General features: G+C 43.3%; 30 protein-coding genes and 1 long non-coding RNA gene across 69 annotated transcripts; 16 read left to right on the forward strand and 15 right to left on the reverse strand.

The window, feature by feature from the left end:
- Positions 1–1177: 1177 nt before the first annotated feature.
- LOC124184769 lies at positions 1178–7228 on the reverse strand. 3 transcript variants are annotated; one of them, XR_006871257.1, is made up of 8 exons: positions 6060–7228; positions 5694–5823; positions 4650–4844; positions 4202–4436; positions 3513–4105; positions 3231–3407; positions 1905–3113; positions 1178–1235 (listed from the first exon to the last, which is right to left on the reverse strand). XR_006871257.1 is itself a non-coding variant. In XM_046574845.1 (7 exons), the coding sequence occupies exons 1-7, from the start codon at positions 6105–6107 to the stop codon at positions 3007–3009; spliced, it is 1485 nt and encodes a 494-aa protein (XP_046430801.1). In that variant the 5' UTR covers positions 6108–7228; the 3' UTR covers positions 1839–3006. The 3 variants fall into 3 exon arrangements, 1 of the variants encoding a protein (XP_046430801.1); XR_006871258.1 differs by lacking the exon at positions 1178–1235 and adding an exon at positions 1691–1706; XM_046574845.1 differs by lacking the exon at positions 1178–1235 and having other exon boundaries at positions 1839–3113.
- A 4140-nt stretch (positions 7229–11368) lies between these two features.
- Positions 11369–14861, forward strand: LOC124184813 (platelet binding protein GspB-like). The gene is made up of 3 exons (XM_046574917.1): positions 11369–11380; positions 12470–14721; positions 14837–14861. The coding sequence occupies exons 1-3, from the start codon at positions 11369–11371 to the stop codon at positions 14859–14861; spliced, it is 2289 nt and encodes a 762-aa protein (XP_046430873.1).
- Positions 14862–14863: 2 nt separating this feature from the next.
- LOC124185764 (platelet binding protein GspB-like) lies at positions 14864–17872 on the forward strand. Its single transcript, XM_046576853.1, has 2 exons — positions 14864–17639; positions 17707–17872. Exons 1-2 carry the CDS (start codon positions 14924–14926, stop codon positions 17736–17738), a joined length of 2748 nt encoding a protein of 915 aa, XP_046432809.1. The 5' UTR covers positions 14864–14923; the 3' UTR covers positions 17739–17872.
- A 367-nt stretch (positions 17873–18239) lies between these two features.
- On the reverse strand, positions 18240–19795 carry LOC124185765 (uncharacterized protein PB18E9.04c-like). Its single transcript, XM_046576855.1, has 2 exons — positions 19355–19795; positions 18240–19267 (listed from the first exon to the last, which is right to left on the reverse strand). The coding sequence occupies exons 1-2, from the start codon at positions 19379–19381 to the stop codon at positions 18455–18457; spliced, it is 840 nt and encodes a 279-aa protein (XP_046432811.1). The 5' UTR covers positions 19382–19795; the 3' UTR covers positions 18240–18454.
- An 874-nt stretch (positions 19796–20669) lies between these two features.
- On the forward strand, positions 20670–28985 carry LOC124185766. 3 transcript variants are annotated; one of them, XM_046576858.1, is made up of 7 exons: positions 20670–21760; positions 25209–26894; positions 27003–27221; positions 27334–27633; positions 27711–27932; positions 28193–28615; positions 28722–28985. In XM_046576858.1, the coding sequence occupies exons 1-7, from the start codon at positions 21746–21748 to the stop codon at positions 28740–28742; spliced, it is 2886 nt and encodes a 961-aa protein (XP_046432814.1). In that variant the 5' UTR covers positions 20670–21745; the 3' UTR covers positions 28743–28985. The 3 variants fall into 3 exon arrangements, with proteins under 3 accessions (XP_046432814.1, XP_046432813.1, XP_046432812.1); XM_046576857.1 differs by having other exon boundaries at positions 20670–21499; positions 21711–21760; positions 25209–27221; XM_046576856.1 differs by having other exon boundaries at positions 20671–21760; positions 25209–27221.
- Positions 27864–33642, reverse strand: LOC124185767. Of its 5 annotated transcripts, none has more exons than XR_006871467.1 (12): positions 32858–33642; positions 32513–32783; positions 32270–32433; positions 31985–32129; positions 31468–31641; positions 31284–31385; positions 31031–31196; positions 30624–30970; positions 30337–30528; positions 29956–30191; positions 29423–29844; positions 27864–27984 (listed from the first exon to the last, which is right to left on the reverse strand). XR_006871467.1 is itself a non-coding variant. In XM_046576859.1 (10 exons), the coding sequence occupies exons 1-10, from the start codon at positions 32966–32968 to the stop codon at positions 30028–30030; spliced, it is 1839 nt and encodes a 612-aa protein (XP_046432815.1). In that variant the 5' UTR covers positions 32969–33642; the 3' UTR covers positions 29852–30027. The 5 variants fall into 5 exon arrangements, 1 of the variants encoding a protein (XP_046432815.1); XR_006871466.1 differs by having other exon boundaries at positions 31284–31388; XR_006871468.1 differs by having other exon boundaries at positions 31284–31388; positions 32513–32739; positions 32858–32988.
- Positions 33643–33785: 143 nt separating this feature from the next.
- Positions 33786–47839, reverse strand: LOC124184814. The gene is made up of 20 exons (XM_046574918.1): positions 47697–47839; positions 47443–47534; positions 47032–47302; positions 46062–46309; positions 45667–45994; positions 45349–45576; positions 44938–45132; positions 44125–44287; positions 43740–43743; positions 43523–43528; positions 39626–39748; positions 39425–39551; positions 37509–37652; positions 37223–37350; positions 35959–36102; positions 35667–35878; positions 35421–35561; positions 35078–35348; positions 34666–34993; positions 33786–34584 (listed from the first exon to the last, which is right to left on the reverse strand). The coding sequence occupies exons 1-20, from the start codon at positions 47755–47757 to the stop codon at positions 34226–34228; spliced, it is 3573 nt and encodes a 1190-aa protein (XP_046430874.1). The 5' UTR covers positions 47758–47839; the 3' UTR covers positions 33786–34225.
- A 1262-nt stretch (positions 47840–49101) lies between these two features.
- On the reverse strand, positions 49102–55534 carry LOC124185770 (monocarboxylate transporter 1-like). 4 transcript variants are annotated; one of them, XM_046576864.1, is made up of 11 exons: positions 55464–55534; positions 53202–53373; positions 51912–52038; positions 51689–51832; positions 51464–51591; positions 51074–51211; positions 50762–50924; positions 50482–50697; positions 50239–50394; positions 49975–50166; positions 49106–49887 (listed from the first exon to the last, which is right to left on the reverse strand). In XM_046576864.1, the coding sequence occupies exons 3-11, from the start codon at positions 51988–51990 to the stop codon at positions 49718–49720; spliced, it is 1386 nt and encodes a 461-aa protein (XP_046432820.1). In that variant the 5' UTR covers positions 51991–52038; positions 53202–53373; positions 55464–55534; the 3' UTR covers positions 49106–49717. The 4 variants fall into 4 exon arrangements, with proteins under 4 accessions (XP_046432821.1, XP_046432822.1, XP_046432819.1 ...); XM_046576865.1 differs by lacking the exon at positions 55464–55534 and having other exon boundaries at positions 49102–49887; positions 53202–53326; XM_046576866.1 differs by lacking the exons at positions 53202–53373; positions 55464–55534 and adding an exon at positions 52112–52195 and having other exon boundaries at positions 49103–49887.
- On the forward strand, positions 55128–58826 carry LOC124185768 (monocarboxylate transporter 9). Its single transcript, XM_046576860.1, has 9 exons — positions 55128–55642; positions 55940–56066; positions 56750–56964; positions 57051–57141; positions 57236–57537; positions 57631–57857; positions 57927–58219; positions 58282–58473; positions 58556–58826. The coding sequence occupies exons 1-9, from the start codon at positions 55484–55486 to the stop codon at positions 58705–58707; spliced, it is 1758 nt and encodes a 585-aa protein (XP_046432816.1). The 5' UTR covers positions 55128–55483; the 3' UTR covers positions 58708–58826.
- A 146-nt stretch (positions 58827–58972) lies between these two features.
- On the forward strand, positions 58973–59666 carry LOC124185771 (cytochrome c-1-like). The gene is made up of 2 exons (XM_046576867.1): positions 58973–59262; positions 59456–59666. Exons 1-2 carry the CDS (start codon positions 59136–59138, stop codon positions 59638–59640), a joined length of 312 nt encoding a protein of 103 aa, XP_046432823.1. The 5' UTR covers positions 58973–59135; the 3' UTR covers positions 59641–59666.
- Positions 59667–60378: 712 nt separating this feature from the next.
- Positions 60379–63107, reverse strand: LOC124185769 (cytochrome P450 4g15-like). The gene is made up of 9 exons (XM_046576862.1): positions 62833–63107; positions 62503–62713; positions 62134–62430; positions 61739–62046; positions 61540–61649; positions 61403–61471; positions 61101–61269; positions 60843–61017; positions 60379–60770 (listed from the first exon to the last, which is right to left on the reverse strand). Exons 1-9 carry the CDS (start codon positions 62933–62935, stop codon positions 60566–60568), a joined length of 1647 nt encoding a protein of 548 aa, XP_046432818.1. The 5' UTR covers positions 62936–63107; the 3' UTR covers positions 60379–60565.
- Positions 63108–64635: 1528 nt separating this feature from the next.
- Positions 64636–195429, reverse strand: LOC124185893 (achaete-scute complex protein T8-like). Of its 3 annotated transcripts, XM_046577140.1 has the most exons (6): positions 195363–195429; positions 195161–195268; positions 187042–187187; positions 72194–72732; positions 71434–71860; positions 64636–65768 (listed from the first exon to the last, which is right to left on the reverse strand). In XM_046577140.1, the coding sequence occupies exons 4-5, from the start codon at positions 72703–72705 to the stop codon at positions 71470–71472; spliced, it is 903 nt and encodes a 300-aa protein (XP_046433096.1). In that variant the 5' UTR covers positions 72706–72732; positions 187042–187187; positions 195161–195268; positions 195363–195429; the 3' UTR covers positions 64636–65768; positions 71434–71469. The 3 variants fall into 3 exon arrangements, 2 of the variants coding, with proteins under 2 accessions (XP_046433096.1, XP_046433095.1); XR_006871495.1 differs by lacking the exons at positions 187042–187187; positions 195161–195268; positions 195363–195429 and adding an exon at positions 66074–66226 and having other exon boundaries at positions 72194–73630; XM_046577139.1 differs by lacking the exons at positions 187042–187187; positions 195161–195268; positions 195363–195429 and having other exon boundaries at positions 72194–73630.
- Positions 102662–106825, reverse strand: LOC124185894 (achaete-scute complex protein T3-like). Its single transcript, XM_046577141.1, has 4 exons — positions 106768–106825; positions 104710–105269; positions 104312–104610; positions 102662–102782 (listed from the first exon to the last, which is right to left on the reverse strand). The coding sequence occupies exons 2-3, from the start codon at positions 105198–105200 to the stop codon at positions 104358–104360; spliced, it is 744 nt and encodes a 247-aa protein (XP_046433097.1). The 5' UTR covers positions 105201–105269; positions 106768–106825; the 3' UTR covers positions 102662–102782; positions 104312–104357.
- Positions 172606–181312, forward strand: LOC124185891 (protein yellow-like). Its single transcript, XM_046577134.1, has 6 exons — positions 172606–172764; positions 174648–174915; positions 178653–178782; positions 178912–179074; positions 179464–180012; positions 180085–181312. Exons 2-6 carry the CDS (start codon positions 174648–174650, stop codon positions 180265–180267), a joined length of 1293 nt encoding a protein of 430 aa, XP_046433090.1. The 5' UTR covers positions 172606–172764; the 3' UTR covers positions 180268–181312.
- Positions 195430–195735: 306 nt separating the features above from the next.
- Positions 195736–219035, forward strand: LOC124185892 (cholecystokinin receptor-like). 4 transcript variants are annotated; one of them, XM_046577136.1, is made up of 5 exons: positions 195736–195784; positions 197842–198539; positions 212883–213080; positions 216497–216670; positions 217931–219035. In XM_046577136.1, exons 2-5 carry the CDS (start codon positions 198239–198241, stop codon positions 218449–218451), a joined length of 1194 nt encoding a protein of 397 aa, XP_046433092.1. In that variant the 5' UTR covers positions 195736–195784; positions 197842–198238; the 3' UTR covers positions 218452–219035. The 4 variants fall into 4 exon arrangements, with proteins under 4 accessions (XP_046433092.1, XP_046433094.1, XP_046433091.1 ...); XM_046577138.1 differs by having other exon boundaries at positions 195739–195784; positions 198022–198539; XM_046577135.1 differs by having other exon boundaries at positions 195745–195795.
- Positions 219036–219161: 126 nt separating this feature from the next.
- LOC124185890 (cholecystokinin receptor type A-like) lies at positions 219162–261276 on the reverse strand. 2 transcript variants are annotated; one of them, XM_046577132.1, is made up of 11 exons: positions 260916–261276; positions 249935–250598; positions 231611–231725; positions 226028–226225; positions 224983–225159; positions 223749–224002; positions 223228–223458; positions 222870–223108; positions 222432–222574; positions 220296–220835; positions 219162–219607 (listed from the first exon to the last, which is right to left on the reverse strand). In XM_046577132.1, exons 2-10 carry the CDS (start codon positions 250256–250258, stop codon positions 220804–220806), a joined length of 1713 nt encoding a protein of 570 aa, XP_046433088.1. In that variant the 5' UTR covers positions 250259–250598; positions 260916–261276; the 3' UTR covers positions 219162–219607; positions 220296–220803. The 2 variants fall into 2 exon arrangements, with proteins under 2 accessions (XP_046433088.1, XP_046433087.1); XM_046577131.1 differs by having other exon boundaries at positions 220296–220838.
- Positions 261277–271169: 9893 nt separating this feature from the next.
- Positions 271170–294534, reverse strand: LOC124185888 (tyrosine-protein phosphatase 10D). 6 transcript variants are annotated; one of them, XM_046577126.1, is made up of 20 exons: positions 293904–294534; positions 283529–283775; positions 283056–283331; positions 282501–282707; positions 282068–282418; positions 281826–281995; positions 281339–281702; positions 280976–281245; positions 280570–280884; positions 279857–280135; positions 279158–279579; positions 278618–278995; positions 277779–277971; positions 277677–277691; positions 277409–277577; positions 277088–277340; positions 276749–277006; positions 276290–276674; positions 275743–275835; positions 271170–275402 (listed from the first exon to the last, which is right to left on the reverse strand). In XM_046577126.1, the coding sequence occupies exons 1-19, from the start codon at positions 293961–293963 to the stop codon at positions 275774–275776; spliced, it is 4674 nt and encodes a 1557-aa protein (XP_046433082.1). In that variant the 5' UTR covers positions 293964–294534; the 3' UTR covers positions 271170–275402; positions 275743–275773. The 6 variants fall into 6 exon arrangements, with proteins under 6 accessions (XP_046433082.1, XP_046433081.1, XP_046433084.1 ...); XM_046577125.1 differs by having other exon boundaries at positions 281820–281995; XM_046577128.1 differs by lacking the exon at positions 277677–277691.
- Positions 294535–300039: 5505 nt separating this feature from the next.
- Positions 300040–301795, reverse strand: LOC124185163. Of its 2 annotated transcripts, none has more exons than XM_046575631.1 (3): positions 301665–301795; positions 301013–301163; positions 300040–300914 (listed from the first exon to the last, which is right to left on the reverse strand). In XM_046575631.1, the coding sequence occupies exons 1-3, from the start codon at positions 301680–301682 to the stop codon at positions 300283–300285; spliced, it is 801 nt and encodes a 266-aa protein (XP_046431587.1). In that variant the 5' UTR covers positions 301683–301795; the 3' UTR covers positions 300040–300282. The 2 variants fall into 2 exon arrangements, with proteins under 2 accessions (XP_046431587.1, XP_046431586.1); XM_046575630.1 differs by having other exon boundaries at positions 300040–300891; positions 301665–301789.
- A 122-nt stretch (positions 301796–301917) lies between these two features.
- Positions 301918–365578, forward strand: LOC124185154 (transcriptional regulator ovo-like). Of its 5 annotated transcripts, none has more exons than XM_046575611.1 (9): positions 301918–302040; positions 302689–302823; positions 360910–361845; positions 361964–362510; positions 362589–362872; positions 362966–363213; positions 363934–364071; positions 364162–364461; positions 364661–365578. In XM_046575611.1, exons 1-9 carry the CDS (start codon positions 301983–301985, stop codon positions 364829–364831), a joined length of 2817 nt encoding a protein of 938 aa, XP_046431567.1. In that variant the 5' UTR covers positions 301918–301982; the 3' UTR covers positions 364832–365578. The 5 variants fall into 5 exon arrangements, with proteins under 5 accessions (XP_046431567.1, XP_046431571.1, XP_046431568.1 ...); XM_046575615.1 differs by having other exon boundaries at positions 362966–363120; XM_046575612.1 differs by having other exon boundaries at positions 362610–362872.
- Positions 365579–365859: 281 nt separating this feature from the next.
- On the reverse strand, positions 365860–381093 carry LOC124185156 (glutamine-dependent NAD(+) synthetase). Of its 5 annotated transcripts, none has more exons than XM_046575616.1 (14): positions 380876–381087; positions 380622–380701; positions 372520–372708; positions 372190–372445; positions 371912–372104; positions 371609–371849; positions 371275–371511; positions 371089–371204; positions 370688–370992; positions 370371–370579; positions 370036–370261; positions 369771–369947; positions 367520–367622; positions 365860–367323 (listed from the first exon to the last, which is right to left on the reverse strand). In XM_046575616.1, the coding sequence occupies exons 2-14, from the start codon at positions 380699–380701 to the stop codon at positions 367295–367297; spliced, it is 2361 nt and encodes a 786-aa protein (XP_046431572.1). In that variant the 5' UTR covers positions 380876–381087; the 3' UTR covers positions 365860–367294. The 5 variants fall into 5 exon arrangements, with proteins under 5 accessions (XP_046431572.1, XP_046431573.1, XP_046431576.1 ...); XM_046575619.1 differs by lacking the exon at positions 365860–367323 and adding an exon at positions 369348–369386 and having other exon boundaries at positions 380876–381093; XM_046575617.1 differs by lacking the exon at positions 380876–381087 and having other exon boundaries at positions 380622–380842.
- On the forward strand, positions 374365–380283 carry LOC124185152 (cytosolic carboxypeptidase 2). Its single transcript, XM_046575605.1, has 16 exons — positions 374365–374593; positions 375628–375818; positions 375883–376035; positions 376135–376418; positions 376514–376660; positions 376724–376832; positions 376982–377227; positions 377308–377477; positions 377595–377757; positions 377836–378063; positions 378308–378399; positions 378490–378703; positions 378784–378904; positions 378969–379161; positions 379252–379458; positions 379531–380283. Exons 1-16 carry the CDS (start codon positions 374524–374526, stop codon positions 380063–380065), a joined length of 3123 nt encoding a protein of 1040 aa, XP_046431561.1. The 5' UTR covers positions 374365–374523; the 3' UTR covers positions 380066–380283.
- A 3597-nt stretch (positions 381094–384690) lies between the features above and the next one.
- On the forward strand, positions 384691–387441 carry LOC124185159 (cytochrome P450 4g15). The gene is made up of 8 exons (XM_046575623.1): positions 384691–384831; positions 384912–385159; positions 385263–385460; positions 385678–385930; positions 386011–386224; positions 386289–386480; positions 386555–386792; positions 386886–387441. The coding sequence occupies exons 2-8, from the start codon at positions 384931–384933 to the stop codon at positions 387245–387247; spliced, it is 1686 nt and encodes a 561-aa protein (XP_046431579.1). The 5' UTR covers positions 384691–384831; positions 384912–384930; the 3' UTR covers positions 387248–387441.
- A 98-nt stretch (positions 387442–387539) lies between these two features.
- LOC124185161 lies at positions 387540–402680 on the forward strand. Of its 4 annotated transcripts, none has more exons than XM_046575625.1 (10): positions 387540–387792; positions 388102–388325; positions 388419–388610; positions 388707–388937; positions 388996–389171; positions 389250–389375; positions 389442–389553; positions 389675–389830; positions 389938–390153; positions 402662–402680. In XM_046575625.1, the coding sequence occupies exons 1-9, from the start codon at positions 387545–387547 to the stop codon at positions 390114–390116; spliced, it is 1644 nt and encodes a 547-aa protein (XP_046431581.1). In that variant the 5' UTR covers positions 387540–387544; the 3' UTR covers positions 390117–390153; positions 402662–402680. The 4 variants fall into 4 exon arrangements, with proteins under 4 accessions (XP_046431581.1, XP_046431580.1, XP_046431582.1 ...); XM_046575624.1 differs by lacking the exon at positions 402662–402680 and adding an exon at positions 397387–397464; XM_046575626.1 differs by lacking the exon at positions 402662–402680 and adding an exon at positions 397047–397184.
- Positions 390497–396276, reverse strand: LOC124185153. 4 transcript variants are annotated; one of them, XM_046575609.1, is made up of 6 exons: positions 395582–396275; positions 394728–394976; positions 394397–394549; positions 393195–394319; positions 391837–393041; positions 390497–391197 (listed from the first exon to the last, which is right to left on the reverse strand). In XM_046575609.1, exons 1-6 carry the CDS (start codon positions 395711–395713, stop codon positions 391176–391178), a joined length of 2886 nt encoding a protein of 961 aa, XP_046431565.1. In that variant the 5' UTR covers positions 395714–396275; the 3' UTR covers positions 390497–391175. The 4 variants fall into 4 exon arrangements, with proteins under 4 accessions (XP_046431565.1, XP_046431566.1, XP_046431563.1 ...); XM_046575610.1 differs by having other exon boundaries at positions 393414–394319; positions 395582–396274; XM_046575607.1 differs by having other exon boundaries at positions 391837–394319; positions 395582–396276.
- Positions 399482–406359, reverse strand: LOC124184815 (TWiK family of potassium channels protein 7). Its single transcript, XM_046574919.1, has 8 exons — positions 406320–406359; positions 405794–405831; positions 404677–404925; positions 401872–402003; positions 401565–401769; positions 400884–401096; positions 400662–400811; positions 399482–400013 (listed from the first exon to the last, which is right to left on the reverse strand). The coding sequence occupies exons 1-8, from the start codon at positions 406357–406359 to the stop codon at positions 399598–399600; spliced, it is 1443 nt and encodes a 480-aa protein (XP_046430875.1). The 3' UTR covers positions 399482–399597.
- On the forward strand, positions 405998–407862 carry LOC124185162 (TIP41-like protein). The gene is made up of 6 exons (XM_046575629.1): positions 405998–406147; positions 406411–406591; positions 406769–406948; positions 407026–407248; positions 407329–407487; positions 407576–407862. Exons 2-6 carry the CDS (start codon positions 406413–406415, stop codon positions 407774–407776), a joined length of 942 nt encoding a protein of 313 aa, XP_046431585.1. The 5' UTR covers positions 405998–406147; positions 406411–406412; the 3' UTR covers positions 407777–407862.
- A 124-nt stretch (positions 407863–407986) lies between these two features.
- LOC124185157 lies at positions 407987–413055 on the forward strand. Its single transcript, XM_046575621.1, has 12 exons — positions 407987–408944; positions 409172–409477; positions 409678–409866; positions 409960–410070; positions 410170–410282; positions 410446–410590; positions 410682–410773; positions 410865–411099; positions 411339–411665; positions 411814–411973; positions 412318–412457; positions 412555–413055. Exons 1-12 carry the CDS (start codon positions 408902–408904, stop codon positions 412617–412619), a joined length of 1926 nt encoding a protein of 641 aa, XP_046431577.1. The 5' UTR covers positions 407987–408901; the 3' UTR covers positions 412620–413055.
- LOC124185158 lies at positions 412844–416325 on the forward strand. The gene is made up of 12 exons (XM_046575622.1): positions 412844–412952; positions 413151–413453; positions 413569–413657; positions 413747–413906; positions 413986–414110; positions 414267–414477; positions 414550–414709; positions 414768–414913; positions 414996–415158; positions 415244–415455; positions 415612–415727; positions 415865–416325. Exons 1-12 carry the CDS (start codon positions 412844–412846, stop codon positions 415982–415984), a joined length of 1914 nt encoding a protein of 637 aa, XP_046431578.1. The 3' UTR covers positions 415985–416325.
- Positions 416326–416480: 155 nt separating this feature from the next.
- Positions 416481–471140, forward strand: LOC124185151 (eukaryotic translation initiation factor 5B). Its single transcript, XM_046575604.1, has 18 exons — positions 416481–416697; positions 417125–417387; positions 417468–417650; positions 417742–418025; positions 418103–418301; positions 418426–418764; positions 418846–419052; positions 419148–419584; positions 419696–419913; positions 420044–420246; positions 420379–420644; positions 420734–420815; positions 420904–421085; positions 440482–440558; positions 440685–440892; positions 441025–441120; positions 458263–458424; positions 467229–471140. The coding sequence occupies exons 1-18, from the start codon at positions 416651–416653 to the stop codon at positions 467334–467336; spliced, it is 3561 nt and encodes a 1186-aa protein (XP_046431560.1). The 5' UTR covers positions 416481–416650; the 3' UTR covers positions 467337–471140.
- LOC124185164 lies at positions 420333–424650 on the reverse strand. The gene is made up of 2 exons (XR_006871346.1): positions 423773–424650; positions 420333–420623 (listed from the first exon to the last, which is right to left on the reverse strand). It is a non-coding gene; the product is annotated as an uncharacterized LOC124185164 (long non-coding RNA).
- An 8063-nt stretch (positions 471141–479203) lies between the features above and the next one.
- Positions 479204–499962, forward strand: LOC124184481 (protein sprouty homolog 2). Of its 2 annotated transcripts, none has more exons than XM_046574212.1 (2): positions 479204–482660; positions 497315–499962. In XM_046574212.1, exon 2 carries the CDS (start codon positions 497737–497739, stop codon positions 499159–499161), a length of 1425 nt encoding a protein of 474 aa, XP_046430168.1. In that variant the 5' UTR covers positions 479204–482660; positions 497315–497736; the 3' UTR covers positions 499162–499962. The 2 variants fall into 2 exon arrangements, with proteins under 2 accessions (XP_046430168.1, XP_046430169.1); XM_046574213.1 differs by lacking the exon at positions 479204–482660 and adding an exon at positions 495237–495452.
- Positions 499963–508725: the final 8763 nt, after the last annotated feature.

Consider the following 508725-nt stretch of genomic DNA (forward strand, 5'->3'; position numbering starts at 1 on the left):
ATCGAGCGCGCATCGAATAGAATCCCATTTCGAAATGAATAATTCTTCTCTTTTCATATCATAGCTAATCTAGTAATATAGGTAAATAGGATGGTTGGAGGTGTTCGGAAATGGTAGGAGGTGGTCGGCGCTGGCAGAAGGTGATAGGGGGTGATCGATAGTGGCCATTGATGGTCGGAGGTGGCAGGGGGAGGTAGGAGGTGTTCGAAAATGGTAGGACATTTCAAAAGTTAAAGTCGACGATGATCCGGTGCATCAATTTTATCGTTACAGATTTTCTTTTCCCACGAGGCATAGAGTATTCGACAACGATAATGCAGCCCTTAAAATTCGTCATTCATCTCTGTCTGGAAAGCTAATTCGCAAGGCGTGGTATTCTAGATATGTCAAAACTAAGCTAGCGGCACGTGTTTGCATTGTTAGAAAAATACCCTTACTCTACATACACTGTTTCTAATCTTTTGCTACATTTGGTTTAATCCCCATGCTTCCACAGCACGAATAGTCGGAAATGTTTTTGATTATCCATAATAAAATAAAAGAAGTAACAAAGATTAATTTTATTGTTAAAGCTCTAATGAATACATCAAACTGCGGTCGAATCAATTCATTTATTATTTGCACATGACCTCTGTATATTTGATAAATTATTCCTAAATACATTGAAACATATGTATTTATAATGAAATATCATGCAATGGGCTGTGTAAACTATAAACTATAATTTCTATCGAATAGCTGCTTTTATGTCAACAGGGCTTTGAGACTCAGTTCAGTTCGTCCTCCTCCTCGTCCACCTCCGACCATCTCCAACAATCGCCAACCACCTCGAACAACCACCGATAACCACCCCGGGTAGTACCTGGAATAGCAATAAATATTTTCAGTATAAGAACACATCAAAAATATTGTTCAAGGATTAATATAATTAATGAATCAATTAATAATATAATCAAATTATTAGCGCATTTGAAGCTACTGAACATGTGCTTGCGCGAAAAATGAATGGAAATAATTTATTGTAAACGTGACAAGTTTGTAATATTTCCGATGAAATATAATTATAATTGCCAGCAAATATTATAAAAATGTTATACTCACCGAGCACAAATCCTCGTCCTCCTCGTCCACCGTGTTCTCCTCGTCTTCCTCGTCCTCCTCCTCGTGCACCTCCGTCCACTTCCAACCACCGCCAACTACCTCCAACAACTACCGCTAACCACCTCGGATTATACCTGGAATAGTAATAAATATTTTAAGTATCAGAACACATCAAAAATATTATGTGAGGATTAATATAATTGATTAATTAATTAATTGATGATATACTAAATTTCATTAGCGCATTTATAGTTACTGAATTCGTGCTTTCGCGAAAAATGAATTGAAATAATTAACTGTAAACATGAAACAGGAACCACGGAGCGCTTGTCCTGGAAGTCAAGCTTCACCAGGTAGTGAATCTAGAGAGCAGATACTGTGAAGAGCTTGTCCGTAAAGTCGAGTTCCCGCTGGTAGTGGACCTGGAGTGCAGAAACTACGGAGCGCTTGTCCCTGAAATCGAGTTGCACCAAGAAGCAGACCCGGAGCGCAGGCTCCAAGAGGTTGAGAACCCGGTATTCGAAATTAGCGGAGCGCGATTCTCATCCGTCCGCTCTACTGCGCGGTTGTTTCCAGACTGAGGAATTCGGCTAGCTGATTTTCGTCTATATAGATTGATGACGTCAAGAGAAAAAAATTTTTGAGTGACGTCACTTTCTGAACATCCGAACATCCAAACTTTGGTTTCGAACTTTAATACTATGTATGATGATGTATGATGTGATGTATGATGTATGATGTCTGATGACATGATATGATGTGTAATGATTTTACTTTTCACATTTCGTACAAGATATACGCACTTTATCCTTCCTGCCGATTCCAGACTCAAGCGGCTAGCCCCTTCGATAGTCAGCCGTTGAATAAAGATATATTCTTCAGTTAAAGGGTCAAGTAATAACGCTGCCGTTCTGCGACAGTTGGATTATCAAAAATTTAGCTCGTACCTTTCAAATGTGTGTTAATATACACTTAAAGTTTCAAGAAGCTCCGTTCTTTCTCTCCCTATCACCTTATTAGGTCTTTAAATCACTACACTTCGTTAAATACTCTCTCATATACGGAGCATCCATTTCATCTCGATCAAAATTAGCGCATCCGTGATGTATTACAGTTACTCTGAATTTCTTTCCATCCGAACAATTTTCGCAAATCAGTTCATCGTCTCTACCCAATGTAGATACTTCGCGACTAGCTAAAACAGCGTTTCGATTCTATGCCAACGAAAATTCAAGATCGAGAGAGCAAATGAAAAGTTGTTGGAATAATTATGAACAGTATGTAATGTAAATACATGGCGGAGCAGTGGGACGAAGAGGACGAAGGTGGTCGGAGATGGTTGGAGGTGTTCGGAACTGGTAGGCGGCGGTTCAAATTGCTTCAAAAAATCCCATGACGCAGTATTCAGGACTTTGTGGAGGAGGCTGGGTAGAAATAATGTAACCTAAACTTTTCATAGTCACTTTTGATCGTAGAATCAAAGTTATATCATTCTTATCCTTATTTTTTAACTTATTCGGACGTCTAGAACTAACTGAGGCTGAACCAATTTAAACTGTATTTGATTTAAATTTTCCCAGTGTTTGTCATTCAATCACATTATGCATCGTATATTAGTTTTTTTATTTCTGACAATCCTTCACTTTAAGTAGGAAAGCAGCTCTTTCTACGAATGCTATACCATGGAGCCTTTCTTCATGTCATCCTTAACGAAGAAGTTTCAAATCATTGACATTCGATGACGATCGACGTAATGCTGGATTATACTCAGAATGGTGGAATTCATCGTTCCTTTGTATTCGTCGCTCCTCTTTTATCCGTTTCACGTTCACTCGCGACTCGATACCGACAAAGAGGCGTTGAAAACTGGATTCCACAAGTTCCCAGGATGAATTGATTTATTCTTCAAGTTCTCCTTCGAAAATTGAACCCTGAGGTAATGGCTGCAGCGGCGTATATCCACGCGGCCATTAAGAAGCAGGCTTGAATAGCGTTTCCAAGGATAAAAATGCCTTGACAGAAGAGAATATTTGTGAATCATACTGGATTATAAAAATTAAGCGTTACTAATCATCGGGACTTCTCAATGACACTTATAATCGTCGACATTACATCTGGCATTCACTTACGTGTCAAGGGTATTGTGGCTAGGAGAGCGACACCGACAACGATATCAGCAGCATCAGATATTCTTGGACATTCTCTTGGCGTCAGGACCTGAAGAGCTGCAGAGGCTGCTCCGCTTCCAATACCAAGGCCAAAACTTGCCAGTGTCATGGCATCCAAAGTCCTCGAAACCCATGTTACTGAAACATAAAAAATTCAAATTCCCAAGAGACAGTCAGAGGCTGAAGGTAAGCGAACCACAATATCCGAAAAGTATAATTGTAGTAACTTATATATTAACCCACAATAAAGACCAACGGAGGCAAAGAAGGGCCCACCAAGAAAGACGAATTGCGATTTTCCGGACTTCTGGTACAGAGCCACGAGCGGTAGCTCAGTTAAAGTCCTGGAGAAGCCACAGAGGCTCACGAGAAAGGCTGTCTCTTCGACCCTGAGGCCGGGCAGAAGCTGGCTCGCGAAGACTGGCAGTATGGAAACGACAACCGCAACGCCGAACTGGTCTCCCAGTCGGAGTAGAACGTTGGCGACAAAAAGCGAGTATGTAAAAGGTGTCAACTCGACGCCTTTCGGCAGGACGTCGATTCCCTTCAAGTTAATATCTCGCGTTTTCTCTTGGAGGTGCGATTCCCGTCCGTGTCTTTCCTCCTGACGGACGCCCCCGTTCACCCGGACGCCCGATTCTTCAGCATTCAGAACCACCGCTGTCTGGTTCTCTTCATCCTGGTCATGATCACTCTCGTATTCCGATTCCTCGGGAATACCCGGAAGCACCTCAACGTAATAGGGAGGCCGGACTACGTACGAATCGTACTCGATTAGCTGATAAGCCATCCTGTACTGCTCCAGACTTGGAAGCGTTTCGGGAACCGCGGGTGTGCTGCAGGATAAGGAAAGTGTGAAAATACTTCAACCCCAGCAAGGCAGGCCACCGCCACTCATCAAGGTCGAGTAAAGACGTAATTATGTCTCGTACATGGACACTGTCGCGATACCCTCGTCTGGATTCTGCGGTTCGTCCTCCTCGCAAGCAATTATTGCCTTTGGTTTTACCAGCAGAGCCAGTGGCACCGCATGCAGGGTTATTCCGCTCAGAACCAATAGCGCGTACTTGGGTCCAAGCTTGCGGATGAAGAGGCACGCTATTAGCGGCCACAGCGAAAGACCGATTCCCGAAACACCGGTGCCCATAAGCTTCCATTCTGCTGTACCTTGTGAACGAACGAAACCGTATCAGAGAATGAAATGATCAGAGTGACATTAGTGCTTGTGGTCACTTTACTTGCAATCTGTATACCTACAGTATACATGAATATATGTATATTGTATGTGTATTAATTGGAAGAAATGAAGGTTTTGCTAAAGTCAAACCAGCAGAATTTTGCCACTCTGATAAAACTTGCTTACTGTAATTCACTAGTTACCCGAATGCAACTTCATTAGCTTGATCTGGAGACGAACGAGGCCCATGCCTATTCCCCCCAGAACAACATAGGCCACGTTTCCGGCGAGGATCTCCTGGCACGATGCAGCGATGACGGAAACGGCAACCGTTGTGATTCCAAGGATCGTCGTTACCCGACCCCCGTAACCCCCGATGATCCATCTCCAGCATGCCTCTGATCGTCAATGAAATTTACAGTGAATTTGGACTGTTACTGTTTCGCAAAAAATTAATTACCGAGTCACACGAACACACTTGATACTAACAATTAATCAAACGTGAGCGCATATCGAGGTGCAATCTGCCAATCGTTAATCCCGGATTCTTCGATCGAACGTAACTGCAACTGCAACAATCTACGGGGTGTTCGAAGAATAAATATTCGAGAAAATAACAACGCTGATTATTCACCGCTTTACCGATGTTTCAAGAATTTATTTACGGCACCAATTTAGTCATGTAGTGTTTGCGACTAGATTGCTCTGATAAAAATCTTGGAATATATGAGTAGAAAAAAACGAACTGAAATAGGTAATCCGATAAAACATGACTCATATACATTCAGCTCTCGCATGTCTGACAATGCGAAAAACACACACGTATCGTGTAAAGTATCGTGCATTGTACGCGCGTGAAAATACATGCGTCACAGTTTCTATTCCGTAGAGAATCACTGAATAACATTCTCAATCCAATAAACTGTTACATCGTCAAATGCTCAATCCATGTGATCCACTATAATCCAATTTTATTGCTACAAAAACACGTACTTCTATCGACCGTAGCGGCAGAGGCTTATAATGTGAGTTATACGGCAGTCTATTTGCGCTACACCGTCAACCCGATCATGGATTAATGTCTGGAAGGGCTGCATGTCACCGATAACATCGATAGTCGGTTGTGCATTGGAATAGGGTTTAGCATCGCTTAAGATCGGAAAATATCTAGTAAAAGTAAGAGGTGAGAATGATGGAACACAAGAAAAAAAAACATAAAAAAATTAAAGAATAACATACAAAATTACCAGATATGTGACGTGTGACGGCGTAGAAGAGGGGCACGCATATTCGAATCCAGTCCAGTTCCGTTTCCTCGTGACTTTTTTCTTCGCTGGCAAAGATTCCTTGGGCGAAGAACACGCACTCACTCAGCACCTGTTCACGCGTTCGTTATATACGCGAATTTTAATACTTGCGGCACATTCCCTGTTTTCTGTATGAGTGCGTAATTTACATGCATATACTGTGTGCACTCAATCGTGACCATTGCTTATTGCCAGCTATATCAACACTCGACATCGACACTTATTAGATGCTTGAAAAGATAGAAAGAGAGACAGAGAAACACAGGACCCAGAATTTCATATTATGTACTCGTTCATGTCTTATACCTGGACCGCCGACACCGATGTAACGATCTTCCAAGTCTCGAACGACATCTCACGTGCTTTTCCGGCAATAAGCTTTGCTATCCGATTTTTCTAATTTCTTCTGCACTCCCCTTCTCTATTTTCCTCACTCTATTGCCATCCCTTCAGTTCTTCGATCCTTCTTCGGTGATGAGTTCGACACTACGACTTGCGCCAGACCGCGGAGATTTCAGCGAAAGATTATCTTCCGATTTTCAGGATATAGGAAGGGGGTGGCGAGAGGGGGGAGAAAAATTCTGGGAAAATGAACAAATATAAATACAGGAAATACGATGTAATATTGGAGATTATTTACGGTGGCTGTACACGCGATGGACAGTGGTCAAGTATTGAATGCAGGTCTGTAGAAGCGGCAGAAAAAATCTTCGGGAACGAACTGTATACATGTGGGTAATACTTCCGTATATTGCTGATCTTATCGATATCCAGCTACAAGCATTATCTTATCGCGAACTACGGTCCGCCGTATGTACAACGTGCAACCAACATGGGTGACGATGAACGATGGATGCGGAGGTCCGTCACCTCGATCGTGTCATTGCTCACGAATATGATTAACACGTACATATTATGCACTCTGGGTGTATATAAGAGTACATTTAATACAATATTAGGTCTATGTATACTTGCGCACGGACTCGAGTCTTATCCGCGACTGTTGCCATCGACAGCTGCCACTGCGGCGGCTTAAGGACAATTTTTTTCTTACTCATCTATACGTACATACAACACGCTTATGTACTTGCTCAACAGACTTTATTTATTGAGAATAATAAGAACGTGCCAAGTTAGCGTTGTTTGATCGGAATGTGTTGTAATATGGCCGCAGGATTAATATCGATCTCTACATGTTACCACTCCTCGAGTCGATTCCTTCGCATCGCTGGATCATCTCGAAAGTCCTTCGAATCAGTGATAAGCTTCACTGGATTTGGTTAATCGAATGGATCATTAACGGGTGATGAAGTATTATCTATTATTGTGTGATCCATGTCTTCACTCCAGGATAATCACGTCTCATTTTCGGTAGGAGTGGATAGTCGCTGACGATGATTTTATGTCGAGTTCCAGGATAGGTACATACGTCATAATTGATGTACTGGAACCACTTGGCCATGATGAACATAGTTTCGTAACATAGTTTCGTTAAATTAACGAGCCGTGAGATCAAGCGGAGTCTGTACGTTTGGACAAGGGTTATTGCCTGAAATAATAAAAAGCATCGAGGCATAAAAATTGTTTTATTGATATACGAACGGAGACAGTATAAACGTACGAACAGCCTGGATTACAATTAAGATAGCAATTTAATGACGTTTGCAGATATTTGCGCAGTTGTTTCGCGCGTTGGCATTTTGAAAAAACGCAAACTCACTTATACCCTCCCCACTTTTCTGGCTCCACGTGCCTTGCTGATCGTTACACGTATCACACGCCAAGAAAAAAAATATAATGCTGCGTTGGCGATTTGTTAAGTTTCATAGTCGTCGATCGATGTATTAATGATTAACTAAGCGCCAGAGACACTGTTATTAAATTTAGAAAATAGTCAAAACTTTTAATAGCGTCGCATAACATTGTGAAATCTCTAAATCAAGCGCACACTGAATGTGTCAGATTTTGCGATGGTTAGGATAAGAGTGTGGCGTGATTAAGGTGAAAATTGTTAATCAACAATAAACTAAATACAGGCGTTTAATCCGGCGAACGGTGCGGATTCATATAATAATGAAACGTAATCGGTCTTTACGGTACAACGGTGACCAATCGAATAATATTGCGACTAATATCGATTAATATCGAGGCTATCGTGATGTAGTTATTCGCACATTCGTTCTCGTCCACGTCCCCGCGTGTATACCGAATTTAAAAGATATAAGGCTGTTCCCGTGACAAACGCGCTGCTGGGATTTCGTAACGACAAAGTCAATTGCTCTGATTAGATTAGAATTTTAGAGGCGGCTCGGTACGCAATTCCGTATCATTAATATTGGTATCACTATTGTTGTTATCGACATTATTATTTGGATTATTTTTATGATCGTTGTTATACTTTAGCTACGTATAGTTACTCCTTTATCGAATCATCGAGCAGTGACATGCCCCGTATGCTCTGACACTGTTTATATATACGGAAATTTTACCTACAAAAATCATGTACCATAATTATTTCACATTATAAATACACACAATAAACTTACAACACGGATTACAGCTGGTATGCTTAATTTCCTATCTGTAATAGATAAGCGATCGATCATTGATTCAATCAATCACTCGATTCCAGTCGATCGAAAAATCTCTATCAACCTGTGACGTGAGAAACATCGAGATTGATTCTACCATGTCAATCAATAGCCCAGTTCAACTGAAAATCTCTTCGAGAACTAGTTCTTCGCCATTTTATATCAAAGGTTTTTTTTCTCTCTAGAATTAGTTGTTCATAACGTAGACATTGTACCATGACTTGTCAAGAGTTGATTCTTATAAAAATTTATGATAATATCTGCCTTGATCGGACTCCAGCTATGACGGAAAAACGTTAGAATTTTGCATTGAATAACCCGTTTCTCGATTCCTGAATCCTTCCTTTCCCTGATCCGGAGTAGTCTCTACTGTACTGCAGAGCACAGTCCGGAGTCGTGTTTACGCTCTGTAATAGCTAGGTATGCTTCTAATTAGATCACTTTCTTATCACTTGCTGACTTGTTCTGAGAGAAATCGAGTGAAACTGATGCATAGATCGTCGATATGCAGATTGAAAGTAAAACTACTGCAGTAAAATTGGACAGAAAAGATGGCCAGTGAATTCTGTAAAAACACATAATGTAAGTTTAAACTTCGTCAGTTAAACTGATCCAAAGAATTGTAAATGATCGCAAAACTCTTGAGCTGATATGTTTTTTTTTCTAGTAAATTTCACAATGCGATATAGTACTTTAAAAAAAGAAATTTAACTTTGATCTTTTAGAACAAGATTTCTATTTGCAACACTATTAGTAAGATATTACGGCATTCATTTAGCAGCAACAAATCCTTGATTCCATCTTGCTCTGGCTTTATCTGCGATAACTGTGCGACTCATTCTGTTTCATTCTGAAATGTAGGAAGATGAAATTTCGCCTGGAGCTGTAGGTATCGCGCCATAGCGTCTTTCTTATCAAAATCAAAACTAATTAAAGAGTAACTATTTGTACGCAGTATCGATACAATTAAGAATTGCCGAAGCTCTAGATTCGCGACGAACGACTGGCAATAGTTCTCCTGTGCATATTGCATCGAATGGAAATAATTTGTACCAACTAGCGTACGGTAAAAATGAAATCATTGGGTTTTCAAAGGAAGATTATTCGAACTGGAGTTTTCACCCCTACGCGCAATCCAGATTTAATAACTTAACAAAGTTGAACCAAATAGTAGCAGGTGGACAATTGTGTGTATAACGGAGGTGAGAGTTATTCTCTCTGGTTCGTACAGCCGGAAGTATTCGATCCATGGTTATTATGAATAGAAATTGTGAATTATGAATAGAATTTTACGTAAGCAGTTTCGTCTTATTGACTCTGAGGTTGGCAACTATCAAGCTCTTTGTGGTCCCACAGACGTCATCGCAAAAACAAAGATGTGATTACACGATCTTAATAGCATCAGTACAGTGGTAGGAACCATTTCTGTTCACGGATGCAGAGTAATGAAGAACGAATTATTATGACCGTGTTAAGACGTCGTTGCTACACCCACACAATGCTCCTGTTCTACCGATCAACAAACACCTACGCGTCGATAAATGAACAGCGAAAGAGAGAAAGAGTGAAGGCGCGAGAAGTTTGAGAAAGAAAGAAAAAAAGAGGAGGAATAAAGGGGGGAAAAGCCAAGACCCGTACTCATCAGTACATGGGTATGTTTGGACCCTGTAGTGATAGGGCACAGCGGTAACACTCGTTGGAAATTGTGGTGCCTGTTCGCCATCTTCGAACCCATAGAGTCGCGGCTTTGATCTACCGTAAAAACGGTTTTCCTCCTTTTTTGATCTTCTCACCTCTCGTATTTTCGGTTCAGAGAGCTCAGTTGGCGGTAAGAAACCTCCAATCTACCTGAAATCGGTCTGCGGTGAATTAGTCACAAGGCCATTGTCATATTCATAGTGGAAAGCTGAGATACGCGATTTACGCATAAGGTGCCAGAAGGAATATCGAGCTGAAGGCATGCAGGGACGAATCACCCGTGGATATTTTTTAGTAGTAGCACTGTTTCTGGTAAGCCTGCTTCTTGGCACTTCGCCATTATCTTTCTTTTCGTTATCTTTGCTCGATTTTTTCTTCGACCATTCGATAAACAGCTCTTTGAACCGTTATAGAAATCCTTCGTTAACACTCGCAGCAAATTTAGTGATGGAAAATAAAACAACAAGGCTTCAAACTGATTCGGAAAGTTTCTCTGTGTCGACTTATGAAATGGTTTACATCTTTTTTGTTCTTTTCAAAATTTGATCAAGTTGAGAATTTCTGTCGACTTTTTTACTCCAAGTTGCAATCCATTATAAGTTTATCGAGATTTTTATTATACGCTGAAGCGAACTTTCTGATCAATTTGAAATCTTGGTTTTATGTTTCAAATCTCCAGTTTTGTCATCAGCTTTGGTATCGCAGTGTAGAGCGAAATTGCAAGCCCATTTTGAGCCTGCAACAAAGTTGCAGTTGCAGTATATTCTTGTTGCGAACTACGCCACAAGTAATACGTGAATAGATAGCGATGAAAAATTAAATCATATCAAACAAGAAATGCGTATCGTCAGTTCTTCCGGAATGTTTCATTTATAGGGTTTCACCATCGACGATTGAATTTCGTGATAATAGCGACAGCGTCAGTTCCGTATTTCATTATTAGCCTATTGTTCAAAGGAATTTCACGTTAAAAAATAGAAAGCAAGTTGCAAAGGGTACGCCAAAATATATTACAATTGTAAATATATAACTAGTTTTTCTCTATTTAGATTTGAATCGAAATGTGCCTTATTAACTGTTACGTATGTATTAATAATAATAACTGCGTCGGACAATTTGCAGTTTGGCCCGAAATCACGCAAACAATTATTTTCTACTTATCATGTACTTGACGAAAAAATAATAAAATACCAGATTAAACCATGTCTTCTTTTTAACAACCCAATCCCGGAGAATCAACTTGAGCTTTCACATGAATGGGGATAGGAACGAAGTATAGGTCAGCTTGGTTTGATTAATTTGTAAAATTTCTAATTAATTTTCGGGATGTTGGTTGCGGTACGCTTATACGCAAACGCTCGCTAAATCACTTTTCAATCTCGACCATATGCGAAAGCACTGGTTTGGCGATAAATCATTGCCTTGCAATTATATTCCTAGTGTACCAATAAGTGAGTATGCGGAATATCCATTATTAGAAATTGATTTCATGTTTGTGCCTTAGTTCACACTCTTTCAATAGCAATCGCTAGAAAAATATCTCACAATTACCCTAATTTGCTAAAACTATCACATTTATGAGTGTAACGATTTTCCAGTTTTTACACATCCATTGATAACGATTTAATTTTCATACGGTCTTATTCGGTATAATTTACTCACATTATGAGTATAGATTTCAGTAAAATCCTAAACTGAGAACTGTGAAATAAATGAAAAATTATTATCGTATAAAACCAATTATATATATCTTTGAACAGGCTTGCTGCTGGATGAATCCGAATGACGCGATCCCGCACCAAATACGTTCACGTACAAAAAAGCAGGTATATTTTCGAGTGGTACCGAATTATTATCGGTATATTACATCTCATTTCACGAGAAATTTTTGATCCTTCATTTCTAATCAAGTTTTTCCATTTTTATAGCTCACACTTACCTTCCTGTTCAGAAGTGGCATATAACACATATGCATATAAAACACACGATTGGGCAGCGGGTATCAGCTTGAAATTGGATTTCAAAACACATTTCGTCTTATTTTATAGTTCATTTTTGCATTTATGATCAGAACAAACGGGTGGGGTACAAAAATACAAAAGATTAAAACGTTGATGGCACAAAATCCTGAAAGTCAAACTACCGCCAGTTGAAAACGTAGGAAGACCATAAATACGAAAGAGATAACTTGTAGAAAAATATAAATTGATAACGCAAAAATGTATAAATAAATTTATACCGAATTTTTTTTTTTTTGACTGGCCAAGATTTTGCCGGGCAATATGATTCCGTGTGGTTAGCTAGTAATAACAGTACAGTATTTTTTTTAATTTCCCGCGACTCTCTTTCAACCTTTGTTTTAAATTTTATCCGTAACATGTCAGACCTCGAATAATCGTGATTTGATTTTTATTTAACGTTGAACAGGTAAGTCATCAGGTCAACCACAGGTCAGCTGCAAATACAGCGAGCCTGTCTTACGATGCACTTGGACATTTGGACCTAAGACGAGACCGGAAGTCGGTACTACCAGGTAGCCGCGAGAAATGGAGGTCATTGAAACGAACGCTGAGTTCAGGAGGTAAAATGAGAAACATTAACGTGAACGGAAAAAAAAATATTGCACCCTACTTGCTCAAGAATGTTGAACTCAATCGAAAGATCGAGTTTCTGGAACATTTGACTCAATCGGAGGATCGAGTTCCAGAGTTTCCGTGGACGGTGATGGAACCGTTGAAAGTACAAGCGAAAAACTGCACCGAACCCCATAACTCGGATGACAGATATTCAAGCAGCTTCAACGTGAATTCGACAGTTAAATCTATCTACGCTGGTAACGATTTCGAAGTAGCAGGTGAAGCCGAGACGAAAAGAACCAGCAGCGTACACGTTGGCGAGGATATCACGCTGTGTTGGATAGAGACTACGACCATCAAGGAGGACCACCACATGCATCCAGTGCAGAGACAAGTGCTCAGAGAGTACACTATATCCTTCGAGAATGCTGCAACCATACCAGAACGGTATCTTGAATGTATTCAGCTGGAGGGCGAGGTCGATTCAACGGACAGCAGCTTTCCAAAATCGACCTTGTTCGAAGTGGTGGATGAAAACACTCGGCATAGCCGTGTAGTCAACTTTACTACGGTGAGTCACACCGACGACTTAACCGTATGGCAGCACAAGCGAGTCCAGTGCGGAGTAGGCCCAGTTGTCACCAAAAACATCATTGAGTGGGCCGCGGAACGAGCGGAACATCCGAAGAGGAGAATCGAGATCAAGGTCAGTCCCAAGATTCACCGACTCACCGCTGTTCCCACCGAGACCGAACCCTGCACAACGGACCTCATAGACTGGCAAGTCACGTCAACCACCACTTCTTCCTTCATCGTGGACTGTGGCCCAGGATCAACCTGCGAGAGCTACAGCGACTGCGCCGAAGAAAACTGTGGCTATTCTTCGACTTCTGAGGTAGACGTGTCTAACGATCTTTGGCAGGAACAAGCTACCACAGCATCCACAACACTGTCGAATAGTTCGGAATCGGAAACTTCAGTGACTACGACCACCGAAGTCTCAATTGCAATGTCGTCAATCTCGTATAACCAAGACTGTGGCCCAGGATCGACCTGCGAGAGCTACAGCGACTGCGCCGACGAAAACTGTGGCTATTCTTCGATTTTTGAGACAGACGTGACTGATGATCTTCGGCAGGAACAAGCTACCACGGCTTCCATAACACTCTCGGATAGTTCGGAATCGGAAACGTCAGTGACTACGACCACCGAAGTCTCAACTGCGATGTCGTCAATCTCGTATAACCAAGACTGTGGCCCAGGATCGACCTGCGAGAGCTACAGCGACTGCGCCGACGAAAACTGTGGCTATTCTTCGATTTTTGAGACAGACGTGACTGATGATCTTCGGCAGGAACAAGCTACCACGGCTTCCATAACACTCTCGGATAGTTCGGAATCGGAAACTTTAGTGACTACGACCACCGAAGTCTCAACTGCGATGTCGTCAATCTCGTATAACCAAGACTGCGGCCCAGGATCGACCTGCGAGAGCTACAACGACTGCGCCGACGAAAACTGTGGCTATTCTTCGATTTTTGAGACAGACGTGACTGATGATCTTCGGCAGGAACAAGCTACCACGGCTTCCATAACACTCTCACATAATTCGGAATCGGAAACGTCAGTGACTACGACCACCGAAGTCTCAACTGCGATGTCGTCAATCTCGTATAACCAAGACTGTGGCCCAGGATCGACCTGCGAGAGCTACAGCGACTGCGCCGACGAAAACTGTGGCTATTCTTCGATTTTTGAGACAGACGTGACTGATGATCTTCGGCAGGAACAAGCTACCACGGCTTCCATAACACTCTCGGATAGTTCGGAATCGGAAACTTTAGTGACTACGACCACCGAAGTCTCAACTGCGATGTCGTCAATCTCGTATAACCAAGACTGTGGCCCAGGATCGACCTGCGAGAGCTACAACGACTGCGCCGACGAAAACTGTGGCTATTCTTCGATTTTTGAGACAGACGTGACTGATGATCTTCGGCAGGAACAAGCTACCACGGCTTCCATAACACTCTCACATAATTCGGAATCGGAAACGTCAGTGACTACGACCACCGAAGTCTCAACTGCAATGTCGTCAATCTCGTATAACCAAGACTGTGGCCCAGGATCGACCTGCGAGAGCTACAGCGACTGCGCCGACGGAAACTGTGGCTATTCTTTGATTTTTGAGACAGACGTGACTGATGATCTTTGGCAGGAACAAGCTACCACGGCTTCCATAACACTCTCACATAGTTCGGAATCGGAAACGTCAGTGACTACGACCACCGAAGTCTCAACTACAATGTCGTCAATCTCGTATAACCAAGACTGTGGCCCAGGATCGACCTGCGAGAGCTACAGCGACTGCGCCGACGAAAACTGTGGCTATTCTTCGATTTTTGAGACAGACGTGACTGATGATCTTTGGCAGGAACAAGCTACCACGGCTTCCATAACACTCTCGGATAGTTCGGAATCGGAAACGTCAGTGACTACGACCACCGAAGTCTCAACTGCGATGTTGTCAATCTCGTATAACCAAGACTGTGGCCCAGGATCGACCTGCGAGAGCTACAGCGACTGCGCCGACGAAAACTGTGGCTATTCTTCGATTTTTGAGACAGACGTGACTGATGACCTTCGGCAGGAACAAGCTACCACGGCTTCCATAACACTCTCACATAGTTCGGAATCGGAAACGTCAGTGACTACGACCACCGAAGTCTCAACTGCGATGTTGTCAATCTCGTATAACCAAGACTGTGGCCCAGGATCGACCTGCGAGAGCTACAGCGACTGCGCCGACGAAAACTGTGGCTATTCTTCGATTTTTGAGACAGACGTGACTGATGACCTTCGGCAGGAACAAGCTACCACGGCTTCCATAACACTCTCACATAGTTCGGAATCGGAAACGTCAGTGACTACGACCACCGAAGTCTCAACTGCAATGTCGTCAATCTCGTATAACCAATACTGTGGCCCAGGATCGACCTGCGAGAGCTACAGCGACTGCGCCGACGAAAACTGTGGCTATTCTTCGATTTTTGAGACAGACGTGACTGATGATCTTCGGCAGGAACAAGCTACCACGGCATCCATAACACTCTTGGATAGTTCGGAATCGGAAATTTTAGTGACTACGACCACCGAAGTCTCAACTGCAATGTCTTCAAACTCGTATAACGAAGGCTGCGGCCCAGGATCGACCTGCGAGAGCTACAGCGACTGCGCCGACGAAAACTGTGGCTATTCTTCGATTTTTGAGACAGACGTGACTGATGATCTTCGGCAGGAACAAGCTACCACGGCTTCCATAACACTCTCACATAATTCGGAATCGGAAACGTCAGTGACTACGACCACCGAAGTCTCAACTGCAATGTCTTCAAACTCGTATAACGAAGACTGCGGCCCAGGATCGACCTGCGAGAGCTACAGCGACTGCGCCGACGAAAACTGTGGCTATTCTTCGATTTTTGAGACAGACGTGACTGATGATCTTTGGCAGGAACAAGCTACCACGGCTTCCATAACACTCTCGGATAGTTCGGAATCGGAAACGTCAGTGACTACGACCACCGAAGTCTCAACTGCGATGTCGTCAATCTCGTATAACCAAGACTGTGGCCCAGGATCGACCTGCGAGAGCTACAGCGACTGCGCCGACGAAAACTGTGGCTATCCTTCCATTTCTGAGATAGACGTGACTGATGATCTTCGGCAGGAACCAACTACCGCGGCTTATATAACATCTTCGAATAGTTTGGAATCGGAAACTTCAGTTACTGCCTTCACCGAAGCCTCAACGGCGATGTCCTCAATTGCGAATAACGAACACAAAATCGTTAACTATCTTCCACCTCCTGTCTTCGAAAGACCCACACCAATGACTGATCAGCCTATCGATCCTTTTGAAGCGAGCACCACGTCACTTGCATCATTGTATGACATTCCGAACGCCGGCTTTGACAAACTCACCACAACGTCCTTTCACGAAATCACGACCTCAGCGCTATCAGACGTCAAGTCACCTGAATTCACAGAAGACATCTCGATCTTGAGCGTGACGATGAATCACGATATAGTACACGATGTAGAGACCGGTGATCAGACGGTGGATTTCTCGCCAGCTAATGATGATTCGTATTTCAGCCCTAGCGATTCAGATGAAACAAGCAAATCGAACGCTTCCGACGAAACATCAGTGTCCTGTGAAAGTGGGGGGTCCTGCGTTTATTCGATACTCTTTGAGCGAACAACAAACTCTTGGGAAGACGAAACCAGCATTGAGACCGAAACCCGTAGAGACGGCAAAAAGACTAATATTGAACAACTTCCCGTGACTTTGACGACCGACACCGGTTACATTCAGATTACGAAATTCGGCAGTTATGATAGTGTGGAATACCTTGCTGACAAAAATGTGGCGTCCACCACTAAGACCGGCGAAACTCATAACGGAGACGAGTTTTCGCCACGCGTGACGATTGTTGGTTTGCTAGATTTCGAAAGTAATCGAGCGACTCAGTTACCTTCTTGCGATTCTAACTCAGAAAATTGCAGTTATACTAGGGAAAGCACCAACTCATCTTGCGACAAAGAGTCTGGTGGCTGCTCTCCAGACAACTTAAAAATCTGTGACAGTGATTCAACTGGCAGTTGTGCTTCACCACAGCACGCTCGAGATTTCCCTGAATTACCATCAATGACAAGCTCAACCCCCATTGAAGTCAGTAACACTTCAACGACCATGAATGATGTACCAACAATTCTTTTAAAGCAGAGACACAAGTTGGGACTGAGGATCAAGATACTGCTTGAGCATGTAGATGACAATAAAGAGAAGCAGAAGCTAGTTGAGGTCAATAAGCATTTACTGTTTCGTGAGCAGGCGGATGAACAAACGGACCAGACACTGATTAATCAAATCGGGGCGTTGAACAACAATATTGACATTCAGACCGTCCAAGCATTATTCAATTGTTCGACTGTAGAAAAGCTCGCTGGAGATCTGGGTAATATTTCAGCTGAATATCTCGCGTTGCACGGTGGAGCCAAAAGTATAGGCGTTAACAATTCCAGGAACTCACACTGGCGCAAGAAAAGGGACGTGAGTTCACTGTCCAAACGAGACGTGGATTCAAATTTGAAAATGAGTCTGCCAGAAATAGTCGCTGATATTCATGCCGGATTGGATCACGTTATGAGTCAAATACCGTCAGAACACGCAGTGGTTAAACGGAGCGGAAGAATGATAGAAAACGAGATCCCACAATCTCACATACTGGAACTCATATCGAATCCGCAGGATAATCGCATCCACGCTAGAATTAAAAGAAACATAGGTATCCATGATGTAGCAATTAATGAAAAAGATATGCCGAAAGACCTTCAGGAAGTTGGTCACTGGTCCAACGAGGGAGTAAGAAGGGGATTGAACAGCGGTTACGTTCGGACTCTCACTGAGTTTACTATTTACAGGGGTCCATAAGCACAGTGCTAAATATAGGATAGACCAACGATAATTGTATTCTAAACGATCGTGCAAATAAAGAGTTATGTAGTTACACACGAGTCTTGTACCACGTGGTAAAAATGATGTATTTAGGTTGATCCACATTTGAAACGATACTTTATTTGTTCAATTATTTTACTCAACAAAAATCTGACTAATTTGATTAATCACGAAGCTATGTGTGAAATACAAACTTGGAATTAGACCGGATAAATGTGCGATTTCGCGTAACTATAGCTGCCAACACGTCATAGCAATAAGTCAATTTTATTCACAATAAAATATTTTTAAGTGATTCCCATGCATGTTCTCAGTCTAATTTGTACAGGTATACGCAGACGGTGCGACGCACTTTGACTTTGTCGGATTAAAGATCGTTGTTGTTGGACAAGTGAATTCTTCCATGGTAAAACTTCCGTCACTGTTCAGGGTGCAGAAATAATACGTTTTACACGTTGTGTCCGTAGTTATCGCATATCTACCATATGCAGTGCAGGCAAATATTGTAGTAGTTGCAGCTTCGGTAGTGGTTGCAGCTTCGGTAGTGGTTGCAGCTTCGGTAGTGGTTGCAGCTACGGTAGTGGTTGTAGCATCGGTGGTAGTCGTAGAATCTGTGGTAGTTGCAGAATCTGTGGTAGTTGCAGCATCAGTGGTAGTTGCATCGTTGGTGCAGGTATAGGCACTTGAGTTAACGCACTTCGCAACTGTTGGGTCAAACACCGTCGTCGTTGGGCAAGTTTCATTGTACCGGGTGTAGGTCCCGTCATCTTCAGGAAAGCACAAGTAATAGGACTGACAAGTTGTGTCCGTAGTTATAGCATATCTGCCATACGTAGTGCAGTCATATGCTGCTGTTGTGGTGGTTTCTGTTGCCTCAGTGGTCGTTGAATCTTCTCCATTTGTACAAGTATAGGAACTCGAGTTAACGCAATTCGCTGTCGTTGGATCGAAAAGCGTCGTCGTTGGGCAAGTTTCATTGTAAACGGTGTATGTCCCGTCGTCTTCAGGAAAGCACAAGTAATAGGACTGACAAGTTGTGTCCGTAGTTATAGCATATCTGCCGTACGTCGTACAGTTATATGCTGCGGCCTCGGAGGTTGGAATCAATGCTGCGATGCTCGCAGCGATCTGTTAGAAATGAAATTCGACTTTACGGAAATTCAAGATTTTTTAGCATTCAAAAACGAGTTCGATTATTAGATATGAGATACGTACAATTACAGCAAAGACCTGCTTCTCCATGATCACTTCAAGCGACGTTGATATACTCCTGAAGAATGATCGAACGATCGGGCGAATAGTCTGCTTTATATCGGTTAATAAGCTGAGTAATTCATAGATTGTATGTTTATTGAACCAGTAAGTAAGTCACGTGTGTCATTTAATTATTACATCCAGAATTGTCAGGGTCGTATTTGCCAATAATTAAATTGATAACGTTATGTTATCTCTCTTTCAGAGTTTTTGAAATTTTATAATTAGATACACATCACGTCTTGCAGCTCGAATGTATTCAAGAGAGTCCTGCCACAAAGGTTGCCGGATATCAATACTGTCGCGAAATTCTTCCAATTCCATATTCACGAGGGCAGCCATCTCATTGAATTTCGGTTTCCATTTTGCGAGCGATAATTTTATTCGTATAGATTGCGAATAGGTGAAAGCAGGAGATTCGTTATGAATTCGTTAGTCGTCTTAAGACCTAATTCAGATTCCGTCGAGCAGATGTTCGCCGACTTGGTTCGTTGGTCGGCTTAACTCGCAACTTGCGCTATCGTCTTTGCGTACACGCGAAAGTAAAAGTCACCTCGTGAGTTGACCCAGGCTTTTCTCGAGGCTTGACACTCGTTGCTATTTCAATCACGTTGAACCGGTCCGTCTTCCAATTGCACTCGCATTAATTTACTCAGCTGCGACATGCCTATACCGCCTACACAAACTAAGGAAAAAAGTCAGTGCATTGACAATAAAATATTTATCAAGCATACATACGCTCGATTTATGGAGTACTGAAAATAACGCGCCCTGCTAACGCAGCGGTGGATTTCGCAGATAAGATATCTTGGCAGTCGTAATAATAAAAAAATTTATTTACTCTCGATTCGACCAAGGATTTTTCGTCACCGTATTTCCGTCTTATTCTTTGTAAACCCAGGTCTGAAAACCTAAAAAGTTACAAAACCTTCATAAATCGCAGGAAAGTATATTTGTCAGTAAATGGCTTGCTCGCGATGCTCCGGTTGTCAACGACTTTCGTTTCGTTTACCTTTCGTTTGAATTTTCAACACGTTTGCTTCAACGCGGCGTCACGTTTGCAGTTAGTTACTGTTTCTTTCATTTTATACCTGTCTTGATACAATCTTTTGGCTTCTCCGTTAGCTACCGACACATATCATCAATCATTTTGCCATCCCAAACGGTTTTTAGCTACATTAACGTCTCATCTGACACTCACGGTGACAACGATAACGAACACGACTGACAAAAAGGTACATAATACCAGAGGAGGCCATCAAACTCATGACTACTTTCACGTCACTTTCTGGCGATTTTGTATTCCGCAGGAGCGAGTGCTATCCGAAGATTTCCTCATTCTACTACGCGATCCGATCGTTTGCTCGCAGTCTGTCAACGCCAGTGTTAGGTGCGGCTTTTTCGAGGATCAGTACGTCCCTGAAATATTTATTACACATTATTATATTACGAATTCTAACCTGCTGCGCAATGGTTAGGTATCGTTGCCTATGGTATGAACGCTGTGACGATGCTATTGGACGACTACGAGATAAGCATAGAGTATTTTTCGTTCCTCGACACTGCACTATTGAGGATCGGAATTTGAGATAAGATCATTTCGGTGAATCATACTTTCTTCTTCGTCTTAATGGTTCGGTCAGATTCCTGCGAAAAGAAATAATCACCTGTCTGGAATTCGTTTGTCGAATGCCGCGCAGCCCCTTTTTCGGAGGGATAAGTCAGGGTAAAAAATGATGGCGTCGATCGTTGCTGGCCATTCCCTGAGACCCGAGCAGCTAGCAGGTAAAATATCACCTGTTTAAAGTGTTCACGGTGGGCAGGTATGCGGGTGGGTGTTTGTTCAGGTATCCTTAGACCTGGGACCGGCGGCAGCCCCCCTCCGAAAGAAATGGAGCCGAGGACCACTAGAAGTAGCCTTCGCATGCCTCGTCGAAGGAGAGAATCATGCGTACCAGGGTTTTCGTCGTGGATATAAGCAACCCGGGGTACGGGGACGACCGACTCTCTCTTTGACCCTCACCAAGAGCTCGTCTACCTAGTGCTTACACATAATTTCATTCTTCGACATCCTTTCGTTTTGGAACAACGCGCGCTGCACCATCGGTATCTATCGAAGCGTTGTGTTACGTTGATTACCAAAATTTTAGAATCATCTTATTCTCAGTTTGTACATGTTTAAACTCATTTTGCATTTAGCTAAGACGTGGAAAAATATTTCATATCTATGATCCTCATCTCGGATGATTTGATTTATGCATTTTACCTGTTTCCAATTGTGTGTTCAACGTTTGTGATTAAATTCGGTGTTTCGCAGTTAATGTGTGATGCTACAACATAAGGAGAGTTAAAATGGATATCAAGCTTGTGAGTAATTATACAAATTCTGATCACAGACGTTCCTCAGTCTTGTTCTCTGCATGTTAATAAACCTGATCATTATTAAAGACGGTGCCTGTGGCATGATTTTCTATGCAATGTTGTCCCCGTCAGGTGATATCCTTAAAAATGATTCTATATAAGACATTTTGACTGTAACACCGAGTCAAAGGAGGAAATAAATCTCATTTTGTCACGTTTATTATAGAATTTTCATAATCGCGTTTCAGCTGATCAATCGATGGCATACGTATATGGGGCAGAAGAAAGTGTCTCAATATCTGTTTGTCTGTTTGTTATTCTCTGGGCAAGGACTCTCAGCGAATCAGCAATCGTTGAATCCGTCAACCGATATACGTGCGATTGAATGAAGTTCGACGTTTCGCACTGCAGCCGCGTTTCTGCAGACGTATGTATCTGGGTTTGGTTTGAGTCCAAAAGGAAACTGCGCGATACGTGACCTTAATAGTAAATGCAACATAGTCGTTCACACTTTTCTCTCCTCAATTCTCGAGTTGCATCGGTGATGAGAATTTCGAATGGTCGTGGTCTTCGAATTCGACACAGTTTTCGTTTTTCAATGAACACAATATGTCGCCCGTACAGTCGAAAGCCGACATTGACGAAATTCGACATGGTTCTAACAATTATCGGGAGTACTCTAACTCGGGGTCCTCACGTGCTGCTGATGCGTGCCCGCAGTGTCTCTTCCTCTTCTACAGCTTCTGAGCTTCCGTACAGCTCTCGCATGAACCGCCAACCCACTTACCTACATTACACAGCGTCATCCCGTGCTGTACTTACGGATATATTATACACACACTTCACGTGTCCGTATAGTCACTCACGCTACAGCCAGTGGTACTTACGGATTGTCGTTACCTGCATTGCGGCTCGTTATCGTTCGCGTGTTGACTGTTGTCGATCTTATGTCACGCGCTTTGAAACTTTCATCTCTATATATCTCTTCTTCGACCATGACCCGATCTCATTCGAGTTTTCCATACAAGGATCATTCGGATGCAGGTCCAATTCAGGTCTGAGATCCAGTTCTCAGGGCCATGGCGAATCAGAGAGTTCATGATATTTATAACATCTTATGCAATTTATTCTTGATTATTATACTATGCACAAAAACTTAAAGTATGCGATTTTTTTTTTTTACTATCGAGTTGAATAAGGTGATGATTCATTATCGACCAGAAACTTTTAATTGGTCTCCATAAGCCTGTAAAATAATAAACCAAACCCCAGTTATAGCAAGACACATGTATAAGTCTGGCTCTGACATTGACTCTGACACTGGTTCTGAACATACATTTGAAATCTATTGGTGAGAAAAAAAAAATGGCACAGATGAGATAGAAGAATGTGTATTACGAGGGCAAAGAGAATAGAAAAATAGAGAGATAAGATTACCTGGTGCTTGAGCAGCGTGCGAAACTCTCACGCACCAGCTCTCCCTCTTTTCTTCTCTCTCTTGTTATCTCAGTATTTTCTCCGCTTCCGCGTGCTTCAGGGCCTTCTTGAATGAAACTATATCTACAGAGGCAGATAAGTGCATAAGGAGAGCAAGAGGCCGTATCATTCGACGATAAACCGGAAACAGTCGTAGGAAAGTGAACTTCGTGCTATTGACGTGAATATTAATTATAAAGCTATCCGAATATTCGAATATATGTTATGACTATGATAGTTTAGCAAGTCCTAGGCTTTGCATACTACGGAATAATTCGACACTCTGTATAACCGTATAATAGAGACATATCAATAATGATCACAAAAGTCAACTACTACCATTGTAATCTCGAAGAACGAGACTCGAAACATAATTCACGTTGGCATCTAACAGCAAAGTTTTTTCATAGTGCCATTCACCTATGCCGATAAATTGCGACTTGCAAAATTATACGAAGTTTCTTGTTATGAGTTTAGAAACTGCACGTTACTATATAGCTCCAATCAGACTAGTCGTATTGCAGATGTGACATTAGTTTTCACGCAAGTAAATTACCATGATTAAATATAACGTGGAACAAGGAAAATAAACATGAAGAAACCAACCGTTTCCCCGAGATACGACTGGAAAGACGCAGTAATTTCTTTGTCACCATTAGTAGTACTTATCGGTAGTAGGACTGAAGGGGAAACTGGTACACGGTCGTGTTAGTATAGAAATCGATCTCCAGCTGCAATCTCGATGTGTACGAGTCTACTTACTCTCTATGAGACCGTGCGTGAATTTCTAATTAAACAGTAAATACAGAATGAACATGTCAGTGTGCAGGTAACAGCCTGGTACGATGGCTGGGAACACACTGCGAACGATGCTCCGATTTTCATGTTACTACTCAATAGCCGAAATTCCGTAACAATTCAATTACTTTGTTTGAAGGAAGTTTTAACTTGCCGTGACATTTTATCATGAGATATTAATTGTTGTAATATCGAGAGTACCCGCGTTTGTATTTTCTTACGGTAGCCGCACTCCGACGCGTTGAAACGAAAGTAATGCCGATGCGAGTTGTAGCGCTAATTTACCAGCAACTCTTGCATTGGCTACTTGGGGCGTTGGAGATAACTGCAGAGATAACGAAGCTAAGGTACAGAGCCACAGGGCCTGAGAACTCTTCCACTTTCATTGACCCCAGACTTCTAATCTCTGGGAACCGCGGCTGTGGCCACGATGGATTAGACGTACTTACCACGAATTTTCCTCCATCTACCAAAAATTACCCGTCAACTCAGAGTTTCTACTAATTAAATGTCAGTCTGTGGTTTAACACCTCGGCGTTAGTCGACTTAAAAGGGTTTGAGGCGAAAGCGAATGATTTCGACTTGCCTAATTAGCTTGATTTCACGCCTTAACCACCACTCGAAGGTTGGTCTGGACCATCCTGCAGCTGCATAAACAATTCCACGTGAAAACATTATTCTAGTAAAGCCCACGAGACGTGCAGTACTTAGCAGAGCACGGCCATGCAGGCAGGTTCTCACGGCGTGGCCCACTTAAACGTGGTTTCCTTGTTCTACACTCGACGCATCCGCACGTTATATGATCGCTTCACTAGCTTTAACACCGTCTTCTATCATCCAGACGCGGATCAAGCACCAGAATCATCTTTCACAATCAGCAGCTACACTGCTTTTCTCGCAGTTACCTGTAGTTGCATCGAGTCCAATTTTACCGCCAATAATGCATCTGACCGTGTTCATAAGTACGCCTACTTTACGAGCAACCGATACCCGGGTAATAACCAGGGGCATCGATAGCACGTACAGTGTTGGCGCAATGTAATCGTCTATGCAGCCAGCACACTTTAGCGAATCGATTCCGTTCACCGGTGGTTGGCTAAGCCTCGACTGCGTGACCAATAATAGAAACAGGGATGAAAATTTTTCTGGAAGTAAGAATTTGTAATTGATTTCGTTTCAGAATTCCACCTGGGTGGCTCTGGTACTTGCCGTTCTCGTTCTTGTCATCGCGACGAGTTCCGCTGGCCACAGGAGTCGCGGATCGGGCAGAATCGCTTACAGAGGTCACAATCGACGGGAAGTTCGCGACTACCTCGCCCCGCCGTCACAAAACGCTTTCGACACGAGCTACGGAATTCCGTCGCGCCGGCCGTCTCCGCTGATACCCTATCGACCTGGCAGATACTTGGACCCTCCTCCAACTCCGTCGACCGAAGCACCGGGCTACTTTTCCAGGTTCATGAGCTGGATTAATCCATGGGGAGGAACTACAACAGTCGCGCCATCCGGCTACCTACCTCCAGAGGTCAAGGCGAAAGAAAACAAATGCAGTCCGTGCAACAAGATACCCTGGAACCCGATGGCAAATAACGGTCAGCACGATGCATACGGGTCAGGCACGACGAACGTAGAGATCCAACCTAGCGATGGTCAGGAGGGGAAGAACAACGGTGGTTCATTCACATTGAGCTACTCGGAAGGCATCCGTATCCCTGACTTCAGCTATGGACGTCCCACCAGCCCGCAAACCGAAGGTTTGCAACCGCCACCGGCGGACTTGAGCACATCACCACCGATTCCGTTTCCTTATTTATATCCAGGCCCAATGCCGCCCCTCTTCAAGGCCAAGCCGTTCCACTCTTCGTCGGATTTCTTCAAGCCTACGCCTTCCATCCAACTGACATCAGGTCTGCCAGAATTTACTCCCGAGTCAATACCGAACTTTTCCGGCCCCGAGCAACAGCATCTTGACGATGGACACGTGGACGTTCTGCCCCCAGGCGCAGAGGTCGATATTTCAGGTCATGGTACCGAAATTCGTGACACGCCACCCCCTGGATACGGGGGATCGTCTTTCGAAAGTGAAGGGTATCACGAAATCGGGTACGGAAGCACCACACTGAACGTTGACCAGTCAAAGACAGTTACGGCCGGCTACAATGTTCAGCCCCCAGTGACCGTTGAGGTAATTCATAGCGTTCCTGCAGCTGAATTTTCGGCGCCAGTAGATCACCCTGTACACTATGAGGAGTCACCGATTATTGATCTGAGCAAAGATGATCAGAGGGAACCCCAGGGTGCGGTGCAGCAAAATGGCGACAGTGATTATACGCCCGGATTAAATCCACCGCCGAATGAAGCCGTCTATTCCTACAATAGCAATAGCGGAGATTCACTCACAACGGTCGCAGCGAAGGATGAAAGTCGTAAAAACTCCTACGGTATTCCCGTGAACAATAATCTACTCGCGGACTCACTGGCTGCTTCATCTTCTACAAACGGAACCAGTTTTTCACCCACGCCGTCTTACAACATTCTAGGTGTCGACGAACTCCCCGTCAGTCATGAAACCGCCAAATCAAACGCTTACGAGAGCTTTCCACCCTCGACGGAGAAACTTTTAATATCTGTCCAAAATTCAGAGCAGAATTTTCAAGAACCGAGCAAACAGCCACTGAATGGCTCTACTCTACAACAGCAGACTCCGCAGAATCATGGGAAGATCGTCGACAGTTATCAACAGAACATAAAACAACCGTCCAGCGGTCAGTCAGCCGTCATCCAAAATCCAGAACCTCTTGTCTCGTATCGCCCCGATTCGCTCTACGTACCTTATCCCCCGTATTCTGGAACTAACACCCAACAGGTAGGCGTCAAATCCACTGGAAACTCCCAGCCGCCCGTAGCCATAGGTCCAACCACCGAGGAGCCGTTCTTAGATGCTCTGCTCAAATCGTACGACAATTTCAAACAGGAGATGGCTGTGAAGGACTATCAGGAAAGATTGAGGACAGAGAGCCAGCAGAATCAGGGATCATGGAATTCGCCTTCACTCAGAGGCACGACTTGGGTCTCGCAACCGCAGCCGAGTTTCGCAGTGCCGGGGAGCATAAATCCCAGCGTTTTCCCCGGTGGGAATACGATCAACTCCCAGAACCAGCGGCAACAGTCGGGAGTCAAAAAAAACAAGCAGGTGATTGAGAAGTGTTGTTGTGTATTTTATCATTATCATAAGTATCGATAACCGTATGGGATCGGAGATGTCATACCTCATGTCATATGCTTTACACCATTTTTTCTTCCAGGTACAGATCATAATTCCTTACACCTCACAGTACACGCCGAGTCCATTTCAGCCTGTCCCGGATGATTGGAGTGGCCGCGGTTCCCTTGAACAAACTCAAGGAAGGAAAGTTCCTGTAATTGATGAAGCAGATCACAACTATGTTGGACAAGAGTCTCAGAATGTTGAGATTAAGAGGCCATTGAAGCCCTTGGAAAACCTGTTATCTAAAGAAATTTCCAAGAAACCATTTGTCAAGCAGGAAAACAATTCCATCGACGTCACGAGGCTTCAGAAGAACATCGACAATTGGACTATTCAGGTGAGCGAAGGTTTCGAATGTTGTTCCTTACGGCTTTTGCATTTCCCACATTCTTAATTGTGATTCATTTACTTTAGGAATACTCGCGTGGAATGACTTCGAGCACCGCTCTACCTAGTTCTTCGCATCCTTACCTTCTGCCGTCTAAAAAAATACCACATGAATACTTGACCAGCACTCAGTCCTCGGCTCCCCAGGAAAGGATTGACACGAATCAGTCCGACTTAGCCGGCCTTAACTACAATGATCTCGAACACGAAGGTGCTGCAAGTGGCCGTGTCGATGTTCCTCATATTCAGGTTACTCTTCTGAGCATTTAATCCACCACAATTACCATCCGTATATTGATTCCTATAAGTTGAAATTCGTGACTCGAGATTTATTTAGCAGATGGAATCAGTCGGTGAAGGTCAGAGGAAGAAGGACTAATGATGTGCAAAAACATCACACACAACGTAAATGCAAAACAAGGCAGTTTTTTTCTCCTTCTGACCTTCACCGACTAATTTAATCTTCTTAATATACTGACTCCAAAACTCAACACTTGTTTTTTGACTAGGTATTTCGCGTCGAGAGCGTGTCTAAGTCAACTGAGACCGATAAAAGCCCGATAACCGCGTCCACAACAACAGAGAGTACGACCTCCGCATCTTCACCTTCATCTTTCACATCGACGTCACCAACGACGACGACGACTCAACAGTCATGGGCTGAGCTTCCGGTGTCTATTTCACCGCACAACAACGAACGAGTTTACGTTGTCACGCCACAGCCGGTGAGAACGTCCAAATCAGAAAAATATGAGGCAATCGAGAGAGCCTACCAGGTGCTACCCCAGGCGGTTAATAATCTGGCATCCGCGTCTGTGAGCGCTCCCGAAGATTCCCCCCTTTGGGGAATTATGGAACACGAAAAATACGCGAGAAACGACGAAAGAAACCCGAACGCTACCGTTCCGATTCTCTATTCCGGACATTCTAAGGCAAGCATTGATTATCCGACCCAGAACCAAGTTTCGCGATTTTAACACGAAAACGCGAAAAACTAGAATACCTCTTACTTGGATAACTCATATCTCATTTTTTCAGGTTTCCAACGCAAAACATTGACCGTCTTAAAAGATGATCCACGACTGCTCAAACTGTCGAAGTAATTTACGATTGAAACAATTTTCGAGTGAACGTGAAGCTTATATAGTATTTATACGTAGATAAAATATCATATTGTGATTTCTGTGCGAATGATTTGTGCATGGTGTAGATGGACAACTTGGGTTGCCTACAATAAGACTGTGTTTTGACATTAATGTAATTGATAACGTAGTTTTTAGTTAGATTATATTAATCCTATGCTTAAAATGTAAATGCGCAATAGTCATGTCCTGTGTATATTCCTTGTGCAGCAAGTTTTCCTTTTTCTTGCTGAAAAGGACCTAATTGCCAGTTATATAATGTATTGTACACGTGTGCATTCTGCACACGTACACTGTAAAGTCGAGATAAGTAAACGGCGAATTTTCAAGCTTCAAAATAACACGTGCCTTTCAAACGTAGACAGTCGTAATCCTCTTCTATCGTTGCTTCTATTAGTCATCAACTTGATCATTTGACAACTCGACGACGTAAAGATTTACAGCACTAACGTAACTGCTAGTCGCTATCTGCGGAGCGCTTTCTCTGTTCGCCATAAAATCGGTTCACAGTTTAATTTTCATTCCTTGCAGTTCGTCTTTTATTCATCTAGTTAAGAAAAATCTCTTATACTGCTTTAACGTGACAAGATTTCTTACCCAAATGGACAAGGAAGCTGAGATGGCTTTTGAGTTTTTTGTTTCATCCTGAGCCGCGTTAGTGACGAGAGGAAGTGAGATCGAGGAATGTTATTCAGACGTGTTGAGCACTTAATATCATGGGAACTCCAAGCCGGAAGTCGATGAGAAAAACTGACATTGTCTTTCCTGCCTCTCGACCACCATTGAGATTCTCTGCGTGTAATTCGACGGCCTACGAAACGTGAGATAAAAACCACAGGGAAACGTAGAAATCCGAAAAAAGTGGTTAAAAAATGTCTGGAGCACCAGTAAAACCTAAGATTAAGTTTTGCTGCGTCTTTTTTTTTTATTTTTCTGTCGCTTATGAGGTTAAGGTGAGTAAATGAGAGAGTCCGTGGGTACCTTAGAGAAGATTTTATTCGCTACGCTGATGATTACCGCTGAAACAACCAAAATAATTAAATTTTTCTTTTCACTGATGTTCTGTATCTATGCGGTTATGCAAACAAAATAGTAAATATGTATCTGAATGTATATATAATGTGTATTACATGCAGGTATGGCGAACCGTGGCCCAGTTAAATAGTGAAAAGAGCCTGAGTTGATAATTCTGCTTCCGTCTTCTACGATGTGATGGCTTCATCATTATTTTCAGCATTCTTTGACCGTCTACTCATTATCTTACGTACGATTATTTCCAACGTCCACATCATCACGGTGATACTGGTTATCCCGTTTATGAACAGTAAGCACAAGTCGTAGTTTCCCGTCTTGTCCCTCAGAAGACCTACGATGAAACACAAAAATCACATTTTCTCCCATAGCGGATTTCCAGTATTCTATTAACAGCTATAATAGCACTCCAATGAAATCTTGTCTATAAGTTCTGTTGATAATCAGTGAAGTCCCAAGGGTATATTTTGAAAACTTACCGAGCAAAGGACCAAGGATTAAAAGTATGATTCCGTTGGTCACCATTTGGATCCCAGTAGCTGACGCGAGTTTTTCTATTGGTATATAACTGGCGAGTGTCAATGACATGTAAACGGATCGAACCCCCTTCGCAACGCCAAGACCAAATCCAATGATCACAACACTTCGGAAATTTCCAGCTAAGAAAAGACCTACAGAGAAAAAACGATACCTCATCTGTAAAGACGCTGGGTCACATGTGGTCCTTGGATCTATAAAACTTTGCTCTTTTTAGACCATTACTTACTCAGTCTCGTGGCAATCAGCATGATTAGACTGAGAAGGTACATGACCCTAGGCGGTTGTTTGAGAAACTCCCCAATGAATGGGGCGAGCGCTCTGAAGATCAGATCTGTAATTGCCACACAGCTCATCACCGTAGCAATCTGCTCCGTGTTCAAGCTCATGTCGCTTAGGATGAAAGGTGTCAGAATTGAAAAGTTCAACTCGGCAAATACCGCTATCGACATGCCGAGCATTATGCTTACGTAGACAGGATCACGAAGTAGATCTAAATCGAAGAAGACGACCACCGAATGCAGCATGCGACTTATTCTCGACTTCTTGTTTTTGATCTCCTTCTGTTCGCGGTTTCTGAAAATGCGTAGCTACGTACTATCGATAACTAGTTAAGAATGGCGGGTTGGGACTTACGTCTGCTTATCATCATCATTCTCAAAATCATCCTCCTCCTCGTGAACAGTTTCCACCTTCTTCTTTTGCATTAGGACTTGGGACTCACTAGCCCTTCGCTCATCGTCTTTTCCACCTTCGAATATCTTTATGCTGCTACCCAGATTGATTGTGTCCAAGCTTTTCCCTGCAATAATTGAAAATTTGCGTAAGATCTTGCTGGTGTGGGTGCCACAAAATATTCAAACTCATCTGCAGCTTATCGAAAACTCACCAGAGCTCCACCATTTGTATGTAGGATCGGAACGTTCCACAGGCGTAGTGGTTGTTGACGAACCGTCTACCTGGCTGACACTCCTTCTATATGGTTTTTTGGCTGCTTAAAACCGTGGTTATCATATCATTGTCGGCTCTTGTAAGAGACATTAGGCAGTTTATTGCATTTCATGGCGCATTACCTGTATTCACCGTGTAAGTTATTGACTGCTTTCTTGGCACGAGGGTTTCAAAGCCGTAGAGGCTACCGGAATCAACTTCGTGATCAACGCTAGACATGGTAAGTATGCGTTTTCGTTCAGTTGCTACTATGTCCTCGTTAGATCTGCTGATGCTGTGCCGGCTGTTCTTTCTACCTTCAAAAATTAATTTCATTCCTAGGCGTTAGTTAATTTATATTCAAGAAAATTTTCATTTCATCATTTTATCTTTAACTATTATTCATCATGAGGATGAAAAAAATTTAATGGATTTGAACGTAGAAACAAATATAATACTTCAGGAACACGTCATGCTTAAGACGTCATATCAGGTACTTCGCTGATAATGAACCGTAAAAAATGTAATGAAATGACTATCAGAAACACGGTTCTGAGATTACATCTAACACACGCTTGAATTGTGTTCAATATGACGGATCTTGTAATTGCAAGAAAGCTGATTTGCTCAAAATAGTTCGTCAGACATCTGCGTACCAACCTTTCTCCTCAGTTTCGACGAGCTTTGGCATAGCTTCCGGGTCTGATTCCTGAGTGTCCTCTATCAGATGCCATTCTATTGGCTGCAAAAGAAGAGCTGCTACCAGCAAGTGAAGACACAAGCCGCCCAAGATAAAAGTTGTTCCCTGTCCTCCATAAGAAAAGGAAATGACACAGAGAAAAAATGTTAATTGTTTCCTCGCCTTTGTATCAACAAACTGATACACAATGAAAGAATTCTTTATGCAAATCAGTTCTTCGTTGTTAAAGATACTGCGATACGTACCGTAACATCGTATTTCAACAGCAGAATCGATATTAACTGGGGTACAACAATTGGGCCTAGTCCATTTAGAGTCATCGCCAAGCCCACAGCTCGACCTCTTTTTTTCATGAAGTAGGAGTTCAGAGATAGAGAAAATGCCGAATTCATTACGGAGGTGCTGATAGCTGGAATGTTGATTGAGAGTGAGTTAATTTTTTCACTTTCCATACACGTCACAGCAATTATGCTCTACTTTGAACTCACAGCATATAACGCCGTAGGTGATGATGAAGTAAATAAACGAGTTTGCCCAGGCACATAGCGTTAGTCCTAATGCGTAGAATATGGCTGCACATACCGCGACTTTTCTGCATCCAAAGTAGCGAAGAAGTGGACCATTAGCGAGGCCCAAGGCCATCCCACAAGCGGAGTTAACATTTAAAATAATAGAAATGTCCGTTCCAGACATGCCAAGGTCCGCGCAGGTGCCTCTGAAAAGCAGCCCGAATCCTTGCATTACAGGAATTGTACACATCTGAAGGAACAAGAATTTGGCTAAAACTATTTCTGACTGAAAACCACGTATAATTTCAATGAAATAAAACTTACCCCGTTTATAGCATAAGCTACAACGATCAGCCATCCCCAACCTCCATCCGGTGGAACAAGCCTTTTCGACATGATGACTTCACTTTGATTTTTGCACTCACGTTTCTTCATTTCCTCTATTTATTTTTAAATTACAATTCTGACCATTTAGTTTGCCAGTACAGATCATTCGGATATCACGGTTAATAAAATAGCTGTCAAAATGATCTTGTCAATTTTGCAATGATAACATTTCAAGAATCCGACCATGAATAACTATACTCCTTTTTATGGTAAATGTTTTATTGTTATGTTATAAGATACCGGGTCTATCTATTGCAAGACCAGGGCGTGTTAACGAATCTCGAAGGTACGTATGCTTCGTCACGACTCGTAGACCGTTTGAATTAAAGTATTTTCGCATTTACACCTGTTACTGGCGATAAATGATACAATGACTGGTATTATTCACTCTTCGACCGATATCTGAATAAATTTACCGTGTCCACGTACTGGGCCGATACAAGAGATAAGCTTTCGTCTAATCTAATCGGCTCGCTTATTCTGACCTTCACAGTCGCGTCATAATCTGTAACTACTTTGAAGATAAAAATCTTTGGCATTATTCGACACCAAAACTTGGCGTAACAATTCATAATTCGCTGATCTTATCTGGCTATGAAAAAAAAAAATGTCAGATTTTTGATTAATTTTAATCTCTTTTTTCCGCCGTCCCGCATAAAATTGAGCATTTTATTCCTAATAGTAACTACTAGCTCAACAAAAGATTCTACTTTGCATAGTAGAAAATAAGTAGGTATTACGCTCTAATGATATACGAAGCGATAAGACGAAGATCAAACACGCCCAGAGCAAACTCTTGGTGAAGATTTGGTTTATCTCCAACTGACCTACCGGTGGCGGCGTTAATTATTGATTTGTTACCAAGTACAAAAAATAAAATTTATTGTACTCAGCAATTGATTATTTTTTGTACATATCTCTGTCTGGTATTATAAATTAATTCTAGTAAGATATTATTAGTTACTTGAGGCACGTCATTGGTGTTCAGTTTTATCTTCCGGTTACTCGACTATTTTTTGTTCTCATGATCCCAAAGAGCAAGAGTCCAGTATTCAAGTTCGTACGTGTTGGTGACCCATGGTCGTTTCAAATACACGTATATATAATATGCTACCTACGATACAACTGTTAATATTTATAGGTGAAGAGGAACAGCGTTCCTTCTTCGTATGCCAACCGATTAATACTGCTATAGATTTCTTCCGAGATCCGTTTTGGTTAATGTACTCATATTCATATTATATACATCAGGTTCCGAATTCACGATCTATTTCACCGCCGCATCAGACGACTGTTAAAATATCATCAAGACTTCTCAACGTCTCCGGTGCACTCTTCTTCAGCGATCCTCTTCCTCTGCCGCCATTTGGTTATCCATTTTTCGGTAATCCAAGATATGGACGTCATGAACGTGAAGACGTTTAGAAAATGGAGCATCAGGGTATAATCACCGGTCGTATCACGAACCCAGCCAACAACTGGACCCAGGACGAGGAACATGATGCCACTGAAGATGAGTTGCAGGCCAGTAGCTCCTGGCAGCCGATCTAGGGTCACATGCGTCGGAATAACCAGAGCCATGAATATGGTCTTGAATCCTTTTCCTACCCCGATCCATACAGACAGGAACATCATCATCCAGTAGCTGTGCATGTGGGCGAGAACTGAAATAAAGAGGAAAGGATGGAGGCTCGCGTCAGCTTGCAAAGATTACTATTTGCGGAATCTTGGGTCCAGGGCATTACCGGCACGACCAACTGCCATTAGGCAAACACCGAAGACGAAGAAGAACTTGTTTTGCCATCCGATGTACCCGGCCACGAACGGTATCAACAGCCTGGTCGCAACGTCGACGCCAGCCAGAATTGACATGGCCATTGCCCTTTCCGTGGGGTCAAGACCGTACTCAGCCAGGATGAAAGGTGTTAACAGGGAGAAATTGATCTCTGCAAAGTTCGCAAACGTCACGCCCATCATCAAGTTCACGTAACTCAGGTCCTTCAGTAGGTCAAGATCGAAGAAGATAACTACCATTTTGAAGAACCGCTTGTACCACGGTGCCCCGAGATCGTACTGAAAGGTGATTTTATCATGCGCCAATAGATACATCGACTCGAATCGTTGCTTAACGCTATTCATTGGTAATCAAGGCATTACTTGAACCGGTTTGTATTCGTTCTCGGTTTCAGCGACTTGATTGTCCGGCGTAGTTTCCGGGGTGTTCATCCTAGTTTCGAAGATTTGAGCCAACCTCCTCTTAACGCACTCCTCGTTGTTGCATTTTTCCTTGTTACAACCTTCGTCCAGGTGTTCACAGGACTCGCTCACCATAACCAACGGGGAATTGATCGCCGATGGTAGATTCGAGAGTTTTCGTTTCGGGAGCTTTTCAGAAGGGTTGCTTCGCGATTCGCTCTCGCTGTTTTGCCTGTCGAAAAGAAATTTTATAGTTCAATCATTTATTCAAGACGAGCAATTTTCACCGCGTGCATGTTATTACCTGCTCAGAGCTTTGCAGCTTGAATGTCTGCTTAAACTCACTGACGGGTACCTGCTCAAATTTTTTTGAGAATTCTCCCTATTTGATATTTTATTCGAAGCCAGGGAGTTGTTCGAAGCCGCGATTGACTGTCGGGAATACCTGAAAAAAAGGGATATTTTTGACAAGAGGTTTCGTCATTCTTTGGCGTTATTAATTCTAGCGCAGAATTATACTGAAGACAGTCTTTGACTGTTGTTAACAGACCATCCATCGTTCGCTTTTGACATCATCGGTGTTCCGGGGTTGAAGACGTCGATTCCAGAAGCGCCGTGCTCCTCATCATCGTAGTAAAGATACTGACTGCTGAACCTTTCGCTGAACCGATTCTCCCTGGCCAATTTCGTATTTTCATTAACATTCTCCAAAGATTTACTCTGCGATTCGTTCAAAAGACTTTTCCCGCTTTCGTCAATTTCCTGTTAAAGCAAAGTGCGGTCATGTCTTGTGATTCGTCCAAGCTTCGTTGACCAACGGGAGTAAATCTACAGGATCTTACCGCTCGATCGATGGCTTTCTTTTTCTTTATGTGCCACGAAACTGGCTGCAGTAGAAGGGCGCAGGGAACAGCGTTGAACGCAAATCCGCCGAAAATTAGCACAGTTCCTGCGACTCCAAAAATCGGCAACAGCGGAGTGATGATCTGTGGAAAAAACCAATGCAGGTTGATCAGCTATCGGCATCACTCGACCTTCTTTTATGGAAGTGTGCAAGGACAGGCTGATAAGTGCGTAATGATTACGGCAATTCAAAATCGCTACAGTGTGTATTCGGCACTCAGACCGCAAAATAACACACAGGTGATAATTATCAATACAACTCTGCAAGTAATTAATTAACAGTGATAAGTTACGAGCCACACGAAATCCCATTGAACAGCGGCATAAAAAAAAAAAAAAAAAAAAAACGAAAAGAAAGGAATAAAAACGATTCATCTCTCCAATTGAATACTTTCCTTTGAACAGGTTTGCACTTCTATTATAACCGGTTTATCGAGCCGGAAATTACTTTCCCTGAATTCTATTCACGTTCTCGATGTCTGCAGTTGTCCGGCGCTGCATGTCAATGACCGAACACAGCTCAACACAGAACGGGTATAATTAATGCCAATAATAAAAATTTACGATCTTTATTTAGGGGTCAACCAGTTTTGCGAAATCAATGTACTTCGAACCTTGTTTTTGTTCGAATCGTGACTTGAACGGGCTTTATTACACTCCAAGATAAAACCGTGTAGATATTTGCCTCATTATTATTTCCATGTAATGTCTACAACGTTTTATTACGCTTAATGAATAATAACGTTTGTCATGCAATTCATTTTTGTTTGTTTCTTCGTTGCGACAGTGATGTGCAGAATTATCTGAACGTAAATCAAATTCGAATACATGATTTTTTTCCTTCGTACCGGAGATTATTTTTTTGCTTTCAGCTCACGCAGGCGCGTCAGCTGTAGACATGTGGCGGCTTATTGATTCCAGTGAAACGATTCCGAGCAGTAGAAGTCATATCTATTATTGGGACGATGCGGTGTACGCAATTCTGATCTGATAATTACTTGATTTAATCAATGTACAATGATTTGATGGTGATCGAATATATATGGAAAAAATTGATCACAATTAAGACAATGATTAAGAACCTTGCAAGCATAAAGCGGCAAGCATTGAGTAAATATATTGCGATTATCGATATTCGAGGTTTTGAAAGATTCCAAACATCTGGCGATAAGTTGAGTATTTTTTCTACCAATCCCGGATTACCTGAGGCATGATAATTGGCCCTAGACCAGTACACGTCCAGCTCAAACCCGTTGCAATTCTTCTTTTTTTCTTGAAGTAGGTATTCAAAGCCAACGAGTTTGCTGATGACGAAATTCCGGTACCCGCGCCTAGATGCAAAAGTCGTTAGTTAAAAATTCTAGTCAATGTAAACTGCTCGGAGAGTTGTATCCATGCTGAACATCTGAATATGTCCTTCTATTTCATTCGGGTAAACTCAACTGGGAATTAATTAATTCTAATTAAAAATGTGGTTCGTATACCGCACCGAAAAGAATGGAGAAAAATATTAAAATCCCGGTGAAGGTCTTCATGGTGGACAAAGTAGTCACGCATATTGCACAGATCAGAGCTCCGGAGAGTGATACTTGTCTGTATGTGAATCTTCTGAAGAGGGGTCCATTGGCCAAACCTGTGGGATAAAATGTGCAGATCAGAAAAAAAATCGATCAATATCAACGGCAGATAAAGAAGTAGCAGCAATATTTGTGTCTTGCCGATTATCAATCGGATCAAGACTTGTTTTCAAGTGAGACACCCGCTTCGGTCGTAGTAATTACACTTGACGATCAGTATGAATTTGTTTGTTTCCAGGCTAATAAAACTTTGATTGCCCAATCGTCTTATCAGAACTGGCATTATTTCAAGGTTTTAATCTAGTACGTATACAATATTTGCCGAGATATTTGCGGCTTGTAGACTTACAAATGAAGAAAAAAAAAAAGACTAGTGAGATCATCCAGATTATTCTGCAGGATCTTCTTGCTGCGCCTTACTCTGATAGCACTTAACAATTGTGATAATTATGTATTTGAGATATATTATAACAGCACGAAATTTGGCACGTTTAAATTTTAGGATCTCAGTTAAAAGTAACCTTTTTTAATGGGTGTCACAAGATTTTACTGAATTTAACTTTTTCATGCTTGAGGATAATTGTAAGCAAGTGCTTGCGGTGTTAATTATGCAAGTCTCACAGATACTTTCACTTGTGAAATTGTTCGACTTTCACGATATTCGTCGAACTTGATTTCATTTATGGGCTATCAGTGAAATTGTGGACAGCAATTTAAACTATCATTTCTTCACATGTCCCAGCCATGCAAATTATGTAGTAAACGTAAAGCATGCTGTTTCCTTGTGTACATAGAGTAAGTAAGTACAGGTGTCTTCCACACAGGAACACTTCGGGGCTTTTTGCTGGCTTGTTCGTGTTTTTGTGTTCGTCTTTCTTGTTGTTGTCTTTCTTTCGTGTGATGCCACGTGATCGCACTTGTAGTGTGTGATACAGCGGATGACCCTACTGACTTTTTCAGATTGTTTGAAGTTCTTCGTGTTTTCAGATCCGCTGCTTGCTTATCTGCCATTTAGACCATTTTGCTGAATCCACGAAATCGCCCAGGGGTTTATTGGATGCGTTCAATAATTCGTAGCGCATCAGCTGATGATTAACTCCAGAAATTAATTGGTCTATGATGTGGTTCTTTATCTCAGCTGCTGGGAATTTACATTTTTCTGCGAGGCTTCTGAGTATCTGGACGTATTCTTGGCTCGATTCGTTCGATTTCTGCTTACTAGTCTTCGATCCCATCTTCGTCGTTATGACTATGAGGGAAGACGGTTAGAAGTTGGTGGTATTAAACCGGACAGTCGATTGGAGCAAGGCTCGTTTATTCACGATGAGTTGACCCACGGGCAGTCTACAGTACACTGCTCTCTTACGTTCTAGGTGGGTGGTTTCCTGGTGGGGGAAAACACCTATTTTTATTTACTCTATGTGTATGAGGATACAGCAAAGCGTTTCAGATGTCAGCAAAGCAGTAAATTTTGCCAAGGTTTCAAACGTTCCACGTACACTAAAGTGAATAAATTTTCCATTCATTTTGTGCGTTCTCTCCAGCAACGGAAGACGGCTGTAGAGCGTCAGTAATCGATACTCTGTGACGCCGACGTAGACGCAATTCCTCGATCCTCTATAATTATCGTCGTCAGGTTTATTTCAGGCATCGTTTTTCGAACGTGCAGCGTTGGTTTAAGCACGGACATGTGAATGTGTCTCATTGACGTACTTACTCCAGAGGATTTTAGCGACATGCACGGTACAAAATTATACAACACGTTTTGAAAATAGTCAAACACAGATTTGGTCGTGTAGAAATTTTCGATTGGAATCCGGACACTCACCTATGCACGCGGTCACCGCACTGTTCGTATTGATAATGGTGGTCGTCTGCGCGGAGGTGATTCCCAGATCTTCAAACTTATCTCGGAATATGATACCGAAAGACTGGAGGACCGGGAATATGCAGAACTGTAATGGGAATAGGGTCATGACTTACTTTTCAGAAGACGTAATTGACTATCGAAGGAAGAATGTCAACTCACATTGGCGAAGCCTGCTCCAAGGACCACAATCCAACCCCAACCTCCATCCGGAGCGATAAACGGCTCTTGCTGCTTCTTATCATCGTCATCGTGCTTCTCTTGTTGTTTCATTTCTTCCTTATTCTAGCCAATCACTTCACCGTAACTTTATTTGCTAATTTCAACAGTCAGACAACGTCACTTGAGACATTGACCACATCGGAACAGTATTTCAAGTTCAACGACTACTACAGTGAATTTATTGTAACCGCAACTGGCACATTTTTCCCACACTTAGCGAGGTATTTGATTCTTGACTTGTTTTCACCTCTCACATTGATTGAATTCTGGGATTATTCGATCTACGATAGAAAATAAAAGATCAGAGATATTTAAATGAAGAGAATCGAAATCGTTTACAACCTGATCTGCACCCACACTCACTGATCAGGCCTATTCACGCCCCTCAATATTCAAGTAACTATATTCTGTGTAAGAAAGAAAAAAAACAATTCTACGCAAATACTATAATATAACAGTAAACCGCTATTCGGCTGATCAGGTGACCGATTAGTTTGGGTTAAACTGGTTCGTTTTTCGACTGCACGAGATTTCGTCGAATCTGCAGATTGTCGTAGATGGTACGATCTTGTTTCCGTAGTTGGTGAACCTTACTCTACCACGACAAGAAAGAAATGAGATCGTCGTATCGGTGCCAACGTTTCATTACTATACGCAGGGCACAGGCCTTGAGTAGTGTTCATGCAATCACTGTAGTCGATCTTTCTCAGTTTCCAGCTGACTTGTATTATTGTTACTGTTTGAATCACGCACGCATGGCTGCGCGCACCATCCTCTCTCTTACAACAGCTTGTACGCAACCGCGTGCTCTTGCCTTAAACCTTCTAACCGCAATCCCATTCATTTCAAAACTGTCACTTTGGACCCACGATATGAGAACGCACATAAGATCAAATCACGATTACTTTATTGGCTGTATTTATTTTGTACTTCTCGTGGTCTCTTCATATCTACACACTACATCGCGGATATTTGTGAAATCCTTTTAACAAGCAAAATACTCGGTACATATCTTATCTGTAACTTTACCGTCTGCATCGGAGTAATACAAATTGATTTAAACTATACACCTGTATCGGGTGAGCATCTGAGAAAATCAGCTGTAAATGCATAACATTACGTTTTACACGTATCGTACGTTTTAAATTCGATGTAATTCGAGTGACGACGTCAGTCGTTCAGCGCCAAGTGCCCAAGTGCATACCACACGCGTTTGAACTTGAGGGTCATCAGAGAACGAGACGAGCTTTGATAAATGTCGGGAACCTCGGCCGTTCAAACGAAACACATTCGCATCTCCGAGTGTGGAGAAAACCAAACAACTTGTAATTAACGGAATGCCTTGAGAGCTTGTTCACTCACGATTCGCACGACTTTCTTCAAGTATCGGTTCCTACATGGGAACGAAAGAATTTCTCGGATATTTTCCTGCACAACTTGACGACTCAATATCTACCACGAAACCGACGGATAAATATCCGCCCCTAGGTTAAAGTCGCTCATCACGATTCATTAATTCCAGAATCAGCTATTCTGGTTTAGCTATCGCATGTTTGTGGCGATACGCGGTAATGTCGTAATTTCTTATATTTTCCCTCTTCTCGTGCGATCTTTACCTCCAGTAGTTCGTGAGCCTACAGCATTTCATCGATGATAGCGTGCAAAAAGGCCGCGGTGATTATCGTACAGATATGGATAGTCAATCATCTCACAGGCCCTAAAAACATTCAATAGATGTCTAATTTATTGCTTCTAGCTTGGTCTTATCAACTTTGGACGTAAAATTAACGACTACCCGATTCAATGGTACATTATACAACGAGTGCGGAAATCACCTGTTTCGCGCACGAGTTCCATATACTATTTTTCCTAACAAGTGTGTGAAATTCCAGACAATGACGAATAACGACAACAACGGTGACAACAACAATAACAGAAAAATTTAATAAACCATGTAACGCTATAAACCGGCAGAAAGCTGTAAAGAAAACATACAGGAGTAGACACAGATGACCCATCCGATAATCCTATATCTCTGTATTTCGTACAAATGAATGTAAATAAAAAATCGTTTTTCCCGTCTTTTCATTTATACAATTAATCAAATACGGGTATTCCGGCAAGATCCGTTCTAAAGATTCATCTTTATCGCTTGCACGGAGTGAATAGCTCGCTTATAGGTATAATAAAACTCATGTACCCGATTATAGGTATGCTTATTTACACGGTCTGGGAACAGTTGTTTATCCTTATCTCGCAAACAAGAAGAGTAAAAAATCAACTGCAAGCTAATTTTTATTCTACTTATCAGTCGCTAGTTATATATTTAGTTTCGAATTTCATAGTGTTACGGAATTCGCAGTCATTATTATGTAATGTTTAGGTGATTTCGATCCCAATATAATATACACGAACATAATTCGTAGCTTAAATTTTAACCGAACCGTACCCTGAACTGATTTTATTTCAACAAATTAAACTACTTAATTTCAAATACGGTTCTCCTATTCCTTAAGATCATTGGACAGTCTCAAGGACGTATGGAACTTCGCGTCATTGTGATTATGGCCTTGGTTGTACAACGTACCACGTGAAAATGATATAATTGAAAAACGTATTCAATCGTCATAATTATCAACACAGTACTTCTATATGGACAGCAGAATATCTTAATTATAGTTTCACCTAACCGGGTAGATGGAACGGTTCTAGAATTCTCTAAACTGTGTCAGGGAAAATTTGAATGTATTTCAATAGAAGAATTTGAAATACGCATGCACGGTCACGAGGGCGCGAATGGAGCACAACAGCTGATTGAACCCTAATTCAATGGATGACATAATTAGAATCTGCTAAAAACTCGTAGTACAACAAATTTCACCTTACTTATAAACTACACACACTTCAGTAACCACACAAACAGGCAACACCGATCACGTGCGTCACGGAGCTTCCGATAATAACGTCCGAGCAATAGGTTACAAGGGAGGGAGGGTAAGAAATATTTGTTAAAAAAATACAGCAACCGTCGATGATTTTTTTATAAAATATAAAGGCTAGCTAAAGGAGAGGGAAATTTGTTTTGAAAAATAAGTTTTCGTCAAGCATCGTAACGGGAATAACGGGAATAACGGGAAGCCATGAACACGCGGTGGCGGATAACCGAGAACTGGTCACGCGGCGGAGAAACGACTCCATGAAACGCGAGGTGGATACGAGATTCTCGAAGCATACACCAGAAGCGCTGCACGTGCGCAGAGGCTGCGTAGGCATCAGACTTGCGTAAACGACGATGAATAAAGTCGACAAATTTTCCTAAGGTCGAAACTACGAGAAGTTCGGACGATCACGACCGTCAAACGGAAAGGGAATCACCTTCGGCCAAATTCCGGGATACGTGCCAATTCTTCTTTCCGACCTTGCCTTTTATACTTCGTCGTATTTCTTATCCGCTGTTTTCCTCAGCCTCGTGGCAGGCGAATGATATTCATTTCGTTTCGCCGCGAGAGGATTGCAGATGACGATGTTAATTCAATGACCCGAACCTAATGTAATAATAAATCTGTGATGATATTTAAATCGTATTCGTAGTACGCATGACCACGTGCAAAGTATATCAAATTAAACGAGGACGTACTCGGACTGTTACGGATCATTAAGTATTGCCACATGTAAAAACGACTAGTTAATTTATTGAACGAAAGTGCGCGGATCACGCGCTTCGGGTTTACAAATTAAACGTTATGGTCCAATATTACTTTGAACTCGACATGGATATTGGAACGTGGTTATGTACAATACATACATGCGTATGTGCATGTTACAGATTAAACTTACCCAGATCTGTAGAGGCATGGATTATTTGTTAATTGCTTTGATTTCAATAATTGATATAAAGCTTCCGAATTTTCATAATAAATTCTCCATCATTTTTGCTCGACGTTCCGAACAGCTGATGAATTTTAGCCACTCGACTTGCTACTTACGATTAGAGTCAAGTTTGCTTGGCCCCGGTTTGTTCTGCATTCGATTTTGAAGACGTACAGGTCAAAACCGTGCTAGATTAATGAAGATTATACAAATTGTTCTCACTTTCGTTTCAAACACCTGTGTAAAATTTGAAAATCAACTGTCTGAACCATATCGGATTTATATTATTTTTAATTTTTCGTGATTCAATATAGAGCCTGACAGTTTTCCATGAGAATTAATGTAAAATCACAAAAATGAAAGTGAGAACAATTTGCATAATTTTCATTGACCTGTCACGACTTCGACCTACACTCCTGTACATCCTTCAGTCGTTACGCGCAAGTGACCGTACGCTGATTGAGAAATGCTTTTGTCGTTGCAACTCATTATTTCCAATTCAATTGTACAATTCTATAAGAGTCCTTGTGCATGCATGCAAAACAGCTGTACGCTACGAGCAAGATGACTAATTTTCTTCACAGTTTTTCCCATCTTGACTCGGTTCTTTTGAAGTTTTCCTGCTCGAATTGTATACGCGTTCGCCGATCCATAGAAGGATGCAGGAGAGGCTCAGGGCTGATGTGAAATGAAGAGACGTCACATAGCTGTGGGTCTTGTCATGAACCAAGCCTACGAAATTCACGATTATCCAATCATTTTTGCCCATCGTTAAAATTTATTTTAGGCATATTTCTAGCATTAAGATAGCCGGAGCTTGAGAGTAGAATGGCGAGGCGATACAGGAGTCACAATACCAAATTTTCGCAGAGCTATAAATGGATTCATAGAATTAATACACATAGGTAAAGGGTGGTGGTCAAAATCCCGAAAGACCAAAAAGGCGCGAATCTGACATTTGAAAAGGCAACTATCTGACTTTTCGGTACTTTCACGATTCAATATTTTATCCTTCGATTCCTGGCCATTCTTCAAAAAAAAAATGACGACATAAATTCATGTATACGTCTTGTCGTATTGACGGTCTTTCTACGTTATTAATTGTCGGTAGTTTGACTTTCGGTATTTCGTCTCGTCGAATTTTTTATCTTTCGCATTTTTGTACCCCGCCCATCTTATTTGTTCCAAAGATTCTATATTTTGGATTTCATATTTTACCTTCCAACGTTTTAAATTTTTCATACCACAACTTCCCAAGTTTCAAAACTCCACGAAACAGGTTTTCGCATCTTCGAAAATTCGGTATTCTGAGACTTTTACTTGTAGCCACTTTACTTTTTGACCCTCATCCGGATATTATCGACCATGTATAACAATCTCACCTATCAATGGACCCAAGGTTATCGAGAGGACACCATTGCAAATCATCAGGAGACCGGAAGCGGCTGGTAACTTTGCCAGGGGAACATTGTCTGGAACAACCAGGGCTTGGAATACGGCTTTGGTACCTTTGGCGATGCCAATGAGCAGAGAGGCCGCAATTATTACCATGTACGAGCTGCTCCACGATGCGAGAACTGGGGGATATTTTTTTAACTGGTTTAGAGCGTGTTCAATCACGTTCCAATACAAGTATTCCTTTTCTGACGTTATCATTTCTAATCATCCTTATCGTTTGCTCAAATGAAAACATCATTCCTATTCCAAGAAGGAACAGAACACAAGTTGCTAATCATTGAAAAGAGGCATAACATGGACCTCGAAATAACGACGTGCATTGTTTCAACTCTCACCCGATCGTCCTAGGATGGAGCCCAAGAGGGAAACGGCGTAGAGGTTCATAGAAGACCAGCCGAACTTCTGCGTGATCAGGGGAACGCAGAGCCTTCCGCTTATATCCGCCGAGGCCTGGACAGACATTACCGTCGCGACTTCGGAGGGTGTGAGGTTCGCCAGTTCTGAGAGTATCAAGGGTATCATCGAGTTGAAATTGTACTCGGATACGAGTGTTATCCCCATTCCTGAAACAAGTGGAAACAGACAGATGAAGAGGATTGACGATCGGTAAGCTAGATGGAAGATCAATGCGTCAATAAAGAGTAATTAATCACCCAGGACGATGACCACGAAGTGGTTGTTACGGAGAAGATCGAGGTCGAGGCTGGCTGAAATTTTCGACAGTATGCTCTCGCTTTTCGTTTTCGATTCTTCCAGCGCGGAAAAGGGCAGTAAGTTATCCTCGACTACGATGGTATCGCATTTTTTATCCTTGCTTTCATCCCCGCGAATGTTGACGATTAGCTTGACTTCCTCCAGAGCAGCGGGGGCGGAACTTTTGCTGGAATCATCGGCCGTCTCGATTTTGTTTTTGGTTTCAATGTCGCGACTCCGGGCTTCCGGGTCTCCAGAAGCCACTGGGACTTGTTCCACGTCCGAAATCTCTGGGAATTGAAAAATGACACATTCTGTACTCCTAGTATTTCACAGCTCCCTAGCGCAGTGTTACCTTGCCGTTTGTATCCAGAGGACGCAGTAAACTCGCCCCGATAAAAGAGTGCAGCGCAATTGCCGCCAGAATCAGTATCGTTCCCGTCGTTCCGTAGTTATTCAGAAGCCTGACTATCAGCTGGGGCATCACTATTGGACCCAAGCCAGAGAGTGTAATCGTCAGGCCCATTGCGACGCTCCGTTTCTTACAGAAGTATGTGTTCAGAGCCAAGCTGATTGCGGAGTACATCATGCTTTGTCCGATGGCTGCAGGAAAAGCAAAGTGTGTGATTAATACAACTCAGTGGTCGAAGCGATAATACGAATACTTTACTATCGCCCCTTCGTATCAGAGGCTGACGAGAAATTCTCTTCGGGACGTTATTATGTCATTGAAACATTAAGGTATGAAACGCCGGATGTCGTATGGAAAAAGGAACAACTTCCCCTGCTCTCTTGTTTTCACGACCCGGTAGTAATTAATACATATTGCTTGACTTGAAGATTGTCCTAAAACACTCGGGCGAAGTAGGCGCAAAGTCATGAAAACCGTGTTCGACACTTAATTATGTCTTTTTTTATCCATCTCCACAATAATAACAAGAATAGGAGACAGTTTGACATGAACATTCGGCAAGAACATTGAATCGTTTTGCTTCAATTTCGATAGCACGATTCAATTACGAAGTGACTTTTAGTGAGGAGATTAGATAAGCAGTCGTCTACAGATTTACTTCTTATCAATTACGGCAGCGCGCAACAAAAGTTTGTAGTTACTTTGTTAAATACAAGACTTTTTTCTTAATAGTCAACGATTTCCGAATCTTGTATACCTTTTGAATGCTGTTTTCGTACTTTGAATTTTATGGTGTTTAAACGACATGTCGAAAGCAAACGTTGAAGAAACTCAGCGACGTTATCACGAGACAACCGTTCGACTCGACTTCACGAAAATCCAAGGTGTGGCTATCGCATCGTTAATATCATACCTATGAAAATACAGTAGGCGGCGACTATGGTCCCCAAAGAATCGGCAAAGGCGGTAAGACAGATTCCGAAGAAGATGACAGTTGTTCCCAAGTGGGCGACGGTTCGGAACGAGAATTTCTTCATTAGAGGTCCGTTTATCAGACCAAGACTGCCCATAATCGCCGCGGTGAGAGAGAAAATGAATGACATCTCCGTTGCCGTCATTCCTAGCTCTGTAAACCGGCTCTTGAACACGAGACCGAAGCTTTGCTGAAGCGGTAAGAGCGCCAGCTGGAACATGTTACAAATTGTTACGAAGACAAAGAATAAGAAATTATCAATCTTTTATCTCTAAACTGTAGAGTTTACGATTATTACTACAGTTCTTCTAGTTTATTGGTCAGAAAAGAACGAATTTCACGTCATCTTACGTTACTGATGGTGACGGCGGCCACGATGACCCATCCCCAGCCTCCGTCAGGGGCACTGGACATCTTCGGGATCAAAATTTGTTTACGGATTTCTGAAAGAAGAAAAACAATGATAGTAGTGAATTGTCGGAACCCGATATATCGGTACGAGTGTTCGATTTGGCCAGATTACGTTAAGTCGTGTCACCGGTTACAGCTAGACGTAACTCGTGATTTACCACCAGCTTTGATAAAGTAAGCCGTGAAAATGTCACCTCTCAAAATCCTGCACTTTATGACGCTTGAGATAATAGGAGAGGATTTCGTAAAGATCATCAGCGTCCCCCGTGACTGAGTCTCGCTTCTCAAGCAGTCGTAAGGGCCTGACCTCTTGGAGTGAAAACTCACAATTGCAATTTAGTCATGTTATCTCGTGATGTGCCGACACGAAATGTCGCCTCTTTGCGCATCACTTATAGCGCAGATATAACAGTAGATATAGATAATAGCTGTTAGACCCAGTTGATAAGATAATTGAAAAAGTAGGATAGATACACACGAAGACCGACTTCGTTAGACGGAGAGAAAGAGGCAATTATCAGCCGCTGTAATTGCCTCCGATTTTCTTCGTTTAATCTCACGGTGCGGATGCGATGATTTAAACATTGGATTCTACTATCTACTCTGAAAATTACAAACTCATTCTGCATTGTGGTTCATGTGTTCAAAGAGCAGAACAGTGTCGTTTTGGGTCTGAACGTACGCACACACGATTATTGGCTTTTCAATTTAACTGTTGACAAAGAAAGAAAACGAGGAGCATACGGACCTTGTTCCAACGATGATCCATCGGTAACTTTCTTTATCGGTTCTTATCTTTCTCGCACAGACAACTCATTGAATTTCTTTGGATATAAAATTCCGGGTATATCTCGAGGATGATTTGCCGTATAGGTTCAAATCGTTTGATAATCCACAATTTTCACGATTTCAAATAGCTTAAAAGTCGACTCGTCAATTAAAATTTGGAGCCAAGTCTCACCTTTTTCGTAAAATCCCCCCCCATTTTTCCAAGTCAATGTTGCACAAGAATTACTCTACAGACTTATGTAGATGCGGGAAATCGGTGTGTTTGGTTTAATGTCTGCTCGATATTTACGTCTTTTCTCAAAAGACCCTCGTTCACGACTTCAATAATCAGCATTCTGATGAAGCGTTCGTCACACATCAAACACCGAGAGCGGAAAAACACTATTCACACTTACATCCGTCGATTACAAACAATACGAACGTAATGTCGCAGCGTCACAACGGTTCGAAGTCGTATGCAGGGCGACAGGGCCGACTACGAATCAAGTCCGTCGCAGCAGAACACAATGCGGGGCGAATGGCCAGCTTCACTCTTGCCCCGCGTGCTAACGGTAAGAGAGAAATAGAGAGGCAAGAAGAGAGCACGCTTGAACGACGGAGAAAGATAACCGGTCATTCCCGCATGCTACAAACTGGATCCGTAAGAGTTGGAGTTGAAAACCGACTACAGATCGCACCACGTGTTGTAAAACTTTTTGCAGGTCGGCAAGCAAGTTGGTTTCGAATTTTGGTTCAAATTACCCGTCAAAACCTGAATAACAATTTGATTCATGGCGAAATTTGATAGAGCGATAGACTCTGTTATCTTGATAATTTCACCTCGGGCGAAGCAGCGAACGAGACCCAATGGACCGACATGAAGTATAGAATGAATAGAATAAATAACGTATTTATTTTACAGCTTGAATATCTAAAGTTCCATCGCTAAGCATTTTATATCGCGGTGTTTTGTACATGAATATCTACCAACTTATTTTGTACTCTCGCTTACATATTGCGGATTTAGACGGATATAGCGGTCAATGAATAAATTATTTAAGAACCAGCGAAGTTGATCCCAGTGGATAAAGATAACTGAAACGCCATTAATCGCTTCAAATGCTTATCCACGCAAATGTTTCACAGTTGATATGCGCTTTTATCACAGACACGAGCTACGCATGTATCTAGACAACGCTGCTCATGCATTGAAATAATTATCGATCACTCTCTTAATCTTGCCTCCGTATAAATTAAACCTGACGAACGAATTGTTCGACAGTTTTGGCAAAAAATAAAAAAGGAAAAGAAAATGAGAACAGCATTACTGTCCTCTTTTTCTTCAATCTTATTTTCACTTGCGATCATCGATCAATGAGGTCTACGGATCGGCAGTGCAGACAGTAATTCATTACGGTGATGATCATTGCGCCAATTCCCTGGTAGTTTAAACCATTTTACTCCTGACACCAACCTCGCGTTGGGAACTGCTATCCATTCGCTTGCGAATTTCTTTCACTGCAAATTCTATCCCCCATGATGTTGTACACAGCATAATCGATGCCGTCATCGAGTGTATGCATATTTGATAGCTTCCAGTCAAGTCCCTGATGTGCCCTGAAAATTACAGGCGGTGAATCAGCTTAAATTTGAATGACACATTTTCTTAGCTCCAAAAGATCGTTGAGAATATGTTCAACGTACCTAATACAGGCCCTAAGCCAGCAACGAACAGACCCTTGAAAACCATCAACATTCCCAGGGCCGAGGGGACTTTGGAGGGTGGGCAACTTTCGGTAACGCTAAGATTGAGATTCGTCAACGTAATGCCGCGTAAGAATCCATTGAAAATCAGATTGGCCATCAGAATTTTCCCCGCCACTTGTTGCGCCATCGCTGAAAACCAATTTCCACACGTAACCTCGCTGTTTATTCGGTGTCATGAAACTACGAGCACCTAACACTTACTCGAACGGCTGATGCCAACCAGAAATGAACTGACCCAAAAGACCTTCCTGTTCGCGAGTTTCAACTTTCCGAATATCATTGGCATCGTTAGTCTGGTCACGACATCCGCAAAGGCGGTGAGAGAAAGGCAAAAGGCTATCTCACCTGGCACCATCCCTGAAAATACGTTTCATATCACTTTTACTGTTGCGAAAACCCCGTTCAATCAAGAATGGAGACTAGAAGCGTTTGTTTTGAGCTCACCGATGCTTGCTAAGAAAAACGGTGTTATCATTTTGAAGTTCGATTCCGCCAACGAGAACAAGCCAACGCCGATAACGGTGTTAAGGTACGTGATATTTGTGAGTAAATCCAAGTCGAAAAAGGCGATAATTTTTGCCTTAGCCGACTGCCATGCCGTTTGCTCGTCACTCGGTTCATTTTTCTCAGAGTCTTCCTCGTGATCTTGTAATTTTTTATCTAAAAACCGTTCGACTCAATCATCTTTGCACCTCGTGGTTCACCACGTTACACCGCAACTCACTATTGTTCCCGGTCGATACGCTATTCGTCGATAGATCCACGCTAGACATGTCAGAGGAAGTGCTTTTTCGCCGATATCCATTCGACGTCCCGTTGTCATCTTTCTTCAATAGCTTCTCTCCTTCCGACACCCTCCCGTTTGACTTTAAAGTTTCCGACTTCAGCTAGAACATTTTTCATGACTTAACACCATTTCTCTTCTTTTGGTCTACAAATATCTCCTCACCAAATTAAAGAATTTAAAGTATCAGTGTGATCAGACTGGACAGTTTTGCGCGCTTTAATTCTCGTACGGTTTTAGACATTGTCCTACCTTGTCGTCGGGATCTGGTACCAAGTGCCAGGATACAGGTTGAAGGAGGCAAGAACCAAGGACTGAATGCAAAGCCAAGCCACCGATGATGAGAACGGCACCGCGAAAATTGTAGTGAATCAGAAGTAAGTGCACGATCTACAAAACCAGCGTATTCACCATTTCATCCACCATTCATCGTCGTGTGCATCATTTGGCAAAGAGGAACATGGCGGTGGATGGCAAATAATAAATCAGCTCCGAGATAAAACCCACGTATTATAGATCAAGTCTATGCGACCGTCTATAATATGTATATTATCCAAAATTAATGCATTTTACGGATATTATACGCATTTTAGACGGTCATTTAGACTTTACCTACACGTGTGTTCTATCTGGGAGCCCTACCTGCGGCATGCACATCATTCCCAGAGTAGTACCGGCCATTGAAAGTCCAACAGCTTGGGTTCGTTTCTGAATAAAGTAGCTATGCAGTGAAACGAAACCTGCTGACATTGCAAATCCTATCCCAATTCCTGGGGGAAATCATCAATAACCATACAGTACTGTACGTAATAGTTACAGACTCACTTTCTCGTGAATTATTTTTGTTTCATCAATTATCATACTAACCACCGAGGACGCTGTAGGTACAGATTATGTAAGCTACGCTGTTTGCCTGCGACGTTAGGATTAAACCTGTGCAGCTTAAGCAGGCGCCGATTATTCCTATTTTACGACAGCCGAATTTCTTTATCGCCGGACCCACGAACATACCTACGTCAACAGGTCTGATTACTTTTCATTTTTACAAACTTTTCGGATACAATGGAAGATAAGATGAAGATATATTTACCTGAGAAATTCACCACTGATTCGAGGATCCCTATTATCAAGGTGCCTCCAACCGTTGTTACGTTCAGTTCCTTCAGCATATCTCCAAAAAGTAGGCCAAATGATGGGTCCAAAGAACGAAGCGAGATCTGAAAAATATTTGCACGTAATTACTCACCCTACAATATAAGTTTATTGCTGTTATTTCATCTTTTCCATTACTTTGTGCAAGAGAAATAGTGTTGAGACATCTTTATGATTCTTGAAATTGACGTCAACGAACGTGCTTGGATAAGAAACGTGGCAAATAAAATTTCAGAACTGGTGGGTATTGCGTAGATTTAAACATCACGCCGAGAAAACCGTTTTATCTCGGCATTGGAAGACTGTTCACAAGTAATGTTATAATGTTCGGAAATTTTTTTTCTGATTACGTTTATCAGACTGTTTCCCAGACAAGCCATCCATCCCCACCCACCATCCGGTGGCACGAGCTTCTTGGTCTGTCCCTTCATGATGAGATCCTCTTAAACTTTTCCGGTCTCACCAGGACGAGCTTCCCGTTTCTGACGATGCGAAATACAACGTTCCGTCAGGTGAACCGAGACTCAAAGAATTCGTCAGGCGAATTCCACGGGCGATATCGGCATTAGGCAATATCAATTGACAATGAGACCATTTTATCACTACTTCGATCGATGGATTGTCAGTTCGAAACGAGATGGTGCGATTGCGTATCATCTATATCAACGTAAACGGTAATCGGATTACGCACAACTGCGTGCCAGTTTGGCGATATGTCCAATCCACCTTCATGTGATCATGCGTGTCATTTACAATTAAGCGAACTTTGACATGTCTCATTGTTGGTAGATTTTACAGAACAGCCGTACCACCACCTATGTTTCATCCTCTGAATGCTCAGTTCCATAAGCACAGAAAACTGTACCGTTTATCCATCTATTCTCAAACAGTATAAAGTTGAAAATCTTCAACGCAACCAACCGAAAGGACATGAATACTTGTTTCCGTCAATGTAACGGTGTATAACTGAAGCTACTTTTGTGAAACAAATTACGTTTCAGTGTAAAAGTTGCGATTCCGAAATGAAAAAAAAAAATGTTACACTTCTATATCTATTCGTTCGAAACAGTAATTAACGTCGTTGATTTTCGCTAAAGTATAGGAGAAGTAATCGAACGCCACGATAATTTCTACTTCTTTATAGTAAGTTCAACATTATCTCTGAACTGTGAACCCTCCACGCATAATTTGAATCTGTATCTATAATGATTACAAATATGTGACTCACGTTTTCCCACCATGTGATCACGGTCAACAGTCGGGACGAAAGCTTCAGACTCCTTGTTTTTGAATCAATCGGTCCAGCTGGGCGACATTCTTGCACCCTTGGAGTTTCACCATTTTGGTCAAGTGATTAGATACGCGTTCCCGGTTCATTACTGTAGATCCAAATAGGTATTCTGCGAAAAGAAAAGAAAAATATTATGCATCGATAAATTATTAAAGATAGTATTCCGCGAAGCGCTGCGATGATAAACGAGTGGCCTTGCTTCAGGTGTGAAGCGTAGCTTCCAAGAATGTCATCCGTATTCGATGTAACGGCTGAAATCAGAGAGCTTGCCTGTGACCCCTGGATGATCTTAAATATTTTAAACCAAAATCAGCCTGACCAAAACGTCATATTACGAGACAGCAAATACGGTTCTTTCCGTATTCAAATTGTCTTAAGAGAATGCAGCATCGTTTCTTCGTTCTTCAGTAAATTATACGTCACAACAAATGGGCAACTTGTCTGTAGTTAAAATATCAGATTATAAGATTGTACGGGTGGCGTTATCGTTTATCGGCGTATTGCTGCAAAATGACCAGAATTTTCAAAGATATACGCAAAAGTAGAGCATCCAAACACAAAACCTGTACAAGCATGCAGGTTTAGATATTTTGGTTTACTTAAACTATCGACAAGAAATTATTATTCTGATACTCGTCTATTCGTCGAAGTGAAGAATCGTTAGGGACGAATTTAGTTTGGTTGCAGATGAAGTTATCGATATGGAGCGCATAATCTTGCAGTGCAAACACGACGCACATTTTAATTCATAATCGATTCTGTTACATAGATTTTCTGGTTCAAGGATGTCGCGCAATAGAAAAAAAAATGGACACCGAGATTAAAAAGAGGGAAAATAAGGTTCGTGTTATGTTGGTGAACATGGATACACGATTTTTTTCTAGAAGCTGAGACCTCATGACTATTGAGGAGATAACGCTGTGAGAACTTGTGTACACAATCGTTGTTATTTGCCGCGTGACTACGCAAGTATTTACAAATTTATTTTATCCGGAATACGGGCGAGACTAGGTAAAACTCGCAAGTCACAGTGATTTACCACGTGAGGTTTATTACACGATTTAGATGCAATCGAACCGCTCGGCTGATCTCTGTGGAAAACGCTGGATTCGATGCAAACATGCACTCCACTTTGAGTGGGAGATTTTCCACTAATTGCACAAGGTCATCTGCACAAACATTGAGAATGAATCAGACTAGGGACATTCGTGTTGCCTATTTTAAAAATTACTAACACTACTTGAATCTGAAAAACGGAACGTTATGATACAATATGCATGTGTCTTTCGAACAAATTATCCCTGCTGATTTTTATTTTGGTCAAACGGGTAGATATCGCCTGTAATTGAAAATAATCTGGTCTGAAAATTGTCACCGACGTTTTACTCCAAATGGTGATTGAGAGTCTCGAGAAATTGCAACGATTTTATTTTTCACTCGCCCTGCGATTACTACTGAAAATAAGGTGATTATGACACGACCAAGGCTGAAAAAGAACAAGATTTCATGCAGTAGAGGGTTCAATGAACAGGTTTATCAGAATTGCGAAGAACGTGAGTTGCGCTTTTAATTGTTTGATTAATATCCAGTATTTGTTGTAGGAAAAGAGTACTAATCACAAGCCCACGTTTCGTCACGTTGAATATAAAATAACGTATTCAACTAAATCTTTGTCGTTATGAACGAAAATTTCAACAAGATGAGGTAAATGGGTCGGTGGAGCAAGGATGACTGTTGAATTTTTCTCATTCCAATAGAACGATATCTCAATGCAACTAACCCCCGACGTTCGTACGTGTGGCGGATAAGAGCGGTGATGAACTCATGAGACACCCATATGTACAGTTAGTCTGACTACAGATAAAGTCTTTTCCATAAACAAGCCGGGTAAGAGTGGTAGACGTTCGGCTCCTTTTATTGGACTCTAGTCCGTTCTCTGTGCGGTTGAAATTGGACGGCGTTCTCCGACAAAAGTTTAATTCTCACTTTTCCAATAGACGTCGTAGGAGACACGTTAAACTTTGACTTAAAAATTTTACCTGCTGTTAATTGAACTGGATTATTATGCTGGTGTCACGAGGGTTGCCATAATAAGAGAAAAGAAGACTGTTTCACAAAAGCAATGCGTGTAAAAAAATAAATAAAACGGACGTTGTACGTAAATAAATATTGAAACGAAATAACAAGGTGCTTATTTACCAAAATTGGTGAGTTTCACGATGACGATGACACAAAACGTTGACGGACATCGTCAGGATGAATCGAAAAAGGAAATCGCTTCGCCTCTTCCACAGCGCGTCTTGCAACCGACTGCGGAAGAATTGGCACCCGATGGGGGCTGGGGATGGATGGTTGCCGCAGGGACTGCCATATCATACGTAGGCACTCAATATGTGTCTATATATTTTTTTTTTGCATCTTATTGATTGCACCGTTAAATTCCGAAATCTAGTCTATAAAACGTTCCTCTTCAAACCCGCAACGTTTTTTTTTTCTTCTACTAGTAATAACCTCTTTTTCTGAGGATAACGGGCAGTAATCAGGATTGTAACATTTTTAATTGAACGCGATGTATTGACCTTTAATTTTTTATGCCGCAATGAAAATAATTTTCTTTGAGATTTAGGCTTTCGTATTTTACGGAGGCTCATGTACGTGTGTAACCGTTTCCTCAGATAGTTTGTCTCTGCCCGACATCATCGCTTGGATTAGTATACGGCGACTTTTTAGAAACGACCGGGAGTGATGGATCAGCCCTAACTTTGATGAACGCCATGTTCATGCTCAGTTTTTCATTTGCCGGTAAGTTATTCAAATCGTCGATCAATGATTAATACGGACATTTCTTGTTTTCTCGAATAATAATAAAAAGGTGAAGTAGAAAGAAAAAGCAAAACGATTAGCGATCTAACCGCTACATTGTTGCAATCGCAAAAGATACGTGTAAATAAAATAGACTCATTTCAGACATGGATCACGTCTTCGATTCAATTAGTAGTGTTTCTTTTTATCTCGCACAAGGTTAATTAAACGTGACGCGCATCATTTAAGCTCAAGTCAAACACGTCAGTTGCGAAAGAAAGAATGATAACTACGTAAATTGGGTAATTTTGAGAACGTAAGAAAAATTCTCGTTACACGGGACATTATTTATGAGCGTAGCCCAGAAAACTACGTTGCTAAGATTCACTGTCAGCTTTGTATAATGTTAAAAAATTTTCAAATCACTTCATCCTCTTCAGACTGCTTCATCAACAGAGGCTAACATGCGGAGCGGATATTTTCATAGTAGGATTGAAAGTTGACGCGACCAATTCCGTTCATATCTTGCGTGTTCTCAGGACAGTGACGTAGTTGGAAAAAATAATACTCGTAAATAAATACGCATGTATTTTATACAAACGGTCAGAGTCTGAGAGAAAGAAATGCACCCGATAAAATTCGTACCTTGATCCATGTGCAAATCAATGTCGTTTACTTCCAAGGTCTTTTCTGCAACGGGCTTCTCAAGAGGCACAACATTAGGCATGTGGCTGTGTGCGGAGCCATGATTTTTTCAATTGCAAATTTTGCCACGATTTTTATCCCGAACGTACCCTACCTGGCGGCCTGCTTTTTTATCCAAGGGATGGGAGTCGGCATGGTTCTCAGCATCATCAACACCAGTATGAACGCATACTTTGTCAAGCGCAGGGCATTGGTAACCAATAATAATCAACCTCTCTTGTCGATCGAGATTTTTTAAAATAAACCTCCTCTTTCACTGACAATAAACTTGGATTCCAGGTGATGACTGCGCAACAAGTGGTTGTTGGTTTTGGCGCAATATTCTATCCGTCCCTAATCGAGTATTTCCTAAGAACTTATGGGTTTCGGGGTGAGAAACTACTCTTAAACTTGCACCAAATAGTTTTTTCCTCATTTTCGGCACGCCATCAGGCCATCCTTCATAATATTTTTTCCGGCCTCAGGCTGTTTGACTTTGCTTGCTGGGCTGAGCTTCCACGCAATCCTTGGAATGTTCACGATAAGTCCAGTGGAGAACCACTTCAAAAAACCAAAAATAATTAGGCATAAACCCGGCGGAAATGTTGGACATGTAACGAACTTTAAATCCAGTGGTAATAATGACATTTTAATCGAGGGGAAAAAAATTATTCCAATCGAAAGAAAATATTTGGACGATGAACAAGGCTGGGAGAAAAATAAAAGCGTTCCGAGCCTCAGAGTCGAATTGGAGAACGAAAAGCCGCTATTGATCGATCGCTTGAAGGTGCACTTGAAAGTTTTATACTCTAATTTCAGTCAGCATAGCTTTTTTTGTAACGAGCTTATCCTGCCATGCACAACTCGTTTATTTTTTCAGGCACCTCATCGGTCTGAGGATCACGTCGATTCCGATTATGATATTGAGAATGGATGTCATTTTAGGAAAAGCAAGGGGTCAACTCTGGACATGCTGTCGAATCAAATTCCCATGATAACGGCTACAAGTGTGTCCAGCATGCCGGGTATCGGGGCGTTTGGTGATGTGGGTCATTCGATCGCCGATGTGACAAAGAAGAACGAATCTACGGAGAAAAAGACGATACTGTAAGATATTTGGTAATTCTTCAGCTAAAATCGGAACGATTCGTAAATTGTCAACCTTTCATTATTCAGGTCAATCTTGGGAAACTTCTTCGAAGTGTCGCTGCTGCACGACCATTCCTTTGTTAATATATGTATGGGAATGAGCTTCATTTTTGTGAGTGACCTGACGTTCGGTTCATTTGTTCCAATAATAATGGCCAACGGTGGATACAACAAGCAGGAGACTGCTCTGGCCCTTACTGCAGCCGCCATTGCTGAGTTGGTATCCAGAGTTGCTCTCGTCGTCTTCGCCATGTTCTTCAAGGTGAAAGCCAGGAATTTAGTCCTTGGGGCGACCTATGCTCTGCTTTGTGGTCGATTAGGTGAGCTTTCAATTACCATTTACATTTTCGGCTCACCCTTCACATCGGTCCACCGTTCACAGCGTTTTTATACTGCACTTCTCTGATTGGCATCATCGTCGTGATGTCATTCTCTGGACTAGCACGTTCCTGGTTTCTAGTACCTCAGCCACTGGTTCTCGCCGAACATTTCTGCATCGAGAAATTCTCCGCAGCCTACGGGCTCTTCTCAGTCATCAATGGATGTCTTACGATTTTTATTTCCCCAGCGACAGGTGAGTGTCACGCATCCGAAGCGTCATCGAATGGCACATGTCGAGCTACGTAACACAATGTGTCGAACTTTTTTGTACACAGGACTCGTGAAGGATTGGACCGGCAGCTATGTTATTGCACAGTACATGCTTATAGGGGTAATGTTACTCTGCATCATACCTTGGACTATCGAACTTTTGGCTCACAAATATGTTCTCAAACAACAAAAAGCTGGAATAGCGACCGGGAATTGACCCTTGTTACTTTTAGCTCAACTACCATGTCCATGCGAACTTGGCGCAAATACTGTTTTACTTATGCTAAGTTATTTTTATGTATTTATGAGTAATAATTAGTATTATTTCTTGTTTGAGGTGCGGTTGTAATTTCTCTCTCAATGCCCATTTCCGGTTTTCGCAAAAATTACCCATAAAGATCTCGCTACCGAAAGCTAATTCTTGATCGACTTCGCCAATCTTGACGTCTTGACTCCTTCGTTTTTTTCGCGTGAATGTCACTTCAGGATGGTGAATTTTCAAAATGTGACAGACCGGAGGTGACTTACATTCTTGTAAACTGGTGGATCTTGGACTTTGACTATAGTCTTGGGAGAAACTTGGAACGGAGCTTTGGCTCAATTTATAAGGGTCGCGGAACGGGGCACTCTACACCCAAGCAATTCATGGGGGACGCAGCCAACGGAAAGAAATTATTCACGAAACTCTGCGCCACTTGTCACACGATGGATAAAGGTGGAAAGCACAAGATTGGACCTAACCTTAACGGCATCTTAGGCCGGTCAAGTGGCAGTGAGTCTTACCAGGCGAGGTCATTTCGCTTCCTTATATTCAACGTGATTTAAAAGTTCCGGTAATATGCGGTCAGCGTGATTTAGGTTTTGATTGATGTAGGGGAGAATATTAAAGTCGGTAGAACCGGCTGTGACCGTTATGCCCGATTAGTGCCTGCTTTAGCCGTTTTTTAACGAGTGCCAATACATAGGTGCAGTTGGCTTCGCGTACAGCGAAGCGATGAAGTCGAAAAGGGTTACTTGGAACGACAATAATATGGACGAGTATCTAAAAGCGCCAAAGAAATTCGTACCTGGTACCAAAATGGTATTTCCCGGAATTAAAAAGGCCGAGGATCGACGAGACGTTATCGCCTTTCTGAACAGTCAGAAGTAATCAGGACGCTGATACAGCATCTTCGTTAAATTGTAAATTTGGAACTACGTTTTGTCAAACTGATAATCGTACGTGATTTCTGGCAAAGATTTGATTTTGTTCATAATCATAAACTCAAGACCCCGGATTCGTTTCAAACAAACACAAATTGTTCTCGGTGATCTTAGTCCGAAATCTGTGTGATGTAGCAAAATGAGTCTTGGCTAATTAACAATGTTATTCTCTGTTGATGTAAATTGAGCCTCTTCTTTCCCGCGATTTATTTACCTACGCACAGTCAACCTAAAGTCAAAACTCCGTGATCTCGTCGATGTTACGTATGTACTACACGCCTGTTTTCAAACTTCTTCATTCGTTCAGGTCCGATATTGAATGCGGCTTTTGCTCATGGTTAGAAAAATAAACGCATCACGTTACAGGCATTTCTACAGTTCTTTAACTTGTTACGTTCACCAAAAATACTCAACCATGCATACACTTAGTATACATCGTATATCTTGACCTGCTAGTGGTTGCCGCTTCCGTTTAACCTTTTAATTACGTATTCAAATCGAACTTTGCTACTTATACTTTCTAAGCCTATTAGAAATGTATACGAACAGTTTTGATCAATCAAGTGATCTGCTGATGCATTCAAGTAATCGTGATGGTAAATTAATACACGGGTGAAAAAAAAAGTTGCAAATCATGCACAGGACTATTTTATCATTCGATGACCGAGTTTTACCGACGCTGTTGTTATGAGAAATAGAACATTTATTCATGGTGTGAAAAGAAATTCACAACGGGAGATACATCGTTTCCTTATACCTACTACAGAATATGGGACACAAAATAAAGCTGCAGGTTAGCCGAGAATAACAGTGACCGGAATGAAAACTGACAACCATGTTTCCCACCTCACTTGCCAAAAAACGTTATCAATTTAATGGGCAGAATGCGATTCAGACCTCACACGAGCATTACGCGGTTCGATCCTAATCCGAAATCCATCCGCTCGCTTCAGTATGATATCAGGCACAAGGTGGAACTCCTTTACCGGTACGTCTGACAGGATTTTATAGTGCCGGAGGACAGTTGACAGCAGAACCTTGAGCTTCAACATCGCGTATTTCCTCCCGACGCAGGATCTGATTCCAAAATATTTATTTCCGTGGTGAATCCCGAGATTTTCGTAATCACGGAAGGAAACTTAAGCTCACCTAGGTCCGGCACTGAAAGGTATAAAGCCGTAATAGTGTCTCTGCTGCATATTCTCGGGTAAAAAATTGTCCGGATTGAACTGTTCCGGATTCGGATAAATCTCTTCTTGCCGGTGAACCTGATACGGCGGTATCAAAACGGTGGCTCCTTCGGGTATAACGTAGCCTCCGGTTACTGAAATGATTGACAGTTAATGTTTCTTTCCGGTAGCTTTCTTTTACGAAAGATCAAATCGTTCGACATAATCCATTGAATACCGAGCTTGACGTCTTCATTGAGCTTTCGCGCGATCAATGGAACTGGAGGAAACAGCCTGAGCGTTTCCAAAATCACTCTCTCGAGGTACTTCATTTCCAAAGTGTCGTTGAACGTCGTCTCCCTGTCCGAACCTTCAAAAATTTCGTCCAATTCTTGACAGACTTTTTCCTGAAGAAAAAAAAAAAGTTAAAGAAAACGATCAGATCCATCTACGACTTTAATCCGTGTTTCACCTATTATCTTCTCACGTCGCACGTTCAACACAATTTTTTCAAACACATGACCAATTACTAGCACCAACCTGAATGTCCTGGTAATATCCAAGCAAGGACAGAACAAAACTCGATCCAGCAGCCGTTGTGTCGTGTCCCTGAAATTACATCAGACTTCATAAACAACCGGAATTAATGATGTCGGTATATCCTTCATCAAACTCACTTCAAACATAATCGTATCGACTTCTTCCTTTATTTCTACGTCGGTTAAATTTGCCCCATTCCGGGCGAGTTCCATCATCAAGTCCAAAAATGCCAACCGTTTCTTTTGCCCTGGGTTATAAGAATTTTCAGACTTTATCGCCGTAAATTTAAAACCATCATTACTGGGCGTAGAACAGAGAAATGTGTTACGAACTCACCGACATCATTCTCATCAATATCGTCCAGGTCGTCTCTAACATAATCATACCCCACTTTCTCCTCGGTTGAATTTTTTTCGAAAACTTCGGGTTCAATATTCTTACAACTGTCGACTGATTTGATTCGTATTTTATCTTGTGTCGCCATCGCGTCGTATTTACTCCTCTTTTCTTTTATCACATTGTTAGTCAAGCCGTGAATAGTACCTAATAATTTTTCTTGCGTTTTGGCAGACTTGGTTAAATTAAAAAAGAAGTCAAAACGTGTCCACAACTTGTATGACCGCCGATGAACTATATCGCACATTCTGTTGAACAAAGATATAACTTTTTTACGAATCGCTGATATCACAATATTACGAAATGCATCTCAAACCCTTGAGAAGAAGACTCACTTCATAACTGCCATCGCGTATTCGAAGCCTGCTCCGTCCATCTTAGTGTCTTTGACGCCCATGGCTGTTTCCAACAAAATGTCGACGGTAGTAGCAGACAGGTAATCATGACAATCAAACTCCTTGCCTACTACCTCCCGCATCTTCGATACTAAGACTTTACTGTTCTCGTAGAATAACGGCACGAATGTTCTGAGGATACTCAAATGAAAGGTTGGTGCGATGATTTTCCGATGCGACCTCCACTTTTCACCGGTGCTGATGAGCAAGCCTTCGCCGAGCCAGGGTTTGAAAAACCTACGGCAGACAACCAAGAATTATGCTTCATCTTACGGGGACTGGCTAAGTTTTGGGTAGTCTGAAAAGTACCGGTATTCAAAGGACTTGTCGATGTGCACGTGACTGCTTAAAATGATCTCGATATCCTTCGGGTCTATGATGAAGACGTACAATAATGGACCCATGAATGCTCTGATCACTTTACCGTACGAAGTAAATTTCGACAGCGTGTCGATTATTTGTGTGGGTTCCACGTTCAACACTGTAAGTGCATTACCTAGGAACGGTACAGTCGGTGGTCCTGAAAGCACATCAACCTTATGAACCAAATTTGAAAAATATTCATTGCCTGGTCGCAAATCCACTTCGTGAGTGACTATAATACCTCTGGGAATGTCAAAGTTTATTTCCGATGCATACCTGGTATCAGGTGACCCATTTTAACGATTCTCGAATTTTCCAAGTAATAGTAAATTGCTCCGAAAATTGCACTCAGGATCAAAAGGAGATAAAATACAGCCATGGCTAGATTATGTGACTAAAGGACAGAGATCAAGCACTGAACTGGTGTAAAATGTAGCGCTTAATGTGATTGTCTGCGTTGGTAATTACGCGTCGAGTAAATTGAATAATGCTGCAATGGCAGCGGAAAGTTGCGACCAAACCGTTACGGTGAAAGGCAGAAGCGCGATTGAAGTGCGAGTCCCGAATGTCGGAATCTTATATAAAGCTTGCCCGAAAATGCGTCAAGTATATTTCCACTCGGTAATGCCATAAACCACAGCAGCAGAATGACTTAACCCCGACACGAACGAAATAAGGTTCGTTTCATTGCTTTAAGAATGCCAATACTAAGTGACGTGTTTAATTTCCCCAATCGAAATACCGTAATCGAAATGCAAACAGATAAATAACTTTTCACGCCCAATTAATTGAATTTCAAAACAAGGCCGCAATTCATTTTTATAATCGCATTGCGGGTTACTACGTTGCGGATATATTCTTCATTGACCCATCTAACCAGATAGGCTTTGCACTCAAAGTTGCTTAACTCCACCGCCTTACCTTAGGCAACCCAACGTACACATGACTTATTTTTACACAGTCTAACTTGAGCTTGAATTCCCAGAAAACTGGACAGTATTCGAGCTTTTCGAATTCGGATGAAGATTATATTACAAAAAACAAGCATAAAATTTTCAAATTTCATTACAAGTTTTGAGCTTTTCGTTGCGAGTTGCATTATTTCTTTGGTCCAGGTTGTGGTGCCATCGGTGAGGAAATTTGGAAATAAAGGGCACTCTCTTAATAGGGCCGTGATAGTACAAAAAGGGATACGATTTTTTCAGGAATCGGATGCCCCCCACCAGTTAACTTCGCACGAGGGTCGCTACCCAAAAAAGTCGCAAGCTCTCTCATTAGGGTCAGCCTCTCACGCAGGTGCAGACACATTGGTTACGGTCCCATTTCATTTTACTTTAGCTTGAAAAAATACTTGTTTGTCAATAGTTTAAATGGGAATAAGTTTTTGTTTATGCGGTAATAGAAATAACAGCACCATTGCATTTTCTGCGCGGCGCTATTGAGAGAGTGCGCCGTATATTGATGGAAAAGGATTCCCGTGTACACCCGCCGCACGGCTTATTGTTAGCGTGATATTTGTAATACGGAAAAATCCTTTACTAAGACTTGTGAACCTGAATCCAACGAATATTTGTGATAATCACAAGAGTGGGATTGCGAAAGAAAAAACATCCCTTATCGAGAACCGATGAAGAAAAACCCGTAAATCCACGATTAAAAGCGAGCCGGCGTTCCGCGGTTATAGTTGCGTAATTTGATAATTTGGTAATTTTGTTGAATTGGTTTCGCCCGAGTGCTCGGGGTTTTTTTTTTTTTTCTTTTTAATTCAGTTTTGTTGTGTTTTTTCCTATCCGTCTCGAGGGTCGGCTTCCGGGCACGTTCTACGCAGGGGTTACCCACGTCATTTCCGGCCCGCGCTTATTTCCGGCTCCCCTGTCGCCAGCGAAAAAGAACAACTCATTACCTGTCGGCAAGGCCTGTTCAATGCCGTGAGTCATTTTTAACGTGCATAAAAATGAGCTATACGCAACAAACAATTTCATTACGGATCAACAGCGCGAGGCATGGCGGATTAAAACGATCGTGTGCGTGTAACTTAATCACAAATTGTAATTTGAATGATTATTTTCACCCCTGAATAAATATTAGGATGTATTTTAAATATTCGATAATGTAAAAAAATATCAAGTACAAAATAGTCTTGTAAAATGTATAAACTTAGCTTAGGTATAATCGTTTTAATTAAGGCACTTGTATTTACACCCTTTTGATTAAATTAATTTCACCGTATTTCAAAATACCCAATTCTGAATGATATGATGCGGTCTTGGATTTATCGTATTTCGCCGGAAGTGATCGTTGCGTTGATTATCCGATTAAAAAAATATCATTGGCGTAACATTTGCGGTTCCATTCGTGACCGGAAAGTATTTCCGAGAGTAAAAGCACGGGAACAAAAATATTTAACACCTCTGTCATCCTTTGGAATGCAAAGCGAATTACTTATACCGATATATTGTGTAGACGTACGTTGCATATTGTCAAAGAATAATCGTTCTTCCGTAGAATCTACTAGTACTCGTCGTGCCTACAATGGCCTGCTATGTTACATACATGCGTGTATAACTTACATAATTATAACTTAATTTTAATATCATTTTGCAATTTCACTGACATCTTATAAGACTAGTAAACTATAGGCACTTGGGAGTTTATAAGAATATTTACAAATCAACTGGAACATGTGTTATAACTACGATAAACGTTAGTAAAATATGGGGCTCAACGCGTGTATAAGTATAAAAATATTTGCAGTTGACGAACTTTTTTTTCTCTTCAACGAATCAGACGAGTCTACACTTTTCAGTTAGTTATATTCGTTTGGGGTGGTTATTATGGACGATGCTAAGTAACGGATAAGTACTAGCTCCAAGTATCACGGAATATTTACGTCTATTGTTGCCTTTGGATATAATACTGAACTTATATGAAAATAAAATATATAAATGATAGATAAAAGGATTTTTTTTGTCTGCTTCGTTTCACTTTATAACCATCTGCGCGTGTTTTGAGATGGTGATTACATGCCGTAATTCTCTCAACACCCTTTTGTGTCATGTGTGTGGTTAGAAAATACGTCCTATGGTTTCAAAGAAAATTAGAATTATAACTTTAGAGCTTTTTGTTGAAAAAAAGTTTTTTGAGATCGTGGATTCTCTCCGGCACCTTCTCGCATTTCGATCATGAAAAAATGTCCGACCCCAGATGTTGAACTGTAATCAGAAAACAGGAGGCGTTATTAGTCGAAAAAATATTCAGGTAAATGTATGAATCAATTCTCTTAACGCACTAAGCCTGTTTGTTGGATCCATTAATTTATAGACTCTGTCAATTTAACTAGCGAATTTTTTTCGTTCATATCTTTTTCTTCTATCATCCATCAAATTTATTTATTAGTTTTGAAGCTGAAGCAAATTTTGTTTATCGTTCTCCTTTTGTTGGGAAAGTGAACCGTAAAGTGTAATGCATGCATAAAAAGTAAAGAAAATGGATCTGGGTTGTCGGAAGGACCCTGTACTTAAGGAGTGACGCGACGTAAGGAGAATAAACAGCCTCAAGATCCGCTATCTAGCTTCTGTCGCTCTTGGCAAGGGCTGCGCGGGGAGGACGGCACCAGATGACGCAACTGTCTTCTGCACGGTGCCCTGCAGGGTCCCAACTGGCTGCCAGGCTTGAGAAACGGAGAAAGAGAGAAACGGATGAAAAGAAGAGGGAAGATTAATTACGTCTGTCGTAGTTTTTCAGCAGGTGGAGTTCCGGAGAATCGATCGAACGGAAAAGAAAATAAAAAGAAATGTCGTAAATTTCGAGAAACAAGGAAAACAGGAAACTAAGTAACGAAGAGGAAACGAGGGAATAGAAATAGTACTAGAGTTTTGCTTTTCTCCACACTTAGAAAAATGTTTAATTGTCACTGGCAAAAGTGTGCTATTGTATATAAATTACAGGATCACTGCACAATCCAAATCACGTTTTTTCAATGAAACCAAAAAAATTAATTCTATTATTCTATCCCGTCGAAACAAAACTATTTTAGTCCTTTCGGAGAAAACGTTTGTTAAAAAAATTTGAGAGGATCAGTTGAAAATGCGAAATCGCAAATCCACACAGTAGAATCATTTTGTAATGTTTGCAAACTCATTTTTCTATTATTACGTGACTGTTCCGAAATATTGGTTGAAAAACGATGTTATATTTTCGTATTTTTTCCAGCGATTAACGCTGCAATTTTTTGATCGTATTTCTGGGTCACCGACTACTCGACACAGACGGTAACAAATTGATTTTTTTTTGATAACTGAAAAAGTTTTCCCCGAGTGATCCCGAAGAAAAATCTACTTCCGAAATTTCGATTCTAAGGAATTTCCATAACAATGCGTGGATACAGAGAACGAGATCCATCCGAGAATATTCTCTCTCTCCTTCTCTCTTTTCCCTAAATCTCACTCGCGCAACTACAAGCTACTTCATCTCCCAACCGTTCGCCGTTTCCTCGAGCCATTGTGCAGCCCGATATACGCTGCATTCTGTCCCGCGGAAGACACAATGTGAGCAAAAGTATTTCATTGTCATGCGAGACGGGGACGGTGTCGTTCGTGTCAGATCGAGGATACACGTGGGGAAATTGAAATTTTACCTGAAACGGTAGGAAAAGAAGGGAGAAGGGAGAAGAGAGAGAGAGAGAGAGAGAGAGAGAGAGAGAGAGAGAGAGAGAGAGAGAGAGAGAGAGAGAGAGAGAGAGAGAGAGAAAATTAATCCGCCAGAACGAGAGACCGTGGTCGAATTTACAAAATTTTTATTGAAATACGCATCGACACCCAAGTTCTTCCTTTACGGCCCTTGAGGTCGTGGGAAAGATAAATTCTATTTGGTGACACAAATGCACACAAACGCGCAGCATCTTCTTTGACGCTAGGAAAACTGGGTGGGGAAAGAGAGAATCGAGAGAGAGAGAGAGAGAGAGAGTGGCGAGGAGAGCATAGCCACGTGAGCCTTCAGTTTCGACGTAAGAACAGTCGGCCTGAATTTTTTTTCCTTTTTCTTTATTTTTATTCCACCCTGTATAATACACGGACAGGTACACTCTTCCCTCGGGATCTTGATAAGGGATCTGAAACAGGCTCGGATCACGGGTGACGAGGCTTCGGGCACTGTTCACGCTCCTCGAAATTCTGGAGAAGACGGCGTCGTACAATCTTCGGAGAGTCGGGGAGCAAGATCAGAAGATCCGACGAGCCGGGCACGCGTCATCGAGCAAAAGGACCGCGAAGAGTTCATCGCCGGAGTTCGGATCGAGAATCCAAGTGATTCTCATGCGGGGCTGCAACATGTGGCACTGAGTGGAAGAGAAGAGAGAAGAAACCCCCCCACCCCATTCCACGTGCTGTTCCAAGCCCAGGGGAACGACGATTTTCCGGTAGAAACGGAAATGCCGGGGATGCGACACTCCGGGTTTTTGAAATATTAGTGTTTTGACGCGACACTCCTAATGGATCTACTGAAATAGTTAAATATCGAGTTTCCTTCTAGCGATGTTTCACGGAAAAACTCATCTTTGATGAAATTTTATACATAATTACCATACCAACAATAATGTTTGTCTCCGAAGTAGTCGATTTATTACATTATTTCAAATTGCTACACCTTATAAAAAAATTCGAAATTCAAATATATTATATCCCATAAAATTTCAATTCAACGAAAAGAAATAAAATCGTATGAAAAAATCGTCAAGTGTATATTGTAAATACTTACTGTAACGAATAGACACAACCGTCTGCGGTGGAAATGAAAATTGAGAAAAGAATTTGATAAATTAATTTGCCGCGGCAAGACGGTGCTCGTAAACGGCGAGATGACCTCACTTTATAATTGTACAAATTAACGAATGCCCCCAAGAGGTCGGGGTGATCACGACGCGTTTGTGCATAGGGCCGAGTGCTGGAGTATCCGTGTAAGAATGTCGCTCGAGTAGAGATAGAATCGTGGGTAAGCAGCGATGTGTGACGTGTCTAAGGCGGTCGAAATCTCCAAAGACTGAACGGGGAAGCTTCTGCTGAATTTTGCCGCCGCCTTTGAACTGAAAAGAAAAATTTTACCGGCCCAGGACAGAAGCTGTGTGTGAACCGGATAAACCAGAGCGGATCAGAAGAGCTTGAAGCGCTATCTAAAGTGGGACCAACGCGAATGGCCCGACTGCTGGAGTCTGTTCACGGGTTGACGCTACCCAAGTACCCCATCGTCCGATAAATGAGTCGAGAACTTGGACTGCTGAGGGATCGACGTCGAAGGAACCGCATGGAATAACCAAACGAATGACGATTCAAGGTGAAGCGTCTTCCGATGAAAAGCGTCGAAAGTGATTTCGAAGCAGCTTCCCACAATCTTTAAAAATTTTATTCCCGAAATCGCGTGATTCTTAGACTCGAGCAACTCACGCAAGTACGATGAGCTCGCGAAATTCGGAGTTGAAAATTTTTCACCGTCACGTCATTGGAGTTCAAGGATAATTGTGAGTGCCGGTTTGTCCTCGAACGTTGAGCCTTCGGACCAGCAGCTCCGAGCCAACGCGTGTTAGCCGGCAACGGGTTTTACACGGGTTTACAGAGGAATGGTATACGAAACAAAAGAGCTAAGTCGTTTGTAGAATTATGCTGGTGAAGAGCCCGCATGGTTGTAGGCGCGACACTCGGACGACACGTCTTCTCTTATCAATATACATTACCGGCATGTTAAAGCGGGCTTCGTATCTACGAAACGAAGCAGCGTGCACGGCTACGTTGTTGAAAAGTTAAATTACGGATTACGTACCACGGATCATAGTCGGAATTCTGGGGGATGTGAGAGGCGCCGTATTTCCGTTGTGGACCACAAGTTTCCGTAGATGACCCGTTGGAGTTGAACGAAATTGGAGGAAATTGGACGGAATCGTAAACTCATTTCGTTTCCATTTTGAATTATACCGCAGACGGGCTTACCTCCTCGACGAGGACGAAATCGCCAAGGATCGGTGCCGTTGGATTGCCGATCTGGCGGCAAGCATATGGCACTCTTGGCTGACCTCTTACCGTGCCGTAGTTGTGTTCCTAGCCCATATGGTACTCGTTTCGGTAACTCGCGCAACGTCGCAGCTCCACGTCCAGCCTCGAAAGTCTACTCCGAATGTATTTATAGTTTGCGGTTTGCGGCTGCATATGGCGTTCTCAACCCCGCGCGTTTGTAATCCGCTTCCACATACCGCTTACATGGAACCGCGACTAGCTGACACACTCGACTTTTAAAAATTTTCGGAAAGGGAGTGAGAGGGATATGACTAGCTTGGATGGACCGGGTCACGCCGCTATTTCGGTCTTTCCGGCACATGGCTGTCACGGACCACTTCCGGTTTGCGGGCTGCCCTCGGACCACAAACGAATTTCGAAAAATCGTTCCCACCTTCGCGCCACGATTTCGAATTAGACGACTCGAGTTGCTGCAGGTTTTGGAAGTTGGTGTGGACATTTTTACCGGCCAACGTATGCGGGCCCTTTCACCTTTCTCTCTTCTCCTGCGAGTCGCCTCGACGAAGCCATGCTCTTGCAAGTAGCACGTGCCGACCCGTGGTAATACACGATTTCTCACTCAGCGTAACTTCGCGAAGTAAAATCGGCCACGTGGCACCGAATACGAACGTTCCGGGAAGTTGCAGCCGCAGGTGTCGACGCTACTCGCCACGACGGTGGTCCCGCAGAGGGTAATTATTTGCAATAAAGTAAAACGCAGCGCACTTCGAGGAGGAGTAGGAGGAAGAGAAGGAGGAAGAGGAAGAGGAGGAGGCGGTGGAAGAAGGAGACGAAGAAGTCGGATCGACTGGGTTTAATAGTGCCGGTTGGGGCGGTTCGCGGTTTGGTAAGGCGATGCTAATTGACTCTCGCCGACCCCCGGCTTCCAGCTCCTCGACGAAAGTTGTTCGCGTCGATCGAGATGAAAATAAGGAGAGAAAGAAAGAAAGAGAGAGAGATATAGAGAGAAGGAGCGACTGCTGTCAGTTACGAGGCAATTTTTTGCCAGCATAAAATTAAAAGTCGAAATTACGAAGAGCTGTTTACGATCAACGCATCGCTTAAATATACGACTTAAATGTACAACTTCGTATCGGGAGCTCGCGATCTCCTGCCCCTCATGCGTTAAGTGGCACGCGCGTTATACCTGCCTACCTTCACGATCCGCCCGAGTATGTCCGCTTGGAAGGTACAACATATAACTAACTAACTATATCGTTCGAATTACAAATGAGAAGAAGTAACGCGGCCCACTCGAACCTGATCCGAGCAACGTCTCATCCAGGCCATTCTCGCCCTCAAATTCATCTTGACATCGCGTCAACGCTGCCGAAGTCGATCGACGAACAGAAATTACAGGTCCGGTCTCCGCGTTGTAATTATTTTATGCAACAACGCTCATTTTTCACGATGACGAAAAAAATTTCAATCATACGAAACGGTGTTCGCACTTTCTTAAAGCCTTTCGGTCTTCTGACACAAATTCAAATTGAATGAAGGACAAGAAAGTCAGTTTGTTCGATACTGTCGCTATCAATAGCCAATCACGCGAATCGAACATCCCGAAACTCGATCTCTCGTATCACTAAATTCTCTTCATTACAGTCAAAAAATTGGCCGTCGTGAATAAATAACAACGCGACTGAATCTAGATTTCTTCCATACAATCAATTCGTCGTACCAATGTGTATAATTTCGTAGTACCTATTGACGAGGATTGACCATTCAAAATCGGTTGATGAAAAAATGTGTCGCCAATCATAAGGCGCGGTCTGTAACAACTTGGTTACGTCTCAGGACCCAAAGTTGAGCAATAAAGCAGTGAATCTTTACTCACCGTAAGATCGGCGACGCGACATCTCGATTAAATAATTCACGCATGCGTCAGATGCTGCGCGTGTTGATTGAGTCGCCCCTGTTCCTGTTCCCACCAGCTAACAACGTCCATCACATCGCTGGTGCCAGGAAGTTCTTGTTTGTAATAAAGGGCCCCGGAGAAGACCTCGGGACTGGCTGCGTATACGGTACCACCCTCCTCGCTGTCACCCCCGCTATACGGCGAGAGTGGGGCTCGAGGTTCGAGGTTCTCCTCGTTCTGGGTATAGTACTCGCATGGCGAAGGCGCGGGAGTCGGCGAGAGACGAGAAAACACCTGGTTACCATGGGTCAGCACCCTCGTCGCGTCCAAGGGCTCGAGGTTCTCCTCGTCTCCGACCGACGCTGGGTAGAATTCTGGCCCTGGCGATTCAACCATCGGCGACAACCTATATTCAGAAATTCACTATCATCTAGGAACAAAGAACCGCCGCAACATCGAGGGTACAGGTTTGGTTTCATCGAAAACAGGTCACTCCGATGAATTTTGTCGGGTTTTGGGATCTATATATCACCTAAAAAGAGCCAACTCTATATTCTCACATCTCAAAACATCAGTTCTACACCACCCCCAATTAATTGTGATCAAGTGAAGTTGATGACCAAAAAAATAGCGTCAAAGTTCGAAGTAACTGTAAATATTTCTCGACCGAATTGAGTGACGGAAGTTCCTTGAGGAACCTGAATGTCTGCTAGAATGAATTATTATAGACATGTCTTACCTCAAGCAGGGCGGAGGCTTGACGTCCTCGTCGTCGGCCTCGTCGTCGAGGACGAGTCGTTCCCCGGACCCGTTATGGCTCGAGGAGATGATGCTGCTGGTCGGTGAAGGTACGTTTTGTCCCATTCCAGTGTTGGGGTCGTACTCCAGCCCGTCAGCCTCGGCGAGAAGCCGCTGCAGCCCCCTGATGTACTCGACGGCCATACGAAGGGTCTCAACCTTGGACAGTTTTTTCCCCCGGTCCCCGTAGCCGGCGGCAATGTGTCCAGGAATGTGCTGCCTGAGGGTGGCGAACCCGTTGTTGACTTGCTTGACGCGGTTTCTTTCCCGCGCGTTTCTCCGCGCAACCGCAACCGGCGGCGGTTGTCCGTTCTTTCCGTGCTTTTTCAACCGCGACGGATCGTAAGGCGGCAAAACGCTGGCACTCGACGCGCTGGTTGTCTTTGGTACTATCAGGTGCGGCTGGTTACTCAAAATGTTGGTCTCGTTATCCTGCAGCGTCCGCAAGAGCATCAGCTGTTCCTGATCGCCCCCGTTTATCTGCAACCGGTTGCAGAAGACCGTGACACCCATCGTCGTCATCGTGCCAGTTTGTTTTTCTCACCGAGTGTGAAAAAAGCAAACGGATGATGGTGAAAAAGTTGGAAATTCTATGCGAGGTTTTTTTATTGGACGGAATATGTTTTCGCGGTTTTCATTACGCCGATTACGGACGATTCGTGAAAAGAGTCAGACTTGTGGAGAACTGAGGATGAGGAAGGAGAGGGCAGTGGAACGATGTTAAATCAGAATTGACTGTAAATTAGGACGGGGAAAAAAAAGAGAAAAATCGGTATCGTGATTCGTGATCACATGCGGAGACCGAGAGACGAGTTCGTTGCCACCACGCTACGAGTTTACGTTTACAAACGATTCAAACACATCTTATTCTCTCGGTGGCCTAAACTACACTCTAATTGTCTCGTTGTGTCGTTGGTTAAGTAAAGCATGAGGTCACCATCTATTCCGACGGTTGTCAACTTGGAATTTGTCCACACACTCGAGGCCCGTTGTAACCGAACGTTCGAGGAAACCTTGACTAAGTACCCGACGCTTCGTGCACTGTGTTTTTCCTCCTCCGATATCAGGAACTGAATGTCTATTGTATCCGACGAACAACGAAAGAACTGTTAACGCCACACACAACACAGGCTTGGTCGGTAGTCCGATTATCGGATCAAGCTGCGATGAACTTTGGTCACGAATTCACTGCGAGTTTTATCCACGAAGGGTGTTCGACCGTTGCGAAGAGCGGGTGAAACTTTTCACCGGTTATCAAATCGCGGTTAGTTGCACGGGATGATTAAAAATTTTACGATCAGTGAACGAAGGTGCGAACCCCGTGCAGACGGTGAGTCGCGACTGTTGGTGGGTCGATCCGACAACCGATGGTATCACAACTTGGTTCGCACTGCATGGCGTCTGAATTGAGAATGAGTCGACATCGACTAGATGGGTTATAGCCTTAGCATTTTGCGGGGTACAGAGCAGGCTGGCATTAGGGGATACGTCGAGGGGCCCGTAGCTCGGTGGTGGGGATTTCGAGCACGCGCCACCGGGCTGTCTCCCTCAGGGTACCCCGTGTTTTCCCGTCTCCCCTGCAGCCCCCGGAACTGGAAATAAAGGGGAGCGACCATATGCCCGAGGGAGGCTGCCGGTATAATGCCCGTCGGAACCATACGTGTCGCGTATCACAGTGTGCGTAGAGTTTACACAGGCCCACTTACGCGAGTTATCTCCGCCGCACGTATGCACGCACATTTGTATGTATGGCCGAGCATTCGCCCATCGACCGAATATTGCATTACGATCTATAATGGGGTCTGGCGAACGGATCGTGGATCGAGGAAAGCGAGATCTCGGGGCGATAGGAGCTAACAAATGGATTTCGTGATTTGCATTTTTCCGCAACCATTTTCCGCCCCGCGTCTTTCTGCCCCGGACTCTCGATTTTCCCCGACGAAGTCGCGTCGCGGATGAAAAAATCGGACCGAATCGCGTCCGGCTAAACCGGATTTTTCACCACAGGTAAGACCCGGCGTTTCAGGCTCGGAACTTTTCACGAGGCTGATTTAATTTTGAATATAATCTAGGCCAGTCAGTCTAGGGACCGCCTTACCTACTCCTGCACAATGCGCCCTGTATAATAAAAGAATGGAAAGGTCTGCAATCGTAAAATGCCGCGACTCTCGTCTAGGCTCAATTCCCTCGCGCAGGGTATGCGAGGCACAGGATGAACCAGAATGAAACGAACCTAGGTGGGTACCTAGTACCAACACACGCTTATAGCCGTGCTCTGTGCATGTTCGAGCACTAGATTTCAGGCCAATTCTTGATCGGGGAACGAGCCCTGCACCTCGTGGCCGGGGCGCGGCACAATTTACAACACAAAATATAAAGTGGGTTCGGGGTCTGTGTGAACCTTTATGAACTTTAATCCGCGCCACTAACCAGTCCGCTACTCGTTTCGGGATCGGCGCAGATGGGGCAGCCCTTCAACTATTTTCCAACATTTTCCAACTGAATTCGATTCCAGGTTGGAAAACTAGAGGAAATGTTTCTTCGTCCAAGAGCAGCGTGAGCCGAACGAGCGGTTGTTGACTGGCTGCGTCACCTCAGGGCCTTTTCGGGCCCAGTGAAAAGGGCGCTTATAGGTATCAACGCTTATCCATGACTCTCGGTGAGTCAGGGTGGCAACACACGTGCGGGTTGTTAACGGGGGTTAGAATATTAATGACGGGTTAAAGTTGTGATTTATGGAAGAGGGGGTGGATGAATTTCTCTTAGCCTTTCCGAAATACCCATTTCCATAGATTATGGTTTCCTGATTGATTCTCAACGCTCGTAGAAGCCGGCGAGGCAACGTTCTGAACGCCTTTATCATTTCACCTGAATTAATTTATCTTTAATTCAGATTTCGAGAAGGAGGAAAATTAAATGGAATAACAAGCAGGCAGGATCGATCTATTCATCCTTGATACTCTAGATTCTCGGTTTGATCCTGCGAGAAAGAATCCCGTACAAATGAGAGCTTTTCGGGCAATGTATATCGAGTTTCACCGGCAATAGACTCTTCCCTCGATTCTTCCACAGAAAATAGAGGAAAAAAATATAATGGGATATGGACTACCCAGCGCATATCCCAAGTCTCACGGAAGTGTCGGATTTCTGGGATCCGAGATCCCGGGATTCCGTTCCTTCTTTCGGTTTCACAGACTCTCTTTATCCCTCCTTACTGCTTCTTTAGCATCAGCGCCACGTGCTAACCGTGTCCAAACTTTCCTCCATGTGCTTTCAGTTGTCTCCCAACCGCGTTAAATCTGTGCTTGAGATTCATCGCCAAAAGAGTTTACAAAAAGTTGGGCAAAAAACTTAGAAGGTGAAAAAAAAAAATTTGAGATAACGCATGAAAGCCTTCCGGCAAGCCGCACAACGTGATTTCTTTCCTTCGAATTTCCTTCGAGTCAGTTTCGTGAACTTGGAAAGTTGCTACAAACGAACTTGCATCATCGTGCCAATTAACTCACCGTCAAAAAATTTCAACGTACATAATTTATTCCCTGTGCCATGCGAAGAATTTTCGCCATATGTTCCAATACAACGCGTGCATTGGAATCTCTCGCTTCCTCCCTCTCCCCACGCACTCTCGTTTATATAAATCAAAGGCTTCACGCAGGTTTCGAAAATTGTTATAGTTCCGTGCACAGTGGGAGTTTGAACACGTGTGTGCTCACTCATTGTGCCGAGGGGACGGCGGGCGACCGGAGAGAGAACGACGGAAGGCAGAGGAGATAGGGAGAGAAAGAGAGAGATGAAAATCTAGGGGGTGGGCTAGTGCGGGCCCTTTGTTGGGACGCGTGCCTGCGCACGTGTTCGCGACCAATAGCGGTGGAAATGGTAATGGCAATGCCAATGGCCACCGCCATTCCACTCCACTCCCCTCTCCCTCTCGTTTTCTCTCTCTCTCTCACCGCTCTCACTACTTCGTACACGGCAATTGCGCGCATTCGTGTGAGCTCACATCTTTGGGTGTAATAACACGCACGCAACCTCTCGTTATGCAACTGCACCATGGGTATTCGCACCTAGAGCGGTCTCCCAATTATGCATTCCGAATGGCAACTGCACTGGCACACGCTTCGCTGATTTTTGGACCGTACAGAATCACTCGATAATTCCATCCTCCCTTTTCCTTTTTTGTTACCTCTTTGTCTCCGTCCGTAATCCAGGACAGTCGGGTAGCTATACTCGTAAGGGATACCCAAACACACGTGCAACTAATTTTTCCTATATCATTTCCATTTTCAGCAGTGTCGACAAGTTTTTCGACTCCGGTTTCGGTCCGGTTTCACAGTTCTACTCCGCGTGAATTACGACAGTGTGGTTTGCATGTGGTTCATCCTTCGTCTGACTTAATCAGGTTACGAGGAAGAGGAAAGAAATTAACAGAAAAAGAACGACGGATTATCGAGCAGCGGATTAACGGGAGTACCAGTGCTTCGGCCGCAAGTCGCATTTGTGCAACCTGCGAGTACGTGTGATTCACGAATCGACTCGTTCGTGAGCCTCTGCGTTAATCGTCTCGGTCATTAAAGGACCGTTAAAGTCGTTAGTACACTTGAAAGACACATATGTCAATTTGGTGTGCAAGCCTGCGCCCGTTCAGGAACCAAAAGTTGAGCTAATTAATAAAACTGTAGTATGCGAAAGGCGATGATGAAAGCGTTGTGATAAATCGACGGATCGGTTATCAATAAGACGAAATGTATTCGGTGTGAAGAGAGCCTTACGTGCGACGTGTGGCCGAAGCGTGGCTCTCTCTGGTCCTCCGAGGCTCTCGAGGATCCGGCACTCGCAATGGGAGGAGCGCGCGCGCGCCCGAGGGAGAGACGAGGAGAAACGCGTGCCCGAAGTAGGTATTTGACGTGGGACCAGCTGCCCTTCGGGCTTTATTTCACGTACGGCGGCTCGGGCTGGAAGGACCGTAACGTGAGGTAAGCAATACTCCAGAAAAGGGAATAACTCTTTAACTCGTCACCTTGCACGCGTTACGGTATACAAGACGTGACGCACACTGCCTGAAATGTATTTTTCATCGAGTATGTACAACAAGCGCCGGTTGATTATGCCCTCTTCATCGTTTCCTCCTTATCATTTTTAATTACGTCTACTTATATTCTCAATTCCGAAGACGTGCATGCCATCTTCCGGCCAAGTCCTCGTCTCGAAAACCGGAATTCTGCCCCAACATCACGGGAAGAGAGCGCTCAACAAGTGGTTCTGAAATGTCCAAGGAGAGAGCCACTGCGACCCTCCGGTGGTGGTTGGGGTGGTTGGGGTGTCTCGGCTCCCTCTGCACTCCGAGTAGAGGGTGCCTAGGGGGCTTTTTTGGATCGAGGGGGAACCAAGCCATCTGTCCGCATATGTTATCCCCCCACGCCGGGGGACACCGTTGCACGGTATACCGTAAGGGAACTTGGCGCTCGTCCGAGACCGAAACTACCATTGCACACATATGCGTGTAGGCGAGCGCAGGAACTCGTACGAGGACTCGCGAGGAACGACTGGTAGGACACTGTCCGATGAGGAGGAAGTAGGAAATAGCCACCGTGCCACCGTCTCCGCCCCGTCCGTCACTGCCGTCCACTCCCCAAGGGATCTGAAAATAAATGCAGCTTTGGCATATAATTAGAAAAACATGAAACGTAAACAACGGTCACGTGGCTACGACCGACGGCAGTTGCGAAGAAATTTTACACCGAATCCTATATATATATATGTGTATATTATTTGCCTTTCAATCTGCACAGTGGAATACAAAGAATGATCAGTGAACGAATTATGGCTGGCAGAGGTCAGATGCGCGTGCGTAAAGGAGTTTGAATTTATTCGTTTCCCGCTGAAATCATATCTCGGTGACGTCACACGACTTTAGCCAATGGGCAAATGAGTGAACGGTCGCCACTGTGCGCGCGCAGCGCGTTTCCAACTGAATTTTAAAGTATCACCTCTTCCCGACGTTCCGTAAGGATCCAGGCTTGCGATTTTGAACCTAAGAGAACAAAAAATGAGTTCCCAGTCCAGCACCCTTGACGCTTAACTGTTTCTCTTGGTTTTTGTTTTTTTTTTTTTGTTTCTTTTTTTGCCGTTTCGTGTAAAACTTCCGGTAGAGAAAGGCGCACCGTGGTTCTCTGCGGATTGATTCAGGGACCTTTCGCCTTACGGTGCATCAGGAGTTTTTTTTTTCTTTCTATTTTTCGTTATACCTGCATGAGCCGCGGTGCGTATGCGTGGTTACGCGGAGCACGCTTATGCGTGTCTACACGCACCGAGGCAGGGGATTAGCGAGAGGTTCGAGGTAGCGCAGCTACCTTGCACCTTAGGGGCATGTTGGGGCATCACGCACACGGACGCATTCACACAGGCGACGCGGCGCGACGTATAAAGGCGAGTGAATTTATTTCGGGGTGGAAATCGGGGACCCGTGCCCTGTGCAACGCGATTCTTTTGTTCAATTCCGTACCCAACCCGGGGCCCCCGATGCACTCACACACGCACCCGACACCGCACAAAGCGCTATTTCATTCCGTAGCACGACGACGGCGCGCAGTCTAGCCCTCCCCCCCTCAGGAAGGGTGCCTCGTTCCCCGCCCCACCGAACCTCCGATCCTTCTTGCCCCGCTACGCATGCTCACCTTTCCTTTCCCCGCGTCCACGCACGGATCCTGTATGTACGCACTTTGGGGTGCCTATTGCTTAGCGCGAGCTTACCTGCAGGCCCCGGTTTAATATCTCGCTCGAGGGGAACGCCGTACGTGGTAAGTTAACTTTTACGAATAAGGAAAATAGCCACCGTGCGACTGCAGGCTTGTTGTAATTACTTTACGAAAAATATCAAATTTTATAGATCGACGATGAGAAATTCAATCTTACACACGTTGCGATCATCGAAATCCTCAATAACGAAGCATTCGACGTGTGGAGAATTAATCCAGGATGATGTTCTACACCTGAATGTTATAATTGCAATTTGTTTCGGCGTCTTTCGAGTTTTCCTATTTTCGAATTAGAAATAAACTTGTATAATATGCAATATTATTTAAAAATTCCTTCTTTCGTCGTTCGCTTCTTTTGAAACATTCTTCTCTTAGAAAGAAGAGTTCACTTTTTCGGGTGAAATTGTTAGGGGTGAGGAGAGGCTGATCAATGAGAACCTCTGGCACGCGCCATGCGCGCTTCTATAAGCACCGCGGTTATTCTTACGTCGATTATAACGTAGGTATGGGTGTACCTACTCGCGTGTGTATGAATACGAATACGCCGATGTACGCATGTGAGCCACCTGAACAGGAGCAGCGCAACCAGGGCGGGGCAAGCCGGGTAGAGTCAGGTTCCAAGGGCTGCAAATCAAGGCCAAACTACCGCACCATTCCTGAAGAAAAATTCATTTATTCATACCACGATGCAAAATAGAATTGGTTGCATTGGAAAAGAGAATCTAGGCGCGCCAATTTAATCATCGTTTCGTCGAATAATTGCTTAGGTTTTTAGTAACTTCAACATTTAAACCGACGATCGAGGGTGCAGCGACAGTTTTTAGGGTGCGGTTGAGGCAGCGAAAAGAAACGGTGATTTCTTATAGCCGGTTTGAAGACGCTTCGAATTTCGTATCTAAGTGTGTGTAGGATGAAACGGCGGAACGGTGCAGGATCGTCCTTTGAAAAGGAATCGTTAAACGTACGTCGGAGCTGGTACACCGGGTGTCCTCCTCCTCCTCCACCTCCTCCTCCTCCTTTCCATTCTTCTTCTTCTTCTGTGCACGGGGCTTTTTTTTATAACTTGTCTAGACAAACTCGGTGGAATGAGTGTTGACAGCGTTCATGGATTCGGAACTTATTCGAGTCCATCCGTCGGGCTCGTCGAAGCTCTTGAGACCCCCGATTATCAGGACTCGAAAGCTCGGCCGAAACCCGTTCGATCACTCACAGTGAAGCACGAAACAGAGTTCACTTTCTCGATTCAAAGATCTCACCGACCAGTGAAGCTTTCCAATGTAAGAATTTCGTCGAATTTTTTTTACAACGGTACAGTTACTCTTTAATAACAGAAATTTGTAAATTCTGCAAAGGGATCAAAAGATGCCTCAATTTTCAAAAATAAACGACGAAGTCCGCAGGATCGATATCAAAATTGTGCAGCAGCAGTTATATTATACACACGAAAATTGAGTTATTGATTTGGGACGAGACCGAAAAAAAATTGAACGTTTTTTCGAAAAAAGCTGGGTCGTTTGGCGGAACGGTTGAGTTGGATGTTGAAACGATGATCTCGATCTTTTAGAACGCCCGTTAGATTCGGGTGTAGTGGAAGCGAAAATGGAAACTGTTTGCACGGGGGAACATATACTGCTGCGGCGAGTATAAAGAAGATCCAGAGATCCCGTTCGATCAGTTTCGATCCGCGTCTGCATTTGGGTTGCATAGTTACAGCGATCGAGTAAGCTAGAATTTGGGTCCGGATATCCGCGATCTTACAATTAGTTCCGTCTGACGTGAAATTTGCTTTTTCAAAGAGCAAAAGAGATCGAAATCGCAACCCTCGGATGGGATCGAATTATCGATCACGTGTGATCGTTCGGCTTATATGTAAATGCGAAATTGGAAGAGTTTCTCAATTACGGTCCATATTATAATTTATGCTTCTACTGCACGCTTTTGCTCCTTCGGTTATACCAAACATACATACGTAAATGCAAACAGGCACACGCACATTTACAGACACAAGCGACAATCGAGGCGGTTTGAACGTCCGTCGCTGGTTCCGATGCACGGCTACAGGGCACCAGTTTGATATGTGAGTGGTGGCACGCGTCCCCGAGTTATCGGAGTGGGGGGAGGGGGGGGGGGGGGGCAGGCAGGTGCGTCGCGGCGCCAATTATATTTCAGAAGGCAGAGAAGGAGGCAGAAAAAAAAATGGGGGTTAAAAAACGTGAGGTAAAAACCTGTAGAACAAAAAGGAGAATATGAATCGGAGAGAAAGAAGAGGAGAAAATAAATGAAAATCATGCCGGTGTATAACGAAGAAGTAAAAACGCAAATCGTGCACGCGCGTCGCGAAAGAGAAATAGGTATAACGTTAGAGTGAAACGTGAAAGTAAGAACGAAAAGGAAATAACGAAGTGAAATAATTGAGACACTCGACGCGAAATGATATAACGAGCCACGCGGGCGCATAAAGAGAGCTAAAGACTATGTACCCATGATAAATTCAAGCCTGTGTTGTAAAGCCAGTTGCGATACGTGTACGTGGATGGATTGCCTTGAGGGTATTTACGTTATTAATGGTTAGTGATCTGCATACCGTTCGGCTGCTGCCTCGATCGTCTCGTCGATAAATCAACCTTCAGGGTCGTCAGGATTCCCATATTCCGAGAACATCCTTGAGCTTAAAATACGGTAGCGCAATCTGCCGCAGAAAGCCCTCTCTTTGAATCTCTTTCCTAACCTCTCGATACAAATTTCATAAATATAAATTGCGTATATTTTTCACCGATGCGAAGAATCCTCGCGAGTGCGCGCAAAGCAGATTCTCTGATTTCCGCATAGTGCCAATCAACAAACATTATGCGTACAAGGTTACATTGTAAGCCAAACTTTGCCAGTCATCGGCTATTTGCAAGGTAAATGTTCATTAAGTTTTGGACAGTTTCTATTAAACAGGTTAAATATGTCACAATAGACGAATTCATTTGCCGCAGTAATGAATTAAGTATAATACAGCCCGTTGTCTGTAGTAACGGCCACTGAAAAATTCATACTTATTTATAACGACGGGATATATCCTATCGGCAAGGGAAAATTGCTAGTTCACGGGTTACAATTGTGTCACGATGAAATAAAGCGAGAGCATCGCGTTCACCGGATACTGAGGTAACTGAAAAGATGCGATACATATCGAGAAACACAAAGAGTGAGCCGTGCAGATCGTCGATCGGACGAAGCACGAACTATAAATAAAAATAAAACCGCGGTAAGATCAAGATCATAAAAGGATGAAAAATAAAGTAGTGAAAAGTCGGCACGGCACGCGCCTCGATCTCTTCATATGTCGAAGTGACATTGAGGTAGGAGGTAGAAATATCGTCGAGAGTGGCGTGCGAACGGCAGGTGCTCCGAGCCCTCATCTCCGTCTCACGACAAACTTGCCTGCACGATCGAGTCACCCTCGTTTCTCCGTCAACTCAACCTTCCCCCCTTCCTCTAATTGTAACAATAACGAGAAAGCGACTAATCAAGGAAAAATCGACAAACGAATTTCCATACGTACTCACGAAATCGATCGTCCCCGTTAGTGAAATACTTTTTAGAACTATTAGGCGGCAACAACGCCGCGCGCATTTCATTCCGATCGAATCGAGGCGACGGGCAGCGTAATTTTCGTATCGTCGCTTCTGTGCCACGTGCCGTAATCGTCGTCGTACAGTCTTGGTAAATTTACTCCCCGGTTTAATCTCGTTACCGGAGTAAGGAGGACGGGGCGGTATCGAGTGGCACGAAAGAGGCGAGGATAAAAAAAAGTCTGAGCTCGATAAGATGCACCTGTCCACCACCCGGAGGATGCCGACCGGCCGACGACGGGCAGCAAGGTGTCCGCAATGTCCTGCAGCACGTTCGCCGCGACCAACACACGCGCCCCTTCGTACGTCGTAATAAGAAGTGGTGGGTACCCACTGAACGAATGCCGATCATATCCGATAGCGGGCCTAATGAGCTATGGGCCTCTCTTCGCTCGGCCGGCTGACCGACGCGACGGCCTTCCCTCCGCGGCTCGTTTCGAGGATTACGCCCCGACACCCGGACTGTTTTCCATAAACACGAGAAATTTACAACCCGGTCGATTCGGAGAGCAGATTATACGAATTTTTATCGGCTCGACGTCGCGCCTTCTTATACTTACCCTTATGTACGGAAAGGTGGCCGCAACTGATGTACCGTTCTCCCCCCCCCAACTGCTACCCCGATTCGCGCGATTAAATTGTCTTTCACTAATTGCCAGTGGCACAGTTTCTTTCCTTATTGTTGTTGTTGTTGCTATTTTAAAATTCGTTCGATTGAAACCAGTCTACTTGGCGTGAGCGATGTCTGTAATTTCCATGCATATCCTTGACTGCTTGTATGAATTTTTACTTTTTTTGCATCTACCGGACGTTCCCAACGGTTCGGAGACTCGGTGTCACTGTCGCTCTCCGTCGCTCGCGATTATTTATCGGATATCGCTACCAGCTCTGGATAACCAAAGTCAATGTTTGAATTTTGCGCCGAAATTCACATCCCCCAAAAGAATAATTCGAAATTTCCGAGGGCCCAAAGCCTGGGGGGTAGGCAGTCGGCGGCGGCGTGCGCGATGCGTGGTGAGGTCGGTCAGGCTTCGCTGAATGTCGAGAGTTCCCCGAGGACTCGAGAAGGGAAGAAAGGGGAAGAAAGGGGAGCGAGGAGAACGAGGGCACGGGTGTTCCGGTATCGACGCGTGCGACTAATTTCGTTGCACAAAGTCGGGTAATTGGTAAATTTTTATTTTCTCTCTTTTACCGAATCAATTTTTCTTCCTCTCCTCTTTATTCCGCGACGTGCTTTTCGCCATTGGTTCCGCCCGCGCGGTTCTCGCAACCTGTACACGGAGTGACTCGGGTGAAAATATTACGCGGGCAACGGGCGCGGAATATGGTCCGACGCAAGCTGAATGGTCGTCTCGTTAACACACATTTCGTCGGTGAAAGAAATCCCCCGAAGCCCGCGATCATACCGAACGGCACGGGTCTCGCCTCGGCGCAACACCTGCACGTCCACCTCGCTTCGATCTCAAATGAAATTACCCGCTCTAGCGATACAACGGTGGCCGAGAAGATTTATACGGGAACCAACCGGACATCTGAATTCAGGTTTGCTCGTGTTTGACGTGCCGTTTTACCGCTCGGGTTGTAGCTCGTGGGCGATGTCGGATTAAGCACCGAGGGTGAGAGCTTTTCGAATTTGGACATTTCGCTGAATTTGTGCAAGAGTCGAAAAATTGAACGGTCGCAGTTGTTTCTTACAGACATAAATATGTGCTCTACGACAACTGTTATTGTTTAGACGCGTTGAAAATTTATATTGTAGCGTGCTTCAAAACGGAGATAAACTCAGGCCAGAAGTGTGACTTTAGTGTTCCACTGCCGTAAAACCAATTTATCAACCCTCTGTTCTTGTCTCGACGTCATAAAAAATAGCTGGCACTTAACGGTGTCGAGCCTATCTGGGTGAAACTTGCACCTTTTATTGGCTTCATCTTCGACTTTTCATTAGGCGAGACGCTTGACAGAGAGGCCGTAGAATATCTGAGAATATGTCCGAAGAAACTCACCAGTCGAGATTCCTTGCAAACGACCGCCATTCGCATGAGTAAAATTGTCGAAATTACTATATTAAGAAAGACTGGAAATCGAGAACTCTTGATACATATTTACTACAAATATTTTCACGTGATGTTCCAAACCCCGAGAGTTGAGTACGAATACGATTATACACGGACTTACACAAGCGTGGGGATTCAATTTGACACGGTGAAAAAATAATTGGTAAATTCCGAGTCCCTGCCGGTTTCGTGCGGCTGATTCAGCCCTCGGATAGAAACGTTGAATTCTCGAAGTCTGTCGACTGCGACAGAGATTCGAGCTGATGGCCACCCCGTCGGGGGGCGGGTCTCCAAATTCATAATAATTTTTATGTGCGACCGCACGGACGGGGCTGACGTCTTCAGCCGAGGAACCCGACGCTGACTTGTTGTTGGAAGGGCGGAGAGCGCAAGAAAAGTCGAAGATCATTTGAGCGCGTTCGGATTGTGTGTGGTAATTGAATAGGTGAAAAGTTGATACCGGTATTGAACCGCGCTGTTAGAAACGATCGTGATTCTCTGGCCCGAAGCCAGGTTACGAAGACTCTGTGCGTAGGATACTTTTTTTTTGACTCCAGACGATCGCTGCAGAGCATCGAATTAAAGTTCCTGCAGGGCATAAACGCGTCTGGACTCTGGAGGCGAGGGGTCGTTATCGTCGGATATCCCGCGTGGCGCACCGCGGGCTACGGCAATAAAGGAAATTTCCAGAGGATCATTTTCATTTTCATTCCCATTCCCATACCCATCTCGCAGACGCGTTTCGCCTCGCGACCGTCCACGGACAGCCGGATAGCCGGCCCCCGGGGGTTGGGAATTACACACCTCCGAGCGCGCTATCGTAAAGTAGCTAAACTTTACAGCTTTATAATTTCATTAAAATTCCCATGCTTCGGAGGTACCCGAAAATCCCCCCGGGATCTCCTTCTGTCTCGGCTCAAGCTCGCACTCCACGGTGTCGTTTGCTTTTCATCGTTCTTTCCGAGACATGAAATTGAACTAAAAACAGAAACACCGAGAAGATGTCGGAAGTTTTTCACAGTCGACCAAAAAAAGTTTTTTTTTTTTTTTTGCGCAATCGATGCGTAAATTGACGTTCCAATTTTGACAACCGTATTTTTTTGTTTTTTATTACCACACCAATTCCGTCGAGGTCTTCTTTTCGCTCGCGTAGGAGGGCTGAGATGTGATATTTGTTCTCAAAGATTACCATAACAATGGCGACGCATAAAACAAAAGTGTTCTTTTATGTGTCGGATATAGGTACGGTAACTATACCTGCAGTGCGTCTCGCGAGATACGGAGTTTGAAAAAAGGATCCTTCCTCCCGTATAAGATGATTCCTAACGATAAGCCAGACGCCTAGAGCGCATCTAACAATACCTCGCCTCCATGCTACACCATCTTGATAATAACACCCCGCTGTCAGACAATTTGACAACGGATTCGTCTCTTTCTGCTCCTCCTGCCTACCGCACTATTTTTCTGATGTTTATTTTTCTTCGTTTTTCGTTATTGTTTTCTCTGTTTTCACTTGTAGGATTTTGGAACCAAGAATTAGGAGAACGGAATTCAATCGCGAAATTATTAAACGAAACAAAGACGGACGAGAGCGAGGCTTCGATCGCCTAATGAGATAGTCCTGGAAAGCACGCGCGTGTTCGACACACGCATAAAAGCTCCAGATCCAATCTGTGCGCGCGAATAATGGGCCGAGAAGTCGGATCCACTGATTGGTAGACGTGTTTGGATAGAAAATAATAGACTCTGTTATTTCCCTTTGTGTTTCCTATTTGTTAAATTCCAATCTCGAGCACCCTTTGTCTCGGTTGTTGTTTTTCTTTAACGGGAAAAAGTGGTGTAGAAGAGGATCTTCCAGATCGCATTTAAGAGAGTTGCAACGTTTTGTTGATTAGAGATTTCTGGTTGCGATAAATTCGGTTAATTTGGAAAGTTGTTTCCGAAGGAAAAACCAGGCACCTTTTCGATCCTCGACTTCTCCCCGGTCGGTTCGGCTAAACAAAAATAATTTAGTTTTGGAGGTCGTAGATTTTCTAGACGATCGAGCTCGTCCGGTAACGCAAGATCGTTATCGGAAGTCAGTTACCGGTTGTTACCGCTATTTATGGGGAATCCCTAAAGGAGATTTTTCTAACGAAGCTCGTGTCGAAGGATGGTTACGATAATAACCCGGCCTAAACGCGTTCGGAATAAAATCTTTTTCATTCCACGAACGGGTTTATGGCTCTCACTACGCGTATTCTCAACTACCTCACAGGCAACACACAAAATTATCACACTAGTACATGGTTGGTGATTCAATTCCGTACATGAATTTAGGGCTCCAAAAATCCCTAGAAAATTACAAAAAAAAAAGAATCGTACATAAATTCCGTTGGCAAAATAATTTCTAATTTCAAAACTGAATTGAACAATAATAAACAAAGAAATTCCTAAATTTCGGTTTTCAGCTTCGAAGTTCAGAGACTTGATTCGACGAAAAAATTACGAGACTCAGGAAATTAATCGAAAAAGGGGATTAAATCATCGCGAAAAGCCTTATGGTATTTTTTGAAGTGCACAAGCTTATTTTCGTTAGTGTTTTTTTTTTCCCCTTCAAAGTGAATGACGAATCAGTTGATGAAAGTTGAGAAATGTGGAAATGCGTCGCGTCGCTGCATCTTAGCCAGCGGCGGGATTAATCAGGCTCGAAGAAAGTGGTGCGTAAGAGACGAGAGATGAGCGAGTTTCTGGAGCCCCGCACGCGTCGGCGTCGCCGTCTTTGGTCGGCGATCCAAAGTGTCCTGCACCCGTTCCCGTTGCCCCGCTTCGTCCTGGCCCAGGTCTCGCATCAGGAGCGACGGTGTATCATTATGAACTCGCGTGCGCAGCCTCCGGTCATTCTCATCTGATCCTCAACTCCCTGGTCTCTGGGGCCGGGACTGGACTGGGTCCCGAACCGGGGGCCCGACACATACACGCCCAACTCGCCTTTCCACGCGCTGGTGTCGGTGCTCCGCGTCAATTTTTTCCTTTCTTATTGCTCCCTCGGATTCTCCTTTTTCTCACCGCGAGCCCTGCGGCGAACGTCCGAGTCCGCCTCACACCGCGCGCAAATTGTTCCATTCTACAGGATGGATTTATCCCTGTGCATGGATTTCTATAAGCAGAATTACTCTCAACATTTACTTTATTCTCTCTTTGGCGTATGACTTGTGGTTTCGAGCTCGGTTTGCAAAAAATTCGTAACAATATTTTCGGAACTTTCATCGCCAGTGTTTAAGGGTCCAGTTCGTGGACCAGCGTAAGTACTCCGAGTTTCGTAGGCTGTACGTCCGAACCGCGGAGTGGCGGCGGCGAGCTTCGTAAAGGCCGCACGAGCCTCGTAGGATCGAAAAGGTAAGATAGATGGTGGGCCCCGTGTGCGGGAAAGCGACGCGGCTACGATCTCGCCGAATGAATTCCCTGCCCGAGGGGGAGATGCGAGGAGGGGGAGTAAGATGAGGAAGGATAAACTACGGGTCCGAGGGTTGGAGGGGGGAGAGGGCCGAGGCTCTGTGGGAACTCGAGAAGTTGCCGGTGCCGGTGCTCCGAGCAACAGAAGTAACAGAAGACCATCGGGGGGCGGAGGAGGGTGGTGGAGGGGTTGGCGCGCGTCTTGAAATGCCGCAGGACTAGAGAGAGACGGGAAGATGCCGGGAGAGAGAAAGAGAGGGGGGTGGTGGAGGGTGGAGAGAGGGAGAGTCGAGAGCGCGAGACCGGCGAAGACGCGGCGAGATACCAGGAGGCAGAGGAGCCGCGCACGTCGGTCGCGTGGCGACGTCGGAGGGGCGCATGCGCGCATACCTTTCCTCCACATTCGTCCAGGTACCTACACATTTACAAGGTATACATTCGGAGACGAGAAGCGTCCAGTATTAGGCTTCCATATCAGCAGCTTCTCTTCGTTCAACCGCTAGACCGGCAATGTGCTTTCAAGGTTAGAGGTCGTGGTACAGCTACTGGATAACAACTTCCAACACACATTTTAAATTGGTATCAATCCTCGAACGTTCACTGGTTGGATATATACACGAAATGTTAAGGTACTGGATTGTTCCACAGACATCTTTTTAATATACATTATATAGTGAAGCAGAGGCGGAAAACAAGACGATTTAATAGAACGATCGCTCGCTTTTGGTACCAATAATCACTTATCGCGCGGCTTGGAAAATTTCACGAAGCTTCTTCATTACCGAGGCGTAGATCGAAGTGAATCACTTTTGGGTACAAAGTGTTTTCGTTTCAGGCATTCTGCCCAAGTATCTGAGAAGACCGAAGAACAGTACGCACAGAAACGAAGGTAGATAATGACGACTGCAGGAGTATAGGCACATTCCATATGGGCATACATTTATATATCCCCTTATACTCCGCACGATCAACTTGTCTTACTGTACTCATGGATACGCGGTACGCGGTGAGTTGGAAGGCACGCATAGCCGCGTAACCAGCAGGTTGATACGGAAAGAGGCGATGGGCAGGGATCGTGGGGGGGCAAAGTAACGCACGGTGGAAAAGGACAAACTTGAGCCCTGCGATAAACTGGATGGTAGTACTCTCGGTACCGTTGGGTCGAAGCCGGCCAACTTATTTCAGTCCCAACGCGTACCGTGCGTTTGTACCGCAAGTAGGTAGGTGGGTAACTGCCGTGTAAGGAGTCCGGGTTTTGAAACAGGCTGGAGGCCCGAACCCCGTTCCTGGTGCGAGTCCGTGGAGGAAAAACCAATCGTACGTGTTGCTCCCCGCACTTCTCGGGTCCGCTTTACCTCACCGAGGCGCGTTGACCAGGTACCAGTTTCGAATTCGAGCAGATTGCACTGCGGCCATACGAGAAGAGGCGAGCACCTTATACCTGCAAGCCCGCGTCACCTACGGCACCGATTCCCTTTACGATCTCTCAGATTTAAAGGGGCTGTTCCCACGGGATGGTAGACAATAGCTCGACGAGTTTGGACTGCGGAGAAAGAGAAAGAGGCAGACTGGTTTCTTCTTCAGGTCTCGTTCCGGTAACGAGACAAAACGCCGACGGAGTTAATTAGGGGCGTGTAATAAAGTTTCTCGTTTTCTTTTTCCTTTTTTATAACTTGCATTAGTTTCTCAGCTTTTATCACAGAAAAACTAACCGATCGCTAATTGCACGCCTATCGATATCAGTGACACTGGCACCAACCGTACTTAACCAATCGAAATACCTCGACACCAACGTACACGCGATATAATGACAATTTAGCAAAAAGTTGTGTAAATTGTATCCGTCTTGTTACTCTCATCTGACTTCAGTTTTTCTCAATGATTACAGGCCACGTCGAGATCAGGCGTTCGCCGAACGATTCCACGTTGCAAGGTATCCGCTGCACCGATTTCCATCTCGCATTTCTCTTCCTCGTATTACGGTATAAGGTTTGGGTACGGTCTTGGAAAGCCGTTCTTGATTCCACTTCTTCGTTGCTAGAACTCGTACGGCGAATTTACATCCCGCGAAGAACAAATAATGTAGAGAGAGGAAAAAGTTAGGATAAAATTACGGTTTTCAGCGGGTCCACAATAAGACGTGGCTGAGGCAAGGAGAAAAATGGAGCACGAAGCCAGCGTGAGTTCGGTAGTACGAAGCTTCCAATTTGGACTCTTGGTGAACATACGATTCCGAGAGTGTGCCTTGCCCCGCCCTTCGTTGGCTTCTCTCTCTCGTGTTTTTTCTCGGATCTTGTTACACCGGCGCTCGTATATTGTTTACGGCTGGTACCAGAGCAAAGTGAAAAAGAAATCGCCGCCACTGCAGAACCGTGCAATCGAAACCGCGCCGAACGACGTCAGTAGGTCCGTGGGCCACTCGGCCAGTGGGATTGGTTCGATTCCGGGTCGCGAAATTCTCGTCGAGTCGACGGCAGCGGAGCAGGTTGAGAGACCGGGGCTCGTTCTTTACGGTTGCACTTCGATTCATTACCGAATTACATAGACCAAAGAACGGGACGAAAGCGTACACTAATCATAGATGAATGGTATCAGATTAGCCGTATGTAATGGGCCCCTTGCCGCACGAAAGTTAATGGATCGGAGGAGCTGGAAGCGTCTTGGAGGCTCGCCGGGCAATCGACGGTCATCTAACGATCGGTCCGAGGAGCATGAGGGTCCGGTGTATGGGACGTACAAGGTTGTACATATGTACACAACCGATATGTGTAACAACGAGAGCCTCACCCCGAGATCCATTTCTCTCTCATTAGTCCTGCCAGTGAGATCCAGATCTCGGCAGTGCGGGAATAGACAAAGACCAGAGCGAGGAAAGATGTATCATTTCGAAACACAATGGCATCGGTTCCGACCTCCGAAACGCGGCTCGTTCCTCCTGAGCGATGACCATGGTCACCTCCTATCGCCGTGTAGATCAAACTTGTCTCGCACCTACCAGACAGTCGCTCGAACATACGGCACGATGTAAATCATTTCGAACCTCTTTCGCCCCGATTATCCGTCTCCTTTTTCACTCTCAGATCACAGCGCCATCACGAAGTACAGTATAACCAGGAATTGGATAAAAGAAAAAGCTTTTCCGCCATCAGCCCGATTTCTTCAGCTTCAAGATGTTCATGATCCAAGAACGTTACACCCGACGACAAGTAACCGCTGATCCTAATTCAAGATCGTTATCCTTCGATCGAAGCCTCCTCGTTGTGGTTTGTTGAAATTCCTGTTGGACATTCGAAGCCCCGGCGAGATGCTGCGCGCTTCGGGAGTGGGATTGTAACGGCGAGAGAGAGAGAAAGAGAGAGAAAGGGATAGGGAGATGGGGGAATTTCTGGCCCCGAGCACGTGCGGAGGAGCGAGGCACGCGAGGACCAGCAATAATTACAGCCTCCCCTTACCGGTACGCGAGGAGCCAGCGAGGCCAAGCCGAAGGAGCCGAGCCGCGCCGCCGCTTCGGGTGAGCCAGGTTATCGCTGTATTTCGGCGGGTTGCCGATCCCGGGACTCCCGAGCACCGAGTGCAGTGCGGTAGACTCGGTCGTCGAGGACAGGTTTTCGAGGTGCAATTATTAATAAGAGATGCTCCCGGCTCTCGGGATCCAGCCACTCAAGGACCGGCCGCCGAGTCTGGTTCCGTTCATTCATTCCCCTATTTATTCGTCCAATTCCAGGGACCATGAAACCGTCGGTACAGGTCGTTAACGATTCCCAGATGCTGTGACTTTCCTTGCCCCGTAGGAAGAACACTGTTCCAATAAGCCAACTCTCGGTTTGAATTGAGTTTTACGAAAACGGGATGAATCTTCGCTTCCACAACACAGAGCTACTCGCTCCCTAGGGACGGCGTTGAATGGAGGCATTGTCGAGGAGAAGAATTCGGAGGAAGTTTGTTCCCGTAGCGCCGAGCGGTCTCTAAGGCATTGCGCAAATCGGCTGTACCTAGTCGTCTGTATTGTCGGTAGAGACACGGACCTTTGTCAGGTTAGTACCTTACACTCGGTCTGGGAAGTTGAATGGACCTGAAGTGTACTAAACATAACGACAATTACGCGGATTCCCTCGGTGTGAATGGCCCAGTGCTAGTTTAACTCCAATTACCGTCTTCGCCTTGTGCTCCGGGCTTATTCTCTCGGATCGCCCATGGTTGAGGAACAAACCCGAAACCCGGAGGAGCGCTTCTGAGGTCGTTAGAATCCCATCGCAGGTTTCGGGTGAAAGGGCTCTCCTCGTGACTCGAGGCTTCGGTTCTGGAAATAGTCGCGCGCGGTTCTCCCTCGAATTTGCAGCAAGGAGAAGAAGGAAAAAAAAAAAAAAAAACATGTTCGCAGCGGAACTTACGGAATATTTCTCACGGGCTACGCTTTCTCGAAATTGGTCTTCCTTCCGCTCCCGATCTTCGGTCTTGATCTCTGCATCTGAAAAAAGTCCAACCATTGATTCAATTAAGACAAAAGGCGGGGCAAAAAATTTTCTGTTTAACTAACCCATAGTTTTTCATCGTCCGTTCCTGTCCCAGTGCTAATACACCTTTATCTCGTCTAGCTCGGCAAGTCGTTGGTTCCTTCCTTCCCCTCCCCCTGCTCTTTTTAATTTTCAATTTATTCTTACCGGAATCTTTTTGTGGGTCGTATCAATTTATTATTTTTTGTGTCGGCACATACCAGGTGGTCAGAAGGGTTGATCCCGCTCCCTGAGCCTCTCAGGGATAATTAATCTACTTAATATCAGCGCCTCCGAGAGCCCCGGGCCGTTTGGCAAAGTCACATCCTTCCTGCTCGTCCGCAGGCAAGGATCGCTTGATCATTTTGAAAAAGTTTGTAAGAGGATATCGAGCGTTTAGAGGATCATTAGCGGGTTTCCCGAGACCCCCAAGGGTCAAACCTCATCGATGGAACCCGGCCGGCAGACGATCTCATGTATATCCAACGAGAAGAGGGAATTAAATATAATAAAACAAGAAACCAATTAGTCCGAAAATTGCCTGCAAACTATGTATGTATATCGTGGCCTGCCAGAAGCCACGCAGGCACCGGAAAGGTCCGACTGAACACGGACAAGTCAAACTTGTATTATACCTATATGTTTACGAACAATAAATCTCCGTCTCTATCAGCTCCTCATCCCCCCCCCCCTGTACGTACCGATTCCAAAAGTATTTTTTAAGGCCTCCCGTGGGACGTGAAAGGCGCGTCGGAGCCGCCGTTCGAAGCCTCGTGTATATTTAGGCTGGCATTAGACTGGCTTGACGAACCTCGCTGGTTATTAGCGTCGGCTTATCCTGCAGACCCGAGTTTTTTCTTTTTTTTTTTTTTTTGTTTCACCATACAACCACTCAGACGGTCGTATCACGGGCCCAAACTCCGTACCGCAATACCCCGCAGGGTAACGCACTCCACGACTCTGGCTGGGGGCATACAGGGTAAATAGAAATTTACCGAAGAAGAATACTCGTATATGTCGAGCATGAGAGGATCGAAAAGCTGCAGGATCGAGGAGGCGGAGGCTGCAGCAGCGATCCTAGAAAAATATTTATATTCTTTGGTTGCGTTCGAACGCACCCAGCGACCGAGATTCTAATTGTTTTCCCGAATTCTGTTCGACCAGACGACTCGATGCGTTCCGCGGTCTCATTTAGGACCTCTCCTCTTCAATGCCATTATTCCGGTCCATTCTCCGAGGGTTTTCACTCCATTCGAAAAACCGCCGTACGGGGCAAAGAGAACGGAGCGAATACGCGCGTGACAGAATCTCACGCCTCGCCATTCATCCCTGCGGGCTTCCCGGTGGGCAGGTTATTCTTTCGACGGAGGCAGTGCTCTTTGTCGCCCCGAAAGAGGAGAGAGAAATAAAAGTGAAAGAGAATCGGGGAAGAAGAGGAGCGGAAACGCGCGAGCGCCGAACGTACGCTACTGCGGCTCTGTCGAATCGCCGTGCAAGAAACGACCGTTTGTGTGGTCAGCATGAATGCCCCCCCAAATCGGCATCATTTTCGAGAGGTTTTTCTCCATTATTCGCAGACACTTCGGGGCGCATGAAAATCGCCATCCCGCCTCCTCGAGGACAATACCCTATGAGTATGAAAAGTCGTCCCTGGCTCGACGCTCGATCCCGATCTATAGACGCCTCGGGCACAAATCCCGGTAACGAAACGACCGACGTCGTATACAGTCAGTTCATTATTAACGTCGTCGAATATATTTCCAAAGAATCAGATTGACCGATAGATCCCGTACGAACTTTGCACCACGTGGCCTCGGCGTGAATTTTTCTCCGAGATGAATCCGGGGCTAAAGAGAGGAATGCATTTTTTTTTCTTCCCTTTTTTTTTCTATTCTCCGATTCACCGCGCGGATGAAATACAGAGGATTTCTCGCGGAGACATCTCAATAATCACGATCATATATCGTCGACTCTTTTCCTGGGATATCTAACTGCAGTGTATACAAGCGGGGCCCTAAATCCCTCGGCGACTCACGGTCCGAGGTTTAAGGGATATAATGGGCTGAAAAAATAAAACGTTTTAGAAGCAACAAAATACCAAATTAGGAACCGAATGTCACACTCGATCCACGCGGCCCTGCGGCGTACGGTGAATCGGCTTCCAGAGCCCGATCGCTTATCCCCGGTTGGTCGGCTCGTCCCGAGGAAGAGGCAGACACGAAGTGGAAAAGGGACGAGGCGCGGGTAAACGCGCTGCACACACCCGAAGAGATAAGGACGAAACGTGAAGCTTCGGGGTGTGTGGAAGCTCGGACCCGCACGAAGAAGACGGAACCCGGGCGAACCTAACGGCGTGCCACAGGTGGATTACCATTACAACCAACGGGCAATATATTTCCCGATCCTTTTACCGGGCGCATTTGGTTCGTTAGGGTTGCACGGGCCATCCCGCGACCCGCTCGCGTAAGTGGTGATGTATATTCAACAAGTAGGCGTTCGTTCCTTCGTTCCTTCGTTCAACGACCCTCCCCGTCCCCCGTCCCCCCGACACCGACGTCCAGCCAAAAGCTCCGCTCCCTTCGAATGGACGAGTTTTATACGTCCGTATAATACTCGTATCCACAACTTGTGTATACGTACGAGGCTTGGATGCCTTCATTATCTCGACCCCAGCCACGCCGCAGCGCCAGCTCATCCGACGATCGTGTATGTTATATGCGTTATGCGCACCAAATCTCGTCGCACGCTTTCAAACAGATACCGAGAGGGGAATTCGGAGCTTTTCGTGCGTACCTACTGGGAATTGGCAAATGACCGGAAATGTATTGTACGGTGTATTTCAAGGGCGATGGACCAGCTTTGCGTTCTTTCGCGAGCATCACCTGAACGCAAAAGTCTCTCGTTAGCGCGGAAATTGATTTCGGACATTTGATTCCCAGACTCGATAAGGTATTCTTGAGAAATGTCCGGTCGAGTATGACTTAATTCAAGTCGAAGGTGATAAGACATGGCGCAAGAAAATTTTAAATTTCAAATTAGGTATGTAAGCAACAGTGTGTTACTGGTCGTCGAAGCGAAGCAGTTCGTTAGGTCCGAGAATGTAAACGACTATAAAGACGTCAGAGAAGCGTCCCTTTGTTCGTTGGCTTAGCCGTGGGCAAGAAGGAGAAAGAGATATTGGAACTCGTAGCCGAGATCAACGATCAAAATTCGTTTGACCGAATTCCTGGTCTCGCGGTGACATCTCGACTTTGACTCGAAGCCGCTGAACGAACTAAAAAAACGTAGATTAAAATCGTCGGTGAACGCGGAGGTTCCTCACCGGTTTTCCGTATCGCGGAGATACGACAAAGACGTCATTTCGTGTAATTGGCACTGCATCGGCTCGTTCCTTATATCGCGGGATTGCATCTCGGCGAACAATTCGATGATATCTTCGCGACGATCTGCCGCGTTCTGAGCATTTTTCCCGACTCATCTTATCATCGCGCGCTCAATCGCTTCTCCCAAAATAGACGATCGCAATTTCCCGTCTTTCAACTCGGGATACTCAGGGCTTTCCCCGCAGTCCTCGAACGGATTGCAGGGCCGAGCATCGGAACGAACCGGTGGACCACACGTAGTCTAGTCGGCCCCAATCTCGGCGAATATCTAAGTAGTTTTTCGTGGGAGATTCACATCGCCAGATTAATACCATCGAGCTCCAGTTTAAAAACGTGGGAAGACCCGGACCGCCCTTGGAGAACCACAAAAAATAATCTCAACGTCATCTGGAAAACAGAAGTGGGATTTTTAGAGCATCGCGATCTCGTAATGCTTCTACCTACTGGACGGATGGATGACCGATCGTCTGCCGTGCAGCTGGGCAAACCTCGTCCAAAGGTCAAAGGTTCGCGATCTTGAACGCCGGCACGGTGCCACCGATCCGAAACGAGCTTTTTACTGGCCTAACGACGATTACAGTTAAGTTGCAAGCGATTTGAAAAAAAAAAAAAAATTCCAAATAATGTGTGGCAGCTTTAAAGTCTTAATTATGAATCGACCGTTCGGGTAAAATCTTGATTGGTTCCCAGTTCTGATAAAGGACGCATCCCGATCGCGTCGAGCTTTCGGATCTGGTTCGAGACAACTCCGAAACAGTTTTTCCTTCGTGCTTTTCGTTTCGGGTATATTTTGTGGCGACGGGAGGTAAAAGGCGCGTGGGTGGTCACCGATCGGAATTACTTTTCAATCCTGAAAGACCTCGGTGGGCGAGTGATATTTACTGTGCGATTCATCGGACGTCACAGCTGCGGGTCACGTCAGGGCGCCACAAACCAGCCAACGGAAACGGCCCCCCGCTGGCGTAAATTTGACGAGGCAAAACAGCAGCGCACGTCAAAAAATAGGCGAGTGATAATTGAAGGAAGCGTATTTTCGTACAGGTCGGAAGTTTGCGCGTGAATTGCATATATGGAAATGCGAGATGGTGCGAAGTGAGGCGACTGTTCGCCATGCGCTAAAGCCGGAGGTGCAATCGACGTTTCACCGCATGCGTAATTGATCAGTGTATGTTATTACCCGCGTTTCGTTACCGGGTCAAGCTCGATCACGACTGGTGTGAAAAACAAGGATTCGAGTTATTTCGTGTCAATGACGCCCAATGACAATGAAAGGTCGCCGCAATCTGCTTTGAATATTTTCACGCGTGCAACGAGTGAGCATCGTACGTCGCTTTGATCGCATGTACGAATATCTTTTCGCTGGTACGTTTGCACGTGTAACACCCTTAACGACCCGCCATCTCGTCTGAGATTTCAGAAAAGATTAGATATCAAGAATGCACTGTGATAAAATACTTGGATATACCAACAAAAATACAATTACGAATCTTCGTTTTACAAATTTTTTTTCAGGTGTCACCAATTTAAGTGTGATAATATCAGCGATTTTTATAAGAAAATTTAAGATTTCATTTCAATCAAAACTATTTGTATTCCAAGACACCCGAGCTATGAATATATCTGACATTCGGCATTAAATTATTTCCAGCGGATGAAATCGACGCGCGTGAGTTTCTCAGATGCGTTGATGCGTCAAGTCTTATCTAGCTCTGTATATAAAATAAAGGTCGAAGCACCCCAACGGTGGGGATCAGGACTCAGGGTCCTATCCCAACTTTTAACTGCAGCGGTTCGCCCAGGTATACAGCGCATACGAGTCTCTTCGAAAGAGCGAGAGAGAGGGAGAGAGAGGGAGGGAGGGAGAGGCTCCTTGGATCGACGATGGGAATACAAGAGGCTTGAGAAGAGGAATGGAAAGGGGGAAGAGATCGGCCGAGCGGCATCCCCGGGGCGCAGGGGAGGAGAGGATGTAGCCACCCTTAGCGTGTATCGTAATAATTGAAATGAACGTTAATGTCGCGCCGATCCTGTCGAGTAGTTGAGTCCAGAGGAGAATGATGTTGATTTCATTGAAACTTTATTCGCGGTCATTCGCCGTTATTGCATTGCCGCGTCTCGTTCGATGCATCAATGTGCAGGGAGATCAACCCTCGACCCGAAGCCGTTGAGGTTTTGTTAAGGGAGCCGTGATCTCGTCTTGTTCGGTCACTTCATCGCTCTTATTATACCGAACATCATCTCGTAGACATATATTTACCCGAAATCGTCCCCGAACTTTTTCTTCACCCTTCCTGAACACGTAACGATCCGACTTGTTGCTGCCGATCCAGCTGTATGCCCCTGTATCGCACCCCTTATGGCCGTTATTACGTACGTGATACGCTTTTAAAAAAAAATATTATCAAACGTTGTAAATAACGCTTGGTATTGTCGTTTTTTGTAACACCACCTTTCAACGATATTCGAAATCAGTTTTAGGGTTTACCTGATCGTAAGGGGTTAATCAAGCTACATTAAAAAGTCGAATTTATAATCAGTCATTATATACCGCTGTAGCTATAGGAGTGAGAAAACCGTATTTCAAACAGATTTCTGTTCCTAATAAGACTCCTATTTCAAGTGTTAGGTGATTCTTTGAGAATCTCTAGGACTTAGATCGGCAAAAACCTTTTTGAAACTGATAAATTCAACAGGTTTTTGCCACGTCCCGTTTGTAATATAATCATTCAGATCCGAACGTCTCGATGCATAAAAAATTCTAAAGAAGTTTTCGTGAACCCTAATGAAACCCATTCGATTCCAAATTTTTGACAAAAATCTAATGAACACTTTTCCAATAAATTACTTCATCACAGCTACTACTCGTCACCGTTTCGGGCGATACTAAAATAGACTGAAACCAGGTTGAGCCTGAAGTCGGAATCTTTCGTGCGTGCAATGGGGAAACTTAATAGGGTATATTGATTTTTTATTTTTACGTTGATCGTCTTATGCTAAACTCAGTAAGCTGACTCATGCCCACTTCCTCTTCAAAAAATTCCTGCGTACGCTACGCTGTAATTCAATTTCAAATATCGTGAAACTCATCCTATGTAATCACTTGTAATTACCTCCTATCGAACACCTCGGACATTGATCGGTCATTGATATTCTTGGAAACTATTTCTGGGAATTTTTTTTTTTCACACGTATCCGTTAAATTCCAAAAACTAAAATTATTATCCGACCGACTTGCGCATATCTGACGGCGTACGCAACTGTCTCTCGACGTTTGGCTCCGCTGCGGTCGTGAAAGCCTCGGATGCGCGGGCCGTTTCATGAAGAACAAAGAAGGAATTAAATTAAAAGAGAAGGCCAAGGTAGAAGCCGCCGCTGCTGCTGCTGCTGCTGCTGCTAAGAGTCTGTAAGCCAGTATTATCCGGACGCAATGCGCGAGTCCGAAGAGCCGAGATTACACGGTTAAGATTCGCAGCTTCGAAGAGACGTCGCTAAGCCGATTTCAAGGAATAATATTCTAATTTTCGGTATAGTTTTCCCGGATGCGAATGGCAAGCCTTGAGAAATATCCGAGCGTTTTTTTTTTCTTTTTTTTACCTCTTGTTTAGATTTTTCTACCGAAGTTCCAATTTGGTAAAACCAATCTTGCAGAATAGTGTTTTCTTATTTGTATTCTTTTATTTTTCTTCTTCTTCTCGTCTTTCTCATATCTAACCTCGGGATCGCAATATATAATTGGACTCGCGGGCAATTGTATCCGGGCAATCTTCTTGCGGTTTGACGCAGGAAATAGCTACCGTGAACGTCATCAGTGCGGGAGAGTATGAAAAATGAAAGAATAAAAGTAAAAATAACAGAAGGATTGGAATAAAGTAAAATTGTATACGCTACAACGTGATAGATGTACAGTACCGATCGATCGATCGCGTCGATCAAGCTTCGCGCTGCTATAACTTCGTGATCGATTTGTGAATCGTTCGTCATTAGAATCGATCATTGCCATGTTTAGGGGGCGAAGAGTATAATTCTCTGCAATTTCGACTGGTGGATTTCAAAAGGATCTCAAAATCGTACGCGAGAATAAATCACCGCCTTGTAAATACGAAATTCGTGCACGCAACGAACGCATCGAAAATTTTCATCCGAGAGCCATTACATTCTCGCCGAAGAACGGTCGTTAATTTTCAAGACTTTGAACCACGTTTCTATTTACTTTAAAATTTAGATTTCCCCTGTGTTCAATTAATTTTTATCATTCTGCTTTCCTTCTCTCTTCTCCCGTCGTACCATGCCGTGAAAAAGAGTCTTAAAATGAATCCGAGCATCCCGCAAGACCTCCGTAATCTTCTCCTGAGAACCGAACAGCCTAAAGCTATTCTCCTCAAGTTCCTTCAGGATGATTATTGAGCGCGCCGCACGCTGAGGTAGCTCAACTTTAACCCAGAGATGTATTATTTTCTCACACAATACTCGATGTTTCATTTGTGATGAGAAAAATTTTTAAAAATAAAAAAAATTAAAGAAAATAAATTCCTGATGGTGACATCCTTCTCTGTCAAATTCCTTTCGTAATTTGTCAAAGGAGGAAGGAAGTAATGGATCTTGTCCATCCTCCATCCTGCGATATCCCTTTCCTGGTCTCCTGTACCTGGTAAACCGGCTCAATTCTGTCGACGGTTCGTCGATTCATTGAAGAAATACTTCCACCGAGACTGGCACAATGAGATTCTGGGGATATTATTGTCACCGTACCGGTATTAATGTCTCGAAGTTTTAAATTTTTCGAAATTGAAATTAGGTACAAGTGTTTAAGCCCGTAGAGTCAGGTGCTTTCGTGAATAGATTTCAGGTTAAGGTCATCGGTTTATTATCCTTCGGGGTGTACTTATTTCTACCTGCTCCGACGGTTATCGCTTTTCCGGCAATAAACTTCGCGAATTTCATTATTTCCCCGATTTTTCATTCTCGTTTACGAAACGCCACAGTTGAATACATTCGACTTTGAATTATACACCGTTTCGCCCCGGATTTAGATCGACGTTGCGAATATCGTCAATCAACAGCTGATTTGTTTTGTCTACGTTTTTCATTTTTTGTCGGCAAAAAAATTTTACCGAGGGTAAAACGTGCAACATTAATTATGAACATGTGTTGGTTTAATCGGAAATAAATAACGATAATTTTTTATAGGCATATTTAACATTTTATTATATATTTAACAATTTATTTTCAGTTTCTCCGTCATCTATGTATTTACAAATTCTATATATAAGGCACTGGCATGAATCATTCGCATGTAAAAATTTATAAGGCCAGTATTTTTTTCTTTTCTTCTGTTTTCATTACAGCGTTCCTTGTACGATTCAACCGAGAATATTATACGTGGTTTATTATTGTACGTAATACATAACTGGCCCTGCAACACGAGTGTGCGCACGATAATAAATATACAAAATATAAAGTTTACGAAACCACTGACCGTACGACAAATATTCGGGAATCGAGTAGAAAAATGAGTATACCGATTCCTCAGTGAATGCTTTTTAAGCGAATACGATTCTTCTCTTTTCACTAGTATAGCCGGATGCAGATGCAGATGCATGTATATAAACATATGCATAATTATATATATATAAATTGGGTTGTACCCGTTTATCGAAAAATAAATATTACAACGAGCTTATAGTACATACTGCAGTCAATATTTTTCCTGTCAATGCTGAAAATTCGCTTCGAGTCCAAAAAAAAAAACCATATTGTAAAATCTTGCGCATGACGTACAATGCCGCACGATTCTTATACACGTAATAGACAAATTATGACAATTCTATGCAATGGCAGTTTACACTATACGTGTAACATATATGATATGCTTATAAAATACTATTACTCGGGCATTCTACTTCAGAGAATTGATGTACGTATTATGTATATAATAATAATAATAATTATAATAATAATACTAATAATAATAATAATAATAATAATAATAAGTTATACGATTTATGTAAAAGTTATAATATCTCATAAGGCACCTTGGAATGCTCATCTTTAAGTCGCGCCCATTCAACGCGAGCTCACGTATTGCTAGATCAATTTTTTGTTTTACAAGGATCCCGCGGCTCAACATCTAAAACAGTATCTGCTTATCGAAATAAAGAACACGCGTTCAATTTATGATCAAAAGCTGCTGAAATAAACTACGTATCAAATGTCTTGGAAATAAATTTTGTAGCTATCATTATTATCTTCATATTTCTCTTAATTTGAAGTTTTTAATATTTCCTATCCTCGATCTCCTCCCTATTTTCTCAATACTAAATATATCTATATATAAAAAAAAAAAAAAATATTAAAAATCTAATAGTAGGATTTTCGTTTTTCTACGTGTACTACAGTTATCGTACCTACAGTATATGTACATTGTACAAGTTTCACGCTGTACAATATAACGCTAATTGATACACGTATATGTATGTACAAATATATATATATAATTTTAAAAATGGAAAAATTATATGTATACATGTATATATCTGCATATCTCTCTATACATATATATATATATGTGTAGAAAGATATGCACATATATACATGTATACATATAATTTTTACAGAGTATGACTAGATCACATATAAAACAGCCACCGTGTTTCTCTCTATATCTTTTCATCAGCGTATTTCTCGTCTCTCTCTCTCTCTCTCTCTCTCTCTCTCTCTCTCTCTCTCTCCCCCTCTTTCATCTTTGTCTACTTCCTTTTTCCGCGTAACCTCGGTTTTACTGGCCGTTATGCTGTAACAAAGTAAGGAGGTCATCGTTAGTTACAATCGATATCATAGATCCGTTTTCACATTGACAGATATATCGGAATATATCGATACTTGAACTATAACGCGAATCAAGATGTACGAAGAATCTTTTTTTAACCAATCAATGCGGTAAAATTTATACGCAAAAATATGTAATTTCCGAGTGAAAATCGTAGGCAGAAGACGAAGTCTGTCTTTTCCCAAGAACACGTGGTTTCGCAGTATCTCCTCGGAAGGCTCGATGCCAGAAAGGCTGGATCCGAATATTCGGCTCAACAACTCAGGTAGTCGGCTATGGGGAATGATTTCAGGTAAGGGCGCGTTTTCCAAGCGATGACGTCGAGGGGACCGAAGAGAGAATCTTAGGGACCACCGTCGTCCTTATACTCTTGACGATCGTCGTAGCGACGAGCAACGCTGCCTGAACACACCGAAAGCAGCGCGACGGGCAAGAACGAACACACACGGGAAGAGAATAGCGACTGGTTGAAAAACCGACAAAAGGCGAGGGGTGGGGCTGTGGAACCAAGGAGAGACTGGTATATCCTGAAAGATGCATTCATTCGAGTTAAATGCAGCGCGCGAGACGAAATCTCGGAGGGCCCGGAGAGAATGGAGCTGACGAGGACGAAGGAAGGATCCTTTGCGTGTGCGTACAGGCGCGGGAAATCCTACGGAAAAATATCAGCGACAATTATTTTCAATATCAAAAAAAAAAAAAAAAAAAAAACGTTGATAAGAATTGGATGAAAAAATTTTTGCCGCACATCTTGTCGCCGGAATCAACAATTATGAAAACGGAGAGAGAATTGATTTCGGTTTTTATAGGCGCTGTCGCAAAAACGATATCAGGGGGCGAGTATGAGAGAAAAAAGAGAGAAACAAAGTGATAGAGTGGGAGGGTAAAGGGTGTAAAAAAAAAAAAATGAATTCGAAAGACCGCAGTGAAGAGAGGTGGAGGAGGAGGACCAGGAGGAGGAGTACGTACGGTTTCGAAGGAAGAGAAGCTCGGAAGAACGTGAAAGAAGAAGTGTCGAACAAAAGCTTCTTCTTCTCTACCTCTCGGATGTGTACTGGTCCACCGTTCTCGCCGGCGCGTTCTTTGAATGGAGTCTGTGCATTGAATGGTCGAGATTTCGGCGAGGGTTCGCTCGCCCCATTGTAAATGGCAAGGTCACAAATCTAGCCGGAGGAAACTCTTCTTTGAACGTCACATTCATACACACATATACGTCGATACGTATAATATAATACGTGCCGGGTATTATGCACGGTCGGTTGGCAACAAATATATCGGTGGAAGAGAATAAAAAAAAATAAATAAATAATAAAATTAAGAAAAACCGAAAGATCAAAGCTTGCGGGTCGACGGCTTGCAAGGAACTCGGAAGACTCCCTACGACGAACGGTAAAAAACGTGAGTGATCGCGATCGCGACGACTAATGTAAACCGTAATCGCACCGTCAGTCGTAACGGGGTGCAAAACAACAAGTTAGAGAGCGTGTACCAACCTGACGATGCCACGGTGGGAAAGCCTAGGTGGCGCGTGAACCGGCCTCATTGACTCTGCTGCCACCACGTGATGACGTCGAGGAGTTCCTCGTCCTCGGGACTCATCGGTTCGTAGTTGTCGTAGCTGTCGGAGTGCTGGGCGTAGAGGGTGCCGGTGGCGGTTCCGTAGCCCTGACTTCCACCCCCCGAAGACGCCTCGGAAACGAAGCTGGGCGTCGGAGAACTGGAAGCCTCTGACGAGGGTGGCGGGTTGAACGAGGATTCCGCACTCTGTCTGAGGTGGTGATGGATTTCGGAACTGTGGGACCGGAGCTCGGCGGAAAGCCGGAGCTCGCCTGCCGATTGGTGGCCGGAATCGGCACTCGAAGAGGTGCCGAAAGCGGTTGAACCGGAGGACTCCGAGGAGCCGTCGTTCTCCTCGAGCAGGCGCTGAAGACTGCGGATGTACTCTACGGCCATCCGCAGCGTTTCGACCTTCGAGAGCTTCTTGCTTCCGGCCCGAGACGCGCCTCCGGTCCCGGCCGTGTTTCCGCCGAGAGCCTGAGCCACGCTCTGCGGGATATGCTGGCGCAGGGTCGCGAACCCGTTGTTAACCTGTTTCACGCGATTCCGCTCGCGGGCGTTTCGCCGCGCTACGGAGGCCGGTTGGTGCGGAACGGCGCTGTAGGGTGTCGCCTGGGCGTAGAGCTTCGCCCGCTTGCACCCGTGCTGCAAGCTCTTCGACTCCATGCTCCCGGTGATCCCGCCGCTGCTCGTCGACACGATCACGTTGCTCCGATGAACCTGGGACCCAACACCCGAGCCCAACATGCCGGCGTGATGCTGCTGGACGGTCAACATAACTGGCAACTCGTTAAGTTTCTCTTCCTCAAGTCCCACTAAGGTCATGTCACAGTGTACTTCGCTGTTTCTATCCCACTTGCGCTCACGCTGGGACTCACACCCGGATTTCAAGTTCTGCGCGCCAATCACGCGGTTTTGTGAAAGTAAAACGTCGTTTCAAAAACGGGCAACGAGCACGAGGAGAAACGTGTTAGTCGGTTGTCGGCCGATTGACGTTTCGTTGGATAATACGAAACGAAAAAAAACGTAACTTGCGAACGGTTTCAACGTTTGTAACTGGGAGTACGCACCCCCAATGCTTACTGAGTGGTTGTGGCTCCCGAAATGCTTGCCCGTGGAGGGTTCGGGGCCTTATATAGCCGGGCGGGCACGCGCCTATCCCCACCAGTCGGTCCCCGCACTCGATCGGATCGGGCCCTAAAGGCCCCCTTCCCCTGCCGCCCCGCCCCTGTCTCGCGCACCTCAGTCGAGCGCCCCTTAGGCCCTAAGCCCCGTGATTCTCATCTGACCAAAAACCGTTCCCCGCTCGACGACTTATCGCTGGTACTAGGTTGACGGGTAAAAAACGTGTTTGGCTTTGCGATACCGAGTCGAACGTTTAAAAATTTTCCAAACGTAAATCAGCCGCTGTTTTACCCGCGTACCGGGACAACTTATCCTGCGGCAAAGAGATCATCGTTACTAGTCGTTAAACCACCCTAAAATCGTTTCATCGTCATCCTCAAATTTTTTCGGCCCGCCGTCTACCTCGCCTGCGAGAAAGATTTCGGTTACAGTTGCATAGATGCGGGGGAAAAAAAAAATCGTACCCCTGGGAACGGGGGTCTCGCAGGAAGAGGAGGATCGACGTTGACGAGAGAGACGCCGAGTCGCCGTTTCGAGGGGAAGCTGTACGCGGCGAGCGTCTCTCCCTTCCACTGGACCTGGCGCGCGCCATGGCCCCTCCGACGATCTCTCCTTCTCTTTCTCTCTCTCTCTCTCTCTCTCTCTCTCGCTCTCTCGGTTGGTCTTCTTCTTCGTTTTTTCTCTCATCCTCCAGAGGCACCCGACCGACGGCGGCGGCATACGCGCGCGCCTGATTCCGAGGAGAGAGAGAGAGAGACAGAGAGAGAGAGAGAAAAAGAGGGGATTCAGCACGTGTGCGTGAGTGCCTATACTCATTTGAACACACGCACGCACACCAACGCAGAATCCCAATCCAGACTGCACACCGCGCTCGATGAGGAACAGGTATACCCTGTTCCTAGTTCCTCTTTCAGCTCCACAACCCCGGTGCTCTCTGTCATACACTCTGATGTCACGCGAAGGGGTGTCGAGACGTTGAAAACCAAACGACTTTTTTAACCCACACTTTGCTGACCCCACATTTTGCGCAATGCGACCTCACTGCACAAATTGCAATTTCATCGGGGTAAGGCTCAGCGTCGGTGAATCTTGGGATGTGCGATACTTGGGAAATTAGTTTTATAAATCTGTCAGGGTCGCAAATATCGCTGACGCAATTTTGGCAATTTGGAACTGTTTTTTTATCAGCGAGCTAAGAGTCCGACTAATTTCCAGTATACCTTACCACCCTTAGGGATATCTCACCAAAGACAAAATAACCGCTCACCGTAATCCGGTGTGTTGACTTGACAATTGCACTGGTAAATACTCGGTTCTTCTTCTTTCCAAACCATTACCAACTTTACAACGCATCGAGTCCCCCAAAAACGATATCCAGTGTATAGGAAACATCTATAAAAGCCGTGTACGGTAAAGTTTATAGCGGTATAGCCGACTCTTGTTCCCGAAGAGTTACTCGTCCCGATATTTAGCACAGGTTTCCCGAGGACTGCGGAGCGAATTTGTCCGTTTGCATACAACCTGCGAGGCCGACTAATTCGGGTTGAGGGTAAGGAACCCTGCGGTGTACACCGATCGGTGCCTAGTAAACGGTCTCGGTTACCGTTAAGCCGTAATCCAATTTGACCAAGACTAATTTCCCAAGATCAACGCGTACCTACGTACGATGCAAAGAAAAAGAAGAAACTGTCCCTTTTTCCCATGGCTCCGTAATCTTTCGGCGCGCATTGCACGACGATACCTCTCGACCGGATTCGTTGCCCCTCACGGATTACGTGGTCTGGGCATCGGAACGCGGGCATTACCGGCCGGATCCACCCTTTGAGGAAACAATCGTGACTCGATAAAGCGCGGCGCATAAGCCAACGTAAATTCCGGGGGAGCGAGATAAGATAGGGCGCCGGCTCAACGGTCAACTCCGAATCCCGTCGAGGCGTACGCCGCTTGCAGGCGGTTACGTTCGCCTCTGAAACGGATAAACCGGGTCGTTCCCTGCCCGTCCGAGGTCCTCGGCTCCTCTCGTCCTCCAGATCAGGTCAGTCCGGCTCGGCCCTACCCCAATGCGCGTGTGTTACGTCGTCACAATGCGGTCGCACACGTGTGCCGCGGGGATTCCGTGTCGGTGTGGAACTTCGGTGGCGTGGAAAGAGGTGGCGGCAAGGGGGGGGGGGGGAGCTCAAAGGATGATCCATGTAACAATTAAAATCCTAATCTCCGTAGTCACATGAACTCCTATCCGGGGACGATGAGTCGTCTCCTCCTTATCCAGGATCGACCGCGTTATGTCCTGCGATATTGTGTCCACCCTATCCTCTTGGCATGCAGCATTGCATAACCTGATCCTTTTAACGAGGTTCGTGAGGCTGGAATCGATAAGTTTTCGGCAACTTTAACGCGAGGTTGAGTATTCGTTGAAATTGGATATTCGTGAGTTGGAATGATTTTCTGAAAATTGCGACGATAAAACAGATAAAAGGAAATGAAAAAAGTCGTACCGAAATTATTATTAACATGGATATCGATTGCTTGTTTTAAAATCGTCAAAATACTGTTAGATTCGTTCGATTTCATCCTGCGACTATTCCCTTTATTCAAAACCTGATTATTCTCTGTGATTCAACTAAGACACTTTTTTTATTATCTTGGTATCGTTGAGTATCTAATGTTTCAAGATTGCCAACGATATCGATTCTGACCACCAAATATAGCGTTGCTGAATCGACCAATGAAAGACAAATGAATTTGTGATAAATGGTAGTCTCAAAAAAATGATAGGGATGGTTGAGTAAAATTGGACAAATCAACGGGATTTTTGCCTTTCCAATGTGATTTCAAATGAAAATTCTACATTTTAGCTCTTGCTCTATTAGTTACAACAGCCTTATTTCTTGCATATTCAAGAAAGTCGTCTCAGTTTATGTCTACGAATTTTGTACTGTATATACAGATATATGTTATAATTAACAATAAGTATTCACCTTCGACTCACCAACGTGAGGTTTTCGTTAATACCGTCCGGACATCGATCTTCCTACCACTCTGTGTAGCCGGTAATTAATTCCGGGATGATTACCGGGGTCAGACCTGCACCCCTCAACTACAATGAAATTATAAAAAATAATAACGGTGTAGCTTCTCTCACGGCCGAAAGTTATCTTCGCGTCAAGCTACGCGAGGCATCAGAGATAAATAAATTTTCTTATACATCGTTATCGGATATTATTGTCCTTAGAAATCGATATCTCTCGTTTTTAACTCCGATCAATTGCTCGCTGCAAGTCTTTGCTCATATCGGCAGACCATTTTGTCACGGCTTAGATTACTTTAACTCAGTTTTGAACGGTGATGAGTTTAATTCTGTTTAACAACGTGAACGGACCCTGATAAGATATCGAGAAATGCAATGGTTTTTCGCTTGATGAAACCAGCTTACAAAAAAAAAAAAAAAAGAAAGAAAAACTGAATCTGTTCGCGCAAATTCCACCTCAAAATCGGGTCAAGCGAACGATAAATATCCGAGGTCTAATTACTGGATGAATATATTTAAAAAAAAAAAAAACACTTCACCACTCGATCAGTCAGGCATATATGGGAGGAAAACACGTGAATACCATAGACGGTGCAGTGGGGCGGCTGGTGGGGTCGCAGGGGTAGGCGTCACATGGTGCACAGCTCGTCGACGACAGGTACGCGCAGCACCGACATGGTGGAGCCGTATTATATGCATAGGTACGTCGCATTCCTCCCTTCTTCGTGGCACATAGTCAGGTAGGTATGTATACAACGAGCGCATACCGTGACACCGGGTATATGAATGTAGGTACAATACGTAGGTACGTACTGTACGCGAATATCACCCGGTGCGGCCGGCGGGCCAACGTATGCCACATATGTCACGTTCGTTGCAGGTTACTGAATTTCTAAACATTCTCAGCACCTTCTGTTTGCTGGGGTGAAGGCGGGGCTGCCTGCAGTTAGCCTCAAACCTGGGGTCACATCGTTACAATGCACATGCGAAAGCACGATTTACCTGCCGCTGCAGGTCACGCGTGGTTTCTTTCCTTTTTTCTTTTTTTTTACATTCGTTTTTCGACGCGTATTTTTTGGCCAGGATACTTTGTTGGAGAAATTAGGCAACCAAGGTGAATAATAGTAGACTGAGCAGAATCTGGTTGAGATAACCTCTTCGCAATAATAATAAAGAATAAAAATAAGTCACTGATTTAAAAACATAAAATTTACTTATTGTTCGAAAACTGCTGTAATTAATATAAAAATCCTATCACACTGTCCAATTTTGATTTAGGATGAATTTTGCTTAGGTACGTTAAAAGAGTTTCTTTTGTTCAAATTCATTCAATTCAATAAGCTTGAGTTGAAATTTCTAAGCACTGATATTATTATTATCATCGTCACTTCTTTATAAGACTGATATTGTTCCACTGTATTCTATAACCAGAACACTCCCTTCTTTCCTTTTCACACCGAGCTCTTCCACGATTGACTGGAAATTTGGAGGATGTATGACAGAGTGGGATGAATATCTAGCTAAATAAAAACTGACTCCGATTCTCTCCACGTATCGACGGATGATCGATCTCGAAACGAGCTGACTCGGAATATAGCTGTGTCATTTATATTTATTGAAGAGATAATTACAAGGATCTGGGCGCGTGTGTATCGCGATAACGAATGGAACTGTAAATCAATGTTAGAAAATTTCGTGTAATAGCTGTGACCGAGCAAATGGTTATCCCTGTTTAGCGATCCTCATAGATTTCGAGGGTCCGTTGCAGGCCGCGTGTTCGTGACATGATTAATGATCCGGATCTCGTCACAACGTCGGCGTATCACCGATCCCGGGTTTCCTTCCCCTTGATCGCGTCCACAGCTCGCGACACTATCGCTTACGAGAGGGAGAAAATTTCTTCTTCATCCCTGCGGGTTGGTTGTTTATTTTGTTTTTTATTTTTTATTTTCTTTTTTTTTTTTTGTTTTTGGTTTCATTTATTTATTTTCTTTCTTCTTTTTTTTTTCATTCTTCTTTTCTCTTTTCTTCTTCAAGAAAGGGCCCCGCAAAGATTGATCCACCGAGGCGAAGATGGATGATGATGCGGAGCCCAGGGTCCGTCGGTCCCGAACTTTCGGGATGCGTGCGGCCGTCCGAGGAACCGAGCGCTCGCTGACCGCCTCGAGAAGAGGAGCCAGCTTCTTCGCTCGATGAAATTATAAATTAATAATCCGACCGATCACCCCTCCTCTCTCCCTACCGCCACCATTTTTTCTATGGGCGTCGAAATTGGCCCGACCGATACCTGGTAGCTCCCTTCAACATCGGCGCACAGCCGCGCATAAACCTCCGTATAATTCGATGAAAACTTGCCTATTAGCCTTTCCTCTATCGTTACGTGTAAGTATAATACTGCACTCTGCAGGATGCAACCGACGAAGAGAAAAATTAGTGATCATTCTTATACGCAACCCGTCTGTAATCAAAAGCCTCACATCCACCCCTTTTCCTTCACCGCATCTATTGAAAAATGATGGATTTTCATCACGAACACAATTAAATCTTATCCTGCGTTCCTAAGCTCGAATACTTCTATCCTCGTCTTCTTTCAGCAGTATCACGCACTGTTAAGCCAGAACCAGGGAAGAAAAGATATTTTCACTGCCACGCCGTTTAACCGATGAGCAATGGCTCGAATGGCGCGGGGATTTGACAAAGCGTCCAGATATGTATCAGAGATTCCGAGGTGCGAATATAATCTGCGGCCTCGGCTATGCTTCACGGAGAGTTGAAGCTGCGGAGTCTCGATGGCGAGTCGGAGTTTAGCCTGAAAAATGCCGTCCGCTCTTCGCGCGCTGAGTTGTTGATCCGGCCGCCGCGGTATTCTCGGACTTTTATCTTTATTAATTAGGAACCTGCTCCGGAGATTTTATCCTCTTTAAGTCCAGCACCTTATAACTCGGTATTTCCGCAACGGTAAGAAGAAAGACAGAGAGAACGAAGGAGAGATAAAGAGAGGGTGAGAGAGTAAAAGAGGAGAAGAGATCGCCACTCTCCGTTTGCAGTGAACAGAGATGAAGATCGAAATTATACAGGAAATCAGTGGGACGTGGGAGGCATTTTGGGCGATCAGATCAATTTTCGTGCGATCGTTGGGGAGGTTAATCTTCGGTCAATTAAAGTTATCTCAAATATCCGAGATTTTTTCTTTTTCCCTTCGCCTCTTCTGTGAAATACGGAGCTGGAAGGATCCGTTCTTCCGGGCGGTCGCCGCCAAAGAGAAACGTTTACCGACCTACGAGAAACGACGATTTAGATAGTTGCACGTTAAAACGACGAGATCAACCGGCTAGATATACTGGCAAAGATAACGAAAATTCAAAAACCGATGGAGGACGAAGAAGAGGAGGAAACGCTTTCCAAGGAAGGAAGAAAAATCCAGCACCTTTTGTACCGCCGGATTACGGGAGGGGGGGGGATGGCAATAAACGTGTCTAAACAAATATTTTCTATTCCTTTTATTCCTCTCAACTCCCCTGAACAAACGGACCGTCGTCGTCGCAATGTTTCAGTGAGAAATTTCGCGATCCTAGTTTAGTTACCACGATCAAATTCCCAATTCCGTTTCAGTTTCGAGACAGGAATCGTCGCGTCAAAGTTCAGAGGCGTAGATCTGACGGCGGTCTCTCGCGGCTACGTCACGTCCTGAATAGACATCGATCAATGAGGTATCTGAGCGACGAGTATTTGCTCGGGAAAGATAAACCGGGGCTCCGATTTATCTCCGAGTGAACAGAGCCGCCGTTGATCGGCCTACGCAAGTCGCATGTCCGGTTCTCCGGACAACAGAGAAACCCTTTGAGCCGATCTCCGTAATCGGACTCCGTCTCTGACTCATACCGCGAACGAGAATATTCCTTCATTATTTTACGCCCCTCGATACGGCCAAGATCGGGAAACAATGAGATACCGATTCCCGGTTTTTGCCAGAGGTTCCACGAACGTCCGCGGACTCTGTGAATGGAGTCCCGATCGTCCCTCGGGTTCGCCTCAATGAAGGATGAACGTGGATTGAATGCGTAATCGAGTCTGATGCCGGGGTTGAAAAGGACCACTTGCTTGTCTCTCGGTTGTTTGCTCGCGGACTCGACGCATCTAATGCAACAAAAACACCTCGCACGCTAAGAGAAGAGAGAAATTAAATCGCCCCCTCGATTGTCAGTCGACTCCAGTCTGGTCAGAAAAGCGTTCTTGGGTACAACAGTTTTTGCGAGACCGAATATTCGTGCCGAAGGGCATGATTAACGACGATTAAGGAAAGTAAGACGAAACGAGAGAAAAAAAAAAAAAACAGTATACGAGCTCATTTTCAAATCTTCGAGTATACCGATAGAAAAAAAAAAAAAAAAATATCGATTCGTAAATTTTGTTCGGTTAAAATACATTTTCAAACGAATCAGATTAGACTTTCTTGCCTACGCCAAGTAAACTAATAATCGATAAGGTGATATTAAAATCGAATCTTTTTGCTTCGATCAAGTGCACGTGATTTTTTTCATGAATGCATCATTTTCAGATGGGGGAATAAAATATTCGAAATGACGAATTTTCAAAAAAACTTAAAATCTGATTCGTATAGAATTTCAAAATACGAAGATACGAGGTATGGAAAAATGAGAAAAGGGATAGGAAAAACAGGATATTAATCTGTGTTTGTCCACCTGTAGGCCGATAAAAATTTTTAGAAATTTTACAGTCAACGCGGTTCATAATGTTGATTCAACAATCATGGATGCGAAAATTTGCTTTGCAGGGATTCCGAGAAATCTTCGTATCTCCCTCACGCGCTGCCGCGTGGCGCTTTTACGTGGTTCCAGAGTTTTCCGGTGTCCCTCGGGACGCGATCGTCGTCATTCGAATAATAAAATAAAAGTGCCACGCGACGCCCGACGCCGGCGATTCGAGATTCTGTGAGAACATCGGGCTTGAAGGTATAAGAAAATCGAGCGAGGCTCGCATCAGCGTAGAAAATTATTGCCGGACCACCGCGGGACAGGGGCGTTAATTATCAGGGTTAATTATCAACGTGTTCTCGTAATTGTTCGACTTTATTGTCCCTCGTTTCGTTTGACGATGCTGTGGCCTATCTTCCGACTAATTAGAATAAAAATTCTGACTAATTAATATACCGATCGTTTGTCCGAAGCGGTTTGCTTTGCTCCGCGTTCTCAAAACCTCTAGCCTTTCGTTATTGTTAACGTCCGATGTGTTTCTCTACACGGCGATGATCGCTTGCCACGTTTCGAACATACCCGAGTTCAGATCCCAAAAAAAATTCTTCAACATGGGTCAAAAATATACCGGTGCTTTTTCTACCCTCTGTGGGTGGTCCTGTTTACCTTTGCTCAAACTCCCCGGGAACGATTTGCCTCGAGAACGAGATCCCGCTTTGGGGATCGTTTTAAATGCCCCCGGCGTATCCGTGATACGGAGAACCGCGTGCTCTGCACACGGATTTACAACATTTTCCGAATTCCTGCGAATCATCGAGCGGACTCGCGTAATTTGGGACCAACCCGTTCCTTCTGGAATACCGACGACTGCGGAGTAATTCGCTCTCGAATCGGAAGTGCCTCCGAAACTTTTCAAACCCTCCTTTTACAGAAAACAAAAAAGAAGAATAAAAAAGAAACATTCACCGACAGAAACGCCCCGCTTGGCGGCCGCTTTGTACCCGCCAGCTTCCCAATTTTACGGGGGTGTGACATACTTTTTATTCAATTTACTAATTTCACGCTGACTTCGCCTCCGTCAGCCATTCATCCGACCTCTCACGCTGCACGACCGCGTTTAATCAGCTCGGTGCACGCAGATACGAATTTTCCGCTGCGGTCACACCGTGGAAATACTCCGATTTAATTGAAAGGGAAAAAAAAAAAAAACAGAATCCCTACCGCACGGGGAGTACAAGTTTCTAGAATTTGATTGAACCGTAAAGTAAGACGAATTTTTCATTCAACAAAAAATCAAAAAAATACGTAATAGGTGAGTTTCTCAGGGTTGATAAACAATTCCTTGTATTTTCATTAAAAAATCTATGTCAAAGTCGAATAGCGTGCGAAACGCTCTTCCTTTTTTCTTTTTCACTTAGTCTCCATTCGCACTCGATCGATCATACGTATAATTAAATTTTCTCGAATTCGAACAATCCGCGAACAATACGAAATGAAAACATGTTAGGGATTTCCTTATGTATGGATGTGGATCTAATGACCGGTAGTGAACCACACTGAAAAAAAACAATCCAGAAATCTCAGCCATGGTATAAATACAAGAAGCGCATTCCCACGAGGGTTGAAAAAAGAATAGAAGAGCGCAAAGGAAACAGAGTTGAAAAAATCGGTACAAAAAGGTAGCAGAGCAAATACTAGAGAAGAATATCAGGAACGCGTACGGCAGAGCCCTAGATCTGACTGTTTTTTTTAATTTTTGTTACCTTTCTTTCCTTTTTTTTTCCCTCCGACCCATAATTTCTATTAATTTTCAAATTCAATAATAATTCTCCACGCTACAAAAACCCGTTTTTTGTTCCCCCATCGACGCCCTCTAGTTTCTCTTAGTCCACTCCCCTCGGACAACTCCTCTATTTTTCTCTCCCTTTCCCCCCGTCGGATTCTCGAAATGTCCAGCTTGGCAGCGTGCAGGGCGGTCCGAGAACCCCGAGTACGGGACTTGATTCCGTTTTTTTATTTACTCATTTTCTTTTTCTTCGTAATTAGACGAACAAATCGAAAGTCGCGCGTGCATTCTGGACTTATTACGTAGTTTCATCGGGCGGCATGTGTGTCGCCTGAACGCGTATATTAATTCAGGCATCTCGGCTGGTTATATACTCACAACTCATGCGCCGAAAGGGATGAGAGGCAAGCGCACTTTGTAACGCGACAGTTATAATTCCGAGGGAGAGTTATGCGGAGGATTGATTGTGAGGAGGACGACTGGACCACACAGAACGAGTCGGTTGTACTTTTTTATCGTCATCAAATTAACTTTCCGTGTTTCCCTATCCAATTTGTCCGACGAGATTTCTTCCATTACCTTCCCGTACCTCACCGAATACAACTGGAACCGTTCCCTTCGTAAACTCTAGCTACGAACGATGCACTTTGCGCGATACGATGCATTGTATTTATAAAATCGCAAGTCAGCCGATTTTGTCCGTTAGTTTCTACACACTCGAAATTTGGACCACGATTCCGGCAGGTGAAACGGCGACTCGGGAACGGTATTTTTTTAGCGATACCGAGATGCGGCAGACCACCCGATAATTACCATCGTGCAAAATCGTTCCCAGCTCGTTGCCAACTGTAATTACACCGATCCTCAGGAGCTCCCAAGTCGGAGACGAACTCCTTGGATGTTGCTATCGAACGATCGGCAAATCTCCGCCCAGCAGAACGCGATCACCTGTCGTCGAATTTCCGGCTCACGGAATTCAAACAATTCCGGAATATTCGAGATTTCCATACATTTTCATCGTATGAAAAGTTATTAAGTCAATAACAGTGGAAACGATTATGAAGTACATTTTGAAAAAATCGATTGCGTTGAATCGAACCAATATTTTTATCGGTTCGAAGTTCGAAATTGCAAAAAGACAATTCATTACCATCCGCCTACCATTCCATGCAACGCAAGTCTAATTTCTCGATTAAAATATGCCCATCAACTTCACCGTATTTACCGCAAACCGCAACAAGGATCGACAAATAATGATGGTGATTTTAGCTTCGAGATGAAAATCGAAAGGGAGTTCGAGACAAACTTCTTCGCTTGCTTATTGCAATCAAGGACGCAAGTTGCCCTGCATAAAAAGCCAATAACAAGAGATACCTGCGAAATGAAAGAATCGAAACTAACCGGTCGATCGTTACCTCGTGAGCGATGCGCCGTATTACATTTACGAGGATCTGTAATAACTCGGGATAAAGTGTGAGAAAATCAACAGCAAGAGAAGGAAATGAAAAATCAACAGCAAGAGATCATAAATATCGCAGTTGAATAAATAACTGCAATAACAGGCAGTTCTTGGAACACCTTGCGCATGGATCTTCCAAGCATTGCTCTTGCGGTGCAAGTGTGATTATTGTTCAGTGTTTAGCCAAAGAGAAATATCACATAAAATTAGAATATTTTGATGTAATTGCATCGTATTTTTTCATATCCGATACAAAAGATAATTGCAAAAGTTACATGTCATTTAGTTACACATTGTCCAGCTGATGTCACGCTGTGCATTTTTTCAACTCTTCAAACTTGCTTCGATTTTGCAGTTTCGAATAAGAAGAAAAATCAGAAAAGACGAGTATTCAAACTGCAAGAATATTGAGTTGAAAAATAACAAAACAGAAACTTGATAAAATCTACCGCAGAAACATCGACAATTAGCATCACTCAATCTTTACGTACGAGAAAAAAAATGTTCAGCTTCCATAATCAACGGAACCCTCAACCTCTAAATCGCAATTTTTTGCAAAAAAACTTTTCCCGCAGGTCGTAGGTGATCGGGAAGACGAGCGCAAGGTGCCGACAAGGCGCGCACCGCGTTGCAGCGACTCGGGGACCATGGGCCCGGGGGCCCGTTGAGAGGCGCTGCAGGTGTGACAAGTCCGGTGGTCCCCCCGAACGTGAGTCCCCATGGCCGTGTGGGGAGCGACGCGACGTTCCGTCGGATTCGGAGGAGAAGGTGGAGGGACGTAGCCGCCGTAGGTAGGTAGGTAGGTACCTACTTCGGGTTTGTAAAAATGGCGGATAGGTACGAAGGCGAGCGGGGTCGTCGCGTGGCGCTGAGAGCCTCAACCCAGTCGCAGCTGTCCCTCAACTGCAGAGATCAGCTATACTGTACGCGTCAGGCCCCGTTCCCCGAGTCGAGTATGCAGAGGGGCCCGTCCGCGTAGCGGCTCCTTATTTTCGGGCAAATATCAACGTGCGGACGAGAATTGCGCCCCCGAATTCTTCGGGCCCGTCGGTTCGACCGTCGAGAGCGGCGGTAATTTTGAAAAGTGGGCCCGTCTTTCCCCAGTTTCTATCTCCCGGCGGATCGTCTTCCAACTTCGTACCCGGTTCGTCATCGCCGTCTCGTTTTTGACGGTCCATTGCCTTCGCTCTCCCCTCCCACTGCTCCTCTTCCACCTCCTCGTCCCCGTCATCCGCTTCCTCAAAAACTGCTCTCAGCACGCGTGCGGTAAACGGACAGCTATATGCGGCCCAAGTTTGCGGTCGGCTGATCACCGACCGCAGAGCTGGACCGCGGCCGGTAGCCGTGTCTCGGCTTTTGTGTGCATAACAATACACACGTTTGGTCCAACGTTAACGAAGCGACGGTTCGTCGGCGATGTGAAGCCGGAGTGAAGCGGTCCGCTTTTTCTCACACAAGTGTGGTCGACCGCACACTCACGTTAATTACATCGAAGCATTGAACTTGAAGAAGAAACGTTGTCCGACATGCTCCGATATCCCTAATTTGTACAAACGATGCAAATCTCGACGTAATCGAATTATCGGCCGTCATACGCTATTTTTTTGCCGACGGTACCACGCGATCAGGTAAACGCTTAATTTTTGATCATCGCGACAAGAGATCGTGTCGTTTCGTTTTCTATCTATTACTTGCAAAAGCAGTTGTAATTTTCTTCACGAGTTGACCATCGCCTGACTAACGATTCATCTTGCAATTGCATCCGAAAAACGTCGCGCGTCACCGATTCTTCGGAATATTTTACTCCCAGCATTTCATGTCCAAGTACCTCTTCATCGCGAAAATATCTTTCTCGCCTCAGGTTAAAAAATTTTACGCGTTCGGAACGAGGTGGAAACACGAAACTGCGAGGACGATACCCGGAGGAACCCAAGGAAATGGGAAAAAGTTCCTCCGTGTCCGGGTTGTAGGTACATTGAACGGTGAGTCTTCGGATCCTGTGGTTTCAGTCTCGACATTGACAAGGCCACACGATGTGCTTTCGTGTCCGTGCCGCGCGTTCACAGGACACACGATACGCACGGTCGTCCGTGTATCCTGCACTGCCTACAGAATGAAATGATATTTTTTCGTTTCTTTTTTACCACGTCGAAGAATTTCCTCAAGTCGGTTTTTTGCCAATTAGTTGTCTCAGCAGTCCGCGATGTATTCAGTTAGTGAACCGTTGAAATCCTGTTCTATTTATAGAAAGAGAAAAACCTTGAAAAAACTCGGCAGTCAAGTGCTGCTTTTTCAGCTGCATCTTGCACCGGCATAAATGTTAAATAGTTGCAAGCATAAGAGACTGACGGCGCTAACCACAGGCCGTAAGTACTATAAAAACCGTAATACTGCCGCGGATTTCAATGATTTTTAAACTTTCAGTGGATTCATTCGGACACGTTCAACTCAATGGCTATCGAATTTTCATTTTCGTTGTGAGCCAACGTTTGCTTCATTCTACTCATTCGCTATTCTTCAGTCTGTTAAATCTTACGCATGGAGCTCAGTCCGAAAATTTGAATTCGATATTGATCTCGGGGAATTATCGTTTTTCATTTGGTTAATGTGATTGCATAGATTTTTCCAACGAAAACGATGACATTGAGAACCTTACTGACGTTCGTTGCATCCAGCGACTAAATAACGATTTTTAAAAGAGACAACCTTGGCGGTTGCGAATATCGCAAAATCGGAACGAGTAAGGTCAATTTCCTTTTCTACACCGATTGTACAAGTTGAATATAACATCAGTGTACGAATTGTATATAAATTGCATACAGCCAATTTGTCGAGTAATGCAGTACTCGGAAGAGACGGTGCTTACTTTATGTAACATTATCCGCCATATCATCCTCTAATTACACGGTATGATTTATCCAGCGTCACGTCCAAGGTTTACAGATGTAAGCTACAAGGATACGCGTACGTACGCGACATGCGTAGATAGGTATGAACGTAACCGAGGCTCACCGTCGGCGCGTGGCTACTGCAGGGCTGTTGGAGGGGATGGAGAGATGAGGACAGGGTGATGAGGGAAAGTCGTGGAGAGAGAAAAGGAGGGGAGAGGCGACGGGTACGCGCCTCTGACAAGAGGACATCAAAACGCCATCGGAGGGACCAAGAGAGTCTTGCAGGAGGATAGAGATGGCCGATGCACCTGCCCTGCAGGGGGACGCGACGTACGCTCGAGGTGCCCGTGGCGTGCCCGTGGCGTGCCCGTGGCGTGCCCCTATGCCCACATCACCGCGGGTGAAAAAAGCCGAGATAAGTCGCGTAGCCGTCACTACGACCGTAGATAATAATTAAACCCGATGTTTGCTGTCCGAGCTGAGCAGACGCGAGGAATGAGAAGAAGAAGAAGAAGAAGAAGAAGAAGAAGGGAGATAATGGAAAACATTGTACCGGGAGCAAGGACAACGATCGATTGTCCGTGTAACCGAGGATTTATTGTGTCAACGAGTCCTCCTCCTCCTCCTCCTCTGGTGAAAGAAGACGGATAAAAGGAGGCGAGGAATGGCCAATTATCGCAGGGTGATCGTTAGGCTTCAATTCGCAATTCATGACTTCATTCCCGTTCCAATTTACTCAATTACCGTCGTCAGGAGGACGTTGCGCCGGGGGAAAAACTCGCCTCCGGAATCCGCCGCGAGGCTAGTGCCGAGCCAGCTGGCCCCGGACCGCAGACTAGACCTAGACATCGGTGGACCGGTCCCAAGGCAAAAAGCGCACCTCGAGCCGAGCTTAACAGCGTACGCGCGCTCCTGACCAACTGAAACACTGAGACGGTGAGAAGAGAAGAGAGGAGAAGAGAGGATAAGAGGAAAGTGGTACCGCTGCAGGACTGGGTTAGCGCCGCGGGAAACGCGAGGCCAGCAGCATCTCAATACCTACGCTTCGAGCGATGCGATCCCGCCGTGCCGCGCTTGTTTTAGGAGGGTTAAAAATAAACGAATTTCACCCGCAGGCGGTACCGCCCGTCTTTAGGTACATGATCGTCTCATGCGGGTACCTTACCTTACCTCGACTCGTCACACGTGCGACGAGAAGAACTCTCTCTCTCCGCCTCGATCCGCCGTTGCGAAGCTCGAAAGCTCGACTGTCTCGAGTTTAACTGCCGGCACTTCGCGTCTCCGAGTATCCAGACTCTTGTTGACGGTACGCGTCACCTTAAGCATCCAATTTGAGGAATTTTGTCGATTAGAGACAGACTCTTGACGCGGATGTACTGTAAGTCGGAAATTCTAAAACGGATCGTGCTCTCTAATTGTAAATTACCTTGTAGCGAAAACTGCGGAAATCGCACAACGGATTGAATGCTCACTCCGCAAAAGTGAACTTTTCCACTCCAAACGCTTGGAACTTCATTCGATTTGAAGTTGCGCAGTTCTCACTCTCTTGCTTCACGATTTTTCATTCCATTGGAGTGAAATCTTACTCCAAGCGAAAATTAAGATAGTGATTTTCCCCGATACACCCAACGCCCGGAAGATCGTACCAGCGATCCGCATTGCGACGTTGAGCTGAGGGAGCTTTCGGGCTGGCCGTAGGGCTCGAGGCTCCCGGACCTAGGCCAACGATACCTAGCCTCGATGGAAGAGGTGCGCCGGCGCAGCTTGCGGCAGGAAGTCGTTTCGTCCGTCCCACTGGTATCTCGGTTGCGGAGCGGAATAATATTGGTGTGCTGCGCACGAGTGTGATAGATCAAGGCGACTCGGATAACGGCATTCAACCGGGATTTGGTGTTTGGCCAGATTTCACGCACGGTAATCAAGGGCAGGTTATAGATTGAGCTCTGTTCTCCATTCTTATCCCTGGTCCTCCGTGTTTGGAGGTCGTTTTTTCTTGCCTTCTTTTTTTCTCTTCTTCTTCTTCTTTTTTACACACAAGTCACACCGACCTCGGTATATGTGTACGAAAATTTACGACGGCACCTGAAGAAACCTGCTGCACGCGTTATCTCCTTGGTGCCCGAGACCTCCGTAGCCGAAGGAGACACCAAAGACGGTGTCGTTGTTCGTTGGTTACGGTGACGTCGCAGTTTTCCTTTCAAGGACCTCATTGTTCGACGAAGACGAAAAGAGTCGTCCCGTCCATTTTTATCGCGACAACTATTTCACACGGTCTTGAGACAAGCCATCTTCACCTCACTTCCGGTACACCCTCATCAACTGACGTCCATGTATTGTAGCATCGGATGGATCACACAATCCGGTGGATGATTTGTACCGAATCGAAACGTTGGCGTATCTCGAGCCCGATTCTTTTTACAAACCGTCGCTGTACTGTATGGAATGTTCATTAATCGGCGAAAAAGTATATAATTATCGGGCCGATGCTGGGAGACCAAGGAACCGGATAAACGATGATCGCTTCTGTAATTTTCGTCGAACACTGCGCCTTGATGCGTAATGCAGACTCTGGAGAACTCGCGTCGAGAACAGAGCGTTCCACAATGGTTATGTATGCGTCGGTATTCGGGGGCTGCACGGGTGTGAGCGTTTTGTGTTTTTGCCCTCGGGCCTTTTCACTCTCCCCTGTGGTACATCTCGGAGATTTTAGAATCCCGCGGGAATGAATGAAAGGGAGATGTTTCCCAGCCGAGATTAAGATATCACGCTTCACTTGTGTTATACTGGAGTTAGACACCTCGCCGTAATCCAGACAATAGCTGCTCCCTCGCTCGCGGGCTTGTAACGGTACACCGTGCATCAGACACCGTCATCTTCACTTTCTTCACTTTTATTATTTCACCAAGTTCAAAAAATGATAAAAAACAAAAAGAATTGAATAGACAAACAAGTAAATAAAATAAAATTAACTCAAGAGAGAAAGGGAAACGAATGTTTTAATATTTTCCCGTACTTTCTTCTCTCTCTCTCTCTCTCTCTCGTTTTTCCCACTTTTTATTGCTATCTCCATTGTTGTACGAGCCTACGAGATACGCCGACCAGTCAGCTAAATGTGAGAATTAAACGTTGGACTATACGTGTCACGATTTTTGTGTAATAGCTTGATAATTTTATTCTACCGATTTTTCGACAGATTGAAAAATTGTTAAAGAAATTATCTAAACAGTTGGGCAACTTTTCAAAGTCACCGGTAGTTATTCATTCGTACGTATACATTCGTGTTCAACTAACAAATATTAGAAAATAATAGGACGGTGCTGGGTCTCAAAATCTTCGGAAGAAAAGTTCGGATCCCGGAGGGATTGGGAAACCCGGAATTTTCGGGACTCCCGAGGTTTTCCGGGTATTTCTTGATTTCGAGAACGCGATCCGAATGGAATTTATAAATCGTATTTCAAATCTTCATACGGGTTTACAAGTTGAAGGTAAATAACAATATTTAATTTAACCCGTTCGTACAGCACTTGGACATGAAAGTTGTGAAAATTTGACTTAAATACCATCACGTTACAACTGCCGGATGCTAGATTATCATCATTTTTATAATAACAACGAGTATAAAGGGTGGTTCCCGTGTTTGTTACCCACTCACATGTCTCAACCGACACGAAGTTTGGCAAAGTTGAAATATCTACATTATTCAAAACCGTGGTCAACGAGCGTCGAGTATCAGATACCCATAGACAGCACCGCGCATAGCTTTGTTACACGGTATGTAAGCGCTTATACCGTACATGTATGCGTATATTGTGTATATAACACAGGTTTGACAAAACGCGGGAGTAGTACAGCCATGTGTTTCGATACACTCATGCAGCTCGTGGAAGGTTGGCGCCCTGCCCTGATTACACCGAGCATCACCTGCCCCTCGCAGGTGGTGGAAGTGCATACATTGAAATAGTTGCTTCTACATGTTTTATCCCCCTCTTATTCCCCCCCCCCCCCCTTCCATCCGTCGCAAGCACGCGCTCCACTCTGTACAGCGGTCGATTGATAGGGTGGCACTGACACGCACACACACACGAACACAAAACCACTGACCATCATCTATATCGAAACACGAGTGTAATATCGCCGAGAGCGATTACGGCCGGTGGTTGGTGACACTCGCGTTTGATCACCGGGGTGAACGGCGTGAGATAATTTCAAACATGGGTACCTATAACCGGCCGTGGAACGCCTGATCGGTTCACAGGAGCATCTGTTTGTGCATGACTATTTCGAACGAGGATACAAGTACGATGTAAGCGACCCCCTCGATAGTCCGTAAACCGGATGTATCGATTTTTTATAACCCCCTTGAGCTGAAAGCCCGTCACAAGTGTAGGGAAAATAAGGAAGAACGCGATATTTGGGACGATTATACCCTATACCGAGGGTCAGTTGAGCCAAGCGTGATAATTATTTTAGGAAACTTGGTGTTTTCCCTTGACTATTACCACGTTTATAGATAACCCTTTTCCAAATAAATTTATTCCTTCCGACAAACGCTGTATCAATCGAGGGTTGAATTTTTCATGCAAAAAGGGTCGTCCGAACCAGCAGAACGCTCGACCGTCCGATGAGGGGGAGGATACCTGCTCAGCGAACCCGGATATAAACGCATCTGCAGTTGGCCCCTCGACCCCGAGAATCAAGATTTCGATATTTCAGCAAAAGGGTTTCTCTCTCCCGAGGGGATGCAGGGAATGGCGCGTGCCCGCATCACCTGGCCCGCCCTCGCGATGCGACGCACCGATTTTAAGGGTGCTGCGTAGGGTCCTCGAAAAGAGAGAGGTGAAAAAGAAGGAGAAAAATAAAAAAAAATAAAAAAAAAAAAAAAGGAAAATAGAATGAAGAAATCACAGAGCGAAGATAGGTAGGAGGTAGGTATATACGGAGATTCGGGTAAACACAGTCGCATGAGCGCAGCTGTCCCCGGAGCCTCGACGTCTCATCCAAAAGGATAAAAATTCGCACTGCATATTATACGTGCATATATATCGAGAAGGGGTTGTTTGTCCTGCCGATGGCGGAAGGGTTGCGCCGCTCCCCGAATTTCCCCCATTATGCATTTTCGATTCTCCCTGTCACCCATCGATGCCGGACCATTCTACAAGAGCACCGGGCATCTGCCGGTCCCCGGCTCGATTGCCGCGTTCGTATCGATGCTCTCTCTACCCTATACCGGCAGCGTCAAGGAATTGTAAACACAAGGTTCGGTGCGGGTGTTGCGACGCGGCTCGGTACCGGGCTGCACACCTCCGAGGTGCAGCAGCGCGTGCGGACGCGGGGGTGGCCGCCAGGTGCTCACGATCGGTGGGAGGGAGAGGGGGCGAAAAAAATGAAAATAAGAAAGAGGAGAAAAATTTGAAGCCGTGGCGGGGGGGGGGGGGGGGGGAGGGGGGAGGAGGAGGAAAGGAAGCAGCGCAAGCACCCCCACCTACGTGACCGTGTACGTATAACGTACTTACATAGTATATATAACCTTAGGAGTGATCTATCTGTATGCTGAAGGATAGACGGGGGCCTTTGGTCACCGATGATATATCATACCGCAGAGGGAATAACTATAGTGTTGTGGTAACATGTTGTAACGTGTATAATTCAGGTACGTATATACTTGAAGAACTTCGTCGATCATCGTTTCGTGAAAATTGTCATCGGTTTACTTGAACCAGACGATGTGTGCAGTTGGGAGGGTAGTTTCTATGTTTGAGATACTCGCAGTTTGTTGGGTTGTTTTTCTTATAGGGTTGACGGGTATTGTTTGTCTGTGGTATATTTGTACGAGTACTTGATTGAAGCGATAAAAGAAACTTGACAAGTATACAGGAGTTAGAAATGTGAGGAATTTACAGATTTTCAGTGGGCATCACGTGAGTACAATCGTATAACCTGAAACTGAAAAAAACTGTCAGATAACTAATGGCTGACAAATTTGAAACCGCACGAAATTCAACCGCATACCTGCACAGCACACCGTAAAATAAAACTCGAGTTGAAAAAACCGCGCTCGAATCCAGGCAATTGAAATGGGGCGCAAAATGGGAAAGGGGGCGCGAATCGGCGTACCGATATCATCGAGTTTCCCACGGCCGTAAAGGGTGCGTGACACAGTCCTGGTCATACGTATCAACGGGAGTCTGCCTTGCGTGGGGTATACGTGTAATAAAAGCGAAGGTCTGAATCGTGAGCCGGGGCCGGTTAATTATTCGTTTCTGGTTGACGGGGAGAAAAAAGTGGGCGCCATATGGCGCTGAATGACTGTTTTCGGAAGCAACCTGTGCCCGTGAGTAACGGCTTTTTTTAAAATCGCGTGAGGGCGCGGAATCGCGGTTAAACAATATCGGCGGAATCGCAGGAACGCATTCATTTCGTTGCTTGTGTTATCATCCGCAAAAATTGTAACGAACACCGCGTAACCGTTCAGCTCGCGCAGCGGTTTTACGTCGGGTGCAAATCCAGGCTCGGGAATTAACGGAACAGAATCGCATCTCCGCGGCCATATGGTCGGCATGATCCACGGTCCAGGGCATCCGGGTGCCAAACGGCCTGCGTTCGCCGAGCATACGGCGAGCACGAAAACGGACACTGGATACCCCGCAAGAGTCTCGGAGATTTTCGGGCCCCGTATGTCGTCGTCTGGCCAAAAATAAGCCTGTCGGATCCCGGCGATCCATGGAGCGGATCGAATTTGCCTGCACTGAGAATAATTTCGTTTGTTAAAGTAACTAGAAAAATTGAATAAAATAGGTATCGTTAGATAAAACTGTTTGAATATTGTTGGGATTACGAAAAACGAGGTACGCGTAAACGTTTTGCGTCATTGTCAATCCTTTTTTGGTAATTGCAACGCAAAATCAGTTTGTGAGGTTTACTCTACTTTTTTAGCTAAGCAAGGCTTTAACGTCAATTTATCGTTGCACAAGCATTAAATTTTCGCAACAGTTGCAAGAAAATATAGCAACAGCGATCGTAATGAGAAAGAATAGTGACGGATACTAGACTTTCCGGTAAAAGCTAGAAAACTAATTTTCATTTTCTAAATTCTGGATCGTGATTTTGAGAGTCGGCTAACTCGACCGAATGATGAATAAATTATTGATGCTCTAGAGAAAGAAAGGCCTGAGAAATCGATCGAGAGTCTGGTGTCGTTATTGTTACTTTCAACAGAAAATAATACAAATTTTTACGCTCAGAGGATCGTCGGTTAAAGAATGGTCTTCGGACCGGTTAGGATCCAGGAAATTCCAGATCAATGGTGATTAAAAAAAGTTGGATCAAACTGTCTCTGTTGTTGACTGTATAATGTATCTTTTGAAATATTTTTTGAACATTTGTCTCTTGTCACTTCACGGTTCTTTTTTTATCAACTCACTCTAAATCATCGGACATCCTTGTCCATCATTTCGATATTGCATGTCGGTCCATATACTTGATGAACGTGTGCCAGAAAGTCGACACATTTCGGATTTGCCCTGGGTGTGAAAAAAAAAAAAAACTTGGTTACCGTGCTGCCAAGCGTGTTTCGCGTGTGAATTTGTACTTAAAACTCATGCTGCACGAAGGAGTTGCATTGCAGCGTCTTCGAGGCACGTGCGGCACGCGTGCTTCGGCGCCAAGACGAAAAGAATAAAATGAAATTTGAACGTAAGTTGCATACAGGCGCGGGTTGGGTATGAAATTGCGTGAGTAAAGAGGCTGCAGAGCTGAGGAGAAAAGGAGAATCAGAAATGATGTTTGGAGTAAGTAGACGGCGTACAAATGAAACGGTGTCAAGGCCGGTACAACCGGAGAAATTCTGACCATAAAAATTAACCCGACACTCTTTTGTGCTTCGGCCTGTGAGTTACGAGTCTCCGCGAGCTTTTCTCCTTCTCCCCGCGGATCAGCAACGCGTGGACTCCGGTTTTTGAGACAAAAAATATTCATCAAAGATTTGACCGTCGCATCGATTGATCCGATTGACCCGCGATCAAGGACCGCGGCGATCACTGGACCGCGCAAGGAACACCGCGAAGATCGAGAGATCATCGACGGAGCGAAACGGTCGGCCAGAAAGCGGCCGATTCTACCCCCGGAGAAATCATCCGGAACCTCATCATCCCCGTTTCAACGATCCTTCGGTCTACACCGCGAACAAAACCCGAAATTACCCCACCGGCGTCGACTTAGTTTTACCAAAATTATACCCCCCAGCAGCGTGTCAATTCGTTTTGTAATTTTCAAAGACGGGTAGAAATTTCTTTTCTTTAGCATAGAACGGTGCCGGTGTTCCGAGAGGATGAAAACCCCTCCAACTCAATATGGGAACCATATTAACAGAGTTCGAACATTTTTTTGTAATTTTCGAATAGACATCGAAAGGTGTTTGCGCTCCGATGAAATGGAAACTGCAGTAAACCGACTGTCGGTGTTTCGAGTATCTTTTTGCGAAATTGAAGCAGGTACCCAGATATCGCTAGTCAAGCTCTCCGAGCTGAAAAGGTCTACCAAAATTCAAAGACTTCGGCCTTGTCCGAAGTAAGTAGAAGCCTGACGGTAGGCACGTACCTTTACGATAGAGTGATTTATAATTCACTCTTGCGTGCAGAGGCAGGTGTTATACTAGGATGGAGTCTGGATCGGTGATCCATCGAGCTTTGTGCGTGTGTGTCTGGTTAATTCGCTCGAATCGAGTAGATAGTCGATAAGTGTACAACGAAATCGTCCCAACAGGCATGCGTGAACGGAGTTTAGAGGGTCTTGATAAAGTTGCAGCTTTCCAACATAAATCAACGTACGCGTAGGTACAATGAGTTTTTCGCCCTCCCTCACCTTCTCGACGAATACTTCTGAATTTATTTAAGAGGTTAACGGGAGTCCCGTGCGTTTGCGCATAAATGTTGAGAGGCCGAGCTGCACGCGTGCAACGCAGAAACGCAAACAGGTGCTTCGAAACACGCGCGTTTTTAACGGGGCACAAACGGTCGACCGGCGCTCGAGGTGACTAGCTTCGCGGTGTATACCCAACACAAAAAGGTGGTTATAAAGCGCGCGGTAAGAGAATCCACCTTTTTTACTCTCCTCCTTTATTTAGCCTCCAGAGCCAGCCGAGCGTGAAACCACCGTCCGCGGGGGTCCGGAATTACCCCACGTACGTTGCCGATGTTGGCGGTGGTGGTTCGATTATCGGGATCAATCGCGTCGGGGTTGGCGTACAAAAAATTTTAAACAAAGAGGAAGATGAGGAAATAAAATGGAATAAAACGAAGATGAAGAAGAAGAAGAAGAAGATCGACTCGACTCCGTAAATAAAAGTGAAAGGAAAAAATAAAAGGGGAATAATATACCACACAAAGACGGTGCCGACCGGCCGCTCAACCGCTTACCCCTGGTTTTTCCCACTCTGCAAGCGTATTACTTTATACAAGTACGATCCTGTAGATGGTCTAAGAACACACTGACGATCGGAGTCAAGCCGGTTTTGCGAGTGCGATATGAATTTATTTGTTCATCCGATTCGTGATCTTTTTCTCTGCATTATACGTATCGTGATCGGTATAGAATCGGACTGATTTTGCCGAATTCGAGCGGGAACGACTCGCTCGAGAGAGAGAGATAGAGAATTTATTCATTACCGCCTGGTCTGCGGGTGGTGCAATTCCCGTAACCCTAAATCGCAGGGGTTATGAAAAAAATTTGAATTTCAATTTAAAAAATTAAGAACGAAAGGCAAGGAACCGGGAACGACGAGGCCGTCTTTGATCGCGATCTGGGATCCACTCGGTGCCCCGAAGAGTAACGTACGCATGAATATATGCATGCGCGGGACGGAGTATCATTTTTTCTTCCTAATCCCGTGGCGTCCCACCCTCACCCGGTTCCTATGGTGTTTATGGCGCTCCCACGGCGACGGGGATGGCGCCGTTTCGAGGTGCGTGCGAACAGGCAATAACGCGCAACGGAGGTGAATAAGAGCTGTTAGAAATCGAGGGAGAATTTAAGCCGTAGGTGGTCCGCGGCGTGAAACGCATTTTCAGTCGAACAAGTTGACCGAAGAAATTTCTCTCCTTATTGAATCGAATTGGAAGTGCAGTAGGTACACGCCGCGGATGAAGCTGTGCGGATAAATCGTTCCTCGATCTTCGATCGATCCTCCAAATATCGTCCGAGGTCGGAGCAATCGCTCGGCCGTGTCAATTACGCAATAGAGATTTCGTCGCCATTTTCTGTCAATGGATTCGAAAATTACATGTTTCGCTGTCGCGAAGTCGGGCTGATACTCGAGTAATATTATAAATCATTTCCAACTTGTTTGGTTCGCCAAAGTTACTCGTTTTTCTATTATACCGCGGCGATTTCGATTGCAAGCAGCTTCGGAGAGTTGAATTACTACACGAAAGTGAATTGAAAATTTAACAGAAATCAACTCGTTCGATTTGAGAGAAATATCAACGATCAATAAATTCCTTTCCCATTTCTCTTATACGTTTAAAATGATTATTTTTATCTTTTTTTTTTACAATGGAAGACAATTTTCGTACAAAGTGATCGATGCGTTCCAATGAAACTCTGTATAACACCATTTTCGCGATTGATCGACGCGAGTCTCAATCCGCACGGTTTTCAGAAATGTATGGACAGAAGCATGGTCACGTCCCGGTAAGATATGCCGGTTTTATTCCGTTGGCGTCCACCAGGAAGGACGCGAAGAGACGGGTGAAGCTATCGCGGGGTCCGTGTAGAATTTACTAATTTCTGGAACGAACGAACGCATGCATATGGAATTCAGAGGAGCCCAGTTTTCGCTTCGGGAGGTAGAAAAAAGCACCCGCCAGACAAAAATAACAGAAAGAAAAACGAAGAAAAATTATGAGAAAAAAAAAAAAACCAGACATACGGTATATATCACATGCACACGTACACATGATAGATACAATTTCGAATTCCGAGCGTGATTCTGTTTAGCATGTGGCATTGAGACGCGGCGTACGCATGCCAACCGTTATTACTCGTTGAGATTTCTTGGGATTTTCTTTATACGACGACGCGATGCATATGCAGCGGATCCAGCCGCACGCGCCGCGACGCACGCCGTCTTCTCAGCTGCTGGTGGCGGTGCCGCCGCCTCCTTCTCCTTCTCCTTCTCCTCTTCCTCTTCCTCTTTCTCCTCCTCTTCCCTACTTTGAGCCAAGAGAGAAAAAGAGAGAGAGAGAGAGAGAGAGAGAGAGAGACTCTGATTTATGGAGCTGCAGCCTGTGTTTACTCGTCTATTACAACAGCTGGCGCCCACCGCGCGTTCAATTATCGCGGTGAAATGTGTAACGCACAAATACGTAAACGCGTAAGATATGTATCCTAGGTAAGATGAATTACGCTTCATTTTTTAATCGCCGCCGTCGACGCGTCGCTCGGCGATTAGCGTCGCGACGTTTATTCTCGACGAGAATCTATCGAGGGATGAAAACCCCACTGCGTGTCACCGAGATCTTCATCCCCCGAACCGCGGGATATTATTATGCCGCTTTTCTAAAGGGTTGAACGTATATCTCGTAGGTCTCGTTTATACCTGCGGTCATTTTCTTTTCTTATACCACAAGGAAGACGATGATCGTTTTGGGGACAGTGAAGTTCATAACCCATACCAGGATACGCAGAGCGGTATGATTTCCCGTGAGAAAATGTGGAAAAATTCACCGCGTCAAGGTAGAGGAAAAGAAAACCACAGTCATTCGGAATCGTGTCGTCGATCCTCGTTCCCACGACAGTTTCGTCGTTAGAACCAAATATTTCAACGATTCTCGTTTATCGAGTTTCAAAAATTCGTGAACCATTGATAAAATGGAATATTGGACGATTGATTATTCAGAAAGAGAAAGGTGATTTTTTTGATTTACATTTTTTCGCACAATTTTTTCATTCTGCAGAATTATTTTTTCTCGACGCGAAATTCCACGCGGTAGTATCAACCTGCGAAAATACGATCTCCTTTTCTTCACCGAAACTCGATTCCCAATCCACTCAAGATTTATATTTGTCATTCGAGGTAGTGTGCGCACCTGGGCAAACCGCAACCCTTTGAGGCAGGCCTTGTGTGCCGGAAATCGGTTCCGCGTTCTTTGAAAAATATCAAGATTATGGTAGAAAAGGAGTCGAACAGAGCAAAGAAATATGAATATAAGATCGTGAATGGCCGCATACGTAGTCGTGGGCCACCCGGGTGAATGTGGCGAATTTATTCGCCCCGCTTGACAAAAGTTTCATAATTTGGTCATTGTCGTTTGTCAAAGTGATTGACGCTGTGGGCGCGAGTTTAAGAATCACCGAAACCGAGGGAATTCTTCGTTTGTGAATTCAGCATAAAACGCAGCTTGACAAATATCCAAAAACTTCCATCGATCCATACGCGATGAGTAATCAAATGCCAAAATCTCGGATCAGCAGCCACCGCGTGACCTGCATTATTCCCACAATCATTACATTAGCCGTATCACCGCCCCCCGGGATTTTTAATTGAAACGCAATGATCCCCGTTCTTCGCTGGGTCGGAGCATAAACAATCCAGGAAGGCGTGGATGAATACGAGGGTCTCTCGCCCTCGGCGCAAGCGTTAAAGCTTAGCTTCTTCTCGTAAAAAGATTTCCCGAAACTCCATCTACGTGCTAGACAAGGTGGGCCTGAGCGGTTGTATAATCTATTTCCCAGAGCGAACCGATATATCAAAAAATAATTAGCCCTGGTACACCCTGGGCGCCTGGGCTCGGGATTTTATAACACCATTTTTACGTACGGCTGACCTCCCACTGACCATCGTCTAAAAGCGCTCTTCGGTCGTTCGGCACTTTTCCAACCCCCAAGACACTCCGGAGCTCCCGGAATCAGGTTGCAAATTTTCAGAAGCCGGCTAGCTTAACCTGCGCCCGAATACCAGACGACATCCGGGACTTGTTACAACCGGGTAAAAGGACCGCGACGGCACTCAAAAAAACCCCGATGTTTGTCCCCGCGTTAAGTGACTTCTTGACTTCTTCCCGTCCGTCCGTAACGCGGCGTTCCGCACAGGGGATGGGAAATGCAAACTTTAGGTACACGCCTGCGACATTGGAAAAACACTTCCGAGTTTGAAGAGGACCCGGACTTACAAACGTGAAAGGACGCAGGCTTCTGCCCCCGGATTCGGTTCCCTCGTTAATCGTAAGTCGGGCCGCAAGTCTCGCCCTGCGATCGTCCCGATCGATTATTAAATAAAATTGTCAATTTAACCCCGCAGAGCCATCGCTCGGCGCTAATTAACCACCGTCGTCCTCCATTCCAGGCACGTTTCGAATACATTCCGACCCTCCAATCACCGCTGAACGTACATTATAATGCGTTACGGCTACGGTATAAACGCGTTCGTGTCAAGCTGTTACGCTACTCGCCAGTCGGTTGATTAAATTTCGGGACATTAATCAAGCCCGGTTTTAACCCGCGATAGGTAGTAATTACCTAATCACCCGGGCCGGTGACGCGCGGGGCACGATCAGCTTTCGACCGAGAATCATCCTGGTCCATATACCATGTACCCGTAATAACCAGGCCAGGTTTGAATATTACACGTAGGTAACTACGCCCGATCATCCCCGACGCGAAAGGCAGCTGCCGGCCGGTCAGTTCGGATCGTTCGTTCGATCCTGTAAAAGATTTTTCCGAAGCCGTTTCGTTGCCCCTCGCGGAGGAGATGATAAATAGAATGAGAAAATCTGTGCCTATTTGCGGCATTATTCCGCCGCTCGGTGTCACGTTACAGGAATTAGTTCTGCAGATGCGGTTTGAGGGGAGAGATTAACGAGATGGAAAGTATTACGCGCATTGCTTGCGCCTTGGCGGCTTCGGACGGAGAAAAAAGCCACTCGCCACGGGGTCCCGGTTTCGATTTCCACGGATAATCTTTCCCCGAGCTTGTTTCTTTCTTACAGCCGCGTTTCTGACCGATCCTGATCTAAGACAACGCTGCGTTTGCTCATGAATGAAATTTACAAACCCAAACACCGGATTTACTTCCTTTGTCAGGAAACGATACACCGTGACCCTCGGCTATACGATTACGAGCCCCTCGCTCACCTTCGTTGCTTTGCGCTTTTCTTGTCTTCCTTTACACCCGAGAACAGGCTTCAGGTGCGTAACACGGAAAACCGATTATCCTTCAACCGCACTCGTTTCTATTCGTTTCTTCGCGTGCTGAATTAAGAGATTCATAGTAAATCCTCTTACATTTTGAAACTTTGTTTCGACGTTTTCCTCGGAAACTGAAAGCGAAACTCTCGCTAATCGTCTCTCTAAATTACGTGGAGTGAAGACCGAGTCACGGATTTTACTACAGAAAATTTTCTCCTGACAAATCTCACTCGCGTTCGAAAAATTTATAAGAGAATTTCACAGTGGCTAAGTATTTACTCCGCAAAATTTGGGAACCTAGTTCATCGATTTCGAATCATAAAATGTCATTCGCGTATAAACCGTCGTGCTTGTCAAATTTTTCAAGCGAACCTGATTTCCATATTGATTAACCGAACAAGTCCCGCAATATATCTTCTCACGAAAAATTGGTCGCATAAAATACATAAAATACCCCGATGAAATTATACTGAAAATTTCCCAGATGCTCATGAGAATTTATTACACAGGATCTGAAATATTATAAAGTTATAAATATATTCCAGCAGCTCCTTAACGTCGAGCAATAAAATGACAACACCTGCAGTCCTCCGACACAGAAGTTGAAATCGTTTCTTAACAGCATCGCTAATAAGCCGTGCGTGTAATTATTCGAAGCTCGAATCCGCGGGTTAATTAAGGCAGGTAGAACTCGACAACTTCAGAAAGAAGTGGAAAAAATATAACCCAGCCTACGTCGCATTTTGAAATCGTTGGAAATTTTTACAGACGGGAATGACGTTCACGTATCTGAATTTCATTTTTTCTCATTATACTTTTGTTGTGAAAATTTACTATCAAGGTGCGCGTGTTCGTCGAGATGTCCTTGACGATACGAGTCGCTTCGACTCGACCGAGACAAGATAAACCGTGGAATTATACGGGTACAACAAATCATAATGTCTGACTCTACAATGCCGCTCATATTTCCCTCAAACGAACACACGCGGCGTCTCGTTTTTAGCGCGAAAGTGATTAAACAACAAATAAAATAGATCGAAGCCGCTGATTTTTCTTTTTTTTTTTTTTTTTCTCCAGTCATTTTTAATTATACAGATACGCACATTGATTAATTATTTTAAATTGCACCGATTCAAGCGTTTCAGCTTTCACCAAGACAATTAGCCGCGAATATTTTCGACCGGTCCGATCGACTTTTACTCCCCTTATACGCACCTTGGTAAAGAATTGATACACGAAGTCCGTACGGCTCGAGTGTGATGCAGAAATACCAAAGACCAGAGAAAGCGAACGCTGTATTAACACATACAAATTATACGCAGGTACGCTGATTGTGAGCGTTTCACGCACAGAGTTTGCGTGGCGCGTGCCTCGCTTACAAGTCTCCTGGTCAAACAAAATAAAAAAATGTTTAAAAAAAATAACAAGAATTATCAACCACGTTACTGGCAAATTGGCAATTATATTTTCAAGCCTTGGGATTTATTCTGCGATATTAATAATCGTGCACAGCGTTTATTATTACACGTATAATACAGCTGCCTCTGGACACGCTTGCGGATTCTTGTTTTTTTTATTTCTTTTTTCCTCGACGGGCAAATGGTGAGGCTAAAAATCCGTTTCTAACGGAATTACGGAACGCAGCCATCTTTTTCTTTGTCTTTTTTTTTACTTTTTTTTTTTACAACACTATAAATACCTGTGCATGGTTTTTTTTTTTTTTTTCACTGCGCTTCCATTTCGAAGAGAGAAAAAAATCGTCGCATTTCAGTGCAAATACGGGCAGGAAGGCTGGTGAAACGGGCTTTCAAGATTTTTACCTGAATCTCGAATACAGGCAGATCCAAGATTTGGTAAACGGTGTTTATTTTTTGCCCGATATTTTATCCCGTTGTCGGGGACACGGAAAAAACGATTCTCGCACCTCGAAATAAATCCGAACCGATTTTTTTACCTTACGATCGCAGAGTCGACTTGTTCCGTTAAATTTTTTTTTTTTCCCCTCCCCATGCTCTCTTCATTCCACGCGACTGCGTGTTTATCGCACAGTTAGAAACTGCGAAATCCCGATTCAATGTGCCGGTAGATATATTCATTTTGACGAATGAGTAGAAAAAGAAAAAAAAAAATTATTCCGTCAGCATAATCCTCGGCCGGAGAGAAGAAAGAAGAATTTTTCACTTGTCACCTAGGGTTCCATCACCATTTCACCGTGTAATACGATGCGAAAAAAAATGTGGAAAACCTTTGCAGGGTGCATATATAATTATCAAGGATGAAAATTCCGGCTCGTCGAGTATAGGTAGGAGAAATAACAAACGACGTACAAATTAACCAGCGAATCAGATCCGATCCGTCAAATTGCGGGGTCCGTCAGCATCGTCGAGCGATTATGGAAATGGTGGATCCCGTGCACCGAATAAGAACAGGGCCTTCTTTCGAAACCCGGCATAAAATTAAAGGGCAAAAAGTAATCTCTGATCGTATGCGTACGAATTTGAGCGATGCGCGATCCTCGAGCCCCCCCGCCCCATAAAAATAGGGGGTGCCAATTGTTCGCGACGTACCTGCGAGGGCAACAAGTATTATAAAAACGGCGCGTATATGTGCGATGTATAAATCGACGTGGATCCAGGTCGGGCGCATTGTGCCGACGCTTTGTTCGCACGTTGACCGAGTCCCAGGGTGCTTGGCTTGGTTGCCATACTCCGATTCTAACTTTGAAATGATTTTAGCTGGGAGCGAAGGGCGAAGATTTGGGACCGAGGGTCCCAGCCCTTAATCCGTCTTCGCTCACGAACGCGGTGAGCGCGTAACGGTTCCATTGTAATTTTCGCGTTCGTTGCGTGGGAGGAATTCGAATCTCTCCTGCAATTCGTGATTTTTTTTTACACCGTTGCGGTACGACAGTGTGGAAATTTGAATCATTTTCAGCTTGAATATCGAAGGGTTAGAGAGGGTTTGGAAAGTTCGTTCTCAGCGTGAACCGATTTCAGTGTTTTGGAACGAGATTTTTTTTTTTTTTTTTAGACACCCGTTAGACTTCTCTGATCCAGTTCCCGGTCTCATCCCCCTCGAAGAGCGAGCAGGTAGAAATACGTTGAATGATACTGGGCCTAGTCGAGACAGAGAGAGAGAGAGAGAGGCTGAAAGGATGGGATAAAAAAGATCCTGCCCCAAATATCGTTGATTGAAGGGAGCCCGGGATCCGGGGCTAGGAAAACTGGTACCCGCGGGTAAGATCCATGCGAGAGACTTTGAAATCGACGCAGGTAGAACCGTTATAGTTTAACCGGGACAATGCCGGGCGCCCCGTATAATAACAATATAAATTTAGGTTACCGGGGGCAGCAGCAACAACAACGCTGGATTTCAAAATTGGAGTGCACAGTGTTTCTGAAACGTGCAAGAAAGCGGGGAATCGTTTAAAAAACATTACGCGACTGGAAGCGACCATCAGTGCACAAATATAGAGTGATCGGAAAATAGAAGAAAATTCATCGAATAGAATTTCAACACGTAGAAAATGGGAGTGAATAAAGGTAAAAAATTAGAAGGATCACACGAGAGAGCGAAACGTCAAAATATCGAAATTTTAAATAGTCAAATATCGAGTTCATATCATTTCAAAACACAGAGGCAAATTATACAAAATACAAATTATAGAAAGCTCAATACGTATATGTCAGGTAATCGTCAGGCTTAACAAAAATATACCAAGACGCTTAAAAATGTAGAATCGACAAAAAACCTAACGAGTTTATATTTTGGCTTTTAATATTTCACCCCTCCGCACTTGAACTTTTCCATACTTCAACTATCTACGTTTTAACAAGTAACGAAATAAATTTTCCCGTCTTTGAAAATTAAATAATCTGACTCTTTCATTTTCTTATCCCTCAAAACATTTCTAACCCCAAACCGCTTTACCACGCACCAGACAGGGAAAAGGTTCTCGAAAAATATCCATTAACGGAGGTCGGAAGTGGCGGAAAGTCGATCCTGATGTCCCGTTGGCAAACCAAGGTCAGAAACCAGAATACAGGAAAATTGGAAGAGGCGGGGGGAGGGGGCGGAGGGAGGGGGAATTTTCGTGGTCAACAGGGTACAGATTCGTCCGACTCCCGATTCGTCTGGTGGTTTTTTTTTTTTTTTCTTTTGTCTTTAGGGGAGGTTCTCGTCGCAGCGTCGAATGGTCGGACCGCATCGAGCGGCTTAATTGATGTGACAATATTTATCATGTGAAAATAAAATGAAGGGACCTTCTTCGTTACCTGCAGCGAAAAATTTATTTAGGACAATACCCCGCGGTAGCTTATGCGGCGTTTCGGTAAGTAGCCGAGAGGCTACGCATCGATGGTTGCGCTACCTGATATATTAACACATACATACATACGTACGGTCACATTGTCAAGAGTAAAATTTACCCAAATTCACTTTACAAACCGCGGGTCCTGGGACCTGGTCCGATATCGGGATGCCTCGTACCTACAATTCCTTGGTAAATGAAAAAGGTCTTCCTTGGCTTCCGGCAAAAGCTCCACGGTATTAATTAGGTCGACGATAATTTTCGATTGATTCAAGATGGAATTATAATATCTTACTTTCGTTTATCCTTCTTCCTTTTTCAACTTGACTATTAGTGACGTTGCGCGTAGTGCCCATTAGAAAAGTTATCTGTATCTTCATAGTTCGGCCGGGCGATGATCGGGTCGAGAGGTTCCGAGAGAGCCTTTATGGTAGCCGCCCGGGCGGCTTTATTAATATAATTAACTTATAATTAGTATCTTCAAAGGGCTGGGTAGTCTGCTGGACCGAGTTTTCCATCTCTCTCTTTTCACTCCCTGCCTACCTCGGAGTCCGGTCACTCCCGCATTTCTTCTTTGGTTCCTGTTCACTCTCACCGATGAGCAGCTACCTGTCTTGGACGCTGACGGATTGCTCGTGGAAATTGGTCTCAAGCTTCCCCCTTTTCATACACGTACGAGGAGAATTTCTCCCAGCGCGAATTTCCCGAGTCCCTCTGCAGGCCCCGTTCCTGCAGGTAGTTATAAAAAACGCATTGCGGGGCATGACGCAGGGCGAGGAACGTGGAATGGGTTTATTAAAAGCGTAGACTCTAGACGATCGCTGGCATCAGGTATAACACACGTTTGTGTAACCTTTATCGCGTACGGGTTCCGACGGTCATATATTTCGTGTAGGGTTACCAATTATTATTTTTTGTCCCTAAAAGGGACCAGGTAGTACATAACTCATTTCGAAGCAACGCGGGGTTTTTCGGCTCGCTTCTGGAATTTTTATTAATCAAGATTTATCGCACGAGAATATGTACACACACACACACACATATATATATATATATATGCATGTATACGTTGCTGCTGCTGTTACCGTCGCTGTTGTCTCTTGTACAGCACGACGTAGGTACGAGTCAAATAAATTATCGTAAAGTTGTTGCGCATAGCGTAATTTTATACCGATTCCACCCATCCACGAAGGCTTTCGTTAACGATTCGAGTTACGTGAGTGGAGTTCATTCTCGTCTTCTCTCAACGTTGATCTTTCGCAAATTTATCTACATAAATCTAATTTTCCTTTCGTCGTAGAAACACGAACGGTAGAAAATCGCTGAGCGTCTACCAAAAACATTCGAGAAGAACGAACGTTGGTTAATTGAGAGGGGTAGATAGGTGTAGGATGAATGGGGGGTGGGGGCCTTATAGACACGCAGCAGGTTACTTGATACTTTTCCTCAATTGTTCAGCTACCAAAATATCATTGAGGTTACATAACTGGCTGACTCCTCACCGAAGCAAGCTGAACGAGTTCGAGTGCCGAGTGTCGAGTGTCGAGCCTGAAAGAAAAACATTTCTCAAGAGCCTTAGGCAAATGTTGTTTTAGTTGGCGATGAAAAAAAAAAAAAAAAAATACGAAGAATGAAAAGAAGGCGAGAGGGAATTTTAAAAAGGGACGAAAAATGAATCTTTCCGTCTATACGTCACGCTCTCGAAGCACGTGCGGCTCGTTCCGAACACTAAGTTTCATCAAGATATTCGTCAAGTCAAGTGACCACGTATCGACACAGGCAAACAAGTCCGTACAACTATTGGGTTGGGTTAGGTTCGGTAACGAGGTACAAGTTTCTCAACATTGAACCAGAAACGATCGTGGCCTCGATCAGCGGCAGATGTTTCACGTCGAGTGTTCGATGACGAGTGAATATTATACGTTCTCTTAACGCGTCACAGAGCTTTCATGTATAACCGCTATGGTCAAGTAATTTTTCATATTCGTGAGACATCGATTTTCACCTATTCTCTAAAGAAGAAAATGATAATAATAATAACAACAACAACAACAACAACAACAACAAAGTATACATATCAATAATTAATTGGGACTCTCCGGGAAACGCAACAAGTCCCCAAATAACGATCCATCTATAAGGAAGAAAAGGACATAAATTCCGACTAGCCTTGAGAGTTCTGAAACGTTAACCGGTCAGTTCGATTGCAGCTTTAATAATTCCGTCGACTTTCGAACGGGAATATCATCGATCGCGCTGACTCACCCTTGCAGGCGAGTAACGTGAATCACCCTGTATAACTCGGTATAGTAAAAGGTTATAACGAGGTGTGAGAATGATCGGCGGCGACGTCGAGGGTTACAATCAATCCTGATTACTCTTCTATCGCGTACAGGCAACTTGGAACCGCACCACCACGCGGTTCGTGAATCGTGATTCACTCTTTGGCGGAGTTTGTCAGATCAAAGCGCTCCGTCTCGTTTGCGCAGACGCCGAAGCGACTCGGGGCGTCCTTCTCGCGCGTCGCGCGCATCCAGGGCCCCTCGGCACGAGAGAATCGTGCAGGACACCCTCTGGGCCCAAAGCGAAACGTCGGGCGCACGAACAGACAATCGGGTACAGCTGCTCCCTTGCGGGGGCGCATCTGCCTCCTCCCCAAAGAAGGGTGGGGGGGGGGAGGTCGTTGAATCGAGATCCGAGGGCCCGGAGCGAGAGCTTGTTCGAAGGTGAGGTCCACCCCCGACTCCGTGGCGACCGATAGACAATGCCGGGAGTTTTGTTAATTGAAAATTTCAATCCCCGATAAAAGAAATTCCCCCTCGTCAGGGCTGGTCAGGCACCTTTTTGTCCCTTTCAAAAGAAAATCTTATACTTCGGCCTGTCCGCGGACACTTTCAAAGGTGCGAAGATCCTTTTCGCTCCTCTAAGAGCGCTGACACCTCTGAAGAAGGACACACTCGAAATCCCCGCCCTGAGAGATGAAGTACCTCTCCGGAAAAGGGTTGCGTCAACATTATATATACCTAACAATGAACGCGCTCAGGAGTAGGGAAAATTCGTCATACCTTGCCGAAATCATAACATTCGTTCCTACCGACGTTTCTACATTCCACGTTCTATTTTTCGACACGGTATGTCGAGGAATTTACGAAAATCGGTATTAATGCGCTGTGAGAATAACATCATGCCATCCCGTTATTACAGATTCGAAAACTAACTTGAATAACGATCTTCAAGATCTACGAAGACCGCAACAATTGCACAAGAATCTCGATTGACCGTCTCTCGGGAAGTTGGAAAGCTGCAACAAAGTTATACCGCGGTGGGTGGAGCGCACTTGACGACTTTGTACGCACAAGGGTAGGTACACAAAAGGCACGTCTTGCTGGCTTTCCTTCTTTTCCATTGTAATTCACTTTTGTCGTCGGTCAGCAGGGGCCAGAGTCCAGATTCCATTCTCGCAAAACGCCGCGGTCAAATTATAAGCTAAGAGGGAATTAGCGCAAGGTACTATTCCGTCGTCCATCCCGAGTTACGTGGCGTTGCGTCGCCGTTATGCGTCGTCCGTGGAGCAGCGTTGCGTTCAGGAAACTCGAGCACCCGTGAAATCGATTTCTGCCGATCGGATTTGCGATCGATGGCCCCGGCGGTCTCGGCTCGCTCCTAATCCGACCGTCTTAAAAACCCTCTCGAACCCCTCGTGAGACGCAAGACCTAAGACTTCCGGTTTTAATAAGATTTAGTGACCACCGTTTTCGGTCCAAGAATCTGCGGCTTGTTGCTCTCGCGTGTGACGACAAAGCCCGACGAAAATTAATCATCGAGCAAGAAGTAAAACGAAAATAGGGGTAGTTCCGAGTCCGCGGGGCAAAGGGGAATCCTACAATGCTTCGACGATGCGGCATTAACTCGGACTTTCCGCCGTTGAGTTCCCTCGACAAAGGTATACAAATTGCCACTTCTTCCATGCGAGACTCGAATCGGACTTGGAATAAAGCGACACGATCGTAAAATCGAGCTTCAACGCCGAATGGTGAACCCCCGCGTCTTTTTACAGACGTAGAAAATACTCCCAGGCGACGGGGATCTTATCGCGGTAGATGAATCCCGAGATAAAATGTTCCGTAGATGTGTTCTCTCCGTCTTGCCTCTGCGATTCGTTTCGAAGTTCAACAAAGTTCTCTTACACAATTTTCCTTTTCCAAACAAAACAATCCCGTGTACCCTGCGACCAAGAAGGAAAAGGATACCTTAAAAATTCCCCGTATCCGCTTTGTCGACGAAACGAGACGCCGTGTAGCCTCTTTAACCGTTTTCACATCGGATATTTCCGACGAAAATCGACGTGCGGAAAAAAAGAAGAAAAAGAAAAAAAAAAAATAAAGTAAAATAAAATTCACGCCGAATGAATGTAGAAAAATACTCACTTTTGCGGTAACCCGAGACCCAACCCTTTTTCTGTATCGTTAGGTATCCCTCCCCATTGATCCTTGCACGCTGCCTCGAGAAACCCGAACACTCAGGGTCAATAGTCTCCTCGTATATCCTCTCGAAATTTTCCCGGAACTCAACCCTTTTTACTCCCCCAAGATTTTCTGAACCCGTTGTTGCGCAGCCAACGCGGAATAAAATCTCGTCCAGCCGAAATAAGGATGCTGGACAAAGAAAGCCGCGATGACGACGGAAGAAGAGGAAAATTCGGAGTATAAACTGTAATGAACATGCAATGTTTTTCCTGCAAAAAGACCGTATCAACAACTGCGATTAGATAATCGAACGAGTATGCGTGTGTCAATTAAATTTGGGCTACCACGCATCGTCGGGTCAAAGACCGGATGAAATTTATTTTGAATTTAGTCCGGTGATTATTAGTCGTAACGAAAATATCGGTCGTGGCACCTGCTGCAAGCACTTGAGCTTAATCGCTTTGTAGAGAAGTGTGCGTAGCCACGAACCTACAGGGTAGAAGAATTTCTTAATTCGCCGCTCTAATTGCACTTAAGCTGGTTACGAAGTTTATTTTTCATGTAGGTACACCTTTCTCACTCGGCCATCTCTCTCGCACTTTCTTCGCGCCGATGAGAAGACGAGAAGTTGGTTAGGTGGCCGAATTTCTACGCCGAACGTCTTACGTACCCACCGCGCTTATTGCACCCTTCAATTATGAATTTCAGGGACTTTTAAAAACCCGTCGTAAAAACGCCGCTGCCTCTCAATAATTGTTTAATTACTCGCTTTTTAGTCACATTCGAAGGACTCGTTCGAGACAACGCGCCGCTCTTCTTCTACCCCTGCAGCTCGAGAACTGCCTTGTCACCTAACAATTAGTCGATCATATCTGCTCCCGAGCGGCGAGGCCTGATCGTGCGCCACGGTGAAAACAATCACCAGAGTGAAAAGTAAAAAAAAGAAAAAAAAAAAAAAAACGAATGAAATATAAAGCTAGAGAATAGTGCTTGGAAAAAAGAAAAAAAGAAAAATAAAAATTATTCCTGTAAAAAAGAGAAAAAGTAACAAAAACCGAGATTGCGAAGGATAGCTGATCAAAAACCGCGAGAGCAGCAAAAACCCTCGTTATCGATAAATTTCTTTTCTCTTTTCTCGCTCCTTGTTAAAACGCGTCGTAATTACTATCCGCGCATTTTATACTCGAGTTGCCGTATTTGTTTTTCACAAGACGGAGGACTGGAAGAAATAGTGTCGGATAAAGATTTGGGGATGAGTGAAAAAATTTTCGCTTACTCGGTACGGCGTTGGAATTAGAGGGTAGAGCGGCTGAAAAACAAGGCTTGTATTTATTTACCTTGGTAAATATATTTTTTCGCGTCTCGTGCCCGCCAGTCCAGCTCGCTCCTTTCGTCTTTCGGATGCCGGATTTGAGTTGGAGAGCAAGAGCGCGTGCGCCCGCGGTGTGTAACCAGCGTCGATCCGAGGCACCTGTATTTTTTTCACATACACCTGCTCCTACGGTTTCTACCGGACCAGCAGAGTCGAGCTGCAGCGTCTTTAATGCTTCAGGATGCGAGACGCGAGACGCCGAGGCGAGGCGGCCTCTCAAATAATCCCCGTCCTCTCCTCTCTCTTTTCTCACTTCTTACTCCGCACGAAATCCGTCCATCAACTTCGTCATTATTACCCCTCGAACGCGTGCCTCGAATCCCGTCCGTATTATACATATACACGTTCAATTATCTCAGTTTTCTTCATCGATTTTGGTAATTGCCGAGGTATACGAAATGAAGAGCTTGGTTAAACCTTTCCGGTAGCACGTTATTGTACCGAGTCAACTTTTAGTACCGGATAGTATTCCATGGTTTTCGGGGTCGCTGATTACGAATTTGAGAACAGATTTTCAAAATTTAAGATGGTGGACCCAACATGGTGGTCCGAAATTTCAAATTTCATCGAATACGGTCAAAAAACTCTGTGCAGGAGTTTTCGGGGTCGCTGATTCGATTCGCCATACTGAATTTTCAGAATCTAATTTCAGGTTCGTAATCAGTGACTCCAAAAACCTCTGCACCCAATTTTTCCACCAGATTCGATCTAATTTGAAATTTTCGTCCACCTTAGTGGATACGCCATCTTGAATTTTTAAAATTCGATTTTATATTCGTAATCAGCAACCCCTAAAGCATACAATTGATGTCAAACATGTATACGTGTAGAAGGGTAAGTTTCTCGGAAATGAATTGTTTCTTCAATTTTCACGATTCTTGTCAATCAATCTGTTTCTAACAATAATGATTTACATTATACAGCAACAGTAACTCTCGAATATTGAGAACCTATTAGTATACTATCAGAAATAGAAAAACACCGCAAAGAAACATGTTGAAAAGTTCTCTAAATATACAAAAAATGGATATAAAATAGGTGGTAAAAATAATTACTTATTATTTGATAGAAAAAATGTTGATTTGATAAAGCGCCGATCGATCGATTGACCGAAGAAACGGTCGAGTAATCGGGGAAACAATGCATCAAAATTTGAATTACTCCGCGCCCTTACAACGCTGAGAACGGAATTTCAATAAAACTTATACGTACCCATTATTATATCTACAAAGTTAATTTTCTTAACATGCGTACATGTTTTATTCTCCACAATATTTCTCTTTGGATGAAAATTGACTTCAGTTTTGATCGTTCCATAGCAAAAAGCTGTTTTCAATCGAATTAAACCTATTTACACCTGTCACCGAATATTCATTCGAGTACCGTTTTCTTCGCGTTTTTGATCCCTCATCCCGATTTCACCTCATCGAAACCCCGTTGCTCCAATATTTTCCAGTCGTAGTTTACGGCGGACCGATTTTCGGATCCTTAAAGCTCGGCAGGATCGCGCGTGCCGGACACACTTTTAGGGTCTTAAAGTGTCGGGGTCAGAAAACGCCGGTTAAAACGCCCATCGAACGAACGGACGGTAGAGCATTATAGAGGCTGTAGGAAGTGCCAATTATGGGGTGTCCGGCCGCTGACCGGAGATCATAGAACATCTGTTCTCGAAGCTTAGAGGCGCAAACCGACACCCGCAAGCCCGTTCCGCAGCTCGTCGGCAAAATATTATACGGTGATGACCCGGAGCCCCTCGGCGAAGCCGCGAGATTCGCTCGCCACTTTTATCTCCTGCTCGTCCCTTTTTAAAACTCAATTTTTGTTTGTTTCTCAGGCCGACTTTTACGCACCATACATAAGCACGCGTTATAGCCGAAACCCGGCCATAGACAACATCGGCTCGAACGGCAGCTGCGCTAGTCTCGCGGACCCAATTTAATCCGAATATATTAACATCCCTATGTGTTGGTCTATATATGATGCCCTCACGTGTGCGACGGGATTTTCAGATCGACTCGTGCTCGATCCCTCGCCGCGTCGCTTTTTCCTCCGATCATTCAATTTTTCTGTTATTTAATATCGTTGTATGGGCCTGACTCGTATGGCTAACATTTTTTGCCGCATAAAGGAGCAACATTCCTCGACGATCGATCGGATTCGCCTCGTTTCAGTAACGTGTATTTATGCGATCTTTGAAAAACGGCAGGCTCGACATTTCCATTCGTATCGCAAACGTAGACCGCGTTCTTCTTTTGCGAGACATCGAATAATATCTGGCCTAAACTGATGAACAGAATCAGTATCCAAACAAGTGTTCATGTTTGGTTTAAAAGAAACTCTACCGAGTAGCCGATATTCCTAGGACAATACATGAAAAGTATAAAGAATTGAAAATATCCCCTCGGCGAGATTTTTCCAAACATAAAAACGAAATCCTTCGACAATTCGTCCCTCGGCCAACGAGAAAGAAGGCCGTTCGTTTCACCGAAAACCTGCCTGCGATCACATTCATAGAACGCGTGGCAAACGGCCAGCTGAACACACGTTATCCAGTTTATCCCGTCCGGGTTTTTCAATCGCTGGATCCTTATCGGCGGGCGATCTTCCTCGTTAGCTGGCAAAGTGTGACTCTCGGAGTGCTAGGATCTAGGACTGAGGACGAGGGTCGCGGCTTGGAGGAAGATTAGCGGAGGCTAGTTGCATCAGTTGCAGCGATACGCGGGACCAGGAAACCCTTTTGCAAGGGGTCCGAGACCCGATGCGCGCCGATATCCTGCGGGGATATCTCGCAGGGATCCTGAGAGAACGAGTCGCAGGAGTCGCCCCCTTTTATCGCCCCTCGAAGGAAATTTTCGAAAAATTTTTCGAATTTTTCTAACCATCGTTTCGAGAACCGCAGCAAGCTTTGATCTCAGGACTCGTCGGTTGCGTGTCCGAGGGTGATTTGTGCCCGGGTATACAAAGTCAACCCGGAATCGAGAATAGTCGAAATGACGGGTCGAAGTTTCCCACAGTATGCGGGGTGGACTCCCGATCTACTTGTTTCTCAAAATCGAAAGAATTTCAATTCACCGGCAATAAAACCGCACGGTTCACCCTGGACCGCGGTATTTTATACGAGAATAGACGCGCCACACTCGCTCTTTGTGCTACCGATTTATTTATTTTTTACCAGCTTCCTGTTGGGCGAGAAGAGCCAGAAAAATAGAGAGACAAAAAGAGTTTCAAACGACGCGGATCTCTGCTCATATTCTCCCGGTATTTATCAACGTCTGCAGGATACGAATCAAGGGGGAGTTTCATTTACAATACAAAGCTGCCGTCCGGTGCACTTCGGTGCTTCGGTGTGTGGCTTGATGCGTTATATGCATGTGTGCGTGTTTAGGTACCGCGGATTTACGCCGAGACACACACGGGACGAAACGTTGAATCGATGCCAAATTTTCGATCTAGATTTGACGCTTTTTTTTCTTTTGCGATTTCTTTCTCATCTTTATTTTCACACTTTGGAAATCGCAACCAATAATTTTTACCAGGATTGCAAGGAATTGATTTGATTATGCAAAAGTTCAATTCCAAGCCAACTTCAATCATCGTTTATACAGCTTTCCTGTATATAATCTCAGTAACGAAATTATAAATCTAACTAAGGTTTAAAAAAATTGATATAATCGTATCGCAAGCTTTGTGAAACGTCGTATTCACTGATCGTTATTCGTTCTCCTTACGTCGATGCAATTGTGAAAGAGAAAAAGAATTTGCGTATAATTTCTATCGAAAGGTAATTAGCTCCGACTTAAAGCTCAGAGAATCCGTATAAATTTACAGCCGTTCGCATAATTAGACACGGAGTATAAATCTGTCAAGTCCGTATACGCAAGCCATCGTGTATACTACATAGTTTCAGCCACGTGACATCGGCGGAGTTCGCCCACACGGGAGTACTCGGAACTCGATTTCCATTGAGTGAAACGTCGATCGGTTGGCCAGACTCGATCACGAATAGGGCAGGAAAGATTTAATCAGAGACAATCGAGAGATATTCGGTTTAAAAGACAATCGACTCGCCTCCTACCGAGCGTCTTAATTAGTGGAACTTAATCCGGAGTCTCCGCGCGGCGACAACGATCGATATTCTCCCTTTCTTCTTCCCTCGAGAAACCCGAGTCCAAGTTACGTGTGGGTGAAACGAATAGTAATAAAAGAGAAAATACGAAAAATTCTGAAAAATTTCCAACTCCGTTAATTGGAGATTCGAGGTAATGAGTCTGAAAGAAATGAGTTAATAAGACCGTTCGATTTTCAGAGAGAAGATCGTGCCCGTGGAGTGATTACATTTTTTTTTTTCGAAACCCTAGATCTATGCAGACGCGAGGAGCGCGAGGGCGAGAGATAATCGAGCGAGAAATGACGTCGTTTCAAAGTAGCGATAATCTCTGTTTCAGCCCCGAACTTTTTTCCAAGTTAATTGGGAATGATGGGCATCAATCTCGGATCGAATAAGTACGTGTATACATATAGCATAGAATACGCGGCCTAGGTGATCGCTTAATTATATCTCGTGATCTGAAAAATGAGCGTTCTTACAGGATTTCTTCTTCTCGGGACTCACGGAGGCGTATCGCACGTATGGTTGAACGTTTTCTTCTCCCCTCGGTTATTCGTTTGATTTTTATTTCTTGTCCCTCATTCGCTCGCCTCGGTATTTTCATAATTTATTCATTTTTCTTCTCCGTTTTTCCCTCTCTCTGTCTTTCTGCGTCTCTCGCCAGTTCAGCAATTTCAATCTTCGCCACCTTCTTTTCGTCGTCTCGAGAACATCCTCGTCCTTCGGCCTCTCCGCTGCCCGATCCTTAAAGTAACGAATCAGGCTGAAAGTCGGCTCGAGTTACGCGTAGCGTCGCGGCGTCCGTCCTTTCAACTCGGCGATAATCAGCACCCGGCGAGTTCTTAGAGTACGCATACCTTAGTTTCCGCGCGAACGTTTATGCATATCGTCCCTTGAATATCTCGAGAAGTTGTCAGCGCCGCTGAGCCGCGGACTTTCGAGAGGATCGAGGCTAATCACTCCGTTTTCTCGTTTTAAGCAGGACTACTCGAGGCATTAGGTATGTATCAACGTACCTAAGTGTTCTGGGAATTTTATTTTCAATCAAACCTGAGACGATAAATCGGTCTCGCAATAGTCGGAAAAAATCGTGGAATAACAATCGATCCAGCGTCTAGCAGGACGAATCGAATAGATTACAACCTCCTTATAAATACCCGTTTTATAGTTACGGGCCGTGGAAGAATCGAAAATTCGAAAACGGCGTCGCGTCACGGCGTCTTTGCCGCTGGCAGAGGCGAGTGCCGTAGAGTATAGATCAAGGAGAAACCGGGGCCATTGTTTTCGGATAACTTTTTGGTAGACCCTCGTTCAAAAATTGGGTCGCGCCAATGATCGCGGAGCTAAAAGCGGGGCGCTATAAAGAACCGGGACGAATCTCGGATGGTTAACTAAACAAACTATGAGACTGCGTTTAAAGCGAGCAACGGAATGTCAGGAGAGGGAGAGTACCGATCGAAAAAGTGATCCAGCCCCGTAGGACGCTCCTGGTGCACCCAATTTCGAGATGACCGAACCTCTTCCTCCGGGTGCCCGAATACTCGGCGGAATCCATTCAAGGGGCGATTTTTCACGGACCCGAAAATCGGTGTATGTTGTGTATATACCGGTCCTCGGATTGATCGGAAAGACCGAGGGATATTTTTCCCCACCTTTGTCGATTCTCTTCGGGGGTGGTTAACGATTTTTAATCGGGTTCTCGACGTTTTCTTTTATCGCATACCCTCTTCTTCTTCTTCCTTTTCTTCTTATTTTCACTTCCTTTTCTACCTTCCTCGTCGCATTCAAACTTTCTTTCAGGACCACGTGAGGCTCCATTATGAACCGATCTCTGCGCGAGGGATGGCCATTCATCACTTTCAAGGGGGTGGGATTTTTTCCCCCCTTCTGACCACTCCCATCATGCTCTCTGGCCGGCGGTAATAACGTGTTTAATAACACCGATACATTCAAAGATCTCGATTTTCAACCGTTTTCAGAATACGCCGCACGCGTCTATATCTTATTGGGTATAGCAAAGTGTGTTCGCATTTTACAGTTTTCTCTCTTTTCACTGCACGCTTCCGCGCGTCAAACCGGCAGCATCCTAACGATCTCCCGCCACTCCCATGACAGGAACGGGGGGAAAAAAAAATTCACCGATTCCTTCCGCCGCGGACGTCAGAGGCGTTTCGTAACACGCGTAGACGGGGGTGTTAATCTCAAGCTGGGATAATTAGGCGGCCGGAAAGCGAAGATAATCGATTTTTCGTACTGTATGCACATTGTCAGAAATTTGAAAAAAAATTTTCCAACATCATTTTTCCAACGCCAAAAACTCGAGGCGAGTAAGGAAGCCAAGGGAGAAATCCACCCACTCAAACCGGACAAAAATACCAACGTAGAAGATTTTGGTCGAAAGCGTTCTGCCGAGTACAAACGCGAACAATCGAGAACAGCCTTTTCGCAGTTTTCTAGGCAAACATTCAGCAACAGGGCTTCGATTTTCGCCAAGTTTGCGGTAAGTCTGCGCATTGAGCTGGAAAGGGCGCCACCCCCGCCTGAAGTTTTTCCAGTGATCATTTCGTGTAGCTTCTGCTATTGTTGGTCGTAAATCGCGGTGATAATTCTTACGGAAGAGGATTAAATTAACTCGGATCAGCAAACGGTGGTATACGAAAAGGCTGAAAAGGGGCGCTGTTTCGAGTTGTTAATTTCTCGTAATAGGTATAAGTAGGTACGTACCGACCTAAGTCGAGATTATAACTACCCTTTGAAACCTATAGCCCACTAATCTAGTTTTAATAGTCGGCAAGAGCTGGCTTGTAACCTGGCGACGAAACGGGGATACTGGACACCTCGGATATATTATTCCTGTGGAGTAAGTTGGACGGCTAATCTGGGACGCGCGACAACGTCCAAGGAATTTGGGATAGCTCGGCACTAAGAAAAACTACGGGGTATTTCCAAAGAGCGGAAACATTAATTTTCAACCACCAAAAGACTGCAGTTTCCCCAATAATGGTGCAGGCTTCGGTCATCGTTGTATCCATGAATGCCGCCTGCCGATCCATGGATTTTTCCTTACATTCGTCGTGTACTTATTATACCTATACAGTGCGTATTTGTAGTGCGCCAATTTCGATCTTCTCCTTCTCTCTCGCTCCGTTACTCCGTTTCGTGCTTGTGTACAGATCAACCAAAACTTTCAAATAGAACTCGTTATTTCTACACCCGCGGCATTGTCCCTATTCTAGCCATAAGAATTCAGTTTTCAAATACATCGACACGCAATTGCTGCAAACATCCTGGATTCATCGGTATCAAGGAAGAGCGCAGTAGAAAAACCGACCAAGTAAATTCCGCTGCGACACACCGTGTCTCTTCCCGAATGTTCTATATCCGGTGTATTTCAGCCGCGAGAATCATCGACGCGCGTCTTTGAAGTTTAGGATCGACGAGAAATAGTAAGGAGTAAGGATAAAATCCAAGGGATGCGAAGGAGAGCGGCGACGCGGCGAAGGGCGAATTAACATCTCAGGAATTACGGAATGCCCTCGGGTTCCTGTCGGAATTCTCATTCTTATTCCCTCGCGTCTGATCCTCCGCATCCCTCAAGTCCGAGTCAAGGGATATCCGAACTGATGCGGCGAGATCCTCCGGGACGAAGTTTCGTTCGACTGCGAGCATCTCCCTCCCTTCCTCTCGCCCTCTTCTCGTCCTACGCACAAAGGAGGAAGGAACCCCTGCGCCTCATGCTCCTCCGAGTCCTGCGGCACTAAATCAAGTTTCGTTTCGTTTCGTTTCGTTTCGTATCGTTTCGTTCACGTCCGCGTACCTGCGGCGGTACACGCGTGCACGCGTACATGCGAGGACCAGCAGGACAAACAGGATCGGGACGAAGCGGCGTGGAGAGGCGGTGAAGGGAGGAGGAAGAGGAGGAGGAGGAGGAGGAGGAGGGGGAGGGGGAGGGAGCGCGTGGACAGGCGAAAAGGACCCATAATGCATCTCGAGCCATTGATCCCGAGCGCTGCTGCTGCTGCTGCTGCTGCTCCTGCCGCCGCTACGTTGCACGCTTGCCTTCTTCTCTTGGCCTCTGTCACTTCATTTCCATCCCTTCCTTGCTCGCTTTGTACTCGCCGCTTCGCTTTCCTCCTCGGCAGAGCTACAACTCTGCATCTCTGTAATATAGCGGCTCCGATCAGCGACGGCCGTATAACAAACTGTGTCCTGAATCCTTATCCTGTTACGCTTGCCTGTGCGAAAATCGCGAGAAAACGGTTTTTTCGCATTTTTCGACGATCGACGCCGCCAAATTTGGTTTAAATATATTACATCGCGGTTTTTATGGATTTCAGGGATGAAAAATAATCTACACGATTTCATATTGCTTATGTACAAGTGTTTCGATATTCTTAATTTCCACTTTCGTCACGACTAAGGATATTAATGTTCTCCGTAATCACAGTTTATTACCGCGTATATTTTTTACATTCGAAATACTCCTCCGTACTCAACGTCTACGAAACTGCTATAGAAAGTTTGTAAAATCTTTGGAAATTCAAGTTATAATTCGACTCAAAGAACATAACTGTGGAAATATTTGTGAAAGTCTCCAGTACGACGTCAAATACCCATCGATCTGTATTTTATATTACATACTTCTGCTATAAATCGAGATGAATGTGTTGTGATAAAGTTTAAATCATGCTTCAAAATTCACACAACAAAATCTGGAAAACCGGAACTTGATCATCGTGCGAATTCATTGATCACGTGATAAAAATCGCGCAGATAAGATCGAAAACATCGTAGATTCGAAACATCGAGGGTGAGAATGAATTCGATTCAAACCATCGAATAATTGATAATCGACGTGATGAGACGGGGTGACGTTGAGAAGATACCAAGGGGCAGGTTACGGACAGGTACAAGGAAGTGGTCGACGAGTGGAGCACTCGGGGTCCGAAGGATGTGCTCGCAGGTACCGCAGGAGTTGCACAAGTGAACGATGTACAAGGTATACCCACGTCTTGACGATACGATACGACGCGATAGGATAGGGATACATGTATAATACGAAACGTAGGTCGGTTGGTTGTGTTTCGCTTCCCCGGTTCCCAGGCTCTCTCGCGGCCGTAAGCTCGCGCGATCGTATCTCAGGGAGGATTTATTGTTTGGTAAATCATTTAGTCCCTGCCAAGCTGCCGCGGGGCCCGATTCCCGGTCCTGCCCGGCAGTCCTCGGACCGCAGGATTACCAACTTGACCGCAACGCTTGCGCTTGCCTTTATTTTTCACTCGACATTTCCCCCCTCCTGAATCCCCTTACTTTTCCACCCCCCTTCCCAGCGCCCCTCACACTCCCTTGGTACGCCCGCGTATCGTATTCTCTTATTCAATTCGTACAGACCTACGCATTCCCGGCTCGAACTGCACTCAGGCCCCAGAGCCAAACCGCCTACGTATAATTCGCAGCGCGGAATCGGGCGAATCGTGGGCGTGTATATACACATATGCGCGCGCGAAGCGAGAGAGGATACCTCCTGCCCTCTCGAACCAGTCTCTGTGAGACGCTATCTCACCCGTGCTTCGGACATGCGCTCGGGATATGTTCGAGGGAAGTGGGTTGGCTAAATAATTAATAATCCCTTCCTCGACGCGCCGGCTCTGTGTAAGGTAGGTGCGCATGTTCCTCCGCGAGTACGATGCGCGCGGGCGAACCGCGCACTGCGCATTCGGCGCCACGCATCTGGATTATCATCGTCCTGCGCACATCTATGCGCATTAACTTGTTACATGACTGTAGCGTGGATGGTCAGGGTCCTTGCACCGCACCGCGTGCACTTGCTCACGGATTATAGTGGCTGATCGTTTTACTAACGCTACCGTACGCGATGATCCTTTTCTTTCGGTTTCATTCCTCATATTTCGTAGATACGCAACGCTGCAGGCGAAGAAGATTTTCGTTTCGAAGCAAATCTCTAAATACACTTGGGGTTATCAGAGAAATTTTTTTTTTCAATCCAGCCAATTCGTCAATTGTGAAATTTTTTATAAAAAAGCTTGTAATAATTCGAAAACGTTCAGTTCTGTGCGTCGAAAAAATTTTCCCCTATCGAGCCCAATCGGGTCTTAATAGTAGGTATGAACATATTCTACATGCGTATAAAGCAGAAGAATCAGAAATAACTGAGTGATGTTTCTTTTTCTTTTTTCCTTTTGTATGGTTGATCAAACGATCATTGAAGCAAGTGCAGTATGTTAAATCGTCAACAATATATATAGATAACTACGCAATCAATGCAATTAAATGGCTTGTAGCACCAGCAGCTGTGTTACTTGGACAGAAAGAAAGAAACATTATACGACCTGATTACATTCTATTCCTGCGCTTTCTGCTTCTTATATAAAATTTGCATTTGATTTTAGCCTGTTTAATATTGCCATTTGTCGATAACAATCTACGTCTTTGCAATATCGTGAAATTGAATATTTATCGATACCGAAATGATAACGAAAATAAAAAGAGTATTTCTTTGAATTAGTAGAAAGTAGTCTTTTGAATAAAAATAGCCAACGTAGAGTGAAATCGATCGAAACATTTGATACATTTGCGAACATCTTCGAATCTAAGCTTTCGTCTAAAATTCCATTAGCTATATTCCGTCTGTTACGATCCTTAAGTTCCACGTGCCAGGCTAGTCGACCGAACAGGATCTGAACAAGAATTAGCAACCAAACGTTCCAATGTTCATTCGAATAAGTTGGTGAAGTCCATAAATGTAAATTTGTTGAAATACCTTGAATTACGAGGATAAAACTAAACAGCGTTATTCAATTTTCGAAAAATTTAAAAACGTTTGGCCGCTACCTCTGGCTACTAGCTTCAGGTTCATTCCGGCGCACCTGTACTCCGAAACCCGAGAGCGCGGTGCCCTGAAGATTCGTATTTGATTTTTTCGTCTCCTCCACCTCGTCCCTCCCCGCGGGCAAAGTCCTCTATTTTTCCATCCGTCCGATGCCCACCCTCCGCCCCTCTCCAACTCGGCCCTCCGCCTCCGAGACGCGTGCCCGTCGCGCGCTCCACCCTCTCACCCTCTCGCCTTCCGCCTTCCGCCCTTCGGCCGGCTTCGGTCTCTTCTTTCCTCGGCGACGGCACCGTCGGCCAAAGGATAATAAAGATTCGTTGGAGAAAACTTGATCGGTGGTCGGGCGGACGTCGTGATTCGGGGTTCCTCGGACGTGAGGGGCAGGAGCTCTCTTTTGTTTAGAACGGGGGACGATATCAAATTTCAAACGAACAAAACTCGGAGAACGCACTGTGCGCTGCGGGCCGAAGCACGCGTGTCCTTCCTGCACGCGACGCGATATCAACCCTGCACGATCCTTGCTACGGGAATTTCAACCGTTGGATGTCACTCGAGCTTTTTAGGATTCGGGGATGTGAGATTGTGGAGAGAGAGATTGAAAAACGGAAAGGTCGGGATATGGAATTTTTGAAAAAACGAGGACAGAATCTACTTTATAGGTACAATTTTGAAATGTTGAAAGTCGAAATATACGGTAAAGTTGAAAAAAAAAAATTGTAAAGCTTATGGTGGAAAAAATTCAAAATGTAGAATCGTCAGAATTCTGAGCTTGACTTTCTATGTATTATTAACATCGAAAATCTGATATTCTCACTTCACCATTTCCTGATCCTGCCACGTTTTTACCGCTCGACCGAGAAGATTTTTCTCTCCAACCTACAGCTCGATTGAAAATTAAATCTCGTAAAAAGAAATGGGTAGATATTCAAAAATACACGTGTTGGTATAAATATTTAAAAACCTTGAGTGATAAAATAAGATCTTGAGTTGCGTTTACAAGTACAGCACATACGGAAGAGAAATAAGACATGTAGATTGCCAAGGCGAGCTGATTATTACCCGACCAATAATCCCGACGCTAAGTGCGTCGATAATCAGGGCTGCAGGTAAAAAGAGCCGACCTGCACAGAGGTTTGAGCCAGTCACTTTGGCGGCGCGTTTATTTTCCATCCCGACTCGTTTCCCACCGAGAACTCGTCCAAGTGTCTCGATTATTTCCAACGCGTGTGGGTGAATGAAACGAGGCTCTTGCCCAGGTCACGTGCGTGTGGATCGACGCGGGGAATGATCTAGGAAAATAACAGGGCAAGGATCACACACACACACACACAGACACAAACGACGGATTTCTACCGGGTCGTTTGCATATGTTAAAACTGTCTTAATAGCCGCTGCTTATCGAGGCCGACTGTACGAGAGGCGATCAAATTTGTATTCATCTCAGAACGGTCGAATTGAGAGATGGGAAGAAAAGGAGAAGCGAGAGAGAGAGAGGGAGAGAGAGAAAGAGAGACGGAATAAGAAAAAGAAGACAAGAAAGTTGTAGAGAAACGTATATTAATACTGGAATACGATCAGCGCTGGCGAGATAAGAGTTTGCCTTTCTCTAAATATCCATCCTCACAAAACGTAGAAAAATTCAAAACAGATCGATAGAGATCTTTCAACGAAAACAAGAAGTTCGCGGTAAAAAAGTGAAAGGGATTGAGAGGAAGATTTGCGATAAGGGGTGAATGTTGCGACGTAATACGATTTAATTACCTCATAACCCCGTCTCGCCGCAGTTTCTTCAGTTTGTTAGAATAAAATTTGATATACGCTGTTGCGCTGTAAAAAAATTAGTTAAAAAAAAGGATCTTCATATCGCGCAACGTTCGAGAAATTCGTTATACATTATAACGATCAGCACAAGATATTCCTTCGTCTGTTTATTGTAGCTATCATTTTGACATGTATTTTTATTACGCAAAAAGAACGCGGCAACACTTTTTATCTGGTACTTCATATTCTGCTTTATATTCCAGTAACTTTGCATACGAGGATCAGAGGTAGCCAATTTCAATTTCTCTGCAGCTGCGTTTTTCGCCACAAAGTTGTTACGTCTTTGTCAGACGCAATATTTTTAACATTTTACTCACACTTCTGACAATTCTCTAAATGCAGGTGAAGAATGATCCACGTCCCGTTACCTGGACCATCGAAAGTAAAATAAAAAAAAAAAGTCGGTGTGAAAGAGGTCTGAATTTGAAGTTACAACCTCTCGCCAGATCGCATATTATATATATTCACTCACAAATTCCTCCCCCATAATTTGTTTGAAATATATTTTCGAAACGAAACCCTAAAATCACGGATACCTAACGGTATACCTGCTCTGCTATATAATATACCAAAGCTGGCTATCCAAACTAGCCGAGTTTCAGGGACGAATCAGAATTAGGGGCCCGTTTATCAGAAATTTTTAACCTTTTGTTTATTGATGGTTGAACGTGCAAGTAGCAAAATAAAAAATAAAATTACAAACAAACAAGCAGGTGTTGAAGACTGAGTAGAAATAATATTTTTATGACATATCTAAAATCCTGACGGACATGATAAGTTGCATTTTTTCGTAGGTAATACGTAAATGCAATTTCTTTTCGCTAAACGCACATTTTATCCCCAGTTAATAACATGAACAATTTCTACATAGTTTATAAATGATTTTCCGACAATTTTACTCATTTTGAGAGTCCAGTGATTAGATCATTTGAAAAATTTGTCAATCCTGAGGCCCCTGCGAGTTTGATTCGTCCCTGAAAATCGGTCAGTTCAGCCGGCCAGTAATTCAGCGTCACATTAATGCTACTAATGCTCCTCGGTATTGCTAAATTACAACAAATTAAATTGATATTAGGTGTGTGTAAAGTGTAACATATACATAGAGCGTTGTAATAGGCACTCAAGTGTCCCGATCCGAAACTCAGAATTCACGATCCGAGGGCCTATCGCCCCCGGGGAATCCGGAAAAAAAGGGCTCGCTGAAATGAAATGACATAGAATTTGGTGCTATCATTTCAAAACCGTACCGCAAAGTATACGCCGATTTGTTTCCCGTTCGAATGGTATATGCTGGGCTAGGAGAGACGTCTTGAGATAATTTGGTCAATATCGGAGCAGAGTAATTTAAAAATTAATACATATTATAGATTTCCAGAGAAATTTTCTACCGCAAGATTGATCCCCTCAAGGAATACAATATTTTTATTTTTACTATCATTCATTTTTACCGCGTTTGTTCCTTCTCTTGCAGATTCGTATTATACTTGTTTCGTGCAGTGTTCTTTTCTGAAAATTGCTTCTAATATTTCTCTCTTAACTGAGAGAGAAAAGCATATTGAGGAAAGAGAGAGTGAGAAGGAAAACTACAAATTTTTCGGTATAAATTGACAGAGGGTTATAGAAAAAATTTCGGAAGCAGACAAAGAATTTTTCTTTTTTTTTGTTCTTCCACCACTATTTCGCTCTACTTAGCCGTTGATTTTTCGTGCCGACAGAATACTTAGCACTGTTACACACGCAGCTGCAGTTTCGTCGGAGAACGGCAGCGTGCCGCGAAACCGCGATGCGAATTAGGAATTTATGAAACGATCTTTCGCCAATTTTTACGGTATATATACACACAAAGTTGTGTATATCGGGCAAAAAATAGGGAAGATACGAGCAAAAAATAATACGGCTACTTATAACCAACCGCACCGAAATTGATTCGTTCGTATATTTCTGCCGGCTTTTTAGCAGCTGCTTCTGCTCTTCCAACAGCGGGAACCCTGCGTTTCCGCTATAAGCATTTTAAATATGACGTTCGCTTTTCGAAGCGTAAACGAGAGCTGCCTTTCAGCTTCGTATTCGTGACGCTAATTGGAACGAGTCTGGCAAAAATCTACGCAGAGCCGATGTATTCGTTATACGAAGATTGAAACGTGTATGAGCGTATAAAGATTGGCAGGTTTGACGGCTCGAATTATTTTTTTTTTCTTCAACATTGAATGACATTAAAGATTTCCAGCAATTTTATAAAATCAAAGATTCAAACTAGCGGTAGTATAACTTTAAACTCTGTAAAGATATTAAGAAAAGTATGCTATATATTCTTGTTCTTCTAAATTTTTTTTCTGGCTTCCTGTTTTCTTCTTTTGCGTTGGTATAAGATAATCCATGTAAGGCAGAAGGTGGATGAGAAAAATGAGAGGAATATTAGAGGGAGGGAACATCAGCGTTCGGGGGGCAAAGCCGTTCTAAGAGAAACTGTGTATAATAAATTTGAGGGATCGCTTAATGAAGTCATTTGAAAATACGCCACCCAACGAAAACGAGATTCTATCGCCTCGGAGTTAATTGGATAAATCGTATTTCACGGAGCGTGCGGTCGACGCCAACGCCGACGTCGTCGATTATCCGTACTTCGGTGTCATGCCTCAGGGGGGTAAGAATGCGAAGGAGTATTAAAAAGAGGGTGATAGAAATCGGTGGAAGAATTATACTTCACACGTCGAGCGAAAGATGCGATAGCAGAACGACGAGATTATCAACCGTCTGGAAAAAGCGATCAACTACGTTCCTACATTGAGAATGTAAAACAATTTTTCCCACTGCCGCAGGGGAATTGTAAAAGGAAAAAAATCAAATCTAATCAAATTTGGCCCACGCCCGTAATGTCTTTTTTTTTTTTTTTTGTTTTTAATATTCCATTCACGTATGCACGTGAGGTCGACCCCCCGTGACATAATTCTTTTACTCGACGCACGGGGGGCTCGTGTAGATACGGAATAGTTATTTACTTGTTTCTTTTTTCTCCTCTCAATTTTGTAATATATATCTCCCCGTTGGAACGCCTCGTTTTTTTCAAACCTGGCCACCCCTTGACCAAACAACTACAAAAGCGGCTGATGCGCGGTGTAATATAACCGAGCAATAATGCGCCCCTTAAAAACGCTCGAACGACTCTCGACTATGCTGGACATGAAAGAGAAAATTATATCATTTGGGAATAGGTACCTACCTTAACCTAAGAGAACCGAGGTGGCGTGTGAGATGAACGTGAATGTGAAAACACAGAGTCACGATTCTTCCCCGAATCGAGTCTGAGCTTGAACGGAAGTCGTTACGGGATTATGGTATAAAAATTTTTTCAAATCTAGCCACAAACATGAGGAGATTTATGGCGAGAACATTAGATCCTCTTCTAGAAAAATTTCGGGATGAAACCGCAGATAGAGACGTTTACCTGTAAGATGATCGTTTAGATATCCTTTCTCTTCTCCCCGTTTTCTTTTTTTGCACGATTATAAAAAAAAAAAAAAACACCAAACCCAGGACGCAGGATGAGTGTCCAGGCGCGAGAGAAGTCGTACACCTGAAAGCTGATTGTAAGAGGGGCGAGTTGATGTTTATCAACGAAAAAACTAACCGCGAGGACAAGAATGATGGAGTATAAAAATGGAGAAATCAGGAAAGGAAGAGAAGGGTTGCGCTCACAAAGGACCTCCCCCCCCCCCCAAAAAAAAAAAAATCTCGTCACGCGACGGAGCGACGCCGCATCAGATATCCATTTAGCACTGTAGCATATCAAGAAATCTAGCGGCGAAAGAAGACGCATTCTCCCTTTATGTTCTGTGATTTTCCACTTTTCTCTTCTTTCTCATTTTACTTTTATTTTTTCCTTCACCCTTTATTTCCCACCCTTCGACCACTACGCGTCTCGCTTCCGCAGCTTACACGATCAGCTTGCGGACCGCGCGGCTCGTTTTCGCTCGTGCCCTTGTCCAAGCCTCTCCTTTTTTTTTCTCCCCGGCAACTAGCTCTTTTTATCCTCTTTCAGGCATCCTCTTTTTCATCTCCGGGGCCCCCGGTGTAATATTCGAACTTTGATAATAATTCCTCCCCCCCCCCCAACGCCACCTCCCCTTACCCTCCGTCCACCCTCTTTCCCCCCTTTCCTCGTCGCCGTCATCGGGTGCCGCGCTCGTTAGCCGATGCACCTGTACTGCAGTTCACCGTGCGGCCAGAGTTAAAGTTGCCCGCTTCTCCGACCGACTGAAATTTTTCATTTCGGCTCGGTTCCTCTCCATCTTTGTCTCCTCCCCCCGGCCCTTTTCACTACCGCCTTGTCCGGAATCTCCATCCCCCTCGTCTTCCCGGTTTAATTGCCACGTATTACTTTCCGATTTTTCATCCCACCCTCGACCCTTGCCGGCATCATCGTGCCTCTATCCTAGAAATAGAGCGCCGCCAGCACCCTTCCCTCGACAACGGCTTATACATCTCGTTTGTCCTCACAATCCACGAATTTTCCACTCGCTTATACACCGGCCGACGCGAATCGGTGTTGAAAAAAACAAAAAAAAAAAATAAGATGAAGATATTTCGACACACCTGCTGTCGAGAAGTGTTAATCAAGGAGTACAGTTTTTTATTCAAATTTTTTTACATATATTTTTCCAAACGTAGGGTAGTCGCGTTGACGGTGTTCGGAAGAAAATCTCAGAAATTTTAAAAACCTAGGAGGTAATCAGAAGCTTTCGATGATTGCGACAAGAGTCAAGAAAATGTCGGGAAATTTTGTCTGCTTGTGAAAATGAAATGAGTACGGCCCAATTTTTTTCAACTCTAATCAAAGCTCTTTTTTTTCTCTTGCCGCGGCATCAAAGTTTATTCAGCGCGATCAATTGAAGTAACGATTTTTTCGAAAACAACCAGACAATTATCATTTGAACTGCTCTGAAATCGTGAAATCGCATCGACGCCAAAAATGCAAGTGAGCAGCAGTTGGAACCGATCATTCATTAGTCCTGATCGGAGAAATCTTGGAATTTCATTCAGGGGTACCAAACAGGCAATTTCTTTTTATTCTGTTCGCTCTTCGTGAGTACTTTGTATACATTGACGAGGTCCGCCAATGCGACGATAACTGTAGCGTATGTGCGTCCGTGTGGATGCGTATGTGTAAATAACTACGCAAGGTGAATTTTTTCGCGTCGAAATAAATAATTGAACATTATTTCCAAAAGTGCGTGTGTGTGTGTGTCTGTGTGTGGAAAAAAGTGGCAATTCTGTATAAGATAATGAACCGATCATTGAAACGCGAAACTCGTAAAACTGGACCGTTCGTATTTTGAAAGTGTAATAAATATCGTTTCGGGTGCATCAGGAGCAGCGAACGAGGCGCGGCGAAGGCAGCCAAGGAGCTGCGGTAGAACGAAACGAAAGGAAGGAAACGAAACTGCTACGTTCGCGTTGGACGTGCAATGCACCTGCTGCCGGACTCTCTCAATCTCCCTTCCTCTTTTCTCCGCTCTCTCCTCTCTCCTCTTTCTCTCCTCTCCGCTGTCCCAAAATACACATCGAAAAGAACCCGGCGTCGCCTCCTCGGACGTAACGTAACGCAGCGCAACGCAACGCAAGGCAACGCACCGACACGCGTGCGCTGCGCTCAAGACGCACGCGCGTGAGTTGCGCAGCATGCGAAGCGAGGCGCGCGCCGGCGCGCGCGTCTCTTCTCCCACCCCGTTTCCCATACGCGTGCCATTCCTACGGATATATAAACCCGTACCTCCTGCTCCGTACACGCCTGAAGAGCGTCATTATGCACCGTCTACGTGCAAGCCGATGCGCCACGCGCACTTCACCAACACCAAACTGACCATCGCGGCACGACGTTGCATCTACTATCGACCTGAACCTCGTAGTGTTACGCATTTTACGGATTTATTTTTTACGCATTTGGTGCAAGACTTTGCATACTTGGTACTTCCATTCTCTGGCCAGATGAAGAAAATCGCGCTGCAAGAAATTAGTGTGACAGATATTTTCTGTCGGTGTCTCGTCGTTGCGAATATTATCAAACTTTCAAAGATCAAAAATTTTAATATGCCAATAAACTCTAGCCTGATGAGTGTTGTATACTAATTGATTGCATTGCATTTGAACCGTCAAGAAAAAAAAAACCCAATTTGGGTGTAAATTTGTATCCCCAACTCATGGATAATGCTAATTGCCCATAAGAAAAAAGTTGGGGGTACGAATTTACACCCAGGGTGGGGTTTTTTTCCGTGAAGGAAGTGGCAGAATTTAATAATGAATTTTTTGTTCTATCGAAATAGTTGTATTAAAAAATTTACTCTCTTTATTTCGGAATCGAATTTGTATTAGAAACATCCTACTTTCGGCTTGAAAATAAATATTTCCAGACAGATTGTTCACCAACGATTTATTCATATTTGAAAAATAGTAGAATACTTTCGTCACGAAGCTCAAAAAAGCTTAATGAGAGAAATTTTCTAAAATCATTTGCGCGATTGAATGAAAGAAACAATGTGATACAACTTTTTAAAATGGTTTGATACTTCAGTTATCAATAAAGAATGAAGATATTCTCCAAAATATTCTTCCGCTATGATAAATCTGTGATAAATCTAGGTCAAAAATATAAAATAAAACAAAAACAAATAACAATACTGCAACAATTGACACGAGTAGCTTTTAGTCCCGAAATAATGCAATGTATAAGAAAATGGAACGAATTTGAGACTGTCCCGAAATATTAACCAATTGTCTGTGAATGTCACCATTGGATATTCTCAAATTTGATGCAACCCGTTGCGACCACATACCGATCTTGTACAGCCAGTGAAAATATGTCCCAAGCATATGGAGAGAATTAATTTTCACACGTAATATTTTCCATTAAAGGAGGTCTTTAAACGTATCGTAAGAAAAACGAAGTGATTCCGAGGTATTTAACGAATGCAAGCCTGCACGCGTCCACACTCATGATGTATGCAGCGAACGCGAGAGTAAATACAAATCGCCTCGAGGGGTTTCGCACCGGCATCGAAAAGAAGCGGATAAATAAAACACTTTTCACTCGGTGATTGTATAATGTACGGCTGGACCGCTTTGAGTCGGTGAAGAACCGCAGGTATGCACTTAACGCTGAATGACGAAGTATAAGGAGGCATCGACGAAAGATGAATGACAGGTATCGAACGGTTGACGTGGTATTATCGCTTATAAAAGGATTGGCGATTCGCTTTAAAGCCCGCACGAAATAAGGAACGAAAATTACTCTCGCAAAATCAACCGGCTCTTACGTAACAGGCGTTAATTGTCCCTTCGTTACGTCGACTCTTGCACTCAATCCGGCATCTTGCATCCTCTTCATTCCGGCGATGCAGAAAAACGTGGAGAAACAAGTCGAATCATTCTATTACTCTTTCTAATTTAAATTAATTCCTTTCAAAAATTCACGCATATTTTCTAATATGAATGTAAAATTTGAAAATCGGAATTATTTTACAAAGGTTTTATCTTCTTTTCTGGACAAGTTTGAGACGGGTTGTTTTTTGTAATGGCTATGGTTTTTTTTTTTAATCTCTTTTTCTTTGATATACGAAATTTCATCCAAAATTTTATTATAATCTCCAAACGAATTCCAGTTCCCGTCAAAACACATAAAAAATTGGGAATTTCCGAACGATTGTCAACAGAAAATGAGAACAGCATTGAAAAACGACAGCTAATTGCGACTGAAAGTGAAAGAAAAACTAGGTGAGCGAAAAAATCAAAAACCAGCCAAGAAGTTTATGAATGATATAATCAACTATAAATTAGGTAAAACGTACAGATGAAAATAGTATGAAAACAATTAAACAGAAACAAGAAGTATATCACAAGTTGTACAATAGCTTGGTGATGTTGGAAAGATCAATACGATTGAAAATAAAACCCTTGAGGAAACATTAAAGCCATGAATTTTTAATAAAAATATACCCCCAGGGGTAGGCAACCAGACTGACGCTTCTGTCGGTGGATTGAACAGCTTAAAGGCGTCGGGATTACAGCGGCTCGATTTCTGGTCAAAGATATAGCCCGAAGGTGATCGGAGTTGGTGCAGGTCCATAACGAATCGGTCTGATCGCTTCAATTAAGCGTTTAGAAGCATTGGTTGGCCGTTAATAAGCCCGATTCGATCGACGTTGGAAATTTCTAATTCATATCTCATGATCTATAGTCTTTTCTTTTCTGCTCGTTAACTATTTCTCAAAAGTCCTGCACGATTCGGGGGTCTGAAGTTGAGTGCGCTAACATTTTTCTCTGTCCTGACTGTGACACAATTTTTATTTTGCGCTAATTGTCAAGTTAAACCGTATTTTGTTATCATTGTGATAACCGAGAAAGTAACGATGTTGAGTGTATCAAGATCAGAGAGTTAATTTAAATTATTAAAAATATTGAAGTAAAATGATAAATGGAAAGGGTAAAAGAATATTGTCAGAAATAACGAACAATGTCAAATCGGTGCATCTGAACAAATATCGCAAGGCTGTCAAGCTGTTTTTCATCTATTTTAACAGGCCACGGGAAAAGGTTTGAAATAATGTTCGTGACGCATTTATATGATCAATGTTTGCCATACCGCTGGTCATTTTAATATAACAGATTTCTAGCACCATTATATAGAAACCTAGACCTAGACCAATAGATATTTTTCACACTTACATACGAGTCAAAAGTCACACTTTTGACGATACTGGATACTTTACCAAAATTAACACCCGGCACACTGCTGGCATTATATTTGAATAACTTTCCCTCAAGTATCGTTAACGATTTCATAATTTCCACCAACAGTTTTATACGGTATTAACGTCATAGAACTGTCGTGGATCGTGGACAGAGTCAGGTGCGCGCATAAAGATCTTTATTTCCGCGCACAGTATGCAAATATGCAGAGATCGAATGTGAACGATACGAATGTAGATTTACTGTAATATCTAGCTTTGCATATACCGGCTTTCTCTCTCATACAACTGCGGCTTATTCAATCACTCGACTATTAGTGGAAATTCAGGAATGGCGAAGGGAAGATCGTTTCCGTTTAGAACCCGTCTTGCAAAGCGTGACCGGAAATCGGTTTTCATGTCATTCGAGATGGTCGATCATTTGAATCACGCATGCCTCTGGAATTCCACGGCGTTGCAGCTACCTGACGACTTCCATGCCTCTCTTAGTCTCACTTCCCGACTTGGATATACATATTCGAACTAATACAGTAAAAGAGAGTGAGAGGTAAAAATTGTGAGAAAGTAATAATTCGTGTGCATGGTATGGTATTGGCATAAGCGAGTTGCTGATCGTCATAGTTGACTGGGTTTGGAACTGGTTATTAACCTGTTTTAAATACACGGTAATGTATTCATAGAATTTCAAATTGGTGCCGGTTAATGGCCATTGATTATTAGACCGAAATATTCAATCCATCACACCCGCCAAGGTTTTAAGAATGTCGATATTGAAGTGCTTCTGCGTGCGATGCCTGATTAGACCCGAATTATTCCCCTCATTCGGCAATCGCTTACGTCCGGATTAGGCCAATAGAGAAGTGAAAAAGTTGCCCAACCCATGCGATAATATAGTGTATAATATAGGTCTGCCAATCACCACAGTTTGGCAATTAACTTTGTAGCAATGAATTTCCTACCACGTACCTTGTTCCAACGAAACTATAAATCTGAATCTAATCGCCCCAAGAATTAATTCTCACAAATTATTTCCTCTGCTGTCTAATAATTTTTTTTTTTTTTCTCCTCAAACTTGAAACCGCATCCATAGCATCAACCGTCAATTCGTACAAGTATGAGAAACAGCGAGGAATCGGAATCGACAGTATCACAAAGTGTAGTAATCGATGGGAGTAAGTATATTATAACAACATTGGCTATAATTATTTCCACCAAGTGATTAAACGCGCGTTACGCTATTAAATCGTGATACCCGAGCCGCACCTCGTGTGCTACACAATTTTGCCCTAAGTAGGCCGAGTCTGGACGGGTTTATGACTTTGCGAAGTCTCAATATTCGAGCCGAGTTTTACCCCACCTATTCACGCTTCACACGTTCCAACCTCCAAGGATTTTTCCACCACCCGTTGTTGATCTACCGTGCGGAACACTTGTTACACATCAAATGGGGGTATTGGGTTACGGAACGATACAGACACGTTCGACTCCTAATAAACGAGATCAATCAAATCGACATGCGCGTGGCTAAGGTCGCCGATCGTTGCAGAGTTGCGCAAGCAGATCCTCGTACCATGAAATCAAAATTCTGTCTTTCTTTGGAGTAAAACTTGTTTAACCTTCACATCTGCCGCGCCGTTTTTCACAGAGATCATCTTACTTCGGCCGAGTGCATCTTCCGCGAGAGAGACTCAAGCCTGGCGGAAATGCCGCGAATTAACGCCTGGTATTTCATTCGGCTAATGAAATTGGTAGAGTTTCCGATGTGGGTCGCACACTGTGTTTCGTAACAATTAAACATATATATATAACATAAACCTACCCAACCATTCGCCTAACACATTATTCTAATTGGCAATCACACCGCGAATGGACGTCGAAATGTTTATTGCATATGTATATAGTTCAACGCACTGACCTGCTTTGCAGTGTTCGCGTGCAAATTTTTACGTTAAATTTCTATACCGTGCAGCTGTGTAATAACCTTACTCGTGACAGGTGGCAAGCTCGTGTGCCTAAACCAGTTTGACCTTTTTCTCCAACGGATAATTAACGCTGTACAAGAACAAACGCATCTGTATCTTTCTCTCCGTTTCGCGTATTTTCCCTCTCATAATCATCGCTCGCTGTTCGTTTACATATACCATGAATAGAGATCATCCATTACGGCATGTGTGGTGTGAAAAATTAATGAATATAAATGAATTTGATTATTAAATAGGTATTCGTGTGATAGAGAAAAAAATATTCTTCACCAGACCACGTGACTTGTGCCAATTGCGCAAGTTTGAAGAATCGAAAACCGCAGATTCAGACCGTATTACAAGAAGGAAATGTAAATCTTACAATAAAATGTCCAACCAACGCAATGGTTCAACGGTTTCAATCCAATCTACTATTCACGATCTTTCACAAATCCTGCGAAAATATTCAGTCATGATAACATCAGATCTCGTGAATAATAATCAGGGTATTTCTAGCGTTACAGTATTCACAAAAATTTGGACACCTTGAGGTTTCCAAAAACTTTCTAGTTCTGGGCGATCCCACCATTCCATCATTCCGCAACTACTCGCGTTACTCCCGTTTTGAGCCGATACACGCAATTACGTCACTCTGACCGACCCACGGAGCGTATTTTGTAATTTGCCCGGAAGCCAATGCTCCAGAGATTCGGAGGCCGAGGCCATTGTACCTTTTCGATACCCACAATAACTCACAAAAATCCTTCAGCGTTGAAGCCTGAATATTTTCCAAATCCTGTTCACCTTTACTCCGGTTCTAGTCTTCTCTCTCTCTCTCTCTCTCTTGCTGTCTCCTTCTCTTTGACCGCCACTATGTATTCTATCCCAACCAGCTTTGTTTGATAAATCGCTCCACAAGTACAAATTCCTGCAGGAATGTTATACCGTATGGTACAGAGTGTAAAATTTTCTGTTCCATATCTTAGCTATATCTTCGTGTAGCCAAGCAGTTTTAATATATCACGATGAAAGTTAGGAATTGGAAGAGTCGTAATCGTTATTAACATGTTACACAGGCTAGCTGAAAGGAATCAAAGAAACACGCAAGACTCTATTCCCCGTGTCAATAATTAGTTTCTCCCTCTAGCCTCGACTTCCCATAATAATTTGCATCCTACGAATATACAGTATAAATGTAGATGACTTACACACGTCGGATAAAACTACCAACGTTTTCTCTTTCTTTTATTTTCATTGCCTAGATCGTACGTGTTTGTGCGTAATGATGATTATACCGCGTTATAATAACTCCGTAAATCGTAAATGGACATTCGCCGTAAATGCACAGAACCTCACGGAATTCTGCCGCAGTGGTTTCACACGAGTTTTCTTTTTATTTTTTATTTCATTCCATTCTTTCGTTCGCATTTAAATGCATTCTTGTCTCGAGCTTTATAAAATATACGTACAACATACTTTGATTTCACAAAATATTCCACGATCACGTACAAGAACGCGCCGGATTTGTAATCGACACCGTTCCACGTACTGCCTGAAATATATTACGTAGTCGGAGCGTTATGACAGATATATTAATTTTATTCCGCCCGCCTCGTTGCATGTCGAGTGGCTCAATATAAATATTCAAAGTACGGGTTTTTTTTTCAGCGCGAATGTTATCGTGAAAACCAACATTTCGATTACAAAAAATAAACAAAATAAAAGGAATAAAATCCGTTCTCACCTGACAATTATTCAAATGAAAACACCCTTGGTACGTCAAAGCAACACGTGCGGCGGAATATGGCGTAGGCAAAATCTTACAAGTAGATATGTTTCCCTTCATTCAGGTAACTTCTCACCCGTGACTTTATTCGCGAGGCTCGTTATAAGCACACGGGTGCCCGGAAAAACTGGTTATGCAGTCAAGTAGACAGTTTCGATAAGCGTTAAGGGACACAGCGCGGTACGTCAAGCCCACATCGTGTCCGGTCCATGAGTAAAAACGCAAACAACACAATGGAATCACATCTGTCGTATAGGATATGGAAGATCGATATCTCAAGGATAATAAATTCCGGTCCACGGAGGCGAATGCACGAGTTGCAGAATTGTCACGCACGGCACGTTGGCTCAAATAAACACGCGATGAAAATTAACTCGTAAAGTTTTAGGACACACCTCGAAGGATAATTACGATGTTCGCATAAGGCAGAAGAGAAAGGAGCGAGAGGATACGTTGCGCTCTGCAGTTACACGGAGGAAAACACCGGTGTAATAATATCATCGCAGGAAAGTGAAATTTCCTGGTCACTACCGTATTTAACGAAGGTGGAGGTGGTGAGCTCGCTCGCAAGCAGTCATAATACGTGCGGACCTTTCGACTCTGATTGATATCTGCACTAAGTGCCCGCTGAGCGAAGTCGGTGAAGAACTCGCGTGTTTGTGCAATTCCGTAATGCTTGGAACGATTGAGCTAATGCGTGTTTCAAAACGTGCGCAGAGGGCGGAATTATTCTACGAGAAAATAGTTAATCAGGCAAACCGTCGAGACGCGGATTATCGTGTTGTACCAGAACTGACGAGGGGTGAAATAAATGCTTGGAAAAGGCTGCGTCGTCGTTTTGAGTACCTAAAACGTCGCTGATCTCAAAACTAATCTCTCAATAAACGACTTTACTATTGTAAGAACACTCAACGGTAAGCACGATTATCTCCCGATGCCGGTATGAAATTTGAAGGCAGTAAAACATTAAAACCGCAAATGTTGCAAATTGGAGATGAAATTTGGGGCTTTCTTAATCGTTTCCTGATCGTGACTCGCGTCGATTTAACGAATAAACCACCCGTGTAAAATAATCATCCAGCGTTTTCCTCGACGCGTATCCTGTATTTTGTCCTTACAAAGTCGAGGCCCTCAATAATTAGCGGCAAAGCCTGAAGCCGTGTTCCCGAAGTGCAAAATTAGGCAGGGCCGTGCTAAGAGGTATCAGGACCCTTGGAAAAATATCACAGAGTTTTACCCATCTAAATAACATGTCTCCGACACTTTTGAGAAAATAACGCCAATATCCTAGAACGGTATTCCGATTGTTTGTAACGAGAAGAATTTTTCAAAGCCTGAAACGCGGAGGGCAATGATTCTCACGTTTCTCGAGGTTGGAACGTCCCTGAGATTCGTGAGAGGATATCCTCAGATTCAGCTTGTCCGGCATGCATTACGCTGCAGCTATTACATCAATTGAACTGCACGCGGCATACGCATCGGCTAGTCTGTGGTTAGCTGATATCCGATACGCTCGATTATGTGCGCGTTAAAGACGATTTTTCAAACACCAATTTTCGGGAGCGTTACAAACCGGCCGCATCAGGAAGCGTGACGAATATTCAAGATTGATTCTCGAAGGAATTCATCCCGCGCAAGCGCCTCGGGGTGTGAATCGACTTTGGTAAAGTATCACCTACGGTGCATCATACGGGTGAGAATTTTATGCAGTCAGACGATACATACCGGTTGGGTAAATCGAATTTTTCTGACAATTTTTATTCCTCTTCTTCAAAATCTAATCCACGTACAAGCTGATTGAAAATGTGACCTGCAACGTTTTTTCTATTTTACAAATTCAATCCTCTTCAATCCAGTTTGAGACGATGAAATTCGTTTCAAACCGACCGAAAAAAGTTCACGTTTACACCTGTAATTTGGACCATGAAGATTGCGCTTTGATGTTATCATACATTGTAGACGGATCGCGAAGCACGGACGGAATTCGATCCGAATTAATTACACGGACACTTTACGCAAGCGCTTGTGATTAAGCGGAGAAAATTACACGCTCGAGAGTTTGATTAATTACTCGTAATACCGATATCGGTAATTAGCCAGCAGGAAGCTATATGCCGGAATCCAGTTTGGGAGCCTATGCGATAGATTTATAAGGTTTCGGTGGATAAAACTTCAGATCAAATGCGACGTTTGGTAGATCATTTATTTTATTCTGAATTAGCTTAACGCTCTCAAACGCGTGTGCCGAGCAGGTTTGCCCGTGATATCCGATCGTAAATTGCCGCGGTCACGAAGCGTGAATACATATTAATAGTATTTATTTATGTCTAGTCGACACGGTTCCGCGATAATTGATCACCAAGGATGCGTTTGACGGCAGAAGTAAGATCGCTGACTATTAAGGATGAAAGTTAGATGAAGATAAAAAAAAGCCATTCACCAATTTCGTTCGCATGCCAATCACGGTGAACACCAATTACGCAACACATCTGCTAGCAAATTTGAATGACAAATCACTAAGATATCAATAATTTTAGAAGAGGTTTTATAATTAGAACTTTCAAGATATTCAAATTCACGTGTTTTCTGTTCTGTTTTAATTTTTCGAGGCTTCTTTGTTCGCGACAAAAATCTCCCGAGATCGTCTTGGTAAAATTTATAACTACGAATAAAAACGTATTTTTGTAAATACAGGTCAACGAATGCTCGTCAACATTTGCATATGCGTATTATAACTATACTGTGATGTAAAGTTTCTTGAATGTTTGAAATTTGTGGGAATCTGGTTAGAGAACAAAGTGAGCCCCAAACATTAGACTCGGCTAAGAAATTAGCAATTGCGTGGATTCGAATTTTCTCTGCGGATGTTTCACTTCTATCGAACAGTACGGACGTTATTTCATTCGTGTTTTCCACGATTGGCGCAAATTATACAATTACCAGACTTTCCTCAAAGGGTGTATGTTTTTTTTTTTTTTTGTTTTAATCTATCCAAACTTTTGATACGGACGGTCCAACGAATTCATGTAACCTTAAATCGATTTGAAAATCAGTCTACGGAGGAGGCGTACTGATCCGAGTTTAACTTTCGAAAAATAAATATCGCGTGACTGGTATTCAGATGAATTTAACTGACGAGCCAGATGTTGATCAACGATGATTATCTCGATCGAAAATAAGGAGGAATCGAAAATTTGCATTACGGACAGGCTATAATGAAATGGTTTTAATAAATCACAAAAGCTCCGACTCTCGATTAATTCTCTGATCGAAATGGCCAGATAATGTTGCGATAAATATCAAAACCACTGCCAAAGACTGCGGGTAAAATAAATCGACAACAAAAAAAAAAAAAAAATAAATAAAACAAAAAAACGTGACAGGGTTTTAGCCCCCCACCCCCCGATATCCCAGGACGAGGGCGACAGTCGCGGTGAAAGGCAGTGTTTTGGAATCGGTATCGAATCCCAGCGTGAAGTCCAGGTCTTAAATGTTTTCCCATGCATGCTTGCACGTATTCACGCCGATTCGATGGTATATGTGGCCCCGGATTGCAGAAGGGGCTTCCGCAAGATCCAATGGGAGGGCGACTCGGACATACCTCGAAGCTATATATACGGGGAATAATATCTGGTCACCTAGACAGTTGGTGCCATCATCTAGTGCGGCATTAGTGAGACGGGAAGATTGGATTAACCCGATTAGGCATTAGTCGTTTGCTGGGAGAGCGTAAATCGGAATTTCATATCCAGAGGGAATTCCCATTTTTTTTTTCTTTTACCATTGAAACGTAAGTCGTCGATAAGCGAAATTTTATTCTTATTCCTTTCTCTATCTTCGAGTATTTCGAAGTGTCGTAACTGTGATCAAACAATGTTGCATGTGTCATTGTTCCTTCAGATCACAGTCATTCACGGTGTATAATTGTCTTGTAACTATTGCGATAATTCAATGTTGATGCAAAAATGAATTTTATTTGAAACCTTATCTGACTAAAAAAAATTACAAGTGGAACGAAAGAATAGATTTATCGTTCGCATAATGAGAAAATGTGGTATTGACAGTCATAATCAAACTAAATATTTACTCGCGCAATATTTTCTTGTAATTCCAACAATATCCAAACCGTTATTGTACATCGATATCCATCTGTTTTTTTGTTTTTTATTGTAAATTATTAGTAACCGTAACAAAAGAACATTATTCCGTGTAATCTCGCACTCGAAACGCTACGATGTTTGCATACGGAAGAAATCGCGCTACCAGTTGCAATCATATGAAGATTGAGTGAGAGTAGAGTCCCCGAATAAGGCTGCGACGAGCTCGGATACAGTGCGAAAATTCCGCAGGATTTCCGGTATTTGCGAAATCAACTGCAGCAACGACTCACCGGAGTTTCTCTCTGCGAGTTTATAGCCTGTCAGGAAGAATTGGTTTTTTATCGAGATATCACCAATGAGCGCCGATTAAGACAGACGTACATTAACGTACCGCATGCATGATCGTATAACAGAAATAACTGGCTCGTCAAGATTCTACGCATTCAAATCTGCACGACACAAGCGCGCAACCTGCGTCAATATGCATATTTCAACAGACCGGAATAATTGAAACTTTATAAATATCAATTTATGATCGAAATCACCACCGGTTCGATTACTTCGACCTAATTAACATTTTATTTAATTTTTTTTTTTTTTCTTATATGCAAAACAATCAGGATGTTGATTTATAAATACGTTTCACTCGAAAAATTTAATTATAATGCAGGTGTTGGGAATTGGTATTCATTTGTCATACGAAACCGGAAATCGTAGATATCTGTCCTCGTACTAATGTTAAAAAAATATCTGTAAACAATCACAAATCATATCGTATCAGATAAAAGAAAACGATTCCTTCGAGACGACAATAAAATTTTCTTATCAATTCACAATCATGATTTCATAATTATGTAATTGCATTCGTCACTCTTCTACTTTAATTCTCTTATGCCATTTATGCGCGCAATACGTTACGTATAGGAAAAAATTGTGATAGATAGTCGATTACGCTCAAAAACAAGAAAAAAATGAATGGCGAAGCTTTCCCTTGGTAGAAATCTATCTAGTTTTTTCCATAATTTTGCGATGCCGTCCAGGGTACGAAAATTGATACGATTACTTTACACCAGGAAAAACCATTCCAAATATGAACAAAAACTTGTCAGAAAAATTACAATCAATTTTCTGTAAAAATACTGCATCAATTTTTTTAACAAATCAGTATTTACGGAGTATCAAGCTCCGTAACAAGAAATCACATTTCACTCATTTTTTGTCAAGGTCCTGAATATTTTCCCGTTTAGTTTCTAGATAATTTCCCGCACCCAGGATTCTTTGATTCTAATTAGAATGATAAAAAAAAATAAAATACGCGATTTAAAATTAAACGATTACGAACGAGTCACCGTGTAGATGGAATGCAAAACGGGCGCATAATAAAACGTAGCTCGATGTGTACGGTAAACCGTGGTTTCGGTTTTGTTTGAACGATCGTCTTCACTTTCAATGCCGTAAGCTTGACCTTTCGTTTTTTATGCAAACAACTACGGCAGACCGCAGAATCTCATTAGCAAATATGCATACCTATTCATTCAATTTCACTAATTTCCTGCGGAATTTAATTTGTCAGATGAAGATGAACTCGTCGTTGCGAGTTTCCCTCGTCCTGGGAATGACGATGATTTTCGTCGGTGTGGCAAACGGCTGGGGTTCGAACCTCGGCCACGCTGCCCTCCTCGAACGATTCTCATGGAACATCCTGGACTTTGCATATCCTGACGAGCTCAGCAGACAGCTCGCAATAGCGAGGGGTGAATACGTTCCCGAAAACGCCCTTCCCGTAGGTATCGAGATATGGAAGAACAAGCTGTTCGTCACGGTGCCAAGGTGGAAAGACGGTGAGTGCTTCACCTGCATAAGGACTTCTCTTCCATCGTAAAAAAATTGATCTATGGAAAAAACTGGTCTCGCGTACGTTCCGCGAGTTCATTCATCGCCAGTCACGAAGAGAAATCAGGTTCCTATCATTGAGTTGTATTGTAGGCGCGTGTATAACAAAGTTGCTGCTGCGTGTTTTACTACGTTTACTATGCCAAATACGGAACGGGACGACTCGAGTTCTGTCCACCAGCAAGTTTCGTTTTGTAGTAACATTTTTCTGCAGCAATGAGATAAGACCGATAGCTGGATGTGAATATAACCAGTAATTTGGAGCTGCTTGGTTTTGCAAAAAAAAAAATGAAGAACAATTTATCGAAGTAACTTCGTCGTCTGAATAGAATTAAAAATTCACCATCGTATCGACATACCGAGAAAATCATTTGAAATTCTAAATACCTGCAGCTTCCGAGACCGCGTAAGGAATTATAATCATCTGCAAACAGTGCAAATTGTGTAGAAATTTGAATTCTAAAATTAGATTCAAGCGATGTATGTCTTGAAAAACTTCATAAAATTTTACTTCCGAAATCGTAATCAAATATCTCGGTAATTTCTACACAGGTATGCATGGCAGGTAACCAAAGTGTTAAACGAGATGAAAGATCGCGGTTTTACGCAAATTTAGTTGAAAAATCGTGATGATCATTAGAGTGCAGAATATATTTCCATAAATTAGAGTGCGATTCGGTACTTAAAATATCAATCTACAGACCTTTTCATTATAAGCGGAAAGACACACGAATATAAGATCCAGGCGTTAAGATAAGCGTCGATAGGAATGAAGAAACTTCGTTTATAATAACAAGATTCCGCTAAGCACGTGATAAAAATCACACGACGAATGACGACTCGAATTCTCTCTGGACTTTCACGCGTACGATATTGCACAAGACTTTCCATCTCGGTGGAAACTGAAATTAGGTTCTCCAAGCGGGCGATCACCTGCGTTGGACCAGTCTAGGCAAATATAAAGCCCTCGTTGTCCATCTTAAAAGGCACAGGAAGCCCGATCTTGGTTCCCGTCTGGGCAGCTTCCGGTTCCTTCTCTCTCTCTCTCTCTTTCTCTTTTATTTCTGACCGAAAAAAAAACAAATAAAATAAAAAATACCAGGAAGAACCGAAAGCGCCGAAAATTTCCTGCCCCAAGGAACAATATTCGTCCGCTTCGCCGATATTCGCAATGGTTTTTTGGCATTTTTTTTCCATCTTGTTTCTCTCTCCTCTTTTCATATTCGCGATTCTTACTCGCTACCCCTTTTCTCTTCTTATATTTATTGTTTATTTATTATTTTCTCAGCCATCGTTTGGCGCGCGCCAGTCCGCATTATTTAAAAGTACGCTGACAATGCGAGGCGGCACGCCTATATGTCGAGGGGTACTTCTTGTACCATCTAGAACAAGATTTCGGCCGGTTTCTCAGGGGGCTTTTGTCTTTTCACTCGTTCGGAACGTTGAGAGAGAGAAGGAGAGAGTAAGAGAGAGAGAGAGAGAAATAGAAAGGGAAAGAGGAGGGTGTGTTTTTTATTATTACCATTATTATTATGCAATGCCCCGAACCCCGGGATGTCATTCATCCGCGTTTAACGTCAGGTTAAACCAGACTCAGCCTCCCCACAGTTTCTACAGAGCAACGAAAAATCGTTCGTTGAACCGCGATTCTTCTCCCTCTGCCTCCGCCTTCTCAATCTTCCGTTTCCTTAGTACCGGCGAAACAATTAAAGGGAAATAATTCCGGCGAGGAGACAAGTGCCGATTATTTTTGAGAGCCCTGATAGTTGTGCGTTACGCATATGTATGTACGTATACCTGTATATCCATATCGTACCACAGGCTATTTCAATGTCGAAATCGCATTTTCTTCTCCCGCTGCTACGTTAGAAGAAAAAAATTTCACCGGTGCAAAGTTTTTATCGAAGAATCGTGGCACACATAAGGAAAGTAGTAAAACTCTAACCGTTCTATCTGATCCGCTGAGAAATTTCCGTATCGTATTTTACTGATCGTATTATTGACGTTTTCGAATTCGATGAACGATTCACACGTGTTGTGCATAAATATATACTTCTAATAAGTTTACGATGGTGTCGATTATCGGGGGGCCAAACCTTTATTTTTTAATAATACCTTGGACAACATCTGCGAAGTAGAGAAGATTGTTTATCGTACACGCGACGTGTATAAAAGGGATGAGAGAAAGATCTAGCCGTACGTGAATATGTCCGCATCGCACGTTATACACGGTCAGAATTATAGTTCAACTTACGGGATTTCTCAAGCTGATTTCAAACCTGAATAAATCGCCTCATTCTTACATTTCCTTATAAGCGTCAGGCATAAATTCTCAGCGTTTCAATTCACCGTGAATCGCGTATATATGCGATCAGCCGAGTTTTCTCCTTGCATAAACACGATACTCCCGCCGGAATAACCGCGGCGGTAACTTTGACATATACAGTGAACTAGACGGAATGACATGCACCGTGCGATATCTTGTAAAACGGAATGGGACTAATCAAGGTTCTTAAAGTCGCCCCGCCGTAATTACCTGACCCGTAGTTTGTAATGCTTTTCTTGCTTTCGTTCAACGAGACACCGAGCTGCTTGCACGTCCATTATGTCCATTCCATGTCCGCGATTGCATGTCGCGGTCTCTAACAGAATGCAGTTCAGATTCACGCGAAGCGTTGCCCGTTTCAGCGAATGGAGAAATTTGCGTCACTTTCATTCTTTAACGGAAAATATGCCGATCGGAAACTATATACGGTCGTCGGCTAATGGGCCGTAAGTTTTATGGTCCCCAAATTTAACGAGCATGCAATTTATATGATCTTGTTGTTCGGGCAAGTTGAGATACTCGATGCAAGCGAGATTGTTTGTCTTCGATATTTCGACCGGTTGATCGGTAATCAGTCCTCGTCAATTTATTGCCCCGACTGTGTTCAGCAAAATGAGTCGGCGGGTGGCTTACTGAAAAAAAAAAATTTCTACGGTACAGGTCGGCGAAACGATTGATTTACTCGCTACGGGTCGGTCGTAAGTTATGCGCTTTCTGATCGCAAAATGTCAAGCCCCGGTTATGAGATAGATGAATTCCCCACAGGTTCCCAGAATAATTAACGAGATTGTCTTAACGAGCCGCTCGGTATTTTTATAATTAAATCGATACATTGGCGTCGGTTGTAAGAAAGAAGCTGCGTACACGGTTCATTATAATCAGTCACCTTTGCTATAAATACGATGGATATTAACGAACCTTGTAATAATTTTCCGGTTCGCTTTCAGGATTAGTGATCAATTATAATTGCAAGCTTGACAAGAAAGGAGAAAACGTGCAGCGCGAGCTGTAAATTTCTCGATTCTCCATCTCAATCTCAGCTACTCCTTTTTCCACGTCAATTATACCTTCGTCTTTCTACATCGAGTCGTGAGAAAAATTGAATGATAGATCATAAAAGGTTGCCGTTTCATAATGACCTGATCTTACGTAGAAACCTTGACATATTATAACCGCGAACGAAACTGATACCTACCATAGTCATATAATTATTCGGGTACTGGGATTAGCCATAATTACAGGAAAGTACCTGGGTTAGTTATTTACTAATTGTGCGGATGATAATTATACCTGAATCGCATCGACGCGCAAGACTCGCGTTAGAAATCGTGTAACTCAAGGCGGAAACCATGCTTACAGGAATCCCCGCGACACTGAACTACGTATCTCTCGATGCGAACTTGGGTGGATCTCCAAAATTAACGCCGTACCCGAACTGGGCACAAAATGAAGCCGGCAATTGCGGACAAGGTCTGACGACAGTTTACAGGTAAACACGAATGCAGCATTACATTTTCACCAAGTATCGAAGAGTTGAAAATAATTCGGAACGCTCCGATCATCGACTCGTTAACACCTAAGAATTTATCCTGCTCATGACATTACCGATATGCTCCAGAATCCACGCTGACAAATGCGACAGACTTTGGGTCCTGGACACGGGAACCATCGGGATCGGAAACACGACGGTCCAGGCGTGTCCCTACACTCTGAACGTCTTCGATCTGACGACCGACAAACTGATTAGAGAGTACAAGCTTCGACCAGAGGATACCAACCAGGTGATTAGCCGCCATTTGTTTAACAATGGTTCTTTTGATAGAAACAGTTATCGTGTTCTCTAGTTTTCAAGTCTAGAGTACAACCATTTTCCGATCAATGTTTCAAAAGATCTTCTAAAAGAATGTACGGTTTTCGATGATCTTGGTCTCAACGAACGTGGTGCTTACGTACCTATATAATTTTTTGACAATCACAAGCCGTTCCCGAGTTACCGACATCTTCAATTTAAAAAACCGACAGACCAATTCAAACGAAGTTTAGTTCTCGATTGGTCTTGCTTCTCGGAACGAAAGGGATATTTTTTTTGTTTTTTTGTGTAAAATCGAGGAACCAACCCTGCAGAATTTTCCTTCACGTTAATGGACGGTGTTTAAAATTTTCCCCGCAGAACACGTTCATAGCAAACATCGCTGTGGACCTTGGAAAGGGTGGATGCAACGACGCCTACGCGTACATGTCGGACGAGCTGGGCTACGGTTTGATAGTGTACTCATGGAGCGATCACAAGTCCTGGCGACTGACCCACAGCTACTTCATGCCGGACCCGTTGACCGGGGACTTCAACATCGGAGGTCTGAACTTCCAGTGGGGAGAAGAGGGCATATTCGGGATGAGTCTCTCACCCCTGGGAGTCGACGGATATCGCACCTTGTTCTTCCACCCGCTTAGCAGCAACCGGGAATTCGCTGTCTCGACGCGGATCCTGAGGGACGAAAAGCTGGCCGAGGACAGTTACCACGAGTTCGATGTCCTGCCGGAGCGAGGACCGCTCGGACACTGCACGGCGTCGGTGATGGACGACACTGGACTCCAGTTCTACAACCTGATCGACCGCAACGCCGTCGGTTGTTGGAACTCTCGTCTACCTTACACCCCGGCGAATCAGGCGATAGTCGCCAAGCACGACGAGGCGATAATTTTCCCGGCTGACGTCAAGGTGCGAACGATGGCCCCTCATTTTCCCCGATAATCCGCGCGGACTTTGACCTCGACTTTGTCTGTTCCGCAGGTTCACGAAGGCCTCTTGTGGTTCATCTCTGACCGTATGCCGAACTTCCTTATCTCCAAGCTAAACTACCGAGACGTAAACTTCCGGATCTTTACGGTAGGAGTGGAGGAAGCGATCGCGGGAACGGTGTGCGAAGATCCGTCACTCAAGTTCTCGGGGAACCAGATATGGTGGAGACGCTGAGTGTTTTTTAAAGTCTGCCGAGTATCTCGAAACGAGACCTGATCAAGAAGCTAGCTCATTACTGACGAATACCGAACGGACCGGACGCAGTTTTAAGACAGAGAGAAAAAAAAAATCTAAATCCATTCCCGGCGCAATTATAATCTCATCATACCTCTCATCTATGTTCATTCACGCTCTCATTAGGTGAAAAACGGAAACGAAAGTTTCTCCGTCGTCGATAAAAATTTACCGAAATTATCGTAAGCCATTCATTTCACTGTTTCACTATTGCCGTTTCAAATCCGGTTGAGTAACGGCCAGTTTGCATCGTGGACCCGTATATCATGTCTATATCGAACCCACGCACTTAAGACCCGCGTGTTATAACCACTTATCGTTACGCAATGGTCATCGGCAGGCTTTAAGTTGAGCCTGGCTCCGAATGTAGGATCGTTCGACTTTGGTACTTATGATAACGAGGATAACTTACCCACTAGTTTCACTTATACGTCGCTAACGATACGATATTTATGTTGATTAGATATATAAGTGCATGTATATGCGAGTGTATAATCGACCTCGTTACCTTCCTGTATATAATGCTTCACCTTCAGATTAAACGAAGCGTGTTTTCATTTCCATGTACAGATGATTTTCACTTCGTATACGAGAAATCTATATCGTCTATGTTCGACTTGGTACCAATTTTTTCACCAAATCTTGACCAATTATAATATCAAGGTGTAAATTATAGCCATCGTACTCTCTACCATAGAATCTGTAACTCTTCGCCAAGGCCGGTTATTATGGCCAAGCCATTCATAACCGTTACACAGAGTCGAATCCTAACGTAACACGTGTGTAGATAATTATACATACGCCGAGGTCTCTTTGTCTCGAATGGAAAGTGAAATCCGTCCCGCGAATCCGAGTCTATCGCGTCGATTCCAAGGAGAACGGACCAAAAAAACTAACGCACATTCATTTACGAATAGGAACTCAGTTAGGTAAGTGAACGTAATTTTGTAATCAGAAAAAATGTTAAAATATGTGGAAAGTGAAGGAAAAAAAACATTAGAAATAAGATCGAAAAGATTTATCGTAGCTCTTCTGCGGATTCTCCGCGTTTATGTGTCGCGGACGTAATTCTGTTCGACCGCGAGATTTCATCTACGAAGAAACGCGTGTTAATTTTGTTAAAGAAGATAAGAAAAAAAAAAAAAGAAAAATCTCAACGCGCCCTTTCAATCGATCTTCTCTAAAGAATAATTTTAAACAAAGGTATTTAACTTTGATCCAAAAATTACCCGATTAGTCTGCAACTTTTTTTGCTACAGGCCCTTAACACCGACGTTACCAACTTGCAGGTGTCACGAAAGCGGTAGTATTGGAAAAGAAAAAGGTAGGTTAGAGGGTGAATTGCGTAGGCGTTGTTCGCCACCCCGAAGAATGATGGATCAGAGCGAGAGCGGCGCGAGCGGATCTGAGTATCGATCAAAGACCGATCTCGATTTAATGCCAGGTTAGGGGGGCCGAAAAGCGTCTGCAGCTCCCGACGATCGTCTCGATATGTACCGACGCACGTGAATACGGATCTAGGTGTATATTTAGCCGTAACGATAACGAGGCAGCAGCTTTATCGGGCAATACCTCACCGAAAATATCCTGACAAAATCTAATAAATAATGCATGAACGAGCGGCGTAGGTTGGTTTTTTTTTCACCACGGCCGAGAAACACCCGTAATAACACCCTGTATTCCCCTTTGGAGGCTGGCTAGGACACGCCGAGTCCGGTTGGCGATGGTCAGGCCGATCATCGTCGATTCCTCCCCCGCCTTTTTACCATCTAGACGCATAGCTCCCGGTGATCGGCGCCGAAAATCGACCCAGAAATCGGACCGGTACCTACTTAAGGCTTCTCGGCCGATTTTATCGCGGGTTCCAGAGGCGATCGGAGCTGCCGCGAACTCCCTCGTCCATCCCCCGCCTCCGTCTTTTCGGGGGAGTAAACTGACCACCGGGCCACGCGTCTCAATATAAATCCTCCTCACTCGGGGTCTGACATTAGAAGGTAAATTCGTCCCTAATTTTTGGCCCGCTTTCACAGCGTTGGAGCCGTTTTGGCGTGAATTTATAGGTTGAGGAATCACGCCGATCGCGTGCTCAATAATTTCAAGCCTTGTTTCGATAATTTCAAAGTTAGTTGGAAAACGCGGCACCTCGAGGCGAATAATTCAACGTCACGTTATAGTCGAGTACAAGCTTGCGACGTCCGTTGTATTCGGTGAAAATCTGGCCCGAGAAACTTGGACGGATAACGGAAACGATGAAAGAGAAAAACTTTTCGCATGATCGCCAGAGGAGTGCAAGTTGCGTTGGATATTTTAAAACTTCTCGTCAAGGTGATGACTGATCGCTGTAAATACAATCCTACAAATGAATTTCGATCCCGGGCAAAAGGGAAACTAAAATTAATACGCCTGCCAACACACTGTAACAATATAACGACGGAGATGCGTCAAGTTTCACTTGCCTAATGGTTACGATGAGCAGACAAAAATCACAGCAGCCGAAATTTGCTCGAGGCGAATCGCACGTGTAGCAGAATTTGTACCGTAAGTAGCCCAGCGAAAAACGCGTGTTTATAAGTATAACGAGAAGACGTGGGTTAGCGATTAGAGAGCAAGTGGAACGATGATACGTGTGAGTTAGAGATTTATTACACCTGTTGCGAGCGTGGATTGCCAAGAGGTGTATTTTAGAAATGAATTAGAATAGCCTTCTCCTTCTACGTAATACAAACATACGACTACGTGTAGATTCACTCGCAACCGTTCGTATCGGAAGGGAAAGGGATCTTAAATTAGAGGAAAGGAAACCCGCGTTGGCCGGTTGAAGCGGCAATTCGTAGCGTATAATCATCGCTCCCAAATCCACGTGCGCTCCAGACTATTGGCCAATTTTTCTTTCCCTCCTTCCTTTCCCTTTTCGTTTTAGTTTCATTTTTTTTTTTTTTTTTTTTATTTCATACCGTAATTAACCTCTGGGCGAAGCCACGCTTAAAATTTTACGATCGATGTTATGACTCGCGATTCTAGCTCTCCGTGGGATAATCGTTTCTAACCGTGATGTTACTTTACCCCGATTTTACGACCAGCCAGCCGTAGGTACGAGCTTGACCAGCCTTCGTGGCTTCTGCATTCAAAAGACATGCGCAAATTCAGCTGCCACAATCAGGTTCAAAGTGCGATTCGACCGAAGGATACGAAATTCTTCCACCTGCGATCTAAAGCTTTCGGATATTCGTTATAAATATAGATTAAAGAGCGTAAAAAATTTTATCAGAGATTATAAAAATGTAATACCACATTATTCCTTCACGTTGTAATCACCGGAGACCCAAATCATGAATTTTTTCCAAGGATCTCGTTAATTCCAGGCCAGGATTACGATGTAAAATATAAAATATGAACATCTTCCATGAAATTTCAGCCGCGAGAGGATTAATGAAATTTTTACAGAAATTAACCCCCACCACGTTTTTTTTTTTTTATGTATATATAGAAAGTTTCAAGTTGGGAGCCATAGAAAAAAAGCCAGGTACCGAAAGGTTGCCGTAAATTTTCAACGATAAAGTTCTACACGTCGAGCCTGCTTCGGCACGAGGACGCAAAACCGTCTATTATAACAATCAAAATGAGTTACCCAGTCATAAGCCGGGGCAACGTATTATATTATACGTATTCTGAGAGAGGATACAGGACCTTGCGTGGCTAAAGGACTCGCCAAACTCCAAGGTCGTAGGATAGCTGCCAACTACCGTGAATTCTATTTTGCAACTTGCGTAAGTGTTGCATACCGCAGATAAAAAATGTCTGATAACAATTTCCAAAATATTCATTAACATGACACATTTTTATCCTATCTTCAACTTTTTCGGTGAACTGCGAATATCAGCAGTTCGTGCACTTAAAACATGAATGAAAATTCGGGGTGACGAACTATACTGTTTTCTAAGTTGGATATAAAAAATTCACGATCGAATTTATTTACTCTCGAGTCACGATTTTTGATTTGAAAATCAAAATAAGAAATAATACAAATTGATTTATCGTACAGTCCAACCGAATCAAAATTCCCAATGCTGAACAACGGCAGGTTTCAGATGAAGATCATGCCTAAATTCGCGCTACTCTTCAGGACGAGATTGCAGATCTACTGAGAAACTGTGCAGCTTAAATTCATTGGTCGATTGAAACTGGTTGGATCAAGACAACCCGCATAAAAAGATTGCGAAACGATATCGGCAAATCAGTAATAAAAAAACATTGTAGTTTTGTTTAAAATGGCAACTGAATAAATCCAAATGGTAATTTGCTCATCAGTTCAGCAATAGTTCATATCAATTCATTGTATAATACGAGAAATAATTTACTGATCATAAGTCAATTGGTACAATGAAAATTTCGGATGAAAATCATCGGTGCTTGATACCGATGGCTAATCACGATGCGTTGATATCAGCGTTACAAAAGCGACTCAAGTTCTTTTTCGAGTGATCACGAATCTTGACTGCACAAGTCCAATTTCGTCCTCTGATCCTTCTCGATGCGCAGACACCGTCTCCGTCATCCAGGCATAGAATTCACCGCGTCTCAGGAAGTCACCGCAGGGTAGTTTTCACCAACGGATGAGCCCAAGATCACCTCGAAAATCATGAGTCGCATTTTGTACCGATGATATCAGCGATCGTGAGCCTATCGGTAACGAATCCTCTTTGTTGAACCCCTTTCCTCGTGGAAGATCGAGATCCTGATGCTGATCCAGACGCAGAGCGGTTCCTCTCCCATCCTCTCCTCGTCCATCCAGTCAACGACGACAGCACCAAAGGGAAGTAAACTTACCATAATTCCTGAATACCGCAGATTGGGCCGATCGGATCGTGATTCGTGGTCATCGGTGTTATTCGTTCCGAGGCTTTCAGTACCAGATAATTTTCACCCGTGTAATTCTTAATTTACAAATTTATCAGGATCCCACTGAACTGAGCAAATCACAATTCTTTTCCATTCGATCGGCTGCCGTTCCGATCAATGATCGGCATTGTACAAACTATTTTTTAACTCTTTATGTCACCTGCATATAATTGAGCTCTGTTAATCGAGATTGAATCTGAAAAATTACAATTTCATTCCAAGCAGATACTGTTATCGTACCTCAAATTTTTTTGGAATGAAATGAGTAAAATTGGAAAGAGGAAACGAAATCAAAAACTTCAAATTTTAACCGTAGGCGAACAATAAAGTCTCGTTCAAGTTACGAAGACAAGGTGGCGTAGGTTCTCTGCGTCTAAAATACGCGTGAAAAATTATTGAAACATTTAAAGTAAATATCAGTCACGGGCACGGCAGTGTTCCTACAACCTCGGTCTTGTCCTCCCTGCACAACGTCGCCGGGCTGATGTGACAGGCGGCTACCACACCGACCACAGAAATACCAACCAACATTTTTGCCGGTTGTTGAGTAACGGAATCGAGTTACCCTCGCTTCTGTGAGTTGTATTTATCTGCAGGTGCTGCTGCAGGCGGCCAGATAACGAATCAGCCATAGAGGTTACTACGATCAAATCGCCCAGAAATAATAATAATCCAAAAACAACACATATGAAATTTAATTTTACTTAATTTCATTAAATTTAAGTTAATGTGATTTGATTTTTTCACAACTTTGTTGACAATGTTTTTCTTTTTTTTTTTTTTAATGCGTTATTTTTGGATTGGATTATTTTTACACGTGTAGAATCTTCAGAGAATCAATTTCTTGCCCTTATAAAACGTTAGTGTAACATCTTAAAAATATACTGTGAAAATTTTATATTGAAATCCGACGACGTTTGCATCAAAAGAATTTCGAAGGGGTCAAAGAGAGGTTCAACTGGGTGAAAAAATACATCTCGTAAAAAAGGAGGGATTAATGTACGGTGCACGAATTGCTGATCAGCCGATAAGTCATTGAAATCAATAATCATAGAATTTTGCCTTATCAAAACCTTGAACGCATTTTTCCCATAGCTACGTTTTCATGATTGGCGCGCAAGGTAGCACAGAAATTAATTGACCAATCTTAATGTAATTTGTTACACATTTTCTCAACATTTTTCCCTAGGGATTATCCCTCGATAATCTGTAAAATGTTAATTACAAAGTGCTTTCTTAATTTCAAATAGAAATTTTTCGTAAAAAATTCGCACACGATTTTCATAAGCGTGTCATTCCGTCAATTTTTTATATTTTTAAACCGAGTTAGGTGCAATTCCAGCGTTATTCTATCAACTTTTGAAATAAAAATAGGGTTTTTATTTCAGATGATTAGGACGAACGTTAGACTGCACGATGTGAGACAACGTACTTCAAGACGTTTCGAGGTGAACGAGAACAATAAACAGAAAAAAAAAAATTTCCTTCGCTAGTAAAAAGATGAAATATAACCATGTGGAAATATCAAAAATGTAGAGTAACTCCTTCCTTGTGAAAAAAAAACTCCTGAAAATCGCATAATTTTAGGCCTTCAGAAAATAGCGTATAAAAACAGGCTAAAAAATCAAAGACCAAAGGTTCGAGATGTCGTGACAGATTGTTTCAATCAATCGACAAAAAACTTACAGACTAACAATAAGCAGTATTTGCCAAAGTTTTGATTCAGTGCCAATTATAAAGCTGCAGTGATCCGAACGACCAAGAAACACGCGAAATATCATATTTCGATAAAAAGAGAAAGAAAATCAATCATACCGATCTCCGCCATGGTGAAAATCCTCTGCGTTGAAATCGACGCGTCACAGCTTTGCATTCAGACCGTAGATTCTGCGATTTGAAAAATCACCAAATTGCAGGGCTACGATCGTGGCTCCGTCTCCGTAAAATATGTCTCTCCATTACTGTGAAAAGAAGAGAAACAAAAATTTATTTGGATGCTTGAAATATTGGGAATTACGTGTATAGCAGTTTACAATCAAAGAATCGACAAGTAGGAAAACTGCCGGGGTGATGAATGAAAATAACCGATCGAATTGAACGAAGATTTGATCCTTGGGAAAAATTTCCCTGATTAAGTTCTCGATGTGTATTTATAAATAAGTCAGCTTCAAGCTTTGTAGGTATATCCCATGAATTCGATAAAGTATTGCCCACATATTATAGGTGAGCGGAATATTACCACGTCGCGGATAATGAGATGATATTGAAGACGATAAATCTTCGGAGACGTCCGGCTAAGGTGGAAAATAGCTTTGGAAATCCTTTACCGTGGATTTATTTATACATTTATCCCGAAGAAAATGTTTCCGCTTTTATTATCCGTATCGATTGGTTACTCGCGAGATTGAGGGAGCTACATCTATACATATACAATATATACCTATATATATTAAGCCTGAAATCCTGAAACGTCAAATCGTTTCGCAAAAATTCATAAGCTGGTTCAATTCACCGTATATTTTTAATTTTTGACCGTTTCCCTCTTTGGTTCGTGTATTCAGCTCTTCCTTTTTGAGTAATTGTTTTCATAAATCTGGGAGTGCCATGTTGAGCCGTTGCTTTACTTGTTTTACTTTCTTTTTTTTTCACCTTTTTTTCCACGGTTTTATTTAATCTTCCAGATAAAATTGCCTGGGTGTGTATGTAATACATATTGTATGGAACTTGAAGCAGAGCGGTTAACGCTTTCTGCACACCTAAGAACTTGCCAACACTGGTAATTGCACGTCTTCTTTTTTTTTGTTTTGTTTCCTAAGTTTTTTTTTTTTTTTATTTTCTACCTTTTTGCCAGACTCCCTCGCGTCTGCGGCAGATAGGCACGTATAAAAAGTACAAGCGTGTGGAAAATCCGCTTCTGCTCTCTTCCACCGTCTTGACGAACATCGAGGGATGGCAAACGCTTAATGGATAAACGATAATTTCCACCGTCACTATAAATTCTTTCCGTCCTGATTCCAACTCCAATTTGAATCAGCGCACGCGAACCTTCGTCGTTCCGGTCTCAATATCTCGCTATTATCCCTACCCCGTTATCTCTCTTTTTTTTTTCTTATTTGCTCCTCCTTTCCGACATCAAATCGAATATTTAACGTGTCAATATATATATGTATATATTACAATCTATCCCAGTATCGCCTGATATTAACCCGGTATCGATCGGTCTTCGAAATTTATTTCACGAGAGAAATGCTCGTAGATATAGACGCATGTTGTAATATATCACAAGACAGCGTCACGATCAGTCTCGTACTCGAATCGTCTTCATTGTCCGTTAGGCGAACCTGCCGGAGAAAAGAGGATTGAAAGTGATTGAGTTTTGTCAAAGAAAATGAACGCGGACTTACAAGTAGCTCTGAGAAAGTTTGAAATAAGTAATTGCCAAGTTTTTCTTATTCGGGTTCGCGGAACGAGCTGTCGAAATCAACGCCACGATACGCCGAACGGATTCCGAAGGGTCGCGGGGGTTTTTCTCGATAATTCGACTGTCCCCGGGATTTCTGGAAATAACGGAAAGTCCGTTTACCGAATTCCTTGGCGCAAAGCTCACCCTGAAAACTTCAAGTATGTATGAGATTGAAGAGCGTATCTAGGACGGCCACGGGAACGGCGGTCAGGTCAAGTATAAACTGAGAAAGTTTCGGTACCTGGATCTCCGAGGGTACGTAACGAGTCCTGGGGCCCTACAATCTCGGCGGCAACTACCCGTCCGAAACTCGCCACCGTAATTTCTGTCTTCCATCCGACCGTCGTCGCAGCTTCGCCCCGTAGAGAATTACAAAGCAACCCGCGCGCTTGCAGCCCAACCGACGACGCTCTAATTCCGAACTAAAACCTACGCGCGACCTTATAAGTAGAAGTTGAATATCGCGCGGGGTGCAAAAAAAAAAAAAAAAAAAAAAAAAATATCCCCCAAGCTTATCGGGATTTTGACTGTTTTTCTAAAAATATATAATCCACGCTTCTAATACCTTATACTCGTCCCATTTCTTATACGACTTTCGTCCAAGTTCAAGCCGCAATCGTGCCGGGGATTATTTCTGATGCGGGGATCAAGGAAAATCGGTAGCCGCGGAGTCGAATTAGCGACGAAACCGAAACTCGAGTCAAAGAAGTAGCAATTGTTTTGTGAAAAATAAAATGGAACAAAGATATTCAATATCAAAAACGACAGTGAAAAACCTCGAGCAGCTGGAAACGATTAGCTGAAGTAGCGAGAACGAGGATTGCGAAATAGTTTGGAGGAGTGAAACGTAATTGATCAATTACCGCTAGTCGAATAGTAAATGGTTTCTGGGTAATTGACAGGCATCTGCAAGGTGTGCGTGCAGTTATATTAAGTACCGTTTCTTGGGCTGCTTCGGGAGGATTTTCAACGAAGCTCCGAGGGGTCGAAAGCGATTTATATCCGTCTGCACGTCTTTTTACACTTTGGCAAAACACTATGTTAATATACTTGACAGCGTACAGTCAGCCTGGTATACTTACATAAATAAATATATGTATATGGATTGTGTCGTCTGCTACATCTCGATTTATTGTCAACTCAGACCTATAACGTTGGTTTATTACCGTGTCGAGGGAGGCGCGTTTCGCATGCGAAATCTTCACCAATCAACCTTCGAAATACTCTCTGATATTGGGAAGTTGGATTCTGATATTAAGACTCGAATAAAACTTCCACGAAATAAACTCGTGCATCGGGCGTGTGTAAAGAACGGATGAAGAAATTTCGAAAATGACTAGAATTAAGAAGTGAAGTTGCATAATTGTTTTTTTACCATAACGCCAAAAAATAGTCCACTTATTAATTACTATGAATTATTAATACTATCTTGCTCGTCAGTAAATTCGCCACTAACGGCCTGAAACTTTTTTTTCCTTCTCTTCTCTAATGTTCAATTTACTGTGTTCCGGTTCACACGTAAATGAATTACATCGTCTATTCAGTTAAATTACCACTGTTGCAGAATAAGGGGGAGGGGGTAGTGAAAAAAAAAGAAGAGAATTGAGAAGAGAGGAATAGACTGATGATTAAAAATTTACTACAGTAATTAAGGTCGTTGGTAAAGGGTCGATCGAACCGAAATTTATAGCTTCAGTTAATTTTCAAGCTCATTGCCCTTCTTGAATTTTTATTTTTCTTCCGTTTTTTAGACACAGAAAACTGAGCTCGTCGAACGTACAAGGATGAAAGAGAGAGACGTGAAAGAATCTCGCATAATTTCTCGAAATAATTAGTCTATAATTGATGTACCGTGTATCCGAGGTTCCTATATAGGCTGACAAAAAGCGGCAAAAAAGCTCGCTTCTTTCGACTCCGTTATCACTTAGAGCGTACTCGAGGAATGAAAAAACGGCATTTCAACTTCGCGATTTAGAAGGGCGAGGCGCAGTTGCCATAGTAAGCGTGCCCTATCTCGGAAAAATTCGGCGGCGACGTTTTCGCGTAACCCTAATCGACTCGAACCCTGCCTGCAATATTCACGTCCCTCTCGAAAGAATTGATCGATCGGTATCTACCCGGTAATACCCGGGGGTATAAGCCATCGCTTAGCATTGACCTTTGGATATTCTCCTCAAGGGGAAAGTATACATGCCGGGCGAGCGAAACCTCGCAAACGGTAATCGAGTATCCGCGAAAAACTTGATCAAAGCAATCGGCGAGATTAGGGCTAATCAGGTTACAGTGAATCCGAATTTCACTCACACCTTTCACCGACTTTTATGTTACACGTTTCTCTTGCCCGGCGCGGCGGCTTTTTTTCCTCCAAATTCAATTTTCAAAACAGGAGAGAAAAAATATCTTTGCTGCCGACGCGTTGACTCGTACAACTGTTTTTTGCTTTACTTTTCCTCCGTGTTTCCCAGAATGTTTGGTCAAGATTTCAACATTTCACAGACTGACCGACGGAAATATGCGATAGGAATTACGGGCAAAATAAACGAAATCGCATCTGTGAATTGAAATTAACGAAACAGAGGATCGATTGTACAATAATTACACATAGACCGAAAGTGACCCATATTTTTACGTCGTATGCGAAATAATAGCGGAATATAACGTAACGAAAAGATAATTTAGCAATTTGGTAAAGGTTCCTCTAAACCATCACGCGCAAATTTCGTCGAGTTAAAATTTGCGAATTCCTGTTAAATCCAGCGGCGCGTTTAACGGTGCGTAATAGACGTGAAATGGGAATTAGACGAGGGTAAATTTCAGCACGAAAAATTTAACAATATCATAGATTATTTCCGCGAGCCTGTATAATAATAATAGTAATAATAGCAATAATAACGCCGTTGTGAATGATTCGGGTGTACAAAGTGGGGACTGGGTCCCTCTTCGCAATTACGCATAAATACAGAACAATAATAAGAACGTGGTTCAATATTGCGCTGTAAATACACATATATAGGGTGAAGCGTTTAAGTTGGCAAACGCGAATAACTTGAAAATGAAGCATTTTCGAGAAACGTGTTTCAAAGCAAAGTTTCATCATCTCCGAAGCGGGATCTAATGGCTATAATTTTTTTCAGGTCAGTGGAGAAGTTCACGGACACGTGAAGGTAAACTTGGTTTTTTTTTTTTAAAGGAACATCCCCATTCCTTTGAAGGTTCGTATTTTATGTGAGAAAATACGCAATTTTTTTATTTGGTCCAATTGTTTGCGACTGATTGAGCATTCTAAAAATTTACGAATGCGTCAGAAGTAATTATCTTTTGGACAAACTGCTTCAAAAACATAATAAACAGAACGATTCACTTTGTTCAAGCGATAACCAGTGTAAAGTGGAAGCTTATCATTTCGAACATGTGTTAAGCTAATTGTTGCTTGAACAAAATGATGTGGAATCCTTCCGTTTATTACGTTTATCAAGTAGTTTGTGCGAAAGATATTTATTTGTGTAGTATTCGTAAATATTTAGAATGCCAGAACGAATAATCGGTTTAAACAAAAATCTAGTATATTCTCACATAAATGACGAATCTGTAAGAAAAGAAAACAGGGTTGTTCGTTTAAAAAAACTAAACTGACCTTCGTATAATCGTAAACTCCTCGACCAATCCGAAACAAAATTGAAGCCTCTGGATTTCGCTTTGAAGATGATGAATCTTTTGTCTGAAACATTTTTCTCGAAAATACTCAGTTTTGAAGTTATTCGCGTTTGCCAAGTTAAATACCTCAGCCTGTATACATATTACAGATTATTGGCTGGGGAAGTTAGTCACAAATAACTCGCGTCAATTTTCGGTAATTAACGAGGCATGCGTTTGTTCCCTAATATAATTACTTCGAACCTTGGCCATATTTTCATCGAGTAATTCTAAACCCGGGTCAACTGTCTCCGTATATAATCTAAACTATGCTTATTTGTCGTTAAATAGACGCAGCCGAGTCTCTCTCTCTCTCTCTCTCTCTTTATCTCTCCCTCTCTCCCTTTTCTCTGTAACATTCTTGTATCTGTCCAGCATTATTACGGGCATAATAAATTTCTATTCTACTCTATTCTATTCTCTCTCTCTCTCTCTTCTCTCCTCTCTATCGCAGAGTCGTAGATGCGGACGAGAAACCGAGGAAACCAAACCGACTGAACGCTGCGACGTCGAGACGACGGTGGCCAATTTCAGCTGAATATCAAGCCGATGTTTGGGGGAAATTCCGCTTCATGCCCGCGTATTATTCGGTCTATAGTCTGCGCCTACCCCGTCCGTTTAATTATTCAACGAGGTCCTCGATTTCCAGTCCCTAATTGCCAAGACGTCGGAGCCGTCGTGTCGCCGTGCGCAACTTGGCCGTTTCGCCACGGGGTGGAAAATTGCGCGTTCAAAAATTATGCCGGGCAGAATTCTGCGTCTCGTCAAGATTTTAACACAATTTCATCAGTCCTCTGAATTACATATATATACGTATATATGTATAAATTTTCAGAAACAATTTTGCAATTTTACACCGATTTCGAAACGATTCACGTCGTACGACCCTTTTTAATTAAGAATCTATTACAGATTCGTCACGATTAATCCGAGGAAATATTTGACCAAAATATATTCCTGAAAGCTTTGTTCGTAATTACGATCACGGTGACACCACTCGTTTCGTAAACAGTTAATTATTTGTTCTACCCACAATTAATGTTCCGGCACAAACTGATCGGGGTTGTTGATTTTCGGGAAGAGGATTAGGGGTAGACTCTGATCGTGTTGAGAATGTGTATACATGTACACGTACGTAATACAGGGAACGGATTTTTCCCGGAAATCAGGGGTGGGAAAAAAAAAAAAAAAAAAAAAAAAAACACCCGAATATTACACTTGACGGTGGAATACGGGAATGAAAAATTTACAAAATCACACCGCGATTCCCGCAACGATCTTAATACCAGTAGTTCTGACGCCGTACGGTTAGCGAAGAGACAGAGAAATAGAATGAGAAAGAGGGAGAACAAATGAATTTCGCAACGACGGGTTATTTTCCCACCGATTGACGCGAACGAAGAGAAATAAAAAAGATGGGGGTGTAGGAGAAAAAAAAAAAAAAAAAAAAAACAAAGAAGGAAAAGAAAATGCCGTCTAAGAAAAGCCGAATACCATTTTTGGACAAAGGAACGAACGAGGCTGAGCAAGTGATCCGAAAATTTACAAATCGTGGTACATTCGTCAAAACTGTGCCAGGATGGAAGATCGGCGCTTGAAACTTACGGCATCGATTTGCTCCGGCACATGACTCGATCTCCGTAAGCCTTCCGCCGACACTTTTCCTCTCAATAAAATTGGATCGGGTATATTTATATGATTATTCGATATTTGTCAATTTCAAAGCCCGCCCGAGTCGATCCGCGCCCTCAAATGACAGCGAAGAGTGATGAACGAGGGAGCGTAAGAAGAAGCCAGAAATTTTCAATAACAACGAATATACGATCGAGTATTGCCGCGAATAATGGATTACCGGCTAATTCACTCCTCCTTTTTCACCACAAAAAATAAAGGAGAGAAATAAATTCCCCGCTAATCTATTTGCCAGCCAAAGGGTTGTACGCGAAAATGTCGAATCAACGTTTAACGGTTGCGCGTAAAATCGATCGCATCTGCGCAGAGCTCTCTCCGTTCGACCATTCGGTAAAAAAGTAGGTATGCATATACGCGTAAAATATTTATCAGCGTTGTAAAAGGCGCGTCTGAGCCTATCGTGAAAAAACCTACCCCGGAATCGTAAGCGTATACATTATACATGTATCTACACATATCTGTATATATCGCAACCCTTAACCCGCGTCCAGGCGACCCGGTGAACTTTGGTCAACGTTCCAGAGGTTGGAGGGGTCAACGAAATTTTTGTCGGCCTAAAGCGGGGAAAGATCGGTCTCTCAGATTCAAAATCCCCTGCGAAGATTGAAAAAAGTTTATGTCGAGGAAACGACAAAACGATGATGCATATATACCGTTGTAAAAAATTCGTAAGCTGGATTCGCGTACACAGTTTATCAAACCTGCACGATTCGAATGACGAGACGAAAAAAAAAAAAAAAATTATGCTATCGGTAAACTAACGGAATATTCCATTACTTTCATTCAATCTCAAAGAATAAGAAAACGAAGTAAAAGGAGCAGCGAAAGAATAACATTTTCCAACCCAACCAATCACTTATAATACAATTTGTTCGCGAGCTGGTAAAGTTGGCATAAAATAGTTACCAGCCACTCGTAAAAGAGACTCCGAAGTATATTTCGAAAACGTTAATCGCGCCGCGTGTGTTTATAAATAACGCAGAAAAATAAGTACATAAAAAAAGAAAAAACAAAGGGCATTACAGCCACCTAATTTATACTCCGTCAATAACGAGATAAATTACAGTCGAAAACAGTTTCACTCACCTCGAGCATCGTGCGAATGTCACGAATGTTTTGATGACCTCTTCAGTCTCTCGCCCAACTAACTCACGGCGTCACTTGCACGAATTCACCGACGGTTTCACCGCTGAACTGCAATTTAATTTACACACCACCAGCAGAGAGACGTGTCCGTTACGAATAGCGCACAGCCGGTAATAATTAACAATTGTCAGATGCAACTCACTCGAATTATAAATCAGGGAAAATTCCGAGAGCTTCCTTTGAACCGGTAAGCATTTCGTGCGCGACGCGATCGGATCAAGACTGCCGAATGAAGATGAGGGGGGTGGTCCGATGTTTACCTGGCGGGATTAACGCCGATGTTTACACGGATTTGAGGTATACGAGCCCCGGACGTTATGACCCGTCGTGCCTCTGTGTATGTGTAGGTTTTTTTCGTACGTGTAGGTGTGTAGGACTCGCACACCGCTATACGCAAGTGGAAAAGCCTAGTTCGTGGTGCGACGCGAGCGGAGCCACGGATCAACCCCGAGACGCACGCGGCTCACGCAACCGACAGACCCACACAATCATCCCTGACTCGATCCCAGTCGTCAGCCACCGGCTCTCCGGGACGCACGTGGCTGTGGCTTCATCTTGATACACGTAATCAAGTCGTAATTACCCACTTCCTACTGTAAATACACGCACGATGTGATAAAACGTACGTCTCGGCGTTCATCGACGCACGCGGTGCTTTTTCCACTTGGTAGGATTTTTTTTTTTTTTCTCTCTCGATATTCAAATCGGATCGGATAATTATATTCCAAGGCTTAACGCGCGGTCGTATTGATTGTTTTTTTACCCCACGGCGATCAGGGGCGCGGGGATTGTTTTTTTTTTTTTTTGTTTTTTGTTCTTTCGTTTCACACTAGCGAATTTTTGACACGGTGAATTTAAACGAAAGAATAATGACGATGATTTGAGGAAATTTGTTGATTTGTTTTTTTTCGCCTTTTTCTTTTTACATCCCTTCGCCTGGCGAGTAAACGAGTTTAAAGCTTTCGAAAGCGTGTATTTTAAACTCGATTCGCGATACGCGCGCATCTTAATTGCTTTACGATTTCACGAACACGTCCTGGTTGTGATTATTTACCGACATTATCGTAGATTGTGTTGTTGGTAATGCGAGTATAATGGAGGCACCGGCTGATTGTCCGATTCATTTTAATTAACCCAACGAACCAAGCCGTCTAAAATATTGATAGTAATACACACTGGAGCAAGAGTTCTGTAAGCGTCAGCGGTACCTAATCCTTGTAACAGCTGGTAGAAACACACTATGATTTAATAAAATTTTGTGAATAATTTCACCGGGAAGCTTGTCTTCTTGTTCAAATATCGGAGGATCATATTTCGATATTAGATTGCAATAAAATAAAAATACCAAGGTTTCAGAATCTGCAGATACGTTAAACAATTTCCTATTTTTTCATACAATCCAGCTAATTAATTTATCAGCACCGCGTCCTAATGAAAACTTGAAAATTTCATATTGCTGTTCTGATTCCGCTGACAATGTTCATTTTCTTTTTGGCAACTTTGCTCTTAACTCCCGCCGTCTGGTTTGTTCTCCAAGAATAATTTTACAAGTGTTTATATTTGAGCGTGTATACATACACACTGCAACGCACTCCATTCATACAAACACCCGCATTCTCATCTAAAGTCGGGTGTATAATTATCGCACGAGTTCTGCTAACTCGACTGGCATCAAACGTCCCGCGTACCTGTGTACAATATAATCCACGATTCGCGTCGAGTCATTATCCATTCATCGAAATGACGGTTATTACACGAGTTTGTTTGTCCAAATACTGGCACAGCTTTATCAAAGTCAGATAAGCTGATTAATAATTGAGGATTCTCTACCCTTGTGACAAAAGGGATTAAGGGTGACGACAATAAAATAAACGATCCGACGATCCTGTCGCGCAATTTAAAATCGCCTGCAACAGAGGCTGAAATTTTTCTCGCGTATACTTAAATTTATATCGCGATATCCGCGAAGACGTAATTTCGCACTTACGCTGTCTGCCACGTGATGAGGTGACGAGACCGTTCTTTTGACTGAGGAAAGGGCTGCTGGGTATAAAAATTTATAAAGGGGAGCAGAAGGCGCGAAAATTCAATTACGTGTTTTTTCTTTATCTCCGTGTGTTTTTTTTTTGTTTTTTTTTCTCCTCTTCCTCCTTCGTTTTTATTCTCACTTAAGATTTTTTATCACTCGTACAGCACCCTCGCAAGGAAGAGAATTTAATCTCTCTCCTTGGAGCTTTTATGAAACTCGAGGTGAAAATTTGATCCGAATTTGGATTATCCCTATTACTTGTCGAATGAATGAACGAACGAATGAATGAACCAACGCACCTCCATTGCGCAGATACTAATTACGAGAATTATTGAAGGTCCTTGAAGCATCTTGAGTGTAGGGACTAGCTCCTCCTTTATATCCTTTCATCAATCTCCAGGATCAACATAAATTTCAAATGTGCATCGACTCGCCGGCCCCAATTTAATCATCATTTAACAGTCTTGACGTCATGCCTGTAATCAAATAACGTGTCACCCCCGTTAATCATCGTATGAATCTGAAGATTCATAAACAAATCATCAGTCATATTATTTGACGATTTGTTTAAATTTGTTTTGTTTTTGTCCAGTCTTCCTCTGACCCACAAAATATTCATCTCGTTTGAATAAATTTCTGTAATTCAACGTAACTAAGCCGAGAATGATTTCGACCGAGACTCGGTGAAGCTAAGACACAGATTTCACGCTTTTCATTGAATAAATAATCATGAAATGACGATTGACGATATTTCACTACTAATACCTCACAGTGAAAAATGAACATCGATTGAACCAAGGTTTTTCTCGCTAAATCAAAGATTCGAAACTGTAACGCCGGCCGATATTTTTCTCGAAAAAAGTGAAACGAGGTGCGTACAAAAGTAAACTCGAACCTGATAAAACGACGAAGTGATGAAGCAACGACTGTTTCGATTGTGCAAAGTGGTGACAATATAGTCGGGAATAAAGAAGAACACATGCACGAGAATGGAGAAATCGGATTCGAGCTTTTCGACGAGAATCGCCAACGCCCGGTGGGACATGGTCTACGTCCAGATACCGCTTTACTCCCTGATATTCCTCGCCGGAGTAATCGGGAACATCCTTGTGATCCTGACCCTCGTACAGCACCAGCGAATGCGGACGGTGACGAACGTCTTTCTCCTGAACCTCGCTGCCTCGGACATAATGCTCGGTGTTCTCTGCATGCCGTTCACCCTCGTCGGCGCCATCCTGAGGGACTTTGTCTTCGGCGAGGTGATGTGCAAGCTGGTACCCTACCTCCAGGGTGAGTCGGACACGTTTTTAATATTCGTTTTATCCCTCTTCCGCAAGTTGCATGCGCATTAAGCTCGCAAGCGTCGTTCGTGTTCGCTCGTACGCGTAACTGATGTATCGCAACGATACACGCCCTTCTATTTGCATACGTTGTACGCGTAACGTCACGCGGCCTCGTGTGATAACGGCGTTATTCAACCGGGCGAAAATCTCTCTGTTTCTGACTAAACGGTCGTAAAGAACGAGGCGAGATCCATCCGTCAAACAACCGCGACTCCTTATATCGCCTTTCCGGCGGTAAATCCACCCCTCAAATTCGAGATATTGTATTACACAGAGGGTGGATTTTGTCATCACGTTCCTTTTTACTCATTTTTATATCCGTACCTTCGTCAAATTTATTCGCTCTCCTGGCATTTCGGGGGGAGGGGGGATTTATGTTATCTCTTACTCTTGGGATTTAGTCGCAGTCTCGACGAAAATAATATGCGACGTATAATCGCGTGGCGGTAAACATCGTCTCAACGAAATATTAATATTCCCTAATATTTTTATATGTTATGTATATAAAAATATTATTGATACGAAATACGATGTATCATTAAACGATACGAGGATGACTTACGAACGGGTATCGTTAAAACTGAAGTGTCGCGAGAAATTTTTCTCAACTCTTACCGCATCAATCAGTATGTACGTAAGAAACGCGCTCTTCGAATTAATCTCGCGAATTGAAATTCTTTCGAGTTTGAAGCGCGGCTACAGCTGAAAGAATAAGGATCAAAAAAGGGCTGGGCAAAAGGCCTGTATGTAGACGAGGATACGTTTGGGTATGTATACGTATGTATATTCCCACGAGAGAGAACGGGATGGAAATGATATTGAAAAGTTTCGAAAGGACGCGACGGCCGCGACCTTTCTTCCACCCTTTGGATTGTGTCTATCTAGGCATGAGACTGACAGGAGCTGTACTTTTTGCCGACCCGACTAGAAAACGAGCGCTCTATTTTCCCGTTTTTTTTTTTTTTTTCAATTTCTCGACTTCTCCTTTCTCATTCTATAGTATATTTTTCTCGCAACGAGTTTACCGGGGATTTTCTCATATCGACGATGTTATTTTCAGCCTTGCCCTGTTTCAGCCTTACGCTACCTGTTCGATATCGCTCACGATTTATTCGCATACTTCTTTTACTTCAGCCAGGTACTCTACATGATCTGGAATTCGGTGCGTCCGGTATCGAAACGCGATATCTCAGCGTTGCGCTTGCGTGTGTATAAGCAAACTAGATTGGAGATGATCACGAATCGGGGAGGGATAAATCAAGCTGCCCGAGCTTTTTTCACTCTCGGGATTATTATACCGATTGATCACGAATTCCGCTCTCTTATCAGACCGAAGAACATTTTGCCCGACGATTTGGAGGAATAAGAAAATATACAGATTCGCTAACATTACGCGTAATTTTCACAAATTGGGTCTTTCCATTCCCCTGAGCAATTGGTCCGAATCCTTCCTAACTAGACGATAATGTAGGTGCAGTTCAACGATATTGAATGAATCACATATTTTCGATAAAAGCCGATCGATTCTCATACTCGAAAAAAAAATAGTACATCGCGCCGGAGTCTCCAAAGAGAATCAGAAGGAGGATTTCTAGACAATTTCTAGAGAGTGAAAAAAGAGTTCGAAATTTTTTTTAAAGAGGGGCGGACAAGAAGAGAGTCACGTTGATGAGACGGTCGGGCGGAAAATAAGCGGAGGGGGAAGTTACGGCCAGAACAGGGTCCACTTTGGGCTGAGTGCTTCTCAAGTTTCTAGACCAACACGTATGTAGCAGCACGGTGCTGATTAAACGTCGTGCCAAAAAGAAAGGGATTAATAGAGTGAGCAAAAAAAGGGTTAAGTTGGGTTAATAATAGTAACATGAAAAAGGTAAATGAAACGAGTGTCAGGAAAAGAAGAGAGGGGCAAAAAATAAATAAAAAAAAAAAAAATGAAACGAAAATGAAAACGAGAATGAAAACACACCGGACGAAAGAAGTCACCCTCTGGCAAATTGTTACCGCCGCTCGAATAAAAACTCGAAGGAGAACTGTAGCGTATGAAACAATGACGAAAGAGAATATAATAATAATAATAATAATAATGATAATAACAATAATCGTATAAATAATAACAGTAATGAGAATAACAATTCGTAGAGCTGTTCGGTAGATGTGGACCTGCAGGCGTTTCGTGACGACGCGCATAACTGTTGATCGTTCTTCCAGCGATTTAGCAATCTCTGCTGAAAGGGCGTTTTATAGGTATACCATATGGGCAGGACATGTGTGTGTGTGCGTAGGTACCTATGTTCGTATTCACGGAAAAGTAATGGAGAGACAAGCAACGTTTCGTGATATCTTTTATTACATTCGCGGAGAGAAGAGAGTAAGAGTTGCACTTAAAATAGCGCGCGTAGTTATGTGCAGAGTGAGGAAGAAATGTCCGTTCTCTACCTTGTACGTATTCACGTGGTAGGAAAATCGCAAGGAGAAGTAGGCGTGTGTAAACAAGCGAATGAATATCCTACTCGAGATCCTGGCGGTTGAGGGGAAGGAGAGGAAAAATGAAGACATCGTGGGCAAGAGGGAGGGGAGCTTCGAAATCGGAGAAACAAGCTGGCCGGCGCAAAAGCTCGTAAGCGCAAAACAAAACCATACATTACGTGTATTGTGTATGTGCGTGCACATATTTCGCGAGAGTCGAGTGGCTTCTCCTTCTTCGTCGTAAGCAGCTTCCACTCCTTCGCTGTACAAGGGTTGATATTCAAAGAGCAGAATGGACTTTACGACCCCGGCGTGCATGCGCGGTCTGAATATTCCACTCTCGATCTTCCAAGGCTTACGCTGAGGTTTCGAGGCTTCGTCTAGTAACCGAAATACCTGGGCATCCTCAGACGACCTCATAACTATGTCTGACAATGAGCCCGCCTCCTCCTCAACCTCCTCAACCTCCTCAACCTCATCGTCCGCAGAGATACCGAGGTACCGAAATTACAGATAGACCATCGTAACGTCAGCATAATTATATCACTAATCGCGATGGCGGCGATGCTTTGACGTAGTTTTCATCGTGGAACGGCCACCTCGTTAGGTACTGCGAAAATTGCCGAGATGAATATCGATTCCGTAATTTTGTAATCAATCTCTTTATTCCGGCAAACATCGAATTCTTAGATCACGATTCAACGGAACGAAGTTGAGAAGAAAAAAGATGCCAACCAACTTTTACGAATAAAGCTTTGAATTACGTAAATGTTGTGTAAGTTCCTTGCAGTTTGTTCGACATTCTGTTGAGAACAGTTGCTTGACTGTTTATTCTAGAGTGTAAATCTTAAGCACGTATAATAACTATTAGCATCATACGTATTTTCAAGCAAGTTTTCAACAGTTTTTGTACAGCGAAATCCATCGTACGCGTAAATCTTTCACAATTAAAAATCGTAGACAGTCTTACGAGTCAAAAAAAAAAAAAAAAAAATGGTACCCGCTGTTTCCGAATAAATTCAAATTTTAGGGTACGAATACTTAGGGAGAAAGTACGTCAGAAAAAATGTCCGTTTTGACGCGATAGGCTGAACCCTGATTTTATCATCAGATCTTGGGAGGTAGTCTTTTTTTTCGCAAAAACTGACCCCAGCATAAGAAGATAAAAATTTCCCAATGCCGACCCATCCGTCTTCGGTTCTTGTTTGGCCCAGACCATTTTCGATGCATAGTAAGTTGTTGGGCGGTCTTATCAGGGTGAGCTTTCAGACTGCCTTAGATTTTGCCAGTTATCTGTAATTCGGTAGGCTTTTTTTTTCTTTTCTTTTCTCTATCCGTCCCTCTCGAAGAGCCGAGCGATAAATTTTTGTCCGAAAATTGGAAGTGAATTAAATTTTTTTTATGAATTTTTTTCCAAAGCGTCACAGGGACGATGGGATTATCGCGTCGGCGGTAGGGATGTTGTCGAGCTTTCACGCGAGCTTTCGACACCCGGGGTAAAAGACGACGGAATTGAATCTGGTTTTCGAAATAATGCCCAACAGCTACGTGTGATAATAAAAGCGACACCTTGGATTTCAGGCCTTCTAAGCCACTCGAACCTCCGGCGCCACGCCCCGTCTGACCTCCACATAACCGGGGTTAAGGCCTCGCGTGAGTCCGCTTAACGAGAGAAGACAGCTAAATCTCAGGCTCGAGCCGATCTAAAGCCGAAAAAAAGAACGCGACCATCGATTCTGCGCCACAGACAGCTTGTCGAAACACCGTCTGCCCTCAGCGTACACTCTTTTCTCTCTCTCTTTCTCTCTCTCTCTCTCTCTCTCTCTCTCTCTCCTTGATTACACATCCCTTTATAACACCGCAGATTAAGGGCTCATCGAACTTATACAAGTGCACAAGCAACACGTTTGACAGTTGCGAAGGTGAAAGCCATCGGCGAAAGAAAGCAAGTAAGACGTAGACGGTGAGAAATCGGAGAGGGATGAAATAATTAATCGAAGGTGCGGAGAGTGAATTAATCGATCGGTGTCCTTGTCCCGAAATCGCCTCGAGATCAATTCCCGAAGGTACGAAGGAAACGCTGAAAATCATTGCAATATTGCCGTCGTCGAAAAAAGCTTCGTGAATTAGCGAAAGCCATGCAGCTCGAGAGTCGAAATTCGTCCGCGACTCGTTATTCCATCGAATTAAATACGTCACTTTCGTATCAATTTTCGTCTGTTATTATCTGTTATTTATCGTCCATCACCGCGTTTGATTTTCAAAATACCGGCTTTTTATTTAACCTTGAAAGCGTTCACCGCAGGCTCGAAGCCAACTAGCTTAGGTATGAGGGGATAATTCAGGGCGCACATAGTTCGGTTTGGTATCCAACGGGACACGGGGGATAAAGCCGATGCCACGGCGTAACTAAGGGGCCCCCGAGCTATTGAATAAAACAAACGCGCTAGAATCATTCCTTGGCGTGACTCTGCAAACAGAAGATTCGAGCTTCGGGACGCCTCGACGGCACCGTAACTACTTGCGGTTTCGGAAGTCTGAGCGTGTTGTTTTTTGTTTTTTTTTCTTTTTTATTTTTTATTTATTTTTCACTTTCCCTTTATTCCGTTTTATTGATATTGAAAAAACGCCCCGCCGTGCTTGACGGAATTTGCAAAACCTCCACGGAGTTCAGACACAAGAGGCCGGCGTTGCTCAACACAGCAACCAGCCATTTATGCCCCTGGGAGAGTAAAATGTTTGCTCAAAGAATTGGTTCGGCTAATTCCTATTCAAATATTTTCCATTTCCCCGGCATCTTCCTCTTTTTTTTATCATATCCATAGACCGCGTACGATAAACAAAATTACGAATGATTGTTGATTTTCTTGAAGAAGAAGAAGAAAAAGAAGAAGAAACCGTAGGAGGGGGAAAAGAAAATTTTCTTTCAAATCGCAAACCGCAAACTCACAACTTATTTGTTTATTTATTTTCGTTTTTTCAAAGTTTTATTTAGCGTGGATTCAAAAAATTCAATTCCACAAACAGGTTTACCTTCGTTTCTTGTTTATTTTTTTATTCCTCGGCGTGTTTGCGGTACGAGAATTTCTAATTCCGCAAAAATTCCGAATATCATGTACTCCATTCCGGACGCGGTGTGTCCCGGCAAAGATACCTCGGATTTTGCAATTATTGCGATATTCAAGCACGCGGTTATATTTGAAGAGCGAGCGGAGAATCCTCGTAATGATGATAAAAAATGTAAAATCCGTTTACACGTATCCACCGGATCTTTTTTTTCTTCTCTCTCTCTCTCTCTCTCAGCCCACGCTTTATAAATCTGCTTGTTCGTCCCACTGGTATAATACAGAGGGTTGTTTAAACAAGTTTGAAAATGTTCCCAAAGGTTGTTTCCAGAGCCACCGAGCCCGTAAACTCTTGCCCGAAAACTTAGCTACAAGATAATATATATTTCAACAAAATTAATCCGTTTGAGTCCATTAGACTCACGCTCGCCTCGAGGAAAGGGCTAATATATAACCCCGGTTTAAAGGGGAGCCCCCTTTTGTTGTTTTATACGTGCTAATTCACAAACGTGTGTACGTTGTATAATACAAAGAGAGACATTTTCGGTAAACCGACTCAAACAACAATTATTCTCGGGGGGGGGGATATGAAAATTACTTGAATAAATTTCATCCAACCTCGAGCCGATTAAGTCGGCCGATCACGCACTTCGTTTCTCGCGTTTCGTTGCTTCCACTATGACATACTTATGACCCTTCATTTTCGAAGTATTCACCTCGAGATGGTCAGACCTAATTATCATTCGCACACGGCCTCGCCGATATTACGGACGCAGCCAATTAGTTATCAGTGGACCTCAGGCCTAATCTTCTCGTTTATTAACTCAGACCCGAGGGGCTGAAAGCGACCTACCGCAATTCCCAGGGTCTTATATATATATATAAGGACCGCGAGTATGAGAGCTCAAATCGGGGGTAGGGGAGGTCGTGGAGCTTCTCGACTTCATCGGGGTCAATTTCCACTCGACCTTATCACCGGGGATTTCTCTACCCGGCAGTTTGTTGCCCGGAGGCAAACTGCGCTGTTCAAATTAGCCCTGGGGGGATCAGGCTGCAAGCAAACAGCAGACGCCCTTTGAGTACCGGATTCGTCTGACGAAGCACGACTCTAGGTTTGCCCCGTCGCAAATCCGGCTTAACCACATGATGACCCGTATTTCGGATCGGATCAGGGAGTTATACGTATATGCGCGATATGTGTGTCAAGTATAAGTATATATATATATATATATATATATATACGATATACATATATAATAGCACTCGGTCATCTCGGCAAACCTCTAATAATCGAACCCCATTTTTCTGCCTCTATGATTCGACAGGGTCGGTTACTCATTAGCTGGAAATGGCGAGATAACCGCCGCGCCGTTTATATAAGGGCCTAAACTTTGACTTCGCGGTGTCGAGGTGGTCTTATCGCAACGTGTGCAGCGTTCAAGTGGCCTGATTTCCCGTGAGATATCATCCCTCGCATTCTTCCACACACACACACACACACACACACACACAGATCCAGGATGCCCCCGTGACCACCTGTTATGCCTTAGTTCTCGTCCTCGACTTCCTCAGACCGACTTTTGCGTCCTATCGACACTTATTCCCAGCCTCGAGCAGTACGTCTCGAGTTATATATCGCAAGACACACACGTATACCAGCTCTCTCACGCAAGAACGAACTAATTTAGCGATCGTTAGGACTTCGGGCTGTGGAAAAATTCCCAGACTCGTCGTTCTTTCCTTCGGCGGGTATAAGTTGAAGGACGCGCGTTTTCGAGCTCGGTATTTTCGAACCACTTGATGATAAATATTGCATGAAAATGGAGAGGGGAAAAAAAATAATATAAATAAATAAATAAATAAATAAATGAATGAATGATTGAAAATGAGAAACATCCGATTGTGCTCAGGGTGGGTAGAAAACTCGTACGCGACGTCAACCCCGCGAATCTATTTTCCCCGGGAGATTGATCCGCGTTGCAATTAAGGGCCGCGTTTAGTGCTCGGTATGTCTAGGCGCTTACCTAACGCGGAGATAACAGAGTGGTACAAGGTATGTGGGTACATACCAACCCGTGAAGTCGGCGCTATACGCTCGGTAGGAAGTTAATCTCTCGCGCTCTATAAGCCGCGTCTGACGTGGTAAGAATGCCTCGTAATTATTCCGACCAAGTTTTGAAGCTTTCGGCGAAGTTCTCTGCGTAATCCAAAAGCTCCTATCTATCTATCTCCCTCTCTCCCTGCTCAGCTTTGTGCCGTGGAAATCGTGCTGCCATTTGCACGCTAGAGCTCGCGTATATACCGACTTTCTTCGGCCTGACTAATTGCACCCGTAATTGAGAAGTTGCTCGCTCGTTTCTATTCACTTTCGTCCACGGCGGGCCGCCGTTAAAGGCTTCGCCGTATTGTAGTTTTCTGCACCGAAAACTTGCCTGCCATGTCGAAGAAACCTGCGGACGTCGGCACGTACGCGAACTTTGCGCAGAGTTGGTGACTTTGGGTGAATATTCATCGAGCCCCGCCTCCGAGCTTTTGCTTTTGGGAAAATCGATCAAGGATCGGGAATTTATCGAAGCTTTCAGGTGAAATCCTTCCGCCAGGAAACAAGCAATTAGTTCTACCACTCGTCGACACTCGTTGCGACCCTTTTCCGTGGGACAATGAGATTTCTTTTCCTTCCGAAATGAGAACGGGAGGGGAAGAAAATGAGAAAAGGATTGCAATAAATTTCGTTTGAACCTGGTATCGAAATTTTTCTCTTCGTCTTATCGGGAAATTGGAGCGTTGCTTGTTTCGTCTTTCAATTACCTCGGATACGAATCTCGGAAAATAAAGTTTAATATCCGTGTACTGAGGATTCTGTTAAGACGAAAAGAAAACGAGATAAAAGAAGGAAATATCAAAGTAAATTCTAACGCGTTAAAGATACGGACTGTTGAACGTCAAAGTACCCTATTATTCTAAAAAAAAAAAAAAACCCCCCACCTCTTCAATCGCGCCGAAAGCGTAGAAAATAACTGAACCCTTATTATACAGAGGCTGTAGTTTAACGACTTTTTACTGCAGCGTTAAAGTGAAAGAATAAATGATTTTAACGGCAACCATTCGGTTCAAAGTCTATATAAAAAGAACATTAAAATAAGGGATGGAAAAAAAAACATTGACACTGCTCGCGAAGTCAAATCAATCTTCCATTTTACGACGCGAAACTTTCCGCTGAATATTATCCGAAAAGAAAACCAGCCCATTTTAGTTTGCCAATCTGCAGTCGATATTCCGATCGAGATAATTTATTTCCCATTTATATCCTCACATCAGTATCTTGCAAATGTAAATAATCTATGAGAGGATATTTTTCTTGCACAATGTATTCCATAAATGGATTTATCCCGATACGCTTCAGGCAGAATCGTGCTGACTGTTTAAAAATGCGGGATCAGCGCCGGAAGCAGCCGGAAGTCTATTTTTTATTCAATTTTCTCGTGTTCTTTACATTATTTTCACCACAGCGACCGAGTTAACTCTCGGAAAAAGTAGCAAGACGTGTTTTATCCTCATTTTTGTTCGTTATTCCGTAACCACTTACCATCGGCATTTCCAAGGCTTGTCAACTTCCGGTGACAAGGGAACGTCATTTCCTTGGTACTCGCGGAGCGAGCCCAAAGCTACGCATTATACATTATATATTTATACGTCCCTGACCTGCGGGGATAATTCTTCGGTCGTGTTATTTTTCAGAGCTCTCTCGGTTGTTTTTTTTTTTTTTTTTTTCTCTTCCCTCCCGCTTCTCTTCCACCGCGAGAGGGAATTAAGGAATCGACGTCCCCTCGCATTAATATTAAAGCTCTAGGAAGGTAAAAATTGCAAGTACAACTCGCCAGTTAACGTACACGTATAAATACAGTGTTGCGAACTTCCTAATTAGGCAATTTTTTGTTTTTCTTTTCTTTTTTTTTTTTATACACCCCGGCAACTTTGTCCTCCCGCATCGCTCAAGCTAATGCCAACGCTAATGCAACTTCAATATAATACAACTCCAAGTTTCGAACGGGGCGTATAAACTTCCCTCGAAAGCGTCTCGCGTCTCGAGACTCTGCAACGGCTCTTCGCCACCTGCCGCCAATCTCGCACCCATACATAGGACACCGTGTAATATCGAGCCAAAATTTGGGAAGATTTCAGGGGACTGGGAGGGGGGGAGAAATATGTCAACCCCGTTGACGACGATAAAAAATTCACGAGGCACCGATTCTTTAAGCCTTATTCACACGTCGGGGGCCCGTCTTTCCGCTTTACGATTCCACCGACTGCAGGGGCGGCTGATTCTCGATTATACCCAAGCGTGAGGTATTCGCCGATTTTCACCCCATTAAATAACCGTCGCTGCTGGATGCAAAGCCAGACGATGAGTTACCGTTTTCAGACTAACCCGTGCAACGGCTGATCCTCACCTCAGTTTTCGCCTCGCAATTTGAGCTGAGTGTTGCCCGACTCAAAGTTTGCGAAACTAAATTAATATATTATTTTATTAAATTCCAACCCCAGGCAAATTCTACCGTCGTTTCATCTCCCTTCCTTGAGGGAATTTCAAACGGCTTGGCGAGGCGGATTGCAAGCTCGCGTTTCGATACGGCTGGAACTGCAGAAGTCGACGCGACGCGCCCCGTTTTTCTACCCTCAAATTACCGTCGTGAGAACCGTGCCGGTAATGAATTTAACCGAGCAACGTGACCCGTGTCCGTAGGATCTTGATGGGAGGAATTAAATCTACCAAATTTTGGAACTGCAATGTTACGCAATAAGACGAATGCGGGGTAATTAGAAAGGCAACGGGAGCGAAGTTGCTTCCGGTTTTATTTATCGTTGTACGTTGGAAGTACGTTGGAAGAATTTTCTTAAAACCTCCGAGTGAAACGAAATTTCACCGAACAAACTTCGTTCGATCTGTTTTCCTTTGGTCAGCAATCGCGGAGGTGATAAAATACAAATCGTTTGATCGAGCTTCTACGCTATTGGAAAGCCGAGCTTTCAAATGTCACTGTAGAATTTGAATAATAAAACGACAACATTACACAGGCTGCCAACCAGATTGCCACCCCTTGTATATTTGCACTACATATTTTTTATATGCCTGCAGCTTTATTATGCATATACATATTATACATAAACGTGTACAAGCAATATCAATATTTGCTTAGGTATTTGTTTGTTTATTTTATTTTTTTTTTCCCGTTTTTTCTCCAGACCATTTTTCCCTCCGTGCATATTTGCGAGAATGCGTATAACGCGAGAAGGGCTTTTGAAATAATAATCAATTCGTGCACGCCAAGTGAGAAAAGATTTTATACGTACCTGTATAAAGTCTGATGCGATCGTAAATTCGCGATCAAACAGCAATTGATCTCTCGAATTTCACACCGTTCGGTGCCAGGGTATAAAAATTTAATTTCGTCGATCGCGTCTGCTCTCTAATTCTCACCCGTAATTTTCATAATTCGAGTCTGCTGATTGTGAGATCTGATCTCCAAAAAATGGGCTGGCTTCGTATACGTATGTATATACACGGATTGTACGTAACATCGACCAAGGCAGTGTTACTTTTCAATATTTTTTTTTTTTTTTGTCCGATCTTCTCCTATAAATTCGAAACCTCCGCGCTTTACGTCTGATCAAATCCAATCGCGTCTCCCTTATCTATGCGTAGCTACTTATGGCGTGATATTTCTTCTCTGAGAGAAGCTCTCTCTCTCTCTTTTTTCAAAGTGCAAGAATATGTATATATCCTCGCCCCATTTTCCTCTCACGTCTCAAGGTGACACACGATAACACACACGCACAGTATCTTTTTCTCTCTGCCCCTCCTAATTTTCTTAAGATTCCATCCAATTCATATATTTGAATAATTTTCCTATCGCGTTACCAGGAGCTTCCAACTTCGCAGCGTTGAATTCTCACGTCGCGTCGCGGGAAAAGGCACCTGCTGCCTTTTCTTGGTGAAAATTCAAAGTGAATGTTGAACCCTTTTGAAGACTCGTCCTAGCTGTTTAACTTAAACGAGATCAATTAGAGGAAAAGCGAGAAAGAAAGAACCAAGAAAGAAACTATATTCACATAATTAATTGGTTTCTCGTTTTCATTCAAATTTTCAATCCAACGGCCGACGCGTCTGTAAAAAAAAAAAAAAAAAAAAAATCAAGGCAGAATACGCTCCAACGCCAGTGAATTTTCCATAAAAATACATACAACGTCTCCTACTCTACATGTAATAATACGCGGTGTTTATGCATACGAGTATGTGGCAATGTTACAGGCATGTATGGCTCAGACACACGTGGCGCAAGGTTTCATATCGTAAATTTTCCAAGCTTTGGCAGCGATTCGGCAGCTTCTCATACCAGGATCTCGTGAGACTTTTCAGGGAGAATGATTTGCCGATCGCGTAAACGTGACCCGGTGCGAAATACGTTCGGGCACGTGGATCGAATGGGGCAAAACTACCATCCGAACCGAGCATAATGCATCGACACATCGCGAACAAACCCGGACCCCGAATAACCGAAGAAACCAGCCGCGAAAAATACCAAGGCCGTAAATATACGGACATTGATCTATCGCGGTTAAGAAACGGAGGAATTTTGTTTCTTCCCCCCGTCTAAGGATCGGTGTGACGCCAAATTAAATTGAAAGAAGAAACGACCAGGGAATGGAAATGAAAACAATTTTATCATATTCTTTGTGTGTGTTTTTTTTTTTCAATCTCCTTTTTCTGCCCGTTTCAAGACACTCGATTGATCACGTGATAATATATTCTTACCGCACCGGGAGGAATTTTTCATAATAGAAATTTCAACCGATTTGCTATTCTTAATCGTTTCATCGATCTTTCGAATATTGTAACACATTTACGTACCTGCATACACTGCCGAGCTATGAAAATTTCTTGTGCGAATTTTGTGATTGCGATGCACGGCTGCCCTTCGAAGACCTTGTACTTTTTTTTTTCGCTCTATACGATTGCAGCCTGCAATTATTCATCTCTGGGCAAAAAACGCGTGACGACGAGCTTACGTGTAATGGAGAAATTCTGAAAAAACCCCCGTCGTATTTTTCTCCATATGACAGAAAATCTGTCCTTCGGTGTTAAATAATGAATTTTCCGAATGTTTCTATGTGCCATTTTTTATTTTATTTTATTTTTTTCTTGCTGTTTTTTTTTCCATTTTTCTTTTTTTATGCAAACAACTCTAGCTGCATGCGTTGGGCATAATCGTACGAAGGCGGTTCTTGTCTCGACTGACATATGACGCATTCTCGTTATCAAAAGAGTAAAAAAGCCACGGATGATCAAGCGCGTGAAACGTGACCCTAATTACGAAAGGTCAGAGAAAATTTTTCTAAAGTACCAGATACTCGTCAAATTGCACGTTGATCGAACGACGTATAAAAATCGTAATAACCTCTTTCTCGCCTTTACTTTGAAAGTTTTCTCGTTTTCGTCCCATCTCATTCCTTGGCATATTGTCCCATTCTTCGGTGGATAAAAACGTGTCAAGAATTTCGATATAAGCAATCAACGTCTCTGATAGAGCGTCTCAATTTCGGGAAACAATTAGACCATAGACGAAGCTAACCCGAGCAAGACTTTTTTTGATGAAGCCAAGTGAGAGAGAAAGAAAAATAAGGACAAACAGATGTAGAAAAAAAAAAAATGGAATCCATCAGGACGTAATTCATTTACCTGTGTATTCCTTAGTTATTTTTCAGTCGTCGGTTTTTCTGCCTCGCATTTTATGGCTTACGCATTCGCGTGTAAATATCGAGAAAAGTTCTGGCAGCTCTTATCAAGAGCCCATTGTGGTCCCGTGAAGATAATACATACACCTTCGCGTATACGTATAAATAATCGTGCAAAAAACGAGCGGGACGAAAAAAAAAAAAAATTTCTCATCAGCCGTCGACAGAGGCAAACCTAATGACAAGAAAAAATAGTAGACTATTAATTTTTTTATCCGAAGAAACGAAAGAGTCCCAAACTTTTCTTTGCCATCTGTATTACAGGTACGTGGGCAGGTATTACTATACGCATCACGAGACTAATACGCGACAAGTTTTTGAATAAATTTTCGTAGAGTTTATAACTCCTAAAGAGCGATACGATAGAAATGGAGAAACGTAGGGGAATAAACCGGTCGATACAAACTACAGGGATAAAAGCCCGAAGAGTGCGTCTCCTTTTTCGTCCATTAAACCCCCCGAGACTCGGTGCAGTGAAAACTATCTGCACTTTCCTTTCCGCGGGTTTGGATTATCGGATTCCGAGTCTCGTCAGGGAGGGAGAGAGAGAGAAACAGAGAGGTGGGAAAATACTCCGTCGGAGAAAGCAAAGTTTCCTAATCGCGAGTTGGAACACGTGCCTGACCTTTGACAAGGGAGTTACCTCGTATACTTCGTTACTCGGTTAGCCCCGGATTTCCGCGGCACTTCCGACGCCATATGCAGTCGAGTGAAACCTCCCCGCGACTAATACACACCTCTGTATGCGGTTTTCGAAGGGGCTGCAGCGCAAGCTCCGGCAAATTTTATTCCTCCGGCGCGGCGAGCTTTTATCGCCCCGCACAGGTATAAGTATGCAATGCACCCGTCATCCCTCGGCCGCGGCCACTCTCCGCGATATTATTCTTCTTCCTTTCTCCCCTCCTCTCGTCTCCTACGAAATCAGCATATTCTCTCACGTCTCATATATCCGCGATGTGTTTCAGCCTGCACGGTGTCCGTCTCCGCCTGGACCCTCGTCGCCATTTCCGTCGAGCGTTACTACGCCATATGTCATCCACTGAGATCACGTCGGTGGCAGACCTTGTCCCACTCCTACCGTCTCATCGCCGTCATCTGGACCGGAAGCCTTATTCTCATGTCGCCGATAGCCGTACTCAGCGAGCTCAAACCTACCAGCAACGGTGAGTAGCTGTTTTTCGTTTCACCCTCGCCCGGCCGATTGATCACGGCCGGATTGTTTATTCGAGTCACATTCCTCGGGGTTTCTCCCGGGGTTTAGGGCTGTATCCGTGCATTGCGGTCGAGTGAAATCATATCGCGCGGTTCGGTTCGGTTCGATGTTATCTCGAATTCCCGGGGAAGTTACCTTGGAAAGTAGGGCGCGACATATGGCGGGAATCGTAGATGGAGAAAGGGAGAAAGTGAATGGCGTAAGCCGGTTGAGTGAGTGCTGCAGGATTTCTCTCGGTTGAAGGGGAAAACTTTTCCGGGATAAGGGTGCGGAATAAGTCCCGTGAGCGAGGCCTGCACCAGAAACTCGAAATCTTAATACGATGACAGCGCGGCAACTCCGCGGTACTTTCGTAAGCGAGAATCAAAAGTTATTGTTTTTCACCCGTCGCGCACCCACCCTTGCACCCGCACCCCGGGTCTATAATTCATGAAACTGTCGCAGCCGACTCCGGCGGCGTTTCATTCCCATCGCAAGACTCGTTCGAGCGGCCCCTTGCCTCTAATCCATTAGAGACTCCTATTTTCAACTCTGCCAATTATCCGCGAGCCTTCAGCGTCCCTTCTATCCATCCAACGAAAGCTGCGCGGCTCTGCGCGAGCGCAATAAATGATCATCACTTCGCTCGTTTCCTTCTTGATTAACCGTCTCATTCTTCTTCGGCTTTCTTGCACCGACTTTCTTCCACTAGCTAATCTTTTTCTGTTCAATTAACCGAGTATAGGGTAAATAAAATCGCGAACGAGCTAATTCTTCGAGACAATCTAAACCCCCCCCCGGCGAATAATCGATCGATGTATGCCTTGTGATTGTTACAATCAATACAAAAACACCTGATACAATTAACTATCACAGCACGCGAATATCAGATTCTATGCGACGAAGCACGAGACAAAAGAGCTCGCTCGACTTAACGGTCAAAAGGTTAAAGGGACGCCGAGTAATGATCTAGGTATCAAATTAATTAAACGACTGATTATAACAGGCGTCGAGGGGCGTAATTAAGGCCTAATTAAACGACTCGGAAAGTGGGATACGTATAGTGGTCTCAAATGCGTGCGGAGACCGGCGAGGAATATGTCCGACACGTGATCCGCGCTAGCTAATTTCGCAAATGAATTAACGGATGTTACCCGTTACACGCTGCTAATGCGAACACGCGTTTCGCGTGCGTTTGAAGATGCGAAAAATAGCGGGGGTTTGCGGAGGGTTTCGGTAGAGTGGGAAAAAGCTCCGGCAGGAACTGTGCCGGGTTGAGAGTATCATACGTCAGAGTTAGAAGGTGTCAGACTTGCCGGAAGCTCGGCGGCGTATCCGGCCGGGGACCACTTTCTCTTGAAACGTATACCTTCTGTATTTCTTCACCTCCGTTTCCCTCCTTCACCTTGTTTTTGCGACACGTTTTACGACGAAATTTATACACACGAAAAGTCAGCGATGTTCCATCACCGTGCAAGCTGCTTTTGCGCATCGGTGAGGAGGAAATTATGCTTTCACTTCGGTTGATTTAGCTCGCCGATCGTTCGCGTGACGGACAAAGGACTTTGGCGTACCATTGTCTTTCGCACACCGAACCCATCCGGCCGCTGCCCGAGTCCTGACAAAATGGCGATAAAAGCTCGCCTCGAAAAACCTTTGACGGCTTGACGGAGTGCCTTCTATCCTTTTGACGTTGGGAAATTGTTTTCTCATCAGATTTTCACTGTGCTTCTATTTTATTTATTTTTTATATATAATATATATATATATTATATACGTACACGCAATCTTGCTCTTAGCGTCGATGCGCGGATGCTGATACAGAATTCAAGGTAATTCGTCGATAAAAAAAAACATGCAGCTGTAATCGATCGAGCATTCAAATTTTTTCCAAGCAAGCTGGTCGGTATTTTCAGATAGTGTTTATATTATAGCGTCGAAACTTTGCTCTGTAGAATGACTCGGAGTGATCAATTTTTCGGTGAAATTAAGCGAACGCCGAGACGAGTTTCTCTTGTTTCAGAACTTATCGAGAAATCTTATCAGATAATTAAGAAACATCAATTTTCAGTCTCGGTGTAATAACGGCGCGGAAAAGGTTTAATTTTTTTTCTCCTGCTACTCTACGAAGATAATGAAAAAAAAGAAAAAAAAAGAAAGAAAGAAAAAATAAAAGTCTCGTTTGTAACTCTCGGTTTTCGAGCGAACGGCGTTTTTTTTTATCTAGGCTGGAAATCCGCGTGTATAAATCACCGACGTATCTTGCGGCATGTGTCATATCACGTCGTTCCACCTCAGCCTCAAAAATTGACTGAAATATTAACGGTGATCGGATCGGGTGTCCGGCAACCCTTCAAAAAATTCCCGGGATTTTCATTCCCCCGTGGTTTCGTCGGTTCGATCACCCTCTCGCGTATCACGCGGTTAGCGATGATTTTTTCCATTCCCATCAAGGTTATAAGTCTGGAACGTCGTTTCATCTCTGCGGGAAGAAGAGTAGGTACCTGTAATAGCGACGGGGGGAAGTAGGAAGGGGGAAAGAAGCGTCGGATGAATATCGGCCCAGATTTGATCCCTCTCTTATATTCCACCTCGCAATCTTCACCCCCGAGCTGTTTCCTTTTCTCATTGTATTTCTTCTTTCTTCCTCTTTTTTTTTTTTCCTCCTTGCACTTCTGTTTTTTTTCTTTTTTCTTTGCTCCCTCTCTCTCTCTCTCTCTCTCTCTCTCTCTCTCTCTCTCTCTCTCTCTCTTCTGTCCCGCTTCTCGACGCGGTCGGAAAAGATGCTCGGAATTGCTATGACGCGACTCTGTCACTCGACCTCCGTCACGATTTAAGAGCTCGAACAGAATGGACGAGGGGTTGCGGTGAACAGAAAGGAATGACCGCGTGTATCCCGTTATCGCCAGCACCCCGCTGGCTTTCTGCGACAATCAGCGCCTTCTGCTGGTGGCATTTTGCCATTTCAGGTCCGACCTGCTGGCTCGTATTATACCAAAGAAAGAAAGGATCACCCAAATCGGGGTTATCTCGTCTGCCTCGTAACACCGACTATAATTCTTCGCGGGGTGAAAAAAATTGTCCACTAAAAAAAAGTTGCTAGAAACTTGCGTTAAACGCTGCTAGGTATAAATCAGACAGCAGCCCGTACTTTTCTCCGGGCTTCTTTTAAAGTCGCGTTCGTCAAACTGTCGAGATTGAACGACGAGATTTCATCCCCCGGCTAATTTGAAACCCGCCCCGTTATGATTCGTTGATCATTTTTTACTACGGCGGGAGAAAAATTGAGAATTTCTTGTGAAAATAAACGCAACGAATATACCCGTTCTTGAATCGGTTTTCCGCAGGCACTGATCACCGCTTCTTTCTCCCGTTTCTTGTTCCCAGGGCACCAAAAATGCAGGGAGAACTGGCCCGGTCACGGGGAATACGAAAAGGCCTACAACCTGATCCTCGATGCCGTCTTGCTAATTTTTCCGCTCATCATCCTGGTCACGACTTACACCCTCATCACCATCACTCTTCAGAGCAGCGTTGACCCGACGGTGGTCAGGCATTCAGGTTTGCGAACAGATACTGACAATATATTACCTCGCTTCCTTTTCCTCCGCGGAGCAGCGTGTAAAAATGAAAATCAGGGCGGATTATTATTTTTTATTTTTTCCACTCTTCCCCCATAAATTTATCCCCAATAATTCATTCGAGTTTTGGGTGAATTTTAATGCCCGCGATATATTACAACTCGTATATCATCTGTCGCGATACTGCGGCGACGTTCTTAGATATATATATATATTCGTTCCGCGATCTTGAACTCGGAAATTCGTAATTCACTTTGGGAATAATTTTGTAAGCCGGAAAATTAGCGGTCGAGTTCAACCTCGTAATGTATTACGAAAATATTATTACGTATGCGGAATTGTCGAGAGCTTCGTTCGTCGTTTCGTGATTAATTAATTTACTCTTTGTGGCTTAATTATCTGGCCAAAGTTTAATCGTATCTTTGTGCATAATTTGCGGCACGGTTTTACGCGAAAATCTTTTCGCCGACAGACGAGGGTCAAAAATGTCTGCACGCTTATTATTCTTACGTCAACGGATTAGTAAAACAAGTTTGCCGCCTAAGGCGAGCGGTTTTTACTCCCGAGATATTCGCCGGCGGAATTGATCTTAGTTATAAATTTGAATATGCGAGATGAAGCTTATGGTAGTTTTATTGAAACTATTTTTATCTCGTCTGACTTTTAGATTCTCGCTATGTTATATCACTCCACCCTGTTCATGTCTTCGCAATGAAAAAAAATACGTTAATTTAACATAACAAGTATATATAACACAGTCCTTAACTGTTGTTTCATTTTTAATTTTTTTTTCTTTATATTTACTAAATAAAGACTCGACGATTCAAGCGTGAGTGAAAATTAGTGAAGAATTGTCAAACGTTGCCCTAATTTATTTTTCGGTATTATAATCACAACCGATCAACACGATGAACAAATTTTCATTTGTTACAATTGCCGCGGAAAATTATCGTTAAACGAGTATCGTTGGAACAACGGTTTGAACACTGTTCGACTCACAAGAAAACGTGGTGCTTGAATAACTATTCGGTGTCATCGCAGTTGTGTAGAATAAATTTTCTGGCATTTTGTTGCAACATCGCCGTCGGTCCGTTTGATCTACGAGAATTTAATCAGTTTATCAGAACCTCGTGATCGACTTGTCGTTGCACCGAGATCAATTCGTTGCAATGGCTTCAAGAAAACGCTTTTTTCGATTCAAGTAACTAACCGGCGATTTCCTTCGAAACGGTGATTTCAGCGGCAAACGGCTCGGTGGTTTCGGAGGTTTACCTGGGATCGCGGGGCGATACGTTGACGCGTTGTTCCTTGAGGACCTTGGACAGGACGCCGTCGTCCCGACGGAGTTTGCGTCTCGTCGCGAAGTCGTCGGTGGGCGGAATGAAGCCGTGGGACGATCAGGGCGAGGCGTCGCAGCGTTCGACTCGGGGCCGTTCGGCGATGCTGAAGCGGAAACGGAAGCGACGGATAGTCGAGATGCTCTGCGTCGTGGTCCTCGAGTTCTTCCTGTTCTGGACGCCGCTCTACGTGATAAACACCGTCGCTCTCTTCAGCCCCGACGCCCTTTACGACGGCCTGAACCCGACCTGGATAAGCTACTTCCACCTCTTGGCGTTCTGCAGCTCATGCTGCAACCCGATAACCTACTGCTTCATGAGCAGCGGATTCCGCAAGAGTTTTTCCGGACTTTTCACCGGCTGCTGCAGCCGGGCTTGCGGCTGTCGAAAACGAGCCGAAGGCCGGTACAGAGAGCCTCCGTAGATCGCGGAGGATTTTGTCGATTTTATTCTACCTGGATGACCGGGAATCGGCGATCAATTTGTCCCGCGTATCGCGCTAAACGCAAGACGATGCATAATTAATCGCTCGAAAATGCCCGAATGGGACGGTGGAAAATCACTCGTTGTTTCACAACGCCGAGAGGCACGCGAGAGGCGGAATTTGAGTCAGCCGCCGATTGTTAAAAATCGGCCAGCTAACCGATCGAGGGGTACGCGTCTGATACGCGGGACGAATGAATAACAATTCGACTATATACGAATTATCTTTTGTACAATGTAATTTCAATACAGTCCGCTTGGCTCGTGAAAATTACAAACGGCTTCGCGTTTAACATCGATTATTTATTTCATAATATATTACGTCGCAAGCTGTAAATTAAGCGATGCCGCAAGTCGAAGATCGATCTTTACGCTTCCTTCGTTTCACTTAAAAGTTATCTTAACACGTCTGTACGTATTTGTTTAACGTGTGAATACAATTAGACCGAATCGATCGTCCACTCGCCGCATTAAATAATCAATCGTCACTTGTTTAGTGCTACAATAAATTAACGTGTAACGAAACGATATGTTTTTTTTTTTCATACTCTTTACGGAATGCGGTGTGCGTATGATACCGAATGTTACAAACCGTCACAGGCTTTTTCTTCAAATTATAATGTAATAAAAATAACAATTTATATCGCCTCGTCGGTAAAAAGTTATTGTTATTAATATCATATACATATGCTGTATATATGTATATACGTAAATATACGCAGATACGTCGATAATAAGCACGTGTAACAATTGTGCGTATAGAAATATTATTGATAATGGCGTACAATTTGGTAAAACCTATGCGATATGTACATAATTAATTGTATAACAATACAGCCATATACATAGTACTGGATATCTGAATTATATAATACATCGATCGTCAACTATAGATAATTATTTGCAATTTTATACAATATTATCATCAATTTTGTGTATTGATCAGCTGCCTTCGTAGATGAGAAAGATTTTTCAATCTGTATTCTATAATAATTGTCTGATATCGGAGTTGCATTATCAAACGATCATCGATTCGACAAGTCCGTTTGACACTTGGCGATGAAAAATTCGTCATGCAGGAATCCGCTCCGAGTCACCTGAAGTTATTATTACGATATGCATAATTATCGTTCGATTATAATTTATTGTACGTGTACATTAGGGTGGTCCTTAATAGGCTTGTTTTCGAATCTTCGTGCTCCCAAGGGCTTGAACGCTTTCAAATTGATGGAAAAAAATTCCCTGATTATTTAATTTCTCCGTGTCAACTCTAAGATAATCCGCTTTGTGATCAAAGTAGAAAATAACATGGAAAATACTTTTTTTGCTCTTTGAAATTGTATAAGTTGTTGGACGAATACACCGACAGTGATGGAAAATACTATGTATTATATTTTATGACACTAACAATTTTATGTAAATTAAAGTTTGAATCTTAATTAACACATGGGCGCTTTCATTTAGGAATTTTATGTGGAAGAGCTTTTTAAACGTAAAACGTTCAACTCTCTGCAAAAATATGTATTTTGAATTATTGTCGGTATTATTCGTCAACAACTTGTGAAAATTTCATAAAGCAAAACAAGTTTTTCCCACGTTATTTCTACGAGATACTTCGATCACAAACCGGACTATCTTCAAATTGACAAAGAGAGGTGAAATTTTCGGGTAATTTATTTTTCATCAATCTGAAATCGTTCAAGCTCTTGGGAGAGTGAAAATTAAACAACAAACCCATTAAGGACCACCCTGGTATACATGCTGATCGAATTCTGTAAAATTCACCTGAACTCTGCGCATCCACAGTCCTGGCAGCGCATCAAGGTGCGACGTGTCCAGTCCCCCGATGCGTTTTCATCCCTCGTTTCCGCGCCTCCCTCACAATCAATCGTAAAGGACCCTCGAATCATCCCCGGAACAGGAACCGCCCGACGAGCAGAGATGCAGAGCGGAAAAATAATAGCTCGGACTTCTTTGGCCCGAGATCGAGGTCTGCTGGTTCGGTAGGTACTGACACTGCATGTTCAGGTTATTCTGACCCTGACCTGAGATGGTCGACGGGGTCGATCCTGGACCAGGCCCAGGCGGCGGTCGCCAGGAAATCCGGACCAGAAAACCGTCCGCTTCGCCGTCGGCGCAGACCAATGGCGAGCCAAGACTTCCGGCGGTTCCGACTTTCTGATTGGCTGCCGTTCCGGGCGATGAACTCGGGTTTCCGCTGCCGCCGAGGAGGACTATCGAGGCGCCCCCGCTTCCCGTTGATTCTTGGAATCCGTTCGACCCGCAGCCGCTGCTAAACACGATCCTCCGCTTCGAGGAGGACTACTTCTGGAACAGGTATAACAGGCATACCGGCGAGCACGAGACGCCCGAAATCGACGGGTGGGGGTGAAAATAGAGAAAAATCAAAAAATAGAACGGTCTCGATGTGGAGTTTTTTACAAAAGCGATAAGCTTAATTTATAGAATTTTAACACGTGGCAAGCTGAAGCGTGGAGAAGTAAAACAATCACAGGATCGGAATACGGAATTCATGTTTCAACCTTTCTGTACTTTCAATTTTCTATGCTTGGATTACATTTCCAAGTCTTTGAAAATTCTATACTTTGGTCCTCTTATCAATCCGCCATTCTAGTTTTTCACCCCAACCCGAATCGATGGGTTGGAACACCGTAAGAGGATGATATCGAAGTAGGTGTTCATCGATTTGTTTTTATATTGAACTGATCCGTATTTTTCTTACTTCTTATCGACGTGAAATTTTTTTACGTGCTTTCAAAGTGTTTATTCAAATGCCGTTATTATCTACTGTGACGAGAGTTGAAACAGTTTAATTTTTGGAAATCAATTTCGAAAGAACTACTAATGCGATATTAATAATTCTTTTACCGATACTTTGTTTCAAACGTCGCTTCAAGATTGTTAAAAATCTAGTAAACTCGCTCGATTTCACTCTAAGATGATTCATTTCATTCAGAAAACAACTATTTTCTATCCTAATTCGCCTGTGGAAGAGGTGTTCTCTTTTTTTCATTATGATATTCGACGTTACCATTTTTGATCATAACCAATGTCGGGGCAATGTTGTAAAGTCGAATGGTTAACGAAGCCGATATGGCAAATAATTGAAGCGTTTCGGTCAATTTCTGAAATACAGGCTTGAGAATAGAACGAACCGTCGTAGAGTAACGTCGAAAGAATCAACTAATCGACATCTGATCTTTGGTATATAATTCGAGTATCTTCTATAAGTTTCGTTCATAGATTGATAATAAAATAAATCGGTGAATATTCTAAAGAGAAATGCAAAAAAAAAAGAAAAAAAAAAAAAAACTGTTCCTCTTAAAGTGAGAAAAATAGTTGAACACCCACTTCTGTTGCAGCCTTTCACGGCGATCTAACAAAACCCACCCTCGTGTTGTACGAGTCTACAATTTTCCCCTGCAAAACGAGAATTTCGTATTTTACGTCAACTTGACAGAAATCCGGACGCGTTGTTACTGATATTACTGTTTGTAACGCGTGTCGTTTGAACTGCGCGCGGAATTTCACTAGTTGGAAAGCGAACCCAGAGCTATACCTACGCCGGAAAAGTTTCGTCGGAATATCGGAGTAAAGATATGTAATAACGTGTACAACCCTCGTCACCCTCGCGAAGCGAAGGTGAACTCGCGTTAATTAGCACTCCTAGTGCGACTTCCGTGCTCGTGTAACCGAATTCCTGTTTATCGTAATTACACCGTGTCGCACTGCGGAGAGCGAGACGCTGGGAAACATCCTAGGAATAGATTCTCGTCAAGAATTCGCGGTGTTTCGACGGTGCGTATTAACTTCCAGGAGGTCTGCGTCAACCAGAGGGCTCGAAATAGTATCCGAAATTAATGAGACGGATATTCATAAGATGAAAAGAGGGGCACGTACCGGTTCTCGCCATGATGGATGCCCGCCCCAGGTAAATTGTAGAGTCGTTACCGCTCACCTCGCTGTTGGCCCCGTGATGCGGTCCGTTGCGCACGGCGCTTCCAGAACCCCCGATAGTTTCGTTTCCGCATCCGCAGTAAGCGCTAAACGAACAAAATTACCATTCCCCGTGATTCGTGGCTCGTGGTTTAATCGGGGGTGGAAAGTGGGAGGGGGAGGGCGGGGGGGGGGGGGGAGGGATAAACGGATCGGAACGCGGGAGGGTCGAGCAGCTAATTAAAACCCGGCCAGGCCCCTAATCTCGATTCGACAAGCTCCCTTTACCCCCAAGATCACCTCTGGTCGGGGCGATAAAGGGTGCACCGAAGGGGCGTCTTATAACAAGAGTTTATACGTTTGATTCCCGGGGTAATTGGTCTCCTATTTCCGTCCTCCTACCTCCAACATTCGTAGGACACGCTCTTCACCGCCTGTCTGAAGTTACGGTTCATGTAGCAGTATATGAACGGGTTGCAGCAGCTCGACCAGTAGGCCAGTAGTTGGATCAGGCTGATTCCAGTCCGTCCGACGATCTTGTAGACCATGTTCGGGGCGAAGAGGTACCACGTGTGAACCACGTAGAGCGGCGTCCAGCAGAGGAAGAACGTCAGCATCACCACGCAGAGCATCACGATCACCTGCGGCGAGAGGAAAAAAGGACTTGATTCGGTCGTGCGGAGGGCGTTAAACTAACCTCGTCCGACTGTTGATGCACTCAGTTTTAGACTTCCGGTTACAGACGGTCCACCGCACTCACCTTCTTCTTGGCCTCGATGCTCTTGTCCATGTAGTTGCTGCGTATCGCGTGTCTGCTAAAGGTGTAGGTGGTGTCGTGATGCTCCTCGCCGACGGAATTCTCCGACTCCTCGGCGTTCTCGGACTCGATCTGGATCCCCTTGTCGCGATGGTGGGCCGAGGAGGACAGCGCCGTTCCGCTCCTGCTTCTGCAGGCGACGACCCTCGGAGTTCCAGAGCTTGGTATCTGCACCTGAAAATGCGTGAGTGAAGATCGACGCTTTTTCCTCGCGTATTCGCAACTCGCGAATTAACAGCGTCAGGCGTCGTATTTGTTATACCGCAGTCAAAGGTCAGAGACGATCGACCCTCGAGTTATTGATACAGAAATTGGCACTTTGCGAGGATTTTCACAACGAGGAACTTTTGTCCGAGATAAAAATTTCATTCGAGTCCTCGGGGAGTCCCGGCTCCTTTGAATCTTAAGCGCCCTTGAGTACCGTCGTCAAAGGTGCCGGATGGAGAAAGAAAAAGGACACGAACCATGCCTCTCATTAGCCAGAGCTTCACCGCCTCGGCTCTTCGCCGTGACGTCACTTGTCGAGGCTTCCTCGACGCCCCGTCCTGGGCCAGGGCTCCTTGCGACGTCGTCCTTCGGACTCCTTGCAGGTACTCGGAGGACGAGAGAGATCTGTGCTGTCTGAGGGATGTGACGATCACCTTGGCGCTGTTGGTCTCGTTGCAGAAATTGGGCCGGCAGGTTCCGTTCACCGTGGCCGATGAGCTCGTCCGCTGGACTGGAGAAGATCGCCGGAACGGTTTTTAATCAGGAACTCGATAAGTCTCGTAAATAAACTCCACTTTCGCCTCGATCGTTACCCCTGATTTAATATCCCCTACTTATTCAACTTCCAAGCCCGGCTGCTTCGATGGGCCGATAAATTTCGTCAATCTCATCATCGTTCGCCGGTCGGTTTATAAACGCTGATCGGGACGATCGGGTTGCGGTAATTATCGAGGTCTCGAAGGTCGCCGCGAGCCCCTGTCGTAAAGTCTCAAGATCAAGGCGCGTCTGGGTTCAACCTTTTCCCGGCCCGAGAGGTCGCTCGTTAATCCCAATGAACGCCCGTAAGGTTGAGAAAAAAGCGGACGGACCCCGTGACGAAAATGAGGGGGCGGAAAATGGTCGCGATTAGAGAAAAATTTGATCCGAGAAAGGGATTCTTATCGCCGAATATCGGCTCCGTCCTCGCGAATGGCGCACTATTCGTTCGGATATTAAATTTCAAATTATTAGAAAATTGTCGTGATTTGGATTGACGGAAAAATTTTCGTAAAACGTTCTCCACGTCAGTGAAGTATCAATGGAATAATCAGACACACTTTTCTCGCAATAAGAACGAGAGTAAGATACCTCGACGACGAGCGAATCGCGCTGCTGGAAAGTATATATCGTGAGAAAAGTTATTTTCTTCTCGCGTAAAGAATAACCGGATATGCGGAAAGAACTGGAAACGATATGCATATACGTGTTACGGATTTGCGAGTGAAAAGTCGGATTTTATATGGCGGTTTTATGAAAAGTTTCACCGCGGAAGAACGCAAGTTCAGCGAGAGTTTGACGTCTCGAATAGCGGAAGTTCCGGAGTTCGGAGAATGAGCTAGTTTGTACTTCTCTGAATGTTACTCGCGAGAGGGAGTATAGATCGGGCGATAAAGTGAACGGAGTGAAAAAGTTTTGGCAAAAACGCACGCATCGCAAAGCTCGTATACTCACCTTGTCTCTGGCAGCTTGAGCTGTGCTGAATTTCGCGTCGTCGCAACTTCGTTACAATCAGCGAATACGCGAGCGTCATCATTATCAGAGGTATGATCAAGAGTATCACGTCCAGAAATATATTGAACGCTCTTTCCGCGGCGATGCTCGGCCAGTCTTCTCTGCATTTTTGTCGACCTGAAATATAAAGTCCGTTTGTATAATTATGGTAGAAACTTTTGCGAGTGCCAACATCATTAATTTTCAGAGTATAACGGTTATCCGACCCGCGTTAGAAATATTTTTTCATTATTTTATCAAAACCGAGAAACGAGTGTAAACCGTATAAAAAATAAACGCATAACACAACGTTATTCGCGACATTTTGCGGGGATATAAAGCGGGTGTGAAAAAAAAATGTTTTGCGACCTTTTAAATTTCCCGTCCCCTTAAATTTTCAACGACAATTACGTATTCGCGAAGAGATATAAAATTACGAGCAAGGAATGAGACGGGGATAAATGTTATATCGTATTATGCTCTCACGTCCGTTTCCCTTTCTTCGTATTCTCATCTCTATCCCTTCTTATTTTCTCTTCCATTTTCACTGGCACCCGAGGCCTCCCTCGGGGCGGTTCCTAAATCTACCTCACCTACGGGACTCGCTCGAAGAGAGATAGAGAAACAGCGCGATTCCTCGGGGAGCGAGGAACGGAATACCCATTTAATAATTCCACAAAAATTATCGCGAAATGTCACTGCGCCGGTGGTCATGCCGCAACGAAAACGCGACAGAAGATACAGGGAGTGAGAGATGGAGAGAAAAAACAGGGAAAGGGGGAAGTGAAAAAAGGGAAAATTTATCGCCGTTCGAATGGACGCGAGGCTTCCCAGGATTACACTGTCATAAACACGGTTATACCTGCGGCAGCTTTTTGCAAACGCTCGTATTGTGCGAGAAGCGAACCGGCGCTGCGGAAAATTCGCGAAACACGTGTATAAAGTCGTTGGGAAAATTGAATGAAACGGCGAGAAGGGGACGAAGAGAAGTTGGGCTGATCCTTACCGCCACTGATATCCTTCAGGCTCGAAACTACCAGGATAGGAGCGTTCCAGACGAGACTTGCCGCCCAGACAACCGCGATCATCTTACAGGCGTGACACCGCGTTTGCCAACGGCGCGACTTGAGCGGTCTGCAAATTGCGAAATATCTCTCCAGGGATATCGCGACCAGAGTCCATACGCTCACCGAAACTGAAACAGCTGCAACGAGACCAAAACCAGAGATTAGGGTCACCAAGTTTAACGAGGAACACAAGGATAAGAGCATTTCTCTCAAGTTACACGCTCCGCCATTATAATGATTACACCGGTCTGCAAGAATTTCGAGTCTGGGTTCTAAATGTCGAACTTTCATTTATATTAATTTTTTTAATTAATTTTATTTTGTATTATTTTAATCGATATAGTTTGCTTTTGTAGGAACCAGGACGATACTTTGAATTTTGAGAAAAACTACGTATTTTCTCAAACGTTTGTTGTAAGCAACAACTAAACAAACTTCAGTGTTGTATTTAAATCACTTTCATTCAATAATATTAGTTAACAATAAACGACAAGTGTAAAATAATTAATCAACAAAATTTAAAAATTAAGTAGAATGCGATCCTATGTTTCGAAGTAGTCGAGATCCGTGTTTGGTCGGACACGAGAAATCTCGGAGATTTCTCGGTGACCTTTTTATCGCGACCTGCGGCCGGTGAATAACGGATACGCGGAAAAAGCTTAATCCCAGTGCAAAGCTGCAGTGAAGGATACGATATCACGGCAAATGAAAATATATTCTCCGTTTTACATGATTCGCGAAAAACTTTGATGCGGGATAAAAAGTGGAATACGAGAAAACCACGGCAGGTATAACGGAAGGAATAATAAACAGGGAACATCGATTTCGCTGCAAGGATCAGTCGTTGAATCTTCCGCTTTTCCTGTTATTTGCACAAATATGAAACTACCGAGAATATCATTCTCGCAAATACGAGCTCGGAAAGGACTCGGCTGATTTAACCTTTGATGGCTGGTCTGGTTCCGTTTGGATCCAGCGGGTAACTCGGGAATGCCACTGGACGTGTTGACTATTGATATAAATAAATCATTCCTCTAAAAAACATCGAATTTGAAGAGAAAAATGCCGGCCCTGTGAAGACAAAGTAACTTTTTCAAAGCTATCAAAACGTAGCGAAAATTCAGATGATCCTAATTTTCTAAACGTGATTATAATGAAACAATTATTCTTTTCTCCGAATACAAGTAATAGCGAGAAGTTGATGCGAGAGAGAAAGAATATTAAAAATAAAAAAAAAAAAAAAACAAGAAAACAAACGACGTTGTTGTACCTACGTTATCTTGAAACGCAGGGAATTCACTCGCCTAGTGATCCCAGCAGCGCGTGGGGTTGTTTCCCTCGAAAATTTGTCAACCGATTTGCGAGGCGCTTGGTTTTCAAGGCAGCGAAATAACGCGGTGGCATATCCGCGGGACATTTAACACGCCAGAGGAAATTACCGCGAGCCGCGGTAACACTGCACGGATAACTTGGCAGACTCGAGAGCCTTGCACGCTTTGCACGAGCCACCGGGCAGGGAAAATTAATGTACCTTCATAGGTACAAGACCAGCTAGCTTATACGCGAATAATTCCCATCCCAACGTACAGGGTGCGTAATATATTCGATGTCAAGCGCAACTCCAGTGTCAGCTGATCTTTGATTGGTAGGCACCCGACGGTAGGATCGACGATGGTTCTGGAAAATCGACGTCGAACAGAACGATTACATAATTAATGCCGCGTTGTACCGGGGAATTTCTGCCTGTGGGTGGTCAGGGGGTATCATCGGAGGGTAAATCGCGGAGAACCGGAGGGTGGAACGAGCGCACAACATTTTTTGCGAGCATTTTTTTCCGCCCACTTTTCCCTCCCCGATCCCTGTTGCTTCGTTTTTTCCCCGTTGTCATGCCCGCCGCCTCGTAATTCTCGGAGCCCCTTCACCTTGTCGCTGTCACTTTCCCGCACCGTTTTCATCCCGTTTCACGGCTCGACGTTGTAGTCGGAGGCAAAAACTAACTGCGCGGCTTTCCGCAAAAACCACCCCCAGCCGCGTGGATCCTCCGTCTCCGTGCAGTTCCTCTCTCTCTCTCTCTCTCTCTCTACCTTCCCGTTCTAAATTTCCTTTTTCTCAGGGGCAAAACGGCCCGAGTTTTCAAGAGATATTCAAGTCTCTCTCTGCGGAGTCTGCGGAATTCATCCGCCGCCTCCCTCGGCCGAACTGTTGGCTGGGGTATCGTTAAGATAGCGCCGACCCGCGTCTCTCGCATCCAGTTTCACCGGGTCCTTCGGAACCGAGCAGTCGTCGTCCACCCCGATGCCGAGACGTCGTTACCTCCCCTCGGGACAATCTCGGAAGTCATCCTCGCGACGGGCAAGTACGCGGAAAATCGCAATCCGTTCGGTGCATTTCCTGCCGTAGGGGCGAGGGTTGATCGTCCTCCGAATTACCCGTCTTGACGAAATCTTTTAGGCGGCACGACACGGTGAGATTTCATCGCCTAATCCGGAGATTTGCACAGCCGGCGAGAGGAAGTTTTTCCCGTTCTCGTTCTCGAGAATTAAACTTTCTTTACGCGCGTCTAATTAATTACCTTATATATATATATATGTATATATACGCATAACGCACTTCTGCCTTGACATACCTACGCACATCCTACTAGCTATAGGTATACATCCCACGCGGAAACTTTGGAATTTACGAAACGACGGCGGAAAGCTGTTGCGGCGATGATTTAGAAGTCATAATTTTTTGAAAGGCTGCACGTGCCCTATAAACTACCTACTTGTAAGATAATAAAAAGTTTCTTTCGACGGGTTCGGTCTCTTAACTTTCAAGGCTTTATTAGAGACCTCTTCGTCCAGGCAGCCCCTACCCTTCGCCCTTCCGACTCTCGCAACTTCTTCAACTTTCGCGACGGAAAGACGAAGAAGTCAGCTCTCTTTCGCGAAAACGTACCTATACGAATCGAAGGATACAGGTGTATATATATATATATATATATATATATATATATATATATATATATATATATATATATATATATATATATATATATATATATATAGGTATACTTGTGTAGAATCATGTCTCAATTTTCCCCGTACGTCCTGCGTGGAATAACATCGTTTCATAATTGAAGCGAAACCCGACTCTCCGCAGGGAAATCGTGAATAAAGGAGGGGGGCGGGGGGGTGTCTCGACTCTCTTCAAAAATTATCTCACGGTAAGAATGACTTTTTTCGTTTTCTTTTGTTTTATTTCCACCCTTCATCTTCAAGCCCTCGGATATGATTCGAAATTTGAACGTCGAGAGACGTTTCTCGAGTTCGAATTAAAAAAAAAAAAAAACTTCTTTTTTCCCCTCTTTTTTTCGTCTTTTCTTTTGGTGAAACGTCACGACGAGACGCTCCGGGTTTACGGCCTACCAGCAGCAGATACCGAGGATTGCGAATTACGTCACTTTTGTGCAAACTCGTAAAAGTTGGAAAATCCGAGAGGTGGATACAGATAATGGTATACAAGGGGTGAACGGTCGGAGATCGATGGGGGATATGGCCGACTTTCGGCGTAGGTTCGCTTCGCGATAAAACCGGACTTTCAAAGGGATTCCCAGAGTTCGGCAATCAGTCGGAATTGTCGAGTAATCGTCTCATTGTCGGGCAGAATCGAGCGGCAAAGTGTGCGAAGTGCGAGGGTTGTAAAAGACGCGATCCGGAGGAACGGCGAACAGCTGAGGACGAAACTGGGTCAGCGGGGATTTCTTCATCCCTTTCGCAAACTTAATAACAAGAGGGACGCGTGCCGTCGAAGAAAATTAATTTGCGGAATTTGAACGCGCACGTATAACGCGGACAGCGCGTCGCTTCGTTCGTCCTTCCGATAAAAGAAGATCGATCCATATGGATCCCCCACGATTCATCCGTCGAGCCTTGGTCGACTTCCGGTCCTCGATTCCCGCGATTTTCATACAAATTCTCCACGAATCTCGACGACGTTACGGCGAACGGATCCAACCGAATTCATGCAAATTACCAACCGGGGAATAACGCTCACCGCCTAGCGCTTGACGCGAAGCTCAGAGTCGGGATTAATCACGGTTACATTAACGACCGCGTGGCTATGCACAGCCGCCCAGCGATCCGCGGGATCCTTCTTCTTCTTTTTTTTTTGTTTTTTTGTTTTTTTTTGTTTTACACCCCCTTACTTGGCCGCGATAAGACGCCGCTGGGAAAAGACGCCCCTAAATCTTTCGAATTGTCTCCGCTCTTCGACTCCCGACTCTGCAAGCTCTCTCTCCAATTTGTCCGTCTAGGCGTCTCAATGAAACGCGTTACGTCGCAGCTTATTCGAGCATTCCGGTTTCCACCTCTTCGTCATACCTACATCGCATTTTTCTCCCCGGCATCCGCAGCTCGGCGATAGTTATATTATTCCTCGAGTATTAGTGTACGTGTGTGTGTATATATATACACGTATACGTAAGCCGGAGGAGTGATCGAGGGTTCCACTACTTTTCTGAGTGCTACTTGATCCTCTTGCAAATAAAACGCAGACGACGCTATGGCCTCCGTCACCCCTTTCGTCCCCCGTCCTCGGTCTACGCTGTCTCATAAATCGTCCGTCTTCAATTTTACCTTCAATTTTTAGCACCCTGCTACAGCTCGAACTACTCCGCTGTGAAAATTTACTACCACGGTGAATATTTCTTAAACCCCAACCGTCCGTACTTCTGCACTCATCTTTCGGAGCAACAACGATCAATCGATATTAACGCCTCGACGTTATTCTAGATACGACACAGGAAAGAAAGAGAGAAGAAACATATTCCGTCGCAAAAATTTGGATTCGGTAACTTTCTGAGGATCTTTTCACTCAATCAATCGCACCATGAATTTCAAGACTTGAAAAAATAAAAATGAGGAAAAAAGTACAAATAAATTACTTCGTATCCATGAGTAACAAAATTCTTCTCTTTTTCTTTTTTTTTTTTTTTAACCGAACAACTATTACAAGCTATATTTCCAATCCACGAAATTTGTCTAAAAATTTCTCGTCGGATGCAGCGCGTTATTTCAGACAATTTGTTTTCACCGTAATCCACGCAACCTGTAGACGGATCAGGAGAGGTGCCGGGGTGTTGCAAAGCTGTAAAATGATGATATATCCCTGAAGGACGTATAAGGTAGCGAAAAGTTGTTAAGCCAAATCTCTCGTCTCCGTTGAACAAAAGGATTCTACGCTGACAAACAGACGGGTCACAATTACCGAAGAGAAAAGGGATCGCGGTATGCGTAGGAAGAGGGGGGGTGAAGGGAACGTAAGCCGGGACGTCGCCGTGGCAATTAAGAAAGTTGTCTAATTTAATCTATGGCCACGAGAGCATGAGTGGCGGGGTGGCGAAGGTGCGCGGCCGCATGGCGAAACGAACGTGAAATGAATAAAGTTGAACAGAGCCCAGAGTGCGTGTAAACAGATGGCATCTAGGTTTGCCTGGGTGTGTGGGCGTGTTTGCGTGCTTACAATACGTGTCATCTTACCTTGGAAGTATGGTATCAGCCTGCACATCGTCGTACCAAATACGAAATTCTTGAGCATTTGTCCCAGGAGAGTGAACGGAATACAAAAGACACCGAGCAGCAGGTCTGATAGAGCCTGCGAACAGAACATGAACTTTTCACGTGATTGAAAATGTCCAATTTTTCACTTACTGCCGTACGTTGTACGCGTATGCGTACGCAAAGGAGACGTCGCGACGTCCCGCGGCTCTCGTTCCTCACCATCGAGCTTTGGAACCCCTGGGATATGGAGAAGACGCATTTCTAAGTTTAACGGAATGCGAAATGAGCCGCGCCGATCGCACGGCTCGTTTTACAACCCCCTGACAAGGAGAATTACCGAACGTGCCCTTTAAAATTCTTCGCCGGTACGCGTCTGGCGTCTAACCCAGCTATCGTTTGCTTTTACGAGGGATGAGATTAAAAATAAATAAACCCACCCTCCCCCCCCTCCTACCCCCTCCCCTCGCCCCATCGAACAATTCCCACTTTTACACCGATCGCTGTACGTCGATCATGTCGCTTTGCAGACGGATAAAGCTCGACGCTTTAACTTGATCGGGCTGGAAATTACCGACGACCCTCGTCATCTCTAAGCACGTTATAAACAAACCCGGCTTAACTGTTTCTCCGTATCCGCGAGCGGGGAGGAAGACTTTTGAAGGGCCTCAAATTATCAGGATATAATTATATCCTCCTTAATAGTTTAGCGGGCCTACGACCTTACCGCACTTCATGCGGATCGACTAGGGATTATTGTTAGTCGACTTGGTTCCCGGTCTGAAACAGCAATGGCGTAATGATTGCCGGAAGTTAGGACTCGAACTAATCTAATTACGAGGTAATAACTTGCTCCAAGTCATGGCCCTTTGCTCCCAATGAATCGGAGCCTTGAACGCGAATTTCCTAACGTCGTTAAGTTTCCACCTGGGTGGAAATTCGCTCGAGGAAATCGTCTTCCGTCTCCCGAAAGATCGCGACGCATCTTTTCTCTATATATTTTTCTTTCTGTTTGATTTATTTTATAGGGTTTTTTTCCCCCCGCCGTCTGCGGTAAATACTAGCGAAATTTTGGGCGTAAACGATTTCAGCTCGAAAGATGTTGATTTAATTCAACAACTAGGTGATTTTACCCGCAGGCATCAGACTCGGGCGGAATCTAATTAACGTACCGATGGGAAATTGGTAAAATGTCGCAATTATAACCGTTAATTGGAACTGGCGGTAACAAGACTGTACCCTGTAGGAAAGATTACGAAAAAGCGACTACAGTCTCGCTGCAATCTTACGAGCAGGGAATAACGACTGCTAGTGCATTATTGTAACGACAGTCTGCAGTTTTACTGCCTGACACTTGTAAAATACAGCCAAGGTCTCAGTCAGTCTACCGTTTTATCGCTTAGCGCAATGCGCTCGGCTAGCGATCGTCGTAAATGAACAGCAAAAGCTGTGTATATTGTAGACAACTCTGCGGGAATTGTTGAAATTTCATTAAACCTCGTGTAACCCGGATAAACAAGATTGCTCGACGTAATCTACGGGGCGATTTGACTACCGCATAAAAATGTACAGTGCTTGAGTAAGGTGTTACGCGTAAAAAGGGTTTCGCGATATCAGTCAATGCAAGTGGAAAATTTTTGACGTAAATTTGAGAGAAGTAAATCAAACGTTCCGTCCCCGGTCAATTTTCAATCACGAAACGAAACCTCCGTTTGATACTTTGAGTGAAGAGAAAATAAAGGAGACGCACGATGTGTCGGAGGAATTGAATATGCAAGCGCGAAACCTTTGAGACCAAAACCCTCATTACTTCTGCAAATTTGATATTCGCCACCCTCCGATCCTCGTTTGGCTTCATGATTGTACGCGTGAACAGCGCATGCGGGTAATATCCCGAGTACGAGTTAATTGAACAGTTGAGCCAGACGTTGATTCGAGGTTTCAAATCTCTGGAAAGGGCGAGGGGCGAAAGGATTCTCGAGTCCCGGGTCTCCAATCCGCGTATCTAACCCCGACCGATTAAGCACCCTCGACTCGAGAGCTCTGTGAGAATTTCACCGAGAGAGACGAATGGCAGGATCGAGTAACAGTAGCGCAGTGAACGCGAGGAAAACCTCAGACAGAATTGCGAATTTTGAAAACGACGGTTCCAAGTCTGCGAAAATCGAGTCAATCAAACGGAATCTTGACGGACGGACGCAACAATTATCGAATTTTTCGTATTTAAGGGCGAAGATAATTTCAGTGAATTTCAGATCGACCGTTTCCAGGTCTGATCACGTATTTACTTTGTTCACTGATTTTTAAGTTTTCACGAGTCGTACGAACCGGGAGTTTTTCCACTGTGCAAACAATCTTCAGGGTAGTTACGGGAAAATATGTTACATGTTTTATTCATTCTTGTTTATTCGCTTTGACGGGAACAATCGCTGTTCTTTACATTTATTCAGTATTCTATTCTGCCTTCGAGTTTCTGAAAGCTGCGGCTGACATCCGGTTTCCGGCTCCTTATCATCGATTCCTGTATAAATCCCTTTGATCCGAGATGGCGTGAGACGGGACGGATTTCGGTACAGTTGACGAATACCCGGATATTATTCGAGGAGTTTGCCTTTTCTCCTCGCTTTGAGATGTATTAACGTCTTTCCGCTGCACGGGTTACATTCGTTGCGCGGAAATTGAAAAATATCCACACCGGTTTGCCGGAAGGGCACAGAGGCGGTTGTTTTATGACGATATAACGGGAGCGGGCAGCCTATAAACTGGGCTCTAAGGATTGACCGTAACGCTTAACCGGATTCCCCAAAAACGGAATCCTCTAATCTATCAGGATTTCATAGCAAGACCTTAAAACCTGCGATTTAACCTCGCCGGAGGGACGATGCTTACAGGCTTGCATCGATTGCGGGCAAAGCGAAGGGAGAAAGTTAACGACAAGAAAACAGCCCATTCTTAACGCGCGAAAGAAATGGCAAGACGCAGAAATTACTGGATATTCGTGCGGTAAGATGGAACGAAAGAGATAGACGGTACGATGATTGTTCAACTTGTGAACAAAAGTGACGCCGATGACTGCGACGCCGTCGGAGATCCATTGTTCTCTGTTTCTTAACCGCTGATATAGCTTCTTTTTCGCTATCAATAATCCGCAATGTAAAACCCCGCGATTCTGTTCCTACTAACGCATTCCTTATCTTCCGAGAGATTTATTAACCTCGCGGAGGAGTTGCAAAACCTGAATCACTCTCGTGTATGATTAGCGATTCCGTTGTTCTCGGGTAAAAAATGAATGAAAATAAAAAGAGACTGAAAGAAACTAATCTTCGGTTAATTTATCATCGAGATCGACGGATAATCCGCGAATTTCGTTAGGATTTCATGCGGGACTTATAACGGGATGATAATGACAAAGCGAAGGCTGGAAAACGCGAAATTTTCAACGGAGGCAAATTCGAAATTTAAATACGCTACTCAATCGAATTGTTTGAAATGATAAATATGAAAATTCAGACAATTGAGTCATACGCATGTAAACCCAAGTTATGCGATTCGTAAAGCATAAATTTACTGTCACCAACCCTTTTGCACATTTTCATTCCATAATCGATGTGATCCACGTCCGTGTCTTTGTTTCACCGGCACGCGTACGATCGTAATAAGTATAAAATGGACTGTTGATTGCGAAAAGAAAAAACAAATAACAAAAAAAAAGAGAAACAACGCACGTTTCTGTCGGAATCCGCGATATTCCCGGTGTGAGGATTTTCAATGAAGTAAGAAATTCTTTTGTCTTGGCGCAATATTTGAATATATAAATTCAACCCGATGTAGTACAAGAAGATCACAGGATGGCTGGTTTAATTTTTTTGTTGGGCATATTAGGCAATATATATATATATATACATATTATGTATAATTGTACATGTATATGATGATGAGCGACGAAACTCCTTTGCGATGTTTTTATACCCGCAGAAAAAATACGGGTATTTGTTTCGGTATGCTTATTTTATGTGTATAAGTATGTAGAATACCTTCCAAGCCTTATAAACAAGCTTTCATAAATTACGGAGAAACCGAAGGCGCCTACCCATAATTCCTTGCAGACTCTCCACGTCGGTGGGATTTTCATTTTTTCCTTCCATTCTCTTCACTCCCTCCGCCCTCCGTTCCGACAATGGTGCTTTCGATATCCACTTTTGGCCCCGGGGCAACCCCTGTTAAGTATATGAGAAGATATGGCTCCCCAGCACCGGGTGAAAATTCATTCTCTCACTCCCGAAGTTGACTTTCGAGCCAATATACAGTTACCGTGGGTTATTTCTCGGACGTGACAGCATGCCGGACGGATTTGTGCCGAGGGAAGGGAAGGCGAAAAAATCCCTACGGGTTCTCGGGAATTAACTTCCAATTCTGTTTATCGTTGCAAGCTCCCGTACAACTCTAAGCTTGTGCAAAAAAATGATTAATTCATCGTACGGTAGGTATATACGATCTTTGAATAGCAGAAATTCATGACGGATTGATAAGTCCGACTCGCTAATCGAGTTTCGTCTAGTCGGTAATATAATTCTCTGTCTCTCTCTCTCTCTCTCTCTCTTAGTTTGTTCAATTTGTACTATTTGCTTCGCGACACAATCCCGCTGTAAGAATACTCCGTAATCCTATCGCAGAAACGCTGAAAGAGATATCAAACAAAAAATGAATGATTGATGGAGCGGGCAAGCTTCTTGAATAAAAAGTGATACGAAGCCACTTGCAATCTTCGTCTCGAATCATCGATTTCCTTCGTGTATCAAGTGCACCGTTTTCTAATTTCGGGACGCGCACCGTATTTCTTCTAACTTTGCCTCCGCCTTAAAAAGTTTGTAAAGAAATAAGAGCAGCTGAAAATATCGAGAGGCAGAAAAACGGGGTGTTAACCACCTTTGAAAGGTGAAGTATTCGTCGATAAGTATACTTAGCGTGAAATATATTGACACGGTGTGAAAGCTTATAATCGTAATCCTTGAGTCGCGGAATCGGCGTTGCGAAAAAAAAAAACATAAAATAAAATAAAAAAATTAAAAAAAAAAAAACGTTTCTCAGACGATACAAATGGACCAAGACGTCTGATCTTTAAACATCCATTCCCTATCCACGTATAAGCCGGTATGAAATTCTTTCTCCATAATTCTGGCGAACATGTAAATACCTAATACCTACCTACAACATGAAGAGAAACGTAATGTAATCAGCCCGGGGCTTTCGTAATACCTAGCCTGGCTATGATAAGGGAACGGCGGTGTATCCGATAAATGACTTTCATCCGTTCGTGATCGAATCGCGCAGAGTAGGCTGGAACGATGGGAGAAAAGAAAAAAAAAAAAAAAAAAAACAACTGTGCAAGGGTGGGGGGTGCGAACGCGGGTAACGCTAGGAATATTTTTTCCGCCCCAAGTAGGTATTATATAAGGTGAGTCGAATCCGTCGGGTGTATCTTGAGCCGTATACGCGCCATCGAGACGTGTCAGAAAAGCAGTTGGCTGCTCTCAGGTCGACCCTCGCTCGCTATCTAAGCTTCGCCTCGGCCGGCGCCCCGCGGTTCAACTAAACGACACTTTCGGCGAAGCCTATAAAGAGGCCCGGAGTCCCAGACAAACCGGTGAATGCGAGTCTCTGCCCCGTTGCGGAATATATATATATATATATGTATTCGGATATATACATGTATATGTATATATGTATATGTGTGTGCATATACACACACGCGTACATGTATAATTAAGTCTTATCGCGCAGGACCCGGAGTATCTCATCTCCTTTGCGTTTCTGCCTGGTGTGTGCCGGCTTCTATTTGTACCCATCTCGCGATTAATTATAACTGCAATAATGATACGCAAAACTCGGCTGTTTTGCCTTATCGCGAATGGGGCAACAAAGCTGCCGTCCCACCACCACCCTCTTATCCTCCGACACGGTTCTTCGGAACATTTCGGAGCTTCTGAGAGTCACATACAACCTGCCGAAATAACCGGGTCCCGCAACCCCCACCCCATCCTCCTGTTCCTTACCGAAAATCCCTGAAATTTATCACCTTTTCAGCCCCCCAGCCCCCCCCGCCCCCCGGTCGGCAACCCCTTTTATGTCCCATTCCAGCGACTACTTTCCTCTCGCGCTTTATACGGCCACCCGGGAAAATCCCCTCAATGACCACGGTTCGATCCGGCTTCTGAAAATGCATTGATATCATTCCTATATCCTTTCGGTATCGCGTTCGTATTATTATTATTATTATTATTATTATTATTTTTATTACCGTTATAGACCGAACGAAAGGATCGACGTCATAAATGTTGTTAGCCACACGTGCGAAAGTGATCGAAGTTCGCGTATACCTGTAATATGCGAAAAGAAAAAAACAAACAGTATTGTAAGTATGATTTACTTTATTTCTTCGATTTCGTACGAAAATTTCAGCATATTCGCGCTGTTGAAATACGCGAGTAATACAAGCTTTTCAACATCGCGATTTTCTTTTAAATAACTCGAAGATTTTGAATACTACACGAGGAACGTAACGCGGAATGCTGGAGCAAAAAAATTACAGTTAACCCGGGGAAATTTCTTTGATGAAAATTTGTCTAGCACAGTTTCACCTCGCTGTAGCAAAAACATGGGGACAAAAAACAACGCCCGCCTCTTGAGCCTGGCGTGTGCGGTAAGACGACTTTGAGTTTTCAGCCCCAACTCCGTATATAAGACGGAGGGTTGAGGTAGTAATACTAATGCGAATAATGACAGTTGCGATGGTAAAAATAATAACGGTAATAGCGATGACGATGATGATAACAACAGTCGCGATTGTCTGCATCCGACGATGAGATAAGATCCCGGTCGAGGCTTATTGTCAGCAACAGGATCGTTTCGGAGCTGACCTCGTTTGGAGGAAGCCAAAGACATGAATCAGCCGGAGCTTTTTCGCGTATTTGCGGTGGCAATCTGTTACACAAGTTGGTGCGATCTCCCGCAGCGCAGCGGCACGTATATTCGTCTATTTTTCTTTATTCCTTTTTCTCCCGGCCTCCGCAGAATCCTCGGTATAAGCTGATCCTGATGGTGCCTTGGGTGTATCGGTGTTTTCGTGTCTGCGTGCCCGCGTGTTTCGTGCTTGTGACACGACACGGCCCGGCCTAATGAGCCGTGTGAACGAATTTATACCACTTGTCTTTTCCCAATCTCTGCAGCTTTTCTTTTCCACCCACTTGTTTAATCTTCTTTCGCCCCGGATTTGTCTTCAACGTTTCTTGCCCCTCCTCGTATCACAACACCGGCGAAAATTTCGTCGGCATTTTCACAAGCATACACGTATCTAAGAAGTTTTCGGTGGTTGAATCAAAAAAAAATCGTCCGTCGACTCGATTTTCCCTTAAATTTAATTTCCGGTTTTCTCAACTCATGCACCGTTCGCACTAAATATCAAAGTCTTGCACCTCGTTTCGCTGTAGGGAAAAAATTTCCTATTCACCTAGCGTCTCTACTTCCACGCTAGCGTTGTTATTATTATTAATATTATTGTTGTTGTTGTTGTTATTATTATTTTACACACGGATGCTGTCGGTCCCGGGTCTTTATCCCTTGCTCATCGTCAATGGAAATTGTATCGTGTATTATACAGTTGCCTTTTCAAACTTTCCCGAGAACTGCACTGGGATTTGCTGCGAGATAAGTCGCGCTGAGAGCGAAATGCGGACCGAATGCCCCTCTGTATGTATATATTCCCTCGACTCTGCAAGCACGCGTCTGCAAGAGCTTTTATCGTCGAAAGCGCAACATCGGAGCACGGCTGCTTATCTCACGGTATAATATAATAAGTCTGAGCGGATAATTTATAAATAAATTACCGAGTAAATTATATCTTTCCATTAAATCGTGCGGCGCGGCGCGGTGAAAATCGACGGAAATCGAGTATATTTCTTCTCGGCATTGTAATCGAGAGATTGATGCGTCGCGGAGGAATCCGACCGGAAATTGTCCGGCGAAAAGGGAAGAAGGATTAATCCATGCATCTATCCCGGAGCTCGGTGGGGAAAATTTTTATGGGATATATGTATAGTCGTAGGAAAAAGTCCGTCGTGCCCGCTCTGCAGAATCGCTTAGCATATGGGACGTAATTGCGACGCGATGCAACTTTCGTCGTTATTTACGAGGCAATTCTTAGAGCGTGCAACGGGAGAATTATTAACTACCTTTCTTATGTCTCAGGGTTGAAATTTATTACCCCTAACCGTCCGCTATTCGTGACTCCCGCACATGCGGCGTTGTTTCCCCATTTTAACGTAGGCAACGTTCCGTCTCGTTCTTCCTTACTTTTCGTCTCTATAACTAATTATTTTTACCCTCTTGTCTCGTTTTCCTGAACGAGAAGAGAAGAAAAAACGGATTCTCTAACTACGTGCGAAAAGAGGTGTTGACAACGCGAGGGGGCGAAAAAGTTGGCTGAAAAAAACCGTAATTGAAAAACTCGCCGCTAATTAACACCGGCTTTGTAATCCGCCGCTCGTCGTTTGTCCTTTCTGTCGATCCACCAGGCCTCGGTTTATTTTCCCAACCCTCCGCCGTTCCCTCTGAGACGAAGGAGAAGCAATTGCGAACAAGGAATAAAAGTGGAAAAAAAAAGGAAAGTATAAGAAGCTGAGGTGAAAAAAAATTCTCTACGCACCTCGAGTCGGCCGTTTCTTCTCTCTCTCTCTCTTTCTTCTTACTTAATTGATTATTTCATTTTTTTTCTTTCCCTCTTAAAGCTTAACCGTGAAAAAAAAAATTATATCGTTTTGGACGAAATTATGAAAAAACGAAAATTGAACTGCCAGAAAATGGTGCAAGCGCTGTCGAAAGAGTAACCGGAAAATTTCACGTTGGGTAGAATTAAATAAAGAAGAAAATAAAAAAAGTACCCTCGAAAGTGATTCTCTCGGGTTACGACGAATTTGATTTTCATAAATCCAATCGTCTTACGAGAAATTTTTCCGTAAGCATCGGACCTTCTGCAGCAGAAAACTCGCCGCCGTTTCTCGATCCGCGTTCAGCCCCTTCGCCTTTCGTCCGAGCTCTGGATTTCCTATCGGATATCCACTTCGTAATTTATAGTTTGCACGTGAGATTCTAGAGATACCTGGGACTATACCGACTACGTGAGACTTTGTGAATTTGCGCTAAAACAGCTTCCAGCATTCCTAAATCCGCCTCTTCCTCTCGCCGGTTGTACGTCCTCTTTTCCTGCTGCCAGTCTGTCCAACCCCCGAGCATCGGAATTCTAAACCACGGTCCAGTTTCGTCTGTAAATCTCTCGCGAAATGCAAACGAAGCCGGGAAATAATAAGTAGATAAAATTTAGACACCGCAAGGGTTCGATAAATTTAATTCGCAATTTTTATCCCAGAAACAAAACGAAATGGACTAGCTTGAAAATAAAATTTATCCCACGATGAAATTCAAATGTGAATTGCTGAGAGGATAGGTGGATTATGCTCCTGAAATTTTATTAAAGTAGCTACTCTTTTCGATCAATAGAATAGCTTACAATTTAAATGCATAATTTCCTGAGGAAAGAGCAGCCATCGATTTTCTCCTCTGGTGGGCTTGTTCTAGGTATATTACCTCGCATACCGTAAGTAAGTGGAATATTAATTTCAAGCATATTTCGTCTAGCTTCGGTGCATCTGGTAAATTATCGAACAGCTTTCGCGCATTCGAAATTCATCTTGTCACGCGAAGAATATGTTGTCAAACATTCCATAACGTCAAGTGTTCAACGAAATTGTCAAACGTTGAACTTTGAATTCACTTGAAATCAGATGCAAATTTGTTTAAGAAGATCGACGAGTTGAAAATCAATACTTTCGGTTAAATTTTAAACGGATAAAGAATCCAAAATTGAATGTTATTTTCTTATTCCAAAAATCTAGCAGATTCGTTCTATTTTATTCGAGGGTGGCTTACTTCGTTGAGTTTCTCCTCAATAGTTTCATTTCAAAGGTGCTATTCGTTAATGAGAATTGACATCGGTAGAAATGTCAAAAAAAAATTTAATACATTTTCAGTACAACGCATTGAGTAATTAAATCTGTAGTGAGACCGAAAGGAACAAACTATATTCTTTAACAATTTTAAAACGATATAGAATCGATATACCTAAGCTATCATCGTTTAAAATGTGAAAATTTTTTTCTCCACTCGTTAAAAAAAAAAACCTCGAAATTCGATAGACGCGGTAATAAAACAAAATTTTTATTCCTCTCCAATTGTATACCAGGTAAAAATCGACCAAAGGGCAGTTGAAAAAAATCAGGTAAATGTAATATCCAAAGTTGAAGGGGATGAAGACGAGGGTGTAAACTAGGCGGAGATAATCCCCTGGGATAATTTGTTCTGTGTGACGTTTGCGCCGTGCTATAGACTCCGGACGGGGTATACACGGTGCAAGATACTCGGGTCGGAATGTCTGAGGAAACAAATGACCCTGGAGGGAAACGGGCCGGTGGCGGCGTGCCCTTTGTATCCGTGTGCACAGCCACGAGACGCGTCCTTCGCGATACAACGCCAATTCCCCGACAGTTTAACGCAGAATTGGAGAAATCGTTAAGCGGCCGGGGGGGCTCGTCGTTATCCTAGACCCGGAATGGGGGGATATTAGGGGGTGAATAAGGGCAGGAAGGGGGGGGGGGGAGGAGAGCGAAAGAGCGACTGTATACCCGCAATCACGAGAACCGTGTCTCTCCCCGTTTTATTAAATTTTAAGCGTAAGATTTACCCTCCGCCTCACCGCCTCCCCGCCCACTGGCGACATCCTCCCACATTATGGCCGGGGCAAAAATTTCATCAGAAATGACAAAATGTTGGAAGGAAATATGCACCGGTGGATATTATGCAAACGATATGCCTACCCGGCCACTCCGCTATTCCCCTCTCGCCGTTTCTTACCAAGCTCTCTTTATCGCCGAATTCGTGTATGCATGTATCATATACATATATATATATGTATGTGTATACGTATATGTATACGTGTACGTATACTGTACGCAAGGTAGGCGTATCTATGTATAGATAGTGAGTATATTTCCCAGAGGGAAAATTCTCACCCTGCACAAGGTGCAGTGTAAGTGAGGAAAAATAAAATTGGGGACGCTTGTACACCGACTGACTTGATCTTCCGCCTTGTCGTTCCTCAAATTTATACACACGCGTTCATATGCATATATATATATATATACATACTTGGTTATAATAATAATAATACAATCATACGTCACCGCGCGCCGAGATTATTCGATTATCGCGATTTTCCTTGTTTTTTTTTTAATTTATATTCTGTTATTTTTCACTCCCTTCCCACTTCCCCAACTTTTATCATCGTATCGCCGATGTGTCAAGCGCTTATCTACGCCTCTCGACTTTGACTCTGCAGTCAGGCATGAAAAAAATATTCCCTCAGGGGCGGAGGGTGTTTGGAGGGTTTGAAATATCGCTGTCACACGTTCCTTCGGGCGACGCGTCGATTCCCTCAACGAGTTCTTCCTACCCTTGTTCCCAACTGTTACCCTTTTCTAATTTCCTTGCCCAGTACTCAAGCGCTGCCGAACAAACCCTCTTGCAGTCTATCCGACAGGGTTCAGGGATATTTGTTACAGACAGGGTTACGTCTCGAGATTACGGAGCGGGAAAATCCGAAATTGAAAAACAAACTTCAGACAGCGGTAAGATCAAAGCGAAACGGAGCGAAGTTTGACCCGACACTCCTTTCTCATCTGTCTCGTCTTACAGTACAATTCCGATTACCTGTCTCCACACTTAAATTTTCCACACGTAAGATTTTATACCGTCCGGAGAGCGCCCGGAACTCAAAGAGACTTTCGATCAGACGGAAATACGTCGAAACTGTCGTTGAAAAGGCGAAGAATATTGAGGAAATCGAATTGAAAATTTTTCTACATTGGACGAAACGCGATTTTTTTGAGGCACGGATGCTAGATCAGGGCATAAAGATGGATAAATATTGCGTTACTTCCATAAATCGCAGCGATCACGAGTAGATCTACTTGAGCGAATGAACGTCCGATCATTCTCTCCGTACTTGGAATTACCGTTCCGTTTGCCCCGAATTTGATCTCATGATTTCCGGGAATCGTTTCGCCGATAGAGTAGTTTGAAAACAAAGCTCGGCACGTCCTCGGTATCCGCGGTTCTTGCAACTTCCGTGAAAGTTTCACGGGATGAAGATCCATCCGAGGCGAGCAGCCTGACTTTACTCCATCCCAACGGGACTTCCGAATGATCGTTCCTCGTTCCAACTCTCAGAGATCCTGCAACCGCAGTAGGACACCTCGGGCTATTTCCGCTCGGACTTTATTAGCAGCTGGATTGAGGGGTGCGCAAGACCCTCGTTCGATGCTCCCGCGGGAAGCCGGGGAACAAACGTCCGATTCGAGAAACTGGGGGATCTTGTCAAAAAAAAAGAAAAAACAAAAAGAAAAAAACATTAAAAAAAGAGAAAAAAATCAGGATGATCGCGTCGCGTTGTCCCGCAGCGATTGTTGGAGAAATCGCGACGATAGGTGTGAAATTACCGATTACGCACGTACCGAATCCCAGTGTCCTTCTGGGTTTTTGTTACCACGTCCCTTTCAATGAACGGATCGAAGAAAAAACAAAAAGTAGAAGAAGACGGAGGAAAAACGGTAAAAAAAAAAAAAAAAAATGAAGCGGAAAAAAAAATTTCCCTCCAAATGAAGTGCGGGATGAATTTTCTTCCTTTCGGAGCTTTATTCTCTCTCTGCGCAAGTTCTTATCCCGGCGACTCGATCATTTCTCACTCTGATAAAATCCCCGTCTTGAAATCCCCGCCTCTTTCATCGAGGGGAAAAACGGCGGGGGAGAGAATAAGGGAATCCGGGCTACGGGCAGTTGAGGAAAATTTTATTATTTATCAAGGGAAATCCACCGGGCGAACTTTCTTCCGGAGTTGTTCGTGCGTTCAGGTATATAAGGTAAGGTACCCACTTGGGTGTGCCTGCCGCCGCTCCAATTACTTATAGGCGAATCTCACAATTTGAGTGTTCAATTATTTGCTCCCCGCAGGTCTGTTTGTTTGTTTGATTCTCGTTTGCTCGTTTCTCTTGCGCCGTTGTTATCAATCCTCGAACGGAAACGAAGAAACAAAAAACAGAACAACAATTCAAATAAAACACAAAAGTATTTGTTCGGCATTTTCGACGGCACGTATGGAAAAATTTCTCCTACATTGTGCATCGGAGCTTCGAGTGTCGCGTGAAAAAAAATACATAATAACAACGTCCGTGTACACAATTACTGCTGCTGCATCCCCACGCAATATACGAACAAAATTCAAAGCTCGCTCGTGAGATTTTCCTCTATCCGAAGCTCTTATCTCGGACTCGGAGGAGTTTCCGTGATTTTCCTGTTTGCCAGAACCACCCCTGCAGTCGCGGCGTGCAAAACCGCAGAGCCTGGAACTTGTTGCTTCGTTGGGTATCTCGAGTCTAGACTCTGACGGAACTCCGTTGTACGGAAAGCTTCGCTGCGTCGTTCGCAATTTATCGGCGTGTACTTCGGAGGAGTTACAACCCGGAGACTGCGTTGCAACGGCGATACAAGGCAGTTTCCTATAATTTTCCCGCGGTGGACAAATTGTCCCGTAGTAGAGTGAAATATCCGTTTTCAAATTGAAAGAACCGATCGAGTGATGTTCGCGGCAATTTCTTCGTCTTCTTCTCTGTTTTTTTTTTTTTTTTTTTTTTTTTTCATATTATCATTTTGCCGAAAAAAAAACAACGAACAATAAAATAAAAAATTTGCCACCGCGCGTCGGAAAACGGTCGTAAATAGCGGCCGTCTCGCGCTGCCGTATCTCTGTGGCGATAAATCGCGCGTGAGATATGTGAAATATATGCGGCATGGCAGGACGTTTCTTTCGCATTTTCACCCCGACGAGATGCGTCTGGGTCTGCAACCGGGCGTTACTCTGGCTCAATGTCCTGTCCTGGGTCCTCCAACTTACGTTTCGGGACAAACGAGCCGAGAATAAACGGAAAGGTCGTCAACGTCAAGGAAACCATCCGAGCGGAAACCGACGACGTCTGACGACCATTTTTGAAACGGACTCTCGTGCATTGTCGTCGGATCGAGAGGATTTTGTGCATTTTATGCATATTGTTTCACAGCCGAGTTCCGTCGTCTTTGTCACGTCGTTGTGAATGTTCTCGTACAAGTCAATTTCCTGCCTGAAATATTTTTATAACAGTATCAATTCTCTCGGTATAAATTTCTTTTGAATTACCTGTGTAATATACACATTATACGTTTACGGTAGAAAGAATCTTGGATTATTCTTCTGGAGATATTTTAACGAGAGAAGAATGCGACGCCAGTTTCGGTACGAATAAACTTAAAATTTGAATTTGTATGAACTTGCAAAAATTTGGGACGTGATGTTCCGTGTTTCAAGGGAACGGAACTCGTTCCTCAATTTTTTAATTCAATACTCTTTTATTTCCGGGTAAATGGTGTTAAAAAATAAAAAACAACAACAACAAATCGTTGCAATACCCAGATTAAAAATTTTCATCACCGCAGACTGCACTGCGCACGTATGTAGCAGGTACACATGTACGTCAACTGGAGAAAAACAAAATTCGCAGAAATTCTTCGTCGTTTATTTTTCGATTTCCAACGTTTTTTTTTGCCCCCTCCTCCTCTCCTCTCGTCATTTCGCACAGTACCTAGACATATCAGTCAACCCAAGCGAAGCTAAATACGCTAAGCGCGCGACGGCGGGGGATGTTTTTATACCAGTGTTAAAGTTTGCTTTTTTTTTGGTTTTTGTTTTTTTTTTGTTTTTTTGAAAACCTTGCGCGAGGATGAAGCTTTAGGGCATGTACAAATGAAATGGCGTTTTTGGGTTTTCGCGGGGCGCGTTTTTCCGATTATTAGAAAATCTTTCAATTGGATTGAAAGCGCGCGAAGATCTCGTACGCGGGAGTTTATTTTCCATCGCACACATTAAACTACCCTTAAGATATATGTATAAAGCGCTCTGGCCGATCATTACTTCGCAATCCCTTCCTCTTCGCAACGCCCGTGGTGTGAAAGATTTTTATCACTTATTTCTCACCCATGAATATACCTGTAATCCGTGATTCGTTATTATATTTCGTTTTTTTTTTATTTTTTTTTATTCTGCTGCGGTCGCTTCTTTTCACGCCCCGTGAGTCGGTTGTAATGGATATTTAATTTTCAAAAGGCGAGAAGGAATCGCTAAGCGAAGCTATTTAATGTAGCATTTGAATACACGTGGAAGCAATTTTATTTCCGGTTCGTCTTTTTCCCTCCTCTTCCTCATTCTTCTCTTTGCTATTCATTCGTTTCTCCTTGGGTATATTTTTCTTTGAGCAAAGTATAATCTTTGTACGTTTTTTATTTCCTATACCCTATAGACCGTATACTGTAGGGTCGTTTTATTCACCCGAGATTATATATCGGGAAAAAGTCTCACGTGAGATTTGAATGCCCGAAACGGCAATGCCGGCGATGTTTTCGGTATTATTTCGAAGATTAGAAAAAGTGACGAAACAAAAGTAAAAGAACGAAAGAAAAAAAACAAAAAAAGAAAAAGGAAGGGAAATAATATTCTCATACACAAGACGCGTATGGAAAATATTCAAATTAATTTTTCCCTCGCCTCGCAAACGTATCACACTTACTCGCGAAGTATATTTGCAAAACGAATAAACCGCGAGAAGAATATATAAGTTAAAAAGTTACAAAAGAACTATGTTGCGAATTATTATACAGTCTTCCAGGGGCGAGTAAATAACTCTCGGTGCTAAAATAAATATTCCAAAGTATAACAGGGAGAGCTCGAGAAAACTGAGAAACTTAAGACAGAAAGTCTGGGAGCAATTTTTTAACTCTTGGGTGAAAAAATACCCCGCCACCCTCCGCCCCGGTGTATATTATGTAATCCAATTTTTTTTCTTCCCACTTCTCTCTTTCTTTTTACCTGTTTCTTTCTCGTTCTTAAACGCGGGTGAATTTACTTGTCAATTTTGTCTTTCTTTTTCTCCTCTCTCTCATAATTTATCTTCCCCAGCTTTTAGGTTTTCAATTTTCCGGGCAATCTATAAATTGCTTCAAATTTTCCACCCACATTTCCATCAAAGTTTAACACAATCGGCGAAAGTTCAACCGCTCGGATAATACCGTACCCACGCTTTGGGGAGTTTAGACGTTATAAATCAGTTGGCAACTAGTTTCGCCACATCCCGTTTCGGAATCAGACGGAAACTTCGCAGTTCGGCCGGTTAGTATCGGGATACCCGGCGAGCGGAAACTTTTGAAGACCGCAATAATTTACGCGATATCGCAGAATAGCCGGTTCGATTGACCAATCGGCAACGAAAACACCCGGCATACGTCTCAAATTTCTTGGATCGCACGCCGCCTTACGTATGAATGGAAAATATTTTATTCATTCCTTGTTATGCATTCGCAATGAAACGATACAACTCGTACGCGTAGCGCGGTGAAAATTTATTATCTCGGGTGAAAACTCGCGGTTTTCTTTATCGCTGTCGGTGTGAAAAAATAGTTAAAAAATTGCAAGATTAATGAAATTTCTAAAAACTTGCAGCGATCCAAGCTTGAGTTACAAACTGTAAAATACACGTCGTCGCACAGCTGATATCGCTGTACGCGTACGACAAAAAAAGATACGTGGAAGTGATCGACGAAAACCGGTAACCGGAACAAAAAGGCAAATTGGAAACCAGCAATCGCGTTGGTAACGGTAATTGGATTCCTGGGGAAAATTAATGACCGCAGTTGCTGGCGAGGCGAAGAACTCGATGCCGAACTTGAAACCGGAGCGCCGAGCGATCGAATTTCCGCTGCTTTCTACCCGAATATCCTCGCGATTTTTTCTTTCTTTCTTTTTTTTTTTTTTTTTTTGAACAAGGGAGGGAGGTGGTGGGTCACGTTGGTTAAAAATTCAGTGACCATTTCAGGGTAGAGTAGAAAAAAAAGGAGTAAAATATTGTCTCGAAATTGATTAAGGGCGGTTTTGTTGTATGCTCGTTTACACGCAGCTGCGGAATTTATATGCACAACGGTGAATTCACAGCACCCGACAACCGATTCATCTTACGCGAAGCGTGCGGAAACCGCCATTCGTCTCTTGATAATCCTTCCGCGTCGAGGCGAGAAAGCGAGAGTGAGACTATAGTCGGGCCGAATCCACCCGTCAGAAAGAGACGCCTCTCGCTTCCGGTTCGCTTGACGCCTGTTCCCGACAGCTCTCGTTGCGCCCCTGCATGTTTCCGCCCCCCTCCCCGTTTCACGGGGGACAAATGATCCGCTGTGAGAGAGTGAGCTTAATTCCCGCCTCGTGGAAAATACCGTGAATTTTACTCTCTGGAATGATAATAATGAACTCGGACGAGTTGGCCTGATCGCGGCAGGTGGTCGTGAATAAGTGCATATTCTTTTCCCGCTTTGTTTCAAAAGCTCCCGTCATATCGAATGGACGGTGCGGACTTAATCAGCCCCCGGTGATGTTAATTGTGTGAAAATTAAAGAAACGCAGGCAGCTTTCGATCCCTATTGTTTAAGATCGATCGTGACTAATTGAAAGTTTTACCGAGATTCATCTTTTTACATGAATTTCAGTTTCCTGCCACCGAGGAGAAACTATTTATTTATTCGATATTCTTTTGTTTCGTTTATTTATTTATCTTCGACACTTTTTCCACAGATTTTTCGAAATTATGTAACTGTGGCCGATACGGTTTACCCTTACGTAATTTCGTTCCGGAATCCGACGAAGGAATTATTTTTTTTTAATCAAAGCGTCTCAGTTCGTAAAATCATATTTGAGAATAAGAAGACTGAATTCATTTTACAATGCACAATCAATTTACCAACTCACAGAACTAGACTCTCTCTTTGTACTTAATTAGTGAATTTTTGAATACACCATGGACGATGTAAATGCGAACCATCCTCCACTTTTTCTTCGAAAACCAGCCAATCAAAGAAGCTCCTTGTTTGAGCGAAATATTCTTTTCACCAAAGCTTAAGATACGTACTTTCAAAATATTCCCCATTAGTTTCGAACATGCGGAGAGAAGCGAGCTTTACACACGCCTACATGTATAAGAACAAAAAGAGGTCTGGATCTGGAAAAATTCGTCGAAAATTTTTTCCCAAAGTTAAATAACGGCGAATTTCTCACGAGGCGCTTAGTTTACTCACCAAATTGAGCAGATAAACGTTGGTCACGGTGCGCATCCTCTTGTTTTTTGCGAGAGTAATGACGACCAACAAGTTCCCGATGACAGCCAGGACGAATATCGTGGCATAGAGAGGAACTATCAATCCTTCGAGGAAGTCACCGCCGCCGGCAGCACCGGTACTCGATACCGTCGGCGAAACGGTTTCGTTGTACGTCGAGGTGACGGTTGAAAACCGGGTGATAGCCGTCGACGAAGGCTGCCCGAGGCTTAATTGTTGACCCAGCGGTATTCCGCGAACGATGGACGGGCCGAGATCGGAGCTGGAGAACCTTGGCGACGACATCGCGGTCCGTTTAATCGATTTTCACCCGGGGGAATCACCGCGGGAAGAGAATCGCGAGGTGATTAGAAAAAAAAAAAAACGATTTTTCCCGATCGTATTCGTCGCGCGCGAAGCGCCGATTAAATCCACAGTGGTGCTGCTGAAGGAGCGAAATACCGGGGGAAAGAAAAAAAAAAACGAAAAGTAAAATGTGAAAAAAGAAAAGGTATTAAAGAAGCGAACTTTTACCACTCCGCGGATAGGAATTTAAAGGTTATTTTATACGACGTCCAGGGTCTTTTTGGGCCGATCTTCGGCTCCGTTTTCTTCGGCGCTTCGCTCCGAAATCCTCTTCAAGAACCTGAGAAAAACAACATATAATGTTATATTATTCTGCCGTTTTATTTATGTTTATTCTCGTTCTTTTTTAATCGTCTCACAACGGCCGGGGTGGGAAAAACCTGTCGATTTTACGCCTGCTCTGTGGTGTTTCTTTATTATCTTGCTTTTTTTTTTTTTTTTCATTTCTTTCTTTCAAGAATACATTGTTCGCGAAATTTGTCTTCCATTCCTCTCGGCTGACGGAAAAAAACTGCGAGATTACGCTATATCTTTCGAAATTGATTAAAAGATGGAAATAAATGTGATGTCTGAGCGGGATATTGGAAATGAGTGCTTGTTAATTTGGTGAAATTTATTCCATTCGATTCGCGTTTTCACGACCGATTAAACGAACGTCGTGAAACGATTTTAGGGTAAGAAAAAAAAAGATGATTAGCGTAGTTGAAGCGGACGAATAGTTGACCTGACAGTCCCGACCGCTTCCATGATTTGACATCTCGCGAGTTATACGTTCCATATGTTGATAACGGATTGGGCTGGCGTATATTTTTCTTTCCGAGTACAAGAATATCCATAATTCATTTTGTTTGAAAAATACAGGGTACTGCATAATATATTATTATACAAGACGATACACAATATCAGCTCGGCGCGCCACGCGTTCCACGAGCAACGTTTTTATTTAAAACATTTGTCATCGCCGGGGTAAAATACACAACGCCGAGATGAGAGATTCCACGGTCGCGTCGGTGGCGAGGCTTGTTTTTCTAATCGATAAGGGGAAGACGCCCCCAGACGTCTTTTTGACTTCGCAAAGTCAAGCCCGGGGCGCGTTTCTCGGCTCTTAATTTTTCGCCGACAGCCCTTACAGCCCGCCGCTAATTGTAAGTATACCGTAACGAAGGGCGCGGTACGACAACAGTCAACAAGTAGCGAACACCGAATCGCGTCGCGGGTGAAAAGAAACGACGGAAAAGCCCCGCCGGCTGGGAACGGAGACGAGAGAAAAGGGGGCGAGGGAGCTTTTCGCGAAGCTAACGAGACCGACTCTTTGCCTTTCGGGATCGCTCAGGATTAGCGTGCAGCCTCGCAAACGTTACTCTTCGTCTCGAGCGTTTTGGCTTCCTATCGCCCCGAGACGTTGACTGATTTCTGAAAAGTACGGGGGAAATGAAAGCGACAAACGAAGAAATGCGGAACAGGGATACAATGAAAATGAACAGCTCTAACCTATTAACTCTGAGATTTTCTCATGATTTCTTTGTTAAAAAACAAAAGTTTCGAGACCAAGGTTGAAGTGGGTGAGCTTTTGGTTCAGAAGCTACAGGGAAAACAATTAAATACGAATTTCAAAACTACAAATTTATATTTGATTTGAATTTTCTCACTTCTTAATTACTTTTATAGCCTCTTTTTTCGTGTTTAGCAAAAAATAAAAAAACGTGATAAGAGTTGGAAGTCAATCAATTGGCGCTATTCATTCGAAAATGGGGTTTTCCTGTTTCGGGGAGAAATGGAAATTAAACCGATCGTCTTAAAAATCTGAAACTCGGTCAAAGATGTTCCTTTTGTACAATACACCGTACTTGAATGTGACGAGGGTCGTACGCAGGTCGGTTCGGGGTTGAATGCCTGATATACACTAAAAACAAGGATAAACAAAAACCGTCGAGCTTCCTAAACTGATACAGACATCGAAAAGTAGGCTCCCGTCGATGTAAGGGATTGAATTACTCGAGAGAATTGCGTTATATCCAATTACCCCGGAACATCCCGCAGAGCTTTACGTGCCTCTAATTGCAAGCCTGCAGCTTGAATTTATCGCCGTTTCTTCGGCGCTCTTCCCCGTATACAGCAAAGCGGAAAGTTATCGAGAGTCGGTCCGCCGGAAACGGCGATCGGTGAAAAATTATCGAGGGTCGAACGCGTGGCTCGAAACTTCCCGAGTGTAATTCGAGGGAGGCTCGAGTGTCAAGGGCCGCGTGTCTGCACACAGGGCGAGTTAACGTCGCCCTCGCGACACTTTGACGAAGACTAATTACCGTAATTCAAATACGCGAAGCGTCGCCGTCTCAGCCAAGGATCAAGGTCGACTGCTCGCGGGAACATCAATCAAAAAATGATAAGGAAGGGTCGATTTCCGGGCGCGAATTCGATCGGACCGGATGCAGTTCACCGGCGGTGAAAAATAGCCCTCGCATTTTTCACCCTCTTAGTTACGAATCTACCCCCCATAAAACCGTCGCCACAGGGGTGGAATTCCGACATTCCCGAATTAAATGAAAATCCGGAAATCAGTTTCCCGGCTCGTCTCGCCATTTCCCTACAGTTTGCACTCCGTTCGGATCCCCGGTCAATCGGGGGTCGACTCGAATCGCCCTCCGGGCGGATCCCGTGCTACCTTCATCCCCAACCCTTGACCCGGAATCACGATTCGTTGCCCGCCCTTGGTGGCACGGCTCACTTCGTTAACCCGCGACGAATCTCGCTGCATCGCCTATCTACCAAGCGGCTAATTTGCGGGGCTACACCTGTGCATACACATGCGTAAAACGCGCATACGTACAAGACCAGCCACGTGCCAAGAATCGTTTGCGTACGTGTGAGAATCGAGGCTGGAGGGATGGTTGAGAAAAAAATTGCGGTTACGGGAGAAAGGGGTGAAAACGTTCTAATTTAATGAGACGATCCCGCACCGAGGGGAACGAAATTATCCTGTTCGTTATTCCGAATGTTGCCAATTTCTTTTTATCCTGGGAAAGGGGTGGGGGGGGGGGGGGCGGGGGACGAAAGGAGGGAAAAAACAAACACACGTTCCTTCGAAGTTTCTCGTTGACCGAGCTACAGGTGGGCAAACTTCGTTGCGATATAATTTTATCTGCAGGGCAGTTTCTCCGACGGTTTTGTTCGACCAGAATTGACCAATATAAATACGCCGTCGTTTCTACGGGAGATACAATCCTGAATTTTCAATTTTATCTCAGGCCGCAATCTAGCCTTAAAGTATATAGTGCGAAATCCCCGACGAGAGGAAAACCGATTCAATTATACATCAAAAGCATGCACTCCAAGCAAGATTAATTCCTCGGGCGCAAACGTTACGCAAATAAATTACGCCGTTTTCGAGGGAACCTCCTAACCGCTGGAATAATTTCACTCTCATCGTTCTTCGCTCGGACAAATTTTTGACGAATATTTAATACCGGCTCTGCTGCAATCTAATCCCCGATTTCGACCCGGACTGATTTGGAAATTTTTGCACCCCGAGTTGAAGGTGGAGTCACGCTTTGCAATTACTGGTACAGAAATGAAATAAATCGTACACGGAGGGAAAGGTTTATTTCAATAAAGTTTTTCTTTGTAAATGAAAAAGTTTGCTTTATTTATCTTTTGTTTCCTTGCGGGAACAAATATTGAGTTACCGCAAGTAAGATATCAGTTTTCGTCAGCCGATGAAACATCTCTGTCGATTTAATGAAAACTTTTCCAACAGTCTCCGACAGGTGTAGGAAATGTTGGAAAGATTCAGCAACTCTTAAAACTCATTATTACAAGCATAACTGCTCCCAAGTATGATTTCTTGTTTCGGAATTTTTAGGGAAAGAACTGATTTATCGAGTGCCTTTCCATTACTGCATAAGATGGGGGAGGGTGAGAGAGAGAGAGAGAGAGAGAGAGATTTATTCTCCCCATCCTGTTTATCGCTTTACCGCCGGGTGGCTGACACCGGGGGGATAATAATACATATATAATGTGTTTTACAAAAAGTGTTAGCGATCCATAGCGAAACGGATGGCGGGTATACGCGAGAGGGAGAGCTTTTCAGCATCCTGTTGGGGATGCAAAAACAGCCTTCACATGCGGATGATAGATGCGCGCGTATATATCCGGCAATTTGATATCGGTATAATGGCCGGAAGGTATGTAAAAAGAAACCGCTTATGTCACCGCGTCATTCCTCCCCCCCCCCCCCCCCCCTCCCCTTCAGGTGCTGTGCAGCACACATGTCCGCAATTTCGATCGAACGGGAGCCGTTTGACTTCGAGCCGAGGTGAGAAGTCTCACCGCCGCAAATGATTTTCTAAAAAACATGTCGAACGTATTTGAAAAGATTTTTTTCATAATTAAATTAACCCGTCTTGTCTACCATTGTTGCATTACGTGGAATTCATTCCGGGATCGTATATTTTCTAGCGTGCGGAAACTCCGCAATTAAATTCATTAACGAGAAAGGCGTGATACGAGCCTTTCAGTTACATTGCAGACTTTGTTTTTCATCGTTTTTTTTTCTTTTTTTTTTTTTTTTTTTTGATTGTTTTATTTATTTATCTTTTACTTTTTCCCTTTTCACGTAATGCCAAGGTCTGACTTGACCGTGAAGATTTTTGCTTCGCGATATATCCGCTCTTCAGAATCCTGCGGAATTATATATAATACAAGTACTTGAGAATTTTTACTGTACACACGTACAAATGGGCATGTATATGCATGTATGTATGTATGCGTAAGTGCCCTGAAGGAGGACGTAAATAAAGAAGCTGCGCCCGAGATTTAAAAATTTATTTGGAATAAAGGAGAAAAAAAAACAAAAAACGACAAGATAGAATAATGAAAAGAAAAATTAAATAAAGTGGGTAAGAGAAAAATTAGATCCCGGCATATATTTTCCCACTTTCCAGTATAATGCCTGTGCAAAAAGCGTGAAATAGCAGCTGCAAGGACCCCGGGATTATTTTCAGCGAAGCGGAGCGATGTGTATCTAAATATATTGGGAATCGGTGAAACGACGGATCGAGGAGCTCGTTACTTTCTTTTCGAGGGACGAGCGTCGCGACGCGGTGCGTCGAACCGACACGGCAATGGCCTCTTAAATTCCTGCGATTTGACGGCTTGCCTTGTACCGGGGCAGGGTTGAAATTCCGAATTTTGAAGAGTTCCGAAAACGACAAAGCCGAAATTTTTTCGTGACGAAACTTGAAGTAAACAAATCAAACTTTGACAAAACATCAAAGTTTCGAACGGTCCGAAACCCAACGCTCAAAGTTCCGAAAGTGTAAAATTCCGGAAGGACAAAATGCCGAGAGGGCGTAACTCCGATAAGTCAAAGTTTCGAAAGAGCGGAAATAAGAGAATAGAAAAATCTGAAATATCGAAATTCTGAATGATCGAAGATTTTCAGTTTTCCGGTTTTATACACCCACTCGTTGAGTGAACTACCGCTGTGTGAGGATATTTTAAGTTTCGAAATTTTACTCTATCGTAACTTGAATTTTCGAAATCTTACATTTCGGAACATTGAGCCGTCGGATTTCCGACCACTCGAAACTTTGTTGTTCCGTCAAAGTTTGATGTCATTGCTTCAAGTTTCGCTAAAAAATAATTGGGAATTAGGCGCTATCGAAACTTTTCAAATTCAGAACTTCAACACCGCCACCTTATACCTTACTCGCAAAATTTTCACGTCGAGTGCGCGAGAAGGAACGAAACCGCGATCGGGACTCGGGCAAAAAGGATTCGAGACTCGATTAGTATCGTCGACCTATGGACGTAATACACTCATCGAATCTTAACGCTGCGCGCTGCTCGGCTCATGACGGCGGCTTTTTACGCCATTATACTCACTATCGCGATGATTTTCTTCGCCCGACCTTCGCTAATAGCGAGGCAGCTTCGGTTCGCAGAAGTATGAGAAGAGACGGGAGAAAAAACGGAAGGGAAAAACTCCGCAATGGCATATCTCCGTCATAACGATCTCGAGTCCAATTACCCGAGTGAATGGCTGTAATTACGTCGTTGTCCTGTGACGCGATATACGTTGAAAAAGAGAGTCGAAGGGGAGAAAAAAAAAGCACACACACACACACCCTCGCGCACAGCCCTCATCTTTTTTACCCGGCCAATTTTTACCGATCGAAAGCTCACCCTCCCGACCCAACATCGAATTCACGCATGATCGATTGCTCGCTGGATCGGATAACGGTGAACAATACCGAATTAAACGATTCTTGGATGATTCCAGTTACATACCTGTATGCGTTGATAGTTTGATAGAAGCAAATCAAACGATATTCGCTTCACGTTTTGGCTCTAATTAATTGTTATTCCACTCCGCATATTAATGACGCGGTACAAAATTTGCCCGACGGTACGTGGCAAATTTGGCAAATTTCCTGAATTTATTTAACTTTTTAATTCTATTTGTTGAATTCCACACGAAATAATTTAATCTCATTCGACTTGAAAACACTCGGCAGGTACGCTTCACTTCACTTAAAGTATTAATTTCTCGTTACCTCCGCAAAATGGCGAGTAATCTTGGAAAATTTAAGAGAGTTTTACCGATTCTATGAAATTATTTCGCGCAACGGTGCGAAATAAATATGTAACATTATACAGACGCAATCGTGTAATATAATTTCACCAAAGAAATAGAACTCGGGTCGTCTGGTAGAAATTATCAATTTCTTGAATTGTGGAAGTAATGAAACATTTCTTCGCGTCAAATAGAATCTTTTTTATAATCAAATTGTATCAAATTCAAATTATTTCGCAGTATCAGAACCAGGGAATTAATATTCTTCTCGGTACAACGTTGTATAGGTACTCAAATCGGTGACCTTATTATACGTATACTCAAACAATATTCACGTAGCTAATGGATAAACAATACGGTGAATGGAGAATCGAGTATGAAAAACAACGAATATCGGCTATTTTCCATAAAAAAAAAAAGTAACTTTCCAGCAATCGAATCCTCAATCTCCTCAGTTTATTCTGATTCGCGAATTGTTTATTCCGATTGTATTTTCTCTCGTCTTTCCGCTTTACTTACTCACAGATACGGTATAACGATTCTTGCGTTACTTCCGCTAGATCAGCGTGGACAAAGTTTCTTCACGAGATATTCATAACCGTGAATATTTCAAGTTAGATCACGAAAAGTATTCGTTCTCCATGATTAATTCAACGATTTCAATTTGTCGGTGGTATTTTTTTTTTAAATACAACGAAAAATTGTTTTTTTGCAAACCTCTGAACACCTCCGCCAAAAGAGTGACCCGCTTAATTTCCACAAATTGAGATGTTGTTTCGATTCATCTGGATTTCGCGAGTCTTGGCGAAGGTTCTTTGGAACTAAGCTTTCGCCGGAGACTTTGGTCAATTATTTTATAATTTTCGTCGACAAATCCGCGAGGATTATTGAATATATATTATATACAACCGAGTCGGGGGTTTGATTAATGTGGGTCGTTTATATTCTATTAATTTACCGCAAAGTGTTCATTGTACGTAATGTACATTATCGCCCCGTTCAATGCCTCGTTAATCAAATTATCGTTAAGGCAATATCCCCGCGCAGAGCGCACCGTTTTTGCACCATGGGTATGTTATAATACTGCCAACGAGGTTGTCCTGTTTTTTTTTCTCCTTCCCCTTCGTCCCTTATTGCAGTTTGAATTTTGGAGGAAGTTTGAAATTGAACATCGTGCTTCTCAATAATTTGTGTGCAAATCATGCGATTGGAAAATTGATTCCGTGCTTTTTCTCACCGAAGGTAAAATGCGTGATGAATTAAAAACGTAACGTGACTGCAAATGATAATTTCGTATCGTTGATATAAATTTCTCGCTGCTAATCCGTAATTGCAAAGATACGTGCGGTTAAAGTAATTCGCTTGCTCGTTTATCAAAGCTGCCACACAGTGATTGAATAATACATGACGATTGTTATTCTGGCCGCGTAATTATTCACTCCTGTTTAAATTTTCAAGGGCGGAAATTTTTACGCATCGAGTGGATAAGCGAACGATTATGTATATTTTCGTTAATTACGATAATGAATATGAAACGAGACAAGAGAAACGGTGGAATATATAATCACAGCTTTTATTTCATGTCCTCGGTCCAGTCTGTCGACGTAATAATGTACAGATAATATCATAGATTGGAACAACAGTGCGAGCTACTTTCCGTAAAATGGCACGATCGAAAGTTTGAGATATTTTAAAAGACTCGAAGGTCGGCGCGTTGTTCTTTTATCAACACTACTATTGTTATGTTTCGAGTTACGAACGAATACACACGATAAGACCTTACAATTCCGTAAATTTATTTCAGCAATAAGCGAAGATAATAATTGGAGGGTTAAAGGTAGACATAAATTCTAAAAATGCGTCAATAAATTTAGAGTAAATCGTAAATCCGGAGTTACGTGTTCTCTCGCACCGGGCGAATGCTACGGTGCTCCTATTATACATGTATATGTATACATGTTACGTGTACACGTGTAAACGCTCGGTGAGAATTTCATTTTATTTCATTATTTATATACCCCGCTTCTATTTCGATTAGTTTTTCTTTCATTTTTCCACAATTTTTTTCAAACGAGAAATAAGCGTACAGAAGGGGAGAAAGAGCGAGCGGAACCCTCGGCCATAATTCTCTTTAATTGGATTATTTCTCTCAGAGACTCAACTCTCCTCGCCGGAGCATGAAGCGACTCGCAAAACCGTTGAGAAAATTTACTCCGGTTCGAGATTTCGCGAATCCCGTAGCTGACAGCGGAAACGCATTAAATGTCAATTATTCCCCCCGCAATCGGCCGCCAAAAGACGTCGCCTCGTGTAATACATTGTGCAACTTGAATTATATCCCCGATATTTTTCACCTCGTGCGAATTTCCGAAGCGTCATTGGCTTCCGGTTTTTTTCCCCCGACAATTTTTTACCACCCAGCTTTCGAACCTCCGGTAAAATCGACGTTGAATGTATCGCGGTTCGCGGGTCAATCGGATAAATTCGTGACGGCATACGCGCTGCGTCTAGGCAGCGAAATCTGGCCCGGGTGATTAATAGATCGGCGCTCGGCTGGGCGCGCCCAACTTTTTGCCGCGCCTTCGAAATATCGCACCAACGAAACAGTTGCGGCCAATGGGAACGAAGGACGAGAAAGCGGGAAGTTTCGAGAGCGTTGAAGAAAATACATATAAGACGATGCAGGGCTCCGTTTTCTCGGTTATTATTTCTCCGCGACGGGAACGACGACGTCCGAAAGTTCGCGAAAATATTGACGCGCCGCGAGCCGCAGTCGTAAAGCGCTGCCGCGATTGTTAATAAGGGATTTTCGCCGGGTTCGTCGCTTCGCTTCGCTTCCAATTATCCCCCGGGAACTCGCGAATCGCGTGACAAGACCGGATCGAAACATCCCTCCCCCCCCCCCCCCCCCCCCAACCCCCAGACGCGATATCGCTCACAATCAGTTACGAGTGATGTTCCTATGCCGGCGGGGCTCCAATTACTCAAATCGCATCGGCTGACCTCATCGTCACTCTTACTACTGCCCCGAAGTCACCTTAAAAACGCGACGATACACCGAAACACAACCTAGAAACCAACGGGCATCTCATTATTCGGCTCGCTCATCCAAAAATTTCCGACACAATGACAAATGCGACGAAAAGGCTGGATAAAAAAATAACATCTCCACCGAACTCTGCCACCTCCCGATATTCTCCCTAAATTCGTGTCGCTGAATGGGAAGAAATAATGTTATACAACGCAAGTTATTCATACCTCGATGCGTTGAGATGCGACGAAGTCGTAGTTACGTACATATAATACGCCTACTCCGTTGTCAGTGACGATCATAAACCGATGTACAAGTAAATAATCAAATGACTGAAAATGAATTTGCCTCACCCTCTAGGTACGTGAAATGCAACAATTTTAAGGTAATAGTTGTACAAATTTTCCACGGTTTTTTTCCCCTTACCTGCGGGAAAATCGTGAAAAGGTCGGCCTGAAAGCCGGATATGGAAGTTAAAAGTTCGACTTGAAGAGGAACGATACGAGTCTAAGCGACGGAAGTAAATCGGGGATATATTTTTGAACGGAGGGCTCAATGCCACGTTAATTATATAAACTTTCCGCTGCTAGGGAATTGATATCTATATTTGCGCATGAGAATAAGTAAGTACGTACATTGTATGTATAACTGTGTACAATGTTTAAAAAAAGTTATTCCGATTCTGGGTGATCGCTCAGCATTTCGTATTCTGCATTCCTCTTTCATATTGTACAGATTATAAGCTGTCGAGTAGCCCCTCGTCTCCGATAGTCCTTCCTTCTCTTACGAGGAGCCGTGAAAGGAGATTAGCTCCGTGGCTAAAGCTCCTCGTTTTTGTACCACCCTTAACTTCGCGGTCTAATTAGCTCTGCGTTCATCGATTGTGCTTACGATAAGTCGCGGCGTGAAACTGCAGCGCAAACGAATTTTGCTTGATGATATCAGAGAGAGGGAGTGAAGAAAAAAGTCAAGAAAATTGTCTAAAAACTCACCAAAATTTTGCCGAGATTCGCATAGTCACTGGTATTGCCGGGGAAATGTTTGGAATAGTAAAAATCGAGCCAGGATTACGTGATGAGTAATTTACCGTCGTCCGTAAAACTTTCGATTGATTCTTGGATCGGTTCTGTGGATGAAATATATTCGACGGTATTATAATATGATAATTTTCAATGATTGAAAGCCAAAAGTTTGAATGTGCGGGAATAAACTTCACGCCGATTAGATAACCGCTCGTGTATTAATTGTCATAGCCAATAAAACTGAGCCGCACGCGATTATAGAATCCGCACGATTTCGAAAGTTTGAAAACTGTGTGAACGCGAACCAGTATTAAACTTTGAGAATATTTCCTAGCCGATAAAGCGCGGCGCGAGCAAACTTTACATGGGTTAAACTTTTCTCGCTAGAGAAGTATAGTGAGGAAAGAAAAAATTTTTCGCGGGGATAAATTTTACCGTGGAGAACGAGGCGAGTGGCTCGAAGGGGTTCTGCAGACGAACCGCGAAAATTGCGCATCTCGAAACAGGATGAGAGTGAGAAAGAGAAAAGACAGAGGAAAAGAGAGACAGAGACAAAGACGGAGAGGAAAGATGCGCTCGATGCTCTCGGATCCTCGAAAACAAACTCAAACCCGTATGAAATCCATTTATTTATATATCTCGGGAGGTGATCCCGAGGTTCGGCGACGCGCGCCCGGCGATTCTGAAGCGGCGACTGAGCTGGCGTCGCGACGCTTCGCGTCGACCCGCTGAGCACGCTTTCGTAAGCCGGCTCATTCATCCCCGCGTGCCGAGAGCTGCTCCGCCGTCCCGCGCCCCGTTCACCCCTTCTTCCGAATCCCAGCCTCCCCGGCGTCGCCGGCGCCGCGACGCCCCGATAAGATAAGGGAAATAAGAGCCCACGTCCTGCAAGGGTTGCCCGGGTTGACGGGATGTGTCGTAGTATCGAAAACGACGAGTCTTCGCGCCGTTAACCGCGTCCGCGATCGTCTCGTCAACTCCGACCCCGGAAAAAGAGGAAAAAAACATAAAAAAAACACAAAAAACCCTCGAATATGTAAAAATTCAGGTCGTTAACTGGGAACGGCTCGACTCGTTCACCCCGATTTTCTACACGGCGTTACATGCTTCGGTAGTCGTTATTTTTCGATACTCAAATTTCCATCGCGACGTGCGCGATTGGTTAATTCGATTAACGAATGAGATTGTTTCAATGATCGTTAGGAGGAGATTTTTTTTTTTTTTTTCTTCCATTCCTCGCGGAGTAGGAATTTGCAACTGAAGAATATATTCGACATTGTAAATTGTAGGAGTAAAACTTTTCGCCCGGCTTGAAATAACGAGGAAAAGGAATGTCCGTGCGATTTCACATCGCTTCTCTTACAGTTAACTGCGAGGATAAAGACGAAGCATGACGAAGTTCGGGATTGAAGCTCAAATTCTGCTTCGTACCTCTGTGTAAATCAAACATTTCTACTCGATGTTCGCACGAGACGAAGAAATCATTCGGAATCACCACTCCGAAGGGTAAAAACGTCCGCAGATTCTTGAAGTGTACACTTTTTGCTCAAAGTCTCCGCGATCTTACCCGCCGAGTTATTAGATCTCGAACTATTGAAAGTGAAGGGAATCGACTCGCAAAATGGATAGGAATAGCCGGTATTACGCCCTCCGGCAAAACTTATGTACCTACAAGTCTCGGCGTCCGCAGCCTGGCGTCGCGTTAACTTGATCGAGTCACGTGATAAATTCCATCAACTATTTTCAAGCTGTACCAATCCGAAAATAAATCGAAAAAGGATTGCCAAGCTGCGTTGCCTTGGGGCCAATTTTTCAACCCCCTGAGCCCAGATAACGCGACCTGATAAAGATAAGAGCGTTGAAATTGCAGGACTCGCGTAACTAAAAATAAACCAATAACACTTTTTACCCAGGCAGCTTCAGTAATCATTTTATTATTTGAGCTTGATCGCGAAGCCGGCATGCGAGCTTTTCTAGGGTGGGTAACGCCAGGGTGCAGCGGAGCATTATGGGTGAAATTCACTTCTGCCCGGCATCCGAGACGTCCGCTTTCCTCCCAGGAGATCAAAGATATTCCGCTTTAAGTATTCCCAGTATTTTGCTTATTACATCAAAACTCCTTTTCGCCAAACCGCGAACCTCCCTCGTGACCTCTTGCTAATTTTCTGCAAACTCCGTTTCATCGAAGCCTGCGACGGGACAGTCGACTCGCAACAGGTCCGCGACGCCTCGCGTCGCGTCCTCGAGACGAGGGGCGAGGAAGCGGGAGAAAAATTAACCCCGTCATCAACGAGTTCAGAAAAGTTCATCCCGACTGTCCCGTTTACCGATAACTCGTATTCCAAGGTATAGAAAACTCGTGCCCATAGAGTTTCGCTTCGGATGAGTAAAGAATTCTATTAAACAATATCGGCAATCGAGGCGTTGTATCTTCAGCTTCGAAAATGGCTTCCGATACAGTCAATTTTTTAAGACTCTCGGCTTGGATATTTTTCGTGGAACTGGAAAATTTTACAAACTTTCTTCTTCGAGTGCGCTGTGTTGATTTACAGCTGAGCAACGAACATGTGACAGTACCGGTGCCTGTTCAATTAAATTCAATTAACTTGATTGAACATGACAAGCGGTGTAAGCCTCACGACAGAATTTTAGCAGTGAAATTACCAAGAGAATTATTTACCCGATTGCTGACGCGTGTGTCTGTATATTGACTCGCGTTTGACGTGCATTCGCGGCGTAATTCGAGGATCGAAATAATCCGGCAGCGAATGAAGAGTAACATTGTTAGCCGAACCAATTTGGAAAATTGTTGAATTCCATGGAGGGTTGTGCAATTCGGTGAACGCTGTAATCGCGCGGTCTTTGCAACACCGATGCAACTTGTTTTGTTTATTATTCCTGTGACGCATCTTCTGCCCTAAATAAAAATTCGACACACCTGCGATCCACGATTTTCTCGGACTATCTACTATCGCAAACCGCGTACGTAAAATACTCATTGAAGTGGCGAGTAGATTTCATCAAGGAAAGTAATCGAACGGTGAAAACTGGCGGAGGGCAATCAGCTTAACTGGTTTAAAAAAATCTAGAAAACGAGGCTGAATCAACTTCAGCGAAGCTTACACACGGCGTGAAAATTTTATATCTCGAGAAACGAACTCCCGAATCCCTTGGCCGGTGAAAACTTTGATCCGACCCTCGGTGTTCGGGTAAGAATAATTCTCTGTTCTATATTCGAAACAGTAAACAAGCTGCACCTGCATCAAGGCGGTGGATCTTGGGCTGCGAAGAAGGCGAGAAATAAAATCGAGGGGAGGAAAAAACGAGAGAATCGAGACGGCATCGGCGTTGATCGCGGAGCGGCCCTAAGCCACCCTAAGCCACTCGGGACCGGATCGCGGGCGAAAACCAAGGGAGGCAAGGGGAAGGGGGAAAAAGGGAACGGTCACGCAGACGTCGCACGACCCAATACGTTACCCTTAGGCCCCGCGGCCCGGGCCTTGCTAGTCGCTACGATATCCACCCGCTCTGCCTTAACCCCCAGTTTGTACTCGTTACCTTATCATTAGCGCACGTGTACGATTCGAGAACGGGGGTTTCGGGCGATACGGATGCGGTTAGCGGGAGCTGCTCCTAACGGCCCTGCGCATCGTATCGAGTTTAAATGTATTCTGTTAATCCCTAAAAGCCCGCCAGTTTAACCCCCGACACTGATTGGGAGAAGGAGGTCCCGTCTCGCAGCCCGGCTTTCCGCCGCTGCGTACACAGCGAGACGGCAAAACGGTCGTAAAACGACCGACCGGGGTTCGGGGGAGAATCCCGTCCGCCGATTGCCGCGGGGATTTTATACCCCGCGTCGTGGATTTCTCTGTATTATTAATCAAGACCGCGGTGAGCGGCGCGGGTCTGTGCGGAAATCAATTGAAAAATCACTTCGCGTCGGTCTTCACCCCCCGGAAGTGGTAGCTTCCGTGTACTCTCCGCCGTTAGCGCGGAAATTGGAAAAGTATGTTCGGAAAATTTCCCACTTCTCGCACGAGCACCTCGTGATTCGTCCCGCGCCGCGATCTTACTCGCTCGGTGTTTAAGGGCGGAAAAATGGGTTGCTTTTAGAACGAAAAAAAGAAAAAATATAACTCGGCGGAGACCCGGATCCATCGGATTACTCCGCGAAGGGAATCACCAAAACCTCTATGAGAGGGATACGTGTCGATTTATAAATCAGCCGCGATACGGATACCTCCGCATCGATGAACCTTGGTGAAAAGTTCGATGGTTGAAAATATCCAGCGCGGCGCGATACCGAGTCGATCCTGGTACTTTGACGCCAAAGGATCAACCGAGCACCCACACAACCGACTTTCGCCGTCCGTGTGTATGAGAAGGAGGTGGAAGAAAGGAGGATCGCCGCCGCTTCCCAAAGGGCGAACTGTCCTTCGCGTAGGGATCCGCAGTGCCAGGAATCCGGCTTATTTCCGCCACCGACGCGCTTCTTTATTTCTTTACTCTTTCACGTTTTTTCTTCTTTCTTTTCCTTTTTTCCCCATCCCTCTTCTCCTTATTCCTCTCGTTTCTTGCCTCCGGAAGGGAGAGAAGGTCCGTCGAATTAGGTCGTGCCTCGGCGCGAATGGATCCGATATCTTTATGTACCGATATTGGTGGAAATTCCGGGCTGTTCCTTCACGTGTTTTTCACCCCTCAAACCCGTCGACGGCCCCCGCGAAATGTTAACTTATTTCTTTGTCTGCCACTCCCCGCGATTCTTTCTCGCACCCCTCGCGCGAACATGACGTGTTCAATATCGTTTCCGAATCCCGAGAGTACCGGCCGCGATGGGACCTCCGAAATCGTTATCCACTCATTCATTCGGTATCGGTCGCCTATACGATACACGTATATACCGTACGTGTGACCCACCCCGCGGGGACGAAAATATAGGTCAGACTCTGTCAGATTTAAGACTCGCGTCTCGCGCCCCTTCGAGCACATGCGAAGTAATTTGAAATCTCGACTGAATATTCAATGAGATCCTAATCTCTCCGGGGAGCGAGGAAACTGAAAACCTCGGCTCGGGTTCACGCTTTTTGATAGTTAGACAACCCGGGGAAAAAAGCACACGTGCGGGTTAACGGTATTGCATGAAAGCCTGTACGCCCAAGTAGGTACGCTCAATTTTTATTACGCTCGAGTATTTTTTTCACCCGATTTCATTATTATTGTTATTATTGTTATTATCGTCTGGTTTGTTTCCCGCTTAATTCTTGCATTACTTCGATTCTTAAACTCGCGTTATTCGCTCGATTGTATTTAATTTCCCGCCCCTCAAATCGCAATTTATAGGCACATACCTATAAGACGATTTGAGCTTTGTCTCGATCAACCGTCAAACTTTAAAACTCGATCTCGTTCGTCAATGAGAGATACGAATCGTAACTAAGTTTTATTGTTTCTTGTTGTCGTTATTTTCTTTATATTACGAATGTGTACATGATCAACGACGGGTCTTCCCTGTAAGACAGAAAGAAGAGAGAAGAAAAACCCTCCGTTTCAATTAGCTCCGAGTCGTCGAAAGTTTGATAATTCAAACAGACTCGTATACGTATAATTAAAGGACCTGAAAGATCGACGACGCAGCCTCGTCTCCTTTTTTTTTTTTTTTTTTTTTTTTTTTTGCGTGTATATACAACAACAAGAGAATGGAGACGCGCGAAACGCCTTAATTCCATCCGTCGCGTACAATAAATGAAAAATGTACGTGTAATTTGTGTGAAAAAAACTGCCGATACGACGATTCTCACACCAGTAGAAACGGAGAACATCAAATCTAAACCTCCCCGGCTATACGTCAAGGCTCGACTCCGGGGTGGCCGGTCTAATGATAGTAGCAATGATTGATACATTTTTCGATTTTTTCCCTTCCTTCCTTCCATTTTTTTTTTTTTTTTTCTTTTTTTTTTCTCACCTCCCGAGGTTTTTTTCACCCTTCTGAGATCCCCGCGAAGGGGTTATTGATCGAAGTCGCGGGTAGCACATGCCGCGATAGACACGTACAGACGCCGTTTCGGCCTCATCGAAGATATAAATCTGCAGAAAAATTGTTTCCCCAAAAATTCCAGACGTACCGGCCGTTTCAAATAGGCGTCTACGGGTGGTAAAAATGGTGGGAAATCAACGATCAATGTTCAATATAATTCCAAAGGCGAAAAATCGCGGAACGTGCAACGGCGACTGCCACACCGCGTGGGTATAAATGATCAAAGACCGCGACCTCGGAGCTCTTTTTAATACCGGCGACGTAATCCGGGCCGAATATAACCGCGCGGTTTTGCGGTTTAGCGGTTGCTTCGAGATTAGCCAAGATTTCTCCGAAATTCGGGAATTCGGGACGCGCGGTCTTCAGCGGGACTCCCGTCTACGGTTTTTCATGGAATTTTTGGATCCCGGCACACGCCACGCGTGGAAAAGATCAATCGTTGTCGTGGGCGGATTACGCCTCGAGTCGATTATCAAATTCCTGCCGTATCCGGCCGTTTTCATCCCTGATTCTTTGTCAGACATAACATTCGACGGGAACTGAACTGAGATCTTCGCGGTACCGACGAGCTGTCCGAAATCGAACATGCAGCCTGCGGCGTTGAATGTTTCGTACTTCTCTCGTGAAAAGTAATTATCAGCCTGGCGTATACCTCCTTCCCTCCCTGCACCAACTGCCGACATCCCCGCAGGGCCATTTGCCGACGACCCTGCACGGAGGAAAAGGGATTCGCATAATGGTAACCAATCTCGGCTCACCGCACGGTCGACGTTCGTAAATTAGAAAGGACATAAAAGGAGGAGGAACTGGTATTAAGTGAAATGAAGTAAAGTTGAACGGAATGGATTAGGACGGGATGCGCGAGCTCGTTTCAAGAAGCCTGATTGTTCACCTGGACGGAGAGAACTCGTCGTCGTTCGGTTAACTGCATCGCGGTCGTGACAACAACGGCAGGTATCCGTAAAACAACAACAATTAACACGTCCTCGCAACGAGGCTTCAAAGTGCTTTTTGCGGTAATACAGAGAATTAAACTTTTCCCTTCAACCGACAAGCTGCTCCAACTTCTCACGGCTTCTTGCTTGATTCGTACACGAGTACGTCGTGCCGTACAGCGTCTTCGAGTGCGTATCGTCCGTAAGGCCGAAGTACAGCAGGATTAATGACGCTGCTCGAAGTCAGCACCGAGTATCGAATGTGGAACGAAGCGGCGTCGATTCGGCTCAATCTCGAAAACAAAAGGTTGGCCGAAAATCGACACTTCGTTATCGCAGCCCGCGGCCGGAGAACAAAGTCGAGCGATTCTCGTTGCGAGGGTGGATATCGCGTCAAAAGTTGAAATTTAACAAGCCTCCCGGCGAGCCGGCATCGCCCAGCAGGCAATTCCTCAAAGAGAGCGACAATCTCCGCAATTCTCCGTCCCGCAACGGCGGATGAATTAACGAACGTAATCACCGTCGTTACGCTGAAGACGCACAGAAATGGCGGACGATTTTCATTTCAAGCGTAACGACAGCAGCCGTGCCGCCGTCTCGGAGGAGGAATGCCTCCAAGGCGACGAAAACTCCCCGAGGAGATCCAACGAACCGTCGGAGGACTCGACGTCCTGGATTTTGCAGGGCCGCGACGACGTCCGTCTCGAAAATTACTCCTCGCCACAAAAGGTTCGTTCCTCCGGAGAACCTCTCTCGACGATTCCGACCTTCTTCATTTTTATCCTCAGGATGCTGCGGATCCGACGATCCAGGACGACCCCAACCTCCACCTCAACCGGACCACCGCATCCTCCCCTAGAGGCGTCTCGGTTCCAGGTACCCGAATTTCTCCTTTCTTTTTTTTTTTTAATTTTTTTTTTTACTCTATTTTCATTCATTCGCATCGATAGGACTCAGGAGCGAGTCGCTGGGTTGGAAATTTGATTGAGCAGCCGCTGTACATGTCCGGGAAATCAGCGTCCCCCGTCAAAGCCTGGATTTCACGAAAATTTTAATCAAATTTGAACAGCCGCCGCGTCCCGGCCCTCCAGCAACAAATAACTCCCGTACGGGTCAAACAAGAGTTTGATATTGGCTGACGAAAGCTTGACTGCTAACTAAATTTCTCTCCTTTTACTCCTTTTTTTTCTGATTACTTTTTTTCCTGCTCTTATGATACGCATACCGGAGCCGGCGTATCGCTTGCTCGCTTCGTCGCACACCGCATATTTAATTATAATATCCTTTTGCCTGCTGAGCCAGCTCCGTCACAAGTATATAGTCGTTACGCGACGACCATATTTGTAGAGGCAATTCTTCGTAAGTATTTTTCTTTTTCCTTTTTTTCATCCAACCTTCGCTTAATATTCGACGTAGTTATCATTCCGTTCACATTTTTTTTTTTTTTTTGCTTATCAAATATATTTCTCGGGGTATTTTTCCATCACCGCGAGCTTTTATTCGCGATGTTTTGTACTCCTCGAACTTCACAGGTATAATCATTCGAAAGATTGAAATATTTCCAACCGATTTTTCCAAGGGTTTCGATCTCCAAGTTATTTGGTCCTGATTTTCCTCGCGGGATTTGGAATTATCGCAATTTGGGCGAGTAACCTGAATCTCTGTGTTCCCGCAGGATCGTCGTCCTCGAACGTCAACCCGGTGATCGAAATTGCAGCTGAGGCCTATGAAGCGATCGGCGCGTCGAAGGAGCTGAACGAATTGAACCGACCGTCCGAATCGGTCTCAAGATTGTCCAGACTAGACGGGAAAAAAATCGACGCGAAGAATCTGAGGAGCGCAACGCTCGGTCGTATGGGAAAAATGTTTAAAATTCGACCACCGACTCCGGCAGGTCGGGAAATATCGGAAAGCAACGATTCCGAGCGTGAAAGTCACGTGAGTGAATCCAACCCGAAGTAGGGAAAATACTGAAAAAAAAAAAATTACGCTGTTTGGAAGGATCGCGTCGCGTCAAACAATGCGAAGATACGACGGAATCGAAGGGCTGCTTCTATGACGTCGAACCCTTCCATTAATCAATTAATCGGTTAATTTATTCACCGGCTAATCGGCTGGCAGCGGAACAAATCCCTTTGATCTTACACCGGTGCGATTCTGATTCGAAAATTGAATATTCACCAGGAGCTTGTGACCGCCGGTGAAGAACAATACGGTCGGGATCCAACGCGCAAGGATAAGACCCATTCCCTCGGGAGGATGCTGCGACTGGTCGACAAGGATGGCGCACCGAGAAAGCTGTTCGCCCATTCGAGAACCGGCTCGCTTACCAGACTGAGGAAGGCGAATCCGACCGTCGGCAAGGACGAATCGCGTAACATTTTCGCAAGGATGATAAGCCAGTTAAAAAGTGAGTCGATCACCCGCACTCGTCCACTTTTCCCAGCAGTGAGTAAGTCGGTTTTCCACGCGCAACGCCCTCTTCACCCTCATTTTACTCCTGATTTTATTTATTTTTATCGATGTATCCTCATTTTTTTTACATTTGTTCTTTATCATTTTATTTATCTTCCCCGTGTGTACTTGTTGCATAGTCCTTAGGGGAACATAGTGTCCCAGGACTTATTATAAACCCGTTTCTCTCCCCTCTCCCTCGGATGAGTCGACAGGTCGAAATCCCAGCAGTGCAAACGCGGAGCCGAACCTTCAGGCGAGTGGGAATTCGGTGAAACCGTCCCTGGGAACCCGGCTGATGATGAGCTTGTCGGCCAGAGGTCATCCTCCGGCTGCCGCATCGGCAGTGGTATCCGGACCCAAGGTGTCGGTGGAACAGGTCTCTGTTTAGAACACCGCATGACAGAGGGGAGGGTGGAACGGGCGGAAAAAAGGCGCACGGAGAAAAGCGTGAGATTTCTCTACCGAAAGACGAAGTCTGGAAACGATGTTGTGCTGTCGAAATTTTGTCAAATTTCAGAATAAAGATTTGACTTGTGTTCGTAGTCCCGGATAATAATCTAGCCTGTTGTTAAATACTCTTTGCCTTTGATACAAGTAATTCTGGGTGTAAATGAATATCACCCTGGGTTTTAAATGGACAATTCGCTGGAAAACTGAAGGGAGGAAAAATGCAAGCGCTATATGAGCTGCGAAACGGTAAGAAAATACTCAAAGAATTAAATTATTCTTAATCATCGTATATAATAATAATAATAATAATAATAATAATAATAATAATAATAATAATAATAATAATAATAATATCGATGATGATTTATTCGGAGCTTCCTTCATCATATAATTATCACTAATCACGGAAAGGATTCACAATAATTATTGGGATTTTATTATTTATAATTGACAAGGCTGAAGTCTACTTGTTACTCACCCGCCTGCCGGTAAAATATCTTGAAGCAATTTGATGAGGAATGACACTGTAAAATCAGTAAACTGCTTCGGCGCTTCGAGTCTCGTTCTTTTGCGGGTGGTGTAGCCTAGCTTATTTCAGCCTTCGGAGTATGTGCCACTTAAAGGCCTAATTTATTCGAGTACATTTAAAATCCTTATCAAATATACGTATCGACCATACTAAACGCCATTTGCATTCCCTATAGCTTTATATGGTTATAATAACGGTTACAAACATACAATGATATTTAAGATTTATAAAATTTAGCAACAGTTACATCTTACGTATACGTGTACCTATGTACCTATGCATGTATATATATATATATATAGATATATGACGTTACTCATATCCATAATACACGCGATGCGCTGTCGATCATCGTTATTACATCTACACGTATCCGGATATGTAGCCAAGAGTGATCGTGCAGGAGGTAATGTACCAGATATAAAACAAAATTTCTACAAAAAATTACAAGTGCTCTATTCACATTGACAATATAATCAATATTTTAACAAACCGAGCACTGTTTTCACATTCCAAAAGTCTTTCCAGAATGAAATTTTGCTATTTTTTTCTTCTCGTCGCTTCTCTACTCTCCTTTACCCTTTTTTCTTTTAAGTACAATTATTTAAAATCGACATACAATTTTGCCAAAAGCACATTTTGAGATGATTTGAGCTGGCGTGCTAGTTGCTTATTATTAATACTATATTATTGTTAATATTATTATTATTGGTATTATTGGTATTGTTATTATTATTATTATTACATCTCTAGAAGATCAACATGTAGAGAAACAATCGAACTCAAATGATAGAGATAAAAAAATTTAACAAAAAACTTGCATGTCCAGACAAGCGATTTTCCCCACAGAGAATCTCACTCGTTGTAGGTGACAGGAGTTCTATTTTCAGGACATAATTATGCAATTGTATGATGAGCTGCACAAATTTTACACGTACACATTCCTATAAACCGAAAGTATTATAACGAATTAACACACATTTATACGTTGCATATAATCTCACATGTTTATGTTGATCGAGAGCTAAACTTTATCACAGAATAACATAAAATACCCTAGTTATTATAATAAATCATAAATCAATTAATAACAAATATATTTCTAATTCTAAATAATCTAATAATATTATTATAAATTACAATACGAATATCAGCGTGTTTAATATCATGGATGCGTTACACTTTGGGCGCTTCGCAAATACAAGAGTCACATGCAGTTCGTATTTCGCATGGGTAAATAGCGAATGAATTTTTGCAATTGAATTTTCTCTGTCATAATCCAATGCTCGGAAGGCGTTTCACAGACTTTGACATCACGAGATGATTAATGATCAATTCGCCAAAACTCAAAGTTTCCAGTTTAAAATCTTGCCTTTCGCAAATCCTCATCCTGATTCGTGAGACTCGTGACAGAAGCGCCGTGAGCGTGATTTGCAATTGAGTTAAATCGAGTAGACTATTTATCGACCTTTTAAATCGTTCCTCAGTTTTGTCCGATGTATAAAAAAGTTTTTTTTTTTTTTATTCTTGCATTGTTCCATCTATTTTTTGTGAATAGCAGCAAGATTTCACCACTGATATTAATCTAATTTTTTTTTTCTACTTCTTTTTTTCGCATAATATTCTTTCAATCCGAATAAATCCTTACAAATTACATACGTACTAAGCTGAATGTACATGTGCAATGAAATTATGTATATCGGCCTAGCGCTAAACATTGGAATAACCTCCTAACCCACGATTTAATACTGGTTAACAAGATTATCTTTGCTATTGAATTTTGCGAACGAGGTCGATGTGGTTTTTAGTCGTTGCGTTCGAAACTTGGACCCCGGTGTTTGCAAAATTAATATTACCGTGAGAAATCAATTCCCGCCACGTGTAGTATTTTTAAGTACAAGTACGTTCATTTTACGCATATATGTGCGCGCGTGTTTGTGTGACGGTCAGCAATTTATCGCGAGCCGGAGTTTTGCGTTTAGTAAAACTATTAAATGCACCTATAACGTAGCTGTGGTAATAATCAGCGTTATATAATCGCTGTGTACCACTCGAAATGGCAGGTCGAAATGGTAATAATAATTTCTCGGTAAATTACACAATTTTTACTACCTTCAATCGATATCATACAAATAATATGTATATTGTATTATATTATATCGTACATGTATAACGTATATATGTATATACAGTGGTCCATTTAACCAGAAAATAACAAATTGTAAAAACGGGGACTGAGAAAGCGCGGAGAAAATTCAGTGACGATACCGTTGTGATTTGCGTACAAAAATCTCTCTAAACGTCGTCAGTCTGAAACGCCGAATAAATTGCATCTAGGCATGTCCTTGTTATCCTTATTTCATTACTATACAATGAGATCCTGCGCAGTAGTAAAAAGGTAACTCGATATCATAATAATCAAATACGTAAGTACATCCCGAACCGTTCTGCCTGCAAAAACAACAAAAAAACAAAAAAAAAAAACACGTACACCGCTTGGTGACGGGTAGTCTATGATTCAACGTGTTCGACTATTTTATACTTCAAAAATGAGACGTGTGATTGGAGTAAAAAATTAAGTACGTACGTCCGTAGATGTATGCAAGCACTGCACTATCGGTAGATATTACAACATCATATTTCATCGACTTTTAAATTCGATTGCCGCGATTTATGTATGCCTGTAATATACAGGTATATCTACGATTTTTTTTATACATTACAGTAACAGACAGTGATATTTATTACGCTTGACTTTTTTTCTTCTTGCAATAAAAATGATATGGCTTCTACGAAGATGCGAGTTTCTTGTTCCCACCGACTTATCTATCTCGAGCGAGTATCAATCAAACAATGTAATTTCTACTAAAACTTTTTGTTGATTATTATTATTGTTATTTTTTTTTCACCCCTCTTCTCCTTTAATCACCTTTCTCGACACTTTTTAAATACTTACGTTCTACATAGCTTGTCTAATATGGCTCTTGGACGGATCTTAATTAATTTTTTGAACGTTGCATATTCGGTATATCGCGTGGATTAAAATTTTTCCACAACAGTTCGATGCCGATTTTTTGCACTATCTATATTCGTGAAAAAAAAAATACGTTACACACCGGTTTTCACTATCGCGGCATTAAGATTTCACAGATCGAATTTTTATCCGAGCCATCAATGACATTAAGCAAAGGCTGTGAAAATATTACTTATAATTATCACTCGTAATTGTGTATCATTATAATAATAGAACCATATTAAATTACGTGAATTCTGAACTCAGCTAAGACAATTATTCTACCCCGTATTATGCGATACCTAGTCAATGGCGATTCTCGACGTTCGTATTTCCGTGTAATTGAAAGAGAGAGAGAGAGAGAGAGAAATGAGTATAAGAAACAAAACCTGTTGCCGAAAGATAAAAATTCAGCTGCCAATAAACAGGTAACAACCGAATAAGCTGCATCTACGAGTATGAATATTAAATTTTTTTTTCCTCCTTTCCATTTTATCTTTTAAATATCCAGCACTCGTCCAAAGTCACACATTATAAAACTTATCAATATACATAACTAAAATCGATTACATATATACTCATTCTATAATTATTGATATTAATAGAGAAATAAAAACAACAAAAATATTAATAATTTATGTACACGAATAATGATTTGGACCAGCCAACATATAGCACAGATATGTTCAATTCTGAATTCACATATACCTCTATATCGGACGATATCTAAAGCATAATCAACGTTTGCGAATTCTTCCACTTTTATTACGCTTCCTCTTTCACCAGTCATTTTCCTTCGTTTCAACTCATCGCCCGATGAAACATCTACGCAGTTTTCTTTATAATAATAAATTACTATTTTCTACCGTGACCCTGGCCTATTACAGCAGGCTTTGGGTGCCCTAAGAGACGCGCTTCGACGTTCTTCATTTCGCTGATCCAACCGCGGTATACCGTAAAAGAGAGATTTCTTTGACGGAAAAATAACAATCCGCTCGGCGAACTCGTTACATTCCCGACTCAGCTATGCCCTCGTCATCTGAAAATCATTCGGATCTTTCGTTTCTCTCATTAATTCCGCGCGACGATTATCCTACACACCTTCCACAACCATGCCCAATGCAATAACGACAAAATTATACTCTCTGCATGTATTCGTTTCTAATCTAATCGCAAATGAGCGTCAAGTAGTCGAGAATCAGTACAGCAAAGGACCAGAGTTACGGTTGTTAGTGAAAACCAATATGGCGAAAGCATCGCGTTATTCGTTTATCCACTCATTTCTGTTCTCCTTTCATTTCACATTTCTCGTTAGGCGCATGCATCACACATATCTAGTGTACAAAAAGCGTGCATGAAAAACAGCAAATGAAATTTACCCTCGTCGGAGGAATGACCAGAGTCTGAAGGTCACCTTTCCTTCTCAGCCTCGGCTGGATTCTTTGAATTTTCAACAGAGCTTCGGTTCTTCCCTAAATTCAAAATTAATAAAGGTACAGAAGACAGCGGATCCGCCCCACTTAGCGATTCGTTAATACGGCAGCTATACCCTCCGGTTTGTGAATTTCGTTCGTGTTTCAACGTTGGTCGCACAGTTCCGTAACGTATGTAATTAACCAAGCGCCATCACCACGTAAGATTAGGAGCAAAGTATACGAATATATGTAGACCGACTTCGCTATATTACGGACAATTAATCGTCACTTGAAAACTATCGAATTGGACCATTGCTCGAAAAAGAAGCGAGGGTAAAAAAAATCGACCCGCTACCACGAAGCAATATTCCTTGGCGGTTTGAAAGACAGTCGACCGTTATCCCGCCACCAAGATGGATCGTATCGTAACATTATATATAAGTGTGAGCGATAAAATGATTTTCACTTTCAACAAGTATCCGCGCCGCTTGGAAGACGTCTCCTCACTTACCTTCGAATCCTTGATTGTCGTGAATTTCCCTAATCGGTCCGATGTTGTCCTGCCCTTCCAAGACAGCAAGCAAACACTGATGTATACAAATGTACTGCTGCTCGGTCTGCACCATCCAGACCCTCTCCTTCCTCATGGCGCAGACAATGCCGAATATATCGACGTAATCTGATACCAAAATCTGTTGCAGTATCCTGTCCAAGGTGATGAAAGTGCCGCTTCTGCCGACCCCGGCGCTGCAGTGAACCACGATGGGTCTCTGATCGGGCCCAACGCGTTCCCTGAAAGCTCGCACAAATCTCGCCAAGGTTTGCGGCGGGCTTGGAACCCCGAAGTCGGGCCAGGTCATGAAGTGGAAGTGCTGGATTTCCCGCTCGACTTTTCCCTGTTCAACCGTGGGTATTCGGAGTAAAAATCTATGCCCAGAAAACGTTGGATTTCAAATGGTGCACCGCTCACCTTGCACAACATGAAGTTCCTTATGCGCCAGTCGGGATATTGCCACTCGTTCAGCATAGTGACGCAAATCTCGTCGTAGTATGCCGGAAGCGTGTCCTCGGGAAAGTAACGATCGCATTTCTCTCTTCCCTTCTCTATGCAACGCGTCAGCATCACTATTGCCTGACTATTGCTCTCCCAAACCATTCGCCAGAAGTCGCCCCGCGTCGAATGCAGCGGTCCTTGCGTGACGATGAACTCCCTCGGCGAGTTGTGACCCTGCATGTGTCGGAAATCGCGAGTTTAAATTTCCTGCGCCTCGAGGCGGAACACGGGTTCTTTATACCCGGATCTACTTACCGGCACGTAGTTCGCGTTTATGTAGTCCGAACCTTCCTCGTCGTCGACTGGCTGCAGTTTAAACCTGCTATGATCGTAAGGCAGGATGTTGGTGAAGCGGTTCTTCGGCCGATTGCAAGGTAGATCGGCCGCCGTGCAGGGCTGATCTCTGCCGACGTGTTTCAGCTCCTCAAACTCCTCGGAGAAACGGAAATCGGAATCCGCGGACATCATTCGATAGTGATCCGCGAAGTTTTCCACCCGTATTGGACGGCTGCGGAAATTCGTGGTATTAGTTTGAGGAAAGCCGTATTTCCGCAAAGGGAAATCACATTAACTCACCTTATCTCAATTACACTTCCAGGCAACGATAGATCGTCGGTAACTCGTGTTTCCGTCGTTTTTCTACCTTGACTTCTCCTTCGTCTTATTATCAGACCGAGCCCTAAGAATGTCAGCAGTAAAACGATTGGAACCGTAACGCCGACAATGATAGCCGTATTGTCCTTGTCTGTTGAGAAAAATTTTGGAAACCATTATATTGTGCGTCTACGTATCATCTAGAACGAATATATACAATTTATGCTGTTTGGCAAGACGATAATCTCACCTGCGACTAGTAATCCTGTGGAAAGACATGAGTGGAAATTTTACGTAAATTATTTTCATTTAAAATGTCGTCGTGACAAATTGAGCCGGGAATCAAGCTTACCTGTCTGAATGGGAAAACTGTAACTGGTATCGGTGAACTTGTCAGGAGCCGTGAATGCCCGGACCTTTACTTTGTACGTCGAGCCAGATTTCAACGGGCCGTTACAGTAGCCGGTTTTACCGTCGCAATTTTCTCCACCGATCGTAAAGTCCTCGACGGAGCCATTTTTGAACGGGTAATAAGGTTCCATTACCTGCAAAGGTAATGCGCGGATATTATAAAATTGGTTTCGTTCCAGTGAGCAATGTTATAGTCGAAGTAAGAAATAGCGGATGAGAGGCGGAAGACACTCGATCTGAAACGCGTCGTGCATAATACTGCTTTGCGAAGATTCGAAGGCTACCTGAACGATCAGTTGCCTCGTACGAGAAACGAGATAAATCAGTGTTTCCATGATGCACCTGCCGCGATTAATCAATTCCGATCACCTCAGCACCAGAGGCAACACTAGCGAGTGTGGATCACATGAAACTATCAGTAGTGTCTTCTTCACCAGCACTGTTTACTGGCGTGTATAATACGCTCTGGCAACGTGCATCAGCACACGAGTCCCCCCCGAGGGATTGCGAATTCATGAGCAGGCTCGACGGCCGTTCGCTGAATTCAATGCAAACAACGAGCCATTGAATACTAATGAAATCTTTGTCTATATGCACGTTTCATCGTAACTACCCACAGCTCAACTGGTGGGCACATTGTTAATTTTCCTTATCCAAAAACGTGTGACCTTCAGTTGTCGGCGATTTGCAATCGGGATTTGATTCGCCAATTACAATCAGTTTTTTACCTCAGGTCAAATACCCTGTTCCTCAAGGCTGAATGCTGTTGTCGAATATTACCTGATACGGAGGCCAGATGCTGTAACCTTGGACGTCTTTCCAGCTGGGCATTTCCAGACCGGAGGCATTTTTGCTGTCGTCCTCGGCGACGATGATGGTGTAGGAAGTGACAGCTCCGTTCTGTTCGCTGAAGTAGTTTTTCCTGAAACGTATCTGGATGGTGGTGCTGCTTCTGCATACCTCCGAGGGTACGACCTGAGTCGGAGGCTTCGGAGGCGCCAGAATTGGCATTTTTTGTTTCCAAACGACCTCCGGCCCGAAGCCGATCCTCGTTTCCGCCTGGATTCGAAATATGTACGTCTTTCCTGGTATCAGCGATTTGATCACGCCCTGCAACTCGGTCGGTTTGAAGTCCTTGACTTGCGTGTGAGTCGAGCCCTGAAATTGGGATGGAAAATACTGTGAGTCCAATTTTTTCCTCGTTCTTTGAACGACCGCAGAATTGAAATTCAGAAAATGGTATGTACCGCGTCTCTGCATATCGGTCTCTCTCTTTCAATTCTAGGATACAATAAAATATTCATTCATTCATTCTCTCACCTCCAGTCCGTACGTGATGCTGAACTTCCGAATGACTCCATTCTGATCCTGGCTCGGCAGGGACCACTCGAAGGTGATGTCGCTTGGCGAGACGTTCGAAGGTTGGAACACCTCGACTTTTCCCGGATAAGATTCGCTCGTTGTAAAGCTGGCGCTTACCGGACTTGATTTTCTCAAGAAGGTCGACTCGGTTCCGGATATCACGACCAGCGTGAATGTGTAATTGCGATGAGGCCTCAGATTGTTTATGGTAATCGAGTTGCGATTTGTCACGTTTTGGATCAGGCTCTCCTCCAGACTTTCGTCCGTGCTTATGTACTGCACCTCGAACGCGTCGTATTCGCCTCGAGGCACATCCCATTCCAACGTTATCCTCGTATCGTTTATGTTCACCGCGTGTATCCTCGTCACTCGTTCAGGGACTATGAGAAGACGACGAAAGTTGAGTTAGTAAGTGGTCGGACCAAAACGGATCTGATTCTGTATTGAACTCTTGATACGTTTTCACTTCAAGAAACTGATACTTCAACAGGAAAAGCGTGACTGCTGATTTTTCGAGCAGTTAAACACCAAGCACATAAAATCACTGACACAGACTCACCTGTACGATATTTGCAGCGAGCCAATCCAAATTGCGATTTGGATAATTACAGTATTTACCGAACTTATTATTTATCAACTGAATAGTTTTCTACTCACATAATCTGTCCTGCCTGAGTAGCGGTTGACTCTCGACGTTATCGCTAACCGTCCAGGCAGTTACGTTGTACAATTTTCCCGGTGTCAAACCGCTGAATGTCACCTTGTTCTCGGTATCGTTAACCATTTTTTCTTTAATGGTGTTGTTCGAGTCGCTGATACTGAACCGATAAAGATCGAAACGAGACGACTGTACTGGCGTCGGTGTGTAAAGGAGGGTCAATGAGTCGGGGTAATCTTGGTCGATGACAACCACGACTTCGGACTGGATTAACGGCACTGTGTTAACAAGGTAATCGACGTAAAGTTACGAACAAACAAGACGAAGTTTAGAATCGATAGCTGAATTTTTAAAGACACGTAAATGTTATTGAATTTGCATTTCTTTATTCTCTTCTTCCCACTGTATTATCTTTCCGCTATTTCGTTTCATTTCTTCTTCGCTGTAGCTGCCACTATTGATATCGTAACAATTGTTCGATTAGTCGTGCGCAAAACACGGCGCTTTGTTAAGGTAACACCGAATGATCGAAAACTGCACGAAGCGAGAAAAACAGGTTAATTGCAACAAAACGAATTCGACTCATTTGCAATTCCACACTTCACGTCATACCAAACAATCATTTGAAAACTCAGTAAAAAAAACAGGCACGTCTGCATGCAAATCTCAAATACGGAATGACTTAGCGTCTCAAGGTAGACATCCTACTCACTTGTTCTCGTAGTGAGATTGGTCACGTCGCTGACCAGGTTGTAGGACACGGTGTAAACCGAGAACGAGTACTCCATGCCTGGTGTCAACTCGCCAATCAGTTCCTTCCTCAATTGCACACCATCCTTCGGACCAGAAGCAGCAGCAGCAGCAGAAACCGTACTCTCTGTGACGTTCTTAGTGCGAATAGAATCGCTATCGTTCACCAACCACCATCTTATCACATACGTCTCTATCCTGCCCTCTGGCCTCGGCCATTCCAAGGTAACATTGGTAGAGTCCGAAGTCAGCGTGATGTTTAGTACTGGATTTGGTTCTGAAAAAGATTCACGTTACATAGAATCTGCTGAAGGTTTTCAGATTTTTCTTTCCCTGCTTCCGCGTGTCAACAATCATCTCGTACTCACGAATTGTCTGATTTACTTGCAGCGAATCCAAGCTCTCGATCCCGAAGCTGACCGTGTTTACCCTGATGATGTACCGTTCGCCGGGTGTCATGTCGTCTATTTCAGCTTCGGTATTGCTCAAGCTCGCCACGTCATGCCAGGTGGTATCATCCTCGGTTTGATAACGAATGGCGAATTCCGTGAACATGGAATCTGTCGGTGCCTCCCACCGTACGACGACCCCGTTCCTCCGCACTTTCTCAATGCTCAAATTCTTCGGCGGATGAGGGACTGAAGAAGTCACAGGTATACAGGTGAATTTAACACCCGATCATTGGAGAGATGTTACATTAGGAAGTCATTGAAAGTTTTGGTATTACTTACGGACAGCCTGAAAGTGGACGTGGGGCTCACTTCTGAGGCCATGGCTGATCGCGACGACCCGAATTTCGTACCCTGCACCCGGAAACAAGTCCTTTAGATCGATGTGAGACTCGATAGTCGAGGTCGTCGTACTCTCCCCGGTGTCATTTCTGTTGTGAGTAACCTCGAACTTCTCCTGACGCGAGTTTACGTCGCTCTTCCAAGATATGTTCAGCCCCTTTTCGATCGATTTAAGATCCTCGATGATCGGACTGGCCGGTCGGGTCACTTGGTATATCACCGACTCAACTGATTCAGCCTTGTTGCTCATAGCCTGGACACTTATCGAGTAGTTCCGACCCGGAAGAAGCGCGTCCAACGTCACCTTAAATTTTCACAACCGTCACCTATTACGCTATCGTTTCATCGTGAAGATTCCGTAAATGCATGACATGAATTGGCTTTGTGCCAGAAATTTCGACTCTGCGAAGCGTGTCGATACCTTTACCTTCGTTTTATCGACTGTCAGAGACGTCGTATCGCCGGTAAGTCTTTCCACTTCGTCGTACGAAAGCTTGTAGCTGTCCTGAGTGCTGGCGTTGTTTGGAGTCCAGGAGACCTCGACCATTCCGGTCTGCTCATCCGTCACAGCTCGGAGATCTCTGACAGGTAACGGTTCTGAAGAAAGTGCAATTAGTCATGACAATCGCAATGAAAACACGAGGATTCCCTTCCTGCGACGATACTCACCCAACGTTATATCCCCGGTCGCTGGCCAGCTGGTGACTTTGCCAGACACCGTCTTTACAATCACCTGATAGGTCTTTCCGGGCTCCAAATCCTTGAAATCGAGCCATCTCTCATCGTCCCGGCTTCTGGTGACCGGAGTCTGCCGCCTCGTCGCCAGAGACACTTGGTACTTGTCGAACTCGGACGTCCCGTTCTGGGAGTCCCAGAGGACTCGGAAAGACGTCGGAGTCAGGTACCTTCTATCGAAAGTGACGTTCAACGGGCGAAGCGGAACTGTTCGATATTGGGCGGTCGTTGGGGCCGAAGTCTCGTCCTCCGACACGGTTTGTACCGATATGTTGTAGGCTCTTCCTGAAGGAATAAATAAACGGAAGATTCGAAGCTGCGTCCGGCGTTTAACGCCGATTGCTGCTCCTTGGAAGTGGAAACTCACCTGGAACGAGGCCTTTGAATGCAGCCTGCGCTGGTCCCGGGGGTTCGCCCTCCTTCTCGACGTACAAAACGGACTCGATCGCATCCGGTGGATCGATGCTCACCTTGTAGTGGGTGTATATACCGGCTGGATACGGCGGCTGCCACAACACCAGAAGCGTTGTCTCGTTTCGGAACCAAACGATGAACTTTCCCGGTGTATTTGGCTCTGGGGATTGAGAGCATTAAGCCGTTAGGGGTCATCTGCCGAAATTCGAGACGTCAAGGCTTCTCAAACACTTTATCGAGAAGCGAATATGGTGCAAGAAAGCAAGAACACTTGATTAAATAAACGGACGGTCAGATAAATCCGTAAATATTGCGACAGTTGCTGATCGCGCGAACAAACATTGCGAGGCTTCGATCCGAACGATAAACAACACTGTAAGTGTAAGAAGAACAAGAGAGATGATGACGATTAGTCATCCAACTTGTTGAAAAATATATCCTACAAGATGGCCGTGCATGTTTTTATCACCGTCATAGAAGACGTGAAAATTGAGCGTCAATGACTTACTGGTCGTGAAGTTCCTGCTCGTGTAGGCCACGCTCTCGTTCGCATCGAGCACGGTAAACAGCTGCAAAGAATATGTAGCTCCGGGTATGAGATCCTGAAATGTATAGGTGGCCACATCGGCCGGAACAAGGCTTGTCTTGGGACTACTCGTGTCACTGAAACTCTGAACCCGCAGTCGGAATCCGGAATAATTTCCCTGCGCGGGTGGAGCCCAAGAAACGGTAGCCGATTTTCCATTGCGAACGGTCACCGTGAGATTCGAGGGTGGATCGGGTGCTGAAAATTATTACATCGATCAGGTTTGAGCTAGTGCTAACGGTAAGTAGCCGGGAATCGAATGTGGAAACGTTCGTCACCGGCAAGGGCCGATGACCAAAGTACTTTTCCACGTTCGCTTCTAGCTCCGAGGCACGTTTCGCTTAACACTTATCATAACGCCATTATACACTGCAGAACGGACGTCAATTAATTACCTGTAGTTATCGAGGCGGTCCACGTGAGCCAGTCGTTGAGCGTCGAGTTGCTGTAGTAGAGCCAGAACTCGTACTTTGTACCAGGAAGAACGTTCGTGAATTTGATCTCGTCGCCAATTTCATCCGACGATATCCTCGTGTTCGGCGGCGGATAACCGATCGCCGGACTGTAATCGAGCCTGTACCACGAGTCCCCTTGACTCAGATTTCCCGGTATCTCGATCGCCAAATCGGTCGAGTACGTCACCTGAAAAGAAGGATAAAAAGCCACATGTAGAGGATCCTCTCACCGCCAATTACTGGGGGAAAAGATCTTTCGAGCTTTCGATCGCCGTTGAAAACGCAAGTAAAAGACCAAGGGAAATGATAGCAAAGTGTACCGCAACAACCATAATCACAATCCGGTCCATCAAGAGCCTTTTGATTCTTGACCCGGATCGTGAACGTACGAGCACGCTGAAAGTCCGTACTTGGATTACATACCTAGAACGACGCGACACGCGATATTGTTTCAGCTCGTATAAACAATTAAGTCAGGACGTTCGTACTATGTGGGCTAAATTCCAGCACCATTGTACGACGGCATGCGGTATAAGAACGGACGGCTGCAGGCGACGAACGCATTAAGCATTACAATAAAGCGTTAAGTAGGTGTGACGTCACGAAGATCGTTCGCCGGTTGTCGATGGTGTGTATCATTACACGCACGTGTATGTGGAAAACGAAAAAAATATTGTATGACGTCTGCGGTGTACACGGTGCGCGTATAACACATTCGAAATAATATAACGAGCGAATGTGAGTTCTCACATGCGCGTGCACCAGGTAGAGTTTGGACTCTTCTCCATTGCTTGTAATATTACACTCCGTAGCGTTACTGTTTATCGACGATGCAAGAATAGGTATTTAACAACTGTCCGTGCGTGTGTACGTACACTAGGCATACGTTGTAATGGAGGTGCCGGTGGGCTTTCTAACGGGTCTTAAAATTAGCTCGTTTATAACGTACGCGGCTCGGCGTTGCCGTACACCTGTAACCTTTCCGCGTAATAAATATAAAATTACAAGTAAACATAAAAAACAAAAAAAAATGTAAAATAAAAAGAGGGAAAAAAATCGGTGTGTATGAAAAAGAAAGATGGTGGATAAAAAGAAAGAAATCCCCGTTACGAGACGCTAAACAACATCACAGCACCGAGTGTCGGGTGTGGGTGATGCTCGACGGGAGGCGATGAACCTGCAACGTCGTGTTTGTTGCACGTATAACCACCTATATGTAAAATATTCTGTGCACCTATATATGCATATACATATGCATACAGGTATGCATGCTTTGCACGCACCCAGAAATAAATACACGGCTTAATCCGCGTGCATACATCGCGCTCAGGTGGGTGCAGCTCATGAATTTTCTTCCGTATCTCTCCCCTGCGCACGGCTGATACATATTATATGCGTGCAGCGTTTGAGGATAATGCTGAGATAAGTAATTGAAGTGATTCCGGGATAGGGACAGTCGGGAATTACCGGAATTAATTATTCCATGACAACGCTGTGTTACATGTATACGCATGTTGTAACGTGCTTGGACATTACGGAAAATAAATATGGATTCGTGAGCTTAATTAATGAGCCAAAATCAAAGGCGTAATAAAATGTTGGGAAAAAGCTTTAATTGCAAGATACGTGTTTCACGTTTTAAGTCTGAAACAAGACTGTTTTTACAATAATGTTGGTTGACGCAGCAACCTTATTCTTTTTAAAGACATAAGAGGTTTATAAACGTCTTTTATCTATGCCGACTACTAGATCATTAAAGAGGGGGCAAAACGGGTGATTTCACCCTTTGTAACAATATGTATGTATAATGTAGGAATGCGAATGTACGGATATGGTGGCCTAACCGAGCCTGTTGAGCAACTGCAGGATGTGCCCGGTTTCAATTGGATAACGAACCCGACAGCAAGAATCGACCGCAGTGATGAGACGGCTGTTTAATGCTCCGCGGCCGGCCGGCCGTAGCTGAATAACCAGAAGCGAGTCATTACTTCGGACGAATAATTGCGATAGAGTAAAAGCGGTAAGCAAGCCGCAGGATTTCGCTGTTTAATAATTATGAGGATCGATTCCACGGGGCTTTGGAAATAATCCGTATGAAAACCGAGCGCTGAATCAGCGCTCCGCATTTAACGCGATATAACCGATTTCCGGAGGATTTTCGACAAATCGTTACGGTTTTTCTTGCAAAGCATTTGTGTTATTCAATCGCGCTGTAAATAATGAAGCAATTACAATCCAGTCGCGATTATTCACGATCGTTTTTCAATAACTCGCGCGGTGAAGAAATAATTATACCTAGATCGCAGATCCCGATCATTCGACCAGCCGATGTTCTGCTCTTATAAGGATCATCGAAACCCGGACGGCGTAATGCATACGAGCATAAAGAGGATATACATATATACACCTGTTCGACAGTGGCGTTACGCAAAACTGACGCTTCTTTACTACGGCCTTTCAACTTCCGGTCGGCGACTTCCGGCATAACATTGCCCGTACAACCGACTGACTGACGGACCGATGCAGACGCGGCTGTACGTCGGATGCTGCGGATACGTATCCCGCAGACGATGCACATGTGCCTAGATGAATTCCGCTATATTCTCAGCTCAAAATCCAGGCTGAGCATTTCGTTTTTCATCTCCTGCGGTTTCTCTCTCCCGCCTCTCTGTCACTCATTCTTTTCCTTTTCTCTCTCTCTCTTCCCCCGGGATATTTTCACACATGCAACGGCAGACGGCCTGCCTCGTCCGCCTCTGATTCTTCTCGCAATTAAGCCTGGGACCTCTCTAGCACCGAGGGGTGGGCGGCTGAAGGAAGGGAGGCAGGGAGGGCAGGAGGGATCGATATGAGCTAGACTGCAGGAATACCGAGCCCTGATGCGCGGGAGGGAGAACAAGATCCAGGAACGAGGGACGCCGAGTCCACCCTCCGTCAACCGGGGGTCGAGAGCTACGTGAGAGGATCTGAGGTGTAGCCAGCAACAGACGACTCAGATTTTCGTTCCGCTAGTCAGGCTCGGAGACGAAGCACCTCGCTTCGCCCTTCGGTGAACTCCCCGCAATTTGTCTTATGGAGATTTTTCATTTTTATCTCAAAGCGGATAAGGAGGAGGAGGAGGACGAGGAAGGAGACGGATACTCTTGCGATTAAAAACCTGCGACGATCTAGAAATGTGACGATTGAACCTTGTTCATTCGGTATGTAATTGAAGTTTGAGTTTCAACACAGTTTTCGACTAATTTGCTCCGTCATCTTCTTTTTTTTTTTTTATCTCAACAATCAAAACAAATGCGTCTCGTAAACCGGTATCAGGATTTTCATTAACTGCTTCGTTTTTGCGACGGCACGGAATACAAAGAACTACAGTGACTTAGGCACATGGTAGATCGTAAACGAACGAACGATACGTTCTCTCGCTATTGAGTATAGTTACGCAACGATTCGTTGCGTGTTGGTATAAGCTTATGGAGCGACTGCCTGGCTTACACCACGCCTTGTATTACGGTTCTGTATCTATGATAATCGTGATTAATTTAATTAGACGGCCGATCGCGTACGCGAGTAAACCGTAGAATGGTGAATCGCGTTTACAATTTATCGTCGAGCAAAATGTTAACGCAGGTGCGTGTTTAATGTTTATTAAAATGGGCATAAGTTGGTGGTATATTTGCAGGTCCCGTCACTGCGAGAACGACGCGGAGTTCTCGTAATTAACCTGCGGGCGTGTCTCACGAGGTTTCTCAAGTAGTAGTTATATTTGCCTACGCGTTTGTACTCGTACATGAAAATAAGATTTCTACACCTTGTTCGGACGACGGACAAAAGACTAGTCTGTGAACTTCGTTAACTCCGTAGTTCCACCTAAACCCGTGTTCTTCGACTCGTTTTTACCTCTCCAATTTGTCGTCTAAGAACCACAAAATTACGCCACGGCAATTTCACGTGCGATTATTATACGATGCGATTATTGTCGGTAAAAAATATTCTCAGATAAAAGCAAGACGAACACAGCTTGTGCTAATATTTGGCCGCTTATCTGTCTAACGTTTGTCCGAAATCTGCAGTGACGACAAGTTTACTCTCTGAACGTGTGTCGTTACCATTTCCGGTAGCCGCTGATCTATCGCTTACTTCGGTAGTGCTTATTCGCTGAGCTGAAAGTGCAAAACAAAGCTACGAGATAGGATGTTTGCGGTTTGCGTAACGGAACTGCAGTCTCTATTATACAAATGTAGACGTTGGTAAGGAGCAGATTCGTTGTAATTAGATATTTCTCACGCGTACTTAGATGGTATACAAATTACTCATTGTTCTTCGGTATAATGTGCGGTAATTAAGCATATAGTGTATCGCCCCGATATACGTACGCGATTATTGCAAGGCAGTGGCAGAGGCGTTTTCCTTGCTTAATAAAGCGAAATCATTAAAACTCCGTTGATCCGACCTTCTGCGAAAATCCCCGTCGGTTGATTCGCTGGGAAATGTAAACCGCAAGGAAGCGTAAAATCTTTCTTCAATGCGTAAAAGCAACGAGCTCGTTCAATTTATAGATATAAACCGCTCGAACCGCAAGCTCAAAATCAGCCGATTCCGCAAGCTCCCAGTGATAAATTTATGCGTAAGAAAAGACAAGTCGCGGGCACGGTAGTTACAACGAGAGAATGAAAAGTGCAGATTTTACTCTCAAAACTGCCGGAAAAGAGGAAGAGTTCAAGGTTTTTGGCAAATAATACCCATGGCAGCTGTGATTTTCACCATTGACGTGAAATATTTCACTTTGCGCACGGTAGTTTTCACCATTTTTATACTAAATTCTGCATTTCACGGTGTATATTTTACAATAAAACCTCGACGCGTCCCTCTTTTCTTACAGTTTTGAGTAAAACCTGCTCTTTTATTCTCTCCGTGTAGCACTGAACTTGCGGGCGTCGTTTCCTGCTCGGCTTCGCGTACGATCATAGCTAAACGATCATTGTACAATCGCTATTAACGCGGCACATTCGACATCGTCGCATGCGTCAGTCAACAAGCGGCTTTCGCCGCTTTCCCCGCTTCCGTATTCGAGTGCAGATTGAGTCGCGGTCGAACCCCTTTGCGAACGAAATGAACGCGCGTGAGAATTTAGATTTTCTAATTTTTCCCGTGCTCGAAGCGCAGCCGAGATTTACTCAGTCTTTGGAAAATTTATCACTCGATCGCAATCGAGGCGTACTTTACCTATACGTAGGTGGAGCAGGCGAGTCGAGTTACATAAAATCGTTAGCCCTGCAATTACTCGCTGCAGTTTACCGTTACATAACGCATCAGCGCTCGAAGCACACACCAACTTTGATTCGCATGTACAAGCTGAAATTCAACACGGTCGGCTTGACCAACGTGCAACCTTGCAAATTTTAGCAGCTCAGTTTTGCGCGTATTGCACGAGACCGGCGTGGCTCGCTTTCCCTGTTAAGCAATTCGAATGAATTCAAAAGCTGACCGCGTTGCGTATAGACGCTCCGTTGCGCATGCTGGATATAATATAATTAACCGCGCACGATTCACGCATTTAACTAACTGCTCAGATTATTTGGTCCACGCGGCAGACTTGTGTCACTGAAAATTATTGTTAATTTACCACACTGTACAAAAGTGTTGTAAATATGTACAAAATCAGCTTGCAAATTTACAAATTCGGTGTAGCGACGTAAATTATTACTATATACTTGTGACAAATTTACAACTAAGTTTCTGATGTTACTAATTGTAGAATTTATAAGAAAAAACACGAAAAAAATCATTCCGAATTCACTTGATTGTGTAGTAAATTGATTGTGGTTGTAAAATGAATATATAGTAAGTGTTGGGTGAATTCACTCTTCCGTATCGGAATAAAACTTCCAATACAGTGTAGGAAGCTACGTTCGGAAAATTTTAACAGTGTACACAAACCGGAGGATTAAAAACTAGCGATTTTGCAACTACGTGCGAATATAAAACCACCTTTGCCTAGTTTGTATACCTAGTATAAAATAATATGTGTCACAGAACTACGAAAACGTGAGCTTTGGTGTTCAGGGTAAAGAAAAAAAAAAAAATTGACAACCTTCACGCTTTTACTTGCAATGCGAAGGCCGCGGCGATTTCCGTATCCAACTTCTGTGTTATGTTTCAGTCTGCTGCATTATTGACGAATACTGTACGAATACTAGACGAATATTGAAGGCGAATACTAATTTAAATTCTTTTATTCGCGTATGTTATCTTCGAGACGGTTGATTCGAAAGTTACAATTAAATAAACAAATCAACCGGTGACTGTTTACTATGTGTATACAGTTCAAAGATAAAGTGGGCCTGGTATCTCGCGTGATGTAATTATAACGGAAGTTCAAAACTTCCTTGGCCTTCCGGTTAACCATCAAAGCAGCTCGGTTCTTTCTTTTTTCTAAATAAGGACACACGTTTGCTCGTTTTCTTGATTAGAGTATCGTATCTACGGAACGATCTACGACAGGATTTAACGTCTAGCTCGAGTAACTATACGGTGTTTTTTTTTTCCTTAGTTTCGTTTTATTTCTCACACGTCGTACAAATTAGGAACATGACGTAATACAAAAAAAAAACGCACGATTTCGTATTCCATGAATAAATCAATTGTCTTTAGATTAAAATTTATGGAATATCTTTTTTTTTTTGACACCACAATATTATAAATAATTCGAATGCGATTAATGGAAACTAGTTTTTAGCCACATAAAAATTAAAAATACGTGGAATCTATGTTTGAAAGGTCAAGTCTTGGCACGGGCGTGAGTGAAGTGAACATATCTCACATTCCTAAAATTAAACAGTGGTCATGGGAATATCCAAACATGCCCGAGGGTTTGATTGATAATGTACAATTTATATATATTTTTTTATTAATAACAGGTTATTCGAAAGGTCCGTGCCGACTCGAACGAGATTAAACGCGCATCCCTTCCCACTCCAAGGGCCGGATATCATCTTCACACTCGACATCTGTTCGCCGCAAGGTGCAGAAAGAAATGCAGCGATGACTCGGCCTCGTTATCCGCTCGGGATTTCCGTCTGACCGTCAGCCTTGTTTCCGCAGCGGTTTCGTCACATTTCCCTGTTAAGCGGTGACGGCAGAAATCGGAGATGAGAAAACGAGCAGACGCACGAATGCCTGAATGAACAAACGTGCGCTTTTCCCACCTCGGGGGACCCGGGACCCGAAACGCTGCTTCTGACCCGCTGACCCCATGACCCGGGAACACGGGTCCCAGAAAGAGACACTTCACTCGTTATCCAACGATTCCGACTGCCGTCGAAGGAGTTTATTTTAGCACGCTACGGTCATCCGCCCCGCATTCTGGGCCAAAGAAGCCGGAGCTTTTCTTTCTCTCGGTGTCTCTCTCTCGCTCAGCTGTCTTCGCCAAATATCTACGATGCGTCTATCGCGTTGCCGCATTTTCTTACTCCGCCGATTGACTTCTTACGCGCATTCTCTTAAGCCATGCGACCGCGTTCGAGGTCCGCGGTAAAACCGCACTAGGGTCGTTATTCGCAATTAAACGGGAAGATGTTGGCGATCGGGGAATTTTTGGAGGTATAATTTAACGGAGAAGCAGCAAGACTACACCTATCCTAGCTCGGCATCTTTCTCGAGGTCAGTTTCGAGACGAGAGGCTTCCTCGAAACCGCGGTAAACATGCCAAGATCTCGATTATACCGCGGAATTGCTCGGGAGGCCTTTGGTCAGGAACACGCTGTTGTAACGCGTTAATAATATGCGTGACGACGCGTTGAAGTGCAGCAGGTGCAAAATACGCTTCAAAGTCAGTACGGAGGACGCTGTTTTCGAACAACGAAAGGATATTCCAGAAACCGGATTTGCCGCGCGAGAGGATAACCTGTTTTCAACGCGACAACGAGTCGCGTACATGGCCAAATACCCGGCGGTATGTTCAAAAAAATATTTTTTTTACCACGATTGTGGCGTTACATGAAACTTTCGACGCTGCGATTGTCTCGCCGGTTTTCATATCGGATCCACTTATCGCGTTTCAATGCAGCGACAAGTGGATTGGAGTTAATAAGAATGAATGAAACCACCGGCTGTTGGTGATCGCTTCTCATTGATACATTGTTGAACCTCTTGTCTTCGTTGTCGGATGGAACCTCTTTCAATTCGGAATTCAAATAACAAACGATAGATTACGTTTGAACAGTCGGACAAAGGCCTGTTAAACACACGTCGTCGTGTCGAGGAAAAAGAAACAATATGTAACTTTGACTAACAGGGAAAGTACAAATTTAAGCGTAGCGTCATCGTTTTCTGAAAAAACTTGAGTAAAATGGACCAGCTACCAGACTTCGGTAAAACGACGTGATCTTTGGCTCGGTTGAAAAATCTGAAAATTTATAACGATCCTGAAGAGATTGAAATCCGACCAACGCCGAATTCGACATGGCTTACTCCAAGCATTCATCGACAATCGCTGACGATGGATAAATCACTATGTTTTTATATAAATTTGTACGACTTCGCGAATCTCGTTTTCGTCAATTACCTGTGCTTGGACTGTAAATCAGTAGGCTACCTATACTCGATTCCAGTAATATACGCGCGAAGGTCGCGGTAAGCAGAGAAAAACGAGAGGAATAAATAAAAGCGGAATTTGAGAGATCCCAAGGATTTAATCGAACGATGAAGACGTAAAGTACTGAAATTCGACAATGCCGAAATGGGATTCGAATCAAGCCCGCTGGCTGGCTGGCTGATCGATCATGGGACTTTACACCTCATTTGATATGCGTGAGCTATCGAACGACGCACTTACGTCCAACTCTTTCGTACCAGGAGAGTTGGGTTACTACGAAAGGCCTTTATCGCTCTCCCAGCTGAACGCGCGTGAACTGTACTCAATGAGAGAGTACGGAGTTCTTTCACCTGTCGAAAGACCAGCGTATTTGCCCAGAGTAACCTGGACACCTCGCCTATCCACCGATCCTTTTTCCAACAATAAAAAACCGATAACGTTCTCTACGCCTTAACGTACAACAGCCTTCCGCGGATTTCACACTTCTAGCAATCAGGCTACGGAGTGTACAATTCCCCAGCACGGCGTACCGACTGTCAAATTTAATCGAAAGCTGCATTAGAATGTTCCCACGGTTGGACAGAGCTGATGGAAAGTTCGATTTGACGTGACGCAAAACTGAAAATCGCCGCCATCGATCGCTCGAACAAATCGGAACGGTTCCATCTGGTCTCCAATTGATCTAACGCCGTTAACCCAACGCGATGTACTCAGATTTGACTTCCCGCAGCGGATTGAAACGATTGAGAAGCTGCGGGCCTGATCTCTGGATCATATTCCAAACTCGACGTAGACCAGCCGTTGTAAAAGTAACCTTCGTACGCGATTGTTAGAGCAAGCCGTTCTCCGTCTACGCACAGGCTTGCACCGAATCTGGTACCTTCTACCTACAGAATTATAATCACCTAGTAAGATCGTGAGCCATCGATTTACGTTGCGGGAGAAAATTGGCACCCACAACATCCGCTGTAATGATTCCTCGGGACGCTGGGCGTTCCGTTATAGTCCCCAAGCGGAGCTAAACATAATTTTTCAAATATCGTGCATTTAAGTCGTTCACGTTATGCAATGCTCAGTCAACCAAGTCCGTGCACACCTATAGTCACCTACGTCAGTTTGCATAGGAGCCAAACAGGCAGTCCTAGGTATCGATAATATGCCTCCATCTGCCTGTTCCGTGTGTCTGCTTTTACCTGCCGTGGCTAAGACCCTGAGGCAGTGTACGTATGCGGTTAAAGACGAAGTGTGTCGTGCTTTGTCAAGTGGTGTGAGTGAGCGGAGGTATACTAACTCCCTACACTACGGTTAGACGCTCCGCAGGTAGCCGAAGCGGGTTATAAAGTTTAACGTTGAGCTGTAAATCGTTCCTTCGGTCAGGTCAGGGTTTGCCAAATTTCCCATACAGTTAGGCAAATTCTGTGCAAATGCGGCCTCGGGAATATTTCGGACTCTGTGAAGGTTCGGAATTTATTACCCACAATTCTTGGCCGGAACAGTTATTCCAAGCGCGAAACGATGGTCTAATTCGAAAGGCGCAGGGTGACGATCTGACTCGATGTTAATCGATTCTGGAGAATTGATCGATTCGGCGGGGAGCCACGATCGATCTTCAAGAGCCACGGTAGAAAGTATTTCGAAAAGCAAAACAAGGTTGTAGGTGAATCGGGGAGCGTATAGGAGCGCAAAAAATTGACCAATCGACGATGTCTGTAACGTGTAACTTACCTCCGCTAACAGAACGAGAAAGATTCCTGACCACCGCGAGATAACGATCGGTCGTTTCATTGTCACCGTTTGTTATACTCGGCGACGAAGAAACGGGGTGATCGGTAGCTGGAAGAGGACGGTTATCACTGCAGGCACTGGTTCACACTATCCCGACTGAAACGCGGCCGCCTGGAATAAAGCGTCGCGATAGGAAGCGGCGACAGGTGATTCTCACCAATTGATAACCGCACTTGGCACCTGCACGGTTGACACAAAACACCTGTGAACCCGGGGCACTAATTCCGACGGCATCTCCGGGGCGGCAGGGCCGTGAGTCCAGGAGCCTTTTCGACAGATTTCCAATTGATTCGAATTCGAGAAAGAGTGAGCTCCCGACCGTCCTCGCCCTTCCTCGTGTCCGGGTTCCCGGCTCTCTACGTCGCACCCTTCGCCCAGGGTCGCGGTCCCTCCTCGATTTCTGGCACTCCAGTCGCTCCCTCGCGTTTTCAAATTCGATTGTTATTGTACCGTCAAATCTCTGGCTTATACCTTCGACCGTCTAGCGCGCTTTCATTTCGTCCGACTCGCGTACACTTTCATGTTTTCTGTGCCAACGAGGCTCGACTCGCCGCCAGTCGTCGACCAGCCAGCCTGCCTTTCCATTCGCCTCCTCCTCCTCCTCCTCCTCCTCCTCCTCCTCCTCCTCCTCCTCATCCTTCTCCAACAACGCCGCCGTCGCCGCCGCCACCTGGTTTCCTCTCACTCCCGCTTTAGTAGACCTATGCTGTCCCTCATCCGCCCACGAATAGCGCGCCTCGGCGCATGCGCCGAACCAAAACCAGATGCAAAGCCAACGCTACACGAGGCGAAGCGCGGTACGTTGGTACTTTGAGCTTCCCCGAGAGCCCGGCAATCGATGGTCGAACCAGCGAAGCTCTTCCGGCGGTCGAAACGTCAGCGCAATTTCAGGGGGTGTTTGACAAGGGACAACAGCGGCGGAGATATTTCGATGAAAATCATCCGCAGATTGGAACAGTGAGCGTGTGAAATGAGATACGGATCGTCGAAGACGCATTCTCTTCGTTTCTGTGGAAATTCGGAGCTCATGATTTTACGTAATTCATCTGGCAATCGAACCCGTCACGCTTCTTGATCACGCACCGCGGGCAAAACCAGACGTAATGAGATAGGGATACTATTTAGAGACGCGATGAGGGTACGGATGATAACAGATGGTGCGGTGGCAAACCCTGGGCCGTGATCGATAGCTTTTGAAAACGGCGTGTTTAACTACTGCGGAATTTTATCCCTTCGCGCTGGTTGACAAAATTTTTGGCGCCTATTATAAGCCCGTTGCGAGCAATCCGTAACGTGACCGATAAAATATTACCTCCTATTTTTCACCCACGATCCAATGTTTATTAATAAACTAGGCCGCACGCGTCACCGCTAGATAGACACCGGGACTCCACATGCGGTTTATTATACATTTCGGCGCCAGAATTGTACTCGGACGTTACGTTGGTAAAAAGCGTCCGCGATGCGGGAGAGCTTGAAAAGCACGCGCCTACCGAATAACCTACCTTTTTCGTTCTCAAGAACTAGTGGTTAAACTGTCTGCCATGTGTCTGCACGTAGAACTTGGAAATAGCAGAGTAATTACAGATAGCGTTTGAAAATCGGTGCAACGATACGCCTCGCTATATGCAACCCGCAAATCACACACTTCGTTCCAACGAGACCAAGTGACTTTGACTTGCCGATATTACGACTCCGTGCTTTCTTGGTTACAAAACATTCCGCAAGATGGCGCAGACAAATAATTTGAACAGCACCGCAGCCCTGCTGAGGATCGTATAAACTATTTTTGCCGCAAACTACAGCGCGAAATAATATAAACAGGTGAATTTATCGAGCACCGATGCACGATTGGTCGTGCTAATTGGAATTCAGGATTAAGTGTCAAGAGCGGTTTAGAGCACTGATGAGAGTAGATTTTCAAAGCATGTGAGTGCCAAAAGGTGGGTTACTTCAACTATGCATATTTCGAAACTAATAATCCCGGCATTGCAATAATAATTACCGTGTCATTCGTGTTCTGGCGAAACAATCTTGCGGTTACTAATTGCGAAAGTCAGCGTTCGAGATGAAATCCGAAAAATAAGTACTTGGACTGTTTCGATCTACATACCTGTGTACATTCTTTGCTTTCGGGTTTTATCGTACGAACTGCACCGGTGAAAGAGATTGATAAAGCCTCCGCTAGATGGCGAAACATTGTTCCGCGCAAGTTGGCATCCAGCGGAGCAACGGGCAAGGGCAACGAACTTGAAACCGCGGCGGTAAAGGACACGCAAGAATTCTCTCGAGGAGCGACTAGAACGAACGACTTAGGTGGCACTTAGAAAACGAGGAACAAAGCGAATGCCCTATGAAGGAACGAATTGACCGAGGTAAGCCGTTGGAGGGACGAAGCTTCCCCGGAACTCTCGCTAATACTCCAAATAAGCATTCGAGAATTTTCCCCCGATCTAAGTGAGCCACATCGCTATTTTCTTTGCCGTATAGCCGTGGAGAGTAGCAGCAAGCTGTTTATCTTTCTGGCGGAAACGTCCACGGTCTGCCGCACAGTAGAAAGACTTTGTCTTCCCGGCTCGCGGATGTTCACCGCGGAAAACAAGTCGCTAGACTTGAATGCGGTCCCAGGTTCGAGGCGGAGACGAAGCGGAATGCGGTATACAACTAGGAGGATTGTTGTTACGTCTCCGCGTCGTCAGGATAAACCGTGGCATTAAATTATACGCGGAGGTAATTTCGCGCCAAGCACGGAGCAGGTACATGCACACGTATGGCGGCCGTACGGACTCGTGGCGGCTTAACACAAACCGGAGACAAAGGCAATTCTCGCTTCCGACGCAAGGCTCGCGGATAAGATCAAATCAAGATCGAGACTCGCCGCGACTCTGACGGCCGTGAACTTTGCGGCTTGGGAGAGACTGTTTCACCGCGTCCTCCACGGTATATATTCTCTTTCACGGAGGGGCATTATGCCCCGGCATCACGCTTCCTTCGCTTCAACTGCGATAGAATTCATATACCTTACCAACGAGCGTATACAAGTTAGAAAGAAACGCGGACGTTCCCGTGGCAAAAACACAATGAAACGGTCTCGGTTTCTCTCTCTCTCTCTCTTTTTTTTCTACATTACTGTAAGTCTCCAAATGCCCTCCAAAATGGCGGCCGCGCCATCCGGTTCTCCAGGTCTCGTATTTGCGGGGAAGAATAAAATGGCCGGAAGAGCGAGGTGAGTTTTATCACGAACGGTCTTCGCTGAAGAAATCGTCATTCGCCTGCAGTGCAACCAGCTAATAGCCGTCGCCGATCGCGGCTGACTGTCGGGTATAGAGACGTCCATCTCGAGAAATTGCAGAATCAGAGGCGCTCGTAGCATATGGCAGGCGCTACCTCGAGATAAGTTCCGCAGGGTCGAGGGTACAGAAGCCGCGTCGGAGGAGCTCGAGACGAGCGAGTCGCGTCGGGGAATCCCCGGGAAGCTATTTCGCGTATTTGCCGTCCTTTTTACGAGCGGTAATTCCTCACTTGGCGGAGCCGCTTGATTCCCTCTCGTATACCTACCGTCGTGAAAGCCAGCTGGAGGAGAAGCTGTCCGAGCCTTGTGTCTTCCGCAGGCATGCTCGCGAGAGCATGCGACAGGAAATCGAGATGAGAAATAGCTACGAGATGGTTTTGCCGTTGAATTCCTGCAAGGTACACACGTACAACAGGTACATGCATACAACGGAGGAGGAAAAACCGGGGTGCGCAAGAAAGGCGTTCTCGAGGAAACGACAATGGCGCTGGAGTAGGATACCCCGGAGGAATTACCGCGCTGCGTAATCACGTACGCGATTCATTATACCTATATGTACGTACAGTCGGCGAAGGCTGCTGCAAGCAGGCGAGGCCCATGCTGCCAAGGAGAAAGGTTCGATGCAGGAAGGAATCCGCTGCACACATCGAAAGATGGCTTGCGCAAAGGCGATTTATATCGTATAGACGGGACCTGGGGGCCCTGCAGCAGGAGTGGTGGTCAGGCGGCAAGTTAATTCCCATGAACCTGCGATGCACGATCTCGAAATCACTCCGGTCCCGCCGGTACGTGCTTCAAGGGCCTCGCCGTAGTCTCGCGCACACCGACAAGCCGCCCTTCGCTTCACCCCCACCGCGGAAAAAGGCTTCTGCACAGGTCCCGTCGGTGTACGATGCAGGGTAACGAACAGTGAGACTGGTACCACGTTCGCACGTGTACGTGAAGCCTCGAAGAGAAGGGGCAGGGGGGTAAGGGTGGAGGACTGGAGGCGCATTGTACGTGGGTTGCGCACGTATACCTACCAACCTACCTACCTACCTACCTACCTGTACTGTAACAGACGTCTGCAGCGCGGTGCGCTGACACGAACTTGTTTTAAAATTCTCGCGAGGCTCGCGGTGAGCGAGCGAAGCAAAGGGAGAGGAGGCGAGGCGAGGGAGAGAAGTTAGCGCGAACGAAGCTACGGGAAGGACGAAGCGGGAGGGAACAGCGAAAGAGCCAGGATGAAGGGGGGGAGGTGGTGGACGAGGTACCGGGGAACGTAGTGGTCCCGGGAATCCTCGCACCGTTGCGCGCACCTGTATCTCTTCACCGTGGCACTCCTACCTTACTGATCTCATGCCCGCTCATGCCGACAACACCGTTCCGCCTTACCCCGGTCTTCTGCACCGTGGTGTGCTCCCTGAACGCGGTCCCTTTCGTACCCACGTTTGTGCGAGCTCAGATTCTCTCAGACATTTACGTTGTATGCGTTCACGCGATACGAATTGTGGTCTTGGAGGAAACACGAGAACTGGTCATAGAGTCGGGAATCATATGCTAATTTTTGGAACAAAAACGAAAACAGATAAAAAAAAATCTATCGATGTCCTGCGAGATCCGAGGTCGTATAATAACGTCTCCCGCTACCTACGGTATCTATAATTTTTATTGCTGAATGAGCAGAGGTGGGTCACGGACGTTTGAACGGTTCAATTTGCTCTCGAATAAACTATAGGTATTACACATTTTACGGTATGTATATCTATACAAAAACAGATGACAGCGTTTGAGGCCTAGGCCGTAAGTCGGCGAGCCTTGAAATAGGCGAGAAGGTGGTGGGATAGGAAAGGACGAGGATAGATGGCTGGGGGGTGGACCCGGTCCCGTTTACGGGAGTGAAAAAGTGCTTATTATTGCGAAAACGCGTCTCGTCAGGCTGAATTAGCAGCGAAAGGCTGGCCTTAGCGGCGATTATCTACATGCTATAGACGTAATTGCGAGTCTAAAATTAGTTATGTAACGTATTACGGTTGTTGAAAAGTCAACATTAGGTCTCGGCCAGCTGCTGCAGCAACGGATGTTGCGAGCTGGAAGTGGCCCCAAAGATTTTAGTGTTAGGAATTATCGTTGAAACAAACCTCGGACTTTTTCCATCCCGCCTCGAGACTCCGGATGTTTGATTTTTATCTACGCTTCGAGTACCTACACGGAATCTCCGTGCTTGGTATGTGGGTCGAAACTTGTTGCCACATCGAGAAAAACAAATAAGAAAGAAAACGGGGACCTCCTTTGACCGAAAAAAGTTTCGAACTGATAAAGAGATGATAATTATAGGACGGATTGTGGATGGATTCGGAGCAAAACGGTTGTTTTGGAATTCAGAAAAGGGAGCTGCATAGCTCGTAAAGCCAATCGGGTACTCGTTTCAAAACCGCATAATGTGTAGACGCTCGACTGCAGCTGACAACGTGAAAATTTGGGACAAAACATGCGGATCGGAGTGAAACGAAACTTCATATGTATAAACAAAACGGAACGAGTAGAATGAATTATTCAAATTCAATCTTGCGTATTTATCTGACCGGAGATATGGCAACGTGTGATTTGTTGATATCTATAACATATATTCAAACAATTTTGCGCAATCCTATGGCTCCGTAACTGTTTACTGCACGTTTTGTGTCAGGCATTACCATCTAGATCTAGATGCGTTGTCCGACAATCGCTCGAAATCAGGGGCATTTTGATACTTGAAGAAAAATAAGAATCGCTGAACGTATAAATTAGAAACTTTAACTTTAATGGAAATATCTAGAACAATTGACATGTACGTATAGTAGTTAGCTCTAGGATATGGAACCTAGTGCAAAAGGTTTTTTCAATCTGATACCTACATCGTTCTAATATGGTAATTCTTACATCCTAGTATCACGTGAGTCTGGTACGTTTTTTTTTTCTTTCTACCAGGAAAATGTTGCACGTACGCAGGGATAGAAATATTCCGATCGAATTTGCAAGCGAACAGATCGCAAACCGAGCAGCCTACTACGCAGATCCGAATCCGCTCTCGGTGTTCTCCGTATCGCTTAAATTCAAATCCTTGAAAGTTAAATCGGCGAAGCGGCGATTGTGACCAGATATACCATCTTCGTCTCGACCTTGACCGGGTGGGATTAGACTTTTGTCGGTTACCGATGACCGTTCACAGCGCGGACCGGGAAAGAAGTTCGAATCCGATGTGCTCTCGCTCAGATCGCAACATTTTACACCAGCGGGTAATTCCCGGGGCACGTTATCGTAGCTGATAGTCTTTATCCCATTACATTCGCGGATCGTTCTTACGGAGGCCTGAAGCGTTCTCGGTTTCGGCTTCGGTTTTTCAGCGACGCTTCGCGGCTGCTTCATCCTCCGCTTTTCGTCTAATTTTTTCGCAAGCTCGGCTTTTGCGTTCTTGTAGCTTTCGATCAGTTTGTCTCGAAGCGCCTCGCTACTGCAATGGTCGGTATTTTTCTCAAGGTATATCTGCATCCTGCGAGCGTGCATTTCGAACGCCGAAGGCGGATCACCGGAGAAAATCGAATGCTTGGTGCTCGACACCGACAATCCTGAAGGAAGGACCTCGTCATTGGTCAGCGAATCGGCCGGGTTCGATTCCTGGATGCAAAAATTATCGCATCCTTTATCGCCGTTAAAAGACAGTTCGAATTAAGGTCTCGTACCGCGAGCGAAATCGTGAATTAACGTATATTTATAGCCAAGCTTAAAAAAAACTTACCCGAAATTTTTTGTAACGCGGAAGCGTGACGTTGCGCGGAACGGGTCGTTGCCACGTTGAGCATCGCGTACTCGTGTGAAAGTAGTAAACTTTGCCCGGAAAAGTGGTCGACATGCACTCGATCCATCCATGCTTCGCAGCTACTATGGACCTGGAACAGAATTATTATTCCCCGCCCCAGTGTTTCAATAAGCAAATTTTCTCGTGGGAATCAAATTCAATCTTCTATATAGTAATCGGTATAAGCTGTACTCGTCAAATAATTCTTCAATTTTCAGGCTATGTGAAACAAGATACCCAAGATACATAGTAAGATACGATACAAGATACAAGATCGGAATTCATTTGATCTTCGATAAATGTTTTTCCTCCTCTATACAAGAAATTAAAATTCTTCAAGGAAAAAGTAGACAACGAACAACCCCCACGTAATATATAATTTTCAGAAATATAACGACGCAATTGCAAAGGATTGCAAACCATACTAATAACCGACATTGTATATACCTATACAGTTATTACAGCTTGATCCCGGTTCAGGAAAAAAAAAAACAACAAACGGCGAAGCCTTGACCGTGATTCGAACTTCGATATATAGACGCACGGCTTTTGTTTTTATCCGCCTCATACGTTGTAACGACATCGAACTTACTTGGCGCAAGAGTCGCATCCAAAAGTAACGCAGGTCCCTCCGCACATCGCAGTGAAAATGTTCGTGCTTCGTACACCGTGGCTAAGAAAAATCAATTGCAGCAAGTCGCTGTGGTTGACAATGAAGTGCGCGCAGTAAACAAGTAAAAATTTCGGGTGTGTGTGAACTCGGTGAGGTTAGATTTACAAGATCCTGCGATACACGCTAATAGTCCGGGATCGACGTATCGAACATTCGGCTTCCGGTCCGAACTTCGCGTCGCGTCGCGTTCATTCTGCTTCGATACATCGGCGCCAGAGTTCGCGGGATGCAAGTGAAATGGTCTGCACAGAAATCTGTGGCATCGTGATCCATTCCCATGCTCTCCAGGTATTAGGTATGTAACAACGTGAATTTACACACCTTCCGGCGTTTACGCCACGCATTTTTCAGTCATCTAGCTCTCAGGTGTTTCAGGCGAAACGCTGAATTTTCATTGCTACCTAAATATTCGATGCTAGTTGTCCGCGTCGAAAAATTTGAAACAAAAACGAATCGGCGACAGCGATGTTTGTACCGGCGATTCGTTTTCATTTGCTCGCGTCACGCCTGTGACAATTGTAATCATGGGAAAAAGCTGCGAGGGGGAATTCACTGGCCTGGATATAAATCTGCACTTCCCAACATATTTCCAAGCAACGCGTACCTGTAACGAGTTGAATCGGTGTGCGAATCCACGCTATATCTATAGTTCCATAGATGTACAGATAAACCCCGCACAGAGAAAGCGTTTCTCTGGATTATATTAGGCATGTACGACTATTCAAACATACGTTTCATGCGTGAGCTATTTCCTGCGCCGTTTTCCTACCGGCAGAGGTTTATTATCCACTAAAAACCAAATGTAGCGTAACGATATAATGATAAGAAATCAACAGGTATCGTTCGCGGGCGAATTATTGGTAATCAGGTTATCAGTTACAAACTCTTTTCCGCAAACTTCCGTGACATATTGTCAGGACTAACCAATAAAAATCTATTTCAGGCCGGGTTGCCGACGATTTCGGGAATCTCTGGACGAAATGGAGGGCTCTACTCACAGCAGTGCCGTATGCTTTATTATCGTACGCCCGGCGCTGTACCGGCAGTAACAACAAACGATCGACGGGAATAATTACTCGTAAGTAATAAGCTTGTAACCTAAAAATTAGCCAATTACATACCTAATACTTATTGAACAATTTTGATCCACATTTTGTTTGTAAATTTCAGTATCGATCTTTATGATATACAAATATTGCACAGTGATATCAATACGATGAAAGTTGATATACTTTTTACTAAAAATATTGCTGTCATAAAATGTACTAGTTTTTATTAATGTTTCGTGGAAAGAGAAATCTTGACCTCAGAGTGTATTATGCAGAATGCACACGTTGCTAACTGCCAAAGAATTTCTTGGAAATGTAGGTCAGGGAACGTCGAAATACAGACTCCAATTTTTTTCCACCTTTCGGCCCGTTCTGTGGGCCCTCCTCGGGGAAACAATTTTATTCTATGCAGACAGTAGGACAAAAAAAAATAATTGTTTGATTAACAATTTGTACAATCGTATAGAACTTAGATAACAGAACAAACTTATTATATACTAACCAATAATAGTTGGGCGCACACAAATATTACACTATTGCTGTGGAGATCGTCTTCAGACGGTTTTAATTTATTTACAATACATTGTAAACATGGTTAACGTTCTTCGTGTCCATAACATTGTTAAATAAAAACGTGCAACAAGTTTATAATCCTATTGTAGAATAAACACGAAAAGATTTACTTAACTGAACTTAGTTTGAACGTAGACTTTTTTTTTATTTAAATGACATCTATATATACAACTGGTCTTATGTCGACCAGTCATCCAAAGCAATCAAAATAAAAAAAAAAACGATCAAAAAAATAATAGAGAAAAAACAAAAATAGGAGTTTATTCGTAATCCGGAACTATGTAAATAAGACCATTTGTATATATAGATGTCATTTAAATAAAAGAAAGGTCTACGTTCAAACTAACGTCAGTTAAATAAATCTCTTCGTGTTTCTTCTACAAAAAATTAGATTATGAACTTGTTGCACGTTTTTGTTTAACAATGTTATAGACACGAAGGACGTTAACCATGTTTACAATGTATTATAAATAAATTAAAACCGTCTCAAGACGATCTCCACAGCAACAGTTTAATATACGTGTCCGCCTAACTCTTATTGGTTAGTATATAATAAGTTTGTTCTGTTATCTTTAACATATCATTGATGCTGCTACTTCGTGACACGGTGTCCACTGCTCCTGGAAGTCCTTGAGGTCCTGGAAAAGCTCTTGAATTTTGCTTTTCTTTAAAAAGTTCTGGGAATATACTTGAAATTTTCTTGTATCCCGGAAATATTCGATTTTTGAGGTTTGGCTGCGAATGATATATTTATTTTTTTTTCACCGAGTTACTATTTAAAAAAAATGGATTCCCACCTCGAATCTCGTTTTTCGTTTTTCCCTACCAACAGGTTGTAGTACATATAACGGATATCTCGTACATCACGCCGATTATGTATGTACAGTGCCCTTTGCCCTCTGCATTCGTGTATTTTGATATTTTCTAAGTGTCTTAAAAAACCTGAAAACGTTTTTGAACGTTGTTACGGATTTTCATACCTAACACCATACGTGATTTCGCTTCAAGCAAACTCCTGTTTGGCACGTATTCCTCGTTACAAAGAAAAACGCAAAGACATTCCATATATTGTAACCTGCATCGTCGCCGAAAGGTATTACGCTTAATCGACCTGTCGCATCGGAGGCACGAAGGGCGTGAGTAATGCCGTCCAATTAGTCGCGACGGCGGTGAAAGGTAACGAGAGCAAGGTGAACCCTTTGAGGAAAAGGAATTATCATTAGGCAGAAACATCGCCTTACACACTGCATACAACACTGCGGGGGATGAGTGGTTTTGCAGATATGACGGCACAGAGAGAGAGAGAGAGAGAGAGAGAGGCGTAGGTCAATTAACGTACATTAACACCGCATGGCATAGCCGTAATGATGCAGGTATATGCCGTATAGGAAGTAGTGCCATCCGACAACAATTCCCCCCCTTATTGTTAGTGCGATGCAACGAACGCCCGTTTCCCGTTAACCCGAGCGCACCACCGAGGATCGAGATCGTCGTTGCAATTATCGTTCATAATCTAATCTGAACAACCGTAACCTTATTGCGCTTAAAATTGCGTACGAGTTAAACGGTCGCCGCCGCATTCTCGGCGAACAAGTTTACAATCAGTCGATTAACACCGAGAACTTGTAATCGGTTGCTTTTAACCCAGTTCGTTCGTTGACTAACAATTTCAAAATTACCAACCGATGATGCACAGCCACGGTACAAGGATTCCTTCATCTTCTCAACCGGCCTGCTTATGCTATTTTACAATCCACTTCCTGCTAGCGGGCTGAAGAATGTGTAATTAGGAGTTAGGACCAATTAACGAAAATATTCCCAACCGCTCGTCTTTCTCCAACGTATAATACACATATACTTATATAGCTAGGTTCATACTCAAAAGCCGCTCAGTGATTTATATACCCGGTTACACGAATCTACACACCTTTCACATGTCGCTCTTTTATAACGATAATCTACAGCCGTATAACGAACGGATCGCCTAATTTAATTACTTATTGTTTACAACGATCGGTGTGTGCAGGGTTCGTAAACCGCGTTCATTAGCTCGGCGAACGACGATAGAAGGGGGAAGAGGGAAGAAACGGCGTCTGTAGAAAAAAAAAAAAAAAAAAAACAAATAGCCGCAATCAACGACGCTAATGACACGATACCAGGCGACATGATTCGCGCTTTAGTGCAAAGAGCGATGAGAACGTTGGCTCTGTTGTTGCAGCTTCGGTATTCCTACAGGAAACAGCGACGCGTGATACAAATCTGAACGACGTTGATGTGTGGGTGACGGCTTTGTGTGACGGGGATACGACGTACACTCGTCCATGGGGACATGCGGGGAACGTGGATGTTCAGAAACGGAAATCCATAGTGAGTAGGTACGTAGTGCGATACAGTATGAACATGCAGTAATAGCGCAAGGGGTACGCGAACTTCCGGAGCCGCCGACGTGCAACTATTTAGTCAAATTTACAAACCAAATGATCTGAGTATGCTAATTCTGTCGCGTAATTAAGGAAGGTATGCAACACCGTATGGACAATTTTAATACGGAGTAGTTTTCTACCTGTGTGCACGTATACGTGAATATACTCGTCGGCTAATGACCGAGTCGGTGATAATCTTGTGCGATTAGATCGAGACGGTACCGCGTGTCCGAATCGTTTGCCTTGCATTACCGATCGCCGTCAACTTCAACTCTTTGCGAGTCATTCGAAGAAAGAAGGCGAAATTGCCTACCCCGCTTCCAACTCGTTTAACCTCCAATTAACACGATTGCTCGGGTCGTACCTTCGAGAGCTGATTAAATCATACCTCGTTAACTGAAATAAAGTCTACGGTCATTACGCGCGCATAAAGTCTATCCCGAAACGATAAGCTCTGGCTACTTTCTAACTTACCCCAAATGCAAAAATACATTCTCCGTTATATTTAGGTCGTAATTTTCGCGGATTATACGAATACGGGTACGCAATGAATGCGTAATTTAGGAATGCGGGGAAACTTTTCAGACAGGTCGTTATTTCAACGAACACACATTTACATCCGATAACGTCCCGAAGACGCAACGATTACGCGCAGGGCGTAATCTTGAATGGGCGTTGTGAAACCGAGTCGGGATGGTAAAAATTCTTCCCCGTCGGAGGAAAAACTGCGGTGTGCATTGTTGGAGGCATTACCATAGAGAACAATGGTGAAACTATTTTGGAAGCAGCAAACGCGACTTACGATATCCACGACGCTCCTCACAGCGTGCGGCGCAACGCTTGTATAAATGGTATCCCTTACTTGGAGGGAAGGTCTCGGACTAACTACGACTCGCCTTATTCTCCGCACTCCGCAGGGCGCATTGTGGGAGTTGCGCAGGATGCAAGATGCGGGGTGCAGGACGAGGAGCAGGGCGCACCCATGAGGAAGGAAGAAGGAGGAGGATGGACCAGCGGATGCATAGGATGCACTGCGTACGGATATTGAAAAACCCATTGTGAGTCGGGGTGTTTTCTGCTGTTTTTTTTTCATCATTTTCCTTTTTATAACGCTTTTCTTTTACACCGCTGGAAGGATACTTGATACGGGCTATTTCGAATGGTTTTTTACGCGAGGGTCATCTTGAGAGTGGAGAGAACAAGCGGGAGGAGGGGGAGAATTATCCAGGTATAACCTCGCTGTCCGTTGTTAACAATCTTCAACGCTTTTTCGATCCTCGTCCCTCTCCCACTATGTTCATACGAATTATATACATATATATATACTTGTATAACGTCACAGGTGAAAAGTAAGAGCGAGTAAAAAATCGCCGGACATATGCGTGCCGAAAAAATATATATCTCGCGCGAAAAGAAAAAAATTAATGTTCGGGAATCGATCATTTTCTCAGGGAAGATGCGTCCGGAGGAGAATCAGAGCTTTTGAGGGACGGGACCGGGACGTTATAAATTTCCGCCCGTGACCCGTGATAATCCAATTTTTGTCCCCGATTCTCTCTTCCGGGTCCGAGTCGCCGCCTGCTGGGTGGCGGAATTTGAAAGATGAAGATTTTTACGAGGACGATGACAAAGAAGCCAAGGTTTTTCGGCCTATCACCGCGACCGCTGGAGATTTACGAGCCAGGCTGCGTTGCCGGCTGTGTACCTGTTCCGATGTCCTTTCGGCGTCTACCGTCTCCGAAAATGAACTTGTAAATTACGCAAACGATTATTGCGAAAGCTTTCTCTGAACGTCATTTGACTCTCCCTCGTTACCGGGGCTCATCCTTGCAGATCCCGGGGGAATCGAGGACCGATCGGTCGCGCCGCCGATGAGCGATGATCCTCTTCCGTTCCACTGAGAGATAATTCGACCAACTGGCCCCTCGTCGACGCGCAAGCTCCGGAAAAAGCGACAGGAAGCGTGGTTTTTGCTATCGCGCAGACACCCATTCGACGCTCTGTAAAAATCTGTGGTATAAAAATTTGAAAATCAACACGGGGAGCACATGACGTTCCTCGAACCCGGAACACTTTTTCTTTCGCCCCTGCTGCACGTTGCCCCGCATTGTCCTGCGCCTCACCAATTTGTGCAACCTCCCTCATGTTTTTTGCGCCCTTCGCTGCGGCTCTTTATGCATCGGGATAGCTACCTGTCATTAAAATCGTTCGATTCCCTCGCTCCTTCGTAACTCGAAACCATCCATTCTCTCCACCGCCGCGTCAGGTAGATTCTCTTATTATTCCGCAGGAGCAAGATGATCTCCATTGATCAGACCAGCTGTGTACAAAATTTTCGCCGAAATCCCGGCACCGAGAGAAATTTTTCTTACGGATTCCACGATCCACGCTATGTTATTTAACGTTAATTATTGATTACACGTCACGACGCATTATGCGGATACCTGCAGAATTTGTTGACGAATAATGAAAAAAAAATTTGTCAAACCCGGTGCGATGATCAATATTTTGCAAAGTCACTCGGCAGCTGAACCGTCTGAACAACGTGTATCCAATTTCATTTACACTAAACGAGTGTTTCGCAAAAAGAATATCCGCCGATTATCTTGTCTTTGAAAAACTGTTTATCAAAGATTCTGTGAAATATGAAATTCGCAGGGTGACTGTATAAAAATTTCGGCTCAACCACGCCCGAGTTCATTTATTTCGCCCCGGATGAATCAGCGGGTAAACAATTTTCTTTTTTTATTATAACAGCTAGAACATTTTTCCAGCTACCTCATTTCTTCCTCGTTTTCATATTTTCACTTGGTTTGTATTTTCCTTTTTCTTTTCCGCGCCGCGGCGATCGGCACGTCTAGTCGTCGTCATCTATACGTGTTCGAATGGCGACGAAAAGGAAGCGGAGAGAGAAAGGAAGATAGAAAAAAAGAGAGAGACAGAGAGGAGAGTGGAGATGGCGAGGACCGTTAGTTGGCCCCGGCTCTGCGGGAGCGTTGCCCGGGCATCGCCGTCGCCTCCGTCTGTCCATCCGTCGAACCTTCGTCCTCCTCTTCCTCCTCCTCCTCGTCGTCGTTGCGAATATGCCGCCAACTGTAAGCTCTTACACAGGCCTTAATCCGCCCGCCGTGCCTGGGACAAGTTTAGGGGTCTTATTCCCGGGGCCCGAGCCGCTGAGAAGTCCCTTGACTTTGGCCGTCGCCTTGGCCTTTAACCACTGCACGTATAAGGCCGCTGATCTTTGCGATGCTGCGGGAAATGTTGCCGCGATCCCACCTCCGTCGGTATTACAGTAATCCTCGCCAGTATTTCGCACTCCGCTATGCACGTTTGTCGTCATGCATGTGCGTATGTACGTATGTACGTACGTACATGTCGCGATTCGCACACCCGCAAACAAGTTCCACGAAACGTCACGACAATTACTGTTTTACCATCCGAGCATCGCCTAGTAACTTCTTATAATTTTCCCAGACGATGTACCGTATAATACACGCGCAATCATTGAACCTGTATTACATCTTATCGCACCCTGTACCGAGGTTCGGATATCGCAATAATCATTCACGTTCAAGCTGTTTCTTCGATTGCTTTCGCTTACAAACAACAGGTATAATTTCGTGTGTGTGTGTGTTTTTTTTTCATTAGAATATCAATTGAACGAAAAAACATTCAGACTTTTAATCTGATCTCACTGAGTTGCTGGGACTTGAGTTCTGTCAAATAAGAAAGAAAAAAAAAAAAAAAACACTTGTTTCAGAATTTCCGTTCCTTCGTATATGACAAGATTCCAAGGCATGTGTAGGTTCAAACTCTTTCACACGATACGAAGTTTGACCGAAGTGTCACCTTGAATTTTGCTCCACTCGTTATTTCCCCGAGTCTTTTAGTCGATAATTGTCTCATTAGACCGTGATTTTGCTCTTTCGAGAAAACCGTGCTCGCTCGGACACCTATATTTGCTTGCGCAACGCGTTAATTAGCCATGACCCGTTCTCTTCCCACGAAACGAGGCTCCTCTCACCTTCCTCCCGCTTCCAGTCCCCTTCCGCTTGCGCATTCCCTGCACTCAACCGTCTCACTTACTTGACTTCTTCGTTCAGCGGCATGCTCTTTTACATTCTACACACTCGCTTCGTCTGCAATGGCCGACTAGAGATGTTTATACACCCCCTCCTCCGTTTGTCCTCCAAGATTCAGCGTTTCGGTTCCAAAAATTAATAAAAATAAGTGGAATCGAGTAAATCTGCAAAAATCCCACCGTCTTACGGTTCGATCATCGAGTTCAAACCTCTCCCATCTTTTCAGCTGTAAAGATCCGTTCGAATCTGTCGAATCAGAGATCCGAGACTTCAAGACGTGATCCAACGATCGCTAGATTTTCATTAGCCACAAACTTGCAGGGTTATTAATTATGTAAATTGCACATACCAGTTAAACAATTTATTTAGGATGAATAAATTTTATTTGCCGTTAGAAAAAAAATGGGTTCATCATTTTACAGCACATCGAATACAGCAGATATATGTTTGATTCAGTTTGACGCTTGATTAATTTTCATTACAACTTTAAAAGCAGTTTATTGTTTCTCATTTAATTCGATTTAATATTCAGCACGTGATTCGGTAAAAATTTCTTCCTACCATCACGGTATATTAGGTGTAATAATGCTACCCTAAGTGTAAATTCCAAATCACTTTGTTGCACAGCAGACGTAGGAACAGTCATTAAAATGCTACGCGTACAAATTAGAGCAGAAGGTAAAATTTGGAGCAATAAATATTTCGAGTTTTAAATTGGGGCAATAACGTATATAAATATAATATACCGACTTACAATCCTCCTGTTCACAAAGGATAACGTGCAGTACCTAGTTTTCTGCAACGAGTATATAAGTATATGTACACGTCCCTGCAATAAAACCGAACCCACCTCAACTGCACAGGAATGCCATGTTCGTCCGTTTCACTGAAACTGACAAAAATTTCGGCTTGTGTAAAAATTACAGACAAAAATATACATACGTAAGTTGAAATCAGAGAATACGAGAATATAATGCAAGTGATTTTTCTCTCTCTCTCTCTCTCTTTCTCTCTCTCAAGTGTCCTGTCATTTTTTCAAGAGCTTACCGATCTACGTACGCAAGCTTAAAAAGGACGATAAATCCCCTCGAAGATCACACCGTGACTTTTTATTTCACGAACAAAAGTGCACAAGCTCCAACGCACTTTGCAGGCGTAAGAAAGAAATGGATAAATCTGCTCTCGCGATCGATGGAAAATAGAGAAAAACATGGAGTGCAGGCACTCTGTTCGTGGCTTCGAAGGTTGGTGGAGTAATTTCACACTACGGTCAGTTTCGGCGAAGCGACAGCAAACAGAAACTGAAACTGGCACCAACCTCTTGTTCGCTCAGCTTGTCACCACTTCGGAAAATCCCGTCAACGGTGTCCTTTGGCTTTCCACGATTCTGATCCTCGCGACAACCCGCGGTCGTATCATCGAAATGATCCAACGAAAAAACAAAAAAAAAAGAACAAAATCCAAAACGCGTTACAATCACTTACGAAGCACAAGACGTCTCGGTACACGATCGAAGAATCGAAACGCGTTCTTTTCCCACGTATAACGATTAACGAAACTCCGCACATTTCGCGAACAATTCGAGCGGTGTTCCCCGGGATCCTCGGGAGTCCTTCGGGAGAGTATCGCCTCGGTACTTGGGAGGTTCTTTAAGCACCTCGGCAAAGACCCGATCGTCGACGTTAAATGTAAACTGAGAGGAATCAGAGGCGGTAGGAATGGACTGACGTAGCCCGGCCGGGTCCCGTCGGGAGGATAACAGTTCACCACTGTACCGTTCCCGTTCCCGCTAACGGGCGATATTCGCTCTTATTCATTCCGGCACCGCGCATACGCCTCCATGTGTGCAGACGACCACCAGCCGAGTATACGTGCAAGCACACGGACGTGGAGCGAAGAAAGTGTGCGTGTCGCCGACGGTTTTCTCTCTTCCGCAAAGGATGCCACCGGCCTCCGGTGCCGTGCAACCTCTTCTCGCCTCCACGCCGACCTCCACCTCCTTAACGTGACCTTGACTCGATCGCGAGGCGCCCTCTCGGCACAGGGCTATAATTCCCCGACTCTCATCCCCGGGGATCGACCTCGGATGATATGCCGATTACCTTACCGCGATATCGGAGAAAGACTTTCCTTTGCTCGAATCTCGGGCGTGTAGCTGTAATTTGATATACGTAATATCGTATTGCGGTTTGATTTGCGCTGAGACGGTGAATTAGCGCCCGAAGAAAGTCCGAGGCTCCTTACAACTTGATTCTCACTTTCCGTACCGTTTTCGTCATTCATCCGCAGCACTCTTGTATAACCGCGCTCGAGTCTCGAGCATCGTTTGCTCGCTTAAACTCCTCGCGATAGTTTGTCCGTATCTTCGTGGATACCGACGCGGAATCGGAGCAGTCTGAAATTTATCATCACCTCAATTGTTTCAAATTTATTTTACTTCGCTGTCACTTTTAAATCTAGTCAAATTTGCTCAGCTGTCGGAAAATTTTCATCGGTACAAGATCAGCTATTACTGGTGATACTTCGCGTTACAAACTATTTGGAAATGGTCCTACATCCATATCTTCGAAATGGGTATTAGCTTTTCTTTAAACCATGATTCAGTGGTTTTCAGTGCTTCGATCTTACAGCGCGGTGACATTTTAGTGGTAGGTTATTCACCGCACGGTATAAAACTCATCACTGATTCATGTTTGGATAGTGAACTCGAGGATTTTAGGGGACACTTTTAGTCCGTGTTGTACCGTACGAGGTTGAAAGTTCATGACAGATGTTGACACCGCGCGTGTGACGCGGAAGAGCTTGGCGGAGAGCTGAGTCGATTGATCGTGCGGAAAAGAAATTGCTAACTCGAGTCTGTTTCTTCCGAGTGATGGATAGGCGAATCCTGAAATCAGACACTCGCAATTGACGTCAAGCCGACGCGTCTGCGACGAATTTGGAATAATCGTTGGCGAAAATAAATGACTAACATGCGGTATTCGGCTGACCCAACTATCGGATTTGACTATGAATCTCATATCAAGAGAAATCTGATTGGGTAAACATACACCGGTATGTGTTTAAAATACCTCATATTTTTTTTTTTTTTTTTTTTTGCGACGTGACCTGTAAGCCGAGGTTGAAATAGTCGATAACGAGATACGTTGTTAAACAAAAAAAAAAAAAAAAATATCACTATTCCTCGACTTCGAAATGACAAAGAACGAGTCCAGTTTCCAGAGTATATAAGTTGAATCTAATCACGCTTTACCATGAATTTCAGACAATTATGAAACTGCGTTGACGCATACTTAACAATGCCAAATCCGTTTGCTCGATAGTTGATTGAAAATCTGTCAAGAACGTCGTGGGTAAATTTAAATTTCCTGGTCCGAGTTGAACGCGGTATTACAAAGATGAGCCGATGAAGGCCTTCGCGAACTCGATAAGTGAAACATCGTCACTTGTGAGAAGAGAAAAACAAAATAAAAATGCGGTGTAGACTCGTGTAGAATATTTTTTGGTGTCAATCTGCCACACTATTCGACGTACAAGTTCCGAATTGACGACAAAAATTGTTGCGCATAGCGTTTCACACCGGCGACTATTGGTAAATTTTAACACCTCCATTTTTTTTTTTTTTTTTTCTTTTTATTTTTGTGCAGCAAGGATGCAAAGTTCGTAAAAATCGCGCGTCCATTAAGAGAGGATCGAGCTGCCAGCCAAGACCCGGTATGCAAATATGTCCTACAAACATTGATCTAACGGTGCCGCAAGTCCGTCGGACTCGATGTCCGTTTGCGTATCTGTGATACACCACAAGCAAAATATCCGAAAGATTCCGTGGCCGAGATTATAACATACATTCGCTTTGACGCAACCCATGCGAGCCCACCTACCTGCTGTAATATATACAGGTATTGCGCAACGAAAAAACGGAACGCTGCGCGAGCAGGCGTATCGGAAGTTTACGCGTGTGTGCCGTCGCAGATCCTAGTTTTTACACACACGGACACACACCCTTAATCCGGGCTCTTTGAGTTCAATGTTCTCACTTTTGGGTTCTCACTTTTTTGAGACGACTTGACTGCTGCCGGCCCTGTTTGCGTTTTTATCAATTCGCTTGATAACTGAGGAAGACGACGTTTGTTGTCGGAGTGAGGGAAGAGAGATTCGGAGAAATTTATTCTCCTCACAGCCCGTGACCGGCTCTATTGAGAGGTTGCACTGTACCGATGGAGGCTTCGAAGACATTTTCAAATGCACCCGAGTGCTCAAGGTTGAGGAGTTTGAGATTTATTTGAAATCTTCATCCTATCATTTATTCGGTACATCTCCGACTCGACTTGTAAAAAAAACGTGGAAGATTCCTGTGGTTTCGTTTTTGTTTTTTTGTTTTTTTTTTTTTTTAATTTTGTTCAACTACTGTGTAATGCTAGAAAAAGTAAAAATGTGACTTCAAATTTGAACTTTTTTTTTTACCCTTACACCAAAAATATGGTACCCCATATATACTTCCAAGTTTCTAAATTGGTTTCTATAACTATGGGTGTCGATGAAGATGTTTAAAATTCGTATACCATACTGTCCTTAATTTTGATTGCAAGTTTTTGTGTCTTCTTTTTCGACGCATTTTTATAGAACCTTGTCCAGCTTTCCCCGTCCTCGAGGAAGACCGGTGACGTTTAATAATCACGTCTCACGAACCGCGCTCAAAATTTCTCCCCGTATCTGGTGGCTTTCCTCGGTATTTACATACCGTTTTATGTGTTACACGTTACGTTACGTTACGTTACGTTATAAGCTGTTCAAGATTACTCTAATGAAACTCTCTCCACATCCAGCCTTGACCCACTGAACTCGCGACGATCGAGTTACTCCTTTCTTCGTCCCATTTTATAATACATATACATTTACATATATACATCGGTTTCTTACAAACCACGCGGAGAACAAAAACAAACGTTTGCGACATACCCCGCAGAACGGTTTAAACCAGCAGCTCGAGCATTATAGAAGTACAACTTCATTTCGAAATATTCAAATTATACACACCTGCAGTATCTCGTTACTATACATAAATACATGAATTTATAGCCGCAGTGCATACAACGTACAATTTTTCAGTCATTCCGGAATCGAAACTCGCTGACTACCTATTTTTACCAGTATTTTAGATTCGATGAGAAACGATACTTTTCAAACGAAAAGCTTGTTATTTTTGCAACGATCAGAAAAGTAAAGTCGGCGCGAAAGTTTGCGAAAACCGTTAATCGTTTCGTATTGCATCTATACGTTCGCGCAACATACGTACGTATACACGTATATATTCATATATGAGCGAGTGTGTGTACACATATTATACATATCGCGGCGAGTCGAGGCGGTAATGCGTTACCCGGGCCCGAGCATATCCATTACCGGAGATTATCTAACGGAAGAAAGTAGTGCAAGGCCGCTTTCTTCTTATCCAATATATACGACCCACTGTTACTTTACCATCTCACCGCATCACGCAGGCATCTACGTGTCATCTTCTTTCTTCCGCACTGCAGCCTCACGCCGCGACGCAACGCCGACGGATTGTGTAATAATAATGACGATGTGATTTTCCAAGTCTTTCCGCGACGCTGATAAGTCTGAAATTCGGTAAACCCTCTGAGAAGAATGTGTATCAATATTTTGCAGACTAAACTAATCGAGCGTTTACGTTGACAAGGCGTTTACAATTTCAATTCGTGCAAACATGTCCGTGTAAAATCTGCCGGTACATCACGCGATACTTACATCGAAAGATAACTTACGATGTAACGTACAGATATTTATCAATTAATGTCACAGCAATGATATCTTGCGAAAGTTTAAGAGGAAAGAACAAACCGGTTTCCATCGGGTGGCCACGTCTTTGTGATCGTACAAGACAATTACACTTCGCCGATCGTGTTCGCAAACTGTACCCGCGTCGTGATCAAGACCGGTAAATTCGTCGATGAGATGCAGATTTTACGGGGAAAATGTTTGAATCCTTCTTCTCGTCTCTCGGTTTCAACGACGATTACGTATTCAAGGCGTCGCGCTTCCGCGTTGGCGTCTCGCCACGCCACCTCGCCCTCTTCGCCCTCTTCGCCCTCTTCGCGACGCGTCGTCGTCGACGTCGACGTCTCCGTCGACGGGGGCCGCCGCCCTAGGCGCGATCCTAGCTTGTCACGTGCGGTCCCCGTGGGGCCCGTCTAAGTAGGTCGAGCGCGCAAGAGTTGCCATCCCGTTATCGGCGCGGACACGTGGGGACCCCGTCCAGAGTCCAAGACAAGCCTCCTCCTCGAGCGAGACGCCTCGGAAACTCGTCATCCGTTGAAAACAACGAGAACCGTTTCCGCCGCATCGTCTTTCGGACGATTTTTCCACCGTGAGAACCTAATTGCTTATCGCCTATGCATTTTTACATTCATCCTGAATTCAGCGAGCTCATTATCGTACGGTATAACGGTACAAAAAAATTGAAAATAAATACTGTTTATCAAAAAAGAGTTAAAAACTTGCGTTATGTGCGAATGAGAACAAAGAGACGAATCAGCTAGACCCCATCTTTTATTTTCTCTTTACTCAGAATTTTATACTCATTTATTTATTTGTTTTTTTTTCTCTTTCTATCTTTTTTTGCAAATAATTTATACGTTTCGGTACGGACAGTATCAGGCGCGTCTACCTAGTACGATATTCTCATCTGCAATGCAACGGCAGCGGCGGCAGCCTCGCGTAACATGGCGTAATCGTTACACACTCGGTGACTATCAGTTACCAGCAGCAGCAGCAGCAACAGCAGCAACAGCAGCAACACCGGCATCAGTAACGACGGAAAGAGAAGGGAGGTGGCGAGAACCCGTTTCCGCGGTTGTTGTTTTACGCGTGCTGTGAACGCTTCGCGACACGGTTGAAAACAATTTTTGAGAGAAATGGAATCGGCCTCTGTATATTATACGTGCAACGCCGCAGTTCAGAAAAGGAAACTTGAAGTATTAAATGTTATGACACGCATGTCTGCTCGCCATTGATTGAGAAATATCTGGTGAATTTATTGGGAATTTATTAGAAATTTTCTTGACTTTTTTCAGCTAGTTAAAATTGAATTTTCGTTTACTTTGGTCGGTAAAATTTTTGGACGCGTATTAATTGAATTAGAAAGTACAGAGTTTTTACTCTAAGGGGATATTTTTCTTGCCTCTTTAGAAAGTTTTTTACCGTCTATATATATATATATATATATATTGTTTTGGTACCGGAAGCAGGGCTATAAGCTATTGGAATACCTGAATTTTTGAAAGTTCGTGTCGATTGCGTCAGATGCATGATCTACTTTCATGGAAAAGAGAAGAAAAAAAAAAAAACTACGTATAAAATGTGAAAAAATGTAAATAAATTCATTGAGAAAATCGTGGGAGAAGAAGAATTGGCTAGATGTTTTGTTGGGCGGCACACGTATCGACCTTCAAACTGCGAATTCGATCGAGAGCGTGATAAAGCATTTGTGAACAAAATTTTTTAAGTGTGTCGATTTTTGATAGTCTAATTTTGTAGGGTATAACCAAGGTAAATATAAAATTCGAAGAAGAATATACGGCAAGGAGGAAATAAATAAATAAATAAATAAATAAATAACGAGCAACCGACGGACAGGTATAATAAATATGTCCCGATTTTCCTACTATGTATACATCTATGTAGAACACAAAGAAATTCAAAAGCGTCCGTTTCTGCAGTATACGATGTATTTTTATGTGGACTTTATCGTTTTGGTTCGCACAACTCCGGCCGTCCCATCGATAGAGACGATAATTTTCCTCGTCACCCGAGTCGAATCTGGAACCTCGGATCCGCGTATTTTGGTACCTACATGCACGATGTAGATATGTTTCACATTCATGGTGCACGAACGCCTGACACCGGTCAAGATGGGTCTTCCACTTTAGAGGCCATTACTCCGTGACTTAGTATTCTCGATGGTTGGACGTTCTTCATGCATGCAGCGACCTGCGGATATACGTAGGCATGTAATCGTATCGGTTTTTAAGGCATAATGCAACGCGTCGAAGAGGGCGCCTCTCGAAATATACAAAAATCAAACAACTCCAACGGCGAGTTGTTTGATCTTCGATGTCGTACTTGTACGACTTTCCACAACGCCGAGTCTTGCTCGAGAGATCGAGAAATTTAAGAGCCGCTGACTTTTATCCCTGGGAGCGAATCCCGGGATCGGTAGAATCGCCTCGAACCGTTCAAGCGCGTCCGGTGGATTTGGTCCAAGATCGTCAAAGATGTCCGCAGCGAGCTGTGACATCGAGTAATGCAGAGTTGAACGACTCTCAGCTCGAGTTATCGCACCATTTTGCTTCGGCTGCCCGGACTGCAGGACTTGGAAAATCACGCGGTAACGGGTCGCCTCCCAGGAATATTTGATCCTTGTGTGAATGGTGGCGGAAGAATGATCGATGACCGGTAAATCAATACGGGGATACGTGTAAACCGATTAATTTTCTGCCGCGCAATAATTCGCCGCTTCACACGTCCCGCAACGTTTCTAACGTCAGGCTACATCGCTAGGAATTAAAAGTCGTAGATGTGCGGTGGTAGGAGAGGGAGGAGTGTACAGTGCACAAGAGTAATTATTCCTGCTGAATTAATGAACAATTTATATTCACAAGGAAGTAATCTAAGATCTTGTGTTACAGCCGACTCTCATCATCGTTGTGACTTCATTAAAGTATTGACCCTTCTTCTTCCTCCTCCCGCTTCTTATCCTCGTCGAACGTGCATCTCCTCCGATGATGCAGAAGTTTCACGTACCTGCACTCGACGCTAATTCCAACTCCCGGGCGTTATTATCCCCTGATATTATAACAACGTGCCGGTATCCCCGTCACGGATAGACAGAGTTTGGTGTATGTGTACCGTCTACCCATCGACCGGTTGCTGTGGTGCAGAGGCTTTATTATCCTACTTTGAATGCAGACCCGCAGCTCTAGGGTACCGACTGCATCGAAGGGTGTCCGAGGTGTTGCTTGCAGTTGCGAGTGCATCAGCTATGCCGGGAATAACGGAGGGCGCTTCATCGCGGCTACTTTTTATTCCACACCTTTGTAACCATTGCTAAAATTTTTTAATCCTCTCTCACCTTTCTCACGTATAAATGAATATGTATCGTCGAAGTTCGAGGTTTGTCAGCGTTTTTATATGTACGATATATGGGAAACCGAAGGAATCCAAGGCATTCCAGTTTTGCACCGGTGATTCGGCTGCCCGAGCGCGCATAACCCGCAACTGATGGAGCGAAAACTTGCTCGTCAAACTCCTCGAATTTCCATACTACCGTATAACGTGCCGCACAACGCTGTCCGAGGTTACGATCGAGATATGAATTACGTGTAATCTTCGTTTCGAAACTAGCCATGACCGTGCCAGGACCGTACCGCAGACCATGCAGCAATCTTTCACGGGTTTATGGCCTCGCGGTGGAAATTCTGGGCTCGTGAACTAGCCGCTTCCACGGGCAGGAAGGTGAAGAAGAAGAAGAGAAAAAGAAAGAACGAGTAGAAAAAGAAAACGCAAAATAAAAATATAGCTGCAGCTTAAGCCTGTGCACAGTTATAATAAATATAGAGAACGCTCGACTTCAGGAAATCAGCCAAGTTGCTTATAATGGACGCAATTTTTTCTCCCTCTTTTTCTCATTGTTTATTCGACGAAGAAGCTTTAAAACTCTGGTACCAGAGCTGACCAAGGTCTCAACGCGTCCGAAAATACGCGATGACTTTTATACCGGTTGCACCAAATTTTCGGATCCCATTTTCGGGATATCGGTGAGTCAGAAATCGAATAGACCGAAAATATCATTGAGGGGTAAAAATCGCGTACTTCCAGAATGGCGGTAAACGCGCTCTGTCTTACGGATAACACGTGTATATGTATATTTCTGTATATATACATACTTATACATATATCCATCTTGGTACCAGACTTACCGGAGAACAGATTCTGAAAGGCGTACATATATATATATATATATATATAAGCCTGCGTTGCAACGCCTTTCAGAATCTGTTCTCCGGTAAGTCTGGTACCAAGATGGCGTCGAAACGCGACCCAGCGAACCCGGGCTCTCCGCGCAGCTCGTGCAGGCAACAGGAAAGGTGAACGTCCCGCGAGTCTTGTCCTCTTTGCCTCCCCCCCCATCCTTCGCCGCTCTTTCTCGCTCTTCTTCTCCCTCTCCGACTCCTCCTCTTACATCTGTCTCTCTTTAAATGCAGATAGATATACTCGCGAGCAAGGTATACGCCGTATATACATATAGGTTATACGCGATCAGTGAAGTCTTGGAACAAACCAGCGTCCGCGACTTTGTTCGAAAGCTCGCTGCTCTGGAGAACCCAGCCGGAAGCCGCTTGCCAACGCTCCCTGTCGTCCGCAAGCGGAGAGAAATCTCACGATAAAGCTTCGGAAACTTATTCCGCCACGGATTCGCGGATCTTCGATGAGAGACTTGGCCAATTCCTCGCGATTTCGCGAGCGGTTCTCAATCATCGCTATATCACGGCCGTGCCCGTTGTTCGGTACCACTGTCACTGCCACGGCTCCGCGGCGGTGAGGTAATATCGGATTCCATGCCACAAGGCAGTCGGCGAGTCGCCATATTGGTTTCATTATTCTTACCGAAGCGCATTGTATCGTTGAATCACGCTCACTGCCACGCCGCATGCAGCTTACCCTCTACAGCTGTATTATACGAGTCAAATGAACGGTTCAAAATCGTTTTCAAGATGTTTAAAATTGCGGAACCGAGCCGGCCGCTTCTACATTTCTGAAGGCAGGAATTGTCTGGCCTCCGGGTAACTAGGTGTGTGGGTATGTGTTATGTATATATACATTTATTTACATACACGCACACGGGATGCATGCCGATAGCACCGCTCATTATGCCTATACGTGTACGTGTGTATTTCTCTGCCCGATACGCGACGTGCGAATAATATATCGGGAGATGATTACAACAGCCGTATTACTCGTGTTATACATATATCGCTAATCGTATGTCGATAATTTACGTGCCTATAACAGAAGAACATTATAATATAGATATCGGGGTTTGATTGTTAACCGAAAAGCTATTTGTAACGGAAATTATCCGTCATATATATATATACATACATGTGTATATATTTTAACGCCGCGAGTCAAACGCGGCTGGAGTGTAATAAAATTGTAATATAGTCACGTGTTTATACGTATATATATATATATATATATATATATATATATATATATATATATATATATATATATATATTGTGCAAACTCAAGAGCGACTCGATAACGATGCGCGGACCGAAAAATCTAATTGGCAAACGGAAGGACTCGATATAAGCCATTCGTATTCCTAGCGCATGGCGTACGATCGCCGATCGATTTTCGACCGGACATCGCGTCCTCCGGATATTATATACGCAGGTATAAAGTACACCGATTCTCCTCGACGATTCAATCCTGTCAGCTGTACGTATAAGTTGGCGGATGAGCCTATAATAAATGAGTGGTGAATGGTTTTTAATGAATATTTTTCAAAAGTTTTACTGAAACGCGAGTACATGAACCCGATCGATAACACATGTATGTCTGTATAATACCTTAGCTCGGCTTATGTACTATATATACATGCATGTATTTTGTACGTACGTATCTAATAGGGAATGTCATTACGAGTCGAGTTCAGATAGAGATCCACACATTTTTGCACTAATGGGCTAACAGGTTAACAGGTAATTCAGTCAGACGGCCTACTACAGATATAGACTTACATTATATGTAGTACAGACGACGCTGCGTCGCGATGCTGTTTGCATTTCGTTGCCTTATAGATTACGGATAGTAGTCTATACATAGACCGGGGAGGACTCGGGTTTGCTGTTAATTGTATTCCAAGAAAATCGCGATAATTAGCATACTCACGATCTTTTTAATTGGCCGAATTCTAACTATGTGGCCAATTTTGAGGATCGATTTCACTTCGGCTTATCGTTTTTCAGAATCGTTCACGAACATTGTAATGTTGCATACTATCTGCAGAAAATCGTAAAACCACAATATTCGCGCTCAAGTCGAGTCAAGTGTCTCTGCAACTTGCAAAAAGAAATAAGAAAAAAAGAAAACCGACCGGTTGAACGTTACTGACACTTTTGCAAATCGAGTCTGCAAGGTGATGGCGACAATATATGTATAGTTGCCAGACTCCTACACTTGCCTAAGACTTTTATTCTGCATGCATCAGTGCAACCTCTGCATAAATCTTGTACAAAAAAAAAAGAAACATGATAATAAAAAACAAAAATCGCAACGACTCCGATCAGAAGCGAAATCGATTTTCTTCGACGTATTCATCTGATCTGTTGAACAAATAAAATCAATCACTCAGCATTACGTAACATCAATATCGAAATGAATAACGTGGTAAAAACAAAAAAAAAAAAAGTTTTTCAAATTAATTACCGGCGCAGATATAAAAGCTCGTTCGCAATTTGTACGTTGGTACATAAGGAAGCCAACGAGTATACAAGTTGAATCGAATTAATAATACTGGGTCGCGATTTATGCACGTCACGAATTGACACATACGATTTACAAGAGAGACAGTAGGACGAATAGACCATACGGAGTAGGTATGTATGTAACGCACAAAGTGATTCATTTCGCGAGGTTTTATTTATTATTTTTCCTTTTAAAAACCCACGACTGTTATTACATGTATACATACATGTGTGCACATGAATATGTATAACGTACGTGTACACTGTAGTGTTGCGGCGTTACCGAACTGCGCAGATTGTTAAAGACTCGGTAAGCCGGTATGCCTACTCGTTTCTTCCAGAGACACGCTCGTGTGATCTCCGGACTGCGCTGGTACGCGTGTGTTCATGTGCGAGGACTCATCCATGCAGCAGCGAGTCACACAAGCTCGTATCTGCAAAAGCGTAGCTCGTTCGCTCGTCACTAAGCGAACTGTCGGGTTTTGTTTGCCAATAAACAAGACAGACTTGTCTCCGGTTAGCGGTCCCATAGCCCAAGGATTACGGAGTGCGGATCACCGGGTACGGCATGGTGGATACGAACGAGCTGAGAGGAGGACGTGGAAGAGGAGGAGAAGAGCGACTAGCGGTGACTCTTGCGTCCGTAATATGTTGCACGTCTGTACGACTCGCCAGAGTCAAGGACATAACGCGAAGACACTCGGGATCGAGTTCGACCAACGACTGACTGACCTGCAGCCCCTTGGCATGCTACGTACTCTTATGATTTCTCTGCGGCAAACGAACCCCCGACACCGTTTTCCGCAAGAGAGGGACCCACTGCCCCTGGCATTGGACTACAATGTCAGCCCGGTATTTCTCACGGTCCGTAATCGTGCAATTCACTTGGAGTCATTTGCAAGTCTGGGCTGTTGACTTTCTACCTCTCGTGCTCGAACGTTGATTACGTAACCTCTTGCACGGTATATTGAATTGCCGATGGTGAAAATTGACTTGCGGAATAGCTAGTTTGTCTATCATCGACCTTAAGGAAAGTCCAGCTCGGAGGTCAAAGGACGGTCTCGCTGTCACGGAGAGTGATGAAATCGTTTGGTTCGACCTTTTTTTCGGTCCTTTCTTAAGCTCGGGGTCTGTTGGAAAAAGAAACTGGGTTCTGCGACGATGATTGGATGGTCAGTGCTGCGTTGAGAGGAGCAAGACCGCAAGCTTGGTACCTGCAGGGCCGGTGAGTTACAAGTTTAGAAACGGCACTCGACGCGAGTCTCGGTCAATTTTCGAGATCCATGGATCCGTGGAAGAAAGTGCCTGACTCGGGATGATCCGGTGACGGTGTCGTAAGTAGCTGCGGTAAGCCGAGGATGACGCGATCCTCGAGAGGTACGAGCGATGAGGAACGAAGAAACGAACGACGAGCGACGGGTCAAGAGGCGGAAGTAAGCCTCGTGGATAGCGAAGGTGTATGACCGAAATCGGGGCCAAATCCAACTGGTAAACAAGACTTGGTGAGTCCAGCCGGTCGCTGCGCTCGTCTCTCCCTCTACCTTCCTGTATCATCTTCTCTTCCTTTCTCCGTCCCGTCTCTCTCTTTCGTTCCTCCAAGTGTGCAGGTATACCACGTCTATTCGTTACACGCTATCCTACCGTGTACTTAGCCGCGTACAGAGACCCCACGTACGTGCCAACATCGCGTCGCATCGATGAGCAAGCAGCGCCGGATATCCAGAAACCCATTACAACATTTTTCTTTCTCATTTTTCACGACCGTTCCAAAGATAGGCTCTCGATGGTGCGAACGTCGTCCCAGCAACAACTCATCTGGGTTCGGACGCCTCGTGCCTTTCTCACTCGATTTTCCGGTGAACCGATTTCATCGCAACGCCTCTCGTCAAAGCCTGGAAAACATTTGCATTAGACACAAGGTCCTCACCGACTGGATTCTCGATCCCTCGATCCTCTGATCGCATGGAAAATATTGCGCGTAAGAAAATTACGGGCACCTGCTACAGTGGAATCAATATTTTCCGGTGCTCGGATCTGCTCGGCATTTTTAATCAGTGTCCATCGGAGTGCGAGCATAAATTTTCGCGCATGCATGACTGACGAGAGTGCGGTTCGCGGATTCCACCACGATGCGATCCTGACCTCGTGACGCGACCAGTTGCAGAAAGGAATGCCACGCGCGATCCGAGGTGTGGCTGTAAACCGATCCGCACTCCGAGATGTGTACGTTGTACAAGTCTCACCGTCACACGCAAGTGGATCCATTAATTTGCATGGGCACGAGGAAAACACATGCAATTTGCACTGCGTGGACCGAAGTCGCTGCTTGTATACATATAGGTATCCACCTACTGCCGCAGCGTGCCGATCAACACCGAAAGCAAAACTCGACCCCCGAGTGCTCACCAGTGGTCCAAAACGGGGCAAGTTGTTTCAAAAATGACTAGAGAACGGCAGAAATCTGTGCCGAATCGGAATTTTATTTTTTTGTTTGCTTGTTTTTTTTTCAATAGAAAGGTTGGAAAGTTTACAACAGGATGTTGGAGGCCATTTCTTAAAAGAAAAATTTCATTTTCCCTTACATCGAACCAATTTTCGAAAAAATGACACATTGAATTAAGCCTGAAATTAAAATTGATTCAGAAATTGTCAAATTCTGACTTCAGATTCGTGATCAGCAACCGAAAAAAACCCAGGAGTAGAGAAATGTTTGACTCCAAGGGTTAAATCGAATTGCCATTTTTTCGAAAATGGGATCGAAGTTAACGAAAATGAAATTTTTTTTTCTAAGAAACGCCCTTTGACAATCCGTTGCAAATTTTCCTACTCTTTTATTAAATTAGAGAAAAAAAACGGCGCAAATGCCCGTCCTCCAGCCATTTTTGAAACAACCAATCCCGTTTTGTACCACCGCGCGCTGCCTCGGAGCTTTTAGACCGCGGATACGATCCTGCGTAACTCTGACTCACGTTCATGGTCTCCTTCGACGACCGACTCGATTTGCTTCCACTGGATAGGTGTGCTAGTGAATATGCTAATCCACGTGTCCGAGCCTACATTATTACACGTAATAACACACATCGGCTATTTCATCGGACAACAAGCCGTTTCCATTCCACAGTACCGGGTACTACTACAACGCGATGCAAGTTTTTAATTGCAATGTGTTGGAAGACCTTGATCTTGAGATCAAGTTCTCCGTTTCTCTATTGTTGACGATATCTCGCTTCGCTCCTACGTTCGGTCGCACGTGTTGTAATTTCCTGCGTTAAAAAAAAAAAAAATAGAAAAATGACTCGGTTCTTACACGTACCGTGGAAAGAAAATCACCAGCTATTACGACGAAGGTCGGGAACTCTTGTGGAAATCTTTCGAGCTCATCGATAACTGGCAATTATCGATCAAAGTGGCATGAAAATAAACAGATTATTACAAGTTGATCGCCGGTCTTTGACTCTTCGGTAAACAAACGTCTTTCGTATTTTTGTCAAAGGTTATTCGATTTCGGTATGTGTGGTTTTGAAAGTGTCTGTATCTTCCAACGCGCCGTTTAGCTGTCAGTGAAATCTTGTAAACCGAGAATTTGCAGAGAATTTTCACGCGTCTCGAAAATATGGGAACCGTCCGGGAATTTTTGTATTTTTTTCCTCACTAGTGTACGATTCTTTGGAATGTAGAAAACTACTCTCCGCGATACAATTGGAGGGATTAATGTGAAAAGGGTATATTAATTGACGAAAAACATGATTTTTGGAGTAATTTTAAGACTTGATTAATAATTAATCAAAGTAAAATTTATAAAAAAAAAAAAAAAAAAACCAAGCGCTAAAAGCAGTTAATACTCTCAGACTGACGTTTCTACCTTCACGTTTCGAGAGAATGGCCGATCCTAATCCTCCGTTAGTTTCTTAAACTCGCAGTGTTTACGGATATCTTTAGTAAGTAGACAAATTGGACTATTTCAACTTACGATGGAGACATCTTGTGTCTAATATTTGACTAATTTGCATGAAAAAAGTGAGTTTGTCAGTAAAGTTAGATCGAAACGAGTCGTGCGAAATTTCGCCTAGTTCCGTTTGAAAAACCTGCAAATGCCAGGGAATTTGACAGCGTAATCGACGCTAAACGACTTCCGATTTTCGACAAAGACCGTCCAAAGAGCCCGAGCAAAAGCGGCGGGCAATCGTTCGCAGAGATAGCCGAACGCGGCCTCTCAAGTCGGTCGTGAAAACGAGAAACATCGAACGGCGAGTCGCCCGCACGCACGCGCAATGAGAGCGGTCAAGGCCATCGCGCGGCTCACCGCGGAGAACCTGAGGACACGGAGAACGCGGAGAACACGTTTCACATCGGCGGCGGCGGGGAGAAACGAGCGTTATTTCGTCTCTGTTTCAGCCGCGTTCTTCATCTGCGTACTTAGTCGGTATCTGTATAAAAATGGAACTACGTACCAACCTACAATGCGCCGGGGTACGTGAGAACAAAATTAACGTAAATGAGAGTCGCGGGTAACGCTAACGCGTTCCGTACATGCTTCTTGTTAAAAATCTGCCAAGTAATTTACCCCGCATATTTTTTTCCACTTTCTTTGGTACCCGTGTACACTTGTACAGAGTTAACTGGTTTCACCACCTCGGCGTTATCCTCACGGAGTTATGAAAAACTGGGCGAAGAAAGTTCTCGGGAATTTTCGCAAACGCGAATTTATCATAATACGGAATCATTCGCCAGCGGAGCATCTGGCTCTAACCGTAAAACCCGTCCTGCCGCGACTCGGACAGGGTGTCGTCTCTCTCTCTCTCTCTTTCTCTCTCTCTCTACGTGTATACCGACACAGCTATTCCCACCTATAGCAATATTATATCCTGATCGTTGGCTGTGTCGTAAAATTCGATGATGAAATAACTGACCGGAGCGGTACAATGATTTCTGAAAGTCGAATCGGACGAGGATAATAATATTTTCTGAAAGGTCTTACGTCGGTCGTAGAGTCGTTGTATCGTCTGCGAGCGAATTTTCGACCGTAGGGTGAAACTAAGGGTTTGAAAGATCGTTCCTGGAAAATTTGAATCCCTTTATTACGGTTAACCCTGACCAATTGACCCAGTTTCAAATACCGAAATTTTCATGTTGGGCGCATTCCTTATTGCGCCAATAAAAAGTTTCGTCGGCATCGAGTCTCGAGCATTCGGTCGAACTGTCTCCATGCTCAGGTATATAGAGCTGTGTTGTGTAAACTGCACGTAGCACAATGCAAAACAGGCGTTTTGTCCGTGGGCCTTATTGCGTGCCCGAATTTATGCGCCACGCGCTTTTCGAGTAACGAGATTATAAGAGAGTATTCGAACTCGTTTTGCGTCAATACCTACCAGCCCCTGTGCATATCCAAAGGCAGTTTACAAGCCGCAACGCACGAACGGCGCGACCCGAGTCCGTTCAAGGAAAACCGTTTTACGATCGGTTCAGCCTCGGCCATGAAACTTCCAACTGAAGTCGGCACGTTGCTCAGGGGTAAAATACGTACGGTACTGACGCTGGTATGTCGATATGGTAAAAATACATCGTTAAACGACGAAGATTTTTCGATCATCGTCGATCGACGTTGCAGGTGTACAACGCTTGATTGAAAATCGACAATTACCGTCGCTTTGAAAATATCGGTAAACGATTTACTCGAACGTTACGGTGATTAACAGGTCTTCGAAAATCGACAAGCGATCGTCTTGGATGACCCTACCGTGAGACGATAATAATTCGGCAACATCGGACCGAGATTTTTCCTTTCCTTCCTCCCAACGACCACCAGCGAGGGGAAAGGAATTCACGAGCGTGGAATATTATCCTCGGTTCTCGTTCCCCTCGTTCTTCGTCGTTGCCTCGCTACAAGGTACCTTATATACCTGTAATAAGCGAAGGTAAAGGAGGCAAAGTGTGGAGCAGCGGAGCAGCGACGGCAGCTTCCTCGCGGCGCGGTTACGCGTTTCGGTTGGATCGGCGAGCGGGTGTCCTTGAACGCTCGCGGATCGGCGGCCACCGCCAGTCAATGACCCAGCATTCTCACGTAGAATAATCCCGTCCGCTCGCGATTCCCTCGCTGCCCGTTGCCGAGGAACGGGAACCCTCGGGAACCGTCGCGACGTCCTTGCGTCCCGAAGCCGACGGCGGCGCCTACGGTCTTTCCGCTCAAACAACCGGGCCAGGGCCCTTTCTCCAATTTCCAATATTTTCATTCCCACGACGCGCTATTTGAATATCCTCCGGGATCCTTTCGGGGTGGGTGAAGGGGTCGAACCGCGTGATCTGGGTCATGGGAACCACCGGGAAGCGCGGGGGCGGCTGTCGCATGTGGGCCAATTCTCGAAATCGAAAACGATTTTGTCGTTCGAACGATCCGTCGAAGGGATCGTTTTCGCCTTTACATATCCCACAACCGCTCATCTCTGAGTCTCTGGGTCTGTGTGTCGTGCGAATATTGAAAGGGTTTTGACGCGTTTCGAACATGAATGACCGTAGCCACCGGCGAATCGAACCTTTCAGTGGCGCAAGAAAACGCTAAATCTATCCAAACAGATTTCCGGACGCAGGGTATTCGGAAATCTGACGACTCGTCGTTCCCGAATTTCGTTTAAGACAAAATCACCCCATTATTCCAGGTTTTCGGTTTTCGGTTTACCTCGGTGACAATTTCTTGAGGGATTTAACGATAAGAATACCGCTATATCTGTCGTCGGAGTTGACTGAATTATGACTCGGATAGGATTAGCTCGGATTAAAAGGGTTAGGTAGCCTCGAGGTCTCGAGGGAACAAAAGGGTTGGCAAGAATTGGAGGCGAAGCGTCGACAGTAGACAGAAGGTTGTAACAACTGTCCGTAAGATTTGTGGTAAGCAAGCTACCCACGACCCACAAGCTTTGCGGCGATTTTCGCACGGTTGTCAGGTCTGCAAACAAGAATTTACACGATAATTCGGAAGGTGAAGGAGCGTAATTTACATCGTCGAGTGAAAAGGATTACCGTGCCGAACTCGCCGCAATTGAAAATTTCAGTACACGACGCACGGATTATCATCCGCATCGTAAGCTCGCCCCATCTTCCAATACAATGGATTTGGAAAATTTTTCCGCATGAGTGAACATCGTGACGTCGAAGTTTCACGTCACAACGTCTGCGCGAAAGCCTTTCGCAATATCCGGTAATTTCAACCGCCACGCGTGACAGAGCCAGAGTTAGTCAGTGAGTCCAGTGACGGGAATTCAGCGTTCTTCGAATCGCTTCCAGTTCGTGGCCGTCGAACATATGGACCACGGCCAAAGGCCGGCTGTTCCCTTCCATTTCGGTCGCGCAACGACCGGTGTGACTCGCTTTTCGATTCGCGCGATTGGAATTTCGGGTGACTCGGCCGAGTCCCTCTTTCTCCTTCTCTCCCTCCTCCGTCTCCCACCATGCTCAATACCGTTACTTAACGATAAGTCGAATTTAAATTCTTATATTCTTATTATTCATTTCACGATCATCTTTTACTTCGCGTTATTATACCACGTCGTGATGCAACTTTCATACGCGACGCGTAACTCCGTGGCCGTTGATCGAACGCCGAATTTCTTCCTATTTCTTTCCCGTTTTATTCTCATTTCTGACTCGTCTCCCATCGCGAGGGTCTGCATATTTTCAACCCGAAATTTTCAATCAGAGTTTAAGTTAACATACCCGATGTATTTAGACGTAGGTACTCATCGGAGATCCTTCGGTACTGACTCGGTGAGTTTCTCGTTACGCTGGACTGATCCCGTCGTGAAAGGTTGAAAATTGATCGAAGAATCCTGTCCCCAACCTGATTTTTCACTGCGCTTGTCTTCCGGGATTAGAAGAAAAAAAAAACGACAGAGAAAGGGGAAAGAAGAATATGCCTGCCAGGGATAGGAGGATTTCCGGCAGCGATAAATTACAATTCTCATGGATCCCCGTCGAGTCCTACAGGCATCCTACCTGAAGCATCCTCGGGAGAAATCTCGACCCTGTACACATGACCAGATCCGATCGGTTCGATACATTTTAAACTCGGTATAATACGAATCGGTTGAGAGGGTGAATTTCGCGCGCGCGTATCCCGGCCCTAGGGGATGCTCCTCGAGTTTCCCACAAGGTGCGCGGTTGCCGAGAGTGTTTGAAAGGCGGGATTGCTCTCCTAGCAAGGTGTTACACAGGAGGCATCCGTAGGTGGATCGGGCTGGCCCAAACCAGGTTGGTCCCCACCTGTCCGGCTCTCCCACGCTCCCTCGTCGAGGGATGGATGCTGCGAGGGATGAATGATCCAGAACAGTCTGAGGAAAAGCACTTACACCGAGTCCATTCAGTGGCGTAAACGTCGCGCCGTTCGAGAGGAATTGGAGTCCGTGAAATACTCTGTCTCCCGTTTATGAACTCCATGCGACATTGGATCGTTCCGTTAATTTTCAGAACCGGAAACGTGGAAAAGCCGGGATCAGAGCCTTGGCATTGTCCGTGTTTATCCGCAGTCCATTCCCTTCGTATACCTCGGCGTTGTAAACCGATTGGAAAAATTCACTTTTTACTGCTCGTGTTTACTGATTTTAGGTACACGAATTATTGACTTAGCGGCCGAATTGCAGGTCTTAAGCCTTTACAGGTAATAAAGGGCGATCGAAATTTATAATTTAAATTAAGAACGGTCGAGGCTTGAAGCAAGGATTATCCTTTCGGCCTGCCGGCGTTGTTGGTGTACAAATATACCGGAGACGGTGCGCAAGGGGGGCAGTAAATAAAACTTTTCCCAAAACAGACGGTCTGCGAGTAGCCGCGGCAATAAAGAGTTTAAAAAATTTTCGGAAACCGGCTTAAGCCTTGCCTACTATCCGTAACGGAATCGGCGGTTTTTTTTCTAACCAAAATTTTCAGTGAACGTGAGGCTTTTCGCACAATGGCGAACCCTTTTTTTATTACTGTTTTGTATGATTTTTAAACATCCTCCGTGAGCTGAGCGCGGAAGAAAAATTGCCGTCGCATAAAAAGTGATTGAGGCATTTCCTACCGTGTCTGACTGCCAGAGACTGCCTACTACCCCTTTCAATGAGAACCATTTTAACAAACGGTCTTTTCGTAAAATAGTGAAAAAGTCTGTTGTCACCCGCTGCACGGAAATTTTTACGGCCGTCCCCCTTTAGGACCAGCCTCGTAACCCTTCTGCGTTCTGAAAAGCAAATGAATAAGTGAAAAGCAAAATTTTTTCGAACCCTGGAACGTCGATGTTTAACTCAAATTTAATGTTCTCAAATTTCTCGTTCCTGTTCAACCGCGTTTGCGGCGGAAATATCTGAAAAAATCTACAAACCCCGGGTCCTTTTCGTTGGTGAAAGAAATGCGCGTAAAAAAAAAAAATTTTTACGTTAAAGAAAAATTTCTCGAATGAAATGGTCCTGCCCACATCCTTGATGTTCAAGGGTTCATCCCGCGGTCCGTCCCGGGCGAGATATCTGCTCTCTTTTTCCACACCCAAGCCAGATTCCGCTTCAATCTTCTTTGAAAAATTGCCCGCCAGAACTTTGAGTGATTTTCGCATCCGGGCAGCTGTTGCAACCTCATGCGGTAACACCCCGTGGCTATAATTTCAGCTCTTCATTATTCATTATCAATTTTGAACCCTCGGCTAGCGGGTTATTCGAATCATGGGAGTGTAAAAATTGCTTCGTCTGCTTTGGACTCAAACCGCTAATGAATTGAGACGCTGAGTAAATACCTAGATGGCTGATATTTGAGCAGATCGAAAAACATTCGGATCCGGCAGAAGCGCACACGAGTCTTTTATCTATTCATTGTACACACGCACACGATTTTACAATTCGTATGGTTGTCATCCGAGGACGTAGACCCCGGAGTGACTGCGGCATCCAGCCATTGACATTTCGAGAGAGAGTTGGCTTGTCGGTTTAATAATCTTCTATTCGTAGGCTCGAGGTTAAGGACAACTCGCGGCTCCACGACTTGGTCGTACGACATAATATATAGAGGTAAACCTCGGGTACTGTTGCGTGGTTTTCGGACGGAGGCGTCCATATCATGCGTAAAGATACAGGAACGGAGTCGCGAATTATCGCGATAAGAGTATCGCTAGTTGTTGCCTTGTCTCAATCGGTCTCGCTCCCTTTGAAATTAGTATTTGCAAACTATCCAACAGTCGATCGCTATCCCATATTCCGATTACAATTACCGCGGTATCGTACGAACGTCGACACTTTCATTTTTCCCCTCACGGAGTCATCCGTAATCCTTAACTCGACGAACTTGTTACGCACGTTTCACGATTTACGCCAGTAAGCAAGTTCTGCTGGTTACGCTTTAAAAAAAAAGAACAAAAAAACGATGGTCCTAAATACCGGTCACGATCAATGGATTGCCTTCTCTATGACATATTTTAGTTCGTCGCTAATCACAGAGTACTTTTCGGGAAATGAGTAGCGAAAGAAACGAAAAAAGGAAAAAAAGAAACAGGTTATTCAGTCTTTTCAATACCAGTTATATAGACGTTGAAGTATCGTTCTACCTATGTATGTTACGTACAACAAAAACGGACTGTTATTTGTCCGCCGAAAAAATAGTCGCATTGTTTTCACGAGCTGTGGCGTTTGTTCGACTACAAAGCTGAGCGCTTGCACGCACGGCAAGCGGATATAGTTGGCTGTTCACGTCGAGCATTTATTTAACATCGTTGCATTTCTGGTTTATATTCGGAGCCGCTTTGGCTGCGTACAGCAGCGTTTTATAAGCCTTTTTAACAGCTATACACGGACCCGTATAATCCTTTACGCTACTGCCATCCACCCGGGTGGACAAAAAATTTACCTGCAATTATTCAAAGTGCCGAAATCTTATCGTGTTTACCCAACAGGCTTGTTGAACTGCGAGCCAGGAGTTAATTCCGGCATTTAAGCCGCGGCAACCCTTTTCAAAGATCGTAAAATAGAGTCAGCCACCTTCTCGTTGCGCAGGACCTTTCAATAAATATTTATTTCCTCAACCCTTCGAGCTTAGCTCCTTTGCACTGTCGTATAAAACAGCATACTCAACATTCAAACCTGGAAGATAATCCTTTCCCCTGTAGACGAGCTGTTTTTCCATCTCGAAGTCCCATTATCACTTCCACCAAAAGCTACTCACGAGAGTCAAGCTTTTTCCCCTCTTTTTTGCTCTACTTCTTTAGTAGCCAAAACCAAAAGCGGATTTAAAAGTCAATTTTTTCGTCTCTTATACACAGGGCGCAGTAATTCATCCGGCGATTTCGCACGTGTCGGATTCAAATTCTGTTAGAGAACACCCGGAAGTTTGACAGACGGACAGCCGGGCATGTCCTTCACCGTTTCTGGCCAGTTCATTGGCATTCTCAATCCGCATGAGCCACCATCAAGGCCATCGTTACACCGAGAAAGACTTAACGGCAGCTTCTGCAGCTCACCGATCACGTATCATTGTTCAAATGGTGATTTTGTTGCTAGGCTAATTCGTCGGACATCGGGAACCTCGGACGTCTGATCACCTGCTAAACTCCTGGTTCGATAATTCCAACGCGTAAATTCCTAAACACGTCTAATAACAGCGCACCAAACGCGCGAGGTGTTAAATATTACGGAAGCAGCTGCGCGAGGGGGTGAAAAACGAGCGAAAGAAAAAATCTGCCAAATCCGTTTTACCCTCTTTCCCTCCTTATTGTTTTGACCCACCCCTGCTGTCTGAAAATAATTTCGAGACACACGGAAGGCGTAAGCGAAAGAAGAAGTCCCGCTTCGGTGTGGCGAGCCTTCAGCTCCACACTTCTTCGATCCAAAGGTGGACGTTTTTCTACTTCGGAGAAGAAATTTTTTTTCAACCCTCCCCTCACCGCCACCCCTTCCATTTTTCTTTCATTACTTTCATTTTCGTTTGTGTATACAAAAGGGTTGCGGAGGATCGACGCCATATGGGGAACGAGGGTGGTTTCGAGGAGGCATTTAACTCATTTCAGGGGTTTGCCAGGAGAGAAATAACCCGTCTTCTTATACCCGCAGAGTATCCACCCGCCTCACGAAACGCCCTTCGCCCACCCTCGAATGGTTGCAAGAAGCAATTATGAACTGACGGGTCGTCTTCTTCTTCTTCTTCTTCTTCTTCTTCCACCTCCTCTTCTCCTCCTCATCTTCGTCTATTCCCTCTTACCTGCACCCTCCGCCTCGTTTAAAAGCTAACCGCATCACTCGAGAGGAGAGCAGTGTTAGGTATACATACCGCACCCTTGTCTACAGACGGAGAATAAGAGCGGAGCTGGATGGCAATGAAAGCAGCGATAATTGTTATATTTCCGGTCGCTACGGGACCTTTTCATTCCCCTTTAACCGATCCGTTTCTCCTCCTCGTACGATCATTATCTATCAGCGAGTGACATGTGCCTCGTGGAAGTCAGCCACGGCTCCCTACTTCGCCTCGGGTGCTTCTGAACCCTGTTCGACCGTTGAATATCGCCGATCAGACTTATTTATAAATCGTATCTAACAAACCAAACGGAGTCGAAAAAGACCATACGGTGCTTGTGGACGTTGGCTTGGTCGAAATGATCGGTACCCGAAAGTCAGGTGAAGCTAGATATATCAGAAGAAACGTGATCTGCAAGTTTCACCTCTTTTTATTCTTATTTCTTCCCTTCTAATTCACTTTGATCTCAAAGCCAGGCCTTATGCGCTATTCAGGCGCTCACCTTGGGTGGTGTCTTGTACGATTAGATTAGATACTATTTAGGACACGAAAAAAAACGTCGTTAACGTTTCGTCGGAGCTTTTTCTCACCGTCTTGAAAATCCAGCGAGAATGTCCGAGGATCGTTTCATACCTGGGCCAACCGGCGACCGTAACGGAGCGAAAAACGCGACCAAGAAGACCGCGATTATACATCCAAAAGGAATAAAAGAAAGGCGGCAGCGGCGGCGATGATGCAATCGACGAAGAAGACGGTTCCTCGCGTAACAACGCTTTGCAGGAATGTTCTCAACTCGACTCGCTGGAAATTCGTCGCCATTTCGAAGAACGCAACGTAACTAACGATCGAACCTCAACGTGTGGTTTCTATCATTGATGAGAACCTCTTCGATCATCGTCGAACTCGATGGAAGAGGACTCTCCAAAGTCGGAAATATTCATATCGCGAAACAAGGATGCCGAAGAAGGAAGAAGGAAGGAGGAAAGAGGCGAAGAAGATCAGAAACGCGATCGCGGGCGCCGCCGGAAGCCGCGGGTGAGGTGCGGCCGTCGAGAAGGTTGGCGGGTCTGACGTACGTCTCACGTGTTCGATACCGCAAGCTCCAGAGACACGACTCACATTATAGTTCACTTTTGCCGGTAACGGTAAATCTTTGAGGAGTCAGTAGGTAAGTCAAGAAGTCGACGTTCCTACGACTCGCAGGGCATTGAGTCGTGGACTCCATAACGCGATACTTGAATGACGCAATTTTCAAACCGATTCCCCTTTCGTTCGTTAACTGCTGCGTTACCGTTCCGAAGCGTCCCGACGTCTGTAACGGATTCCAAGCGAGCATCGTACGTTCTTTGCAGTATCACAACCGTTTCCGAAAAGTTCCTCGCCAACCGACAACGCCATGTTTTCTTCTTTGTCTCCCCGCACCAGCGGCTGATCCAATTATAATTATTATATCCACCTACGGCAACTCGATACCATTTTCTATAAATGTTCATCGTTTCACTCGACGAATGCTTCGAAACAATCCGGATGGATGCGGATCGACTTGCAGCGTATGCACACCTTCGCGCCTATCTTCTCTTCGGCACGCTGCAGCGACGAGTTGCGTAAGAGTTTTTTCATTTCAATAACTCGCTTTGCTTCGGGACTGGAATGACGAGTGGTTGGATTTGGGACAGTATAACCCGTCTTCCCTCCCGCCTCCTTCCTCACTCCTTTTCGCTCTTTGGTCAGCCCTCGTGCACTTACGCGGCGGCTAAAGACTGCGGCACGTACGCCAAAAACGAACGTGGGACGAGTTGCTGATGGGCACGAGGAAAATTCGGCTCACATTTCCTCCTGACTTCGAGTCTGTTCATATATGGACACTCTTGGAGGTAGGAAGCAGCAGCGTGTTTACTTTTAACATTATTGAAAATGACGTATCATGAAACATTTCAAATAAAAAAACACGCTCGTTCCCAAAAATTTTTTGTTTTAATTTTTTCCATTTTTTGGAATAAATCGCGCTACGTTCGTCGATTCCAAAGACTTGCCAGAACTTTCCATTTTCGGGACTTGGGAACGGTGAATGAGAACTGACGCAGTACTGGATATTATTTATCTTTTCATTACTTCCAATTTGTGGATCATCGCAGTCCCGAATCTTACAGGATAAATGTTGAATCCATTCGAGGCTGGTCTGACTAATTAGAAATTCGGCAAATTGGTGAATCGCGAAATTCGGAAACTCGTTCGAAGATGAAGAGAAACCTTGACTTCCATTCGGCTCACGGTGACTCCGAGTACACGACGTCATTCGTTGGGTATTTAGCGACGACACGGTAATCATGCACAGATTATTCAGCACACACGTAATTCTGACTCATTTTCGATCAGGAGCAAACCTGCAAACCGATTCCAACCCGCGCCTCCTCTTCTTTTAAATTCCTTCGGCTCCTTCCCTCCTTCCTTCCTTCAATCCCTCGCTTTTTCTCTCCTCCTGATTTTTCTCCTCGCCTCGAAAGCTGCGCGTGAATTTCCCCGCGGGGGGGAATGCCGCAAGGGCCACTTCGGGTTCTCCGGGTTCTCCGACCGCTTGTTTGCACCGCGACTCGACTCGACCGGGGGTCCGTCGGAGGAAGGAACGCCGGGTTCGCGGTGCCGGAATCGAGGTAGAATATACAGTTATCTCTTCTGCAGGTAGCCAGCCGAGATACGGGAGAAGCGCGGCGGAACGACGGAGTTGCGCCATCGATGGAAAATATTGGTGGGCTGGTTCAACACTCACCGATGCGTGTGCGCGCATCCGTCTGTGTGTCCATAATACGCCTGAATTACGATACGTCCATATATTAGGAAAACAAGCCCCGAGAAGGGGACAAACTCGCGAGGACGAAGTTGGTAAAGATGCTCTAGCGATGCGTGTTTAAGAGAAATCGCTAACTCGCACCATTGTGACTTTACGAAATTTAGTAAACCATTGTAAACAAAATGTACGCTGATTCCGAAAAGCTAACTCCTTGAAAATTCTCCTAAAATTGACCAATAATTATTATCATATAAATCAAGAAGGTCGATTAATTCGTAAGTTATCAAACGATCATTTGCCTCGTTTGCAAACATGCAGCGCCTGCTTTCGTACCTATTCTATTACCTTTTATACCATCACACCATTCACGCTTCGATCTTGGAGAAATGTATTTTCTTATTATCATTTCTCCTCTCGGTTCGGATTATACATATCCAGTTATAACGATAAGGTACACGATATCGCACGACAGATACAACATTTACGCGTACATATTATATTCTGCCCGGAGGACATCGTTTCGAGTGAGTCTCTCCCTCTTTCGTCACTAGAGAATTTTTTACTCTCTTCAAGTCTACCCTGTGCAGTGAGCCCCTAATTCCTAGTTGAAAAATACTTTCACACCCGCAGGCGGCCTTATTACCCACAGTTCTTGGCATTTCCCGATGAATTTTCAGTCCTGGGATCGATCAAATTTTCAGTTTAAGTCGATTCCTTTTTTTTTCCACCTCCATTTTTTCGCCCCGTGCAGTTATGCAGCTTCGGTAACGAATTAGGGTTGAACATATCCGACCAATAATTATTACCTGTCACGGCCACGAGAAAAGAAAAGGAAAAAAAAGGGAAAAAAAAAGTTGAAAACCGAACTTCACAGGATAAAATCGTACGCTACGTCTGTCTCGTTCATGGTCAAATTATCATTTCTACAGCGTAAAACACCGTGCGGATGGTGGTATAAATTTCACACCGTATAACAAATCGTGGGCGTCGCTGTTCACCACGCACGCATAATATAACAACATACAGCTTGTAAAGCCATCGTTACGGGTCAGTTGGTCGTGATCAAAGGTGGTATGCGATATAACGGTGCTTTTCGACCCCGCGGGTCAAGGGCGCTCGATTTCAATTTCGCAAAATCATTCGTTCCCCGTCGTAACGCGGCGATCGGGAACACCTCCGTATTCCTCAAACTTTACCGCCTTCTTTCTTATCTTTTCTCCTTCTTCGTTCATCGTATCTTTTCCGAGGCTCAATTCGACTACGAACGTGTTCTAACCGAACGATAATCGAGACGATATATCCACAGGACTGACCGCGAGCTTGCGGGAGGCTGAATTTAGCCACGACAAACGTGACAAAACCTGAGGGGAGGGGGTGGAAAAAAACGTGTGTTTCAAAATTTTATCGATATCGTGGCAGGTATTCGAGTTTTAAAAATATGAATCATTTTTTTTCCCTAAAAATAATCTACCGCATCGTCATAAATTTTTTATCTTTTTTTTTTCGAAAACGTCAATCGTCGCAATAACATTTGTATTTCATGTTCGTCTTCATTAACTTGCCGAGGGCGTCGCGACGCCAATGATCGGCGTCGTCGACCCACTTCTTTACAGCCACTCTTGCGGCGTGTCGAGGGTGTGCGTCCTAGGATCGTGTACGTATTCATTCGTACATTGATACATTGTATGCGCACACGGACGCATGACGTAACGCTAAAATTCTATTCGTGTCGTAAGAAGGTTGGCGGCGAGGAAGTCGATGTGCGCCGCCGCGGCTCCGCCGGTGCGCGGGTTCATTGGACGGCGTCGGCCGCGCGGATTTACCGTTACCCGCGGCGCTTCTTGGCAAAACCTGCGTTCGCTGCTCGCCCCGGCGAAAGGAGGGTGGAGGACGGAGGGGGAGTGGTTTTTTCCTCTTGATTATACTCTCTCGCACGGCTCTCGGCTCCTTTTCTTTCTCTTTCTCTTTCTCTTTCCCCGCCGTCACCCCGCTTCCGTACAATAATATCGCGGGGAGAAGGGGACCGTCCTTGTCCTTGAACTCTCGCGCGAAATTCTTTCGGGAATTTAACCGTGCGCCCGAAATCCCCGGCAAACTAACGCTCCCTCTTTTCGTTTTTTTTTTTTGGTTAACGTAACTGTTTGACACTTAGTTCTGAAGTTACTCAAAAATTGATTCACGGTTTCTAACCCTCGAGCGATTGGTTTCATTTATCGAGAATTTCACGATTCGTACCGTCAGTTTATAATTTTGGAAAATAAACGATTCAATAATTGGGTCTAAACTTGTCGATAACCGATAGGTTTACCTTACAGGTACGTACGTGCTAGGTTTATCCCTGTACCTAAGAGCTTTTAGTTCTTTCCTATCCGGTGACTGTCCAGCCGTGAAGAGGCGCTGCGACGCGTCCTCCGCAATTCCAACGAGGAAGTCGAAGAGCGTCATCGCGCTTTGGCCTACTTCGCGCTTAGCCGATTCTCTTGCATCCTTACACGTGACTCGCCTCAAAGGATCGAGAAAATCGTTACGCGTTGACGGAACGCGGTTCCGGTCCGGTTATATCCGTACTTCTTCGGACCATCGGATCGTTTCTTTCGGAGAACCGGAAGCAGCGACATCTGGATCGATCGTATCGATACTCTGGCCGAAAATCATACACGTTCGTACGTATGTCACGCGCGTGTCATCGGCTCTTCACGCTGGTCACGTTCACTCGGCGAACAAATTCTATCGCCACGTAACGCAGAACCAGGTCGCTTAACATCGTCGACTCTGAATCCGCCGTCAGCCAATGATGCAGGCTCTGTAAAATTCATCGACGACGGGAAATACACTGGAGATAAAAATGCTGGATGCTGGAGAACGGACTAAAGGACACATCGTTTCGTTTTCCCAAATTATTCAGACATCGAACCCGTGATTCTACCATCGGCTCTTTTCCGTCTCAAGTTCTCACTCGTATCTAGCTCTGTTCCAATTCATCATCAGATCGATTTCCTGCCGCACAGCGAAAATTTCAAAATCACGTTGCGCGCCAGGACAATTAATTTTTAAACGTGTTCTATGGGAGAGTGAGAAGAGTGAAGAGTAACAAGTAGAAATAGGCAGCGGAAAAAATCGGTAACGCTTTTAACCGAACGGCGAAGAAGGAAGAAAGAACAATGACGATACGCCCGAGTCCGCGGTCACACTTCGCGAATCCGAGGTCGTCGACGTTATTTTTATTCGTCAAGGGGAAGTCGGGACTTTCAATTAACTGCCGTTACCGTCGTGTTTGGATGTACACGACTACGTCGTCTCCGTCGTCTCGGCAGGTGCAACAGGTGACTGTAAAAATTATGCCTTCGCGGTGTCATGCATTTTCATTAATTCGGGTAGCTCCTCCGAGAATGGATCGTTGAAGGAATCGCGTTGAGATTCGAGCCCGAGGACAAAAGTCGGTGACACCAATGAAGCTCGAAGCTTCAAGTCTGCGGGCGTAAATTTTCGAGTGAATAAAAACGACGGAGTAACGAATTCTTGAGGGAAACAATTCCATCCGCGAGAGTTCCAAGTCGTTGTTTGACTCTTGAATTTATTCGGCTTCAAATTCTGATTCACGTTTTTCTGCGCCATACGATGATGCGCGAAACTGCGAAAGCATGGATCTTAATGTCCTCGTCGTTGGACATCCGATTCCAAAGAATCCCGATGACCGATCGAACGCCAAGCGATTGATCGCGATCATCGCATGACCGTGACGCAACGTCGTCAAGGTAATCGCTGAATTTCTATACGTTTCAACCGGAAGCGCGACATGTCTGGGTCAACTTACGTCAGGTTAGGGATTAACTCGGTCCCTCGACGGGCCGCGAGAGTCCGCTGTTTAAACGGCGAGCCACATCCATACATACACACATACACACGGTATAATAAACGGGGGCCCCCGATCTACTGTTATGTTTTCGATGCTGTAATAGATTCGACGGAGAGCAGCTGTGTACCGTTTTGCCAGCCGCTAGCGGATTTCAGTTGTGGCCGCAACGACGGCGCAGAGAGTGAAATTACCGCCTCTTCTCTCTTCTCTCTTCTCTCTTTTCTCTTTTCTCTTCGCACACGTTGCGCCGAAACCCGTAACACATTCCGCCGTAACAGTGGAAACGATAGATCGGGAAGAAGGGACACCTCGCGTCCAATGACGTAACGATCGATACAAGCGGGCTTGCGAAAGAAAAATGTACAGCAGTAAAAGTGAAAATTGAACAGAAGTGATATCCGAACCCGTGCCTCGCGTGTCTCTGGCTGTCGCGATAACGGCGTACCTCTGCGATAGTTGCCCGTGCAACGATGCGTAAAACAAAGAACCACACTGGTACCTATCATCGATGCAGGTACCCGCTTCTGAAACTCATTTTGATACCGTATCCCGCCAATTGACGGGGCGCCACGGCTAACGTATCTCGAATTGCGCCTACATTGCTCGCTCCGACACGATTACCGTATACGCCTGACTAATTGTAAATAAATAAGGTGTAATTCCTGAGATCGGGTAGCGACGCAAGCGTTTCGACGGTCGGGAGGAATCGATCTCAACTCTGCTTTTTCGAAATTCCGTTTTACGTTCGATCCAATTTAAGGGGCGTATCGATTAAAATAGCCTGTATAATTAATCGTAGACGCGATTCGCTGCGTTTACACCCGACACGCGCATACGTGTATGTAACGTATGTGCTCGGAAAGAGACTGGCTCGAGTATTTTTCTCACCGATTCGTGGGACCTCCGCGGGTTTATACTCGAGAGAAGTCATGGGAAGCTCGCGACTCAAAAGTGTAGCAACAACGGTAAGGTTGCCGCTGAGGGTAACGCGTCGAGCGGAAGGTGAGTGCCAGGTAATGGCCCCGAGTGCCTACCTCGAGGACAGGACGTCGTGTCAAAGATGAAAAAGTTGGCCGGGGAGTTTACAGCCTTACCTGTGCGGCTACCGCTTCGCTCCCCGAGTCACATTACGCGTTATTTATCCTTGTTTTCATTCGCGTTCAGCGCTCGTGCAGTCTATTTTACATCGTTAGGTGCGCCTCGTGTCGTAATTGCTTTTTCCAATGGGAAAAAGAAAATTTATACTTGACACCTGTTGACCTGCGCGTGCGAGTCAGAATTGCGGTGTACAATTTTCCGCAACACAGGTACTCTTGTGCCGAAATTTTCCAGGCATTCGCGATTAAAGCTCCGGTACGAAACTTTCGGAAAGGGATGAACGGAGTGAATACCGTTCAAAAGGGATTGGCTAGTTCTGCTAATCTCATGACCGCCGGCCCAATTCTCAACGGGAAATTCTGTCTTTCCAAGAAAATTTCTATAGAAATTGAATTCGTTTCAAAGTCAAGGGACAGTTTAATTTACGAGGCATCGCTACGCTGGTTCTGGTGAATTTTCCTCAACTGTTTGCCGATGGTATGAATGCTTGCGGTAAAGGCGTTCAACGAACAGCCCAAGTGTTTTTGTTATTCGTACGTCTCGAGACCGCGGTTAAAGAGATAATTGCGCTCGAATAATCCTTTCATTTTACACGCGGTTAAGGTGATCGCCGAGACAAAGTCGCGGGTCAAAGTTCGAGGGCAGTCTTAAAAAACAGTCGTTGCGCTCTTCGCGTAATTAGCTGTAAGCACTAAAGCTTTCACGCCTCGAAAGAATCTCGACATCTTTTCAATTCGACGTCATCACTGAGAGCTTGAGATGGATCTGACGGAACCGCTGCATTATAAGTATTTCACATTTTAACACGCAAGTCACACGGAGACACTCGTCGAAGCTCCTTGTGTCAAAGGCTCGGGTCGCTGCTTAGAGAGTCCTTTTTGCGACGGACATACGTAGGCACATGATTCGTTATGCAAATGGAACGAAGAACTGCATTGCGCAGGTTCCGAAGTACAAATCACGTCCCGCAGCTCGGGAAAAAACTAATTACACATGTTATTACAGATACACGTGTATGTGTATTTGTAGTAAAAAATGTAAAAAATGTAGTCATAAATTTACATCCGATGATTCAACCGTGCAATGTACTTCGCTTGAATATTTCTGCAGTACAAGTTTGTATGTACATCGATCGTACGTTGAATTTAGTAATTAGCACCGTCAAGTCGTTATAGAGTTTAACGTGCAGTTATACGTTCGACGATTAACACTGCGGTTGTAAAATTAACGCTATTGTTGTAACTTTTATTGCAAACAGAGAAGAAACAATTACAACACCGCGGTGTGAAATCGGTATTCATAATTTTTTCACTTTGTGATTATACCGAATTCAGAAACAGAAGTAAAAACCAGCGAGCAGTCAGGTTATCAACGTATTATACCCGTAGTGCGTCAGTATCATTGCTCTGAAAACAAGTTTCCGCGTAAATTGTACGAATTGCCGTAACATGAAAACTCCTACGTTGTCCTCAACGTGGAATCAAGCCGGGTATTTCCTCGCCTCATCTCGGAGGTCCGAGTCTCGGTTTTCGAATTAACGATCACGGAATGTCCGCAGTCCGTGATTTCTTCTCCATGCTTAGGAGCGGTATTGTACGGCATGTAAGCAATCGGTTTCGCCTCGGCATCACGTCCGGAATCCCGTAAGTTTCTTCTCGCAGGGCGGCAACTCTTCCGATTTCAAAGCCTGATCCATGATCCAGGATCCAAGATGCCCGCCGATGCAACAACTATTCGCTTATTCCGCGCGATTTTTTCATCACGAAGAAAGATCTGTCTGTTGATTTAAAAAATAGACAGGTGTAGGTTTAGGTGCTTAAAAAATTGCGATCGTTCGTCTACCCGAACGATGTAGATCCGTCGCCAAAATGGCGCGATAATGTTACAGCCAGCACGAGTGAGGTAATTCATCTCCGAGTCGATGGCACAAAAATTACTGTTATTCACCCGCGTCCTGTCTGCCGCATGTTTCGCGGATTAAATACCGCGAACGGGATGCATTCTGGGTCGAAGGCGAAACTCGCACTTTCCGACGAGAAGAGAGTCGCTGCAACGCTGCAGCGGATAGCCGCGAATTCTTCGGACCATCGTCAAACGATTATTCATTCAGCCTCGTTCTTCGATTCTTCAAGTTATCCTTGGAAATTCAGTGATAAAAGAAAAATTCAAATTCGATATTTTGATACATCATTTATTTACTTTCAACAAAATCAACACATTTATACGATAAACGTTCGTCGAGCGTCGACAAAAATATATTTCAATTTCAATTACTTTGTTACGAATTTTTATTTTCTCACGTTTTGCTTCATCTTCGGCAATAACTCGCACAAAATCATTCGACACAAAACATGAACAGCTTATCGCACGCGTAACAGTAAATTGCATTGAAGAAAAACAAGCACATGCACTGTAAGTTCGTCGATCGCAATCATTTTTTGTCCAGCTATTATACCTACGCATGCTTGCAAACATTTTTTTTTTTTGTTTTTCTTTATCGTTACATCGTTATCTGTATCAGTTCCACGCTGGAAAGAAATCTCCTCCTCAAGAAAAAAACAAAGGGGGGGAGGGAGATAGAAATAAAACGAAATAAATCACCCGATCATCGTGGACCGGAAATTCGGTCCGCGGCTACGTTACGAACTACGCGAATTATCCGCAAAGATCAGCCAAGTCGATCTCCGAAGGTACGTATGTAAAAATACCTGATATTCTCGAACGGCTCTCAAGTTCAGTGGCACCGTGGCGGTTAGCTGCGCAGTTTTCGGTCGCTGCCTATCATCCTCCATCCTACACGGAGTGACTCGCTCGAACGAAGACAGAAACGACGACGTTACGCGTCACGGCACTTACCTGTGCCAACCGTGACGCCGTTACTTTGTTCATCTTGGTTTTCTTTTTATTTATTTATTTGTTTGTTTATTTATTTGTTTTTCTTTTCTTATTTTTTCCAATATCGATCACGCTCGTCACACAGGCGTACCATTTTTCCCGAGGGGTTCGCAGTGCCGAGAGAGCCAAGGGGAAGATCCAACGAATCATTTTGGATCGGGCGAATCGCCCCGGGCTGCTTTCGAATCCGTGGAATTTTACGTCGAGACCGATCGGTATAACGAAATCGATGAGTGGTCCTCAACGGGCCCGCGTCTCTTGACCATAACCGGTAACCGTTAAGCAACCATTTATGCACTCTCCGGTTGTAATACGTGCCCGATCGTACGAGTGATCTGTGTCATTGAGTGACCTTGAACATATTACACCCGACGTCGAACGATCCGCTGCGAACTGCACGTACTGTATTGATTTACAGCCGCAATTCGCACTTGATCGCGATACAGGCGAGCCAGTCTCGCACTTGTGAATCCGCGAATTTTTAACATCGCCTAACGTTTATTACACGACGAAGTAGAAATATCTCGCAACGTCGATACGGGTGTCGAAATTCCAACGACTCGACGGAGAGATAACTCGGGTCGGGTATTCAGGAAATTTTCACCGTCGTCGATCTGAATTTCAGACATCGATAAAAGCCTCGAAAAATGGGACTCGCAACACCCATTCAACCTCCGAGCGAAGGATGCGATCCATTTCATCCGCTATTGCATTCTCTTCTCATTCGTGCGTTATTACAGACACGCCACTAACGCAGGGTGGTCATTGATAATTACCGCATTTCAATGTCTAACGGTATAACAATAAGATAGGTCTACACGTGACCACGCCTTGACCGTCACGCAGTCGGCTCTTAGTTTCAACCCAAAGGAATCGTGCGGCTCGTGCAGGTACGTCCATCCTCAATTTGTGGAAAACGCTCGGCGATGGTTTATTGGGGATCCGCCGGGGGTCCTTCCGAAGTGTGTCGAGGCGTCGAACAGAGTCGTTGGGCCCTGTGGTCCCCGGCTAAGTGCCGACGGTTTACCTGAAATTACTTTATTACCCTTTTGTTCCTAATCTCCAACCCCTCGCTCCGCACCGGCGTTGTTCGCAGGGTCAAGTTTTATGCTAATTTTCCAATCTCTCGGGGACGCAGTCAAACGGCGACCGACAGAAGAAGTGCCACAAACAATTTGGGAAAATCCTCTTACAGCGGCGACTGTTGTGTACACAACTGCTTGACATCCTGACTTTGCCAATAACCTACCACGTACCGTATTCTATGGGTTTTCACGCGGGGAAAATTTGGCAGGACACTTCCAGGATACGGGGATAATCCGTGTTGTTAGGGGCATTTAATTAGCTGTAACGATTCATTTCGCAGAACTTTTTTGTAATAAATATACGCTCGCTTTCGAATACCGGAAAGTTACGAATAACTCTCACCTGATATATCTTTGAGCCAGTCATCGATTGTAACCGTTCGTTTAATCCGTTCCGAACGGTTTTCTGGAATTTCGATTCGATTGTCGATTATTTCAACGTATCTCGGGTGTTAAAAATTCTGTTTCCGTTTACGACCCTGCACTTTGAAGTAGCTTGAAACTCGGCTGAAAGATGATGTACAAGGTCGATGTTTCCGAAACGCGAGCGCTGAACCGAACTACACGCGAATCGGTGCATCGGTAGCAAATCCGTAAGCAAAGACGCGAATCGTAAGGCATGCAATGGAAATAAAAGCCAGGCTATTAATACAACATCCGCACCGGTATCTCTGTCCTTTTAAAAACTTATCCGCGTGTCTATCGGTCCATCTGTCTGCCTGCCTGTCCGTTACGTAAGATAGTTATTCTCCGATAAATGGGTATCTGCAAATAGCGATAATTTGCCAGCCTAGCCGTACAGCTAACTATGCCTGCTGACTCGCTTTACGGCTATAACAATCTCAGCAGCACTATAGGTAAGCTGTTATGACGCGAAAGGCGCGCATAAGATCAGGCGAACGCACGAGATGTGCCAGTCTTCGCCGCATTGTAATATTTTGCTCATAAATACATGTATGTATAATATACAGCTGTACAATAATTGTGTATTCGCAGCGGTAAATTTTGCAAACAGACGCAAACGCGTAGGTAAGCGTTGTAAGCGAATGTGTGAGTGCGATACTCCTAAACACGTCGCAAAAAACATATATCCATACGTGAAGAGGTCGATAGATAATTTACCTTGTACAGAGAGCTTTTTAGAGGAACCGTAATTACAGATATACAGCTAGGATGACGTAAAGCTTGCTTCGCGTCGCGCGAACGTCACCGATGAAAATAAAGCTCTACGGTCGATCTCCGACGAGGAATAAACGAGAAGAAAAAGACGCGCGAGCTTTGAAAAGGAACAAGGTAAATAAATATTAACGAGCGTTTTAACCGCTATACGCCGTAAACCGACAGCTCGTCTCGTATCCAAGCTGCGGTGGTATACCATATCCGTCAATTGCGTCACTTCGTCTCATACGCACAGGTATAAGAACAACTCCGTGCACACACGATTCTCCGCTAGTCCCGACGACGTGTGCCTAGATATTACAAGCCCGACTCCGACACCGACAAACACACTCGTGATTGCGAGATTACGATCGAGCTCGAAGCCGGGCTGGCTGGGCTAAGAGTTGCGCAACTCCTCGCCTTACCCTTGACTTTGACTCGAGACTCGAGTTACGCCGCGGTATAATTGTACGATACTAGCTCTGCTCTAGCCTAGTGTGTGCACCTACCTATCTGCAACGCGAAACTACCTCTGCAACGCGATATGTATCGGTGAATCGGTCACCGTATATCTCCGGGAGTGCAGAGGTGTGCAGATCGCCGGGAAAACCGCAGCCATGTTTTCATCGACTCGCGAGCCCGGAGCCAAGGTGTTAAGGACGAGATAAAGCGACCCCGTTTTATACCCGGTCATCGTTACGCGGTCGGTTCAACGTCTAACCGAACATCCTCCTCCTCCTCCTTGTTTTTCTTCTCCTCCACTCTTGGCGGAGGAGGGACCACGCAGAGGACACCCGGAGAAAGTATGTACCGGGTCTGTTGCACGGTCCTCTGATCTCTCTCACCTTGGACTTGAGCCACCGAGTCGCGACGAGCCGGGCGTGCGGTGTATCTATTATAATACTACTCTCTTCTTCGTGACCCGTTATAAGATTTTGCTTTTTACTCAACGAAGGTTGAATCGTTCGGTGTGACGGATCGCGAACGGAAGAGGGAAGTTTGAGACGATTGGTGTACGCGATCCGAGTTGGCGAACGCGGAAGTCCTTTCGAAGGTAGGAAAAAAGGGAGATGATAGCTGAGAGAGAGAGAGAGAGAGGAAGAAGGCTTCCTCCACACGCTCGCCACATGCCGTGACGAGTCAAGTCTCATTTTTATCCCCCGGCTTGTTATTACACAGTCTATGAACGCACGAGTTAAGTGCATCTTGTGCGATCTGTACGGTTGATGATCGTTACCATTCCAGTCATGTTACGTGCTTGCTCATGTACGGATGCCGTGTAAGCGCGTATAATGTTCAAAGACGGGAGCTGGCCAGCCTATATCTTTTCATCTCAAGCCCGGCTAACGCCGCTAATAGGTTGCGTTTTAACACATGTCGAGTACTATTATTTCATACTCGCTTACGGGCGGTGGGCAGGATCGGTACAAGCGGAAACTCGTTTTGGTTCGAGGACATCGCGATGCCGGAATGGACGTGGATCCTGTCTTTCGACTTCGCCTCTGTGTGCGCGAATATCAACTTGTGACGTAATGCTCGTGAGAAATATTAAAGTTAATTGCCAGAACGGTATATAACGCGCGTGTTATGCGAATAATTTAACACGTCGGGATGACGACTATACTTATTACGATTCGTCCCGCAATACGGAATATTATACAGGACGATTTTACCAACGCGAATGTATCATCAGATTTACGATACGATCGAAGAGGTGACCGCCCGCCTGCAGCCATGTTAGACGTCGCGGTTACAAACGATCGTTGACAATTTTTCTCACATTTCTAATTATACTCCGGGTTCTCGATAGGCAGCTGCAGCTGCCGTTACTTACACGAAGAAATTAAGGAAAATACCGATCGACGGTACGATCCTTTAAATTGTCTCGAACTTGATTCTTTGACCTGATTTTCGTTCCAAGGGTTCCGTCACAGAGGCAAATAGGTATGAACTTTGGAAAAGATTTACCGACGACGGTATTTGCGTTCCGTGCATCGTTGAGATCGAACGGTGGCTAGTGACAACCTCTCTTCCAAAGCATAACATTCCAAAAAGACCAGAGTTCAACGAGATCTGATTTCAACGTTTTCGTTACGAATGGAAATCGCCTCGCCCCGAAAGACCTGATTTTAGGGCCCCTCGCTCTCCACGAATTATATCCGTGTGCCGATCTCCGGTTCGTTATATAGCCAAGCTCCGAGGCTTGGTGAACCCGGGAGCAACGCTATATTCCAAAATGTATACCAGACGCATCTAGGAGCCAAATCACGAGAATATAAACCGGATAGATATACTTCGTCGTGTCGCAGAGAACCTGTCACGGTTTACGACTCGGAGGAGAAGAGGGTCCTCCAAGGATCAGCCAAAGAATTCTGGGCTACGTATGCAGGTCGCCCTCGCAGCTCGGCGTCCGTATAGTTTCCCTTCCTCGTTTTTTTTTATATTTTCATTTTCTTTTTCTTGTTTTTTTTTTCGCACTCCTGCGGGACTTCGAGGCATCGATAATACTTGTTGCTTTATGAAGCAAACGCCCTCGCGTCTTGAATTTCGATGTGCGCTGCACACTGCGGACTTAGCAGGTATCCACGGCCGAGATAAGTCGAGACAAGCGTCTAAGAATAGGATATAACACAATGCGTTACGCGAAAAACGGGAGGGAAAGAAATTTTCGAAGTTGCATCGGGTGCGGGAAGATCGTTCGGTCAAGGTTTTGGTCCGATCTGTTCGATAAGGTGCGACGAACGTCGATGTGTAAAGAAATTTGATCGAGCGTTGCGTTCAAACGAGTAAAAAGATAACCTTGACAGTACCTACAGACAGAACGGATGAACGAAGTGAAAGCATAAACGTGACGGTGTAGGTAAATCCTAGGTACACGTGATATGTAACAGGAGTATGGTGAAAATGTGAAAAATTGATTTACGGTACAGGGATAAATGAGAACCTCGTTGCACGCGATGCGAAATTAAAACGATACCTCGCCGGAGACTTGAACGCGCGGAAGATGCATAGCTTCGAAAATTTCACCGCGGCAATGTGTTCGATGCCTATTAGTAAATTGAACGCGCGAGATATGTTTGGTAACAAAATTACCGTAACCCAATAACGTTACGTAGAAGGTTACAGAGAAGTTTGTTACTCCGGGGTTGACCGCGGTGTTATACAAGCAAAGTTCCAACTTCTTCACCGTTCGAAAGTCAATCAACCGATACGTTCCGCGTTGGATGAGAACGATTGAAAAATAATGGTTAAATCGATGCACGCGTATGTGGGTAACGTGTGCATTATAGGTGAAGGAGAGACGCGTCACGACGACCGGTTAACGCACACACATCCATCCATCCATCCATCCATCCATCCATCCATCCATCCGCACAAGTCGTGTGTGCGGTATCCGAGTGTAATGCCGTGAGGTTCGAGGAGGAGGCGGAGGTTCGCCGCACGCAACCTTGCCCGTTACGCGCATGCGTCGTCTTCCCTCCGTGCGTTTCCCTCTTCCTCTTTCTCCCTCTCCTCACTCTCTATCTCTCTCTCTCTCTCTCTCTCTCCCCCCACCGTCGAGCGGCCATTCCGAACGGCAAAAGAAGGACCCAAATGCAGCGCCGTCGGCGTCGGCCGCAGTTAACGATGGTGGGGGAATTCACGGCCGGCGGACTCTCAGGGGGTCCCGTCCAAGAACTCTTGGACGTCTCAGTCGCTCGCGAGATTTCAGTCGCAGAGAGCGTCGGTCCGAGTTTTGTTGGTACTGTTAACGGTTAACCGAGGAAAAATAAAAATAAACGTCATACGTAATAATAATAATAACAATAATAATAACAACGAGAAGAAGAAAACAAATAAAAGCTGCGCCGATAATACCCTTTGCTTTGCTTTGCTTTTTTTTTAATTAATTTTTTTTCTCGTTCATCGTTCTGGACATAATATTTCTACGTGCATAAACGTGCGAAGTGTGACAAAACTTATTATACTCCACCTGTTGCATGTGTATTCGATTTTTCTATTCCCGTACACGTACGTATGTAGACTTTTGTTTTTAGGCAAATTTTTTTTCTTCGTTTATTTATTTATTTATTTATTTTTTTTTTTTTATTTTTTTTATTTTTTTCTCACCTTCGTTCTCCGTACGTGTATCGCTTGTGTTTTTCGACGGTATAAAAAATAGCCAATCAATGCTGAACTGTAAATAAACTTTATCGGTGATTTGATTTTTTTTGGATTGTCTTAAATCCGTGTATGTTAATCGACGACGCGTTAAAAATAAAGATGTGCCGTGTATGAAGAGGATGAAAAAAGAATTGTAGATAAATGTAAGAATCGTTGAGACAGGAAACTGGCAACTGAGATGAATGGAACCCCCCTTGATCGAATACGCGATCGTTGGTAGCGGGTCGGAGGTGTAACATTATCAATGCGATACATAATCGTATAATAACAAGCAGTGCGCGGGACCGAAGTGAAAGAACGTTGAAGGTAGTAGCTGTTAAAAATCGTTAGATAACCGGTTGTTAAGCGGTATATAATTAGCCGAAGATACGCTCAACCGTATCAACGTTCTCGTCCTTGAACTTAAAACATTCCCACACACGGTCGGCTGATATTAAAATTTATACCCCGCGAAGTGCAAGTACTCGGTGTACTTTCTCTTTTATCTTTATCTCGGGTGCAACCGCAAATCAAGCGCGATACTCTCGACGATACTATTTACGAAACACACACACACAAAAACACCTGACCGGCAGTGAGCTCGGTTCAAATGGTGTCATCAACGCACAGTGAAGTGTCGGGAATTTGAAACGCATCTAAAACTCGTTCATCGTTGCTGTAAACAGTGACGTGGTAGAGCGTGAATTCGGTACAAAATGCCGAAGATATTTTTGATAAAAAATCGGCTGCACCAGCAGCAGCTCAGACTACTCGAGACTCAACATCTCAGCAAGAGTCCACCACCGTCCTCCGGTAAGGAGAGTCCTTTGGGGGGATCGGAACCTCTCAGTTTGATCGTCAACAAGCACCAATGTGAGTATGCGTATTGCTACACCTATGCCTAAATAAGTCGACAAAGCTTGGCTTGTGCATTACACACGCAACGGTGACAGCTCAGGAGCGAAAATTCAACGACGTCTAGGCGTACGTTTAATCGAACCGCGTCGCGAACCAGTTTCGAGAAATTGCGCGCCCGGTTTGCAGGTGCAACCACCTGAGATCCGCAGGTGTATCGGGAGTCAAGGTCAAGTGCCAAAGGCCACAAGGACCCGGAATCCTGCGAGCTTAACAACGCCTGAATCGTCCAGGATTCGCGGACGCCTTTAACTGCTTTCCGGAATCCGGGATCCGATTCGCGAAAGTCGAAAAAAGGTAGACCGAAAAATAACGGTGGGATAGCCGGCGTTGCTGCTGCTGCTGCTGCTGATGCAACGGTATTGTGAGTAGGCGGCAGCCGATGGACACCTACCGGAGAAGCCGCTGGTATACTCTCGGGACGCATTATAATCCTAAAACTGGTTTCTCGAAACGGGGGAAGATCGTCGTGAAGCTCTGCCGCGCCTCGATCTTCGCCTCGAAATACGAAAATTTTCTTCCCCTTACCGCCGAGCAGATCGTCGCTCTTTCTTTTCTCCACTCGTTAACGCGTAGCGATTGAAAGGTGCAGTCAAGCTGTTTTATTTTTCAAGCTGATTATTATCGGGGTGTAAGAGATAGTTGCGTCTATTCGCACGGCAGCATATTCCTGTAAGATGAGAAGTAACGGCGTTCAAAATCCTCGTAAACCCGTCGAGTATTTGTAACGAATCTCGCGACTCGTCGTGCTCGGCCGCAAACGCCGGCGATTCCTGGGTATCGAGAAGAGGGCAGGCTCTCCTGCAACGGCAACACGTCGCCGAGGTATGCGATCCAACCGCGGAGACCTCGATGCCTGGGAAACGACAACCGTCGAGTCACGAACCAGCCAGCCGGCACATATATTGACCATATTCGGCCGACTCGACTCGGTGACTCGCCGAGTTCCCCGGCCGAAGAATCCGCGAAACGCGCAATCGAACCGTGAAAATTTGTCCGAAACGCCAGTTTCCGTTTACCATTCGTCGCAGGTACCTGCCGTACCAGCAATGCGAATCGGAATCGAATCCGTAACGCGCCAACGAGTCGTACATAATCCGGCTGTCTTGATTTCGAGTAAATATCGAGAATCACGTCGTCGCGTTGATCGCTGGTAGCAACGAAATCGAATCGACGAAAAGTCTGCGATCTTTTCGCGCTGTAAAGTCGCCGCACAGCCGCTCCGCGTATCGCGGCTCGGAGACAATACTTCTTCACCTCGTGTAATTGCCTCTCCGTCCTCCTCACGGTCAGGTATAATATTATAGAGTGGCGAGCGGACCGGCAGGCCGGGGGTGGGTGGGGGGCTCGGGACCAGTTCTTACGGGCCCGGTCTCAGGGCCCACGACTGAACGGGCCCCGTACAGCACTGCGCGTATATGTGTACAAACGCCGAGGCCTGCGTGCGGTGGAATGGACGGCTACCGGACGGATTAGACACCCACAAAAGCACTGCGCGAGAACGATGCGGATGCGTGTTTATAACAGGGCAGGTATCGCGTCGAGACACCTGTGCAACGGCTTACAGTAGCGAAATTACGCGAGCGCCGGGCTGGAACGCGACGAACGGTTTTATTCTACGCTGTGTCGTCGTCGGGCGGACTGATAAAATACCCGCGTATACCTTGAGGCCCAACCGTGCGGATTCTCCGCGAGGTCGTCATCGCGGTCATCTACCGGGGCCAGGGCCGCGATAATTCTATGCGGAATCTGGACGATTGCGAAGTCTAAGATCGTGTCGTACGTAGAAATATGAAAAATTTCACGATTGTGCAATTACCCGTTTCGCGATTCATCGGCAGGTCGGATGAATTTCTCTTTCAATTATTCTTCCGTTATACATATGTATGCGTAGAAATTATTGCGACAGGTCAACTCGGGTTTTATTTTTGCAATCGTATTGCATGTTTGTAGTAGATGAATATTGAATATATATATATATATATATGTATGTATGCACATTAAATTTTCGTAATATTTAATTTTCATTGTTACATATGTAATTTTAATATCTAGACTATGCCGTATTACTATTCGTATAGTAATTGTAAAAAGTAAATCGTTTCGATTTGGTTTTTATCCAAGAGTTTTCCGTTCCGGTAACTATTTGTGATATGAAAAACCAGCGTACAAAATTCTCTGTGCACACAAGTTATATACATAGCGAAAATTATACATTATTCATAATTTATAGATATCTGTATATTTTTCACAGCTAAAATAATTGAGCAGAATTTTTTTATTCAGATCGCAAAACCATATTTCGAATCGTTCCGAATGTAGATACTAGTTTACTAATGTATGCAGCTGTTAAACTCTCGTCGATATCGTTCCAATATATTATGAAATTGTTATTCTCGCGATCGCCGTGAATTTTACCAAATCATTAAAAAAAGCTTTCGAACGACGCTTGCCGGGCAGCCGATGATCAATCGTCACTGCAACGCATACGCCGTTATATTAAAAATTACATATCATCATGTACGCGCGAGTTATCGTCTGTTACGAGTATTTAGATGTATACCTATGCATGCATACATACGCCTCGTACCACCGCTTGGTACAAAGTCGAGAAAAGTGATAAATAATGACGAAAAAGGTTGAGGCAAAGAAGTTGATGCAAATTTATGAAAGCAATTTTTAAAAACACATAATCCCGTCAAGCCCATTTCCCAGGTACTTTACATACGTACGGATTACGAAACCCACTCGTATACATATATAATAGCTGCTCGTTTCAACGATTTATATAGCAAATATTAATCACTTGATCGTAAATAACGTAAGAAATATGCGCGTGTTAAAAGTTTGGTATACATATATATATGTACATACAGGGAAGGTTTATATGGACATATTATAAGCACATAACAGATATCGATTCGAGAGCCTTATAAGTATATAGTAAGTACCCGAAATAGGCAGGAATCTGTTGCACATCCAGAATTAAATATATTCAATACAAATAACTTGATGATTGTTGAATAAAGTCGAGGTTTAACTTTCCGCACTTGTAGCCTCAGCGTGGTACGAACGTACGTGCGATATGCATATTCCCGTAAGACTGAAAGATCTCCAAATAACTGAACACGGACGGTATAATACAGTGTATATACGGTAAAATACAGTGTATATACGGTATATAACAGAGGGTCATGCACAACAGGTTAATATCACCGCAAGCCTTGTGTGTGCGGTGCAATCGGGCAGGTACATTATATGCCTGTTTATTGTGCTCCGCACGAGACGAGGGGCCGATTGACGATCAGAGCCGTTGAACCAGGGAGCGCGTAATAAGAACCGCGATCAACAGCCGTTGGTACATGCATAGGTATATACCACCTATGTTGTTTTACATTCCTTTCGCGTTATCTGTATTTTTAGTATTAATTCTTCTTTTTTTTTATTTTTTTTTGATTTTTTTCTTTCCTCCTTTCCTTTCGTAGCTCATTGTTTCTCCTTTCGTCATTTTTTCAATAATACGTACGTTACGTAGGTAACTGCAAGGATGCATGTATGTACGGATACGTACCTGCTTATACTACACCTGCAGCACAACGAGAGAGAAAAACCTCACTCACGATACCGCTATAAAAGTGGGTCTCGCTCTACTGTTCTTACGCGCTCTCCTGTACCATGTGTGTATGTGTGTGTATACAGGTACCGATGTTGATGTACACGTATGCATATGCGTATGTATATATATATATATGGCCGTACAAGGTCGCGAGGACGCGAATATCGTGGTACATACATATATAGGCGTGTCTCTGTGTAATATTTGGCTTGCAAAATAATATACTTGTGTACAATACACCTGCACTTGGCTGTATTGCTAATGCTACGCGCACAGTAAACCCGCGTAATTGCTTATACGTTGTGGATTTGTTTATATAGTTATTTAAACATAGTCGAGTCGTTGCAATTAAAAAATCGCTTGCCTTGATTATAAATACAGGGGCAGGTATCGATATCGTATATAATCGAATGTTGAATTTTTTTATTTCTTTTTTTTTTTATGCCTCTTATATTCTTATGGAGAAACTGATTCGCATATTACAGCCGGTTATGGATATAGTGAACTGCGGTACCGAATCGGACGCAATTCTCTGATGACGCCCAGTTTTGGACCCAATACGTGATATTTTCGGTTTACAATGAGATGTAATGGAAACACGCTGCACATCGTGGTCCAGCTGTTTCTTTTCTTCTTCTTTATTTTTCAAACTCCTGGAGTTATACGTTTGTCTCTTTTCCCTGTATACCTAAACCTCGATCATTGGTACTACGAGAATTGGAACGGAAATGAAAAAAAAAAAATAAAAAAAAAAATAAATAAATAAAGAAAAAGACACTTACAATTTCATATCGACAGACGTGCAGTATTGGAATATCTCGGTTTCCTCTATCGACTTTATCAATTCAAATACATAACAAAACGAATAAATTTATGCAGGCATGTACGAATAACCCTGGGTAGGGTAAAGTACAGCATACATGCGGAGAGAGTCATTCAGTAATTCAGTCAGTCAGTCAGTCAGTCAGTCAGTCAGACAGACAGTCCCTAGGTGACCTGACGTAATTGATCGTGTGGTCGATTACCGGCGCACATCCAGATTTCACTTTCGGTCGGTCGACGAACAACGCGGCGCTCTGAAAACTGCACGTGAATCGTCTCTGTGTACACATACACACGCACACGCATACCTAGGACCAAATATCCTCGCACGTATAGGTCTGCCTGTGTTATAATTTGAGTGTGCGACCCGGGCGCCGTCGATCATACATAAGCGTACGTACCTGAAGCGCCGAAGACAGGTGGCCCAAGGGACGAGAGGAGGAGGAGGAGGAGGAGGAGGAGGAGGAGGAGGAGGAGGATGATGGCCGTAGAACCACAAGTGGAGAGGAGAGGAGAGGAGAGGTCGCCGTTAGGCGAACGCGTTTTACCTGACATTGAGCCTGTTCCTAACGCGGAATGGCGCAACGACTGTCACCGCGCCGAGTTTACGCGGGTATAACCATGCCTTCATGGGTATACGTATTACACATACGCATGGTTGCGGTCTGCGATCCGCACATGCCTACACAGACGCGTGCGGAATACATCGAATACACGGATCCGTGATCGCGGATAGGAGAATTTTAAAACGATTATTCCCTCTTAGCGACGATCTACATATTATACCCATGCGCTGTTATGCCGTATACATTTTATCGGCCCGATGTTATAATAGCTGTATTATTATAGAGGCGTATGTTATTACAAACTTGCTCCGAAGACATCAAACCTTTCCCATTCGCTCGACACTCGTATACCTACAAGTCGATTATTTGTGTGTGATTACTTTTATTGTATAATGCGTAGAGCGGAGGAATTTAAACAGCGTCGCAATCGGATACCTGAACATTTTTTAACACATCTATATTAACGTAGCGAACAAATGCGACGGATAGCAGTTACCGAATTGACTCGTTCTACCCGTTATAATATAACACAACGGAGCGCGCAGGCGAAATGGTAAAGCGGTGCTGGCATTGACCTGAATTTTCCCTGTGTTTTAACCGTACACACGATATATGTAGGTACATAGGTACGTATACATACATATTGTGCATGCCCATAGCGCCCGACGAGAACGGCGATTGGTGGATAATGCATACGATGATGCGTAACCTGAAGTGATTCGCGTTCGAGTTTTATGCCTGTTAAGATTAGAACCCGAGTAGGGGGGTATGTGGCTAAAATTAAAACGGATACGCTAATGGCAAACGGTTAACGAGACACGATTCTCTATCCGGGCATTCAAGTCTCGGATATTGCCGAGTTTTGCTCACACGCGTAGCCTCCGGGTCTTTATCCGTTTTATCCGATTTATCCGATTTCGTATCCCTCTTGCTCGCGAGTGATCTCACACTTGGCCGTTATAAGATCTAACACTTTGGACCGAATGGTTTCCTCCTCGACAATCTTTTACAGCGTGTACCTGCACGTACAGGATCATGTCACGCACACTTGCTCGCAACGCAAGCCCAGCTACAAAATTATACCAGATCTTAAATGCGTATATATTTCACATACGTTTACTTACACCCATGCACAACGTACGTAGATATAACACTTGACTCGGCAGGCAATGGCGGGCGAACGGTGAGCGATGTTAGCGCGTTTTTTCACGTCCATTCCATGCCTCTATCTCCGAGCGTGTTCTCTTCGCCTAACGTTTTTCCCCTCTCTTCTCACCTCTCGCACGTATATCCTTCTGCCCACGGCGCAGACATTAGCATCCCGATCACGAGTCACGGCGTTTACGTTCAATACATTACGTTTATAGCACGGACGACGGCGCTTTGCTCTGCACCGTGTGTGCCTAAGGATTTTGGTGGTGCCACACGGCGACGATGCCTCGTCCTCGGCGTATCCTCACCGTTTCTTCTCCATACCCACGTCCACGCGTTACGTGTGTACCTGTAATGCTTTCGAAGGTTGCTCAATGATTTCCAGTTTACGCTTAGTCCCGGCCGGACAGCCATTTTCGATCCTCTTGTAACGCTCGGCGTTAGAATGCACGTGACGCAAGGCCCTGTTACGCAATGCGAACGGACCACTAAATAAAACTGTACAATTTTACGTCCTCAAATTTTTTCAATTCATCGTTCTCGCACTTACCTGCTACTATGTATCCACCTACATCCGTAACAATTCCCTGTCCAGCTCTTTCGCTCTACGGATTCGATTTTCGTTACTGGGGCGAACGAGGTTGCGGACAAAAATTTCCAACAATCATATATACACGAATTGCGAAATGAAAAGGAATATATAAAGCACCTTATGTACCGGTCTGCAGACGCGGAGTCGTGCGCATGGTTCACGGTCGCCCGATTTACGCTCGAACGCTGACGTCCTCGTCCCGCATTCGATAAAATCGATATACTTATATTTCGCTGTCAAAGTCAAGAGAATTAAGCCGGCGAGACGCGACTCGTTCCCAGTTTTTTCCCCCACATACATACACCTTATACCTATATGTGAGTATTTTTATTTTTTTTTTTCTCCTACCGGTCTGACCGGTACCCGCTGCACAGTCTCGTTCGCGACTCCTTTTGGGCGATGCTGCCGCATACGGTTGCATATGCAGCGCGTTTGGAGAACAGGTGGTAATTTGCAGGCAAGAATAAGTAATCGATTTTTTAAATTTCAATTTCTTTATTCTTTGAATTGTGGGAAAATTTAAGCTGTTTCGTTGAAAATTAATCACTTTATCGGACGCATCAAATATTATATATGTGTAATACAACAGTCAACTGTGCGGCTGAGCCGTTGTAAAGGTCAACCGATTAATACAGCTTCGAAATATATGTATGTACAGTCCAGCTTTCCGAGAGTTCAAGAATCTCGGCAACGCGTCGTTATTGCATATACGTATAGGTGTGTGTATGGAAGTAAGAAAAAATAAATAAAAATCAAAAATACTCGGCATCAAACCGAATTATATGATGTAAATTAGCATGTTCTCCGGGACGACGACTTAATCTTGGCTAAATTATACCCGGAATCGCGTCACGATGCAACGGTTTAGCATACTGCAGATGAAACGTTAGGTAAGAGAGGGAGAGTGAGATGAGAAAAAGGAAGAGGAGAAATACGCTGAACCCGTTTCCGACGCGCCAAAAAACAATACAGGTATAAGGCACGGTCAGATGGGCGTTGGATAGCGACCTTCTCGAGTTGATCCGGGGGTCAGTTACGAGCTGGTCATAGCCGAGAGACAGAGGCGAGATAAGAGAAAAATAGGAAAAAGAAAGGTATAAATAAATAAATAAATAAATAAATCAAGTGTCGGGTTCGAGGAAGAAACGAATTCATGAATAAGTGCGCAGCGCACACATACAGCGATTTGCGTATCACGCCTGTATCTACTATATTCCGGTATTTCTGTTTCGCGGGTTTCAGTTTGCACGTCATTCTGCATGATACAGGTATACATCTGCACTCATGCTTAAACCGTGATGGAAAGTTGGCAAAGTGTTCTGAAATTGTAATTAGAATTGAAATTGAAATTGAATTCATCCGTCAGCCTATCTGCACGGAGAAACGGAGTTTTACCCACGAGAAACCGTCGCGCGCGGCAGCGACGTCGACGTCCCCGCTCAAACCGACGCTCTGACATGAAGAGAGATAGTGATGGAGAGAGTGGTGGGGAGAGGGAGGGAGCGATGTAATATTGAAACGAAGGTGTATGCTGAACCGGGTCTCTTATCTATGTTTCAGATCGCGACAGGTCGGAGGAGGACCGAGCAACTACTCCAGAATCGCTGCGCAGCACGAGTCCGGTTGGGTCTCCTCCTCCACCGCCGCCGCCTGCGTCGGGAAGACCGTCGACGCCGACGAACACCCTTCCGCGACGGTTCATCTCCAGCATACTCGGCGGCGATGTGCCATACGGAAGCCGGGGCCACGTGCTCACACGAGCCGAACGCAAGGAGTACAGCAGCCCTCCGATTGCTCCCACCGAGCAGCTACCAACTGCCGAAAAAATCACACTTCCACCGGCTCAGACACCCCCGAAAACACCGCGCGTCGAGCCGCCGACTAGAGTCTCTGTGATTCGGAGGGTCCCGCCCCAGGCGCAAACACCGCGACGTGAAGAGACGAATCTCGAGGTGCCGAGGACACGGGAACCGGAACAAGAACAGCCGATAGACTACGCGGTGCCGAAGAGGAAGGGCGAGGTCGAGGAAGAGCGCGGCAGAGACGGAGCGAAAGCCAGCTGGATCGGGAACTCGATCGCACGGCCGCTTTTGGCGATGCGTTTGTCGAACACCAGTCAGGTCGTGCAGGTTGTTCACGTGGCCGCCGGTCACGGGAGGAATTCTTCCGGTAACGGAAGCGGCGGCTCGAGTGGCCAAAACTCCGGCTCCTCCGGGGGCGGATCATCGGGTGGCAGCGTAAGCTTCTCGAGCGGCGGCGGCGGGGGCGGCGGAGGCGGCGGATCCTCCTTGGGGGGTGGTGGTGGCGTTGGCGGAGGAGTCGGCGGCGGAGCCGGGGGCGGCGGAATGAATCCAGGAGGAAACGGGGGTCGCGGTAATTACGGACCCAGCTCACCGCCGACCGGATCCTTGCCGCCGTTTTACGAATCCCTCAAGGGCGGCAACAACCTCGCCAATTTTGCCAACCAGTACAATGGCAGTGCCGGAAATACACAAGGTACGTATAAAAGACTTGTGGTCCGCGCGAATGCGATGAGACATGTGCCGATCATCCCACTTCTCGAGACTCGCGTAGCCCGTTGTATGCTTCATGATTCATTTCGTGACGATTTCAGGAAACAACTACCTCACACCATCGCCAGCGGTGGGAATGGAGTGCGACACCGGTCAGCAGGACCTCGGTGGACAAAACCAGTACGGTGCGCAAGAGGGAAAACAGTACTCGTTGCTCCAGAACGTCTGCGCCTCGTACGGACTGACCTTGAAAGAGGAGGAGGACTTCTCGGCGTACAAGATTCAGCCCGGTGACCTTTTGTCCGGGCAGTACGGCCCCTACGACGTTAACGACACGGGGATGGTAGTGGACATAGTGACCGGAGCGGTGGTGGATCCCCTACATTTCACGGCGACCCTGGCCAACTTCCCTTCGCCGTCGGATCACACGGCCCTCCTCGAGAGCCTGGGCGATGCGGCTGACCTATTTTTGCCGAGGTTGCCAGCCAACGAGGGCGGCAACGACCTTCTGGACGACTCGCTTCACTCGCCACCCTCCTCCGGGAGCACGATAGGTCAGGACGGGCAGATATCGACCCCAGTCGAGCCCAGCGTTGATCCATTCCCGGAGCATAGTATCGCCCTCGCCAGAGGATTTGACGCCTCCAGGTAAGAGGAAAACACCGAGAAACCGACGACACCTGGATTCGGTAACGCCAAGATTCGAACGTACGACAAGAAACTTAGCGATTCTCTGTTTTATTGCAGGAACTACACCACGACTCAGCACTTCAACGGCACCTCGAAGATACCATCCACCCTCAACTATCCTCCCGGCGAATCCAGCTATCAACCTCTTCCCAAAGAACGCCCAGAACTGGCTCTCCACATAAACCAGCAACAGTCGAACGAGCCCCAACTTCAGCAGCTACAGATTCAGGTCCAACTTCAACAGCAGGGTGCCTCGTCCTCGCCCCATCAACACCATCATCAGAGTCTTCTCAGTCCTGGTCTCAGTTTCACCGGAAGTGGTAAATGCCCGATCCCGCGATGAAAAAAATTCTTTGCCCTTCGGTATTCGTTCTCATGTACGGTTTTGTCGCACGAACTTGTCATGCTTTCAGGTCTTGACCTCGACTCGGCCAGTAGTGCCGGTGGCAGTCTGCCCAGCCCCGGAGCCGCTAGCTGCTCCCTCGACACCGCCTCGGCCAGCGTGTCATCGCCCAGCACCATGATGGACCATGGCCAGGTACCCAGCCCGGCCAGTGTCACCGCCAGCGTGAGTGCAACTTCCGCAATCTCCAATTCCAAACATACCTCCCCGGTCGGAGATCCCCCGCTACCACAGCGCGTCAACGTCCTTCAGCAGCGGGTAAGCACCCTGGATCGATAGAGGCAAACGCATACGTAGTAAATTCCCTATTCGCGAAAAGATACGTTAACTCACCAAGTATCCTGGTACGGTTTGAATTTTTGGCAGGAGAAAATTGAAGACCGTTTTCCAAATACGGAAGTAATCTCAGCGAACACTCTGGGGTACCAGCTGTATAGGTATTATTAATCTTTGATAATAGGGCACGGCAGATTCGCTAAGACGTAGTGTCCATGATCTGTCGTAAAGAATTAAACAATATGAACTATGTAGGTATATCATGTACAAACACCTGGTAGCTAAAGACGTGAACGGTCAAACGACATCGATGAATGCTAACGTAAGTGCTGTAGTAATTTTCTACCGATTTATTTCGTCGGTATACGATAACACCGTGATGAGATTTTTCAAAAAACATTGGACACCCTCATGATGAGGATCATTTTAACGCTAGCGTAATGACGATTTTATAGCTCGTATCCGTTATCGAAATTAGTAGGGCCACGAGTCGATGAACTGTTTCCTAATTTGATAATGTAGGAAACGTTGGTTGATATTGATTTCGTGAAAAAGTATCTCATACACGCTTCGAACCCTGTTTACGATGGATCACCTATATGCAATGCCAATCATCTTGAGTGCTTTACCGACCGCGCTGGGCCACGTATTTCGGTTTTGAAATTCCGCTAAGAAAAATGTCTCTGCATTTTTTGATTACAGTTGGGACTTCCGGGCGATGTACAGCTTGAATTTGTAAACGGTGGACACGGTATTAAAAATCCATTAGCGGTCGAAGGTCAGCGGCAAGCGGCGGCGACTCGTGAAGAAGAAAAAACCGCGCGCCCAGCACCTGGCAAAGTAAGTCAATAGTCGAGGATTTCGCTGTAATCCCGCGAACGGATCCCCAAAACATCGGTTACTGATAATCATTTACTCAATCTACTTCAGGACGACGATCCAAACAGATTCACCTGCCGCGTATGCAGCAAAAACTTCAGTCTTCAGAGACTCCTTAACCGCCACATGAAATGTCACAGCGATGTGAAACGCTACCTCTGCACATTTTGCGGAAAGGGATTCAACGACACCTTCGACCTTAAAAGGCACACCAGAACGCACACGGGCGTCCGACCTTACAAGTGCAATCTTTGCGAGAAGAGCTTTACCCAGCGTTGTTCTCTAGAGAGTCACTGTCTCAAGGTCCACGGTGTTCAGCATCAGTACGCCTACAAAGAACGCCGCACTAAGGTGAGTTAGGTGTCCTCGAGGATTAAGGGGTTACGGTCAATAATTTCGTTGCAAGGAAGGCTGAGACTTCAACCTGCAGTATGACTTCACAATGAAAACGAAAGAATTTATTGAGCTGTCTTTTATTTTAATAATATCTGGCATAAAAATAAAAACAAATATGTATCAGTTCCGATGTTGAATCAAAAAAATCTAACAGGTGTACGTCTGCGAGGAGTGCGGCCACACGACGCAAGAACCGGAAGTCCACTACCTACACCTTAAAGACAAGCACCCGTACAGTCCGGCTCTCCTAAAGTTCTACGACAAACGTCACTTCAAGTTCACAAATAGCAACTTCGCTAACATGCTGCTGCAAGTTCGCACGTAAGTCCAAGTCTGAGAAATCAGAGAGGTGCGTATAGAGAAAGCGGAGAAGGGGGAACAAATGAAGAAAAATTAGGGGAGTTAGGTGGAGGTGCGGCCCGATGGCTGGCAGAATTTTTAAAATCTGAAAATCGACTAGTTCTGCGAATGACGGTCGTTTCTGGGTTTTCAAAAAGCGCAAGGCCATCGTTGGGACACATATGATGACCTGAGTCTAACGCCGGCATATTTCACGGCCGCGTTTTGAGGGAAAGGGAGTGAGTCGTATGCAAAAATCGTGTTTCTTATTTTCCATCTCTTGATGCGGGGCGTGAAATGGGCAGGCAGTAGGCCTTTTATTTAATTTTAAGGTAACTTTTAACGGCAGTATTTAACTTTAATTATAATTAATGATTATTCAGGACTATAGTAAGTTAATCGTATATGAAAATACGGCAACGGCATAGCTGAAGTGCCTGTAAACTCGGATTCAACGTTTCAGGAATGCTTATTTCACATTTATTTTAATTTTTTTATATTATTCTATCAATGTGCAAATGAACTGATAAAGAGACTTTTGAACGAGACTCGATGGGATTTTGGAGAGTTACGTTGCTTTCCGACTTGACGGGCGGGGGGCAAAAGATCTCGACTTTCGTCTCCAGGAATTGATGTAAACGAGAGACTATCATGATGATTTTCTCGTTGCGTAAAGTAACGACGTCGCAGATCTTTTGCAGCACCGCATATGTAATAATTCACCGTGGCTATTGCATCTTAGAAGACTTTATTGTAGAGTTCAGGCATGAATTACAGCTGTAAACAATTTTTTTAATTTAAATCATTGTCTATAATAATAAGCCTATCTATAATAACAGTTTCATTCGTCCTCATCCAAAACTCTCATTTGAAATTATTTAACACTACTAGTATGTTCGTGTAATTTGACATTGATTTGACGATAAAAAAAAAATAAAATGAGTATCAAACTTGATCATTCCTCGCATCTTCATTTATGACATAATTATCACAATTTGTTTTTTAATTTTTTCGTTTATACAATACTTTTGTTTCTTAATTCATCACATGCATAGAATAATCGCGATCACATAGTCGAAACGGGGATTTGTGCAATTTGGTGGTAGATTTAGAGTTAAATACACACATCACACTGAGAAGACGTATAAACAGTGAACATAACGCACACCGCGCACAAATTACAGTATCAATAGGTAAACCGTATAGAGTTAAAGTACCTAAACACTATACACAGGCGAACAAGGTGCAAGTGTTTTAAGGTACTTTACCAATTGATTATATACAGCAATATGGATAGTAGTTGAAAATATGAAAAAGCAAAAAGAAACTCAATATGTAACAGCGGACGAAGAATAAGTAATGTTACTCTCGAAGAAGGTGCTAAAGTCCATCCATTATATTACCTATATATTTGATAAATATTAGGAGTAACTATAGCCGATCAAAGAACGATCAAAACAAGGTTTTAGGGTACAGAGACGAAAAATTTCATGAAAGAAAAAATGAAAAACATTAATGATAGAAAGAATCGATCGAACAACGTTACTGTACATATTTATAATGTACATAATTAATAAAACTGTTCCACAGATTTCGGTATTCAGAGATTGGTGAAAACCTCACTCTTGTCTCTCGTCCGTGTTAGTCCGTTTTGTTAAGGCGAGCCGCGTTCGAAAAATGTATATACATAATGTAAGTTAAACGTTTGGAAAGAATAACTCTCGCCTTGTAAACCATTTTTTTTCGTCTGAATATTAATATAGACAAATTGTACCTTGTGACAGATATTTTTTGTACAATAGGATGAAAATTCGTAATCCATTTTTAAGTCTTAGAAATACTCAAGTTATAATCGTATTTACTGAAATATAATCTATTATTTAATTTACATCCAGTATTGTTTCATATATGATAATAATATTATATTTATCGTCGTTAACTTTTAATAGAATCATTTCTGCAGAAGATTCGAACGAAGATAGAGCTATTCATAAGCACATTATAGAAATGTGTATGAATATATTGCAGAACGTCGTGATTATTAATCTACGCATGTTGAAAGGTCTGTCTCGAACGTGGTTATGCATTCTGTATGTAGAAGTTAAAGAGATAATAAAAAAAATCTTAATTTAAGCATATTAAAAACCTTTGGTCCACACAGTGTTGGTATTTAAAATTAAGGAAACATACATAATTTATTTATAAAATCTGTACTTTCAATACATTTCGGTATGAAAATAATCATGGTAAACTTATTTTATTTTTTTTTATTTTTGCCTCTAAAACCAACTGTCTGTATGAGTATCCTTAAGAATTCACATGGGACGGAAACTCATATCATTCCGATCAGTTCCTACATTTTGTAAGGGTACGCTTACCGATATACGTATTTATATATCAGAAGGTATCGTGTATGATAGACATAAATTTTATTTTATTTTTATTATTATTAAACCACAACACCGTGATGGGTTTTGTCTGAAAAAAAATATTCGTCAATCTTTAATGAGTAATTTTCAATCGTCTGTCAAAGTAATTCATGTTTATTTAACGATCGTCCATTCGTTGAGTTGAAAGTGAATCGAGCATTTATGCAACAAACGAAATTTTCAACTATCTAATTCAGAAAAACAATGGAAAATGTTTGATAAGGCGAATTTTGAGTTTTACTTACTCGTTGTATTAAGTCGAATAGGAGGAAGAGTAGACTTTGCTGAAACACTGGGTTCGTTATTTTGTGCCCGGTGCGTCTTATCATCAGAGCCTATTCGTCTGAGCTGTAATCGAGATGGAAAACATGTATTATCATAGTTTATCTATTATAGAATCTTGGTGATCGGTCAATTAAGTAGACGTATTTTTAGTGAACGTTTCGACCCGGATATGGGCCCTCCTCAGAACGATTTATTTATTTAACTGTCAAGAACAACAAAAAATTTTTTTTTAAATAATAATACTAGAAGTACAATCGGACATTAAATATTGTAGATGTAATACTCTTAGGGCTATTATATATTATTGGTTAGTGAGAACAATTTGATTAATTGAAAAAAGAAAGGCTTAAAGTGTTATTTACCTTTTTTTAAAAGTAAGTGGACAAAGATGTAGTCGAATTGACAATTTACAATTAGTGGATACAATGTTCTTTGAGTTCAATGTTAATTTGCAAAGTGTCCAAGAAGTGGAGCTAGGCTCTTTATGACTATGTTCCTCATGTCTAACAAAAATTATTATCGGTTGAACCGACTGGGTCAACAGGTGAATAACGACTGATGGGAGAAACAAATATGATCCAGAGTGAAGGTGAACCTAATATAAACAATTATACAGAAAAACAAAAATATTTTGTGAAAAAAAATTATGTAGAAAAACTGTGTTATGGGGACAAAAATTTTGTGTATCTAGTTAAGGTTAAACAATATTTGTTGTGTGGGCGGAGATTAGAGGTTTGTAAATATTACTTAAATGTTCAACATCTTGTCGAAGATTAACGGAATTGGTGTGACCTATTTTGTAGGACATTGGATGGTGAGAATTAAAATTCAAATATCTTTGAGACCAGGTTTTTTTGTGGAACCAATCTGTTTTGATATTATTGTTGTTGTGTATCAGCAATACATCTAAGAAATTGATGGCGTCATTTTCTTCTATTTCGATAGTAAATTGTAATCGTGGATGATATCGGTTTAAAATATTAAGAGTGTGATCTATTTATATACATAGACATAGTCATAAAGAGCCTAGCTCCACTTCTTGGACACTTTGCAAATTAATTTTACTGCTAAAAAGACCTTCTTTAAAACCTTTTAACACAATGACATATTGACTGTGAAGAAACATAGTTCTTTAATCTTTTTAACTAATGACTTCCAACTATTAACTCCTACATGTAAAATAACTAGAAGATTGACATTGACTACCATCACTCAAAGAACATTGTCTCCACTAATTGTAAATTGTGAATTCGACTACATCTTTGTCCACTTACTTTTAAAAAAATGTAAATAACACTTTAAGCCTTTCTTTTTTCAATTAATCAAATTGTTCTCACTAACCAATAATATATAATAGCCCTAAGAGTATTACATCTACAATATTTAATGTCCGATTGTACTTCTAGTATTATTATTTTAAAAAAAATTTTTTGTTGTTCTTGACAGTTGAATAAATAAATTGTTCTGAGGAGGGCCCATATCCGGGTCGAAACGTTCACTAAAAATACGTTTACTTAATTGACCGATCACCAAGATTCTATAATAGATTATATACGAGGTCGAGAATTCTTATTCATCATTATCATAGTTTCCGGTAGATTAATTATAATAGAAACATTAGAAGTAATACAACATTTCAGTTCTATTATCTCACAACTCACACGGGTAATTAGCGAAGCCAAACAAATAAAAAACGAGCAAAATATCGTTTGATAGTGATGACGATGTGCAAAGTGTATAAAAAAAAAGCAAATGCTTGTACTCAATTACTGTAAAGTACGTACGTACTTTCACTTAAGTTGGTTCGGACCCATTCGCTCGTAGTACCTAGATTAATATCCTCATGTTATTCACAAGAAAATGAGAATGAATGAAGTAGAAGAATTAGTCTCATTTACGTGTTCAGCCAAAAAGTTTTCTCTGAGTAGTTGTTACAATCAGATTTCGGTTAAACTTTGCGAAAAACTAAAAAGTGCACTTCAAAAACGTTGTGAGAGCGTTTCTTAATAATATCTACTCAAATCTAAAAGCCAATTTGTATGCTACCCGAACACGAATATCATTTACCACGAAAGTATATCTCTTACTATTGACACGCGAACAATGAGATTGCATCTGATTTTCCATGCCAACCATTCCCCGTTGCCTCTTAGCAACTCCTTCGACGGCTGAAGAACTTCGAAGCGTTTTTCCGTCTTGTAATAAACTCACCTGGTCATCGATCGCCTTAAACTGCCACTTCCAAGTGTGATTGTAAAGGAAAGGCCGATGGTCAAACCGATTATCGTCGGGACTATACGTTTCGGCGTGGCATGATGGCGTAAGGACGGTCATCTTGTGCCGATTTATCGCGTAACAGCGATAAAAATGTTTCACTTTATCGGCAATCTACGATTAAGAGAATGTAATCGTAGAAACATAGAAATGTTGCAACGATTTTAAATCTTTGTTCGAAAAAACTCAATCAATTAATCACCTCTTTAGGAGTACAATCCTCCCACATATGTAACAATTTGCAGAACATAGAAAATGGACCTGCACAATTTTGCTTTCTCAATTTTCCGAAAGCCCCGAGCTCTTTGTACGTCATTCCCATATCGATTTCGTCCAATTGAGCCAACTGACCGTGTTGTAAAGGCTCCAATTCGGCCGTAGGTGGAGCATCCAATATTGCGTCCAGGGTGTGCATGTTATGTTTCTTTCTGAAATATTCCTACAACTTGTAGACACGAAATTCAATATTTTTTTTTACATTAGAATAAAGTTTTTCCAATATTTCTGGGTCATTCGCGAATCCGTTAATTCTCTTACCTAAAGTAGATGAGAAACTTCTTCAGATCAGTCTTTGTTACCCCTCCAATTGGATTGACGTCCGCACTACTGCAGTCATATTTAGTAAAGTAGCCCCTCAAAGCCTCGTCTACATTACCACTTCCCAATACCAAAAGCCCACCGGGTCTCCCTCTAACCCATAACATCAGTTGCGCAAACAGATAGGCAATAACCATTCGTAAGCGAGCCTGCACAATTCATTCATTTCGAGTTAATGCTCACTGACAATGGGTCAAATTGTTTTCGTACTAATTGTTTATTAAGATATTGACTGTAAGTGTTTAATTAAACATTGCCTGAATATTTTGGAGTGCCAAGCTTTCCCTTGGCGAGCCACCGTGCACTTTAAATCTTGGCGTCAATTTGGTAACTTGTTGAAATATACCAAGAACTGCAGAGACTGCTGTATCGATAACAATACCGTGATGATACGCGCCGATTTGACTGGCCAGTTCAGCGGCTCGCGTCTTTGTTTCAATTGAAGAATTTTCTGTAGCCATGTAGCAAGTGAACAGAATAACGTTACATAACTGCTTCGGATCAGTGGGAACGTATTCACCATCACCCACGATTTTTCTTATATCCGAAAGAACTTGGGAATCTATAATTAATTGTACAAATTAGGATACACCTGGGATTGCGAAAGTTCCGCGAGTCTCCAAATTTTCCCAGATACTGTATCAGACAAATAACTTGCCGCCTTTGCTGACAGAGCTGACGATCATGTCGCACATCGAATAAACCAAACACGCAACAGCAGTTGAATCTACACCGCCACTGAGAGGTAAGAAAAAACCTCCCTGACAAGATCGCCTGTAAGATAACAAGGTATGCATTAAATCATTTTGTGACGCTTAATGATGTTACGATTTATATATCAAACCTCAAATAATCCCACAACCAGCAAGCCGGAGCCAGAGAGATTTCTTCTTCTGGGGTGTGATACCTCCACCTCGACGACTCATTTTCCTCCATTGAATAATAATCACAACTAATTGGAATAGTTGGACGGTTTGAAATTACACCGTCAGATGTTAATGCATAGTCAACCTTAACCCGAGGGTAAGGTTGAGCTCTCGCAGCTAAGTGTGTTCGAGACCTGATATTGTTTCGATAAGACCTGCGGCGAAAAAACCATTTTAAGACTGTTGTTTTTTTTTAAGATGACCTTTTCATATCTTCTATACATTCTACATCAAAAGCTCACTCCAGCTTGCCTTATATCTTCCAAATCAAGCGTCGCTACCGTTACTTCAACATCCTGGAGGGCAAACTCTTTTCCACGATTCAATATTTTACCATTCAAAGTAATACTCGAACCACCGTTGAAATAAATCCGAGCACCGTCACATCCGCGCAAGTTACTGAATATGTAGCACCCGCCAGCCTTGAAGGTAGCTGCTTTCACTAGATCGACGGTAACGTAAGCCTTCCGTAGTTCAAAATGTGACCCACTTCCTGCAATAATGACATTTTTTTTAACAGATTGAAAATGGACACAGACCTCTACAATTTGTTACCATTAACAATTATTTCAACGCCATCCAGACTCATCGGTATATGATTGCTGCTCGGATTCCACAACTCTTCGCATATCTCAAAACCTATGCATGTATCCTTGGTCGAAATGATAGCGTCACCAAAAGGTACTATCGATTGGTCAGTTATAGCTGATATCATTCTAGGTAAAAAATAATCCTCAACCATACGCTCCTGCAAATTATTACAGGAAATTTTTTCTTTTCATTTTTTTCTCCGATTAGGCGCATCTTTTGACCATTGCCATAATTTTACTTACCTTAGTCCAAGCAGAAAACCATCTTGATTCTCTGTAATTCCCATCTTCGCACATTCTCATTTTTGGTCTAATCAGTAAGATCTTTTTATTTATGAAAGCTACTCTGCAATTATAATTCACATTCTTGTGCATAACAGGCATCCCAACATCGATCAATATATCCTCGCATATTGGTGATTTTAGAAGCTCGGCTAATACTTCCCAGCTATGCAACAGCGTGTCTGATTCATAAAAGTGATCCTCGCAACTATAACCACTGTGAGAAAAGGTTTGAGGTACCGCAAATTGCTTTTTTATTTTCATTTCTTTGACAAATATTCATTAGTTTACCATATTTCAAGCTCTGGACCGCTTCTATAAGTTGCTCCCATCTCCTTGGCTTGCTGTATACTTTGAAATATCCTTCTTAGGTTCCCATCAAAGTCCATCGCCCATTGGTTCAGCGTGCAAGCTGCTACTGTCACAGTTCGCCCCATATTCCAAGTATTAGTCCCTTTGATAAATTTTATACGTTCAGCACTGCAATGTGAAATTGGAGTTTTCAAAACCTAGATACCACATAATGTAGAATAACGATGAATTAAATCAATCAATAAATCCGGGATAGGCTTCTACGTATATATAAAAAAACTGGAATATCGTTAAGAAATGTAAACAAATCTCCTCAAGTAAATGCTAGCTATATCTAATAAGCAGTTCGACTGTAATTATAATTCCGACTCTTTTCATAAATCTACAATGCCAGGAGAATCTGCCTGCACATTAGCTCGTGCTATAATGAATTTGATTGATCAATACTTTAGAACTTACACAGGAATGCTAGATAGAAAACAGATTTCACTAATATTTTCACCTTTCTCAAATATCACCATTCCACTTTAGTTTTGTAGTTTTCAATATAATGCGAGACCATTTCAAAAAATATCAACTGATGATTACAATTGCCTGACTTAAAACGTGCAAATTAACGTGACTCAGACAGAAAAGGAAGAATAGGAAGAAATCAATGTTAGTCTGTTGTGATTCATTTTTTGGTAAAATTGTTAACTTGCTTGAAACTGACGTCAGTGGAGCAGATTATCTGACGCAGCAATGTTATTAGTAGCAGCCATCAATCATGATCCATTAATGGAATATTTAAAATTCCTTTGAAATTTGAAATCTATATCGCCTCATATTCCAGCGTGCTGACGTAGGAGATAGTCAACAATCTGTGTGTGTGTGCGCGGAACACCTGTTATAATTTTATGCCATATACATGTAAATTGAACCCTTTCTGATTCAGAAAGATATCAGAACAGACTAGTACTGTGAAGAAAAAGCTCGAAAGTGGGGAGGTTTGATAGGCGAAAAAGAAGAACCTGACGGTGACTGGTACTAGAATAATATTGGTGTGCGAGTGTAACAGATAGAAAATAACGCTTGTAGAATTTGCAAGTAATTTAACACCATCAGCAAAATGCATCTGAAGGTCGTTTGATTTAGATAAAGTTGTATACAAGTTAGAAAAAATTCATTTCTTCACCTCACACAAGCAAAGGCACGTTACCTCACGCAATCATACTCACCTAAGGTAATGCGAGACCTAAATAGATCAAAACCTAATCAAAGTAGACCGTTCAAATATCAATATTTCTCTGCATCGCCTTGTACATATAACAGATACCAATGCAAGCAACCCTCCAAGCAACCATTGGCTCCACCCCCTGCTTTGATGGTTGTTAGGGAATAGTTATGCACAGGTCAATCTACTAGCCAAGAGTTAACTTGCAGCTTGGAAGCCCAGGTGCAAAGTGAAAGAGCAACGGCTATGTGGAACAAAAACTGCGATTATTTATAAAGGAATCTTTTTTTATTTTTGTAAAATAATTCGTACAAGAAGCTGCGTGTGATAATGTTAAAAGTTAAAAACTACTGATAACGCAATCATATTTAAATACTAAATAATAAAATCCTTATAACATGTACTTAACAATCATCAGAAATGATTTAAGAAACAGATCAATTCTGCTGTCCTGTAGACCCCAGTAAAAATTTTTTCAAGAATGACTGTCTATTATTACCAAAATAAACAAAGCAGTACGCTACATAGGCTGTAATGTTTTATACTAGTTACAAAATGATATAATGTGTAACGCTTACTGAAAAAAAAAGGACATTTCACCAAAACTACAGGCCCTAGATTTAAAATTTAGACTGGTGCATTGATAGTTGGAAATGTATGTATAGTGAATGGCACATTAAATTGAAAAGGCCAAGGACCAATAATGATAAATGAAGAAATTATAATGTTAGTCAAGTTGTTCAAATTGTTTGGCGTCGAAGCGCTGAGAAATGGATTTCGCTGTAAACAGCAGAGTGAAAGAACTTCAAGCAGCTCTATTTCCGATTCACCCAATTCCAAGTGAGTTTAATTGCGTAATGCGAAAGCTTGTTTATCAAGATAAAGTCAAGTCAGTATCACCAACTTATAAATGGCTATTTTTTATCCAAGTATTATAGAACAGAAAAGGTAGAGAGAGTATGTCCATTTTTCAGCATCGTTACATAACACCGCATCATTCGAAGTTAAAAACACAATGCCGGACTATTGCGAATTGGTATCCGAACGTACAGAAAGAATTGGTGAATATTCTATGGAATGGCAATGAGAACACAAACTTATTTTCAACTAGAAATAGTTTTTAGAAGCCAAATAAATTTGTTTGTAGTTCCACATTCATATGTTAGAAAAACAAAACTGGAGAAACATGTTTCAACGAATGACCTCATCTGTTATCTTTTATATTCATTATTTGCCATTAGTAGCTGTTAAATTAATCGAAATCTCTGTATTGCAATTCTATCTTGCTTAGATTCATTTGTCACAAACATGTTGCCTGCAACCTCAACGTTAGCCACACATAAAGCACAAAAAACGTATCATTATATTAGTCAAATTCATGCTTTTCATTATGAAACAGAACCTTACGATTAGTTTGACAATTCAAAACTGGCACGTAAAAGTATTATTTTATTAGAAAAAAATAAGCAATCGAAATAATGGGATTAACATGTAAATATTTTATTTACTATTTGTACAGTTCTAACTATTATGAACCAGAGAATGCTAATATATATCAAACTTAATTACAACAATTAGACAGTGCGCCTCAACTTTTTGCGAGCGTGACTGTGATCCACTTACAATCTGATGTGTGTGTTTAAACCTTTATCTATGATCAATGAAGCATTTCCTATACAAGCCTAAATGAATGAGCAAAATAATACAGTGATCCTTCAAGTGGGAATACAATAATCTATAGCAATACAATAATAATAGCACTGATAAAGTTAGAATAAACATACAGACAAATTGCGTTAGACACTAGTTCTAGCAATAAGGTTTATTCATTTAAATTTATCAAATTTTGTTAATCAATACGGTCTTATTCGCAGACAGTTACATCACAAGCCAATGCCTACAAGGTCGTCTCGGCATTACGAGAAGAGATATAGAAACTGCTTTGAATTTGTCTGCAAGTGTTGCGAGATACCGAGACTCCAAAGAAGCCTTTCCAACTATACCAGATGCCCATTCTGGCATCGATGGTATAACACAAGAAGCGAGATGGCCGACAGAGTGTCAAGTAAGATCTTCTAGCTTTCTTAATTTTCATTATTTGAAACTTACTGAAGTTAAACTGATATTAGGTAATACAGGAGAGGATACGCCATATAGAATATTTTCCGGCTACACCAGAACCATATTATGTGCCGAGTGGAAAAGAACCAAAGCCAAAACCAATTGGAGAGGAATCCGGAACAGTCATTTTTCGATACTGCCCTATGAGTGCCACAAATTATGTACGTATCAACTAATTCTGCTAATGATTCTTTTTTATCGAAAAAGATAAAATTCAAAACCATTGGTAATATTAGACAAAGCTGAATTGCATGTTACAGTTCAGCAGATCATGTATCGGCGGGACCATTTTTATACAGGAGCCAATAACAAGTGCATCAAACACAAATTTGAATTGCCTAGATAACTCTGTAGCAAATAGTTTCGCTACCTGTAATTCGGACCTAAAATTTGAATCAAGATTTGAATCTGGAAACTTGGGCAAGGTCATTAAAATAACAGACACTTACTATCAACTTCACTTGAGGAAGGATCTTTATACTCAAAGACACATGCAATGGTATTATTTTAGAATATCAAACACCAAAAGTAGGACAATATACAGGTCAGTTGTAATCTGATTACAGACAAGAATAGGTGTGTACAAAAAACATTTATAAACAGATGAATTCGATACTTTCAATCTATTGTTAACAACAGGTTGTCCATTGTAAATTTTTGTAAAGAAGATAGTTTGTATAATGAAGGACTAAAGCCTCTGCTATACTCTACCAAAGATGCATCGTTGCACGCTGTCGGATGGAGAAGGTGCGGCGACAACATCACCTACTACAAGAACGATTCCTCGTAAGTAATTAAATTATAATTTTTTTCAAATTGAACATTTTTATTCATTTGGATTTGTTTTAGCGACGAAGAGAAAGAGAAACATACATTGACATTTAATCTGTCTTTCCCGCACGACCAGGACACTGTGTACTTAGCTCATTGTTACCCATATACATACACAGATCTTCAGGTAATGAGTGAATCGGCAATATTCAAATGTTTGTGACCACTGGAATATCAGTATTGCGCAATTTATCAACTTATGTAACGTTCATTCAGAAATTATTAATCGAACAAGAAAAACTAACATTGGACTAACGTGAGTCTAATTTCTTTCAGGAATATCTGGGTTCAATTATCAATGACCCTGCCAAAACCAAGTACACCAAACTCAGATTGTTGTGTCGAAGTTTGGCAGGAAACAATGTCTACTATCTAACTATAACCGCGCCAATGTTCAATGATGACGGAAGAAAGAAAAAAGGTGTTGTTATAACTGCACGTGTACATCCTGGGGAAACACCATCGAGTTGGATGATGAAAGGAATTATTGACTTTCTGACCGGGGATTCTAATCAGGCTAAAGTTAAATACTTTCCGATGAAATTTCTTCAGAAATCTCATCGTAGAAAAGTAATGTACTGATTATTGATACAATTTTACAGGAATTGCGGGAACGATTTATCTTCAAGTTGGTACCAATGCTAAATCCGGATGGAGTTATAGTTGGGAATAACAGGTGCTCTTTGTCTGGGAAGGACTTGAATCGACAATACAGAACTGTAATGCGAGAGAGTTATCCTTCGGTATGGCATACCAAACTCATGATTCGCAGGTAAGGCACAAGGAAAGAGACGAGGAAAAATAAGCACAAAAAATGTAGCCAATTCAACATTGATAATATAGCTTTGAGTTTTCGTCATATACCTAATAATTATGCATGCAACGACAGATTGATGGAGGAATGCGGTATTGCAATATACTGCGATTTACACGCGCACTCAAGGAGACACAACATATTCATTTATGGTTGTGAAAGTAAAAGGGGTGGATCTGGTGGAAAACTGTCAGAACAAGTTTTTCCTTTAATGTTACACAAGAATGCTGCTGATAAAGTGAGTAGTCTACCGGATCATACAAGTGAATGAAACACTGAGGTGTTGGTTTTCATTTGAGAATTCAACCTGTTTCAGTTTTCATTTGAGAATTGCAAATTCCATATTGAAAAGGGAAAAGAAGGCACAGGGAGAGTAGTTGTCTGGCTAATGGGTGTGCAAAACAGTTATACCATGGAGGCTTCCTTGAGTGGTTCTAAAATTGGCTCCAGAGCTGATACGCACTTTTCGACGCAAGATTACGAACAAATTGGTAAAGCTTTTTGTGAAACCCTACTGGATTTCTCCGACGAAGATCCTACGAAGGTGAGGTTTCAAGCAATCTCAGTTCTTGTATTTCATAGTAGTCATAACTATATTTATTAGAATTGTAATTCTGATTATGTTTGATGCTGCGTGGAAATTTTTGGGTAAGCTGAACTTGCAGTACTCAAAATAATGAAACTGTGCAGAAATACATTTGTTGTAACATCTTCTTACAAAATCGAAAATATCTAGAATAATTTCGGGCATGCTTCAACTTGCAGGATGAAATTGAATGTCAATGTAGGAACGACTACGAAATAAAATTCTTGCAAGACTTATGAAGGAAGGATCAAGCGCTGATGAACCAACAAATATCAATCTAACCGATTACTCTAGGTACGTTGATTAGAATAAATTTCTTTTTTTAATGCTGATTACACATTTCACTAATATTTCTTGGAATTTCTCTACTTGTGAAAATAAAAGCGATGAGGGCGATACATCCGATAGTTCATCGCAAGACGATAGACGAGAAAGAGCTGACGAAAAATCAAAACGAGATACGGACGACAGTTACCCATACCTATCTGTTCCACCGCCGTCGCCAATACTACCAAGGGCCAAAGGCAATGGAAAAATAAGAAATGGAGCGAGGAAAAAATTTTTGGAACAGAACTCTCAAGTCAAAAAGAAAATATTGGTACAAAATTTGACTGAAAAAACTAAAACGTAGATGAATATTTGCTCACACTCGCTTCCCGTACCATATTTGTGTTACAGACTCAAAGAGCTGTTATGGACGTACCGATTACCGATCCAGGAAGTGATTTATACGATGTCAGTGAGTCAGGAGATGAGTATTATTTGGAATCATCTATAGCAACCTCCAGGCTTCCGCAAGGTATACAGAAACCTGAAATATGATGAATTCCAGTATGATAATTCAGTTGTCTTTTGAATTGTAGAGAGTCGCTCTAATTTAATGGAAAGGTCTGATGTATCAGAAAAAGATGAAGATTATAGGAAAGATTCTCGCAAAGACTATTTACCATTACCATCGATAATAAGGCCTCACAGTCTGTCTTTAGGAGAGGAATTACCTCCAGCAAAGACAACTCACAAATCGAGACAGCAGCCACGTTATCTGCCTCAACCAAAGCAAGTTTTCATTTCAAATTACCAAAAGTCAAAGAAAGGTCAATCGGTTATAAATTCATTAGGTAACATCTTGTTTCTCTATTGTTTCAGAACATCGAGACACCTGTCTCCTATATTCTCAAAGCATCAGGATGTTCAAATAAAAATGGCCTCTTTGCGTCAGCAACTTTGGACGGGCGTTCCAATGAGGAGCCAATACAAAGAAGATAGAGGAAATCCATTCATTCAAAGTTCTAATGGCTGGGGAGCATCGAGCCTGGCCTTGGCCTATCAAACCGATAGCGAAACTCTGCTAAAGTAAGAAAACAGGTTGTTTTAAGCATGAAATAACAATGGACCTTTTTAAGGCTAAAATCCAATAAATTTCAGATCTTGCTCAAAAAAATTAGAGGCATTAGACTATACTCAGAAAACGAACGGAGAGTCAAGAAAAGTAAAGAAAAAATTGCTGAAAAAGCAGGCAAAGGTAATCAACATTCTACCAATCCATGTAGATGAGGAAGAAGTCCCAAAGCCAATTAAAAAGAAAAGGACACGGCTAAGACGCCAAAAGACTGTGAATATGAACACGATTGGAGCAGAGACTAACGCGATATCGACAAGGGCAGATAAAATAGATTCCCTAAGATTGTTCGGGATTGCAAAGCTACCGAAACCGGAAGCCAAGCACAAATCTGAATCTAAACGAAAATTCCGTAAAGGAGGTCTAGTTGTTACCGCCGCTACCAGCATGCCCAAAACAAAACAAAAGTTAATGATTGACCCCACAACCGACAGTTCTAGTTCAGATGAAGTTCAGCTTAGCGTGCGGCCAAGAACTGCGAAGAAAAAAAAGAAATCACTGGTAAAGAAGAAACGAGTACTTAGCGCCAGTGTTATGCTCGGGGCTATGGCAGTAAAATAGTAATTTTAAGAATAAGGAACCATGATAGTTCCACATTTACAATAAAAGCAAAGCCTATCAAACGGCCCAGGGAACGTATCCCCATTTCCCCTGTACTTGAAAAATCGATTTAGCGTGAAAGATAATTGAACACATATTCTCGTCTACCCATTTTATACCACAGTCCCAAAAATGTAGTATACGTGTAACGAATTTAATAAAAATATACATCCCGATTAGTTCAGAGAATTTGCTTAAGACTCAGGAATATGGATTGAAAGACGCAGTAATAAAATGGAAAAAATGTGCGAAAATCGGTGAGGACAAATTTCGTAAATCTCTATTCAAATAATGGGAATTTTTAAATAGTTGAACTTAGCTTACCCTCACCTAACCTAGTTTAGCCCTGGCCGAGCCTGAGGCAAACCTAACCTGACCCGGAAGAAAAGTTGCAATGTAAGAATAAGAGTGAGCTATTGAATTTAGGAGGATTGTTGAATTAGATTCGTAAAATAATTTTCGTTTTTACGACGAATATAAGTCAACGGTGAGAATTTTTAAACAGGTGTAACTTAACCTTTCAGTTCTCTGCGGCTCGCGCTCTTCTCTCCGTCTGGAAGGATTTCCACTGCGGTGTTTGCGTTTCCTGTTATGCATCTACATAAATAGTGAGAAAAAAAAATTATGTTACTGGTAAAGAAAATTACCAAACAAGCAAAAAAATGCAAAACAAAAGGCTATCCTATCACGATATGTAAACTATTATCGCATTGTTTGTAACGTGGAAGACAATGAGTTTTTCTTCACCGTTCGCAAGTAAAATAAACTCACCCGCGGTAGCTCGCAGCAGTCGTTAATCAACGGGATTACAGTACATGCATATACTGAATTCAATCACAGGACAGAAACAAAGCATTAATAGAAAATTACCTAAGTACCTTTCACTGTTCGGTAATAACACGAGTAATAACGTGATAATAGTGTGCAACCGTACAAACGTCAACGACACCCGGAGATAAAAAACTAGAGCCTAATGCAAAAGAATTCGTGGGATTCACGCATGGACTATTTTCCGTTCGAATACCGCAAGCATCTCTCGCTCCATACCCTAGGATTCCACGGGCTAAAAAACAATCGCAAGGAACCTCACGGGAAAAATCTGCGGGTTGTCTTCGTAACTTAATATCTCTCGGCCAACTTAATTACAATTACAGTGCATGAGGAATTTCTTAATTTCACCTTTCGCGAACCGCTTACTCAAGCTGCCTCTGCAGGCCTACAGTTTTGGCACCCTCTCCGTGCTTTGCCGCCTTGAATTAATTTCAAACCAGGCAAATACTCTGACTCCAGAATCTGCATTAAAAGTCGGTCGAGTAGAATAATAATAAAGCACCATCGACGGTACTATTTGTAGGAATGGAAAATGGTGAGAATGATGATGAAAAAGCAGGAAATTTAATCGATGTACATCTCCAAATGTTCTTACAAAAAAATTTATTTCACCAAACTTTACTTTACCTCAGAAATTAACAATTCGTGGGGCAAATTTACAATTTATTGAAAAACAAATTTGTCCCAAGAAGTGTAATACATACGCAAATTATGAATATGAATAAACATTCCTGAAATGTGTATGAAATTTGCTTGATTAATTTTGAAAGTAATGTAAAAATCGACACGCGATAGCCTCGCAAATCTTGCACCGTAGTGCCATCATATGTACGCCTCATAACTCTACAAACAAGAAAGTTTTGCACTTGTGGACTGCACGCAAGCAAGGTCATTATATACACATAAAAGTTGCTTTGACACTATCTGATCCATGTGAAATACACACCTGATTTCACGTCATTAATTAAGCATTATTTTGGACGTTATGCAAAACTACTAGAAACACCAATAATAGATAATTCCAACATAACTGCTAAGATAAGATGCTTCCAACGCAATCGAAGAGATAAGCTGTTTCTATTGGCAGGTATCGGTCTGTGTTATAAACAAAACATGAAAAATTGGCCCGATTTGTCAGGCTATCGAAACATTTGACTAGTTGAAAAGAATAGCTTAATATTTTTTTACTTGTGTGCATAAAGCAGACTCGCTCTTAGTCAGAAGCTGCGTGATCTTGATTCTTGACGTGATCGAGGACGGGATAGTATCTGTTTATGTATAATACATGTAATGATACTGCGATGGTTGATCATTTCACGGAACGTTATTCCCGAAGTGGAGAAATATCGCAAGAAATCGTATTTCAACTAATGCTACTTTATTCTTTCCTTTTAAATAGGTGAATTTTTGAATATTCATTATTCGATGCTTGAACGTCACAAATTGAACAGCATCGTGTATTTACCCATCCTTTTGACCGCCATGGAAATGGTTCGATGGGTCAACGCAATGACCTGGATATCCGCCGATTGTGAAAATAATTTAAATATTCACACGTAACGCTACCTAATATAAATAATTATCGACTATAAAATTAACTGAAACGGCAATACAATCACGAGGACAGTCGGTACAAGGCTGCTTACGTGTATTTAAATCATTCTTATACTATATTTACAGATAATATAATAATCTGTACCATCGCCGTGATCGGTTTATGTCATTTTCATAAATTACAGAGTTTTTTGAACCCAGGAAACGCAGTCCACGACCATGGGATCCGTGCAACCTTCGTGCAGTTCTCTATTTATACAGATTGATTTAAAATGCTATAAACAATTTCCCTACTTCAAAGGCAGAAAGCCATTTCTGGTGGAGTCGATCGCGGTAGAAGTGCGTGTCATATTCTCGTTACAATTTATAGTTTTTTCTACGCAAGAAAGATCCGGATCTCATGAAATACCGCAAGCCGCATGAACAGCCGCGAGTAAACTGCGTGAGAAACGAAACGCACGATCAAACTAAACCTTATGCAAACGAATGATCCATTTTTTTAAATAAAAGAAAATTTATTCCACTCAAACCTGATCGCAAACTTTTGCATCAGTGGCAAGCACCTGTATAAACCGAGGATGATTATACTGGCGTAAAATGCAGCCAGAACTCTTTCAGCACGCATCGCAGTTTAAGTTGCATACTTTTTTTTTCATACCGCGGACTTTGGGCATTGCGATACAGTTGCGACTATACATATATCGCCTTACATGATGTGCAAATATATAGGAACAAGTAACATCATGCTTTACACGTATCGCGTCGTAATAACGATGACCATTTTTTGCCCGAAATAATATGACCTCTCCATTATACATCCGTAGGCTAAATGTTAATAAACGATGGACTATCGAGGCGTAAATGATCTGCAGGTGTATCAAGTCGAGTCAAAAACCTCCAGGTATCCAAAATACACGTTTGGCAAAACACGTCACCAATACACATAACGTATTTTTAAAACAAACACAACAGTGGACATACTTGAATGGCAGTGCATCAGAATAACACCTTGGTTCGCACATTAAGAAGTGGATTCTGCCTGACCATCCACCAGTCTTTAAACTTTCCGATTCAAAACTTGTTCAAAGCAGAAATAATAGTAATAATAATAATAATACGTGATTTTTTTGTTCAAACCTCGAAAGCACAACGTCAAATTCAATATCAGCACTAAAAAACATTCAGGTACCATAGTACACGAAAATCAGATGCGTTCTGGGATTTGGACTACTACATTTGACCTGTAGTTATAAGGTACAGTTTTTTTTCAACTGACCTGGGATTCATGATTAGCGACCACAAGAACCTTGCAGTACCAATTTTGATCAAATTCCGTTGATCCATTCTCAAGATATCATCATTTTAGTTTTATTTGTCAAAATTTTGTTATTTAAATAATACGAAAAGCATGAAACTGATCAAAGTCAAATTGATTGAGACCAAAATCATAAAAATGTGGTTACTCGTTCTCGAGATATAGTCAAGAAAGAAGTACCTTGTTGGAAATAATATTTACTACACCGGGAAAATAAAAATATCTGCGTATGAATAGAGTAGAACGTGAGTTGTACGCACCAACCGAGGACGCATTGTTTGTTAATAATATCAAAAGGAAGCGTGTGGTGTCACATCGATCACACGTGATCGTGACTTGCGGAATCGCGAATTCGGTTTCACGATAACTGAAATGAAAATGATTTTTCAAATTTGTCCTTGTCCATTCTTTAACTTTTATTTTGTTTTATCGTGAATCGCATCCATCCTTATCATTAAAAATTTTTCACACTCAAGTCAGTTGAATGTCGCAAACATATGACCGCGCTTTGTGGCCTTATGTATTTCTAAAATATATACGTGTACATGTTTGTTACAGACGCTATATACAAGACAAGGAAATCCTCGCTAAATACAACGCAAGTAAAAGCCGACCAGCAATTACGAAAACCGGCTAAAAGTTAATTATCTCTCGCAGCAGAGCGTTCGACACGATGAGAAACGTCGGTGGAAAATACCGTGGGACGATCCAAATTCAAGCGTACATAACATATTGCACGTTTATTCCAAATACAAGAGGAGGGGGAGGGGGGTACAAGGAACAACTACGCAAGAATGATCCGAAGAAACAGTTTGCATGCGATTAATTAGCGATTCTAATCAAAGCATTATACGTATATCTGATAATAATTGGCGTCAGCTAGTAAGCTAATGCAAAGGTGGGGGGAGGCGGTCATCGAGGAAGGATATAAAAGCTTACCCACCTCCGACCGAGAGTCAGTTCGGTGGTGTTTCATCAACTGTTAAAACTCGATCAACCGCAACCCCACATAGAAAAAAAAAAAGAGGTAAGTGTGACCAATAGCGAATCGATCGGTTTTACCTCCACATACTTGGATTAACGCTCGTCTCCATTATTTCCTACCAGTATCACACTCGAGACAAAGATGTCTGCAGCTGGACCCGATGTGGTAGCCGGGACGGTGGCTACAGCCGCCGCCAGCGGACTATCGGCGACCACTATCTTCTTCTCACTCCTCGTCCCGGCAATAGTTTTGTACTATATTTACTTCCGAATTTCTCGACGACACATGATCGAGCTTGCCGACAAACTTCCTGGCCCTGAAGGAGTACCATTCCTCGGAAATGCTCTCGAGTTTCTGGGAAGCTCAGACAGTACGTGATGATACTAAAGGCGAAGCTCTTGTACCGAGTCTCTTGACGAAAGTCAGAAAACGTGTATTCACTTACATATAAATTATTTTTGTCATTTTTTAAGCCATCTTCCGGAACGTCTACCAGAAGTCTTTCGAGTTTGACCAGGTCGTCAAGCTATGGATCGGGCCCAAACTTCTCATCTTCTTGGTCGATCCCCGTGATGTGGAAGTCATCCTGTCGAGTCACGTTTACATCGACAAGTCCAGCGAGTACCGATTCTTCAAACCTTGGTTGGGAAACGGTCTTCTCATCTCCACTGGTGCGTTACAAAGCATTATCCGATCGTGAAGCTGACACTCTGCTTTCTCTATCAGCTTGTGCTTTTGCCTTTTGCTTACTTCCTGCACAAGGAAATTTCCGGCTTCTGCGAAGTCAAGACGCAGACATGCGATAGGCTACCTGTGCGTAACAGCAGAGGTGAGAGTTTCACGGGGGAATTTATAATGTCTCTGTAATTTTTGCATTCATCCTTACAGGGCAGAAGTGGCGGGCTCACCGCAAGCTGATTGCTCCCACTTTCCACTTAAACGTGTTGAAGAGCTTTATTGACCTATTCAACGCAAACTCCCGCGCCGTTGTCGAGAAGATGCGTCAGGAACAAGGCAAGGAATTCGACTGTCACGATTACATGTCCGAGTGTACCGTTGAGATTCTTCTGGAGACTGCTATGGGAGTTTCCAAGAGTACCCAAGATCGCAGCGGATTCGAATACGCCATTGCCGTGATGAAGTGAGTATCCCCAAAAAATCAACTGCTTCCAGCCACTCTGGACTCTGACTCTGTCTCAACTAATATGCCCGGTTTGTCAGAATGTGCGACATTCTTCACCTCCGTCATACCCGCGTATGGCTCAGGCCGGACTGGTTATTCAACCTTACTAAATACGGCAAGGACCAGGTCCAACTCCTCGACATCATCCACGGACTCACCAAGAAGGTCATCAAGCGCAAGAAGGAGGACTACAAGGGTGGAAAGCGCAACCTGATCGACGCTGCCGCAAATCAGGCTGACGGAAAGGCCAAGGTACGATTCGGTGTGACTGTCCACGCGTAATGTTCTCATTTTACAATAATATACCGCTGTGCAGAACACAACTGTCGTCGAGGGTCTGTCCTTCGGACAATCCGCTGGACTCAAGGATGACTTGGACGTCGATGACAACGACGTTGGTGAGAAGAAGAGGCTCGCCTTCCTCGACCTGCTCATCGAGTCTGGACAAAACGGAGTCGTCCTGACCGATACCGAGATCAAGGAACAAGTGGACACGATCATGTTCGAGGTCTGTCGTAAAATCCAATTCCCGCTGAGTCCGCGTCCGTTCACCGTACAGCTCAACGAATCTATTGATTTTAGGGACACGACACAACCGCTGCCGGATCAAGCTTCTTCCTATCGTTGATGGGCATACACCAAGATATCCAGGAGAAGGTAATCGAAGAGCTGGATGAAATCTTCGGAGACAGTGATAGGCCAGTCACGTTCCAAGACACTTTGGAGATGAAGTACCTCGAACGATGCCTCATGGAAACTCTCCGAATGTACCCACCCGTGCCCATAATTGCCCGCGAAATCAAAACGGATCTTAAGCTAGGTACCTGGCTGCTACTATAATCGTAATTGCATCGATCCCTTCTAGTTCTTACGCACGCGTAAGCTATCCTAAAATCTTAATCTACCTTGACAGCGTCCGGGGATTACACCTTACCAGCTGGTGCCACCGTGGTAATCGGTACCTTCAAGATGCACCGTCAGGCCAACATCTACCCGAACCCGGATGTCTTTAACCCCGATAATTTCCTTCCCGAGAAGACAGCGAACCGTCACTATTACGCGTTCGTGCCCTTCTCAGCCGGGCCCCGTTCCTGTGTGGGCCGTAAATACGCCATGCTTAAACTGAAGATAATCCTCTCGACAATATTGAGGAACTTCAGAATCAAGTCCGACCTGAAAGAGGAGGACTTCCGGCTGCAAGCTGACATTATCCTGAAACGTGCCGAGGGATTCAAGATCCGGTTGGAACCCAGGAAGCCTGGCGTCAAGGCCTAAACTAAACAACCGTATACTTACAATCATCTGGTCAAAGGCTCGAGTGAGCTATACGCATAGGATAACATATTCCGTGTATATGTTTTATATTGATCTGTTTAATTGTAAAATTATAACGTTTTACCTTATGTACACCATATTTTGTTGATATTTAACGAGGAATAAATCACACAGCAGTGTTTCCTGGAAAATAATTAAACGTACGAGCCTATCTTCGCTCGGCGGCGGTCGGTTGTTTCGGTTGCAAGGCAATTCGTTGTCAATCTGCAGCCGAAAATCGCACAAGAAAAAAAATAAATGATGTCACAAGCGTATCGACCGTATTGGGATTTCTGCAAAGCCTTCAAAAATCAAGTTCCACCAGCAGCAGAAAATTATGGCGAAACTTCCGAAACCCCCGAAAACCAAGTGGATACTCCTCCACCTCCTCCCCCTCCTCCTCCAAGAGTGAAGACTATAGCTAAGGCCCTCAGGAAAGAACTTCCAAAAGTCAAAGCGACCTGGAAATCTTTTCTACCTGATCTGTCGACCGAAGACGTCAGGAGGTGAGCCCTATATCGCTATATATACATACATGAGCGCTGCAGATCATCGAATATTATAGCAACGCGCTATTTCGTTCATCACTCGCAATTGCGGGTGAAAGGTAAATGCTAATTGCCGGTACAAGAAGATCATCTTAAGAACAAGGAAATTTATGACCGTGGTCCTTTCAGACCTATAAAGCTTGTGTATTACTAGAAGGATGTAATAAATTAAATTAAATTAAAATAGATTAAGCCTCACAAGTCTCATGATCCCGCCACATCGAGCTCACATGATCACTTATTTGCTGATCAATAACGTCGTCGCAGGTACCACTTTGCGCATCACGAGATAGTTTGTCTGGAACTCGAAGAGGCTGGCTACGAGAACGCTGCTCAATATCTGAGGATGCTATTTGACCTGGACGAGGAGATGAGAGTCAAAGCTGGACCCGGGACGATAATTTGGACTAATCCACGGGTCAAAGATGACGGTGCTTCAATTGATCGTCTGAAGATCGGCTTGGCTGAAGCGAACAAAGCGATGCTGAATGGTTGATTCGTCACATAGTTTCATTCAATTGATTCTTGGACGATAATAAAATTTTTGTATGTTGTCTAAATAAAAATATTTACGTGTTCCACAGAGCAGCCGATCGCGCAAGCAGCTGCTCTTCTAGACACAGCGTTACACTTTCAAGGAACCAGTTGGGAATGGTGGTGGGTTGCAGAAAAACTCTTCAGAAGCGCCATGGCCGCTAGTGAAGCTGTTGAAAATGATGACCACCAAACCTTAACGACGATAAAATATCTCTACGGACGTTTCCTCTTCAAAGAAAGTATAACCCGACTGAATATTCATCACTAGATGCCGGCATCCGCAGATACCGTTTACAGTTATCGTATATGAAATATTTTGTCTTGATACGCAACAGTGAAGGAGACTAAAGTGTCCTTAAAATTTTTGGACGAAGCCAGGCAGGCGTCGGAGGATAAATCGTGGAACGCATCGAAGATACTTGGTATTAAGCAGGACAGCGTCTTCAGGGAGTGCTGCACCCTTCTCTATCGCGCCATGCTGGAAATGGCTATAAGGGCGCAAAGAAACCACGAGACCGATATCGCGATTGCAGCTTGCCAGAAGGCCCTGAAGCATGCTACAGACTGTAAGACAATGCAGCTTGTCCAATTCATTATGGGTATGAAAATAAATTACGTTTTCAGCGGACCACGAGGAGTACATAACCGATGTGTTGTGCGTACTGGGAAGAAGCTACCTGGCTTCAGATCAGCCGCAACTGGCCCTGCAGAATTTCATCAAGTACCTGAACCTCTCCAGGCAGATATTCGACCACAACGGAATATGCGACGCCCACATGGAGCTGGCCTTCACCTACAAAGTAACTGCAGAATCTACTATATCTTTGTCGGAAAGGATTCTAGACATGTCACTGATCTATGTTTCTTTCTGAGTCCAGGAACTGGGCGATCCGACGAACACCATGGAACACCTGGAACGTCTCCGAGAGACAGCCTCCAAGTTCGAACTGCCCTACAAACTCGCGCAAGCCCATTACTACATCGGAGAGCATCTTCTGACTCACGTAAGATCCAAATACCAAATTAATCGTATTGTGGTATGTATGAAAATTATCCTTCTTCCGAAATAGGGTGTACTTCCCGCGGCCACCTCGCATCTGGAATTTGCTTTCACCCTCTATAACGGATTGGGCCAGACGCTGGAAGCTAATCATGCTCGTTGTATAGCGGCAGTATCGAAAGGTGATTTTTAATGCCATCAGGATGAACATTGCTGATTGGATGTCACTTTTCGTCAACGCCATTGCCTTAGTCGACTGGTTCGGTTCTGGTTCTTCGTAAATTACCAGTTTCGTCATTACAGGGCAAGAATTCATCGACCAATATATAGAATTGATACTCCAGTCCGGAGAGTACGATCAAGCGGCTACCGTAAGGCTATGTGACTGGAAAAATAATAGAGTACCATTTTGGAGGGGAAAAAAATACACCTGCGAAACCTACGGTGAAAGCGATGATGGTAAAGAGACATACAAGACGCGGTAAACTAAGGAATAAATTATTCGAATAAATAACCCAAATAACACAGATGATTCGCTTGACTACATGAGAAAACGTGAATTTTAGGAGAATATCAGGAATTTGACCAGCCTCTGCAAAGATCCGAGAATCAGATTTACTGGTCTGCATCCGATTACGAGAATTCATCACACTCTGAAGTTGTAAAAGTTGAAAGCCTACAATCGGCGGTTAGTGTCCTCTCCGTAGATTCCGTACCACATGAAGCCTCTGATGAGAACGATTAGCACAACACAAGGATGCATAACTAAGCATTTGTTTGATGTGAGTGAATTTTTTTATCTTATCACCGAACCGTTAATTTTCGTAATTTTTGCGACTCTAAAAAAATATGACTTTTATCGTTTAGGAATAAGCGAGCTATATTTTCGTATGAAAATGCGCAGTATAAATACATTTCAATTTTTTTCACTTGGAGTGATCGATTATCTTATATAGAACACGTAGAAATTCCGGAGCTTTCATAATCATAAGACGTTTTGAAGTCGATTGATGATGCTAGCATCTCGTTAATACAAATCTATTAATTTCGTGGTAGATCAATCGCGGATAAAACATATTAAGTATAGCATATTTGAAAATCATGACTTTATTTTTTTTTTTTTTCCTTCTCTATATAACCATGAGATAGAGCTGTTGATACATTAATCCTTATGATATACGTAGGTATAATCTGTGTATTCATACGCATACGCATTTTGTGTACGCACAATATACATATAATATATGTACAAAACATGTGCACACCTTTAAAATGTAACTAGACGAATAGTTGTAATTTTTAACATAGATGAGTATCATTTGAAATTGGACCAGGGAAAAAACTGAAGCAAATATAAAATACAAACGTATATGCAAAAACAAGTCAACGACTATCTACCGCTTTATCGGTAACTTAATTGAAGTAAGAAACGCTTCTGAACGGCGGAATATCGCTTACAATTAGCTGCAGCCTTGGCTATGTCATGTATATCGGTATATAACTGCTATTTTCGTATCAAGGGTGTAAAGTGTTACGCCCGTGATGCGAACATTTTTCATCTTACGTAGGCGTAAAACGGGATTTTATGATCCGTGTGCGGGCGTAAAATTCCGTTTTCCACCTACCACGACGGAAAATTAATTTAAAATCGTGAAATTTCACCGTACTGAATAAATATTGACGTGAATAAAAGTAATACATGTTTGCATTGGTTGATTTTCCTATTACAGCCATGGCGGGATATGACGTTGTTTAAAACTTGAAAATATCGTTTTCCTTCGCAATAGCGATATTATTATCCGTGCTACCGCGTGGTGGGAAACAATCTGAAACATACGTAATACAAAGAACTGTATAATTTCGCAAGGAAATCAGGAATTGTTTACATGTTTCCTTTTATTCATCACACATCAATTTTTTAATCTTGTGTATTTCTAATTTTTTTTCAACAAAGTACAGTAGCCAATACTTGACGGTACTTCATAAAGGTTTCTGGACCACGTGAATTACCAATGTTTATGCAACACTGCCCATTTAGACAACGCAGTTTTATGTCAGCATTACGATTGCTACTACCGATATTCAATTTGAAAGTCACTAATTCTCATTCAACGTTGATAAAAATAAATCTTCATTGTAGATCTTGCATATTCTTCTACCGCAAAATTCTTCCAATCCTACTCAATCATTTATCGTACAATTACTATTTACTCAATTTATTTCACAATTTTACCCGTAACTGCAGCAATGACTGAAATCTATTAAGAGAGATGACGCATTATCGTGGTCGAGTAATTTCGAATAATGTCGTCGAATTTTAATAGAAATATACCTGTACACTAAGAACTTAAACTGCGATAGTTCAAACACTCGTAGTGACAGCAGATATAATTCGTTATTGGATTCACAGTTAAATATATATATCCAATGGAAGTATATCATTTCCAAGTCACTCAGAGACTAACTTTTCTTGTGCCTCGACCAAACAGCTTGTTGATATTTCATCTGTGCTCTTCTCTATCTCTTTCGAAATGCTTTCCAATGTTTCAGGTTCCGATATTAGGTCTTTTTCACCTCGCTTTTGTACCTCTGCAGTTGCAAGATCGATAACTTCCTGCAGGATTTCAGTAACTGTAGATAACGCATGGTTATTGCTTCCGTTGTTGGGTTCTTCAATATCTTGAGGAGACTCGCTCATCGATTCTTGAGGGACGTTGTCTGTCATGCTTTGTTCATTACCTTCCAAGCTTGGGTTTATTGATTCGTTTTTCGTGTCAAGGTCCTTATCTACAGTACCAATTTTTGTGGTGGTCACTACATCTAGTTGGTCATCAATAATTTCTTTACTGTCGTTCATTTCTATTAGCTCCCCATCAACATGATTCGCATCATTTATGGCCAAAACATCGTTTTTGTTCTTGGTTTCATCTTCTAGCTTCTTTGTGTGCTCATTGAAGTCTTCCAACAAGTTTTCCGTGTCTGCGATAAGACTACGCACATCGGTTTCTTCATTGTTACCTAACCCTGGAACTTTTTCTACGACTTCACAGCTCTCATTCGATGGTGCAGCAGTCACTATGACATCCTCATCATTCGTATGCTCTACAAGGTTTGTTTCTTCGGTATTTGTGATAGTTTGCTCAAGTTCCTTCGGTAATTCTGCAGACAAACTTTCATCCAATTTTTTATTTGATATTTCTTCCGTAGAATCGTTATCATCGTCACAATTTGATTCCGTGAGCAAATTTGGTCCGGAATGAATTTCATCTGCCTTGGTTTCTGGCATTTGATTATTTTCGGACCGATTGTCACTACCCAGATCTGAATCTTGCGCAATAACCTCTGTGGTAACATTTAGTGAATTAATAATAACTGAAGTCGACTCTTCTGAGAGTGGCCTATTCAACGTGTTAACACTATCAATCTCTCTAGTGCTCTCAAATTCCTCAGATTTGTTGTTGCCTAGTAACAACTGTGACGGTAAATCACGACGAACAATTTCTGTATTATCTGTGTTACACTCAGCTTCTTTAGTCTGTTCCGCATCACCAGCTGAAGTAGGTATTTCCGGATCGAGAAGTTTTTCATTCACCTCAGGCAGATCTAGCAAACAGGTAACGTCAGAGGACTCTTGGGCGATTTCTTTCATCTCCGAATTTTCATTGAGCGTCTGAAAATGATTATCGATATTCAGCTTCTCTACTTTAATTTCTACCTGCTTGAAATGTGTCAATTCGTGCTTCATTCCAATCACTTTATTTTTATATTCTGTTTTGCAAACTTTGCATACATATGGATTTTTGAGTTTGAAGGGAAAGCTAACCATCATCAATTTTTTAGGTTGTTTAGGAGAAGCTTTGACTTTCAAAGGCAAACGTCGATTGGCGATTGATTCGTCACTCGATTTACTGCATTCAATGTTTTTTACATCTTGTCTCGATCCAGGGCTAGCTGATCTTTGTTTGGCGCGTATGGGAAGGTTTCTGATTTTTGGACTGGCTGGTAATGCGGACTCTGAAATCAACGGAACTTTGTTGCGTACCTTTCTCAGTTCTTTCCCAGCTTCTGTTTCAGCCTCAGAAGGTGGGTCCTCACTTTTAGACTCCGCATGACGAGTCTTCAGTTTCTTACTATTGCCAGGCGATTTAACCTTACTGGACTTATTCTTAACATGAAGATTATTCAATTTTTCTTCGGTTTTAATTTTTTTTGCTTCAAAGATATCGTTGCAGTTGTCCTGTAGAGTGATACCCTCAGAATCAGAACTTTGGAGACGGGTACTTCTCCTTAACTTCTCCTTCTCCAACGGAATGGTCACCATTGTATTTTGTACGGATTTTAATCTCTTATTTGATCTACTGTCGCTGTCAGCTTCCTCCTGCTTAGCGTTTCGCTTCGTTCGTGACCACGAAGTTGTTAACGGTTCTGCTTCCGACTTAATATCATCAATACCTCGTTTTTGCCGGGTTTTTCTGGCAGCTTTAGTATCTGGTATCTCGTTGCCACTATCATCAGATATAACATAAATTGCGCCTCCTTTTTCATCTTTTTCAACATTATATGATCCATTATCTTTCGACGAGGCTGCACTCAGCACATCCTTGACAAACACTGCACAAAGTCTAGTGTTTTTAGATTCAGTCTGAGTGTTTGGCTTACGTTTATTACCTGTCGTCGTACTTATTGGATCCATTGTTATCCAGCACGCTTTACACACTGTGAGGCCCGTTCTGTGTAATCTGTACATATCGATACCATCTTCTATTAAGGTTTGACATTGACCGCAGGTACGGAACTTTAATTGCTGAGGGTGCTTGGAGTTCTTAAGCCTTTTTGCGCGCAACTGTTTGGGAGCCATTTTGTTGTACTCACTATCCGAGTCAGAAGTATAGTGAAGTTTAGCCGCAGAATGGATGGTTGTCTTACGACTCACCACAAACGTCTCTGTCTGAAATAAAGTTAGGACCATTAGGCCTAGATCTTTGCAAGCTGTGCAACAATTTATTAAAATACTCATATGCACACCTTTGGTAAACTAGCTACAACAGCTTTACACTCAGTTATTTTCTCTAATTTAGACCTCACTTCTCGAGCCAATTTCTTCAAGTCGTATAAGATGTCCAAGTTGTAGCGGCAGAAGAGGCATATCAATAGACCTTCAGACTCTTCCCGAGTTATCTGTGAAGAATTATAAAACGTATTTGAATTCAAGGGTTAAGAACAAGAGTGGAAATTCATCATAACTATATACTTATAACTGAAATCCAAGAACAATGCCAGTTTTAGGTTACAGAGTACATTTCACTTGTTGAAAATAGAGGAAGCGTGGCAAGTCAAGGTCGAATTAGCAGCTTACCGATTTATGAAAGCATTCATATATCTTCTGAATAGGGTCGATTTTGGACTGGAAATCTTTGGCAAGTTGGAACAAATACTTGTTTTTGACACCAGTGAAACACAGGCAGCAGGATTTCTTTGCCACAGTCTTCTTAACCTTAGCAGCTTTAGATGCTTCGTTATAAGTTTCAACAAACTGGTGACATTCGCCCAATTCAATTGCACACTTGTGACAAATTTTCGACGATAGCGTCCCCTTTCTGTCAACCTGAAAGTAATATTTTCAATATGATATAAAATTAAATAATAGGATTAGTATGATCGTTGAAAATACTTTTTAAACATACGATGATCAATAAATTAAAAAAAATAAAACAGTATAATTTGCCGAAGAAAAAAAATTAACTAATAATACGTGAAAGTAAAGGTCAGTGAAACAAATCAATGCAGTGTCGTCTTGCGTATACCAACCAAAGCGTAAATAGAAAAGAGGTTATGTCAAAACAGTCTCTGACGATTACCAGCCAAAAAGGCAAGTGAAGTTTCGAAATTCGCGAAACGTGTTTTCAGGATGTCTTGTTTCCATACCGCTCGGGTTTACTGATTACCGATTAAACGATAGGAAAAAGAGAGGAGTACGGAATACGAAATACCGTCCAGGATCGTGAATTGAAAATGCATTCAGACGCCGGTCGGTTACGGCGGAATTTCGGTGCCTTATACTCTGTTTTATACTTTAAGCGAACTTGAATCAGTTGATTCCTGATTCTTGTAGGGCCTGTGGCGTTCCGGATGGAATGTTTCCCAGGAGCCCAACTCCGTATCGACGGTTTTCGAGCGTTTCGGGTAAAAACGGGGTGTGATGATTTATACCTTGACGGACAAGCACGTTTCAAGTTCCTTGAGGAGGGATCTGTTCCCTAGCTGTCGATGGGTGGCCTTAAATATGTCCAGGAATATTCCCTCGTCGCTTGCGCACAGACAACAGTAATTGGAGTCTGTCATGTTGCGATGTAAATGAAAGGTGTCCGCGATCGTTCGCGATTATGGCACAATTTTTGAAAAGTATTAGCGTTCTCGGACGCTGTTACTTTAAGTCGATTGATTGAAAAAATTCAACGATCATTTTTTTATTCGTCACGATCCCACATTGTATTTATACATGAGCCCTTACCTTAATCTGTATTTCGATTTTATTCAGTACTTTTTTATTATCAATACTGTTTACGGTCGGCAAAGAACGCGGCAAAATTCACCTTACAACGATTAACGTTTTCGCAATGAATGAACGCGGACGATTAGGTCACACCAAAGGATTTGTTATTCACGATATTTTACCAACGCGCAACGAGACTGTGGTAAGCACGTTATCACTGAAGTTATTTCGTTTGACGATAAAAACTCGTCAACATTTCAGAAAGCCAACAAATAAACTGGAATCCATAAGTTATGCAGGTTACGCTATCTGTTAATCCTATAAAATTACACACTAGAACCAAAATGGACGCGTCCAGTACTCCGAAAACCCGTTTTCACCGGCATGGCATCAATGTCGTGTCCGATGTTTCGCGCCAATATTTTACAGATGGCAGTAGTTCTACTCGTTGCATAGAATGTCAGAATTAAAGAGATTGCTCCTACAGTCGGTGAGTATACGTTCTTGAAGTCACACGTGACAGTCTTTTGCTGCCTAGTTCTTGACCAATAGGAATGGCAATACAATATCGGTGATTTGCAAAATTTATAATCATCGTCAGTGAGTAACAAAGTGCGTTCCAAAACCTAAGCCGAGAGCTGAGTCGAGTAATCAGCTGATTCTCGAGTTGGCCAGACTGGTATTAAGAATGACCAAAGATAATCGATCATTTTACAAACTGGATTAATCCACCGACTCGATTATTTTTCAACTCTACTCCAGGTAGGCGTTGACTGAAATTGTCAAGTCGCAAGTCTCGGAACGGTCAAAATTCACGACCAATATTTAGGGTTACGGCCTTGGAACGCATAGAGTTGGCCAAAGTTGACTAGAATTGAGTTTTGGAACGCACCCCCAGGTAGCACTTTCCTACTTTGTTGGCCTTTCTATTGGTCAAAAACTCGGCGGCAAAAATACTGCGGCCAATTCCTCAAACGGAATGTGCAATTGTGGAGCTTTGTTCAGAAGTCAAATTATCACGGGACTATTCGTCCTGTATTTAGATAGAAATATCTCAAAATGACTACTCAGAATTGGATACGATTTTGTAGCCGAAATTTAATCGCAAGTGTGCTACGTCGGCTATATAGAATTTGTGTCGTCGTTTGATCATTTGGTTAATTAATAAATAGTAATTTTCAGGTCGAAGTGTCGCAGGAAGAAAGATAACGATGTTGAAAATATAAATATATTATACCTTGTTTTTACGAAACACGCGATAGCGTAACAATTATGCCATGAGGATATCTGCGGCACGTATCGTCGCACATAACACGCATGTACGACGAAGATCTTTGTGAAGGAAAAAATCTTAAGTAAATGAAAAGTATGCGTCGAAAATCTTGTTACTCCCGTTTTCCCGTAGCGATCATTTTTGATTTTTCGAAGCCTCGTTGGTTTTGCTGACATTTTCCGTGTTTGCCTTATCTTCCCCGTCGCCAGTTTTCGCAAACTGTGACACTTGATCTCGAACGTTTTCCAGCATCCTGCAAGTGAAATGTACAGCTGGCTCCAGGACATTATGATTCATGTAGTCCTTCGACTTTTCGTACAACTCATCCGGCGGCAGCTTTACGGATGGAATCTTCTCCTCGACGAAATCCAGACCCACGCAGGCAGCGTTATCAATCGTCCTCAAGGGACGCTCCAGGGTTTCTTCAATTTTAGCGGTCACAGGACTGACAATTTCTACGCCCTTACTCCAGCCCTCCTCGACGTTCTCGAACATCGTCTGGACCATGCAATGCGACTGTTTTACGCTCGAGTAAAAATCCGACATCGCCAAAACTGTAACCTCGACGATTGGGATCTTGGCAATACGCCCCATGCATTCGTATTCTTTATTCGATCTTCTACCTTCACCATCAACTGAACCATCCGTGCTGCAAGATCTGGAATGGCCCCTGGACATGATACTCGCAACCTGAAAAAACATCACAACCAGGAGCTGCGACTTGAATACGAACTAGACGGACAAAAATCTAAAATTTTTTCAAACCAATTAATCAAACACATTTAGTGTCAAAAGAAGACCAACTTAAGTCGCGAGATACTCTACAGTTCTCACAGAGAATATAAAAAAAAAAAATTAGAGTTCATGTACCCACGCTGTAAGCAGTGTCGACGATGCTGAACGGTGCAGGCTTCTGGATTGAATTTAGTTCCTTCTCCGCTGTGTCGCTCTTCTTCGTCATCTTAAAAACGTTTCGGAGCTCGATCAGAAAGAAGATTCGCGTGCGAGAGCAGCGGTTTAAATCCTTGTAATAAAACTTTTAAGCCTGATACCGTTAAGGTCACGATCTCCGTATGTTTCACGCGAGAGAATATCTCATTGTTAAAACGAAAACTCTATATTTAGCACAGCTTCTGCTTACAATTAGCGTAGTCGTACAGCGCTCAGTTGCCAGTGAAAATCAAAATTAGACCTACATAATGTAATTGGCAAGCAAACTGTCCGGTCCCGTTGGAACATTGACGCGGTATTTCCGGTGTTGGATATATCATGAATGAATATAGTTGTACCCATCACTAGCCAAACTGCAGCCCAGATCAATCCCAGTATATCATTCGTTCTTGCAGACTTAATAGACACATAAATGCACGTCGTGCAATAACCTAGGCATGTATGCGTACATACGTATAGTTGAATCGTTCAATACAGTTCATATTTATACATACAGATGCACTGACCTGTTTCGATTGTGAAATTTTTGGCCGATCCTTAGCGATGACTCGTCATACGACGTAGATGAACATAATAGAAAAAAAGTATAGAATATACACACAATAAATCAAATGTATTTCCCGTGCGACATATCATTCGATGAAACCGCTAATTTATATACACCTGACGTTTGCTGTTAAAGTAGTTTAAAAAGATGACGACGATGAATAAGCGAGATAATTACGAGTGTCGGTCGAGTTCGTCGTCTTGTTTCTCATCAAATCTCCTATTCAACAAGTGTTCGCCAATTATGCAGTCTATCGCAAAACAACAAATTAGTATTCAGCATTCATTACTACAGCCATCAATACTGCGCGCTAATTAGAGGGATGAACAGACAGGACCGCAAACGGCCCTCTCATCCAGTATTATACTTCATAAATAACGTACAACATGACACAGTCTCAAAATACACCTTTATCTTCAATTTAATCAGGGTTATCGGAATCCCACGATGTGACCTTGTCGGGTTAAGCAACAGCGAGAGACTCTATATACCTTTGTTATTTTATTATTTACACAAACGTGCCTGAAAAATATCTCGCCAGTCACGTACCGGGGATCAGGGTGGTCGGTATGCGTGATTTTGAATCGTAAGCACGTGAATCATTCGATATTTTGAATTTTAAAATAAATATCTATGGAAAGGCGGAGGATGAGGAGTCATCAGAGATAAAAATAATTGCCTGCGAGATAATGGATCTGCGTCCAAAAACATTTTACGACTTTCGACTAAACCTTTGGAATTAAGTAATGGTGGTAACCGAAGTGCAGTTCTATTATTACCCATCAGTTTACAGAATGTTTATTTATATACATGCTCACACTGCCATTTGAAACTGTTTTCAACAGATCATTAACGATTATATCGTATGTTATGAGTACAAAAAAAAGGTGCACAAGTATTTCACAATATGTTTATTATGTACATATCTACATAATTATTGTTATATTATAAGCGTAATTTAACTAAACACTGGACTCGTAGATGACGATTTGAACAATCGGCTTGTCGGGCTGCGGCGAGGACGGAACGGCGGCCGTAATGTCGCGGATTACAGCCTCGACGGCTTCTTCCCACTCTCGTTGCCTTCTGTCACCGTCGGTCCCCGATCCACCTCCAGCACCTGCCATTCCTCCGCCACGTTTCATCCGCGGCATCGACACCACGGTCAAAACCTTGCGCAAATCATTCTGGAACGCTGACATGTCGCCCCCCGCATGTTCTCCCAACCTCTTCAAAGCCTCTGCCAGGGGTCCTCCTAGGGCCTGAAGTTGCCGCCAGGACTGAGCATACTGTCGTCGAACCAGCTCTATTATCGTACTGGTCAGCGCCAAACCGACCAAAATGTACAGCGTGCAGAGGAGCATGTATTTCGGCTTTTCTGGAAATAATATATAGAAGAGTTTAACCGATTCTGTGTAGTAACAGATTAAGAATTTTGTAAATTCAGCGCTGCCGCGAAACGGTTTCTTATACCCAGCATATATAGAAAGGCGTGTCTCGTATACAGAAAAGTTATTGTAATGATAATTTCCGTTTGAATTTTGTTAGGGAACTGACACGTGTTCAAAATTGGATTTCACGCCTTCGTCGACTCATAATTTATCGAAAAAAAAGCAAATGTAATACATATGAGCCCCACTATTTTTATTTATAGCTATACTTCGTGCACGTGTATACAATATAACTTAATACCAGTCATAATCGAATGTAATCTCTGATAGTCGGAGCTTGGTACAATATGGAGTGGTTGAGCTATGCGCCGGGCTTTGGGCTTTCTTACAATCTACGTTAACACGAAACATCCATCATACATCGTTCAGTTTGATTGCCTCCGACGTGTCGTCACGCGATCGTCACGCAACTTTGTATCGCAAGTTCACGGAACTGGTAATAAAATGCAAAAAGTGATCTTCTTGATGGACGGCGGGCCCACGCCTCCCATATATTATCTTTCGAATATCTTCTCATTATATACTGTTGGATCTTTTAATCTCCCGAACTTTGGAGTTAATAACGTCGGACTCACTGGGAACCAGGTCGCCGAAGCCGATGGTGGTCATGGTGACGAAGCAGAAGTAAAATCCCTCAAAGAATCCCCAGTCCTCCTCCCAAAGCATGAACATCCCAGCTCCGCAGGAGAGATAGAGGAAGAGGAAAACCACCGCAACGAACGCTCCTGGAACACGGAATCGTATAAGTACACCTTGGATCGTTTCAAGCTCACTTCAAACTCAGATCAAGTCCTCACCCAAGGACCGCCTGCCGGCCATGTGGGTGGGCATGCACGTGGACCAAGACGCTGGAATTCGGGGTTTGATCCTCCGTCCGACGTTACTCAGGGCCCCAGCAAAGATTTTCCCCCAGTCAGCGATCACCGTTAAGGTTAACGGGATGCCGACCAGGGCAAAGAAGATGCAGAACACCCGTCCTCCGAACGTTGTCGGGACCATGTTTCCGTATCCTAGAGAATAGTACGAGAATAATTAGCGTCACAGAGGTTCGTTAAGCGTGCTGTCGCATCTGAGTCTTCGAACCCGAACCACTAAAGAAAAGTATCACAGTATAATCTCGGCTCTTGGTTAATGAATGTCCTAACGAACAATCAAGACCCTGACGAAAAGGGGGTATAATACCCAACTTTTGGAAACGTGGATTCGCTGGTCTAAGCCGCTGGCGATGGGGCAAAGGCATATATATATATACCTATACCCGTGCCAGCGAGGACGGAACCACAAAGAGAACGTACCCCAGGGCGGGGTGCCGTGTCGGAGACGTTGATTAAAATATTTCCATTCATTGTTCCGGCGTTATTATAAGCCAGATTCCTGCAGCGGCCTGATTTCAAGGGTTCGCCGGCGTAACGCGGTCACATATTTTGTCGACAATCGTTGAAAACCCGGTCGAGAAATCAACTATACTAATTACTCACCAATCGTCGTCAGGACGGTGCTAGCGAAAAATACCGCCTGGAGAACGCTCCATCTGTCGCTGATTAGCGGCAGGCTCGACGTCTCGTCGGCATTTTGATTTACGTGATGTCCTTTTAGGGAATCCTTTGCTGCAAAACTCACGAGGAGGCCTGCTTGAGCTGCTTCCTGGACGACGACCTCGTACGCTTCCAATTCTAGGCTGACCTGTCCTCGCAACCATGTCGCGTCACACAGTGTGCTGCATCGCGAATACCAAAAGAACCAAAGTTCCGTGCAGATTCTACTACTGTTACTATTACTACTTACCAAGGTGGCCAAATTCGAAACGTCCGTGTTGTTCGTGATGGTGCCGACCAAGTGACGCCGTTGTGTCTGAACTATGGAACGGAGCTTGGTAAGCCGGGACAGCTCTGCCGGAAGTTCAAGTTCTCGAAATACCTGTCCACGCGTATAAGTGTAAAATATTTTACGTTGTCATCGATAAAACTGTTCAGTAAATTCCCAATTTGATTATTACGCAAATGATGTTAACATGGACAACTGTAGAATAGCTTCAAGGTTTTGAAGAGCTTACCCGTCGACCCATTATTCAATTGTACTTTTCGAATTCAGTTGCAATGCAACCTTCTTCGATAGTTACAAACTGCTGTCAATATTTCCCATATTCGTATATCATAGTTTAATAAAGAAACGCGTATCTATATCGTGTGAATTGCAGTATTAATTATCCATCGAAGTAGACGAGGTCTGCATTAAGCGAAAGGTAATCCGTCTACCACCGTAGTTGATTAACGACTTGAACCCGAGCGCATCGTCGTTTGTAATACAAAGCGCGTTGGTTGGTGGAGGTATAAATGGAATCGGAAAAACAACCCCTCGTTGAGTCAATCTAGAATCGCTGTTGACAATTAGCGGTCAAATTTCACGATGATGAAACGACAAACGTAAAAAATACTGCTGCTAAGAACGTTAGCATTGGATTGTAGATTGCCCTGCTATTTAATGGGTAAAACAATTTTTCTCTCTCTTTTTTTTTACCGTCAAAAGATTTTATGTAATGTACGTTTGTTTTCAACAGTCCGTTAATTATTAATAGGTGCAGAACCATTCGCCAGATCGTTGAAGTATATCGAGATGTTATCCTGTAGCTGCATAATGGTTTGGAAAATTAGGAATCGAAGGGCTAGTGGCGGCGGAAAATGTTGACGTATGTAAAGTGTTGATTGTTCTTGCAAGTACGACAGTGAAACGAGCCATCAGGGAATCAGAGTAGAATTCAATTCACTCAACACATACATCAGACTTGTCTTTTATTTTTCGTGTATTGTATATACAATGGTTGAATTTAAATCGGAGCATTGATTCGAAAGCTCATTGATTATTTGAAACGAAACAGTGATACGATTTCTGATGAAATGTAAACAATCGTTTCTCCTAATGCTTCGGTCTATAATCAAACTTAAACAACTTCGAAACTTTGACGCCTGTAGTAAGCTAGCTCGTTTCAGCCATAGTAGATATTTATACCGAATGTTTTTAAAATCAATTTGCCTAACCAATGGGCATTACGTCCGTATTTAGATCGAGAATATGTCCTGGTAACTCAAGCATTAATCTATGTTTGAAACTAAAGTCATGCCACTGCCAATGACGAACATACATATGTACTGTGAATAAGAATCGAAAATTCGAATATATGTATCTATTAGGCATTCGTTACTAAAATTTAATCCGAACGAGCCATGCACTTATACTTTCGACGATTTGAAACATTGTTACATATTAATTTTGATTTCCCCAAAATTTTGCGTTTTAACTTAACCAAGCGAGTATTTTGCAGAAGTTAAATGCACTTCAATCCTCGCTAAAAAATTTTGGCTCGAATATTTCTACTCCCACCTTCTTACAATTGAGAGTAATATCGATGTCCTCGATTCAAACACGCGTTCACCCTTCTCAGAGTACCATGAGAATTATTCAGTTTTCTTTTCATCGGTGCTCTTTTTATATCGCGATGCTGATACATAATATTTCACTCCGCTCTCGCTAAGGATGTCGCACATACATATCGATTATGGCCAACACGATACCTACAAATCACAATTTATTTCCGAAATATATGGCGCTCTTAGTGAATCGAGGGGAGGTTGTAAGAAAAAGAAATATACTTGGACTGGGTTCGATTATAGGCTGTATGACTCCATAGAAAGTCCTCAAAGTGACGGAAAAAAGCCCAATTTACCCCGTGCAGACATCGTGGTATAATCGTATATATTTACGTTGGTTTGAGGATCATTAAAAGATTATGCTGATCTCCGGTAGTTTATCCTTTCGAGTTTTAAATGCACCGAAATTGCCTAGCTGCGAATTTCAAAGATATGTAACATATGCCTACGTATACAAACGACTTGGCGTGGGCGTGCCACATTCTATCTGCCTAGTGGTACTTACCTTTGAAATATTGAGAGGTTTTTATGATTCCTCGAAAAAGCATCGTTTCCACAAGTCTGACGATAATTCTAGAAGCGGTTGAATTTGTGTTTGTATATGCATACCGCGACGCTAAGGGTATGGAGAACCGAATATCTATTCAGTTGCTAGGATACTTCTCGAGTTCAGCTGCGTTACTACGGCAGTTTCGATAATTCATTGAAACAACAAGGAAGAACTTTTTCAACCATGCCCTAATTGGACTAACGAGAAAACGGGAATCTAACTAATCAAGTGTATTTCAATCATCCTTCGGGTCGAAAGCAAACCGCATACGATCAGTCCGCTGAAGAGGCTTGTACAAAGTTTACCTATTGGTCTCGCGTATCAAGTGAGTGGTAACATAAAAATAACTCTTCGAATGTGAACATTGTATGAAAGACGAAGGAAGATAAATGGGTCAAACAAACCGACTGCCAACTGTTAGCAAGGTGGTATCATTCAGAAGAGACTAAAACAACGTCGAAGAAGCCTAAATTATAACTGAGGGGTGAAGAAGAAAGAAAAATAACTAATCACTCTAAGAGCGAGTAACTGAGGTTTTTCAATCTTGAATTCTCGAATCACGCTCATCATTAAAAAATTTTAACAATTACAACAATTTCAGACTTAACAACTCACCACCCCGCCAACGGCAGTGTAAAGCATCAGGGTGAATAGCAGCCCAACGTGACTTGCGACGGACTTGAATTTCCGAATAGTTTCCGCCTTCAAGAACTGTCTTTTTACCGAATTCACGACACTCGCTTTCCGTTTCCCTCTCTCCGTTTTTTCACCCCTGGATTGCTTTCCTTCGACTTCTGAATCCTCGGGTTCTTCAGGGTCCTCCGGTTCACCCGATGCTCCGTTGCATCCTCGAGTCAGTTCCGTCTTTTCGGAGACAGTCATCGCGGAGTTAATTTAACCGCAGTTCGTTGTTCGCGGTAATTTATTTGCAGCCACACGCGGATCAAATATGTATTTTAGACCTAATTCTATAAATTGTATGACTATTTTTATCTTTGAATCTTATTCCGCCAAATCGAGACTATCCACTGTCGATCGCGATACAGCTTGCATGGTTCTCTTGTTTACTCGAATGAGAGTATAACGCATTGTGGGGACGTTTCGAATACATAAAAATTCCATAACATCTTCAACCACGTCTTATTCATCCGCTGGGCGCGTTTTCGCTGGGATCGTTTTACAGCTTCGTGAGAGTATGAATAATAAATCGTAATAGTAAAAACAGAGAAATCAGTCTCAAGGGCGAAAAATAGCTATTGCGAGAAATAAAATCACTTGCAAAGGCTCGGTTACGTATGGGAAGCTGGTCTGCGTTAGCTGCGATTAATTATAATCTTGCACTGGAATTTTCATTTGGAAAAGATGCTGTTTGGGGAACCGCTTTAAAGCGACTGAACCAAATCTATACTCCGCAGATAACTGTCGCGCTAAACTATCTCTCTGTCCATTCGACTTAACTGTATCGCTAGCAGTCCGAGGGCTGCTCCAGCTTGTCGAAACACGCAGCCGCGCGTTCAGATCTCGCGAGGATCTGGCGGTAAGCGCATCTTGTGCGAATTCCAAAAATTCAAATACATACATGCTTATAAATGGATATATATTCGCATAGTCTGTGTTACGAACACGCAGTCGTAATCTAATTGATGCAATACTATTTTTTGGTAACTACTCGAATTGGTATCAAAGTTATTGTAGTATTATTTTCCAGAAAAACCTCGCTAATTGCACCCACCTGCAGTCTCGTTCTGCGTTGGAGGCAAATGGAGCAACCTGATCACATGATATTTGACATCCAGTGAGCGATAGTACGCGAATTATCATAGACATTCGGCACGGATTCATCCCTGTGCAGTCAAGATGGTATCGCTCTAAACAATATATGGTGATAATTCGCATGAATGTAACACATGCGACACATGCGTAGCCGGTCTGCAGCGCCAAACTTGTCTGAAAATGGCGGGATACGGAAGAACTAAAATCACTGTGTCAACTGTCGAGAGTTAGTGAAAAAGCCGGTGGTTTACTGAAACTTTAGTGAGGTTTACTAATTTTCCGGATGTTTTAATTTTTCCATAATTCGTCGCAGGTAAAGGGATCGATGCCGTGTTCTATTTACCAAGATTTTACACCCGACCTTTATTTACACCGGTCGTCCGGTGTCGATTATTGGTCTGTTAGTCTAAAGGAGAGGTTATGTTGTTGCCAAAGGCGACTACGCTGTTTAAATAACACGTTATTTCTAATGTTGATTGGATTACGCCCTCGATGATAGAAACCCGTCGACAAAGATTTTATCATGATTTTTTTGAGAATATTATCCGCAAGTAGGATTTCACCTTCTTATTACAGATATGACGACGGTGAAAATTCACGGAGGCATTGACATCCTGCGACTCCCTGTCAATGAAGAGGAACATTTATTTCCACCTTGGCATTTAAAGTACACCCAATCTCACATACTTCATTCAAAATGTTCGCGAAGCGAAAATGCCTGCGGAGACAATGACGCCGATTCCTGCCAGTTTTGTGTGTACGTCATAGTTATCATAGTCTCAAGATTCCGTATGATTGAACATGATTATTCGTGTTGAAACTGAGATGGCTGTATGGAATATGTTATTCCGTTCTTTTCTTATTTACCTGTTTATTCATCAAAATACGAGCAATTTTGCGAAACGAAATATGTGCTGAGTAGAGAACGTTGCAGGTTTAACAGAACATTGGACCTTCCACATATGCCTGACATGGTATTTCCAAACAACATATTAACCCTGAAGTATGAGGACAAAGCTATTATAGAATTCAATGCCTTAGATGCTCTCAAACGAGTTTCTAATGGAAAAATTAATCTTCAGCTGGCCTGTGCCGAGGCTTGGAAAGAGTCGAGGTATTATATTTGATGTCATTTTTAAAAATTCAACTGGTTACAGAGTACATTCAATAATTATTTACTATGACAAATAGATCAGAAAGTAGCGAATATCTGGAAGAAAAAGTAAAACCATTTGATTGGACATTCACAACGGATTACATGGGTACCATGAAAGGTTTCGATGTCGTTGAGACTAGTGAAAAAATTGATGTTAATAAGCTGAAACAGAAAGAAAAAATACTGTTCTATCATGATCTGACGTTATTTGAAGATGAGCTTCACGATAATGGAATCGCTGTATGCTCCGTGAAGATTGTAAGTTTCTTTTGAATATAATTATTGTTCTAACATACAATTATCATCAATATGAATGATTTCTTTCATGTGTTGTACAGCGTGTGATGCCCAGCAGTTTTTTTGTATTGTTACGTTACTTCCTACGGGTGGACAATGTTATGCTGAAAATTAACGATACGCGACTTTTTTATGAGTTTGGCCAGGATTACCTTTTACGGGAATTCACATCCAGGGAAGACAAGGTCGCAAATTTGCGAGTGAGTCATGCTTATTATTATTATTACTATTATTATCATTATTAAAATTTCTGTAAATACTGGTTTATTGTTAATAATTTTTCCTTAGGTATCACCTGTAATATTCACAGAACCAAATGAAATAGCTCAGTATTTACCGATAACCAAAAGTAAATGTCACAAGCTAACTATTTCTGAAAAATCAAACGTTAAAGCGGAAAATCTTGCTACACAGATTGAATCGACATCAACATTGGGCACTGTATCCAGTACCACAACTACGTCAACAACGAATAGTGTTTCTATGTAAAAAAAATATATTGTAATGGTGTGAACTGTGTTGTTTGCTATGTGAACTGACATACAGGAAAAATATAGGCAAATCTTAATACCAGATGTTCATGTTCGAATCAATAACATTCAAAAAGGCATAATATAACTTATTCTATTTCCTAACATCTAATGATTTGTCTATTGCTGCTTCTTATCTATGAACTGTTGCCACGATACTTTTTTTTGGATCAAAGTATTGATGCACAGAACTCAGTTTTTACTATTAAAATCGTAAATATAGAAATCATTATCATTTGACGTAACTAATGGGTATGCAAATACACAAAATGAAATAAAAAATAAAAAATTGTTACATAATTTCTCATTATCAATATTTCAGTACAACAATACACATCCCATATTTTTGCTTTGATAAAGTAACCCATTATATTTTATTCAAAGTGTAGATATCCTCATTAGTGGGAAGAAGTGCCTATCTTAAAGTATATGCCGATAATCTTGATGAAGGCAATTGATTTCAAGGCAAAAATATAATAATCAAGTTCACGTTAGATATTGATGATAATACGATAATCAGACAATAGTTAAATTACAGTTATATCAGGTTTGGCATAAGTTTATAAGCAAATGTACACGTATAATTTGTCTGTGATTTTCAGATTACCGTCCTATCAATAAGTATTTTATCGCAGGTTTTATTAACACGACTATTACACATGATATTATATACATATTATCACTTGATTTTCTGAAATTGTAGTGAACTGTACTGATAGTACCATGTTCATAATCAATAGCAAAAAGACTTAGAAAGTCTCTAACACTCTATTGATGGTGAATGCAACAATAAACCAGTAAACGAGACAATAAAATTTATTGCCGTACAGAGTTATATCAAGAATCATGCTACATGATAGTTAAAACTTCATGATCTAACACCTGACAACAGTACTAGGCATGTTGCGTGCGTGATAAATATCAGTCCATGAAGTAGGTTTAAGATTTTAACACTGAGTGGGGACAACCGAATGATAGATATATGAAGTGCCAATCATAAATTTGTGAAAGATACTTTGCACTCTGATCAGTTATCATTCAGTTACCTACACCATTCAGGGTACATTGTACCATTATTGTCACAATGTGGCTACCAGTGTCATTACTCATAGTTTCCCTGGTCGCTGGTATGTAGGAATTCAATCTAAAATATTAATTAAGAAAGTAAAATAGTTGAGCCAATTGAACATTAGAAACTATTTGTTAGCACCGTTTCACATGTTATTATATTTTCTTCACCTTCTTCTTTTCCTTTCTTCTTCTTCCGGTTCAAATTTCTGTTAATTCCAAGCCTGAAAATCAGTGACTCAGACCAATTTTACTGTATTCACTATTCCATGTCCTTTTTAAACAGGCCAATGCCAGACGATCGTCGAAATCGATGTTTCTGAGTCAAGGGCTTTCCATTACAGTATCAGTAACACAGAAATTGAAGATTGTCGTGTCACACTGCCGAGTGGAGATACATACGAACTGCTACCTAATGACACTCTTATATCGCTGGTCGATGAGAGGTACACAGTCTCCAGCTCTGATCAAACTGTAACGTGTGGTCTTTCCATCGATGCCACTACTTTCTCAGATAGTGGATCATATTTGTTAAACATAACAGATACAGATGGTGTTTCTTACCAAGCCAACTACGTCTTGCGAGTTCAAGGTTCGTATTGTTACTATCGCTTAAATATATCTTAGACTAGTTGTACCTTACTTTGTGATCTAAAAAATGACTTATCTCAATAATCCTAATCACTGTATTGTGCGTGATAGTAAATAAAAAGATGCCACTTTAGAATACTTGAATAATAAGGGGATAAAATCGAAACATGAAATGTCATCATTTTTCAAATCTCGTTACAGAGAGGACTTTCATTTGGCCATCAAGTACAATTGATCTTATCGCCACTGGATCAGTGTATATATTTCTTCCAAACATTGAAGAAACTGTTCAAAATTGTTATGTAACTCCCCCCGGGAGTGAGGAAGTAGAAGTGAAATACGGTGCCACAGTTAGCAGCACTATTACACAATGGAGTCCCAGTTCAAACTGTAAGTATATCGTATATGAAAAAAGAACATTTTCTTTAATTTAAACTCACAATCAGCATTGCACTGATCTTTAATTGTAATGAATTTCTACAGCATGGTGTGGTGTAGAGATTATGGATGTCAGCAGCGCGGGATACTGGAAGTTGACAGCAGCTGTAAATTCCACCCATCATTATTACAACAGGACTTTGTTAAAGCCGCAAGGTAATTAGACAAGTTTTTTGAAAACTAAAGTTAGATGACTAGAAATTTTCAGATTGAGGAAAGAATCGTTGTAACCAACTATTTATAAATGTTTCTTAGATTCTTCAATTCTGACTAGTACTTCAATGGTTGTTACTTCGGCTGTAGGTCAAAGTTTGACCGATTATATTGGTCACCAGAATGCCAGTTATTGCCAATTGACAAATCCGCAAGTAAGAAACTATAACTTGCACACATACATAATATATGTGAAATAACTTACATAAGTTAATTGACCACTCTATAAAAATTGTTACTGCCATATCGACGTTTCATGCATTGACCTTTAATTATAGTTTCAAACAGAAACTAAACAACATTCCTAATGTAATTTAGGGAGAAATCGAACAAGTAGTGGCTGGCCGTTGCAGCTTCAATTTATCGATGGTTACCACTCAACATAATGGAACTTGGATAGCTTCTACAGGATTAAAGGGGTTTGCTACTGAGATAACGGAAGAGATTGACTTGGATGTTGCAGGTAATGCCTTTAAAACACTGTAGAAAATCTTGTATAGCTTGAAGCACAACGCTCTGGATGAAAATTTATTGACTAATGAATTTTTATGTAGCAATCTCATACATCTATGCTGCATCTTCTGAGAATGAAGTTATCAGTGGAGCAATTGATCTGTATTGCAGAGTTGATGGAGCGGAAAGCGAGGTAAAAAGAAATCAATCTTCATCTGTGCAAAGTATTTCCTGTTTTTAGCACGTGAAAAGGACCTTGTCATATTTGAAATGTCCTATTTCAGGTCTGTCGGTTTGTATCCCCAGACGGTACCGGTGTCTCTATGGTAATTGGTGTAGGTAATGAAAAGTATGCACCTTATTACGATCCTGACGGGTTGTACACGTGTGGTTTGACTATCTTGGAGTTATCCAGCAATGATTATGGAACTTGGACGTGTTATACCGGCACCGCAAGTGACTTGAGAATAGGATATATTTCAGTTACAGCGGATGAAACTGAAAACGATACCACCCGATGTACGACCACATATTGATACTGATAATCTTTTCCACAACATCCTCAATGCATAGATAATTGGTGAACTAATTTTTAGAATCAATTCAATCTTTCGAAATTGTATACATTACCTCCTTTGATATTCAGATCTTTGTGAATAATTATTGTTCATTTATGAAACAATAAGTACACAACATTTTATAGAGAGTGTAAGCAAATCATTGTATGCTGTAACAAGAATTTTCCCATTTATTTCTAGCCTCGAGCTCTTCGACTACGTCGATCTCGGTTTCGGAGTCGTACACGGCATACAGTGTTTACAACGAGTCTTTAACATTGACCTGTAGTGCTTTAACAAGTCTGAACTATTGCTGGTTCAAGCATCCGAATGGTTCTTATTACGCAGCTGTCCCTGATGCATCTGATAATGGGTTATGGGTTTATTCTGGAAATGGCTTGTCCCTTGGTTCGTGTGCAATCACTTTTACATATTCAACATATAATGATACTGGGACTTGGACATGTAACATGGGTATTACTGGGCAACCGACAGATGTCAGTGTCGATATCACCGTTAAGATAACATGTAAGTATTTGAATCATACACTAGTTATCTAGTGTGATGAAACTTCTATTAGAAATGTTACTTTGCTAATCAGTGCATAATATTATTTGCAGATCTTCACCTTCTGTTTTAATTTAAATAATAATTTGCTACTTTTAAAACCTTGCAGCAAGCGCTTTGGCGGCTACATCTATTGAAGAAAGTGATGGTAATGCAGTTGTTGTGTGTACTGTTTTGAATACCACAAAAGCATTGTCCTACTGTCGTTTTATTAGGCCTGACGGTGTTGGCATCAATGCTCTGTATGCTGATAGCGATTCTAGATATAGGTGAGTCTCCAATTAATAAAAAATTGATTATACGAATTATCTTCAGAAAATGAATTTTAATCTTATCTGGCTTAGTTTGAATGTAAGTGACACATTTACATCAACAGTATCATCACAGTAATGCGATGTCTGCAGATTGATCTCACATGTTCTTATCTACTTGTACTTGTATTGAGCGTTGTAGAGTAAATCTTTTAATATTGATCTATCGATTCTCACGTTTTAAAAAGATACTAGGTGTTAATCGTATACCTAATTTATACTATGAAATATAAACTGTTTTCAAACAGCACACACTGGTTTTGTAGTAGAATACATTCGATTACATTGGTTCATTATTCCAGCCTGACCGGAACTCCTGCCCGAGGAACATGTGGCCTTGCAATCTCTGAAGTTGAAGATGTTGATATAGGGACATGGGTTTGTGCTGGAAGACTAGAATCTTACAGTTCTGAAATTTCCGATACATTCAGCCTGAGTTCAGGTAAACGTTCTTCTACGCGATAAAAAACTAATGTATCGACATGTATCCAAGTTCCTTGAGCATATGTTTGAAACTAATGATATTTTCTTTCTTTTAGCATCGAAAATTGGATTCAGCTTACTTCTGCTAGGAACTACTACACTCAAAACTTTCTTTTCCTGAGACCGTTTGCTTACGTTTTGATTAGTTTTGAAATCTGTGTAATTTTCACTTCATTCTCGATGAAATAAAAGTGATTTACCCGGTATGTCTAAAGATTACTACACGTTTGAAAGCTAGGATGAGGTTGGCATGTCTATTCTTTTGATACATTGTTCTTGTGTAACTGATAAATATAGGACATTGTGTAGATTAAAAGTTGGGTACGGTAAACGAGTACATAATTGATGCATTTTCTACTCAGCATTGCGTTGGAAATGGCACGACCAGCATCAATGGTTTCTAAAAACTACCTAACGCTAAGTCTTGGCTTTGCCGTTTTTACTTCTGTGATAGGTAATTACGTATATTAAGGTATCAGCAATTGTAAAATATGAATTTTGCGTTACGTATCACACTTACATGACAGATTAAATATATATTGCCACACAAATACGGATTATACATTTTTTTTTTTGCGATAAAAATAATTTTCAATCATAAATCAAATATATTATATGTTGCAATGACTAACTTTAAGCGTAATTATACTAGCATCAGATCTAAGGCGTATCTTACCGCTGGATTTGAAAATTCGAGAAGGAGAAGATCTTCAGCTTCGGCTGACAAGTGCATTACCTAACATGGTATCGTGCTATGTAAAGACACCGTTATTAACAAGCTTTAACCTCGAGAGCGGAGAATCTGACAGTTCGAACAGAATAAACTACTGGACGGAGAATGGGGAATGTGGCGTTAGAGCACGAAGTGTAACGAAAGATGATACAGGAAGGTGGAGACTTACTGCTAAAAATGCTAGTCATACGCTTGTAGATGCAACGTTCGTCGAGGTCTTAGGTAAGTAACTTATATGCAGAAACTTTGAATTAGCTGAACCAAGTGATTATGGAAAGTAATCGATCGTAATAACCAGAATAAAAATAACTGAGCGTTGTTGTGTCATTAATTTTAGATAAAGTGAGCGAGTCAGAGAAAAGTTATGATATCGAAAGTGGCTTAGAATACACTCTGATGCTTAAAGAAAACACCAAGTATTGCTCGGTAAGTTATATTATTTCTTCATGACCGAGAAAAATTTTTATTTTTAATTTTAACCGGACTTAATTACATGAATCTGATTGTGGGTACAGGTTGACCAACCTCATTCTGAAGTGACTCTCCTCGTAGGTGGGGAGTGTAAAGTTGAACTACAGCAACCTACCGCTGCCATTCGGGGCAACTGGAAGGCAACAACAGGAGTAGTTGGTCAATTGCAGGAAATACCTGCTAAGGTGGAACTAAATGTTTACCGTAAGTCTCGGAACATACACATTTGTCAAGTAGCGTCTTGTTACTGAAAAATTTTCTAACACTATGTTATACCCTGTAGAAGACCAGCTTGCAGTTGGATATGTAATACATCATGATTCCAATACCATAAATGCTTACTGCAACCTTAGGGATAGTGAAAAGGAATTGGAGTTTTGTCGATTTGTACGACCTGACAGCACACAGGTATTTATTACCGCTTGCGAGAATACATAGAATTTCACGAAAAGAACGAATGGACACGATACGACTTGCTTCGTTGGGCTGCTATTAATTTTGGAAATATTTGATATTTTGGTTGTTGAATACTGATTTGTGAAGGTTTATAAAAGTGACTTTCAGACAGGCTATCAATTGAGTGAGGGCTTACACAGCGGAAGGTACGGGTACTATGGAGCAGGACTCAAGAATGGCGAGTGCGGTATAACAATTGAAACGCCCACGCAGGAGGATTATGGGCAATGGCAGTGCTCTGTTGGTGTTAAGGATGAAGTCCCATTTGGTACCTACGTTCAGATATCAAGTGGTGCTAATCGTGCTGCAGTTGTTAGAGGTAAATTGGAGAATGGGAACTGACGACACAATTATGTAAATAAAGATATCAGTGAAACAAAATTGTTTTTAGGCCAAGCTTTACCAACAGAAGCAACAGCTACTTACGTACATGGCAAATTACAGCTCAGATGTGAAGCTAATGTCCCAATAAGTTACTGTTGGTTCCTCGGACCAGATGGCGAAATTTTCACACCGACCCAATCACTGCAGCAAGAAGACCTACCATACAAGTATTAATCTATACCACTGCGATATTTTAACTTTAACTAAAATTTAACTTTTTCACAGGTATATTGGTAACGGATTCGGGAAAGGGCAATGTGGTATGGAGATAAAGACTGCAGAAGTTAAACACAAGGGACAGTGGACATGTCACATGGGTCCTAGTACACCTGGGTTTGAACTAATATCCACTATTGATGTTGCGGTTTCAGGTAAGATTAACTTGAAAAATCTGAATATTATGCTTTCGACAAAGCAATCAAAACATGCATAATTTTGAAGTTTAAATTTCAGAGACACCTCTGGCAGCAAAGAATCGTCACATCAGTACTATAAGTCAACGAACTTTGACCTTAGAATGCAGGACTGTTCCCGAAAAAATTTCTATCAGTTATTGTAGATTCCTCATGCCTGATGGTACCGGAATTCATATAAGTGATGAAATATCTGAAAATAAGTAAGAAATAATACGTGATCAAACGGGCGTCAGACTATTTGTAACAAGCACGAGTGATGTAATTATATCTGTGCATTATTTACAGTCCATTGTTACTTGGAAACGCACATTATTCATTTTATGGCGATGGCTTGCGATTAGGTGGCTGTGGATTGAAAGTCGACAGGATATTGCCTAAGCACTTAGGCACTTGGACTTGTGCTGCTCGTCTAGAAGTTTCGATAAACAATAGCGAAGTATTTGACACGATCGTCGTATCAACTACAGAATCATCATCACAAAACGCTGCTGGAGAAGGTGCAGGTCTTATTTAGTAATGTTTATAAATATCAGTTTTAGGAAAAGTCATCTTTTCAGCCGAAGATGATTTAATTTTTTTAATCATTAGTAACTATGACATACGCTGTTTTAAAAGAATGCGTTAATCTATAATAATTTTTTTTGTAACTATAGAAAATCTAACTGCCAGTGCAACTGCTGGTATAGTATCTGGAGTACTAATCTTGGCAGGACTTCTCGCAGCAGGATCTGTGTACATGGTGAAATGGATTAAGGCCAGACAATTGCAGGTAATTTTAATTTCTTGACAATGTGTAAAAATTAGAAAATTTACGAGCTATATAATCGGAATTTTTATGAGAATTATATTTCTACATAAGCAGATTTCACATGCAAACTTTATATGATTGCCTTTATTACGTTTCAGGACAATACCAGCAGACTAGAAGTAATTTCTGTATCCACAGACGAATCCAGAAGAAGTTCTAGTTCAACGAATTCTGGCATTAGTTTAGCAGACATGGCACCTCGCAATGGACGGGCATAAGTTATCGGATTGTAGTATAAAAATACGAATGCTTTTGTTAAAAATGGAGAACGGCTAACAACAGAAATCCCCGAAAATTTTTTTTTTTTTGTTTTATCGTTAAACTAAAGTCAATAAATCAAATTATCGTGCAATGCACGGATTGATGAAAGTTTCTTCAGAACGACAAGTAAACGAATGAATGACTTAGTTTCTTTTTACAGCGGCGTAAAATCATTTTTTTTCTCTGCCATTCTTTAATCAGTCGCATTGACACAGCCCGGAATAATTTTCGAATATAGCTTATAAAAGTATCAAGCTAACTTTTGAAACACTTTGATATCGCGTCATGCGATGCTCTTCTAATCATTTTAAGTTCAAAAATGGCGCCATGCGCACCGATCGATAGTCCATCTGAAGTTGGCTTCAACGATTGTGTGTATGCGACTGTATCCGATAAGTGCGATAGCACGATCAAAGCGCTGCCCATGTGGTCGAAAATCGGTTACCTTCGTACCCGTGAGGTTTCTCTCTGTTACGGTCACGTTCGTCTTCGAAGAAAAAACCGGTGCCTGTACCGTTTTTCACGGAAAGAAAATTTTATTTTCATGTTGCAAAAACCCGTGAATTCAGACAAATATATCAGCAAGCGTAAAAAGATTGTCAAACAGTGCGAACGAGATCAAGATGGGTAAAGCAAAGAAAGGAAAACGAGCTGGCAAGGAGGAGGAGATGTGAGTTTATTTTCAGACAGATTGCAGCATTTCTTGTACCTTGAAGGTCGACCACTTAGATCTTTCTCTTTTATTATTTAATTTCTAATGTCACTTAACGTAAGAAATGACTTGTGTCAAAAATTATTCCCATAACCAATGGTCAAACTTTCTCTAACCAATCAAGAAACATATGTTAACTTCGTTGCATAGGTTATGTTAGATGCTAACAGCAACACAAACCTATTTATGTCTGCAATGAATACTGGATTTCTATTTCCTTTGCAAACCTTCTCGAGCAGTCGATACTTCCTGTGGAATTGAATAAAATTCAATTTTACAATTTAATCTATTTATTTCTCACTATTTACTCTGTAAACATTCATCCTACGATACAGTTCATCATGTCCTAAGATGCAGTGGTATTATTTGTTCTCTGAATTTGCAGGGACAGTGATGTCGACGTAGAAGATCAAACCATCGAAGAGCCTGTGAAAGCAAAGGTCAAAGGAAAAGATAAGAAAAAGAAACAGGGAACTGATGCAAGTTCTGAGAAGTTTAATGAAAAAAAGAGGGATGAGTCTACTGATGAGTCCGAAGATGAAAAACCTAGGGCGAAGGGAAAACCTAAAAAAGGAAAAAAATCACAAGATTCAGATGATGATTTTGAAATGGAAAAGCCAAAAGTTGTGGCTAAAGCAAAGGCAAAAGGCAAGGCATTCAATTAGTTCAAACAATTCTGGACTTGCTTTGTACCCAAACGCTGATTGCAACTTTATTTTTGACTCTAGTTCCAGCTAAAGCTGGCTTTGCTCTTCTGCAAATGGAAGGCGATGATGATGATGATAATGATGACGATGAGGAGGATATACACCTGAGCGACGATGATTCTGAGGAAGCTGTTAGCGTTAAGAATACTAAGCTGCAACAACAACAAAAGAAACAAGAGCCTCAAGGAAAAAAAGGAAAAAAAGGTATTTACTCAATTGTTCAATAAGGTATCTTAATAAAGCCTTAGTTTTACGATTTTTATCAGCAATCCAGAATTTTTCCGATATTTGATAGGTAAAAAGAAACGTAACGACAGCGAAGAAGACATTGAGAAAGTGCTGGCTGAATTAGAGCTTGAATATTCTGGACAAAAGAAAGAGCCGGCAATTGTAGAAACTGTAACGGAAAAACTTCAAACAACGAATATATCGAAGAAAGATATCGAAGAAAAATATGAAAATAAGGAAGATGAGCTTAATGAGAATGAAGGAGAAGGTGGAACTGTGAAAACGGCTGCTCAGAAAAAAAAGGAAAAGAAAGAACGAGAAAGGCAAAAGAAGTTAGCCCAGAAAAAAGCTGTGAGTAATCCCAAATTGCATTTAAGAGTACTTGATTTTTCGAAACGGTTTAATCTATCAATTACTTTACATTACAGGAAGCGGTTAAAAAATCCGAAGGTGTCACTTTGTCACAAGAAAACAAAACGACGGTTGAAGTGATACCCAAACCGACTGAAGAAAAGGTTGATCGTACAGAAAAAGAAACGGATTTAGTTGAAGGTGACGATGATGGTGGTGAAGAAGATAATAAGAAGAAAAAGAAAAAAGGTGCCAAAGAAGATCCAAAAGACAAAGGTATTACTGACTACAATATAGTTTCTGTAATAGTTACAAAGCTTGTGTCACATATTTCTTCTTGTATGCATTTACTGGTTTATCTTGTTATTGTAACTTCTGCTTACATTATATTTGTTTACAGACAAAGGGAAAGGTCCTGGCAAGAAAACTATTGCTGCAATGCAAGAAGCTTTGAAAAAACTCAAAGAGGATGAAGAAAAATTGAGACGTGAAGAAGAAGAGAGAATTAGGGAAGAAGAAATGCGGGAAAAAGCGAGATTAGAACAATTACAGTTGGAACAAGAGAGGAAGGAGAAGAAGAAACTAAAGGAGAAACAAAGAAAAGAACGGTTGAAGGCAGAAGGAAAACTTCTAACAAGCAAGCAGAAATTAGACAGGGCAAGAGCGCAGGCGATGATTGATGCTCTGAAAGCAAAAGGTGTAGATCTGCCAGATGTTGGTGAAAAGAAAGCACGGCCAGGTGAGCAAATATTCTAATGCGTTTGAATATTCGAACCCCCTGAATGTAGAATACTTAATTTAAACAATATTCAATATCTAGGTACCCGAGTGAGACCCAGCAAGGTGAAGCAACAGCTGAGTACCGAAGAAAAAGAGAAAGATGAAGAAAAAAAATCAGAGAGCGTCGAAAATCCAGATCAAGTGCAAGTGGAAATAGTAGATCAGCAGTTGCCAGAAGAGCCTAAAAAAGAAGCTGAGGTTAAGGACTCTTGGGATGCTGAATCTACAGAAGAGGAGCAGGAAGAAGGTATCTTACGCTTGTTTTAGTTCATTTTTCCATATTCTAAACTTCACAGACACGTTATTTCACAGTTTCTTTAATTTCATTTTTTGTTATTGAAGATCAATTTGAGGAAACGTCGAAACCGGAAAAACCAACAGCGCAACAAATAGCCAAGTCCCAGCAGTCACCGGGCAAGAAGGAATCGTCTGCAAGTGAATCTGAGACTGTTAGCGGTAGCGAATCTGAAACACAATCTGAATCTGACGATGACAGTGAACCTGATGACAAAAAGACTGATGCCGAACGTAAAAAAGAACGTGCCAGAAACAGGATACAAACTCGCAGAATTGAAGCAGAAAAGAAAAAAACCCTAGACAACCTTCGAGCAGCTGTGGTATGCGTACTGGGGCATGTAGATACTGGGAAAACGAAAATTCTCGATAAACTTAGGAGAACAAATGTTCAAGACGGGGAGGCAGGTGGTATTACTCAACAAATTGGTGCAACCAACGTACCGATAGAAGCCATTCAAGAATCTACGAAATATGTCAAAGGCGTAAGTTTTTTCAGTACCATGAATTTTAACAGATTGTCAATGAGAGTTTTGATTTTTATCTTACGGAAAGGTATTCTTATGAAATGTATTAACGAAATTTCTGTATTTTAGTTTGCAGACAAAAAATTCAAGATTCCCGGTCTTCTGATTATAGACACACCTGGGCATGAATCGTTTAGTAATTTGAGGAACAGAGGATCATCACTCTGTGATATCGCCATCTTGGTCGTTGATATAATGCACGGACTGGAACCGCAAACAATTGAAAGTATTAATTTGCTCAAAGCAAAGAAGTGCCCGTTCGTTGTTGCTCTCAACAAAATAGACAGGTAAACAATGCATAGATCAGAAGTTATTTGAATCATAGAAATTGCCTTGATTCTTCCTATTCAATTCGATCAAACTTTCCAAACCGCTATGAAATCTCTGCCTAACATGACGTGACTTTTTCATCATCAGATTATACGATTGGCAAACAATGAGTCGAAAGGATGTGCAAGACGTTATAAAAAATCAGGCGCCCAATACGCAACGAGAATTTGAAACAAGGGCGAAGGAAGTGGTCGTCCAGTTCGCAGAGCAGGCTTTAAACGCAGCATTATTCTATGAGAATCCAGATCCTCGGAGTTACATCTCTTTAGTGCCAACCAGTGCCGTAACGGGTAATATGTAATACCGAACTTAAGTTTTGAGTCGTTTAATTAAGTTTACGTATAGTGAAATATATATTTCAATAATTGGAACCGAGTTTCAAAAATTTTTTATTAACGTTCACAATTTCACAATATCCACAGGCGAAGGGATGGGTAATCTTCTCGGGCTAGTGGTCGACGCCTGTCAAGGACCTCTGGCCAAGCGACTGATGTTCAGCGAAGAGCTGCAGGCAACCGTTCTTGAGGTTAAGGCTCTCCCTGGTCTCGGGACAACGATCGATTGCATTCTTGTAAACGGCACGTTGCGGGAGGGAGATACTATGATAGTCGCCGGTACAGACGGACCAATCGTGACGCAAATCAGGTCTCTACTCATGCCACAACCCCTGAAAGAACTCAGAGTGAAGGTAAGAAGTTGCAAAAGTCGGGAAATTCCGAAATTCATATTTAGTAGTCTACTTGTCTCTATTGTTTGTTTTTTTTTTCATTATTTTAGAATGCCTACATCGAGTACAGGGAAATAAGAGCAGCTCAAGGAGTAAAAATAGCTGCTAAGGATCTAGAAAAAGCAATAGCAGGTAAAATTGTTTATAAATCTGTGTGATTAAATTTACAAAATAATTTATGCATTCCGAAAAAATAATTTTCTCGCGAATTTCTGCTCAGGTCTGAATCTCCAAGTTGCGCAAAAACCAGATGAAGTTGAATTATTGCGAGAAGAAACCGCCAGGGAACTCACCAGTGCTTTAGGACACATAAAACTCGCCGAACGAGGCGTCTACGTCCAGGCTTCGACCTTGGGAGCTCTGGAAGCTCTTTTAGATTTTCTAAGAAGCAGTAAAATTCCGGTAAGTTGAAATATGTTTTTAGTTGTTTTCTCTTAAAATGTGGACTTTATCGCAAATGCCTCACATTCATTGTCCTACATACATGACTTCCGTGAAATTTTTGTTGATATATTTCGAATAATTTCTCTCGTCGGACGAGAATCCGACGTTTATATCAACCGAGAATGACACGAAATTGCGAAACAGTGCAATCTATACCGCCAGCTTATTATAAATAACATTCTCTGAACGCTAGGTCAGCTACCCTCATTCACTAAGAATATAATAAATTCCTATTAAAATCTGCGCTTCACTGGTAGACTAAAAAAATATCAATGCTGTATTTTTGAACATGGACGAAACATCGTCAGCGAGATACGTAAATCTGTACGTTTCCGCGACAATTATTAACGGAGTTGCAGGTATAAGGTATTTAAAATTCGGTGTCTCCAAAGGTGCACCGAAACAAATATTACTAGTATTTTTAAAAGTGAAGTAATGGTAATAATTCTATTAAAATATAGTGAAATATCGAGCGTTCAATTTGAGAGGTACGAATTCCTGTAAAACTTTTTCCTGATTCCAGATCTACAGGTCGTGTTACGGATCTGAATCACGTAGATATTCGTATATAGGTGCGTAGATGCGCATAAAATAGGTGCATAAAAGCGTTGAGATTGAGCCAGTCGGTCAGTCAGTAAGTCAGTCAGTCAGTCAGTCAGTCAGTCAGTCAGTCAGTCAGTCAGTCGCCCAACGGACAGGGTAGCCGAGCCAGCAAAGGCAACGCTAGAACGCGGGGCAACCACCAATCAGCCACTTCCTTCTTAACAGTTTAGCAGGATACGGCTCGTTGCTTGCGCACAGTAGTTGCGGCTGTGATCTGCCACGTCGGCAGCGACCAATGCCGCTTGTAAAAAGAATGTTTATAGCTCTCCGTGTGTACCTTGTCGGAAACAAATCTTAAAATTTTATTGTACACGCGTTAGGAGCGTCACGGTAATCGGTCATTGTTACATGACGCCTAGGAATATCATTTCTCGCCGGCTTTACAAATGCTCGAGAAACTTGTATGAACGAATATCGGTGAAAAAGAACTAAAATTAACTCGCATATCGTACCTTTTTTCCTCGACATGGTATATCATTTACATGTACAGCGGCCTCGTTGGGTATTATTTTTCTTTTCCCACTGCGGAGCTTTAAACGGCTTGTAAGCCAGATGCCCCGATTTTCCTGAGCTATGATACGCGTTTCGATGTAGCTGGCATACGTATGCACATACATACATACATCCCTAGTCCGTCTAATTATAATATCCTAGATCGTGAGGCGTGCGTCGCGACGCCACGTGTTACGTTGAGTTTTGTTGTGCGCCGTAGTTGTACATACATATCTACATTGCAAGCATGCATGGATAGTCGAATGGTTGAATGGATGGATGGATGGATCGATGGGTGGGCGTAATATTCCGTGACAAATACCCACTGCTGCCTAGATATCGTTAAACGCATCTGTTTTTCCTCTCTTGTCATTCTGTTTTCTCATCATTTTCCATACAACACGAGCTAATCTGCAATTGCAAATCGTTGGACCGCGGTCTAACCGACGCAGCAATTACGCGACTGCGCATCCTACGATTGTTAAAACATTACGAAGAACAACAAGGAAATCGTCAACCTCTGTAAGGATCGCTCCTACAGATCCACGGGTTCGCTTGTGTGACGTTCGTATCGCGTTCGCCCGACACACACACACGCACACACACACACACACGACTTCGCAAAGTCAGTATGTGATACAACGTCGGCTCTCGATTGTCGTAGTTGGTTGCGTGTTGGAACGAACGAACGGTCGGGGGAGTCGTCCTTGCTCAGGTTATGAATGGGTTCCCTCCCTCCCTTCCCTCCCTTCTCTCCCTTCCTTCCTTCCCGCCGGCTCGTCTCGCCCCCCTCCTTCGTCCCACTATGATGGTCATTCTGTTCTCGTGGTTCGTGACGTCACACGGCACGAGACACAACACAGACACACACACACACATATGCATGGTGGATTGTTTGTGCCGGTAGGCGGAACGAGGCCATCCTCTCTTTACCGAAACGCAAAACGCACGATGTTATAGACGTATAGACGTACCTCTGAAATCTTTCCCTCCCTACCCCGTTGCCTCGGTACTTGGGCGAAGATGTTTAATGTATGCCACGTTTATCCGGATGTAATGATAATAATGATGATGAGAATAAGAATAATAAATTTATACGACGAGACGCGGTGTTTTGCATGAAAAGTTTATACCGCCACCGCTTCGCAACCTTGAGCTTGAAATAATTGTTATTGTTCGTTGAACGATGATGATGATTATGATGATGATCGGCGGATGTCGCAACAATGTGTAGGTGAATAAATATAATGAAATGATTGTCTGTCTTGATCTTCAAATGTAGAGTTGCGTCGAAGTTATTGTTATTCTAGTTATATTTCATTATCGAATTTCAATAACACGTGTGTATAACGTACGCGTACAACTGGTGAATTGTTAAAACAGAGGACAGACTAAAACCGGGATAATATATCGCTCGAGAGTATCACTTTTCGCAATGGATTCGTTTTACGTCGAAATTAAAATTTACAACAACTTCTGCCCTTTTTTACTGTATTTTTTCTTTTTTATTTTCTACGTATCATCCGTGTATTAAGAAACAAAAAACCTACCAGCTGCTAGTCGCTCGGTATTTTTGTTCGGGCTTCGACCGTATATGTCATACGCGCGTAAACGTACGATATACCTATACGCACTTCCGGTTCCGGTTCCGCTTCCGCATCCGGTTTCGGACGTGTCAACGTGAAACAACGTGACGTTCGTCAGCACTAGGACGTCACGCGATTCAACGACATATTATGTCGTTCCACTTCGCCAACGTTGTGTAGTAATTTATCTCTCATTATTTCCTGACACTAAACAAATTTTCGCATCAATATTCGTACACGCTTTGTGACGATACACGACATTTTTCGAAAATTAAGACGGGAGACATTTTTATATACCGAAATTTTTAATAGGTACACATACGCACGTACACGCATACGTTTGAATTTTACTTGCCGACTTTTGCTCGGCGATACGCAACTATATGTGTTTATATTGTTTATATAAAATTGTATGTTTCTCGTCTTGTTTGTTGCGGCATACAAACTGCCGTTGGACCATAGACCTTGCATACGCCGTGTTTGCGCGCTACGCGAGCGTGCTTGCGTGTATCTATTTATATGTATGTATGCACATGCGTATACCATATCACACGTATGCATGTAATACCGATACGTGTATTATGACGGCTCAGTGTTTTTTTTTTTTTAATCTTTTTCTTTTTCGCGTTAGCTTTGTATTTTTGTAATTTATTTATTTATTTTTTTTTCTTCTCTTCTCACACGCTCTTCCGTCGCTCCTCAGCGAGCGCAATTATCGTTTCCGGTTTTCAAGTTATTATCTATCGCAACTCGTCAATAAACACACAATTCCTAAACGATGCGTAAATACATGTACATATATTGTACGTATAATGTAAGATATAATGGCAATGAACACGATCGGCAGCATACGTTTGATTGATCTTGAACTTTTTTCTCTTTTACTTTTTTCCTTCTTCGTCTCCAGTCCCCACCATCATGGCATTGCTTCCCATGTCGCGTTCAACATTAATACGCGCTAGCCAGCTGACGACGAATCGTGCCTCAGAGAAAAATGTACCTACGTGCATGTGCATACGCTTAATTATATTAACGAACATGTGTTTGTCGTAGGTGGATAAACTAAGTATATGCATGCGTGCGCATGTGCATGTGATGATAATAATAATAAGCACGCGTACAGGTTTTGTCTTCGCGTTCATCTTTATTACTATGCGAATTATCGACTTCGTTCGCTGGCTGAATGCAACTTACAATCAGACTCCGAGGTTGATGCCGGTTGGATGAAATAATACAAGTATTACTTACCGCGTGCCATTCGTCACGTAGTATAAACTGCTTACACCGGCGGACACGCGCTTGTACGACGCCGATTGCTTCCTCTTGATATTATTAGTTGTATATAAGAGATATCGCATGCGTATAATTAACTTGCGACGATTATTCACCCGTAACATATCTATAATTATGTGTACAGCGTATATGCGAAAACTCGCGATAATGATAACTCGTATTTAAGTTGAAATATGTTTTAAACAATCAGCTTTCGCGAATATTGGAAACTTTCAAACATCCAAATTAACGACTACGTTTCTCAATTCATACTCGTATGGATACCTGTTACGATTAACCGTCTCTGCTTGTTTCGAAACATTCGCGGGTGGGAAGATTTAAAAGGAAACAAAGAGAGAGAGAGAGAGAAAAATCGACGATCAAATTCGACGTTGTCAAATAAAACGTGGGCAAAAACGGTGATTTCAATTTGCCCTGTGCAGCATATAAGGCGTGTTATACATACATACGTACACCTGTATACCTGTATATGCGTATACGTTGCGCAAACGAATCGAAAGAGATGCAAAGGTTGGCCCCTCGTGTGATATTTGGGACACGTGTGAAAACGGGTAACGCACGCGCTCCTCCCTCCCTCCCTATACAATATTTATATGCACAGTATACGCATGCGTGTGTAATGCGTAACTATATATAGACACGGACTATATTGATAAGGTGATAACACTCGCAGCGATAATATTTAACGTTAGACCCGCCGCCAGTATACGTGCACATACGCACGTATATAATACCTATATTACGTATAATACGGGGTCGAAATTATATCTCGAAGCAATTTCAATTCCATTCTCATGATTCCCCCTCCCTCTCATCCGTCTACCCCCTCCCTTGTTTCGTCCTCCAGTTTGCTCCGATCACGGGACCGAGTTGTTGAGTTGTTTTAACACATGAATGAATATAAACGAATGAACGAACGAAAGTCGTCCCCCACCAACCTCTCGCTCTCTCTCTCTCTCTCTCGTACACCGCGTGCACCCGTATTATAAACGAGGAAGATATTCCTGAATGGCGACTACCGCACGTGTTAGTCGATCCTCGGATACGGTCTATATACCTGCGAACATATACGCCCATATACATATAATCTTACACGTATGCGGTGTGCCTGATATACGTATGCATGTACGTACATAGGCGGGTTGGCAAACGTAAATACATGTGCACGTGGTATATGCAAGTGTAATATCATAGCGGTGAACGGTGAGTAGGAGGCAAAAACGGCTGTATACGCGGTACATGTGTCGTATACATTCGTAGGTGTGTATTCAAACCTTTCAAACGTGGTGAAAAAGCGGATGGCGCTAGCCGAGATCGGGAAAGGGAGGGAATGATATTGCTAGCGAGAAGACGAGGGGAGAGGCTTGGCTGTAATACAAATGTAATAAGAAAACGCAAATGCGCGAAAAAAGAATTATAAAAAAAAAAAAAAAAACACACACGAACCGTTCAACGATTGATCAGGTTTGATTATACGAGAAAAAAAAATGTCAAGTCGTTGTATAATTTATAACGCCCAGATACACACAATGGCGAATTCTGAATTTACATTAGGAATGTGTGTGCGCGCAATGTGTAAAAAGAATAGCTACCGAGGTATTCCGAAGGCGGCGAGGGGCGGGGATGGGGGGGGGTGGAGCGCCGGCGTCGCCGTCGTTCCTAAATCGACTTACCTCAACGTAAAGATGTGTGAGTGTGTGGATTCGCGTCGAGGTGATACGGCGTGGATAGCGTTATAAGGAGGCCTTGGGGAGGGATCGCGATATCATTGGAATGTCTTTGCGCAAATTGTATGCAAATATGTACGCAGGTATACACATGTACGTGCATACGTAGATAATATTTCCTATCAATACGCGGTGTTATACAATAATTTCACGTGTAGGTATGCGTGCGAGGCGTATATGCACGTGCGTACTTACGTGTGTATACAAATTATATATGCGTGTCGACACGTGCGTGTATGGAACGCGGAGGCCGCTCGCCTTGACACAATCGCGAATTATTGTTGTTATTCTTATCCTACGGTACATACGAACACGAGTGTTTATATAAATTTTCAATATACACGTGAAATTTATACGCACACCACGCATCTGCATCGCGGCTTTACCTCGCATATATTCTCGTATGTATGGTAAAACAGCGTGCATCGAAGAGTTCGGAACTACTTTCGCAAGAATTTTAAAACCTGTATATTACGCTCGTGTTTAGGCATACGTATACGATCGTATATACAGTCGGTATATCTGAGTTGCGCGGTTGTAACTTTTTTTTTTTTTTTATTAATTAACCTTTTGCTCAATTCAAGTTTTATCGCGATCTATGATTTTCCTCCATCTCAATTCTTTGGGTATAAATTAGCAGCCGATTTGTGCAAAGGAATGCTATTTACCTGTACAGGTACCTGTATTTAGTCTGTATAACACACGTATAAACGTAATTATGGATATGACGTTACTGCAACTTTCAAAGTGAAATTCTTTCGTTTTTAATACGCACACTTTTAAATACTTTAATTTTTTATCGTCTTCCATACGCATCGCTTGCGAAAATTATTACAATTATATTAAACACACCTGTGCTAACTTTGTTAATATTTGTTACCCGCGTACTTTTGTTATCAACTTTTACAACGTGTGTAAGCGGCGGCTTAAAGGCCATATACATTTATGTATACAATATATAGATATATTTGCAGTATGTTATAACGGAAACAGAAATGCGGCCGTACGAAAGCGGGGCAAAAAAACTAGTGCTCGGATATCACGATCCGGAAACCAGACGGTTGGACTGAGTCCGTCTCGAGTGTCATTCTTCCTTCTTTTCTCTTTCCCTCATTTCCGCATCTTATCCTCTCTTATCCTCTCTTGTTTCTTACCCCGTATACGTACACACTTAACCCTTTTAGTCGCACATTATTGTGCCGAGTCGACTTTTATAACAAGATGGTATTCGTAATCAGCGACCCCAAAAACTTGTAATTTATGTAAAACGTGTGTATATGTGTAGAGGGTTAATTTTATTGGATATGAATTATTCCTTCAATTTTCGCGATTTTTTTCAATCAATTTGTTCCTATAACAATAATAATTTATATTATATCGCAATAATTACTATTATGCTATCAGAAATAGAAAAGGACCGCTAAGGAATATGTTTTCACAAATTCTTTAAATACACGGAAGAATGCGTGTAAAATGGGCGGTAAGAATACTTAGAATTATGACTCAAATGATTATAAGCCGTACGTCGGTCAATCTTATACATATGTACGCGTATATCTTGAATATCTTGTGCACCGAAAAGCACATTTTACAGTCGGATGTCGCAACAGCCTCATGCGATTAACATTTCCACCGATATCGTATCGCTTTATATTTGTATTAAAATATTCGTTGTACGCACGGTGCGATAGAAAAGATTGCTCAATTCACATTTCCAGCGCAGAAAAGAAAATAATATCAGCGAAAGGGAAATTTACTCCAGGCTTGAATTTTTCGTCTCTCTTCAGACTTTACAATGGTACGTAATATCAACGCAGTTACCTACTCGACGTTCGAGTATTTTTAACTTTTTATCATATTATATCAACGTACCTCTGTAATAAAAAGCCTCGTACTCGTTGTCCTCTTCGCGTAATATTCTTCTTCTGTATCACGATTCGTGACAAGGTGACATTCTCCCGGCGACCGCGGCTTCGGACTTACGCATTCACGAGTATGGCGTAAGCCCGTAATATGCATGCCGCATGCGGTAGACGGGCTTAAAACACTCCGTGATACTTTTAACGTCCGACAAGGACCGGCGAACAAAGCTACACATATGCACGATACGTACGAAATCATCCCGAAATCCACCCTGACATAAAATGTACCTACATACGTGTGTATATGTACGATCGAAATCTATCCACGATAAAATCACGCGTGCGTTGTAAAATTTACTTACAACGGCTATCGTCGTGCGATATACATATATATGCGGTATCTAATTGAAAACGTAACGTGAACAGGCACTAATTACTAATTACTAATTAACCGCTCGAACAATTGAACGGCAGATTACAACGCGGTACATGTATAATACCTACAATAATTATCATCTTCTCGATCTCCGCAGCGTAACTGCACAGCCATGCAATTAATATACATTATACTGCGGATTCGAAACACCGCGTTACTATTATTATTGTTGTTGTTATCGTTATTATAGTTGTAATATACGCTGCGGGTGTTTTTTTTTTTTTTTCTTCTTTCCTTCTTTTTCTCGCAATTAATTGATCGCGTTAAGTTGCAGGTACAAGCTTTTAGAACGTGATGTGATATATATATGGCAATTCGTGGTGAAATTTTCATAACAATTTTTTTTCGATGATTATATACTGTACTAGTGGTATTAAAGACCGTATGATGATAATAATTATATCTTACTCGCACGTATAATTCACAAAGATTTTGCAACGATTGCAATCTAGTTGTCTGCGATGAGAAGAGAAAAAAGAAAAAGAAGAGAAAAAAGGAAAGGAAAGATAAAATTCGAGATTATACCAGGACACAGGTATTATTGAACCCTGCGGCGGCTTCAGGATTATCGATTGATCGTTTCGGCTACCGGAAGTCACCGGTACGCACGAACTTCCCTGCATTGTGCGCGGGTCCTTCCATTCACAACGCCTCCGATTCTTTCGTTCCTAAATTCTGGAATCTTGGGAGGCGAATAGCGTGAGAGCCGATTAGTTTCCGCTATGGAATTTTCATCGTAGGATACACCGAGAGAAGCTTTATTCACCGTTAATAAAAGTACATTTGGATATAGCGAAGTAATGGTTTCGTTATTATTATCAAAATTTTAGTTCAGTGAAATTTCATTTGTTTGTTGTGTTTCTTTTTTTTTTTTTTTTATTTCCTTCCAACTACAAACAAGTTTCTATCGATCATTATTTGGCTCAACTAGAATTTGATGATAATAACGAAAAATTTATTTCGTTATATCGAAATAGTCGTTAACAGTAAACAAAGTCTTTCCTCAGTGTGAGATATTTATAACTACTGAAACAATTCTCGAAAACTTCGTTAAATGTCATTTATTTGAAAAGATTTGGAAATCGTTTGCGGATATCCGGTAGATTATAGCCGGTAGGCTTTACTAATTTTCGGCGTTTTCTTCATATTATTCACCTCGCTTCTCGTCCATTCGCTTTCACAACTCCGCGGGGCAGGATTCCTTTCGAACTTGTTGTATAAACTCCAGAATGCAGCAGGTGTACCGAAATAGCTGTATGCCAATCAGCGATTTTCATTCATTCGTGCATGCATGTATGAGACATGACTTGTATCTTCGTATCTCAAGCCGCAAGGATTTCCCTCTCTCTCTTTCTCTCTCTCTCTCTCTCTCGAGCCGCAATCGGGAGCGTAAGGCGAGACTTTCAAAAATTTATGCGAATTCACAGGAACGGAAGAATTGCCATTTTTCAGCAAATCAAGTCCGGCAGAATAATATGACGTATGGAAGTCAATAAATTCGTCCAATTTTAGAGTCTCAATTTTTTTAATATACTACAATATTTATAAATTTGTATTACTTATGATTTCTGAAAATCAACATGTCTCACGCGTCGTGATATAAAAATCTGCAATAATTCTCATACGTATAAATATTTGAATGGTGCCAAAAAAAAAAAAAAAAAAAAATGTGCGCGTAATTACTTCACGTACGTATATAGTAACATTATCTCTTGACGAGTAAAAATTGTCGAAAAATCAGGAAACAAAGGATTGGCAAAATCGGAATACGAGTATAACCGCAGCAGCGTTCGCTTCTGTCTGTTCATTGATTCACGGCATCCGACTCGCTCGCTCTTTCGCGTCCTTCTCTCCTCGGTTAGGTTCATTCATTCGGCACCCGATCGACCTGGCAGCTGCCTCCTCTCCTCCCTCTGCCAAGGCAAATTATCTCTGCGACGCTGAACCCATTTACTACCCGGAGGGCCAGGTGATGATTCCGACGAAGAATGTCTGCCCGTTCACTCTGCGCCCAGGATATATACCGTGATATAGGTACGTAGGTGTCTCTCTGTGTATATATACATGCACATGGATAAACTTGCGTACCTATGTAAGAATATTGCGTGTGTGTGTGTGTGAATATGTATCTCGTGCCCGCAGGTAAATCCACATATTTACGTATACATGTGTGTCTGTGAAAAGACGGCAGATGCACGTGCCAACCTGGCAGACCGGCTACAGGAATTATTGTAAGCCGCTTTTCTCTTTCTTTCTTTCTTTTTTTTTTCTTGACATCTAGATCGACTTCACTTTTGACTCATTGTTGAACGAGAAAATTTGAAGCGCACGCAATCGTATCTCGTTTTTGAGTCAGCTCTACCCGCGGGGATAAGTCACTGAAAGAAGAAATGAAATTGTACGATACGAATTGTAAATCAAAGTAACTTGACTGAACGAAGTTTTTTTTTAAATACAACGAGGCATCTATAGGGATTAATGAAATTATTGCTAATCGCTTGAAAAAGCTTAAATCACCGCACGATTGCGGTGAACTGATCGTGTGGTAATATGGCCGGAAATTATTGGAATCTTTAAAAGTTTCTCTGCAATCGCGAAATTTTTTGAATTCGAGTTATTCGGGGATTTTTTTGAGATCTATTGTTATTCTATCCCATACGGATATCAATGAAAATCGCATGGAACCCTCGGAGATCAATCGAAGTCAATGATCAACGAATTGGAATCATTTAATGACGCGTCGGATTCGAAGTCCCCTTTTTAAGAAGATCAAAATACCGATTAAATTGACTTTTTCTACAGAATTATCGATTTATTTTGCATCGTCGTGAGGGGGTGATTCACCGGTGCGCCTTAGTTGTAAATATCCTTCGAAATGATTTCATAATCTCCGAAATCACACTGAAATTCGTGATATTAGAATAAAATTCTGCATTAATAATCATCAAGGTGATCTTTGATAATTGTGAGAAATCATTTGGGATTACAGGAATCTCTGTGTAACCTTGAGAAATCACCAAAAAAATCACATAATCAAAATAAAATTTATCTGTCATGTAATCTCTCCATAATAGTAACTAATCACGAAATACGCAATCATTGCGTCAATTTTTTTTACGGTGAAACAATATTTAAGTGTGTGTGTTTTTAAATGAATTTTTATTCGTCGGTTTTTTTTCTATCTTTTTTTTTATTTATCACGATCCGGATGCGGGATAAGAAGAAGAAGAGACGCGCGCCGAGTAGCTCGCACTTCCTTTCCCATGCATAACGTGTCGAAACTGGGCATCGTTCTTATTGCCGGTATTCTTGCACGGGATACGAACTTAGGTACAATACATACACGGTGTACAAGACAACGTATAAAGGCACAGACAATGCAAGGAAGGAGTTCGTTTCCACAGTTAGTCTTCCTCATTCGTGCAGACGGAAGATGAGATATATCGTATACACGCTAAGTGACGTTGTGTAAGTTCCTTATACGCGTATCTTCCTCTTTTTGCCCACTTTCGTTGTTGCTGTGGATATGTGGATGCAGGTATTCGTTCCACTCTTTGGGCGTCATTGTGTTTGTCTGATACGTTGTCATATTGCTTGTAGTGCGTAATTCTTCCTGCACTTCGACCAAGTATGTGGAAAGTCTGTCTTGAGGAACATTCGACTTGTACGGTGTGGGCCAAAAAAAAAAACAAAAAGAAACTAATCTTATATTTCGAAATCTTAGTTCCTTCAATATCATTGTAAAATTTTTAAAATAGTTATTAACTTAAACCTTCTTTCTGGCGAACGAATTGAACTAAGATAACTTAGTCCTCGAATCATGATTCTAAGGATCGAAATTACGTTGAACGTACTTTAATATTGATTTATTTTTTTTTAGTCTCCCAGTGACTTTTTCAAAACACATTTTTCCAAGAGCGCGTATCTCAGCGGTGAATAAAGATTTTTCAAATTTTCAAACGCGACACGAAAGATTCAATCTTCTTGTTTCGAGCAAAATTAAGTTTTCGAAAATCGGCCAACGCGTTCGGATTTTATTCACGTTTCAAATCAAGTTCCGTTTTTGTTTGGCCCACCCTGTATATTATACCACGTAGTGTCTCGTATTCACAAACTGATCTCTACGCAGTGATATAACCCTGCGATGTGAAAATCTCTGACTCTGAATCTCTTTGACTCTTCGAAACAAGCGTTTTTCATTTCGTTGTTCTTATTATACTTATTTTTTTTTTTTTTTCTTTTCTTTTCTTTTCTTTTGTCTTTGTTTTATCTTCTTCCGAAGATGTGACGAGGTGATCGGGATCCACTCTGTTATTAAGTTCCTTCCCGCACGCGGCGAAAGAATTTTAGTCCATTACAACGTACGTAAAGAGGAAACGGAAGAACGGTTGTTCTTTTGAAAAAGAAAAAATAAAGAATTCTCCGAATCGTGGTAAAGTAAAAATTCACATAGCATAACAGACACATGCGCAGTGATCCGCGGTGGGAGGAAAGGAAACCAGCATCTCGAATCTGCATCCGGTTGTGTTTTCTGACTGTATTTATTACACGGACGAGGCTCGTCTCCGTTTCTCCGCCATCAATGGACCGTGACTATTACAGTATTTTACTAGAACGGAGGTACGGACGATGAGTCGTGGTAAAAGTATGCGGCGATGCCGAGTGAATCGGTGCATCCTTTCATCTTCTCTTTCCAAATTCCTTCGCCCTCTTGCACTCCTCTCAACCCTTTGAGCGCCGTGTTGTAGCGTATTTGCTACAACGACTAAACGGCTATTTTTGAAAGTATCTTCCTCGATTACAATTTAAAAATTTTGAAATAGATTCGACAAATAGCAACGCACTCCGAAGAAAGTATTTACCACCGAATAATTTGATTTGAAAAATTCTGTTTCTAAAAATGGTAAATTTTCTTAAATTAAGACAAAACGATGTTTTGTTTTCAACGGGAAAGAGACTTGGCCGTTGAAGGGGGTTAATTCTACCGGTATGATCGTGCACGTTGACGATTCCCATTTATTTCGCCATATCCAGTGCGCAGCCGTGCCGTGGATCGATTAAATGCCTTTCTGCAAGTTTTGTAGCATTTTGCATGCACGCATATATACACAGCAGAGTCGCAGGCGACGCGGACCAGCTTCGGCTTCGGCTTCTGCTGGTTCTGCGGTCGGCTAGCCACTTCCTTACCGAGAAAGACCGCGCAATTACCGCACCGCCACGGTACGGTTACACAGATTGGAAAAAGGAACCGTCCTAATAGGAAAGATCCTGCTCTTTGCCGCTCCGCGTGATGCCCTGAAACGCGCGTAGGTATGTTTCTCCTGCGTTTGCAGCTTAGCTACTTGCCAACATCCGCCAGGCAAGATCGTGCGGAGTGCCAGGGGAAGAGAAAAGAAGAGAATAGGAGAGAAACGCTGCGCTAAGCGACGCTCCACGTCCTTCTCTCTTCCGGTACTGGACGGTATCAAGTATTATTATTCGTGCGGCGTATACCCGCGGTTAAATTGCAGCTACGCATCGACGATACCGGAATGTTGTTGTTGATTTGTTCATTTGGTTCTTATTTCTTTCCATATTCTATAGTTATTTTTTTTATTTTTTCGTCCACTCGCAGGTATTTACAATTTAAACCACCCACATTTCGATGACGCACGATTCGTAAAGGTTCCCCGAGTGTTTTTGGTGCTTTCGTACGTTGTAATTCGAATGCCGTACGCGTTACGTTTCTACGTACACGTATATACGTAGCGTCGCATGTATCACGGGTACTAAAAATTCTAGACGATAATCCTGCGAGGCGAGGCAATTGACGACAGATGAGGCAAGGCCTGCAAACGAACTTACAATAATTCTAATTACAATTGATAAGGTGTTGTAATTGCGGAACGGTATGCGCCCGACTTCCGTCCGCCGTTTAAATTCATTCTTATTGACGAATGGAGCTATAAGCTATACAAACACGCCGCGAATTTAAATCGATTAGAAAACGGACACGTCGCCGTTTATTATATACCGACACGACCTGAATACGAATTTTCAACGTCGATACCTGCTGCAGGTATCCATCTATAAGGCTGTACGACGTACTATAGAGCTTATAAATATGTACAACGTGTCATCCCCATCGTCCTATACGTGCGTTTGTACAGGTTGCGATGGTAATGAACGGTATACGCTTTGTACGTCTCGAGTTGTCGCAACCTTCGATTCCTTTGCAAAATGTCAATTTTCCACGATTTTGTAACTTTTATACTTGCCTTTGATTTCCCTCCTTATTGCGCGTAACGAGTTTACTTAATAATTTTATCCGTCGGGCGATTAAGGTTGTTACACAATTTAACCAAAGTCAGAAACGCCGAGTTTATCCAACCTCCGCAACTTCTCGCAGACTATTTCATTCTACATTCGTGGAAACAAATATGTGATCAGGCACACCTCTGATGCAGCGTCGTTACGCGTAATAGGTAATGCCAATAGTAGTCGTGCCCACGACAATTAATGGCTTTTTAACATTTTAATACAACTCGGCAACCGCTCGTACGCACGTATACGCGTACAGGTATGGTATACGTATAATGTAAAGTCTTGTGAAGACACCGTACAAACATTGGATACCCGGCATATTTATCTACGTGAATAATATAACGAGATGAACGAAAAAACGTAGGAAAAGAAAAGAAAAGAAACGCAGGAAATACCGAAAATGGAAACAAAACTGTATAAAGAGACCTTAATAGGGCGTCCATTAACTGCGTGGGAAGATAGGCGGCTGCCTAATTTCATGAGGGATATAAATTTGGTTGAAAATTTTCAATTTCAACGCCGGAATTAGGGGAGGCTTTTATACGTACAGATTGCCATCCCTCCCCCCCCAAGGTGCGTTATACAGCTGAGTCTCCAATTTAGGGAGGCTAATCTTCTAAAACTACATTCATATACCTGCGTATAATTCCAGGGTAAGCATATATGTATGTATGTATGTATGTATGTATGTATAAGCTGCACGTACAACGGACCGGAAATAAGATCCGGTCGGGACTCACTTCTGTCGGTTGCAAACCCCCGGAGGGATGAATGGAGGGATGCGAATACAGTGCCTGTTGGGCTTCGGCACGACTTCCGGTGTTCGGGGTAAACTACGGAATCAGGCTTTTGTGCTGCAGCCCGAACTGCAGGGTGCAACAAATCTCGTTTAGATCCGGGTGAAAAACCGCGAAATGGGCCAAGACGATTTCTTTCAATATTATTCTTCGGACGTTCTTTGACACGAAGAGTTGCCAACAGCAGCCGGGACCCGCCTTCCGGCCGACGCCGTGTCTTCCATATAAATCACCCGTCGTCTCAATCTTGGCATGACAAAATTATCGCTATGCAGGATAATTCTTACTCTGTTCGATATTCTCTAACGCGAAATGAGAATAATTTCTGATTTAAGGCGACGCTGTACAGTCACTCTTTACCCACCGAGTAAAATTTCACTCTTTTTTACCACCATTCCAGGCATTACCAAAATTCCACAGTCAACGTAATTATACACGCAATTCTGAGCAATGACGTCCGGAAAATTTCATGGCCGAGAAATTTTTTCGACGATAAGTGCTTATCGAATTACAGGGATAAGTTTACTGGCATCATTGATGTGTAAAACGAAACTTGCTTTTTTTTCTCTGCAATTTATTGGTAATTATGGACGGAAATTAACTTTTCCTCAACAGGATCTTTTTGTCGCCTGTTTGCGATGCGTGTTTCAATTGTCAAACAGATTGCAATTTTATTCATTGCCTGCGTATTTTCTCAATTCTTATCGTTTTCCTTACCCTTCTTGCGATTCTCCACTTCGTCTTGTTTTTCGAGATCCTTACAAACTGTTCTTATTATGCGCGCGTAGTACTCGTACGCTTCGCAGCGGGGCTCGAACCATTTCCGGTCCCACTTCCGTCTCCTGTTTGCCATGTGCCTTCTCGGTCATGCCACGCCTTTGAATTTTCCGTTCCGTTCCGTTTCCTTTCCTTTCCTTTCCTTTTCCCTCTTTTCCTCCCCGCAGTCTCTCTTCTTTCTGCCTTTTCTTATTTATACCACACGCTGCACACCGTTTCAACGATTTCCTTGCTCGGCTAGTCTTCGCCTTCTCGTTCTTTCAAATTCTTCTCGCTTGTTCACAATTAGGCAAACCTTACCACATTCAGGTACAATCTATTCGCCGTTACGGGGATCCGTTCGACATTTTCATTGTACACTGCATGTTGGTTGCTCGTCAAGTTTATATAATGCAGTAACAAGTAAATGGAATTTGCGAAAATGATGGACGGTATCGCGAATCAAACGTTCCTTGCTGATCAGCCGGCTCTCTAGTTATTTATAATTCTTCTTTGCGAGACATTCGACACATTGTGTTACAAACGACAATAGCGTATTCGAAATGATCCCCGACACACCTATACGGCCCTGGAATTTCACCCACATACCGAGGCGCGTGACGTAAGCAGCAGGCTGGATATAGCGGTCGCGTATATAACGCGTCGTGAAACATTATAAGCCATCGCCGAAGAATGTTTCATGCTTTGCTTTTTCATTTTCGTTACAGTTATACGTATATGCACACACATGTCGTAACATATACGGAGGAAAAATGAATAGGCAGGAGTCAAGTTATACGTTTCATCCCGCACACCGACACCTCGACTATCCGTCCCTTTCCCTTTATTGTGCTTGCGCTCTGTATATTTCCAAAAACAAGAAGAATAAAAAAAAAGACTCAATACCTACTTCGTATCTTTGTCCGACTTGGCACGATTCTAGTTACACCTACAATGATCCTTACACCTGATATATTCCACTCTTACTCTGAATTTTTACGATTACGATGACGATGACGACCACGATGAGGATGACGATGCTTGCAATGCAGCGTCAAATGTTTGGTCAGCACTTGCACAGCTATACAGTATGTACACGGTGTAACATCAACCTACGCCCATGGATTCGTTGCACATACATTGACGTCTTTTTATGTCGGTACCTGCATATTTAACCCGGCTCCTTGATACTCAGATTATATTCATGTGCGTATACACATTATATCCATGGCGCATCGTTTCGTTGTTCAATGGCTCACCAACCCCCCTTCTTTTCATCTCTGCCAAACGCAGTACGATATTAAATTGAAAATCGGGATCGAGAGATAGATAGATAGATAAGTTTATTACGTCCTAGCTATGCTTGGGGATTAGAAGAGAATAGGCAAAATAATACAATGTAATACAAAATCATCTCGAGAATGATAACATAGGACATACAGTACGTGAAAGTAACAAAGTGATCACTGCAATAGGATACAAGCTTAACGCGCTGTGGTGATCAGGGGAAAATGTAATAGATCGCAATAGTACTTACAGAATAAGACGTAAAATAGACAAAACTACGAGCAATAATAAAGAGAACTAAGTAAAGAACTAAGTAAAGAAAAGTTGAAACAGCAGAGTAGAGTGTAATCGTTAGTGCAAATTTCTAGTTAATCAGGTGAAAAGGGAAGTGGCCGAAATAAAAGAAGATAAAGATGCAGACGCAGAGATAGAGAGAGAGAGAGATTGATTGGTTAAACTTTATTTATATCCTAGGAATACTGTGGGTCAAATGAAGATACATACATCATGTATCGAGTAAGAGGCATGGTATGCGAACATTGGGTATAAAGATGGGTACGTAGAATTTAAAAAGAACACTAAGAGTCAAGGAAATACTTAGAAATTACGTAAGTACATAGAATTACATGTCAATTTAATTCAAATCGATAGACTACGGTTGCTTAGGTTATTTTTACTTAAAATTAAAGCAAATCGGAGTGAGATTAAATTGAACTGATTAGAATAAAACGAGATAAATAGATAGAGAAGCGTTTATTTCGTGCTCTGGGTCTCCTAAAAGCACCGTGCAAAAAAAAAAAAAAATCTACAATAGTACATATATGCGGGCGAGAGTATATAAACTCAAGTAACTACTTATAGTAAGTCAAAACTAAAAAGTAAACTAAACCTAACGAGACACTTATCCAGGCTGAAATTACCCATTTAGAGAGATAGACAGATAGATAGATCGTATATTTTATGCCCTAGAACACTTTCGGACAAAATAGATACGTAGCAAGTTTAACCCTAGAGAGAGAGGGGCGGGGAGAAGGATGCTCGACATTTCGTTGCATACGTACACACATGTAGAGTAACAATGCGCAAGAGGTAAAATCCTGGTTATGATCCGGTGATGACCCGCGACCATGACGACGACCATCATCTCCTGCTGCGGAGCACCGGAGCAAGAGCAGGACAGCCCACATTCTTTCGATCTTCTTCTTCTTCTTCTTCTTCTTCTTTCTCGTCTTATTCTTCTTCTTCTTCTCCTCCTTCTTCTTCTTCGTCTTCTTCTTCTTCAACTTCTTTCCCCCGAACCTTGTGGCCGGTTTACGAGTTACGAGACGCCTTCTTCGCGTCGACTCGGGGATCTCGTCGCGAGTAGAAGAGACTAGCCTAAGTTTTACGCACACTAACCGGCAACCCCTCCTTCCCCCCTTTCACAATATGTTATTTATCGTTTTACGTTATACCTGTTTATACTGTTTCTATACGTATTCACGTACCTAATGGCCTAAATTAATTTTATCATTCGACAGTCCGCGGTGTGATATCTAACCGGGCTGCAATGGAGGGGAAAAGGAAATGATACAAACCAGATATTTATCCTCGTGTATACACTTATCTATATTTATATCTAGCTTTTTTTGCATTCCGGTATTTCTAAGACTATTTTTATTCTTATTTTTTTTTTTTTTTTTTTATTTTTCACTCAACTTCGTTCGAAGAAGAATTTATCGCGATTCATACACGCGTTCATTCAATTCGCCGAAATTTTCTGCACGCGGGTCATACCGTTTAATATAATCATCTCAAGACGTCACTAATATGGTTATGTATTATAATCAGACACCCTCCGAAATTCTTGGGAAACAAATTCTTCGCATATTTCATGCGTACGTGTTACACACATTTACCTACCGATCACGTCATCGTTTTCATCAATCTTTCAACGACTGACTTAAACAGTTCGGAGTATTCCGCAGTTGTTATACAATCTTTAGGAATTTATAGGCTTCTTTTCCTCCTTTATTCTTATTTTTTTTACTACGCTTCTCAAGTGTAATCCAAATCGCAAACACTTGACGCCCTGTGAATCGTGTTTGTAGTTTTTGGACCGGCAAACCGATTTTAACTCCGTTTATGTCCACTGTTATTTTTTTTTTTTGACAAACTTGCGTGTAATCAAGGATCGAAATAACCGATAGAACGATATTTTCTAATTTTGCAGTACGCCGGGATAAGGATAGGTCCAGTGGTCAAAAAGGACATCATGAAGGCATCGATTATGCTGGAGCACGATAGCCAGTGAGTGATTATATTTTACCATTTTATTTATTTATCTCTCCTTTTTTTCTTTCCTTTTACACATCTTCATTCGATTATCTTAGAAACTATTTCTACCACGTGACCATGCACGTTATACGTTCACAGATACGCAACAATTCTGGCATTCGACGTGAAGATAGAGAAGGACGCGCAGGAATTGGCCGATTCGGTCGGGGTCAAGATATTCCAGGCTGACATAATCTATCATCTCTTCGACAAGTTCACCGCCTATCGGGAGGAACTGAAACAACGGAAACGGGACGAGAACAAGCACATCGCCGTATTTCCCTGTAAACTGCGTGTTCTTCCGCAGGTTCGTATCCTCCATTGTATCCTCGATTTACCGATCGTGACTTTGACAAAAAATGAAAAAAAGTGATAAAACCGTCAAAGTTACGGGTTGAGACGAATGAAAAATCTCAATCGAATACGTCGTTGTTCACAGTTTATCTTCAACTCGAGAGATCCTATCGTCGTTGGCGTTATGGTGGAGGCCGGTATCGTCAAGGAAGGAACGCCGATCTGCGTGCCCAGCAAAGAGGTGAGTCGTCAACGATTGGTTTTAATTTTTTTTCATCAAAATTCTGCGCTCCCCGCATCGTTACACGCGTGGAAGAAAAATGCGACTCTCGAGGACTGCGGAGGAAGTTAAGGAGAGTATCCGGTGATCTAATTATTATTGCTATCGTCGTCGTCGTTATTTTCTAACCGCTACCTTATGAAGCCGGCGGTGAAAATGACCGCGGGATGAACGAGAAACTATTAGGCGAAAAGCCGCGTGCCATTTAGAGCGGATGGCGTAGGTATCCATGCGCGATATAACCCCACGTGCAACGTGTCTCTGCCTACCTGCACTGAAATCTACCTACCCAACTACCTACCAGCCTCTCTACAGACGGCATAGGTGGATCGTACATAGGCGTTGTAGTAGGTACGGCATGCAGGCGAGCCTCTGCAACCTCCTCCACCTTCGTCCCACGCTTTGTATACCTTCGGACGAGCAGGAAACTTGAAGATTACACTCGAGGCGCTCTCGATACGTTACGACTCTTGCCATTATACCTACTACCTGTACAGGTATAACGATATTATACAGGATGCGTAGGTTAATTGTAAATATACGCCGTACCAGAGACGTAACGGATAACAAAACGCTTTGGACTCGAGACGACTCTCGGATCTGCGAGGTAAATTATTTGGCTTGATGTTGAATTAATCCCTAAAGCATCCCGCCTGTAAGGTGTAGGTTCTTACGTAAATCTCATATATGCCAGAAGGTGATAACGAGGTTCTAGATATAAATAGTTTGAAACGAGGAACGAAGGTGGGAGAGGGTAGAAAACTCCTGTACCCGATGATAAACTGTCAACGACGAACGTGGGAGAGGAGGATTAAGATAACGGAATTGGATTTAAACTAAGGCGTTTAAGGCGTGGGTGGGTTGAATAGCGCACATTACGCGTACAGTCTGTATCTGTTTATGTTACATTGCTTTTTAAACAAGAGAATCGAACGACGAGGTCGAAGTGAAAAATGTTTCTACAACGGATACTGTAATGAGAGAGCGTCTTCGTTACAGCTTGACTCTCGTCATTCTTGTTGTTTCGTTTTATCATCGTCATCGTTATTGTTACTATCAATTCTTTTTCCCCTCATCTTCGGAGTCTGCTTAACACGGGAAACTCCTTAGTACCTGTACATAGTCACGGGCGTCAATAACCAGTTCGCGATTAATTTATGAATGGCGGAGAGCGTCTATTCGTAATTTCCTCCTCCTTCCACTCTCTCCCTGACTCTGACCGATCGAACGAGCCGTAGGTACATACCTTTCTCTTCGCGTATCTCACAAGTATCTCTCTCTTTCTCTCTCTTTCCTTCTTTAGCTGCGTTTGTGCACGCGTGTGATGGCGGATGATCTCGTACACGGTTCCAATCCACTCTATACACACCTTCACTCACGTTCCTTTGAACTTTGATGCGAGGTTCGGATCAGGTACGAGGTGGGTTTCGTATAATAGGCTGGTGGCATATCCGGGCCACTTGAGTTGGCAGTGTACGTTATTAGTGCCTACCTTTTACGTGACGATATCGTGTTTCCATCGGAGTTTGCTTACTGCAACGGCGGCACCATCCTTGCTGTATCATAAAATTCCCCGCCACCTCCTCCTCTTCCGCCTCCTTCTTATTCGGTCGAACACTTGTGTCAAGTGTGCAGGCAACTCACGCATTTTTTCATACACTTGAATTGGGAAAGAAATATGCTGTCGCGGTGCAGCGGCCTTTTTTCCCCTCCCCAAACCGTACGAGAAAATCTTGAATCGCGTTGAATTTTGAAGTTTGAACGCTGACGCAGCGAATTACAATTGTCAGAGATATCCATACGTGAGTAGTACGCGGTTAATACAGAGGCATGAGACCGGAGTACGCGATGAATTACGTAAACTGGAACGTACCGAGATCTAAATTGAGAAGAACTCGACTGCAACTGGAACGAACCGGGTCCAACTAGGGCGAGGCCTATAAATCGTACGTACTTGAGGTATAATTTGGAAGAGATTTGAGCAGCATGATTTTTAAATACCGGTCTCGTTGTCCTTGTCGCAACGAATCGGCTGAAGGGAGATCGGAAACGTAGAACGGTATTACAACCGCGCGAAGAGAAGATGTTGGGTGAAAGGAAGAAGAAGAAGAAGAAGAAGTAGAAAAAGAAGAAAGAAAGAAAAAAACGGGGCCGAGGAGGGGGAGAAAACGAAAAGAGGAAAGAGAAGTGTACATGTGACACGGGTTTCGGAAGAGGGAAGAAAACATAAACGTGAACGGAACCCCGTCAGGGGATCATCCGGACCGGATGTTACCGGTCACGAAGTGTTGCCTCAGGTCGGGAATAAGGCCGAAGGGAACGAAGGAGTTAATTCCGGGGGATTAAAGGAGGGGGGGTTTGAAACGGACGGTGGTCCAACCGCGAATCCCTTTTCTTACTCGATGTCCCTGGTGGTGGTTCTTATTCTTCTTTTTCTTTTTCTTTTTCTTCTTCTCTTCCCGAAGGAGTGCAAATGAAAGAGAAGAGAAAAACGAAGAATGAGAATGCAAATAAGAAAAAAGAAAAAAAATAAGGAACGAAACTACGACGGCACGTCCTTTTATTTATCCTTCGGGGGAATTCTCGTCCGTCTCGACCCTGGTCGACTCTCTTGGAAATCTTGCCGGAGCGTCTCTGACGGCTATACGTGATCTTGCCTTAATCGTACGAATTTTAACCCTGCGTCACTTCCGCCCCGTTGCATGCCGGAGGCGGTTGGCTCGCTCTTTGAGTTTTACTGAAGAATGCTTCCGTCGACACCGATCCACCCCTCTCGCCCTCGTCGTCTCGTCGTGTTCGCCGTTCGTATTGCTCGAATTACCTGCACCTTATACCATCAACTTGACGCGTTACAAAAGTTCGTGCAAATCTAGCGAAACTCGATACGTACTTTGCCACGTGATTCTCAGCCACATCATTTTCCCACATGTAACAATACAATTTCTCACGTAGGTTTTTGTACGGAAGAAAGCGCGAATTCTATATGCGTTCTTTATTTTTTTTTTTTATTTATTTTTTTATTTATTTACTTTTTTTTTTATTATTATCTTTCTTTACCGCGGTGACGTTTCTCCTGCTGACACTTCAACATTCCTTCCTGTCGAATTGACTGTTTGAAGAGAGCTAAAATCCTAAATAATAAAATATCATGATGCAATGGAGGAAAAAAAAAAAAGAAAAAAAAAGAAAGAAATTGGAAATATTTTCTGGAAACGTGAACGGGTGACGGTTAAGTTCACAAATTCGACATTTTTATCGTAATGAAATGAATGAAATGAAATATATCCATCTTCCGTTCAAAGATTAAGGATTTATTTTTTTTTTTTGTCTATTGACATTAAATTACGAACAATAAAATGTCAAGAATTTTACACCGGTGATTCATTGAAATCTGTGAATATAGGCCACGGCAACGAAACTGTACCGCATTGTAATGGACGCAGTGTCCGAGACGCGAGTTGAAAAGCACGTGTACGTGTAAGAAAAGGGAGGTGTGTGGATTTTCTTCTCTATTTTTCTATCTTTTTTTTCTCCTTCTTTAACGTCCAATTCTATTTTCTCTCCCCCAGGTTTTTCTTGTTTTTTTTTCTTCTTCTTTTTTTTTTTTTTTCTAGAAACGTTCAAACCTTATCGAAGACAAGTTCAACAACACGTTATCTGTTTACCACGTTACTCGACGCTCCACGAGACCGAACGTTTTCACTTACCGAGAGTTTTATATATATATAAATATATATTATATATACAATACAATATATTATTACATATACATCTATGTATGTATGTATTTATTTATTTGTTTATACACCTTTTTAATAATGAAAAAAAGCAAATACCGGACAGTAGGTACAATTTCAAATTCCTAGCGAGGTGTTGCCTGTATATCCCGTGACGAAAGAAAAAAAAAGGGGGCGGAGGGTGGGCGAAACAAAAAAAATTCCCCCTGCAGATTATACTCGCACTGATCAAATTCCTTGCAATGTATCCTCGAGAAAGATATATATGTATAAAAGTTTTTTTTTTTTTTTTTTTTAATCGGGAGAGTGAGGTGAAACGAAAAAGATAAGAGTACATAAGAGTTGAGCGTAGAGCGAAGAGACCTGGCCTCCGAAAGCACGGAGCTGACTGACTTCGAGAAAGATATAACCACCATGCTGCCAGATGTGTGGCTCCGTAGTTCGTTTTACATATATCGCGGTGGGATGGTATGGGCTACGGATATGGGTATCAACCGAGTGGAGTTAGTTGTGCGGTCGTGCTCTCTCTCTCTTTCTCTCTCTCTCTCTCTCTTTCTCTACACTCGATACAAATCACAGCGAGAGACTGTCGCTGTATACGAGTCTACCAATCACTCGGAATACAGTACGGTACGTTATACGCGCCCGTCCATCCTGTCCTATCAGTTTTGCCCTCCACCCTCCGTTCGGGCGAACCGATTTCTCGGTAACCATCTACACTCTTCTTGATAGAGATAAATAATTGAGGGAGGGAGGGAGGGGGAGGAAGTGGGATCCCTTCGCGTTACTCTTGGACGGTAAAAAATGATTTAAAGCCTGTCTGCTGCCGATGCGTGTCGTCCGTTTATATATGTATATTCATACGTGTGTATATGTATATGTATTGTACACACGCCTGTAACGTGTCTTGTATTATATGCACACTTGAGCGATCCTGATAAAGGCACGTGCATGCGTATCATAGGATAGTTTCGCGATGTGCTGAATACTTTATCCCTGAGGTTATTTCTTTCTTTTTTTTTCTTTTTTTTTTTCTTTTATCCCCTCTTCTTCTTAATCTTCTTCTTCTTCTTCTTCTTTCTTTTCGTATTCTTCTTCTTGCCTCCTTACTCTCGACTCCGTGTTACTGCATCGTTAATCCGTGCAACGATATTATATTATACGCTATAAATGAGAAGACGGTACACTTTGGCATCTTGGGTTGAATGTCGCTGTATTCGATATCCCATATGTCGAGAGGTACCTTATACGTACATATAGACCGCAATAGCATTCACGAAGCGAATAAATTATCTATAGGACTTGTTTTATTTTGAATATAATATTTCACGCCCCACTTGAACTTGCGTAAACCCTGGCGGATATTTATATTTATTAGATGGGAGAAACAATTTTTATTTTTTTCTTTTTTTTTTTTCTTTATTTTTGTTTTCAACTACAACGAAACAAGGTTTCGAACACGTGTCTAATGCGCGTCGATCTAATGTACCTAAAAAATTATCGCCGATATTGAAACTACACTTCGGGTTGAAATATTCATTTCCGCTTTGTCTTTCTGGGCCATAACTGCATGTGTCGATGAATTTACAATTCCTCAGGGATTGTCTGTTATTGTTATATTTGTTCTATCGTAGTGTAACACCACGTTGCATAGAACGGTAAGTCCCTGTTCAAGTACACTTTGGCTGTGCGTCTATAACTGAATGGGGGAAGAAAAAAAAAAAAAAAAAACAGCGACAATCACATTATCACCGTGAGTTTGTAAGTACGGACGTACGTACTTTACATACATACAGTACCTAAGTACGACCCGCGTCTATATCTGTACGAGGAATTGAAAAATGATAATGAAACATCGAAGACCGGATGTACGTATAATGTGGTTATCGGCAGAGGCGCGGTGCGATAGCTTCTCATTGTCTTCACGCGCTTCGACCCGCGATTCGAGAAGTCGGTTCGCCATTGCAGCACCTAATACTATCTCGAGTTTCCAAAGAGTTTATCTCTCTCTCTCTATCTCTCTCTCTCTCTGCAGGTATGATGCACATGGCATAACGCGCTGAGTAAGGCGAAGCGAAATTATCCGCCAATATATGCACGGGAGTAAATTCCGCGAGCACGATGATTCGGCAATTTCTGTTTGTCTGTTTTTTTTTTTTTTTTCACTCTCTTCTCATTTTTCTTATTGCGAACATATTCTTCCATGTTTCCGCATCGCTGCAGTCTTCGACTCGTGACTCACGCGTCGCGGTTGACACCGGAAACGGACATTCGATTCTCGACTCGTCGGTAGCGACACGCACGCACACATCCGCGCGCATGGCCAATCCAAAGCAATTCGCAATCTGAGTCCATATCTTTTGTATTACGCAGTCGTGTTGTACCTACTCGTGTAGGATGTGACGTGTTCTCCTTATAATCGGTTGCGGGAAACCGTATGGTTGAATTTCCGTTTTCCGGAATTGAGCGAATAAGTCAGGCTTGCGGTGGGTTTCGAGGAAATGAGAAAGCGAACGAGTCCAAGAGCGCTTTCCTCGCGTCTCGGATGCCTCTGGCCAAAGGAAAAATAATATTTCTTTTTAAAATATCAGTTTAGAAATTCATTTAAATCTACAAGATCAATTTGTACGTCATGTAATATGTATAGGAAAAATATATGGTTAGTTGTTTTCTTTCATATTTTCATCATCGATTCCTTGCGTACATAATCGCGAGATTTATAAATTTGCCGTCATGCCTCTTCCTCTCTTTTTCTCTCTTTTCCTGTTTCTCCGCACTTTAAGAAAAACGCAAGCGCAGTGCGGTGCGATAAAACGCGCGCATGTTGGACGAGAATATTACGGACGGAGGCGTGAGTAAGCGGACGAGCGATAAAACCGGATAACATTGGTCGGGAAACAGGATGTTGGGGGAAAGCGAAGAGAGGAGAGGAGAGGAGAGGAGAGGAGAGAAGACCTGCAAAGAGAGGAAACGAGACGAACATCGAGACAGATTCTCTTTTCTGCTAGAAACGTGTATCATTATTTTACGCGTGTATGTACATTAGGATGATTCATTCTCGAACCTTTTTTTTTCCTTCTTTCTTTCTTTCTTTCTAAGGTCGTGCTAGAAATATTTGTGACAAATATTGAAAGAGAAAAAAAAAAAAAAAATACACTGCCGTAAAACCTGGAGGAGGTAGAAAAATATTTAGAGGTCGTTACGAATTATTGAAATATTTTTTGTTCACTTTTATGCGTACATCTCACAGACTTATATATATATTAATATAATTATTTATTTATTGTATTTCGATTATTGTTAGTGACGACAGGTTTTACGACAATTTTTTTCTGTTTTACCCTCTGTTTTTTCAATATTTCTCACACATTTTTCAAGCATCTGTTTAAAAAAGGAGAAAAAAAAATAAATGTTGAAAAATTCAACCACCCCAATTATACATACACACGTATACGCGCCGAGACACCGTCGGATTTCCATCGATCAAACGCGACACGTTCTGGGTATAAAACGAAAAATTTTCCACCGGAATTCCACCGACGCCGATGCAGCCATATATTATACGCGCGTACAACGCGTCCTGCCGCCATTGCAGCTACCGTTTTTGTCACCCCAACGAGATAAGGGCTCCGTCGCTCCTACGGCTCAGGTGTAGGCGTACGACTACGCGAACAGATAACGATGTTATGTGTGTGTGTGGAAAAATATGCGTGCACGCATGAACGCCGCGTCCGTGTCCCGCAACGAGAGATGAACCACGTGGCATCGAAAAGTCACCTATTCGATGCGATAGTAATTCAGTAGTATTATAATATATGGATGATTCCAGTCGATACGCGCGGGTGATGGATAGAAAATTTTTCATCTCATTTGTGAGGGGGGAGGGGGGGGGGGACAAGAAAGTGGAGAAATCTCGACGATATTCTGGTTTCGTGTTCATGGCTGAAAGGATGTCTCATTGATTTACTTGATTGACAAGGGTGAATCGTATTCGCAAGTCTACGATGATTTCGTGAGTGAATAAGGAACGGAGAGGGGTGAGAAGAGAAGTGAAAAGAAGAAAGGAGAGAGAGAGAGAAAAAAATTTAATCTACGGGATGATTTGCAACCAATGATACGATACGTATTTGTGCGCGTGTGTTTGTGGCGAACGGTAATGCAAAACGTCATCGCTGTGCTCTTTGTATAATGAATATATAACGTGGAAATGAATCTGAGGAAATTGAAACAACACCGAGTTACCAAAGTCATTTTCTATTTCCATTGCCGGAAATAATAAGATCCTTTTTTTTTTTTTTTAAAAAAAAACATTCCTTCCCCTTCCCCGCCGTTTCTCAATTATTTGTTTACAATCCAAACCGCGTGTTTCGAATTGATTATCAAACTGGCGACGGTTCCGAAAGATGTACAGGCATGATGTAGACAAAAAATTGCAGCTCTTTGACTCTCCGAGAGAGGCGGAGCTGGATATAATCCCATTTCGTACCTTCCTCGTCGAGTCTACGTACGCAATATCTATCGCGTCGAGGAGAATCGACGACCCACCCGGCGTCCGATGACGGGCGCGTGGGCCAACTTCCGCCGGAAGACGCATCCCCCTTCCTCGCCCCTCGCTTTCCGCCTTCCTCCAACATCGCCTTCTCGGCTGACGCACCGCTACGACGGACCGGAAGGAAGCGCTCCCTGCCTCTCCGTCCACCCTATATATAGGACTCCTAGGTATATACACACGTGCGCGCGTGTGTGGTATATGTATATTTATATACGCACGGTGTGTCCATGTGTTATATAGTAACGCGATCGATGCCCTTCCTCGACGTATGTACACATACATACCTGTTATATGCCGTTACGCAGGGATGTTCTGGGTAGGAAAATTTCACCGACGATATATTTATCACCAATTTTTCCGATCGACAATTCAATTCGTGAATTTTCAATTTTTCCTCATCACGAACCGGCTGTCCGATATTCGTGATGTGAAATTATTTACACGCAGTTTAGTTACAAATTATAAACGAACGCAGTCGCTTCTTCTTTTTTTTTTTTTTTTTTTTCTTTTTTACTCTTTTTTGAATATTTACTTTTACCGTATAATTATGTTATTTCTAGAGTCGAGGGAAGGGGGAAACATTATTCTACTCGATTCTCGTTCGGTGTAACTCGCCTTACGTTACGCACTCACACTCGCGTGCGCGCAACGTTTCATAGCCGTAGCCTGCATGCGTCGTTCTTACTTGTATGCTACGCTGCCCCCATCGCCAAGGAGCAGACCGCCGAGCCGCCGTGCAAGACGGAAACCGGAAGTCTATTTTCGTTCGGCGAACCGAATTAGAATCCTTTATAGTTTATAGCTTCTCGGGTGCGATACGGATATACGTTTATGCCTTGGGTTATATGGTGGGTAGTTGTACACGCACGCGAATATCGTTTATTCCTTTGGAATTTACCGTTCACGACGGTGTATCGAAAGATTTTTATATTCTCGTATTATCGTATCTTTGTTCTCTTTCTCTCTCTCTCTCTCTATCTGTCCCTCTCTCATCGATCACGCGTTATTCCAATCGAATAGATCGATGGATCTTCGCCGGTCTACATTTTCGGGAAATATACAGACGATAAGTATCAATCAGATCGTATCGAAGTAATGCCTAATTCGCGGGTTGTGTTTGACCGATTTGATCGATACGTAGGTACACGAGTTTAGTTAGAAACACAAAGGTGAATAACGTGCGGAGAAGACGACTACGGATCCCGCGGTATTCAAAATGGCCCAGACTTTGGAATAGGAATTTGAAAAGCATGCATCGGAATAATTATTGTCCGGTGGAAACAACCCAGACGTCTCTAATGCGATTATAATTGCTTATCGCGTATACCTGCATCAATGTGTGTGTGTGTGTGTGTGTGTGCGCGCACGTGCGTATATACTCCGATATGTATCCTTTCTTTCTTTCTTTCTTTTACTTGCGTTCCTTTTTCCTTACTTATCCACTTTTTGGTCAACATTTTATAACCCTGCAACGAAGCCCTGTCCGGTTCTCTTCTTTCTTCACCTCGCTGACAATTCGTTATCCTCACAGATGATCATTCGTGATAAAAATATTTTTCTATAAAGTTATCGCGCGAGACGCGATTCGGAGATGTTACTTGGCGCGTACGTTTTATTTTAACCCCACCAATCACGCGTGTATATCGCATTTATGCATACGTGACCGAATTCTCCTGCAACCGGCAGTCTGCGTACGATCGTGTATTACAGGTACAATCCTTGTACCTGACCGGGAACTCGAACCACCCACACAAACTCGTCTCGTTTCTATCCCCCGTGGATGACGGAAGACAGTCTCGTCCGTACATCTTTAACTTTTTTTATATTCGTATACCTTGTACGAGTATCGCGGTGCAGCTGATATGCCGACCAGCTGATGTTGGACGGTGAGCGAGTGATCGAAGGTTAGTTTAATATATATATATATATATATATATATATATATATATATATATAATGATATATATATATTGGTATTCGGTCGACAAGATGATGCGATTTCGTAGAAGAGATTCCACGCGAGAGACGCGCGACGCTTCGTACCTAACTAACGATCGAAGATTATTTTACGTATCACTTGACCGAAGGAACGGACGGACCAACCTTTAAATCAACCAACGTCCAAGCAGAGTACAGATAATTTATCAACTTGCGGGTTATAAACGCGGTTGGCTACTCCTAATCCTAATACGCGGCTCTATATCTCTTGTATTATTACTCGAGATACTGCAGGTAAATATTACTTGGGTGGATGTGTATATACATATACATACATACATATATCTATACAAAGATATTACGCATATGGCCTGTACGACGTTGTGGTTTCGTTCTTGGTTCTTTCGATCCGTTACGGCGTTAAGAGAATCTGCAATCACCGAGTTTATTTTCGTTTAGAATTTCTTTGAACCTGTTATATTGGTTTCGTTTTTCGTTTTTCCTTTCTTCTATCGAATTCCATTCCTTGGGTCAAAATATTTTTTCATATATGTATTTTGTTTTATATTTATACACGGATCCGGTAAACGGTTTCGTTTTTCCGAGCAAACAATCGAAAAGAGATTAGGGTATACGTACTTTAACGTGGAATTTTTTGATATCGATGAATAAACAGTGAGCATGTTATTTTCTTTCTTTTTTTTTTTTTTTGTTTTTTTCGAAAAAATCGTTACTACGTTGTTTAACGTTCAAGTAATTCTTGAAATACCAGCGTTCCCGCCTGGCATAATATTGATTAAAAAACAACAAATATCGCGGGAATTTGCAAACGTGTAAGCAATCGGATGGATGGGTTTGCAATTTCTCGGTAATGCATTCCTTTTCTTTTCTCTCTCATCTCGTCTCATCGAATATATATATATATATAAATGTGTATATACACGTATGTAAGTCAGTAGCAGGATCATACAGAAATATTATACGATGCTCGGTCGTATAAAGTATAATATTTCACACCTCCGACGACACGGTTATATAGCTGTAACAGACACACGCAGGATACAATTTCTACATATATTGATATAGACATATTATTTTTATATTGGTCGTATATGCTGCATACACAATACAGACATGCATGCGTGTGTGTGAGCGTAATCATCGTGGCGGATGGGGAGAGTGAGATATACCAGCGAAGGTACGACATCCGTATCCTACCTTACCTTTAAATACGGTTCTACGGGTAAATAATAATGTTATTCGGGATGGATTTCTCATCTCTTAACGCGAGAGGCTGCACGCGGAATTACCGTGTTGAAAATTCGACAAGGTATTATTTATTAATTTCAAAATTACCTGCAATGCACGATCTTATTTGTTACCGTAGACACGCACACAATGATCACACTTCCTTTCTCATATTTATCATCCTATACGTGCATTCGTGTCGACCACCATTACCCCGGAATACCTATACTTTTTCCTTGGATTATGTATGTATGTATGTATATATATATGTATATATATTATTCATAGTGTATTCGTTTGAAATTCCTTAGGATTCCGGAACACGGTTGACCGGATTTCTTGTCCGTGGCCGACTCGCGGGCAGAGATTACAATTCCCTTCTATCATTTTCTCTCGCTCTCTTTCTGTTTCTCTGTAACACGTGTACAGTATATATATATATATACATTTTACATACATTCTTTCTCTGCGTCCATTCCGTTTTCCTATTTTATTTCACGCTTAGCCTGTCGTTCGAGTCACTTGTTCGTGGATCACACGCGGTACGTCTGATATTCGAATGCTGGGATTTTATAGATAATGATAGTCTTAACAATTATTAACGTTTTCTAAGTCTGTCTCTGTTTTTATAAACACATCATTTTTCTCATTCAACATTTTTTCTCCATCTCCATGATTGTTATTCCTTAAGCGTTTAAATTCGACAAGTTGACCCAACTTCCAATTCTGGAGCATGATACTCGGTAGGTACGGTTTGTTTGGATTTTTTTTTTAGGTGGGGCTGGGATTAATAAATTGATCACTGTTTATAAATTACAATTTTTTATTTCAAAGTAATCTACCTTACCATGTATAAAAATAATCTATATCACCTTTGAAATATTTTTTCTTTTCTTTTTCTTTACTTTTTCATTTTCCCGAATTTACATCTTGAAGAATTTTTCGGTACCTACATGTCGTTGTCGTTCAAAGAATCGATATGCCAATAATTTTTCGCGCGCTACGAATCGGATCAGTAGCTCAATTGTTAACGTGAATACGGTGTTTAATTTGACAAAATCTATGCGAGGGGATCAATTCGACACTGTTATTCGTGCGACAATGATGGGATGAAAAGTAATTGAACAAAGCATTCCGGCATCCAGTAGAACCTCGTTATCGTCAATGGCAGGTTGTCGCGAGGATCTAAAAGAAAATTACAGCTTGAGAGAGAGAGAGAGGGAGAGCGAATAGAATAGAATAGAATAGAATTTTATTACCAGAGAGATGAGGCAGAGAAATTCAAGCCTCGGTCTCACAGATCGAAGGGTGAGCTCTTCATACCCTGCATAATACCATCCATTACATCTGTATGCCTGCATATAAACGCGCGAGCGGTATATATAATAGATAACTTCTACCTGCAGTTGTGCCCAGGCAAAGATGTACGATCGCGACGTGCCGCGCTTCCAAGTTCGATTTTTTGTTCTTTGGTAAGGGCAAGGTGGAGGAACGAGGTACAGGGTATAAGGTATAAGGTATAAGGTATAAGGAAGGTGGAAGGCGTGTTCTTGTACGCTTGTAGATATCTTGGAAAAAGACGCGTGGGTCGCACGGCGATCCGGCCTGTCCGCCTCAATTTATTTCTTCCTAAAGGCCCGACGTTGCTGCGTGCACGTGGGTTCTCGAAAAGGCTCGTCGACGTCGACGTCGACGTTACTCCTCGAGCATTTATCCCCGTAATCCACGCCGAGCGAGTCTATCCCGAAATATAATAAGTGATCTTGGGGGGGAATTAACAAGTCGCAGATACCACGTGAACGTGAGTTCCTCGGTCACTTGGCCGTTTTTCAAAGTGAAAAACCGTCGATTGCTTGACGTTTCGGCCCTTTGACGGAAGGGTTTGCGATCCCGATACCTACTTACGTCGTGTGACGCGTACCTGCAAGATTTAAGATTGGCCGCATTTTTTCTATTCCCGCCATCCTCGGACTCGATTTCGACTTCGATGAAAGCTCCGAACGACGTTACATCCGCGACTCGAGGGCGAAAATCGTCACGTTCCTCTTTATTTCTTTTTGGTTTTTAGTTTTTTTTTTCTCTCTTTTTTTCTTCCAATTTTTATTACCCCAATCGTTAAGCGCAGTGGTTATAGGTTTGATTCATTATTTTATTATCACATACTCGTGCAGTTATGTACGATATGGAAATTTAACGATTCGTTGATTAACACTGCGATAATTAATAGCTGCGGGTATACCGCCGGTATCTGCGGATTTTGTAACATATGTCTGCGGCTGTGAATTTAAAACAATTTCAAAGAAAAGAGTTAGAAAAAAAAAACCGGTTTCATTAAAATCCCACGCATATATTATACGCGGACAAAAATAACGTTTATGAGTTTGAGACGATTTATATGCAGGTAGATGTGTATGCATTCATACATATCTATACGTGTATCTATATATATTGCTTGTATGCCGACGAATTTATTTGGTAATTAAATGTCTTAATGCGATATTTTTTTATTTTATTTGTTTTACATTCGTACAAGGTGAATACATTACATATACTATGTGAAAATCAGAACTATACTGAAAAAGTTTCATTTTATAACTACAGTAACACATTAATCAACAGTTTTAAACGTATTATACGATTATTCGGGTATGTACATTGATTGAAAACTGACGATATATATATATATATATATATATGTGTGTAATATTACAGTTACGATATTTTCAATCTCAATTCGAGTTACAATATGACTTGGCAATAGTTTATTCCCAGAAAATCGTGAAACCGCGAAACGGAAACTATTCGTACCCGACAACGTTTATACTTTCACGAAATTTCTTAAGTGGAAAAAAGAAAAGAAGAAATTGCCGCGAACATTTTTTCGTCTCCGCAAGCCTTATCTTTAATATGTAAATAATAATTTTTTATTTTTTTCTTTTTTGTTTTTTCTTCCTTTTTTCAACTATATAAACAATAATATTCAATTTCCTGCTTCGCAATCGCGGGAACGTGTAGGTAGAGACAGGTAGGTATTTATTCTTCGTCCGAATGTACGGTACCATCTACTCGAGTAGGTACCTGTATACCCACCTATAACTACAGATGCAGGAGAAGGACAGGTATAGCCGGTCCGTAATCCATAGGTGCAAGGTATACACACGCGTTATGTGTTTATATACCTATGTACGTACGTATTTTTGTATCCACATACACACGTATACACCTCCGGGTGGGTATATAATCCTTTCTTCGATTGACGGGATGCGCATTCGATTCAACTGCACCGGCGGACCGGAGGCTGGGGCAAAATGAGAAAAATAAGAAGCCGTAGAAGAAGAAGAAGAAGAAGAAGAAGGAGCAGCTAATTTAAAATCACGTTACACCCGTTCGGCTCGTTCCTTCACTCGGGGACCGATCTCCGTGGGCAGTGACTATAACTAAGCCTCGATTATCGTCCGAATGGACAATGGCCGACCGGATGTTGTCCGTGTTCTGCCCGACTCCTAAACCCACGCGATGCGCCGACGGTCGTCCGTCTGAAGAGGGTCGTCTCCCGGCGGTCCAGAGAGAAGAGAGTCCCCCAGGTCCTCTCTTACTCCCCCGCCGTTCTCACTCGGGGGCCGGGCGGTCGCTCCACGTATCGCCATATACAGGTGCAGCCGCGGATACACGACGAATTTAACCAAAGTTAACGGGTGCCCGGGCTGCCTGGGCCGCCCTCGGCCCAAAATGGTCATATCCCTCCTACCGTGGGTCCGGACGCGTAGGCAGGGGACCGCAGTGCCTTTGTGTGTTTGTTGTTTGAGGAAAAAGCAAAAAATAAAGAAAAAAACAAAAAAACGTTGCGATTTATCAAATTTATTTTTTATTTATTCGTTATCGCATATCGTGGTATCTGTAATCGCGTATATTCTCTACCAGCGACGCTGCGGTGCGGAGTTATCGACGAAACGAGAGCCTATCGATCGATCGATCCTCTAGCTTATTGTTAGTTACACCTCTGGGTAGGTGGATAATAAATACACTTGACTCGGGAGGGCCTCGGAACGTACCAATAACCCCAGTCCGTCCAGACATTGCCTCGTATAACCGACTACTCGGGTAGCTTGGCTCCTTTATCACGCGGCTGTGTACACACTCCACCTTACACCTACCCCCGGTGTGACAAAACAAATTTACAACCCACGCCCCCGGCTCTCGGACCCCCCGTGACGAGAAGGACTTGGACGAACGGTTGTCGTAGAGACTACGTATCCGATTCTCGGTCCGTGTCTCTCCTTCTCTCCTTCTCTCGTCGTCGTTCCCCGCCCTTCGAGAGTAGCTTGACGTTGGATGGAATAACGCGAACATCCAACGAACGGTGCGTTACGCGATGCGTAGCCCCGACTCTCCGCGGCTATATTATTACAACGTTGCAACGTTGCAGTTTGGATATAATGCGGAGAACTTTTCGGGGAAGGAAAGGAAAGGAAAGCGCTTACCGCGGATAAGATGCAACTTATACGGTGGGTGGTAAGGCGATGTCGTGTTACTCGGGAAACGCGTAGGTATCGCAACGTACGACCAGGTGAAACGAGGGGCGTGGGCCACGTGGGATCGGCTCGCCGGTACGTAGGCTTTGCCCCCGCGAACCTGCACCGGCACTCGATCGAGTCTTTAACGTCGCACGGATCGTACGCTTTACACGTACCTACGTGCACCGAAGGTGCGCGAGCGTCTGATATGCGTCTAGCCGCACACCCTCGGTCGCGTGCCAATTTGCCTCTTTTAACTCTACGGATACCAGACTTTCCGGCAAGATCTATAAAACTAATTTTCATTTCAAAATGAGAATAGTCAAGGACTGAGCGGTAACCGAAACTAACAAATTTCTCTCGCTTTATCTCCAATTTCTTTACACTTGCCAAATTGTCGTACCGCGCGACGTGAGTGGTACTTGGGATGGAATTGGATCGGTCTTCGACCAGCTGCAGGTTCCTCGTTGTACGCAGCGTCGATCACGTTGACGACATCTGGCATCAGCGTCCGTGTCCGCGTACCAACGTCGTGGGAAATATTTTTCATCGCGTAAAGAAAAGCCTGTATAAGCGAGGATATTCTCTCGTTGTGTGCATATATAGTATACATATATGTATATGTACATGTATACATGCGCGCAAGATCCGGTCGAGACACTCGGCTCTTCTGTACATAGATGCACACATACGCGCGTGCATGTGGTATCGAGTGCCTGTACCATTGGCATAACGTGTAGTATCAAGTATGCGCCAGGCAATTGCGCAATTACGCCCTCGCGGCTAATTGCGGTGCTTTTCGGTACGCACTGTAAGGATATCGAAGCCACGTGCCCAACACCGTTTGGGACAATTTTTTCCGCCCTTGGGTGTCCTGCGTCCTTTGAAGGATACCGGCGGCTACACGTGGCGACAATTTACTTTCGGCATTTGCTCTCTGCGGGAGTATGCGTACGAGTATATGTGCGTGTGTGTCTGTTTAAGAAATACAGAAATTTAGCGAATTCACTTCTATCACATACATAACCTTATTAAACATGTAACACCTAACGACATGGTCGTAAATCTCTGCAATTGTTTAAAAAGCGTGACAACGTTTTCTGGTTTGTTCCAGTTCGTCGAGCTCGGGATTGTCACCAGTATCGAGTACAATCACAAGTCCGTTGAAACGGCGAGAAAGGGGCAAGAAGTTTGTGTGAAAATTGAACCGGTTCCCGGCGAAGCGCCGAAGATGTTTGGCCGACACTTCGACGAGAAGGATTTCCTGGTTAGCAAGGTAATAGACGATAGAATAATCGAAAACACAGCCTGCGTGCCCTTTAAATTGTTTAAAAGAAAAAAAAAAAATCTACTTCCAAATGTTTTCAGACTTTTATCTTAACCCTAACCCGTGCCTGTGATAGTGAGGATTTCTACATTTAAAATTCACGTGTTTCGGACACATTCTCAGTATATATTTTACTGTACAAGAGTAATAATGGTCGAGATAAATTTATCATTGCGAGATTTTAGTGGACATCAGTGCTACTGTCCGAGAAAAAAAATTCACATCATTGTACCAGGCAATATATAGGCAAATTGAACTTTTTATAAATGGATAAAAAAAAAAAAAAAAATTATGTATATATTATTGCTCTTACAATAAAATATATGCCGAGAACGTGTCCGAAACACTCGTATTTCAATCGGGGAAATCAGGCACAGGTTAGAGTTGAAACAAAAGTCTGAAAAAATAAAGGAATCGCTTTTGAATTATTTAAAGTTGACTTCGGGGGTGGCTCGTAAAAAATCGTCACCACAGACTAAACAAGGAGCACCCTGTTGCCCCACTCATTCGTCGAATACGAAATTTATAACGACTCTCGACTCGTCGACCGAGTCCCTCCACCCTCGAACCCTCCCTCACGATTTTTACCTGCATTTTGCGCGCATCGTCGCCTCGAATCGACGTCGACATCAACGAAGTCGGAGGCAGGCACGTCGCCGTGGGAGCTGGGCAACCGATCCTCCTCCCCGAGGCGCGGGAACCCCTCCTCGGAACTAGCCGAGCGTAACCGAGTTCAGCCGAGCGTGGGTGTCGGGGGAAAAGAGGTTAAGGGAGGAAGAAGGGGGGAGCGGCCCATGCGCTCGGGGCTCATTCATTGAAATTCGTCAATGAACGGAGTCAATGGCGGCGGCGGCAGCTCTGAACCACTCCTGAAACGCGTTCCCTTCGTGTTCGCACCGTTATGGCTGTGTAACTGCTACATACACGCACACGCACGACCCTGTGTGTGCGACTAATTTATGTTCGTCTCTTAATGCTCCACATCGGGACTGCCGGTTCCGGTCGTTTCACCGTGCACGGTATATATATATATATACGTAACGCGGAACGTTATACGTATAGACGTAAATTCACGACGGATTATTTTTCAACCGTAATTGCTGGTGCGGAATATATGTAACCACGGATTAAGAGAGAGAGAGAGAGAGAGAGCATGACACTTGTGCAACGAATTCCGCAAATTCGTACGTTATAAGTCGAGTTTACTGTGTAATATCAGTCCGTTAAGGAAAGAGAAATGAATTTCACCAAAAACTAGGGAGCGAAAATTGAAAAAAAAACAAATTATTAAGTTCCTCTTTTTTATTTATCCGTTTGCGTGATTCGAAATTGCCTAAAAAGCGCGATAGGTACTTGACATATTTTTTTATATATATGCTTTTTCTTTTTTTCTTTTTGTTACTTTAACGCACGGAGGCGGACAGGTATTTGGACATTTGAAAGACGTGGGAAACCGGGAACGCGAGGAGAATTAGTGATGGTGTACGGAACCTTGGCGCGCGACCTTTTCTCTTGTAACATTTTACGCGTCGTCGTCTTCGTCGAATAGCTTAGCGTAAATTTCACCTATTCCAATCGTACGTATACGCGATGTATCGCCTGTACCTAGGCATCAATATCACAACCGATCTATACCGATGAAAGAAAGAACTCGGCTCGTTGTCGGATAGGAAACTGTGCGACTCGTTATCTCGATCCTTTCGCTTTGCTGCAACGTCGACGCACAAACGACGTATGCGACGCAGAGAGTATGCATAGGTGTACGTGTATACGCGCGCGTGTGTGTACGCAACAGCGTGTAATACGGACAACGTCTTTTGCCTTCGCAGCATCGTCGTCTTTTCTACCTTGGCATTTTCAGCGTAGGTAGGGGATCCCTGTGGGTGGTTAAATGGTGGGCAAACGCAACGTATAAAGGCCGCTGTCGCTGGGTAGGCGAGAGCGTATTTTATTAATGAAAACGGTTCACGGGGCCCACGCCGCAGCGCCGTGTCTCTCTAATTTTCTCTCTTTATACTACCGACGAGACGCGTGTTATACCTGAGTGCAAGTCTCGAGTTTCGATACCGGTGCAACCGACACGTTCGGATCATTTTCACTCCTCTTATACGATTGTGAAACAGCCGCACGTACCTGCCTGTATAACCCTTGCTGCAATTGTCACAACAACGTCTTTTGATTCTTCGTCTTGGTTATGTGCCGAGAGAACGTGCGGCTAACTAACTACAGCGACGGATTGTCTACGTTGAAATTTTCAACTACACGCATCATTTTTTTTTACATTCTTCTCCCTGCTTTTTTTTTTTTCTTTTTTCTTTCTTTTGCTTTCTTTCTTTCTCGACCCTCGATTCGTCCCTAGACGAGATAACGATCGCTACGGAAGCTGCAGGAGACTGCGGTTTCCGGGGACGGCTAGACGGGATGCGGGTCTTCGTGTCTATGAGCACGTGGTTATGCGGGCGATTGGATGGATGGGTATAGGTGTAAGGTGCAGGTGCAGCGGGGCCTTATCTTTGCGAATCAATCCCAAATTCTTCCTCCATTTTATACTTTGGTCAAAGCGCCCTTCGTTCACTCTTTCGTGCGTCGAGTCCAACTTTTATAACAGGATAGTATTTTATGGTTTTTAAGGTCGCTCGTTGCGAATATTATATCAGATTTCCAAAATTCAAGATGCTGGATGTAATACGGTGGACGTAGACTTTAAATTTCGTCGAATACGGTCAAACAACTCTATGCAGGGATTTCCAGGCTCGCTGATTAGAGTCGCCGTACTGAATTTTCAAAATCTGACTTCAGATTCGCAATCACCGGTCCCAAAAACTCCTGGACAGAGTTTTTGTCTCCAAATTAGATAGAATTCGAAATTTTCATTTGTAATATCGAATCCAGCGTCTTGAATTTTGAAAACCGGATTTGAGATTGAGATCAGCGACCCCAAAAACTTGTAATTTATTTAAAACGTGTGTATGCGTAGAGAGGTAATTTTCTCGGAAATGAATTATTCCTTCAATTTTCACCATTATTTTCAATCAATTTCTTTCTAACAGTAATAATTTACATTACGTCGCAACCATTACTCTAGAGCATTGAAAACCTATCAGTATATCATCACAAATAGCAATACACCGCAAAGAAATATGTTTGCAAAGTTCTCCAAACATACAAAAATGGATATAAAATAGTTGTTAAGAATACCTACAACTATGACTCAAAGGGTTAATATCGCTGCAATACTCACGTATAACATTATAAGTATTTATAGTATGAAGCAGAAAACTAGACGTATACATATATAGATGCAGCTTGTGCTTCGTTACGCCAGTTTTTATATATATACACACCTATATACGTAAGTATTTTCGTGTGGGTGTTCGCGCAGATTTGACGAGGGTAAAAAGGCGTGTATTATTGTTGTTGCATAGATACGGTGAGAGGTGCCTAGGAAATGTTATCATAGATGTAATATACTCGCGTTTTACTCGGTTATCGAAACCGCCGGACGACCTCGTCTCTCCGATCCGATAGTTCTGCAATCGATAACTTATATGCACGTGTATGCATCACGCACACTTGTTACATGCGCGTATACGCATTCACGCGTCTACCGCATATCGCAATGATATTTATAACGATCGGTTCGAACGGTGTATGTATAATCAGATGCTGCCGTTTACCTACGACAGTCTTGGCTAAAGGTGCCTGAGCCAATTCACTCTCACTCTCGCATATCTTTAATTGTACAGCGATGTTTCACGGTCTTCTCTATAATTTTATCTTGGCGGGTCAATTTGCAAATTGACAAGCGAGTAATGGGCATGAAACGAAAAAACTCACACGGGAGGTTATCGCGTTTCCCGTTTCAAGGCGTTTCCCCGCTAGAACGGGGCGAGGTCGGTCAATTCGCGTAATGGGACCCGCCCCTGGTAATCTAGGCACCCAGGGTGCGGACACCGCGCCCTGAACACGGGCCTCGAACGCGTCTCGTGCTTAGAAGCCCCGGGTTTCAGCGGCGGTAAGTATATTCAAGTAAAACACGCGACCGCGGGGCTTGTTTGCATAATAAACAATGTCGCGCCCACGCAGCGTCAGCTTCCTTCCTTTTTCGATCGGTTTCTTTCCGCGGCGTGTCGCGTTTATCGCAATCAAACTATAATTGCTAATTAGTCGCGATAGCGATTAGCCGTGCTCGTACAAGATCCAGCCATCCCTCTCAACGCGCACGAATTAATCATCCAGCGTGATTGTTATACGCTTTATTTACGATTCGTTCGATCCGCGTACGTACCACCTACCCCGTAAGCAAAATCGCGGTGATCTAACCGTCATTCCGAACCGCAACAACCGACCGGCAGTGACGGAATTCATGTTCATGACGACGGTCTCGAGATGGGTATAAAAATAAACGTTGCGTCACACGGGGTGATGATTTTTCCTACTTCTTTGGCGCTCGTTTGAAGTGACGATCGACGTGGGTGCGTTACGTGTGTGTATAAAAGTTCTGCAATCTTGTTGAAGAACGGGAAAAAAAAAAAAAAAAATCAGAGATATATATATATATATATGCCGCTCTCAGGCACCGCGAAACGGACCAGCAGTCTCCGATTTCGTTTACTCGTTCGGTCGTTCATTCATCGGACAGACGAACAGTCAGTCGGGCGCCTCGCCCTCCCCGGGTTTTCCTCTCCTCATTGACGAGAGATCGAACGCCGGAGTGAAACCCCGAAACCTCCCCCCCCCCCCCCCCGACGACCCCGCGACGGCCTCCAAAAAGTCTGCGGTCGGATCGTTCGCGAGCGGCAAACTTTGGCCCTGTGACGTGTAGGTATTAATTCGGAAGCTGCCTCGATACCCGGGGATGGATACGAGCACCGTCAGCTCGTAACCCAGTTTCGCGAGGCGGTTGCTGCTGCTGATGATGATGATTATTATGATTATTATGACGGTGACGTTGATATCGACGACGACGACGATGATTCTACTCTTCTGTACCTATACGTACGAGCGTTATAAACGAAAGCTCCGTTTCATTCACGAGCTTTTCTCCCAACTAACTGGGTCAAGATGGGGGATGACGACACGAACGAATATCTAACGGGTGGGCTTTAGTGAAAAATATTCAGAAATTCGGTAGAACCTGCGGTACCTACTCGAAATTATCGTAGACTCGTAAAGTTTCGAAAGTTGCGGAAATATTTTGCTGTACGTAGAGGTCAGGGAAGTTTTTCGAAATTAACGGCTATTAGTTCAACATCTGTTATTTTTTGTTTCAGCGATACTTGAGAATACAGTTTTAATTTTCATTACGTTTTTTGGATAGTTCGAAATATGCGAAAATAAGGGGCTTTAGATACCTACTTAATGCCAATTTTGCGGAATTCTAGTACTTGAACGATTTCTTTTATTTATACGTATATATATATATATTTCACAATTTGGTGGTTCTTGCATTTTAAAGTACGCTGAGGGAACAAAAACGATTTTACCAAATTTGTTCAGTACACAGATACGCAGGTAATGGTTCGTCCTTTTTCTCATCAACTACAGAAAACTTCCAACCTAGACATTTTCGCCCTTTTATCTGATTTACCGACCTGAAAAGCGCAACATCTACGATCTAATATTTTCTTGGCCCAATTTGATGGGGGAAAAAACGTGTCATCTTATAATATCCCGGTTCGTACGGCAAGCCTCCGGGATTCCCGGAGTTCGATGCTCCTGGTCCGGAGGTTCTAGGGGGATGTTGCAGGCACCCGTAAACAGACACACCTATACAGTCGAGAAACGGGGACACGTCTGACGTCATTCATCCCCCTGGCAACGCCCCGGAACCGACAGAATCAGGTCAGCGTTGCCCTCAATGAAAATACTCGAGCCGAACCAAACTTCGCTACAGCAAGCTCCCGTTATCGGTGTGCGTGTAATCTGTACCTTTGCTCATGCCCGTCGTAGTCCGGATCTATAAAAGCGGGACTGTTGTGCGTCTGTGTGCAACCCGAATAACGTACATCGGCGTGGAAAAATACATTATTGCGAGGGCAATTCATTCGTTTATTCATTCATTCATTCGCTCATTCATTCATTCATTCGTCCGTTCGTTTGTTCCCGCTTGCGCGCGTATGTAGGTACGTACAATTTGGAGCGAATGAAAAGAGAGAAACGTTGCGTACAATATGTCACGTAATAATCGTCCACCTCGCTTGACGCCGGTCCGGCTGTAGGCATATATTTCATACATACGTGTATTTATATATGTGTGTATATACGACGGTGAATGAGGCGAGCGTGTAATAGCTGCATAGCGTAAACCGGCACCATCTGCGGACAGGAAACACGCCTCGGTTTGATCTCGGGCTTTTTTCTCTTTACTCTCCGAAATCCGGTTGCCGAACTTGCGTCGTATCGCGTATCCTCTGATATTGTAACGTCGGCACCGTCGAACTAGCGTAAAACATGCTTGCATGTATTTATTTTTACGTAATTGTTGCGTAATACGATCGTACAAAGAGAGATTATAATTATACGCTACATTTATCATCGATCAGCCAACTAGATCTTATGATTTCTTGACTTTAATGCGCCGTTTTACCGACGGTGCATGTACAGAGTCACTTCCGGTATACGTGTTTCACCCGACGACGAGAGTATCGGACCTCTCCGGTTCGTGGATTTTACTTAACGTTTAAAGATGTTTCTTGGTTTCAAAATACAACGCCGACTTCTGATCTATAGTTCTATCTACCGTAGTTCTATCCCTTTCACCACAGATCCGAGGTAATGATACGTCCTCTTTTTTACAATTGAATCTATAAGATTCTAGTCATTGAAACTTCAACTGAGATCTCGAAAATTGATATTCAAGGGAAAAATACACGACAGGTTTAATTTTTCACGGCAATTTCACCCATCAAATTCACGATATTATCAATTTTATCCTCCGTGAAAACATGGAACTGTGTGGATATCACAGGTTTCATATTTTATACCAAGGAAACGATCCTAGGAGTTTGACGGAGTTTCGGGTCCGACAATCTCCTTGTGAGATTTCAAAATTCAACTCCCACAACTCGGGACTCGGAATCAACCCTCGAAAGAATTGGGTCATTGGGGCAGGGATGACGTCACTGGTTCCCATAGCGACGAGCCGAGGACGTCACGTGACACGTGTAACCCAGTTCTTTTTCTACTTCTTACCATTTCCTGCTTCTTCGAGGTTCCTCGTCGCCCGGATCAAACCCGTCAACGGTCGAATATTTTTTTTTACACGAGAACGAACGAGGATATCTATAGAACGAAATTCGATTTCAAACTTCAGGGATTATTCATCCATGAACGGTCTTTGTCCCTGCAGTTGGGTGTTTGAGGCAGGGCTGCGTTTTGTGCGTTAAACGCATTTGGTATGCAAGGACTCGCCGAGCGGAGGAAGGAAGAAGATTCGACGTCCGGTGACCACCTGCGGTCTCCACCGTCCACCCTATCTATCTCCTTCTTCCTTTTTTGCCTAGAGACTCTGTCTTCCGGCGCATCCACGGGCACTTCCGGTATTCACGGAAATTCTTCCTTCACGGCTTACGGGACACGCGTTCCTACCGCCATGCAGCTCTTTCGGATCTACCTCGATGCATTCATTCATGAGGCTGGTCGGGCTTCCTTTTTTCTCCCTCCCTTCTTTCTCTTATCTTTCACTTATCGAAATCAGCCCCCCCCCCCCCCCCCTTTATTATTATTATAATAGGAGGTATCGTAATACCTACGCGACTCGAGGCGGCCCGACAAAGCCGATCCTTTCACCAATAAATATCTTATTCTCACCTTGCACACATTTCTATTCTATATTCAGTTTTCCTTTATCACGTACGTCATTTTGTCGCCTCCCGCTTCGTGAGCTTAAGTTTAACCACGCATACATTGAATCGGTTTACGCCTTCTAATGTACAGCCAATTTAAATAAACGTTGAGGAAAAACTGCACTTCACATTTTGTCTTATCTTTTCTTTATGTACATATATGTATATTGTATATGTATTTCTAAATTTACACATGAATATTATACGTATAATAATTGCTATGGCAAACGCGATTCAAACTCTTATCGCAAATTGGCATTTATTAACCGCGTTACGTATCTGATAGAACGATGATAAACAGTCGTTTGATTTACGAATGAAAAAATCGATGTAGAAATCTATACTGCTTGCAAAAATTTCCCTCAGAGAATAAGGAAAAAATATGTATGTAAATATATATATATATATATTGTCGTAACGTTTAATACGCTTTATCTTCACAAGTAATCGTCATTCAAGACTTATTTTTCTCAAATTTATCCTCATGCTATATATTGTATCTAATCCACGAACGGTTTATCCTTCATTTCTGTACATGTATCAGAATTTCTCCCACCATTTTTTCTTGCTTTTGTCCCCAGCCTCTCACGCTCTCTTTGTCTTTCTCTTCCCCTCTGCCCCTCTCATCGCTCCATGGCAGTCAATTTTACTCGCCTCTCGGGCTGTACGATTCTTCTCTTTATAAATCCAGTCGACTCAACTTCCGCCCTGTGCAGAGCTGCAGCGGCTAATGTATGTATACAGTGTACACGAGGGCCGCCGGAAAATGAAGGAGTATATTTTTATCCCGTCGTTGAATTATAGTTCTACATGATTATTACTCCCTTCTCTTTTACTTACAAGGATCAAGCATTTTTATACGGGGAAAATATTGAATTTAATTTTCTCTTCACATTTCTGTTACAGATAAGCAGACAGAGTATCGACGCGTGCAAGGATTACTTCAGGGACGATTTGCACAAAACGGATTGGCAGTTGATGGTAGAATTAAAGAAACTCTTCCAAATTCTCTAGTCGATAAACGAGTTTTATACACACTTACCACGAGCCGGCAAAGATGACGGTATGACAATGCGCGGATGGCAACGAGAGAAGGAGAAGCTAGTAAATAATAATAACAATAATAATAATAATAATAATAACAATAACGATAAAAATAACAGCAACAACAACGATAATAACGTTACGCGTGACAAATATACCCAATACGCGGTATCTGCACCCGACATATAACCCCGAGGTGTTACATACACGTGTACGTCTACCTATAAAAGTAGGGGAAAACACATGTGTGTTAAGAAATAGAGAGAGGGAGAGACGTTAGATTTGCGAATAATCGTTCAGTATTTATACCGACCCGCGGCAGGTGAAATTCTTATATTTACAATTATATCGGCGACATTTTGTGTGTTTTACGAACTGAGAATAACGCGGACATGGAAAATGTTGACAAAAAACATATGACACGTGTGTAAAACTTGGCGTGATCGTTACGTCTATGTCCTATGCGTATAGGTATGTGTATTCGTGCGCTGTGCTACCTACGATAATGTACACCTATTATACCTACGTATAACATGATCCCTGCATACACGCTTATCCACGTATATATAGGTATACACGAAACTTGTGTATACGATGATGGAGTCGTAAATCAACCGGATACAGTTGTCGACTAATTTTTCACTTCCGGGAAGCCTGCAGCACCACCACCACCACCACCAGCTTTAGCAGAACCGACGTCGTCGTCATCATCGTCGTCATCGCCCGTATACTGTGTACACGTAGCTACACTAACATCCAGGTATATGTCATGTATACTCACGTAGGTACGTAGAGGGTGGGACATTTAAAGTTTTACAGAGCAATGGCACTCCCAACTATTGGTGATATCGGAAAGAAAGAAAAAGAAAAAAGTTTTGGAAGTAAGTTGTATTGTTCGAGAAGAACGTCGTGCAGGATAATCGTTATTTTTTCGATCTAGGAGACAAAACCACTTCCAGGTCAGCTCCAATTTTTCAAATCTAGCCGTTTATTCTTTGTTCTAATGACATCGTTACCGACGTAACGACGAGTTCATTGGTCTATGATACAAGGTTATTTCTAATCGGGCAAAGTATGAAAATAGTCACTTTTAAACGATTTACATACGTTTTCGTTGGGTCAATCGAAACATTTCTTCACAAAGTCCCGTAAAAAGAAATCCAGTGACGTCAAATCTGGCGAACAAGGTGGACAAGCCGCAGGGCCGGCTCGTCCTGTCAACTTTTCGCCAAAAACATCACTCGTGACTTGTCTTGATTTTTCGACTATTTTCATACTTTTCGTGAACAAAATGACCTTGTATTATAGATCAATGAACTCGTCTCTACGTCAATAATTTTGTCACGGACAAAAAACAAAACAATTTTTTGAAATAAATAAAATGCACGGTTTGATTTAAAAAAGTGGAACGTTGACCTCGTGACGTAGCTTTGGCGCCTTGGCCGAAAAAAATTACGATAGTCCCGTACGACGACCTTCTCGAACAATGCAACTTTTCTCTCAAACTATTTTAAACATCAACAATAGTTTTAGCGCTATTGCTCCGTATCGCTTTAAACGCTTTAAACCCTGCATGTATTTTATTCACGCCCATACACACACTCGATGGTGTAACAAATGCGGGATATAGTTTCTTTCTGATTACCGGATTAAAATTTTTAAACAATAGAACCTCGCTTAGCCAAGCCTTCGATTAACCGAGGTTCCGCATTATCCGGGAAATCCTCTCTCCATGTTACTTCGGATAAACGGAAGTTCTACCGTGTTCCGTTGTCGGTTTTTCTACGTGTGTCAGATCTTAGAAAAAGAGAGAAAAAAATACAATAAAATAAAATATCCGCATCACTTTTGCATACGCAAAATCGTATATTATATCTGTCTATACACATATTTATGACGTACATGTATATTGTAAATCAATTAAATCGATCGATTATATTATAATTAGTCTAGATTTTAATATTTTTTAATCGGTAATAGTTGTACAAGCTAATTGTTTGTGGGGTTACACAGTCACGGGTATGATATTTAAAATCCAAAATTTAGGCCGTATGATACTTGTGACACATCGTGTAATATACGAATACAGAATACGCATGAAATAATGAAAACAAAGAAACTCACGCACAATTACATTGGGAGAGGAGCAAAGGAAACGGTTTTAAGTGACTCGTTCGCTACGTGTATAGTCCAAGATGAAAAAACGTATTCTTATTTGCTTGTTGATACATGTAACTTGTTTTTTTTTTTTCTTTTTTTTTTAATTTTACATGTTTTTTTTCCGTCAATTGTTTTGCGACTTTATTTAATTTTATTTAAATCTTTCAAATTTTATTACTCTCTTGCCACTTATTTTTATCTGATTAATTCATCAGCTTTAAATCCGCGGTGGTTATAATTGGATAATTCGTGTGTTGCGGTACACGCGGCCGGATGTTCAAAATACGATTACATTAAGTATAAAATAATACAGTAAAACATTTATTGTGTACACAAAGAATAAAACGAAAAAGAGAGAGTAAAAATAAAAGAAAGAATGACGTGCGCGTGTGCATGTAAACGAAGCATAAACGAACACATTGCGAAATTAATTTGTTTTCTTTTTAAATTTTTTTATCACTATTATTATTATTAATTTTCTTTTCTTTTTTTTCCTCTCCTCTTCTTCGCCAACAATCTCTGCACGCAAATTAAAACTTCACACGTACACACATCGTCAGCTAAATTTTATCTAAACTGCCGATGCCAAACAGGAAATGGTATACATACATCATACACATACAATGATATTTTCTCGCCTATAATTTATCTGTGTAGTATTTAGTTTTGAATTTTTTTTTTTTGTTTTTCTCTTGTTTCATTCTTTCTATTTATCGTTAAAACAAGCGAAGAAATCTTTTGATCAATCGAGAATTCAAGCACTGGTTTATCCCCGAAACGTTTCATTGGCTTTTCGTTCTCGTCTTCTGTAAAATGTAACGTAAGTATTGCGTAACTAGTTTACCTCGGTCGCGTATATTGTGTTTATAAATTGAGTACATACCGCATCTCACAGCCACGGGATGCGGGATGAAAAGAAAATTTGTTTTTCTCTGTCGAATACGAAATACGTGACGAGGTTTTTTCTTTTCTTTTTTCTTTTTCTATTGCGAATAAACAAAATATTACGAATACCGCAAATAAAATATATGCACGACAAAGCCGCGGGTCCTTCGAACGAACTCTTATTATATGTATACATATACATATATGATAAGCATATGTGAGGTTCGACGGATTATAGGTGTACTGGAAGTATAAGGAAGCGGATTGTCAGGTCGGAGAGAAAGCTGGCTATGTTGAACGTAGACGTTTCTTAGGAATAAATAATGATAGTAATAACAATGATGATAATGATAATGGTAATAGGATAAATGACGATAACAAGCGAATAATAATGAATATATGAAACAAAATTATATTGTACAGCTCGAGATGCGGGTCAGGTATAATTGTAATCGTCGCCTCGAGTTTGCTGAGTAATTGTGAAGTCACAAAATTAAGAATCGCAAAAATCACTGTAGAATTGTATAACTATTATAATAATCGTATTATAATATACGTAGGTACATACATATTATGCAACTCGACACGCATGTATATATCCATACCTACAATAACTACGTAAGATTATTACGTTATGTAAATCTAGCTAAAGGTAGAGGGTTGTGCGTCAGCCCCTCTCAAATCTGCTCCGCGACTCGTGCCGAGCGAATATATCCTATATTATATTTACTATGCGTGTACGTTTGTGTATGTGTATGCACGTGCGTGACGTAGAAAATTATGTCACTTGTGCATCTGTACATATTATATACACGTACATGTGCGTACGCGTACGCGAGTGTATGTTTTATATAAATATATAAGCTCTTTATACATGTATAAAATTGCGTATACGGAATGGTAAAATCAAAAGTTAGAAAGAGGAAAATGACTGGGGGGGGAGGACTACGAGATAACGAAAACTTAGAAACGAAATTAAAAAAAGGATAAGAATTTAGAAAAAAAAGAAATTTGCCAAGATAATAATCGAACCTTAAATATTTTTAATCTTTTACGTAATATATATGTAGGTATAAAATAAATCTGAGGAAATATGAAAAAAAAAAAAAAAGTAACGACAGTCAATATTAACGTACGCTGTTTAATTAAGAATTTTCGAAAATTTTCGCGCACGCATCGAGCGAGAAGTGTGATTAATTTTTTCTCGATATTTGTGAAAATTTATACATTTTTTGTTACACTTCCATTAGTTTTTTTTTTCTTTTTAGCGTTAAGTTATACAAACGAAGAATTAATAACTGTCGCGGTCTTACTCGATATTATAAAATACATCATTAATTCGAAAATTCATTTGCCTGTAATTTTTCAACATTTATTATTATTCTAGTATCCATGCGTGGTCTTTACGTTACGACGACCGCTTTTACTTTGACCGCACCTGTCTATAATAATAATAGGGCGACTCTCAGGAGGAAAAGTTTCCAAAGTCCAAGCTATTGACTTACGATTTTACGTTAAAAAATTGAAAAGAAAAAGGGAAAAAAATCACAGCATTTCGACAGCAAAACCAATTTCGATAAATGTGAAAATTTTACTTATACCTACTTCTTTATTTTCGTCGCGTCACTTGTACGTACATACATAATATACCGTCGATTTCAGTGATATCCGGAGTTTCGATCCCTCCGTCGGATGTACGCTGTGCGCTATACGACAAACTTACTTGTATGATATAATCGACGTTGTAGGCACGGTTCAATCACCTGGACATGAAAATTTGGAATATATCCGCAGGACTGAATCGGTGAACGTAAATGGGATTATAGCATTTTTTTTTTCTCTCTCAGTTTTACCGATGGAAGCATCGAACCTCTTATACCTTCCCGAATCTCACCGTATACACAGTATGTACATTAGAGTGGTTCACAAAAAAATAAAAAATAAAAATAAAAACTCGAAAGTCGGACCTCTAAATCACTAAATCCGATCGAGCTCAAATTCGCAGGTGATTTTTATTTCGTTATAAACCACAGTTTTATAAGGAAATCCGTATTGAAAAAAAAAATACATTACATTTTTTTTCTTTTTTTGTTAACCACTCTAATGTACATGTATACGTACATACATATGTATATCGGATATAATATCGGACTCTTTATTGTAGGTGGGGGGATATTTACCCGCCTCTGTACAATAATCCCTGCTCAAACCCCGGGCCTACTTGTAGTTATATTCACACATATGCCCAGAGAGATTATCATATTGCGCGAGTTGAACATCTAAACGCGTATCGCGTGACTTTGGCAAACGAGCGTAGGTCTGTGTTTGCGCACGCGTGTGTACGTTTACGATACATATGTAGGAGTATTGTATATGGGATCGTGGAAGACGCGACGTTCCCGAAGGGGGCACGGTTCTTTCTTACATACATACATGCATGCATTCGTACACAGATAGGTTCCGCGATGTATATTACGATAGTTTGGCATGAATGAAATTTGCAAGGCACGGATCTCCTTATGGTTCTCTGTTCAATGGACAATAAAACGCCGCTTGCCGCCGCGTGTCTTGACCGATTCCAACAGCAGCTCGACACTTACGTAATAACCAACCGCGCGTAATCTGTTTACCAATACCACTCGCACATAACGAACTTGTCCTTGTATAACGGTAATAACGAACGAGAAGGCCTCGCTTTCTAGCGGGAGATTAGAACGAGCCTCGAACGCGATCAAGACGCCCAAATATCCGGATGAGATTTACGCGAGTTGAATCGTTCGTCGATCCACAATTCAAGACAGATTTGAAAAAACTAACGCGCGTACCGAAGAGTCCTGAAACCGGGAACTTTGACAGCTCCTTCCGTTCGCAATTCAAAATATTTCCAGCACGAGCCTGATCGAAGACTTTCCTGTCAGGGTGATCTTCCGAGTACCGAAACGCGTCTACGATCCGCATATTCATTCACGTGCGATTCGCGAGTTTCTCTCTTCACTCATCATCGGTCTTACTTACTACATCTGGGTAGATGTAGACGCCCGTCGCGATTCTTAGATATATTCTTCGTCGTCCGGTGTCTGCCGTGCTTCGGGCCTGGTTAGAAACCGGACGCTCACTTATATCGCGTATACCTTATACCTTATACCTCGTACCCTGCAGCCCACCTTTGCGGCAGCTGCGCGAATGTAACGGCGTTACGTACCGCAAGAGATACGCTGATTACCTACCTACCTACCGCCTCTCTTTATACACATTCATGCTTCTCTTTAATTCAGAGACACCTCCACCTCCTCCTTCTCCGTTTCCCTTTTGCCATGTGTCGCTATTAATTCGCTCTCCTGCCTTCCATCCATCCATCTCCCTCTCTGAGAACGTACAACACCCGTATACATACACACACACACACACACACACACACGCATATACGCACGATGCATGCACGAGTGTTCGACAATCCCACTGCCCGAGACTAAGATCTCGATTCAACGAGATCTTTTGACCGATATATATGCATATTTACCTATTCCTGTAACGTAGCTACATACATATTTGCTGACCAGTGCAGAGCGTGCGTGTGTAACGCGGACAACGCTTTATACGTATAATACCCACTCCGTGACTTACTTCCGGTGAAGTGATATCGGCTTACATATATGTACAAAGGTTGATATTATATACCGCGGACCGTATCGCTGTAGTCGAGGGTGACATTTAGAATACGAACGAGCATACGTGTATACTCGTGTATCGCTAGGAATTCGCTGGGTATAGTGGGTGTACAAATACAATTTTACGAATTCATTAGACGATTGGTATTCCGGATGAGAAAATACCTGCAGACTATTATTCGTAAAACGCCGACAGGTTATGGTCTGAAAATCGATTCTCGAAACTGACGATTAGTTTAAGGTATAATTATAGGTGTACCAAGTATGACGGCATGGTTCGAAACGTAGAATTTTCCTCCTACCCTGTCGCGTCGCCAGGTACACGCACGGTGTCGTGTGTTGCCACTTACGTAGTCCCGTAATATACTGGAATTGTGAATGGTACGGATGTGTACAGATATAATACGCATGCCTCGGTGCCAGGTGCCTAATTAGTCTCTACAGCTTTGTCGCATGTCGTTCGAGTCGGTTTTTCACTGGCATAGGTGTACAAAACGTATCGTCACGCGTATACGTGTATCATGTGCGCCTACCGCAGTCTTTTGGAATATACTTGATACCACGTTACGTGAATACGTACGTTTTATACGTGCGTAGTATTGGGTACATCGTCCCCTGGACCTCACTCGTTTGCGCAAAGTCCAACGACAATGCGATACTATAGGTACACACCTAGGTATACGTATGGATATACGTGTTTGCTTAGCGTAGATAATTTATACCGAGAAATATCCACGGATATCCGGACTGTGATGTGTCGTTCGTTTATACTCTTCTGGAACGTCTGAATCCCGCCATAGATTTCGGAGTATGTCGAGTAACCAAATACAGTTCGGATACACTGCAATGGATGTGTAGGGGGCATGCCACGTGAAATTTGCAACCCATGTACCCCCCTTCGATTTTCATCATTTTTTAGTATGATGTTGTAACTGGCCCGTGAGAGTATCGGAATTTTTTTCAGATTTTTTTTAACCGGTGAAACTGAAAAAAAAAAAACGTAAAAATTAATTCCGATAACGTCATTTTTTTAAATATCAATAAATTGACACGCGTTCTATGATTTGAAATGTGATTTTTAAGCACTACACGATAATAGGATTTGAATATTTACTTTTTTTTTTTTTTTTTTTGAAGTTTCTAGTTTTTCCGTGTCGGAGTTTGGTATTCTTTTTTCTTTCTATCCCCGATTTACATAGATCGCGAAATCATGAAAATAACATGATACTGCAATCTATTTACATCGAAGCATGTAAGAAATAACAAATCAAAAACAATTCCGAGACGAAAAAAAGTATTGGTAAGTATCGAGATTCCACTAACCTGTCACGCTTAAAAATGATATTTTAAATAATAAAACCAGTGTGAATTATTTCAGATTTCAAAAAATGGCGTTTGGGAATTGGTTGTTGAAATTTTTTTTCAATTTCACTGTTGTCTGAAAAAATCTGAAAAGAATTGCGAGGACCCTTGTGGGTTCGGCTGCCGCATCGTACTAAAAAATTATAAAAATCGAAGGGCGTGAGGTTAATGGGTTGCAAATTTGACGCGGAATATCCCATATATATACATATGTAAGTTGTAATAAGTATACCCTGTATGTTCGAGTGAACGACGGAAGTTGTGCTATCGTTGCGCAAATATGTACCTACCGCAGATATTGTATTACGTACACAAGTCGCAGCAGCGCCTTCTCGATACAATCCATTTCGACGTAATATTTCAATTTGAAATCGTTGCTCGCGATAAAATTCTTACTCAGCCTTGAATCGTCGCGCGCGCGTGACCGAGATTTTAATAAAATAATATTCCGATTTGAGATACATCTAACGTAACGAAGAACGATCGCCGTCAGCCCTACAGCAACAGCTTACCGTATAACAGTTTTAACATCATGAATGAATCTGGGCCTTAAGAATGAGAGGAAAAAGTAGGTGTAGGTAATCGAGTTTCGTCTAGCGCTCGATGTCTCAAGGCTGATTGTGCGTTAAAAACTATGCGATCCGTCGATGGTAAAGGACCGCGAGTAAAATTACACATTCGTAACTATATTAAGGATATGTTACAATCGTGTTCGGTAGTATGTGTACGGGAGGAAGACCACCACGGTGAAACCGGTCAGTATGTCCTACCTGTAAGTTTATCCTGCAGTGTGTATGCCTACGGAGGTACGTGCTTTATACACTGAGAAAAATTTTATTTGGCATAGTAACTAGAAAAATTCAGTAAAACAGGTATCGTTGAAAGAACTGTTTGAATATTGTTGGAATTACGAAAAACGACGTACGCCTAACCATTTTTTGGTAATTGCGACGCAAAATCAGTTTGTGAGGTTTACTCTACTTTTTTAGTCAAGGCTTTAACGTCAATTTATCGTTGCACGAGCATTAAATTTTCGCAACAGTTACGAGAAAATATAGCAACAGTGATCGTAATGAGACAGATCGGTAACAGCTATAAAACTAATTTTCATTTTCTACCTAGAACAATATTTTTCGATTATGGTAAAAAATGAAAATAGTCAAGGACTGAGCGGTAACCGGAACTAAAAGTTTCTCTCAGTGTACCTGTACGTATAACCGACAAACTTCCCCTTCCCCAGGGTGAGGTGAGATTTTTACGCCTAGTCGCATATTTAGTTTGTACCGCACACGTGCGAACCAATAATCGGGTCTGGGGAGGATATCCGGAACGGAAATACTTCCCGCCGGGCGGCAGCTCGTCGAGACAACCAACCCTCCGAACCTCCTTTGACAGAGCAAACCCAACTCGTGTCAGCTGACAATGCCGACCAGGCGTTTTCGGCACTTCCGTTCTGCAATTAGGGACTCCGATTCTGTTCCAAGATTCGGCGGAACTCCGACGCTTACCGACTTCCTTATACATACCTACACCCATACGCACGCCGTACCTTTCGGCGTAGCGTCGACTTTGAGATCTGGGAAGGAGCTACCGGATGACCTTGAGAAGGTTGACGAAAATCCGGGATAATTTATGGTCAGATACATCGAATAGCCCGCAACGATGCCGCTGCTGCAAGCTGCTGGTCATCGGCCGTTCGAACTCGCGTGCGTGATCCAGGGTCGTTACCGAGGTTGTGATTAATAAATAGGCACTTTTACCTGCAGGATATACAAATGTTTTCTTGTACGTGCCGGCGTGCATGACGCGTGTATTGAGTGTATGTATAATACCGAAGCTGAAACGGTGTACTCTTGGCTTTACGTACACGGTTTATACATGTATATTTCGTTTTACCGTACAGGCATGTAGTGTGTGGAATGCCGTTGATAGCCATGCGGCTTCCTTGGACCTAGATCGTCGGAGTTCTCGGCGCACTTCTTCCCTCTTATAGTCATTACAGGGTTAATTGATTAATTAACTTACATTTACAAGAATGCATGTATGTATGTATGTATGTACGTATAATACATAACACGCCATCGCGCCCGAATGATGCTGGGAGTTTATTACTTGCACGCTGTTGTCCGTTTCTTGGATATGCGATGCGACGAATCGGACCGCGCGATCTTGTCTTGTTGTATGTATAATTCACGTTTTATGGTATAATTCTGTTCGATTTTTGATTCGTAAACGGAAACCGTGCGTTCACGTATTGAATTCACGAGGAACAAGGAATCAGAGTATAACATCAGCGGAATCATGATCGTTCCGCGAAATATTTACATCTCGCGTGTAACATAAATCCGCGAATTTTTACCGCACACATGCGAAGGAAGTTGAATTGTTAACGAAAAAGGGAAGGGAAATGAGAGAGACTCGAGCCTTGAACTACTTCCCACGCGGAAGCTGTCGTTTTATGCTAAGTATAGTCCTAAGTGTCGCCTCAGTCAACCTTATTAGTTCATTCTTTAAATAGATGCATTATAACATATATCCCGTTACGCGCAAGCGCGCCACATATTTAAACTAGAATCAACGCGCGCTGTAATCATGCACGAAGCTTCGTCAAAGAAACAATGACGAAAATAACTCTCTGGTTTATCTTCTCCTTCCTTAATTCCCTGTTGGGTTCTTTTTTTCCTTCTTTTTCTTTTTATTTTTATGACACTAATTTCTCACGCTGTGCAGTGCTGTTGTACTTGAACGTCGCTGCAAGTACATACGTAACAACATCTAATCATTGGCTTCACAGGTTCTTGGCATTGCGACTGTAATAAAACATTGACCTGGGAAGTCTCCGGCCTCGTAATGTTGCAAGAGCGGAATACAGCTCTCAATGAATTTCAGAACAAGGTGGAAGGGGAAGGGAGGCGTGCGAAATAATGAAAGATAGCATTATTTGCGTATTGTGGATTGTCTCTTTATTGTTATTATCATGCCCAGTACCATCATTATCGAATAGACCTCCGGTTGTTTGGCAGAGTCTCAGAGCGCAGTGAGGACGGTTCGCCTCTTCTTGACTCAACTCTACTCGCCTCGCCTCGCTGTGCTTCCTTTCGTATATTCTCTCTCTCTCTCTCTCTCCATCTCTTGGAGCAGCGAGTGAGCGAGTGGGACAGAAGAAGAGATATAGAGAGGCGCTGACGATGAGGCGACTCCGCGTAAGTATCTTGCGTGTAGATGGTGAAGTAGAAGGACCTATACCTACACGCCTGTAGCGCACAGGTATAGTTGCACAAACGTGACCGAGGCGGTAGGATACGAATGAGCCAACAACACGAGGCTAGAAGTCTACGCGCAGACGATGGGAGAGCCATGCGAGGGAAAAGGACGGGCGAGTACGCCGATGCCCATTTCCGACGAGCGTGTAAAAGGAGGAAAGAGAGAGACGGAGAGAGAGAGAGAGAGAAAGCCGAGTCTTTCGCGGCCGGTCGAGGCGGCGCGGAGGAGAGGGGAAAAGGGGACACCCACGAACTTTTACGGAGGTTACCGAACGCCTCCGAAGCCGCGAGACGCCCCGTAAAGGCGCAACACGAGCATGAATGAAGTATCACGGTACCCAACCAGCACAAACGCGCCTCGTCGTCGCCGCGTTCCCCGTTCGAGGCGCGGGGCGTCGAAGCGCATGCGCGCTGCGTGCCGCCCCCCCCCCGCCCCGCCCTCCGCCGTTGGCGCAACTTCTTGCCCCACTCTCCGCTTCCCCTCTCGCCGCCGAGACAGAGAAACAAGCGAGCGAGCGACGGGGTCGCGGCGACTCGAAGAACCCGGCTTCAGAAACGAACAGGGAACCGTCGCGAGTGTGTGACGTTGGCGCGCCGCCTAGTGTGATGTTAGGAGAAAAGAGGGGAAGAGAAAAAAAAAACGGAAGTCCTGCTGCAGTTTTTAGAGCGATAATAATATACCGCCTATGCAAGCCCGGTGTGAACGGTCATTGTGAATCGCGGTGTATCGGGTTTCGGGGAAAGATATTGTAATATATCTAACATAAAGAGTGTGTTCGTTCAGTCGTCCGGAGTAGAGTGGCGGAGTTGTCTTGTATTTTTCTTCGCTCCCTCTCGCTACTACTGCTCCGTGGTTATCCGATAATAACAATAGTGCGTCAATCACGTGTCCGGAAACCAGTGGGCCCCTCCACCTCCCCTCCCTCTTCCCGATCTCCGATCACCGAGAACGTTTGCTGAATAAACGGGGAATAAGCTGTTGCGCGTATGCGGCGTAAGAAGAATTGAGAGAGAGGGAGAGAAGAGGAAGGAAAGAAGAGAGAAAGAGAGCGTGTTGGACGCGCTGTAGATACGGAGAGAGACGGAGATAGGAGAGAAAGAGCCGGGGCAAAGCAGAGCAGAGTGTGCACTACCAACTAGCAGTGAAGTGAGTGTCCCGAAGCAGCAGCAGCAGCACCGAGCAGCCGCCACGAGATCCACGCCTCGGTTACACCGACATGGCCGCCGAGGCCAGCTGAAATTATCAAGCGATACGTACCGTCGTCGTTCCCGTTCGTTGGCTCGCCGCAACGTCCTCCTCCTCTCCTCGTTGTTATGCTTCTTTTCTCGGGCAAACTTATTGTTGGTAGCTTATTTCCAGATACGTACGCAACTGATTCACGGACGTGAACGGGACACGTGCCCTTTGTAGAAAACTCGTCGTAGGAAACTGTTCACCTCTGACAATCCTGCGTTTATATTTTATTTTATTTTCATCTCGCATCGATATTTTCTATCGTCTGTCGACCGACCACCTTACTTACGGATCCGTGTCGAAGAGAAGAAACAGCGGACAACGGATACGTTTGTTAATACAGGAGATAAACGCATGTGTTGTAACGATACGACGCCGAACGAAAGGGATCGTCGTCGAGTTTATTGTAACGAATCTCTCTATCTCGTACAAATGCGCGAGTGTTGGATTCGTCGTGAGGATCCCGTGTGCGGTAACCGTGTGTGCTTAATATTGCTCGGTTGATTATTTAAACTATTGCAACATTAATATAACACGTTCGTTCGGACACATGTAGACGTGAAAAACTACGTCGTCTAACGTCTCTCTCGCTCTCCTGTACATTCGAACAATGCAAGAGAGTTGAAATAAGGTGGTTAAATCGTATACCCAGTTATAAAACGTCATACACGGTGTATAATAACAACACGGGTCAATCAAGAAAGAAAGAGAGAGAGACAGGGAGGAGTGATAAAACAGGCAATAGGGGAAGAAGAAGAAGACGAAGAAGCAGCAGCAGCAGTAGAAGATAGTAGTAGTAGTAGTAGTAAATGTACGAGAAGAATTTATTCTCGCATTCGCTACGGGAAAGAAAAAGGTCACTGCCATCGAGACGTCTCCTCAGCCAACGGTGCGTGAAAAGTTTAAGAGCCGGAGAGCGAGTATAGCTGTTCCGATCTTTGGAAGTGAAATAAAAAAAAAAAAAAAAACAAAAAGAAAAATAAGCAAAAGAATAAAACAAGTAATAACTGAAAATATGGTATAAATATCGAGAAGGGAAAAACAAAAAATAAAAATAAAAAAAAGAACACCGCGTCGAGTACCGAAGAATAATAACAAAAAGGTTCGCGGAACCTTCGTCGACCCCTGTGACTCCCCTCTTCTCCGCTCCTCCTTCGTCCGACTGGTCGCCCTTCCCCCCCCCCCCCCCCCCCCATCCCTCGATATCGCAAAGGTAGTGGCAGTGTACGTGTGGTAGTGGTGACGGTGGCGGTGGCAGTTGGCAGTGCGCTGGTGGTGGTGCCGGTCGGTCGGTTCGGTTCTCTCTCTACGCACTTGGGGGAACGAGCCCAGAGTCGAGTCGAGTCGAGCCGAGCTGCCGAGAGAAGTTTTTGGCGTGTGTAAATGTGCGCGCGTGACACGAATATATACGGTGGTGTGGGAAAGAGAAGCGACGAGGACCGACGACGCGTATGTACGCCCGGTTATTTCTGTTACTTGTGGGGACGGCGTCGTGTTAAAATAAGCGGTGAATGAAGCGGCCTGTTGACTGCCGGCGGCGCGGCTTACGCGACGAATCGAGCGACGACGAAACTACTACGGGGGACGAGGGCGCGAAACCGGACGCGGAAACACCCTCGACGGATAGTTCGGAGGAAGTTTAACGTCGCGTTTCATCGTCGTTACGGAGACTCGAGGAGACCTCGAGGCGACTCTCGTCGATACCTACTTCGGACAATCGGCCGTGTCTACGTGTACGCTCTGTGTGACTTTTCTACACGCGAATATCGACAATCTTGAACTACGACGAGACCCATCCGAGTTATTTTTCGCGAAAAAACGCGTGATTTTATTGTTGCAGATGTATTCGGATATTATTATTTTTTTTTTTTCTACACGTGACGCGGTGAGGCGGTACAAGTGAAGTTGATTCAAGTGTTATTTCTCTTGATCCGACGATCCTTACTGTGGGATTGAAAAAATTGATCTTATTACGCGAGTGACGGAGACGGTTGTATCGAAGATCGTTTTCGTTACGGAATACGGAATTACCGGAAGGTGCGGTATGAGAAGCGACCAAGTGCTTCGAGCAGAAGTTGTATAATCGATTTTTATTGGTTTTTTTTTTCCTTCTTTTTTTTACAATTCTTTTACTTCCAACGACGTTACGGAACAAATCCGCAGCTGAATCATAACAGCAGCGACTGACGCGTGTAAAACAAGAGTGTGTTTTGTTTCTGTATATGGTACAAGGGGCTCGTACTGTAGCCTGTGTGTTGCACGCGTCGTACAAGGGAGAGTTGAGAAGAAGAAGAAAAAAAAAAGAGGAGCTAAAGAGGGAGGAAAAAAAGGCGACAAAGTGCGCGGTAAAAAGTGGAAGGGAAGAGGGAAGGTAATTCGGTGCGGTCGGTGGATTAAAAGTGTAGAAGTGTGGATACCTTGGACTGCCCCCCGCCCCCGGCGCTGCCCCCGCGGCGCCCCCCCTGGCCCCCCAACAACCTAAGTGCCGCGACCCTAAGGAGCCTCAGTTTGGCGGGAAATAGTCTAGCAACCGGTAACGCGCGCTCTTCCAGCTCCAGTTCAACGTCCAGTTCCGGTTCCTGCAGTTCGAGTCATTCCTCGAGCGAGCAACCCTTGCTCATTCAACAACACAGGAAGACCTCGTCGGCCCCCAATAACCAATTTCTGCACCAGCTGACACCGCCCAAGTATCCAGCGCCGCCGCGACCCCCCAGTCGAAACGGTTAGTAATCATGTTTCTTTTTTATTTGTTGTTTTTCATGTCACGAACAAGAGCAGAAATCATTGCTCGTTTCGTTGTTGGCAAACACCTCAACGTCTTCCTAACATCGATTACGCAATATATTTGATTCTAAGTCTGCGTATCCTTGTACAGTGCGACTGAATCGTTCGACTCGTGTAGCGAATGGTTGTACGTTGCGGCAAAAATCTAATCGCCCTTTTAATATTATCGATTAATCGTATGCTCCTAGGAACTTTTGTTAATTGGAAAAATGGATGGTTAAAACTGACCCGATGAACCCTGTCGCGTAATAAAAATAACGTCTTTTGGATTTGTACAGGAAAATTCCTGCGACAACTGTTGCTTGGCAGCGTGACCGTTATTCGCATTCGCGTTTTCATTCATTCCGGCTGGCTATGTTCCTTGTACGTAACGTAACGCTGCTTCTGTTTTTCCATTTTATCGTTACCTTACACACGCGGGCTAAACTCTTGTTCTACGCCTATCCGTACGCTATGATAATATCGCGCGGCACACGACGTGAGAGTCTAGGTCTCTACGTTTACGTTACTAGGCTCTCGACGAAGGTTGATACCGACCCCGTTACCGCAACGCCAGTGGTATGCGGTACAGGCGATTCTCTACAACCTGGCTCTATCTATGTACGTTCGAGGTTACGGTGCCCGTTCGTTTGTCTCTCCATACGTATAAACGCGTATTATAGCCTTTACGGTGAAGGTAAAGAGCCCCCCACCCCCCACCTTGCGCCGCTCTCGAGGTGAATAACTAATCGTAAATCGTCGTCCGAGAAGAAACCCCCGGAATGAAGGAACGGTGAATGAACGAACCGTCGCGGCTAGAAAGTTTTGCGAGAAAGTCTTCTTCCACACAACAAGCGTATAACGATAATGATAATATTACACGCCGGTATTATACGCGACATGCCTCAGTGAGTATGCGGGAACGGGGTCTGGAATGAATGTAATCGTTTCATCGAACATTTATAAGCGCGCAGATGCGTGCAACGTGTGTGCGTGCGCGTCTATGCACATATATATGCATACATATATATATATATGTATGCAAAACCTCGTCGGCGGCAAGCACACTGTCTCTTTTCAATTGATACACAGCGTGGCTGCTGATTGCACGCATGTTGTACGATTGTACAACGGGTGATATGTGGCACGGGTGTTATAATATAATGTGTAGACAGGTGGAAGGAAGGAAGGAAGGTAGGAAGAAGGTAGGCAGGCAGGCGGCATCGTCGCATCTCGTCGCGTAACGCGCGAGTTCTCCGCAGCAAAAGTAATCGAGGTGCAGGGGAGCCATTCATGAAACAAACTCGCAAGTTTGCCGACGGCACATGCGCGGATATGCCAGGTACACACGTGTCCCTGCTGCTTGCTTGAATGTTCTACACCTCGGAGGGAACGGTAGCCTGTATGAGCTGCCTTGCCTCGATTTTCTGAGCATTGCACGCCATACGCAAAGATAGATGTCCGCGATTTTAACACCGATTTACACGACTTACCGGATCGCTGTGAACGAATGGATGGATGCATGACTGACTGACTTTTATTGTGTTGATAAAAGAAGAAATTGTTGGTAATTATATTTGTACCGCGGTGCGTGCTCGTTGACTACAAACGTCACACGATCAGACGTAAGATATAATTATATTATGTTATAACGTGATACACAACGCAGGATTTGTACTACTACGACGAATTTACACGTTTGAAATTTTATTTGACATAGCTGTGTCGTGTTATCGTTGTACGTAATAATTATAAACTCGTGACTGTTTGTAATTTGTATTATTTTCGTAAGTGACAAATTTATTTCTCGTACACCGCAGCAAACTTCTTTGTTTTATACGCATTTTAACCGTCCCGCATAATGCGAAGGAGAACCTCTTTACTGAGACCGTGAATGACTATGATCTTGTACGAACGCGAATTCTGGAACTACCCAACGAAGCCCTCCTATTTCCCTTGCTGCTGTTGCTGTTGCTGCGGAATCGACAGTCTTGTACGCAACATCGACCGCTCTCGCAACTCTCGCGGTTTATCTTGACTTCTTTAATTCTCTCTTCGTATTTTGCTGCTCGCTCGATGCCTTGGCTGGCTGGTTGGCCTCGGTGTGCGTACAGCCAGATCATCGTCAGCTCCTCTCCTCCTCGTCCGAACGCCCGCCGTGTATATCAGAGAGAGCCTCCGCCGCCGGGCGCCGCGTTACACGCGTGCACGTCACATCCGGTCAGCAATAGCTAGCCTACGTCCTCGTCGTCTAGTTTATCTCACGAAAAGAAGATACTACTCCGTTAGTGTGCGTCTGTGTTTGTGAAGTACGCGTTTCGTGCTCTTTCGATCGAGCCAGCAGCAGAGTCGAGCCGCCGCGTACGGGCTTGCGTCTTTTTTCTCGCACTCGCGCTATCCTCGAAAATCATGCGTCGTGCTCTTGCACGTTATACGTGTGCGGAATGTGAATTTAATCATCGACGAAATCGTACGTAACATCCAAGGTATCGATCTGCAGTAATTATCCGTCAGACTTGCGAAAATTGGCCTCGCACTACCGTTTGCATACGAGGGGGAGTAAATAATTAAACGCATACGGAATCGTTAAATTCCTGCTACTATAATACACCGCAAGGAATCGGGTGCGCCGGATGCTGCGCTTCGATCTTGCAGCGAATGCCGATGCATGGATTGCTGCATACTTTCTTGGTACAGTGGTATATAAAGTGTGTAGGGATACGTCGGTCGTGTGGTGGACGCGTTGCGTTTGGCGAGGTTGTGTTCGTGCGACGACCGACGACGACGACGACGGCTCTCTACTGCAGCATCATGTGGGTGGGCAAAGGCTTCGCGCCATATGGTGTCCACATTCCATCTCCTCCCGTCAGCCAACGATCTTGTCGACTTGCCTGTGTATATACATACATATACATATATATACATATACATATATATACATATATACGTATATATATATATAGATACCCAACATATATACATTGACTGCAGCATGCATGCGGCATGTACGAGGATACGATGAGGACTCTAGGGCGGCGACCCGAGCTTATAATGTCTTGTAACATCACGCGTTGTCATTTTTCTACACCTATATATATAATACACGTGTATATATATACACATGCATTATCGCGTTCAAACATGGCGTGTAGAGCTGTATAATACGATCAGGAAATAGAAGATTTGAATATATGTACAATTAAGACCGATGTTGATTATTATTATTATTATATATATATATATACACGTAAACTTAAATAAAGTTTTGCCCCAAAAGGAAAAAAATTTAAAAAAAAAAAATCGACAAAATATTTGGATATTTTTTTTTCTGCTACTTTCTTATCGCTGTTTTATCCGTTCGATTACCGGTCTTCATTGAAGTAATTTTTGTTTTCCGTCCACTAGTTCGGACGATTTATGAAGCAGCATAAATGTAGGTATATGGTAGTTTAATTTGTTATACGGATGTCGTTTCTCTGCTGGTCATTTATTACATGTATACGTATAACGTCTAATATCACGTTTGAATACCACACGTATAATTACACAGCGGTTTTCCGGTGCTGTGTGTCGATCAGGAAACCTCAGACGTTCGCTTTATAACGTATTCTCTGATTTGTTGTTATTCTTTTATTTCGTTCAATTAAGAACGTTCGTATGTAACCCATATCCGGGATGTCTGTTCGACGTCGTACGAATTGTTGCTCACGGAGCTGGTATTATATATACTGTTTCATCATTTTTTTACGGGACAATAAGGGGCGGAATTATTCATGGCGGTGAAAAGTTTTTCATCGTTTATCGAGATGTCTTATCGCTGTGCACGTACATTGTTAGCCTTTCTGTTTATCATTATTTAATAAATTGTCAATCTGTTATGTGTAACGCAATCTCTTTGCCCTCGTGAAACTTAACTTGTTTATCTGTCTAATATAATCGTCTGGAGAATATTTAAAAAAATAAATAAGTAAACAAAAAACACGTTGCGAGGAAATAACACTCCTATTTTGCAACTTTCGAATGACTTGGAAGCTGTTGCATGTTTGCAAAATATGAGCACAGGCACTGGGATAATTTCTGCACTTTGTTGTGAAATAACAATTTTTCATGAAGTTGCATCGTCAACACTAACTTCGCAAACCTCAATCTCGCGTATGTATTACACGTCTCTTTAGGTTTCACGTATCCGCTATAAATAACAATTTATCCAACGCAAGCACGCAGATTAATTCGCTGGATCTTCTTGTGTGCGTTTAGTTCATACCCTGTGTAAATAAATATTATTCCTATGCGTACATAGGCCTAATATACGTATGTTTGCACGCATGTGTGTATGTATTTACGTACGTAGTACATGCTTAGAGTTTCCGGTGTAGGTTCGTTCGTTCGTTCGTTCGTTCGTTCGTTCGTTCGGTCGGTCGCGTTCGTCGTACGCACGTGATGTCATACGTGGCGTTCATTGATAAACCGGCTAAACGCGCGAGTCCCGAGCTGTTGTGTGGTATGGACCTATATAGATGTTGTATGTATGGCGCCGTTTCGCTGCCGTGCTGCGTGAAACCCGGTAATTTCAATAACGGGAACGTATAAAATCACTTTATCCTTGTATATGCATACCTGTATGCATAATACATTATATTCTTGTATAATAAGGCCTCATTTTTGTGCCGCGTTTGCGGGTTATTGCGGATATACGCGTTTGCGTCTGTTTTAACGGATAATTTGAAAAAATTCCGAATGTACGTAAATCTGCGAAGAAATTACATTTTTACTCCGTTTATACAGACGTCAGACAACACGGTTTATTGTGTGGCGTAGGTATAGGTACGTGTAAACAACGTTAGATCCCGGATATCATATTTTAACATCATATAATTATACAAGCAGAAAATTGCGAAGCGATGTTCCGTAGTACTTGAAGTTGTGTTTGCTGCAAAAATATACACTAACGAAATATTATACCTATATGTATACAAAAGTGATAAACTTGCTTAGCAAATGGTTTTGATAATTTTCACAATCGATGAAACGCGTTATGTATGTACCTACGTTTGTAGGTATTGCTTTTGATTATTATTCAATATTATATTGTTTTTCATTTCTTATTTTTTTTTTTTTTCCCAAGTACTGTTCGATCACGACGTTATTTATCGAAAAATGAAATTTCTCAGCCGACTTATTAACATCCGGATTTTGAACTCAATAATCCATCCCCTCGATTATATCTTGCATTATCGAACACCGCGTGCAGGCGTCAGGCTCTCACACCTAAATTCCTCCAATTCATTCGTAGGTGTGTGTAAATATATGTATATGTATCTCTCTGACAATGCGGCATGGATCGGAAGACCAAGGACGGTTGAAATGCGCGTGCGTGGGCGATGATGTGGGCAGCGTGGGCAACGTCTGGAGGATATCCGGTGCCTCCAGGTTTTTGTCCCGTTCGCATAGCTCTCTTCAAAATTTCTCCCCGCATCCCTGTTATATGTATATACGAACTCGCTTTCTTCTCCCCAAACGTCAAACTTCCTTCTTCCTCTCTCTCTCTCTCTCAAACCGAACATTTTGTCATGTTACGACATTTATTTATACATTGATTATTTTACTTCCTTACTGAATTGATAACGATTTAGATGACGCGTTTCATACAAATTGTTCATCGTGTGCCGCATGTAATATATACAAACGCTCGATGAAAACCTATTATTTAATTTGATGTCGGGAAAATCAATGTTAACACGCGTTCGCCTCTTGTATATCTTTAGGTATCTATGTTGTAAAATAATCGTGTGGCATCGATTCTGAAGGCCTGAAATAGGACCGGTTTTCTTCACATTGCAACGTCCATTGTGGGGGTGATAATTATACAAGTATCGTTAGTACTTGGAAGGAATCGGTAGAAGAGCGAAAGACGAAAAGAGAGGATCGTCGCAATTGCGGTGAGTGAAGAACGCGCATCCGCATCTGAGGATGTAACGTCGAGGGGAATGTAAGATCTGAAGAGAGCAAGAGAGTGAGAGTGAGAGTACGAAAGCGCGATTGCTGTGACGAGCAGAGGGGAATAGGGCGGATGTTATTTTAGAGGCTGGAGAGAAGGACGGAGAGTTTGGTAGAGTTGCGAAGTTTTTGCGCCCGTAATGAAGGCCGCCCCACGCGGCGAATCCCTACCAGATGTTTTAAAGATAGCACTTCGATGTGTGTAATATGCTCGCGATCCTCCTCCTCCTCCTCCTCCTCCAACTCATCGCTAGCTGGCTAACTTGCCGTAGTAACGTCACAGATCCTAAACGCATGTATTTCATACCTAGATATATTCCTATGCAATATGAATTTTTGAACGATCGAGAAACTCGCGAGATTTTACCAAGCGCAGGCGGCGAGGTGTGAAAAATGGCGGAGATGAAATATTGTGGAAATAGAAGCGAGTATGAAGAAGTGGAATGAATTTTTTAATTTAGAAATTCGCGATACACAACATTAGAACAAATGTAGAAGTGTAAGACGAACAAAATATATCTATACGTATGTATAAATTTTTATGTATATTTTAACGATTTTGAGTTACGAGTTTGTTTGTTGTTTTTTTTCAATTCTGTTAAACTAATCTATATATTTTTGTCTCTGAAAATTCGACGTCGTGACCCGTCTATCGGTACATTGCTTCACTGTTTTCAAATAATCGTTTTGTGTCAAGTATATTCAGTTAAATTTCTCGTCCCAAACAACGAAGCGCGTGTTTAAAAATATACCGCAGGAATCACGTATCCGCAAATTTCTCGCTCTCGAAATTCTGTATAAATAGTATCGTTGATAGGAAAAAAAGAAGACGAAGAAGAAGATGAAGAAGAAAACAGACGAAATTTGCGGTAAACATAGATGAAACGTATTGTCGGGTTTGATAAACGGCGTTATTACGTTACATTATTCGCCGGTGTAAAGCATTCGCGAATCTCCTCTTTTCTCCCTCGGCTTCCTCTCGTCACGTCATACGCCCCACGGTTATATCGCCTGGGTACTTATATTAAACTTGCATACGACGACGATCCGCAGGAGTTGGGAGATGATATCAAGCTCGGTCGGAGGCGGCGAGCGTTCGTTCGCGTTTATACAGACGAGGGCCGAAAATAGAAGCGCGTCGACGACGTTTCGGGTCCCGTTCGTCGAACGGGGCGCACTTTGGCACGATTTTCGTCGAGGCATCGCCGAGTTGTTTACATCGTAACGAATTAAGACTGGTTAACGTTTTCGCAACGGACCGTATCCCCGGGGTGTGTACAACGATATTATGGGTGCAGGATGCCCGGCGTTGGAGCAATTTTTCTTATCCGTTTTCCACTTCGTCTTTTTCTTCTTCCTCTTCTTCCTTTTCTCGCCCCCGAACGGCGCTACCGACCTTACGACAGAATGACAGGTACTTTTTGTTTACTGTCAAACGTGACTTTGAGGAATACGTTATTTTTTCCAGGGGTTATCCTAAATCGATGTTTTTATGCCCGCGGCCAAATCATCTGCTAAGCCATTATCCCGTACTGAGCTGTCTACGATCACCTGACGTTGACTGAAATTCATAATACTTTGCCTGGCAAATATTCTCTGCGATTATGCTTATCGTTGTCTTCAAGTTTTCATTGTCAAATATAGTCGGGAAGAAGAAGTTGATTACAATCGTTCGACCCTGTATAAATTTTCGTAAGATATCGAAGAATCTATGCAGGATATCATTATTAGCCGAACGTGCGCTTTATATTTCTGTTTTTTTTTTTTTTTTTTTTTTTTTTATTTTTGGTCCAACGACATGTTTGTTTCAAACGAGTTTTTACACGTATAATTATACAATTGTCACAAGTTTTCTAATCCCTTGATAAATTGATGTACCTGTAATTACCTGCTTTACCGAGTATCTACTTGTGCACAGTAATTTCGGAAGTATGTAGCAAGTTTGGTTTTTTTCCTCATTTCGTTTTTCATGAATAATCTCCAGGATGCGGTTAATACACGGCGTGTAACGTGAAAATCGAGACTGATCGCGAGGTGTGCGAGTGCACGAGCCGAACAGCCGGCGATTAAACACTGGGTGCTGCACGGCTGCCGGATGCACATCGTGGCCTTACCGAACCAACGTATAATGTGTGTGTGTGTGTGTGTGTGTGTATAAACGTATAACGTACACGAACGCACATGCGTGCGTGAGTTTGTTCGGTTTTCGGTTCGATCGACGGTGTCCATACGAAGCCAGCCTACTTACGGCAACAGCAGCAGAACCAGAAGGAACAACGCCGTGTGCGAAAGAGATGGGATGAATGAACGTGCGTATACGGTAGAGCGCGAGCGCAGTGACGTGAGCGAACAGAGAGAGAGAGAGAGAGAGAGAGAGAGTGAGAGCGTGAGCCCGAGAGGGGGGGGGGGGGATAGATAATGGTGAATGAACGATGTACGCCTGTGAAAGAAAGAGAGACGTCGAGGGGGTGGGGTGGGGGGAGATGGGCACATGGAGAGATAAAGAGCGAGGATATATGCGGAGTCACAGCCGGCTGTGACTCCTGTCTGCTTGCCTGCTTGCCTGCGCCTACTATACTTTTGCGTGTGTGTATTCGTACGTACGTATGAATAAATAGCTTTAGAATGAATATGGAATAGACAAAAGAACGAAAGAACGAATGACGGAACATAAAGGAGGGAAGGGAGACGAAGTTGACGGAGAGACGACGGAAATCGCTCGTATAACGTTACGCCGGCAAGAGAAGTTTTGTTATTTCGCGATGTTTCACGAATACTTTTCATCGCAAAAGAAAATGCTTTTTGGGCGCACGTTCGGTTTCAGCTGTGTTGTTGGTTTTTTTTTTTTTTCTGTTCGTTTTTAATTCTCAATAACATATGTCGATTTCATCGTTCTTAAAGGATCTCTGTTGTTGTTGTTGTACGGAGGAAATGGTATCTAATTGTGGATGGACGTATACGATTATACGTGATCCCGAATAAAAATCGATAACAAATAAAACGTTCGGATCTTCATTGCGGAAACAATTTCAATTTTTTGCACGTAAGATGCGTTATAACGAAATTGTAGAATAATTCTGGAGAGCAGTTTTAAGTTTGACGAAATTGGTATGATTTTAAATTTATACGTGTTTCAAGAAACTCATTTTACATGTATCATGTACTCAATTTCTTTGTATAACGTAATGTATAAGGGTTCTCGGATATTGATTTGGCACTACTACATATATATATCAGGCTATATCCGGTGTTGCTTTTTATGTACAATCGCGTGTCGAAATCTACCAGCAAACACTGTAGGGCGTCCTCAAACCAGTGGCTATATAAGCCGAGTACAGGATACAGGTTGACTCGATCTCCGTTCAAGTTTCGGGTTTCGATTTCCGTCACTCTTTTTTACTTATATTTTACTATACATATACAGATATCCGTCTTCAGCTTTTATAACCTGCACTCCTCCAATCGTATTTGAGAAACCACGAGATTTTTTATTTCTAATTTCGTTGAAATTTTTTTTCGTCTCGCCTCTCATTCGATATCCCGAAACGATCCAGCATTGCGGAAAACCACAGCGATCTTATATTCCTACGCGCACGAATGCTACATCTCGCAGTCTGTACAGGAAACAAGAAAGAATTAAGTATGCGGAATAAAAATCTGGTGTACAGTATTTTACTGTTTTCCTTGACTTTCTTTGGATGTATTGTAGCAGGTATATGTAGTGAACTATGTGACGTGTAAACTCCTCCGTTCGTAATGAATGAAACTTGGCGTGGTGCGCGCTAAACTGAAACCGGTGTATGTAGGAAAAAATAAGGTATGCGTACATGTACTACGTATGTAGATGTATATAACGTACACCGACAGCCTTGTAACGCGGCTGAATAATCAGTTCGGCTCGAGTGATTCGCTATTCGTAATTACAATTGCACGGAGCTGCGGATACACCGTATTTATGCAGAAAATTTTCACTCACTTCATTTATCAACCCATGATGCGTGTGTAAATAATGCAATATAGGGTAAACGTTTGTGACACTGTATTATTCACATACTACGCATCGTTTATTACAAAAAAATATATATATATATATATATACGTATAAACATTATCGGTGATTGAAAAAATTTCCCGATTATTCGCTTCGCGTACGTATAATGTATTCGTATATATGTATATGTATATATATAATGTGAAGGAAAAATAAATAAAAAAAAATAAAATGAAAATAAAATATCTGCAATATACCGTAAAAACATGCTAACCTTTACCAAGAAGTATACCTACGGCGCGTACAACGCAAGCTGGTCCTCGGAATGGCGGTGAGGATGACGGGCGTCGAGGTGGGCAGGGGGGGGGGTCGGCGGGAGGCCCGCTGGGTGACCTTCCTTGGGGCCTTGCTACACGGTGCGGACCTGAAAACATTGACCCAGGCGCGCCGAGGGCTCGTCGTCGCCGGCAGACGACGCGCGCTTGGGCATCGGGCCCCAACGAAAAGTCGAAAGATATACTTTACGTGCGCATGGTCCCACACAGTTATCGAACCTTACTACTCCTCCTCGACGGCACAACCCCCGGGGGCCCGCGAAGAAGAGGTCTTCACCCTCGAAGGAACGTATATAAAGACCTCATCACAATGGGGCAACGTGACGAGTCACATTTATTCGGTGCCGTGCGAGAAGCACTTCTTGGAATACAAATGCTCTCTCTGCTGCTTCTCTTTCTCTTTCTCCTCGTCGTTCGTGAAGATGGTTTTATACACAGGTAAAGGTATGCTGCTGCTGCTGTTGACGATGACGATGTTTGCTGTAGCAGAGTGCGCAGTTTTATACCGCGATCGGCTTTGAAATTGAAGTATTTCTGTTTTTTTGTTGTTTTTTTTTCCGTCTCTCTTGTTTTGTCTACAACGAGAGTTTAAGGCGGTAGTAAAAAATGAAACAAAACATTATCGATAATCGTGTTGTATGATTCAGACTTTTCAGACACCCGGTATATCGGACGCGTGGTCAGACAGGTTCTTCACTGTAATCTGATGCAGAGGCCCGTGCACACTGCAGTAAACCGCACGTGTCAGTACTTTTCGTATATCATCTCGAATCTCCCTGATGGTAAATCGTCGATGATCTCGAATTTACGCTTATATTAATATACGTAATACCTGTGTGGAAACTCGTTTATAATATTTACACACACATGTATGGCATGTACGGATAACCCGTTTTTTTCCGTCGTATTATACGTTTTGTAAAGATCGATAATAATCCTCCAACAATTTGTCTATATATTTTTAGTAATTTTCCGCATGCAGAATTTAATTTATTATTTATTTACGGCAAGTAATGGTGAAAGAATTTTTTTTGCCTATAATTATATTCTTGAAAAATATTCGGCATTCGCTTCTTCGGGTTGCATTGGAGAGAAAATCGTAAAATTCTTTCAGTGATATAGTTTTCTCGGCAAAGCCGCTGCAGGCATGCCTCGAGATACAGAGGAGAAAATATTTCTAAAGTGACCCATGGCTTACGGGGAGGACATTACCTCCTGCCCTCTTCGGCCCCGTCCCTCCAGGACTTTGCTGTCGGTATTATAGCCGTATTGTCGTTGCTCGTTGTACCGCACGCGGTAACCGGATCCAGCAGGAATATACTTTATTCCTTTAGGACGGGTACCTGTTGCCAGGTATATACATGCGTACATACCTGTGATACACGTCGTACGCAAGGCTCGTCGATTCGACGTTGGCTGTATTAGGGATATTTAGAATTTCGATATTTCATTTGAAGTTTAATTATCAATTGTCAGAAAAGTAAAGAAAAGTAGGTATCTAACGTTTTCGGGCAATAACAAGTTTTGCGAATCAATGATTATTCGAGGATTCATCGTCGAATACTTACGTTGTACAATATCAAATTTACAGATCGTGTATCGTGTATTAATTCTTCAAAGTTTTACTAAATTCGTCCACCACACCGCCGCGTTCTCTGCATTCTTTGCACTCGATGACGATTCAAACTCTCCACTCGCGCTGGATGTAACGCGATTTGATCCTCTCGCTTAAATACGACGACCGGACAACACATGTCAGTGTAATACGGTATACGTACTTGTAAGTACGCATAGGTACGTGAGATATCGTGCGACTCGAAGGGGAGAAACTTTCTCTCGAAAGAATATAAGCTGCGGTTCGCGGTCGTCATCGTTACGACGATGATGATGATGATGATGACGATGATGATGATGATGATGATGATGACCGTAATGACGACTATGATGATGATTAAAATGACGATGGTAGTGACGGTAGCGGCAGCACCATCATCGGCAGCAGGAGAAACAGCAGCAGCAGCAGCGGTGGGACAGTGGTAATGTTTTCATTCAACTCGAAACTTCAATGATAGCTTCCATCCATTCATAAAAAGCTTCGAGGCGCAGTCATAGTACCGACGACGACCGTCAGATGGTGGGAGGTTGCAGCCCCGCCCCTCCGCCCCGCCGATCCCCGCCGCTGCTCGGCCGTTCAGTCAGCGGCCGGCGCTCGGTTCGCGCGTATCGCACGGATCGCTGTCGCAACGCGAAACCCGGAGGGCCTTGATCCGATTCATATACGTGGCTGATTCGCGTATCGTCGTCGTCTACGCGCTGCGATAAAACGAGAAACCGGCCCTTACACCCCTTCGTTTCATTATATTTAACCCCGTAGACGCGAGGACACACTTATATCTGTACTACACTGTCGGCATCCCCTCGTCACGAGGTAATTTATCGTATACATGCATGATTTACTTTGTTAATTAATTAAAATTAAGGTAATTAAGTTTTTTCGTACGTTCGGTTGCACAATCGAGCTCGTAAGAATTTCACCGTTTCGGGTGGAAAATCGGACAATGTGCTCTGATTTCGTGTCAGTTTGTTTATCGACGTTTGTAAAAATATTTAAACGCCGTTGTTGTTATACTGTTAATGTTGCATCGAGTTTCTCTGAGGATATTCGATGTACCGTACTTTCATCCAATTTAAATAGTGGAAACCGACGGCGAATTCCTCCAAGTTCGTTTCGTTTCGGTTCGTTTCGGTCTTCTGCTTCTTATTCTTCTTCTTTTTTTCCAATTCTTTTATAGTCATTCTTAGTTAGTCACCGGAAGTACGCGATCGTCAAGGTTGAATGATTCGAGAATTTTATAGCCGATCTTACAATTAAACGAGTCGAGGGGCGAGGAGGGTGAAGGAAAGGAAAGGAAAGGAAGTGAGTGAGTGAGCGAATGAAAAATCGTGAATTCAATGAAGCGATAGCCAAGACAATTATTTATCGTAACTACTGTAGAAAAATATATACGTATGTAAATATACTCTACGACGTGTCAAACGCACGTTTTACGCTTTAAGGCTTTGACCGTAATTCCCGCTCCCCGATTTAGTCGAGAGAGTTATTTCCTCGATTATCACCCTGGCAACGATTCCGTGGTATCTGACGATGTATAGACACGTGTAGAAAAGTTACGGTGTGTGCATCGTCGACCTATGATGCGCTAATATTCAGCTGGCAATAAAATTCCTATGGAATATTCTACAACCGAATAATAGTTTTTACGCAAGAACTGACTATTAGACCCATACGATAACGAGTCACACACTACGGTTTATAATATGAAAGACTTTTATTTCCTCTAAAATATGTCAAACCTTTCTTTCACAATCTTAACAATTTGTTTTTCCCATCGCTCTATATTTTCCACAAGGTTTTTTGTTTTCATCTTTTTTTTTTTATTGTAGTAGTAGCAGCAGCAGCAGCATAATAATGTCAATTGGTTGGCACGTCTAACATATGAAAAAAATGGGAAAAATAATTTGTCCAATTCGTTGAATGTTTAATTTTCATCTCTTTCAAGACGAAGAAGAATGAAAAATAGATGGTGGATTTTTTTTTTTTCGACTTTGCAGAGGACAGTTGTGTCGCGGTTGGAAGCTTTGACCTGTGGCAATCACCCGTTGATATAGCCAACATTCCTTCGACCTCTATTCCGCTCCACTGGGATACTTGCATACTATATATCCTTTCATACCGTTGGTCTAGAGCCAAACGTCTTGCCGCACGCGCACACACACGCCTATGTGTGTATAATACTCGAGCGAAAAAAAGATTGTATATAGGAGCATTATATACGTAACATAACGTTCGAGGTGTTTGCCAATCGTATGACTAACGGACTTGTATTATACCTATCGTTTCGCGTATAAATATTTCTCTATCGAAACTGGATTTTCAGCTGGCTTGTTAGAGAAACCGGGGGAATTGGATTGATATTCTGGGAAACTTGAAAGACGGTGTTGATATTTATTTAAAAGTAAAAAAAAAAAAGAAAGAAAAAAATCAAAACGTATTTTACCTCGAGTTCTGCGACACTGATGAAAATTTTGTAAATTGCTATCGAACCGTTTGTTCTTCTGTAAAAATCCAAGCGAACGAAGTTGGGAACCGAATGATCGTTATTAGATTTGTAATTTGTAACAATCCCCGTGTACGTAACCGCGCGTCATCGGCTGGAAATAAACCTACGCCGACGACACAGAACCCCAGAAAGTCCGGAGTCTGACAGGAAGTCTATTGTGATGTTTCAGGTGGGGATGAAGGGCGCGTCGCGAGGACGGGAAGCGGCCGCTTCGGAGCCTCGCCGAGGGGGGGGCCGCAGCAACGAGTCGGTTCTGGGGCAGGACGAGCAGTGCGAACGAGCTGCAGCGGCGACGAGACGACGAGCATCGCCGGAAACCCGGTACTGCGTTACAATCCCGGATCAGCCCCGGCATCGGTGTTTGAAAATCGCGGCACGTCGAGCGATTTGCAATGGAGTAGAAACGGCGGGGCGTCTGGATCACCGGGAAGGAGTCCAAGAGCGATCGGACGGCAATCCGCATCTTCATCGCCGGCACCAACAGCGACGCGAAACAGTTACAGGCACCACCCGCCGACGTCGGATATCGTCGTACAACCGGATATCTGCAGGTGGTCAGATCGCCTCGAACTGAGAGGCGGCGTCGTCCCGATGTCACGGCCGCCCTCCTCATCCTCGTCGTCGTCATTCTCCTCCTCCGTCGCCCCCGCACCCTCCCCGGCGATATCCGCTTCCGCCCTGGCCAGGGTCCACGGCCACGATCACAACCGGCCCCTCCCTCCCCCCAGATTGCCCGAAACGGCGACGGGCCCCGCGGGTCATCAGTCCCTCCATCAGGCGCCCCTAACCGCGCCGCTCACTCCGCTGTCTTCCTCGTCGCCGCCCTCGTCGCTCACCGCGATAGGGACTTTAAGGACGAGCTCACGGGCACCCGCGCCTCCGCCTGCGCCGATTCACGACGCTGTCAGGATACCGCCAGTCTCCGATCAGGATTCGTTTAACCTGCAGAACAGGAACGCGACGCCGACGCCGACGCCGACATCGAGGAGTCCCGTGCAGGTCGCGAGCGAGGTTACGCTGACGGTGCCGAGGCCCGACGGGGAAAGGGCGGTGAACGAGTACGTAGAGACGCCGTTCAGGCCGACGGGCAACGTCGTGAGCAGCCAAAAGTCATGCCTGAAATCGGAGAGGAGGACGAAGCGTCACCTTCACCATCATCTGCATCATCATCATCACCTGCACCATCATCATCATCAACACGGTCGGAACGCGGCGACGATACCGGTAACGCCGGCGTCATCGTCGCCCGGGAAGAAGAATTCTTCGACGGCCGTAACGAAGCAGCCGGTATCGTTCACCAAGGAACCGACGAACCCGCCGGGCGCTTTGTCTCAGCAGATACAGCTTCAGCAGCAGCAGCAAATACTACAGCAACAGAGGTCCTCCTTGTTTCCGGGGGGCATAGGCTTCGGGGCTGGAGGTGGAGGCCTAGGAGGCGGCGGAAGCGGGGGTGGAAACGGAGGCGCGATGATACCTCTGGACGAGGGACTGTCGATAATGTGCGAATACTGCGGCAGGTGTCGTTGCGAATCCTGCAGGGAACCACCGCCGTTGCCGAGCCGTTGGCTGTGCGACAACGCTTGTTTTTGCTCCGCCGAAACGGCACTGGACTACGCCTCGTGTCTCTGTTGCGTTAAGGGTTTGTTTTATCACTGCGGCGACGCCGGTAGCGGCGTTGAAAACGAGGGCGAGGGCGCCGGAAGCTGCGCCGACGAACCTTGCTCGTGCAACGGATCTAGCCGATTGGCGCGATGGACTTGCCTCGGTGCCTTGGCCCTCGCTTTACCTTGTCTGTTGTGCTACTGGCCGTTGAAGGGCTGCGTGGCCGTTTGCGAGGCTTGTTACGCGCGTCACGCGTCTCACGGATGCAGATGCGATCCGTCGGCCGCAGCCGTCGCTGCCGCGAACGCCGCCGCGAACGCCGCGGCCGCCGCCAGGCATTTGGCACCTTCGAATTTAAGGGACTCGAGGGATCCCGAAAAGAGATTACTCGATCCTGTCACACCCGAGCTATGAGAGACACGGCGGCGAATGTGTTTTTACGCGTTGTTGCGGAGACACGATATCGCAGGTATACGCCGATGCCGATCGAACCGACTTGGACGCTCGGAGCTGTGCGCCCATTCCCCTCCGTTTCACGAACGATTCGTCATGTACATATTATATTATACTATATTATGTTATATTATATATTATGTATCACAGGTCAATATATATATATATATACATATATATATATATATATAACTGTATTAATTGTAAATCGTTGTGTGTTACACAAAACTCACCGTTGCATATAACTTACTGCACGGACGGACACGCGCCGGTTTTTTCCTCATTTTGTGTATACAAATACACACTCCCATCCTTCGTACACACAGTCATACGGCACGTTATCCAACGCGCAGAGAGGGAGAGGATGAGACTCGTTTGGATGGGTGGTTTGGAGAAATGAAATGTTAAACATTCTCTATGTTCAATGAAGGGCGTGAGAGAGAGAGACTAATATGATATATACAATTATTATAAAATAAAGAAATAAGCTGTGTGCGAGGTGGTTTTCGGTATATGTGTGTAGGGAGAGAGAAAGAGAGAGAGAGAGAGAGTGAGAGAGAGATTCGTGGTGGCATAACGATATGAAAAATCGAAACTGGATAAAAGCAAAGAGAAGTAAATGATAGAGAAGAATGAAAAAAAAAAATACAACAAAGAATGAGAACTGATTCAAATCAGTAGAAGTGTAGTAAACAAGTGTATTGGTTGCGTTTAGTACAACAGTTGCATTTAAGGTGAAAATTTGATAAAAAAGTTAAGAAATCTAAAGTTAAGAACGAAGAAATAATAATAATAACAACAACAAATATAATAATAGTAATAATAATAATAATAATAATAATAAAAGACGAGTGTCCTGCATCCAGGGCACGGAACGAGTCGATCCTATGTATAAACTTGTAATTTCGGATAGCTTCGTGTTTATTTATTATTCTCTTTTAATATACCATGCAGACATATAATATATATATGTATATATGACTGCACGGTATATATATGTGTGTGTGTGTGTGTATGTATGTACGCATGCATGTGCATATACTTGTACGTATATAAAATTCATGACGGTGTACACGAAAATACATACAGATTTTAACCTACACGCACACGTGTGTCTATATGTTATAATACGATTACAGAATACATGCACATAAGCCGGGCGCCGAACTAAGGTACATCATCCGCATTATACCTATAGATATATTACAGGTGTGAATAATTTACACCGTGTAAAAAATTCAATTTCCTTAGCTATACGTATATACTATAGGTATTTAGTTATACCTGTAATTATGTGCGATAAGTAATCTGTAACGATTTTCTGTCCAAAGTTCAATAAGTTATCTATCATTATACGATTGAATTTGAACTTTTAAATTCTTCTTTTTCTTTTTTTTTTTAAAGATTTTTATTTTTTGCGCCAAAAATCGAAATTTTTTACCATTTTGACTCTCACCTTAATTCTCGCGCGTACAAATCCTTCCTCTTTACGTATTTCTCACATCGTACGTAGTATAAAACGTTGAGCTAACGTTGTAATTACAATTTCGGCGCACGGTTATGCGTAGGTGTACGTGTCACAAATATATGTATAAATATTATTATTACTATTACTGTCATTACTATTATTATTACTATTGTCATTAACTACTACTACTACTATTATTACTATTATTACTATTATTATTATTATTATTATTATTATTATCACTATTATTATATAGTAAAAGAAAACTAAAATATATTGTATATTACATGTGTATAAAGCAACAAAAAAAAAACCTTTTTTTACGTTTAATTTATTTGTGGGCGTATATATATAGAGCAAGCGTAAAAGTATAGTAGTATGTATAATAGGAAGGTTGAGAGGTAGGGAGAGCGCAAGAGAGAGATTAGAAAGGAAACTAAATGAAAACCCGAAAACGTTGGCAGAAAAAAAACGTGTGAAGATAAAAATTAAAAAAAAAAATATATATATAATATATATATAGCGGAGCGATGGAAGCAAATATAAATAACCAAACGAGTAAATAGAAGAAACTGAGAGTAGCGTGAAAAGGAAACAACACTTTGAAATTAAATGACAAACAAATCGATGAATTGAATTGGAAAGATGAAGAAGAAAAAGTATATTCCATTCTGTATACGTATACACTCGCAGCGACGAAACCGATAAAAAATGGCTGGAGAGCTGCGACGTGATCAAGCTTTCCTCGTTTCATTTCTGCGATTTTAAAATTTGAAAAAAATACCCTACAAGTGTAGATAAAATTTTAAATTACGTCTCGAGAGAAGTTTGAAAAATCAGCCATCAATTATTCAAATCTGATTATTATGATTGTTGTATCTTTTTGCTTTATGTTTTTGTTTTTCTCGTTATCTTTTTTCGGCCTTTCCTAATGTATTCTCGTTGCAATGACGTATCTGCGACGCCGGTAAATATGGAACTGGAAAGTTTAACCGATTATCTAACTTCTTCGTCGACGGCATTGTCCTCGGATCCGTACGACGTGCAGCCCCCCCTCTTCCCGAATTCATGTCTATGATCAGATTTCAAATGCTGGATTAAGGTGCATTTTTGTTCGAACTCATTGTTGATCGATAAAGATGATGATGATGATGATGATGATAGTTATAATAATGGTGATACGACCGCACGAAAAGGACGACGATATCACATTTACGGTTGTTATAAAATATACACGTAATGTATCCTAGTCTTGAGAATAATACAAGGAACGAGATACACGGGTATTGTTCTGATTTAAATATTCGATATTGCAGTGCGTTTGTAAAAGTATGTTTCTTTCTTTTTTTTTCATCCTATCGTTGTCAAATGAATTTTGCATTGTTTTTGGAGGATTGCAAGTGCAGAAAGACCCAATCGAATGAAAGAATGGGAAAAACTGTTCGTAAAGAAAGAAAAAACAAAGATAGAACGAAAGAAAAAAAAAATAGAGACGGAGAGAGAGAAAGAGAGAGAGAGAGAGAGAGATGGCGTTTTTTATTTTAATAATTTTTTTCCAGTATTATCTAGTCTCGCGAAAGTTTCGGGAACGCGAAAGGAACGAATACAGTTGGTGTTCTTTTTTCCTTTTATCATATTTACATGTATAATTGTATATGCAACGAATATTTCACACGCTAAAACGTTTCGCGAATATACATAAATATATATTATAGTAGTAGTAGACGTAGGTGCAAGTGTCGAAAATCCATTTCAATTATCTGACGTGTATTACGGTACTGTCTACGCATCGGGAGAGATGGAAGACGAAGAGTGGTTCCTAATTTAAATTTGAGAAAATTTTGCCAACGGTAAAAAGAAAAGAAAAAAACGAAAGCAAAATATACTTTCGCCATGTATACTTGTCGTTGATCACGTATACAGATATCGTATCGATATTGTAGAGAATTGGAAAGGATTTAGATTATTTTCATCTTATAGTTTAGATCTACAATGTGTGTTGTGTGCAAGAAACGAAAGTATACGTACATACATGTGAATTTTTTGTAAAATTTCACTTTCACGTGCAATTGTAATCACGCAAAGTCACGAGGCACTCTTTTCACGATACCTGTTTAAAATTTAATCGAAGTATGCAACACATACTCAAATTCGACATTATTAATTGTAAAACGAATGGATAATTTGAAAAAACTTGTACAGCAATGGTAATAATGATAACAATGCTGAAGAAACAACGGTGTTCTTACAATGAACCGAAAGTGAAATCATACTCCACGCGCAGGTCAAGTCGATTGATGTATACTCCTAGAAGTAAATAATACTGGAAATACATAGGTCGTCATATATATATATATATATATATATATATATATATATATATATATATATATATATATATATATATATATATATTGGTAGATAGTATCCAATGAATGAAACAAATTTATAAAGGTTCGATATTTCTAGGTCGTTTCTTTTTTATTTTTCTTATCCCGAGAATACATCGTTACTGCACCTTTGCCTGACTCTCATTAAATTTTCAAACAAATCTTCCGTCTACCTTTACGATTTTTTGAAGATTAATCGGACATTTTCATTTCCCCCTTTAGTCATAAAATTCTATTCCCTAACCGTCTTAGTCTCTCCCTCGCCTTGGCTCCTGGCACAGATAACAACAAGACACCGTTTTCGAATGCTGGTCAATAAATGGACAGTAAATAACACATGCATAATATGATATGACATACGTAATCGCAGTGGAGAATTAACGAAACTAGAAGAGGGACTCGCCTGTGCCGAACAGCGTGCATGCGATTTGCTCTTCTCTCTTTCACTTCGCTTATTGTTGTTGTTATTCTTATTATTATTCTTATTCTTATTCTTATTATTATTAAACTATAAAATCTCGATCATTGAACATTATATGCGTTGTTTCTCTGTACCTCGTTGACTTGTAAAAAGAATCGATTTTTTTTTTTTTTTTGTCGATACGTCTCACGCGCACGCCAGTGAGACATTATTACTGCACATATGTGTATGTATATGTATATGTATATCTTCCTCGTGTATCGCCTTGCGAAAAAGCGTCGTGTATTTACTATTTTTGAATAGGCAGAAACTCAAAAAAAAAAAAAGGAAAAAATAAAATAAAAAGAAAAAAAGAACACCTTCATACTTCACGTAAAGACTTACTTGTACACGCTCTGTAAATGTCTCTTGTAAATACACCTAGGTAGGCATTACGGTATTTGAAAAATTGAAAATTGTAATTATTATTATTGCTATCTATTATTATCGCTGTACTGCTACTACCACTACTACTATTACCACTCTACTACTCCTACTACCATTACTGCTATTATTATTATTATTATTATTATTATTATTATTATTATTATTATTATTAATATAGTTATTATCGCTATTGTCATTGATATAATTATTATTACTGTAATCGTTATTATTATAATTATAATTGTAACTATTATTAATTATTACTATTAATTATTATTATTATTATTATTATTATTATTATTATTATTACTAATATGAATAACATGAGACCAACATAAACCATAAAACATTAAACTGTTTTTGATACTTCTTTTTCAAAATATTCCATCATCCTTTATTCTACATACATTCTGTTCTGCCGAAGGAGTCGCAACCTACACACGCACCTGCAATGCTAAAGAAAAGCGCTCCTGAGTTGTCTGTGCAGAGCTATCCAAAATAATAATCGGAAAATTCAGCGAGTGAGTACATATAGGTATATAAATGATATACGCAATATGTGAATTATTATTATTCACGATACGATTATAATAACGGAGATTTTCTGCAAGGCATTGCTGCGTGGGATTGGCCAGTGAGATATGCATATACCTATATGGATCATGCAGCAATTTCGTCGAGTATTCTACCGCTGCAGTTGCAAGATATCGGTGGAATTATCATCTATGTAACGGTAAGTTATAAGAAACTAAATAATATACTCTACTGGTGTATAAGGTGTAATATATTCCAAGTAAACATAAAAAAATGAATTGAAAAATAAATAGGGCTAGCTTAGCGACCAGCAACTGACAATTATGTAATATTATACCAAGTTATAAACTGGTTTGCATATTATGCACAGTTATTAAGTTATATATTATTACCGCTATGTATGTACATATATATATATATATATATATATATATATATATATATACATATGTATATGTATGTATATCACGTATGCCTCCACGTATAATAACATCAGCCGAACGAAAAAGCCCTGCAACGAGTCCCGGCATATAACGTGCGCGACGGTTTGCAGGAAGAGGCGATGGATGCAGAAGAAGGGAACACGCCGCACGACCTGGACCCTCCTCCTCCCCGTGTATATCGTCGCTCGCCGCATGAGAGCGGATGTGACGTGGAAAACGACACGGACGGAGGGCTTAGGGCCGAGATAGCGCTATGCATGAGAGGGCTGGAGCCGGAGAAGAAGGGGGGAGGAGGATGATGAGGAGGAGGAGGAGGAGGAGGATGAAGAGGAGGAGGAGGAGGAGGAGGAGTGTATGGTACAGGACCACCGGAAACGCCAGTTAGGCGAGCAAGCGGGCCGCATCCGGCTGTAAGGCCACAGCTTCCCTTTTATAGAACGAGCTGCAAACCTATAGAGCCAAGCAGTAGGCACTATAATTCACGCACGCAACGCGCACAGGCATACACGGCATATCCATGATCTTGCAGAGGCTGAGCGTTGTGTGCGTCCGATGTGTGCGCGGATGCGAGTGTGGGTAAACGACTTCCCACTGGCACGAGGTGGGTAGCTGGTTTTCATGACATACCTGATGAAAACGAACTGCAACCACTACTCGACGCAGGCTCCTGCGGATCAACGAATATTGCAACCTGGTTATCCTAACATGTCGTATACCTGCCACAGTTCCCGCGGACTTGTTGCAAACTCTGACGAAAAGATGTATATATGTATGCATATATTGTCACAACTTTGAGATGCCTCTGTGTCTGGAAGCTGGTATCTTACATTTTCTCTCAAAGACCATCCACGTTCTTTCATGCTCGCCAGACCCCGTTGAATTACATTCGTAAGTAACGTACATACGTCGCAGGTTCCTCCACCTCCCTCCCTACCAGTATCTCTCCTCTTTCCCTCTTTTTCCTTCTCTCTCTCTCTCTATCTGTATCCCCCCCCCCCCCCCCCCCTCCCGCCTCTCTCTCATCCGTTCCGGGAGGCCAGGAACAGCCGGGTTATTAAGTAGCGGATGCTACGGACGGGCTAAGAATAAGAAGAAAGAAAAATAAGCGCGGCCGTGCGGCGTCACGTGACCGGAAGTAGTCTCCCCCGGGCGGCGCTCCCCCTCTTAGCCCCGACCCTGTGATCCTCCTATCCGCTCGACGCGACTCTCCTCCACCGCGGGACGGAGGACGGATGGCCTTGCCGGTGCCGGGTATCGTACCGTTATCGAGACTTGTATCAAAACCACTATAAAACTGGCGTTTGACCGCGCCAACGCGCCGGAGAGGGCTATTCGAAGATGTCGGTGCGATGTCACACGCCGAGTCGCGGCCCTCGTTTAGTCCTACCTGCTTCCCTACGCCCGCGGGACCTACGACCCGGGCTGACGCACCTACCTGAGAGCCAAGAGCCAACGAATTCCCGCGTCTTCCACTTCCCGATGACGGTCCTGCATCTCGCGTTGAGATTCGGGCGAAGAGGCAAAGTAAAAGTACCTCTCAGGTTTTTCAGAGAGTAAAAAGGTGGGTGTATCAATAAATGGTAACGAAATTCGATGAAATCCATACACCTGTTTCTTCATACGTGATTGATTATTGGACCATGCGGTACGAGCTGTATCGCACCGATTCTGGGAAATACAAGTCTGCGAAATGTACGAAGAAGCCGATCAAGACTGATTGCGTGCCGGTCATTGGGATTCGCTATCTTCTCTCCGAGCTTTGCCGCTCGCCGATGATCGTTCCGGGTTACTTGACGCGTTGAAAAACATTCTTGGCTTTCGCGATTATTGCGTGCCCGCTGTAAAAAGGTCTTCGCCGATAGTCGGTGTATCGCGCCGCTGTCTTTTCTCCCTGCCTACGACTCGGGCTCGGGCCTCCTCGAGACTCTTGGCACGTTTCGAAACCGACGAGACCGGCAGATACGAACTACGAGGACCGCGCAGCACGTACGGCGCAGCCATCGGACAAGGACTTGGCGATGCAAGGCGGGGGCGTTTCCGGTCTTTGCCGGTCGAACGAACCGGAAGCAGTTACTCGTTGTCAACGGCACGAAAACATCAGCGCGGAACCGAGAAAACGCATTTTACTTGTACGATAATAGGAAGAAGGGAGAACACGAGATGACGAACGACCAGACCTTGAATCTGATTCGGGCTCTCTTCTGAATTAGGCAAATCGGGACCGGTTTGGCTTATGGAAACAGTTGCAAGACGTACGAGTCGAAGATTTTCGAATAGCTGTGTAGTTCGATTCGATGGAATGTCGGAAATGATGTAGAAACGAACCAGAGGAAAGCATATTCATTTTCTTTCGAACGTAAGATTGCGATCTTGACCAATCACAGCTTCGCGTAAATCATACACATGTACGGACACGAAACCGAGCGAACGAGATACCCACAAAGTTGTCACATCGAAGTAAGTTGTCTACTTGTTTTTTTTTTTTATGATACAACTATCTGAAACTCTTTAAACATCGGGGATAAACTCTTCGTTAGCCAAACTTTTGTGCACAAAGCTTTTACGAGGCAAAAAGCATATTGTCACGTTTCAGTGCGCAGGTATACACATACATGTACGTTTATTGCCGTTGAACAAAATTACGAGTGTAATAACGATACGATTAAAGTTTTCCTTTTCGCGCTCGTTAATGGCGTGGGCGGCGGGGGGTTGGGGGGTGGGGGGGCGAGGGAAGTATCTTCTACGACCGGCCGGAGTCGCGGCAGTTTTTACGCACCCGTGCGTCTTGCGTGGGTCCGAAGTTGACTGTCAGGGCTATCGGTAACGAGACGATAGTTACACGGGGGAGGATGAGGCGTCGTCGATAGTTGGTTTATTCCAGGAGCGTGCACCGCGATCGCGAGAAGAGTTTCGTTAGCTTCCAGGTATCGGAGGGCTGTGGGCTGTGCACGGTGTGTTATACGGTACGCCGTCGGGTTTGTGAAGAGGACGATGGGAGCGGACGCGGGAGGGCATTGCACCTACGTACGTAGTATGCCGCGAGTCCCCGAGGGCGAGCGTCCTTCCCTTCCTTCCTTCGACTTCCTTCCCCTCCGCTCTCCTTCTCCCTCTCCGCCTCCTCATCCTCCTCATCCTCCTACTCCGCAGTCGCCCGTTCTTTCGTATAGACTCCGTATATTATTATTACACGACTATGGTGCGTACGGTGCACCTCTGCGACTGCGACACGTTTGTGTACACCCACTCAAAGTACGCTGTGCGTCGCGTGGATGCAGTGGTCGAGAAATGCACCTTCTCGCACAGTCGAGGAGACACGTCCGCAGGTAGGAAGGTGGGTGGGTGGGTAGGTAGGCAGCCCGCACCTTATATATATCACCTTCGTGAAATACGCGAACCGGGCAAAGATCGGACGGCTGCACCGGACCGAGGGGGACGGACGTCGCGACGCGTGGCTGGGCGTTGGACGCTGGGCACCGTTTGTGTGGGACGGATCGCGTGGGCGCGCGGATCTCCCCACGTGCACACCTGGTCGGTTTAACGCAATCTTCTCACTCACTGCTCGCCGCCTCGTACGGAAATAAACTAACGAAGGAACGAAGTATAAACGAATAATAGGAGTCGTAAGTGAAATGAGACGCGACGCGGAGTACCTGCGTGCAGAGAAGAGTGCAACTGCGTGTACAATGTACCGTAGAAACGCTACGCGGGGGGAAACTAGAGAATAGAAACTCTCAATTGCAGGCGTTATATTGAGGTCGTTGGATCTTCGACCGCGCCTCTCTCTCTCCCTCTCTCTCTCTCTTTTTTGTAGGTATAACGTAAAGCCGAGGAACGCGTGGGCGA

The sequence above is a fragment of the Neodiprion fabricii genome, chromosome 6 (assembly GCF_021155785.1).
Source record: "Neodiprion fabricii isolate iyNeoFabr1 chromosome 6, iyNeoFabr1.1, whole genome shotgun sequence".
Lineage (NCBI taxonomy): Eukaryota > Metazoa > Arthropoda > Insecta > Hymenoptera > Diprionidae > Neodiprion > Neodiprion fabricii.

Coding starts and splice junctions, on each gene's coding strand:
- LOC124184769 (XM_046574845.1), bottom strand. CDS start 6,107: ATGTCGTTCGAGACTTGGAAGATCGTTACATCGGTGTCGGCGGTCCAG. Junction 4,845..5,693: donor CGTCACACGTCACATATCTG/GTAATTTTGTAT, acceptor ATTGACGATCAG/AGGCATGCTGGAGATGGATC. Junction 4,437..4,649: donor GCTAATGAAGTTGCATTCGG/GTAACTAGTGAA, acceptor TTCGTTCACAAG/GTACAGCAGAATGGAAGCTT.
- LOC124184813 (XM_046574917.1), top strand. Junction 14,722..14,836: donor ACTGCAATGTCGTCAATCTC/GTATAACCAAGA, acceptor GATCTTTGGCAG/GAACAAGCTACCACGGCTTC.
- LOC124185764 (XM_046576853.1), top strand. CDS start 14,924: ATGTCGTCAATCTCGTATAACCAAGACTGTGGCCCAGGATCGACCTGC. Junction 17,640..17,706: donor AAAGCTCGCTGGAGATCTGG/GTAATATTTCAG, acceptor TAACAATTCCAG/GAACTCACACTGGCGCAAGA.
- LOC124185765 (XM_046576855.1), bottom strand. CDS start 19,381: ATGGAGAAGCAGGTCTTTGCTGTAATT. Junction 19,268..19,354: donor AGCAGGTCTTTGCTGTAATT/GTACGTATCTCA, acceptor CATTTCTAACAG/ATCGCTGCGAGCATCGCAGC.
- LOC124185766 (XM_046576857.1), top strand. Junction 27,222..27,333: donor GAGTCAAAAAAAACAAGCAG/GTGATTGAGAAG, acceptor TTTTTCTTCCAG/GTACAGATCATAATTCCTTA. Junction 27,933..28,192: donor TCGATGTTCCTCATATTCAG/GTTACTCTTCTG, acceptor TTTTTTGACTAG/GTATTTCGCGTCGAGAGCGT.
- LOC124185767 (XM_046576859.1), bottom strand. CDS start 32,968: ATGAAGAAACGTGAGTGCAAAAATCAAAGTGAAGTCATCATGTCGAAA. Junction 32,434..32,512: donor CACCTACGGCGTTATATGCT/GTGAGTTCAAAG, acceptor TCAACATTCCAG/CTATCAGCACCTCCGTAATG. Junction 31,642..31,984: donor CGTCGAAACTGAGGAGAAAG/GTTGGTACGCAG, acceptor TAATTTTTGAAG/GTAGAAAGAACAGCCGGCAC.
- LOC124184814 (XM_046574918.1), bottom strand. CDS start 47,757: ATGATCTTTACGAAATCCTCTCCTATTATCTCAAGCGTCATAAAGTGC. Junction 36,103..37,222: donor GGCCAATTATCATGCCTCAG/GTAATCCGGGAT, acceptor TTTTTTCCACAG/ATCATCACTCCGCTGTTGCC. Junction 35,349..35,420: donor AGCTGCAAAGCTCTGAGCAG/GTAATAACATGC, acceptor TCTTTTCGACAG/GCAAAACAGCGAGAGCGAAT.
- LOC124185770 (XM_046576863.1), bottom strand. CDS start 52,404: ATGAAGGGACAGACCAAGAAGCTCGTGCCACCGGATGGTGGGTGGGGA. Junction 51,833..51,911: donor ATCAGTGGTGAATTTCTCAG/GTAAATATATCT, acceptor CTGTTGACGTAG/GTATGTTCGTGGGTCCGGCG. Junction 50,395..50,481: donor GTTTTTCTTAGCAAGCATCG/GTGAGCTCAAAA, acceptor ACGTATTTTCAG/GGATGGTGCCAGGTGAGATA.
- LOC124185768 (XM_046576860.1), top strand. CDS start 55,484: ATGACGATGACACAAAACGTTGACGGACATCGTCAGGATGAATCGAAA. Junction 57,142..57,235: donor AAGAACTTATGGGTTTCGGG/GTGAGAAACTAC, acceptor TTCCGGCCTCAG/GCTGTTTGACTTTGCTTGCT. Junction 58,220..58,281: donor TCTGCTTTGTGGTCGATTAG/GTGAGCTTTCAA, acceptor CACCGTTCACAG/CGTTTTTATACTGCACTTCT.
- LOC124185771 (XM_046576867.1), top strand. CDS start 59,136: ATGGGGGACGCAGCCAACGGAAAGAAATTATTCACGAAACTCTGCGCC. Junction 59,263..59,455: donor CTTAGGCCGGTCAAGTGGCA/GTGAGTCTTACC, acceptor GCCAATACATAG/GTGCAGTTGGCTTCGCGTAC.
- LOC124185769 (XM_046576862.1), bottom strand. CDS start 62,935: ATGGCTGTATTTTATCTCCTTTTGATCCTGAGTGCAATTTTCGGAGCA. Junction 62,047..62,133: donor TACGCGATGGCAGTTATGAA/GTGAGTCTTCTT, acceptor TTTGTTCAACAG/AATGTGCGATATAGTTCATC. Junction 61,650..61,738: donor TATTGATGAGAATGATGTCG/GTGAGTTCGTAA, acceptor CTTATAACCCAG/GGCAAAAGAAACGGTTGGCA.
- LOC124185893 (XM_046577139.1), bottom strand. CDS start 72,774: ATGACGACGATGGGTGTCACGGTCTTCTGCAACCGGTTGCAGATAAAC. Junction 71,861..72,193: donor AAGCCTCCGCCCTGCTTGAG/GTAAGACATGTC, acceptor TTCTGAATATAG/GTTGTCGCCGATGGTTGAAT.
- LOC124185894 (XM_046577141.1), bottom strand. CDS start 105,200: ATGACCTTAGTGGGACTTGAGGAAGAGAAACTTAACGAGTTGCCAGTT. Junction 104,611..104,709: donor GAGAACGACGGCTCCTCGGA/GTCCTCCGGTTC, acceptor CCGGTCCCACAG/TTCCGAAATCCATCACCACC.
- LOC124185891 (XM_046577134.1), top strand. CDS start 174,648: ATGAAGATGAACTCGTCGTTGCGAGTTTCCCTCGTCCTGGGAATGACG. Junction 179,075..179,463: donor GACCAGAGGATACCAACCAG/GTGATTAGCCGC, acceptor TTTTCCCCGCAG/AACACGTTCATAGCAAACAT. Junction 180,013..180,084: donor TTTTCCCGGCTGACGTCAAG/GTGCGAACGATG, acceptor TCTGTTCCGCAG/GTTCACGAAGGCCTCTTGTG.
- LOC124185892 (XM_046577136.1), top strand. CDS start 198,239: ATGGAGAAATCGGATTCGAGCTTTTCGACGAGAATCGCCAACGCCCGG. Junction 198,540..212,882: donor GCTGGTACCCTACCTCCAGG/GTGAGTCGGACA, acceptor GATGTGTTTCAG/CCTGCACGGTGTCCGTCTCC. Junction 216,671..217,930: donor GACGGTGGTCAGGCATTCAG/GTTTGCGAACAG, acceptor CGGTGATTTCAG/CGGCAAACGGCTCGGTGGTT.
- LOC124185890 (XM_046577131.1), bottom strand. CDS start 250,258: ATGTCGTCGCCAAGGTTCTCCAGCTCCGATCTCGGCCCGTCCATCGTT. Junction 226,226..231,610: donor GCTGATACCATACTTCCAAG/GTAAGATGACAC, acceptor GTCTCGTTGCAG/CTGTTTCAGTTTCGGTGAGC. Junction 225,160..226,027: donor CCTGAAGGATATCAGTGGCG/GTAAGGATCAGC, acceptor TTTATATTTCAG/GTCGACAAAAATGCAGAGAA.
- LOC124185888 (XM_046577125.1), bottom strand. CDS start 293,963: ATGAAACGACCGATCGTTATCTCGCGGTGGTCAGGAATCTTTCTCGTT. Junction 283,776..293,903: donor TTCTCGTTCTGTTAGCGGAG/GTAAGTTACACG, acceptor CCTTCTTTTCAG/GTGACGTACTCGACCGATTT. Junction 276,675..276,748: donor GGAACTTCATGTTGTGCAAG/GTGAGCGGTGCA, acceptor ACGGTTGAACAG/GGAAAAGTCGAGCGGGAAAT.
- LOC124185163 (XM_046575630.1), bottom strand. CDS start 301,711: ATGTGCGGAGGGACCTGCGTTACTTTTGGATGCGACTCTTGCGCCAA. Junction 301,164..301,664: donor GGATGCGACTCTTGCGCCAA/GTAAGTTCGATG, acceptor ATTCTGTTCCAG/GTCCATAGTAGCTGCGAAGC. Junction 300,892..301,012: donor CGCGTTACAAAAAATTTCGG/GTAAGTTTTTTT, acceptor TTTTGCATCCAG/GAATCGAACCCGGCCGATTC.
- LOC124185154 (XM_046575611.1), top strand. CDS start 301,983: ATGGTCTGCACAGAAATCTGTGGCATCGTGATCCATTCCCATGCTCTC. Junction 361,846..361,963: donor CAGTGCCGGAAATACACAAG/GTACGTATAAAA, acceptor TGACGATTTCAG/GAAACAACTACCTCACACCA. Junction 362,873..362,965: donor TCTCAGTTTCACCGGAAGTG/GTAAATGCCCGA, acceptor TCATGCTTTCAG/GTCTTGACCTCGACTCGGCC.
- LOC124185152 (XM_046575605.1), top strand. CDS start 374,524: ATGGATTTCGCTGTAAACAGCAGAGTGAAAGAACTTCAAGCAGCTCTA. Junction 377,228..377,307: donor GGGATTCTAATCAGGCTAAA/GTTAAATACTTT, acceptor ACAATTTTACAG/GAATTGCGGGAACGATTTAT. Junction 378,905..378,968: donor AACCTCCAGGCTTCCGCAAG/GTATACAGAAAC, acceptor TTTGAATTGTAG/AGAGTCGCTCTAATTTAATG.
- LOC124185156 (XM_046575616.1), bottom strand. CDS start 380,701: ATGCATAACAGGAAACGCAAACACCGCAGTGGAAATCCTTCCAGACGG. Junction 372,105..372,189: donor GGTTTTCTGCTTGGACTAAG/GTAAGTAAAATT, acceptor AATAATTTGCAG/GAGCGTATGGTTGAGGATTA. Junction 367,324..367,519: donor TATTCGACTTAATACAACGA/GTAAGTAAAACT, acceptor ATTTTTTTTCAG/ACAAAACCCATCACGGTGTT.
- LOC124185159 (XM_046575623.1), top strand. CDS start 384,931: ATGTCTGCAGCTGGACCCGATGTGGTAGCCGGGACGGTGGCTACAGCC. Junction 386,225..386,288: donor AGGCTGACGGAAAGGCCAAG/GTACGATTCGGT, acceptor ACCGCTGTGCAG/AACACAACTGTCGTCGAGGG. Junction 386,481..386,554: donor TGGACACGATCATGTTCGAG/GTCTGTCGTAAA, acceptor TATTGATTTTAG/GGACACGACACAACCGCTGC.
- LOC124185161 (XM_046575625.1), top strand. CDS start 387,545: ATGATGTCACAAGCGTATCGACCGTATTGGGATTTCTGCAAAGCCTTC. Junction 388,938..388,995: donor CCTGAAGCATGCTACAGACT/GTAAGACAATGC, acceptor TTACGTTTTCAG/CGGACCACGAGGAGTACATA. Junction 389,554..389,674: donor TATAGCGGCAGTATCGAAAG/GTGATTTTTAAT, acceptor TCGTCATTACAG/GGCAAGAATTCATCGACCAA.
- LOC124185153 (XM_046575607.1), bottom strand. CDS start 395,713: ATGACAGACTCCAATTACTGTTGTCTGTGCGCAAGCGACGAGGGAATA. Junction 394,320..394,396: donor TTGTAGCTAGTTTACCAAAG/GTGTGCATATGA, acceptor ACTTTATTTCAG/ACAGAGACGTTTGTGGTGAG. Junction 391,198..391,836: donor TTGGTCGAGGCACAAGAAAA/GTTAGTCTCTGA, acceptor CGTATGTTTCAG/ATTGTTTCCCACCACGCGGT.
- LOC124184815 (XM_046574919.1), bottom strand. CDS start 406,359: ATGATAAAATCTTTGTCGACGGGTTTCTATCATCGAGGGC. Junction 405,832..406,319: donor GGGTTTCTATCATCGAGGGC/GTAATCCAATCA, acceptor TCATGTGATCAG/GTTGCTCCATTTGCCTCCAA. Junction 401,097..401,564: donor CACCGTCCTGACGACGATTG/GTGAGTAATTAG, acceptor ACTATTCTCTAG/GATACGGAAACATGGTCCCG.
- LOC124185162 (XM_046575629.1), top strand. CDS start 406,413: ATGACGACGGTGAAAATTCACGGAGGCATTGACATCCTGCGACTCCCT. Junction 406,949..407,025: donor GAGGCTTGGAAAGAGTCGAG/GTATTATATTTG, acceptor TATGACAAATAG/ATCAGAAAGTAGCGAATATC. Junction 407,488..407,575: donor ACAAGGTCGCAAATTTGCGA/GTGAGTCATGCT, acceptor ATTTTTCCTTAG/GTATCACCTGTAATATTCAC.
- LOC124185157 (XM_046575621.1), top strand. CDS start 408,902: ATGTGGCTACCAGTGTCATTACTCATAGTTTCCCTGGTCGCTG. Junction 408,945..409,171: donor CATAGTTTCCCTGGTCGCTG/GTATGTAGGAAT, acceptor CTTTTTAAACAG/GCCAATGCCAGACGATCGTC. Junction 409,867..409,959: donor ATGGAGTCCCAGTTCAAACT/GTAAGTATATCG, acceptor GAATTTCTACAG/CATGGTGTGGTGTAGAGATT.
- LOC124185158 (XM_046575622.1), top strand. CDS start 412,844: ATGCATTTTCTACTCAGCATTGCGTTGGAAATGGCACGACCAGCATCA. Junction 414,478..414,549: donor TCGTGCTGCAGTTGTTAGAG/GTAAATTGGAGA, acceptor AATTGTTTTTAG/GCCAAGCTTTACCAACAGAA. Junction 415,728..415,864: donor TTAAGGCCAGACAATTGCAG/GTAATTTTAATT, acceptor ATTACGTTTCAG/GACAATACCAGCAGACTAGA.
- LOC124185151 (XM_046575604.1), top strand. CDS start 416,651: ATGGGTAAAGCAAAGAAAGGAAAACGAGCTGGCAAGGAGGAGGAGAT. Junction 417,651..417,741: donor AGGAAAAAAAGGAAAAAAAG/GTATTTACTCAA, acceptor GATATTTGATAG/GTAAAAAGAAACGTAACGAC. Junction 440,559..440,684: donor ATGCTGGAGCACGATAGCCA/GTGAGTGATTAT, acceptor ATACGTTCACAG/ATACGCAACAATTCTGGCAT.
- LOC124184481 (XM_046574212.1), top strand. CDS start 497,737: ATGTCACGGCCGCCCTCCTCATCCTCGTCGTCGTCATTCTCCTCCTCC.